The sequence below is a fragment of the Mastigoproctus giganteus genome, chromosome 2 (assembly GCF_048544385.1).
Source record: "Mastigoproctus giganteus isolate SK-2022 chromosome 2, ASM4854438v1, whole genome shotgun sequence".
Taxonomy (NCBI): domain Eukaryota; kingdom Metazoa; phylum Arthropoda; class Arachnida; order Uropygi; family Thelyphonidae; genus Mastigoproctus; species Mastigoproctus giganteus.
The window spans coordinates 204,024,716-204,601,431 of record NC_143576.1 but is presented as its reverse complement, the minus strand read 5'-3'; the positions used below and the strand labels follow the sequence as shown (position 1 = coordinate 204,601,431).

At 37.6% G+C, this 576,716-nt stretch overlaps 14 protein-coding genes, 1 long non-coding RNA gene, 1 other non-coding gene and 1 pseudogene across 21 annotated transcripts in view; 5 read left to right on the top strand and 12 right to left on the bottom strand.

The window, feature by feature from the left end:
* PIG-U (phosphatidylinositol glycan anchor biosynthesis class U) overlaps positions 1–79,194 on the bottom strand; it is a 181,808-nt gene extending 102,614 nt beyond the window's left edge. Inside the window, exons 1-4 of the mRNA XM_090390140.1 lie at positions 79,047–79,194; positions 44,541–44,605; positions 30,030–30,101; positions 9,607–9,669 (exon numbers count right to left, since the gene is read on the bottom strand). Coding sequence (XP_090246266.1) covers positions 9,607–9,669; positions 30,030–30,101; positions 44,541–44,605; positions 79,047–79,194 — 348 coding nt within the window. The remainder of the gene's footprint in view (positions 1–9,606; positions 9,670–30,029; positions 30,102–44,540; positions 44,606–79,046) is intronic.
* Positions 79,195–79,290: 96 nt separating this feature from the next.
* LOC150089950 (dual specificity protein phosphatase 3-like) lies at positions 79,291–111,119 on the top strand. 2 transcript variants are annotated; one of them, XM_090368918.1, is made up of 4 exons: positions 79,291–79,382; positions 91,282–91,559; positions 95,476–95,699; positions 109,968–111,119. In XM_090368918.1, exons 2-4 carry the CDS (start codon positions 91,348–91,350, stop codon positions 110,204–110,206), a joined length of 675 nt encoding a protein of 224 aa, XP_090225044.1. In that variant the 5' UTR covers positions 79,291–79,382; positions 91,282–91,347; the 3' UTR covers positions 110,207–111,119. The 2 variants fall into 2 exon arrangements, with proteins under 2 accessions (XP_090225044.1, XP_090225045.1); XM_090368919.1 differs by lacking the exon at positions 79,291–79,382 and having other exon boundaries at positions 91,427–91,530.
* A 38,449-nt stretch (positions 111,120–149,568) lies between these two features.
* Hsf (Heat shock factor) lies at positions 149,569–359,316 on the top strand. 3 transcript variants are annotated; one of them, XM_090389708.1, is made up of 12 exons: positions 149,569–149,763; positions 190,818–190,926; positions 207,949–208,073; positions 209,916–210,116; positions 226,371–226,532; positions 242,925–243,178; positions 264,216–264,542; positions 275,985–276,114; positions 296,455–296,511; positions 325,338–325,380; positions 334,024–334,343; positions 358,142–359,316. In XM_090389708.1, the coding sequence occupies exons 1-11, from the start codon at positions 149,665–149,667 to the stop codon at positions 334,299–334,301; spliced, it is 1,785 nt and encodes a 594-aa protein (XP_090245834.1). In that variant the 5' UTR covers positions 149,569–149,664; the 3' UTR covers positions 334,302–334,343; positions 358,142–359,316. The 3 variants fall into 3 exon arrangements, with proteins under 3 accessions (XP_090245834.1, XP_090245833.1, XP_090245835.1); XM_090389707.1 differs by having other exon boundaries at positions 358,128–359,316; XM_090389709.1 differs by lacking the exon at positions 358,142–359,316 and adding an exon at positions 338,626–338,668.
* Positions 359,317–368,730: 9,414 nt separating this feature from the next.
* LOC150089948 (uncharacterized) lies at positions 368,731–387,465 on the bottom strand. Its single transcript, XR_016546691.1, has 3 exons — positions 387,409–387,465; positions 373,077–373,135; positions 368,731–368,757 (listed from the first exon to the last, which is right to left on the bottom strand). It is a non-coding gene; the product is annotated as an uncharacterized LOC150089948 (long non-coding RNA).
* Positions 387,466–398,608: 11,143 nt separating this feature from the next.
* LOC150089947 (adult-specific rigid cuticular protein 15.7 pseudogene) lies at positions 398,609–402,301 on the bottom strand (annotated as a pseudogene). The gene is made up of 3 exons (XR_016548102.1): positions 402,290–402,301; positions 402,071–402,154; positions 398,609–399,013 (listed from the first exon to the last, which is right to left on the bottom strand). The product of XR_016548102.1 is annotated as an adult-specific rigid cuticular protein 15.7 pseudogene (transcript).
* A 3,139-nt stretch (positions 402,302–405,440) lies between these two features.
* LOC150089946 (adult-specific rigid cuticular protein 15.7-like) lies at positions 405,441–406,556 on the top strand. The gene is made up of 4 exons (XM_090368917.1): positions 405,441–405,483; positions 405,605–405,691; positions 405,953–406,341; positions 406,443–406,556. The coding sequence occupies exons 1-3, from the start codon at positions 405,472–405,474 to the stop codon at positions 406,307–406,309; spliced, it is 456 nt and encodes a 151-aa protein (XP_090225043.1). The 5' UTR covers positions 405,441–405,471; the 3' UTR covers positions 406,310–406,341; positions 406,443–406,556.
* Positions 406,557–420,346: 13,790 nt separating this feature from the next.
* LOC150089945 (adult-specific rigid cuticular protein 15.7-like) lies at positions 420,347–423,111 on the top strand. The gene is made up of 4 exons (XM_090368916.1): positions 420,347–420,385; positions 422,095–422,181; positions 422,421–422,796; positions 422,940–423,111. Exons 1-3 carry the CDS (start codon positions 420,374–420,376, stop codon positions 422,763–422,765), a joined length of 444 nt encoding a protein of 147 aa, XP_090225042.1. The 5' UTR covers positions 420,347–420,373; the 3' UTR covers positions 422,766–422,796; positions 422,940–423,111.
* Positions 423,112–429,981: 6,870 nt separating this feature from the next.
* LOC150089944 (adult-specific rigid cuticular protein 15.7-like) lies at positions 429,982–431,425 on the bottom strand. Its single transcript, XM_090368915.1, has 3 exons — positions 431,391–431,425; positions 430,897–430,983; positions 429,982–430,688 (listed from the first exon to the last, which is right to left on the bottom strand). The coding sequence occupies exons 1-3, from the start codon at positions 431,400–431,402 to the stop codon at positions 430,290–430,292; spliced, it is 498 nt and encodes a 165-aa protein (XP_090225041.1). The 5' UTR covers positions 431,403–431,425; the 3' UTR covers positions 429,982–430,289.
* Positions 431,426–445,444: 14,019 nt separating this feature from the next.
* LOC150089943 (adult-specific rigid cuticular protein 15.7-like) lies at positions 445,445–448,421 on the bottom strand. Of its 2 annotated transcripts, XM_090368914.1 has the most exons (5): positions 448,349–448,421; positions 446,931–447,014; positions 445,948–446,329; positions 445,820–445,911; positions 445,445–445,693 (listed from the first exon to the last, which is right to left on the bottom strand). In XM_090368914.1, exons 1-4 carry the CDS (start codon positions 448,358–448,360, stop codon positions 445,853–445,855), a joined length of 537 nt encoding a protein of 178 aa, XP_090225040.1. In that variant the 5' UTR covers positions 448,361–448,421; the 3' UTR covers positions 445,445–445,693; positions 445,820–445,852. The 2 variants fall into 2 exon arrangements, with proteins under 2 accessions (XP_090225040.1, XP_090225039.1); XM_090368913.1 differs by having other exon boundaries at positions 445,820–446,329.
* Positions 448,422–500,302: 51,881 nt separating this feature from the next.
* On the bottom strand, positions 500,303–506,989 carry LOC150089942 (uncharacterized). Its single transcript, XM_090390139.1, has 4 exons — positions 506,898–506,989; positions 501,667–501,754; positions 500,547–501,078; positions 500,303–500,419 (listed from the first exon to the last, which is right to left on the bottom strand). The coding sequence occupies exons 1-3, from the start codon at positions 506,987–506,989 to the stop codon at positions 500,578–500,580; spliced, it is 681 nt and encodes a 226-aa protein (XP_090246265.1). The 3' UTR covers positions 500,303–500,419; positions 500,547–500,577.
* A 7,021-nt stretch (positions 506,990–514,010) lies between these two features.
* Positions 514,011–515,962, bottom strand: LOC150089941 (adult-specific rigid cuticular protein 15.5-like). Its single transcript, XM_090390138.1, has 4 exons — positions 515,951–515,962; positions 515,038–515,121; positions 514,298–514,787; positions 514,011–514,120 (listed from the first exon to the last, which is right to left on the bottom strand). Exons 1-3 carry the CDS (start codon positions 515,960–515,962, stop codon positions 514,332–514,334), a joined length of 552 nt encoding a protein of 183 aa, XP_090246264.1. The 3' UTR covers positions 514,011–514,120; positions 514,298–514,331.
* A 2,693-nt stretch (positions 515,963–518,655) lies between these two features.
* On the top strand, positions 518,656–520,283 carry LOC150089940 (uncharacterized). Its single transcript, XM_090390137.1, has 3 exons — positions 518,656–518,676; positions 519,380–519,463; positions 519,741–520,283. The coding sequence occupies exons 1-3, from the start codon at positions 518,665–518,667 to the stop codon at positions 520,281–520,283; spliced, it is 639 nt and encodes a 212-aa protein (XP_090246263.1). The 5' UTR covers positions 518,656–518,664.
* Positions 520,284–526,313: 6,030 nt separating this feature from the next.
* LOC150089939 (larval cuticle protein A3A-like) lies at positions 526,314–527,788 on the bottom strand. Its single transcript, XM_090368912.1, has 4 exons — positions 527,733–527,788; positions 527,310–527,393; positions 526,633–527,151; positions 526,314–526,491 (listed from the first exon to the last, which is right to left on the bottom strand). The coding sequence occupies exons 1-3, from the start codon at positions 527,742–527,744 to the stop codon at positions 526,669–526,671; spliced, it is 579 nt and encodes a 192-aa protein (XP_090225038.1). The 5' UTR covers positions 527,745–527,788; the 3' UTR covers positions 526,314–526,491; positions 526,633–526,668.
* A 10,772-nt stretch (positions 527,789–538,560) lies between these two features.
* On the bottom strand, positions 538,561–546,465 carry LOC150089938 (uncharacterized). Its single transcript, XM_090390135.1, has 7 exons — positions 546,410–546,465; positions 545,997–546,080; positions 545,305–545,838; positions 544,968–545,110; positions 539,781–539,871; positions 539,271–539,354; positions 538,561–539,151 (listed from the first exon to the last, which is right to left on the bottom strand). Exons 1-7 carry the CDS (start codon positions 546,419–546,421, stop codon positions 538,594–538,596), a joined length of 1,506 nt encoding a protein of 501 aa, XP_090246261.1. The 5' UTR covers positions 546,422–546,465; the 3' UTR covers positions 538,561–538,593.
* A 5,457-nt stretch (positions 546,466–551,922) lies between these two features.
* LOC150089937 (adult-specific rigid cuticular protein 15.7-like) lies at positions 551,923–555,422 on the bottom strand. The gene is made up of 4 exons (XM_090368911.1): positions 555,399–555,422; positions 553,830–553,913; positions 552,922–553,365; positions 551,923–552,149 (listed from the first exon to the last, which is right to left on the bottom strand). The coding sequence occupies exons 1-3, from the start codon at positions 555,408–555,410 to the stop codon at positions 552,955–552,957; spliced, it is 507 nt and encodes a 168-aa protein (XP_090225037.1). The 5' UTR covers positions 555,411–555,422; the 3' UTR covers positions 551,923–552,149; positions 552,922–552,954.
* An 8,231-nt stretch (positions 555,423–563,653) lies between these two features.
* LOC150089936 (uncharacterized) lies at positions 563,654–566,614 on the bottom strand. The gene is made up of 4 exons (XM_090389705.1): positions 566,492–566,614; positions 565,168–565,251; positions 564,001–564,554; positions 563,654–563,891 (listed from the first exon to the last, which is right to left on the bottom strand). The coding sequence occupies exons 1-3, from the start codon at positions 566,501–566,503 to the stop codon at positions 564,030–564,032; spliced, it is 621 nt and encodes a 206-aa protein (XP_090245831.1). The 5' UTR covers positions 566,504–566,614; the 3' UTR covers positions 563,654–563,891; positions 564,001–564,029.
* A 2,336-nt stretch (positions 566,615–568,950) lies between these two features.
* On the bottom strand, positions 568,951–569,034 carry TRNAL-CAG (transfer RNA leucine (anticodon CAG)). The gene has a single exon. It is a non-coding gene; the product is annotated as a tRNA-Leu (tRNA).
* Between the last annotated feature and the right edge of the window lie 7,682 nt (positions 569,035–576,716).

Genomic DNA, 576,716 nt, shown 5'->3' with positions numbered 1-576,716 from the left:
GGAGTGTCCGACTTTCCCCAATTTCTAAGAGACAAGTCACATGCCGGGACATGAGCATGCCAGGGTGGAAAGGGTTGCTTTGGTGTTTGGGCAACCTTGTCTACCTTGATATTAAGTTCTTTGATTAGCTCTTGGAGACGAATACCAAAAGGACGATTGGCAGTCTTATGGGTATTGTATAAATTTTCCCATCGTGGCTCAAAAACGAATGGCCACGTAGGATGGTCTGGCAGGGATTTCAGTTTTAAAGCGTACTTTAAAGACAACTGCTTACGTCGAAGCGATAACGGTGGTTCGTTTGCTTCGACATATAAGCTCTGGACAGGAGATGTTCGAAATGCTCCAATAGCGATACGGAGAGCCTGATGATGGACAGGATCGAGCCATCGAAGTACACTGTCTCTGGCCGAATTGTATACCAGGGACCCGTAATCTAGTCTGGATCGTACAAGTGCACGATAGATGAGTAGTAGGGTGCATCGATCCGCACCCCAAGATGTTGAGGAAAGAGAGCGCAGAATATTCAGCCCTCTTGTGCACTTTGTGCGGAGTTGACGGATGTGATCCAGAAAGGTCAGCTTTTTATCGAATACGAGTCCCAAGAATTTTGTGTCCGCTGCTACTGGAATTGCATTTTGTCCGAGCTTTAATTCAGGTTCAGGATGAAGATTACGCTTACGACAAAAGTGTACGCAAACGGTCTTCTCTGGCGAGAACCTGAAGCCATTAGCAAGAGCCCAGGAGTTGAGGCGATCAATAGCTTTCTGCAGTTGTCTTTCAATAACCCTCATGTTGCATGACTGACAAAATATGCTAAAGTCATCAACATAGAGGGCACTGTTTACAGTTGGAGGAAGTTGTTCTGTGATGGAATTTACTTTGATGGCAAAAAGCGTGACACTTAATACTGATCCTTGTGGTACTCCCTCCTCTTGACTGAAGGAACGAGAGAGTGAGGATCCCACACGAACTTGGAAAGATCGATTGGCTAAAAAGTTTTTAATAAAAATGGGGAGTTGACCCCTAAGGCCAAGGCTATGCAGATCTTTTAAGATGCCAAATCTCCAAGTTGTGTCATACGCTTTCTCCATGTCAAAGAACACCGACACCAAGTGTTCGCGTTTTAGGAAAGCATCCCGGATGGATGTTTCCAGTCTAATAAGATGGTCCAAAGTGGACCAGTTCCTTCGGAAGCTGCACTGGATTTTGGAGAGAAGGTCGTTTGATTCTAAGTACCATATTAAACGGGAATTAACCATTCTCTCCAGGATTTTACACAGACAGCTAGTCAGAGCAATAGGATGATAATTGGTGGTGACTTTTGGATCCTTTCCTGGCTTAGGAAAGGCAAGAACGATTACCTTTCGCCAGGAGTCCGGAAACTGTCCTTCAGTAAAGATTCTGTTATACAGAAGGAGCAGACAATCCATAGATTTTGATGAAAGATGTTTAATCATTTCATAATGGATGCCATCTGGTCCAACGGCACTTGCTTTGGAAAGAGCGAGGGCTCTTTTCAGTTCTAGAATAGTGAAATCCCCGTTGTAGGGATAAATGCTCTTAGATTTAAAGTTAAGTGCCTGTTTTTCGATTTTATATTTCAGGACCAGGAACTCTGGGGAATACGAAGATGTTGCAGAGATGTTAGAGAATGTTTCCCCAAGAGAATTGGCTATTGCAGTTGGATCTGCAATAGCGCATCCATTATAATCTAGGATTGCAGAAGGGTGGGATGTATATTTTCCCTTCATTTTCCGGATTTTATCCCAGACTACCTTAGAGTTGGTAGCCTGGTTAATAGATGAAGTAAAACGGATCCATGATTCCTTTTGACTCTGATGACGGATATATCGTGCTTTGGCTCGTGCACGTTTAAAGGCTATAAGGTTGGTCGTGGTAGGATATCGGCGGAATATCCCCCACGCTTTGTTTTGAGCCTTTTTTGCTGCTGTGCATTGTGAATTCCACCAAGGTTTGGGAAATGGTGGAAACCGGGCAGATGTTTTTGGAACAGCATTCGCAGCTGCTTGGACAATATTTTCTGTGATGTACTTAACTGCATCATTGATAGGCTCTTGACTGACCGTGCTAAGATCAAAATTTGCCTGATGTTGGAAGGCAGTCCAGTCAACCTGATCAATCTTCCACCGTGGTAACCTGAAGGGAAGACATGGTCTCCCACTGTGTAACGAGGTTATCACAGGGAAGTGATCACTTCCGTATGGATTCTCCTCCACTTCCCAAGTGAGTGAAGGGAGTAAAGAAGGGGAGCAAATAGAGAGATCAATGGCAGAAAAAGTACGGGTAGGCATGTGGAAGAAGGTGTTTGTTCCAGTATTTAGAAGGGAAAGGTCATTGTCATTGAGCATACGCTCTATGACTCGTCCCCTTCCGTTGATGTTAGCACTACCCCACAGGGTGTTATGGTGTTATGTCCGTTAAGATCCCCGAGAAGTAAGAAAGGGGGAGGCAGCTGCGTTAGAAGATCATCAAGGTCTGCCTGGGAGATGTCAGTCCCAGGTGGCAAATAAATGGAGCACACAGTTAATAAAAATCCCACTGAAAGGCGAATTGCAACAGCCTCTATGCTGGTTGTAATTAGCAAGGGCTGCACTGGGGTCTGGTTACCCACAAGGATAGCCACTCCCCCATGTACAGAGCCATCCGCAATTCTATCCTTTCGAAAAACTGTGATGTTGTGCATGGTGGAATCATCATTTGCCTTTAGATATGTCTCCTGCAAGCAAAAGCAAACTGGCTCGTGCTTTTGCAGGAGGGCCTTGATGTCATCAATATTTCGCCGGAATCCACGACAATTCCATTGTAGGAATTTAGCCATTATTTTGGCTTGGTGGGTCCATCAGGCGGCTTCCGCGGTGCTGAGGGCTTACTTTTATCAGTCTTGGATTTGTCTTTTTTGGGGAAGAATGGACGCTGTCCCGTGTCCATTTCCTCCTCCGCAAAGAGTTCCAAGACTGAATCTTCGGGTACCTCCTTCTGCTCGACATCCATCTTTTCTTGGGTACTAGGGGGGACTTCCCCTTTCTTATTCTTTTCTTTCATAATTATCTTTGTTACTTGTGGAGCATTAGGAGGTACCGATATAGGAGTGGCAGCTGATTGGTCCTTTTGTGCAGGTTTTTGAGAACTTAAGAGATACCGCGCAATGGGAGTGAAAGACTCCTTTGGAGGAATGGTCATGTCCGTCTGAGTTCCGACGGAACATCTCCCTGCTACCTTCTGGGCGTAGGTAGGTTTGTTGATATTCAGGGGTTTGACCGATTTCCTTGCCTCCTGGTATGATATATTTAGCTCTGCCTTCAGCCGTTGAATTTCTTTTTCTTCTTTCCACCTCTGGCATGCTCGTGAGTAGGCCGGGTGTTCACCTTCACAGTTAATACAGGTGGGTTTTGCAGCTGAACATGCTGTTGTTTCGTGGTCCTTTGCACCGCATCGAGCGCATGCAAGGACTCCACGGCAGGCCATTTGAGAATGTCCATACTTCTGGCATTTAAAACACCGTAAAGGGTTCAGAACGTATGGACGCACTGAACAGTTGATGTATCCAGCTTTAATCTCATCAGGAGGTTTAGGAGAGTTAAAAGTCAGGATAACGCTCCTGGTTTTAACAATTTTTCCATCCCTTCGCGCAGTAATTCTCTTAACGGCAGTAACTCCTTGTGGTTTCAATTCTAAGCAGATTTCCTCCTCGGTTACGTCGAGAAGGTCCCATTCCGAAATGACACCTCTCGATGAATTGAGTGTTCTATGTGGTGTCACTGTTATGGGTACTCCTCCGATTGATGTTGCACGGAGTAGATGCTCAGACTGCCTGTCAGTTTTGGTTTCAATTAAGAGGTCTCCAGAACGGAGTCTCTTAACCGATTTGGGTGACCCTGCTAACCCATCTAACCCTTTCTGTATGAAGAAGGGCGACATTTTGCCAATCGGTTTTTCTGTGGTAGAATGAATAATTAAAAATCTTGGAACAGGCCCAGATGATATTTCTGTTCGCTGCCTCTTTGTAGCAATAATGCTATCTGTCTCTCCATCTGTATTTTCAGATAGGGACCGGGTTGGGGCCCCTGAAGAATTAAGTTTATCAGGATTCATATAGGTTTTAAGTTGTTCAGTGCCTGGGCTCCCCACCCACCACGGAGCCCAAAGGGACGCCCACTACCCGGCATGCAATAAATGCGCTCGGGAGTGGAACGCCAGGGCTACCCAGACACTATACCCGCACTGCCACCGGCCTGAATCCTGTCCCTCGGACCATGAGGGTAGGGGCGTGGCATTGACACGGTTGACCCTCGCAGGCGAGCCTACTAGCCGATTGATCCTAGCTGGGCCTTCCAGGACCACCCGTCTTGTCGAAGCAGGGGCCAAAGTGGTGTATTGAAGCTGGGCCCCTCAACCACCAGGATCCCCCTTTCCGAATTTCCACGGGTCGCAGCGCACGGCAAACACGCCGGATTCCATTGATGTAAGCCTGGAACCTGGGCTGTGGGCGTTGGATCCCAGTGATGCTAGTCTGGAAGTCCAGCAGCGTCACTGGGAGGTCCCCTCACCACGTACAGGTGCCCACGTCGAGGGGGTTAAAGAAGCACTGCAGGATCATCTAGACAAGACTTACTTCAGTTATAGCTCGGACATAGCATGGGTTTGTTAAGGGGAAGTCTTGTCTGACCAATCTGACTGGATACTATGATGTGGTCACAAAGGAACTGGATGCAGGGAATAACTTTGATATCATATATTTGGATCTTAGAAAGGACTTTGATATTGTTGCACATGAAAGACTGCTGCACAAATTGGAGCAGTGTGACATTGGAGGCAAATTGCTGCTATGGATAAAGGGATGGTTGAGTGGGAGAAGACAGACAGTGATAATCAATGGACACTGCTCTTTGTGGACTACTGTTATTAGTGGAGTCTCTCAGGGTTCAGTGTTGGGTTCATTGTTGTTTTCTGTATTTATTAACGATATTGATGATGGTATATCAGGCTTAATGTGTAAGTTTGCAGACGATACGAAGGTCAGCAGGGTTGATAATGACACTAAATGATAGTACACTGCTGCAAAACAGGATCTAGAAAAGTTGAGCAGATGGGCTGAGAGGCGGCAACAGTAGTTTAACATTGACAAATGTAAAGTACTACATATGGGAAGCAGTAACCCCAGAGTAATGTATCAACTGTGTGGTACTACGCTGACAGTGGTAGAGAATGAAAAGAACCTGGGGCTAATTGTGCAGGCAGATATAAAGTTTTAGGAGCAGTGCAGATGGTCTTCAAGAGTAGATCATGGTGTCTTGTCAATGATATACAGGAATTTTTCTAGCAGGGATAAGGAGGTTTGGTTGGTTTTTTTTTTTTTTTTTTTTTTTAGGAGCATTAGCAACTAAGGCCATATTGCTCCGGGGATATGCGGTGGTCATCCCTGACCTTTCCGCATCCTCCGTATTTGGTGGTGACGGGTTCGAACCTCGGTCTAATCAAGAAGCGTGTGCTACGCACTGCTGCTCCTTCCCACCTGGCTACGGAGGCGCCGATAAGGAGGTGATTATCCCCTTGTATAAGGGAATGGTCAGGTCACACCTTGAATACTGTGTACAGGTCTGGAGGTCTCATTTTAGGAAGGATGTACAGCTGCTGGAGCGAGTGCAGAGAATACCAACAAGATTAGTGAATGGAACAAAGGGTTGCTCTTATGGAGAAAGGCTTAAGTTTTGCAAATTAAAGTGTCTAGAGACTAGGCACCTGCGAGGTGATCTGATTGAAGTGTATAAGGCCTTAAATGGTTTCAGCAGTCAATGCCAATGGGATTCTTTCTCTTGCCCAGATTAATCACCTGAAGGGACATAAATTCAAATTGAGGAAAGACAGTTGTAGAACATATGTACGGAAGTTTGTCTTTAACCAGCGGATGGGTGGTTGAATGCTGGAACAAACTTCCATCTGTTTGTAGAAGTTGACAGCTTAAATAGATTCAAGGCAGAACTAGACAAACATTTGGAGCGAGTGGATGGGTAAAATTAGATTTTTTTTTTTTTTATTTTGGCTGATACAATATAAGCTTGCTTTCTTGCATCATGTGCCTTTACTAATGCTAATGCTAAAAAGTGTTCTAAGTATCATACTGAGGTAAACTACTCTTATTCTTTTACACATATTGAAATCAACTTAGAATGTATTGAGCATCACAGCTCTGGTTTATATTAATAAAAAAATAGTTATACAGATATGTGTTTGGGATAACAAATATGTAATAATAAAGTCTTTATCAGAATATCAACAGAGTACATGCAATGCATGACCCTTTAAAGAGCTCATTAGAAAGCCTTTTAAATCATTATGTACAAAAAAAAAAAAAAAATTATTTCCAGGGATCGGAAATGTGCAAGTACTTTTCTGATTCCTAGGAAGGTAGTAGTAGTGGCATGTGATGCAAGAAAGTAAGTGTGTGAGTTTATGCAGCATCAGCGAAAAAAAAAAACAAAAAAAAAAAAACACACCGTTTCTTACAAATGCCCATACAGTTCCTCCTTAAATTTATTAAACCTATCAACTTCCACAACAACAGATGGAAGTTTGTTCCAGCAATTAACCACCCACTGGCTAAAGGCAAATTTCCACACATCTATTCTACATCTGTCTTTTCTTAATTTGAATTTATGCCCCCTTATGTTCGTAATCTGAACAAGTTGAAGGATCCCATCAGAATTCAGCGTGCTCCACCCATTCAAGGCCTTATACACTCAATCAGATCACCGTGCAGGTGCCTAGTCTCCAGCGACTGCAATTTGCAGAACTTAAGCCTCTCTTGGTAAGAGGATCCCTTCATTCCCCTCACCAATCTTGTTGCCCTTCTCTGTACACACTCAAGCAAATCTACATCCTTCCGAAAATGAGGCCTCCAGACCTGTACGCAGCACTCAAGGCGTGGCCTGACCATTGCCTTATACAGAGGGACAATCACCTCCTTTTCCCTGCTAGCAAAATTCCTATATATCATTGACAAAACCCCATGACCTGCCCTGGCAGCCTGTCTGCATTGCTCAGAAAACCTCATATCTGACTGCACAATTACTCCTAGGTCTTTTTCGCTTTCTACAACCTTAAGTGTAGTACCACACAGTTGGTACGGTTCTTTAGGGTTACTTCTACCCATATGCAGTACTTTGCATTTGTCAAGGTTAAACTTAAGTTGCCACTTCTTAGCCCATCTGCCCAAATTATCTAGATCCTGTTGCAGTAGCACACTGCCAGTAATAACAGTAACAACCCTGGAAACCTTTGTATCATCTGCAAACTTCGACACTAAGCCTGATATACCTTCATCAATATCATTGATAAATATACAAAACAACAGTGGACCGAACACCGAACCCTGTGGGGCTCCACTAATAACATTAATCCCTAAGAGCAGCACCCATTAACTATCACCCTCTGTCTTCTCCCACTCAACCATCCTTTTATCCATTGTAGCAACTTACCCTTAATACCATTTTGCTCCAATTTGTACAATAGTCTTCCATGCGCAACAGTGTCAAAAGCTTTCCTGAAATCCAAATATATGATATCAAAATTATTTTTTGCATCCAGTTCCTTTGTAACCACATCATAATATCCTATCAAATTTGTCAGACAAGACTTTCCCTTAACAAACTCATGCTGTGTCTGAATTATTGCTGCAGTCTTGTCTAGATGATCCTGCAATGCATCTTTAACCAGTGACTCCATTATTTTACCCGGAACAGAAGTTAAACTAACTGGTCTGTAATTACTCGTGTCACCCTTCGATCCCCCTTTGTGAATTGGAGATACATTTGCACATATTCAGTCCGTGGGGACCACCCCTGAGTCCAAGGATGCTCTCATAATTATGGCTAAGGGTTTGCTTAGTTGCTTTGAACCTTTAATATAATTGAATAGATCCCATCCACCCCAGGTGCCTTTCTTATGTTTAACTTCAACAATTTCTCCTCCACTTTGCTCTCAGTTATTACAAAATCATTAAGCACCCTGCTACAATTTTATAACCTTCTGCCATTTTCAAACCTTAATAACTCCTCATGTGTGAATGTAGATGCAAAATACTCATTCAGTTTGTTTGCTATCTGAGCAGGATCATCAACAGTTGAACCATCGATATCAAGTGGACCAATCATATTCATCCCCTTCCTTTTAGAGTTTATATAAGTAAAGAAATTCTTGCTGTTTTTCTTAGCATCCTTTGCCAAAGATTTCTCGTAATCTGCCTTCGCCTGCCTAACCTCCTTTGTGACCTGATTACAGACTAGCTTATATCTGCCATAGGCTTCTGAGTTGCTTGATAATTTATATTCATCCCATGCATTTTTCTTCTCTGTTATGAGTCTCATTAGTTCATTTGATAACCATTTAGGCCTAAACCTTGAACAATATTTCTTAATAGGTATGAAAATTTGAGTAGCACCACAATTAATTCCTTGGATGCTTCCCACTTAGAATTTACTATTGGTAACATCGTCAGTTGATCCCACTGTACAGAATTTAAAAACTGTCTGGGACCACTGTACTCACCTTTATGGAAGCAAAAACCCTTTCCTTTACCCCTGATGGTAATTATATCTTTAAGTAAATCCCACATCAGTACACTGTGATCACTGCCACCTAGTGGTTCCTTTATCTACAAATTCTTAATACACGAATGATCACTGCTGATAACCAGATCAAGAGTATTACCCTCTCTGGTTGCCTCTCAAACATTCTGCTGCAGAAAACAATCATCCAATAAATCCACAAAAGTCTTACTAGTGTGGGAATAACCAACCCACAAGTTCCAGTCAATATCTGGGAAGTTAAAATCCCCCATTATAAGACATTCTGATTTACTAGCACACTATTTCTCTGTACAATTGTTCATTGTACTCACTCGAGTCATTAGTCCTAAAACACACTCCTACTCTTATTTTTGCTTTTGCAGTGCTTATGTCACACCAAACTGACTCAACAGAGCACTGTTCATCTATATCAACTGGATGCACTTCTTTTGATTTTATGTTTTTCTTAATTAGCAGCATAACACCTCCTCCCTTCCTATTCTGTCTATCCTTTCTATACACATTGTACTCCCCAAATTCCAGTTCTGCATTCCTTATATCTGTGTGACACCATGTCTCTGCTATCCCAGCAATATCCGCCTTTGATATCTTGACCAACACTTCAAATTCTTCAAATTTATTTACTATACTTCTAGCATTGGTATACATGCAAGGTTAGTTCCAATTCCACAGTCCTCCCCTCCATCTTCCCATGGAAACATTGTCATAAATTTGAAGCAGCAGCCCCAATCCTTTTCAAAGGTTCAGTACTTATTTCGAATAGTTTCCCTAATTGAGATTAAAAATATTCCTAGTAAAAAGAAAATAATGAAAAGCAGATGATATTACCATACTGCATTTCTCAGAATTCTACAAAAAGGCTTAACATTGCTCCTTCTTTCACTACAACTGACCTAAAGTTATGGTACAGTCAGTTATTTAATTACCTATAATGTAATGCACTGAATTAAGTATTAGATATCTACGATGCTTTCACAAAAAATAATTTTTGCACTCTTACCAAATCCTGAAGATACCTTTGTGATGACAAGTACAACAAGCCAGCTGTGATAATGTCACACATCTATATATAAAAAACAAGAAATCATTTTAATTTAAACAATTTTAATAAATAACTAAAAGAAAATTAAAAGGGAAAGTTTACACAAATGACTAGATCAGCGGTAGGCAACCTGCAGCTTGTGAGCCGCATGTGGCTCTTTGAACATGTAACTGCAACTAACTTTTAGCCCACATGTACGGCAAGCGTATTTCTGTGAGCAAACCAGGTCCTTTTCGAACATGAACTATATTAAAAATAAATCAAGAAACTGTCTGAAAACAATGCGAGTCTCTCAGCATGTTTAAAGATAAATTACGGCATATTCTCTTGATGTTGAGAGACTCGCTCAAGAAGTTCAGCAGCAAAAGTCACATTAATTCGTATATAATTGGATATTTGTTACGTTTTTCAGTATTAATAAATAATATTTAAAAATATATTTTTAATAAAACACTTTCCCACTCTATTGAAGCTTATTACATTTCTTAAACTCCCCTCCCCTAGCTTGAGCTGAGGCTCTTCGGATTCTTTTTTTTTTTTTTAATTAAATCAAAAATGGCTCTTCACTCAAAAAAGGTTGCCAACCCCTAGACTAGATGAAATATTCATTCATAATGTAGTTCTCAAATGTTGCCTGTATATTTTTAGAAACTAGAGAATAATCTGACCACACATGCAAACACAAAAAAACAAAAACAAATTAAACAAGAAAATTTTAATTCTTCTAAAAATTTCTAAATTCAAATTCCTAAGTATAATGAAATTTCAACATTAATTTCATCCAGTTACAGATGTTTTTCAGCCAAGAAAGTTACTTCCTCCCCACTCCTCTCTATTATTACTTGAAGCAATTTATATTTCTCATTTCTAAGGATGTGTCCCAGCTAGGCAATTTTCCTTCTCTTCCACTAAGCTCAACAATTCACGTTTGCTTCCAGCTCTTTTCAAGACTTTAATGTTGGTGATTCTGTCTAACCAAGACATTTTTAGCATACACCTGCAGATCCACATTTTGAAGGCTTCTATTTTGTTCATGCTTGATGTTTTCAACATCCAAGTTTCAACTCCATATAATATAGTACAGATCACACATAGCAGCTAACGAATTTCAGTTTTATTGACAGAGCTAGGGCTTTGTGACACAGCATTGTTCTGTATTTTGTAAAGGCATTTCTCACTTTTATTCTTGCTTTTATTTCTGCTTCCGGATCTAGATCAGCATTTAGTCAACTACCAAGGTATTTATAAAATGAGTCACTATCTATTGGAGTTCCATTCAATAATAGCTGGACTTGGCTTACTGGTGATTTACTCACATTCATGTATTTGGTCTTGTTGACATTGATTCTTAAATCCATATCATTACATTTGTTGTTAATACAGCCCAAAAGCAATTGAAGGTCTTCTATATTTTCTGCAAATATAGCAGTATCTTCCGCATATCATGTTATTTATCAGCTAACCATTTATTTTAATTCTTTCTTTCCTTTCCCACAATGCATTTTGGAAAATAACTTCAGAATAAATGTTAAATAACATTGGCAAGAGAATGCAGTCTGCCTTACTCGTCTTTTTATATTGATCTCGTCAGTTTCACCTTCTTTGACACTTACAATAGCTGTTTGATTCCAATAAATTTCTTTTATGAGTCTGATGTCCTGTCCATCAAGATCTAGCTTTTATGAACTTTACATGTTGTACCTAACCGAAAACCTTTTCAAAGTCTATGAAGCAGACCACAATTTATAAATTAAAAATATAGTATCAGAATAATCATATAACAAATCATACATAAGTAAAACTGAAAATTAAAAGAACATACCTCAACATTTTATAGAGGAAAGGCAAACTTAACAAATTTACTCATTCAGCTTTTAAATTACAAATTTACTTGTAATAAAAATGTACTTAAATGTTTGTTGGTCACTTATTTTTAATTTAGCCTTTCTCTACTTCATTTTCAGGGATACCCATAGTATGACACATTTGACCTCTATAAAAATTTACACAGATTTTTGTCGGTGTTTCATGTTCTCCTGATAGATATCTAAAGATTTTCCAAAGTATCAAATCCTTAAATTTTTTTTGACCATGTAGTCATGAATTATCAATGTTACTAAAACAATACTGAAAAAACCAGCTGGTGAAATATATAGTTTACAGAAGTTCCACAGTTTATTACATTTGCCACCTCCATTTTGCTAATTTCTTCCACTGGCTAAGATGGTAATCTGCTTGGTCCTTTTTTTTTTTTAATGAAAACTCCAAACACGAGAGGTATTAGAACCTATAATACTTAGAACCACCTGAATAAGCCAGCTGAATTAGAAAGCATGCAACTCTATAACCCGCTGGATGGCAGTGATCGCAGAATTCTGACGTGGGACTTAATTAAACACATAACTATTGTCAAGGGTAAAGGGAAGTGCTTTTATTTCTGTAACAATGGCTACAGTTGTCCCAGAAAGTTTTTAAAAACTCTATACAGTGGAACAACTGATGATGTTGCCAGCAGCAAATGCTAAATGGGAAGTAATCGTAGAAGCTACTAACTAAGAAATACCGCTCAAGGCTTAGACCTAAATGGGTCAGGATGAACTGATAAGACATGTGGCTGAGATGAAAAATGCATATAAATTATCGAGCAACACAAGCCAGTAGATATAAATTAGTCTGTAAACAAGTCACAAAGGAGGTTAGGCAAGCTAAGGCAGATTATGAGAGGTCTCTGGAAAAGGATACCAAGAAATGCAGCTTTTGATTGATTTGATTGATTTGGTAGTTGTTGGCGCATCGGCTTCTGTGGCCATATTGCACCTCCCAAGGTTTTTGCAGTACTTTGATCCAAGCCCGAGGCGGGAATCGAACCCGCGACCTTTGGGTTGCCGGGCAGGTACTTTACCCACTCGGCTAGCCCGGTCGGCCAAGAAATGCAGCAAAAAATTCTTTACTTATATTAACAGTAGAAGAAAGGAGTTGAATCACATTGGTCTATTTGATGATGATGTACTACACTCATGACAGTGGAAAATGAAAAAGGCCTGGGGTAATTGTGCAGTGAGATATGAAGTTCTCTGAGCAATACAGATAGCCTGCCAGGCCAGCTTATCAAGCTTTATCTATGATTTAACTGTTGATGATCCTGCCCAGGTTGCTGAAAAACTGAATAAGTATTTTGCATCCACACATTCGGAGTTCTTTATTGAGGGGAATTCCAGAAGTTCATCAGAATCTAACAGGAAGCTAAAGGATTTTGTGATAACTGAGAGGAAAGTGAAACAGGAATTGTTGAAGCTCAACACAAAAAAAAAAAAAAAAGCTGGTGTGGATGGCATCTATTCAATTATATTAAGGGAGGCAGCAAAGGAGTTAAGAAAACCCTTAGCTATAATTATGAGAGTATCTTTGGATTCAGGAGAGGTCCCTATGGACTAGAGATGTTCAAACGTATCCCCAGTTCACAAAGGGGGATCAAAGGGTGACATGAGTAATTACAGACCTGTTAGCTTAACTTCTGTTCCAGGGAAAATAATGGAGTCTCTAGTTAAATAAGTAATGCATTTATATAGCAGCCACGAACAGATTTGTTAAAAGGCAATTTATCTGATCAATCCGATTGGATATTATAACATAATAAAATAAAAAATATAATTTTGATATCATATAGATTTCAGAAAAGCCTTTGATACTGTAGCATATAAAAGCCTGCTGTACAAATTGGAGCAGTTTGGCATTAAGGGCAAGTTACTGCTCTGGATAAAAGGATGGTTGAGTGGGAGAAGATAGAATAAAATATCAGCTGATATTTTATTCATGGTTATAAATGGATACTGCTCGTCATGGACCAATGTTATTAGTGGAGTCCACCACGGTTCAGTGCTGGGCCCACTGCTGTTTTCTGTATTTATTAATGATAAAAGTATATCAGGCTTAATATCTAAGTTTGCAGATGATACTAAGGCTGGCAGGTGGTGTACTACACTCAGGACAATGGAAAATGAAAAAGGCCAGGGGTAATTGTGCAGTGAGACATGAAGTTCTCTGAGGAATGCAGATAGCCTGCCAGGCCAGTTTATCGAGTTTTATCTTGATATACAGGAACTTTGTTAGCAGGGACAAGGAAGTGATCATTCCATTGTATAAGGCTATGGCTGGACCACATCTCGAGCACTGCATACAGGTCTGGAGACCTCATTAGACTAGACACCTGTGAGGTGATCTGATCAAAGATTTTAAGGCTTTAAATGGATTGAGCAAACTCATTGTTGATGATATTCTTCCTCTTGCTCAGACTACACACGAGGAGTCATAAATTCAAACTGAGGAAAGATGTTTGCAGGACAGAATGAGGAAGTCTGCCTTCAGCCAGTGGATGGTTGATTGTTGGAACAAACTTGAATCTATTGTTGTGGAGGTGGGCAGTTTGAATAAATTCAAGGAAGAACTAGACAAATTATTGGAGGGGTGGACAAGTGACATGGGAGTTTTTTTTTTTTTTTTTTGGATTCCTTAAATCATATGTCACTAATAATAATAACTTTGCTCAATGGTTTGACATCATAAACAAATTAATAAAAAAAAAAAAAAAAAACAGCTTCAGAAACAAGTGTACTAAGTATGACCTGAACCAAATGACCGAAATTTTTTTTTCTCCATTATATTGCTATTCAAGCATTGCAGAGATTTAGATGAACTGTTAGGAAATCATGCTACATACATTGAAGCTTTTAATGTGAGTAAATATCAGCTGCAGGATGCATTATAACAATGAGAAAGCTCATTGCATTAACAATGAGAAAGAAATTGTTATAATACATAACAATGCATTATAACAATGAGTTGGTGGAAGCCAAGATTACAGAACATGATGATGAATGGGAGAATGAAGATCCTGACAACCCCTTTGATTTTAAACCTTTCAAAGCCATCAATGCAATGGAGGACTTACAGAATGCTAATTGTCTTGGAGATGCCACTGTTCCTGATGCAGACTCCCTCATTGACAAACTGAACTCAGATCAGAATGATCTGATAACTAAGAGCAAAGTGGAGTAGAAATTGTTGAAGTTAAACATAAAAAAGGCACCTGAAGCAGATGGAATCTATCCAGTTAATGAAGGAGGGAGCGAGGGTAGTAAGCAAACCTTTAGCCATAAACATGAGAGCATCCTTAGAGTCAGGGAAGGTTCCCATGGACTGTAGATGTGAAAATGTATCCCCAATTCACAAAGGGGGTTCAAAGGGTGACACAAATAATTTGAACCCGTTAGTTTAATTTCTGTTCCGTGGAAAATAATGAAGTCACTGGTTAAAGAGGCGATACAGGATCACCTAGACAAGACAGCAGCAATAGTTCATACAGCATGGGTTTGTTGAAGGGGAAGTCTTGTCTGACCAATTTGATTGGATACTATGATATGGACACAAAGGAACTGGATGCTAAAAATAATTTTGATATCATATACTTGGATTCCAAAAAAGATTTTGATACTGTTGCACATGGAAGACTGCTGTACAAGTAGGAACGGTATGGCATTAAGGGCAAGTTACTGAAATGGATAAAGGGATGGTTGAGTGGGAGACAACAGAGAGTGGTAATAAATGGACACTGCTCTATGTGGACTAATGTTATTAGCAGAGTTCCCCAGGGTTCGATGCTGGATCCATTGTTCTTTTGTGTATTTATCAATGATATCGATGAAGGTATATCAGGCTTAATGTCCAAGTTTGCACATGCTACAAATGCTGGCAGAGTTGTTAATGATAGTAAAGACAGTATACTACTGCAACAGGATCTAGAAAAGTTAGATGGGCAGAGAAGTGGCAACTGAAGTTTAACATTGACAAATGCAAATTACTGCATAGGGGTAGCAGTAACCCAAGAGAAACATACCAACTGTGTGGTACTACACTCAGGGAGGTGGAGAATGTAAAAGACTTGGGGGTAATTGTGCAGTCAGATATGAAGTTCTCTGAGCAGCGTAGACGGGCTGCCAGAGCAGGTCATGGAGTTTTGTCAATGATATATAGGAATTTTGCTAGCAGAGACAAGGAGGTGGTTATCCCTTTGTATAAGGCAATGGTCAGGCCACACATCGAGTACTGTATACAGGTCTGGAGGCCTCATTTTAGGAAAAATGTAGAGTTGTTAGAACGAGTACAGAGAAGGGCAACAAGATTGGTGAGAGGAACGAAGGGGTACGCTTATGAAGAAAGGCTAAGTTCTGCAAGTGGCAGCATCTGGAGACTAGGCACCTGCGAGGTGATCTGATTGAGTTGTATAAGGCCCTGAATGGTTTGAGCAGGCTCAATGCTGATGGGATACTTCCGCTTACTCAGACTAAGAACCTGAGGGGGCATAGATTCAAATTGAGGAAAGACAATTCTAGAATAGATGTGTGGAAGTTTGCCTTTAGCCAACGGGCAGTTGATTGCCGGAACAGACTTTCATCTGTTGTTGTGGAATTTGATAGCTTAAATAAATTTGAGGCTGAACTAGACAAACATTTGAAGTGATCAGATGGATGAAATAGAAAAGTTTTTTTTTTTTTTTTTTTTTTTGGCTGATGCTGTGTAAGCTTGCTTTCTTGCATCATATGCCTCAACTAATGCTAATGTCTATGTGTTTGTGGTTAGGGCATCGAATAACGATAGTATTAAGCATAATTTTGTTGGGGAAGAGTTACTTGATAAGGACTTGCGTCAAGCAGAATGTATAGAAGCAAATTGCTGTGAGTGCAGCAACTCGTATAGCTACCCTTAATGTCAATGATCTTACCATTCACAGGCTGCTCGGTTAGGGTATTCCAATCCACGTGTTGCAGTGGCGAATGCTAAGTTTTTAATTATATTTAGCCATTTTACTGACTTAATTGTTATATTAAATTATTTTCTATAAGTAACTTGTAGACCTAGTGAAGCTCTTTGGTTTATTTTGAATTTAGATAGCAATTTCGAAAGTTAATTAATTCTTAGTGTCCTCAGATTTACCGTTTGTAACTTGCCGCCACTGTTATACGATACCACATATATCCCGAACTAGAAAGTGTAAGGTTTAACGTAAAATTAGATAGAGAAACATGTAGGACTGTATTAGAAATCTATTAGCTTAGTATAGTATTATCAATTAATCAGTAAAATTTATTAATCTTATTAAATTTCATTGTCAATTAAATTGTACTTTTTAACTAAATACATATAACGATCTAGATTTTACAAATGTAACATTATAAATTAATACATATAACTTGTTAGGAAATACGAAAGTTATATAATGTAACTCAGAGATAATACTCGATACTGAAATATATATATATAATGCTAGTAGGATATGCTTGTAATGTGAAGAGAACAGCAGGTAGTGTAATCAACCAACGGGTTAGATAACAAAGAAAGGCAGTCATGAAATAACACAATTCGAACCTGCAATAAAAAGTCAAAAATATTATATTATAAGTACTTAGTTCTGTACTTAGACGATTTCAACGTCGTTAACGAGGGCCAGCTGTCGAAACCAATCAAAATGCAGCAAAAAGTAATGCCTCTGTTTTTAACATGAAATATATGTAGCACATGGTAAAAAAATGCCAGGCTTTTAGTTTATTGTTGATGTTCTGAAGTCATGTTAATAGTAATGCTAACGTATATATCATGGCTGACCCGACAGAGCCAGAGAAATGATAGATAATAAGGAATATAGGTAGTAGAATAATACTAAAAATCAATGAAAGTTGAAATCACGAGATGGAGCAGACAGTCAGGAATTGTACTTACTGATTATGCAAGCCAGAGAATAGGGGACAGTCATCCGGTGTGCTGCATTGAGGGAAAGAATGCTACGTGCATGTTTCAATGACTATAAGGTATGTGTGTAGAAGTGACCTCAGGCATCGGAAAGCAGTAAGACATACGGGGTTGACGGTGTGATTAAACACAATGAGGCCACATATCCCAGGATAGGGGAGAAGGCATAATGTAAAAGATAGCGTGAAAAAGACGCTGAATTTTGTATGAGGCAAAGTCAGTATGTATAGCAGTAAAACAGTATCTTGATATTGCTTTCGAAACCTAATCGTGCACAAGAAATAAAAGATAGGGATTCAGAACAGTAAAAAGTAGTGTGAAGATGAGAGGGATTAGTAGTGCTTGGGTAGTCCGGGGTCGCTAGCCCGTTCCTGAAGTAGGACCCTGAACATAATTTCTGGGACTGTGTCTCATGTGTTTAAGTCAGTGATGTTAATAATGGTGGAGGTAGACCATTATATTACCATTTAGGTTTTATTACCAATCATGGTAAAAATATAATTACATATAATCACATAAAAAAAAAAAAAAATATATATATATATATATATATATATATACACACACACAGGGTGTCTCAAAAATATTGGTACAAATGTTTAGGGGAGGTAGGTAACATCTAAAGGAATGTGAATCGCATAGGAACCTATAACCGGAACGTCACGAGAAAGTAGTAGCAGCGGCACAAGAAGCAGAATGACACAAGACAGTAATTAATGGTAAACATTTATTTGACATAATATTAACAATGGAGTACGAGATGCATTTTATGATGTTACAACAGATGCTCGAAGGTTCCACCTTGAGATGTGATGCATGCGTGACACCAACGCAGCATGGATTGGCTGACACAGTCGAACACACCTGGAGTTTCTTTGACAGTAGCAGTGCAGACAAGTCTCGCCACGAGATCCATTTCCATCTCCACGGGCGATTCATACACGATAGATTTGAGGGCCCCCAACAGAAAGAAATCAAGGCTCGATAAATCAGGTGAGCATGGGGGCCAGGCAACGGGTCCACCACAACCAATCCATCGACGCCCAAAACGCCTGTTCAAATGGTCACGAACACACCTTCCATAATGGGCAGGCACCCCGTCATGTTGAAACCAAATGTTGCGTCTCACATTTGTGGAACATCGTCAAGTAACCCTAGTAGAACTTGTTCAAGAAAGATCCAATATTTAGCGGAGTTCATGCGGGATGGTAACAGGTATGGGCTGACTAAGCAGTCACCGACCATACCTGCCCACACATTTACTGCGAAGCGATGTTGTGCCGCATTGGGGCACACGCCATGTGGGTTGTCGTGAGCCCACACATGAGAATTGTGCTGATTGAATAAGCCTTCCAGAGTGAAATAAGCCTCATCCGTGAACAAAACATAGGCTGGAAAATTCAAGTCTTGAACACTTTCTTGGAGAAACCACTGCGCAAAAGCCACACGTGCAGGATGATCTTGAGGGAGTAGTAAACTGAACCCTTTGGAGATGAAAGGGGTGGAAGGAATCGACGTGCCAGACATGCTGTACACTGCAACTCTGGCAACAGCACATGTACTGGTAGTAGGATTATTCTGAACGGCATTCAATACACTTTCTTCCATGGCGAGAATTCGTGTCGAACATGGTCTGCTCGCACTACTCCTGTTGCCTCTAAATAACCCATAATCGCACAAATTTTGATGCACATGCACAAATGGTGGTCCAGTACGTCTATCTGGGAAGCGTTCTCCATAAATTCGTTGAGCGACTCATCCATTGCCCTCTGCTAATCCATACACTAGGTGCATGTCTGCCAGCTCACAGTTCATATATCGATGCATGCTCTTCGTGCGGCGACTACCACGCCATCTACTGACTTACGGTAACGTTTCCTATGGGTTCCTATACGATTCACATTCCTTTAGCTGTTACCTACCTTCCCTAAATGTTTGTACCAATATTTTTGAGACACCCTGTGTGTGTGTGTGTGTGTGTGTGTGTGTGTGTGTGTGTGTGTGTGTGTGTGTGTGTGTGTGTGTGTGTGTGTGTGTGTGTGTGTGTGTGTGTGTATATATATATATATACATACATACATACATACATACACACTCGTATTATAACCAGTCAGTGGGCACAAGTTTCTAAAAGTTTCTTTTTTCTAAAAGCACTTTACAGATTCATCCATAATACAGATATTAAATCTATGCACTTAATCCACCTAATCACAGATATCTGTAAATTTAGACTAAAAACTAGTCTAATATTGATAGTAATAAAGAGCATACCACCTTAATATTAAGGTATATTACCAACCTGCACAAAATTAACATCAATAGGTGCATCAACATGCACTGTGATCTACTCCCTACCAACTGCCACAACCTACAAATAATATCTAGATTCAGCTACTCAACACCTTTCAGACTGATAGCATGAAACTACAAAACCTTGGCCACCAATCTAGATATATTTATACCAGATTCCAACAGTTGCATATGCAACCAACCACATCTTAAACCCTATGTCAATACTCATTTTGGACACATCATCATTGGTAATCTAGACATTATACCATATGAAGAATTAAAAAATATCATGGCTCATGGCTTCAAATTCAGGCTGCACCATCATATCAACCAAATTAAGGTCAAAAAACAACTGTATCACAATTTACTCAACTTTTGCTTTATGTTATCGTACAAATATAATACACCCATGGAAGCCTTCCATATAGGGATAAACTCAGTCCTCACTGACCTACTCAATAATTATCAAACCCTAGCTACACATGATGCCACACTTGCCTCTGGTAAAAAATACAATTTCTCCACTATCAAAAAGCACCTAATTGAACTGCATAAGCACTTTATAATAACTACTGTAGATAAAGCCCCTAACACTTTTGCATTTATCTGCAAACATTTTTATTACCATACGTTAAATACAGAACTGAACTCAAGTAACACATACAAACCAACAACAATAGTATCATCACAAAGAAGCTTATTGCATTCAGTAAGAAATTAAAAATTAACTTTAACAATCATAACCTGCCATACATCTATTTTATATCCAAATTCCACAAAAATCCTACAGGATTTAGGTTCATCACCTCATGTAAACATAACTACGCACACAAACCAGGCAAGATTTTAGAACTACTTCTGAAACCCATTCTAAACACATTACCAAATAGCAGATTTATTTATAACAACCAGCCTGTAATAGAAGCATTAAAAGCCAACAACATCACCAGTATATCAATGTATGATTTTTACAGCCTCTTCACCAGCATAGACCTACCAAACTTAAAAATAGTCCTCGACAAACTGTACAATAACTACAGTCACCTGATAAACTGCAAACCAACATTTTGGAACAGCTTAACCAACCTCTGCATTGCAAACAACTATATTACTGATGGAAGAACCATCTACCTACAGACCAAAGGTACACCAATGGGTAGTCCAGCCAGCTGTGTCCTGGCCAACCTTTATTTATACTATGCCAAAACTGCTTTACCAACTGAGCTATCAATGTTCAGATACATTGACGACCTACTGGTAATTAATTATACCAACTTCATACAACAGTTTGCCAACATTTACCCTCCAGAACTGACTCTAGAAAAAACCAATGACAACTACCATACAGCAAGTTCCCTAGATCTGAATATTAATATCAATGGCTCACAAACATCCGTCAACATCTACAATAAAAGAGACTCCTTCAATTTCAATGTTGCCAGCTATATGCACTGGCACTCTAATATCTCGAAAAAAGTTCATGCAAACATTATTCTTTCACAATGCATCAGAATAGTTAACATATGTAACAGTAACAGACTGATAAAGCATAATATAATAACTTTATATAACAAGCTGTTGGACAATCAATTTCTGACAGCCTACCTACACTACCACTTCAACAAAGCATTCCAAATGTTAAAATATAAGAATATAATTAACCAACCCCCTAGATATTACAAATATACTAGCATAATGACATCCTCTACATCCAGGCTGTGTAAATAATGTATAGGCAATACTCCTTAATATATATATATATATATTTTTTTATGTGATTATTATATTTTCACCATGATCGGTAATAAAACCTAAATGGTAATATAATGGTCTACCTCCACCATTATTAACATTACTGACTTCGACACGTGAGACACAGTCCCAGAAATTACATTCAGGGTCCTACTTCAGAAACGGGCTAGCGACCCCGGATTACCGGAGCACTACTAATCCCTCTCATCTTCACACTACTTTTTAACTGTTCTGAATCCCTATCTTTTATTTCTTGTGTGCGATTAGGTTTCGAAAGCAATATCAAGATGCTATTTTACTGCTATACATACTGACTTCACCTCATACAAAATTCAGCGTCTTTTTCATGCTATCTTGTATGTCATGCCTTCTCCCCTATCATGGGACACGTGGCCTCATTGTGTTTAACTCCCCCCCATCAACCCCGTACGTCTTACTGCTTTCTGATGCCTGAAGTCACTTCTACACTCATACCATATAGTCATTGGAACATGCACGTAGCATTCTTTCCCTCACTGCAGCACACCGGATGACCAACCCCACTTCTCCGGCTTGTGTAATCAGTAAGTACAATTCCTGACCGTCTGCTCCATCTCGTGATTTCAACTTTCAATGATTTTTAGTATTACTCAACTACCTATATTCCTTATTGTCTATCATTTCTCTGCCTCTGTCGGGTCAGCCATGACATATACATTAGCATTACTAATAACATGACTTCAGAACATCAACAATAAACTAAAAGCCTGGTATCTTTTTACCACGTGCTACATATATTTCATGTTAGAAACAGAGGCATTACTTCTTGCTGCATTTTGATTGGCTTTGATGGCTGGCCCTCGTTAAGGACATTGAAATCATTTGAAGTACAGTACTAAGTACTTATAATATAATAGTTTTGACTTTTTATTGAAGGTTCGAATTGTGTTATTTTATGACTGCCTTTCTATGTTATCTAACCCGTTGACTGATTACACTACCTGCTGTTCTCTTCACACTAAAAGCATATCCTACTAGCATTATTTATTTGTAGTCATTGGGTGCCTTCTACTCTACATAGTAGAAACCCAGGTCTATATTCCATCATATATTTCTCTTATTACCACTCCTGTACCTATTATTTCTATTCTATATATATATATATATATATAACAGTTAAGAAGCAAAATAAGCAGAAAAAGGAAAATAAAAGTTATAGTATGTCTAATGCTCCAAAACATGCAGTGCAGCAGTAGAGGAAGCAAAAGGATATAAATAGTGTGTGGTTTGTAGAATAAATAAAGTGTCTGTGAAAATGGAAATGAAAAGTACACAAGGTACCAGAACTAAGAGAAGTTTAAGGGATAGTAGAAAGTGGAAGTGAAGTAGTGGTTAAACAGGTGAAATAATTTGAAAAACCTAGTGTAAAAATGAAATGGGACTGAGGGCAAAAAAAAAAATATATATATATATATACACAAGTAAATAAATAAATAAATAAATAACACTATATTCAGATATGGGAGGGCAATTTTAGCAAGAGGTCGAATCAGGGAATGACAAATATGCAGGATCTGAATATAGTAGATGAAAATATGATACATAGCCAGGAAATTCATCAGGGGACTACTCCTGACCATGTATCAGGCCTGATACATGGTCTGAATTGCCAGGCCAATATAAAGTGGGGGAACTGTAAAGTAAAATTATTACATCAAAATACTAATAAAATGCAAATAAAATGAAAATGGTATAGCTGTCATCAAATATGGGGAGAAACATTTTTAGTAAATGGTCTAATATAGGTAATGCAAAAATGCTTGATCTGATGTCAGCAGAAATAAATATTGATACATGATCAGGTATACATGGTCAGGGACTACACCTGACCATGTATCAGGAAACAATTGCTAATACATGGTCAGGAACTTTAGGATAGCTAAGAATAGGAACAGGTGCATGTATACTTGAGTGTACATGTTGGCACTAATGATATTGAGAGTAGGTACAACAATGCTAGGAGTTTGGTAAATAAATCTGATGAATTTGAGGTGTTGGTCAAAACATCAAAGGCAGATATTGTTGGGATATCAGAGATGTGGTGTCACACAGATATAAGGAATGCAGAAATGGAATTTGGGGAGTACAATGTGTACAGAAAGGATAGAGAAGATAGGAAGGGAAGAGGGGGTTATGCTATTAGTTAAGAAACACATAAAATCCAAGGAAGTATAGCCAGTTGACATGGCTGGACAGTGCAGTGTCAAGTCAGTTTGGTGTGAAATAAACACTGAGAAAGCAAAATTGAGAGTAGGAGTGTGTTATAGGCCTAATGATTCTGATGAGTATAATAAACAATTGTACGCCTCCGTAGCCGAGTGGGCAGGAGCGGGAGTGCAGTAGCACACGCTCTTTGAGTAGACCGGGGTTCAAGCCCCTGACTGCTGAATACGGTCGATCTGCCAACCCGCACTGGACCAGTGTGGCAGATTATGGTCCATTTTCCTCAGCATGAATTGTTGAGGAGGCTTCCATCCTGCAGTGGGTTGATAATGGCTGCACTTTACTTTTTTTTTTTTTTTTTTTTACAGAGAAATAGAGTGGACGAGTAAATCAGAGTGTCATATAATGGGGGATATTAATTTCCCAGATATTGACTGGAATTTGTGGGTTGGTCACTCACACACTAGCAAGGATTTTGTGGATTTACTGGATGATGGTTTTCTATAGCAGCATGTTTGGGTGGCAACTAGAGGGATTAATACTCTTGATCTGATAATCAGTAGTGATTCTTCATGCATTAAGAATCTGCAGATAAAGGAACTACTAGGTGGCAGTGATCACAGCATGCTGAAGTGGGATTTACTCAAAGAGGTAACTACCATCATAAAAGGAAAGATTTTTGCTTTCGTAAAGATGACTACGAACGTCAGAGACAGTATTTAAATTCTATACAGTGCAATCAACTGATGATGTTACCAACATCAAATTCAAAGTGGGAAGCATTCAAAGAATTAATCTTGGAAGCTACTAGGCTTTCCATACCAATTAAGAAATACTGTTCAAGGTTTAGGCCTAAATGGATGTCAGATGAACTAAGGAGACATATGGCAGAGAATAAAAATGCATGGGATACATATAAATTATCAGGTGACACGGAAGCCTATGATAGATATAAGCTGGTTTGTAACCAAGTTACAAAGGAGGTTAGGCAGGCAAAGGCAGATAAGAGAAATCTTTGACAAAGGGTGCAAAGAAAAATAGCAAAGAGTTCTTTACTTATGTAAAACTGTAGAAGGAAGGGGATGAGACTGATCCACTTGAATCGATGGTTCAACTGTTGATGATCCTGCTCAGGTAGCTAACAAACTAAGTGAATATTTTGCATCTATTCACACATGAGGAGTTATTCATGGAGAGGAATGCCAGAGATGAATTAAACTCTGGCAGTGAGCTAGACGATTTTGTAATATCTGAGAGCAAAGTGGAGGAGAAATTGTTGAAGATAAACATAAGAAAAGCATCTCGGGTGGATGGGATCTATCCAGTTATATTAAAGGAGGCAGCAAAGGAAGTAAGCAAACCCTTAGCCATAATTATGAGAGCTTCCTTGGACTGAAGGGAGGCACCCATGAACTGGAGATGTGTATATGTGACCCCAGTTCACAAAGGAGGATCAAAGGGTGACACAAGTAAATACAGACTATTAGTTTAATTTCTGTTCCAGGGAAATTAATGGAAACACTAGTTAAAGAAGCACTGCAGGATCATCTAGACAAGACTTACTTCAGTTATAGCTCGGACATAGCATGGGTTTGTTAAGGGGAAGTCTTGTCTGACCAATTTGATTGGATACTATGATGTGGTCACAAAGGAAATGGATGCAAAGAGTAATTTTGATATCATATATTTGGATCTTAGAAAGGCTTTTGATATTGTTGCACATGGAAGACTACTGCATAAATTGGAGCAGTGTGACATTGGAGGCAAATTGCTGCTATGGATAAAGGGATGATTGAGTGGGAGAAGACAGAGTGGTAATCAATGGACACTGCTCTTCGTGGACTAATGTTATTAGTGGAGTCCCCCAGGGTTCAGTGTTGGGTCCATTGTTGTTTTCTGCATTTTTTAATGATACTGATGATGGTATATCAGGCTTAATGTCCAAGTTTGCAGACGATGCGAAGGTCAGCAGCGTTGCTAATGACACTAATGACAGTATGCTGCTGCAACAGATCTAGAAAAGTTGAGCAGATTGGCTGAGAGGTGGCAACTGAAGTTTAACATTGACAAATGTGAAGTACTGCATATGGGAAGCAGTAACCCCAGAGTAACGTATCATCTGTGTGGTACTGCACTGAGGGTGGTAGAGAATGAAAAGGACCTGGGGGTAATTGTGTAGGCAGATATGAAGTTTTCTGAGCAGTGCAGATGGTGTGCAAGCATAGCTCATGGTGTCTTGTCAATGATACACAGGAATTTTTCTAGCAGGGATAAAGTGATTATCCCCTTGTATAAGGCAATGGTCAGGCCACAACTTGAGTACTGTATACAGGCCTGGAGTGCTCATTTTAAGAAGAATATAGAGCTGCTGGAACAAGTACAGAGAAGGGCAACCAGATTACTGAATGGAAGAAAGTTAAGTTTTACAAATTACAGTGTCTGGAGACTAGGTAACTGCGATGTGATCTGATTGAGGTGTATAAAGCCTTGAATGGCCTGAGCATGCCAATGCTGATGAGATTCTTCCTTTTGCTCAATATAATCGCCTGAGAGGGCATAAATTCAAATTGAGGAAAGACAGTTGTAGGCTATATGTGCGAAAGTTTTCCTTTCGCCAGCGGGTGGTTGATCGCTGGAAAAAACTTTCATCTGTCATTGAAGTTGATAGCTTAAATAGATTCAAGGCAGAACTAGACAAATGTTTAGAGTGTGTGGATGGGTGAAATGAGTTTTTTTTGGCTGATGCTATATGAGCTTGCTTTCTTTCATCACGTGGCTTTACTAATGCTAATCATTCCAACTTCCAGTTGAACAGTTAAACATGCAAATACAAGCAACAGTCAGACCACGCCCTCAAAGTGTTCAAGAAGTAAACTGAAAAATGTTCTTTTTATCATTGAAGAGATGTCCATGATTTCTAGTTTGACACTCATGTACATTCAATCTTTGCCCTTCAGAGATTTTTGTACCACAAAATGACAACGATGGTTGGTTTGGCAAGAAGCATATTTAACTGTTTGGCAATCTACTTTAATTACCACCTTCCCTAACAGCCATCATTTGAAAAACTGTCTCCAGCAAATGCTGAAAAGTACACAGGGTCCTTCTGCATCACAAATCTCTGGAAGGAACTATTAACTTATGAACTTAACATTAATACGAAACAGCTTAATGCATCATTTTTTGACATGTTGAATAGGATTTGTTTGGATATTCTGATGGATGCTGACTGTGATCTTTTGTCAAGCAGGAAAATCAAACTAAAACTGTGAAGTAATGAAGGACAGTTAAAAGAAATTTCTTCTTTTTTGAACAATTTACTAGAAAATACAACTTGTTTGCTGCCATCCCATCACCAGAAATTGAATTAGTTGCTGAAGACACAGTTGAGTGTGCACAATACTCCAAAAGTGGAGTCATTCAGTTTTTTAAAAACATGAAGATGACTGTTCCAAAACACTGCTGAGCTGGAAGGTACAATAAGGGTAACATTTGGAATAAAAGTAATGTTGAGATGAAACACTGATGTAACTTTGAGATTAGTGAACGGCTCCATAGGTACCATCATACAAATAAAATGGGTCACTGATAAACCAAACACTGCTAAAACCCTTATCAAGATTAAATTCACGCAGGCTGGAATATGACCTGGAACCTGTTAAAACAAAATTTGATGTCATGAACAAGGCTTACAGTTAGGCTTGCTTTCTTGCAACATCCATTATTATAGCTTATGCTTTAATTGATAGTGCTTTGGTTTTCAGCTGCAGTCAAGCTTAAGTAGATCTTTCAAGAGCGAAAATGATTGATGGTATCCATTTAATAAACTTTGACCTGAGCCAGATAAAGGCACACAACAATGTGTGCCTTTGATGATTTTATAGAGGAGTGTAAGTTATAACAAAAATTGCTTCCAAAGACATGAACACAAAAGGCTTTGAAAATCCAGATGTTTCCTGTTATGCCACTGCTACTCTGTTGAGTATTTTGCACTGCCAAAACATCAGAGCTGCATTAACCTGTGTCACTGAAATAGAAATTAAAAGGCCAGTGAATGATTATCACTACCCAACATGATTTTTACCTCCAGCAAATCAACGGTTGTTTCTGGTCAAGTTTTATGTATAGAATTTAAAGTCAATCATAAAAATTTCCTATCACATCTCAGTTTTAAGATAGAGATAGATAATTAAATTCTCTACAAAGATATCATTACTGTTTGAAATATAATTTTTAAACTTATTAACTTTTGTTGGTTTTGTTTATTGGGCTAAAAGTTAAGCAAGTACATCATTACTGTTCTTGCAGTATGCACTTATCCTGACAAGTCAGTATTTCTATTAATTTTATTACACCATTCAATTGTTCAATATATAGTGTATGATAACTATGCTACAAGAATTCACCTTCTGTTCAAATTTACCAATTGCTTTTACTGTTTTTAGGTTAATGCACTGTTAAAATGGAGAAGCCAGCTGCTCCAACTGGATCTAGATAAGTTGGGAAAATGGGCTGAGAAGTGGCAACTGAAGAAGTTTAACATTGACAAACACAAAGTAATGCATATGGGTAGCAATAACCAAAGAGAAACGTACCAGCTGTGTGGTACTACACTCAAGAAAGTGGAAAGTGAAAAAGACCTGGGGGTAATTGTGCAGTCAAATATGCAGTGCAGATGGGCTGCCAGGGCAGGTCATGGAGTCTTGTCAATGATATACAGGAATTTTGCTAGCAGGGACAGGGAGGTGATTATCCTGTTGTACAAAGCAATGGTCAGGCCACACCTAGAGTACTGTGTACGGGTCTGGAGGCCTCATTTTAGGAAGGATGTAGAGTTGCTAGAACGAGTACAAAGGGCAACAAGATTGGTGAGGGGAACAAAGGAGTGCTCTTACCAAGAAAGGCCTAAGTTCTGCAAATTGCAGAGCCTGAAGAGTAGGCACCTGAGAGGTGATCTGATTGAGGTGTATAGGGACTTGAATGGGTTGAACAAGCTGAATGCTGATGATCCCCTTGCTCAGATTACAAACCTGAGGGGGCATAGATTCAAACGGAAGAAAGTATAATAGATGTGTGGAAGTTTGACTTTTGCTAGCAGGTAGTTGATTGCTGGAACAAACTTCCAGCTGTTGTTGTGGAAGTTGATAGCTTAAATAAATTCAAGTCAGAACTAGACAAACATTTGGAATGAACGGATCAGTAAAATGGGAAGGGTTTTTTTGGCTGATGCTGTATAAGCTTGCTTTCTTGCATAATGTGCCTCTACTAATGTTAATATGTTTGTGAAGTTCTAAAAATTCTTTTAATAAGTGGCTTGGTGGCTGATTAATTACAGATTCACATTAACTCAAAATGTATTGCACAATTCTGAAAATATTCCTAAGACTGCAATTTCTGTACAGGGTGATTCACTACCAGCGCGACAAACTTGCACAAAGACGAATCGGAATCACATAGCATTGCAGGGTACGAAATGCCTTTGTCATGCGGTAGAGGACGTTGAACGGGAGGTTGCGTGAATAGCGATCCCGCTGGAAGTCAGCATTTGCGAACCGTTTCTGTTGAAGAAATCAAGTAGCAAAAGTCCTCCGGAGTGGATAATCCGCAGGCTCCAATGATTAGACGCGTTGCAGATGGTATGAACTCATTTGGTCTGTTGACAGTATCCTCCATACAGTGGATTGGGAAATACCCAATCGTTGGCCTATCGCTCAAGTACTCGTACTCGGATTGCCTTCTGCAAGACGTAGGACATTCTCCTCATTGTCTGGCGTCTTCGTTGTTCGCTCTCGATTCATGGTACTTCTTGTGAAACAACCAGTCTCACGTAACCTTCTGTGCACAGGTGCGAAAATCGTATGATGAGGAGCACGCCTGTGCGGGAAACGTTCCTGGTACAAGCACAGAGCGGCACGCCCATTACAGTCCGCAGCTCCATACGCGAGGTTCATGTCAGCCAGTTCAACATTTGAACACTCGTCCATCCTACTGCCTCGGGAACCGGTTCGCAAAAGCTGACTTCCAGCGGGATCGCTGTTCACGCGACCTCCCGTTCAACATCTTCTACCGCATGACGAAGGCATTTCAGACCCTGCAATGCTATGTGATTCCGATTCGTCTTTGTGCCCCCCCCCTACACCTCCTGCAAGTTTGTTGCACTGGTAGTGAATCACCCTGTATATGTCAAAATACTGATCTCAAACTTGCAAATGAGGTATATCTGAAATTATAATGTACATAATTCAATTTCAGTTAACTGGTTTATAAAATAATTTTCAGACTTGATTACACTAAAAAAGTTGAAATGCTCTAATATTACTTAAAATACTTACTACAAATATAACAGAAATCCAATCTTCAACATTTTGCAGCATGAATTCATATAGCAGGAGTGATAATGGACTCTTAAAAATAAATTCATACATATTAATATAGTTTTGTGTAAAATAAAACCATACTTTAAAAAAAAAGGTGAACCACATGACATTTAGGGAGAGAAATAGTCACAAAAATCTCTTAAATATCTCTCATTCACACACACCTTTTTAATTAAACTAATACTATCATTTTAACTACATATTCTACTAATTCCATATGTAATTTTAATAATAAATTACATAAATGAGCATAAAAGTAAATGAACTATATAATAACGGTGTAGATACACCATAGTTTACCCATAAATTTAACTACATATGTAATGTAAATACATTGTTTAATTTTATCTCATATTGTCTCTGCCTTCACAATGAGATACCAGGTATTGCACTACTTCGAATAAATAATGCTCCTCAAGTAGAGGAGACTACTGTTATTTATTCTCAGTGGACACCACCACTCAGACGACCGTTTCGAAGCTAGTTGGCTACATCATCAGTGGGAGGCAGATACCCTGATAATGCAAACATGCTTTGTTTTGTTAACGTTTTGTTAAGGGCAGGTCTTGCCTGACCAATTTGATTGGATACTATGATGTAGTCACAAAAGAGCTGGATGCAGGGAATAACTTTGATATTATCTATTTGGATCTTAGAAAGGCTTTTGATACTGTTGCACATGGAAGACTGCTGCACAAATTGGAGCAGTGTGGCATTGGACGCAAATTGCTGCTATGGATAAGGGGATGGTTGAGTGGCAGAAGACAGAGAGTGGTAATCAATGGACACTGCTCAATGTGGACTAATGTTATTAGTGGAGTTCCTCAAGGTTCAGTGTTGGGTCCGTTGTTGTTTTCGGTGTTTATGAATGATATTGATGATGGGATATCAAGTTTAATGTCCAAGTTTGCAGATGATACAAAGGTTGGCAGGGTCGTTAAGGACAATACTGACGCTATGCTGCTGCAACAGGATCTGGAAAGGTTGAACAGATGGGCTGAGAGGTGGCAAATGAGGTTTAACATCGACAAATGTAAAGTGCTGCATATGGGAAACAGTAACCCCAAAGCAACGTATCAACTCTGCGGTACTACACTGACAGTGGTGGAGAATGAAAAGGACCTGGGGGTAATTGTGCAGGCAGATATGAAGTTCTCTGAGCAGTGCAGACGAGCTGCAAGAGTAGCTCATGGTGTCTTGTCAATGATATACAGGAATTTTTCTAGCAGGGATAAGGAGGTGATTATTCCCTTGTATAAGGCAATGGTAAGGCCACATCTTGAGTACTGTATACAGGTCTGGAGGCCTCATTTCAAGAAGGATGTAGAGCTGCTGGAACGGGTACAGAGAAGGGCAACAAGATTAGTAAATGGAACAAAGGGTTGCTCTTACGAAGAAAGGCTTAAGTTTTGTAAATTACAGAGTCTGGAGACTAGGCACCGGCGAGGTGATCTGATAGAGGTGTATAAGGCTTTGAATGGTTTGAGCATGCTCAATGCCAATGGGATTCTTCATCTTTCTCAGAATAATCACCTCAGAGGGCATAAATTCAAATTGAGGAAGGACGGATGTCGGATAGATGTGCGGAAATTTGCCTTTGGCCAGCGGGTGGTTGGTTGGTGGAACCGACTTCCATCACTTGTTGTTGAAGTTGATAGCCTAAACAAATTTAAAGCTCAACTGGACAGGTATTTCGAACGAACGGAGGGGTGAAATGGGAGTGGGTTTTTTTTTTTTTTTTTTTTGGCTGATGCTGAATAAGCTTGCTTTCTTGCATCATATGCCCCTGCTAATGCTAATGCTAATGCCATCACAGCTGTGAAGTTGTTCCACAATATGAGAGATGCCAAATGGTGTACAGAATGATACAGTATTTGAAGATTAAATGCACAAGATTAAATATGATATGGGTTTAAATTAACTATATAATAACAGTGTAGATACACCATAGTTTACCCATAAATCTAACTACATATGTAGTGTAAAGGCAGCGTTTAATTTTATCAATGAGATATCAATGAGATTTCACAATGAGATATCAGGTATTACACTACTTCAAATAAATAACACTCCTCTAGTAGAGGAGACTATTGTTATTTATTCTCAGTGGGCACCACCACCCAGACGACTGTTTCGAAGCTTCATCATCAGTGGATGGGCAGGCACCCTAATAATGCAAACATGCCAAACAGAAGTAGAAGGGATAAAATGAGGAAAAGGTGGCTCTGTGCGTTTGTATATTCTGTTATTTCCTGGAAAAGTTTTAAGACAAATTTAACTCCACAGCTCCCCATATAGAAATGTATATAATTTTGGATGACTGGGCACTATTCAAGAAGTCAGAGAAACCCCAAATTTTCAGCATAAGCTTTTATTTTATTTTGTTCCTGAAAAAGTTTTCACAGTTCCATTGTCCCCTCCTTTCCCTCCACATTCCACAGAAATCTATATATAGTCAAACTTCCAGCAATCTATTATCTAACATCGCCAATTTTCCAGCTATGAAAATGAGTGGTGCTAGATAATGGAAGACTCCAGTAAACCACTCAAAAACCAGCAAATTTAATTGTTGAATTTACCACTCTCCAAAACAGAATGTCAGAGTTAATTATGGAGGGTGAAGTACCATGGTCCAATGATATGAAGAAAATTGTTATGCACGGAATTATTCAATTTGCTATTCGTGAACACAATTAGAGACTCACTGATAATAAGTCCTTGAGGTTGTCACAGACATTTTCTCAGATATGCCAGACAAGCTGTACTTGCTACCTGGGAGTCTAAAATGCTGATGGAACTGATATTCGGGTGACATTCAAAGTCAAGTAGACCCAATTTCAGCAAAGTCCAGACGGTCTGTAACAGCCAAATCCTCTGCTTGCACCTTCATGATGGTAGGACTGTTAGTAATTCTGGGTATAACCTCCATGCAGAAGCACACTGGGTGACCACCCAGGTATGAACCAACGTAAGCAGGGGTCGAGGTGTGGCACCCACACCACATGGAGGAATGCCACCCCTCTGTGTTACCAGGCAATACTAGGTGGTAGATGACTCTCATCAACCAGAGCAATATCACCACTTTGCTTATTGGTGGCTTGAAGTGGTGGAACCAATGTTTAGTCTCTCCAGAGCTAAGTTCCGCTCAACCCTTCCCTATCTCTTCCATCATGCAGTACGATCGATGACTTTTGAGGTTATGATGAACATCATGGCGAGATCTAATCTTCCTTACATTTTGAGGGTACAGCTCTAAAACGGTGGTCGCAGGCCGGCCGCTAGTTAGTTTGTTTGTTTGTTTTGTTATTTGTTTTTAGGAGCATTAGCAACTAAGGCCATATTGCTGCGGGGATATGAGGTGGTCATTCCCTGACCTTTCCTTTCTGCATCCTCCGTATTTGGTGGTCACACGCTCAAACCCCTGTTTAATCAAGAAGCGTGTGCTACACACTGCTGCTCCTGCCCACCTGGCTATGGGGGTGCCCGCTAGTTAGTACACCGGACCGAACCTATTGTTAACTCTTTAGGAGGCTTCTGGATCAGCTAGTGTATAATCTTGCTACCTCTACTCTGCCAGATAGTGACTGGAGGGAGTCCGCGTAGTGTGTATGCAGGGAGGAGGACATTGTCGAGGCCACGTTATGTCAAGGATCTGGGTATATTCTTACTATGTGTACACCATATCCAAAAATTTCATTACTTCATACAGCTTGTACCCCCCACTTTTCCTTACTATTGAATACACCATGAATTGTCAAACTAATAGAGTAAGCTTATCTGCGAAAAGATCTAAATCTCCCAAACACTTCCTAGTTCATTTCACAAATATACGTGGTCTCAATTCTAATCTCAACGATGTCCATTTCCACTTGCAGTCTGCCAAACCCCATGTACTTTTTCTGACAGAATCTCAGTTATCAGTTGATTCAACTACTGCTCCTCTCAGTTGCCCAAATTATTTGCTGTATGATTCCTTTCGCCTCAAAGGTGTTACTTGTGCATATATCAGTTCCGATATTCCCTGCAAGAGACTTGGTAATTTGGAATCTCCTCTTTTCGATTTTCTCTGGCTTAAAATCTCTCTACCACATTGTGCCAAATTCATCTGTTGTCTCTACCATTCTCCCAACTCCACTAATCACGTGGAGCTCTTTGACTTTCTCATTTGCAACTTGACTTTCTCCAGTCCAACTTTCCTAACAGTAAGGTAATTTTCCTTGGTGATTTTAATGTTCACAACTCCAGCTGGCTTCTGTTTTTTAGTCACACCGACCCAGCTGGTCGAGATCCCGAGGCTTTTGCAATTTCTAATGACCTTGCACAGATTGTTCATTTACCTACAAGAACACCGGACAATCCCAACCATATAGCCAACACACTTGATCTTTTTCTCACAAACAACCCTTCTAAGTACATGGTTGAAGTGAGTGGTCCTTTAGGTACCTCAGATCAAAACTTGGTGATTGTCGCTTCTCCAATGGAGCTTTTATCTCATGGCTATTCCCAACCTCATATTGTTTGGCATTACAAGAATGCAAAATGGGATGACCTGCGAGATTTCTTTTCTTCTTTTCCTTGGTCGGATTACCATTTCAAAACTTCTGATGTCAACGTTTGCTCAGATCGTGTCAGTGAAATTATCCTTGTAGGATTGGAATCCTTTATTCCACACCCCACTTTAAAATCTCATCCTTTATCTAAACCTTGGTTTAACAATAAATGTGCTAAACCTGTTCAAGAAAAAAAAAGTTGCACATTGTAACTGGCTTGTTTCCAATTCTTCAGTTTCATTTTCTGCCTACACCAAAGCTCGGAACAATTGTAAAGCGGTCATTAATCCGTCCAAACTAGATTTTGAACAGGCTAAGAGTAGTAAACTTGCTTCTTGCCCTAATGGTAGCGAAGCATTCTGGTCTCTTGCCAAAGCTATTGGCCACAACTTTTGCCCGTCTCTGCTCCACACCTCTGTCAAAACCAGATGGTTCTGTTGTCACTTCAGCCAAGGATAAAACGGACCTGCTAGCATCCCATTTTTCTTCCAACTCATTTAATGATCTTGGTAAAACACCTCCCATCATTCCCAACACGCTCCATTCAATGCCTCCTGTGGTCTTCCGTCAAAAGTAATTGGTTATTTTAGTAATTGGTTATCCAGTTTTCTCTCTGATCTCTCACTGAGAGTGAAGGTAGATGGCTCTCTGTCTTCTAACTTCTCCACTAATGCCGGTGTCCCCCGATATTCAGTTCTTTCCCTAACTCTTTTCCTCTTGTATATTAATGACCTTCTTCCATTGACTGCAAATCCTATCCATAGTTTTGCCGATGATGGCACATTGCATTCCACTTTCCATTTTGAAAAACCTTGCCCTGCTCAATCAGCTTCAACTTCTCGAATATCTACTACCAATTCCTTAAATGCCGATCTCCAGGTAATTCTCCAGTGGGGCAAAGACAACTTAGTTGATTTCAATCCTTCTAAAACTCAGCCTTGTCTTATATCTCGCAAAATGGATTCTTCTGCTCCTATGCTTATCTTTGGCAAAGCTCCGATTTCTAGGCAAAATTATATCTCTTCTGGGGATTACCCTGACTTCTAATCTCTCTTGGCACAAGCACATTACAAATATTGCTTCCTCTGCATCTAAAAAACTTGATTTTCCCTTTCGCTCTCGGCATTACTTTTCTTCCAAACAGCTGTTCATTCTGTACAAATCGCAAATCCACCCTACCATTGAATACTGTTCCCACATCTGGAACGGTGCCCCCCCAAAACCTCTCTTAGGCTTCTAGATTCCATTCAGAAGAGGGCAGTTAGGTTAATTAATGTCTCCTCTCTAACAGAGTCTCTCCACTCTCTGTCTCATAGACTTACTGTTTCTGCTGCATGCCTTTTCTACAGATACTTCCATGGGCACTGTTCTTCTGAATTGGCTTCTATAATTCCCACTCTCTCTCTTTCAAAACAGTCCGAACACATGCTGCCGCCAGCCAACATCCATTTACTGTCCAACTTCAAACTTACAGAACCAACTTTTCATCTTCCTTGTTTATTCATTCCACTGCCATTTTTTGGAACAACCTTCCTTCATATTGTCTTTCCTGAAAATTACAGTCTACAGAAATTCAAGTCTAATGTCAACAAATATATTCTTTTGTTTTCTCTACCTCCAACCCAAACACGGTACTAAGTACTATAGGTTCTAATACCTCTCGTGTTTGGGGGTTTCATAAAAAAAAAAAAAAAAGTGCTGGATCATCAATTTCTAAGTTCACTATTCATATATTAAATATTAAACTAAGATAACAATTCACTGAATACATTTACTGTAGGTTTCTGCACTTTTAGATTGTCATATGAAAACACCACAACAGCTTTCATCCATTCTAACTGTCCATATACTGCCTAAAAGAAAATTAAGTAACTGTGTCTTTTCAAAAATCAAGCATAGGTAATTATATATTGTGGAAAAGGTTACTGCCAAAGACTTGACATTGAGACTTCTGTAAAGTAAACGCACCATACATAGTGTGGCATGTTTTGGAAAGGACACAATTTTTTTTTTTCTTGCTTTTCCATTTATTGTACTTTATCTTTCTCTCAAATGGGTGGTGCTAGATAATGGATTGTGAGATATTACAAATTGCAATGCAAAGTAGGAATATAATATATTTTAAGGCTTTATTTTATAACTGGCATACAACCACCTTAAATCAGGGAAATTACAATATCTGGCAAGGGTCGGCTCTTGTAAGGTCCCAAGATTGCTAAGAGGTTCGACTACAGAAAGTATATTTTGGGCATTATTTGGGAATAAAAGGATGGAATGACACCAAATTTTCAGAATGTGTATTGTCGATGGGAAAGTTTTAGGTCCAATTCCACGGCTCCCTCTCCCCCACCCTACAGAAACACTGCTATAAATCTGAAACAAAAGCTCCAATCATTTTACAAATTTCAAAAATTTTTTTTTAGAATGTTCTTAGAAATCACTGTACCAAATTCCAAGTTGGTACACTAACCCATTTTGCTTCTACATCTGCCCCCCAAAAAAGGAACTGCCACACAAATCCCACCTCAACTTTCCACACATTACATCTTGGTAAACATATCAGTCAATATAGAAGGTTTTAACTCTTGAGTAGATTATTTGGTAATCTAAATCTAAAGTAGATTATCTGGTAATGTAAAAAAAAATATATATATTCTATTTTCTGTATCTATATAAGCTGGTTATAGCTAGTTAAGCTTTCAGTATGTCGGTGGTGTGGCTTTGCTCTGGAGTGCTAGTCTGTTCTATTGTTTATTTTTGATTGCATAAGGACCACCACTATGCAAATCTTCTGCATTTGTGGCTCGATCGGAAGAAGGAGGGGTGGATAGGTCCTTCGATCGGTTCACCTATGCAACAATTTGTCTAGTGACTGAAATGCAGTGATTCCATGACCATTATTTGCCTCGTGATCCTCTGTCGATATGTGGCATAATGGTCAGTTTATTTTTATTTCTATTTTATTTTGTTTTAGTAGTTTGATTAGTCTCTTTTGGTGATATTTCATGTTTCTCGAAACTGGTACCTTACTAGGGGGGTGCCTCTAAATTGTTATACAATTGGTCCAATATTTTAAATTTAATAATGGATTTATTTGAATTGAATTTAAATTATATTCTAAATTATTTGGAGTCTTCTGGATACAGTTTCTGCCTTGTTATCCCTTCTCTTCCCTCCCTATTATGATTAACTGTTAGGTTTATGTTAAATTTTCGCTCTACAGTTTTGCCATACTATCGACATTTGTATTAATTTTTTAATACATAATTTCAGTAATATATATATATATATATATAGAATCAAAATATTACAGTTTAAATTATAAAATTAAAACTTAAATATTAAGTGTTAAATATAGAACGAACCGATTAATGCCATAGAGCGATAGAACATTACATCGGACGTTACATATGCCGCAATTAGATAAGTTAGTGTAAGTGCCCTCCATGGTTTGAAAATCGATGCAGCCTCTTATCCCTGGTATACATGAAACAACATATATAATACTAAGATAATTAATATAATAAGCCTTACGTGGGAAAGGTATTTTGCAAGGGACTTTGTCAAGGGCTAAACCCCTACAAAATATCCAACCCATGTTAGGCTGAGCTATCGGTTTCTGTTATCATCTGCCTGTATACCGTGACCCAAAAAGTCCATAATAATGGATAATTACTTTAAGTTAAAATTAAGTACAAAGCAAGCCAATAAATAACTATTAAGCTGGCCAACCATTAAGGGAGTATGTCTAAACCGTAATTTGGTTGAATCCAGGCTGGATGATATTTAGCTCGACCGATTGCTGCAACAATATAAGCACAACTGAGAACTGATTAATATTTGCTGAATATTTGCTGAATAAAGGCTAAATAGCTAACAAAAGGAGAACGGAAAGCGGTGTAGATAAAGCAATAGTACCTCACTCCCCCTCGAATTACTCTAATAGTTCGTGAGGTATGAAAATTATTATGGACTTTTTGGGTCACGGTATACAGGCAGATGATAACAGAAACCGATAGCTCAGCCTAACATGGGTTGGATATTTTGTAGGGGTTTAGCCCTCGACAAAGTCCCTTGCAAAATACCTTTCCCACGTAAGGCTTATTATATTAATTATCTTAGTATTATATATGTTGTTTCATGTATACCAGGGGTACAGTTGGCTTGAGGCTGCATCGATTTTCAAACCATGGAGGGCACTTACACTAACTTATCTAATTGCGGTATATATATATATATATAGTAGTAATATAAAACTTTAAAAAAGCAAAATAAGCAAAACAAGGAAAATAACAAAAGTTATTGTATGTCTAATCTCCAAAATGTGCAGTGCAGCAGTAAAGGAAGCAAAAGGATATAATGTGTGGTTTATAAAATAAATAAAGTGTCTGTGGAAGTGAAAAGTACAGGTGCCCGAACTAAGAGAAGTTTAAGGGATAGTCGAAAGTGGAAGTGAAGTAGAGGTTAAACAGGTGAAAGAATTTGAAAAACCTAGTACAGAAATGAACTGGGACTAAGGAAGCAAGCAATATACAAAAATATACACAAAAATTTTGTACAAAAAATAAAAATAAAAAATAATAAAAAACAAAGAAATAAATAAGTAAATAACACTGTATTCAGATATGAGAAGGCAATTTTAGCAAGGGGTCGTAAAAACAAAGAAATAAATAAGTAAATAACACTGTATTAGTATTAGTATTAGTAACGGCCGCTTGGTGCAAGAAAGCCTATGGCTTATGCTGCACCAGCCAAAAAAAAAAAAAAAAAAATCCGAACAAAACAATGATAAAAACAACAAAAAAAATAAAATAAATAAATAAATAAATAACTAAATAATAATAATTAATAAATAAAAAAATATAAAATAAAAAATAAATAAAAAGGAAATTAAACCTATCATCCTATGTGCTTCCCTTACCCGAAAGTACTATCCAGATGCCCTTTGAATTTCCCCAAACTGTCGGCCTCTACCACCCATGAAGGCAACTTATTCCAGTAATTTATAACTCGCTGGCTAAAATAGAACTTCCTGCAATCCAATCTAAACATTTCCCCCCGTAACTTGAATTTATGTCCCCTAGTTCTAGCATCATGTATAATCTTGAAAATTTTGTCCTGTATTCAGATATGGAGGGCAATTTTAGCAAGGAATCAAATTAGGGGATGGCAAATATGCAAACTAATAATATTTACACTTTACATATAGTAACAGCTTAAAAAGAATGATCATTTAAAAAGGAATGATATATTAAAATACTGGGATGGTTTATGGACAAAGGGCACTGCTAGTAATAGCAGAAATACCCAACGACCATAATGGAATATAGATAAGTAAATTAGGATATGAGTGGAGAAATGCTGACAGCATCAGATGTAGTAACAATGGAAAAATTTTCTTCTATTTTTACTATATTCGACGTGGTCAGCATTTCTCCACTCATACTCTAATCTATTAATCTATATATATATATATGTATATAAGAATTTAATAATAACAGCAATGGAGAGAAAGGGAAATTGAAAAAGAAATGAAATAAAGGAGGAGTGAGGGAATGAAATCAATCAAGATATATATATATAATATACAGATACTCTAGAAACAAATATTGTCACACTATTTACAACCCTGTTGTCTTCTTCAAGTGTCAACCATCATGTAGGTAAAGATGGCATTTTGTGCCTCTGTTTCGGATGTAAAATACATGAAAAAAAAAAAAAAAAAGTAGAAAAATTAAATTTTGGAGAAAATTTGGATTCAATTTAATGAAATCTGAATTAAGTATGTTAAAGCCAAAATGGATATAGAAAGAGGACAGGAATATTATGTAGAAGGCATATAGTTTACAGTTGATACTACAGAGAATGCATGTAAGAATATAGAGAATATATATACAGATGAAAAGAACTTGCTGCAAATGCACACGGTACAAGCAACAAAAAAAGAAATCAAAAATAAAAGTCACAAAATATGTACAGTGCAGACTTAAGACCTTTAGTGGAGAGGAAAAAAATAAAGATAAATTCATAATAAATAGTGCTCAGCATAGATTTAAGTAGTAAATGAACAAAGCAAAATGAGAAAGTGCTGAAAACTCTGTTAAGGTGAAAAAGTTAATATAGCAAGAAACAGTTTCTCGATATGCATTCATAAAATTAATGGCTTGTGAAAAATATGAGGTAGGATAAAGAAAAATGAAAAGTAAAAATACACTGGTATTCAAAGAAAGTGCACCACCCATTAAAATTGTAACTGTTGTCCGAATAATGTAAGTATATGGCAATATTTCTTACAGACTGCATCAGATAAGATTAACATGCGTAGGTGATGACGTAATATTGCGTCAGGTGTTACTTGCAGCTATATAAGCACACTACAAGGGTTGCTGTCATTTCTTGCTTGGGTAAGGATGGCAAGTTACATGCAGTTGATGCCATGAAGAAAGGGTGCTATTGTTCCTTTACTTGAGGAAGGATGTTCTTCCCATCATATTGCTTATAGAGTGTCTTGTAATCAGTCAACAGTGAGTAGATTTCTCTTCAAACTCAAGAATACTGATTCTGCTGATAGGAAAAAAGGAATCGGATGCAAACGAGTCTCTACGCCAAAACAGGACCTCATTTTGAAGGGCATATGTATTAAAAACCATAAAGCTTCTTCGTCTGAGCTGAAAAGAGAATGGGAAGAACATACAGTTGTAGTAACAAGTGCAGTAACAGTCAGAAGATGCCTCTTCAAAAATAGACTTGTAGCCCATCATCGTAAGAAGAGGCCCCTCCTCACACAAAAAATGAAGAAGGCCTGATTAATTTGGTGTATGGAGCATGTCAAATGGACCCCCGAGCAGTGGAAGTCAGTTATTTTCTCGGATGAGAAGAAATTCAACCTGCATGGGAGACAAATGATTCACCATAGATGTGGTGAAGAATACCATCCAGACTATGGTGTCTACAGTGAAATTCCCTACCAGCCAAATGATATGTGGGTGAATTTCGTATCGTGGAGTAGGTTCACCTGCAGTTTATAAAAGGTTCCATAAATGCCAATGGATACCTGGCTACATTGGAAGGCAAATTGCTGCCAACCATTAGAGACCATTTCAACCTGCCAAGTAACTGCATCTTTCAGGATGACTCTGCTCCTTGTCATCAGGCGAAAAGTGTAAGTAGACACTTCTGTAGTTACTTTAACTTCATTTCCGCATTAGAGGTTCGACAGTAATGTGTTTACATTTGTTACAGGTGAAAAAATGAAAAATGGTTGGAAGAATGGTCCATTACAACTCTTAGCTGGCCAGGAAACAGCCAGGACCTGAATCCTATAGAGAACTGTTGACATTGTGTGGAATCTGCAGTTGCCAGAAAGAAACCAAAGACCCTCTGTGATCTTCAGGAGACCATAATTTGTGTTTGGAACCACGAACTATCAGTTGATTATCTTCAGAAATTGATCTTGTCAATGCCTCAACTGTGTGCTGCTGTCATCAGGGCCAGAGGCGGTTCAACTAAATATTAGTTTGCAACTGGTAAACTTTTCATTTTGTTTTCCATTTAAAATGATAAACTGAAGCAAATTGAGGGCTTCTGATAACATTTCAGCCATAACTGTCGTGTTTACCAAAACTGTTGTATAAAAGGTTGCAAATGCTCATTTTGGAATATTTTGAGAGCACCTGTCAAATATTACTTAGCTTTGCCTTAACCATTAATAAATATCTTTTGTTTATATTTCTATTTGTGATGCTAGTCATTAAAGTAACATACCATTGCAAAAAAAAGGGTTAGAAATGTGAAATTCCTAGGTGATGCACTTTCTTTGAACACCAGTGTAATTAAGCTCAGGTATAGCCCAAGGTTGCAAATCCCATTCCTGCAAAAAAGGAATGGGATTTGTTACCCTGTTTTTTTTTGGTTTTTTTTTAATATTTTTTGTTGTTGTTATTTGGTTTTTAGGAGCATTAGCAACTAAGGCCATATTGCTTCGGGGTTATGCGGTGGTCATTCCCTGACCTTTCCACATCCTCCGTATTTGGTGGTCACAGGCTCGAACCCTGGTCTAATCAAGAAGAGTGTGCTATGCACTGCTGCTCCTGCCCACCTGGCTACGGAGGTGCCTTTTAATTTGTGATTCAGAACTGAATTCTGAGAGTATGATCATAAATTTAAAAAAATAGTGAAAGTAGAGATAATAACATTAAAAATAATATGAAAGTAGAGATAATAACATTAAAAATAATATGAAAGTAGAGATAATAATAATAAAAAAATGGGGACATACCTTGTACAATCGAGTGTCATACAATGTATGAATTATATTCATTCATCATTTCTTACTTTCTAGGTTTGTAGATTCTGTAAATATACAATGTACAAACCTAGAAAATGAGACTGATATTAAGATATTAATGATATTGAGAGCTTTATGAAAGTGATATTGCAAATAAGATAAAGGAAAAGAGTTACCAATGAGTTTTAGGTAGAAATTTTTAATGTTAGAAATAGCAATATTGGCATCATTACATACAGTGGCAATTCTGATACACGGTGATATTAGAGTGAAAATTTTTAGAGATATTGGATAACCAGTTAGAAAGATGAACCACCCCCATGTGGCTCAGTTTTAAAAGTTAAAAGCATCATGCATATACAAAGAATGACAATAGTATACCTATTATCAATCAATACTAGACACTAGGGTCGTAAGTTATACAACAATATTCTTTTCTAGAGTATCTGTATAATTTATTAATATTCATCATGGTCATTGGGGTTTTTTCCTGATAATCAATGGCCCAAGTCCTTGAACCCTTTTCTTATTTTTACTTTACTTATTTGTTTAATCCTTTCCCCCCCCCCTCTCTCTTTCTCTCTCTCTCTCTCTCTCTCTCTCTCTGTGTCAGAAAATGGAAATTAATCAAGATATTTTTAATTTCCTAGTATCTGTTAGATAATATGAAAAGCATATTTAAAACTTCATTTCCTTGCCATAAAATGACAGATTGTATGATGATGCCCAGATTTATTAAGTAATGTATTTTTAAAATTTCCCACATAATCATGATGGTGTTTTAAGACTATAAATTAGCATAAAAAGTCCAAATGATCAAGTGTGTAAATAAGATATATCAATTTCACACAGTTTATTTAATGTTTTATGATAAAGAATTCTATATAATATTGGTGTAAATACACCATAGAAAACTCTTAAACGGAAAAAAATTACATTTGTAGTTTGAAGGGGCATCATTTTATCTGTATCTCATATTGTGCTCCTCCTTCACAACGAGTTGCCACCTATTGCACTACCTCGAATAAGTAATGTTTCACCAAAAGAGAAGTCTATTGTTACTTATTCGAGGTAGTGCAATACATGGTGACTCGTTGTGAAGGAGGAGCACAATATGAGATACAGATAAAATGATGCCCTTCAAACTGCAAACGTAGTTTTTTTCCGTTTAAGAGTTTTCTATGGTGTATTTACACCAATATTATATAGAATATTTACACTCTTAAACATATGATGCTTTATTGCATCAATCTTCATTTTTACATTATGATAAAGAATGCATGTTTCCAGCTCTCTTTCCTTAAGGTTGAAATACATTTTCTAAACACATCTTTTTTAAATACACTTTTTGGTCAAGAAAAGTCAGGTGAACAAGAATAATGGGATTAAATTTGCTGCCTTCAAACTAAAAGTGGGACATTTCATTCCGGTTTCAAGAAAACAACCCCAACCACGTTCCATAAGCACTGCTCTGTATCAGGTTAAGAATGGATACATAGTGTGTCACTGAGATTAATGTTTTACATTAAACAGGACTCAATTTTACGTAATGTCTATTTTACATAGTGTCTTATTCTTTTACTAGTACAAAAAACTATTTTAAATAGTTTATGAAATAAACAGAATTACCTCATGAAAGATGTCACCATCATAAGGCAAAATGCCTTGCTTCTTAAGACTAACACCTTCAACAGCTAAAGAGAATAAAACGTATTGATAGAAAAGTAAAACTAAAGAGAATAAAATATGAATTGATAGACAAGTAAATGCATAAAAAAAAATCTTTTCTAACAAAATACTTTATCACAAAATCATCATATAAAAATAAAGTAAATAATGTTATTTTATTTTCAATTTAAAGAGAATTAAATATGTATTGATAGACAAGTAAATGCATAAAAAAAATCGGCTAAGGTAAAGAAAGCTCACACAAGAAGCATGCAAAACTTTGATGAAATGAAATTTACCGGTAAAAGTACTTTTCTGTAACGGCATTTGTATTGTTACTCGCTCAGTAAACAGATGGTGGGTGTTATCGGTCTGGAGTAGAAGTTGATTGCCACGGGAGCTCGAAACCCTCCTGAAGTGGAGGGGATAACCTGACCTTTTTTCTTTAGAATCACAAACAGTCGTATTGGAAGTTCTGGCATTGTAAAAAATGTTCGTAATGTAGTTTCACCGGTAAACTTTTTCGAAGTTTGGCATGCTTCTCATGTGGGCTTCCTTTGCCTTTGCTTTTTTTTCCCTTAATAAACAATTTATCCACTAATCCACCAGTGATTCTAAAGAAAAACGGTCAGGTTATCCCCTCCATTTTGGGAGGGTTTCAATCTCCCATGGGATTCAATTTCTACTCCTGACAATAACACCCACTGTATGTTTACTGAGTGAGCAACAATACAAATGCTGTTATGGCAAAGTACTTTTACTGGTAAGTTTATCGAACTTTTGTGTGCTTCTTGTGTGGGTTTTCTTTACCTTTGCCAAAAAATCTTTTCTAACAAAATATTTTAGCACAAAATTATCATATAAAATAAAGTAAATGATGTTATTTTATTTTTAATTTTGAAAATATTTAAAGAAAGTGAGAGATTGAATAGATGCAATTCTGCTTAGAACAGACATCCAGAAAAGTTATCCAAATAAAGGTTTGGTAATTATTAAAATTAAGAAAGATTTCCATTTCATTATTCATAATTAACTTAAAACAATTTTAATAAAATAAGAAAACTGTTGTCTCAGTAAACTTCCCTATTCTTAAAAATTGAGCAATGCTTCACTATTAAAGATCTTCCTTGCAAAATATCTACCATAATAAAGACAAGCTTTGTAAAGGTGTTGTTTTGATTTATTAAAACTCTGAATTGCAACATGACAATGTGTCCATAAGAAAATCAAGTTAAAAGGAAGAAAGCACACACACACACCTATAAATAAGGGTGATGAAATGTTTTAAATAATTAAAAATAGGTTTTTCTGAGCTATTCTATAAGAATTATAAACTCGATAAGGTTGAAATGGTCCTGAAATGAAGCATCCAGTATATACACACACCAAATACACTTAAAGGATATGCGCGCGCACACACACACACACACACACACACACTACTCTAACCATTAGTATCCAGACGCCCCTCTGTTGATAGCTGGTCATGTTCTGCAAATGGCAGTGGACTGCTGGTGATGAAACCATCATAAATTGAATCAAAAAAAACCTCTACGTTGACAGAACATGACAGGAGGGCCCTGCAAAGAACTGTCCACTCAGAACACAGGTAGATGTCATAGCACATGCACAGTCCCTCAGTGAGATGACTGGGATACATGTCAACAACAGTACATGATGTGTCATGATACAGAGTTACTAATCACCCCAACTAATGTGAAATGCTGTTTAGGTTGGTGTAAGGCCCACAGTTCTTGGATTGTAAACCAACTGAGGCTATCAGACTGGATTGTATCATTCCAACAGTGAAGTTTAATTTTGATGCTGTGGAGCTGTTTTTCATAGTTTGGCCTGGGACCATTGGTTGTTTTCAACAAAACCATGAATACTGAAGTTTAGACATCCTGGACAATAATGCATTACCTACATTATGGTAGTACATTGGGAAAGCCCCATATCAACAGGACAATGGTCCATGTCATACTGCTTGCACTGTGACAGGTTGGTTTGAAAACATAAATGTCGAAACATTGAACTGGCCAGCTCATAGCCCTGGCCTCAATCCTACAGAGAAACTCTGGGATGAATTGGATCATTGGGCATGTATGAGGAAAGGTCACCCAATAAACATAGCTGATTGGCCGTTGCTTTGGAGGCCAAATGGCAGAAAATATTGGAAGTTATTTACATAAAATTAATAGAAATCACTAAAGCTAAACGCTAAAATTTTCTGAGCATGTTTTTATTTATTTATTTTTTTTTTTAATTTTCCTATAGGTTATTTGTAAATATGGAGATGTCTGGATATTAATGACAAGGTAATGTATATACACCCGTTAATCTTCATGCTGTCATTGTGACTGGTGTAAATAAACCTGCACTAGAAGTAAAATATGCATAACCTACCTCTGCATTGCCTACATGGGTAGAAATATGTAAAAACTGCATAAATTTATGATACAGCCTTTAATCCAGAGTGTTTTATGGAAGTTATGTTGAATAAATTTTTGATGCTGAATCGGGTGATGAATTAGATGAAAAGTTAACAAGTAAAAATTTTTTTTTGCTTATCATATGTTATACCTGAGCTATACTTTTATCACTCAGGTCTCAAATGATGATGCACAGCCAAGGTCTAATGATGAAAAATGGTTTTAAAGGAGATTTAAACAGGTCTAACAGCAGCATTCTGGAGATCAAATCAACAAGTAAAAGCTTTTATCCATTAAATATAAATAAATAAATAAGACAAAATTTCATTAAGATTAACCATGGTTCTAACTATTTGCCACATAAAATGCATCTTTGTTCATTTGTCATATTATGCTGTCAACCAAGCATGTAGCATTAATTTTTACAAGACTGCAAAAATCTAGACTCTCAATATTTTTCCCAATAAATGAAATCCAATATCATATGCCGTTTGGACAATAGAATATAACAAATAGCCAACTGCTAAGGTGTGTCTACAGAGAATATGTTGCATGGTCATTCCTTCCGAAACTGTGTGCAAAAAAAGGCAGCATAAGACATGCAACACTAACAAATAATAAAAGTGAAATGAAAAGGGACTGATACTGTATATGCCTATCCTTTTTGGAAATACTAACAATTCTAAATTGACAGTAGCACTGCTGCATATTAGCAGAATGGTAAAAAATTTAAAATATGGGTAATTGAAGCATTTTACCTTGTATAGAATCAAAATATCCATTTCTTGTGAGGAATAATTACAGATACTACTCAGATGTTTTGCAGTACTTTCTGTTCAACTTCATGACTGAGGATGCTGTCACTAGAATAATGTTAACTCTCACAGCAGAACAAAGCATTAGTGAAGTTGATCTTATTATATATACAGCATTCCAGTCACTAATGAAGTGGTATAGAAAGGACCACAAAACATGCAAGCAGTATCTGTAATTGTTCTTAACAAAAATTATGACAGATTTTGACTCTACATTAAAGTCCAACTCCTTATAATTCAGCACTGCTGCAGTTACACCTTAGAATAAAGATGAGTCCGAATATGTTTGAAGATTAACTGAATACAATCCCAGATTAACATACCAACTGTGTGGTACTAAACTCAGGTTAGTGGAAAATGAAAAATAACTGGGGATAATCTGGCTGCACAATTATGTGCAGCCAGATATGAAGTTCTCTGAGAAGTGCAAACAGGCTGCCAGGGCAGCTCATGGGGTTTTGTCAATGATATATGGGAATTTTGCTAGCAGGGATATGGAGGTGATTATCCCATTATATATGGTAATGGTTAGGCTGTACCTTAAGACTGCATACAGGTCTGGAGTCCTCATTTTTGGAAGGATGTCAATCTGCTGGAACAGGTACAGAGAAGGGCAATGAGATTGATGAGGGGACCAAAAGGGTACACTTGCCAAGGAAGACTTCAGTTGAGACTAGGCACCTGTGAGATGATCTAACTGAGGTATTTATTTATTTATTTACTTACACACGAGGGAGCATAAATTTAAAGTGAAGGATGGTTGCAGTATAGATGTGCAGTTTTCCTTTAGCCAGAGAGTAGTTGATCATTAGAACACAAAATTCCATCTGTTGCTGTGGAAGTGGCAGTATGAATAAATTCAAGAACTAGACACCTGTCCTTCCCCTCCAACTATTGGAGGGGAAGGACAGGTGATGCGTTAAGATTTTATTTATTTATTTTTTTTTTTTTCTTCTTTCCCGGCTGATGCTATATAAGCTTGTTTTCTTGAATTGTTTGCCACTACTAATACTAGGTGTTCAGTAACTATTAAATTAGGAAAATAATTGACATCCCATTATTAATGGAATATAAATTATTCCAATTCATTCCAATGAATGTAAAATTTTTAATAGAGTACATCACAAAGAAAAACAGCAGTGATACAGTTTATTAAAAATGGACTTAAACAGTAATATGGGAGTCTCTAAGAAAAACAGATTAATAAGAAGAAAGTAGATATACATCAGCAATATAATAAAGATTAAAAAAAAAAAAGCAAATCCCAATTTAATATTATAAGCATGTCTTTTTTTTTAGTGTGCCAATTTATTGCAGATAAATGCAAAATCTGTGCACAAGAGATCTAGACACCCGTTTTTTTGGACTTCATAATAAGGTAGCCATGATGAAGATGAATATACATAACAGCAATGAGGATTGGTGCAATTCAAAATAAAAAATAAAGCATGTGCAAACCAAGATGTTCCAGTTCAGTAAATTATAACAACTGTATCAGACTTGATGTCAAAGTTTGCAGATGATGCAAAGTTGACAGGGTTTTTAATAATAGTAATGACAGTATGCTACTGCAACTGGATCTATAAAAGTTGGGTGGTTGGGCTGAGAAGTGGCAACTGAAGTTTAACATTGACAAATACAAAGTACTGCATCTGGATAGAAGTAACCCCAGAAAAACGTACTAACTGTTAGGTACTACACTTAGGGTGGTAGAGAATGAAAAAGACCTGGGGGTAATTGTGCAGTCAGATATGAAGTTTTCTGAGCAGTGCAGACAGGCAGCCAGAGCAGGTCATGGGGTCTTGTCAATGATATACATAGTGTTAGGGTCAGGTGCCACCTGTGATTTCTCACATCTGCGCCATATGTACGCTGTGAAGAAATACAGAACTACTGTAAATGCCAGAAAAGTGTTGTCTGTTGTATATGACATATTGCGTTAGGTTCTGTTGGGTGTCCTGGCATTTGGCCGCGGGGCCCCTGGTGGGACCTCACGTTGCCCGCACACACCTCTAGGAGGTAGCCAGGCTGCCTTTTATTCTCTGGCTGGTCTCCGCCAGGGTCGCCTGAGCGTCCTGGACGAAGACCAAGTTAAAAAAAAAAAAAAAAAAAAAAAAGAGAGAGAAGAGAAGAGAAGGCCTGGGGAACAAGAGGAAGGGGGTCTTGAATGTGAGGAACAAGCTAAAGTGGACAGATAGAGAAGGCAGTCCACCCGAGTAAGGAGAAATAGGGGATGGGTAGAGGGATCAAAAGTCACAGGGGCAGGAGCCACTGTGCGAGTGCCAAAGGCCAAGCACTCTCTGGGAGTCAGCTTTTCAAGGAGTGCCAACCATGATGCCAGCATAGTATTGTAATCTTCAGTCTTACACTTTTATCAGTTGGGAAAATGCTATCCGACCCCAGTTTGTGTTTGCACTTGAAGGTCGTTGTTCTGAGCAGCTCTAAGTTCAGCAAACTTTGCCCGTCTGATGGTAAAGACAGCTTGTGCGTAACTCGTTAAAGCTTTGTATGTTGTTTCATTCTGAAGCAGGTATGTTTCATGGTTACGAGGGTTATCCTGGATTTCAGTAAAAAATTTGAGCCTACAATCATCGTAAGCAGGGCACTCATACATGAGATGCCCCCATGACTCCTGTTCGCCACAGTGGCAGAATAGATTGCTTTCAATTCCCATTGCTGTCAATTTCTGTTGAAAGGGCCCATGTCCTGTGATCAGGAATGTAACTTGCAGACCAGGTGAAAACCAGGAAGGAGACTTTGGGAAAGTCATGTCAATGGATGGGAGGAATCTTCTGGTAATTTCTCCTTTGGGCGTGGTTTCCCATGAATGCTGCCAAAGTCCTTGAAGGTGTTCGAAGATACATTTTCTTTCTTGTTTCAGGTGATTGGTAAGCTGCAGTTGAAGATTTAACAACTGTGTTGGAATTCCCTTCTTTAATCGATGGTAAAGTCCCCTTTTAATCACCTCAAGATAGAGTGGCAAGCATCCAGTAATAACCTGTAGGGCAGGGGTGCTGACAGTGCAACATGCCCTGCAGATAGACAACAGCATGAATCTTTGTATTGAGTCAAGTTTACGCTTGTTCTTTTCCAGGATGGCCTTTGTACACCAAACTGAGGCTCTATAACACACAATTGGGAGAAACGCCACTTTATAGATGAGAGACAATGATATACACTGCAAAGTATTTATGTAGGTTACTGGCGGTTTCCAGGGTGTCCCCTATGTCCGCCGTATGTTAAGCGTTTTTTGTTGCCAGCAGTGTTGTGAAATTCCACTAATAAGGTTAAGTTAAGGTTTAGATTAACGTTTAAGTTAGGTTCAAGCTAAGGTTTGAAGTAAGTTGAAGTTTAATTTATTGTTTTCGTTTAAATTAAAGTTCAAGTTTAAGTTTAGATTAAGGTTCAGTTTTAAGTTTAAGTTTTAGTTTATGTTGAAGTTAGGGTTAGAGTTGAGGTTAAGATTAATTTTAAGTTCAAGTTTAAGTCTAAGTTAAGATTGAGTTATAGATAAAGTTTAGATTTAAGTTTGAGTTCGAGTTTAAGTTTGAATTTATGTTTAATTGTTCTGATTTTAATTTATTGATTACTAGTTGGGTAGGTTAGTGTGAGTTGTGTGTTGTTTTATGTTGGTTGTGGCTGGCGCCTGGCGTTTAGCAGCAGGGGTCGAAGGCGAGGTGTGCCCCAACCCCCCCGCTCCCATCCCTAGCCACGAGGAGGCAGCCAGGTTCTACTATTTTAGCTAATAACAATGTGTAATAGAATAATAAAATCCCTAAACGTGCATTGTTCCTGCAGGGCCCAATCCTGTCCTGGAACTGGCACACCCAGCAGTTGGGTGAGGGAGGGAGGAGAAAGCTATTATATACAGTAAACCCCCGCTATTCGCAGTATCTGTATTCGCGGTCGCTGATTTAATATAAAATGAAACCTAAAAAAATGTGAATTTTAAAGCGCCGTGAACATTTTCCGCCATAAAAAAACATGGGCGTGGCTAAAATTATCTTGCCTAGTCAAAACAGTGCTCAGTGGGTGGGGGGGAGAGGGGTGACAAAATCGCGAGCGTGGATGTTTCTCGCTAATCCTTGTTCAGTATGTGTTATGCGCTTGTCATGGAAGGTTTCGTCGTTTGCTTTTAATTTATATGCTTATAAACTGAATAAATTTATAAATTGATATGCTTACAAAAGTGATAAATCTACCGTTTTGCAGACTTTCGAGTGTGTTAACGGAACAAAGTGACTTTATTGTGGACAAGTTCTTTCTAACCCGTACAAAAATATGGCTACAAATAACAAGGGAAATGTGAAAAGATCAAAGAAGGTGATGACATTAGCGAATAAAATTGAGTTATTAGACAAAATTTCTAATGGTGAAAGTGTCTCCTTAGTGGCAAAACATTATAAAATCAATAAGGCAATGGTACGATCAATCAAGAAATCGGAAGAAAAAACTCCGCCGTAGTGTCCGTGAAAACGCGCTAATTGCTTCAAAAATTTGCTCTGTAACTGGTGATGTTAAATTAGAAAAAATGGAAAAAGCTTTAAATCTGTGGATAGAAGACCGAACTCAAAATAAAATTCCGTTAAGTTCACTCATCATTCATGAAAAGGCAAAACTCCTTTATCAACACTTTAGCGAAACTGGTGATAGCACTGGCGGGATAAGTTTTTTAGCTAGCAAAGGCGCTGGATTGAAAGATTTGTTTGAAATTTCTAATAAATATTACATTTAATATTAAATTGTTTCTTATTTTCATTTCAATGCCTTATGCTTGCATTTCACTATGTACATATAATACATACATAGACAAAATTTTGGACTAGTTTTTCTTATATATTTCATACTTTGGAACGGAACCCCTTTATTACTATGGGAGCCATAACTCAGTATTCGTGTTTTCGGTATTCGCGGCAGTTCTCAGGAACGTAACCCCCGCGAATAGCGGGGGTTTACTGTACAGGAATTTTGCTAGGAGGGTAAAGGAGGTGATTATTCCTTTGTATAAGGTCAGGCCATGTATTGAGTATTGCATACAGGTCTGGAGGTCTCATTTTAGGAAGGATGTAGAGTTGCTAGAATGAGTACAGAAAAGGGCAACAAGATTGGTGAGGGGGAACAATGGGGGTGCTCTTACCAAGAAAGGCTTAAGTTCTGAAAATTGCAGCATCTGGAGACTAGGCACCTGTGAGGTGATCTGATTGAGGTGTATAAGGCCTTCAATGGGTTGAGCAGACTCAATTCCAATGGGATTCTTCAGCTTGCTCAGATTATGAACCTAAGGGGGCATAAATTCAAATTTAGGAGACAGATGTAGAATAGACGTACAGAAATTTGCCTTTAGCTAGCAGGTAATTAATTGCTGGAACAAACTTCCATCTGTTGTGGAAGTTGACAGCTTAAATAAATTCAAGAAGTAACTGGACAAACTTTTAGAGGGAATGGTTGTGTGAAATTTTTTTTGTCGTCTTCTTTTTTTTTTTGTCTTCGTGGACTAATGTTATTAGGCTTAGGTTCTGCAAACTGTAGTGGCTGGAGACTAGGCACCTGCGAGGTGATCTGATTGAGGTGTAAAAGGCCTTCAATGGGTTAAGCACGCTGGCTTCTGATGGGATTCTTCCACTTGCTCAGATTACAAACCTAAGGGTGCATAAATTCAAACTGAGGAAATATAGCTGTAGAATAGATGTGCGGAAATTTGCCTTTAGCCAGTGGGTGGTTAATCACTGGAACAAACTTCCATCTGTCGTTGTGGAAGTTGTCAGCTTTAATAAACTCAAAGAGGAACTGGATAAACTTTTAGAAGAAATGGGTGTGCAAATTTATTATTATTTTTTTTTCTGATGCTATATAAGCTCTTATGCTTGCTTTCTTTCATCACTTGCCCCTATTACTATTTCAAGGAGTCCACTATCATCTTACAGAAATAATATTTGTAACAGTCATTGCTAACTCTTTACCATGAAATGATTTTCAATTCCCAACAAACTAAATGATTGTTTTAACAGTAATACTAATGGGAAGACAAAACTTTAGGTTGTGTCTAGAGCCTCAGGAATGGCTAAATCTAAGAGAAAATATACCCACCTTCAATTTATATGGTGGTTACATTCTTAAAAAATACCATATAAATTAAAATCATGTAATCAAGACGAGGTTTTACTAAAATCATCTGACTTCAATTTGCATGGTGGTTATTAGGCCTGATACAGTAAGTGGTTAAGAGCAAGAGTGCAGTAGCACACACTCTTTGAGTAGACTGGGGTTCAAGCTCGTAACTGCTAAAATACAATTAACAATTGTGTTCATGAATTAACACAATACCTTATCTAATCTGGAGTATAGTGTGCTCGTGTCTAATGGCAGCAGGAGTTCCCCCCCCCCCATCTCCGCGTAATATCGTTGTCATGTGAAACAGTACACTGTTGAGGCCAGAGATTTAAAAGTGTGGGGACTTTGGGAGGTGTAGTGTTGTATACTTTTGTTCATCTGGCCATTTAGCCATCAGGCCAAAAATGGGACCCACTGTTGCCCACACTAAGCCCGACCAGGTACACAATAGCTCTATATTTTACTCTGATGGGGCCCGCCACCTAGTTTCCTGAGATTTCACTGGCTAGGGTCTAAAAAAAAAAAACCTATCATAGGGGTGAGCGCTAGAATTAGAAAAAAAAAAATTTTTTTTGAGAACACAATTTAATTTGGATGTAGATTTGGATTTTGCCGTTTGATTCATACGTTGCATATAAGTAGAATGGGGGGGAGGATGAAGACTGGGACGTGAAAGGTAGAATTATGGGGACCATAGAGAAGGCTACCCCAGGTGGTCAGTGAGGCAGGCCAATGCCTCACCAGGCAAAGAGAGGGGCAGCAGGGAGGAAAAGACAAAACCGTCTCCTCCCCCCCATCAGGGATAGGGAATTGAAGGTGAATAGGGTAAGAGCACCCTATTCAGATTGCTAAGTGGCATTGGCAGCGTGGCTGCAGAGGTCATATTTTTGTCTAGTACAGTGACTTCACAGTTCCCGGAATAGGTAACATCCGAGAAGACAGGGAGTCAGAATGGTTGTGGGTCTCACATGGGAATGAATCCCGTCCGAGATTGCTGTTCATCCGATGCACAGGGGTTCAAAGGCATTTGCAGCAGAGCTGTGAGTCATAATTGAGTTAGGTCTAATGATGCCACAGTTCACAGGATAGTTAGATGCTCTCCGGAAGCAAAGGTATCTGGTTGATTTCAGGTCTGGCGTGGGAGCAGGTCCTGTCCAAGGTTGCTGTCCATGTGATGTATTGAACTTTTTTTGTGTTAGTCCTCCATTGTGTGAACTTACGTTTGTTGAAGTGCGAGTTTTGCAGGGGTCCAGTTGGTGGGAGATCATTGGTGAGTGTCTGTTTGTTGCTGGATCTCTGGGATGGTGAAAAGGTAGTTTTTTTTTTTTTTTTTTTTCCCTGTGGCAATATGGTCAGAGGTATGCGTAGCAGTTCAAGATGGTTGACAGATAAGCTGTTGTTGCAGGGGAAGAAATTTTTTATGGTGGTTGCAGCAGAGGCAGTGCCAGAAGGGTCCTGTGCCTCACAAAGAGCTCCTGTGCAAAGTGGGTAAGAGCTTTGAAGTGGTCTTCGGATTGTAGCACTAGGTGTTCCTGATTTTTGTGCAAAAAGTGAGTATTTGTGATGAGGATGCAGTGGAGGTCCTCATATAACGGACAGTCGTACAAAACATGACTTTGTGTCTCATCTTCCCCACAGCTGTAGGCTGGGGAGCCCACGATGCGGAAAGAGGACAGCTTCGCATTGAAGGAGCTATGCCCTGTGAGTAGGAAGGTAGTGAACAAGCCAGGTGATAGCCACTGTGGTTGCCTCGGGTATACTAATCTTATGTCGGGAATGAACGTTCTCGTTATAGCTCCTTTGGTGGAGTCTGCCCATTTTTCCTGTCATGCTTATTGTAGGTGAGCTGTGAGCCATTGTTTCTCCATGCTTTTGCTATTATTAGGTTCTGTTGTGAATCCTATGCAGGTTTTAGATGTTCTTTTTGATAAGTGATACAGTAAACCACAGCGAATGATTTCCAGGTCTAGGGAGAGGAGCCCCGCCAGAACCTGGAGTGCATGTGTTGTGTGCTCACCGTACAGCACGTTCTTGAGGTAGTGAGAAGGAAAGTTCATTGTAGTGGTTGCCCTATTGAACCAGATGCCTGTGGCATACGAGGCAGCAAGGATGAAAGCTGCCCTGTAGAAGAGAGACAATGATCTCTTCTTTAACCCTCCAGTTCTTTCGGGTTACTTTGGCGATCATGGCGGAGTATTTCCTGATTTTGGTTAATAAATAGTCTATATGGGGGGGGGGGGGGAATTAAAGGTTCCTGTCTAACACAAGTCCAAGATATTTCAATTCCATTGTCAGCTTGCATTTTTATCTGCGGGGCTCTCCGCACATTGAGTGAGCCCTTTAAGAGGATTGATGAAGTCTTCATAGGTGATATATGTAGATAATTTAGGCTCGCCCATCCCTGTAGTGTGTCTATAGCCTGATTTGCCATGACCTCCAGTTGCGCCTGCTATTGGGCCCATCATTGATTTCTGTATTTATCAATGATATTAATGAAGGAATATCAGGGTTAATGTCTAAGTTTGCAGATGATATGAAGCTTGGCAGGGTTGTTAATGACAGGGTTGTAATTGTACACTACTGCAACAGATCTAGAAAAGTTCAGCAGATGGGCTGAGAAGTGCAACTGAAGTTTAACATTGACAAATGTAAAGTACTGCACATGAGTAGCAGCAACCCCAGAGTCATGTACTAACTGGGTGGTACTACACTTAAGGTAGTGGAAAATGAAATGACTTTGGGGTCATTGTGCAGTCAGATATGAAGTTTTCTGAACAGTGCACAGAGGATGCAAGAGTGGCTCATGGTGCCTTGTGAATGATATACAGGAATTTTGCTAGTAGGGATAAGGAGGTGATTGTCCCCTTGTATAAGGCAATGGTCAGGCCACACCTTGAGTACTGCATACAAGTCTGAAAGCCTCATTTTAGGAAGGATGTAGAGCTGTTGGAACAAGTACAGAGAAGGGCAACAAGATTAGCAAGTGGAACAAAGGGTTTCTATTACCAAGAAAGGCTTAAGTTCTGCAAATTGCAACATCTGGAAACTAGGCACCTGTGAGGTGATCTAATCGAGGTCTATAATGCCTTGAACACTTTGAGCAAGCTCAATGCTGATGAGATTATTCCACTTGCTCACCTGAGCAGATATAAATTCAAACTGAGTAAAAACAACTATAGGATAGATGTGTGGAAATTTGCCTTTAGCCAGCAGGTAGCTGATAGTTGGATCAAATTTCGATCCGTTGTAGTGGAGGTCAACAACTTAAATAAGTTCAAGGCAGAACTAGACAAACGTTTGGAGTGAATGGTTAGGAAGGGTTTTTTTTTTTTTTTAGCCAATGTTGTACAAGCTTTCTTTCTTGTATCATATGCCTCTACTAATGCTAATTCTAATAAAGAAGAACATCAATAACACTGTGGTTACAAAAAATGCCATGCAAGGCAAAATCATGTAAATAAAGACTAAGATTTCATACAAAATATGTTTGTAAAGGATTCAATTCCTAGTATATAACACCAACTATAATTTTTTTAAATAAAACTGGATAAAATTTTGTGATCTTTAAAAATATTTCATTTCAATGCATTAACATATGTCATTTCATACTACGAGGGTGGTTCAATGAAGAATCGCCCTCATCTACTTCCACATCGCAGAGTCATGATATTTTGTGTGTAGCATCATACATATCTCTGTACTAAAGTTGTAAAATTTCAGCCCTGTGTCTTAATTTGTTTTTTGTTTTACAGAGCTGAACGTGTAACGAAGTAGCATCATGAACAAGGCTGAAGCCAGAGGTGTAATCCGGTATCTGTTCTTGAAGGGGAAATCTCCTAAAGAAATCCACGAGGAGATGACTGCTGTATATAAGGATGAAGCCACATCCTATGGCATTGTGAAGCACTGGCATAGACGGTTCAGGTGTGGTCGGACATCAGCAGAATCTGAACCCATTCCAGGTTATCCCAATTCACCCATCGATGAGAGCATGATCAGAAAAGTGGAGTTGTTAATCACGGAAGATTGCTGGATATCTGTGCGTGAATTGTCCCAGGAGGTGAAGAAGAGTGTGGACTCTGTTGAAACAATCCTTCATGAACAACTCCATTTATGGAAATTGAGTACAGGATGGATTACACAATTAATGACTAGTTTCCAGGAGGCTGATCGACAACAGAAATCACAGGAGTTGTTAGCCCTGTGCCAGAAAAATGAGGAAGACTTTTTCTCTCATCTAATCACTTAGGATGAAAGTTGGACACACCATTTCGACTCTGAAAGTAAAAGCAGTCCATGGAATGGCGACATCATGGTTCCCCACCGCTAAGAAGACAAACATTAGCATTAGTAGAGGCATATGATGCAAGAAAGCAAGCTTATGCAGCATCAGCCAAAAAAAAAAAAAAACCACTCCCATTTCACCACTACATTACATTTGTTCGAAATACCTGTCCAGCTAAGCCTTAAATTTATTTAGGCTATCAACTTCCACAACAAGGGACGGAAGTCTGGTCCACCAACCAACTACCCGCTGACTAAAGACAAATTTCCGCACATCTACCTTACATCTGTCTTTCCTCAATTTCAATTTATGCCCTCTCAGGTGATTTTTCTGAGCAAGAGGAAGAATCCCATCAGCATTGAGCATGCTCAAACCATTCAAGTCTTTATACACCTCTATCAGATCACCTCACCGGTGCCTAGTCTCCAGACACTATAAATTGCAAAACATAAGCCTTTCTTCGTAAGAGCAACTCTTTGTTCCATTCACTAATCTTGTTGCCCTTCTCTGTACTCGTATCAGCAGCTCTACATCCTTCTTGAAATGAGGCCTCCAGACCTGTATACAGTACTCAAGGTGTGGCCTGACCATTGCCTTATACAAGGGAATAATCACCTCCTTATCCCTGCTATAAAAATTCCTGTATATCATTGATAAGACACCATGAGCTACTCTTGCAGCCCATCTGCACTGTTCAAAGAACTTCATATCTGCCTGCACAATTACCCCTAGGTACTACTTTCATAAGGGGCTTAGAGGGGAACAGGTATCCTGTGTGTTATCAGACACTCAGCCTAAAACACTGATGGATCCAAAATCTCTCTATTACAGAAGATTTAGGAGAAGTCAGGTTGGCCTGCCTCCCTAAAATCCACTCATGCACACCTTCTCGATGGTAAGCCCTGTTACGTCACTTAGGTGGCAACGAACGTGTAGAGTGGTTCTCTTCAAGATGCCTGGTCAGCGTGAAGAGGAAAAGACCAAACCCTCCAGCATATGACAGCAGAACAATACAAATGGCCCTCAGTCCCCAGCAGCTTTCACTCTCCCTCTTATGGCAGCCAGAGGATCAGAGTGGAAGCAGAGGGTGCTAAGAATCTCTGGGTACGACCAGGCTGCCATGCATGGAAACTGAACTTGGCCTGTTATAACGTACGATCACTCATCGGTGAAGACAGGATATTAGAGCTGGAAAAGAAATTAGAAAATGTGAATTGGAATATCATCGGTTTGGCTGAAACAAGAAGAAGAAATGAATCACTTATAAGTTTATCAAGTGGAAATCTGCTGTACACCAATGGAAACAGTGAAAGGAGTGAAGGTGGAGTTGGCTTTCTGGTCCATAAAGATATAAAAAACAACATTTTGGAATTCAAAAGTATATCACCAAGGGTTTCAAGACTAATACTCAAGATTTCTAAGAGGTACAAGCTAAAGATTATAATGATTTATGCACCAACATCAAGCCATGATGATGAAGAGGTTGAAGAAATGTACACCAAAATTGAGAGTCTTCTAGATGAGCAGAAAACCCACTACGCTATTATTATGGGGGACTTCAATGCTAAGGTTGGAAAAAGGCAAAACAGTGCAGAAAGAGGAACTATAGAAAATTTTGGAATTGCAAAAGAAATAAAAGACTTGTGGAATTTGCAGAATCTCAAGGACTGTCAGTAATGAACACTTTTTTCAAGAAAAGGGTGAACAGAAAGTGGACATGGAAGAGTCCAAATGGATTAACAACTAATGAAATCGACTTCATCCTCACTAACAGAAGATATATTGTGAATGATGTTACCGTCCTGAATAAGGTAAATGTTGGAAGTGATCACAGAATGGTAAGATGTACACTTGATATAGATGTAGGAAAGGAAAAGAAAAAACTGACTTGAGTAAATAATACGAAGGTCTTTGAGATAACAGAGGAGAAGAAAAAGCAATATGTACTGGAACTTAAGAACAAGTTTGAGCTTCTGCAGACGGCTCAGGACCAAGATATCGACGAGGAATATTACAACTTTCTGAAAGTGATAAAGCCCAAGAAACCTATAGGGAAACAGAAATCCAAAGAAGAAAAAATTAGTCAAGAAACACTTGTCATGATGAACCGAAGACGACAAATGAAGAGCAAGAAAAACACTGACAGGGAGAAAATTGAGTATACTGAGTTATGCAAAGGCATTAGAAAGAGACTCAGAGAGGACATAAGAAGATTTAACACAAGAAAAGTAGAACAAGCATTAAGGGAAAACAAAGGATTTAAATCAGCAGCTCAGGCTTAAATCAAAGTAATACAGAAAGACAAATGATACTGAAACTGAAGAATAGCGATGGTGTACTTATAAACAGCAGAGAAGGCATAATTCAAATAGCAGAAGACTACTATAGAGAATTATACAAGGAGCGAGGGAATGATACCAGCAGTGGGGAAGATGAATTGCAAAGTAGCAACACATACGATATACCCGATATTCTTCCTGATGAGGTAGAACATGCATTGAAGAAAATGAAAAATCGGAAAGCCCCGGGGGAAGATGAAATTACTGTAGAGTTGTTAAAATTGGGAGGAAGAGACATAACACAAAAACTGGCAAGGCTCTTCACAAAGTGCATTAGAAAAGATGTGATGCCTAAGCAGTGGAATAATGCAATCATAGTTTTGCTGCATAAGAAAGGAGATAAATCAGAAATTGGAAATTAAAGACCAATTAGCTTGTTATCCCACATCTACAAGTTGTTCACAAGGGTCATTACTAACAGATTAGAAAGAATACTTGATGAGAATCAACCGAAAGAGCAAGCTGGCTTTAGGACAGGATTCTCAACTATGGATCACCTTCACGTAATATCACAGCTAATGGAGAAAGCAAATGAATATAAAACACCATTATGCCTGGCATTTGTGGACTATGAAAAGGCACTGGACTCCATACAGCATAAGGCAATGTTTTGGGCACTGGAAAGACAAGGCATAGATACCCCATATATTATGATTTTGAAGAAAATATATGAGAGTGCTACCTCCTTTATTAGACTAGACAAAGACAGTAGGAAATTTAAAATCGAGAAAGGAGTTCGACAAGGAGACACAATATCTCCGAAGCTGTTTACTGCTGCCCTTGAGGAAGCTTTCAGAAGATTAGACTGGTTGCAGAAAGGAGTCAATGTGAACGGAGAGTACCTAAACCATTTACGATTTACAGATGACATTGTGGTCATAAGCCACGATCTCAAAGAATTAGAGGGAAATCTTAATCAGTTATGCACAGTTAGTAAGGATTTTGGACTAAAGATGAATATGGCTAAAACAAAAGTAATGATGAACAAGTATGCCACGGAAAGGGAAATAATGATTGAAGGAGCAGTAATTGAAAAGGTGGAGTCATATACTTATCTGGGACAAGTTATTAGCTGTAATAATGATAAATGGCTGGAAGTCAAGAGAAGAATAAATTTTGGATGGATAGCATTCAGGAAATATAGTCACATACTGAAGAGCAATATCCCAGTTTGTTTAAAACATAAAATAATGAATCAATGTATACTCCCCACCATGACTTATGGAAGTGAAACTTGGGCACTAGGGCTTGCATAAAACCGAGAAATTTCAAAACCGAGTTTAACCGAAGTTTACTCTTAAAACCGGTTTTAAAACCGATTTTCTCAGGCTTAGGGAAAATAATTAAAAGCTTATAACACAGGTGTTTATTTTATCTTGGGTAGATTGTACAAATCGTAATGAAATATTTTAAACAAAATCTATCACCTCTTATAGTAAAAAAAATAAAAAAATTAAAATGCTCCAAAAAAGTAACCAGCTTGAGATTATACAAAATTACAAATTGTATTCAAATCCTTTGAATAAAAACTATCTTCTCGTATAGTAAACAAAAAAATTGATAAGCCCTATAATAATAATAATAAATAAATAAAACTAATGTGAAAAAAAAAAAACAGTTTGGGGAAATTACTTTACTATTTATTGCTCAGCTTTTTTCTGAAAATGATCCTTTAAAAAACACAGTATATTAAGCATATTTCCTGATAGACTTGACCTTATTTTTGTGTTAAAGAGACCAGAGATCGAAAACACCCTCTCAGATTAGACACTTGTTGGTTTAATGGTCAGCAGTGCTCTATAAACTCTCTCCAGCTTTTCACTTCTATGGCTAGTTGCCTCCAAAAGTTTGAATTCTTCGCTGATTTCCAATTCACTCGGATATTTTGAAGGCTCTTCAGTTAATCTCTTTATTACACTATCATACTCTCGCATGAGTGTATCTCCAACATCGGAACTAGACGAGTCTTTGTTTTCGTCCAAAAGAACAGTTCGTTTATTTTCAGTTTCTTCATTCAACGCTAAGACTCCTTCGGAATGTTTTGCAAATAATCTCTGATAAATCTCTTCAGCATGCTTTTTCAAAACTTGCTTACTTGGAAAATCAAAAGTTCTTGAACCTGAATCTTCTTTCCTAAACTTTTTGGGGTTGTGTAGATAGCTCAGCAAAGCCACAGTTTGGCAATTTCGTCTTGCATTGTAACGCTGCAAAAGGCTTTGGTGAAACTTTAAAGCAAATGGGTTTTCTGCTGTATCAAGCTTAGCAAGCAGAAATTCTATTGAAGACTCGGCTTTAAGTAAGTCTATCTTCTGAGGTAGTAGCCTTCAGAATCATTTCAACTGGTCGCTAAGTTTCACATAGCAATTCAAGTGTTTTCCAGTCATCGTCAGACACAGCTTCAGTTGACAGTACTGCACATAGAGCATTTGGAATGCAATTTTTCAATTTCAAAAATCTCTCAATCATATAGAATGTGCTATCCCATCTAGTCTTGCAATCTAATATAAGTTTATATTCTTTCCCATTAAATTTTGCTTTAACAAAATTTTGTAATATGTCATTTTTGGTAGGCGATTTTCGAAAAAGTTTGCAAATTTTTCTGACTTTGTTAATAGTTTGTGCAATATTGGCCATTGGATTGAAGAAATAAATGAGCTCATCGGTAAAGTCGGTTTGATAAAGCATGCCTTGCTGTCTTTCGTCAACTTCTTCATCATCACTACTTTCTTCATTATTTTCATTTCCTTCATTGTCTTTGGGATACTCAGAGACTGTGGCACCATAATTGATAAACCTTTTTCATAAAGTACATCTTTTTTTTTTTTTTTATGAAACCCCCAAACACGAAAGGTATCAAAACCTATAGTAATTAGTACCGTCATGGGTTGAAGGAGCAGTATGGGGGGGGGGGGGGAAATGCCGGAAACTCTCTAGAGACTAAACATGGGTTTCACCACTTCAAGCCTCCAATACGCAAAGTGGTGGTATTTCACCGGTTGATGAAAGTCATCTACCACATCTATAACTGACAGATGTATACAATGGGCTATACATTGTTGATAATTAGGCGTAATTTGCTTGCTAAACTTAATCATCATTGCTGCTCCATCGGTGGTGCAGGCAACAATATCCTCATCCAAGTTCAAACCAAATTTCTTCAAGTGTCCATTCACAATTTGCTCAGTTCTTCTGCTATCAAGTGAACCATTAATCTCAATAAGACCTAACGACCAATGATTGTCTTTTGAATGCACATTTATATTCATATACATTTTATTTTGTATAGACGTATATTCGTCAATGAATACCGTGCACCCAAAACCAATGAATTTTTGAAATGCTGAATGAGTTCTTCTTTAGTTTTATAATAATTCAGAATCATATTTTTAATTCCATTCACTGAGGCTGGTGGTAATTTATCGTATTTATTTCTGTGAAGGTGAAGGCTTGATTGTATAAACTCACTCTTGGCAATTGAATTAAAAGAAAATCCATCTAAAGCAGCTAATTTTGAAATCTCTTCTTCCATAAATTTTTTAACGATAAAGTTTTCTAATGTTCTTACCATTTGTACGGGAGGTTCACTGTATCTTATTTAATGTCAATCTGATGCATTTTCTTTAAATGCAACATCAAAGATGATGTAGATCCTCCAGATGACTTCATTATCTTCTGACATTTCGAACATTGTGCTTCATCTTTGCTTTTTCGAGCAAAATAATTCCATACATTTGATTTCATCTTAGACATATTAAGAGTAATAAATATTAATTAGTAGGAATTTATATCACCGACAATTTTAAATAAAAATATTGAAGATAACAAAGGCAAAATACTATGCGTCACTCCCGCAAGCACTGAATGAAGAATCTAAACGAGGCAAGTTTCAAAATTTTCACGAAAGAAATTTTTTATTTATTTACTCGCAATTTTTTTTCCCCAATTAAATCTATTGTATTTTCAAAATTACATAAAAGCTAAATTTGGTGAAGCTGCTTTTTGGAGAACATTTGATCGCAAATTTAATAGGAATAAAGAAGCAAAAAACTTTCTACGATTGAAATTTGATGCAATATTCAGCGAATCTGTTTCTAGTGGGTAACCATCAATAAGGCGCGTTCCACAACTCACTCAGTCATAAATGAGTACACCTACATCGAGCCATGATACAGGTGGGAAGATAAAAGGTACCCCTCCTAGATTTGGGCCACTTGCCCATGAGATTCGTACCTAAACATAAAATAAAATTTAAAATAAAAAACATGTTTAAAACAAAGCAGTTGAACGATCCAGACAAACGAACAAACGAAAGAAAATGTGCGTAACAAAAAACTATATTCGAGGGCTAACTAAAAAAATATTCGAATCCGGTTTTAGAAGCTCGGTTTCGGTTTTAACAACTCAATATGAAAACCGGATTTAACCGGTTTATAAAACCGGTTTGCAAGCCCTATTGGGCACTCACCAAAAGAATGGAAGAGAAGTTGAGAACTACACAGCGAAGAATGGAACGAATTATATTGGGAATCAGACTGTTATAGATAAGAAGAGAAACACGTGGATTAGGCATCAAACTCAAGGAAAGGACATTCTTATCAAAACTAAAGAACTAAAATGGTCTTGGGCAGGGCACATAGCTCGAAGACATGATGACAGATGGACTAAGAAATAACAGAATGGTACCCAAGAGGAGCTAGAAAAAACCTGGAAGACAAAGGCGGAGATGGATAGATGAAATTCATGAGTTTTTGGGTAGTAAATGGATGGCCAGTGCTCAAAACAGAATCAACTGGAAAGTTGCTGGAGAGGCCTTCATCCTGCAGTGGATTGAAAATGGCTGATGATGACTTTTCATTCTCTACCATTGTCAGTGTAGTACCACATAGTTGATACGTTGCTCTGGAGTTACTGTTTCCCATATGTAGTACTTTACATTTGTCAATGTTAAACTTCATTCGCCACCTCTCCGCCCATCTGTTCAACCTTTCCAGATCCTGTTGCAGCAGCATACTGTCAGTAGTGTCTTTAACAACCATGCCAACGTTTGTATCGTCTGAAAACTTGGACATCAAGCTTGATATACCATCATCAATATCATTTATAAATACAGAAAACAATGAACCCAAAACTGAACCCCGAGGGATTCCACTAATAACATTAGTCCACGATGAGCAGTGCTCACTGATTACCACTCTCCGTCTTCTCCCCCTCAACCATCCCTTTATCCATAGCAGCAATTTGCCTCCAATGCCACACTGCTCCAATTTGTGCAGCAGTCTTCCATGTGCAACAGTATCAAAAGCCTTTCTAAGATCCAAATATATAATATCAAAGTTATTCTCTGCATCCAGTTCTTTTGTGACTGAATCATAGTATCCAATCAAATTGGTCAGGCAAGACTTTCCCTTAACAAAACCATGCCTTGTCCAAGCTATAACTGAAGTCTCTAGATGATCCTGCAGTGCTTCTTTAACCAATGCCTCCATTAATTTTCCTGGAACTGAAGTTAAACTCACAGGTCTATAATTACATGTGTCAGCCTTTGATACTCCTTTGTGAATTGGGGTCACATTTGCACATCTCCATTCTATGGGTACCTCCCCTGGGTCCAAAGAAGCTCTCATAATTATGGCTAGGGGTTTGCTTACTTCCTTTGCTGCCTCCTTTAATATAACTGGATAGATCCCATCCACACCAGATGCCTTTTTTTATGTTTATCTTCAACAATTTCTCCTCCACTTTACTCTCAATTATTACAAGATCATCTAGCTCACTGCCAGTGTTTACTTCATCTATGGCATTCCCCTTCCTGAAGAACTCCTCATGTGTGAATGTAGATGCAAAATATTGATTTAGTTTGTTAACTACCTGAGCAGGATCATCAACAGTTGAACCATCAATATCCAGTGGACCAATCTGATTCATCCCTTTCCTTCTAGAGTTTACATAGGTAAAGAACTCTTTTCTGTTTTCTTTGCATCTGGGAAATTAAAATTCCCCATTATAAGACTTTCTGATTTACTGGCCCACTCTATTTCCCTGTACAGTTTCTTATTATACTCATCAGAGTCATTAGGCCTACAGCACACTCATACTCTCAATTTTGATCACCCAGTGCTTATGTCACACCAAACTGACTCGACCCTGCACTGTCCAGCGATGTCGACTGGCTTCACTTCCTTGGATTTTGGGTGTTTCTTAACTAATAGCATAACCCCTCCTCTCTTCCTCTACACATTGTACTCCCCAAATTCCAGTTCTGCATTCCTTATATCTGTGTGACACCACATCTCTGATATCCGAACAATATCTGCCTTTGATGTTTTGAGCAATACCTCAAATTCATCAAATTTATTTACCAAACTCCTAGCATTGGTGTACACGCAAGTATACATGCACCTGTTCCTATTCTTAGCTACCCTAACACAACCCATTTGTTTACTTGTACCGCAATGACTCCCAGCAATCTCTGAAATACCCTGCATCTTGTTTTCCAGGCCGCTGCTCATTCCAATAGAAGCAGTACAAGAATCACTTTCACCTCTGCCAGTGGCTACTGTTAATCTATTAGTCCTTGTATCCCCCCCAAGCTAGCAGTTTTCCGACCTACCTAACACTGCCTCAATAGCACAGCAAATATTCTTGCACCCTTTCTATTTAAGTGTATCCCATCCCTGTAGAAGCAGTCTCTCCTGTTAACAAGTACAGACCAAGCTGAAAAAAATTCTACCCCTTGAGCTTTGCACAATCTTTCCAGGGCCTAATTGATCGACAAGGGTCTCATCATATACTCCGTCCTATCATGCCTCGACAGAATTGCAGACACTTTCAAATTCAACCCTAATTCATGGCTTTTTTTCAACAGTGACCTGTACTTGTTAAGTAATTCCTCCAGTCTCCTACTCTTAATATCATTAGTGCCAATGTCTACAACAATATCACCTTTTGTGCCCTTAAAAGATGATATCCGCTCTACAATGTCATCAACCTTTGCCCCTGGCAGACATGCCCTGGTTCTGTTCCACCTATTCTTTTTACATGCCATGTTCCCCTGACAATAAAGTCACCAACAACTACTAGTTCCTGTGGGACTAGAGAATTCTGCCTTGGGGGTTGCCGCTGTGTTACGTGATGATCAAGTGCAAGCTCTGGTGTTGATGTGGGCAGCTAGAGCTTGATGGGCCTCCTCAATTTAGATCCTTCGAGGGCATCCACCCTGTCCATCAAGCTCTCATACAGGCCCATAACAACGCTGCATTGTCGCCTGATTTCCTTACACTCCTTACGTCGCGCACACACAAAGACATCCCCCTGGCAATATTATGTCCCATACCCGATTAAAATGCATTAAGCAAGCAGTGCATTTTAAAAGGCTGTGATTCAGAGGGCAACTTCGCCTCTCAGTTCTCCCCTGAGCCACAGCACTCCCATTGCTTAAGCCTTTTGTTTTGCTGCTCTGGTCTGAATCATGATTTCAATTTAATTTCAATAAAATTTGAATTTCAGTACAAAATATAACCCTAAACTTGTATCCCAACACAGTTATAACACTATATATCTATATATATATTTTTAGTATGGAGTATTATCTACGGGTTCCATTTATATAACTTCCGTATCAAGTTATGTATTAATTATGTTACCTTTTTAAAATCTAAGTCGTTATATGTATTTAGTTAAAAAGTAGAATTTAATTAACAATGAAGTTTAACAAGATTAATAGATTTTACTGACAATGCGAAGTTTTAGAGTTGTTAGAGATTTTACTAGATTTTACTGATTAATTGACAATATTATATACTGTAATATACTATACTAAGCTAATGCTATCTAGTTCGGGATATAACGTTGTATCGTATAACAATGGCGGCAAGTTACAAACGGTAAATCTACGGACACTTAAGTATTAATTAACTTCCAAAATCTCACTGGTTCAATTCAGAATCAACCAAGGATCTTGACTAGATCTATAAGCTACTTATAGAAAATAATTTAATATAACAATTGATCAATAAAGCGGCTAATTATGGCTAAAAAACTTCTAGTTCAGTGGAGCTGCAAAACTTGTAACACGTGGATTGGATACCCTTACCAATACTAAATAATAACCTACAAAATCTCTATCTAAGTTAAACTTTAAACTAAGTATCGTAACTAGAAATATAAAGCTACTCTAGAAAATAAGTTAATATACCAATTTAAGCTAATAAAACAAAAAAATCTTCTCTATTTCCAGGAGCAGTAAAAACTTCGCCTGCACAAGGCTACTCTATCACGACCACAAAGGTCCAAGTGACAGCAGGAAAGGTCTTGCTGACAGTGTTTTGGGATGAGAAAAGCATAATAATGACTGATTACCTGCCAAAAGGTAGAACAATTACAGGTGCCTATTATGCCAACTTGCTCACAAAATTACGGGAGAAAATCAAAACATGTAGGCATGCTGTCCAAAGGTGTGAGAATACTTCAAGACAATGCCCCAGTTCACACTTCTGAAATTGCAACAACACAAGCAGCCACTTGTAGATATGAAATACTGCCTCATCCAGCCTACTCACCCGTTCTTGCACTTTCAGACTTCTTGTTTCCTTTCCTCAAATCATTTCTTCGGGGGGACCCACTTCCCTGACGATGAGACACACATTTCTGCAACAGTCATGGTTCAAAGACCAACCTCACCACTTCTACAAAAACGGTATATGTAGCCTCATCTATCAATGGGAAAAATGTGTAAATCTGCACAGTGGCTATGTAGAGGACTAAAACCTGTGCCAAGAATCAACAGGCTAGCACCTCTTCAGCTAGGTCAGCGATTCTTTACTGAACCACCCTCGTATATAATCAGTGGTAAATCCTTATTACACAGCTAATAAATGAACATTTTTAGAAGACCCATGTGAAGGATAATAGAATTTTTTGTACATATATATTTTGCAATAGTAAAGTACAGAATATAAGCAGTGCTTCTTTATAAAATCAAGCAAAACCAATAAATAAGTGTTGACGAGAGAGAGAGAATTTTTCAATTTCGTTTTTAATTTTTTTATTGTTCATTTACTGCCTGTTAATAAAAGCAGCTGAAACTGAAAAATGAAACTGCAAACAAACAAAATTAGTGTCTCCATTTCTTAACCATGTTAATTGAGGGTCAAAGTAATCTTCCTTCAATTACAAGGTTTTGGTTTAACATGGTTAAGAAACTGCAATGCTATTTCAGTTTATACAATGCAAGATTTGATTTAACACCATTTCATTTTTTTGGTTTTAGCTGTTTTTATTACTGTGCACTAAATGAATGATAAACAAATTAAATTTCAAATATTCTCTACACACAATGTCCACTTGTTTGTTTCGTTTCATTTCATCTTATATAGCAATGTTTCATTTATATTCTTTACTAAACAGAAGAATTCTAAAAATTTTATTTTATTAGCTGTTCTGGTTTTTCATATATCAGCAGTAAATCCTTACTTTATTAATGTGATTTTCTGATAATTTTACACAATATCAGAAAGAAGCCTAATGGCCCAATCAGATGATCCATAGTTCACTAAAAGTGGGATTTCATACTAAAGTTCTGTATCTATTTATTAGCAAATGTGATCATTATATGGTTTTCCATTCTGTTACATGTGGGAGAGATTTTTCCTTTTTCTTCACCATCACATTTTTCTTTTTTAATTTCATTAGCAATGCCAATCAGCAAGTATGAAAAGACATTGCACAACATCACTGGTTTTCATTCATAAAAATTTAGTAAATGTAAAATTTAAAGATTATGCACTGAAATCAAATTTTCTTTCAAAATTGTCAAAATTGTACCTAATTTCATTTAAAACAAGTTAACATATGCAATGCTTACATTTTAGGCATTAGAAAATAGTAATAATTCACCATTTATAATAAAATTTTTAAAAAAAGGCAAAAAAACCAACAACTTTCATGTACTACATGAAGGGATATAAATTCGTACTGAAGGATGATTGCAGAATGAACGTGCAGAAGTTTGCCTTCAACCAACGGGAGGTTGATTGCTGAAACAAACTTCCATCTGATGTTGTGGAAGTAGATAGCTTGAATAAATTCAAGAAAACTAGTAAAAACTGTTGGAGGGTATGGTTAGGTGAACTGGGAAGGTTGTTTCCTTTCTATTTTTTGTTGATGCTGTATAAGCTTGCTTTCTTGCATCATTTGTCACTACTAATACTAACATTTCCTTTCTGCACATCTGCCCATTCATTTTTCCAATCAGTGCATAGCAACAAAGAATATCCAGTGCTGTTATTGTTATTATTTGGTTTTTAGCAGCATTAGCAACTAAGGCCATACTGCTCCGGGGATATGCGGTGGTCATTCCCTGACCATTCCGCATCCTCCGTATTTGGTGGTCACAGGCTCGAACCCCAGTCTAATCAAGAAGCGTGTGCTACTCACTGCTGCTCCTGCCCACAGTGCCTCAGTTACAATATATACCATATGGATAGCTTATGTCAGGGGTGGCCAATCAATCGATTGCAATCTACCAGTCAATCGCAGCTTTAATTTTGGTCAATCATGACGAATTTTAAATATACAGTCATCCCTCGATTTAAGCGGTCAGGTATACTACCAAAATGTTATATCGTGCAGAGGGTTTTGCTACCTGTGTGTTATTTTATTTATTTTTTTTACGAAGCTTCTAAAATAGGAATGAAGAGCAGATTTTGAAAATTAATTTTTTTTTTTTTTTTGCATGATTGAAGATTTCATTGAAGGAGAAACACATTTCACCATAATAATGTAAAATACCACAGAATTCCAGCTGTTGGTATTATTGCAAATGCAATAAGATTGAGTTTACTACCTGTTTATAATTAGATTGCACTAACAGAAAAGTGCAAATTGTTTTTATTGTTTTATGGTCATGACCTCCAGAAATAGAGAAATATCACAAAGGCACTCAAAACTGATTCTTATAAAAATATAACCAAACAGAGAAATAAACAGTGGTGTGTTTATTCAGTTATTTTGGAAACAACTTCCTCATTTGGGAATCCTCTTCATCAATTATCCTATGTTAGCTGTTCAGACAGAATATTTTTCTGATTTGCACTAATTAGTGTTTTAATCAGTAAGCATTGCTTTTGCTGATTTAATAACTGGACAGTACATACCTTTGATTTAAAATGAATACAACGAAAAAGAGTAAAACATATCATTTTCATCAAGAGTGGGAACTAGAATATTTTTTTGTAATGGTGAAAGAAAAACATTGCTGTTTGATTTGCAATGCTTCCGTGGCTTTACCCAAAAAAGGAAATTTAGAAAGGCACTTCCACGCACTCCATGGTAAATACCAATCAGATTTTCCGCCGAATAGTGACCTTAGAAAAAATAAATTAGAACAACTTAAATCCAGATTATTCGCGCAACAAAATTTCTTCGTGACACCTAATTTACAATCTAAAGCAGTAACTGTAGCATCATTTAAAGTGAGTCATCTTCTTGCAAAAAAATGCAAATCATTTTCTGATGGTCAATTCATCAAAGACACATTTTTCGAAATAACAGATTCTCTTTTTGAAAATTTTAAGAACAAAAATGAAATTAAAAGTGCCCTTCAAGATCTGCAATTATCTCAAAATACTGTGATGTGACACATCGAAAAAATGAGTAAAAATGTGAGCGAACAACTGCATGCTGATATTGCTAATTGTGTGTCCTTTTCTTTACAACTGGATGAATCTACAGATGTCAGTGATACAGCTCAATTGCTCATTTTTGTTGATATGTTTTTCGACGATTCTGCCATTAGAGAAGACTGGGTATGGTTTCGTTAAAAGAAAGAACTAGAAGTCTTGATATATTTAACTCATTCAAACATTTTATTGAAAAAATTAAATTAAATTATCACTATTTAAGCTTGTATCAGTAACAACAGATGGAGCTAAAGCAATGACGGGGCATCTTAATGGATTCATCGAATTGTGCCAAAAGGATGATGAATTCCCAGATTTTTTGAGTTACCACAGTATCATCCACCAACAAGTGTTAGCCAGCAAAAGATTAAATACTAAAAGTGTTATGGACATTGCTTTTGAAATCATGAATTCCATCAGTGGACAATCTCTTCAAAGGAGACTTCTCAAAATGCAACTCGATGAAAAAGAACCAGATTTGATATTACACACAGATGTGAGGTGGCTGAGTCGGAGTAAGTTTCTACAGAAATTTCGAAATTTGCTGAATGAAATTAAAAAATTTGTTGATCAAAGGGTAGATGATTATCAGCAGCTACAAGGTATGGAGTGGTTGTGTGATCTGGCTTTTTTTGTCAGATTTTACCAGTAAATTAAGTGATCTGAATTTGGCATTACAAGTAAAAAATAAAAATGTAGGTGACATGACTAGTAGTATTTCTGCATATAAATGTCAATTTTTGGCAATGGCTAAGGATCTCAAAGAAAAAAATTTTGATCATTTGCAAAAATATCCTGTTTTTGAATTTAATAGTGAGAAATATGTTTCTGAAATTGAGAATGTTGTGGACGATTTTGAAACCAGAATCAGTGATTTTAAAACAATTGAAGACATTGTTCAATATATTTCTTATCCATTTAATGTCCACTTAGATACAAAACAAATGGTGAAAAAATCATTGCAACTTTTCACATGGAGAAAATATTACTAGAAAATGAAATTATTACATTGCGAAACGATATCTTCCTAAAAGCCAGATCATCAGAAGACTTTTGGAAATATGTCTGCTGAGAAAAGTACCCAAATGTAAAAAAATGCAGTGAATTTTTAAATTCCTGTTTTGGTTCCACATATCTGTGTGAATTGGCCTTTTCATATTTGAAACAAACAAAGAATCGCTGTGGTCTTATGGACTTGCATACAGAAGATTCTTTAGGGTTGGCCTTATCACAGTATATCCCCGATTTTGAAAGCTTGGCAGATGACATGAAGACACAAAATTCGCATAAATTAAAATTTTAAATACGTATTTTTGAGATGGTAGATCGCGGCACATTTTGAAGGAAAAAAGTAGATCGCATCACAAATTAAGTTGGCCACTCCTGGCCTATGTGATGTATACGATTTTAAAAAATAGTAATAATTGCTAGAATTCTACTGGTGCAAATTTAAAAAAAACTTGGAAAGGCTTGATAATTTTATGTGGCTCTTTCTAAAAGAGCCACACAAAATTTCATGAAAATCCATCCACTGGGAGTCAAGTTATTACATGCAGACAGACAGAAAAAGATATAATAATTACTGTATTTTTAATGGTCTGGTTTTAACAAAATTTGAAAGACTCAACAAATCTTTCTAAAAGGGCCAAATATAAAATTTTATGAAAATCCATCCACTGGGAGTCAAGTTATTACATGCAGACAGACAGAAAAAGATATAATAATTACTGTATTTTTAATGGTCTGGTTTTAACAAAATTTGAAAGACTCAACAAATCTTTCTAAAAGGGCCAAATATAAAATTTCATGAAAATCCATCCACTGGGAGTCAAGTTATTACATGCAGACAGACAGAAAAAGATATAATAATTACTGTATTTTTAATGGTCTGGTTTTAACAAAATTTGAAAGACTCAACAAATCTTTCTAAAAGGGCCAAATATAAAATTTTATGAAAATCCATCCACTAGGCATTGGTTATTCCATGCAGATGAAAGGACTGGCAGACAGACATTGAGAAGACAATAGGTGCTTTACACACATGCTTACATTCCTAAAAATTGATAGGCGTGTGATGGGTACTCTGCATGAAATCCCCTACAATCTATTCACCTCATAAGATAACACATGTATCCTGAAGAGGATGTTGCCAAATTAAAACTATGAAAATAATAAGAGCATTAATAAGATTAATTTTCACCATGTTTTTCATAATAAATTTGAATTCTCAGTATGTTGCTGCATAGTAAGAATGCAAACAGATAACTGGAGTATCATGATTGATTGCTTAGAAACATATCAGTTGGGCAAAATCTTTAAATTGTAACTAGTGAATCTCAATAAAACTATCAATAAACAGACTATAGTAGAAAAAATTACAACTGGTGAAGCTATATCAATTATAGTTAAGCTTATTCACTATAATTATTGTTAGTAATACTATAATCTGCCAGCAATAGTTGCCTTTGCATAAGTTGTCTCAGGTTAATCTATAAAGTAGCTCAGAAAATTTAAAGCCCAATCACGTATTCATGATCAGGTATTAATGTACCAAGATGCTTTAGATTACCTTTGATGCCTTTCATATATTCATGTCCCAAAAGGCATATTATTTTACTTCTTTTTTGAAATATAAAATGGATTTTCTGTTCTTCTGTTAGCATTAGCATTAGCAGAGGCATATGATGCAAGAAAGCAAGCTTATTCAGCATCAGCCAAAAAAAACAAAAAAAAAAAAAAAAAACCCACTCCCATTTCACCCCTCCGTTCGTTCGAAATACCTGTCCAGTTGAGCTTTAAATTTGTTTAGGCTATCAACTTCAACAACCAGTGATGGAAGTCGGTTCCACCAACCAACCACCCGCTGGCCAAAGGCAAATTTCCGCACATCTATCCGACATCCGTCCTTCCTCAATTTGAATTTATGCCCTCTGAGGTGATTAATCTGAGAAAGATGAAGAATCCCATTGGCATTGAGCATGCTCAAACCATTCAAAGCCTTATACACCTCTATCAGATCACCTCGCCGGTGCCTAGTCTCCAGACTCTGTAATTTGCAAAACTTAAGCCTTTCTTCGTAAGAGCAACCCTTTGTTCCATTTACTAATCTTGTTGCCCTTCTCTGTACCCGTTCCAGCAGCTCTACATCCTTCTTGAAATGAGGCCTCCAGACCTGTATACAGTACTCAAGATGTGGCCTTACCATTGCCTTATACAAGGGAATAATCACCTCCTTATCCCTGCTAGAAAAATTCCTGTATATCATTGACAAGACACCATGAGCTACTCTTGCAGCTCGTCTGCACTGCTCAGAGAACTTCATATCTGCCTGCACAATTACCCCCAGGTCCTTTTCATTCTCCACCACTGTCAGTGTAGTACCGCAGAGTTGATACGTTGCTCTGGGGTTACTGTTTCCCATATGCAGCACTTTACATTTGTCGATGTTAAACCTCATTTGCCACCTCTCAGCCCATCTGTTCAACCTGTCCAGATCCTGTTGCAGCAGCATAGCGTCAGTATTGTCCTTAACGACCCTGCCAACCTTTGTATCATCTGCAAACTTGGACATTAAACTTGATATCCCATCATCAATATCATTCATAAACACCGAAAACAACAACGGACCCAACACTGAACCTTGAGGAACTCCACTAATAACATTAGTCCACGTTGAGCAGTGTCCATTGATTACCACTCTCTGTCTTCTGCCACTCAACCATCCCCTTATCCATAGCAGCAATTTGCCTCCAATGCCACACTGCTCCAATTTGTGCAGCAGTCTTCCATGTGCAACAGTATCAAAAGCCTTTCTAAGATCCAAATATATAATATCAAAGTTATTCCCTGCATCCAGTTCTTTTGTGACTACATCATAGTATCCAATCAAATTGGTCAGGCAAGACCTGCCCTTAACAAAACCATGCTGCGTCTGAGCTATAACTGAATTCTTGTCTAGATGATCCTGCAGTGCTTCTTTAACCAGTGCCTCCATTAATTTACCTGGAACAGAAGTTAAACTAACAGGTCTATAATTACTTGTGTCAGCCTTTGAACCTCCTTTGTGAATTGGGGTCACATTTGCACATCTCCAGTCCATAGGTACCTCCCCTGAGTCCAAGGAAGCTCTCATAATTATGGCTAAGGGTTTGCTTACTTCCTTTGCTGCCTCCTTTAATATAACTGGATAGATCCCATCCACCCCAGGTGCCTTTTTTATGTTTATCCTCAACAATCTCTCCTCCACTTTCCTCTCAGTTATTACAAAATCATCCAGCTCACTGCCAATGTTTACTTTACCTACATCATTCTCCTTCCTGAATAACTCCTCATGCGTGAATGTAGATGCAAAATACTCGTTTAGATTGTTAGCCACCTGAGCAGGATCCTCAACTGTTGAACCATCAATATCCAGTGGACCAATCTGATTCATCCCTTTCCTTTTCGAGTTCAAGTATGTAAAGAACTCTTTTCTGTTTTTCTTTGCATCCTTTGCCAAGGATTTTTCATAGTCTGCCTTTGCCTGCCTAATCTCCTTTGTGACTTGGTTACAGACCAACTTATATCTATCATAGGCTTCCATGTCACCCATTAATTTGTATGTATCCCATGCATTTTTTTTCTCTGCCACATGTCTCATTAGTTCATCTGACAACCATTTAGGCCTAAACCTTGAACAATATTTCTTAGTTGGTATGTAAAGCCTGGTAGCCTCCAAGATTAGTTCCTTGAATGCTTCCCATTTTGAGTTTGCTGTTGGTAACATCATCAGTTGGTCCCACTGTATAGAATTTAAATACTGTCTCAGTCCCTCCTTTTCGCCTTTACGAAAGCAATAACCCTTCCCTTTACCCCTAATGGTAGTTACCTCCTTGAGTAAATCCCACTTCAACACACTGTGATCACTGCCACCTAGTGGTTCATTTATCTGCAGGTTCTTAATGCATGAAGAATCACTACTGATAATCAGATCAAGAGTATTGCTCCCTCTTGTTGCCTCACGAACATGCTGATGTAGAAAACAATCATCCAATAAATCCACAAAAGCCTTGCTAGTGTGCGAGTGACCAACCCACAAATTCCAGTCAATATCTGGGAAATTAAAGTCCCTCATTATAAGACTCTCTGATTTACTGGCCCACTCTATTTCCCTGTACAACATCTTATTATACTCATCAGAGTCATTAGGCCTATAGCACACTCCTACTCTCAATTTTGATTTCCCTATGCTTATGTCACACCAAACTGACTCGACGCTGCCCTGTCCATCGATGTCGACTGGCTTCACTTCCTTGGACTTTATGTGTTTCTTAATTAATAGCATGACCCCTCCTCCCCTCCTGTCCCGTCTATCCTTTCTATACACATTGTATTCCCCAAATTCCAGTTCCGCATTACTTATATCTGTGTGACACCACGTCTCTGATATCCCAACAATATCTGCCTTTGTTTTGAGCAATACCTCAAATTCATCAAATTTATTTACCAAACTCCTAGCATTGTTGGAGAACATTGTTTATAAAATCATATGTAATATTCAAAATATTATAATTGAATGAACACTGCCAAATAAGTAGCATTTTTTAAATCAATTCATTAGCCTAGCAAGTGGGCAATATCTAGTAGAACTGAATTCTAGTATTCTTTTTTTTTCATCATATGACAAAAGCTCTTTTCCTCTGTTAACATTCTCTAGCTCTATTAGTTCACCATTCTCAATTACACTGTTTGAAGGGACCCCTCAAAAACATCACTTTACTAACTTTAGCCAATAACAAGGGAAATGCCTAGTCCAAACAATTATTGAAGTGTTCTATAGATAGGCTTCCTTGCATGACATCTATTAGACAGACAGACTGAATTAGAATGCCTGAATTTCTAAGTTGGATTTTTTTTTTTTTTTTTTTGTAATGTGCCACTAAATTTGAGAAGTGTAGGGATGGATATCATTAATACTCACTAAAGTGCTGCAATAGTCTTATTTTAGCTTGAATTTATCACTGGATACTGAGTAATAAATCAATATCCAATAATAAATTCAAACGAAAACAATACTATTGTAGCATCACCATCATAAACCTACCATTTTGAGTGGATTAATGAAGGGCAGTAGATGGATGCATATGCCTCTAACTCTCAAACTGATGGCCAGGTCAAAAAAAAAAAAAAAAAAAAAAAAAACACTCTCAGCTGTTAATAAAAAAAAATAATAAAAAAAACGCTCTCAGCTGTCTAAATAACACAACCATATGCTGTTTTATTTCTAGAAACTGACGAATTTGAATGTAATTAAAATGTTCTTTAGTTTGTATGGTGAACTGTGTATTGTGTTCTTCACCGCAATATTTTCACTTCATTCCCTTCAGATATACAAACAACAGTATTGGTGCAGTTTTCCACTGCCGTATCATCAACAAGTCAACCAAAGAGCGTATTTAGTCCTTTCCAAATAATTGTCAGAACATTACCAACAACAGAAAAAAAAAATAATAATAAATAGCAACTCCTTAGGTTATTATATTGCTATAATAAAACTGGCTTAACATGAACGGAGAGTGAAGTATGTACAGTACTACGTAATTCTAGGATTTCTCAAAAGTTGTAAACCTTTCATTCGCATCCAAAACGTGTGGTTCCCCACATCCATGAGTGGTGGATGAGGTGAACCATTACAGCAAATATTGAATTTGGATTTTCCCTTTTTTAGGTGATGAGGTATATCCAAATATCCCGCATATATGCATATCGTTCCAAAAAAAGCTTCATGTCAAACATATCACATGCAAAGACACGATGTCAAAACTTTACCTCTTTTCCAAGAGTTTAACGGAGTTGAAATTTCTACACGATTTCCTAATCTGTTCGATAATGTTGAAGAGATAAGAATATAACGAACAAGGAAACCAGTTATAAATAAACTTATAATAATTATTTCTCTTTGTTGTATTGCTGCCATCCTTTGAAATGCTATCCTCTTTTTGCAAGCATGTTGTCGGCTGCCAATATTCAAAGGCGTTGAAACGAGAGTATATTTTTCTCACATTCGATTGAAGAGGTCGCAGGATTGAATTTTTAGGGGATGTGTGGGGGTCCTGGCACCAAAATTTTGAGTCTGAATCGGAGGAGTATGTAAAAAATATTTTGGTAATTATTTCTCTCTGTGCTTATTAGTATCACTAACTTAATTTCAGTAAATTACTTATCTAATAGTAATGTGAATTGGAATATACGTATTTTCAAATAATTTGTTTTCTGAAATTCAGTTATAGAATACTATGATATATTTTCATGCATGTAAAAACTTGCCCACTGAAAAGTGTTTTTTTTTTTTTTTTGTGCTGTATTTTGCTGGAGGAGAGTGTCTGTTAGAAACCGAAACCTGTGAATTGCATAACCATTAATGATAGCGATTTAAAATCGTATTGGTCTGGTTTTTCCCCCTCCTTCCAGTATAAGCGGGATTTCGTTATTTTTAGGTTGGATATATGGATGGTGATTTTTAACGTAGAGCTCTTTGGTTCTGTACAATATGAATACACTTCGTGTGATGCGTTGTTGTCAGTTGTAGTGGACAATTGACTGTAGTCAGTGCAGAGCATTAAATGCCGGAAGAAGTACGTATTCAAGATTGCATTGCGTTAGTTTTTTTTTTTTTTTTTTCGTTTTTTGGCAGCTATTCAGTTGAGCTCGTTTGCCAATGTGTTTGGTCGAATTTGAATAATACACAAATATATCACTCACTGTGCAGTAGAGAGGACTCTGCTTTAGCAAGTTTGTTATATCATAAGTTTCTTACATGCCAAAACTGGAATCGGATGCAATCGATTTTCATTAAACGATTTTTATTTTGAATTTGTTTAACAAAGTTATATTTTCTGAAATAGAAAACAATAAATACATAACATTTAAGCAAAATAAAATACTAGAGAAAATATTACTTATCAACAAACATTCACAATCTTCTCAAAGTTTGATTTTGGAAGGAGTTTTTTTTTTTTTTTTTTTTAAGATGTAATCTACTATGAAATACTTTGAATGGAATGAACAGTTCACTTTTCTTAATTCTTTATCACATCTTTATCTAATTGTTGCCACACTTTTTCCCTTTTGTACCAATCAATTTGGGAGTGCCATCATATATCCAACTATTCATCTTTTCCTACCAATTATTTCTTAATGGTGATGCAGTCCTTTCTGTTATTGTTTGAATTTATAACTGATTACAAAAACTGGATGCAACAAATAATTTTGATATACTTGGATTTCAGGAAAGCTTTTGACACTGTTGCACATGGAAGACTACTATACAAATAGGAGCAGAATGCTATTAAGGGTAAATTGCTACAATGGATAAAAGGATGGTTGAGTGGGAGAAGACAGAAGGTGGTAATCAATGGGTGCTGCTCTTCGTGGACTAATGTTATTAGTGGAGTCCCACAGGGTTCGGTGTTGGGTCTGCTGTTGTTTTGTATATTTATCAATGATATTGATGAAGGTATATCAGGCTTAGTGTCGAAGTTTGCAGATGATACAAAGGTTGGCAGGGTTGTTAATGACAGTAATGGCAGTGTGCTACTGCAACAGGATCTAGAAAATTTGGTCAGATGGGCTAAGAAGTGGCAACTGAAGTTTAACCTTGACAAATGCAAAGTACTGCATATGGGTAAAAGTAACCCCAGAGAAATATACCAACTGTGTGGTACTACACTTAAGGTTGTAGAAAACGAAAAAGACCTAGGAGTAATTGTGCAGTCAGATATGAAGTTTTCTGAGCAATGCAGACAGGCTGCCAGGGCAGGTCATGGGGTTTTGTCAATGATATATAGGAATTTTGCTAGCAGGGAAAAGAAAGGAGTGATTGTCCCTCTGTATAAAGCAATGGTCAGGCCACGCCTTAAGTACTGCGTACAGGTCTGGAGGCCTCATTTTAGGAAGGACGTAGATTTGCTTGAGAGTGTACAGAGAAGGGCAACAAGATTGGTGAGAAGAATGAAGGGATCCTCTTACCAAGAGAGGCCTAAGTTCTGCAAATTGCAATGGCTGGAGATGATCTGATTGAGGTGTTATAAGGCCTTGAATAGGTTGAGCGTGCTGAATTCTGATGGGATTCTTCCACTTGTTCAGATTACAAACCTAAGAGGGCATAAATTCAAATCAAGGAAAGACAGATGTAGACAAGATGTGCGGAAATTTGCCTTTAGCCAGCAGGTGGTTAATTGCTGGAACAATCAATTCCATCTGTCATTGTGGATGACAGATGGAATCGATAGGTTAAATAAATTTGACAGGCATTTGGAGGGAATGGTTGTGTGAATTTTTATTTATTTTTTGACTGATGCTGCATAAGCTCATACACTTGCTTTTTTGCATCACATGCCACTACTACTACAAGAAATTTAGTCAGATTCCTATAGATGCTACATAAGTGTTCTCGGTTAGTCTTTACAATCTGGTACCCCTTCCGACTGATTATTGTGAGTAGCAGTGATTGACATGCCTAGCCTGCCATGGTTAGTCTTAGTTAGGGTGTTTATCCTCCCCCATTGCTGATGTTTTAAAATCATGAACTCGTTTTCTGATTTTTAAAGAGCAGCAAGTGAGGGGATGAACACCCTAAGGCTAACATGTCAATCACTGCTACTCACAAAATCAGAAGGAATGTCAGATTGTAAAGACTAATTGGGTATTAATTTGAAGGTAATAGGTATTATTAATTTCTGAATGTGCATTTTAATAAATGAGTAAAAGTTTCCTGATGGTTTATGAGTACAGGAAAAGTTAGTAGCCCACCAACCAGTCCACTGTAATTGGGGCCCATTGTACTACTTATGTATCTACAGATATACAAATTGCATGTATTCTGAGGTCAGTTTCCCCCCCCCCCCACATATCTATTACTTGTCATAAGTCTGCTATCAGAATAAATTCTATCCAATCATCTCTTTAATCATTCTTTAAAATTCATTAGTTTGAATAATAATCATTCAAACTAATTAATTTTTGTCATGAAAGAAATAAATTTTTAATAATTTTTTGCTGCAGACAGTAAAAATTTAATAATTAGTATTTGTGAAATAAATTTCTGAATGTGCATTTTAATAAATGACTAAAAGTTCTTCCATCAGCTCTGACTGTCCCATAAAATTTCCATTATATGCTGATCTAAAATTTTCTTTTGTGGGCATGAAGGAAGAAACCTAATTTATTTAGAAATTAGCATCAGCCAAAAAAAACCGATTTCGCCCATCCATTCACTCCAAATGCCTGTCCAGCTCAGCCTTAAATTTATTTAAGCTGTCAACTTCCACAACAAGGAATGGAAGTCTGTTCTAGCAATCAACTACCCACTGGCTAAAGGCAAATTTCCGCACATCTATTCTACAACTGTCTTACCTCAATTTGAATCTATGTCATCTCAGGTTTGTAATCTGAGCAAGAGGAAGAATCCCATCAACATTGAGCTTGCTTAACCCGTTCAAAGCTTTATACGCCTCAATCAGATCACCTCACAGGTGCCTAGTCTCCAGACGATGCAATTTGCAGAATTTAAGCCTTTCTTGATAAGAAAACCCCTTTGTTCCCCTCACCAATCTTGTTGCCCTCTTTGTACTCTTTCTAGCAACTCTACATTCCTCCTAAAATAGGCCTCCAGACCTGTACACAGTACTCAAGGTGTGGCTTCACCATTGCTTTGTACAACGGGATAATAACCTCCTTTTCCCTGCTAGTGAAATTCCTATATATCATTGACAAGACTCCATGACCTGCTCTTGCAGCCCATCTGCACTGCTCAGCAAACTTCATATCTGACTGCACAATTATCCTCAGGTCTTTTTCATTCTCCACTTCCCTGAGTGTAGTATCACACAGTTGGTACATTTCTCTTGTGTTACTGCTACCCATATGCGGTACTTCACTTCGCATTTTTCAATGTTAAACTTCAGTTGCCACTTCTCCAGCCCATTTGCCCAACTTATCTAGATCCTGTTGCATAACGACAGTATGCTGCTAACGACAGTAGCAGCATACTGTCGTTAACAACCCTGCTAACCTTTATATCATCTGCAAACTTGGACATTAAGCCTGATATACCTTCATCAGTATCACTGATGAATACATAAAACAACAATGAGCCCAACACCAAATTCTGGGGAACTCCACTAATAACATTAATGGAGTTCCCCAGTATCGAAAGCTGTCCTGAAATCCAAGTATAGGAACTCCCCAACTTAGGGAAATTCGACTTTACGTAAGTTTTTGCCGGCTGGTGCAAACTTAAAAAAATTGTGGAAACGTATTTTGCATCTCGTAGGAATACATGGAAGTATCTTGAGAATATTGTAATGTGAACCCAATAAAACATAGTTTTTTTTTTTTTTTTTTTTTTAATTTGTTCTGTGTCCTTGGAAGTTGAAAATTTCGCTATTTATCTCTCTAAAAGCTCATATTTATAACGGAATTTGCACTACACTTTCATCGTTATGATATGTTCCCGCTATAAGAATCAGTTTTGAATGCCTTTGTGATATTTTTCTAAAGCACGTTTCTGGAGGTCACTACCATAAAACAATTTGCAATTTCCGTTTTATTGGGCTTTTCTATTAGTGCATCTAATTTATAAACAGGTAGTAAACTCTATCTTATTGCATTTGCAATAATCCCGATGGCTGGAATTCTGTGGGTTTTTACGTTACGGTATTATGTTGAAATGAGTTCACTTTCACTGATATCTTCAATCGTATAAAAACCAAATTTTCAGAAACTTCTCTTCATTCCTATTTACGTATTACAATGAAGAAGGGAAAGGGACCGACGGAAAGTGCAAGTGCTGGCAGTGCCAGGAAAGAAACAAAATCGATTTAGAAATGAAGATGAAAATGATTGAGAAGTATGAAGCAGGACGAAAGCATGGGAATTAGGTCTCTCTGCTTCAACAGTGAATACTATTTTAAAGGACAGTGCATGTATAAAAGGACATGTCAAAGGATCAATGCACTTAAGATCAACAGTGATCACAAAACAGTATTCAGATGCTATATTGAAGATGGAACAGCTATTAATAATATAGATGGAAAATCAGATTCAGAAGTGAGTGCCCCTGAGTCTAATGACCATTCAAGCAAAAAGCAACAAGTATTTATAAAGATATTAAGGATAAGCATGGCGAACCTCAAGCCAAGTTCGTGGCAAGCAACGGGTCGTTTAATAGGTTCAAGCATCGCGCTGGTTTCCAAAACATTAAAGTATGCAGTGAAGTCACCAGTGCCAATTCTGCAGCTGCAGAGAAATTTTGTGATGTGTTGGAAAAAATTATTGATGAAGGTGGCTATTCAACGCAGCAAATTTTTAACGTTGATGAGACTGCTCTGTATTGGAAAAAAATTCCAGATTGAACATACATTTCCAAAAAGGAAAATGCAATGCCAGGTTTCAAGGCATCAAAAGATAGGGCCATGCTTTTACTTAGGGCTAATACAGTGAGAGATTACAGATTAAAATCACTGCTTGTGTACCATTCTGGAAATCTTCATGCATTTAAGGGCATCAATAAAGCCACCCTACTGTGCATTTCTGATCGAACCAGAGAGCATGGATAACAATATCTCTCTTTGAGGATTGGTCTAAATGCTGCTTCATTCCCGGGTTTGAAAAATATTGTAAAGAAAATTATGTTCTTTTCAAGATTTTGCTTCTATCAGATAATGCTCCTGGACATGCTACGTATCTAGATGATTTCAAATTGAACGTGAGAATCATATTTCTGCTGCCAAACACAACTTTACTCATCCAACCTATGGATCAGGGTGTTATTTCAAATTTAAAAGCATACTATTTACGCACAACATTTGCTCAGGCACTGTATGCAGTAGATGATGAAATAAATTTTACGTTAAGAGACTTTTGGAAATCTTACAATATTTACCATGGCATCTTAAACATTAATAAGGCCTGGCAGAAATTACTAAAAGTTGTTTAAATGGTGTATAGAAGAAAATATGCCCAAGTAAAAGGCTTCAAAGGATTTGAAAAAGACATCATATGAAGAGGTTACAGATAAGATTGTAAATGTTGCAGAGCTACTTCAGCTGGAGGTTGATGCCAAAGATGTGGAGGAGTTAATAGAGGAAGAAGAGAAGGAATTATCTAATGAAGAACTTATTGACTTGCAGGCAGCGATAGTGAAAGAAGAAAGTGCTGACGAAGCTCAAGATGAATCAAATGAGGAGCCAAGGTGCTTCATCACCAGAGAGATCAGGGAGATGGTAGTGGCATTTTGTAAAGTTGCATCGGCAATGGCGAGGTTTGAGAAGATGGATCCCGACAGCGAATGATTCTTAAAAGTTAACAGAGGGGTGAATGATATGCTTGCTTGCTTGCTACAAAGAAATCTATGATGAAAAGAAAAAAGCCACCATCCAGTCATCCATTAATGTTTTTTCGTAAGGTTGAGCAGTCGAACCCTTTCAAATCTCGACAGCCCTCAACCTCCGTAGCAGTGTTCTTATCAGCTGAAGACGTTAATTCTGGCAACGATGCTCGTGAAGTAAAACTTACTGACGTTATGGCTGTCTCCTTTTTTTTTAATTTTATAATTTTGAAAATTTTTTTTTTAAATTGCACACTTTTGTAATTTTTCCTTGATAATTTTGAGATAAAAAAAATGAATAAATACAATAAATAATTCTATTTATACTTTCGTTGAACCTTTCTTTTTTGATTCAATCAATTCAGCGAGGAGTGTTGCACAAGCATGGGACTTACTTAGTATTCTGCCGAACGCAGCCCTTACGTAATTCGGGGAGTACTTGTATATGATATCAAAGTTATTTTTTGCATCCAGTTCCTTTGTGACCACATCATAGTATCCAATCAAATTGGTCAGACAAGATCTCTCTTTAACAAACCTATGCCGTGTCTTAACTATTACCGACCAAATACGGAGGATGTGGAAAGTTCAGGGAATGACCACCGCATATCCCCGAAGCAATATGGCCTTAGTTGCTAATGCTCCTAAAAACCAAACAACAAACAAACAACAACTATTACTGCAGTCTTCTCTGGATGATCCTGCAATGCTTCTTTAACCAGGGACTTCATTATTTTCCCCAGTCTATAGTTACTTGTGTCACCTTTTCAACAACCTTTGTGAATTGGGGATAAATATGGCTAAGGGTTTTCTTGCTTACTTTGCTGCGTCCTTTAATATAACTGGATACATCCCATCCACTCTAGATGACTCTCTTATGTTCAATTTCAACAAATTCTCCTCCACTTTGCTCTCAGTTATTACAAAATCATTTAGCTCCCTGCCAGAGTTTGATAAGCTTCTGACCGCCACTTCCCTACAGAATTGAATGTAGATGCAATAGATGAGGTAGCTGACCAACTGAATGAGTATTCAGTTGGTCAGCAGGTTCATCAAAAATTGAACCATCGATCTCAAGTGGACCAATCTGATTCAACCCCTTCCTTCTAGAGTTTACATAAGTAAAGAAGTCTTTGCTGTTTTTCTTTGTATCCTTTGCCAAAAATTTCCCATAATCTGCCTTTGCTTGCCTAACCTCCTTTGTGACTTGATTACAGACTAGCTTATATCTACTATAGTCTTCTGTGTTACCTGATAATTTATAAGCATCCCATGAATTTTTCTTCTCTGCCATGAGTCTCATTAGGTCCTCTGCCATCTACTTAGGTCTAAACCTTGAACAGTATTTCTTAGTTGGTATGAAAAGCCTAGTAGCTTCAAAGATACTTCCTTGAATGCTTTCCATTTAGAATTCACCGTTGGTAACATCATCAGTTGATCCCATTGTACAGAATTTAAAAACTATCTGAGAAGACCACCATAGTCATCTTTACGAAAGAAAAACCCTTCTCTTTTCCTCTGATGGTAGTCACATCTTTAAGTATATCTCACATCAGCACACTGTGATCACTGCTACATAGTGGTTCCTTTATCTGTAGAATCTTAATGCATGAATAATCACTGCTGATAATCAGATCAAGAGTATTACTCCCTCTAGTTGCCTCCCAAACATGCTGCTATAGAAAACCAGTCATCCAATAAATTCACAAGTCTTGCTAGTGTGCGAGTGACCAAATCCGCAAGTTCCAGTCAGTATCTCAAAAGTTAAAATCCCCCATTTTAAGACATTCTGATTTACTGGCCCACACTATTTCTCTGCACAATTGTTCATTATACTCATCAGAGTCATTAGGCCTATAACACGCACCTACTCTCGTTTTACCAGTGCTTATGTCACACCACACTGGCTCAACATTGCATTTTCCACCAGTGTCAGTTAGATGCACTTCCTTAGATTTTATGTGTTTCTTAACTAACAGCATAACCCCTCCTCCCTTCTTGTCCTGTCTTTCCTTTCTTTACACAATGTACTCCCCAGATTCCAATTCTACGCTGCTATATCTGTATGGCACCACTTCTCTGATATCCCAACAATATCCACCTTTGATGTCTTGACCAGCACTTCAAACTCATGAAATTTATTAACTATACTTCTAGCATTGGTGTACATGCACCTGTTCCTACTCTTAGTTACCCTAACACAGTCCATGTATTTACTTGTTCCACGATGACTTCTAGCAGTCCTGGAAATCCCCAGCACCTTGCTTTCCAGGCTATTGCTCATTCTAATAGAAGCAGTGCAAGAATCACTTTTGCCTCTGCCTGCTGCTATTGTTAATCTTTTAGTCTGTAAATTCCCCCAAGTTAGCAGTTTTCCGACCCACCTAACACTGCCTCGATAGCATAAGCAAATATTCTTGCACCCTTTTTATGTAAGTGTAGTTTAAAATAATTTCAGGCTTTGAAGTGGTTATATCTAACTTAAAAAGGTGCCAAATGAAATATCTAATTGTATGTATTTTTTCTAAAAATTATTAAAGTAATTGAAGTTTAAATCTTATCACACCATCATACCACATTATGCCACACTTGAGTTCCATAGGCTAATGGTGCATAATGGCATTAGCTGCCACTATGCCATAAAATCTCCAATAATAACAGCCATGGTACAAGTGTCGTAACAGAATTTTATTCTAGCTACAGCATTTTGATGAAGAAGATGCTCATCATCTTGTGCCAAAATTGGGAACAAGAGTAACATCAGTGGTTCTTGTACTTGATTTGGTTTCTGAGAAAGTCTTTGTTCTAGACCCAAGTGTGTGTGTGTGTGTGTGTGTGTGTGTGTGTGTGTGTGTGTGTGTGTGTGTATATGAGTATTAGCATTAGTAGTGGAAAATGTTGCAAAAAAGCAAGCAAGCTTATACAGCATCGGCAAAAAAAACCGCTTCCTATTTCATATATCCATTCCTTCAAATAGTTTGTCTAGTTCTTCCATGAATTTATTTAAGCTATCAACTTTCACAACAACAGATGAAAGTTTATTCCAGCAATCAACCACCTGTTGGCTAAAGGCAAACTTCTGCACATCTATTCTGCAAGTCTTTCCTCAATCTGAATTTGTGCCCCTTTGTGTGCGTAGTCTGGGCAAGAGGAAGAATACCATCGGCATTGAGCTTGCTCAATCCATTCAAAGCCTTAAACACCTCAATCAGATCATCTCGCAGGTGGCGCCTCCGTAGCCAGCTGGGCAGAAGCAGCAGTGCGTAGCACACGCTTCTTGATTAGACCGGAGTTCAAGCCCGTGACCACCAAATACAGAGGATGCGGAAAGGTCAGGGAATGACCACCGCATATCCTCGGAGCAATATGGCCTTAGTTGCTAATGCTCCAAATAACAAACAAACATCTCACAGGTGTCCAGTCTTGAGATGTTGCAATTTGCAGAACTGAAGCCTTTCTTGGTAAGGGCAACCCTTTATTCCCCTCACCAGTTTCATTACCCTTCTCTGTACTCATTCCAGCACCGCAACATTCTTCCTAAAATGAGGTCTACAAATCTCTATGCAGTACTCAAGAAGTGGCCTGACCATTGCCTTATAGGCTTATACAATGGAATAATCACCTCCTTATCCCAGCTGGCAGAATTCCTGTATACCATTGAAAAAAACCCCATGTGCTGTCCTCACTGCACAATTACCCCCAGGGTTTTCATTTTCCACTACCCTGAGTGTAGTACCACACAGTTGGTACGTTACTCTTGGGTTAATGCTATCCATATGCAGTAATTTTTATTTGTCAATGTTAAACTTCAATTTCCATTTCTCAGCCCATCTGCCTAACTTTTCTAAATCTTGTTGCAGTTGATTATTGTCTACTAGTTAAATTATCAGCTTTAGAATTATCTGTATCAATAAGTGTATGGTTCAGGGAAAGGAACATATTTGAGAACTGGGGTGGCTTGTAGATTACTGGTTAGCCTACAGTAGAGAAAAAAGGCTCAAGGAAAAAGATAACAGGTAAGCCTTTATTTCCCTCCCTTAAGTAATTGAATAGTTTAAAATGTACATAAAGCTAGAAAAGTGAGTTGACACTAATCAACAGTTCTCCCCCCTCACCTTGCAAGATACTCCTGTAAGCAGCCCTAGATTAGCATTTAATCAGTCTTAGATTTTCGGAACTAGTTTATTAACATACTTCAATATTAAGAAAACAGTGCAGAAAGAGATTTACTGCAGTGTGTATGTATGTGGAAGAGAATTATTATCAGCACTGGAGCAGTGGTTGTTATATACCAAGCAAAAAATTTCTTAAAATCTTAATGACTGTTTACAACAACTTAAAAAGTATTTGAATCACCAATAATAATAATAAGGATCATGGCTAGGTGTGCAGGTTAGAAATAGGATTTTTCCAACTCTTCACCTCTCTTTGAAGCCCCTCAAATAAGTTTAAGCAATTATATGACCAGTTTTCTGATATGTTAAATAGTAGTAAACCAGTGTGGAATTGCTGTATACAACTTTGCATACTTGATAATAACTTTGTCTACAAACAAATGATATTTCATCCTATTCTTGCATTAATATAAAAATTAGTGAAATTTTTTGTTATTATGAATATTCACCATGGAATCAGTGAATTATAAAAAAAATTCACTGGCTTTAATTGCTTTTCAGTATATTGGTGAACATGTGATTTTAACTGCTAATTTCCAAAACATACGGACTTTAATTTGAATAATAATGCAACCTAAATAATTCAATGCCTAGTGTGCCAAGCTGATAGCAATTCAGTCACTCTAGAAGTGGTGCAAGTGGTAGAAGTGGTGAATTACAAAAAAATGTGAAAATAATCAGTAGTCTTTTAAGAAATTAAGATAGATTACGCTATACACTGGAAAACGTGCTTATTTTTGCTATTCTCCAGTTCAATTTATCAACACACAATACCACTAAATGAACATCAAATTGTAATTTACCTTAAAAGAATAGCAGCTGAATAAAACTGATATAGATGACCATTCTGCCAGCTTCCTAGAGTTACAAATCACATTAATGAGCATGAATGAAACTAACCTTACTGATTCATATGATAAACACTATGACCATCTAGCCCACTGATGTTCAATATTTCTATTAGGATTTATAAAAATATTATTATGCCACAGGGCATCTAGTTAGCCAACATTTGTAGTAATGAACAACTCTACATTAAGGCTTTCAGAATTTTAATAAAATATGTAAAAAGAATATTTGTATAATTATTTGCATACACAGATCTATTCCAAACTGACCATGTTCACATAGTTATAATTACTAAAGTCCAAGCAGCAATCATTCTCAGATGATACTGTTTTTCTGTCTTGAGCAGGCTATATGTTCTCTCTTTTCTACATGTGGAACACTGAAGTCCCATGTGTAGAAAAGAAGATCAAAATCAAGAAAAGTGTGAACTACTATCCTATATAGAAGTGAGTGGTATACTATTATTCTATGTTCGTAAACAACATAGGCATTCATTGCTGCACTGAAAATTGTGTAACCTTATTTCTTGTATAAGATATTTATCTTTGATTTTAAGGTATAAAATGTAAAAATTATGTGCCTCATAAGTACCTGTTTATGACAATTAACAATATAATTTAATATTGTGCATATCTTTTTTTGCTTTTTTCAGAAAAATTCTGTTTTGTTCAAGTAAAGTAAACCCCCTCAGTTGCCTTCTTAATCAAAATAAATTACTATGCAAAGTGTTCGAACCTCACCTGTAACTCGTACTAACGAACAAGCTTTGAGAAAACTATATCGTGCAATCCAGGAGACCCGCCCTCCTCCTAGGTCAATTGGTGGATTTCAGTGGTTACCTCGGTTGCTAGGAAGACCTGCTAATGCATATGGCAACACAACAGGAGTAGATTGTGATGAGGTATATCCAAATATCTTTATTGGTGATGAGTAAGTACTAACATTTAGTAACATAGTTTCAAATATAATTCAAATTGTTTTTTTTTTTAAAATATAGCTCATTACACATTTTGCAGAGTCTGTGTGTTGTATCATGACATGGAAAACATTAGATGTGTGATAGAGAGAATTTCTATAGGCAGATCAAGGTCATTCACTAACTTAGCTATTCTGTGACATATTCACTCAACAATTGTAACTCCCTCTCATCAACAAACTGTTGGTTTGAGAAGTGACTGCTTAAATACAGTACCACGAATTATGTGGGTGAAAGGTATATGGAACGAGAGAGAAGACAGCTAATGAATGGCTTTCTGCTGCCTATAGAATTGCTCTCTACCATAGCATGTAGTACTGGCTAGTTTCAGACACATGAATGAATGAATAAGCCAGTGACAAAAGTTGGTATGCTTCCATGTAGAATACTAAACATATGAGTAGTGCAGTAAAAGCTTTGTTATTCAGCACTCATCCAGCACATCTATATTCTAGAGCACAGGTAACCAATTGCAGTAGTTTTCTTTGCAGTCCTTATTATAAAAAATATAACTCATTTTGGGTGAATTCCTTTTTTGTCATAAAAGTACTTGTCATATAAATATTGTAACATATTTTATTTCCTGTTATTACAGAACGTTTACTTATTTTATATTATAGAATGTGTGAAGAATACACTATAAATAAATGCACTTTTACTGCAAAGAAACATTTATTCAGTATAATGTGTGATTAAATTGTTAAAATGTCACACATTAAATTGTTAAAATGCAAAACTAAAAGAATTACTTACCACTTAGTGACGCATGCTATATAAAAGATTGTAATTATTGCACAATAATTACAGATTGTTTTAAAATAAAATTAAATGACTTGTTTTGATTGCCTATATACCTTTTCTTGGTTACAGTATGGTTTACATTGATACAAATCCAAAATTTTAGTTTTACTATTGTTATCCATTGTGTGCCTTTCCTTTTACACTGTAAAAGGAAAGGCACACAAAATGAACAACTGATGAATATCAGGACACCGATTGAACCATGGGCTGTTTGTATTATGTATGCCTGGGATTACACTTAGTGTCATTTGCATTGTTTAGAGATCAAAAGCTGTTTACTTAGTTCAAAGTTTCATATGTTGAACTTATTTTAGTATTTTTCATATGATAAAAAGATAAAAAATTTTGAACATCATTGAATTTTAATTCTTTAATTTGTTAAAAACAAAACATCATCCTTAGTTTACGTCTACTGACAAAATTTTGTCTAAAAGGTGTTTTCCTATAAAATTTTGCCCTAAAGGGGTGTTGTAATGAATCCACAGCCTGAGACATCAGGGCTGAAAATATAAAAAATAAAATAAAAAAATATTTTAAAAATATTATAAGTTACACTAAGAGCACATAGAAAGGTCTCACGTAAATATAAGCAGCAGCGAATGTGCTAATAATCTGTGCATATTAATTCTTTGGTTATTCGTTTGGATTTCCACCTTGTGTTATATCTTTTTAAATCTGAAATGGCTATAACGTCTAGAATTATTTTTCACTAATGACCAAGTAAAGAATATTGATCTCTGGATGGCTTCCCTGATAAGCTGATGCAAAAAGCAAACATCTAGATGGTTTGAAAACTGTCTGCTACTAGGTGAGTATTCTACCAGCAAGCCCCAGTTTATCCTCATACAATTGAAGTCTTCCATAATAAGACATCAAAATTTTCTTGCCTATTTAGTTGTATGTGTAGTTGATCATCATATCCAGTACATTCGTTAGGGCTGTGGTATACTTCTGTTTTGTTGTTGTTCTCAATGGATATATATGCTTCTTGAATTTATATGCTTGACTGGGCCATGTTAAGATAATAAATGAAATTTTAAAAAATGTAAATTTTGTCCAAATTTGCATTTAGGTACCTAAAAGTCTTATCATGGCCTATCTGCTTGCTGACCAGAAGCATAATCTCTCCTCTCCTTCTCTCATTTCTGTCTTTCCTGTACATGTATGTATATATTAGAAACATACCTCCAGTATATTAGAATAGCACAATGTTTCTGATGTCCCTATTATGTTAGCATGTGTTGATTTTTACCACTATCTCCAGTTCATTGAATTTAACTATACAGTAAATATTCTTGTCAACAACCAGACAGGTCAGCATCAACAAGAATATTTATCATATTTACTCCCAACCTCTAGACTAGGCCATTACTGTTTATTGACTATACTTCTAGTATTAATATATAAACATGCAAAAAGTTGTTATTAAGTTTTAGGCACATCAGCAACTTAGATCATATTGGGACAAACATGCTAGAGATTATCATTTTACATTCTTTGTAACACATCCTGTGTAGTTGCTTATGGCATTGCTTTTCCTAGGAATTTTCCAGATATGTGTTTTAATTAGTTCCAGCATTTTTTGAATGACTCTTCAGTAATTTCCTTATATTTTTTCATGGTCTTGTGGTCTTTGCAGTGCCGACACTGTATGTGTTTTCTCAAATTGATTTCCTGATCAGTTTAGGTATGGATGGTCTTTTCCATTGTATTCTTTATATCTAAACCTGTGATTATTATGGAATATCATAAGGAGATTTCTTACACAAACAGTCAACAAAACTGAAGCAAGAATGTCATCACTTGAATTCAGCATCAATCAAGAAATCCTCACGGGGGTAATGGATCATTGCCAACAGCTTCAAATAGTGTTGGATGCTGATGTGATTCACGTAGTTTTTGCTAAATTTTTAACTCTTGCAAGTCTGCTTTATTTATATGGAAACCCCAAACATGAAAGGTATTAGAGCCTATAGTACTTAGGTTTAAGGTTGGGAAGACAGAAGATGCTGTATTTGTTGCACAAAATATTAATTTCCTTATGTTACATATTTCACTAAACATGTTCAATTTAAATTGGGATGTCTTTTTTTGGAACATTATATATGCACACCGCTCTTGTGAGGATTTTGATTTTATATATGTTGGTTTGATGTACTGCATTCTTCATGATCATATGGAATAGCACAGCACTTCCATTCATACTAAAAGTAGTTATGTCTCTAAATCAAGTTCACTTGCCTTAAAATTAAATCATAACCTTATTTTATAAACACCATAAAAGTTAAATGCCAAGTCAACCATATTAGAACTTTTAATTTCTGAATCCATTAACTTTAAATCAGAGTAATTCTATTAACGGGCACCACATCAGTGTCATCTCAGAGGAAGGGTCTGTTGAAAATTAATAATTATAAACATGTTTTGTCCTAATTTGTCACTTTTTATCATACTGGACCAACTAATAAAAACATATTCCACTTCTCCCTACACAGGTTTCTGGATAGCGTAGTAATTAATTCTACTTTAAGAATATTTCTATTACTTTTCTCTTTCCTTAAATTATATTAGCAAAAACTAGTTTTTACTTTATAGTATATTTGACATATTCATTTTAAAATTTAATTTTTATGAATGACTTTTTATCTTATGTGAATTTATTTTTTGTGTTTCATTATAACCATGATAAGATTTCATCATAATTGAAATCTTTCTTATGAGGGTTTTTTTTTTTTTTTAATATTATGTAATTTAATTTTAGTAGCCAGTCTCATTAGAAAATATATGAATTTTTGGTATGGCTTCAAACTGCTTCCAAATTATCAAATTCTTAATAATCTTAAGCTGTATGATATATATTTAAAGGTAAGTTTTTCAATAATGCAGTTGTGATAATTGTATGTTGAGATATACTCCATTATTATTTTTAGGTGGAAATCTTTGACCATTACCTGAATAAGACCAGTTGGAGTAAAAATTGGTGTAATGTCTTTTAATTTGTATTTAAATAAAATACGAAATATGAATAAAAATATGCAGTTAATTTTTTTTTCTTTTGTTTGAATGCAGGCTTGCAGCAAGAAATTTACAATTCTTGAGAACAGCTAAAATCAGTCACATTTTAAATGCTGCAGATGGCCATAGATTTGGGCAAGTATCAACTGGAAAAGCATACTACAACAACTCAGGAATAACTTATCTTGGTTTAGACATCATGGATGTTCCTCAAGCCAATATTGGAATGCATTTTGAACAATCTGCAGCCTTTATTGAAACAGCTTTACTTGTAAAAGGTAATAGTATCATTTTTTTAATATTCAGTGTTCATTATTGTTACATAATTTTTGTAACAATAATGTTTATTATAATTGAATGTGTGTGTGTGTACATAATGACTAATTAACAGTCACAATTGCTTCATCAGGAGGAAATGAAAAGAGGTCTGTTTAATTTAACTTATATGTTAAATTCTGTGCTTCATTAAATCACCATTTTCAACAGAAGTTTATGGAGGATATGCCTATGTTTTTTAGTCAAGTCAGTATTTTGTCATTTCAGTTTTGTGCTCACTTCTGTTAGCCACAGTTGTTCCCTGAATGCACTAGTGAAGCAATAGCTCATTAGTGTGAGAAAATTCTGTCTAGCAGTTACTGTTGTTTTTAAATTTTAAAAGTTTGGAAATATGGAAAAGAACTGTGATACTTAAATTATTTCAAGCAATGATTTGCTTGAAATAATTTAAGAAAAATTGGTCCTTTTAAACAAGCTTCCATCTTATGGTTTGCCAGCTGTTTTTTGTAATTGGTTATGCAGTTTTCTCTCTGATCGCTCACTGAGGGTGATGGTAAATGGCTCTCTGTCTTCTAACTTCTCCACTAATGCTGGTGTCCCCCAAGGTTCAGTTCTTAACCCCCCCTCTTTTCCTCTTGTATATTAATGACTTTCTTCCATTGACTGGAAATCCTATCCATAGTTTTGCTGATGATAGCACATTGCATTCCACTTTCCATTTTGAAAAACCTTGCCCTGCTCAATCAGCTTCAACTTCTTGAATGTCAGCTACCAATTCCTTAAATGCCCATCTCCAGGTAATTCTCCAGTGGGGCAAAGACAACTTAGTTGATTTCAATCCTTCTAAAACTCAGCCTTGTCTTATATCTCACAAAAAGGATTCTTCTACTCCTATGCTTATCTTTGGTGATGCTCATTTCTAGGCAAAATGATATCTCTTTTGGGGATTACCCTGACTTCTAATCTCTCTTGGCACAAGCACATTACAAATATTGCTTCCTCTGCATCAAAAAAACTTGGTCTTCTCTTTCGCTCTCAGCATTACTTTTCTTCCAAACAGTTGTTCACTCTGTACGAATCGCAAATCCGCCCTACCATTGAATATTGTTCCCACATCTGGGGCAGTGCCCCCAAAACCTCTCTCAGGCTTCTAAATTCCATTCAGAAGAGGGCAGTTAGGTTAATGACTCCTCTCTAACAGAGTCTCTCCACTCTCTGTCTCATAGACTTACTGTTTCTGCTGCATGCCTTTTCTACAGATACTTCCATGGGCACTGTTCTTCTGAATTGGCTTCTATAATTCCCACTCTCTCTTTCAAAACAGTCCGAACACATGCTGCCGCCAGCCAACATCCATTTACTGTCCAGCTTCAAACTCACAGAACCAACTTTTCATCTTCCTCGTTTATTCATTCAACTTCTGTTTTCTGGAACAACCTTCTTTCATACGTATTTTCTGAAAATTACAGTCTACAGAAATTCAAGTCTAATGTCAAAAAATATCTTCTTTCATCTTCTCAACCTCCAACCCAAGCATGGTACTAAGTATTATATGTTCTAATACCTCTCATTTTTGGGGTTTTCATAAAAAAAATAAAAAAGTAAAAATCCAGTATCATCTGAAATGTTAGGCTCTTCCGAAGATTATGCTTCTTGAGTGGCCTATCTTTGAAATATGATAGTATTTTGTGTGTCTGGGTGGGTGAGTGATAAAATGATGGAAGTTTTATTTCCTTCAAATGACATACAGAAGATAGTTAGAAACAGTTATGTTCTAGAATACTCATATGTGTGGGCATTTGCTAATAAGGTTTAAAAAATTAGAGGTTAACAGGTTTATACTATTAAAGGTTCCACAAGATTACAGTATCCATCAACAGAAATTTCCATGCAAACTTATGTGAAATGGAGCAGTTAGCCCAAAGTTTTTCTGAGAATGAAATTTCATTGTTCTCCTTTTTTGATGGAAATTAGAACAAGACGTTATGCTTCAGCTCTTGCTTTCCCATCTGTGCCTATCTAAGAACTCCACTTGTGTAGGGAAGACTTTAAATTCATGAGATCTTGATTTCTTGTTGTCTGCTTCACTGTTGATATATGCATCATGATGGTGACATTGCATTGCACTTGAATTACATTGAAAGCTTTCCAGACCACTTGCAAAGTGATAGGATTATTATCTGTATGGAGTCTAACTCGAACGCTGTTGATATATGTAGTGGAATCGCCTCATCAGTGGATTTATTATTATTATTAGCCATATGGTGCAAGGAAGCCTGTGACATGCTGTACCAGCAAAAAAAAAAAAAAAAAATTCCCATGTTACTCTGAAAAAGAGAGAGAGAGGAGAACAGAGAGAAATAGAAGGAAATCACCAAGAAAGCAAGAAAGAAAAGAATGATAATATCCAGCTCAGGACCCTGGGTTTGCCAAGCCCATATTTAGTAAGAAAAAGTTCTTTTTGTCTCTTTTAAGACACTGCAGAAATGTTCATATTCTGGGATGTCATTCTCTTCAAGAACTGGGTATATCGGCGCCTCCATAGCCAGGTGGGAAGGAGCAGCAATGCATAGCACATGCTTCTTGATTAGACCGGGGTTCGAGCCCGTCACCACCAAATACGGAGGATGTGGAAAAGTCAGGGAATGACCACCGCATATCCCGGAGCAATATGGCCTTAGTTGCTAATGCTCCTAAAAACCAAATAACTAACTAACTAACTGGGTATATTTGTCTACGTCCACCTTGGAGTTAAAGTAGTTTCTCCCCCCCCCCCCTTGAGATTACTCTAATACCAATGAATTTTAAACATTCACTGGAAAATATAAGAAAAGTTACATAGTAATAACATTGGAGTAGCAAATGGAGATTTTGGACAAATTAGGGAAGCAGATGGTAAGTGACTATGTTACCTCGCTAATATGAGATGAATCTTCAGTGTATGATTATCACTCTGAAGAGAGCATCTATACTAGTATATACTTAGTCTTTGATGCCTTGTCATTGCTGAAGGGATATTTGCATATTGTTAAGAAAAGTGACATGAGTAATGTAAGTGGTCATCAGCCAGCAAAGACTGGTTTGAAAGATTTAACAGTTCCCTAATTTTTAGTGAACATTGATAAGCAGATATGAGTCTAGGCAGAGGAGGAGGAAAAGGATTTAATAAGAAAAGGGGGGGGGGAGGTTGCAGGAATCTCATCAGGTAAAACTACAAATGAAAACCTGAGCAGAATAATATCATAGAACAAAGGTTAAGAAAACAGTGAACATCTTAACCATGCCCATTCCCTTGATAAATGCAGAAAAATTATAGGTGTTTCTATGCAAACCTACTCTGGAGAAGAGCGTCAAAATTAATAGACCAGTGATATATTTGTAACCCTTACCATAAAAGACTTATGAGATTTTCTACATGTGTAATGCTCATTCAAGCACCATTTTAGGAGATTCAGCAAGTTCCTCTTATCATATTCTTTTGCATACCACTGACTAATTATTACTATTATTTATATATTTTTATTTATTTTATTATTATTGTTTCTCTGATTATACAGTATTTGTGAAATCTGGTGGCACTCATGGTAATTATATAACTCTGTCCATATTTTCCCCATAAATCTCTCAAACACTTACTATGAACATATATCCTTCGTGTTTGTCAATTGATGACTGTATATCCCAGAGCCTATAAGGTAATTGTCAAACTTTTTATCATTAGTTTAAATGCCCTTTCTTGATAACAATGAAGGACTTACTTTATTATTATTATAAAAACTTATTCTCCTTTTATGGGTTTTTTTTTTCTGCCCTGCAACTGGTACTGATACCAAGTGCATGGGGTGATTGATTGTGTCCGGTTACTATTATTATTGTTATTATTACTGTTGGTTGAGGAACTCTCTTACTATCCTACAGGTGTCCAGGATTGTGGCTTTCTGGAGTTCCATGTAAGTGTCCTCTGTGAGGCCTATTGCTGCTAGATTCTTATGAAGGCTCTTTGGCATGGTAATTGGAATGGTCATTACTTGTTCCATATGCCACATTTCTTTGACTTCATTTAATTTTCATTTATTATTAATTATTACTATAAAGTACTAATTTTAATATAGTGGAAGACTAAACTATTGATGGGCACATCGAATGCAAACTTAAAATTGGTATAAAGATAAAATAGCAAGCCTGCAACAAGACACATTCTCAAGAAGCATCTAGAATCAGTTTGATGTGAGTGCTGTGATCAAATGAATTAATATAGTAGAGAAACTAAAATACAGTTGAACAGCTTGATGCTGACAGATGTATACACAGAATGTCATAAATTAAACCATGTAAAACCATTTAAGAAAACTTCAGGTAGCAACTTTTGATTAACTGTTATCAGGAGAACTAGTAAGGAGGATGAAAATACACATATAGTTTAGTCAAATTCCCAATATCAGTGATTTACATATGCTAATGTTCCATGTAAGTGTCCTCTGGGAGGCCTATTGCTGCTAGGCCTATTAATCATAAGATTCCAAGCATTGGAAATGATGATGGACATTTTTTGATTTACAGAATTATATTGAGCTCTCATACCGATAATCTCAGCAGTTTAGAAAAATCAATTATGTCGTCAATAATAATATAAGTGAATTCAGGAATATAATGATTACGTGATTTTCTAATTGAGATGTGCCTGAGATGGATGTTTGGTGGCACATAAGCTGCAGTGACTAGAGTGCACCTAATTGAGATGTATCATCCCTATTTTTATCAGTAAGTTGCACTATAATTCTCTCATGAAAACAAATGAGAATTGAATGACAGTGATTATCAAACTTTTGATGTAGTATTAACTCTTTGTGGTCCAGAATTATTTTCATTGTCTTCACCACGAAGTCCAGCTATATCAATCAAACAAATGACTAGTTGAAATGCATAATTCAAAAATTATTTATTTTTCGGGTTTACATGAGCTAATGTATAAAACAGCATGCCAAAACAGTTTAAAAGCTCTAATACAATAATACTTCCTGGAAGAAAATATTCACAAAACCTTTCATCCAGATAATTAATAATGTTTTTAACTTTAGAGCCCTACTTTGAATTCCTTGTTTGTCCATTTGTGGGTGGGGCAGAGCTGCAACATCCAAAATATTTGCAGAAATCTCTTCCTGCTAAATACACTCTTGAAATATTTAATTCTTTCTGTTCATTCTTCAGACCATATTTCTTTTATATCAATTTTTTGTTTTAATCTCATTTTGATAACTCCAAAAATCTCATTTAGTTTATTAAGTGAAACCTTAACACAGTCACACCATATGGAACAGTCAGAAAACTACCTTTAAGTTTCGTTGTTTTTCTCTCCCTCAATTTCATCCGGAAGGTCTGACAATTTCTCAATTTTGCCATCAGAAAGACCCTTTACCAGATCTTTACAGACTATAATTACTTTGTGACTGATTTCTACACTGAAAAAAAAAAAAAAAAAAAAAAAAAAAAAAAACAGGGTGTTGTTTAACAGTTGAATATAAACATCCGCTTAGTTTTTCAGATTGTTTATATGAAGTATAAATGGATGGCAGTACAGCAGGAAAACAGAGATTTTATAATTGGAAATGCCAAGAGTTGTGCCAGTTTCCACAGTGCACTTGAGAAGGACAAAAAAAATAAACACCACCTGCCATTTGTTTATATAAAGTATAAATAAATGGCAGTACACTGGGAAAACAAATGGAAATGCTGACATAAGACATTGGATTTCAAGACAAAATTAAAAAAAAAAAAAAAACACTTCCTGCTGTTAACTATAAACATTGATTTAGTTTTTCAGATTCTTTACATGAGGTGTGAATAGATTGCAGCACAATAATTGAGCCAGTGCAGTTAATAATTGAATGTAAACATCAATAAACATGGATTTACCTTTTTGGATTGTTTATATGAAATGTAAGTGGATGGTAGTACAATAATTGCACCATTATAACTGGAAAACAAATTCCATAATTGGAAGTGCTGGATGTGGAATTTTTCTGGTGTTGCACCCAGCACGACATTAAACCACAAAGAGTTAAATATGCCACATTAGTTTTATCCAAGAAGTTGGTGGGTTAAACTTGGGCCTGTATGTCCATTTGTGTGTCATGAAAAAGATACAGATGAATGCAACTTCTTCATATAGTGAGAAAATTATAAAAGTGACATTCCAGACTTTGATAAAAATTTATCTAAAAAAAAAAACTTAAACGCAATAAATTAGCTCAAAGCTCAGAAAGTTTCTTGTTATTATAAAAAAACTTTCCAGAATTAATGTGATGGTATCACACTTTGCTCTCATATGTATCTCACTACAAAATTTTCTTTGGAGTAAAATTGTCTCATGTTACAACTCTCATGCATTCCCTTCAGTAAAAGCACGTACTACAGAGAATCAGGAAAATAATATAACTACATCATTCTCTTAAGGATGAAATGTTTTCCAGCCGAAAACCCTGCCAGATTTGTTCCTCAAATAGAAAAGACAAATAACTTGAAATAGGCCTCTCACACAGACCTTCTTTAAACCAAATTTATAAACAACAGGAGCATCACAGTTATGTGGTAACAGATCTGAAATGTAAAGATGTTGATTTAAAAGTGTTCTGTTAATAACCAGTATATCTAACATTAAAGGTTTAACTTGGAATGATTATCTGTAATCATTCCAAAATCTGTAACCATATGCCTTTTAACAAGACCAATTTTCTTTGTGGCAATGTTATTGTAGTGGCAAATGATGCAAGAAAGAAAGCTTATACAGTATCATCCAAAAAAAAACACTACCTCAACTCAGCTGTCCATCTCTCTCTAATAATATGTCTAATTCTTCCTTAAATTTATTTAAACTACTCACTTCAACCAGATAGTAGTTTGTTCCAACAGATAATTACTCTCTGACCGGAAGCAAATTTTTGCACATCTGTTACCATCATCATTGTTAGATTTCATGTTGGACAAGTTTACTCAGTTCATTTAAAGTCCTTAAACATTTCAGTCAGCTCTCCTTATAAGTGCCTAGTCCCAAGTGATGCAATTTGCAGATCCAAAGTTTTTGTAGTTATATACTATGTATTTTCTCTCTCTCTCTCTCTCTCTCTCTCTCTCTCTCTCTCTCTCTCACACACACACACACACACACACACACACACACACACACACACACAAGAAAGAATAAAGTAGTCTGTCATATTTTGTATCCAAATGGATTGCTTATTAACTTTTTGTTGTCATATATCTTGGAGGCTATGATATTCGCTGTTGTAAATTTGTAAAAGAATAAGAGAAGTTTACCTCAATGTGATACGTAGAACACTTCCATATGATACTCTCCAGAAATTAAAACAAAAACAATTAAAAAATCAAAAATAATTGCAGAAACCGTCGAAATTAAATTACATGAGAATTCTGTTAATTAATGTTGCCGGCCACACCTAATCTCCAATTTGTGGTCTTTTCCATGCATGTGTGAAGACAAATAATCCCTATTTAAGTTGTCAGCTTCAGGATGGAAAATAGTTTTGCAATTTTTTCGTTAAATTAATTTTTGACTTAATTTTTAATTGCATTAAATTGACTTTTAATTGTGTTCAATTGATTTTTAATTATTTTTTTAGTGTAATGTAAGATTTTTGATTTTTTAATTGTTTTCGTTTTAATTTCTGGAGAGTATCATATGGAAGTGTTCTACATATCATATTGAAGTAAACTTCTCTTATTCTTTTACAAATATTGATATCAATGTTTTAACATATGTTGTAACATTATAACGTGTGTTAGAACATTCAGTGTTGTAAAATATGCGATGTGCTTTTCCTGCTCTTTTAGTGTACTTATTTTACTGCCATCTGTTCATGCTTTATAAAAACAATCTGATAAACTAAACTGATGTGTACTGCTGTTTGATATGCCACAACAGCAGGTGAAAATTTTTTTTTTTTTTTTTTCTTTTAGAGGGAAAAGCATCAACATCTCAAAGTATTATCATAATTTACAGTCCCCATAATTATGGATACTGCGAAATTGTTGGCACTAGACAATTGTGTAATTTAATCTAGGTTTAAATTTAACGTAGCTAGCACTTGTGTGAATAAAAAAAATAAATTTGTTTTAGGTGGGTGTTTTTTTTTTTTGGAACTGGACTGTAAAGGATTAACCTGGCAATAAATTCAAACCGTTCAGCCTCAACTACATGCAAAGGCAACTTGTTCCAACAATTTTTTTTTTTTTTTTTTTTATGAGAACCCCAAACACGAGAGGTATTAAAACCTATAGTACTTAGTACCGTGCTTGCTGACTAAAAGAAAACTTCCTACAATCTAGTCTAAACCTCTTCCCCTGTAATTTGAATTTATGGTTCCTGGTTCTGGAATTCTTTATAACAGTGAAAATTCCGCCTTCATTCGTTTTAATAACATCTCTCAGACCCTTTTAAACCTCAATCAGGTCACCTCTGAGGTGCCTGGTTGCCAAGCTCTGTAGTCGCCTTTTGCCAATCTCACCATGCAAGATGCCCATCTTTGGGCCCTTTCAAGAAGCTCAGTCTTTTCTCAGATGAGGTTTCCTTACTTGAACACAGTAGGCCACCATAAATATATGCTACCAATATAAACAGAAATTTTAAAAAAAGAATTTTTTAATATTCGAAATGTGGTCTTACAATTGCCTTATACAGTGATATTATGATTTCCCCCCCCCCCATCACTAAGGATAATATTTTATAAATCATCGATAAAACACCATGGACTTTCCTGGCTGCTTGTTTACACTGCTCAGAAAACTTCATATTTGCCTGTATCATAACTCCCAGATCCCTTTCTTTCTCCTTCCATTTTGACATAATTTATTTGGATTTTAGCAAAGCATTTGACTCAGTCCCTCATGTATAAGCTGGAACATGTCGGGATTACCAGAAAGATTCTAAGATGGATTGCTGAATGGCTGCAGGGCAGAAGGCAGAGATTTGTGATTAATAGATATTCTTCAGGTTGGTGTAACATCAGGAGTGGTATCCCTAAGGATCTGTTTTTGGACCACTGTTGTTTCTGATTTTCATAAATGACATCAACGAAGGCTTAAAAAGCATGATGTGAAAATTTGTAGATAACATAGAGATTGGTAGTCATTAATAATCAGTGCCAAGCAGCACTTCTTCAGGATGACTTGAACAGACTTCAATTATGATCACAAAGGTGGCAGCTGTATTTTAATGCAGCAAAATGCAAGAACTTACACTTGGGGAATAGCAACCCCAAAATAAATTATACACTTGGTGGGGTTGAATTAAAAACAGTAGAGGAAGAAAGGGATCTGAGAGTTGCGATATGGACAGATATGATGTTTTCTGAGCAGTGGAAACAAGCAGCCAGGAAAGTCCATTGTTCTATCAACGATTTATTGAACGTTATCCTGTAGGAGTAGGGAGGCTATAATCCCTTGGTATAAGGCAATTGTAAGGTCACATTCGGAATACTGTGTTAAAATAATGGAGATCTCATCCAAAAAAAAGACTGATTTTTCTTGAAAGGATCCAGATGGGCAACTTGCATGGCGAGATTGATTAAAGGGTGACCATAGGAAGAAAGACTCCTATTATGTGGGCTACGGAGCTTGGCAACCAGGGGTCTCCATTTCTCAGGCTGCAATTCTTCAAGGGGCTTAGCCAAGACCTTAATGTTACATTTTTTAATTAAGTAATTAAATTTATTCTTAATCTACAAACCTAAAACAATAAAAATGTTTTTATTTTATTTATTTTTTATCTTATTAACTTATATGTCTTATATGTTAGAATTGACTTGTTGCTTTATAACCTTCACATTTACATGTGAAAAGATGGTGTCTCCATTCTAGAGACACCATCGTATCATGAAAATATCATGTGAACCCAATAACACAGTGGTTTTCAACCTTTTTTTAATAACAGCACCCCCAAGTAATATATTTTATTTTGCAGAACCCCTACTCAATTTTCTGCCTGTTAGATCCGATTCTCTCTCTGTATATTTATATATTATATTAAAAAATATATGTTATATGATAGTTATTACAATAATATAATTATAAAAATTACCTTTCATAATACAAATTATATATATACAGTATATAATAATTTTATTCTTTTTATAGGTACTAAGTAAACATCAATTATAGATCACCACAAAATTAAAAAAGATACTGTACACCTTTTTATAATGAAATAAACATATAAATTAAAAAATAATAATAAGTTTAAGTAACTTAAACCCAAATTACGTGCCACCCCTGGAATGTTGTTGCGGCACCCTAAGGTGCTGCCGCACCCCGGTTGAAAACCACTGCAATAACACATCGTTTTTTGGTAATTCATTCCAAGACTTTGGAAATTGTACTAGTTTTATATAAATTTATGTCAAATAAGCACAACACAAAAAATCACTTCAACCAAAGGATGCAAAAACAAAACATGCAGACAAGTTTACAAATGCTGCTATTGGTTTGAGAAGAAGGACCACGTGGTCCAGTCGGAGACAATCGTAAGCCCATTGTAAAGTGAAATAAGTAGGTGCTGGTTAATATGATCACTGGTTAGTAGAATCAGCACTTAGTGCTTTATAGAATCAAATTTCAAAAAAACCAACTCAAATCATTAAAATGCACTACACTTTCATCGTTATCATATGTTCTCCGTAGCCCACATAATAGGAGTCTTTCTTCGTATGGTCACCCTTTAATCAATCTCACCATGCAAGTTGCCAGTCTTTGGACCCTTTCAAGAAAATCGTTATAAGAATCAATTCTGAATGCCTTTGTGATATTTTTCTAAAGCACATTTCTGGAGGTTGCTACCATAAAACAATTTGCAGTTTCCAGTTTATTGGGCTTTTCTGTTAGTGCAATCTATTATAAAGGGGGTAAACTCAATCTTGTTTCATTTGAAATAATACTAATAGCTGGAATTCTGTGAGTTTTACATTAGCATGGTGAAATGTGTTTCCCCTTTGCTGAAATCTTCAATCATATAAAAAAATAAATAAACATTTAGCATCTTCCATTCATTCCTATTTTTTAAGCTTCATAACCTTGTCACTCCATATCTCACTTGTGCAATTTGTGTGTGCCGTACTCTTCATTATTGATTACTTATCTTTTTTACTGTTTTAAATTTTACAACTAAAAAAAAATATATATATATATACGTACATACATAGATATACAGGCAGTTCTTGCTTTACGAGTTCCCAGGTTTACGAGTTTTTTTGTTTTTTTTTTCAAGTATCAACAAAATCGAAAATATGAACATTAATTGCAAAAAATGAATGTTAAACATTCATAAATACCGTATTTCAAACCACGCGCTTAGCTATACAATACAGTGTACCCCGCTTTACGATATTAATCCGTTACCATCGTATCATGAAAATATCGTAATGTGAACCGAATAACATATTGTTTTTTGGTAATTCATTCAACGACCTCGGAAGTTCAAATTTTCGCTATATAACTCCCTAAAAGATCGTTTTTATAGTGTAAACTGTATTAGTTACCAATTCAAATCATTAAACACACTACACTTTCATTGTTATCATATGTTATAAGAACCAATTTTGAAAGGCTTTTTGATATTTTTCTAAAGCATATTTTTCGAAGTCACGACCATAAAACAATAAAAACAATTTGCACTTTCCAGTTTATTGGGCTTTCCTGTTACTGCAAGCAATTATAAATGGGTAGAAAACTCGATGTTATTGAATTTGTGAAAATATCGATAGCTGGAATTGTATGGATTTTTACGTTATTATAGTGACGTGTTTGCCCTTTGCTGAAATCTTCGATCATATAAAAAACAAATTTTCAGAATCTACTCTTCGTTCCTTTTTTTTTTTTAAGTTTCGTAAACTTGTTACTCCATGAAAATCATGTTAGTTGCAATTTGTGCATTCCGTTAAAAATGCTTATGCATGCAATCGCAAAACTTATAATTAAAAGCGAAAATTATCTTGGGAAAAAACGCCTCTTGAAGCATTTCTGAAGAAGACAACTCTTTGTGCAACAAACCAAGTGCTAAGCTAATAATGAGTGATCAACGAGTGTGCATTTAGTCGATGATGATGATGAAGAATAAACATTCTTTAACATTTGTAAGTTATAATTTCTCTATTATTATAATTTGTTTGATTTTACAGGCTACGTTTTCATTTCTTTGGATAAATCAATCGTTATTTAAACAAACTAATTAGCTAACTAATTTCATTGTTGATAACATATTTTTAACATGTTTTTTTTTTAAAAAAAAAACATGTTAAAAATTTTTAACATTACGTTTTTTTTAACATTACGTCTGGAAAATAAATCCCGCTTTGAGTTTTCGCTTTACGAGCACGCGCTAGGAACGAATTAACTAGTAAAGTCGAGAACTACCTGTATATATCAGTGAACAGAAATATCAATTAGTTAGTATGTATATATTACAGTGTTAATTATGTACGTAAGCATAAACTTGTTTTTATTTTAACCCGTGGAAAATATTCTTCCAATTTTCATGTATCATATAATTTTTTTAAATGGTAAGGTAATAAAGTGTAAATTTTTTGTGCTTTATATCTTTACTTTTATAGCCTGTGGATAATATTCCACCTATTTTCACTTATTTGAATCGCTGTTTAATAGAATTAAAATTCAATTTGCGAACATAATCACAGTGACCGGCGCTTACTACATATCATATAGTTAACAGTACAGCCAGGCCTCACATAACACGAGTTCGATTAACACGATTTTCAGTTAACGCTATTTGAAAAATTATACCACTTTTCACTTTACATGATGCAAATTTCCAGTTAACGCGATCTTTTTTTTTTTTTTATGCGATAGTTAAAGATTTGAATCGTGCGTTAAGCTTACCATGAGTCGTACAGTCAATAAACAAACGTTTGCCTGCTGCCCGCCCCCGGTGTGTTTCCATCAACCATCGGAAGAAGACATGTTACTTGTTTGTCTCCCACTAATAAAGTCAATGCACACTTTGCAATAAAATTCAAATTTTTAAATGAGCCAGATGAAAATGTTTACCGCAAAGGAGATAACGGTTAAAAAGAATTATATGAATATCTTTCGTATCGCAGAGAAACCTCAAACAAAAGGTTTGAGGTTCTCTGCGATATTTATTTCACCAGGGCCCAGAGAAGATCGTTGTTGGCTATCGGAAATTGATTGATGAGAAGAGGAAAGTCCAACACTGTTCAAATATTTCCGCAACAGTCATTTCTTCATTGTGTATTTTTATGTCAGAGGTTCCCAAACTTTTTCGGTTTCACGGCGCCCTTAGTGTCTCAGTAATTTTTTCAAGGCGCACCCAGACCAAAAGAAATACTTAACAGTTCCGCTTAGTAGTTAGGTCCAAACAACTTAATAAAGAAATGCTGAACTGAACTGTGAACTACCTTGAGCTAGTAGTTTCGCGTGGTGTCTGACAGATGTTAGTTAGTTAGTTATTTGGTTTTTAGGAGCATTAGCAACTAAGGCCACCCGCATATCCCGAAGCAATAGCTTCGGGATATGCGGTGGTCATTCCCTGGACCTTTTCCACATCCTCCGTATTTGGTGGTGACGGGCTCGAAACCCCGGTCTAATCAAGAAGCGTGTGCTACGCACTGCTGCTCCTTCCCACCTGGCTACGGAGGCGCCTCGTCTGACAGATGTCAAGTATCGCTGTGTTTCCCTCGAAAATTTAAAATATTCCGCAGCGCACAGTTTGGGGAACGCTGCTGTTTTATGCAATAAACATTTAATTCCATAATTATTTTCATTATCTTTTACATTGTATACAGTTAAAAAGGTATTTTAAAAGGTATTTTTAAAATTCTTTATGGACATTATAGAAGGTCAAGGACCAATTATAATTTTTCCTATTGATTATTATATTCGATTAACGTGTTTCCATTTTGTGCAATGCGCTCGCGGGACGAATTAATCGTGTTAATCGAGGCCAGCCTGTATTTTGTTATGGAGAGTCCATCGTAAAGTGATTTGATCATACAATGAACCAATTGTAAAGTGGGTGTCTACTGTACGAAGACAAGGGGGAAGCCCCATCATGCACTTTGCACCAGAACCTGCATTAGCTCTTGATTTCCCTGCTTGTTAAGTTCCAATCTTGCATGCATATGATATATCCTGAGTACTTGGTTATTCTTTGATATATGAAATAGTAAGCTTTTATTTTAGATTCTTTTTCATTCTCAATTATATTACAATTTCATTTTTAGGTAGAGTTCTTGTACATTGTTTGATGGGTATGTCAAGATCAGCAACTCTAGTCATGGCATATTTAATGATCAAACAGAAAATGACAGCAGAAGAGGCTGTGCGGCTTTGCCGAAAACAACGTGATGTGAGACCTAATGATGGATTTCTTCGTCAGTTAATTGAACTTGAAAATAGGTTGAGAGCATCGGCTTCCACTATTTCCTCCTCCTCTTCCTCCTCCCCCCATTCTGATACTTAATTCCTTCTGTAACCATGCAAACAGAATCTCTAGATCTGTAATTTATCTAACCAACTGAAATTTGATAAATCTGAAGAGTCAATGTGAATTGATCCAATTGAGTTATTCTTAAAAAAAAGGAAAGAAAATTGTGTAATTAAATTATACGAAAAGAAAAGAAACAAATGTAATTGTACAGAAAGCAAACACCACATAATTTACACTGTCATTTTACCTTGTGATATGTTGTAAGCTTTGTAGCAAGACAAAAAATGTTTTATAGTATATAGAATTTTATAGCTAAGAATTTCTCTAAACAACAAAAGTGCATTCTGCATATGCAAAGTGTATTTTTTGGAATTGCATTTTGATAATTGAAATTAATAAGAAGAGATATTTTTACTACTTCTTGTAGGAGTATATCGGCATTGTTTCATAAGTTTTTATCATCACCTCACAAATTACTTTGATAAGAAATATCTTCTTTTGTTTATTCATTTATTCTTTGTAATTAAATATATTATTAAAGCTCTGCCACAAATTATTTTAATTTATTGATGTTATTACTCCACATGCCTGCAGTGAATTGCCTTTACATTTAGAGATTGTTATACTGATTTATACAGTTTCACTGAAATGGTTTTGGATGGTTTTATATTCCGAAATATTAAAATTAGCATGGTTTGTTATATTTCCCCACCTATCTTTTTTTTTTTATTTTCTGTGTGCTGATTTCTAGGTTAGGAATATAGTCAAAAGTTGATGGAATGCAACTTTTGTTAAATTATTTTATCATCTTTGAGCCATTGCCAGACAATGAACAAATGCTTTACATGAAAACAATGATGCTCATGTATGTGTGTGGGAGAGAGAAGAGAGGTCACACCACCTGGTCACAAGATTTATTATACATGTTTGAACAAGATCAAAATAAATGGAGAAATATATTAGTAAAGTTAATCACCTCTTAGTGTGATTTGATTTTTTTTTTTTTTTTTTCTTTTTTATCATTTATAGGAAATCAGAGTTGTTTTCCATAAAGAACTATAATTAGTGGTATAGCTTTATTTATAAACAGTGGTTTATAAAGCTTGTTTTAATTTTTTTATTTTATATATAAAGATCTAATGCCAAATTTAATCTAATGTAGCTCAGCAGTATATATTGTTACAAAAATTATTCAGAAATATAAATTTTATATGAAGAGAATGTATATTTGTGTATAACCAGAGTGCTGTAAATGGCTTTTTTTTTCCTTCTTTTTTTTTTTTTCTATTAATTAAATCTTTAAAATTTGTAAATGTATTTTTTTATAAAGCAAGCTGTATTGGCCATATTTTTGCCCTTGCTTCACTTGACTGAACTCTAACCATTGTCAAATTAAGTTTGCATTTATATATGAGTATTATTTTTCAATGGTGCTGACATTTTTTGCATACATTTAATTCACTGACAACTTGTAAAAATGTTCATAAATATTTAATATATTTTGCTGTCTGTACAGGCTGTTTTTTATATTGAAAATGTTTGTTTTAACACCCGTTTTGAATACCAAGAACAGTTTATTGTAAAGTTATCTGAAAGTTGGAAAATAAAATATTGCTTAAAAAAAGTAGTTATGTACTATCAGTGCAAAATTTCAAATTTTCATTTTCTGAAAATTGTTTATAAGTGTATAACAGCTATAAAAATTAGTATAAAAGTAATAGATCAACATAGTTTTTAAGTATTTACTTGCTATGCTTTATAGACATCAGTGATTCATCCCTTACTGCTTCTAGAATTTATTTATATGGTGTGCTGTTTCTCGACTGGATGTGGCTTCTTACGAAAATTTCCATAAATATTACTGTTATAATCAATTATGCAGGATTAATTTCTGGGCCATTAGTAGCAGTCTTAGAATGGGGTTAACATTCTAAGACTTACAAATTCAGTAGAGTGGAAGAAAACATAACTTTAACAAAAAATCTTATGCCAATTCAAATAAACTCTTATACAGTGAGATCTTGTTATTCAAGGTTTGATTTCCAACAATTTCATATCCATTGCTTCATAATTAGCTCTAGACTCACTTATATGGTACCATTTTGTGTTATCTGACATAAACAGAAATGTTATGTTATTAGAATTCAAATAGATCATCTTTTTCAACATGATGCCATGCCAATGGCTGCAGTATAGTGAGATTCCACTTTATATGGCGCTCAATGTATAGTACAGTAGTATACTTTTTTCCCTTTTGTGGGCCAGACCCATATAAGTGATGTTTCTTGAATATAGCACAGTATGTTAGCATGTTTTGGTATTCTCTACATGAATTGAAACTTTTTCTGTTTAATTACATATAACTGATTTATAGCATAGGACATGCATAATACAATACTGCTGAGTTATAATAATATGAGACTTTTGTCTAATGGAAGAAAACATCTTATATAACCACCTACCTGTCTGCAGGTAAGAGGTTATATAAGATGTGTTGAAGCTGATCTTGATAATATTATGTTCTTGGTGACATCTTACTTTTTCTGTGATTTTAGTGTAACCAAGTTCCCTCTTGAATAAGAGGGAACTCTTTGTTTCTTATTAATAGTGAATGCTTTGAAACACTATATGAAGAAGGGATCAGTAAAAAGTACTGTTGTGTTGCTGAAATCCCATGTGCCTCTGCAACAGAGAGTATGGACTATGGTCCCAATATTCTTTCATATTGGATGTTTTTTTTTTTTTTTTTTTTTAAATCTTGTGTGATCTTTAGTAAGAATCGTGAATGAACAGTCTTTGAATATTTAGTTTTCCCTGTTCAATTAAAAAAAGGATAGTTTGCTTTATCAATGTTGAATAAGATACCAATTACAAAATGTTTCCTGGTAACTTTAATTTTTGTGCTAATCCGACATGAGCTGAATATGATTGTTAACCTTCATCATTTTCCTCCAACAGTTACAATTCAATCTCTAAAATAATGCTGACAGTAGTTTAGTGTCCATACAAAGTCCATCATACTCTGACAGCAGTAATGACATTGGAATATCCTAGGGATGAAAAGTGAGTCTACCAGGGATTGAACCATGGGAAAGATACCCACTCCCCTTTTTAATACAGAAAAGCCAGTAAGCTATTGCTGTTTCACCAAAAAAAAAATGGTGAATGATGTATGGTCAGGAAATTTATTAGCAGCAGTAGCCCCAAAACAACAACCTAAGAAATTGCTGAAATTAAAGCATAAGAATGGAAATTGCTGACTTACTGAAGGTGAGATAACAAGAATTAATTGATCAATTATTTGTAAATGCAAAGCAAATTACGACAATGATAGTGTTCTCTCTACCTTTGCACTCTACTTTTATAACCTTCGATATACCAATCTTACCTCGGTCTGTAAAAGAAGGTGTCTCCTTTTACTCCAAACCTGATAATGTTTTAAATGGTAGTGTTTTCATCATTCAAAATGGTTACAGAAGAAATTCTATTTGTCTACAGTGTGGCTCAAAAGAACACAATCAAACTGTACTACAGAAAATCTTTGGATTTCGAAGTAATACACAATTTTTAATATTTTTATTAATTTATTGAAATGTAAGATATTTCATGTATTCAAAAATTTGGTGAACAAAATGTTTATTCCCGCATTGCAAAACATTGCACCACCTTGCAAAATATCCTGCTGGCACTCATGATCCCACTTATTCAAAAAAAATGCAATACAGTCAGTCTTCGTATGACACGTGTTTACGCTACACGAATTCGATCATACACGATTTATAAATAGGGGAACAATATCTTATATAACACGAACCGAATTCGCTTATGCACGATTCGCCTTTGTGTTTACAAGAAATGGCAGTCGAACGCAGAAGTACCCCAACCGAACGCAACACTATAGGAATGAGAAGATTCTGAAAATGTATTTATGTTTTATATATCAGTGAAGGGGAAACATGTTTCACCATAATAAGGTAAAAGCCCACACAATTCCAGCTGTCGGTATTATCGCAAATGCAATTAGGTTGAGTTTACTACCAGTTTATAACAGATTCCGCTAGCAGAAACGCAACTGGAAATTGTTTTTATTGTTTTATGGTAGTAACCCCTAGAAATGTGCTTTAGTAAAATGTGAGGTGTTAATAGTGTATCTCTGCCTTTACGGTGTTGTTTATTCAGTTGCTACACGTGGTTAGCTTTGTTTATGTGTATCAAGCGTGCCTCGTTTTGTAATTGTACTTTATTCCCTAAAATTGAGTAAATTACTTAAAAGGTGTGAAAAGGAAGCAACCTGGTGAATACACTGCAGATTCAGAGAAAAAGAAAAGCAATAAACAGGCGGACTGGGTCAAAAAGTCTTACCCGGAAAAATTTATAGTGGCCTCGTACTACGGTTTATGGCCAAAATCACACCAGCCTCCGGCCCACCGGGGTTTCCCCAGTAAGGCTTATAGCCAGTCCGCCTCTGTCGATAGAGAAAAAAATATGAAATTGTGAAATGCTTTAAGCGAAATTAAAGACCGTGTGATATTGCACGTGCTACAGACCTAAATGAGGCAACGCCGAGAATTACAAAGAATGCAGAGAAAATAAAAACTTTCATAGCAGGAACAACTCAAAGTGTAATTAAAATCCATTAGATTAAGACACAAAGAATTGGAATTGATGGAACGGCTGTCATCTGTTTGGATAGAAATTTAAAAAAAAAACAAGTTTGCTTACGATAGAAGCAAAAGCATCAGCAATAATTTATTACATAATAGTCATAAAAAAATACGTATTTTCTTACGATTATTGTGTTTGGTAATGTTTTGGTTAAAAATGTGTGTTCAATCTTGGGTGGTTGGCACCTAACCCTATTTTTCCAATAGGGCCTGTTGTTTATATTGCACGATTTTGCATTGCACAAGGGTTTCTAGGAACATAACTATCGTGCTATGTGAGGGCTGATTGTACATGGAAATAGACAAACAAATACAGAAATATAAAGTGGAAAACAAGGCAACTTATAGAAGTGAAGAAAAACAATGGCTACTTCAAGCACATATGCCCTGATGGTAAAGCTATAACTAGTTTGGTCTCAAAGGCAACAGTTTCAATTCACACTGAAGTATGAGTTCCACAGAATAAGTCAATCTCTGGCTGGGTAAAATTGAACTATATTCCTTAATATCAGAAAAACAGCCAAGACCAGTAATATTCCACTTACAGTTAAACCATTTTATTCTGAAAAATATATACAATGATAACCCAGTTTAATATAATACAATAAAATATGCAATGGCAGACGCTTTCAACTATTGTAGGAGAATAAAGTGGTAACAAATCACCTGGTGTACTGGTGTCCATGGTTATGAAAAATATATACAATGATAACCCAGTTTAATATAATACAATAAAATATACAATGGCAGAAGCTTTCAAGACTGACGCGTCTCTTTTTCAACTGATAATATGATTTGAATACAACGGATAAGTGCAATGAGTTGAGAGTGAGGCACGTTATTCATTTCCTATTGTTGTTGCACAGACGTGCGCTGCTTTTTTACTCCAGCGTTAAAATTGTCTCTAGGATGGGGTGCAGATGTGTGCCTTTGCAGCGGTTTATGGCCTTTGGATCGTTTAATATATTAAGTGACTGACTCCAGCCATAGGCGGTGGCGAAAGTGTCGTGAGTGGGCTGTTGGTTGCCCAAAAATGTTCTGCGACTGCGGATTGGTCAGTTTCCGCAAGCCGAATTGCTCTGTCATGCTCCGTAAGGCGATCATGAAGACGTCTTGATGTCTCTCCTATGTAGCAGTTGTCATGGTCTCTACAGGTGATGCGATATATTACATTGCAGCGTAAGAGAGGTGTGATGGGTCTTCACACTGGAGAAAAGTGAACGTAGGTTTCTGCAGGGTAACTGTATGCATTTGATGTAATTTCTAAGAATTTTGTAGTAAACCAAGACGGTATACCGTCTGCCTACATTCCCTATTATCCAGGCGTGTCAGGATGGATCTCAAAAATTCTTAGAAATTACATCAAATGTGTACAGTTACCCTGCAGAAACCTATGTTCACTTTTCTCCAGTGTGAAGACCCCTGTCACACCTCTCTTCCGCAGCACAATGTAATATATCGCATCACCTGTAGAGACTGTGACAGCTGCTACATAGGAGAGACAGCAAGACGTCTTCATGATCGCCTTACGGAGCATGACTGCAATCCGGCTTGCCGAAACTGATCAATCCGCAGTTGCGGAACATTTTTGGGCCACCGACCAGGATCTTGTTCCCAAACGTGACTTCGAAATAGTAGACCACTCACGACACTTTCACCTACGGCTAGAGTCACTTAATATATTAAACAATCCAAAGGCCATAAATGTAAAGGCACATGTCTGCACCCCATCCTAGAGACAACCATTTTAATGCTGGATAAACGCTGGAGTAAAAAAGCAGCGCACATCCGTGCAACAACAATAGGAAATGAATAACGTGCCTCACTCTCAACTCATTGCACTTATCCGTTGTATTCAAATCATATTATCAGTTGAAAAAGAGACGCGTCAGTCTTGAAAGCTTCTGCCATTGTATATTTTATTGTATTATATTAAACTGGGTTATCATTGTATATATTTTTCATAACCATGGACACCATTACACCAGGCCCATTCGTTACCATTTTATTCTCCTACGATAGTTGATAGAAAATTAAGAGAAATTGAAAGTGCATGCACAGGCAGCTAATATAGACATCTTTGACAAAAGCAGTCAAGAATCGATTCCACAAAGATATCCACACACAGTGACCAGTACTTCCAAAAAAAAAAAAATGGAACTGCAGAACTTTTGCACTAATTTTGACATTAAAGAATTAACCACTACATTATTGCAGGACTTTGTTCATGAGAAACAATGCAACAATCTCCCCTTTGATTAAAAAACACTTCTGAAGAGACAAGGTCAAGAAATGCAGCTTGTGGTTATGTAGCCATTGTAGTAAATTCAAAAATAACATTTCGGCACATCCCACATTGAAGTTTAAATCATACACCTAGATAACCTCTCATTTACCCTTGTGTGCTTATATCTTCCCTCAAATAATCTTATTCAAGGAAAGATCTTGAAAAACTGCTTATTCAATTTGCCTCTGCATTTTGGGTGACTTTAATAGACAGTCATCCATTATGGAGAACAATCAAATTAGATGGGCTAGGAAGAATGAAGAAAGATTACCAACCATGCTTACTACTGTTTTTAATATACAATTTTTCCACTGGAAGATCTTCAGCAATAGACCTATTCATTTTTTCTCCTACATATCATGAGTTGAAAGTCCCAGTCCAACCATCTTATCAGGCTTTAGACATTAAGCCTGATAGGCCTTAATGAATGTCATTAACAAATAATAGGAAATAACAATTAACCCTGGGGGAATTTTCTAATAACATGAGTCCAAAAAGAGCAGTGTCCATTGATAACTGTTCTCTATTTTCTCCTGCTCAACTATCCCTTTTTTCCATTGCAGCAACTTGGCTTTAATGCCATATTGCTCCAAATTGTATAGCAGTGCCACATTGCTCCAAATAAAAAAATGGCATCCCTTGAAAACTGTTCTTTCCGAATTTTTGTATTTTTTAACCATAAAAAAGGCATTCCCCCAAATTTGCCACCCAGGGCACATGCCCCACCTGCCTTACCCTAGTTACGCCACTAATCAAAAGCTTCATGATATTTAAATATGTGATGTCAAAAGTACTTTTGTGTCCAGTTCAGTTACTGTCATGTATTCAATCCAAATACTCACACAATATTGCTCCTTAACAAATGGGTGTTCTGACTGCAATACAACTTCATTCCTATGCAGATAACCCGACATTACTTCTTTAACCACTGACTCCATCATTTCCCTGAACAGAAATGAAGCTAACAGGTCTGGAATTACTCGTGGCTCCCTTCGATCTCCCTTTATGAATTGGGAATACCTTTGCATATCTTCAGTCCACAAGGACCTCTCCTGAATCCAGGAATAGCTTCATAATCATGGCTAAAGTTTGGCTTAACTGTTTTTCTGCCTCCTTTAATACTGTATAAACAATTCGATCCCATCTATCCCAGGTTTCTTTTTTAAGGTTAACTACAATAATTTCTCCTCTTCTTTCCCATATGTTATCACAAAATCATTCAGCTCCATACTAGAAGTTTGCTCACATCTGGTAACAACATCCATAAAAAAATTACTCTTGTGAATGTAGATGCAAAAGACCTATTAAGTTTGTCTGCAATCTGATCAGGATTATCAACAATTAATCCATTGTCTACTGGACCATTTGTCATTTGTCGTCTCTGGTCGAGTGGCCACCTGGGCCTCTGCCAATATGCCCCTTTGTCTATGCTGCAGTTGTTCCCAAACTTTCTGATTAGTTTTATAACTGTAATACCTTCAGAGTCAACTTTTGACAAATGACAATAGGTGAAACGGCCATTTCGCCTCGCGGCAGGTGCGGCATCTCCACTTCAACCACAAGGAGGTAGGTCACCCCCACATCTAGGAAACTTAATTATCTGATATCTCGTCAGACAAAATTATGACAGAAATTCAGCGATTAATTCAATTCTTAATTAGTGTACTACCCCAGTAACATTCTCAGTTAAAGATGCAATTAGCATCTCAACATTCCACATGCCTTTTTTAACATAGGAAGTTTTATTCTGAGTGGGTTTGCACAGCAATCCTGAACTCAACAAGTGACTTGTACAGTATCGAAAAAGGGAGAGGGTCATCCCAGCATCGCTCCAGCACAACCCAATCCTCTTCACTATTAACATAACAATAACTTAACAAAATTAGCTCCACTGCCACTGAAGGGCTTGATCTCACTATACTCTTTCAAGTATAACTAGCCAACTGAAGAACAGAGGACCCAACTAAACACAGCAGGAGGCCTAATGCTAATCTTAATCAGTCCATCTAAGGATGTCAACAGCCCTTGCATAAGGCTCGGCATATTCTATCAACAGTTGCTTGTGCAGAAGGCGACTTCCTCTGCCAAAAGTTAGCACACTTTGGCAGGTCTTTAAACTTAGTGCAGTCTTTAAACAAGTGGCCTCGGTGTGCACAATGGTTGCAGACTCATCTGCTTTACAGTACTTTGCTACATGTCAGCAGCTTAAACACTTTTAGCATTGGGTCAGTGCCAGGAGCTCATGCACCCAGTGTGACCAGCAATCTATAAAGACTACCTCGAGCCTCAAGAAACCTTATAGTTCCTGAAACCTCGATCACAAAATTATAACCTGAGGATCCTCTGGCTTTATTTCGTGTTAACACTATTCCATCGGATAACATTTGATCCTCAGAAATTCCACTGTCTGCTAAATTTCTAGTCCACAGCTCGGGCAAAAATTGTTCCTTTGCAATAGTTTGATTAACATCAAAGATGACAATTCCGGGGCATCTCTGAAGGGATCTCTCCACCTCCAGCCCTAAGTCTTGAACTTTTTACTCTGAGAAATCGTTGCCTCCGCAACTCGTCGGTCTTGGATCGATCGTATGGCTACATCCTTTACTTTGGGGCCATATCAACCAGCTCTGTCTTTACTTGGTCGCTGTTCGCAAATCTTTGTGATTTGGCTTTAAGTATAATCGTCCTTGTTTTGGGCCCCATCTCAGGAGGGCGAGTTAACTCCGCATAGGTCTCTGCCTTCGAAACTCGTTCATCCAACAATACCTCCATCTTAGCTTTAAGTGACTTATGCTCCATAACTTTATTTGTACCATATTGGTCAACTCGTCCCAAAAGTACATCACTTTGTTGACCTGGAGAGCTGAGGGCCTCAAAAAAAAAAAAAAAAAAAAAAAAGGCAAACAGGCCTCACCTTAGTCTATTCAGGAAATTAAACCCAGTCAATTCTTGATCGGAGTCTTCCACACCAGGGCTGGTGGATTCAGAGGGCCCAGGATCCACCCCAACACCTCCTGCATCCCTAGAAACTCGTTCCGGAACATCATCTTCTTGTTCTAAAGTCTCTGGTACCTCAATCAGAGGTGCTGAAGCCTTCTTCTTGCCATGAAGTAAAATAATTGCTAGTACAACAAGGAACATCCACAGCACAGCCAAATTTTGCAAAATTAACGCAAGTCCTAATCATTCGCGGAATTTTGATTCAAGAACAAATCAGCTCACTCTCTCTCTCTCGCTGAGGGTATAACCCCAGCTGCCTGGCTCAGTCATACAGGGAGGTAGAGCTCTTCGAGCAACTGGCTTGTGGGAAAACTAATATATGGAACAGGATAAGGGTATGTCTGCCAGGGACAAACTTTGATGACGTTGTAGAGCAGATATCATTGTTTAAGGGCACAAAGGGTGATATTTTTTACACGTTGGCACTAATGATATTAAGAGTTGGAGACCCCCGGAATTACTTAACAAGTACAAGTTCAATGCTGAAAAAAAACCGTGAATTAGGGTTGAATTTGAAAATGTTTGCAATTCTGCCCAGACACGATAGGATGGTGTACATGAAGAGAGCCTTGTCAATCAATTCGGCCCTGGAGAAATTGTGCAAGGCTCAAGGGATAGAATTTTTCTCACCCTGGTTTGTGCTTGTTAACAGGAGAAACTACTTCTACAGTGAAGGGATACACTTAAATAGAAAGGGTGCAAGAATATTTGCTGATGCTATCGAGGCAGAGTTAGGTAGATCTGAAAACTGCTAGCTTGGGGGGATACACGGACTAATAGATTAACAGTAGCCACTGGCAGAGGTGAAAGTGATTCTTGCACTGCTTCTATTGAAATGGAATTGAGCACCAGCCTGGAAAGCAAGGCAATCGGGATTCCCAGGACTGCTGGGAGTCATAGTGGAACAAGTAAATACATGGGCTGTGTTAGGGTAACTAAGAGTAGAAACGGGTGCATGTATACTTGCATATACACCAATGCTAGGAGTATAGTTAATAAATTCTATGAGCTTGAAGTGCTAGTCAAGACATCAGGCAAATATTGTTGGGATTTCAGAGACGTGGTGTCACACAGACATAAGCAGTACAGAATTGGAATTTGGGGAGTACAATGTGTAGAGAAAAGATAGACGGGACAGGAAGGGAGGAGGGGTTATTCTGTTAGTTAAAAAACACATAAAGTCTAAGGAAGTGCATCTAATTGATGTTGGTGGACAATGCAATGTTGAGGCTGTTTGGTGTGACAAGCACTGGGAAAGGAAAAATTAGATTAGATTTGTGTTATAGATCTATTGAATGTAATGAGTATATTGAGCAATTCTGCAGAAAAATATAGTGGGCCAGTAAATCAGAGTGTCTTATAATGGGGGATTTTAATTTCCCAGAGATTGACTGGAATTTGTGGGTTGGTCACTGACACACTAGCAAGGCTTTTGTGGATTTATTGGATGACTATTTTCTACATCAGTATGTTCGGGAGGCAACTAGAGGGAGTAATACTCTTGATCAGATTATTAGTAGTGATTCTTTATGCATTAAGGATCTGCAAGTAAAGGAACCACTAGGTGGCAGTGATCACAGTATGCTGAAGTGGGATTTACTCAAAGAAGTAACTACCATCAAGGGTAAAGGGAAGGGCTTTTGCTTTCATAAAGGTGACTACGGTGGTCTGAGACAGTATTTAAATTCTATACGGTGGGACCAATTGATGATGTTACCAACAGCAAATTCAAAATGGTACACATTCAAAGAATTAATCTCGGAAACTACAAGGCTTTTCATACCAACTGAGAAATATTGTTCAAGATTTGGGCCAAAATGGATGTCAGATGAATTAATTAGACATGTGACAGAGAAAAAAAATGTATGGTATTCGTATAAAATAACAAGTGACACAGAAGCCTATGATAGATATAAGCTGGTCCTTAACCAAGTTACAAAGGAGGTTAGGCAGGCGAAGGCAGATTACGAGAAATCTTTGGCAAACGATGCAAAGAAAAACAGCAAAGAGTATATAAACTGTAGAAGGAAGGGGATGAGACTGGTCCACTTGAATCGATGGTTCAACTGTTGATGGTCTTGCTCAGGTAGCTAACAAACTAAATGAATATTTTGCATCTACATTCACACATGAGGAGTTATTCAGGGAGGGGAATGCCAGAGGTGTACTAAATTCTGGCAATAAGCTAGAGAATCTTATAATAACTGAGGTGGAGGAGATATTGTTAAAGATAAACATAAGAAAGGTATCTGGGGAGGATGGAATCTATCCAGTTATATTAAAGGAGGTGGCAAAGGAAGAAAGCGCACCCTTAGCCATAATTATCAGAGCTTGCTTGGACTCAGGAGAGGCACACATGGACTGGAGAGGTGTAAATGTGACCCCAATTCACAAAGGAGGATCAATGGGACACAGGCAATTACAGACCTGTTAGTTTAACTTCTGTTCCAGGGAAATTAATGGAGGCATCGGTTAAAAAAGCATTGCAGTATCATCGAGACAAGACTTCAGTTATAGCTCAGACATAGCATGGGTTTGTTAAGGGGGAGTCTTGTCTGACCAATCTGATTGGATACTATGATGTGGTCACAAAGCAACTGGATGAAGGGAATAATTTTGATATCATATATTTGGATCTTAGAAAGGCCTTTGATACAGTAACATATGGAAGACTGCTGCACAAATTGGAGCAGTGTGGCATTGGAGGCAAATTGCTGCTATGGGTAAAGTGATAGTTGAGTGGGAGAAGACATAGAGTGGTAAGCAGTGGACACTGCTCTTCGTGGACTAATGTTATTAGTGGAGTCCATCGGGGTTCAGTGTTGGGTCCATTGTTGTTTTCTGCATTTATAAATGATATTGATGATGATATATCAGGCTTAATGTCGAAGTTTGCAGACGATACGAAGTTTGGCAGGATTGTTAATGACACTAATGACAGTACGCTGCCGCAACGGATCTAGAAAAGGTTGAGCAGTGGGCTGAAAGATGCAAATGTAGTTTAACATTGACAAACTTAAAGTACTACATATGCGAAGTAGTAATCCGAGAGTAACATCCTAACTCTGTGGTACTACACTGACAGTGGTAGAGAATGAAAAGGGAATGGGGGTAATTGTGCAGGCAGATATGAAGTTTTCTGAACAGTGCAGACGGTCTGCAAGAGTAGCTCATGGTGTCTTGTTAATGATATACAGGAATATTTCTAGCAGGGATAAGGAGTTGATTATCCCCTTGTATAAGGCAATGGTCAGGCCACACTTGAGTACTGTATACAGGTCTGGAGGCCTCATTTTAAGAGGGATGTAGAGCTGTTGGAACGAGTACAGAAAAGGGCAACAAGATTAGTGAATGGAACAAAGTGTTTATCTTACGAAGAAAGGCTTAAGTTTTGCAAATTACAGTGTCTGGAGACTAGGCACCTGCGAGGTCATCTGATTGAGATGTATAAAGCCTTGAGCGGTTTGGGCATGCTCAATGCTGATGGGATTCTTCCTTTTGCTCAGAATAATCCCCTGAGAGGGCATATATTCAAATTGAGGAAGCCAGTTGTAGGGCAGATGTGAAGAAGTTTGGCTTTAGCCAGCGGGTGGGTGATTGCTGGAACAAACTTCCATCTGTCGTTGTAGAAGTTGATAGCTTAAATAGATTCAATGCAGAACTTTACAAACATTTGGAGCGAGTGGACGGGTTAAATAACGGTTTTTTTTAGCTAATGCTATATAAGCTTGCTTTCTTGCATCACGTGCCTTTGCTAATGCTAATGCTAAAAAAACGTCAAATAAATGCAAAATCACTATCTAAGCAAACAAAAGTCACAGAGAAAAATAAACTGATCACAATTCAATTAGACTTGGCACCTGGCCCCAGGGTGTACTGGACATGGGTGATTCAACCCATTTCTTCTTGTGTTTACAGAACTAAAAAAACCTTTGCTGCTTTTCTTTTCCAAACACTTCTTGTAGTCTGCCTTAACTTGCCTAAATCTCCTTTGTGCCTTGATTGCACTAGTTGTAAAGTCCATGTAAACAAATGTACCATACGTGATCCGCTATATGTATCCCATGCATTTTTCTTCTCTGACACACTTTTCATCAGTTCATCTGATTACCATTTAGGTCTATTGAACAGTATCTTTTAGTTGGTATAGAAAGAGTAGGAGTTTCTACAAGCTTCAAATTTAGAAGAAGCTGTTGGTAATTTCATCACTTGGTCCCACTGGACAGAATTTAAAAACTGCCTAAGACTCTTGTAGTCATCTTTACAAAAGCAAAACCCTTTCCCTTGCCTTTGATAGTAATTACATCTTTTATTAAACTTATTTTCGATATTGACTGAACTCTGTGGGTTCAGTCAATATCGCAAAAGTTAACGTCTACCGTTATAAGGCATTCCAAGTTATCTGCCCATTCTATATGTCTGTAAAGTTGTGCAATATACTGTCACGGTTGTTAGGCTTACAACACACTCCTATTCTCAAATTTGTGTTTTCAGTGCTTATATCAAAACAAACTGACTCAACATTGCGCTGACCATCAATGTCCACTAGAGGCACTGCCAAAGATTTTATGTGCATTTTAACTTCTCAGAAGAGCAAAACCCCTTCTGTCCTTCTGTATAATTTGTACGATTAGCATGGTAACTATTATCACCATCCAAATCCCCCCCTCCCACTGGGTTGAAAAGGACCTGGTTGGAATCCCGTCAATGATGCAAGGAACTGTTAAGGAAAGTTTTCGCTTCTTGGCTGAGTTACTGCATCTCAGGCATGGATTTCAGGGTTCTCACCTGTAAACTCCATTTTTCGTTAGCGAAATAGACAAGTCGGCCAGAGATCACATGCAATTTATGGATATAATACACACGGGGTGTATAATTCATTTCTTGGGTGACTATAATGTGACAGTTTTTTCTCCTTTCTGTGCACAATGTATTCTCCACATTCAAATTCTGAATCCCTTATTTCTGAATGACACCATATCTCTCATATCCCCACAATGTATGCGTTTGATAATTTCATCAGTTCTTCAAATGCATAAAATTTATTTACTATGCTCTTAGCATAGTAAATAAATGAGGCAAAACATTATGACCAGTGAGTCGGTATGCAAATCGAAGCAACTGCAGGTGAACTACGGCGGGACACGGTATAAAAAACACCTGATACTGAGCTCCGTTAATCAGTTATTCTTGTTCTTCAGATGGGAAAGGCAGCAGACTTAAGCGAGTTTGACAAAGGCCAAATTGTAATGGCCAGACGAGGTGAGAGCATATCCGAAACGGCATGGCTGGTGGAATGCTCACGGTCAGCTGCGGTTAGTACCTACCGAAAGTGGTCTGAGGATTGAAAACCCACTAACTGCGGGTGAGATGTTTGACAACCACGGTTCATCAATGCTCGAGGTGAGCGATGGCTCGCTCGGATTTTACGTGGCAACAGAAGGGTGACTGTGGTGGAAATAGCCGATAATTGGAATGCTGGTGACAGGAGTAATGTGTCACCTCACACAGTACATCGAACCCTTCTAAAAATGGGGCAGCATAGCAGCAGGCTGCTCCGACTGCCCATGCTAACCACGGTTCACCAGCAACAGCACCTACAATTGGCAGTGTTAATGTGTTAAGGGTCAAACGGTACCAGGGGTTTCTCCCATCACCGCGAGTTTATATAGTCTTGTGATACAACAGCATTAAGCATACAAATTATTATCTTAGTTAGCAACTGGCTGTCTTTTCAACAAGTTGGAGGATTCCGCTGTATTTGAGAGAATACCTGGACTCTAATTCTGTCATCATAGTAATGACACCCTGGAAGATGGCGTAGGAGTAAAATATGGAGTGTCTATCCTCCCACTTTCACTTAGATAAAAAATTTTGCACCATGTTAAAAGGAACGACTGTTTGGATATAGTGTTTATAAAGAGGTAAAAAAAGTTATTTCGAACGATATCAGAAAATATTAGATGTTGGAGAAGCGCATCACCCCTTAAAATTGTAATTATCGTCCGAATAACGTAAGCATATGGCAATATTTCTTACAGATTACATCAATCAAGATTGATACGCATAAGTAATGCGGTAATTTTGATCAGCTGTTACTTTCAGCTATATAAGCACGCTCTGCAATAGTTGCAGTCATTCCTTGCGTGTCGAGATGGCAGGTTACGTGCAGTTGATGCCACGAAGAAAGAGTGCTATTGTTGCTTTACGTGAGGAAGGATGTTCACTTGTAATCAGTCGACAGTGAGTAGATTTCTTTCCAAACTCAACAATACTGGCTGATAGGAAAAAAGGAACCGGATGCAAACGAATCTCTATGCCAAAAAGAGGACCGCGTTTTGAAGCATTTAGGCCATAAACGGAGTAAAGCTTCTTCATCTGAGCTGAAAAGAGAATGTGAAGAACATTCAGGAGTGATGGCAAGTGCAGTACCAGTCAGAAGACGCCTCTTCAAAAATGGACTTGTAGCCCGTCGTCCTAAGAAGAAGCCTCTCCTCACACAAACAAATCAAAAAGGCCCGATTACTTTGGCGTAAGGAGCATGTCAAATAGTGACATAGTGACATAGTATTTTTTGACAGGCGGCACTGGTGCTTTCGCACAACAGTACACTGTAAATGCCAGAGATTTAAAAGTGTATGGATATTGTACTGTGTAGTGTTGTATACTGTTGTTAATCTTTTCATTTAGCCGCTGAGCCCCTAATGGGACCTAACGTTGCCCACACTTTGCCCTGTGGAGGCAGACAAGGTACACCGGCACATAATTTGAACTCTGGCAAGCTCTCCCACGTAATTTCCTGGGATTTCAATGGCAAGGGCCTATAAAAAAATTACGAGTCTCTAGGGGTTATACGCAAAAAGGTGTATAAAGCTGAAAAATTGGGCGAACAGAATTTTAGTTCTTTTAAGTTTCGACTGCGTGAGGTTATATGCTGTGCGAAGTAGACAGGATTGGTGGGGAGACTAAAGACTGGGGGTAGAATTTGGAAGTAAGGGGTTGATAGAGAGATTGACCCCTACATTTGACAGTGGTGCAGGCCCATGTCCCACCAGAAGGAAGAGTGGGGTGGGGTCGGGGACGTGAGTATCGAAACTGGACCTTGAGTTATTAGAAGAAAGTCGTCTGGTCCGATGAATCATGTTTCCTGTTGCACCATGTGTATCGCCGGGTATATGTATGTCACTTACCTGGGGAAGTGATGGCAGCTGGATGCACCATGGGATGAAAACAAGCCGGTGGCGGCGGTGTTCGGCTTTGGGAACATCGGCTTTGGGCGATGTTCTGCTGGCATACCCTGGGTTGGATTATCCATGTGCTGGGCACTCTGATATCTGCAACCTATATCATTAAGAAGATCCTGTGCTTGCGCATGTAGTATCTAGACAAGTGATTTGTATGCTCTTCAACTTTTTAAATATATAAATAGTTTTGTTCCACAGGGGTTCGTTTGCTGGACACCATTCTTCAAATGGAAATTAAGGCAATCAACTCTTACTGTTATTCAACATTCAATGTGTACAATAAGGTTTCCAGGCAAGTTCATTAAGTAATATTGATGTTCCAGAAAACGCCTGTGTTTAATATGATCGACTAGTGGTTTATATATTAGGACAACAATCTCGTGTTCTCAAGATCTATTCTGAAACGTGTAGAATAGACTCGCAACATCAAAATCGGCGTTGTATTTATTTCATTCTGAAATCCTCCTATTAGTTAGACCTCAGAATGCCGCAGAACTATGGCTCTTTTACTATAAGACTCGTGCTGTGGGTAACGTGTAGCAAGAGAATGGCTAAGAGGTAAGGATGATTAAAGAAAACTTGGTTTATTAACTCTAGCATACAAACAGGTGTAAATAAAATGGTTATATACTTTTATATAATTATATAAGAGCTCTATTTCTTATCAAAATGATAAAACGATATAAGGCTAATGATACATGTGTACAAACTTGTCTGAGTTCTTCATATGATCTTCAGTTGGCATTGCTGCCCGTACTCTCTGAAGCCAACAATCATCCTGTAGTTGGAGTATCTGGGTGCATGTGTAAGTGTACTATACAGGGTGTTTCAGTTAAACGTTTCAGAACTTCTAAGAGGGGTAGGATACATCCTGACAACTCGAAATCATATAGCAATGTGGGGTCGGAAATGCTTTCCTGAAGCGGTGTTGTACACAGAAGCACCATAAAGAAAAGAGACCGTAAGTGAGAAATCGTTTTAATAATACATGAAAAGAAGCAAAAGGTACATGGATTAAAGTAAGTGTTCGAAGTTTCTTCCACGGGCTACAATGCACGCCTCACATCTCCGATGCATGGACATCCGAACATTCTGGAATACTCCAGGCGAATTTCGAATTTCTTCGGCAGCTACTGCGATTCTTGCAACCAGCTCCTCAGCATTGTCAACAGGGGTGTCATAAACTAGCGATTTCATATGACCCCAGAAATAAAAATCAAGACATGATAGGTCGGGTGACCGAGCAGGCCAACGCACGGGACCACCACGTCCGATCCACTGTTGACCAAATGTGACATCCAGGTAGTTACGAACATCTCCGCTATAATGGGCAGGGGCTCCATCGTGTTGGAACCACATTGTCTGTTGCGTCGATGCAGAAATCTGTTCATCTCTCAAAAGTTGTGGCAATACTTGCTGCAGAAAGATCAAGTAGATAGGTCCGGTTAGACGTTTGACTTTTGCTTCTTTTCATGTATTATTAAAAACGATTTCTCACTTACGGTCTCTTTTCTTTATGGTACTTCTGTGTACAACACCGCTTCAGGAAAGCATTTCCGACCCCACATTGCTATATGATTTCGAGTTGTCAGGATGTACCCTACCCCTCTTAGAAGTTCTGAAACGTTTAACTGAAACACCCTGTATAGGTTTAACAGTCATAACTTATGGTATTCCATTAATACAAATGGATCTTGCTAATCTTAAACTCTAAGTGTTGTAAAATAGATGCTACCTTAGTGAGTGTTCCTATGAGGAAGGTTGTTTGTCAGTGGACTCTATTAAATAAAGAGTTATGTGTTAACGTCCGACACTCATTCTATTAACATTTGTGTTGCAAATATAGGGTGAAACTTACCAGAATAAACTTTGCAATGTTCAAGAATAGACGTCTAGGAACAGGAGCCAGCAGCAAAAGATTCTCAAGACGTTTTTACGAAATAGCCTCAAGGAAAAAAAGTGCTTCGCTTAGGACAAGACTCACTCTCTCTAGGTTTCTCTCTGTATCCTTCTCTCTCTCTCTCTCTCTCTCTCTCTCTCTCTCTCTCTCTCTCTCTCTCTCTCTCTCTCTCTATCTTTCTGATCTTTACGTTCTGTCCGTCCTGTGTCCTCCATTCGTCCTCTTCTCTTTGTCTCCGATCAGCATATATGTATGTCCCCCCCTTTTAGAGTTACCAATGGTCAAAAGGCTAATTTTCATGGGAAAATGAAAATCCCAGGGACTGTTATTTTGGAGACCTGACACAATAAAAAATGGAATTTATGAGGAGAAAGAGGAACTTCATATCTGCATGGGATGGAATTTCCAGAATGCCCAGCGGTAGTCACTAGATCTAAAGTCCGTTCGTTCCTACACAAGGAATTTCCAAACAACAATCACCCTGTAGTTATAAGGTTCAGATTGCAACATGAAGTATGCTACTTAATTGACATTACTCTCTTTTCTCTGACGAAAGTCATAGAAAAGAGAATACTTTCTCACCGTTTTAGAAATATTATATCTACGATGTTCTTCCGATCCGATTGAGTAACGATCTCTTGCTGTGAGTCAGTCGGACTCATAAAGATGGAACAGTGTTTCAACTGCTGTTTTCCGTAGTGCGGCGTCAACGAGCGTACACTAAAAAAAAGGAAACAGCCTTCTACACCGAGTGAATATCACACTACATGTACAATAGTGGCAAAAGTATAAGATGACTTGGTGAAGTAACAGCCCTCAAAGGCAAATGAAAAGTAAAAATAAAGACATTTTTACACTCTTCCCTTACAACGAGGGATTTTGGGCAGGTGAAAAAAAAAATGCACATGTCCAAAATTCAGGAGCTTGCACAGGCTCGAAAGGTTGTGTATAGAATCTTTTGGTGGGGGTAAAAAAAATCAAAACATACCTCCTCTTACACTCTCGTGTGACCCTCAACTAATCCTAAATAGTACCTAAAGAAAACATGTTATGAAAAATTTAAACTGTTTTACATACAATTACTTAGACCTGTTTCATTTTAAGAGAAAAAAAAAGCACAAGGCGTACTCCATCATACAGACACAAAGGTGGATATAGACACTTTCTTCTTGGTTGTAAAGTTCAATTGAAAAAAAAAAGTTCATCTGTTTAATGTTTTTTTTTTTTCTCATGGATACAGGTGAAAAATGTTCATAGTCTGCCACAGTCTGCCACAGTTTTTTTTTTTTTTTTTAGCCGTTGTCGCAACAAATGTCTGTTCCGATGTGAGTAAAAGACACTGCTTGTAGCTATCGTTGTGGCACAAAAACTTCTTTCTCATCGCACTGAGGAGACGGTTTCCCACTGAACTGGAATGATGCACTGAGTTCATCTTCTTCAGCGGCTCTGGCTTCCTCTCCACTGGATTTGTCGACATAACATAAAAACATAAACAAACACTGGATTAATATCTTCATTAGTATATCCATACACATAATGCCATCTACACTAATATTAAAATAACATCGTATATATATATATATACATATATATATGATTTGTTACAAACATCCACATTTAGCATTAATTGTCTAGGGTAATGCTCACCAAATGACACGTATTGATACAATAATAATAAATGCATAATAAGACAGTGTGTTACAAACCTGTCTATATAACATAAACTGGTTATACATTGTATGCTGGTTAAATAGGAACTAATGTACGTTATACATTGTAAATATTATATCATATACAATCATATACTAGCTTAACATGGACAACTGTGTCATTCCAGTGTTGGCATTCGAGGTGAGCGGACGCGCTTCGTCAGGGCTCCTCAGTTAAGTGGACTGTTGATTAGTGCTTTTAAATATTTGATTTATTTAGATATTGTTCGATTATTTTGTTATAGGTTTTCCTGTAACAGTTTGATTTTAATAATATTATAGATATAATTTTTTAAAGTAAGTTAATTTTCATTGATATTTAGCTAATTTTATAATGGTAGTTACGATTATTGACGAAACCTACTATAAAGCCTTCACTACTTTGGCCCAGACTCTATTTGAAATGCGTCAAATTGCCCTACAGCAAACTGTTCAGCGCACCCCCATCTTATAATGAACTCAAAACTCAATTCACAGAACATATCCTGAATGGAATCAAAGAAAACACCAACAGGATATTGATCTTTATCCTGACCTAACAGGAATCTCTCGACGTTCACAAAGGAAGCTATCTTACAAACCCACCAACCCAAAAGGACTTTTCTACAATAGACACAAGAACTCCAAGAAATCCTTAAGCTTCATGAATCCATGTGCCTCCCCTCATTCCCTAAGAGAAGATGATCCAAATCCACTACCCAGTGTGGGATACTGCTCATTGCTTCCAAGTCATCCTTGGCTGAAGATGATTTAATTTCTGATGCTGGGCCCTTGTCCTGGGACCCACTCACTTGCTGGCACCTCATCTCTTCGAGGTGTAGGACAATATCTGATTTTCCTACTTGCGTATGAACTCACATAAATACTCCTCTGGGAGTGGGACTGGAATTTGACTTGTCAAATGCAGGGTCATGCTATTAGGCAACCTGACTTTGTGGGTCACTTGACCTCACAATCTTTTCTCTTCTTCCTGAGGTAGGGTGGGTTCCCTCCCTTTTTTGGGGGCCGCCCACCCTACCTCGCCCCCTTTCTTCTGCTTACCTTCTATCTTCTCCTCAATCTCTCACCTTCTCCTATTTCAAAAAAGAATTTTTTTTTCTTTTTTTTTTTGCCCTCCCTGGGAAACTCAGGCTAACCCCAGGGTCGGCCAGCCAGAGTTCTCTTCCCACTTACCTGGTCTGGCTCCCAGTGCCAGTGACGGTAACTAGCGGTCTGTGGTGTTCCACAGACCCTAGGCTAAGCGGCCAAATAAACAACATAACCTGCACTAAGCAAACATGAACATACACTAACACAGCGGTTCTCAAACTTTCTGAGCCCACACCTCCCTTGACCTGTAAAATTTTCCCGTTGCCTCCCTTGAAGTAAAGCATCTATAATTGTGAAATTTCTTATTTTTAATATGTTAATACAATAATTATTAATACTACATGAAATAATAAGCATCTGTAGTTCTAAATTACTAACATAATTTAGAACTAGTTCTAAATTAGTTCTAAATTACGTTAGTTCTAAGAAGTTTTAGTTCTAAATTACTAATGTAATTTAGAACTAAAACTTATAAATTACAAACGATTATTATCAGTAAGTAATCACGCCAAAAACAATAAAAAACACAATCGCACACCGCTGAAACCACATTTTTTCAACCATGCAGCTAATGCTATACTATGCAATCTACCTATACAGGGTGATTCACTACCAGTGCGACAAACTTGCAGGAGGTGTAGGGAGCACAAAGACGAATCGGAATCACATAGCATTGCAGGGTCCGAAATGCCTTCGTCATGCGGTAGAGGACGTTGAACGGGAGGTCGCGTGAACAGCGATCCCGCTGGAAGTCAGCATTTGCGAACCGGTTCCCGAGGTAGTAGGATGGACGAGTATTCAAACGTTGAACTGGCCGGCATGCACCTCCCGTATGGAGCTGCGGACTGTAACGGGCGCGCCGCTCTGCTCTTGTACCCGGAACGTTTCACGCACAGGTGTGTTCCTCATCATACGATTTTCGCACGTGTGCACAGAAGGTTACGTGAGACTGGTTGTTTCACGAGAGGTACCATGAATCGAGAGCGAACGACGAGGACGCCAGACAATGAGGAGAATGTCCTACGTCTTGCAGAAGGCAATCCGAGTACGAGTACTCGAGCGATAGGCCAACGATTGGGTATTTCCCAATCCACTGTATGGAGGATACTGTCAACAAACCAAGTGAGTTCATACCATCTGCAACGCGTACAATCATTGTAGCCTGCGGATTATCCACTCCGGAGGACTTTTGCTACTTGGTTTCTTCAACAGAAACGGTTCGCAAATGCTGACTTCCAGCGGGATCGCTGTTCACGCGACCTCCCGTTCAACGTCCTCTACCGCTTGACGAAGGCATTTCGGACCCCGCAATGCTATGTGATTCCAATTCGTCTTTGTGCCCCCTACACCTCCTGCAAGTTTGTCGCACTGGTAGTGAATCACCCTGTATATGTAATACATAGTACGCACTAAATTATATATATTACATTACATCATAATTCATCAATCCATTTCAGCAAAATACATTATTTTTTTCCCAAATGTTTATCTCATGTTTATATCGAAGTTAGAGTGAGATAGGTGGCGGTAAATGTTTTAAAAAATAGGTTATAAAATTTAATGTTATGTTATGAAAGTTTATTTATATGGATATATATTTTTATTTATATATGTTATGTTATGAAAATTACATTTCTGTTAAACTTTTCGCGCCTCCTTTTGCACTAGTCCGCGCCTCCCAGTGTGGAAATCGCTGCACTAACATATGCTATCTGGCCTTGACAGTATTGTCTTACTTCACAAGAGATTCAAATGCGGAGTTGTGCGAAAGCACCGGTGCCGCTTGTCAAAAGACACTATGTCACTATGTAGCGTCCATGCCAGTCTGCGCGGGTAGCACAGTGGTATCGTCACCGTTCTCCCCACACCGGGTAGAAAAGGCCCGCGTTTGAATCCCGTCGATGACGCGAGGAACTTAAATGGGCTTTTTCACTCCGTGGCTGAGTTAGTCGGTCTCAAGCGTAGATAGCAAGGTTTTTCCCCCAGAAACTGGGGTTTTTCGTCCAGCAAACAGACAAATCGACCATAGAACACACACAATTAACAGACATAAGACACAGCATGGCAGATGAATTTAATTATTCAGGTGGCCTAAATATAATAGTTTGTTTATTTGTTTTTTTTTTGTAGCATCCATGCCTCGCCGGGTACGAGATGTTTTGGCTACACGTGGGGGACCAACATCATATTAGGTAAGTGGTCATAATGTTTTGGCTCATCGGTGTATAAGTATACGTTCAACTGTTTTTACTGTTAGTAACCCTAACATAGCTCATGTATTTGTTTGTTCCACGAGGACCCCAGCAGGTCTTGCAATCCCTGACCCCTTGTTTTCTATGCTGCTGCATGTTCTAATATAAGCAGTGCTAGAAACTCTTTCTCAACTCCTTGCGGCTACTGTTAATCTATTAGTCTGTGTATCATCCCAGGTTAGCAGTTTTCCGACCCATCTAACTCAACCTGAATGGCATTAGCATGTTTTCTTGCACCCCTTCTATTTAAGCGTATCCCATTCCAGTTGAAAGAGTGTCTCTTGTTAATAAGCATAGACGATGTTTGATAAAATTCTATCCCAAGGGCCTCTCACAGTCTCTCCAGCGCCGAATTGATTGGCCAGCTTTCCATATACTTTCTCTTTGTGTGTCCAGGCAGAATTGCAGACACTTTCGCTTAAAATCCTAACTTGCTATTTTTCTTCAATGTTCTTATAAAAAAAAAAAAAAAAAAAGTATTTGATTCTGAATTTTTATCGTGCAATATATGCCATGAAAATGTCTATCCTAAGATTTGCCATCATTTAATTATATTGGTTTTCCAAAACGAAAAGACCAAACAAATCCTCAAAACTATAACTAATCTCTAACATCTGTTACAAGCTTTCTTGGTAAAGTACTTAAGAACATGATTCTTACTCTTTCGAATTGGCTTATTGATAATCAAAACCTAATAAGCAACACGTAATATTCTTTGGGTAAAAACTGATCGTCGGTGAATATAATGGTTAATGTTGTATGTGACATGCACAGTGCCAGATTATGGCCAAGTGATGCCCTAAGCACAGCCCAACAACGGTGCCCCTTCGGCTTCTGCTTCTCCATTGCTTAGCTTACAAGACATTAAGATTCAATAAGTGCTGAACATGAAATAAGAGTGAAAAAATATAACCCCTTTTCAGTTTTCTTCTAGGCAAGACGCTACAACTATATCAAATAAAAACTTTTGGTTTTTAAATTTTTTTTTATTTAAGAAAACACTAAATAGCAGTAAAAAATATAAGCAAAGATTTACTTACAGGTTTCTATTTATTTAGTTTTTAAAACGTGTTCTTCAAGATTTTTTAATTGCAAAGTCTTTGATCAAGTCCTCAAAACTATTTTACCGTAAAAAATCTTCTTCCATAATAAAACTTAGCAGAGACAACGCATCCAACCTGTCATGACGCATAGCTGTTCTCTTGAGATTTTTTAAAGTGCTGGAGTTGAGAAAATGAAAGCTTAGTTGTGCAATTTGTAACCATTAATGTTAAAAAAACACGGAAGGCAATATCTACATTTAGAAACGCGCAATCAATTTTGTCTTCTACAACTATTTTATAAAGTTTAGCAAAGACTGAATCTGATTTTTACAGTTTTTGTTGCACTGAACTTATGGCGCGCATATGCGTGAAACTGCTGAAGCTCAGCAGAGAGATTATTGTCCAATTCTTCTGGGTAAGCATCAATTAGTTTGTTTTTTTTAGTGAGTACCTTTCACTTTCAGCAGATGAAGTGACATTATTTGGCACATCACTTAGAAAAGAAAATCTGTCTGCTATTTCTTTGTACACCTCACCTCTTCTCATCTCAGTTTCTAGTTTGTCAATAATTGGGTAAAAGGTGGATACGAAATTTATCTCTGGCATTCAGATCTACTTCTGGTGCATTTCCGTCATTGGGTAGCTGCTTTCTGATACGTTTGCGAGTTTGAACGGTCTTGTAATCAACATCTGGTAGCTTGTATTTCCTTTACAAGTGCTTCAAATCTTTCAAAGTCATCTCTTAAAGATCATAGTTGGTCAGCTAATGACCCATACAGATCTTCACATGTTTTTAAGTTCACGGCTTCACTTTGCAGAACTTGACTTGTTCTATGAAACTTTTGCAAAATCTCGTCCCACATGATCAACATGAAAACAAATTCTACCTCTTGCATCTTATTTACAATATTGTCTGCTTCTCTTCTAGTGCCTTCCTTTTGTGACTGGTCTTCAGCTAAACACTCTAAAGCTTCCAATATCTTAAAGAAACACTTCAAAATTTCTGCTGTTGCCATTGCATATGCCTCCCATCTGGTATTAGAAAGTAATTTTAACACAGGTTCACTTCCAAGACAAGTTTTAAGAATTTTCCACCAGCTGGTTGAGGCCGAAAAAAATGAATAGAGCAAATGCACTGTAGAGAAAAAGTTAACTGCCACTTGACAGCAGTCAGCAGCACTTCGGCCTACGAGATTTAGTGAATGGGCTGCACAGGGCATATATATGGCAAACTTATTTTCTTCTAAAATCTTTTCCTGCATCCCCTTAAAACGACCAGACATGTTAGCAGCATTATCGTAGGACAGACCCCTACATTTTGAAAAATTTAGTTTGCCAAACTTAACCAAACTTCACGTAAGTGCTGTAATATGTGGTTTACCATTTCCTCACCGGTATAGTTTTTTGGTTTCAAAAATGTTAAAAAGTGTTCAACAGGCTGCCAGTCTTTTAAGTATCGAAGTGCAATGCCTAACTGGTCTTTATGTGATAGATCTGGTGTTCAATCGACTGACATAAAATGACCAGAAGAATTTAACACGTCAACAATGAACGCGTGGACCTTCTTAGCCATTAGTACAATAAACTCCTCACTGGTGGTTTTGGACAGATAACAAGGATTTCCTCTTCCAGAATTTCTAGATTTAGAAATGTGCCCTACTAAAAATGGATCAAACTGATTTATGAGCTGGTGCAGCCCTAAAAATTCCCATTATGCTGCAGACCAAAATTTAACTGTTCCTCGAAAAGCTAGGCCACGTTCAGCTAACGTACGAATAACAGCTATTACACGCTCCAAGATATATATTCCCAGTAATTGCACTCTTTAATTTGTTTTTCCAACTCTTGTCGCAAGCGCAAATCTTGTCTGCGAGTTAAGTATGTTAGCATAGAATTTGGGTGAGTAATGCTTGTTTCATGATGAGCAATCAGGGGCGTATTCAGGGGTGGGCAGAGAGGGCATATACCCCCAACCAAAAATTTGAAATTAAAGAAACAGAACGCAGGAGGCGTTCTAAAAAACCCCCTCAAAAACCTGGTCGCCATGTCTCCCCTAACGAAATTACCTGGACCTGGTTGCCATTCCCCCATTACAATGATACCTGGATACGCCGCTGTGAGCAATTACACTAATATTTCTCCAGTCACCGAACCCTTCTCTTTCAACAAAACACAAGGAAAATTTAGGAGCAAAAAGTTTATAAACAAAGCAGTAAACTGATTATGTTGATAATGAATACAATAACCATTCTCTCTTGTATTGCCCACCATTTGCTTTTACCCCAAAGAAATCTTTTTGTGAACGGTATCTTGTTTGTTTGCCACTTTTGAAAGTTCGGCAAGATTTGTCGTGTGGCCCGTTTGGTGTTGACAGTCTCTGAGTCCACATGCAATCCAATAAGCCACATCATCAGCAGAAAAATCTCGCCAGAACCCTGGATCTTTTGCTTTATTTACTTCATCTTTTGCAGACTGCATCATTTCACTTTAGTCTAGTAGATTTTCATTTTCAACTATTGACAGTCTTGTAGCGCAACTTGCCTCAACATTACACTAGACATATCAAGAGAATTACGGGCAAAGTGTGATCAGTAGTGAAACTCATGCCAGTTGAGCCAGCCTGTAACTCGTCAACATCATCATGATGTTCTGATCTTGAAGTTGACCGACCGGTAGTGATAGGTGTGGAGCTTTGTTCTTCTTCAATCTTGTTCTTGTCATAGTCAGATACAGTACAAGTAGCTTCTCATGATGGAGATCTGTTTTTATTTGAAAAATCAAGTTGGTTAACTTTTGTGAAGAAATTAGTCAGCTTTCCAGTCTTGGCCACTAAATCCAAAGCCTTTTGTTGATTCTTTTTAGCCAGTTTTCTCTTTTTTGCAACACTTAATTGAATACGTTTCATCTTGGGTCTGAAAATTACAGAAGAATAAATGTTAAAAAATACACATGAAACTCGCGAAAGCTACTATTTTAAATTTATAATAAACGCACTAGAATTAGTGCGTTTATTATAAATTCAGAGTGGATTTTGTAACATTTTGTAACATCAAACAGAGTGACCTGACATAAACAACATACTAAGTTCATAACATTTCTTTAATACAAGTTTAACCTTTCCTATACAAAATTTGACTATTTTTCTTTAGTTATAATTAGTGTAATTTATATCTAAAAATGCTCTTGTTTTGAATATTCAATTTCTTAGCTATGTTTCAGGCCCACTTTACAGTTATCTGTTTTATTTAAAGAATTAGGTGGAGATGGGCATATGCCTGGGAACCACCCCGACACAGTACACACACACACACACACACAGTATCACGACAAGAGTGGTTTTTTTGGAAGAAAACGTTTTTTAACAATGCGGAGATAAGTTGAAAAGAGCAGGTAAGAATAATCACAAAAAATCAACTAAAGCAGCGTGTGACAATAGTGAAAGTCGGCACGATAGCTAGGGAAAAAAAACTGTGATACTCATTTCCCTTGGTGCCTTAAGCACGTGCTTATTTTGCTAACTGATTAATCCGGCACTGGACATGCACGATGTTTTCATTAGAAATGATCATCTGGTACGAATCTCTATTCACACTGAGAAAGATTTAGATGCTATTTGGTGAATTTAGATTCTTAAGCAACTGTACCGTCTTGGAACCCTTCCTTTATCTATTCAAAATTCCTGCAAACCCATTTATTCCAGCCCGTTATCAGCATCCTCTGTCATTGCATTTTGTCCTGGGAGAGGGTCTACCCACCTGAGCGTTCGATTTTAAATTCCACCTTATTCACGTTTTGAATATTTCATATGGCAAAGTAATTCTGTAACAGAATGGACATCTACCTCTATGGAGATGATATAGCTATTTCTTACCATTCTTATCATTGTTTTTTTTATTCAATTATCAATTATTATTTTTTTAGACAAATTTTTTATGGAAATCCAAAACGTGAAAGGGATTAGAACCTACAGTATTTAGTACTCTGCAGCATGAGTTGAAGGGTAAGAAGATGAAAGAAGATCTTATTGACATTAGACCTGATTTCTGCAGATCATAGTTTTCAGAAAATAAGTTTGGGGGAGGTTGTTCCAGAGAACGGAATTTGAAGGAATGAATGAATAAAAAAAAAGTTGGTTCTTCGAGTATCAGGTTGGACAGTAATAGGATGCCGACTGGTTTCGAAAAGAGAGGGGAGAAATTCCAGAATCTAATTCAGAAAAGCAGCGCCCATGAAAGTATCATAGAAAAGCAATTCAACAGAGACACAACGTCTATGAGAGAGAGAGAGAGAGGTATGAGGTATGAGGTATATTGAGGGTCTAGCGGCTCCTGGGATTTCTCCCATCTCCGCGAATGTTCTATGTATCGGTGACAGTACCCTGTCAAAGCCAGAGATTTAGAAGTGTGTGGGTCATGAGTAGTGTTATATGTTGTGCCCATTGTTTATCCGGCTTATTGGCCGCCAGGCCCCTAATGGGACCAGACGTTGTCCATACCTCGCCACGTGGAGGCTAGCCGGGTGTTACCATTGAGTCAATTGTACTCTGGCTGGTCCTGCCACTTACTTTCCTGGGATTTTAGTGGCTAGGACCTAAAATAAAATTGGAACGACCGCGGTTGATTTTAAATCACTTACATTAAAGCACTAATATGGGGTTGACGCTGAAAGCCTGTTTCTGAAGTGCCTAAAAGGTTAGGCGAAATTTTTTGGTGTATTTAAATTTGGACGTGTAGGGCTATACGCTGTGCAAGAAAAAGTGCTGGGAGGGGAGAATGGAGGCTGGTGGGTGAAATAGGAAGAAGAGGGTCGATAGGGTAGGTGACCCCCAATTTTTCAGTGAGGCATGCCCATGCCTCACCAGAGGGAAGAAATGGTGTGGCAGGGAAGAGAGGCGACAGCAAGCCGTCACCTCCCACCCCTGCCGGGTGTGGGAGTAAAAGAATTGCACTGCACAAGAGAGTGCAGAGCATAGAGCCAATATGGCTCCGTTGAGGCAGCAACTTGGAGTTCTCTATCTTCGTTGGTCTTCTCTGTCATTGGTAGCCATATTTTTCCTCAGCTATGAACACTGGTCAGGTCCATTGTTGGTCTGTTAGCTATGGCTGTGGTTCTCTTCATCATGGGAAAATCCTCAGCTCCATGGGGTTATTCTTGCGATCGCTGGTTTTAGATGATTAGTAGTAAGCAGGTTCCTGGGCGAGGTTCTCCTTGAGTCCTCTCCACGCATGTTCTGTGTTTTTTTTTTTTTTTTTTTTTTTTACTTTCTGTAGATGGCTATCAATGTTTTACGCCTACCAAATAGTTTTCGGGCATATTCCTTTAGCTCCCTGTATTCCTCAAGTGAGTCCAATAGATGTGATTCCAAGTTCTTGGGGAGGTAGTGTATTGCAGTGATCAGTCTGCACCTGAGGTCCTCATAATGGGTGCAATCATACATAATGTGCTCCCAGCACTCAAGCTCCCCACAGGCACATCTCGGATCCACCTCAATCCCCAGCGCCGCCAGCTTGGCTGTAAAGGCCCCGTGACCAGTCAATAAATAGGTGGTGTATAAGCCAGGTTGAAACCAAGTTGGGGGACTGGGGTACATCCTGTCGATGTTCGGAATGAATTTCCTGGTGATATTTCCCTTATTTGAGTTGGCTCAGCGCTCCTGCCAAACTTGCATCAGGTGTTTTTGCAGCCTTAACGAGATGGGTAGTTAATTAAGCTCACTGTCCTCTTTCGAATGGAGTCTGAGAGAGGTTATGGGGGTACCGCCGAGATGTGGGAACAATATTTCATGGTAAGGCGTATTTGGGATTTGTGCAGAGTTATTAACTATTTAGCAGAAAAGTAACACCAGGAGCGAAACAGAAAAGCAAATTTTTTAGATGCAAAGGAAGCAATATTTGTGATGTGCTTGTGCTAAAAGAGATTAAAAGTAAGTGTACTCCGTAAGAGAAATATGCAATCGTCTCCAAAAATCTCAGTGTCATCAAAAATAAGCATAGGGGCAGAAGAATCCTTTTTCCACAATATAAGACGAGGCTGAGTTTTAGAAGAATTGAAAGTAACTAAGTTATCTTTGCCCCATTGCAGAATTACCTGGAGATTACCATTAGCATTAGCACTAGTTGAGGCATATCATGAAGGAAAGCAAGCTTATATACAATCAGTCAAGAAAAACCCCTTCCCGTTTCACTCATCTGGTCACTCCAAATGTTTGTCTAGTTCAGCCTTAAATTTATTTAAGCTATCAACTTCCACAACAATAGATGGAAGTCTGTTCCAGCAATCAACTACCCGCTGGCTAAAGGCAAATTTCTGCTCGTCTATTCTACAACTGTCTTTCCTCAATTTGAATCTATGCCCCTCAGGTTCTTAAACTGAGCAAGTGGAAGTATCCCATCAGCGTTGAGCCTGCTCAAACAATTCAAGGCCTTATAAACCCCACCTCGCAGGTGTCTACTCTCCAGATGCTGCAAATTGCAAAACTTAAGCTTCTCTTGGTAAGGCACGCCTTTGTTCCTCGGATGACTCCGAATCCCTTGGGAGCACCGAACCCCAGGGGACTCCTCTAATAACATTAGTCCAGGTAGAGCAGTGTACTGATGTGGGCGGGAAATGGATTTCTCTATTTCTTTACAAAGAATACAAATAAGTAGAATGGAACGGTTATTGTGTGGGAGGGATTTGTCACCGTTTTCTAGGAAATGGCTGGTTATGAGAAAATTTCCAAGTAGAAGGAAAAACACCAATGCAATAAGAAAGTATATAAATGAGAAACAGTAGCGAGTCAGCTCAGGACACATGTTTTGAGAACAAGTGGAGAAAAATACCATCAAGACATTAAGATTGTTCAAAATTATTTTGATAAGCTTTTGACAGAATACCATAGAGGACGTTGACAGAATACCATAGAGGACGTTGACAGAATACCATAGAGGACGTTGAGTGGAATGTACAGCGGTTTGCACGAGGTGGTTTTCAACATTGTTAATACTACAGTTAGAAAAAAAGTAGGATGCTAGTAAGTCGGCTTTATCTTTAGCTAAGGTGCAATAGAGTCTGCGCGGGTACCACAGTAGTATCGTCACCGTCCTCCCCACACCGGGTGGCAAAGGCCTGGGTTCGAATCCCGTCGATGACACGAGGAACTTTAATGGGCTTTTTTGCACTCCGTGGCTGAGTTAGTTGGCCTTAGGCGTAGATAGCAAGGTTTTTCTCCCCAGTAACTGGGGTTTTTTTCGTCCAGCAAAACAGTCAAATCAACCATAGAACATACGCAATTTACAGACACAAATACGGGTTAATGTATTTAATTACCGGTAACCCTAAAATAATAATTTGATTTTTTTTAAAGGTGCAATAGAACTAACACATTTTAACAGAGATGGTAGCGCAGGTGGGCAAAAGTTGCGGCCAATAGTTTGGTAAAGAGATCAGAATTCTCGAATACCACTTTTATAAAGAGCAACTTTTCTACTCTTAGCCTGTTGACTGCTGACCTGTTGTTGACTGTTGACTGTTGACTGTTAGCCTGGGGTCTGCTGACGAGGCTACTAGTGACGGTCGTGTTCAAAGCCGCTAAGTGGATTTTTCTTATTTATTGATTTGAAATTATTGTTTTTCTAAAACTTTTGATTTAAATTTAGTAGTATAACATTATTTTGTGATTTTTTGATTAATTTGGTGTATTTATTCTTTACTCGGCCTTGTAAAAGTATCGGTAAGGGTTTCCACGTGTTCGTAACTACCGTTACCGTTAGTAACTTTCCCGCCATTGTGATACCGTACTAGATATACCGTAGGTTATATACCGTACTAGATAGCGTTAGTTGAACTTCGTTAGCAGTTAAATTGTACGTTTAAATAAATACATATAACGACTTAGATTACAAACGTAATATAATTAATAACATAACATAATTAATTAATAAATTAATAGAATCATGACTCAGACCAGAGCAGCAAAGCAAAAGGCTCAAGCTAATGGAAGTGCTGTGGCTCAGAGCAGAACTGAGGGGGGCAGTTGTCCTCTGACTCACAGCCTTATAAAATGCACAGTTTGCTTGATGTTTGCAGATCAATCGGGTACGGGACATGATACTGCCAAGGGGGATGTCTTTGTGTGTGCGCGATGCAAGGATTGTATCGATATCAGGCAACAACTCGGCGTTCTTGTGCGCCTATATGAGAGCTTGAAGGACAGGGTGGATGCCCTCGAAGAAACTAAATTGAGGGGCCCATCAAGCTCTCAGCTGCCCACATCAACGCCAGAGCTTGCACTTGGGCATCGCGTGACACAGAGGCAACCCCTAAGGCAGAATGCGCTGGTCCCGAAGGAACTAGTAGTTGTTGGTGACTCTATTGTCAGGGAAACGGGGAACATGCTTTGTAAAAAAGATAGGTGGAACAGGACCAGGGTATGTCTGCCAGGGGCAAAGGTTGATGACGTTGTAGAGCGAATATCATCTTTTAAGGGCACAAAAGGTGATATAGTTGTACACGTTGGCACTAATAATATTAAGAGTAGGAGACCGGCAGAATTACTTAACAAGTACAGGTCACTGTTGAACAAAAGCCGAGAATTAGGGTTGAATTTGAAAGTGTCTGCAATTCTGCCCAGACACGATAGGAGGGAGTATATGATGAGAGCCTTGTCGATCAATTCGGCCCTGGAAAGATTGTGCAAGGCTCAAGGGGTAGAATTTTTTTCAGCCTGGACTGTACTTGTTAACAGGAGAGATTGCTTCTACAGGGATGGGATACACTTAAATAGAAAGGGTGCAAGAATATTTGCTGATGCTATCGAGGCAGTATTAGGTGGGTCGGAAAACTGCTAGCTTGGGGGGAGACAAAGACCAATAGATTGACAGTAGCCACTGGCAGAGGTGAAAGAGATTCTTGCACTGCTTCTATTAGAATGAGCAGAAGCCTGAAAAACAAGATGCATGGTATTTCAGAGACTGCTGGGAGCCATTACGGTACAAGTAAACACATGGGTTGTGTTAGGGTAGCTAAGAATAGAAACAGGTGCAGGTATACTTGCGTGTACACCAATGCTAGGAGTTTAGTAAATAAATTTGATGAATTTGAGGTATTGCTCAAAACATCGAAGGCAGATATTGTTGGGATATCAGAGACGTGGTGTCACACAGATATAAGGGATGCAGAACTGCAATTTGGGGAGAACAACGTCTACAGAAAGGATAGACAGGATAGGAAGGGAGGAGGGGTTATGTTATTAGTTAAGAAACACATAAAAACCAAGGAAGTGAAGCCAGTCGACATCGCTGGACAATGCAGTGTGGAGTCAGTTTGGTGTGACAAACATTGGGAGATCAAAATTGAGAGTAGGAGTGTGCTATAGGCCTAATGACTCTGATGAGTATAATAAGGAACTGTACAGGGAAATAGAGTGGGCCAGTAAATCAGAGAGTCTTATAATGGGAGATTTTAATTTCCCAGATATTGACTGGAATTTGGGGGCTGGTTACTCACACACTAGCAGGACTTTTGTGGATTTATTGGATGATTGTTTTCTACATCAGCATGTTCGGGAGGCAACTAGAGGGAGTAATCTCTTGATTTGATTATCAGCAGTGATTCTTCATGCATTAAGAATCTGCAGATAAATGAACCACTAGGTGGCAGTGATCACAGTGTGCTGAAGTGGGATTTATCAAAGAGGTAACTACCATTAGGGGTAAAGGGAAGGGTTATTGCTTCCGTAAAGGCGACTACGATGGACTGAGACAGTATTTAAATTCTATACAGTGGGACCAACTGATGATGTTACCAACAGCAAATTCAAAATGGGAAGCATTCAAAGAACTTATCTTGGAAGCTACTAGGCTTTACATACCAACTAAGAAATATTGTTCAAGGTTTAGGCCAAAATGGATGTCAGATGAACTAATGAGGCATATGGCAGAGAAGAAAAATGCATGGGATACATACAAATTAACACATGACACAGAAGCCTATGATAGATACAAGTTGATATGCAACCAAGTTACAAAGGAGGTTAGGCAGGCGAAGGCAGATTACGAGAAATCCTTGGCAAGGGATGCAAACAAAAACAGCAAAGAGTTCTTTACTTATGTAAACTCTAGAAGGAAGGGGATGAATCAGATTGGTCCACTTGATATTGATGGGTCAAGTGTTGATGATCAGGTAGCTAACAAACTAAATGAATATTTTGCATCGACATTCACACATGAGGAGTTATTCAGAGAGGGGAATGCCAGAGGTGTATTCAACTCTAGCAGTAAGCTACAGAATCTTGAAATAACTGGGAGTAAAGTGGAGGAGAAACTGTTGAAGATAAACACAAGAAAGGCACCCGGGGTGGATGGGATCTATCCAGTTATATTAAAGGAGGCAGCAAAGGAAGTAAGCAAACCCTTAGCCATAATTATGAGAGCTTCCTTGGACTCAGGGGAGGTACCCATAGACTGGAAATGTGCAAATGTGACCCCAATTCACAAAGGAGGATCAAAGGCTGACACAAGTAATTATAGACCTGTGAGCTTAACTTCTGTTCCAGGAAAATTAATGGAGGCACTGGTTAAAGAAGCACTGCAGGATGATTTAGACAAGACTTCAGTTATAGCTCAGACACAGCATGGTTTTGTTAAGGGGAAGTCTTGCCTGACCAACTTGATTGGATACCATGATGCAGTCACAAAAGAACTGGATGCAGGGAATAACTTTGATATTATATACTTGGATCTTAGAAAGGCTTTTGATACTGTTGCATATGGATGACTGCTACACAAATTGGAGCAGTGTGACATTGGAGGCAAATTGCTGCTATGGATAAAGGGGTGGTTGAGGGGGAGAAGACAGAGAGTGGTAATCAATGGACACTGCTCATCGTGGACTGATGTTATTAGTGGAGTCCCTTAGGGCTCAGTGTTGGGTCCATTATTGTTTTCTGTATTTATAAATGATATTGATGATGGTATATCGGGCTTAATGTCCAAGTTTGCAGACGATACAAAGGTTGGCAGGGTTGTCAAGGACACTACTGACACTATGCTGCTGCAACAGGATCTGGAAAGGTTGAGCAGATGGGCTGAGAGGTGGCAAATGAAGTTTAACATTGATAAATGTAAAGTACTACACATGGGAAACAGCAACCCCAGAGCAACGTATCAACTCTGTGGTACTACACTGACAGTGGTAGAGAATGAAAGGGACTTGGGGTGGTTGTGCAGGCAGATATGAAGTTCTCTGAGCAGTGCAGACAGGCTGCAAGAGTAGCTCATGGAGTATTGTCAATGATATACAGGAATTTTTCCAGCAGGGATAAGGAGGTGATTATTCCATTGTATAAGGCGATGGTCAGGCCACACCTAGAGTACTGTATACAGGTCTGGAGACCTCATTTCAAGAAGGATGTTGAGCTGCTGGAACGAGTACAGAGAAGGGCAACAAGATTAGTGAATGGAACAAAGGGGTGCTCTTACGAAGAAAGGCTTAAGTTTTGCAAATTACAGTGTCTGGAGACTAGGCACCAGCGAGGTGATCTGATAGAGGTGTATAAAGCCTTGAATGGTTTAAGCATTCTCAATGCTGATGGGATTCTTCCTCTAGCTCAGAAAAATCACCTGAGAGGGCATAAATTCAAATCGAGGAAAGACAGATGTAGGATAGACGTGCGGAAATTTGCCTTTAGCCAGCGGGTGGTTGGTTGGTGGAACAGACTTCCATTCCTTGTGGTGGAGGTTGATGGCCTAAATAAGTTTAAGGCTCAGCTGGACAGGTATTTTGAACGAACAGAGGGGTGAAGTGGAAGTGGTTTTTTTTTTTTTTGGCTGATGCTGCATAAGCTTGCTTTCTTGCATCAAATGCCTCTACTAATGCTAATGCTAATGCTAATGTTCAAAATCTAGTTTGGACTGATTAATACCTGCTCTACAATTGTTGAGAGCTTTAGTGTTGGCAGAAAGTGAACCTGAAGATTTGGAAGCATGCTAGTTCCGATTTGCGATATTCCTATCTTGCACGGATTTAGCACATTTATTGCAAATCCAAGATTCTGATAAAGTACGAGATTTTAAGGTTTAATGTGGAATAAAAGATTTAATTCTTACAAGAATAAATTCTCTGGCACGATGTGAGCAAACCTTACATCAGATTTAAAACAGTAATTCAATCAACCAAACGATGAGTAGACTCTCACAAGTCATCCAATATTCTTGACCTTTTCACATAAACAATCCTTTCAAGTACTCGACCCAGGTAATGGTCTTCTAGGTACCACGTTAAAATTTATTGAAGATCTTCTCTCCATTGGGACCTTTCTCTCAAGGCCATTCTCAGCCTTGTGTTTTTAGCATTACAAGAATGGAAAATGGGCTGTGTGGTTGGGATCGTCTGGTATTCTTGTAGATGAATGAACAATCTGTGTGAGGTCAATTGTAATTTACCTCACAGAGATTGTTCTGTGTATGCAATTACACAGAACAATTGCAAAAGGCTCCGTCTCTCTGGCATCTGCTGCATGTGACTTAAAAATGAAAGCCAACTGGAGTCGAGAACATGGAAATCACGAAGGAAAATGATCTGTTTGTTAGGAAACTTTGACTGGAAGAAGTGAAGTTTCAAAGAAAGGAGAACAAAGTGTTTCAAATAATTATTGGTTGTTTTTGTTGATATTAGATTTTAGACAATTTACGTCATATTGAGCAATACATAATGTGTGTGTGAATTGCGTGTGATTTGCAAGAGGTTTGCTGTATGATGACAAAAACTCAACTTTCTGTGATCTATTATGCTGTTCTCCCCCTGAGACCGAGTAACTCGGCCACATTTTGGAAAAAAACTAATAAAAATTAAATTTTTTTTTCGCGTTTGTTACTGGATTCGAATTCAGATCTTTTACACCCCATCCGAGGAGTACGGTTATTATACCTTCTTTGCTACCTACCCTGCATTGATCATTGATCCCTGAAGTTGGGAGAAAGGTGGATGTAACCTTTCTCCCAACAGATTAATTTTTACGAATGATTTAGAGGGATTTTAAGCCAAAGCAGATTGAAAAGAGAAGATTTCAAATTGTTGAGTCTCTGGCAGGAAATATCAGAGCAAATGTATGCTCCAGTTCCATTCTTGAAGGGAAAGGAATGGTACATCGAATAATTAGAACAACTGAGAAGCGCAGTGGCTGATTCTACTGATAATTGGAACTGTCAGAAATGTAATTGGTGTTAGCAGTGTGTAAGTGGAAAGGGACATTATTGAGATTGGAACTGCATTACGTATATGAAATGAACAGGCAGGGATTTGGACGGTTTAGATCTTTTGCGATGCATTTATTCTATTAGTTTGACTGTTCAATTTTGCAATTCCCCCCTACAAAGAAGTAGCTATATATTTCTGCAGTCTGCGCGTGTAAAATCTCGTCGATGACGCGAAGAACTTTTATGGGCTTTTTTCACTACGTCGCTGAGTTAGTCGGTCTTAGGATTTTCGTCCAAGAAAACAGGCAAATCGACCAGAGAACACACGCAGTTTACAGATACATTACATATATGGGTGTATGAATTAACATTCCGGATGACCCTAATGTAATTGTATGTACTTCTGCAAGAATCAATTGTTATATTCAATTTTTGAAATTCGTGTCTTCATTCACACAATCACATTTAACAATGTTATTCTTTTCCTGGAACTTATACGTGATATTAAACTTAACTTTCTAGAGCGTATAAAATATGTTCCCTATGGGCGTCATTAAAAACTGAATACACTAAGAGTATTACATCTGGTGAGTATGGACTTGGCACACCCAGGGTCCTGAGCTGGATATCATCATTCTTCTCTTTCTTGGTGATTCCTTTCTACTTCTCTGTCTCAATTTTTTTTTTTTTTTTTGGTCGGTGCAGCATAAGCCTCAGGCTTCCTGGCACCATAAGCATTATAATAATAATATAATAATTCACAGTCAAAATTTGGGATGAAGGCTCTATTCTACCTATTCAGAGTCTCAATAGGATCCCGTCTTGACTGTAGAGCACTTATCAGTGTTTGTGCCAAGGAAAAAGTACCAAATAAACGAAACTACAGTATTTCATTCGATTTCTCTTGGTTTTCATCCCACCTTCCGGTTTTCTTTCTTGTGACATTTTCTCTTCTTTTGTTAGGTTTTATTCCCTAAGCAAAATCGACATCTGGCGGTAGATTTTATAAATGACGTCAAAACAACATGCAGGGATATGATGTGTGTATGTTGATGTTTCTTGTGATGTAATTTGTGTCTGTTCTGGAGTTTTTACTGTTTGCGGAAACATTGGTGATTTTATGTGAATATGCATTCGACAGAAAACAATGGTAATGTTCCTGGATTTCTTTTAAAATTATGGCGATTAGTCGAAAATGATGAGTACGACTTGATATGTTGGAGTAAGGTGAGCAATATATTTTGCTAACAGGAATTAACTTTTATATTACAGTATTTTAAGCATTATTTTATCATTATTATATAATGAAAAATGAATCCATAGCTATAAGTTCCTTGAGCATAAATTTCGAAATTTTCAGCAGTAAATTTCACGTAGTTTTAGGAATGTGTGGATTGTATCTATTTCGAGACTTCCCTAGTTGGTGAATCATATGTAGGCCGGGTGATAATTCGTATTAGGTAAACGTGACAGTCTGCCGTCTTGAATTGTATTTAAGTTTTTGTTTAATATTTCTGTTCGTGTTACAGCTTAATTCTAAGAGTGTTGAAAGGCTTTTTCCTCTTTGCATCATTCATGGTACTTTTGGTATCTTCTCGCAAATGTTAATAGTATCAACTGTAAGCGAAATTATATTAATTTAACCAATTTCATTAAGAAGCCATTGCGGTTAATTACCTATTTAAAAGATTAATTAAACAATGATTTTCACTGTTTCTTTACTAGGAAAAGGAAATAGCCGCGTTTCATGTAGTTTATATACCAACTCTGATTTCTTCTATCATTTGACAATAATATTGTGCCTTCGTGAGTAGTACGATTATTAAATCGTTCTCCTTCCACACTAGTTGGAAAAGGTTTTGGTTGGAATCTCATGGATTTTTAGTCGATTGGGGTAGCAAGGAAGCTGTCCCCCCCATCCATTCAGCAAATTACAACAGAACACAAGCAGTTTATGGACAAAATACTATGCGGCTTTGGCCTTAGTTGCATTTGCGCGAAGGGTTATGAACTCTGTGGGTGTTTTTACCTAGTATGTACAGAGGTTTCCAAGGTGTGTGGCGCACATAGTTTTTTGCGGGAAGCTTGCTTTCGAGAAGCACTTTTTAACGAAATATGGACAAACCATCCCATTACTGTTATCTGTATTTTATTTCTTTGAAATTGCATTGAAATATATATTCATTTGGTAATACTACAGAACACGGTGCCCCTTTGACAATTACGTCGAGAAGAAGAGGGGGAAAGCAGTGACGTACGGTTCGTAACTCCGCCCACTCACTGCGTTCCCCCTCTTCTTCTCGACAACTGCACGTGGCGAATGTCACGCGACATAACAGTATGGCGGAACCGAAAAATAACGAAATTATCGGCAACAGCAATTTTTTCGGAGCAGCAGCCAAAATAATTGCAAATTAAACACTAATTTCGTTCTTCAAAACGAAAAAAAAAATAATGGGACGCAGCAAACGACCAATTTTAGACAAATAACTGGCGAAGTCCCTCAAAAAGGTAACCTACCATTTTTAATTAAACACAAACGAAAGACAATTAAAAACGTAATTCCCAATTCAAAAACGTTCTTCAAAACGAAAAAAATACAATGAGACGCAGCAAACGACCAATTTTCGACAAATAACTCGCGAAGTCCCGCAAAAAGGTAACCTACCATTTTTAATTAAACACAAACGAAAGACAATTAAAAACGTAATTCCCAATATACATTTTTTTTTTTCGTCCAACGACTGGTTTTTGCTTGAATCCTTCCCGAAGTCGCATGAAAACCTAACCTTTTCTGGCTAAACAGAAACGAAAGTCAATTAACACGTGCAACGAACAATAAAATTGCTCTTTGCATAAGCACAAAACGGCAACATACAATTTTTTCTTTAAAAAAACGCAACGGACACACTACTACGTTAATAATACGTGAAAATAACACAGAAATACAAGACAAACTAAATTCACCTCACAGCAGCAAAAAACAAAGAAACTGTTTACCAGCAGGATGGAACGGGATAATGACAAAATGAAAACCACGAGGCAATAACCAGAGAAGTAACAGCTCAGCACTGTACGCACTAAAAACCAACATTCAAAAGAAAGAACACGCAACGAATTTCGCATTTAGTGCTCCAGTGACGTCGTGTCACGTGCCATCCACGTGAAATGAAGAGGGGACGCAGTCAGTAGGCGGGATCAAAACCTGTCAGTCACTGCTTTCCCCCATTCTGACAGCCAATTACAAGGGGGCACCCTATATTGGAGTATGGCCATTAATTTATAAAAGTATGTATATTCATAGCTAAATTTGGTAAAACTCCAGAACACGGTTCCCCTATGAAAATCACGTCGAGAAGAGGGGGGAAAGCAGTGACGTACGGTTTGTAACTCCGCCCACTCAATGCGTTTCCCCTCTTCTCGACAACTGCACGTGGCGATTGTCACGCGACATAACAGTATGGCGGAGCTGAAAAACAAGGAAATTAACGGCAATACAGCAATTTTGGCCTTACTCCAATATACGGTGCCCCAATTGGCTGTCAGAACGGGGAAAAGCAGTATTTGACAGATTGTGACTCCGCCTACTGACCGCATCCCCCCCTTCGTTTTACGCAGACGTCACGTGACCCGACGTCATTGGAGCGCTAAATGCGAAATTTGTTGTGTATACTTTCTTTTGAATGCTGGTTTCTACTGTGTACGGTGCTCAGCTGCTACTTGTTGCTGTGCTGCTAATTGCCTTGTGGTCCTGAGTTTGTGTCGTTATCCCGTTCCACTGGTGAGGTGAGTTATAGTTTGATTTGTATTTCTATGTTATGTTCACATATCATTAACCTAGTATTGTGTCCGCTGCGTTCTTTTCAAAAAAAAAAAAAAAAAATTCTATGTTGCTGTTTTGTACTTATGCAAAGAGCAATTTTATTGTTCATTGCACGTGTTAATTGACTTTCATTTCAGTTTAGCAAAAAAGGTTAGGCTTTTACGCGACTTCGGGAAGGATTCAAGCAAAAAACCAGTCGTTGGACGAAAAAAAAATAATATAATGGGAGTTACGTTTTTAATTGTCTTTCATTTGTGTTTAATGAAAAATGGTTAGGTTTTTAGGTTACCTTTTTACAGGACTTCGGGAGTTATTTGCCGAAAATTGGTCGTTTATTGTGTCTCATTATTTTTTTTTCGTTTTGAAAAAGAAATTAGTGTTATTTTTACGTATAATTATTATTTTGGTTGCTGCTCCGAAAAAATTGCTGTATTGCCGTTAATTTCGTTGTTTTTCAGCTCCGTCATACTGTTATGTCACGTGATATTCGCCACATGCAGTTGTCGAGAAGAAGAGGGGGAAACGTAGTGAGTGGGCTGAGTTATGAACCGTACGTCACTGCTTTCCCCTTCTTCTTCTCGACGTGATTTTCAAACGGGCACCGTGTTCTGGAGTTTTACCACAATTTTTTTGGAGCAACCACCAAAATAATTATATGTAAAAATAACACACTAATTTCTTTTTCAAAACGAAAAAAAATTAGACTCAGTAAACGACCAATTTTCGGCAAATAACTCCCGAAGTCCCGTAAAAAGGTAATCTAAAAATCTAACAATTTTTCATTAAACACAAATGAAAGTTGATTAAAAATGTGACTCCCAAAAAAATTTTTTTTTTTTGTCCGACAACTGGTTTTTGCTTGAATCCTTCCCGAAGTCGCGTAAAAACCTAACCTTATTTTGCTAAACAGAAATGAAAGTCAATTAACACATGCAACAAACAATAAAATTGCTCTTTGCCTAAGTACAAAACGGCAACATAGAATTTTTTTTTTGAAAAGAACGCAACGGACACAATACTAGGTTAATGATACGTGAAAATAACACAGAAATACAAATTAAACTAAACTCCTCTTATCAGTCCTGGCCTTATCAGAGGAAGCAATATTTGTAATGTGCTTGTGCCAAGAGAGATTAGAAGTCAGGGTAATCTCCCAAAAGAGATATATCATCTTGCCTAGAAATCGGAGTGTCACCAAAGAAAAGCACTCTGACCTTTCCACATCCTCCGTATTTGGTGGTGACGGGCGCGAACCCGGTCTAATCAAGAAGCGTGTGTTACGCACTGCTGCTCCTTCCCACCTGGCTACGGAGGCGCCTGCAAAGAAAAGCATAGGAGCAGAAGAATCCTTTTTGCGTGATATAAGACAGGACTGAGTTTTAGAAGGATTGAAATCAACTAAGTTGTCTTTGCCCCATCAGAGAATTACCTGGAGATCAGCATTTAAGGAATTGGTAGCAGATATTCACGAAGTTGAAGCTGATTGAGCAGGGCGAGGTTTTTCAAAATGGAAAGTGGAATGCAATATGCTATCATCAGCAAAACTATGGTTAGGATTTCCAGTCAATCGAAGAAGGTCATTAATATACAGGAGGAAAAGAGTGGGGGAAAGAATTGAACCTTGGGGGACACCAACCTTAGTGGAGAAGTTAGAAGACAGAGAGCCATCTACCATCACCCTCAATGAATGGTGAGAGAAAACTGGATAACCAATTACAAAAAGCAGTTGGCAAACCATAAGATGGATGCTTGTTTAGAAGACCTTTATGCCAAAATGATCGAAAGCCTTTGAGATGTCAAGAGCAACAATTTGGCTATGAATTTGTCCATAAATGGGTAACATAAGCAAGAATATCGCCAGTGGATTGACACTGATGGAATCCATACTGGTGCTCATTGATCAGATGGAAGGTTTCTAGATAGTTTAAGAGTTGGCCGTTAATTGATTTCTCCATTACTTTAGAAAGAGTAGAAGTAATTGCAATGGGATGGTAATTGGGAGGGAGTGATTGTTACCCTTTTAGGAACTGGCTGGATATGAGGAATTTCCAAGCAGACGGAGAAACACCTTTGGAATAAGAAATTTAAAAAGGAGGCAAAGAACAGGAGTAAGTTCAGGAGCACAGGTTTTGAGAACAAGTGGAGAAATACCATCAGGACCTGGAGCTTTCTTAGCATCAAGATTTGTCAAAATCCTTCTGACATTCTTTTGACGGAAGACCACAGGAATCATTGAATGGAGTGTGTTGGGAATGGTGGGAGGTGTTTTACCAAGATCATTAATACATGAGTTGGAAGAAAAATGGGATGCTAGCAGGTTAGCTTTATCCTTGGCTGAAGTGACATTGAGCCAACTGGTTTTGACAGAGGCGGGAGCAGAGATGGGCAAAAGTTGCCAATAGTTTTGGGAAGAGACCAGAATGCCCGGCTACCATTAGGGCAAGAAGCAAGTTTTCTACTATTAGCCTGTTCAAAATCTAGTTTGGATTGATTAATAACTGCTTTACAATGGTTGTGAGCTTAGGCAGAAAATGAAACTGAAAAATTGGAAGCAAGACAATTACGATATGCATCATTCTTCTCTTGAACAGCCTTTGCAGATCTCCTACACTTAATGTCATTAGTGCCGATGTGTACAACAGTATCACATTTTGTGCCTTTTAAAAGATGATATCTGCTCTACAACATCATCGATTTCATATGTTTTAGACAGTTTTCTCTTTTGAGTACTGAAAAATTCATTTAAGTAATTTATAATTTCAATTTAAGTAATATAATGATAATCAGAATTGAAGGGTTCATAAGAAACTATTTAGGTACTCCTCTTCAATTAATTTGATTATTTGTAACATAAAACAAATCATTAGTCTTATATTTTAATTTCAATATTAATTAATGATAATGGTATATCAGGCTTAATGTCTAAGCATTAGTAGAGGCATTTGATGCAAGAAAGCAAGCTTATGCAGCATCACCCAAAAAAAAAAAAAAAAACACTTCCACTTCACCCCTCGGTTCGTTTGAAATACCTGTCCAGCTGAGCCTTAAACTTATTTAGGCTATCAACTTCCACGACAAGGGATGGAAGTCTGTTCCACCAACCAACCACCCGCTGGCTAAAGGCAAATTTCCGCACATCTATCCTACATCTGTCTTTCCTCAACTTGAATTTATGCCCTCTCAGGTGATTATTCCGAGCAAGAGGAAGAATCCCATCAGCATTGAGCATGCTCAAACCATTCAAGGCTTTATACACCTCTATCAGATCACCTTGCTGGTGCCTAGTCTCCAACACTGTAATTTGCAAAACTTAAGCCTTTCTTTGTAAGAGCACCCCTTTGTTCCATTCACTAATCTTGTTGCCCTTCTCTGTACTCGTTCCAGCAGCTCAACATCCTTCTTGAAATAAGGCCTCCAGACCTGTATATAGTAGTGTAGGTGTGGCCTGACCATTGCCTTATACAAGGGAATAATCACCTCCTTATCCCTGCTAGAAAAATTCCTATATATCATTAACAATACACCATGAGCTACTCTTGCAGCCCGTCTGCACTGCTCAGAGAACTTCATATCTGCCTGCACAACCACCCCCAGGTCCCTTTCATTCTCTACCACTGTCAGTATAGTACCACAGAGTTGATACATTGCTCTGGGGTTGCTGTTTCCCATATGTAGTACTTTACATTTGTCAATGTTAAACTTCATTTGCCACCTCTCAGCCCATCGGCGCAACCTTTCCAGATCCTGTTGCAGCAGCATAGTGTCAGTAGTGTCCTTGACAACCCTGCCAACCTTCGTATCGTCTGCAAACTTGGACATTAAGCTTGATATACCATCATCAATATCATTTATAAATACAGAAAACAATAATGGACCCAACACTGAACCCTGAGGGACTCCACCAATAACATTAGTCCACGATGAGCAGTGTCCATTGATTACCACTCTTGTCTTCTCCCCCTCAACCACACCTTTATCCATAGCAGCAATTTGCCTCCAATGCCACACTGCTCCAATTTGTATAGCAGTCTTCCATGTGCAACAGTATCAAAAGCCTTTCTAAGATCCAAGTATATAATATCAAAGTTATTCCCTTCATCCAGTTCTTTTGTGACTGCATCATAATATCCAATCAAATTGGTCAGGCAAGACTTCCCCTTAAAAAAACCATGCTGTGTCCGAGCTATAATTGAAGTCTTGTCTAGATGATCGTGCAGTGCTTCTTTAACCAGTGCTTCCATTAATTTTCCTGGAACAGAAGTTAAACTCACAGGTCTATAATTACTTGTGTCAGCCTTTGATCCTACTTTGTGAATTGGGGTCACATTTGCACATCTCCAGTCTGTGGGTACCTCCCCTGAGTCCAAAGATGCTCTCATAATTATGGCTAAGGGTTTGCTTACTTCCTTTGCTGCCTCCTTTAATATAACTGGATAGATCCCATCCACCCCAGGTGCCTTTCTTGTGTTTATCTTCAACAATTTCTCCTCCACTTTACTCTCAGTTATTACAAGATTCTCTAGCTTACTGCCAGAGTTGAACACATCTGGCATTCCCCTCACTGAATAACTCCTCATGTGTGAATGTCGATGCAAAATATTCATTTAGTGTGTTAGCTATCTGAGCAGTATCATCAACAGTTGACCCATCGATATCAAGTGGACCAATCTGATTCATCCCCTTCCTTCTAGAGTTTACATAAGTAAAGAACTCTTTGCTGTTTTTCTTTGCATCCCTTGCCAAAGATTTCTCGTAATCTGCCTTTGCCTGCCTAACCTCCTTTGTAACTTGGTTACAGATCAACTTGTATCTATCATAGGCTTCTGTGTCATGTGTTAATTTGTATGTATCCCCGGCGCCTCCGTAGCCAGGTGGACAGGAGCAGCAGTGCGTAGCACACGCTTCTTGATTAGACCGGGGTTTGAGCCCGTGCCCAACAAATACGGAGGATGCGGAAAGGTCAGAGAATGACCACCGCATATCCCCGGAGCAATATGGTCTTAGTTGCTAATGCTCCTAAAAAAAAAAAAAACCAAATAACAATAACAAGTATGTATCCCATGCATTTTTATTCTCTGCCATACGTCTCATTAGTTCATCTGACATCCATTTAGGCCTAAACCTTGAACAATATTTCTTAGTTGGTATGTAAAGCCTAGTAGCTTCCAAGATAAGTTCTTTGAATGCTTCCGATTTTGAATTTGCTGTTGATAACATCATCAGTTCGTCCCACTTTAGAATTTAAATACTGTCTCAGTCCCTCCTTTTCGCCTTTACGAAAGCAATAACCCTTCCCTTTACCCCTAATGGTAGTTACCTCTTTGAGTAAATCCCACTTCAGCACACTGTGATCACTGCCACCTAGTGGTTCCTTTATCTGCAGATTCTTAATGCACAAAGAATCACTACTGATAATCAAATCAAGAGTATTGCCCCTCTAGTTGCCTCTCGAAAATGCTGATGTAGAAAACAGTCATCCAATAAATCCACAAAAGCCTTGCTAATGTGTGAGTGACCAGCCCCCAAATTCCAGTCAATATCTGGGAAATTAAAATCCCCCATTATAAGACTCTCTGATTAATGGCCCACTCTATATTTCCCTGTACAGATTCTTATTATACTCATCAGAGTCATTAGGGGTATAGCACACTCCTACTCTCAATTTTGATCTCCCAATGTTTATGTCACACCAAACTGACTCCACACTGCATTGTCCAGCGATGTCGACTGGCTTCACTTCCTTGGTTTTTATGTGTTTCTTAACTAATAACATAACCCCTCCTCCCTTCCTATCCTGTCTATCCTTTCTGTAGACGTTGTACTCCCCAAATTGCAGTTCTGCATCCCTTATATCTGTGTGACACCAGGTCTCTGATATCCCAACAATATCTGCCTTCGATGTTTTGAGCAATACCTCAAATTCATCAAATTTATTTACTAAACTCCTAGCATTGGTGTACACGCAAGTATACCTGCACCTGTTTCTATTCTTAGCTACCCTAACATAACCCATGTATTTACTTGTACCGCAATGACTTCCAGCAGTCTCTGAAATATCCTGCATCTTGGTTTTCAGGCTTCTGCTCGTTCCAATAGAAGCAGTGCAAGAATCACTTTCATCTCTGCCAGCGGCTACTGTTAAGTTTTAAGATTATACAAAGGGTGGTTAATGACAGTAATCAGGGTGAGCTACTGCAACACAAACTATGAAAATTGGATCAATCGACTGAGAAATGGTGGTTGAAGTTTAACATTGACAAATGCCAGGTACTACTTATGAGTAGCAGTAATCTCAGAGTAACTTATCAACTGTGTGGTACTAAACTCAGGTTAGTGTAAAATGAAGTAGACCTGGGGGTATTTGTGCAGTCAGATATGATGTTCTCTGGGCAGTAATGACATGCTGCTGGGGATTTTGTCAGTGATATATAGAAACTTTGCTAGCTTTGGGGATTGCTGCTGTGTTGCGTGATGCATAAGTGTAAGCTCTGATTTGGGCATTTGAGAGCTTAATGGATCCCTATTCTAATTCCTTTGACAGAATCCTCCATATTCTTCAAGCTCTCATAAATGCCAATCAGCACGTGAAATTTATGTCCAATTTCTTAATACTCTTTGCACTGAACACTCAAAGAACTCTTTGGCTTTATCACATTCTGTTCTAAATAGGTTTGCAAACTAAGCACAAAGGCCACATTTTGTACAGCTGTGATTTTTAAGAGAACTGGCCCCTTTAGTTCTTCCTCAAGCCACAGCACTCAGGTACTTGGCACCTCCGTAGCCAGGTAGGCAGAAGCAGCAGTGCTTTGCACATGCTTCTTGATTAGACCAGGGTTCGAGCCCGTGACCACCAAATACGGAGGATGCGGAAAGGTCAGGGATGACTACCGCATATCTCCGGAGCAATATGGCCTTAGTTTCTAATGCTCCTAAAAACCAAATAACAACAACAACCCAGCTACTTTGAGTCTGTTGTATTGATATTAGCATTATTAGAGGCATATGATGCAAGAAAGCAAGCTTTTATATAGCATCAGCCAAAAAAAAAAAAAAAACCCCTTCCCATTTCACCCATCCATTCACTCCAGATGTTTGTCTAGTTCTGCCATGAACTTATTTAAGGTGCTGTCCTCCACTACAACAGATGGAAATTTGTTCCAACTATCAACCACCCTCTGGCTAACGGCAAATTTCTGCACATCTATTCTACAATTGTCTTTCCTCAATTTGAATTTATGCCCCCTCGGGTGAGTAATCTGATCAAGACGAAGAATCCCATTAGCATTGAGCTTTTTCAATCCATTCAAGGCCTTGTACACCTGTTAGATCACCTCGCAGATGACTAGTCTCTAGAAGCTGCAATTTGCAGAACTTAAGCCTTTCTTGGTAACACCAACCCATTGTTCCACTCACCAGTCTCGTTTCAGCAGCTCTACATCTTTTCTAAAATGAGGCCTCCAGCCCTATATACAGTACTCAAGGTGTCACCAGACCATTGTCTTATACAAGGGGACAATAACTCCCTTATCCTTGCTAGCAAAATTCCTGTATGTCATTGATAAGACACCATGAGCTACTCTTGCAGCCTTTTTGTACTGCTCAGAAAACTTCATATCTGACTGCACAATTACACCCAGGTCCTTCTGATTCTCCACTACCCTTAGTGTAGTATCATCCAGTCGATACATTAATCTGGGGTTTTTCCTACCATATACAGTACTTTACATTTGTCAATATTAAACTTCAGTTGCCACATCTCAGCCCATCTGCCAAACTTTTCTAGATCCTATTGCAGTAGCATACTGTCTTTAGTGTCATTAACAACCCTGCTAACATTTGTATCATTTGCAAACTTGGACATAAAGCCTGATATACCTTCATTGATAAATACACAAAACAACAATGGGCCCAGAACTGAATCCTGGGAGACTCCACTAATAACGTTAGTCCACGTAGTGCGGTGTCCATTTATTACCACTTTATGCTGTCTCCCACTCAACCATCCCTTTATCCATTGTAGCAACTTCCCCTTAATACGATACTGCTCCAATTTGTACAGCAGTCTTCCATGTGCAACAGTATCAAAAGTTTTGTTTAAATCCAAGTATATGATATGAGAATTATTTCTTGCATCCAGTTCCTTTGTGAGCACATAGTAGTATCCAATTAAACTGGTCAGACAAGAGCCCCCCCTAACAAACCCATGGTGTGTCTGAACTATTACTGCCAACCTGTCTAGGTGATCCTCATCACTTCTTTAACCAGTGACTCCATTATTTTCCCCAGAACAGAAGTGCATCACCTTTTGAACCCTCTTTTTGAATTGGTAATACATTTGCACATCTCGAGTTCATGGGGACCTCCCCTGAATCTAAGGATGCTCTCTAATTAAGAATAATGGTTTCTTTACTTCCCTCGCTGCCTCCTTCAATATAACTGGATAGATTCCATCTATCCCAGGTGCCTTTTTTATGTTTAACTTCAATTTTTCTTCCACTTTGCTCTTCGTTATTACAAAATAATTTAGCTTTCTGTTAGTTTAGTAAATTTCTGACCTCCCCTTCCTTACAGAATTCCTCATGTGTGAATGTAGATGCAAAATACTAATTCAGTTTTGTCAGCCAGCTGAGCAGGATCATTAAGTGGACCAGTCTGATTCATCCCCTTCCTTCTAGAATTTACATAAGTGAAGAAGTCTGATTTTCTTTACATCCTTTGCCAAAGATTTCTCATCACCCTTCACTTGCCGAACCTCCTTTGTGACTTGATTACAGACTAGCTTATATCTGCCATATGCTTCTGTGTCACCTGCTAATTCATATGCATCCCACACATTTTTCTTCACTGCCACGAGCCTCATTAGTTCATCTGACATCCATTTAGGCCTAAATCTTGAACAGTATTTCTTAGTTGGTAAAAGACTAGTAGCTTCAAAGATTAATTCCTTGAAGGCTTCCCATTTAGAATTAACTGTATTTAACATCATCAGTTGATCCCATTGTATAGAATTTAGAAATTGCCTGAGACCACTGGAGTCACCTTTATGGAAATAAAAACCCTTCCATTTATAGCTGATGGTAGTTACATCTTTGAGTAAATCACACATCAGTAGACTGTGATCACTGTCACCTAGTCGATCCTTTATCTGCAAATTCCTAATGCACGAGTCCTCACTGCTGATAATCAGATCAAGAGTATTACCCCCTTGGTAGCCTCTGGAATATTTTGCTGTAGATAACAATCCTCCAATAAATCCAGAAAAGTCTTGCTAGTGTGAAAGTGACCAACCCACAAGTTCTAGTCAATATCTGGAAAGTTAAAATCTCCCATTACAAGATATTCTGATTTACTGGCCTACTTTATTTCTCTACCCAATTGTTCATTGTACTCATCAGAGTCATTATGCCTATAACACTCTCCTACTCTCATTTTCCCCTTTCCCACTGTTTATGTCACACCAAACTGGCTCAACATTGTACTGTCCAATATGGTTAGGGAAGGATGTTACATGGTTTCTATCCATTTAAATTATAATATATATAAATTACCACTCTTATACCACAGTTTTAATATATTTTATTTAGGTGTTACCTAAGCTAATATACCATGAGTAATGTTTCAGTTATCTTGCTGATACCTGAAACATTACTCATTGTATATTAGTTTAGGTAACACCTAAATAAAATATATTAAAATGTCACATGGTATAAGAGTGGTAATTTAGATATATTATAATTTAAATACTCTCCACCTGTGTCAACTGAATGCACTTACTTAGATTTTGTTTCTTAACTAATGGCATAACCCCTCCTGCCTCTGTAATCTTCCTATCCTTTCTGTATACATTGTACTCCTCAAATTCCAATTCTGCTCTGCTTATATCTGTGTGACACCGTTTTTCTGATATCCCAACAATATTTGCCTTTGATGCCTTGATCAGCTCATCAAATTTATTTACTATACTTCTAGCATTGGTGTACATGCAAGTATATATGCATCTGTTGTTACTCTTAGTTACTCTAACACAGCCCATATATTTACTTGTTCCACGATGACTTCCATCAGCTCTTGAAATCCCCAACAACTTGCTCCCTAGAGTACTTCTCATTACAGTAGAAGCAGTGCAAGAATTGCTTTCGCCTCCACCTGCGGCTACTGTTAATCTTTTTCTGTGAATCCCCCCCAAGCTAGCAGTTTTCCGACCCATAAAACACTGCCTCGAATAGCATCAGCATATATTCTTGCACCCTTTCTATTTAAGTGTATCCCATCCCCGTAGAAGCAGTCTCTGCTGTTAAGATGCACAGACCATGCTGAAAACAATTCTACCCCATGAGCCTTGCACAATCTCTCCAGGGACAAATTGATTGACAAGGCTCTCATCATATACTCCCTTCTATCCTGTCTGTGCAGAATTACCCAGACAACAGATGGAATTGCACAGACAACAGAACTTCCACAACAACAGATGGAAGTTTATTCCAGCAATCAACTACCTGCTGGCTAAAGACAAACTTCCACACATCTATTCTACAACTGTCTTTCTTCAGTTTGAATCTGTGCCTCCTCAGGTTTATAATCTGAACAAGAGGAAGAATCCCGTCAGCATTGAGCCTGCTCAATCCATTCAAGGCCTTATACACCTCAATCAGATTGTCTCGCACGTGCCTAGTTTCTAGAAGCTGCAGTGTGCAGAACTTCCACTGCAGAGGTGAAAGTGCAAGAATCACTTTCACTTCTGCCTGTGGTTACTGTTCTATTAGTCTGTGAATCCCCCCCCCCCCCCAGCTAGCTGTTTTCTGACCCACGTAACATTGCCTCGATAGTATCAACAAATATTCTTGCACCCTTCCTATTTAAGTGTATCCCATCCCTGTAGAAACAGTCTCTCCTGTTAACAAGCACGGATCATGCTGAGAAAAATTCTATCCCATGAACCTTGCACAATCTCTTGAGTGCCGAATTGATTGACAAGGCTCTCATCATATACTCCTTCCTATCGTGTCTGGGCAGAATTGCAGACACTTTCAAATTTAACCCTGACTTGCTTCTTTTTTTTTCAACATTGACCTGCACTTGATAAGTAAGTCTGCAGATCTCCTACCCTTAATGTGATTAGTGCCAACGTGTGCAACAATATCACCCTTTGTGCCTGGAAAATATATCTGCTCTGCAACGTCATTAACTTTTGTCCCTGGCAAGAGTTGATGTTTTAGTCTCATGCATGATTACCAATTAAGTTCAGTTTAATTTGAGAATAATACTACGCTAAATTAATAGCTATCAGAATGACTAACATAAGTTAGTGCAAAAGCATCATTTTAACGTAGCCAACTACCAAAGTAGTTAAATTGGCATCATTTTGGTTATATATCATATTGTGAATACCTTCACAATAGATGACTACGTTAAAATGATGCTTTTGCGCTAACCTATATGTTAGTCATTCTACCTCATAACACGAGGCTTTAGCCCTTAAATATTTTATAAGCTATCAGAATGCAATAATACGTATTACACTATCAAGTTCTAATTGTATATATTATGGCATACTGTTATGTTTGTAGTGTTTTAGTGTAGTTATTGCCTTACTAGTATAGAATTTTCTTAGCTAAAAACAAAAGGAAATATGCCACCCTACTTGATTAGAACCTACGAGCTACCTATTTATCACAATTAAACCCTACAATTTCACTACAATACAGTACACTATTAGTTATGTGATACGATATTCATGCCAAAACACCGATACAAAACCCCTACAAATATTAAGTTGTAACTTACAAACATCTCTAAATTGTGGGATACATGTTCGGAAATTTGCCTTTAGCCAGCGGGTAGTTGGTTGGTGGAACAGACTTCCATCCCTTGTTGTGGAAGTTGATAGCCTAAATAAATTTAAGGCTCAGCTGGACAGGTATTTCGAATGAACAGAGGGGTGAATTGCAAGTTTTTGTTTTGTTTTTTTTTTTTCTTTTGTCTGATGCTGCATAAGCTTCCTTTCTTGCATCATATGCCTCTGCTAATGCTAATGCTAATTTAAAAATAAGCTACGAAATGTGACTAGGACTATTAAACTATTTATTGAACATAATTTAATATTTAAATTAAAGAAATGGAAAATTTTCCAAAAAGCTTATGTTTCTAAGAGCTCAAAATTCTTCACCTTTACAGTTTTTAACCTTGAACCTAAAACTAAATTTAATCCTTACTCTTGGCTTTTTCTAATAAATTATTATTATTAGTCTTAATAACATTAGTACCAAGAAATGCAACAATATCACCTTTTGTGCCTCCTAAAAGATAACTGTTTTGTAAGGTCATTAATTTTACCCCTAGCAAACATATCCTTTTTCAATATATTTTCCTGACAATAGTCACATATAGCATGCTTCATATTGGTTCATTTTCAATGGTTGATTTTATTTTTGAAATCCACCATTATTATTAGTTTTATTTTGAAGTAAATTATCTTAATTTTATCTATTTGCTTGATCCACTTAGGAAGCTTGTTTTTCTTTTTTAATTTATATTACATAGTTAATCGATTCTTTGCCATTACTGGTTGTGTGAAAGGGTATTTTTTTTATTTATTTATATTTTTAATTGCTGTTTTGTTTTGAGTTATATCCTCTGAGTAATGTAGTAATTCTAAGGTCACTTTTACACCATATATTTATCAGTGAAATCTTCTGGAAGATATTAATATAAATTTTACTTATCTGAAATTTGTGTTACTGTTTTTTTTTTTTTGTTTACTTAATTTTTAAAGTGATACTCCTTATTCTTTTGATCTTGTAAATGCCATTTGTAGAAATAGAGTAATTCATAATTACATTTCATAACAGGCAATGCATTTAAACAAACTATATTTCATTATACTCTTATTTAAGTAACATACCTTAATGAGTTTAAAAACATTTTAAAAAGCGTACATAATGCAATATATCAGAGAATTTAAGCCACCTTTTTATAGTAACAAATAATTCCGTGACTTCAACATTGCTGTAGAATTGGTTTCAAAACAATGAATAACATATTTACAGGAAGCTTATGCCCCATTGTAGATAAGTCATATCAGGAAGTACAAAAATAATTGTTACCTTTCTAAAAATGATCTGAGATCTTTAATGTTATACCTCACATATAAATACTTGTTGATGTGTAAAAATGAAAGGAGTGCTAAAGAAATAAAGAAAAACAAAACTGATTTAAACAGACAAGAACGGCCTGTTCGCTTGACAGAACAACATAAATATAACTACTGTATATTAATAAGTAATATAAAAATAATCAGATGATAAGACTTCCAGGGAAACACTAGAGGACATCTAATGTGCCCACTGCATAGAATATAGTTGAACATAGGGGAAAAGTTAAGAAAATATGTTGGTGCATATGCTGGAAGAGATTGCATTAAAGTTGGAAGATGACGATACAGAGCAATACTATTGGAGGAGTGGATTTCTTCAGAGAAGATAGTTCTTTTGCTGAGTGAGAAAGTACTTTATGGTTTCGCGTGACTATATAGTACATTAGTTCCCATTTAAAAATGTTCTTATAAGTGCTGAGAGTAGCACAAATTTCATTTGGCAGTGTATCATTTTTGTATTTGAAATTTTTTGTGGAAAAGATACCAGTACTTCTTGTTGTCATTAAAGCTAAAGAAATTGATAAAGCAAAAAATGTTTAGTAGCATTAGTTCTGTCAGTTTAAGTGTGAGAACCTACTAGATGCTGTTATGAAAGAATTGATATAGAGTGGGTCTTTGGGAAGTGCACAGAGAAGCTTCAAACATAACAGATTATCCCAGTTATGCTTGGCATTTTAACAATTCTTTGTGGAAATGCTAGGTGTGAGAGAATATTCTGCCAGGTTAGAAAAACAAAACTGAATTTGGATGTTTTCTTTCTGGTGAAGCATTTGGAATTGCATCTGACAGATAAGTGTAGACAGTAGGGTCATTTCTTATGAACAAAACTAACTCAACATTTCTGAGAAGGGCACAGTCTACAACAGTCTTCCTTGGAACAATCAAAATCTGGCAATGCCTAATAGAATATCCAAACAGAAATCCTTAGACAGAATGTTAGTTAAGCTAATGTTTAAAATCATACTCTACTGGTAAACAGTCCTATGGCTGTATTTTGATATGAAATATGTATTTTTCCAGTGAAATTTAATTACTAGTTAGTGTGGACTTGCTGCTTTTTCTGAAAAATCTCCTCTTTTCCTCCCGTTCTTTGGGAAGCAAACCTGCTTTTTTGTGAAAAACCTCTTGGTTTTTTTTTTTTTTTTTTGCTTGTTTGGCCCAAAAACTTTCTTTTTTCCTTATTCTACTTCAAAATATCTGATCTCAAAATTTTGAAAGTCAAAAGTTGGCAGCTATGAGCTGTATTAAAATAATACTCTGTGATTTTTACATGGAATGCACAGAAGGTTAGAACCCCAGGAGCTCACATCTGGCGAGTTATGGGCTTGGCACACCCAGGATCCTGAGCTGAATATCATCATTCTTCTCTTTCTTGGTGATTCCTTTCTACTTCTCTCTCTCTCACTCAGAATTTTTTTTTTTTTTTTTTTTGCTGGGTAGAGAAGCCTTAGGCTTAATAATGCCATATGGCTAATAATAATAATATCAAATATAGAATAATGTAAGAAGCAGTGAAGAAGTGTGTGTATGTGTACTTTTGATAAATAGGCTTGGTCGCACTGATGTAAAGGGTAGTTATAAGATCCTGGAGGTGGAAGCGGATACCTATCATGAATACATTAGGTACTAAATAATGGTTAAAAAAAAAAGTTTAGTGTTTGGAACTGTAGTTGGCAGGTTGTGCTGTCAACTTTATCTCTTTTGGACACTGCATCCAAACTGGTATATCTCTCAGTGGGGAGCGAGTCTGTTCATGGGCTGGAATGTAGATAGTAGTATTATATGAAGAAATGCAGAACTGTAGAGAGGGAGAGAGAGAGAGAGAAAAAAAAAAGAATGTGGAAACTTAAGTTGTCTACTGTGGTAATGGGAGCTCTTGTTACAGTATTGACTACTTCAGTTAGTGCTCTGGTTCTTATAGCACCCTCATTTTTAACAAGGATACTTGTGTGGTATCTATTTAACCTCCCTGTTTTGTTTTAATTATAAAAATTATAATATATTAATTATGCTTTGCTAAATCCAAATAAAAAATATAGAACAAAAATAAATGAGAAAAACCACCAAAAATAATCATAAATCTTTTAACTTGTTATTTTAGAATTTTCAAGGTCACTGATTCCACAGATTGAAACTCTAACACTGTTGTAGTTTTTTAACAGATACAACATGAATGTCTGTATTTTTTTGTCAGTTGTTGCTGGCATCTCACAGATACCATGTGGGAATGGAAGTTTCCTAGAAGAAAGTTAGATGCATTTGCTCACCTGGTGTCTTTTAAGTGCCAAACCAAACAATTTTAATATCTCTTAATTGATAGTGTATCAAAATGAAAACAGATAATATTGCTTAACAGCAATTAATATTGCTGGGCAAAGGTATATGAAAAAACTTGATTTTATTTCTGGATTTAAAAAAAAAAAAGTGGCATCTGTCAGATTCCATGCTAACAGAGGAAGGTTAAGAATCCATCCTGTGTGTAATGGAATTTGAATACAGACTCTCTTATAGGTGACTATAGTGATCTCAGACAGTTTTTAAATTCTATACAATGGAACCAACTGATAATGTTACCAAAATTCTAATTCTAAATGGGAAGTGATCAAGGAATTAATCTGGGAAGCTACTAGGCTTTTCATATCAACTAAGAAATACTGTTAAAGGTTTAGGCCTAAATAGTTGTCAGATGAACTAATGGGACTTGTGGCAAAGAAGAAAAATGCATGGTCTTCATATAAATTATCAGAAGACACACAAGCCTGTGGTAGATATAAGCTAGTCTGTTATCAAGTCAAAGGAGGTTAGGCAAGTGAAGGTAGATTACAAGAAATCTTTGGCAAAGGAGGCAAAGAAAAACAGCAAAGGCTTCTTTATTTGAGTAAACTCAGAAGGAAGTGGGATGAATCTTGGTACACTTGATATTGATGGTTTCACTGATGATGATCCTGTTTAGATAGCTAACAAACTGAGTATTTTACATTCACACATGAGGAATTCTCTAGGAAAGTAGAGGTGAGAAGTAAACTCTAATAGGGAGATAAAAGATTTTGTAATAACTGAGAGGAAAGTGAAAGAGGAATTATTGAAGTTAAACATAAGAAAGGCACTTGAGGTGGATGGAATAGAGCCAGTTACATTAAGGGATGCAGCGAAGGAAGTAAACACACCCTTAGCCATCATTATGAGAGCATTATTAGGTTCGTGGAGGGCCCCCACTGATTGGGGATGTGCAAATGTATCCCCAATTCACAAAGCAGGTCAAAGGGCGATACCAACAATTGCAGACCTGTAACTTCTTTTGCAGTGAAAATAATATAGTCATTGGTTAAAGACATAATACACAATCATCTATATTTGTACAAGACTGCAGTTACAGTTCACACACAGCATGGGTTTGCTAAGAGAAAATCTTGCCTGACCAATTTGATTGGATACTACTATGTGGTTACAAAGGAACTGGATGCAAAAATAAATTTTGATATCATTAGCATTAGTAGAGGCATACGATGCAAGCTTATACAGCATCAGCCAAAAACAAAAAAACAAAAAAAAAAAAAAAACGACATGTTCCGATTTCACCCCTCCGTTCGTTCCAACTACCTGTTCAGCTCAGGCTATCAACTTCCTCAATAAAAGATGGAAGTCTGTTCCACCAATCAACTACCCACTGGCTAAAGGCAAACTTCTGCACATCTATCCTGCATCTGTCTTTCCTCAGTTTGAATTTATGCCCTCTCAGGTGATTTTTCTGAGCAAGAGGAAGAATCCCATCAGCATTGAGCATGCTCAAACCATTCAAAGCTTTGTACACCTCAATCAGATCACCTCACAGGTGTCTAGTCTCCAAACACTGTAATTGGCAAAATTTAAACCTTTCTTCGTAAGAGCAACCCTTTGTTCCATTCACTAATCTTGTTGCCCTTCTCTATACTCGTTCCAACAGCTCTACATCCTTCTCAAAATGAGGCTTTCAGACCTGTATACAGTACTCAAGGTGTGGCCTGACCATTGCCTTATACAAGGGGATAATCACCTCCTTATCCCTGCGAGAAATTTTCCTGTATATCATTGACAAGACACCATGAGCTACTCTTGCAGACCATCTGCACTGCTCAGAAAATTTCATATCTGCCTGCACAATTACCCCCAGGTCCTTTTCATTCTCTATCTCTGTCAGTGTAGTACCACAGAGTTGCTATGTTATTCTGGGGTTATTGCTTCCCATATGTAGTACTTTACATTTGTCAGTGTTAAACTTCATTTGCCACCTCTCAGCCCATCTGCTCAACATTTCTGGATCCTGTTGCAGCAGCATACTGTCATTAACAATCCTGCCAAACTTCGTATCATCTGCAAACGTGGACATTAAGCTTGATATACCATCATCAATATCATTTATAAATACAGAAAACAACAATGGACCCAACACTGAACCCTGAGGGACTCCACTAATAGCAGTCCACAAAGAGCAGTGACCATTGATTACCACTCTCTGTCTTCTCCTACTCAACCATCCCTTTATCCATAGCAGCAATTTGCCTCCAGTGTCACACTGATCCAATTTGTGCAGCAGTCTTCCATGTGCAACAGTATCAAAAGCCTTTCTAAGATCCAAATATATGATATCAAAATTATTCTTTGCATCCAGTTCCTTTGTGACCACATCATAGTATCCAATCAAATTGGTCAGACAAGACTTCCCCATAACAAAACAATGCTGTGTCTGAGCTGTAACTGAAGTCTTGTCTAGATGATCTTGTAGTGATTCTTTAACCAGTGCCTCCATTAATTTCCCTGTAACAGAAGTTATACTAACAGGTCTATAATTACTTGTGTCGCCCTTTGATCCTCCTTTGTGAATTGGGGTCACATTTGCACAACTCCAGTCCATGGGTACCTCCCCTGAGTCCAAGGAAGCTTTCATAATTATGTTTAAGGGTTTGCTTACTTCCTTTCTGCCCCCTTTAATATAACTGGATAGATCCCATCCACCGCAGGTGCCTATCTTATGTTTATCTTCAACAATTGCTCCTCCACTTTCCTCTCAGTTATTACAAAATCATCTAGAGTTTAGTTCACCTCTGGCATTCCCCTCCCTGAATAGCTCCTCATGTGTGGATGTAGATGCAGAATACTCATTTAGTTTGTTAGCCACCGGAGCAAGATCGTCAACAGTTGAACCATCTATATCCAGTGGACCGATCTGATTTATCCACTTCCTTCTAGAGTTAACATAGGTAAAGAACTCTTTGCTGTTTTTCTTTGCATCCTTTACCAAAGACTTCTCGTAATCTGCCCTTGCCTGTCTAACCTCCTTTGTGACTTGGTTGCAGATCAGCAGTAGTGTAGCTACCTTTTTTCGGGCCCCTACTTATTTAATGAAAATTGCAAAAACAGGAGATAGGCAAAGACGCCAGGCCCCTAAAGGGCCTGGACTCGGAGGCAATTGTCTTGCCTGCCTACATAGTAGCTACGCCACTGCAGACCAGCTTATATCTATCATAGGCTTCCATGTCACCCATTAATTTATATGTATCCCATGCATTTTTCTTCTCTGCCACATGTCTCATTAGTTCATCTGACATCCATTTAGGCCTTAACCTTGAACAATATTTCTTAGGTAAAGCCTAGTAGGTTTCAAGATTAATTCTTTGAATGCTTCCCATTTTGAATTTGCTGTTGGTAACGTCATCATTTGGTCCCACCGTATAGAATTTAAATACTGTCTCAGACCTGGTCCTTGAGGTTATCACTAGCATTCTCCAGATATTCCAGACAAGCTGTACTTTGCTACCTGGGAGTCTAAAATGCTGATGTAACTGATATTCCGGTGACATGCAAATCAAGTGGACCCAATTTCGGAGAAGTCCGGACAGTCTGCGACAGCCAAATCTTCTGCTTGCACCTTCATGATGGCGAGACTGTTAGTAACCCTGGGTACAACCTCCATGCACACGTACACTGTGAGTGACCACCCAAGTGTGAACCAACGTAAGCAGGGGTCGAAGTGTGCCGCCAAAATCACATGGAGGAATGCCACCCCTCTGTGTTACCAGGCAATTCTAGGTGGTAGATGACTCTCATTAACCGGTGCAATACCACCACTTTGCTTATTGGAGGCTTGAAGTGGTGGAACCCATGTTTAGTCTCCAGAGCTAAGTACCGGTCAACCCTTCCCATCTCTTCCTTCATGCAGTATGACTTATGACTTTTGAGGTTATGATGAACACCATGGTGAAATCCAATCTTCCTTACATTTCGATGGTATAGCTCTAAAACAGTATTCACAGGCCGGCTGCTAGTTAGTACACCGGACCGAACCTATTGGTAACTCTTTAGGAAACTTCCAGATCAGTTAGTGTATAATCTTGCTGCCTCTACTCTGCCAGACAGTTGGAAGCAGTAGTGTGTATGCGGGGGACATTGTCGAGGCCCCCCTTATGTCAAGGATCTGGGTATATTCTTACCATGTGTACGCCATATCCAAAAATTTCATTACTTCATACAGCATGTCCCACCCACTTTTTCTTACTATTGAATACAGCATAAATTGTCAAACTAATAGAGTAAGCTTATCTGCGAAAAGATCTAAACCTCCCAAACACTTCCTAGTTCATTTCACAAATATATGTGATCTCAATTCTAATCTCAACGATGTCCATTTCCACTTTCAATTTGCCAAACCCCATGTACTTTTTCTGACAGAATCCCAGTTTCGGTTGATTCAACTACTGCTCATCTCAGTTGCCCGAATTATTCACTGTATGATTCCTTTGGCCTCAAAGGTGGCATTTTGCATATGTCCGTTCCGATATTCTCTGTCAGAGACTTGGCAATTTGGAATCTCCTCTCTTTGATCTTCTCTGGCTTAAAATCTCTCTACCTCATTGTGTCAAATTCATCTTTTGTCTTTACCGTTCTTCCAACTCCACTAATCACTTGGAGCTCTTTGACTTCCTCTCTTTGCAACTTGACTTTCTCCAGTCCAACTTTCCTAACAGTGAGGTAATTTTCCTTGGTGATTTTAATGTGCACAACTCCAGCTGGCTTCCGTTTTCTAGTCACACCGACCCAGCAGGTTGAGATGCTGAGGCTTTTGCAATTACTAATGACCTAGCACAGATTGTTCATTTACCTACAAGAATACCGGACAATCCTAATCATACAGCCAATACGCTTGATCTTTTTCTCACAAACAACCCTTCTAAGTACACAGTCGAAGTGAGAGGTCCTTTAGGCACTTCAGATCACAACTTGGTGATTGTCTCTTCTCAAATGGAACCTTTATCTCATGGCTATTCCCAACCTCGTGTTGTTTGGCATTACAAGAATGCAAAATGGGATGTCCTGCAAGACTTCTTTTCCTTGGTCTGATTACTGTTTCAAAACTTCTGATGTCCACGTTTGCTCCGATCGTGTCAGTGAAATTATTCTTGCAGGAATGGAATCCTTTATCCCACACTCCACTTTAAAATCTCATACTTTATCTAAACCTTGGTTTTCCAATAAATGTGCTAAGGCTGTTCAAGAGAAGAATGTTGCATATCGTAATTGGCTTGTTTCTAATTCTTCAGTTTCATTTTCAGCCTACACCAAAGCTCGCAACAATTGTAAAGCAGTTATTAATCAGTCCAAACTAGAGTTTGAACAGGCTAAGAGTAGAAAACTTGCTTCTTGCCCTAATGGTAGCCGAGCATTCTGGTCTCTTGCCAAAGCTATTGGCTGCAACTTTTGCCCATCTCTGCTCCCACCTCTGTCTAAACCAGATAGTTCTGTTGTCACTTCAGCCAAGGATAAAGCTGACCTGCTAGCATCCCAGTTTTCTTCCAGTTCATGTATTAATGATCTTAGTAAAACAATTCCCATCATTCCCAACATGCTCCATTCAATACTTCCTGTGGTCTTCTGTCAAAAGGATATCAGAAGGATTTTGATGAATCTAGATGCTAAGAAAGCTCCAGGTCCTGATGGTATTTCTCCACTTGTTCTCAAAACCTGTGCTCCTGAACTTACTCCTATTCTTTGCTGCCTTTTTTCACTTTCTTATTCCAAAGGTGTTTTTCCTTCTGCTTGGAAATTTGCTCATATCCAGCCAGTTCCTAAAAAGAGTGACAAATACCTCCCATCCAATTATCATCCCATTGCAATTACTTCTACTCTTTCTAAAGTAATGGAGAAATCAATTAACTGTCAACTCTTAAACTACCTAGAATCCTTCCGTCTGATCAACGATCGCCAGTATGGATTCCGTCAGTGTTGATCCACTGGTGATATTCTGGCTTATGTTACCCATTCATGGACTAATTCAATGGAAAGGTTCGGTGAAACCCAAGTAGTTGGTCTTGACATCTCAAAGGCTTTTGATCGTGTTTGGCATAAAGGTCTTCTAAACAAGCTTCCATCTTATGGTTTGCCAACTGTTTTTAGTATTTGGTTATCCAGTTTTCTCTCTGATCGCTCACTGAGGATGATGTTAGATGGCGCTCTGTCTTCTAACTTCTCCACTAATGCCGGTGTCCCCCAAGGTTCAGTTCTTTCCCCGACTCTTTTCCTCTTGTATGTTAATGACCTTCTTCCATTGACTGGAAATCCTATCCATAGTCTTGCCGATGATAGCACATTGCATTCCACTTTCCATTTTGAGTAACCTTTTCCTGCTCAATCAGCTTCAACTTCTCGAAAATCTGCTACCAATTCCTTAAATGCCGATCTTCAGGTAATTCTCCAGTGGGGAAAAGACAACTTAGTTGATTTCAATCCTTGTAAAACTGTCTCTTCTTATATCTTGCAAAAAGGATTCTTATGCTCCTATGCTTTTCTTTTGTGACTCCAATTTCTAGGCAAAACGATCTCTCTCTTTTGGGGATTACACTGACTTCTAATCTCTCTTGGCACAAGCACATTACAAATATTGCTTCCTCTGCATCTAAAAAACTTGGTTTTCTCTTACGCTTTTGGCGTTACTTTTCTTCCAAACAGCTGTTCAATCTGTACAAGTCGCAAATCTGCTCTACCATGAAATATTGTTCCCACATTTGGGGTGGTGCTCCCATAACCTTTCTCAGGCTTCTTGATTCCATTCAGAAGAGGGTAATTAGGTTAATTAATGACTCCTCTCTAACAGAGTTTTCACTTGCTGTCTCATAGATGTAATGTTTCTGCTGTATGCTGTTGTTTTGTTTGTTTATTTGGTTTTTAGGACCATTAGCAACTAAGGCTATATTGCTCTGGGGATATTGCGGGGTCAAGGGCTCGAACCCAGGCTTAATCAAGAAGCGTGTGCTACGCACTGCTACTTCTGCCCACCTGGCTATGGAGGCGGCCTCTGCTGTATGCCTTTTCTACAGATACTTTCATGGGCACTTCTTTTGAATTGGCTTCTAGAATTCCAGCTCTCTCTTTCAAAACAGTCCTAACACGTGCCGCCACCAGCCAAATCCATTTACTGTCCAACTTCAAACTCACAGCATCAACTTTTCATCTTCCTCATTTATTCATTTAATTGCCCTTTTCTGGAAAATCCTTTCTTCTTACGTATTTCCTGAAAATTAGTCTACAGAAGTTCAACTCTAATGTCAACAAATATCTTCTTTCATCTTCTCAACCTCCAACCCAAGCACGGTACTAAGTACCATAGGTTCTAATATCTGTCGTTTGGGGTTTTCATAAAAAAAAAAAGAACTCTGTAGTCCCCTTTACGAAAGCAAAAATCCATCCCTTTACCCTTGATGGTACCTGCCTCTTTGGGTAAATCCCACTTCTGCACACTGATCACTGCCACCTAGTGGTTACTTTATCTGCAGATTCTTAATGCATGATGAATCACTACTGATAATCAGATCAATAGTATTACTCCCTCTGGTTGTTTCCTGAATGTACTGATGTAGAAAATAGTCATTCAATAAATGCAGAAAAGCCTTGCTAGTGTGTGAGTGACTAACCCACAAATTCCAGTCAATATCCGGGAAATTAAAATCCCCGTTATAGGACTTTCTGATTTAATGGCCCACTCTATTTCCCTGTACAGTTTTTTATTTTAATCATCAGAGTCATTAGGCCTATAACACACTACTACTCTCAATTTTGATTTCCCAGTGCTTATGTCACACCAAAATGATTCGACACTGCACTGTCCAGCAATGTTGACTGGCTGTACCTCCTTGTATTTTATGTGTTTAACTAATAGCATAACCCCTCCTCCCTTCCTATCCTGTCTATCCTTCCTGTACACATTGTACTCCCCAAATTCCAGTTCTGCCTTCCTAATATTTGTGTGACACCAAGTTTCTGATATCCCAACAATATCTGCCTTTGATGTTTTGACCAACACCTCAAATTCATAAAATTTGTTTACCAAACTCCTAGCATTTGTGTACACGCAAGTATACATGTACCTGTTCCTATTCTTAGCTACCCTAACACAACCCACAATTCTCTTTACTTGTACTGCAATGACTCCTAGCAGTCCTGGAAATCCACATTGCCTTGCTTTTCAGTCTACTGCTCAATTGCATTTCAATAGAAGCAGTAGGCGTCTCCGTAGCCAGGTGGGAAGGAGCAGCAGTGCGTAGCACACGCTTCTTGATTAGACCGGGGTTCGAGCCCGTCACCACCAAATACGGAGGATGCGGAAAGGTCAGGGAATGACCACCGCATATCCAGGAGCAATATGGCCTTAGTTGCTAATGCTCCTAAAAACCAAATAACAAACAACAACAACAATAGAAGCAGTGCAAGAATCCCTTTCACCTCTGTCAGCGGCTACTGTTAATCTATTGATCCGTGTATCCCCCAAATTTAGCAGTTTTCTGACCCACCTAACACTGCCTCTATAGCATCAATAAATATTCTTGCACCCTTTCTATTTAAGTATATCCCATCTCTGTAGAAGCAGTCTCTCCTGTTAACAAACACAGACTAAATTGAGAAAAATTCTACCCTTTGAGCATTGCACAATCTCTCCAGGGCTGAATTGATCGACAAGACTCTCATCATATACTCTCTCCTATCGTGTCTAGGCAGAATTGCAGACACTTTCAAATTCAACCCTTATTCACGGCTTTTTTTCAACAGTGACCTGTACTTGTTAAGTAATTCTGTCTCCTACTCTTAATATCATTAGTGCCAATGTGTACAACGATATCACCTTTTGTGACATTAAAAGATATCTGCTCTACAACGTCATCAACCTTTACCCTGTTCCACCTATCAACTTATATACTTGAATTTCAGGGAAGTTTTTGATTCTGTTGCGCATGAAAGACTGCTATACAAATTTGAGCATTGTGCTATTGGGGCTTAGAGGGGAACAGGCATTCTGTGTGTTATCAGACACTCAGTCTGAAACACTGATAGATCCAATATCCTTATATTTCAGAAGATTTAGGAGAAGTCAGTTTGGCCTGCCTCCCTAAAATCCACTCATGCACACTTTCTCGATGGTAAGCCCTGTTATGTCAGTTAGGTGGCAACGAAGGTGTAGAGTGGTTCTCTTCAAGACGCCTGGTCAACGTGAAGAGGAAAAGACCAAACCCTCCAGCACATGACAGTAAGATGAAACAAATAGCCTTCAGTCCCCAGTGGCTTTCACTCCCCCTCTTATGGCAGCGAGAGGATCAGAGTGGAAGCAGAGGGTGCTAAGAATCTCTGGGTATGATCAGGCTGCCATGCACGGAAACTGAACTTGGCCTGTTACAACATAAGATCGCTTATTGGTGAAGACAGGATACTAGAGCTGGAAAAGGAATTAGAAAATGTAAATTGGAATATCATCAGGTAGGCTGAAACAAGAAGAAGAAATGAATCATTTATAAGTTTATCAAGTGGAAATCTACTGTACACCAATGAAAACAGTGAAAGGAGTGAAGGTGGAGTTGGCTTTCTGGTCCATAAAGATATAAAAAACAACATTTTGGAATTCAAAAGTATATCACCAAGGGTGTCAAGACTACTACTCACGATTTATATGAGGTATAAGCTAAAGGTTATAATGATTTATGCACCAACATCAAGCCATGATGATGATGAGGTTAAAGAATTGTACACTGAAATTGAGAGCCTTCTAGATGAATAGAAAACTCACTACACTATCATTATGGGGGACTTCAATGATAAGGTTGGAAAGAGACAAAACAGTGCAGAAAGGGGAATTATAGGAAATTTTGGAATTGGTGAAAGAAATGAAAGGTGAAAGACTTGTGGAATTTGCAGAATCTCCAGGAATGTCAGTAATGAACACTTTTTTTCAAGAAAAGGGTGAACAGAAAATGGACATGGAAGAGCCCAAATGGAGTAACAACTAATGAAATCGACTTCATCCTCACTAACAGAAGATATATCGTGAATGATGTTACTGTCCTGAACGAGGTAAATGTTGGAAGTGATCACAGAATGGTAAGATGCACACTTGATATAGATGTAAGAAAAGAAAGGAAAAAACTGACTCGAGTACATAATACAAAGGTCTTTGAGATAACAGAAGAGGAGAAAAAGCAGTATGTACTGGAACTTAAGAACAAGTTTGAGCTTCTGCAGACTTTTCAGGACCAGGATATCGATGAGGAATATTACAACTTTCTGAAAGTGATAAAGCCCAAGAAACCTATATGTAAAAATAAATCCAAAGAAGAAAAAATCATTCAAGAAACACTTGCCACAATGAATCAAAAATGACAAATGAAGAGCAAGAAAAACACTGACAGGGAGAAAATTGAGTATACTGAGTTATGCAAAGCCATTAGAAAGAGACTCAGAGAGGACATAAGAAAATTTAACCCAAGAAAAGTAGAACAAGCATTAAGGGAAAACAATGATTTAAATCAGCAGTAATACAGAATGACAAATGATACTGAAACTGAAGAATAGCGATGGTGTACTTATGAATAGCAGAGAAGGCATAATTCAAATAGCAGAAGACTACTATAAAGAATTATACAACGAGCGAGGGAATGATGCTAGCAGTGGGGAAGATGGATCGCAAATTAGTAACACATGCAACATACCTGATATCTTTCCTGATGAGGTAGAACTTGCATCAAAGAAAATGAAGAATCAGAAAGCTCCGGGGAAAGATGAAGTTACTGTAGAGTTGTTAAAATTGGGAGGAAGAGGTGACACAAAAACTGGCAAGACTCTTCACAAAATACATTAGAAAAGGTGTGGTGCCTAAGGAGTGGAATAATGCAATCATAGTTTTGCTGCATAAGAAAAGAGATAAATCAGAAATTCGAAATTATAGACAAATTAGCTTGTTATCCCACATCTAAAAGTTGTTCACAAGGGTCATTACTAACAGATTAGAAAGAATACTTGATGAGAATCAACCAAAAGAGCAAGCTGGCTTTAGGACAGGATTCTCAACTATAGATCAGTTTCACGTAATGTCACAGCTAATGGAGAAGGCAAATGAATATAAAACACCATTATGCCTGGCATTTGTGGATTATGAAAAGGCATTTGACTCCATACAGCATAAGGCAATGTTTCGGGCACTGGAAAGACAAGGCATAGATACTCCATATTTTATCATTTTGAAGAAAATATATGAGAATGCTACCTCCTTTATTAGACTAGACAAAGACAGGAATAAATTTAAAATTGAGAAACAAGTTCGACAAGGAGACACTATCTCTTGAGTTGTTTACTGCTGCCCTTGAGGAAGCTTTCAAAAGATTAGACTGGTCGCAGAAAGGAGTCTATGTGAATGGAGAGTACCTAAACCATTTATGATTTGCAGATGACATTGTGGTCATAAGCCACGATCCCAAAGAATTAGAGGAAAATCTTAATCAGTTATGCAGAGTTAGTAAGGATTTTGGGCTAAAGATGAATATGGCTAAAACAAAAGTAATGATGAACATGTATGCCACAGAAAGGGATATATTTGGAGCAGTAATTGAAAAGGTGGAGTCATATACTTATCTGGGACAAGTCATTAGCTGTAATAATGATAAATGGATGAAAGTCAAGAGAAGAATAAATTTTGGATGGATAGCATTCAGGAAATATAGTCACATACTGAAGAGCAATATCCCAGTTTGTCTGAAACGTAAAATAATGACTCAATGTATACTCCCCACCATGACTTATGGAAGTGAAACTTGGGCACTTACCAAAAGAATGGAAGAGAAGCTGAGAACTACACAGCGGAGAATGGAACGAATTATATTGGGAATCAGACTGTTAGATAAGAAGAGAAACACGTGGATTAGGCAGCAAACTCAAGTAAAGGACATTCTTATCAAAACTAAAGAACTAAAATGGTCTTGGGCAGGACGCATAGCTCGAAGACATGATGACAGATGGACTAAGAAAATAAGTCATTGGATGGTCATTGCACAAAACAGAAGGAACTGGAAAGTTGCTGGAGAGGCCTTCATCTTGCAGTGAATTGAAAATGTCTGATGATGATGCCATTAAGGCAAGTTGCTGCTATGGATAAAGGGATGGTTGAGTGCGAGAAGACAGAGTGGTAATCAATGGACACTGCTTTTCCTCGGATTAATGTTATTAGTTTAGTCTCCCAGGGTTCAGTGTTGGGCCCATTGTTTATTTCTATATTTATCAATGATATTGATAAAAATAGCCTATGGCGATTTCCGGGTGAGTCATGATTTTATCCTTTGCGGAACCTGTGGCATGTATTACAAGGTCAACCTGGTGGATAATCTTATCTCACCTGGAGATTCTTTTCTTTGTCAGCATTGTAAGGAGTGTACCGATCTTAAATTAATTTGGTACATTGCTAGAACAATTTCAGTCACTAAAAAAATGAGTGCCTGCCCTTGAGAATAACGTAACTTGGAGCTTGTCGGGGACTCAAGCCTCTAGTAACCTACCAAGTGATGCACTCCCGATTCGGGGGCCCCAGAATAAAATAACCAAGTGCAAACTACTCTGGTTGAAAAGGAATTAGTTTTATTAGGAGACTCATTGTCAAGGAAATGGAAAATATTTTTTGTAATGAGGATAGGTGGACTACAACCAGGGTACGTCTTCTGGGAACAACTATTAATGATATCACCAACAGACTGTCAAATTTTAAGTGGGGTAAAGAGAATATTATTTACGTGGAGACTAATGACATTAAGCATAGATGATCTGACAATTTGTTAGACAAATATAGGACCATGCTGAAGAAATGTCGCAAGTTAGGTCAAAATGTCTGTGTCTTCAATTCTGCCCAGGCACAATAGGAGGGATTATATGCTGAAAGCCTTGTGGATTAACTCAAGACTTGAAGGTCTTTGCAAGGCTTTTGGGGGGAAATTTCTGTCGGCTTGGCCCGCACTTGTAAGTAGAAGGAATCTGTTTTGTAGGATGGGATACATTTTAACAAAGGTAGTGCAAGAGTTTTTGCCAGTATTATTGAGGATATGTTAAAGGTTTAGGGAAACTGCTAATTTGGGGGGGGGGACAAGCATAATATACATATGTGTTTATCTGATAATATTGGTCAAAGTAACACTTGCACTTCAAGAGTTCTTGTTTGTTTCTGCAACAGAACATATTAGCAAGATGTTCTGAGGGCAGAAACGTTTCAAATGAGTGTGTAGCTAATGCCAGGGAAACAAGCTTAAATCACTTTAAGGAATGTGTCAGGATAGTAACTGTACAAGAACACTAGTCTTAATTGTTTATGCAGTAATGTCACAAGTGTTGTCAATAAAATGAATTTGAACTGCTGGTTAGAACAAGTAATGCTGACATAATACGGCTTACAGAAACGTGGTGCCACCCGGAGATAGGGGATGACGAGTTTTAGTACGGTATACATAATGTGTTTAGGAAGGATAGGGAACATAAAAGGGATGATGGAGTCATGCTTCTTATCGAAAGCAGTCTGAGTGTGGCAAAAGCTTTCCTGGATTCAAACGTTTTGCATGCTAGTATAGAATCTGTATGGTGTGCGATAGTTGGAAGCAAAGATATAATGTGAGAGTGGGAGTAATCTACAGGCCAGGTGATTGTAAAGATTATGATGAGAGCCTCTACATGCAAATTGAATGGGCAAGTAAGCCTCGAGAGCCTCTACATGCAAATTGAATGGGCAAGTAAGCATCATTGTCTTATTATGGGTGATTTTAATTTGCCTCTGATTGCAGCAGATGGGAAGGAAACTCCACATGGGGACAATTTTTAAATCAACCAGATGATTATTTGTATCAACATGTCAGGGAAAGTACTAGGGAAAAAGAATATTCTAGACCTCATTATCACCTATGAATGAGAGGAAATAAGACATAATAGGGCTGAGTGTACAGGAACCAGTAGCAGGAAGTGATCATGGAATTCTAAGGTGGATGATGAAGAGAGAGTTAGCATTAGTAGAGGCACATATTGCAAGGAAGCAAGTTTATACAGCATCAGCCAAAAAAAACCCTTCCCATTTCATTGATCCATTCGTTCCAAATGTTTGTCTAGTTCTGCCTTGAATTTATTTAAGCTATCAACTTCCACAACAACAGATGGAAGTTTATTCCAGCAATCAACTACCCACTGGCTAAAGGCAAACTTCCACACATCTATTCTACAACTTTCTTTCCTCAGTTTAAATCTATTCCCCCTCGGGTTTGTAATCTGAGCAAGAGGAAGAATCTCATCAGCATTGAGCCTGCTCAATCCATTCAAGGCTTTATACACCTCAGTCAGATTGCCCTGCAGCTGCCTAGTCTCCAGAACCTGCAATTTTCAGAACAAACCTTTCGTCATAAGAGTCCCCCCTTTGTTCCCTTCATCGTTGCCTTTCTCTGTACTCATTCTAGCAACTCTACATAGTAAAATGAGCTTCCAGACCTGTACACAGTACTAAAGGTGTGGACTGACCAATGGCTTATACAAGGGGATAATCACCTCTTTATCCCTGCTCGCTAAATTCCTGTACATCATTGACAAGACCCCCATGACCTACTCTGGCGGCCTGTCTACACTGCTCAGAAAACTTCATATCTGACAGCACAGTTAGCCCCAAGTCTTTTCATTCTCCACTGCCCTGAGTATAACACCACATAGTTGGTACATATCTCTGGGGTTACTGCTACCCATATGCAGTACTTTGCATTTGTCAATGTTGAACTTCAGTTGCCACTTCTCAACCCGTCTGCCCAACTTTTCCAGATCCTGTTGCTGCAGCATACTGTCATTACTGTTATAACAACCCTTCTAACCTTTGTATCATCTGCATACTTTGACATTAATCTTGATATACTTTCATCAACATCATTGATAAATATATAAAACAACAGTGGCCCAACACCGAACCCTGAGGGACACCACTAGTAACTATAGTCCACGTAGAGCAGTATCCATTGTAGCAACTTGCCCTTAATGCCATACTGCTCCAATTTGTATAACAGTCTTCCATGTGCAACAGTATCAAAAGTTTCCTGAAATCCAAGTATATGATATCAAAATTATTTTTTGCATCCAGTTCCTTTGTGACCACGTTATTGTATCCAATCAGATTGGTCAGACAAGACTTCCTCTTGACAACCCGTGCTGTGTCTGAATTATTATTGCTGTTTTGTCTAGATGAGCCTGCAATGCTTCTTTAACCAGCGACTCCATTATTTTCCCTGCAATATTAGTCAAACTAACAGTTCTGTAATTACTCGTGTCACCCTTTGTGAATTGGAGATACATTTGCACATCTCTGGTCCATGGGGACTTCCTCTGAATCCAAGGATGCTCTCATAATTATGGCTATGGGTTTGCCTACTTCTTTTGCCACCTCCTTTAATATAACAGGATAGATCCCATCTACACCAGGTGCCTTTCTTATATTTAACTTCAACAATTTCTGCTCCACTTTGCTCTGTTATTGCAAAATAATTTTTTTTTTTAATGAAAACCCAAAACACGAAAGGTATTAGAACCTATAGTACTTTGTACCGTGCTTGGGTTGTAGGTTGAGAAGACGAAAGAAGATATTTGTTGACATTAGACTTGAACTTCTATAGACTGTAATTTTCAAGAAATACATATGAAGAAAGGTTGTTCCAGAAAGTGTCAGTTGAATGAATAAACGAGGAAGATGAAAAGTTGATTCTGTGAGTTTGAAGTTGAACAGTATATGGATGTTGGCTAGTGACGGCACGTGTTCGGACTGTTTGAAAGAGAGAGTGGGAATTATAGAAGCCAATTCAGAAGAACAGTGCCCATGGAAGTATCTGTAGAAAAGGCATGCAGCAGAAACAGTACATCTATGAGACAGAGTGGAGAGACTCTCTGTTAGAGAGGAGTCGTTAATTAACCTAACTGCCCTCTTCTGAATGGAATCTAGAAGCCTGAGAGGTTTTGTGGGCACCGCCCCAGATGTGGGAACAATATTCCATGGTAGGGCGGATTTGCGATTTGTACAGAGTGAACAGCTATTTGGAAGAAAAGTTTCTCTTTTTCTCCTTTCACCGAGAGCGAAAGAGAAAAAGTTTTTTAGATGCAGAGGAAGTAATATTTGTAATATGCCTGTGCCAAGAGAGATTAAAAGTCAGGGTAATCACCAAAAGAGATATATCATTTTGTCTAGAAATTGAGTGTCACCATAGAAAAGCATAGGAGCAGAAGAATCCTTTTTGCGAGATATAAGACAAGACTGAGTTTTAGTACGATTAAAATCAACTAAGTTGTCTTTGCCCCACTGGAGAAATACCTGGAAATCGGCATTTAAGGAATTGGTAGCGGATATTCGAGAAGTTGAAGCTGATTGGGCAGGGCAAGGTTTTTCAAAATTGGAAAGTGGAATGCAATGTGCTATCATCAGCAAAACTATGGATAGGATTTCCAGTCAATTGAAGAAGGTCATTAATATGCAAGAAGAAAAGAGTGTGGGGAAAGAACTGAACCTTGGGGGACGCCAGCATTAGTGGAGAAGTGAGAAGACAGAGAGCCATCCACCATCACCCTCAATGAGCGACAATTTGGCCTCAGTAGCCCTTGTGTCGTTAAGCTCGATAACAACAACATCATTGAGCGATCAGAGAGAAAACTGTTGGCCAACCATAAGATGGAAGCTTATTTAGAAGATGTTTATGCCAAACACAATCGAAAGCCTTTGAGATTTCAAGCTAACTGCTTGTGTCTAACCAAATTTTCCATTGAATTATTTGTCCATAAATGGGTAACATAAGCCAGAATATCACCAGTGGATTGACACTGACTGAATCCATACTGGCGATTGTTGATCAGACAGAAGGTTTCTAGGTAGTTTAAGAGTTGGCGGTTAATTGATTCCTCCATTACTTCAGAAAGAGTAGAAGTAATTGGAATGGGACGATAATTGGACGGGTGGGACTTGTTACCCTTTTTAGGAACTGGCTGGATGTGAGCAAATTTCCAAGCAGAAGGAAAAACACTTTTGAAATAAGAAAGTGAAAAAAGGTGGCAAAGAACGGGAGTAAGTTCATGAGCACATGTTTTGAGAACAAGTGGAGAAATACCATCAGGAACTGGAGCTTTCTTAGCATCGAGATTCGTCAAAATTCTTCTGACATCCCTTTGACAGAAGACCACAGGAGGCATTGAATGGAGCATGTTGGGAGGTGTTTTACCAAGATCATTAATACACAAGTTGGCAGAAAAATGGGATGCTTGCAGGTCAGCTTTATCCTTGGCTGAAGTGATAACAGAACCATCTGGTTTTTAAAGAGGTGGGAGCAGAGATGGGCAAAAGTTGCGGCTAATAGTTTTGGCAAGAGACCAGAATTCTCGGCTACCATTAGGGCAAGAAGCAAATTTTCTACTCTTGGCCTGTTCAAAATCTAGTTTGGACTGATTGACTGTTTACAATTGTTGCAAGCCTTGGTGTAGGTAGAAAATGAAACTGAAGAATTGGAAACAAGCCAATTACTATATCCAGCTTTCTTCTCTTGAACAGCCTTAGCACTTTTGTTGGAAAACCAAGGTTTAGATAAAGGACGAGATTTTAAAGTGCAGTTTGGAATAAAGGATTCCATTCCTGCAAGAATAATTTCACTGACACGATCTGAGCAAATGTTTTTCAAAACTTCTGATGTTGACATCAGAAGTTTTGAAACAGTAATCTGACCAAGGAAAAGAAATCATACAGGTCATCCCATTTTGCATTCTTGTAATGCCAAACAATACGAGGTTGAGAATAGCCATGAGATAAAGGCTCCATTGGAGAAGAGACAATCACCAAGTTGTGATCTGAGGTGCCTAAAGGTCCACTCACTTCGACAGTGTGTTTAGAAGGGTTGTTTGTAAGAAAAAGATCAAGCGTGTTGGATGTTTGGTTAGGATTTCTTGGTATTCTTGTAGATAAATGAACAATCTGTGCAAGGTCATTAGAAATTGCAAAAGCCTCAGCATCTCGACCAGCTGGGTCGGTGTGACTAAAAAACGGAAGCCAGCTGGAGTTGTGAACATTAAAATCACCAAGGAAAATTACCCCACTGTTAGGGAAGTTGGACTGGAGAAAGTCAAGTTGCAAAGAGAGGAAGTCAAAGAGCTCCAAGTGATTAGTGGAGTTGGGAGAATGGTAGAGACAACAGATGAATTTGACAGAATGAGGTAGAGAGATTTTAAGCCAGAGAAGATAGAAAAGAAGAGATTCCAAATTACCAAGTCTCTGACAGGGAATATCAGAACAGACATATGCAATATAATACCACCTTTGAGGCAAAAGGAATCATACAGTGAATAATTTGGCAACTGAGATGAGCAGTAGTTGAATCAATCGATAATTGGAATTCTGTCAGAAAAAGTACATGGGGTTTGGCAAATTGAAAGTGGAAATGGACATCGTTGAGATTAGAATTGAGACCACATATATTTGTGAAATGAACTAGGAAGTGTTTGGGCGGTTTAGATCTTTTCGCAGATAAGCTTACTCTGTTAGTTTGACAATTCATGGTGTATTCAATAATAAGAAAACGTGGAGGAGGGGACATGCTGTATGAGGTAATGAAATTTTTGGATATGGTGTGCATATGGTAAGAATATACCCAGATCCTTGACATAACGTGGCCTCGACAATGCCCCCGCATACACACTACTCAGACTCCCTCCAGTCACTATCTAGCAGAGTAGAAGTAGGAAGATTAAACTGATTTTTAACTCCCTGTTAGAGTTTGATAAACATCTGGCTGTCTCCTCCTTGAATAACTCCTCATGTATGAATGTAGATGCAAAATATTCATTTGACGTATGTTTGGGCCTAAACATAGAGCAATATTTCTTAGTTGGAACAAAAAGTCTAGTAGCTTCCAAAATTACTTCCTTGAATGCTTCCCATTTAGAATTTGCTCTTGGTAACATCATCAGTTGGTTCCACTGTATAGAACTTTAAAAAATCTCTGAGATGACTGTAGTTGCCTTTACTGAAAGCAAAAACCCTTACCTTTTCCCCTGATGGTAATTACATCTTTAAGTAAATCCCTCATCAGTACACTGTGATCACTACCTTCTAGTGGTTCCTTTATCTGTAAATTCTTAATACATGAATAATCGCTGCTAATAATGAGAGATCAAGAGTGTTACTGCCTCTCTAACATACTGCTGTAGAAAACAATCATCCAATAAATTCACAAAAGCCTTGCTAGTGTGCGATTGAGCAAAACACAAATTACAGTCTAATCTGGGAAGTTAAAATCCCCCATTATAAGACACTCTGATTTACTGGCCCACTCTATTTCTCTGTATAATTGTTCATTGTACTCATCAGAGTCATTAGGTCTATAACAAACACCTACCTTCATTTTTGCTTTCCCACTGCTTATATCACATTAAACTGACTGACCATTGCATTTTCCATCTATATCAACTCAGTGCACTTCCTTAGATGTTATGTGTTTATCTAACAGCCTAGCCCTTCCTCCTTTCCCACCCTGTCTATCCTTTCTGTATACATTGTACTCCCCAAATCTGATTCTGCACCCCTCTATATCTGAGTACACCACGTCTCTGATATCCCAACAGTATCTGCCTTGAATGTCTTAACCAGCACTTCAAGTTCATAAAATCTATTTAGTATACTCCTAGCATTGGTGTACATCCCCCTGTTCTTCCTGTTAGTTACTCTAACAACACAGCCCATGTATTTACTTGTTTAATGACTTCCAGCAATTCCTGAAATCCCCAGCAACTTGCTTTCCAGCTGCTTCTCATTCCAATAGAAGCAGTGCAAGAATTATTTCCGCCTCTGCCTACAGCTACTGTTAATCTATTAGTCTGTGAATTCCCCAAGCTAGCAGTTTTCCGAGTTAGTAGTAGTTAAAGGCAAAGGAATGGGTTATAATTTCAGGAAAGGAAATTATGATGGCCTAACTGGGTAGATATTTCACAGAGAGCGAATACAATTGAATTCTGGTATACATTTTAAAACATTAATCACAGAAGCCTTGAATGCTTATATACCATTTAAAAAAAAAAAAAATGTTCCACGAGGATTCCATGTTGAATGAATAATGAAGTTGTCAGATTACTTGATCAGAAAAAGAGGGCATGGAAAAGTACTGAAGCCTATAATAGCTACAAATTGATTTGTAATTAGGGCCACAGAAAATGTTGGGCTGGCAAAGGCAGATTATGAAAAATTGCTGGCAAAAAGAGGGGATAAGGAATTCTTCACATATATAAATGCAAAGAGGAGAAGGACAAACCAGACCGGACCTTTTGTAATGGACGTGGGATAGTATTAGATACTGCAGCTGATGTTGCCAATGAACTCAACATTTACTTTGCATCGATATTTATAAAAGAAAAACCCTTTGTGTCAATGAGAAATTATGGGAGTGAAGTCGAAAAATATATAATTGATGTTTAAATTTCACATGCTTATTTAATGAAAAAACTTTCGAGCCTGCAGGCCAGTAAGGCTCCTGGGGTTGATGGCATATACCCTATAACCTTAAGAGAGTTGCAAGTGAGTGCATTGAACCATTTTGGCTAATTGCAAGAGCATCACTGGACTCGTAAGCGATTTCCGTTGGATTGGAAAAGTGCCAATGTATCTTCAATCCATAAGGGTGGTGCTAAGAGTAAAGTGGGACCTTACTGGCTTGTTAGTGAATGGAACGAAGGGTTGCTCTTATGAAGAAAGGCTTAAGTTTTGCAGATTACAGTGTCTGGAGACTAGGCACCTGTGAGGTGATCTGATTGAGGTGTATAAAGCCTTGAATGGTTTGAGCATGCTCAATGCTGATGGGATTCTTCCTCTTGCTCAGAATAATCACCTGAGAGGGCATCAATTCAAAATGAAGAAAGACAGTTGTAGGTTAGATGTGTGGAAGTTTGCCTTTAGCCAGTGGGTAGTTTTCCATCTTTTGTTATGGGAGTTGATAGCCAAAATAAATTTAAGGCTGAGCTGGACAGGTATTTGGAACGAACAGAGGGGTGAAATGGGAGTGGTTCTTTTTTTTTGGCTGATGCTGAATAAGTTTGCTTTCTTGCATCATATGCCTCTGCTAATGTTAGTCTGTCTTCAGTAGCAGGGAAAATCATGGAGATTTTCCCTGCTACTGGGATCATTTAGATCGAAATGGAATACTGAAGGTTACTCACCATGGTTTTCTTAAAGGAAAATCATGTTTAACTAATCTGGCTAGCAATTTTGACAGGGTTACTGAAGAGCTGGACTTATGGAATAATTTCAACATTGTTTATTTGGTTTTCAGCAAAGCATTTGACTCCTTCCCACACTAGCGGTTACTTTATAAGCTGGAACAGGTTGAAATCGCAGGGAAAATCCTTAGATGGATAGCTGGATGGCTTCAGGGTAGGAGGCAGAGGATTGTGATAAATGATTATTCCCCAAATTGTGTTGATGTAACAAGTGGGGTTTCCCAAGGATCAGTGTTAGGACCACTGTTGTTTTTGAATTTCATAAATGACATCGATGAAGGAATAGAGGCGTGATGTTTAAATTTGCAGGTGATGATCAGTAGTTAATGATCAGCACCAAGTAGGCTTCTTCAGGGATGGTCAGAAAAATGGCAGCTATGCTTTAATCCAGCAAAGTGTAAGGTATTACACCTGGGAAATAGTAACTCCAAAATAACTTATACTCTTGGTGGAGTTGAACTAAAGCCAGTAGTGGAGGAAAGGCACTTAGGTGTTACTATACTGTCAGATGTGAAGTTCTCTGAGCATTGTAGACAGGTTGCAAGGAAAGCCTGTGGTGTCCTATCGATGATTTATTGAACAATTGCTAGTAGAGATAAGGACTTAATAATCCCATTATATAAGGCTATTGTTAGACTACACTTGGAATACTGTGTTCAAGTACGGAGACTGCACCTAAAGAAAGACATTGCTTCTTGAAAGGGTCTAAAGACAGGAAACTCGCCTGGTGAGATCGGCAAAAGGGTGTCCATATGAGGAAAGACTTTGAATATGTGGGTTGCAGAAACTTGGAAACTAGGCATCTTAGAGGAGACTTGATTGGTTTAAGGCTCTGAGAGGCATACTTAAAATGAATGAGGATGAAATTTTAATGATTATAAATGATTCTAGCACTAGGGGCCATAATTTCAAGTTACAGAGGAAGATGTTTAGACTGGATTGCCGGAAGTTTTAGTTTAGCTAGTTTTAGTTATAAATTACTGGAATAATTTACCTACATGGGTGGTAGAGGCTGACATTTTGGAGATATTCTAAGGTCAGCTGGATAATTACCTATGGGAGGAGGAAACACATAGGTTGTCTATTTCCTTTTCTCTTGTTAATTATTTATTATTTTTAAAAAATTTATTATTATTATTTATTTTTATTTTTTTCTTGGCTGGTGCAGGGAAGCATGGTACAAGGAAGCCTATGGCTTCCCTGCACCAGGATTAGAATTAGCAATGCCCACATGGTACAAGGAAGCCTATGGCTTCCTTGTACCATGTGGGCATTGCTAATTCTAAAGGAGACTATCACATGATGCTGTGCAGATACCTTATACCTAATGCTGTGCAGACAAAATATGAATTGTGCATCAGTCGTTAACATGAACTTGCATATCTTTTGTAGGCTAATGTAACTTTGAGAAGTTTAATTTGAAACACAGTAATCCAGTGTTTACTTTAATGTTTACTATAAACCTGTATATCTTGGTTTTGAGTTTTATAACTTGTTTATTGTTTATTACGTAGTTCTGTCTTGCATAATATATATTAGCCTCAGCTTTGTTTTTGTTACGAGTGATAGATTTTGTAGGGATGATGATTTAGTCTTAGTTTAATTTTGGCCACCTACTGGTTTGTGATAAGTGAAAGGAGAATTTTTAGGGATACTTCCAGGTAGCAAATTTATATATATAAGAATATAAATGTAGGTAGTATATTCTGTACTATATTTATTTTTCAGAATGGTAAAAGTTTCATCATTTGCAATCAAGCAGACTTTGCTAAACAGTTACTTCCATTGTACTTCAAGCACAATAACATGGCAAGCTTCATCCGTCAGCTTAACATGTGTAAGTTAACTTCTGTATCTGTGAAATAAAAAAAGTTTGTATAGAGCTTTAGTTATCATATTGATCATAACTGAGTCAAAATAGTAGATTTTAACCACCTAGTGGTCACCCTGGTGTACTTTGTATACTAAAAATAGAAAAAATTATTAATTTAAATATCTGTTAGAATTATCAGTATGGTTTTCAATTATAATCTACATTATTAATTTTAGCGCTGTGTTAATTTTCAACATCACTATGGTTTCATCCACAGTGTATTTTTTATTTTATTTTTTTTGGAAGTGTTTTTTTATAATAAAATTGATGTTACTAAAGATATACAGTATATTATTTGTTCATATTATGCAATAATATCAATGCCATCCCCACACAGAAACCTGTATACAAAAATGAAATTATGCTTTGAGATGTTCAGGCATTATTTAAGAAGTAAAGTCAGTTCAACACTAAATTATCAATAGAATTTTTAAAGTTTTGCAAACAACATTATGAACTGTTTGTCTTTTTTTTCCCCAAAAAAAAAAAACTGATAGCAGAAAAAAAAAGATGACCGAGTGCCAACTCTTAGATTTCAATTTGGTGTGATCACTAGATGGTTAATACTAAGAAAATAAACACACAATGGTTAATACACTACGAATTAGAAATTCGCTACAGAACTATCAGTGATATATCACAATACTTGTGAAGGTAGTCACAATATGAGATACAATTAAATCGATGCCTCTCATAACATTAGTTGTAGTTTACTACTATGTACAAAAGTATTGTGATATATCACTAATAGTTCTGTAGTACTAGATAGTTAATATAGATAAGTTATCTTAAGGGCACACCCTTCAGAAAATCAATCACTAATACACACAAACTAGAATTCTTGCAGATTAATTGCAATAATGTGGTTTTACATGGCTTTATATGGAATGTAAGAATTTGGCTGGGTAAAGATGAGGCTAAATATTAGCATTAGTAGAGGCATATGATGCAAAAAAACAAGCTTATACAGCATGAGCCAAAAAAAAAAAAAAAAAATTTCCCATTTCACCCATCTATTCACTTCAAATGTTTGTATAGTACTGCCTTGAATTTATTTAAGCTGTTATCTTCTACAACAACAGATGGAAGTTTCTTCCAGCAGTCAACCACATGCTGGCAAAAGACAAACTTCCACACATCTATTCTACAACTGTCTTTCCTCAATTTGAATTTGTCTCCTCAGGTGTTTAATCTGCACAAGAGGCAGAACCCCATCAGCATTGAGCTTGCTCAAACCATTATACACCTCAAAGGTGCCTCCGTAGCCAGGTGGGAAGGAGCTGCAGTGCGTAGCACATGCTTCTTGATTAGACCAGGGTTCGAGCCCATCACCACCAAATACGGAGGATGCGGAAAGGTCACAGAATGACCACCGCATATCCCGCAGCAGTATGGCCTTAGTTGCTAATGCTCCTAAAAACCAAGTAACAAACAAACAATATACACCTCAATCAGATCACCTTGCAGGTGCTGAGTCACCAGACACTGTAATTTGCAAATCGTAAGCCTTTCTTGATAAGAGCAATCCCTTGTTCCATTCACTAATCTTGTTGCCCTTCTCTGTACTCGTTCCAGCAGCTCTACATCCGCCGACCGGGCTAGCCGGGTGGGTAAAGTGCCTGCCTGGCAACCCAAAGGTCGCGGGTTCGATTCCCGCCTCGGGCTTGGATCAAAGTACTGCAAAAACCTGGGGAGGTGCATTATGGCCACAGAAGCCTATGCGCCAACAACTACCAAAAAAAAAAAAAAAAACTCTACATCCTTCCTAAAATCAGACGTCCAGACCTGTATACAGTACTCACTGTGTAGCTTGACCATTGCCTTATACAAGGGGATAATCACCTTCTTATCCCTGCTAGAATAATTCCTGTATATCATTGACAAGACACCATGAGCTACCCTTGCCGACTGTCTGCACTGCTCAGAAAACTTCACATCTGACTGCACAATTACCCTCGGGTCCTTTTCATTCTCTACCACCTTTAGTGTAGTACCACACAGTTGATATGTTACTCTGGGGTTAATGCTACCCATATGCAGTACCTTACATTTGCCAATGGTAAACTTCAGTTGCCACCTCTCAGCCCATCTGCTCAACAGTTCTAGATCCTCTTGCAGTAGCGTACTGTCATTAACAACCCTGCCAACCTTTGTATTGTCTGAAAACTTAGACATTAAACCTGATATACCTTCATCAATATCATTAATTAATACAGTAAACAACAATGGACCCAACACTGAACCCTGGGGGACTCCACTAATAACATTAGTCCACAAGGAGCTGTGTAAATTGATTACCACTCTGTCTTCTCCCACTCAACCATCCATTTATCCATAGCGGCATTTTGCCTTTAATGTCATACTGCTCCAATTTGTGCAGTAGTCTTCCATGTGCAACAGAAAAAGCCTTCCTAAGATCCAAGTATATGATATCAAAATTATTTTTTGCATTCAGTTCCTTTGTGACCATATCATAGTATCTAATCAGATTGGTCAGAAAAGACCTCTCCTTAACAAACCCATGCTGTGTCCGAACTATTGTCTAGATGACCCTGCAGTGCTTCTTTAACCAGTGCCTCCATTAATTTCCCCAGAACAGAAGTTAAACTAACAGGTCTGTAATTACTTGTCACCCTTTGCTCCTTTCTGAGTTGGGGTGACATTTGCACATCTCCAGTCCATGGTTACCTCCCCTGATTCAAGGAAGCTCTCATAATTATGACTAAAGGTTTGCTTTCTTCTTTTGCTGCCTCCTTTAATATAACTGGATAGATCTGATCCACCCCAGGTGCCTTTTTTATATTTATGTTCAACAATTTCTTCTCCACTTTCCTCTTATTAAAAAATCATTTAACTCACTAACATAGTCTAATACACCTCTGGTATTCCCCTCCCTGAATAACTCCTCATATGTAAATGTAGATGCAAAATATTCATTGTTTGTTAGCTACCTGCGCAGGATCATCAACAGTTGAACCAATGATATCAAGTGGACCAATCTGATCCATTCCCTTCCTTCTAGAGTTTACTTAATTAAAGAACTCTTTGCTGTTTTTCTTTACATCCTTTGCCATAGATTTCTTGTAATCTGCTTTTGTCTGCCTTACCTCCTTTGTGACTTGATTACAGACCAGCTTATATCTTCCATAGGTTTCTGTGTTACCTGTTAATTTATATATATCCCGTGAATTTTTTCTTCTCTGCCACATGTCTCATTAGTACATCCTTCCAGTTATCAATCCATTGCACATACCGAAAATAATATACAAAATCACAAAGTGGAACACAAGTTGCCATACCAAGAAGCAAAAAGACATTTTTCAATTTCTAATAAATTGCCATCTTATTCTTCAGTTGTAAAAAAGCAACAATCCATAACAGTACAAACAGATTGTTCAGTTCCACCAAGCATCTCAATTTCTGATTGGGCACTAAAAGAACAGCCTACCCAACAGCAATCAACTCATTTGGTAAATACACCATTGACAATACTGCCAGATAAAAATGCTGTATAACAGCCAGTTAATCAAACAAGCTCTGAAAGAAATAATCAAAAATCGAGTACTGATACTGTGGACATTGATAGAAATTCACACTGAGATGAACCATTTCTTGAACTTCACATGCAGAAGAGGACGTGGACATCACTAGACCAAATTTCCCAAAAAGGGAAAAAAACAAGACTAGACAGGCACAAACAATCCACATCCCGTAAGCAAGCAGACACACCCGATAATCCTCAATAATGCATAGAATCATTAATGGAATTGTCGTGGACTCTGAGCTAATTTAGACGATATTTATGACTTAATTACCAAATATAAGCCTGCTGTTCTTTGTATACAGGAAACAAACCTGACCCCTAAAATATCTATGAGCATAAAGCATCATATAATGCTTAGAAAGGATACAACTCTAATACAGCACATGGAGGTGTAGCATTGCTAGTAAACTCCAGAACTCCTTTCAGACCTGTCCCACTGCAAACAACTTTAGAAGCAATCGCTTTGGCACCTCCATAGCCAGGTGGGCAGGAGTAGCAGTGCGTAGCACACGCTTCTTGATTAGACTGGGGTTCGAGCCTGTGACCCGGAGCAATATGTCCTTAGTTGCTAATGCTCCTAAAAAAAAACAAATAATAACAAAGCAATCGCTGCTAGAGTTATGGTTGAGATAGCAGTAACAGTTGTTTCCTTATACTTTTTGTCCAATTATTCATACACTTTAGCAGATTTGGATGATTTAGTTACCCTGCTGCCACCACCTTTCTGTATCTTGGGTGACTGGAATGGGCATCACCCCTTAGGGGTTCCTCTTACCTTGATAAGAGAGGTCAGTTAATTAAAAAATTTCTTGAAAGGCACAACTTCCCATTATTAAACAATGGTGGGAGTCACATGTCGTGCATCTTTCCTCAAGGTCAACTTCTGCAATTGATCTTTCAATATGCCCACGAAACCTCTTTCCGCTTATTGATTGGACGGTCACTGATAACCTTCGTAATAGTGACCACTATCCAGTAATATGCACACTGTTGACTAACTCTCCTCCTCAAACTGAAATAAATACTGTTTGGAAATTCGACAAAGCTAACTGAAAGAAATATCAAAAACTGGCACACCTAGATATTCAGCCCATTGAGACTCTCACCATTGACTCTGCCGTAACGTACACAACTCAGCAAATAATAGCAGCTGCAGAAACCATTATATCCTGATCATCCATGAAAACCCACTCACACCCAAAAATATGGTGGAATGAAGCCTGCAGCAATGCCAAAAAGAGAAGAATAGATACTGGAACTTATTTCGCAAATACCCAACCACAGCTAATCCCATACAGTTCAAGAAAGCTAGAGCTAAATCTTGTCATATACAACAAATAAGCAAAAAAGAGACATTGCCCAAATATGCCTCCACTGTAAACAGAACCAGAAATATCAGAACTGTTTGGACTAAAGTTTGAAGAATTAATGGAAAATATCCTCCTGTAACCACTCTGATAATACTTCTAAAAGGCAAAGAAATCTGCAGTCCTCTTGAAATTTCTAATACATTAGGTGAAACATTCAAAACCATCTCAGCTGTAACCACATTTGAGCCAAGTTTCCACGTACATAAAGTACAAGCAGAAAAATATAATCTCAATTTCAATACTTCATGACAGCTTCCATATAATGTACCCCTTACCTTGGCAGAGTTACATAGTGCACTTGCAAAATCCAGTAATAGTGCTGCTGTCCCCGATGAGGTGTACTATGCCATGATATATCATCTGAGTGAAGGATCCCATTCTGCTCTGCTAAAACTGTATAATTGAATCTTTGATGAAGATTACTACCCTACCAGCTGGCATCATTCTATTGTATTAGCTTTCCCAAAACCAGGAAAGGACCATTCAGATCCAGCAAATTATCGACCGATAGCTTTAACTAGTTGTATAGGAAAAGTATTAGAAAAAATAATTAATGCCAGATTAACATGGTTCCTAGAGACTGAAAGCATTCTAAGTCAAAATCAATATGGATTTCGAAGAACTAGATCAACACTTGACCTTATGGTCAAAACTGAAGGAAACATCCGAAATTCATTTCTCAATAACGAACACCTAGTGGTGATGTGTCTCGACATCGAAAAAGCTTTTGATACAACCTGGTGATATGGGATTCTTCACGATCTCTATGAATCCGGTCTTCTAGGTCATCTTCCAAAATTTATCTGGAACTTTTTGAGCAATAGGTACGATTTTGCTCTGCTCTCGCAAACATTTGTGCAAGAAGAGGTCCCTCAGGGTTCTGTGCTTAGTGCCAAGCTCTTCTCCATCAGGATTAATTCAATTACCAAATGTATTCTCGACACAGTTGAAACATATCTGTATGCTGACAATCTGGCAATCTCGTGCCACTCACAAAACATGCGTTTCATTGAAAGACAGCTTCAAGGCACAATTAAGAAGCCTGTTCAGTGGGAAAAAAATAATGGATATAGACTTTCAAAACAAAAAAACAACAGCAATTCATCTTTGCCGTAAACGGCATTTACATCCAGATCCCGATTTACATCTTGACTCTCATCCAATTACTTTTCAACAGCTTTCTTGGACTAATTCTGGATAAAAAACTTAGTTTCTTAGAGCATATTAAGCATATTCGTACAACCTGTCTAAAGAATCTGAATCTCCTCAGTGCAATTTCTGCTATGTCATGGGGTGCAAATCGGTACATGCTGTTGCACTCATACCAGTCGCTCATAAGATCCAGACTAGACTATGGGTCTCTTGCATATGCCTCAGCTAGAGAAAGTGCATTAAAATGGCTCGACCCAGTACATCACAATGCTCTCTGAATTGCACTGGGAGCTTTTCGTACATCGCCAGTTCAGAGTCTCTATGGAAGCACACGAACCAACTCTGTTTTTTCGTTGGCAGGATCTGCTATTAAGCCATGCAGCTAAAATCAGAAGTTTCCCACATCATCCTATAAGGCAGTATCTACTCATCCCAAAATGGCATAATTTGTACCAAAATAAAACTTTGCATAATAAACCATATGGCATTAGATTACAAAGCATAACTATGTGCTGGGAACTAAATATGAATAACATAATTCTAGATATTAGCACGGCTACACCACCATGGCAAATACCCTTGGCCAACGTTGACCAACATTTCCAACAATGGGGAAAGAATGCACTTCCAAATTTCAGTATTCAGCAGATCCATGCAACTCATTCTTTTCAGTTCTCTAGTTTTACCCAAATTTACACTGATGGTTCCAAGACAGATAGTAAAGTTGGCGCAGCAGCAGCAGTTCTACCAAACATTACAGTATCCCAGCAGCTGCCTTTGGAGTGCAGCATTTACACCGCAGAACTGTATGCCATCCTGATGGCTCTAGAGAATGTAAAACAGTCTTTTTATCCTCAAACCATTATCTACACAGATCCCTTAAGCGCTGTATCTGATCTTCAGTGTAAATTTCCTTCCAGTCTTCCATTACTACAAAAAATCAAATCAAGTTAGTGCAGCATCTTGCAAACAGGCAAAAATTAATTTTCTGTTGGATACCTGGGCATTCTGGAATCATAGGAAACTAACAAGTGGATTTTGCTGCCAAGAACGCCAGTCGCATAACATCAAACATACAGATACCTTGCACAGATTTCAAACACATCATACATAGCACTGTTAGAAAAAAATGGCTATCGATTTGGCAGGAACAAAAAAAAGCAATAAGCGCTTTCAGATTAAAAACGATCACAAGCAGTGGCAATTAAGCCTAAGAGGCAATAGAAAGGAAGTAGTACTTGCCAGATTGCGAATAGGACATACCCACCTAACTCATAGTTATTTACTCACTCAGGATGACCTTCCACTCTGCAGCAACTGTCAAACTCAACTCACAGTAAATCACTTTATCATTGAATGCCCATTATACTTGAGAGAATGACAAACAGCTTTCTCTTCACATCTATATTCCTCTAATAAACTTACATTACAGCAGATTCTTGGAGACCGACAAGATATGTATATCTTAGTGCACTTGCATCATTTATATGATGCACTTATATGATTTTTAATGAAGCATAGCCCCTTAATATGCATTAGAGACAAGATATTAATGATGTTTTTACCTTCCTCAGAATGATAAACAAATATATCACTGATCTGAATCCTTTTTTTGTAATATTTTTTTTTTTTTTTGTGTAGACCTCAAACATGAGAGGTAGTAGAACCTATAGTACTTAGTACCGTGCTTTGAATGGAGGTTGGGAAGACAAAAGAAGGTATTTTTTGACATTGGACTTGAACATCTGTAGACTGTAATTTTCAGGAAATATGTATGAAAGAAGTTTGTTCCAGAAAACAGCAGTTGAATGAATGAACAAGAAACGTGAAAAGTTGGTTCTGTGAGTTTGGAGTTGGACAGTAAATGGATGTTGGCTGGTGGCTGCACATGTTCAGACTGTTTTGAAAGAGAGAGCGGGAATTATAGATGCCAATTCAGAAGAACAATGCCCATGGAAGTATCTGTAGAAAAGGCATGCAGAAGACAGAGTACATCTATGAGACAAAGTGGAGAGACTCTGTAAGAGATGAATCATTAATTAACCTAACTGCCCCTTCTGAATGGAATCAAGAAGCCTGAGAGAGGTTTTGGGGACACCACCCCAGAAGTGGGAACAATATTCCATGGTAGGGTGGATTTGCGGTTTGTATAGAGTGAGCAGCTGTTTGGAAGAAAAGTAACGCCGAGAGCAAAAGAGAAAACCAAGTTTTTTAGATGCAGAGAAAGCAATATTTGTAATGTAATTGTGCCAAGAAAGATTAGAAGTCAAGGTAATCCCCAAAACAGAATATCATTTTGCCTAGAAATTGGAGTGAAAACAAAGATAAGGATAGGAGCAGAAGAATCCTTTTTGCGAGATATAAGACAAAGCTGAGTTTTAGAAGGATTGAAATCAACTAAGTTGTCTTTGCCCCACTGGAGAATTACTTAAAGATCGGCATTTAAGGAATTGGTAGCAGGTTTTTGAGAAGTTGAAACTCATTGAGCAGGGCAAGGTTTCTCAAAATGGAATATGAATGCAATGTGCTATCATCGGCAAAACTATGGATAGGATTTCCAGTCAATGGAAGAAGATCATTAATATACAAGAGGAAAAGAGTGGGGGAAAGAACTGAACCTTGGGGGACACCGGCATTAGTGGAGAAGTTAGAAGACAGAGAGCCATCTACCATCACCCTCAGTGAGTGATCAGAGAGAAAACTGGATAACCAATTACAAAAAACAGTTGACAAACCATAAGATGGAAGCTTGTTTAGACGACCTTTATGTCAAACTTATAATTTATAAAAAACCTTTGGTTTTTGATAAATTATAAACCTAGAGCAACTACTTGTGTTTCACCACACTTTTCCATTGAATTAGTCCATAAATGGGTAACATAAGCCAGAATATCACCAGTGGATCGATACTGACGGAATCCATACTGGTGATCGTTGATCAGACGGAAGGTTTCTAGGTAGTTTAAAAGTTGGCGGTTAATTGATTTCTCCATTACTTTAGAGAGAGTAGAAGTAATTGCAATGGAACGATAATTGGATGGGAGGGATTTGTCACCCTTTTTAGGAACTGGATGGATATGAGCAAATTTCCAAGCAGAAGGAAAAACACCTTGGGAATAAGAAAGTGAAAAAAGACGGCAAAGAACAGGAGTAAGTTCAGGAGCACAGGTTTTGAGAACAAGTGGAGAAATACCATCGGGACCTGGAGCTTTCTTAGCATCCAGATTCATCAAAATCCTTCTGACATCGTTTTGACGGAAGACCATAGAAGGCATTGAATGGAGTGTGTTGGGAATGGTGGGAGGTGTTTTACCAAGTTCATTAATACATGAGTTGGAAGAAAAATGGGATGCTAGCAGGTCAGCTTTATCCTTGGCTGAAGTTACAATAGAACCATCTGGTTTGGACAGAGGTGGGAGCAGAGATGGGCAAAAGTTGCGGCCAATAGCTTTGGCAAAAGACCAGAATGCTCGGCTAACATTAGGGCAAGAAGCGAATTTTCTACTCTTAGACTGTTCAAACTCTAGTTTGGGCTGATTAATAACTGCTTTACAATTGTTGCAAGCTTTGGTGTAGGCAGAAAATGAAACTGAAGAATTAGAAACTTGCCAATTACGATATGCAATGGTTTTTTTTCTTGAACAGGTTTAGCACATTTATTGGAAAACCAAATTTTAGATAAAGGACGAGATTTTAAAGTGGAGTGTGGGATAAAGAATTCCATTCCTACAAGAATAATTTCACTGACACGATCTGAGTAAACGTTGACATCAGAAGTTTTGAAACAGTAATCCGACCAAGGAAAAGAAATCTCACAGGTCATCCCATTTTGCATTCTTGTAATGCCAAACAATACGAGGTTGGGAATAGCCATGAGATAAAGGCTCCATTGGAGAAGAGACAATCACCAAGTTGTGATCTGCAGTGCCTAAAGGACCTATCACTTTGAAGGTGTACTTGGAATGGTTGTTTGTGATAAATAGATCAAGTGTGTTGGCTGTATGGTTAGGATTGTCTGGCATTCTTGTAGGTAAATGAACAATCTGTGCTAGGTCATTAGTAATTGCAAAAGCCTCAGCATCTCGACCTGCTGGGACGGTGTGATTAGAAAACGGAAGCCAGCTGGAGTTGTGAACATTAAAATCACCAAGGAAAATTTCCTCACTGTTAGGAAAGTTGGACTGGAGAAAGTCAAGTTGCAAGAGAGGAAGTCAAGGAGCTCCAAGTGATTAGTGGAGTTGGGAGAATGGTAGAGACAAAAGATGAATTTGACACAATGAGGTAGAGAGATTTTAAGCCAGAGAAGATCGAAAAGAGGAAATTCTAAATTACCAAGTCTTTGACAGGGAATATCAGAATGGACATATGCACAAGTACCACCTTTGAGGTGAAAGGAATCATACAGCGAACAATTTAGGCAACTGAGATGAGCAGTAGTTGAATCAACCGATAACTGAGATTCTGTCCGAAAAAGTACATGGGATTTGGCAGACTGCAAGTGGAAATGGACATAGTTGAGATTAGAATTGAGACCACATATATTTGTGAAATGAATTAGGAAGTGTTTGGGAGGTTTAGATCTTTTTCCAGATAAGCTTGCTCTATTAGTTTGACAATTCATGGTGTATTCAGTAGTAAGAAAAATTGGATGGGAAATGCTATAAGAAATAATGAAATTTTTGGATATGGTGTGCACATGGTAAGAATATACCCAGATCCTTGACAATACGTGGCCTTGACAAAGCCCCCTCCCCCCATACACACTAAGGAATATTGGATCTCGCTATGGTGTTCATCATAACCTGAAAAGTCATCAATCATACTGCATGATGGAAGAGATGGGGAAGGGTTGACCAGAACTTTGCTCTGGAGACTAAACATGGGTTCCACCATTTCAGGTGCCCAATAAGCAAAGTGGTGGTATTGCACCGGTTGATGTGTGTCATCCACCACCTAGTTCTGCCTGGTAACTCAGAGGGGAAGCATTCTTCCATGTGGTTTGGGCACCACACCTCGACCCCTGCTTACGTTGGTTCACATCTGGGTTGTCACCCACCATGTACTTGTTCATGGAGGTTATACCCAGGATTACTAACAGTCCCACCATCGTGAAGGTGCAAGCAGAGGATTTGGCTGTCATAGACCGTCTGGACTTTGCCGAAATTGGGTCTGTTTGACTTGAATGTCACCCGAATATTCGTTCCATCAGGGTTTTAGACTCCCAGGTAGCAAGTACAGCTTGTCTGGCATATCCGAGAGAATGTCTGTGACAACCTCAAGGACCAAATAACCAATATAACAATCATGTACCAAATAAGATTGGAATAGGTGCATTATGGCCTTAATAGCCTTTGCACCAATAAATCCAGCAACAAACAACAACACACAAATACCAGGCATAATGGTGTTTTATATTTATTTGCTTTCTCCTTTAGCTGTGCTATTATGTGAAGGTGATCCATAGTTGAGAATTCTGTCCTATTGCCAGTTTGCTCTTTTGGTTGATTCTCATCAAGTATTTTTTCTACAGCCACTCCCCGACTTACGTAAGGGTTGCCTTCTGCAGAACTCTACGTAAATCGGAATTTCCTTAAATGCTTATGTAGCACTTGCAAATTTGATTGAAGAAAAAAAAAAAAATGTTCAACGAACATGTAGAGACAATCATTTATTCAATATTTTATCTCGTGCACAGGAAAATTTACAAAAATGAAAAAAATTTCAAAATTATAAAATTACAAAAAGAGAGAGGAGACAGGCATAATGTCAGCAAGTTTTACCTTTTGGGCATCATTGCCAGAATTAACTCTCCAGCTGATAAGCACACCACTGCTGAAGTTGAGGGATGTGGAGATTTAGAAGGGGTTTTTTTGTATACATCACAATTTCTCTGTAGCTGCAGAATCGGCACTGGTGACTTCAGCACATACTTTAATGTTTTGGAAACAGCGCAATGCTTGAACCTGTTAAACCATCTGTTGCTTGCCATGAACTTGGCTTGGGGTTTTCCGTACTTATCCTTAATATCTTCATAAATATAATTCTTGCTTTTGCTTGAATGGCCATTGGACTCAAGGGCACTTGCTTCCGAATCTGGTTTTCCATCCATATTATTAATGGTTTTTCCATCTTTGATATAGCACCTGAATGCTGTTTTGTGATCGCTGTTGATCTTAAATGTGTTGATCGTTTACCATGTTCTTTTATATGTGCACTGTCTCTTAAAATAGTATTCACTGTTGAAGCAGCAAGACCTAATTCCGTGCAATAGATGACAAACTTTGTCCTGCTTCGTACTTCTTAATCAATCATCTTCATTCATTTCTAAATCAATTTTGTTTCGTTTCCTAGCACTGTCAGCACTTGCATTTTCCGTTGGTATCTTTCCCTTCACCATTGTAATAAGTAAATAGGAATGAAGAGAAGATTCTGAAAATTTATTTGTTTTTTATTCGATTGAAGATTTCAGTAAAGGGGAAACACATTTCACCAATAATAATGCAAAAAAACCATTTTGAATTCCAAAATGTTTTTTTATATCTTTATGGACCAGAAAGCAAACTCCACCTTCACTCTTTTCACTGTTTCCATTGGTGTACAGCAGATTTCCACTTATAAGTGATTTGTTTCAACCAAACCAATGATATTCCAGTTCACATTTTCTAATTCCTTTTTCAGCTCTAATTTTCTAATTCCTGTTCCAAGTTCAGTTTCCGTGCATGGTAGCCTGTTTATACCCAGAGATTCTTAGCACCCTCTGATACCACTCTGATCCTCTTCCTGCCGTAAGAGGGGGGGGGGTGAAAGCCACTGGAGACTGAGGGCCATTTGTTTCATTGTGTTATGTTCTGGAGGATTTGGTCTTTTCCGTTTCATGCTGACCAGGCACCTTGAAGGAGGACTTAGAGGGGAACAGGCAACTTGTGTTATTAGACACTCAATCTAAAACACTGATGGATCCAATATCTTTCTAATTGAGAATATTTAGGAGAAATCTAGATTGGCCTGCCTTCATAAAATCCACTCATGCACACCTTCTCTATGGTAGTGGTCGCCAAACTTTTTTGGTTGTGCATTCTTTTTTTACTTAAAAAGGACTAACATGCACCCCGGAATAAAAAAAAAAAAAAAAAAATATATATATATATATATGTTTAGTATTTTTTTTTTTAATTTATAAATCATTTACAATGAAGGCATTATATCTAAAATCACATAATTTTAAAAGATCACAAATAAAAAAATACAAAACAAAATTGAATTGAAGTTCAAGTACTGAATGATATGAAATCATTAATGTAACAAGTGTAGTAAATGTAATGTAATACTATTTGTTTTTTTTATAAATAATTTACATGGTATGCATTATATCTAGAATCACATATATAATTTGAAAAGATCACAATGTAATTAGATGCAAAAATACAAAATGAAATTGAAATTACAAAGTACAAAGTGGTATTAAATCAAATCAGCAGGACTTTTTAGTGGGAACAGTGTGCTTGAATATTTTTCATTATTGCTGTACACAGCTACCTGAAGATCTGGTTCCAAGTTAAGTTTATATCTAAACATGGTTTTAATAATAGTCATTGCTGAGAAAATCACTTCACATAGGTACGTTGATCCAAATGGAAGGGTTGAATCACCTGCTCTGCTTACCAAATCAGGATACTCATTTTTAAAATCATCCAGAAATTACGCAACGGTTTTACAAAATTCAGCTCGTAAATTTCCATCTTCCCTAATGTCAGTCGGCTGTTCTTGTGCAATGATTGGCAGGTGTTTAATCTTTAGTTTCAACAAAAGGACTCAAAACCCATTGATATTCTTCATTTGACATATTTCCAAACAAATTCTGTTTCCAATTTTTTGTAAATGCCCAAGTATAGTTGTTTTATTAGTGATTTATTCAAATTGTTTTCGACAGAAAAATCATTTAACAATGGAAACGTTTCCAAACAACCTTTTTCAAACTGCTCTCTTCAGAGTGCGAGTTTTTTTCTGAAAGCAGTTACCTTTTCACACTTTAAAATATCACCTTTACCTTGGAGAGATAGATTAAGGGTGTTCACTTTTTTTAAAATGTCTGCATGGTAACACTACTGACAAACACTTCTTGTCACAAAAGAAATCGGCCCATTTGCAACCTTTCTCTTTTTCTAAAAGAAAAATCTGTTACTCATCTTTGAGTTCAACAACTCTTTTGAGAACTTTACTACATGATAACCAAATGTACCTCTGTGTGATATAAAAGATTTTCATGGTCACTCCCCATCTTATAAAGTATTTTGAAAACTATTACTCAAAGGTCTTATTTTGATCAAATTAACCACATTAATCGCATCTTGCAGCACTTTATGTATTTCAGGTTCCAACTTCTTTGCTGCAATGGATGATACACATTTTGTTTTTATTGAAGAAATTGCCCATTGTTGAGAATATATCTTCTCCAGTACACCTTTCTTTGAGTGGCTTACAAAAATGCAGTTCTTCTTGTATTTCATTATCCAAATAGAATCTAACAAATAACAAAAGCGCCGACCAGGCTAGCCGAGTGGGTAAAGTACCTGCCCGGCAACCCAAAGGTCGCGGGTTCGATTCCCGCCTCGGGCTTGGATCACTGTACTGCAAAAACCTTTGGAGGTGCAATATGGCCACAGAAGCCGATGCGCCAACAACTACCAAATCAAAAAAAAATAACAAAAGCTGGGACATGTTAGCTACATCTGTACTTTTGTCCAACTACAGAGCAAATCTTCCACACACAGTTATTTGTTCTATTGTGTGCATCTTTAAATCTTTTGCAATGGTTTCTATTCATCTTCCAACAGTATTTGCCAACAATGGAATTGACTTAAGTTTGTCGGTGTACTCTTCACCCTGTATGATTTCCATCATTCTTACTGCAGCAGGCAGAACTAGGGTTTCACCAATGGTATGTAGCTTTTCTTTTGCAATAAGGTAGGAAATCTCAAGAGACACTTGTAAACATTTGTCATTAATTTTTGGAAGGTTTTTTGAAATGGTGGTCTGATTATTATATGACTTTAAATGTCATTAAAAAAATTGTACAGGTATCTCTTCATGCTCTGGGTGCTTAGATTTTAAATGACTTGTCAATCGTGATTGTTTCATGCTATCGTTGGCTAATATCTCAAGACAGAGTACAAATTTGGGACGTGGTTCGTCGTTGATGATGATAAATGTAAAACCAAATTTTAAAAAGTCTTGATAATTTTGAATTTTCTTAGAAAGGTTCTTATTCAAAATTAAGTCTATATCGTTCTTAGTTCATAATGTGGTTGATGATGTGCTCGTACTAGGAGAAATATCAGTCTCAGCATGTTCTTGTTGGTAGTTTGTGGAAGTATCAATTCGAGGTGTCTTTGCACCTATTTTAATAGGCCAGCTGTCCATTTTGTGGCAGTGTCTAATGAGAAATAAATTTAATTAGTGAATTAACGTGTTATAAGCAGAACTGAGAAAGATACTTATTAAAAGTATTTTAAATACGAGATACAAGATACTTTTTTTCAAATATATTTTAAAATACTAAATACAAAAATTTTTTTTCAAATATATTTTAAAATACTAAATACAAAAATTTTTTTTCAAATATATTTTAAAATACTAAATACAAAAATTTTTTTTCAAATATATTTTAAAATACTAAATACAAAAACTTTTTTCAAAAGTATTTTAAAAACTTGTTTTAAATACTTAAATTATTTAAATACTTGAAAGAATCTAAACAATTTAAAGTATTTAAGATACTCTCAAAGTACTTAAAATACATAAGTATTTAAAGTACTTTTTAAAAGTACCTTAAATAATTTTTTTTCTAAAAGATACCAAATATTTTTCAAAATTATCTTTCATTTTAAATACAAGGTCTGAGAATAAAAAGTATTTAGGTTACTAAACAGCATTTAATATTATTGAAATGCTTCCCAGCTCTGGCAATAAATACACTTAAAGATTCTTACTGTGGTGTGTTTTTAAAATATAAACACAGTTCTGCAAGTAACGACAGCCTATGGACAAATACAGCTATGATACTTGTGGTGACAGTACAGCTCAGCGATAGCCGCAAGCACAATCCATCCTTTTTTGATATACATTTGTTCAGTAAGTTAAGCAAGGATGGACGGTATACTTCGAGCCTGAAGCAAGCATGTGACTGCTTTGTTTCGGACGTGGGCGAAACCAACGGCATGATCAAATAAAGCTGTGTGATCAAACAAAGCCACATATTGAAGTATTAAAAAAAAATTATGTATAATTTTTATTTTCAATTACATTTAAAAAAACTAAAGTTTTCATAATTAATAAATATTGATTTATTATGGATTATCTTGTGCACCCCCTAGGGGTGTGCACACCCAACTTTGGAGACTACTGCTCTATGGTAATCCCTGTTACATCACTTTGGTGGCAATGAATGTGTAGTATGGTTCTCTTCAATTTTTTTTTTTTTTTTTTTAAATATATTATGAGTTAAAAATGGATGTATAGAAACATAATTGCAATGTTTTTGGAGTATGTTTATTCTAGCTTGTAGTTTTATGTGACTATTTTGAAATTTTAGGAGATTATAGACTTTAATAGAAGAGACTTAATATTCCACCGCTGTTATAATGCAAATACCAAGCATGCTATGTGATACAGATATAAAGTTAACATAATTACTGTGGCCAGTCAGTTACTTGCTGTAATTGCTCACTTGTATTACTGCAGTAGTATTTATATCTCCATATTGTTTAACTCTAATAAAACAAATTCATTTGCAACCATGTAGCATCTGTCTCTTATTTTATTGAATGTTTATGTAGCATTTATTCCCTTTTTAATTTGTTTACCATAATGTAGAATGCCATCTTTTTATGCAATTTATAAGTAAATGTTTTATGTTTATAGATGGATTTCGCAAAGTCACTAGTGTAGAACAGTGTGGAATGAGAACAGATCATGATGAAATGGAATTTTATCATCCATTTTTTTCTAAAGGGCAGGAGGCATTATTGTATCATATTAAACGAAAGGTAAGTAAGGAGTAGGAAAGACATTTCACTGTGTTAATATGAATTTATTAAATTGGAAGGCTATAACATAACACCATACATTATGGCCTAATTTTCTTGATCTTTGACTTTAGTTGTTGTTGTTGTTTTGGTTTTTAGGAGCATTAGCAACTAAGGCCATATTGCTCCGGGAATATGCGGTGGTCATTCCCTTGACCTTTCCGCATCCTCCGTATTTGGTGGTGACGGGCTCGAACCCCGGTCTAATCAAGAAGCGTGTGCTACGCACTGCTGCTCCTTCCCACCTGGCTACGGAGGCGCCTTTGACTTTAGTAGGAAACTGAAAAAACTAACAGCAGGCATTTGCTGCTTACAACCTTTTTGTTGGTACATTAATTTTTGTCACTGTGTATAGTGTAGCCTAATTCCTGTTTCCTTCTGTTGATGTTTAGACCTCTAATAAATTCCTTAAATGAAGCAAAACAGCCAAGCAATATTCAGAAACCCACAAGAAAATTGAGGGAGGAGGAGGTTTGCCATGTTCTGAACCATTTAAGTTTTCTTAATGTTATCAGCCCCTGTGACTTGGAGTTATTATAAAAATCCTCATAATTTACAGTTTGTAGGTTTGGATCTCACCATTGTGGTATATTTAAATTCTTTTTTTAGTGTTTTTTACTTTTGTTTCATTTTAATTTTCTTTTTATTTGTGATATTTATAAACTAATTCTTTATAAGAACATTGCAACAGTTGTGACTATTATCATTATTAGACTCATTTGTATAACGATTGTTAAAGAGCAATTGGAAGTGTTTGAGAATTCATTGGGGGAAACAGAATTTGTAGATTTCATTGGGGGAAACGCTATTGGTTGAGTAACTAAAATACATAGTTCACTATTGTTTTGTTTCCATGGTGAATTAGTACTGAGCTAATATAAAAGAAAGGGGAGAAAAATGGTAAAATAAAAATTCAGAAATTTAGAGATGAGAAATATATGTTTAGCTTAGGTGAGGATTGAATCTACAGCTTCTTAACTGGTAAACTTTTACTTTAATTCCTGGACCATGATGACTGACATTGAGAGTTGAACTAAAAGTATTGATAAGGAGCAAGGTAGATCTTCCCCTTACTTTTCTCAAGGGGAGGGAAAGTTTCTGAATATGTGTTTGTTCTACTTGGTCATTTTGCTTCATTTAAGGAATAGCTTATTTCCACAAAGCTTAAAATCAGATGACACAATCATGCACTCTCCTTGTAAGACTAGGCGCCTCTGTAGTCAGGTGGGCAGGAGCAGCAGTTCGTAGCACACGCTTCTTTTAGAACGGGGTTCGAACCTATGACCACCGCATATCCCCGGAGCAATATAGCCTTAGTTGCTAATGCTCCTAAAAACTAAATAACAACAACAACCTTGTAAGACTAATTAAGTACTGTAGTATATATTCTTCAGAACCACGATATTTTGTTATTCAGTTAAACTGATAACTAGCTAGCACACACGGATGGCTAACAGCTTATGCCATCTCTCTCTCTCTCTCTCTCTCTCTCTCTCTCTCTCTCTCTTTTCATGTAAGAATGCTTACGTGAAAATGTAAGATTTAATCATTCTCCAGAATAAAAGAGAAAAATGATCCCACAGCTTTGTTTTGTTGCTCCATGTTATATCTCCAACTGAGTGCTTGCAGTATAAAAGCCTATCATGTTATAAACAGATATTGGTGGTTTTGTGTTTTATTTATAACTAAAACAAGGAATCATTTTGAGAATTATAATTCGTAAATATTAATGACTTAAGAAGTTTTCCTTTTTGTTTATTCTCTCAGATTCATTATCTTACATTTGATATTTCTTGCAAATAGGTACCTACGGGAAAAGCATGTGAGGTCCATATGAAACAAGATGTGGTAAATGATCTGCTGGCAGATGTCAAGGCTATCAATGGTAGACAAGATGGCATTGATAATATTTTGGCAAATATGAAACAAGAAAATGAGCTGCTATGGAGAGAGGTAGCAATCCTAAGGGATAGACATAAAAAGCAACAGCAAGTGGTTCAGAGGGTAAGAAATCAAAAATTGTAATAATTAAATCAAATTGTAACACATTCTTTAACACATGAGGTACAAGTCATGTTTATAGACTGGGGGAATAAAATTAATTTAGACCTACATTAGTTACATGTTAGCATTGTTCCCATCAAAGTATTCCTCACCGGAGTTTTATTCATTGATTACAGTGCTTCTCCCACTGTTTGAAACACCTCTGGAACTCTTGTGCCATGATGCTGTCCCAACATTTTCTGCATTTTCTCAATATTTCCAAATCTTCCTACTTTTAATTGGATTTTCATTTTAGGGAAGAGGAAGAAGTTACAGGGGTTCTAGGTCAGGAGAATAGAGAAAGTGTGAGACCATTAATTTTGTTTTTGGCTAAAATCTGCTAAACTGACAAAGTTGTGTGGACTGGTGCATTGTCATGTCATAAAAGCCAGTCTTGAGTGTGCCATTTGTCTGGGTGTTTTCTCCTGACATATCCTTCCTCATATCCTTGATGTAGATTTGGCGATCCACAGTTTGGCCTAGCAGAAGAAACTCCTGATGATAAACAGTTTCCTCATTGTTGAAGGAAACAATCAGCATTCTCTTGACATTTGATCTAACCTGCTTTACCTTTCTTGTTTTTGGACATGGAAATGGTCTTTTCCAGTAGAAGGACTGCTGCTTTGTTTCTGAGGGTCATAAATGCGTTGATAATTTGAATAACCAATAAATCCAACTTTCATCCCCTCTTATGACTCTGGAAAAGAAGTTTCTTTCCTTTCCACCTGGTGTGTGCAGGTCCCTGCACACATGGAGCCAATTCTATTTCTGTTAGTCACTCAGCAAATGGAACATAAATCTTGTAACAATTTGTCTCATGTTTAAATTTTCAGTTGAAATGCATTATCGTGTACTGTACAATAGGCCTAGGATGTCACAGATTTGTTAATCTTATGCCATTTTCCCTGTTTGACTTAGTGCACTTTTTCAGTATTTTTATCTGTCCAACTGACAGTGGACACCCTTAGCACTCCAAGTCATTAACTGAAGTTTTGCTGCTGTGATAATGTGAATACCATTGAAAAATTTGTATTATTATATATAAGCATAATCACCAAATGCTTTTTTAAGCATTTTGCTAGTTTTCAAAGCTCTTTTCTGAAGTTTATGGCAAAATTTGTTGTAAATTCACAGTTCCTTAGCATCCAACATCTTACTTGGCTACAGAAATTGTATGACACACTCAACAGAAACACACTTAAACACCAATTGCACAAACCACAATGTCCTTTTGTGCCAATCACAATGTCCTATTGGACATTGTAATTGGCACAAAACTCTCCACACTAACTCACAGTAAATTAATTCAGTGGTATCAACAGCACACTGATATACATGTGATTAGTGCTACACATGGCCAGCTTGGGAACTTTTGGCATTCACGTCATATATGTATGTGTAAATTGCTGTCTTTAAAAATGTTTTGGATTTGAAAATATGAGTATGCTGTTTATAAGGAAACTCAAATACAGGTCGACTGTCACTAATTCGGCAGCATTGGGACCTGTGGGGTGCCGGATTAGTGAGTTTGACAGATCACCAGTGGTTATATTAGCACATACAGTTTACCCAACAGCTAACCACCTCATCCTACCTCTTGGACATGAAAATGGTCTTTTTCAGTGGGAGGACTGCTTCTTTGTTTCTGGGGGGGTCATAAAGGCAGTCAACGTGTTAAACGTTGACTGCCAAGCTAGTTTAAGAAAAAAATTCCCCAGGGACCAAAAATATTTAGCAAATAATTTGATTAGTAATTCTAAAATAAATATTGTAATGTCAGTGTTGTCGTTGTTTTTTTGGCTTAAAATATCAAAAAAAAGTCTTTTGTGCCGCATATATGGGGCCGACGTGGCCCTGTAGGTTACTTTATTTCTTGAGAAGCAGTGTCGACCACACGTGTGACGCTATTATGGCATACATATGAAGGTCTTTTGTGATTAGTTTATTGCACATGCGACGAGTACTGCAATAAAACTAATTGTGATAAAATAAACTCTTAAACATCACAACAAGTTTGTCAGTATTGTTGGAGATTTTGTGAAAACAAGTTTGTTAGCGCACTGTATTATTTATCATATTGTGTGTTTTTCTGCAAGTTTGTACTAGTGTGTTGTAAAAAGAAAAAAAAAAAAAAATTTATATATATATATATATATCTAAAAAGGAATGGCTAAAAGAAAATTACTAAAATAAGAACAGAGAAACTTTCGGAATTTACAACTAAGCAGAGTTAAACTTCTCACAGACACACCACTGTCGAGTTTTTTCACAAGTTCAACTTTATGGACAATGTACGGTGTTTGCGCTTTACACCATGAGAAGCACTTCCTTTATGTATTGGAACTATGACTGGGGCTAAATGTGAGCAGGTTATAATAATAAATGCAGAAAAACAAGTAGGAATGACTTTCTAGTGTTTACGAGTTTGCGCCAAGAGCTGATGCTGCAACCAATGCCACCAAAACGGTAGCGGCAGGTCTGTACGTTGAAGTGTTTTCAGCAACTAAAAGACCAATAGTGTGAATTTAATATATCCGTTATTCTTGTACGTAAATGTATAAGTTGTGTATGGTTATTAGTATTAGGAAAAGTCTCAGCTCTGCCAACTTGGGGGCTTTGTAACCAGAAATGGTACGACAGGAAGAAAACATAGGATTGAAGAAATTTTGTCAAAGGTAAATAACAGTAGATCATTATGATGTTGTAGGAGTTACATCTCAAGAGGGTGGGGGAATGTTTGCTATATCTTTCCCATGCTCCCATGTTCATCATGGCCAAATAAAGTGAAAAGGATTAATATTATTAATTAATCCTTAATCCCACATTCTGCTTTTCTCTCTATTTGCACATGACAGTCTTTCTATGTTGTTTGATAAGATCTATTTCCTCTTCTCCGGGCTGAAGTCAATCTTTGTACGGCATTCTATGAACATTGATAGCCTACACTAAAGCAAGCTGTAATTATAGAAAATGAACAACCAGTGATACCTAGATATTTCATACAATTCTTAATTTCATATTTTGCCAATACCATATACATGTTAAATTAAAATGAAAGTCAGTTTTAAAATCCACACTTCTTTTGCTCAAATCCGTCCTGAAGTGGAGTAAAAACATAACCTTTTTTCACTAGCTAAATATGAAAGTATATTAATAGACATGTGACATGTATAGTATTTTGTGTAGGACGACACCTGAACATCAGTTCAACTCCGCCTTAGTACAATGTGTTGAATACAGAACTCTGTAAAAGGCCAGAAATGTGTAATTTTATGGTTGTGCGGTGTGCGTGTTGTTATGTTGTTTAGTTGTATCTGGCCGTTTTGTCACCAGGAAGGTGATCACCTGGAAAGTCTGCTCAGTATCTGTCTGCACCACGAGGAGGTAAGCCACACCTGCACATGTACCTAGACTAACTTGGCATGACAAAGAAAAACTCAGCAAAAAAATTTAAAAAAAATAAAGAAAGTTGCCTATTAATCTTTCCACTGGGAGGATAAACAGCAATGATGGCCTTGATGAATTGCATAAACAATCCCTTCTTACCTGTTTCCTTCCTCCTCCACATGTACTCAGCCAGATACAGCTCAAAATGATCCTTTACCTGATGAGTACTTTTCAGACCTTTTTGATTGTGCTCCACATTCCCTCGATGCTGTTGGTATGAGCTCTGCTGTCTGGATCCTTAAAATGCAGGCTGTAGTTGACTTCAAGATGTCGAAAGCCCTCTTTCACAAGGCAGTTGTAAGCCTTCCAATAGTCAGATGCTATAGTTGATCCCGGAAGTACGTTGTCCTTGATGAGCTGCAATAAAACTTCTGAACTTCTGTTCTCAACAACAAAAAAAAAAAAAAAAAAAATACTTATCCGTTCCCTTTTCAATCATGCCAAACACCACTTTCCATCCACTCGCTTACCCCTTTTATACTTTCGCTTACCAAATTTGCTCTCTATCTCTACAATTGTTCCCTCACCACCTAGCTTAACATTCTCTTTCATACAAATTTTCATATCACTTCTCTACAAAAATTTTTCCAGTCACATGCTGTATGCTCATAATCCTAGCATTCAAATCTCCTTGCACCCACATATATGTCAACAACAACACATCAATCAAAGCCATCCTACTCTTGCAGAACCAAGAACCATTCCTTACAGACCTCGTTACTTAATGAGCATTCTCACCACTGTACTATACAAGACTTTTCGCACCATCATCCACATGCTTCCTTTGAACAAAATTCACATGGCCATTCATACTCACAGGAAATCAGACTAACACTCACACACCACTCAGCCACAGCCTTTTGCCCTGCACTTTCCAAACCATACAGCAACATCCATATTAAAAAGAAATGCAAAGCAAACATTAAATTAAAAAAAAAACTACATAAAACAAAAATTCAACTTATGACATCTTTCAACTTTAAAGCATCAACAAACTATTCATCAACTTTAACTGCTGTCAAATTTGACGAACACTAACTGCCAAAATTTAAAAAAAAAAATCAGATAAACACAATAGTCATGTGATAAAAAAAATCCATGAGAAAGGAAGCGTGAGACAATGATCTGAAAAGAGGAATGCATTAACTGCCAATATATTTAAAAAAGTCACATGATAAAAAAACAATACACAGAAGCGATCAAGAAACACAATATACATGCAGACATTAAATAACAACTGTTATGGTGTGACATCAGACTGGAAATGGAATTTCCAGTCTGATGTCGCATCCATCATTTTTGTCTGCATTGATCTGAACAACTAAGTGGATGTTTATTGATGTTCATATTCAACTGTTAATGGTAGGTGGCATTGCTTTTTTTTCAGTGTAGAAGTCACAAAGTAACTTATACTCTGTGTTAGAGTGAAGTATTTAAAAATGTCTTCAGGATCTAGTAAAAGCCCTTCTGATGGAAGAATTGAGGTGTCGTTAGACCTTTCTAAAGAAATTGAGTTAAAAAAAGAAAGGAAACTCTTATAAATAAGATAGTTTGACTTCCATATGGTGTGACTGGGTTTAGGTTTCACAAAATGAACTAAAGGAGTTTTTTTGGAGTTATTACCAACTTAGGGCTAAATGAAAAAAACATAAAGAAATATTGGTCTGAAGAATGTGTTTAGCAGGAATTGATTTCTGCAGATATTGGATGTTGTATGAATAGACAGCCCACCCACAAAAGAACAAACAAGGAATTTGAAGTGGGGGCTCTAAAGTAAAAAACATTGTTAATTATCTCAACAGAAGGTTTTGTGAGTATTTGTGAATATTTTCTTCTAGGCAGAAATAATGCTTTTAAACTGTTTTGCCATGCTGTTTCAGTGTACGTAAACTCAAAAATAAATAATTTTTGAACATCACATTTCAACTAGTCATTTTTTTGATTGATAGAGCTGGACTGCATGGGGAAGACATGAAAATAATGCTGAACTGCAGAAGGTTAATACAAATATCTGAATGATCAGTAATATGAGCTGTTTTGTTTCAGGACTTACAATTGTTTTTAGCACCTAGCCTTTAAATAGTTAATGTGAGGACACCATTCTATTGGTGGAATGGAGAATTGTACCCACTACAGCCTATTGTTCATTGCTGAAAAGCCTACCCTGGAGGGTGGAGTGTGTGTCATAGTGGACAAAGACAAACTGAATCACTATTGAAGCAAGTGGCAGTGATGTTAATCTGAAGGATAGCATCATTCTTAAGGATACTTTTTGGAGGATAGTGTACGAGGGTTTGCCGTGCAAGAAATTCTCACATTTTTTTGTTTTTTCATGTTTACAAAAATTTTTCAGGTATTTATACTTGCCTCTTTCCTAAGTTCATCATGGTTCTTTTTTTTTTTTTTTTTTTTTAAAACTGAAGTATTTTTGTCTCAGCTGAAATGTAGTGCCAAGCTTGCTATTATGTCAGGTGTAAGATATGCAAAACAGATGTGACAACTGTGATGCAGTATTAATCACAATGCATTTTAATCAGGAGAACAGGAGACTAATAGCAAGATTGGGTGACTGTTCACTGGGAGAGCAAAATCCCATGGAATGTGATAGTTCAGGATTAGGAGAATATTTAAATTTATGGTTAAAGGCCAGCTCTTTACCATTGGAGCTTGATGAAGATAGAGCTGTATGTTTTTTTTTTTTTTATGTGAACCCCAAACACGAGAGGTATTAGAACCTATAGTACTTAGTACCATGCTTGGGTTGGAGGTTGAGAAGACAAAAGAAGATATTTGTTGATATTGGACTTGAACTTCTGTAGATTGTAATTTTCAGGAAATATGTATGAAGGAAGGTTGTTCCAGAAAACGGCAGTTGAATGAATAAATGTGGAAGATGAAAAGTTGGTTCTGTGGGTTTGAAGTTGGACAGTAAATGGATGTTGGCTGGTGGCGGCACGTGTTCGGACTGTTTTGAAAGAGAGAGAGAGCGGGAATTATAGAAGCCAATTCAGAAGAACAGTGCCCATGGAAGTATCTGTAGAAGAGGCATGCAGCAGAAACAGTGCGTCTATGAGAAAGCGAGTGGAGAGACTCTGTTAGAGATGAATCATTAATTAACCTAACTGCCCTCTTCTGAATGGACTCAAGAAGCCTGAGAGAGGTTTTGGGGGCACCACCCCAGATGTGGGAACAATATTCCATGGCAGGGCGGATTTGCGATTTATACAGAGTGAGCAGCTGTTTGGAAGAAAAGTAATGCCGAGAGCGAAAGAGAAAACCAAGTTTTTTAGATGCAGAGGAAGCAAATTTGTAATGTGCTTGTGCCAAGAGAGATTAGAAGTAAGGGTAATCCCCAAAAGAGATATATCATTTTGCCTAGAAATCGGAGTGTCACTAAAGATAAGCATAGGAGAAGAAGAATCCTTTTTGCGAGATATAAGACAAGACTGAGTTTTAGAAGGGTTGAAATCAACTAAGTTGTCTTTGCCCCACTGGAGAATTACCTGAAGATCGGCATTTAAGAAATTGGCAGTAGATTTTCGAGAACTTGAAGCTGATTGAGCAGGACAAGGTTTCTCAAAAAGGAAAGTTGAATGCAATGTGCTATCATCGGCAAAACTATGGATAGGATTTCCAGTCAATGGAAGAAGGTTATTGATATACAAGAGGAAAAGAGTGGGGGAAAGAACTGAACCTTGGGGTACACCGGCATTAGTGGAGAAGTTAGAAGACAGAGAGCCATCTACCATCACCCTCAGTGAGCGATCAGAGAGAAAACTGGATAACCAATTACTAAAAACAGTTGGCAAACCATAAGATGGAAGCTTGTTTAGAAGACCTTTATGCCAAACACGATCAAAAGCCTTTGAGATGTCAAGAGCAACTACTTGTGTTTCACCGAACCTTTCCATTGAATTAGTCCATAAATGGGTAACATAAGCCAGAATATCACCAGTGGATCGATACTGACGGAATCCATACTGGCGATCGTTGATCAGACGGAAGGTTTCTAGGTAGTTTAAGAGTTGGCGGTTAATTGATTTCTCCATTACTTTAGAAAGAGTAGAAGTAATTGCAATGGGACGATAATTGGATGGGAGGGATTTGTTACCCTTTTTAGGAACTGGCTGGATATGAGCAAATTTCCAAGCAGAAGGAAAAACACCTTTGGAATAAGAAAGTGAAAAAAGGCGGCAAAGAATAGGAGTAAGTTCAGGAGCACAGATTTTGAGAACAAGTGGAGAAATACCATCAGGACCTGGAGCTTTCTTAGCATCAAGATTCATCAAAATCCTTCTGATATCCTTTTGACGGAAGACCACAGGAGGCATTGAATGGAGCGTGTTAGGAATCGTGGGAGGTGTTTTACCAAGATCATTAATACATGAGCTGGAAGAAAAATGGGATACTAGCAGGTCAGCTTTATCCTTGGCTGAAGTGACAACAGAACCATCTGGTTTGGACAGAGGTGGGAGCAGAGATGGGCAAAAGTTGCGGCCAATAGCTTTGGCAAGAGACCAGAATACTCGGCTACCATTAGGGCAAGAAGCAAGTTTTCTACTCTTAGCCTGTTCAAACTCTAGTTTCGACTGATTAATAACTGCTTTACAATTGTTGCGAGCTTTGGTGTAGGCAGAAAATGAAACTGAAGAATTAGAAACAAGCCAATTACGATATGAAACATTCTTCTCTTGGACAGCCTTAGCACATTTATTAGAAAACCAAGGTTTAGATAAAGGACGAGGTTTTAAAGTGGAGTGTGGGATAAAGGATTCCATTCCTGCAAGAATAATTTCACTGACACGATCTGAGCAAACGTTGACATCAGAAGTTTTGAAACTGTAATCAGACCAAGGAAAAGAAGAAAAGAAGTCTCGCAGGTCATCCCATTTTGCATTCTTGTAATGCCAAACAACACGAGGTTGGGAATAGCCATGAGATAAAGGTTCCATTGGAGAAGAGACAATCACCAAGTTGTGATCTGAAGTGCCTAAAGGACCTCTCACTTCGACCTTGTACTTAGAAGGGTTGTTTGTGAGAAAAAGATCAAGCGTATTGGCTGTATGATTAGGATTGTCCGGTATTCTTGTAGGTAAATGAACAATCTGTGCTAGGTCATTAGGAATTGCAAAAGCCTCAGCATCTCGACCTGCTGGGTCAGTGTGACTAGAAAACGGAAGCCAGCTGGAGTTGTGAACATTAAAATCACCAAGGAAAGTTACCTCACTGTTAGGAAAGTTGGACTGGAGAAAGTCAAGTTGCAAAGAGAGGAAGTCAAAGAGCTCCAAGTGATTAGTGGAGTTGGGAGAACGGTAAAGACAACAGATGAATTTGACACAGAGGTAGAGAGATTTTAAGCCAGAGAAGATCAAAGAGAGGAGATTCCAAATTGCCAAGTCTCTGACAGGGAATATCAGAACGGACATATGCACAAGTACCACCTTTGAGGCGAAAGGAATCATACAGCGAATAATTTGGGCATCTGAGATGAGCAGTAGTTGAATCAACCGATAACTGAGATTCTGTCAGAAAAAGTACATGTGGTTTGGCAGACTGCAAGTGGAAATGGACATCGTTGAGATTAGAATTGAGACCACGTATATTTGTGAAATGAATTAGGAAGTCCTTGGGAGGTTTAGATCTTTTCGCAGATAAGCTTGTTCTAGTGTATAACCTCTAGTGTATGATCACTTACTGGAATGAAATTTTACATATTAGTTATTGAATATGAAGCCAACTTATATTAAAAACAACATTTTCCTACTGATGTTTTATTTAGGTCTGGGTACGAATCTTTTGAATACCCCCTTGTATCATTAAGCAGATCACGTGGAGAATGATGAGGGCAGCTTTCAAGACACAAGTTATGTCTAATTGGTAAAACATCCTAAAACACAGAATAAAGCAAGGTGCAACTTTTGTTTGGCAAGCCTTTAGTATTATGATTTATATACTGTTTGTATATTAGCATACAGTCACTTTCTCCATGTTTAGATTCGAAACTTAATGTTGAGATTTCCAATGCTCTGCCATTGGTAGCATGAGGGAGGGGGGGGGGGAAGAGAGAAATGAAATTGATTTTTTAAAACCAAAAGCAATGAATGTGTTTTGAAACTAAAGTGTTTGAGAAAATTGCAGTTATCTTTATTATCTAAGTATGTGTACAGTTAGTTGCAGGTTTGATCTCCATAAATAGGAATCAAGCACCAGAGAAGGAATTATTATAAAACTAAAAAGTAATTAATAAAGAGATGGGCAGATGGCAGTCAGTGTGAAGAAATTTGCAGAATGCTGACTTTTCCTATTTAGAAATAGGATTAGGACTGACAGGTGTCCATTGTTACCTAATCACTACTGTTATAGATTATAAACATAGTGTACGAGTTAGTGCAATTACATCATTTCTGTACATAGCCAACTACTTAAGCAGTTATAAATTGACATCATTAAGTATATCTTGTATTGTGCATGCCTTCATGAGTCACCATGATATTTCTCTACCTTGAATAAGTAACGTTTAACCATAGGAAAAGACTATTGTTACTTATTCTCAGCAGATACCATCACTCATACGACACTGTTTTATAGTTTATTGGCTCCTAATTAGTGGGGGGGGGGACAGGTACCCTAGTATTACAATGATAACCCAGTTGCGAAGTATAACTCCACAGTGAGATGCTGGATTTTGTAACCTGAGGCTTTAGCCCTAAGCTATGCTGTAAATAAGAAACATTTAATAATGAAATGAAATGAAATATAGAATCAAAATTAATATTAGCGTTAGTAGGGGCATATGATGCAAGAAAGCAAGCTTATACAGCCTCAGCCAAAAAAAACTTTCCCATTTCATCCATCCATTCACTCCAAAGATTTATTTAAGCTATCAACTTCCACAACGACAGATGGAAGTTTGTTCCAGCAATCAACAACCGTCTTGCTAAAGGCAAATTTCCACACATCTAATCAACAATTCTTTCCTCAGTTTTGGTTTATGCCCCCTCAGGTTTGTAATCTGGGCAAGAGGAAGAATCCCATTAGCATTGAGCCTGCTCAATCCATTCAAGGTCTTATACTCCTCGATCAAATCACCTCACAGGGGCCTAGTCTCCAGATGCTGCAACTTGCAGAATTTGAGTCTTTCTTCTTAAGAGCATCCCTTTGTTCCCCTCACCAGTCTTGTTGCCTTTCCCTGTACTCATTCTAGCAACTCTACATCCTTCCTAAAATGAGGCTTCCAGACCTGTTTCCAGTACTCAAGGTGTGGCCTGACCTTTGTCTTATACAAAAGAATAATCACCTCCTTATCCATGCTAGCAAAATTCCTGTATATCATTAACAATACCCCATGACCTACACTGACAGCCTGCCTGCACTGTTCAGAAAACTTCATATCTGACTGCACAATTACCTCCAGGTTTCTTTCATTCTCCACTAATCTGACTGTAATGCCACACAGTTGGTACATTTCTCTGGGGTTACTGCAACCCATATGCAGCGCTTTGACAAATGCAATGTTAAACTTCAGTTGCCACTTTTCAGCCCATCTGCCCAACTTTTCTAGATCCTGTTGCACAGTAGCATACTGTCATTAACAATCCTGCCAACCTTAGTCCATGAAGAGCAGTGTCCATTGTTTATTGCTTTCTGTCTTCTCACATTCAACCATCCCTTTATCCATAGCAGCAACTTGCCTTAATGGCACAATGCTTTAATTTGTACAGTAGTCTTCCATGTGCAACAGTAACAAAACCTTTCCTGAAATCCAAGTATATGATATCAAAATTATTTTTTGCATCCGGTTCCTTTGTGACCACATCATAGTATCCAATAAAATTTGTCTGACAAGACTTTCCCTTAACAAACCCATGCTGTGTCTGAACTATTATTGCAGTCTTGTGTAGATGATCCTGCATTGCTTCTTTAACCGGTGAGTACATTATTTTCCCTGAACAGAAGTTAAACTAACAGGTCTGTAATTACTCGAGTTGCACTTTGATCCCCTTTGTGAAGTGGGGGCCTCCCCTGAGTCCAACTATGCTCTCATAATTATGGCTAAGGGTTTGCTTACTTCTTTTGCTGCCTCTTTTAGTATAACTGGATAGATCTCATTCACCCCGGATGCCTTTCTTATATGTAACTTCAACAATTTCTCCTCCACTTTACTCTCATTTGTTACAAAATCATTTAGCTTCCTATTAGAATTATAAACTTCTGTTCTCCAATTCCCTACAGAATTCCTCATGTGTGGATGTAGATGCAAAATACTTATTCAGTTTGGCAGCTATCTGAACAGGATCCTCTGCAGTGAAACCACCATTATCAAGTGGACCAATCTGATTCATCTCCTTCCTTTTAGAGTTTATATAATTAAAGAGGTCTTTGCTGTTTTTCTTTATATCCTTTACCAAAGATTTCTTGTAATTGGCCTTCGCTTGCCTAACCTCCTTTGTGACTTGATTACAGACTAGCTTATATCTACCATAGGCTTCTGTGTTGCCTGATAATTTATATGCATCCCATGCACTTTTCTTATCTACCAAAAGTCTGAATAGTTCATCTGATATCCATTTGGGCCTAAACCTTGAACAGTAATTCTTATTTGGTATGAAAAGCCTTGTAGCTTCTAAGATTAATTCCTTGAATGCTTCCCATTTATATTTTGCTGTTGGTAAAATCATTAATTAATCCCACTGTATTCAATTTAAAAAATCTCTGAGACCACTGTAGTCACCTTTACGAAAGCAAAAACCTTTCCTTTTACTCCAGATTGTAGTTACACCTTTGAGTAAATCCCACGTCAGCACACTGTGATCACTGCCACCTAGTGGTTCCTTTATCTGTAAATTCATATTATTAGATCAAGAGTATTACTCCCTCTGATTGCTTCTCAAACATGCTGCTGTAGAAAACAATCATCCACTAAATCCACAAAAGTATTGCTAGTGTGTGTGTGTGAGTGATCAACACACAAGTTCCAGTCAATATCTGGAAAGTTAAAATCTCCCATTATAAGACATTGTAATTTTCTGGTCAACTCTATTAGGCCTAATAGAGTCATTAGGCCTATAACAATCTCCTAACCTCATTTTTGCTTTCCATGTGCTTATGTCACACCAAACTGACTCAACATTGCATTGTCCATCCAGGTCAATTGGATGCACTTTCTTAGATTTTGTTTCTTAACTAACATCATAATCCCCCCCTCCCTCCCTACCTATCCTATCTATCTTTTCTGTACAATTGCACTCCCAAAATTCCAATTCTGCATTTGTTATATGTGTGACACCACTTCTCGGATATCCCAACAATATCCGTCTTTGATGTCTTGACCAGCATTTCAAATTCATCAAATTTATTTATTATACTCCTAGCATTGGTGTACATGCAAGTATACATACACCTGTCCTTATTCTTAGTTACCCTAGCACAGCCCATGTATTTACTTGTTTCATGTGAACTCCCAGCAGTTCCTGAAATCCCCAGCTTTCTTTTCAGGCTGCTGCTCATTCCAATAGAAGCAGTGCAAGAACTTCCACCTCTGCCTACATCTGCTTTTAATCTATTAGTCTGTGAATTCCCCAAGCTAGCAGTTTTCCGACCCAGCTAACATTGCCTCAATAGTATCAGCAAATATTCTTGCACCCTTTCTATTTAAGTGTATTCCATCCCTGTAGAAGCAGTCTGTCCTGTTAACAAGCACAGACCACACTGAGAAAAATTCTGCCCCATGAGCCTTGCACAATCTGTCCAGGGCTGAATTGATTGACAAGGCTCTCATCATATACTCCTTCCTATCGTGTCTGGGCAGAATTGCAGACACTTTCAATTTAATCCTAACTCACAACTTTTTTTTTCAACGTTGACCTGTACTTGTTTATTAAATCTGCAGATCTACTTAATGTCATTAGTGCCAACATATACAACAGTACCATCTTTGTGCCCTTAAAAGATGATATCTGCTCTACAACGTCATCAACCTTTGCTGCTGGCAGGCATACTGTAGTCCTATTTCTCCTATTCTTTTTGCAAAATATATTTCCTATTTCCCTGACAATTGAGTCACCAACAATAACTAACCCCTTTGGGACCATCGCATTCTGCCCTGAAGATTGCTGCTGTGTTGCCTCGCACAAGTGTGAGGTCTGGCGTTGAGTTGGGCAGCTGAGAATTTGATGGGTCCACCCATTTTAATTCCTTTGAGGGCATCTACCTGACTCTTTATACTCTCATAGACACCCATCAGAATGCTGAGTTAGTGTGTAATTTCTTGACACTCTCTGCACCTAACACACATTTTCCATGGCTGGATCGTGTTATGTTCCAGAAAGGTCTGCAAACATTTCACATTTTGCACATTTTTTTAGACTGTGATGTGTTGGAGAATCACACCCCCCTTTGGTTCTCCCCCGAGCCACAGCACTCCCACTACTTTGTAAATGTTGCTTTACTGCTCTAGTCTGAAGCATGATTTCTGTTTAAATACAATTTAATTAACAATGAAAATTAATAAGATTTATAAATTTAATTGATTAATTGACAGTACTGTACTAAGCTGCTAACAGATTCCTAATATAGTGTTACGTATTATGCTACTTAGTTTTATGTTGCTATCAAGTTAGTTATACGTTATGCTATTCTATATTGATCTAATGTTTAAGTCAAATTAAATGCAGCAAGGCATTGTATGTTCAAGAATATAAATTATCTATATAATATCGGCGTAAATATACCATAGATAACTCTTAAACGAAAAAACTTGATAGTAGTGTAAAAAGGGATAATTTTATTTGTATCTCATATTGTGCACCTCCTTCACAACGAGTTGCCATGTGTTGCACTACCTCGAATAAGTAAAGTTTCACTAAAAGAGAAGACAGTAGTCTTCTCTTTTAGTGAAGACGCGCTGGCTTCCAAAACATTAAAGTATGCAGTGAAGTCGCCAGTGCCGATTCTGCAGCTGCAGAGAAATTTTGCATTGTTTTGGAAAAAATGCCTTCTAAATCTCCACATGCCTCCACAGTAATTTTTGCTGCACATGAGATATATGTTCATCAAACATTTCTTTTTTGCTTCTATTAAATTCAGCACGCATAGTTGCGAGTGCGGAATTTCCCTAAATGCTTATTTAGGGAAGTTCCGACTTACGTAAAATTCGACTTGCATAGCGTTCCGTGGAATGCATCCCTTACGTTAATCAGGGAGTCGCTGTATTTTAATATAAGATGTGTGTTGTCATTGAATTTTAATTCCAGTGCAGTGTGGACTGTAATAAACTACCTGCCTTTTCTGAGAAAGCTTCTGTTTCCCCTCCTTTTTGCCTGTTTTGGCTGAGAAAATTTAAGTTTTCTTCCTGCTTGTGTTTAGCTGATCTCCAGCTTTTTCAAAGTCAATAGTTGTCACCTATGATATTTATTTAGCAAGAAATATACACTGAGTTGACTTTGCATTAACAACACTTACTACTTTGTAGAGCCACCTTTTGCCTCTAATCTAGCCTGTATGCATCTTGGCATGGACTCTGCAAGGTGTTGCACGGTGTCCTGTGTTAGTGCTAACCATATGATGCACAATGTATCCAATAATGCCCACACATTGTCATAGTATTGAATGCCCTTTTCCAGTAGGTCCCAAATATGCTCATTTGGGTTGAGATCGGGTGAATTGGGTAGCCAGGGGAGGATGGAGAATTCATTGTCATATCCCTGAAACAAGTTATCAACCTAACCTGATATGTGCCTTGTGGCATGTCACATTGTCTTGTTGGTAGATGATGCAGTTGTCTGGATATTCTGTCATCATGAAGGGGTGTAGTTGGTCAGCAATGATAGAAGGGGAGGTGTTCCCATTGAGATGTTGATTAACAGTGATCAGAGTACCCAAGGCATGCCATGAAAACTGTCACCAAACCATAACACGACCCTCTCTAGCTTGCCAAATACCAACAGTGCATCCAGATGCTGTAGCCTTATGTTGCTTTCTCCAAATGTGGATATGCCCATCATGATAGAGTTGGAAACTTGGTCTGATGTATGCACATATCAGACCAAGTGACAGATTTCCGTATGTTAGTGGTCCAATGTTGGTTCTGAATGTGCACAGTTCAGGGCACAGTTTCTTGTGTCACAGTGATCATGGGTACCCTTTGATGACCATTTACTGCTATAGCCCGTACAAACTAATGTCCGACACATATGGCATTCCTGCATTATATTGGGTGGCTAGCTGAGCCACTGCTGTGTTACGAGATGAAACACACAATGCTCACTACAGGCATTGACCACATGTGGATGTCCCATTTCATTTGTGACCTTTTGTTGGTTGTTTGATCTTTGTCGAGCCAGTCATGGTAGACTCGTGACACCACAGAATGGAAGCACTTACCCATATTTGGCTGTTGTCAGGATACTGGCACCTACACATATTACCCGTGCAGTCATTCCACGTTCAGTGAAGATAGCTGAAACAGTCATGCACAGATATCTTACATGTACACCTGTGGGTAGGAGGGAAGCTCAGTTGCTTGGCCATGCAATCTCTCTTACTAGCACAGGTTTTATGTAGATCAGGGCAAGAAAAAAAAACTTCAATTAGAAGTATTGGAATGGAACAACACAACTGCACACTATGTGTGCAGTTGTGTTGTTCCATTTGAATGAGGGTGTACATTTAGTGTAAATTATATTTCCTAATTTATTTATATTTTGAAGTACTCTTAATATTTATTACTACTTTACCATAGCACTAACATTTTTCTTTTTCTCTTTTCAGTTGATTCAGTTTTTACTTTCACTTGTTCAGTCAAATAGGAATGTAACTCTAAAAAGAAAAATGCCTCTAATGATAAATGATGGAAGCCCAAAGGATGGAAAGATTCCTTGCTTATCATCATATTCTATTAGCAACACATCAGATAACTTCGACTACTCTTCTGTAAGTGGAAATTTTCTTAGTGTGAACTTTTTCTGCTGTTTTTGCCTTACTTGCTTGATATACACTGGTTTCCAAAATTTAGCAACAGTCACAAAACAGAGCACATCAGTAAAAATTCAGTATTATTATTCAGCACATCAGTATTATTCCCTTGTATAAGGCAATGGTCAGGCCACACCTAGAGTACTGTATACAGGCCTGGAGGCCTCATTTCAAGAAGGATGTAGAGCTGCTGGAACGAGTACAGAGAAGGGCAACAAGATTAGTGAATGGAACAAAGGGGTGCTCTTACGAAGAAAGGCATAAGTTTTGCAAATTACAGTGTCTGGAAACTAGGCACCAGCGAGGTGATCTGATAGAGGTGTACAAAGCCTTGAATGGTTTGAGCATGCTCAATGCTGATGGGATTCTTCCTCTTGCTCAGAATAATCACCTGAGAGGGCATAAATTCAAATTGAGGAAAGACAGATGTAGGATAGATGTGCGGAAATTTGCCTTTAGCCAGCGGGTGGTTGGTAGGTGGAACAGACTTCCATCCATTGTCGTGGAAGTTGATAGCCTAAATAAGTTTAAGGCTCAGCTGGACAAGTATTTCAAACGAACAGAGGGGTGAAGTGGAAGTGGTTCTTTTTTATTTATATATTTTACTTTATTTTATTTTATTATTTTTTTTTTTGGCTGATGCTGCATAAGCTTGCTTTCTTGCATCAAATGCCTCTACTAATGCTAATGCTAAATCTTAAAAATGTTCAACTGAAACTATACAAACAGAAAGTGACGATTTCATTAATGATAATTAATGTGATATCATACTTGAATGTATGTACGCAAATAACAGAGATGACATAGCAATCGAGAGTGAAGCCATAGATAAAAATGCAATATGAATAAAAAACATTGCAATGCATTGTAATTAAAATTTAGACAAGTTTAATAATGACTATGCATTCCAGATGTTTAAGTACTATAGTTTCATCAGTGGGTATACAATAAAATTTACATTGAAACAACATTAGTATTTGAATACTGGCAAATAAGGAATGCAGCACTTTAAAAAAAATTTGAATGTATATAATTTTATCTTTATTAAACTGGTCTAAAGTTTACTGTATTAAAAATTCAGTTCATTGTGTTTTTAATTCATATCAGTCACCTGAATTAATTATGTTCTTCACATTGCCAAGGAATGTTGGGCTGTTTAGTAGAGGTATACCCCTCTAACCACAACTGCAGTACAGCACTCAACGTCATCACATGTTATTGATGAGGCTATTAAGAAGCCCAGGTAATAATGGTATCCACTGGTCCACAATATACAAGAACTTGGAGAAATTCTGGAGGTGAAGGATAGCAGTATGACTCCCAAGAGTGTCCCAAGCATGCTTTTTAGGATTTACGTTGGAAGTTCATACCACGTGGGTAATGTCCACTTTCACAGAGTGGTCATCCAGTCTGGTTGGCATTATTGCCCTGTAAAATGAAATTGTTCGCTTTAGTTTTCCACAAAGATGCTCACTCAAATTAGCACTCTCTCTTTCAGTGATACCTCCGGAGAACTGCAGTGGCCCTGCTTTCCTTCAGATTAATGTGTGTTGAATCACTCTGTGGGTCAAATCTGCTCGGTGGAGAACTATATACACTGCCATTGGTTGTATGTTTATGATGGGTGAGAGTTGTGATGTGCCATTGATCATCTTGCATGGAGGCTACTCTTGTGCAAACTCCTTATGACAAGAAGTAGACCCAGATGTTTCTGGGGTGGCCATGAGATCTGAATACAATAGAACTGGTGCTGTCAGTCCATCTAACACCACCAGATTTTTTGCCAACAGTTGAAGGTATGTGTCTTCATTCAAGGTTGTTGAATGAACAGGTCTTCTTTTGGTACCAGTCCCCAATTCTTAGAACCTTTCCAGAGTTGACAGTCACGCCATCAACCATTGAGTCTTCTGGCTGTGTCTGCTTGAGATTGGTCAGCTTCAAGCAAACTAATGGTTCTCCAGCACAAATGTTCAGGTAGGTGGTTCTTTTCATACATTCTTTAACACATTGGTAATTTTCATGTATCTAATCAGTTCATTGAATAAGTTCACTTTCCTGTCCTCTCTTATAAAGTTAGTTGCTGGATAAGCTGTCACTGCTTAGTCAGGCTACTTTAATTGGCATGCATTTTGTGAAATCAGCACTGAATTTTGAGCATAATGGTCCATTTTTTTGCATGTTTACAGTATATGTGGAAAATTATATACTACAAAGTGATACATTGCACTAGTTTTGGAAACCAGTATGTGTTTGATTTAAGTTTTGGTTGTAAACTTTTATTTTATTGTTAATGAACACATAGAAGTTAATTCTTTTGTAAATTAGTTATATCCTTAATATCATTAAATGGCCAAGTGAAAGGCAGCAGCATAATGCATATAACTATTTCAAATTTTATAACTTATTGCTACTGTAACAAGAGATCACTGATGTTGTATTTTATAGTTCAGTGGTCATTTGGCTGGGGTACTTGGATGCAAATACACTCATTCTGAGATTGAGCCTCTATGCATCCACATATCATCCTCTGTTGGCAGTATAGCAGTTTCAACAGTTGTCACTCATTTGGAGAAGTATAGGTTCAATTCTCATCAACAACTGGAGAAATTTTCAAAATCCTCCTCAGTTGAGACTGTAGTTATCTGATTTCAGGGCCATGGACACCAGTAGAAACATGATATGTAATGGCACAATATGATCTAAGTTGCAGATGCATTTAAAGTCCAACAGCAACAAATAATGCATAACAAATGCAAGGTGTTGAAAAGTGACATGACTATTTCGTGAAAGAAAACTGATGAGTATGCTTTTTCCAGTTCATTCCAGAGATGTCCAATGGGATTGGATGGTATTAGACATATAGTGTAAGGAAGCCACTGGCTTTTGCTGCAGTTATTGTTTTCTTCCTTTGCCTTTTGTCCTCTGCTACTAAGCTCTCTTCCTGGAAATATTGTGTACATGTTTGTTCACAGGATGAGATAATCACTGATATGGCACAAATTTTAAATAATAATAAAATGAATAAAATAAAAATGAACTACTTATGTATTTCCCTCCTTACATAGGTAATTATCCAGCTCACCTTTGAAATTCTCCAAACTGCCAGCCTTGGTTTCACATGGCAGTAACTTATTCCAGTAATTAACAACTGGCTGGCTAAAAGAAATATCTATACAGTCCTGTATAAAACTATTTTGCCATAATTTGACTTTGTGGCCTGTAGTTCTGAAATCATTTTTAACTAAATATTTTGCATTCATTCATTCAACTATCACCCTTTGAGCCTTATAGACCTCAATCAGGCCCTCTTTCTGAGATGACTGGCTTCCAAGCTAATAAATATATAAAATAAATATGCCCATATATATATATATATATAAACTGTAATTTTTTGTTACAATAAAAAGAACTTGGAAGTATGCCAGTAGCATGGCATTCTGGTAGAGCGAGGAAGAATATAACATAAAAAATTAAGAATAGAGTACTGCTGGAGAAACAGTATATATATGTGTGTGTGTGTGTTAATATATATATATATATATAAACTTAAGTGAGAATAATAATTTAAAAAAAAAAAAAAAATTGCCACCAGCATGGCAAGACAAAAGAGCGAAAATTGTGAAATTATACATAACGATCAAACCAACAAGGAGGGAAGAGAATAAAATTATTGCAGCCAAAACTCTCGAAGATAATTTAGAAAGTCTAAATACAAAGATAATAAAATATAATCAATTAAATTTTGAATAGCCAATTAAATGAAATTTAACGGCGCCCCCTCTGATGGGCACCAGGTCCAAATTTATGTGAAATATTACGAGCAGATATGTGAGCGAGAGGAAAATGCTTTTTGCTGCCTCTGATGTATGCTTTACCCCTTTTTTATGTAAGAATCAGTTTTCAATTATTTCAAACATTATTCAATTTTTTTTTTTTTTTTTTTTTTTATGAGAACCCCAAACACGAGAGGTATTATAACCTATAAGTACTTAGTACCGTGCTTGGGTTGGAGGTTGAGAAGACGAAAGAAGATATTTGTTGATATTGGACTTGAACTTCTGTAGATTGTAATTTTCAGGAAATACGTATGAAGGAAGGTTGTTCCAGAAAACGGCAGTTGAATGAATAAATGAGGAAGATGAAAAGTTGGTTCTGTGGGTTTGAAGTTGGACAGTAAATGGATGTTGGCTGGTGGCGGCACGTGTTCGGACTGTTTTGAAAGAGAGAGCGGGAATTATAGAAGCCAGTTCAGAAGAACATGCCCATGGAAGTATCTGTAGAAGAGGCATGCAGCAGAAACAGTGCGTCTATGAGAAAGCGAGTGGAGAGACTCTGTTAGAGATGAATCATTAATTAACCTAACTGCCCTCTTCTGAATGGAATCAAGAAGCCTGAGAGAGGTTTTGGGGGCACCACCCCAGATGTGGGAACAATATTCCATGGCAGGGCGGATTTGCGATTTATACAGAGTGAGCAGCTGTTTGGGAGAAAAGTAACGCCGAGAGCGAAAGAGAAAACCAAGTTTTTTAGATGCAGAGGAAGCAATATTTGTAATGTGCTTGTGCCAAGAGAGATTAGAAGTCAGGGTAATCCCCAAAAGAGATATATCATTTTGCCTAGAAATCGGAGTGTCACTAAAGATAAGCATAGGAGCAGAAGAATCCTTTTTGCGAGATATAAGACAAGATTGAGTTTTAGAAGGGTTGAAATCAACTAAGTTGTCTTTGCCCCACTGGAGAATTACCTGAAGATCGGCATTTAAGGAATTGGCAGCAGATTTTCGAGAACTTGAAGCTGATTGAGCTGGACAAGGTTTCTCAAAATGGAAAGTTGAATGCAATGTGCTATCATCAGCAAAACTATGGATAGGATTTCCAGTCAATGGAAGAAGGTCATTGATATACAAGAGAAAAAAAGAGTGGGGGAAAGAACTGAACCTTGGGGTACACCGGCATTAGTGGAGAAGTTAGAAGACAAAGAGCCATCTACCATCATCCTCAGTGAGCGATCAGAGAGAAAACTGGATAACCAATTACTAAAAAGAGTTGGCAAACCATAAGATGGAAGCTTGTTTAGAAGACCTTTATGCCAAACACGATCAAAAGCTTTTGTGATGTCAAGAGCAACTACTTGTGTTTCACCGAACCTTTCCATTGAATTAGTCCATAAATGGGTAACATAAGCCAGAATATCACCAGTGGATCGACACTGACGGAAACCATACTGGCGATCGTTGATCAGACGGAAGGTTTCTAGGTAGTTTAAGAGTTGGCGGTTAATTGATTTCTCCATTACTTTAGAAAGAGTAGAAGTAATTGCAATGGGACGATAATTGGATGGGAGGGATTTGTTACCCTTTTTAGGAACTGGCTGGATATGAGCAAATTTTCAAGCAGAAGGAAAAACACCTTTGGAATAAGAAAGTGAAAAAAGGCGGCAAAGAATAGGAGTAAGTTCAGGAGCACAGGTTTTGAGAACAAGTGGAGAAATACCATCAGGACCTGGAGCTTTCTTAGCATCAAGATTCATCAAAATCCTTCTGATATCCTTTTGACGGAAGACCACAGGAGGCATTGAATGGAGCATGTTAGGAATGGTGGGAGGTGTTTCACCAAGATCATTAATACATGAGCTGAAAGAAAAATGGGATGCTAGCAGGTCAGCTTTATCCGTGGCTGAAGTGACAACAGAACCATCTGGTTTGGACAGAGGTGGGAGCAGAGATGGGCAAAAGTTGCGGCCAATAGCTTTGGCAAGAGACCAGAATGCTCGGCTACCATTAGGGCAAGAAGCAAGTTTTCTACTCTTAGCCTGTTCAAACTGTAGTTTGGACTGATTAATAACTGCTTTACAATTGTTGCGAGCTTTGGTGTAGGCAGAAAATGAAACTGAAGAATTAGAAACAAGCCAATTACGATATGCAACGTTCTTCTCTTGGACAGCCTTAGCACATTTATTGGAAAACCAAGGTTTAGATAAAGTATGAGATTTTAAAGTGGAGTGTGGGATAAAGGATTCCATTCCTGCAAGAATAATTTCACTGACACGATCGGAGCAAACGTGGACATCAGAAGTTTTGAAACAGTAATCAGACCAAGGAAAAGAAGTCTTGCAGGACATCCCATTTTGCATTCTTGTAATGCCAAACAACACGAGGTTGGGAATAGCCATGAGATAAAGGTTCCATTTGAGAAGAGACAATCACCAAGTTGTGATCTGAAGTGCCTAAAGGACCTCTCACTTCAACCTTGTACTTAGAAGGGTTGTTTGTGAGAAAAAGATCAAGCGTATTGGCTGTATGATTAGGATTGTCCGGTATTCTTGTAGGTAAATGAACAATCTGTGCTAGGTCATTAGTAATTGCAAAAGCCTCAGCATCTCGACCTGCTGGGTCGGTGTGACTAGAAAACGGAAGCCAGCTGGAGTTGTGAACGTTAAAATCACCAAGGAAAATTACCTCACTGTTAGGAAAGTTGGACTGGAGAAAGTCAAGTTGCAAAGAGAGGAAGTCAAAGAGCTCCAAGTGATTAGTGGAGTTGGGAGAACGGTAGAGACAACAGATGAATTTTACACAATGAGGTAGAGAGATTTTAAGCCAGAGAAGATCAAAGAGAGGAGATTCCAAATTGCCAAGTCTCTGACAGGGAATATCAGAACGGACATATGCACAAGTACCACCTTTGAGGCGAAAGGAATCATACAGCGAATAATTTGGACATCTGAGATGAGCAGTAGTTGAATCAACTGATACTGAGATTCAGTCAGAAAAAGTACATGGGGTTTGGAAGACTGCAAGTGGAAATGGACATCGTTGAGATTAGAATTGAGACCACGTATATTTGTGAAATGAATTAGGAAGTCCTTGGGAGGTTTAGATCTTTTCGCCGATAAGCTTGCTCTATTATTTTGACAATTCATGGTGTATTCAATAGTAAGAAAAAGTGGGTGGGACATGCTGTATGAAGTAATGAAATTTTTGGATACGGCGTACATGTGGTAAGAATATACCCAGATCCTTGGCATAACGTGGCCTCGACAATGCTCCCCGTATACACACTACTCGGACTCCCTCCAGTCACTATCTGGCTGAGTAGAGGTAGCAAGATTATACACTAGCTGATCCGGAAGCTTCCTAGAGAGTTACCAATAGGTTCAGTCCGGTGTACTAACTAGCGGCCGGCCTGCGAACACCATTTTAGAGCTGTTCCCTCGAAATGTAAGGAATATTGGATCTCGCCACGACATTCATCATAACCTCAAAAATCATCAATCATACTGCATGATGGAAGAGATAGGGAAGGGTTGGCCGGAACTTAGCTCTAGAGACTAAACATGGGTTCCACCACTTCAAGCCTCCAATAAGCAAAGTGGTGGTATTTCACCGGTTGATGAGAGTCATCTACCACTTAGTACTGCCTGGTAACATAGAGGGGCGGCATTCCTCCATGTGGTGTGGGCGCCACACCTCGACCCCTGCTTACGTTGGTTCACACCTGGGTGGTCACCCACCATATACTTGTGCATGAAGGTTATACCCAGGATTACTAACAGTCCCACCATCGTGAAGGTGCAAGCAGAGGATTTGGCTGTCATAGACCGTCCGGACTTCGCCGAAATTGGGTCCACTTTGACTTGAGTGTCACCCGAATATCAGTTCCATCAGCATTTTAGACTCCCGGGTAGCAAGAACAGCTTGTCTGGCATATCTGAGAGAATGTCTGTGACAACCTCAAGGACTTGGTCAGATTCGCAGAAATACAATGCTGCAGTCTTCATTAGATGTGCAGTTTGGCAGTTGTTCATCGGTTGTAAGAATATCACATGACAGCAGGCTGATTTGCTAATGCTGTGCCTGTGCTGCCATTCATAGTTCATGTTTTGCCTATATAATCTGATTAAGATTACTTTTGTCAGTGGTGTGGCTTTGCATTTGAGTGCTTGTATCTGTCCTATTTTTAATTTTCGCTGCATCAGGACCACTGCTGTTCAAGTCCTCTGCATAGGCGGTTCGATCTAGGGATCGGATGGCAGACTGATCTTTCGATTGCTTCGCCTTTGCGGCGATTTTTCTAGCGATCGAAATGCAGCAATTCCCTGACCATTATTGTCCTTGTGGTCCTCTGTTGAGATGGGGCATAATGGTCAGTCTATTTCTGTTTTGGTTTTATTTTATTTTATTGTAGTTGTTCACATCTCTGCTCATGATATTTCACATAAATTTGGACCTGGTGCCCGTCAGAGGGGGTGCCATTAAATTTCATTTAATTGGCTATTCAAAATTTAATTGATTACATTTTATTATCTTTGTATTTAGACTTTCTAAATTATCTTCAAGAATTTCTCTTCCCTCCCTGTTGGTTTGATCATTACGTATAATTTCACAATTTTCGCTCTTCTGTCTTGCCATGCTGCTGGCAATTTTTTTATTTTTTTTATTTTTTAATTATTATTCTCACTTAAGTTTATATTTCAAGCATCATGTAGAGGAAAATGCTTTTTGCTGCCTCTAATGTATGCTTTACCCTTTTTTTATGTAAGATTCAGTTTTCAATTATTTCAAACATTATTCAAATATATATATATATATATATATATATATAAAACTGTAATATATTAATCGACAAGGAGACACAATATCTCCGAAGCCGTTTACTGTTGCCCTTGAGGAAGCTTTCAGAAGATTAGACTGGTCGCAGAAAGGAGTCAATGTGAAAGGAGAGTACCTAAACCATTTACGATTTGCAGATGACATTGTGGTCATAAGCCACGATCCCAAAGAATTAGAGGAAAATCTTAATCAGTTATGCACAGTTAGTAAGGATTTTGGGCTAAAACAAAAGTAATGATGAACAAGTATGCCACGGAAAGGGAAATAATGATTGAAGGAGCAGTAATTGAAAGGTGGAGTCATATGCTTATCTGGGACAAGATATTAGCTGTAATAATGATAAATGGCTGGAAGTCAAGAGAAGAATAAATTTTGGATGGATAGCATTCAGGAAATATAGTCACATACTGAAGAGCAATATCCCAGTTTGTCTGAAATGTAAAATAATGAATCAATGTATACTCCCCACCATGACTTATGGAAGTGAAACTTGGGCACTCACCAAAAGAATGGAAGAGAAGCTGAGAACTACACAGCAAAGAATGGAACGAATTATATTGGGAATCAGACTGTTAGATAAGAAGAGAAACACATGGATTAGGCAGCAAACTCAAGTAAAGGACATTCTTATCAAAACTAAAGAACTAAAATGGTCTTGGGCAGGACGCATAGCTCGAAGACATGATGACAGAAGGACTAAGAAAATAACAGAATGGTACCCAAGAGGAGCTAGAAGAAAACCTGAAAGACAAAGGCGGAGATGGATAGATGAAATTCATGAGTTTTTTGGTAGTAAATGGATGGCCAGTGCTCAAAACAGAAGGAACTGGAAAGTTGCTGGAGAGGCCTTCATCATGCAGTGAATTGAAAATGGCTGATGATGATGATGTTTTAAAGGTGGCAACAATTTAAAATATTATTAATAATCAAGTAACGTTAGCACATTGCCCTTCACGACTACTAACTTATACATATAAATATATAAAGAGAGATAAAATTAAAGTAATTAATAAATACAAACAGATGGAGAAGTAAATAACACTAGGAGCCGAGCCTAATAGGGGGAAAGAGAAGAGAATGAGAAATTAAAAGAAAAAGAATGTTAAGAACCTAAAAAATTATAAAATTATATAGAATTAAAGGCTGAATTGACAAGCCAATTATATGTACATGAGCTGAAAGTGAAAGAAGAAATTAATCAATGTTAAATAATAGAGAGCATCAAAATGAGGGTAGTAGGAAAGGTAAATAGGGGGGGAAAAATGGTACATAGATCATGTATTTCATCAGGGGACTACACCCGATCATGTACCAAAACACTGCGTTTCCATAAACATAAGTAAGGTAGCCCAATGCAGTGTATGTAATTAAATTCAATTAAAGCAACTTAAATTAAATCAAATAAAGTGTAAAAGCCTTATTTACATGTACATGGCTTAAAAGTATAAAATGTAATGTAAATTCTGAATCGTCTAAAGGACGAAAAGTTTTGAAAAAATTATTTGAAGTGTTTTGAAAAAGACGAAAAGGTGATTATATGCATTATAATAAAATAAAAGTGACAGGCAGTGGTATAGAAATGGGAAATAATGCAGGATAAGGTAGGGAAAAAGGTAATAAAAATGAAGGAGGTGAAAATAGCAAGAATGAGAAAAGTAGGAATGTCCGAATCGCCCTTGTATTGCACTAACGGACGGAAGAAAGAAGAACGGAAAGTAAAAAGAGGAAAAGAGTTTAAAGCAGGGGTAGGCAACTTTTTTCGTATCATGATGCGGGCCGGAATAGATTGAACGATTTAATAAAAAAAATCAGAACCTAAAAAATGTTATATTACTTGAATTACCAAATTATTAATGTATTTTTAAAAAAATATATCTGAATGTCCAATTATCATTGAAAATGCGGCATTCCGCATCAATTTTTCTTTTTTTTTTAATTGGCTCATTTTATAATTTAATTTAATATAAATTATATTAAATAAAAAATTGTAATAATTAGAAAAGGCATAAAACATCTCACACCAATATTATTTTTTTCAATAAGAAGTCAAACCCAAAGGAACTTCATTCGATCGATGCTACAATAATAATTAGGAAATAACTCTTTGACACTGCGTAGAATCACTTGGTTACTGTTGTACTGGCCGCGATTCCCGATTGAACCGAATTAAGCCGAACGTTTATGGCGAGTGTAGTCAGGTATGGATTTTCTATATTTATGCATTTACCGAGGGGGCCGGATTCAACATCGTCGTGGGCCGGATGTGGCCCGCGGGCTGCCTGTTGCCCGCCCCTGGTTTAAAGGATACTAGGCAAGCTGGGTGTGTAAATACCCAACCTCTTAGAAGAGAGCCTTGGCTGTGAGAGTGTTAGTAGAAGTAGAAACTACTACCACTGGCCTGTGTTATATTTTAGAATGCCAAAAATACAATGCCGAAAAAGCCGAAAAGTAAATAAAAATAGTGCATAGGAGAAAACAATTAAATACCTGTAAAGTTATGTAACATCAAAGTTGGCCAAAAAGTATTACATTAGAAAGAAAATAATTCATCGAGATGAGTAAGTAAAAATGGAATATAAACAGAAGGATATCCATGACAACTATGGAGTTGCTCAGTAGAGAAATATGCGAAAGGAACATAGAAGTCCTCTATAGTAGAGATAAAAAAAAAATAAATGTGAACTGGAGAAAAGTTTTGAAAGAAATGTGAGCAACATGTCAGATGATAGCAAAGAAAATGGGATATCGTTACAATTATTAATGATTATTAAAATGAATATTAATAATAAAAATATAGAAAAACTTAGAGTGAAAAGGCATGAATATCGTTCAGAAACAAGTCATGTAATGCGTTCACTTTCAAAGTAGTGGAAATACCACCATTCAAATTTACATCTATACAGCTGTACAAGTATCAGGTTAGCTCTAACCAAAATGAGAAATAGTGAATCCAAATTTGTTTGATGAAAGCAGATATATTATTTACAATATAATTGATGAAGTTAATTGGAATATTGTTAATGCATAATTTAGTATAAAGGCCATTTAAGGCATTATTGAAAAGTGTGATTGCTGCTTATATTTGCAAGACGAATAATTTGTGTATAGATAATGTTTTTATGAACTTTAATAGAAATATTTGAATTGCAATTAGTTAAGTAAATAATGTTGAAATTAAATTTACTTCTTTTATCAAATAATTCCAAATTATGGTGAAGTGGGGGACTATTTAAAGTAATATTTAAATCAAGGAAGTTTGCGAGTTGATTACCTTTATTTTAAAAAATTACCATTATTTTCTTTGTTTAAGGTGAGTTCTATAGGATATATAGTTTTTGCAGTAATTTCAAAATCAACATTCAGAACCAGGATGTCGTCAACGTATCAAAATGCATAGAATTTATGGTTTGGATTATCACGAGTATAAAGATCTTTCTAATAATGTAGAAATAAATTAGAGACTATGCTAGAAATTTGTGAGCCCATGGGTTCACAAATTACTACAGTTTGTCTAAAAGTACACTTACCATCATAAATGTAATTGTTGAGAATACATAGGTTAATATACTGTATTTCCCCATGTATAAGATGCACTCTTTTTCGAAAAATTTTGGGTCTAAAAACTGGGTGTGTCTTATACAGTGGTTGTAGATTTTTTTACTTGCATTTCCTGCTTTTTCGTGCTTGTTGTCTTTGCGCTCATTGTTTTGCTTGTTACCAGTATATTAGGTTATGTTTTGCCATGTTCTGCCCAGAAATGGCTCAGAAAATATTTTCGTACAGTGCTGAATTCAAGTTAAAAGTGATCCAGTTTGCAAAAGTGAATGGAAATCGTGCTGCTGAATGTACGTTTGGGCCGCCTCCAACTGAGAAAACAATCAGAGACTGGCTACGGGAAGAAGAAACCCAGTAAAGATTTAATTGATGGTGCACCCTTCAAAATGGCGGCAAGGAGAAGAGGGGGAAAAGCAGTGATTGACGGATTGTGACTCCGCCCACTCACTGCGTTCCCGCTCTTCTCCTCGGTAGACGGTACTAGGTGACACGCGGGTGCCAATTCAACAGTATCACGTGACCTCTCCTATCAATCACTTTGAAGAAATATAAGACTTTGTGAATTTCTTTTATTCTGCTTTCATTCATATATACACGAAAGGAAATTTATGGTTAATGTATGCTGTATGTTACTTTTCAGAAAAAAAAAAAAAAAAAATACAAGAGCATATAGCCTGTGTGATTTATGACAAATTGTTCTAAAAGAACAAAATTCAAAAAAAAAAAAAAAAAAAATTCATGAAAACCATCTACAGGAAGTCCAGTTAGACGAGAATGGACATATCATATGATTGACAGTAAGGTCACATGGTACGGTTGAGGTGAGAAGCGAATGTCACTCAGTAGGTGTTACTAAAAACCAACTATGGTAGCATTTATGTATTGCTGCCGCAGCACGCTAAAGGTTTACCGCAGCAAATTTCATTTTCCCGTGAGCCAACATCAATTTACAAATCTACCCTATTTATTGTAAAGTTAAAATGGGATGACCTGCGAGACTTCTTTTCTTCTTTTCCTTGGTCGGATTACTGTTTCAAAACTTCTGACGTCAATGAAATTATTCTTGCAGGAATGGAATCCTTTATCCCACACTCCACTTTAAAATCTCGTCCTTTATCTAAACCTTGGTTTTCGAATAAATGTGCTAAGGCTGTCCAAGAGAAGAATGTTGCACATCGTAATTGGCTTGTTTCTAATTCTTCAGTTTCATTTTCTGCCTACACCAAAGCTTGCAACAATTGTAAAGCAGTTATTAATCAGTCCAAACTAGAGTTTGAACAGGCTAAGAGTAGAAAACTTGCTTCTTGCCCTAATGGTAGCTGAGCATTCTGGTCTCTTGCCAAAGCTATTGGCCGCAACTTTTGCCCATATCTGCTCCCACCTCTGTCCAAACCAGAAGGTTCTGTTGTCATTTCAGCCAAGGATAAAGCTGACTTGCTAGCATCCCATTTTTCTTCCAACTCATGTGTTAATGATCTTGGTAAAACACCTCCCACCATTCCCAACACGCTCCATTCAATGCCTCCTGTGGTCTTCCGTCAAATGGATGTCAGAAGGATTTTGACGAATCTTGATGCTAAGAAAGCTCCAGGTCCCGATGGTATTTCTCCACTTGTTCTCAAAACCTGTGCTCCTGAACTTACTCCTATTCTTTGCTGCCTTTTTTTCACTTTCTTATTCCAAAGGTGTTTTTCCTTCTGCTTGGAAATTTGCTCATATCCAGCCAGTTCCTAAAAAGGGTGACAAATTCCTCCCATCCAATTATAGTCCCATTGCAATTACTTCTACTCTTTCTAAAGTAATGGAGAAATCAATTAACTGCCAACTCTTAAACTACCTAGAAACCTTCCGTCTGATCAATGATCGCCAGTATGGATTCCGTCAGTGTCGATCTACTGGTGATATTCTGGCTTATGTTACCCATTTATGGACTAATTCAATGGAAAGGTTCGGTGAAACACAAGTAGTTGTTCTTGACATCTCAAAGGCTTTTGATGGTGTTTGGCATAAAGGTCTTGTAAACAAGCTTCCATATTATGGTTTGCCAACTGTTTTTAGTAATTGGTTATCCAGTTTTCTCTCTGATCGCTCACTGAGGGTGATGGTAGATGGCTCTCTGTCTTCTAACTTTTCCACTAATGCCAGTGTCCCCCAAGGTTCAGTTCTTTCCCCCACTCTTTTTTTCTCTTGTATATCAATGACCTTCTTCCATTGACTGGAAATCCTATCCATAGTTTTGCCGATGAAAGCACATTGCATTCAACTTTCCATTTTGAGAAACCTTGTCCTGCTCAATCAGCTTCAACTTCTCAAATCTGCTACCAATTCCTTAAATGCCGATCTTCAGGTAATTCTCCAGTGGGGCAAAGACAGCTTAGTTGATTTCAATCCTTCTAAAACTCAATCTTGTCTTATATCTCGCAAAATGGATTCTTCTGCTCCTATGCTTATCTTTAGTGACACTCCGATTTCTAGGCAAAATGATAGATCTCTTTTGGGGATTACCCTGACTTCTAATCTCTCTTGGCACAAGCACATTACAAATATTGCTTCCTCTGCATCTAAAAAACTTGGTTTTCTCTTTCGCTCTCGGCGTTACTTTTCTTCCAAACAGCTGCTCACTCTGTATAAATCGCAAATCCGCCCTGCCATGGAATATTGTTCCCACATCTGGAGTGATGCCCCCAAAACCTCTCTCAGGCTTCTTGATTCCATTCAGAAGAGGGCAGTTAGGTTAATCAATGATTCATCTCTAACAGAGTCTCTCCACTCGCTTTCTCATAGACGCACTGTTTCTGCTGCATGCCTCTTCTACAGATACTTCCATTGGCACTGTCTTCTGAACTGGCTTCTATAATTCCCGCTCTTTCTTTCAAAACAGTCTGAACACGTGCAGCCACCAGCCAACATCCATTTACTGTCCAACTTTTCATCTTCCTCATTTATTCATTCAACTGCCATTTTCTGGAACAACCTTCCTTCATACGTATTTCCTGAAAATTACAATCTACGGAAGTTCAAGTCCAATGTCAACAAATATCTTCTTTCGTCTTCTCAGCCTCCAACCCAAGCAGGGTACTAAGTACTTTAGGCTCTAATACCTCTCGTGTTTGGGGTTCACATAAAAAAAAAAGAAAAAAAAAAAGTATTCTGTATGCATTTATTTTCACTTGCTGAAGAAGGAGTTCGTTACACTGAAAGCTACTTAACTTAGTTATTAAAATCTAGTTACTGTCTCCACTGTGTTTGGTGTATTATTCTCTTAAATCATGGAATCCAGTACCATAGGCTCATTCTCCTTTATACACTTTATTAAGCTTAATTAACACCTTTTTAACCATTAATTTCTGAGTCTTTTTCTGTAACTCTCCTGTACTTACTGTGGTGCTTCCTTGTGACCTCACTGTTTACTGCTCATAAGATTTCATAAGGGAATCCATGTGACGAACAATATACAGTATATATTGTTTGACAATATATGACAAACAATAAATATCTTCAATAGATTGGTTACATATTTCAAGCTTATAATTATAATTTTCCTTCTTTAATGATAATGACAAATTGAATTTCTTTCAATTCAACTTAACTGCATGCCTTACAATTTAAGGTTTCACTTGTATGACAATGTTCTTGGTTATACTCTCGCACAACCACAGGTCGATGGAGTTTACAATAAGTTAATCAATGCAAATTTTAGCCTTATTTAGTAGTCATAGGCTTGTACTCCGGTCTACTCAGAGTGTGTGCTACTGTACTTGTGCTCCTGAGCACTCGGCTACATCAGACCAATCATATAGTGGAGGCTTAATGTTAATTTGTTTATGATTAATTAATCTCATGTTGAAAGCCTTCTGTGCAGTAACACATGCTAAATGTGCATTGACAGTGATAACTCTTTGGAAGTCTACGAGATCCTGGCTACTCCCTATTGCCAGTGAATTAATTTGCACACTACTCTGGTCATGGTGCTTGATTTTCCTGCACGTCACAAAGGTCAGGAAATTTCTTTGATTTTGATATAATTTTTTTAATAGATTTATGCATATAGCCAAAACCTACATGGTGATAATAAAGTGCCCAGGTTCTCTATCTTCATTCACTTCTCGTATTATATTCATATTTGGGATAAATTAAGTAAACAGTTGAATTTTTTGAATTGTGAATATTTTCTTTGCTATTCTTAGGGTTCACCTATACCGCTCTCATCAACAAGTGGTCCTGTCATACATGATGTAACAGATTCAATTGACAATCCTGAAATTTGGAAAGAACCTGAAAGCACAAACCGGACATTATCTCCGCTAGTTGGTGCCAACACTATTTCTGCCACTGGATCTAATATGAAAATTGACAGCCATGTTGTTCCAATGCTTGATAGTCCACTAAATCCTGGGGAGGAATTGGAGCCACTTACTATATTGGATTCTCTACAGCCAAGGTAATAATTTATTTATATAATTAAATTTATTTATATTACAGGATGATCATATCTCACAAGATAGAGAGATACAAGAATGTTGCTCATGTTCAGTAGTCATGCATGCTTGAACCATGGTCACTCAAAGCACGTGTACTTCTGTACCCTTTCACTTGACTACTCAGCTACAGTGGCCTATCTTAGTGCTATTTACTTTGATCTCTTATTATAGTAGAACATTGAGGATAATAAATACAGCTGGCTTACTACTTGTAATGCTGCTGCATCATCATTAGAAAGGAATATGCAACAGTGTATAAATTATTAGTATTCCATTGGTCAATTTACTGTTGGTAGGTAATAAACCAGAGTGCCCTGTTGGGGTAGTGGAAATCAGTCTGTATAAATGTTATAATTGGTACTGCAGTGCCACACTGTTGAATTTTTGTGTATAAAAATGTGCTGTGTAAAGTGAAGTTGGTAGGAAGAACCATATATCCTATGTTAAATGTGTAAACTTTTAAGGCAGCAAAAAAAATTCCTTGTACAAATAATATGGTAAGCTAGTGGGTATGCTTCCATCATTTGATAGTTATAGTTATCACATGATACTGCCACATATCAGAATTACAAGCAAATATGGAGGTGCCATATTTGTGAAAGGAAAGTCTTTCCTGACAAATTGACAAATCTGGTTAATTATTGTGTGAAGGCATCAAGCATTTAGATACTGAAACAATTTTGATATTGTATACCTAAATTTTAGTAAAGCTTTTGAATTAGCCTCCATGAGAGGCTATTGTACAAACTGGAGCATGCCTGGGAGATCCTTAAGTAGAACGGGGGCTAGTGAATAAATGGTGGCAGAGGATGGCAATCAGTGGGCATTCTTTAGAGTAGAATAATGTGGTGATCAGGGTCACTCAGGATTTAATGTTGTCAGACCCCTTTCTGTGTATACCTTTATCAATATTGATGGGTTACATTTAGAATATTATATTCAGATCTGGAGGCTTCACATAAAAAAAAAAAAAAAAAGACAGGACTTTTAGAGAGGATCTAAAGAAAGCCAACTAGATCGGCTGGAAGTCTTAGGGTTGTCCCTATGAGGAACATTTGTGGACTGCCAGAGCCTAGACACCTCAGGGGTGACCTGACAGAGCTGGTGACTTCTACACTTAAAATGCCACATGCTATTTAACAATTAAGCATAAACATCAATTTAGTTTTTAGTTCATTTATATGCACTGTAAATGGATGGCAGTACAGTTGGAAAACAAAGGTTATAATCGAGAATGACTGATAGGCATGTAGGATTTCACATCAGAATTGAGGAGGACCAAAAAACTGTCTGCCATTAATAATTGAATATAAACACAGATTTAATGTTTGAAATTGTTTATATGTAGTATAAATGATATTCAGTACAATAATTGAGCAGTGCAGCAGGGGGGAAAAATTTATAATTGGAAATGCTGTCCTTTGCAGTGCCACGACATCCAACTGAAAGAAAACTGAAAAAAAAAAGTTCTGCCTACTGTTAACAATTGAATGTAAACATCAGTTTAGCTTTTTAGGTTGTTTATATGAAATATAAACAGATGGTAGTACAGTAATTGTGCAAGCATTATAGAAAACAGTTTCTGTTAACAGAAACTGCAGCGGGTTCAGTGGATGTGACATCAGACTGCAAAGGTTTAAAGGATGCATTTGTGGCCTTTTTAGGCCTCTTACTGTGGGAATTAGCATTAGTAGAGGTATATGATGACAAAATCCACACTTTCCATTTCATCCATCCATTCGCTCCAGAAGTTTGTCCATTTCTTCCTTGAATTTATTTAAGCTATCAACTTCCGCAACTACAGATGGAAGGTTGTAAGTTTGTTCCAGCAATCAACTATCCACTGGCTAAAGGCAAAATTTCCACACATCTGTTCTACAACTGTCTTTCCTCAATTTCAATTTATGCCCATCAGGTTTGTAATCTGAGCAAGAGGAAGAATCCCATCAGCATTGAGCCTGCTCAAACCATTCAAGGCTTCTCAAATCTAACACACCTTAACTAATTTTTCCTTGGTGATTTTAATATTCAGAACTCCAATTGATTCTAAGTTTTTAGTTGTACTGACCCATCTTGTAAAGATGCCAAGGAATCTGCTGTTATTAATAATCTTCACAACTTGTTTATTACATAGACTACCAGACATTCCTAACCATACACTTGATCCATTTTCTTCATCAACAGTCCTTCAGATTACACTGGTAATATTAGTTTTTTGCTAGGTACTTGAGATCAGGACTTAGTGAGTGATGGTCTCTTCTCCAATAGTCCATCTGTCTTGTGACCATTCTCAGTTTCATGTCACCTGTTCTTCTTTTCGTTGTGCAGACTACTATTTTTGAATCTTCTGATCCTAATATTTTTCCGAATCATGTCAGTGAAATTAAACTTGTGGGGACGAAATCCTTTTTCTCACTCCACCCTAAAGCTCTCATCCTTGTTTTAAACTGTAATTTTGCAATAAATGTGCCATGCCTGTTAACAATATAGCATGTTGCAGTTGAGTTGTATCCAAATTTCTAGCTTTATTTTCTACCTTCAGTAAAGGTTGCAACAGTTGTAAACAAGTTATTAATGAAAGGCCAAGGGTAATGACCATGCTTTGTTCAAATGATAATCTCTCTCTCTCTCTCTCTCTCTCTCTCTCTCTCTCGTCTTTTGCCAGAGCTGTTGGCTACAACTTCTGTTAATCTATACTTCTTCTCCAGTTGCACTCTGATGTTCTTATTTTATTGCATCCTCATCTAGAGATATAGCATCTTATGTTTTCCTTTATTATTTTGTGGCCCACAGAGATTTCAGCTACTGTGAGTAAATACTTTGGTCTTAACACTCAAGTTAATACAGACTTTTTTAAATATGTTCCAATGATATTGAATAGAAACAGATTCGTAGGTTATATATCTTTAGTTGTGTTAAAATACATTAAGTTTAAATTTCTTGTTACTTCGCTCAAATTTTACACTATTTAACAAAAGTTTGTTTATTTTTAACTGCTTCTTATGTGTATTTCTGTTGAATCAACAATATCATCAGCTTTTCTCTAGTGTCAGTATTTTAGCAGCAATCAGAGGCTTTGTATTTTTTAAACACTTACGCTCATGAGCTAAAATATTATGACCACCTCTGTCTCCACGAGTGAATGCATCCCACAGCATCTAGGAGAGACATCACAGGCTGGAGCAGCATATATAGTGATGGCATAGGTGGTGCCTGTCAGTTTGTCAGTGCAAAGCCTGTCCAATGGGTAAAGGGAAGGACTTGATGGAGATTGAATGGAAAAGGATTTGTGGCACTAGGACGGCAGCAGCTAGCACCTTGACAACTATGGGCATTGTTAAGTGTTTGAGGGCCACCGTAGTGTGAAGGTGTGGTGGGAATGGTTTGAAGAGGGAAACATCCACCCAACGTGCTGGGCTGAGGAGACCATATTGGTTGGCAGTCGAGGTGAATGACAGTTCACTCATGCTGTCTAGGACAACAGATTGCTCATGGTCCTTCAATTAATGGCAAACAACAACCAGGACACAGAAATGTTTCTGAGCGCAACATCTAGCAGACACTTTTGCAAATAAGCTTACAGAATAGGTGACCCATGCATGTACCCATTTTGACCAACCATCATTGACTCCTCTGCCTGCATTTCATTTCATTTGATTGAAATCTTTGTTGCCACTCGTGCTTTTGTCCAGTTGTGACTAATTCTCATCTGTACTTGGTGAACAAAATCAAATATCTAGTAGTTTATTAAAATGCTAACACAAAATACAGAGACCCCCACCTGGGTCAATTCAAATAAAATAAGTCAGTCAGACAGAGAGTAACCATTTAGTCTCGTGGTAGGGATGGGCCATCACACCTTCCCCACGAGTTACATATTCAGAAAACCTTCCAAAAAACTCATGGATATCAGTTGGTTCTGGCAGAATATCTACATGAAGAGCAAGAGTCCCTTGCTCCAGGACAGCACACAAATCCTCAAAAGAAGGACTGCTGCCTACAGTGGGCAAGGGAGCACCAACCTTAGACATTTTGTCTGACAATTCAAAGTTCTGTTTCCATCATGCTAATGGACAGGTGTATATTTGAAAGCAAGCAGGTGAACAACTGCAACCAGACTGCATGGTTGAACAAAAACGTGGTATCATGGTTTGGGGGAAATGTTTTCATGAATGTCACCTTATCCCCACTGAATGTACCCACACTGACCCACACTGCCAGATTGTACCTGGCATTATTTCAGACCATGTTTGCCTGTATGGTGATCACTTATCCAGATGGCACTGGACTCTTTCAATGAGACAACACATGTTACAATGCTTGCATTGTGCAGGAATAGTTTGGGGATCATATGCAAGTATTTTGTCTACTCCTCTTGTTTCCAAATTCCCCCAACAGCAATCACGTTGAATGTTTGTGGGATGATTAATAAATAGCATTGCTCTCGTTGTTTATATGGTAATTTAAAAGTAGCATTATAACCTTGTAAGTCTATGTATTTTAAACTTGGTAAAAAAACACCAGTGACTAGTAGTTAGAAAGTTTACACCAGCAATTGGTGCATACATAATGTTAATAACACAATATGACTTTAAGTAAACATAATGAGCATGTTGCATTTTTCTCTTTTGTCTCCTTTCTTGTTTGTTTCAACACTAGAAAACTTTTTTTCTATCATAGACTTATTGAAGACAGTCTAGATCAGGGGTGGCCAACAAGTCGATCGCGATCTACCACTCAATCGAGGCTTTAATTTGGGTTGATCACGACGAATTTTAAATATATATAAAAAAATAGATTAGTCTAAATATTATTATTATGCGCCCAACTTCATATGCTTATTACAAATCCATTGAACTACGTGACTACTCTTGTTGCTGTGCAGCTAGTCTAGTGAAAGCTAGTCTAGGCTTGTCTAGTGAAAATTCACGCAGTTACGTTGTGGAGAGCATAATGTATGTGTTGAATTCTTATTTAGTTTACTTAATATTAATAACTGGACAGTACTTATACGCTAATTTAATACCCTTTCATTTAAAACGAATACTACAAAAAACAGTAAAACTTATTTTCATCAAGAGTGAGATCTAGAATACTTTTTTGTAATGATAAAATAAAACTGTTATTGTTTAATTTGCAATGCTTCCATGGCTATATCCAAAAAAGGAAATTTAGAAAGGCACTTCAGCGCACTCCATGGTGAATACCAATCGGATTTTCTGCCTAATAGTGACTAGAAAAAATAAATTAAAAGATCTTAAATCCAGATTATTCACACAACAAAATTTCTTCATGACTCCTAATTTACAATCTAAAACAGTAACTGTAGCATCATTTAAAGTGAGTCGTCTTCCTGCAAAAAAAATGCAAACCATATTCTGATGGTCAATTCATCAAATACGCATTTTTAGAAATAACAGATTGGCTTTTTGAAAATTTTATGAACAAAAATGAAATTAAAAATGCTCTTCAAGGTCTGCAATTATCTCGAAATATTGTAATGTGATGCATCGAAAAAATAAGTAAAAATGTGAGCGAACAATTGTGTGTTCATATTGCTAATTGTGTGTCTGTTTCTTTACAACTGGATGAATCTACAGACCTCAGTGACACTGCTCAATTATTTTTTTTTGTTCATTTGATTTTCGATGAGAAGAAATGCTTGGTTTGGTTTTGTTAAAATAACTAGGGTCTTGATATATTTAATGCATTTAAAAATTTTATTGAAAAAATTAAATTACCACTATTTAAGCTCGTATCAATAACAACAGATGGAGCCAAAGCAATGACAGGGAATCTTAACAGATTCATCGCATTGTGCCAAAAGGATGATGAATTCCCAGATTTTTTGAGTTACCATTCCATTGTATCATCCACTAACAAGCGTTAGACAGCAAAAGATTAAATACTAAAAGTGTTATAAACATAGCTTTCAAAATCGTGAATTCCATCAGAGGACAATCTCTTCGAAGGAGTCTTTTCAAAATGCAACTCAATGAAAATGAACCAGATCTGATATTACACACAGATGTGAGGTGGCTGAGTCAGAGTAAGTTTCTACAGAGATTTCGAAATTTGCTGAATGAAATTAAAAAAAAATTGTTGATCAAAGGGGAGATGATTATCAGCAGCTAAAAGATACGGAGTGGTTGTGTGATCTGTTGTTTTTTGGCAGATTTTACCAGTAAATTAAGTGATCTGAATTTGGAATTACAAGTAAAAAATAAAAATGGGAGTGACATGATTAGTAGTATTTCTGCATATAAATATTAATTTTTGGCAATGGCTAAGGATCTCAAAGGAAACAAATTCGATCATTTTGCAAATATGCAAGATCATTTGCAAAATATCCTGTTTTTGAATTTAATAGTGAGAAATATGTTTCTAAAATTGAGAAAGTTATGGGTGATTTTGAAACCAGATTCAGTGATTTTAAACAATTGAAGATATTGTTTACTATATTTCTTATCCATTTAATGTCAACTTAGATACGAAACAAATTGCAGAAAAAAAATCGCTGAGATTTTTCATATGGAGAAATATTACTTGAAAATGAAATTATTACATTGCAAAATGATATTTTCCTAAAAGCCAGATCATCAGAAGAAGACTTTTGGAAAAATGTTTGCCAAGAAAAGTACCCAGTCGTAAAAAAAAATGCAGTGAACTTTTAAATTCCTGTTTTGGTTTCACATATCTATGTGAATCGGCCTTTTTGTATTTGAAACAAAGATAAAAAATCACTGTACTCTTATGTACAGCAATTCTTCATCTTTACGGACTTGCATACAGAAGATTCTTTATGGTTGGCCTTATCACAGTATATCCCCGATGTTTAAAGGACATGAAGACAAAAACTAAACTTCACATAAACTAAAAATTTAAATACGTATGAATTTAAATAAGATAAAATAAATAAATTAAAATAAGAATTCTGAATTGTAATTAATTTTAAAATTTACAAACAACATTTTTCAATGTGTTGATTAACTTTTTTAACTATGTGCAATGAAATTTTTGAGTGGTAGACCATGGCACATTTTGAAGAAAAAAAGTAGATCGCATCACAAATTAAGTTGGCCACCCCTGGTCTAGATCATTAGTTCATGTACTAGTCAGATGGCAGAATCCTTCAATATTGTTCTATGTTTGAATTTCTGGATATGAGCTTTCTGTGGTTTTTGTCCCACTGAATTATTTGTTTTTGTGCTATATGTAGATGTGAGTTTTCAGTTTCAAGTGGCTGGAAAGTCAGTATAATCAGACATTTGCAAACAAATAAGCATAAAGTCAACATTCACTGTTGTAGAAAGGAATGCAAAAATAGGTGTAGCAGTTCTCAGTGATGATGATTCTGCTGTATGCATTGAATGTTTATTTGCACTTATCATTCAATATAATCCTTTGAGTTGTGCTAATGATGCTGGCATGTTGTTCAGCATTAGATGTTGTAATAGTGAAACAGCAAAAAAAAAAAAAAAATATATATATATATATATATATACATACATAGTCAAATCTTGTTAATACAAAGTTCAAGGGACCTAAATTTTCGTGTTTTGTAATAACGAGGTTTATAGTAATGAGTCCTCCCAAAAGTGTCAAAATTTTACTTTTTTTTTTTTTTTTTTTTGCTCATACTATATATATCTAAGAATAATAATAATAAATTAATTAATTTCAATTGATAAAATAAAATTATAAAAATAATAAAAACAAAATCCTTGTCTAACAATACAGTAATAAGAACACTCTTCAAAGATTTTATTTTTGTTTGTAAGATAAAGAAAAGCAATTAACAGAAATGAAAATATTGCACAATATATATTTTGATGTATACAATATTTTAGTATCACAGTAAAAAGAATTAATCTTAATATAAAAGGAGACATACAATCCATTAACTTTTTGATAAATTAATCTAATTTAAAGAAAGAATCCAATGTTCTTTGAAAAGTTTTTGTTGTGCGTGCATTTTTAACTGCAGCACAGACATTATCAAATGCAATAGTTGTTTCTTTATCAATGGTACTGCAGGCCATCACATTCTCTATTATGCTCAATGCATTTTGGGCATCTTTTTTAGATAGCAGTGTGTGCGCGCTTCTTCACTTTCGCTGTTGCTGGTAACAAAAACATCATTGTTTTCCATATGCCCCAACAAATTCCCCCATTCCTCAATGTTGCTATCACATTTGTCTGCTGGACCATGTTTTTCAATGATATTACCTCCAAATCCACTCTTTCTGAAACAGTTGATTATTACACTTGTCCCAAGCAATAACAAGATTACGGATAGCATCCAAGACATTCCAATTTAGCTGCAAATTGGTCCCTCCCTCCTACGTTGAGGATCAAGTACCTTATCAGGCAGGCTCTATATGCTCTCTTATATTAATATTAGTATTAGTAATGGCCGCATGGTGCAAGAAAGCCTATGGCTTATGCTGCACCAGCCAAAAAAAAAAAAAAAAAAAATCCGAATAAAACAATGATAATAAAATAAAAAAATAAATAATAATTATTAATAAAAGAAAAGGAAATGAAACCTATCATCCTATGTGCTTCCCTCACCCAAAGGTACTATCCAGCTGACCTTTGAATTTCCTCAAACTGTCAGCTTCTACCACCCATGTAGGCAACTTATTCCAGTAATTTATAACTCGCTAGCTAAAATAAAACTTCCTGCAGTCCAATCTAAACATTTCCCCCCGTAACTTGAATTTATGTCCCCTAGTTCTAGCATCATTTATAATCTTGAAAATTTCATCCTCATTAATTTTACTGATGCCTCTCAGAGCCTTAAACACCTCAATCAAATCTCCTCTAAGGTGTCTAGTTTCCAAACTCTGCAACCCACATATTCGAAGTCTTTCTTCATAAGGATGCCCTTTTGCCGATCTCACCAGGCGAGTACCCTTATTTGCACCCTTTCAAGAAGCTCGATGTCTTTCTTTAGGTGCGGTCTCCATACTTGAACACAGTATTCCAAGTGTGGTCTAACAAAAGCCTTATATAATGGGATTATCATGTCCCTATCTCTACTTGCAAAAGTTCGATAGATCATCGATAGGACACAATGGGCCTTCCTTGCAACCTGTTTACAATGCTCAGAGAATTTCATGTCTGACCATATCATAACACCCAAGTCTCTTTCCTCCAGTACTGGGTTTAGTTGAACTCCACCAAGTGAATAAGTTATTTTGGGATTACTGTTTCCCAGATGTAATACCTTACACTTTGTTGGATTAAAGCATAGCTGCCATTTTTCTTACCATTCCTGAAGTCTATCTAGGTCTCTCTGAAGAAGCTCAGCTTGACAGTGATCATTAACTACTCTACCAATTTTTACATCTGCAAATTTAGACATCATGCCCTCTATCCCTTCATTGATGTCGTTTATGAAAATTAAAAACAACAGTGGTCCTAATACTGATCCTTGGGGAACCACACTTCTTACATCAACCCAATCTGAGGAATAGCCATTTATCACAACCCTCTGCCTCCTGCCCTGAAGCCATTCTGCTATCCATCTAAGAATTTTCCCAGTGATTTCAACCTGTTCCAGCTCATGTGGGACTGAGTCAAAAGCTTTGCTGAAATCTAAATAAACAATGTTGAAATTATTCCCTAAATCCAGCTTGTGAGTGACCCTTTCAAAATAGCGAACCAGATTTGTTAAACATGATTTTCTCTTTACAAAACCATGCTGAGTATCCTTGAGAATTTCAGTTCTATCCAAATGATCCTGAATTCCACCCTTGATCATTGCCTCTATGATTTTCCCTACCACTGAAGTCAGACTGACAGGTCAATAATTTCCCACTTCACTCTTAGAGCCACCCTTATGTATGGAAGATACATTGGCACTTTTCCAATCCAAGGGAATCTCTCCAGAGTCTAGTGATGCTTGCATAATTAGCCTCAATGGGTCAATTCACTCACTTGCCGCCTCCCTTAAGATTATAGGGTATATTCCATCAACTGCAGGAGCCGTACTGGCCTGTAGGCTTGAAAGTTTTTTCATTAAATAATCTTGCAAAATTTCAATATCATTAATTACATATTTTTCAACTTCGCTCCCACAATTTCCCATTGCCACAAAAGGTTTTTCATTTGTAAATATCGATGCAAAATAACTGTTGAGTTCATCTGCAACGGCAGCTGGCGTATTTAATACTATCCCCTTTCCTTTACGTAAAGGTCCGATCTGGTTTGTCCTGTTCTTGTCATTTATGTATGTGAAGAATTCCTTATCTCCCCTCTTTGCTCTGTTTGCTAGTGCTTTCTCATAAACTGCCTTTGCCTGTCGAACCTTTTCTGTAGCTCTATTACAATCATCTTGTAGCTGTTATAGGCTTCAGTACTTTTTATTGCTCTGTAACCTTTCCATGCCACCTTTTTCTGCTCAAGTAACATTGCAACTTCACTATTCATCCAACTTGGAAACCTCCTTGTGGAGTATTTTCTTTTAATGATAAATACGCATTCAAGGCATCTGTGATTAATGTTTTAAAAGCATACCACAGTTCAATTGTATTCATTCTCTGTGCCATATCTACCCCAGTTATTAGAGGCCATGTAGCACCTTAAGGCATCATAATTTCCTTTTCTGAAATTATACCCCATTCCTTTGCCTTTTACTACTTTTACCTCTCTCATCATCATCCACCGTAGAACTCTGTGATCACCTCCTGCTACTGGTTCCTCTACTGTCAGCCCTGTTATGTCATCTGATTCATGGGTGATGATGAGGTCTAAGATAATCTTTTCTCTGGTACTTTCCCTGACATGTTGATACAAATAACAGTCATCTAGTTGATATAAAAATTTTGTTCCCCATTTACTCCAATCAATTAGAGGCAAATTGAAATCACCCATAATAAGACATCGACGCTTACTTGCCCATTCCATTTGCATGTAGAAGCTTTTGTCATAATCTTCACAATCACCTGGTCTGTAGATTACTCCTACTTGCATTATACCTTTGTTTCCAACTATCTCACCCCATACAGATTCTATACTAGCATGTGAAACGTCTGAATCCGGGAAAGCTATCATCGCACTCAGACTGCTTCTGATAAGAAGCATTACCGCACCACCCCTTTCTATCTACCCTATCCTTCCTAAATAAATTATACAAGCCACCCGGAAATCACCCCCAATTTCCGGGTGGCATCACGTCTCCGTAAGCCCTATTATGTCCACATTACTTGTTTTAACCAGCAGTTTGAATTCGCCCATTTTATTGACAACACTTCTAACATTACTATATAAACAATTAAGACTTACTGTTCTTGTATATTTAACAACCCTAACACAATCTGTAGTGCAAGTAGGAGTAATCTGTAGATTACTCCTACTTGCATTATACCTTTGTTTCCAACTATCTCACCCCATACAGATTCTATACTAGCATGTGAAACGTCTGAATCCGGGAAAGCTATCATCGCACTCAGACTGCTTCTGATAAGAAGCATTACCGCACAACCCCCTTCTATCTACCCTATCCTTCCTAAATAAATTATACAAGCCACCCGGAAATCACCCCCAATTTCCGGGTGGCATCACGTCTCCGTAAGCCCTATTATGTCCACATTACTTGTTTTAACCAGCAGTTTGAATTCGCCCATTTTATTGACAAAACTTCTAACATTACTATATAAACAATTAAGACTTACTGTTCTTGTATATTTAACAACCCTAACACAATCCGTGAAGTTTTTTTTTAAGCTTGTTTCCCTGGCATTAGCTACCCGCTCACTTGAAACGTTTCTGCCCCCAGAATGTCTAGATAATGTCCAGTTGGGGTAACAGATAAGAACTCTTGAGGTATGTGCAAGAGTTACTTTGACCAATATTATCAGATAAACACATGTCAGTATTACCCACATCCCCCCCCCTAACTAGCAGTTTCCCTGAACCCTTAAGGTATCCTCAATAATACCGGCAAAAAATTTTGCACCAACTTTGTTTAAGTGTATCCCGTCTTAGTACATTAGTACAACAAAGTGTGGATTAGTACAACAAAATACTAATAAAATAAAAATGGTATAGCTGTCATCAGATATGGGGGGGAGAACATTTTTTGTAAATGGTCTAATATAGGTAATGCAAAAATTCTTGATCTGATGTCAGCAGAAATAAATATTGATCAGGTATTTCATCAGGGAACTACACCTGACAGTGTATCAGGAACTGCATTTCTATACTTGTCCATAGTAGTAGAAGAAAAGTGAAAGGCCAAAAAGGAATGAAAATGAAATTAGCACTTTCTAATACAGTATGGACAAGGTAGTCCCAATGCAGTGTAATTTATTTAGGTAAAAATAAGTATCGAGTTGGGATAAAAATGATTAATATCAATACGTTTAATATAAATATGTGGAATTTAGCGTAGGATTTAATTCTGTATAGATAAGAAATCAATGTACAGTTGATTCCGGTTATTTGGGACACATCAGGACTAGTGCATTTTGGCCCAATTAAGCGGCTGCCCCAGTTATCCGAATTTTCACGTAAATAATTAAAAATACAATGGACCCCGCTTTACAATTGGTTCACTGTACCATCAAATCATGTTACGATGGACTCTCCATGTAAAGTACTGTTCACTATACGATGTGTAGTAAGCGCTGCCATTGTGATCACGCTTGTGAATTGAATTTTAATTCACTTAAACGGCAAATCTAATTAGCAAAAATAGGAGGAAATTTATCCACAGCCTATAAAAGTCAAGATATATTAAGCACAAATTTACCTTTTATTACCTTACCAATTAAAAAATTAAATGATACGTGATAATCGGAATAATTAATACGTACTGTAATATGTACATACTAACTAGTTGACATTTTCTGGTCACTGACATTTGTGGGTGGGGGTTAAAATTTAAAACAGTAAAAAGATAAGCAATCAATAAAAAAGAACACGGCACACACAAATTGCAAGTAACATGATATGTGCAAGTGAGAACGGAGTAACGAGTTACGAAGCTTTAAAAATAGGAATGAAGAGAAGATTCTGAAAATTAATTTTTTTATATGATTGAAGATTCCATGGAAGTGTGAACACATTTCACCATAATAACCCACAGAATTCCAGCTGTCGGTATTATCACAAATTCAATAAGATCGAGTTTACTACCTGTTTATGATAGATTGCACTAACAGAAAAGCCCAATAAACAGGTGACTGCTAATTGTTTTATGGATGTGACCTCCAGAAATCTGACCGAATCACGTGTACAGTTGGAGACAATCGTAACGTAATCTCAAGTGCTGCGGCCTCCTGCCCCGATTAAATGGCATGTTGTCCAAATTAAGCGAAGTAAACCCTGGCTATTTTCTCCATTGGGTTCTGTTTTTAAGATTTGCCCCAAATAAACAGCTTCCCCAAATAACCGGAATGCACTGTATTTTAAAAATAGATTTGGAACAAGCAAATGGTATAAGGGTGAGGTTTAAATTGAGGATGGGGAAAGGAAAATGGAGTATTTTAAATAAATCAAGGCAAAAAATAGCAATAGAGTAGAATAGTAGGAGTGTTCATTTCACTCTTGTATTGCACTAATAGTTTAACGAACGGGAAGAACTTTAGAATTAGACAGCAGAAAGATAAAAAAGCATAGAAAAAGTTATTAAATTGCACTAAGCTTGCTGGGGTTGTGAAGCCAAATCTTGTAGTAAGGGCTCTGGCATTTGTAAGCATTAGTATAAAAGGGAGCTAATACCAAATGCTTGTATTGAAAGGAAAAATGTGTGTGTTGAAACATGCTGAGAAATGAATCTAAAATGAAACCAAAAGTATGATAAGACAGTGAAAATGTACGATACCTGGAGTATTTCAAGAAATGCAAAGAGAAAATGAGTTGGCAGGAAAAATAAAGGCGGGGAGCAGAAAAATGCACAAATTCAGTAGTGTAGATGAATGCATATAGTCTTTAACCAAATGAGCAATATATCTACATGAGAAAGCAATTTAAAGCACCTAAGCGAACTTAATTATAAGCTGCAAAGAAATTCAAAATAGACAAGGTTGGGCTTCACAACCCCAGCAAGCTTAGTGTTATTTAATAATTTTATCTATGCTTTTTTTATCTTTCTGCTGTCTAATTCTAAAGTTCTTCCTGTTCGTTAAACTATTAGTGCAATACGAGGGTGAAACAAACGTTCCTACTACCCTACTTCTATTGCTATTTTTCATCTTTATTTATTTAAAATTACTCCTTTTTCCCTTCCACATCCTCAATTTAGTACCTCACCCTTGTACCATTTGCTTGTTCCAAATTTTTTTTTAAAATACATTGATTTCTTATCTATACAGAATTAAATCCTACTCTAAATTCCACATATTTATATTAAACATATTGATATTAAACATTTTTATCCCAACTCTATACTTATTTTTACCTAAATAAATTACACTGCATTGGGACTATCTTGTCCATACCATATTAGAAAGTGCTAATTTCATTTTCATTCCTTTTTGGCCTTTTACTTTTCTTCTACTACTGTGGACAAGCATAGAAATGCAGTTTGGAGAAGTGTGGCATTGGAGGCAAATTTTTGCTATGGATAAAGCAATGGTTCAGTGGGAGAAGACAGAGTGGTAATCAATGGACAATGCTCTTTGTGGACTAATGTTATTAGTGGAGTCCCTCAGGGTTCAGTGTTGGGTCCATTGTTGTTTTCTGACTTTCGCTTGATATACCATCATCACCATCATAAATGATATTAATGATGGTATATCAAGCTTACTGTCCAAGGTTGCAGATGATACGAAGGTTGGTAGGGTTGTTAATGATACTAATGACAGTACATTGCTGCAACAGGATCTAGAAAAGTTGAGCAGCTGGGCTGAGAGGTGGCAAATGAAGTTTAACATTGAGAAATGTAAAGTACTACATATGGGAAGCAGTAATCCCAGAGTAAAGTATCAACTCTGTGGTACCACACTGACAGTGGTAGAGAATGAAAAGGACCTGGAGTAATTGTGCAGGCAGATGAGAAGTTTTCTGAGCAGTGCAGGCGGTCTGCAAGAGTAGCTCATGGTGTCTTGTCAATGATATACAGGAATTCATTGGTAAAGTGGTTTCAAAATTTTGTGGCCTGAGTATGAAAGGGTAGCGGTGCAGTGTTAAAAATTTCTCTACTTAATGTATAACACTTCAAATAGTAACCTACCAAGTTTTATGCAGTTTCAGTAACATCTTTATCTAATTACAAGTCCTGAAGTCAACAAAGATGTGTGAATGAGGAAAGATGGACAAAATGTCACTGTGCAGTAATCCAATATTTGAGAATAAAGGGACTAATGTCAAAGGTAATTGGCAAAAGATAAAGTGAGGATATGATTACAACATTGGGAGGCCGACCGGGCTAGCCGAGTGGGTAAAGTACCTGCCCGGCAACCCAAAGGTCGCGGGTTCGATTCCCGCCTCGGGCTTGGATCAAAGTACTGCAAAAAACCTTGGGAGGTGCAATATGGCCACAGAAGCCGATGCGCCAACAACTACCAAAACAAAAAAAAAAAAAAAAAAAAAACATTGGGAGTGAGTGCTATTTCCTATTCCATGGTTAAGAAGTGGGCAGGAGAATTTAAACAAGGGTTGGAGACCCTGGAAGATGTTCCATACTCTGGTAGACCTGCAATGTCCATCACTCCAGAAGTTGACAGTGTGTATGATCTGGTGATGAGTGATTGATCAGTGACAATTTGGTACAGTACCAGCATCGTGGGAAACTCATCTGAATGTGTGTACCATGTAATAAGAGGGTCTCACTATGAGAAAGGTGTCAGCCCGATGGATCCCAAAGTTGAGAGCAGATCAAAAACGCACAAAGTTTGTCAAGCCAAGTGAACATTTGCATTGTTTTCAAGCAGATACCTCCACCTCCTCCATTTCCTTATAAGGTTTATAATCAAGAATGAGAAGTGGGCCCATGACTTTCAACCAGAGACAAAGGAGCAGTCTAAACAGTGGAAACATGGCTCCAAAGAAAGCCAAGTCGATTCACTTCTGCTGGCAAAGTGATGGCATCGGTTTTTTGGAATGCTGATGGAGTATTGCTGGTGGATTACCTTCAGAAAGGATAGTGTCATAGGGACATATTACATAGACTTTGAGACATTCACATGAAAACATCAGACAAATGCAGAGGAAAACTAAGCAAAGGAGTATTGTTCCACTAGGACAGTGTGCCTGCTTACTGGTCTGTCATTGCCGTGGCTTTGAAATCTTGTACCATCCCCCCATATTCATCAGATCTGGCACCATCAAACTTTCATGTATTTTCTAATTTGGAAAAATACCTGGCCAGCATCCATTTTCTCACTGACATTGCTGCAGTTGATTTATTCCTTGAGGTCCAAGAAAACTTTTTCAGTGGGAATCAAAGCATTGCAGCATCAGAAAAAGTTTATTGAATCCAAAGGAAACTAATAAAAACTATTGAAAATAACATTTTACCAGAGTCTTCTAATAAACCATTCATACTCAGCCCACAAGCATCCAAACACCTCTTGTATTACTGGGGACAAGAGTTGGTTCTTCCAGTATGATACTGAAACCAAGACAAGGTGCAGAATGGTGATAAAAAAGTTCACCAAGATAAAAAAAAAAAAAAAAAAAAAAAGTTTATTTCTGGAAATTGCTAATTAAAAATCATTCTGATTCTTTCTTTGCATTCTTTGATTTCTGATTTGCATTCTTTAATCAAAGGGATAGTCCGCAAGAAATTCCTTCCAGAAAGGACTGTTTCTAGCAATTACCACTTAGAGATATTGAAATGTTTGTTGGTAAGAATCAAGCATATGTGGCTAAATTTGGGACAGTCTGGTTGTCAGTTGTAACATAACAATGCTCCTTCTCATTTGCCTCCAGCAGACTTTTTTTCTGTTTCCCAAGTTGAACTTGAAATTGAAAGGATGCCAATTTGATAAGTGCTTGACATTCAGAAAAACGTAACGTTACAGTAGATGAGTGTTTCAGGTCTTTCCAAAGCATGTACAAATGCTCTAACAAGTGTGTTCAGTCGGTTGGGAACTATTTTGAGGGAGACAAGTACGAAAATATTTTCCTTATTCATGTTGTCTTATTTAAATTCTTTTTTTTTTTTTTCTGCACTGTATATGTAGAAAGCAGTTTGTTTCTTTTAAATGTTATGGCTTCATTTGAAAATCCCAAAGCATCTTCTAACTGACATACCTCACATCTACATACCAAGGTGATTATTCCTAGATACATTGAAGACTGTGTGTAAATTTCTTATACCAACAGTTTAAATCTTCACCTTCATTTTGAAAGCAGATTATCAAACTAGATAGAATTAGAAGGATGATGACTTAGGCCAGCATTTCCAAAACGTTTTTAACACTTTTCATCTCACAATATATTTATAGAACACTTACGAAACACTAGCGTCACCACCAAATACGGAAGATGCGGAAAGGTTAGGGAATGACCACCGCATATCCCCGAGCAATATGGCCTTAGTTGCTAATGCTCCTAAAAAAAACCAAAAAAAAAAAAAAAAAAAAAAATGAAACACTAGTTTGGCAGAAGCCAAAGAAAGAATTATTTGCTAATATTTTATTATATACGACGTACTGTGCATCAAGAGTATCTTTATTTCCAACACTTGTAAAGCTGAAATTCGAATAACTGTCGTCATACTTTCGTTTTGGTCTTTTATTGATTGGTTCTTGTTTTTTCACTTCGGATTTTTTGGGAACAAAAAGCCCCAATTGTTTATCTTCACTTTAAAGTGTGACAATATTGCATTCATTTTCATTGAGCACAGTTGCAGCACAGCGAACAAATACTAGAAGTACTTGCTTCTCATTATAAAGTTCTTTTTTTCAACCACAAATCCATGGTCATTTATTTTAATAATAATATTTCAAAATACTGATAATTATCAAAAAAATATTCATAGAAGGAAGTGAGTTTAGTTATGATATCAGTTCACTTCAACCTGTGTTGTACTCCAGGCTAAATTGCATATGAATGGCATATTAGAACACTACATTGCTACTTTTTCGTAGATGGTATTACCTCTATGCATGCTTTTTATGGTGTATGCTACAAATATGCAAAATTTATTTTTATTTTTTTTTAATTATTAATTACGAATTATCATGGAACACTTGTTCACATCTCATAGAAGAACACTAGTGTTCCGCAGAACACAGTTTGGGAAACCCTGACTTCGGCATTTCTACTGTCAAGGTTGTGGAGCATCTAATGTGATTGGTGAAGGACTTGAGTATATGCACGTTGATAGTAATCATAATAAAACAATGCTTTATTGAAAAATGGTAGAACATTTACTTAATTTGGAGAAATTTTTATAAAATCTTCCTAAACTATATGTTAAATGACATTCTCTTGGGATACCTCATAAGTAGTATGTGATTAGAATATTTTAAGAACTTGGATCTGTTTGAATGGTGCAGAGAAGAGCAACCAGATTATACAAGAACACAAAAAGGGTACTCTTACTACAAAAGAATTCACTTTGCAAATCGCAGTACTTCGAAACTCGCACCTGTAAAGAGACCTGATTGAAATATTTCAGACTTTATTCATTCCAGATGGATTGAGTAAACTAAATGCTGATGGCAAGCATCCTTACCATTTCTTAGACAACATACTTAGGGACATAAATTGAAAATGGATGGCTTCAGAATAGATGTATGAAAATTTGCTTTCAGAGAGCACTTGATTGTTGGATCAAACTTACCTGGTGTTATGGAAGTTGATTGATTGATTTGGTAGTTGTTGGCGCATCGGCTTCTGTGGCTATATTGCACCTCCCAAGGTTTTTGCAGTACTTTGATCCAAGCCCGAGGCGGGAATCGAACCCGCGACCTTTGGGTTGCCGGGCAGGTACTTTACCCACTCGGCTAGCCCGGTCGGCGTTATGGAAGTGGGTAGTCTTAATAAATTTAAGGAAGCATTAGACAAATCATTAAAGGAGATTGATGCTATGTAAAATTTCTTCTTTGCATCATTTGCCACTACTAATATCCTACGACAATACACCGATGAGCTAAAACATTATGACCACCTGCCTAATATGATGTTGGTCCTCCACGTGCAGCCAAAACAGCTCGTACCCAGCGAGGCACGGATGCTACAAGATTTCTAAATGTGTCTTGTGGTATCTGGTACCAACACGTAACCAGCAGATTCTTTAACTCCTGTAAGGTCTGTGGTTGAGACGCCGCAGATCAGACTTGCTGTTCCAACACAAACCACAGATGCTCGATGGGATCGATGTCTGGGGAATTTGGAGGCCAGGGCAATAACTGGAAGTCTTCCTCATGTTCCGCGAACCAATCTCAAACAATCCGGGCGGTGTCGCATGTTGCATTAACCTGCTGAAAGACTGCACCACCAGAGAGGAAGACCGTTGCCATGAAAGGGTGTACCTGGCCAGCAATGATGTTTAGGTAGGTGGTAGATGTCGGAGTGCCCAGCACGTGGATGACTGGACCCAGGGTATCCCAGCAGAACATCGCCCAAAGCATGACACTGCCACCACTGGCTTGTTTTCATCCCACAGTGCATCCAGGCGCCATCACTTTCCCATGTGCAGCAATAAATAAAAATAAGAATACATTAATACACTCTAGCATACCGTCCATATGGTGCAACAGGAAATGTGATTCATTGGACCAGACAACCTTCTTCCAGTCACTCAAGGTCCAGTTTCGATGCTCGCGTGCCCATTGTAGGTGCTGCCGCCTGTGAACCGTGGTTAGCATGGGCACTCGGAGTGGCTACGCTGCCCCATTTTCAGCAGGGTTTGATGTACCGTGTGTTGTGACACGTTACTTCCATCACCAGCATTCCAGTTACCAGCGAGTTGCGCCACTGTTGCCATACCATCTGGTAGAGCCTTCGCTCATGAAGGCTCTACCAGAGTATTGATGAGCCATGGTTGTCCAACACCTCACCGGTGGTTCGTGGGTTCCCCTCCTCGGACCACTTTCGGTAGGTACTAACCATGGTTAACCGCAAGCACCCCACCAGCTGCGCCATTTCAGATATGCTCTGACAGTCGTCTGGCCATTACAATTTGGCCTTTATCAAACTCGCTCAAGTCCGCTGCCTTTCTCATCTGAAGAACAAGAGTAACACTGATTAACAGAGCTCAGTATCAGGTGTTTTTTATACAGTGTTCCGACCCATGCCATAGTTCACCTGCAGTTGCTTTGATTTGCATACCGACTCGCTAGTCATAATGTTTTGGCTCATCGGTATATACTATAATCGCTGCTGCCTAGTTTTTTTTTTACCTGAATTTTCATGAAGAGTTACCTGATAATGAGAGTAAGAGTTTTGCTTTCTCTTCTTGCCTCTCTGACATGCTGGTATAGAACACATTCACCCAGTAAATCCAGAAACGTTCTGTTGCTGTGTGGGTGTGTGTGACCAACCCACAAGTTCCAGTCAGTATCTAGAAAGACTTTCTGATTAACCTTTCTTATTTTTTTTGTATAGTTGTTCATTATACTTATTGCAGTCATTTAGGCCCTGTAACATACTCCAACTTGTGGTGAGCTAGATGGTTAGCACCTTTCACATAGCACCATTAGTACCTTACAAAAATACATTCTATGATGACTGCATAACTGTTAATTTGACCTAGGTTGTATGTAATTTCTATCAGTTATGAACAGCTGAGGTTTTTTAACCAGCATAATCCCGGATCTCTGATTAATAACTTTTGGGTTTTTTAGAAATGAAGTTTGAAGAAACTATATAGAATATTTTGTTAGTCCAAATAATTTTGGACTAATGCAAAATATTCTACAACTTGTAGAATTAATTTAAAACTTAATTTGAGTTTTTGTAGTTCGTAGAGGCGTGGTGTGAAGTAATATTTTAGTCATATCATGGATAACAATATCACTTCATTAAAAAATTTAAGTTTTAACCTTTTTTTTTTTACTATAATAATATTTTTTTTATAATAATTTATTATAGTGTTCCAGACCTATCTTGTGATGATATGCTGGCACTTGGAACAGAAGATGCTGTTCCTCAGCAAGGATCACCTTTAGTATTTTCTCCATCTTCTCCCGATCCATCTGCTGTAACAATTAGCATACCAGACACTCTAGATCCAGTTTCCTTGAATACTCCTCTCCTTGAGGTACATTCCCCAGAAATGCACATTGGATTACCACAACTATCACAGTCTAATACAGAAGATAAAACTGTGGATAATGAAGAGAATTCTGATAAGACAAAGTTTGCTACTGATACAATTTCACAGATACTAAACTCTGAACAAGATAATTCTCTCTCAAGGTATTCCAATAGAATTTTCTTAAATTGCTTTACTTGTTTTAAATGCTTTTGATTATAGTTGTCTACTTAACCCTGTCAGCAGTGAGTTTTTCACATGCGGGTAGGACTTTCATGAGAATTCTTGTTAGTGGTAGACTGTGTGAGAAATATTTTGTTTGCAAAATTTTGAACTTTTTAAAAATGGAAATTTTGTACATAAATGCTTTAAAATATTAATGTATTCTTATTTTTACTTATTGCTGCACTAGAAGTAGGATTATTGTCAAAAGTCAAAGCAGAATTTTAAAAAAATCATCTGTAATTGTATAAATAAAAACCCATTCCTTTTTTTATGCAATATTTTCTACATCTTTTTGGATTGGATTTATTGGTGAAAGGGTTACTAAGGCCATAATGCACCTATTACAGTCTTATTTGGTATGTCTACATCTTTAATGGACATGTTACTTGAAGTAACCAAGACTTAGATCTATGTACATACTACTGAATAGGTATAGGTTAAACAGTCAATATTATTAAGCCTTAAATATCACTTTCCTTTTTCTAGTTAAATCTTTATCATAGAATGAGAACATTACTGTCATTGCAGTCTTTCATAGGTATAAAGAACATAAGAAAAAAAGTGAACATTTTATAATAGGATGCACCATGGAGAAATGTTAAGCATCCAGTGGAAAATTGTATCCTATAACTAATGTGACATGAAAATTTCAAGAAAACAATCCAATAGAAAACCTTATGCACCCTGCTACAAAGCTATTGGGACACAAGAGGAAGGATGCAATGCTACAGATTAGATTTTAATGTGGTGTGAAGCTTTCTCTGACCTTAACATAACACAGAGCTTTGTTTAACATTTTTTTACAAATGTTAATGAAATATTTCTTTTTTTCAGCAGAACAGTTTTTGGTTAGGCAAGTTATATTGAATTTCATAAACAAGATCTCACATGTCTCATAGGTAGTGCTGCTGCTTGCAAAACTAGCTGATTACATTATATTTGTGTACCTTTTATTTATTTATTTAATTTATTTTGTGACCCTCTGATTATTCTGTTAATCATTGTTCTAGTTTGTTTTCAAATGGTACTTATGACAGTTTATGCCTATCTGTTTCTGCACAGCGTTATGATTGCAACTCATCTGAGTTGCTTCTTTGTTGTCTACAGAAAAAAGGAGTTAGTCCCCTCACTGCCATTTACTTAACAAGATATTCTCTGTCTTAGTCCAAAGAAAAGGAACGGCTATATAAGCTGGGTAAAGCGGTCATTATCAAATAAGTCTTTTTGAGGAAATCTCAGTTCTAGAGATCGCTCCTGTGTCCATTAATCAGTTGAATGCTATGCCTATTCCTGCTAGAGTATCAGCTAAGAGTCTCACTCTGAGATCTAACGTATTTTAACTATGAAAACTTTGGCAAGAGATTGTTAATTGGCAGGACCATTAAAAGTGACTGTAACAACTTCGTACAGATAAATTGTGAAAATATCCACCAGTTAAAGAGCGAGTTATGTGAAACTGAAATTGTTATCTAATTACTTTGCTATCTGCAGTTCTTTGAAAACTTGGCTGGAAGGAAAAATAATTGAAATTTTGATTGGTAATTTTGTTGAGTATAAGATACTCTAAATGTAGAGGTGGGCTTATAATATTTGTTAAAAATTGCAGAGATTCTGTCTTCGGTAGTTGCAAATTCATGGTCTTTTGTGACTTCGGAAATTGAAAATTGGTTGGGATTTTGCTCTTATAATATGTTTTAATACCACATTGATCTGATGAAGATAATTATGTTTAATTTATCCCTTAGTTGATTCAGATGCTTAATTTAAAATTAGATACATTTTTTGTATGATAACTTCAATTTATTTTTACAATATTAGTGTGGATCTTTCCAAATGTACAATCCATTTTAATGAACTAAAATTGAAACAAGTTATTAATTTTCTGTATAGAAATAAGAATATACTAATTTTTTCTTTACTGTTTCTTATAGTATGTCTTTTTTTTTTTTTTTTTTTTTTTTTGAATTTATCAATTGAATCTGATTATACTCCAGTTTTTCCTTTCCATTATAGTCTCTAAATTGCAAAAATCCTTCCCTCACTTATCTAAGAAGTCTCACTTTTCCTACTGAACAACTGGTATTTTCTCCAAAGTTTTTAAAAATTACAGTTGCTCTTGTAGATGCTATGTTCAAAATTTAACAGAAGTTATTTAGACAAAAAGAAAAAGCCCAAACCAAATGCATTTAGAATTTAGTAGGAAGATTCACATAGCTTGAGATATAAACTCAGTCTTGTGTGTTACTGTATGCATGTGATTATACACAAGTAATCAGCATTATAAAAATATAGAAATGGATGAACTGGCATCTGTATCAAAGAGAAAAAGAGGAAAATCTGTACATAGATGACAAGAAAATTGTAATTGTCACTGAGCATTTTGATGAAGTATTAAATGATAAACTGAGTACAGTAAACCCTCGCTATTCGCGGGGGTTACGTTCCTGAGAAATGTCGCGAATACCGAAAACGCGAATACTGAGTTATGGCTCCCATAGTAATAAAGGGGTTCCGTTCCAAAGTATGAAATATATAAGAAAAACTAGTCTAAAATTTTGTCTATGTATGTATTATATGTATCTTCATAATATGACTATGTACGTAGTGAAATGCAAGCATATGGCATCGAAATGAAAATAAGAAACAATTTAATATTAAATGTAATATTTATTAGAAATTTCAAACAAATTTTTCAAACCAGCGCCTTTGCTAGCTAAAAAACTTATCCTGCCAGTGCTATCACCAGTTTTGCTAAAGTGTTGATAAGGGTGTTTTGCCTTTTCCCGAACGATGAGTGAACTTAACGAAATTTTATTTTGAGTTTGGTCTTCTATCCACAGATTTAAAGCTTTTTCCATTTTTTTCTAATTTAACATCACGAGTTACAGAACAAATTTTTGAAACAATTAGCTCGTTTTCACGGACACTACGGCAGATTTTTTCTTCCGATTTTTTGATTGATCGTACCGTTGACTCATTGATTTTATAATGTTTTGCCACTGAGAAGACACTTTCACCATTAGAAATTTTGTCTAATAACTCAATTTTATTCGCTAATGTCATCAGCTTCTTTGATCTTTTCACATTTCCCTTGTTATTTGTAGCCATATTTTTGTACGGGTTAGAAAGAACTTGTCCACAATAAAGTCAATTTCTTCCGTTAACACACTCGAAAAAGTCTGTTTTACACTGCAAAACGGTAGATTTATCATTTTTGTAAGCATATCAATTTATAAATTGATAAATTTATTCAATTTATAAACATATAAATTAAAAGCAAACGACGAAACCTTCCATGACAAACGCATAACACATACTGAACAAGGATTAGCGAGAAACATCCACGCTCGCGATTTTGTCACCCCTCTCCCCCCCACCCACTGAGTGCTGTTTTGACCGGGAAAGATAATTTTAGCCACGCCCATGTTTTTTATGGTGGAAAATATTCACGGCGCTTTAAAATTCACATTTTTTTAGGTTTCATTTTATGTTAAATCGGCGATCGCGAATACGCGAAACCGCGAATAGCGGGGGTTTACTGTATAGAAATCTAACAAGCATCAAAAGATGCTAGCATAGCAACAGGAGTTTTAGAATTCATAAAAAGGGTTCCAAATCAAGCAAAGATAAATGTTCACCAAGTATCTTATTGCCCAAGAAACATTATAAAAAAATTTATTCATGTTATTCTCTGTACAAATTTGATTGTGATGTCATAAGGGGAAAAAATCTGGGATTTATATATTTATGATAAAAATCTACCAAATATGCATTTTAATGCTGAAATTAGTCATAAATTAATTCCAGTATTAAAACAAAAAAATTTTTCTGGCAAAGAAACTTTAAGCAAACTTCATGGGGTGAGATTTGATTTTGTTGGAAGAAATCTCAAAGCAGAAGAAAAGTTTTTATAGAAAGAAATATTGTTATACTTAGGAGAACAAAGTAATTATGGGAAATGAAACAGATAAGAAATGAAGGAATCTATTGTTTACATTGACGAAACTTGGATTAACAGTAAGTTGGCAAGCTAAAGATATTACAGGAGTCAGTGAATTCAAAAATGCATCTAAAAGGCTTATTATTTTATATGTGCAGGAGAGGGGATTTATTACCAATTCTGATTTGGTCTATAAATCCTACTAGGGGAGTTTATTATAGTCAAATGAACTTATATTCAAAAAATGGGCAGCAAAGAAACTTACATAACCCGCTAGAAAATGCTGTTATAATAATCAATGCTGCACCTTATCATTCTGTTCGGCTGAACAAACTTTCAAAATCATCAGATATTAAAACAGGAAATAAGGATTGTTATATAAGATCACTGTATTCTGCAGTGAATCATTAAGAAAAGTTGAACTTTTAGATTTGGTTAGAAGAAATACTCCTCCAAATAAGGAATATATATTTGATACAATGGCTATGCAAAGAAGATTTTTGTTTTGTGATTACCCATATTGTTGTTATATCAATGCCACTGATATTTTTAGGAATCGTTAAAACAATTTATATGAAATTTTAAAATTAGTGGTGATGTTTCCTGTGGAAAAATTGTTGGAATTAACAGATGAAGAGATTAAATCAATTTCCCAAGAACACTGGAAAAAAATTTGCTAATGTAATGATTTTGGAGAAAGAATATTGTAAAAAAAAGATGTATTTATGTAATAATTGTACAAATTATATCTGCTGAAGGTAGTGAGGAAGAAACAGAAACCTGTAGTTTAAAAGAAATAATTAGTTGTTTCGGTGGTGCTGAAAAAGGCATATAAAAAAAATATTGTTCAGGTCAGTATTACTGAAGTACCTAGTGTTTCTTTTCATATTTGTACATTTTTAAATATTATCTAAAAGTTGTGTATTAAAATATTTTTATCACAAAATAAGGTTCATTAGCATTAGTAAAGGCTTATGCAGCATCAGCCAAAAAAAAAAAAAAAAAAAACCCCTTCATTGTTTCCAAATGCCTGTCCGGCTCAGCCTTAAATTTATTTAGGCTATCAACTTTCACAACAAAAGATGGAAGTCTGTTCCACCAATCAACTACCTGCTGGCTAAAGGCAAACTTCCGCACATCTATTCTACAACTGTCTTTCCTCAATTTGAATCTGTGCCCCCTCAGGTTCTTAATCTGAGCAAGAGGAAGAATCCCATCAGCATTCAGCTTGCTTAATCCATTCAAGGCCTTATACACCTCACAGGTGCCTACTACTCCCCAGGTGCTGCAATTTACAGAAATTAAGCCTTTCTTGGTAAGAGCACCCCTTCTCCCTCACCAATCTTGTTGTTCTCCTTTGTACTCGTTCTAACAACTCTACATCCTTCCTAAAATGAGACCTCTAGACCCGTACACAGTACTCTAGGTGTGGCCTGACCATTGCCTTATATAACGTGATAATCACCTCCTTGTCCCTTATGTTTCATAAACTCAGCACAAAATTAGTAAACTTCAATATCACTTACTAAATATATTTATTATCCTTCTTCAAATTTACTCTCATAATAAAAGTGCATTATCTATCTTTTAATTCTCAAAAGTTTTATTTCTTATCTTTAAATTCAGATACCGGCTTTTACCACACCAGTAAAAAAATTGAAAACCAATAACGAAAAAATGTCTTTCATTCATCCTGTAGGTATCAGTCCAGTTTTGAATTTCCTAAACACACAACCTTAACTTATTCTGATAATTAGCAACTCACTGGTCAAATGAATTAACAAGATGTTGAACTTCCTTCCTCCATTTCAGATGATAGAAACAGATAATTTTGTTATGAGGAGAGAGGTTCAGGGAACTATCTCCTGCAGGGAAGCAGTGTATGGAAAGCTATAACTAACATTTTTTTAGTATTAAGAAAATAAAAATAAATAAGCATGTTCGGGAGGCAACTAGAGGGAGTAATACTCTTGATTTGATTATCAGCAGTGATTCTTCATGCATTAAGAATCTGCAGATAAATGAACCACTAGGTGGCAGTGATCACAGTGTGCTGAAGTGGGATTTACTCAAAGAGGTAACTACCATTAGGGGTAAAGGGAAGGGTTATTGCTTCCGTAAAGGCGACTACGATGGACTGAGACAGTATTTAAATTCTATACAGTGGGACCAACTGATGATATTACCAACAGCAAATTCAAAATGGGAAGCATTCAAAGAACTTATCTTGGAAGCTACTAGGCTTTACATACCAACTAAGAAATATTGTTCAAGGTTTAGGCCAAAATGGATGTCAGATGAACTAATGAGGCATATGGCAGAGAAGAAAAATGCATGGGATACATACAAATTAACACATGACACAGAAGCCTATGATAGATACAAGTTGATATGCAACCAAGTTACAAAGGAGGTTAGGCAGGCGAAGGCAGATTACGAGAAATCCTTGGCAAGGGATGCAAAGAAAAACAGCAAAGAGTTCTTTACTTATGTAAACTCTAGAAGGAAGGGGATGAATCAGATTGGTCCACTTGATATTGATGGGTCAATTGTTGATGATCCTGCTCAGGTAGCTAACAAACTAAATGAATATTTTGCATCAACATTCACACATGAGGAGTTATTCAGCGAGGGGAATGCCAGAGGTGTACTCAACTCTAGCAGTAAGCTACAGAATCTTGAAATAACTGGGAGTAAAGTGGAGGAGAAACTGTTGAAGATAAACACAAGAAAGGCACCTGGGGTGGATGGGATCTATCCAGTTATATTAAAGGAGGCAGCAAAGGAAGTAAGCAAACCCTTAGCCATAATTATGAGAGCTTCCTTGGACTCAGGGGAGGTACCCATAGACTGGAAATGTGCAAATGTGACCCCAATTCACAAAGGAGGATCAAAGGCTGACACAAGTAATTATAGACCTGTGAGCTTAACTTCTGTTCCAGGAAAATTAATGGAGGCACTGGTTAAAGAAGCACTGCAGGATCATTTAGACAAGACTTCAGTTATAGCTCAGACACAGCATGGTTTTGTTAAGGGGAAGTCTTGCCTGACCAACTTGATTGGATACTATGATGCAGTCACAAAAGAACTGGATGCAGGGAATAACTTTGATATTATATACTTGGATCTTAGAAAGGCTTTTGATACTGTTGCACATGGAAGACTGTTACACAAATTGGAGCAGTGTGACATTGGAGGCAAATTGCTGCTATGGATAAAGGGGTGGTTGAGGGGGAGAAGACAGAGAGTGGTAATCAATGGACACTGCTCATCGTGGACTGATGTTATTAGTGGAGTCCCTCAGGGCTCAGTGTTGGGTCCATTATTGTTTTCTGTATTTATAAATGATATTGATGATGGTATATCGGGCTTAATGTCCAAGTTTGCAGACGATACAAAGGTTGGCAGGGTTGTCAAGGACACTACTGACACTATGCTGCTGCAACAGGATCTGGAAAGGTTCAGCAGATGGGCTGAGAGGTGGCAAATGAAGTTTAACATTGATAAATGTAAAGTACTACACATGGGAAACAGCAACCCCAGAGCAACGTATCAACTCTGTGGTACTACACTGACAGTGGTAGAGAATGAAAGGGACTTGGGGGTGGTTGTGCAGGCAGATATGAAGTTCTCTGAGCAGTGCAGACGGGCTGCAAGAGTAGCTCATGGAGTATTGTCAATGATATACAGGAATTTTTCCAGCAGGGATAAGGAGGTGATTATTCCATTGTATAAGGCGATGGTCAGGCCACACCTAGAGTACTGTATACAGGTCTGGAGACCTCATTTCAAGAAGGATGTAGAGCTGCTGGAACGAGTACAGAGAAGGGCAACAAGATTAGTGAATGGAACAAAGGGGTGCTCTTACGAAGAAAGGCTTAAGTTTTGCAAATTACAGTGTCTGGAGACTAGGCACCAGCGAGGTGATCTGATAGAGGTGTATAAAGCCTTGAATGGTTTAAGCATGCTCAATGCTGATGGGATTCTTCCTCTAGCCCAGAAAAATCACCTGAGAGGGCATAAATTCAAATTAAGGAAAGACAGATGTAGGATAGACGTGCGGAAATTTGCCTTTAGCCAGCGGGTGGTTGGTTGGTGGAACAGACTTCCATCCCTTGTGGTGGAGGTTGATAGCCTAAATAAGTTTAAGGCTCAGCTGGACAGGTATTTTGAACGAACAGAGGGGTGAAGTGGAAGTGGGTTTTTTTTTTTTTTTTTTTTTTGGCTGATGCTGCATAAGCTTGCTTTCTTGCATCAAATGCCTCTGCTAATGCTAACTATCTCCTGCAGGGAAGCAGTGTATGGAAAGCTATAACTAACATTTTTTTAGTATTAAGAAAATAAAAATAAAAAAACCCTTTTCCAGGTATGACCAAGTGGTTTATTCTGGTCTCAGGTCATCTCTTCTTTTAATAACCGAAATTATAGTTCATATTGAAAGTTTTTTACATTGTAATTGATGTGTGGGTGTGTTAATAACAGTAAAACCCTGAAGGGGTAGCATAGTGAATATAATTACTATTCTTCCCACACTGGAAAAAGCCTGCGTTCAAATCCTGTCAATGAAACAAGGAATCTTATTGGGTTTTTTTGTAATCTGTGACTGAGTTAATCAGTTTCAGTTGAGGGTTCTACTGTTTTTTTTCACAGAAACTCTGGTTTTTCTTCCAGCAAACAGAATTGAACACAGAATACACACAAATTTGCAGACACAATATACTAATGTCTATAGCCGTAGTTGTTTTGGTGCTAAACACAAAAATATAAATATATAGGGGAAAAAATAGAAATTTGACCTCCAAGGGAATGCACAAAATGATTAAGAAAATAATAATTAAAATTGTTCAGTTTGATTATGAAGTTCTCTGAGCAAGGCAGGCAGGCTGCCAAAACAGCTTATCCAGCAGGGACAAAGAGGTGATTATCCCATTGTATAAGGAAATGGTTAGACCACATGTTTGGGTATTGCACATAGTTTTCAGATACTACAATTTATAGAAAAGGCTTTCTTGGCAAGATTATACTTTTGTGCACATCACACATCTTGGTGCTCTTCTCTGCACCCACTCCAATAGATCCACTTCCCTCCTAAAATGAGGCTCGGTGCAGAGAAGAGCACCGAGATGTGTGATGTGCACAAAAGTATAATCTTGACAAGAAAGCCTCTTTTCTGTAAATGGTAGAATCTGAAGTACCATCTGCAAGGAGACTTGAATGAAGTGTTGAAGGCTTTAAATGGATTGAGTAAGCTAACTGCTGATGGCACCCTACTCTTTCTGTATTTGCAAGTTTGTGTCTCGCATGTCAGGCTCTTTTTCATTATGCTGTTACTAACCCACACTTTGTTTCTTCCATCATTACTGGTGATGAAGAGTTGCGGATGTATAGCTCTAGCCCAGAAACAAGGGCCTGGTCCTATCAATGCAAGATTATCTTTTCTGATATCCAAGAAAAAGCAAGATAACCTCAATAAATCTGAAGATAATGCCTATTGTATATTTTGACTCAGGGAAATGTGGAGAATTGTTCATTAGGAATTTATTCCACATAGTCAAATAGTAAACCAAGAAAATTACAAAACAGTTCTGTGGTGATTGCGCAATGATATTCAAATAAAATGGGCAGAAAAATGGATATCAGGGAATTAGTGCCTTCATTGTGATAAGATTAAAGCCTCCTTAAAGTTACTGATTTGCAGTGAGTTAAGAAATTATTCTGAATGCAACATTGGAACTATTAGCTGTTTCAAAAGAAGCCTGTCATGAATGGTCACAGAAGTTTTGGAAGTGGTCGAATTGGTATATATAGTGTCGAGAATACTTCAGAGGAGGCCCATCCAAATAGCCATTCAACTTCATTTTCCTACATATCATCTCAGTCCCAGACCCTTCTGATTACACCTTGTACATTGAGGTGATTAGTCCTTGACAATATAATGTACCCTTACTATGCTGACCCATTTATACAGGAAATTTTGTGAAAGGAAATCGTAAACCCAGAAAATTAATTTCAGATCATAAGACTTTCTAGTTATCTTGTGTAATTAATTATTATTATATATTTTTTGTGTAATTCCATATTTTCAGAGATTTTTCATTCAAAAGGATATTACTAATAAGAAATAAATGCACAAGGCATAATATGCTACAAACTTGCAATTTACTGTAGAACTTTAGTATAGAAATTTACTGTAGAACTTTCAGTGTAAATACACAGTTCTTTGTTCATAATAGCAAACCACAATAGTAGTGTGAACGGCATTGATTTAATTCTATCTCATATTGTGACTATCTTCACAATGAGTTACCATGTATTGCACTACTTTGAATAAGTAACACTTCACCAATGAAGAAGACTATTGTTACTTATTCTCGATGGTGGATATTACCACCCAGACAGCACCATTTCAAGGCTTGTTGGCCTATCATCGGTGGGCAGTTATGCCCACCGATGATAGGCCAGTTGTGGGTATAACTCCACAACATGAGAGATGCCAGTATGAGAAGTATAACTCCACAATGAGAGATATATGAGATACAATTAAATCGATGCTGTTCACACTACTGCTGTACTTTGCTATTATGAACAAAGAATTGTGTATTTACACTGAAAGTTCTATATTCAAAAGGATAGCATATCCAGTTGGTATAGATGGATGGGTATTTCAGTTATGCAACAGAATTGCCTTTAAACTATTTTTTGACAAGTCTGTAAAAGGCCTCCACTCTTGAGTTATGCTTTTGGCCCACAGCAATGTTTCTTAACCTTAGACTGTGGAATAAAATATTCCCTTATTTAGGTGGAGCACTTAATGTAAAATGTAAAAAAGTGTGCGTGTGCGTGTTTTACTGTATATAAACATTACATTAGCATAAAATATACAAAAAAACGAAATATCTTACTCATATTTATACAAATAATATTTGTAAATAAATTATGTAAAAATTTATTCCCCAGCACAAAATCCAAAGTGATGAGTATTCTTAGAGCATTGATTGAGAAATAGTAACTTAGAGTATCCATCTGTGCAGTAATCAGTATTACTGCAGAAAGTGGTATCTTGTGTCACAGAGACAAGATATTGTTCTGTGCACCAAATCCCTTTGGATTAATAGAATTTTTCCATCCTTGTAATCTGGAACAAACCAAAAGTTCAGCTTGATCCTTAGAAAGATTTAAGTCTTGAATTAGGTCATTTAGTTCCACCACTTAGACTGGATCTCAAAAATCCGACTCAAGTTGATGCTCAGTTTGAGATCAGTCCTTTCTTTCTTCCACTTATTCAATTTATATATTCTTTTCATTGAATTGAGTTTATAGGTAGAAGTATTTTAATTACTAAATTGGTTTAGTAAATTAGCATTTACTCTCCCCTCCTCTCTCATGTAGTTGATCTTAGAACTTATTATTTACAATATAGTTTATTGCTCTATTTTTTCAGGAACATGGTGTCAGATCATTTGGATAACATTGAAAATGAATTAGATTGGCTTCAACAGCAGTTATCTCGCAGTGAACTTAGTGCCGATGCTTCAACATTATTAGGGGTATGTCAGCCCTGGAGCCCAAAGGTTTGCTTCACCTGAGACCTTTTTACCTTTTAAAAAATTATCAATAATTATCATTTTTTATTGTGTCATGAATTTCAATTTTTCCAAATTTAACATAATGTTCTACCATGGTTAGTTCTCTCTATTTTGTCATTATAAATATTAGGCCAAAAAAAAAGTATGAAAAGTTTGCCTGTTAACTTATAAACACTCAAGCCAAACTTTTTCCTTGAGTGGGTATAAATAACAGGAATATTACTCAATTTTCTTCAGACTTAAACAGCTGAATATTTTAATTTCTTGTCCATTATTGTCATAGGAAAACTGGATTAGTTAGATTTTATTTTCCCTCCTTAGTTTTCAATTTTTGTTAAAAAATCGAGTAAACTGTGACCTAACTTTTCATATGCCATAAATTTTACTAGATTAAAATTAAATGGTTTCGTTATAATGAAAGGAGAGACTCCACATGTAAAAAGAGCTCAGTTTATTTTTGTAAAGTTGTTAAGTGTACATTCTTACATCTAAAGTAAAAACTCACTAAACTAATTATTATAGGTTATGTTTCTAGATCAACTGTGTGATCCTGATGACAGGATCACACAGTTTGTACTGTTGTTGTTTTAATTATTCTGGACAAGATTAAAATTAATTAGATGCAGATGCTAGGTAGGAATGTCAAAAATTATAATTAAACATGCTATAAGAAATTAGCATTTATCAGGAGAAAACTTAATTCCATTAGCTTACCAGGTACAGCCAAGAATGTTTTTATGCCATTAAGACAAATTTAAATGTGAAATCAAAGGGGTGCTGGCACTATATATACATGTGTGTGTATAATTGTGATATTATATTGTTAAGAAGCAAAAAAAGCAGTAGAGGGAGAAAAAAGGGGGGAAAATTGTGTGTGTGTGTGTGTGTGTGGGGTTTGTAGAATAAATAGTGTCTATGGAAGTGAAAAGTACACAAGAAGTAAATAAATAACTAAACACTATATTCAGATATGGGAGGGCAATTTTAGCAAGAGGTCAAATCAGGGGGTGGCAAATATGCAAAATCAGAATATAGTAGATGAAAATATGATACATAGCCAGGAAATTCATCAGCGGGACTACTCCTGACCATGTATCAAGCACTGCATTTCCAGACTTGTCTGTAGTATTAGAAAAGGGGGGGGAAATATGCAACCTTTTATCATAATACTAGTAGACAAGGTAGTCCCTACACAGTGTAAAAAATGTAAATTAAAATAAATACAAATGTATGTGAAGTGCGGAAGGGGTGAAAGGTAATGAAAAAGTATAGACAAGCAAATGGTATAGGGAATGGTAAATTCTATGGAAGAGACACACTTAAGTCCAGGAATAAAAAGCCATATGTACAGGATTCCAAAAAGAAGAGAGGATGAATTCAAACTAAACGTGTGAAAAAACTTAGAGTAAAGCAACAGTAATTTCATTCCGAAAAGGAACCTTAAATGGAAGTCATGAACAGTGATTACTAAGTAGTGGAAAAGCCACCAAATAATATACAACTGTACAATCCCTTTAACATGGACAGGTGCCAAGTAAATCGAAATTGAATTTATTTTTAATTATAGAAGAAACTATACTGGAACAATATTTGATGAAAAAGAGAGATATATTGTTATTTAAAAGCTTGTTATAAAAACTTTTATTGCTTTGCTGAAAAGGATATGGTTACTGCATATGTTGGCTAATCTGATGACTTGAATACAAATGGTATTTTTGTGAATTTTTTTGGAAATATTAGATTGCCAATTTGTGAGGTAAATGACTTCAAAGTTAAAATAGTTTCTTTTGTCATAAATGTCAATAAGATGAGGAACTGCATCATTGCAGAGTGTAATTTTCAGATCAAGGAAGTTGGCTGTGCAATTATCAACATTTTCTTTATTGAGTTTAAGTTCAGAGGGGTAAATATCTGCAGCTAAGCGTTCAAAGTTGCAATTTAAAACTAAGATGTCATCAACATACCAGAAGGCTAAAAATTTATGATTGGGATTGCTGGTAAAAAATAATTCCTCATAGTATTGTAAAAACAAGTTAGAGACAAGGCTGGAAACTTGTGAACCCATGAGAACTCCAATTGTTTGTTTGTATGCAAGCTTGCCATCGAAAATAAAGTTATTGAGTATGCAAAGATTGACGAGGTTGTCCCAAGTACTCTCATGGATATTAAGTTTCTCATAGTATTTGTTGAACAATTGTTTTAGCACAAATACCAGTAGGTTGAGTGGGATGGAAGTGAACAAGTTAGCAAAATCAAAAGTTTCAATACTAGTAATAGAGAGATTTATTAATAATCCTGGTAGTAGTAAGATTGCTGAAGATGGTTTTTAGCTGTCTGAAGAATTGCTTGCAGGGTAGGTAGCATCCGCTATTTTTTGGAACTAGTTATGAATCTGAAACCTACTGGTTGTTTTTTCAATTTGGCTATCATATAAAAGAAGGGAAGGGTAGAGTTTTGTATTTTGGTGTGCAGTTTTTTATGTAAAGCTATAAGCTTTTTTACTGTTGAAGCAGGATTGAGACTGCATGGTATATAAAAAAATAAATTTTCTATTTATACTCCGGGATGACCAAACGGTCAGAGGAGTTCACAAGATAGACAGAATACAAGAAACAGCACCGTATTTAGCAGTCACGGGCTTGAACCCCGGTCACTCAAGGCACGCGTACTTATGCACCCGCGCGCCTGACCACTCAACTACGGCGGTATATATGTGGAGCTATTCTCTATTTCAGATTTTAGTTGGTTGAAGTAGAATTGTTTGCAAAAGATAGCAAAGTTGTTGGATGCTTTGTCAACTGGGGTGATAATAAAATTGTCCTGTAATTCTAAAATATGTTTTTTCAGATTGCAGAATGGAATGTAGTTGTTATTGTCAAGTTTGTAGGACTTGGCAATAGCTTTTTTGATGTCTTGATAGATAATAGTTATCCAGTTTTGAAATGCTTCATGTGGAGTGGTATATTTATAAGCCAGCTTGTTGGCAAAATGCATAAGGTCTAGATATAGCTTTTTGTTGATAGAATTAAGATTAACTCGGTTAATGGGTCTGAATTTGAACCCTTTGCTCATAGCTGTCATTAATGATGTTTAGATTTCAAGTTATATGTCCATAATGTTAATCCACAAAAGGAGCATAAACATGATTATTGCAATGGCATGGGAGATCAGTAAGTGATATATTACCTAAATTAGTGGCAAGTTGTTTGTAGTTGCAGATTTTTAAACCTAATGGAGGGTCATAATTGAAACAGTGACGTATATCTAATTTATAGCGGTTGTTGAAAGGCAGTAGGTTATTGTGTTTGTTAAGAATAGAGGACCAAGGTATATTGTCAAACCATTTATGGAGAAATATAATGTTACAATATTCAATGCAGTCAGAAGTAATAGTTCCATTTCTAAAGAGACTGATGTCTAAAATAATGTGTTTAAGCTGTAAATTGGTAAACTCGAATTTTTGGCTGGATGAGACAAAAGCTTCAAGAACAGACTTTTTAATGCTAAAAATGAATTGGTAAATATTATGCAAATCAAGTGTAGTATGGTCCCATGAACTTAAGATATTAGAGAAGTTGAATTTGACATTTTTATATGGTTTTTGTTTCTTGCTACCACATGTCTGTGAATTTTGTTTTTTAATATATGATTAAGGCTAAATAGTTTGTAGATACAGTGCTCGGTGTTCAAGGATCTATTGCTACAGTTATTGAAGAATTTATTGTTTAAACCATGTGGATACAGTGATTTGTGAATACACATAAAGATGCTTTCGTAGTATTCAAATTTGTGGTTATCTTCTATGATGGCTAAGATTTTAATCATAGCATTACTAAAATTATGGTGATGGAAGTGGAGCAGTTCAAAGTCTGTATCATTGTTATTGCCTAAAGAAAGATTTTTACTTTTTGATCTGTGTCCATTTATTCTGATTTTTATGGAATTAGATGTTTGTCGTACATATTTGATGTTGCAAATTTTACATGTTAGGAGGTATATAACGTTTTTTGTTTTACAAAAAGGGTTGGAGTTAAGGCAATGGGAGATTTCAGGGTTATCCATGGCAGGAGAAGTAAGACAACGTTTATCCTTGCACTTAGAGAAAGAAGGAGTGTGATTTAGTATATGCAGATTACTTTTGTGTTTAAGAAAGATGGAATTGAACGAGTCAGTGCCAAAAGTATGATTTTCTGTGTGAAATTTGACAAACCATCCTCAGGAGTAGGACAGAATGCAACACATTTTCTAGTTAAACTAGAGGTGACACTGTTGACTCACCGTATTTAAATCTGTTGTACTCATAATGTAAAAAGGCAAAAATTAAATAAGGCACGATGTGTAAATATCAGAACCATTTAGCAGAGTGGCTATTGAAGAGCTGTTGTTTAAGAGTAACAATGTGCAAAGCAGCAGAAGGCTAAAACTTAAATATTAGTAATATATAACAGTTAAGAAGCAAAATAAGCAGAAAAAGGAAAAAAGTTATAGTATGTCTAATGCTCCAAAACGTGCAGTGTAGCAGTAGAGGAAGCAAAAGGATATAAATAATGTGTGGTTTGTAGAATAAATAAAGTGTCTGTGAAAATGGAAATAAAAGTACACAAGGGGCCAGAACTAAGAGAAGTTTAAGGGATAGTAGAAAGTGGAAGTGAAGTAGTGGTCAAACAGGTGAAAGAATTTGAAAAACCTAGTGCAAAAATGAACTGGGACTGGGGGGGAAGAGAATATATAAGTAAATAAATAATTAAATAACAATATATTCAGTTATGAGAGGGCAATTTTAGCAAGAGGTCGAATCAGAGGATGGCAAATATGCAAAATCTGAATATAGTAGATGAAAATATATGATACATAGCCAGGAAATTCATCAGGAGACTACTCCTGACTATGTATCAGGCAATACGAGGGTGATACAAACGCTCCTGCCTATCCTCAGCTACTAATACTACAGACAAGTCTGGAAACGCAGTGCCTGATACATGGTCAGGAGTAGTCCCCTGATGAATTTCCTGGCTATGTATCATATTTTCATCTACTATACAGGCATACCTCGAATAACGAATAGTATGCATTCCACGAAATTACTTCGTTAAGCGAAACTTCGTTTTCAGAGGTAAAAATACTATGGCCAGAATAGTGATACGTTCCTACGTAAAGAAAATGAAAAGCTTTTTTCTCGAACAAAGAAAAGTTATGAAATAAACAGTCAACTTACGTACAAAGTGAAATCACATTTTAAAATATGAGTCTAAAGTTTATTGCTTATGTTTTTTTTCTCTTTCATTTAACAATTGCCTATACGGAGTTATTGCATTTAACACTGATCGCTTAACAATAACACTTCTTCCGAAATCAGGGTCATTTTCACTAAAAAAATTTAAAACGTTTTCAATGTCATTTAAGCACCTTTTAAATCTTTGGTTGTTAACACTTTTTCGGCAGGAACTTCTTTAACTTTGTCTTCATTATATTTGTCTTCGTTGCTAACAAGATTTTTTAAATCGTCCACTGAAAAACCATCATCTTCTGCATTCAATAAATTTCTAACATCCTCTTCATCGACATTTTCAAAACCTATTGATTGAGCCATCTGGATAACTTCATTTCTAATTTCTTGGATGCTATTTTCTTCTTCTAGTACAACTTCTGGCCATATTTTGCGCCAAACTCCATTGAAGCATTTCTTAGTGACTTCTTTCCAAGAACTATCAATGTTTTCAATTGCGATTTTAATGGTGTAGTTTTTCCAAAAGGTTTTAACTGTCATTTCCTCTTTATCCTCTACTTCACTTAAATTGCTTAATGTTCGACACAGATAATAAGCTTTAAATGATGCTATTACTCCCTGATCCAATGGTTGAATCAGGGAAGTTGTGTTTGCTGGAAGAAACAACTTTGACAGGAATGCATGTGTCCAACGTGTTAAGATCAGTAGGATGTCCCAGAGCATTGTCTAACAACAAAAGAGCTTTTTCTTCAAAGTTGTTTTTTTGACAATACCGTTTTACTTCAGGACAAAAGTGGGTAACAAACCAATCAGTAAATAACTCCTTGGTAAACCACCCTTTTCTATTTGCTTTCCATATTACAGGTAAATTCATTTTTATGTTACCTTATTAACGCCCTCGGATTTTCTGAATGGTAAACTAATAACAATTTTAATTTATAATCGCCAGAGGCATTTGATCCAAAGAGTAACATTAAACGGTCTTTGGCTGCTTTGAACCCAGCAGCTGATTTTTCTTCAATAGAAATATAGCTTTTTGTTGGTAGCCGTTTCCAGAACAAACCGCTTTCATCAACATTGAACACCAAATTTGGTGGAAAATTTTCACATTCAATTATTTCCTTTAGTTTTTTCTGGAAACTTATTTGCAGCTTCAACATCTGCACTTGCAACTTCTCCTGTTAATTTTACACTATGAATCCTGGCCCGTTTTTTAAATTTCTCGAACCAACCACGAGAAGCCCCAAAGGTTTCCGTAATTTCTTCAGTTTGTTTAGATTTCAGGTGATTAAACTGGAATATTTTTTTTATGTTAAATGGGGCTTGAAATTGCGGACTTCGTTATATCGAAGCTTCGTTATCAGAGGTAACGTTAACCGAGGTATGCCTGTATTCAGATGTTGCATAAGCCGACCGGGCTAGCCGAGTGGGTAAAATACCTGCCCGGCAACCCAAAGGTCGCGGGTTCGATTCCCGCCTCGGGCTTGGATCAAAGTACTGCAAAAACCTTGGGAGGTGCAATATGGCCACAGAAGCCGATGCGCCAACAACTACCAAATCAAAAAAAAAAAAAAAAAAAAAAAAAAGATGTTGCATATTTGCCATCCCCTGATCCGACCTCTTGCTAAAATTGCCCTCCCATATCTGAATATATTGTTATTTAGTTATTTATTTACTTATATATTCTCTTCCCCCCACCCAGTTCCAGTTTATTTTTGCATTAGGTTTTTCAAATTCTTTCACCTGTTTAACCGCTACTTCACTTCCACTCTCTACTATCCCTTAAACTTCTCTTAGTTCTGGCACCGATGTATTTTTAATTTCCATTTTCACAGACACTTTATTTATTCTACAAACCACACATTATTTATATCCTTTTGCTTCCTCTACTGCTGCACTGCGTGTTTTGGAGCATTAGACATACTATAACTTTTGTTATTTTCCTTTTTCCGCTTATTTTTCCGCTTTGCTTCATAAATGTTATATGTTAATTCTAATATATATATATACGTTTATATATATATATATATATATATATATATATATGGTGGAAGTTCTATTTAACAAATTTTTCTATATTACGAATATTTTTGCAAAACATTGCACCTTGAAACGAAATTACATGTAAAATTAACCCCATATAGCGAAGTGTTAGTCTCTCTATAACGAATTTTTAAAAAAAATTAGTAAAAACATTTTTGAAGATTTTCAAGCATTTACTGCTAAACAACCGCTCAAATATACGGTCCCCTTCCCTCCAAATTGTGCATTAGCATCTGGAATTAATCATCCTTTTAGTGAATACTTGTGGCCACTGACGCCCGTAGGACGGTTTTTGTTTCATTTTTATTACAGTTATAAAACCAAATGGGTTTCTTAAAAGTGGTCATAAACTTTACAATAAATAGGGTAGATTTGTAAATTGATGTTGGTTCAGGGGAAAACGAAATTCGCTGCGGTAAACCTTTAGCATGCTGCAGCGGCAGTACATAGAATGCTACCATAGTCGGATTTTAGTAATGCCTACTGAGTGACATTCGCTTCTCACCTCAACCGTACCATGTAACCTTCCTGTCAATCATTATACGATATGTCCGTTCTCATCTAACTAGACTTCCAGTAGATGGTTTTCATGAATTTTTTTGGTTTTAATGCGGCTGGCCCCTGAAAAAGGCGCAGAGATCACAGGACAAACAGCATTAAGTTATTCTTATTATTATTAATATATTTTTATTCTTATATATATTTTTATTTTATTAATTCTTACTATTATCTCTGCTCCCTTATTTTTATTTTATTAATTCTTATTATTATTTCTGCTAAAATGGATGTCAGATGAACTAATGAGGCATATGGCAGAGAAGAAAAGTGCATGGGATACTTACAAATTAACACATGACACAGAAGCCTATGATAGATACAAGTTGATATGCAACCAAGTTACAAAGGAGGTTAGGCAGGCGAAGGCAGATTATGAGAAATCCTTGGCAAGGGATGCAAAGAAAAACAGCAAAGAGTTCTTTACTTATGTAAACTCTAGAAGGAAGGGGATGAATCAGATTGGTCCACTTGATATTGATGGGTCAACTGTTGATGATCCTGCTCAGGTAGCTAACAAACTAAATGAATATTTTGCATCGACATTCACACATGAGGAGTTATTCAGCGAGGGGAATGCCAGAGGTGTATTCAACTCTAGCAGTAAGCTACAGAATCTTGAAATAACTGGGAGTAAAGTGGAGGAGAAACTGTTGAAGATAAACACAAGAAAGGCACCTGGGGTGGATGGGATCTATCCAGTTATATTAAAGGAGGCAGCAAAGGAAGTAAGCAAACCCTTAGCCATAATTATGAGAACTTCCTTGGACTCAGGGGAGGTACCCATAGACTGGAAATTTGCAAATGTGACCCCAATTCACAAAGGAGGATCAAAGGCTGACACAGGTAATTATAGACCTGTGAGCTTAACTTCTGTTCCAGGAAAATTAATGGAGGCACTGGTTAAAGAAGCACTGCAGGATCATTTAGACAAGACTTCAGTTATAGCTCGGACACAGCATGGTTTTGTTAAGGGGAAGTCTTGCCTGACCAATTTGATTGGATACTATGATGCAGTCACAAAAGAACTGGATGCAGGGAATAGCTTTGATATTATATACTTGGATCTTAGAAAGGCTTTTGATACTGTTGCACATGGAAGACTGCTACACAAATTGGAGCAGTGTGGCTTTGGAGGCAAATTGCTGCTATGGATAAAGGGGTGATTGAGGGGGAGAAGACAGAGAGTGGTAATCAATGGACACTGCTCATCGTGGACTAATGTTATTAGTGGAGTCCCTCAGGGCTCAGTGTTGGGTCCATTATTGTTTTCTGTATTTATAAATGATATTGATGATGGTATATCAAGCTTAATGTTCAAGTTTGCAGACGATACAAAGGTTGGCAGGGTTGTCAAGGACACTACTGACACTATGCTGCTGCAACAGGATCTGGAAAGGTTGAGCAGATGGGCTGAGAGGTGGCAAATGAAGTTTAACATTGACAAATGTAAAGTACTACACATGGGAAACAGCAACCCCAGAGCAACTTATCAACTCTGTGGTACTACACTGACAGTGGTAGAGAATGAAAGGGACTTGGGGGTGGTTGTGCAGGCAGATATGAAGTTCTCTGAGCAGTGCAGACGGGCTGCAAGAGTAGCTCATGGAGTATTGTCAATGATATACAGGAATTTTTCCAGCAGGGATAAGGAGGTGATTATTCCCTTGTATAAGGCAATGGTCAGGCCACACCTAGAGTACTGTATACAGGTCTGGAGGCCTCACATCAAGAAGGATGTAGAGCTGCTGGAACGAGTACAGAGAAGGGCAACAAGATTAGTGAATGGAACAAAGGGGTGCTCTTACGAAGAAAGGCTTAAGTTTTGCAAATTACAGTGTCTGGAGACTAGGCACCAGCGAGGTGATCTGATAGAGGTGTATAAAGCCTTGAATGGTTTGAGCATGCTCAATGCTGATGGGATTCTTCCTCTAGCTCAGAATAATCACCTGAGAGGGCATAAATTCAAATTGAGGAAGGACAGATGTAGGATAGACGTGCGGAAATTTGCCTTTAGCCAGCGGGTGGTTGGTTGGTGGAACAGACTTCCATCCCTTGTAGTGGAGGTTGATAGCCTAAATAAGTTTAAAGCTCAGCTGGACAGGTATTTTGAACAAACAGAGGGGTGAAATGGAAGTGGGTTTTTTTTTTTTTGGCTGATGCTGCATAAGCTTGCTTTCTTGCATCAAATGCCTCTACTAATGCTAATGCTCCCTTATTTGTTCACTGTTATAGCGATCACCATTCCGTTCGCCCTTTGTTCTCCATAATTAGTGTTACTAGCAACGTAACTTTAGCACATTGCCCTTCATGACTACTAACTTATATATATATATATATATATATATATATATATATATATATATATATATATTAGTCAGTTTTATTTAATGATATCTATCTGTAGGGAATTAGGTGTATAAGGACCAAACTAACAACTTAGTAAAAGTAAACTAGCTTTATCCTGGAAGGCTTATATAAAATTATATTAATGAAAATAAAAAATGATAATAAGCAATGAAAATAACATTCTTCCACTTGGTCGTCGGTCTGCTACTTCTTTGGGGGCTTTGAACAGACCGATAGCCAGATTAAAAGAATATCTCATACCTACCCATTTCTGTTGTCCCCATTCCAGTTTTGCCTCATTTTAATTTTTAGGTGATTGTATAGAAATTAATTGGGAAGTGCTAATAAATGAGAAAAGATAATGTGTTAAATTAAAATTTTGTAAAATATGTGTTAAATTTAAATTTTGTAAAAATAGTGTCAGAATCAGCAAATTGTGATAGGCGACACAAAGACTGACGGGTATGTATCAGATTAAATGAGAATAGGTTCTTCCTTCTATTGTGGTGGTCAGATTGAAAAGGGATCGATTCCTGCCTTCTGGTTGTTTTATGTGTGCTGATTAAATGATACTGCGCAACCGCGCTTTTCATGGACTATGGTGTGATGGTGAAATTGCTGTAGGCAATATGTCCTATGTCAATGCAAATGTTCTGATAGCTTTGAGAGGGTTTTTATTTTAGTTAGTGGGGGGGGGGGTTGCCTTTGATGGCGGAAGGAACCTATATAAATGAAATTGTGTTTATACAAGTACAATAAGTGTTAGTATGATTGTATCTTGTTAATATAACAAGTATGTTAATGAAAAAGTGTGTTAATGTAAATATATAGGAAATGCTATCCTCTGGAGAAGGGCCGGTATAGCTTTTCTAAGGCATAACGGCCAGTGTATGTCCGAGGGAATAGCTATATACATATTTACATCCTCCTTCAATGTGAATTTTCACGTTGAAGTGAAAATTCGCATTTTTGGAATTGGCGTTGGGGTGGTGTAGGTTGAGCTTCAAGTATGGCTGCTTTAATATGATGTCTGCTGTAATTGGCATATTATTCTTGATGAGAATATCTATCAGTTTTTTTATTGCTTCCGTTATGTTGTCTAGATTATTGCAGATGTGTATTAACCTGTTTGTCTGCATTAACATTAGCATTAGTAGAGGCATTTGATGCAAGAAAGCAAGCTTATGCAGCATCAGCCAAAAAAAAAAAAATAAAAAAGAACCACTTCCACTTCACCCCTCTGTTCATTCGAAATACCTGTCCAGCTGAGCCTTAAACTTATTTAGGCTATCACCTTCCACGACAAGGGATGGAAGTCTGTTCCACCAACCAACCACACCCACTGGCTAAAGGCAAATTTCCACACGTCTATCCTACATCTGTCTTTTCTCAATTTGAATTTATGCCCTCTCAGGTGACTATTCTGAGCAAGAGGAAGAATCCCATCAGCATTGAGCATGCTCAAACCATTCAAGGCTTTATACAAGGCTCTATCAGATCACCTCGCTGTTGCCTAGTCTCCAGACACTGTAATTTGCAAAACTTAAGCCTTTCTTCGTAAGAGCACCCCTTTGTTCCATTCACTAATCTTGTTCCCCTTATCTGTGCTCGTTCCAGCAGCTCTACATCCTTCTTGAAATGAGGCCTCCAGACCTGTGTACAGTACTCTAGGTGTGGTCATTGCCTTATACAAGGGAATAATCACCTCCTTATCCCTGCTAGAAAAATTCCTATATATCATTGACAATACACTACGAGCTATCCTTGCAGCCCGTCTGCAGTGCTCAGAGAACTTCATATCTGCCTGCACAACCATCCCCAGGTCCCTTTCATTCTCTACCACTGTCAGTATAGTACCACAGAGTTGATACATTGCTCTGGGGTTGCTGTTTCCCATATGTAGTACTTTACATTTGTCAATGTTAAACTTCATTTGCCACCTCTCAGCCCACCTGCTCAATCTTTCCAGATCCGGTTGCAGCAGCATAGTGTCAGTAGTGTCCTTGACAACCCTGCCAACCTTCATATCGTCTGCAAACTTGGACATTAAGCTTGATATACCATCATCAATATCATTTATAAATACAGAAAACAATAATGGACCCAACACTGAACCCTGAGGGACTCCACTGATAACATTAAGATTAGTCAATGGAACAAAGGGTTGCTCTTACGAAGAAAGGCTTAAGTTTTGCAAATTACATTGTCTGGAGACAAGGCACCGGCGAGGAGATCTGATAGAGGTGTATAAAGCCTTGAACGGTTTGAGCATACTCAATGCTGATGGGATTCTGCTTCTTGCTCAGAATAATCACCTGAGACGGCATAAATTCAAATTGAGGAAAGACAGCTATAGGATAGATGTGTGGAAATTTGCCTTTAGCCAGCAGGTAGTTGGTTGGTGGAACAGACTTCCATCCCTTGTTGTGGAAGTTGATAGCCTAAATAAATTTAAGGCTCAGCTGGACAGGTATTTCGAACGAATGGAGGGGTGAAGTGGAAGGTTTTTTTTTTTTTTTTTTGCTAGCCCTTGTAGCCACTTCCCTACTGTGCGCGTAAATGCTGTCTCCCATAAGTACATAATTGTTTTTGACACTAAGATTAATAAGGTCGTGCCAATACTGTTTATTACATCCCATTATATTCTGATAAGTTTCGTAGTAATGTAAAAGAACTTTTAAAAAAAAACAAAAAAACTTCCACTTCACCCCTCCATTCGTTCGAAATACCTGTCCAGCTGAGCCTTAAATTTATTTACGCTATCAACTTCCACAACAAGGGATGGAAGTCTGTTCCACCAACCAACTACCCACTGGATAAAGGCAAATTTCCGCACATCTATCCTACATCTGTCTTTCCTCAATTTGAATTTATGCCCTCTCAGGTGATTATTCTGAGCAAGAAGCAGAATCCCATCAGCATTGAGTATGCTCAAACCATTCAAGGCTTTATACTTCTATCAGATCTCCTCGCTGGTGCCTAGTCTCCAGACACTGTAATTTGCAAAACTTAAGCCTTTCTTCGTAAGAGCAACCATTTGTTCCATTCACTAATCTTGTTACTCTTCTCTGTACGTTCCAGCAGCTCTACATCCTTTTTGAAATGAGGCCTCCAGACCTGTATACAGTACTCAAGGTGTGGCCTGACCATTCCCTTATATAAGGGAATAATCACCTCCTTATCCCTGCTAGAAAACGTCCTGTATATCATTGATAAGACACCATGAGCTACTCTTTCAGCCCGTCTGCACTTTTCAGAGAACTTCATATCTGCCTGCATAATTACCCCCAGGTACTTTTCATTCTCTACCACTGTCAGTGTAGTACCACAGAGTTGATACATTGCTCTGGTGTTGCTGTTTCCCATGTGTAGTACTTTACATTTGTCAATGTTAAACTTCATTTGCCACCTTTCAGCCTATCTGCTCAACCTTTCCAGATCCTGTTGCAGAAGCATAGCATCAGTAGTGTCCTTAACAACCCTACCAACCTTTGTATTGTCTGAAAACTTGGACATTAAGCTTGATATATCATCATCAACATCATTTATAAATACAGAAAACAATAATGGATCCAACACTGAACCCTGAGGGAATCCAGCAATAACATTAGTCCACGATGAGCACTGTCCATTGATTACCACTCTGTCTTCCCCCCCACCAACCACCCCTTTATCCATAGCGGCAATTTGCCTCCAATGCCACACTGCACCAATTTGTGCAGCAGTCTTTCTGTGCAACAGTATCAAAAGCCTTTCTAAGATCCAAGTATATAATATCAAAGTTATTCCCTACATCCAGTTCTTTTGTGACTGCATCATAGTATCCAATCAAATTGGTCAGGCAAGACTTCCCCTTAGCAAAACCATGCTGTGTCCGAGCTATAACTGAAGTCTTGTCTAGATGATCCTGCAGTTCTTCTGTAACTAGTGCCTCCATTAATTTTCCTGGAACAGAAGTTAAACTTACAGGTCTATAATTACTTGTGTCAGCCTTTGATCCTCCTTTGTGAATTGGGGTCACATTTGCACATCTCCAGTCTATGGATACCTCCCCTGAGTCCAAGGAAGCTCTCATAATTATGGCTCAGGGTTTGCTTACTTCCTTTGCTGCCTCCTTTAATATAACTGGATAGATCCCATCCACCCCAGGTGCCTTTCTTGTGTTTATCTTCAACAATTTCTCCTCCACTTTACTCTCAGTTATTACAAGATTATTTAGGTTACTGCCAGAGTTGAATACACCTCTGGCATTCCTCTCGCTGAATAACTGCTCATGTATGAATGTAGATGCAAAATTCTCATTTAGTTTGTTAGCTACCTGAGCAGGATCATCAACAGTTGAACCATCGATATCAAGTGGACCAATCTGATTCATCCCCTTCCTTCTAGAGTTTACATAAGTAAAGAACCTTTGCTGTTTTTCTTTGCATCCCTTGCCAAAGATTTCTCGTAATCTGCCTTCGCCTGCCTAACCTCCTTTGTAACTTGGTTACAGATCAACTTATATCTATCATAGGCTTCTGTGTCACGTGTTAATTTATATGTATCCCATGCATTTTTGTTCTCTGCCATATGTCTCATTAGTTCATCTGACATCCATTTAGGCCTAAACCTTGAATAATATTTCTTAGTTAGTATGTAAAGTCTAGTAGCTTCCAAGATAAGTTCTTCGAATGCTTCCCATTTTGAATTTGCTGTTGGTAACATCATCAGTTGCTCCCACTGTATAGAATTTAAATCCTGTATAGACTTCTGATTTTATTGTTTTTGATGTAGTCTAAATATTTTCTGTTATTGGAGATAAATTTAGTATTAGTGAGTTGGTCGGCTATAATATTTAATTTTTCCTCCATTTAATTACTTGATGGTTTTATGTAGCTGTTTCTGCCGTAGGTGATGAACCCTTTTTCTAATCAGGACTTGGTGGAATTTGGGGATCAAATATATGAAAGGATATCTTGTGTTATCTATTTTTAATTTGATTTTTTTGTGAATGGCTATAAGTTTTTTGGTAATGCAGCTAGGAGTAGAGTTCATGAACTTATATGTATCGCTGAGGTTAATCTCCTCTTTAAGCATGTCTATGTAGAATTTTTTGCATATAACGCTGAAGTTGTTATTGGCCTTATCTGTATTTGTAATGACGAATTTATTTTGTAGTTCTTTCAATTTATAATTAATTCTTTTAAGGTTGTATTGTTTAATGTAATTTTGGTGTGGTATGATTTCTTTGAATTTAACCAGGATAAGTTCGGTGGAAATATTTATCCAACTTTGAAAGGCTTCTACTGGTGTGTTGAATTTGTAGGCAGTTTTGAAGGCAAATTGTAGAAGATCCATGTAAATAGATTTGTGTGTGTTTTTTTTTTTTTTTTTAGATTGCCTTGGGTGTTGGGCCTGAATTTAGTTCCCTTTTTCATAATCTCTCCTAGGGTATGGTCCTCTATAATGTTAAGGTCACCTGTAATGATATGATTGTAATGGGGTTTGTGTATTTTTTTATTTGTTTTCCTGGCAGAAACAGGGTTGATCTGTGGTGTTCATATTAGCAATGGTATTTTTATAGTTACATATGGCCATTCCTATTGGCTTGTATCTGTTTCTGATTTCTATGTTGATATTTTTATGGGAAATGTCTTGGTTTTATTTATGATATCTCTGATGTTGACGTAGTCAAATGAACGATTAAGGAATTTTATAATGCAGTATTCTTTTGTTGTTCTATCTGGGTAATCAGTTCCGATTCTGAATGTAAATATATCTTCTAAAGTATGGATGAGATGAGTTGTATGTTCTGATATTGAGTTTGCTTAATGCTTTTAGTTTACTGATTTTAAGAGCAAATAGGGTATTGTGTATATTTTTCATGTTAATAGGATCCTTATCCCATTCTGTGAGAAGTTTATCAAAGTCATTAAGATTTTGTGGCCCATTCCTGTTGTAGTTGCTGCCTTCTTGCTTAATTTTACCATTTTTTATCTCATTAATGTGCAAGTTTTTAGTTAGTTGAAAGATGGTATATGTACATTGTTTGGGGCTAGTGTAAGTGAAATTTCTGCCATTGAATCTATTGTTTAGTCCGTATGGGTAGAGGGATTTTTATTGTAGTATAAACAGGTCTTCCATAATTTCCCTTTTGGTGGTGTTTTCCATTTTTGCTAGGATGGCTATCGATATATTGGTGAAATTGTGTTTTTGGAAGTGTCTAAGTTCTATTACATTGGTGTATTTGTAGTGTTGGAGCCGCTGTCTTTGGTGGGATTTTCACCGTATTTCTTTATTTGTGAATGGTGAAGATTTAATCTTATGTGCAACTCTGTACTGGTTTGTCGTATATATTGAATTCCGCATATTTTACATGTAATTAGGTATATAACATTTTTTTTATGGCAAAAAAATGGTGTATTATCAGAGGTTTGTTGGTGCTGGTTATGCATGTATGGACATGTTTTGCATAGTTTACAGTTATGTTGTTTAAATTTTAGTTGACTCTGGTGGCGTAGACTATCTATGTAGTCTTCGATGTGTGGGAAGAAAGTAAAAACTTTAGGTCCATTGGGTTTCGATTTATTCACTTGTGGTGTGGCGGCATTGCATGCTATATGACCGTTTTCAGGAATTGTCGAATCCTGTGTTGTCATGTCTATACCCGGGGTGCAATTTATGCTGTGATACCCATACAGCATGTTGTTGTTGTTATTTGGTTTTTAGGAGCATTAGCAACTAAGGCTATATTGCTCCGGGGATATGCGGTGGTCATTCCTTGACCTTTCTGCATCCTCCGTATTTGGTGGTCACGGACTCGACATGTTGTTCCTATATAGTTTTGAAATATCTGTAAATGCTGAATTACCATTGTCCAGCATAAGCCCAAAATATAAGTAGGGACATCATAAGGCAGGGTTCAGCTGTACTAAGGGTTGCAGAGTTAAATACCATTGTAGGCATTGAAATAATTTAAAAATTGTGCACATTCACCATCCACTTTGGAGACACTTTGTTCCTTCCAGTGACCTGACTTTTGGCCATCAATGCTTGAGCTTATGCTTACATTATAGATTATGGATTATATAGATTACATTATAGATTATGCTTACATTATAGATGTACCAATGTGTACGGGTCAGCTTAAATTGTTAATATTGTTTTAATATAAATAGCATTACTAAAAAGATGAATAGCTATTCAAAACTTAATACATTGTAGTGACAGCCCCTTTTCAAGACCTGCTGGTCTTTCATCAGATGATGCAGAATGCAAAATTTTATGTGAAAATTTAATTTGTACCCCTTACAAATTATTCAAATGAATACATTTAATAAACTAATGTTATACATCAGTTATAATGGTAGGTGTACAGTAAGAATGTCATTATTAGTAGTGTTATATCATGAATGAACATATGTTAAATACCTAAACCAAGAATTACTATTGATTAATGCTAATTTTTTAAAAAAAGTGTTGGGGTGTGTGTGTGTGTGTGTGTGTGTGTGTGTGTACACACAAAAAGCTCAGAGACAAAGGAAAATTTAATTCCTTTGGAGTAATTGCTGATTTTGATTTATAATGTTTTACACTGGCAGAAAGTATAGATATACACTGGTGTTCAAAGAAAGTGCATCACCTAGGAATTTCACATTTCTAACTCTTTTTCGTGATGGTATGTTACATTAATGACTACCATCACAAATAGAAATAAAAGGTATTTATTAATAGTTAAGGCAAAGCTAAGTAATATTTGACAGGTGCTCTCAAAATGTTTCAAAATGAGCATTTGCAACCTTTATACAACAGTTTTGGTAAACACGACAATTATGGCTGAAATGTTATCAGAAGCCCTCATTTGCTTCTGTTTATCATTTTAAATGGAAAACAAAATGAAAAGTTCACCAGGTGCAAACTAATATTTAGTTGAACCACCTCTGGCCCTGATGACAGCAGTACACTGTTGAGGCATTGACAAGATCAATTTCTGAAGATAATCAACTGATAGTTCGTGGTCCCAAACATGAATTATGTCTTCCTGAAGTTCACTTAGGGTCTTTGGTTTCTTTCTGGCAATTGCAGATTCCACACAGTGCCAACAGTTCTCTATAGGATTCAGGTCCGGGCTGTTTCCTAGCCAGCTAAGAGTTGTAATGGACCGTTCTTCCAACCATTTTTTCCCTTTAACAAATGTAAACACGTTACTGTTGAACTTTTAATGCAGAAATGAAGCTAACGTAACTACAGAAGTGCCTACTTACACTTTTTTGCCCGATGACAAGGAGCAAAGTTGTCCTGAAAGATGCAGTTACTTGGCAGGTTGAAATGGTCTTTAATGGTTGTCAGCAATTTACCTTCCAATATAGCCAGGTATCCATTGGCATTTATGGAACCTTTTATAAACTGCAGGTGACCTACTTTGCGATACGAAATGCACCCTTATATCATTTGACTGGTAGGGAATTTCTCTGTAGACACCATACAGTCTGGATAGTATTGTTCACCACGTCTACGGCAAATTGTTTGTCTCCCATCAGAGCCATGCAGGTTGAATTTCTTTTTATCTGAGAAAATAACTGACTTCCACTGCTTGGGGGTCCATTTCACATGCTCCTTACACCAAATTAATCAGGCCGTTTTCATTTTTTGTGTAAGGAGGGGCTTCTTCTTAGGACAATGGACTACAAATGCATTTTTGAAGAGGCGTCTTCTGACTGTTACTGCACTTGCTACCGCTCCTGTATATTCTTCACATTCTCTTTTCAGCTCAGACAAAGAAGCTTTACTGTTTTTAAGGCATAAGTGCTTCAAAACCTGGTCCTGTTTTGGCATAGAGACTCGTTTGCATCCGGTTCCTTTTTTCCTATCAGCAGAACCAGTATTCTTGAGTTTGGAAAGAAATCTACTCACTGTCGACTGATTACAAGACACACTATAAGCAATATGACGGGAAGAACATCCTTCCTCGCGTAAAGCAACAATAGCATTCTTTCTTGTGGCATCAACTGCATGTAACTCGCCATCCTGACACAAGCAAGGAATGACTGCACCTCTTGCAGAGGGTGCTTATATAGCTGAAAGTAACAGCTGGTGCAATATTACGTCATCACCTATGCGTGTCAATCTTATCTGATACAATCTGTAAAAAATATTGCCATATGCTTACGTTATTCAGACAACTATTACAATTTTAAGGGGTGATGCACTTTCTTTGAACACCAGTGTATGTTCTTTGATTAGGTTTTTTCATGAAAAAAGTTGGATTATATCCCAAATAAGTAAAAACAATCATTATCATTTATTGCATCACTGATCTGGCCTTACTGATATAACGGTAATAAATGCATAGTACTGGTATCCTTAAAATTTTGACACAGTAATATGTAGCAGTAAAGGGTAAACAAAGTATATAATTCAAATTGAATTTAACCAGATATTTACAAATTTTTCTTAAATGCATTAATAAGAAAGGGTTAGGTAAAAATATTAAAATTGAGGAATACTAAGAGTGATTATGTTAAAATAAAGTTTTCCACGCTTTCCCTGTGTGAATTTTTTTAGTAAAAGTATTCTTGTTTGGAATTAAATATTATGCAGTTCAGAAAATTAGCTGGAAAATATCTAAGCTAAACATATAAGATTGCTTAATTTCATTGAATTACTTTCTTGACAACTTGATATTTAATTGTTGTCAGTTGCAATTTCAAAGTATGAATTATTTTTTGGGAGTTAGCATTATATACTTAGCTGTGTGTACTATGTTGTGTTTTTTTTTTTTATTTATTTTTATCCAGAATTTTCAGTTCCTGGCCCATTTCTAGGGTTCAATCCAGTGATTGGATTTGATTACATCATTAAGATGCTCATCTGTTGGCAATATTAGACAAGCCATGTAAAATGTCCTAACCAACCTTTGTAGGTTAAGGCAATTTGACTATTATTTACAGTGGTTGGATTTTCTGTTTGAGGAAAAAATAGTAGCAATTCTAGGGGGAAATGCTTATTATTTTCTTCTACTTTGAAGACAGCCTTTTATTTGTGCAAATTTAAAAAATAGACCACAGTTTTTTCATAGCAGAAATACATATTTTCTTTAAGTGTGTAACTATTGGTAAACAAAATATTATATTACTGTTATGCTTATGTAAAATATTTTTATTTTCTAGCTGTTTGATACTGATAGTACACCACTGGCAGATTCACTTGAAATGAATTTCTTTCCTGTAAGTTTTAAATGCATTTAAAAAATAAATATTTTAATGTTGAAAATAAAAGTTGATTTTAACTTAAATTCATAGCAGTAAGAACTTCAAGTTTTTAAAGAAATAAAGCAAAGAATATTACTCGTTACTTTAAATTATCTCAAGGAGTAACTGATTTGTGGACTCTGAAAATAATTTTACTTCAACCATTTCTCTTATTTCATACTGTTACCGAGAAGTGTTGTGAATGTGTAATATGTTTTCGTAACTGTTCATCATTGATACAAATAAGGATCAATAATGAATCAGGTAATTATGTAACTAACAAAGTTTACTTTTTGGATAGTATCTGAAGTTTCCAAAAATTTATGGTAAATATGAGGTATAAAAAGTTTTTAAAATAGGAACTGAATTATTAATAATTCTATATAATTTAATATGAAAAATGGAAAAAAATGAGTGGGGGAAAAATGGTTGCATTAACATAAATCAAAATGTCCAAATTAATGTGCATGTTTATTTGCTTTATCAAGAAAATTTAAAAATGCATAGCTCAGAAGTGCAATAGCTATTTCATTAAACATTCATCATTGACTGGTGCTGAAAAATCTCAGATGTAAAGAGAAAATTATGCAGGGTCACTTGATCTCAGACATTTGTCCTCTCACAAATGCATTATAACTGTCGTCCAATGGTTCCATTATCTGGAAATCTTAATATGTGATGAATCATGTGCATGTTCTGTCTTTCAGTTGCCTAGTAGAAACAGTTCAAGTATTTTTGCACCTCTTCTTATGGTTGCCATTGAATTAATATTCTGCATACCCCCTTCCCCCAGTAGCAGTTTTTCTGAACTGCCTGACATTGCCTTATAAACCCCAACAAGGTCACCTCTGAGGTGCCTGGTTGCCAAGCTCTGTCATCCACATAATCAGTCTTTCCTTATACGATCGTCCTTCTGCTGATCTCACCATTCGAGTTGCCTGTCTTTGGAACCTGTCAAGAAGCTGTATTAAGTATATGGTAAATATGATATATAAAAAGTTTTTAAAATAGGAACCTGAATTATTAATAATTCTATATGGATAAAATTTAATGTGAAAAATGGAAAAAAATGAGTGGGAAAAAAAAGAAGTTGCATTAACATAGATTAAAATGTCCAAATTACTGTGCATATTTATTTTTTCAGCATGTCTTTTTCTGATGAAATCTCCATACTTGAACACAATATTCCAAATGGTTTTACAATCACCTTATACAGTGGGTTTATGACCTCCCTATCTCTACAGGATAACATTTGATAAATCATTGATAGGACACCATGAGCTTTCTTGGCTGCCTGTAACTCCCAGATCTCTTTCCTCTTCCACTGTTTTTAATTCGCCCCACCAAGTGTAAAATTTATTTGTGGGTTGCTATTCCTTGCATTTAACAGCATTAAAACGTATCTTTCACTTCTCTGACCATTTTTGAAGTTTGTTCACGTCATCCTGAAGGAGCTCTGCTTGGCACTGATTGTTAATGACTCTGCCAATCATTACATCATTTTCAAATTTTGATATCATGCCTTCTATTCCTTCATCAATGCCATTTATGAAAATGAGAAACAATAGTGGTCCAAGAATGGATCCTTGATGGACCTCACTTCTGATATTACACCAATTTGAAGAATATCCATTAATCACAACCCTCTGCCCTGTAGCCACCCAACAATTCATCTTAAAAGCTTATCAGTAATCCCAACCTGTTCAAGCTTATACAGTAACCTCTCACGAGGAACCAAGTCAGATGCTTTGCTAAAATCCAAATAAACTGTGTCCAAATTGTTCCCGAAATCCAGCTCATGATTAATTGTATCAAATTAGCTTATAAGTCAGTTTAGCATGATTTTCCCTTAACACAGCTATGTTGTGTGTAATTTGGAATGCCATATCTATCTAAATGTCCCTGGATTGCACTCTTAATCATTTTCTCTAAAGTTTTTCCTACCAGAAGTCAGACTAACTGGTCTGTAGTTACCAACATATTTTTAGAATTGCTTTAATGTATTGGTGATACATTGGCACTTCTCCAGTCCAAAGGAATCTGTCCTGAGCCCAAAGATGACCTCATTAACTTCAATGGCTTAATACACTCCCTTGTGCTCTCCCTCAAAACTGCAGGGTATATGCCATCAACTCTGAGAGCCTTACTTGCCTTTATGCTCAAAGTTTTTCTAATAAACAATCATCTGTAATTACAATGTCACTAATTTCACATGGCTCAGCCTTACTTGCACAGCCTCTTCTCAGCATGAAGTGTCTTTTGTCAGTAAAGGCCAATACAAAGTACCTATTGAATTCATCTGCAACAGCAGCTGGGTTATCTAAGACTTTCCCCCACCCAGTACACAAGGGTCCAGTTATCTTTCTTCCTTGTTGTATTCTCATACATGAAAAATTCCTTGTCCCCATTCTTTGCTCTTTTAGCCCATGCTTTTTCATATGCAGCCTTGTCCTCCCTGACCTTATTTGTGGTATTATTACAGATCAACTTGTACCTGTTGTAGGCTTCAGTACTCTTCATCACTCTGTAACTGTCCTGTGCTATTTTTTTCTAAGAAATACTGTTCAAGGTTTAGGCCCAAATGGATGTCAGATGAACTAATGAGACTCGTGCCAGAGAAGAAAAATGCATAGGATGCATATAAATTATCAGGCGACACAGAAGCCAATGGCAGGTATAAGCTATTCTGTAATCAAGTCACAAAGGAGGTTAGGCAAGCAAAGGGTGATTATGAGAAACCTTGGCAAAGGATGCAAAGAAAACCAACAGACTTCTTTACTTATGTAAACTTTAGAAGGAAGGGGACGAATCAGTTTGGTCCACTTGATATTGGTGGTTCAACTGTTGATGATCCTGCTCAGATAGCTGACAAACTGAATTAGTATTTTGTATCTACATTTACATATGAGGAATTCTGTAAGGAAGGGGAGGACAGAAGTTTACTAACAGGGGAGCTAAATGATTTGAGTGAAGGAGAAATTGTTGAAGTTAAACATAAAAAAGGCACCTGGGATGGATGGAATCTGTCCAGTTATATTGAAGGAGGCAGTAAGGGAAGTAAGCAAACCCTTATACATAATTATTTAGAGCATCCTTAGATTCAAGGGAGGTCCCCATAGACTGGAGATGGGCAAGCATATCCCCAATTCACAAAGAGGGGTTCAAAGGGTGACAAATGATTATAGACCTGTTTGTTTGTTTGTTATTTGGTTTTTAGGGGCATTAGCAACTAAGGCCATATTGCTCCGGGGATATGCGGTGGTCATTCCTTGACCTTTCTGCATCCTCCGTATTTGGTTATAGACCTGTTAGTGTGACTTCTTTTCTGGGAGAAAATGGAGTCACTGGTTAAAGAAGTGTTGCAGGGTCTCCTAGACAAGACTGCAGTAATAGCTCAGACACAGCATGGGTTTGTTAAGGGGAAGTCTTGTCTGACTAATTTGATTGGATATTATGATGTGGTCACAAAGGAACTGGATGCAAAAAATAATTTTGATATCATATACTTTGATTTCAGGAAAGCTTTTGATACTGTTGCATGTGGAAGACTGCTGTACAAATTGGAACGGTATGGCACTAAGGGCAAGTTGCCACAATTTATAATGGGATAGTTGAGTGGGAGATGCCAGAGAGTGGTAATCAATGGACACTGCTCTATGTGGACTAATGTTACCAGTGGAGTTCCTCCAGGGTTCAGTGCTGAGCCCATTGTTGTTTTGTGTATTTATCAATGATATCAGTGAAGGCTTAATGTTGAAGTTTTCAGATGATACAAAGGTTAGCATGGTTGCTAATGACAGTAAAGACAGTATGCTACTGCAACAGGATCTAGAAAAGCTATGCAGATGGGCTGAGAAGTGGCAACTGAAGTTTAACATTGACAAATGCCAAGTACTGCATATGGGTAGCAGTAACCCAAGAGAAACATACCAAGCATGTGGTACTACACTCAGGGAAGTGGAGAATGAAGAAGACCTGGGAGTAATTGTGCAGTCAGATGTGAAGTTCTCTGTGCAGTGCAGAGAAGCTGCCAGAGCAGGACAATGATATGGATTTTTGCTAGCAGAGACAAGGTGATTATCCCTTTGTATAAAGCAATGGTCAGGCCACACCTTGAGTACTGCATACAGGTTGGGAGGCTTCATTTTAGGAAGGATGTAGAGTTGCTAGGAGTACAGAGAAAGGCAGTAAGATTCGTGAGATAAAAAAAAAAGTGGTGCTCTTATGGAGAGAGGCTTAAATTTTTTTTTTTTTTTTTTATGTGAACCCCAAACACGAGAGGTATAAGAACCTATAGTACTCAGTACCGTGCTTGGGTTGGAGGTTGAGAAGACGAAAGAAGATATTTGTTGACATTGGACTTGAACTTCTGTAGATTGTAATTTTCAGGAAATACATATGAAGGAAGGTTGTTCCAGAAAACGGCAGTTGAATGAATAAATGAGGAAGACGAAAAGTTGGTTCTGTAGGTTTGAAGTTGGACAGTAAATGGATGTTGGCTGGTGGCGGCACGTGTTCGGACTGTTTTGAAAGAGAGAGCAGGAATTATAGAAGCCAATTCAGAAGAACAGTGCCCATGGAAGTATCTGTAGAAGAGGCATGCAGCAGAAACAATACGTCTATGAGAAAGCGAGTGGAGAGACTCTGTTAGAGATGTATCATTAATTAACCTAACTGCCCTCTTCTGAATGGAATCAAGAAGCTTGAGAGAGGTTTTGGGGGCACCACCCCAGATGTGGGAACAATATTCCATGGCAGGGCGGATTTGCGATTTATACAGAGTGAGCAGCTGTTTGGAAGAAAAGTAGCGCCGAGAGCGAAAGAGAAAACCAAGTTTTTTAGATGCAGAGGAAGCAATGTTTGTAATGTGCTTGTGCCAAGAGAGATTAGAAGTCAGGGTAATCCCCAAAAGAGATATATCATTTTGCCTAGAAATCGGAGTGTCACTAAAGATAAGCATAGGAGCAGAAGAATCCTTTTTGCGGGATATAAGACAAGACTGGGTTTTAGAAGGGTTGAAATCAACTAAGTTGTCTTTGCCCCACTGGAGAATTACCTGAAGATCGGCATTTAAGGAATTGGTAGCAGATTTTCGAGAACTTGAAGCTGATTGGGCAGGACAAGGTTTCTCAAAATGGAAAGTGGAATGCAATGTGCTATCATCGGCAAAACTATGGATAGGATTTCCCGTTAATGGAAGAAGGTCATTAATATACAAGAGGAAAAGAGTGGGGGAAAGAACTGAACCTTGGGGGACACCGGCATTAGTGGAGAAGTTAGAAGACAGAGAGCCATCTACCATCACCCTCAGTGAGCGATCAGAGAGAAAACTGGATAACCAATTACTAAAAACAGTTGGCAAACCATAAGATGGAAGCTTGTTTAGAAGACCTTTATGCCAAACACGATCAAAAGCCTTTGAGATGTCAAGAGCAACTACCTGGGTTTCACCGAACCTTTCCATTGAATTAGCCCATAAATGGGTAACATAAGCCAGAATATCACCAGTGGATCGACACTGACGGAATCCATACTGGCGATCGTTGATCAGACGGAAGGTTTCTAGGTAGTTTAAGAGTTGGCGGTTAATTGATTTCTCCATTACTTTAGAAAGAGTAGAAGTAATTGCAATGGGACGATAATTGGATGGGAGGGATTTGTCACCCTTTTTAGGAACTGGCTGGATATGAGCAAATTTCCAAGCAGAAGGAAAAACACCTTTGGAATAAGAAAGTGAAAAAAGGCGGCAAAGAATAGGAGTAAGTTCAGGAGCACAGGTTTTGAGAACAAGTGGAGAAATACCATCAGGACCTGGAGCTTTCTTAGCATCCAGATTCATCAAAATCCTTCTGATATCCTTTTGACGGAAGACCACAGGAGGCATTGAATGGAGCGTGTTGGGAATGGTGGGAGGAGTTTTACCAAGATCATTAATACATGAGCTGGAAGAAAAATGGGATGCTAGCAGGTCAGCTTTATCCTTGGCTGAAGTGACAACAGAACCATCTGGTTTGGACAGAGGTGGGAGCAGAGATGGGCAAAAGTTGCGGCCAATAGCTTTGGCAAGAGACCAGAACGCTCGGCTACCATTAGGGCAAGAAGCAAGTTTTCTACTCTTAGCCTGTTCGTACTCTAGTTTGGACTGATTAATAACTGTTTTACAATTGTTGCGAGCTTTAGTGTAGGCAGAAAATGAAACTGAAGAATTAGAAACAAGCCAATTACGATATGCAACATTCTTCTCTTGAACGGCCTTAGCACATTTATTGGAAAACCAAGGTTTAGATAAAGGACGAGATATTAAAGTGGAGTGTGGAATAAAGGATTCCATTCCTGCAAGAATAATTTCACTGACACGATCTGAACAAACGTTGACATCAGAAGTTTTGAAACAGTAATCCGACCAAGGAAAAGAAGAAAAGAAGTCTCGCGGGTCATCCCATTTTGCATTCTTGTAATGCCAAACAACACGAGGTTGGGAATAGCCATGAGATAAAGGTTCCATTGGAGAAGAGACAATCACCAAGTTGTGATCTGAAGTGCCCAAAGGACCTCTCACTTCGACCGCGTACTTAGAAGGGTTGTTTGTGAGAAAAAGATCAAGCGTATTGGCTGTATGATTAGGATTGTCCGGAATTCTTGTAGGTAAATGAACAATCTGTGCTAGGTCATTAGTAATTGCAAACGCCTCAGCATCACGACCTGCTGGGTCGGTGTGACTAGAAAACGGAAGCCAGCTGGAGTTGTGAACATTAAAATCACCAAGGAAAATTACCTCACTGTTAGGAAAGTTGGACTGGAGAAAATCAAGTTGCAAAGAGAGGAAGTCAAAGAGCTCCAAGTGATTAGTGGAGTTGGGAGAACGGTAGAGACAACAGATGAATTTGACACAATGAGGTAGAGAGATTTTAAGCCAGAGAAGATCGAAGATAGGAGATTCCAAATTTCCAAGTCTCTGACAGGGAATATCAGAACGGACATATGCACAAGTACCACCTTTGAGGCGAAAGGAATCATACAGCGAATAATTTGGGCATCTGAGATGAGCAGTAGTTGAATCAACCGATAGCTGAGATTCTGTCAGAAAAAGTACATGGGGTTTGGCAGACTGCAAGTGGAAATGGACATCGTTGAGATTAGAATTGAGACCACCTATATTTGTGAAATGAATTAGGAAGTCCTTGGGAGGTTTAGCTCTTTTCGCAGATAAGCTTGCTCTATTATTTTGACAATTCATGGTGTATTCAATAGTAAGAAAAAGTGGGTGGGACATGCTGTATGAAGTAATGAAATTTTTGGATATGGCTTAAATTCTGCAAGTTGCAGCGTCTAGAGATTAGGCACCTGCAAGGCAATCTGATTGAGGTGTATAAGGCTTTGAATGGTTTGAGCAGGCTCGGTGCTGATGAGATTCTTCTGCTTGCTCGGATTAACCTCAGGGGGGCATAAATTCAAATTGAGGAAAGACAGTTATAGAATAGATTGTGTGGAAGTTTACCTTTAGCCAGCAGATAGTTGATTTCTGGAACAGAGTTCCATCTGTTTTTGTGGAAGTTGATAGTTTAAATAAATTTAAGGCTGAACTAGACAAACATTTGGAGTGACCGGATGGGTGAGATGGAAAGTTTTTTTTTTTTTTTTTTGGCTGATGCTAAGCTTGCTTTCTTACATCATATGCCTGAACTAGGGCTTGCATAAAACCGAGAAATTTCAAAACCGAGTTTAACCGAAGTTTACTCTTAAAACCGGTTTTAAAACTGATTTTCTCAGACTTAGGGAAAATAATTAAAAGCTTATAACACAGGTATTTATTTTATCTTGGGTAGATTGTACAAATCGTAATCAAATCTTTTAAACAAAATCTATCACCTCTTATAGTAAAAAAAAATAAAAATTAAAGTGCTCCAAAAAAAAATAACCAGCTTGAGATTATACAGAATTACAAATTGTATTCAAATCCTTTGAATAAAAACTATCTTCTCGTATAGTAAACAAAAAAATAATAAGCCCTATAATAATAAAAATAATAAATAAATAAAAATAATGTGAAAAAAAACAGCTTGCGGAAATTACTTTACTATTTATTGCTCAGCTTTTTTCTGAAAATGATCCTTTAAAAAACACAGTACAGTAAACCCCTGCTATTCGCGGTATCTGTATTCGTGGTTTCGCGTATTCACTGTCGCTGACTTAATATAAAATGAAACCTTAAAAAAATGTGAATTTTAAAGTGCCGTGAACATTTTCCGCCATAAAAAAACATGGGCGTGACTAAAATTATCTTTCCCGGTCAAAACAGCGCTCAGTGGGTTGGGGGGAGAGGGGTGACAAAATCACAAGCGTGGATGTTTCTCGCTAATCCTTGTTCAGTATGTGTTATGCGTTTGCCATGGAAGGTTTCGTCGTTTGCTTTTAATTTATGTTTATAAATTGAATAAATTTATCAATAAATTTATTCAATAAATTGAATTAAATTGAATAAATTTATCAATTTATAAATTGATATGAACATGTCAGTGCCAGGTTTGGGGTTATAAATGGATATGCTTACAAAAGTGATAAATCTACCGTTTTGCAGTGTAAAACAGACTTTTTCGAGTGTGTTAACGGAAGAAAGTGACTTTATTGTGGACAAGTTCTTTCTAACCCGTACAAAAATATGGCTACAAATAACAAGGGAAATGTGAAAAGATCAAAGAAGGTGATGACATTAGCGAATAAAATTGAGTTATTAGACAAAATTTTTAATGGTGAAAGTGTCTTCTCAGTGGCAAAACATTATAAAATCAATGAAACGGTACGATCAATCAAAAAATCGGAAGAAAAAATCTGCCGTAGTGTCCGTGAAAACGCGCTAATTGTTTCAAAAATTTGCTCTGTAACTCGTGATGTTAAATTAGAAAAAATGGAAAAGGCTTTAAATCTGTGGATAGAAGACCAACCTCAAAATAAAATTTCGTTAAGTTCACTCATCATTCGTGAAAAGGCAAAACACCCTTATCAACACTTTAGCGAAACTGGTGATAGCACTGGCAGGATAAGTTTTTTAGCTAGCAAAGGCGCTGGTTTGAAAGATTTGTTTGAAATTTCTAATAAATATTACATTTAATATTAAATTGTTTCTTATTTTCATTTCGATGCCATATGCTTGCATTTCACTACGTACATAGTCATATTATGAAGATACATATAATACATACATAGACAAAATTTTAGACTAGTTTTTCTTATATATTTCATACTTTGGAACAGAACTCCTTTATTACTATGGGAGCCATAACTCAGTATTCGCGTTTTCGGTATTCGCGGCATTTCTCAGGAATGTAACCCCCGCGAATCGCGGGGGTTTACTGTATATTAAGCATTTTTCCTGATAGACTTGATCTTATTTTTGTGTTAAAGTGATCGAAAACACTCTCTCAGATTGGACACTTCTTGGTTTAATGGTCAGCAGTGCTCTATAAACTTTCTCCAGCTTTTCACTTCTACTGCTAGTTGCCTCCAAAATTTTAAATTCTTTGCTGATTTCCAATTCACTTGGATATTTTGAAGGCTCTTCAGTTAATATCTTTATTACACTATGATACTCTCGCATGAGTGTATCTCCAACATCGGAACTAGACAAGTCTTTGTTTTCTTCTAAAAGAACAGTTCGTTTATTTTCAGTTCCTTCATTCAATGCTAAGACTCCTTCCGAATGTTTTGCAAATAATCTCTGATAAATCTCTTCAGCATGCTTTTTCCAAACTTGCTTACTTGGAATATCAAAAGTTCTTGAACGTGAATCTTCTTTCCTAAACTTTTTGGGGTTGTGTAGATAGCTCAGCAAAGCCACAGTTTGGCAATTTCGTCTTGCATTGTAATGTTGCAAAAGGCTTTGGTGAAACTTTAAAGCAAATGGGTTTTCTGCTGTATCAAGCTTAGCAAGCAGAAATTCTATTGAAGACTGCCTTCAGAATCATTTCAACTGGTCGCAAAGTTTCACATAGCAATTCAAGTGTTTTCCAGTCATCGTCAGACACAGCTTCAGTTGACAGTACTACACAGAGCATTTGGAATGCAATTTTTCAATTTCAAAAATCTCTCAATCATATAGAATGTGCTATTCCACCTAATCTTGCAATCTAATATAAGTTTATATTATTTCCCATTAAATTTTGTAAGATGTCATTTTTGGTAGGCGATTTTCGAAAAAGCTTGCAAAATTTTCTTACTTTGTTAATAGTTTGTTCAAACTGGCCATTGGATTGAAGAAATAAATGAGCTCATCGGTAAAGTCGGTTTGATAAAGAATGCCTTGCTGTCTTTCTTCAACTTCATCATCACTACTTTCTTCATTATTTTCATTTTCTTCATTGTCTTTGGGAGACTCAGAGACTGTGGCACCATAATTGATTGATTTTTCATAAAGTACATCTATAACTGACAGATGTATACAATGGGCTATACATTGTTGATGATTAGGCGTAATTTGCTTGCCGAACTTAATCATCATTGCTGCTCCATCGGTGGTGCAGGCAGCAATATCCTCATCCAAGTTCAAACCAAATTCCTTCAAGTGTCCATTCACAATTTGCTCAGTTCTTCTGCTGTCAAGTGAACCATTAATCTCAATAAGACCTAACGACCAATGATTGTCTTTTGAATGCACATTTATATTCATATACCTTTTATTTTGTATAGATGTATATTCGTCTAGAGTCAATGAATACCGTGCACCCAAAACCAATGAATTTTTGAAATGCCGAATGAGTTCTTCTTTCTTAGTTTTATGATAATTCAGAACCATATTTTTAATTCTATTCACTGAAGCTGGTGGTAATTTATCTTATTTATTTCTCTGAAGGTGTGAAGGCTTGATTGTATAAACTCACTCTTGGCAATTGAATTAAAAGAAAATCCATCTAAAGCAGCTAATTTTGAAATCTCTTCTTCCATAGATTTTTAACGATAAGTTTTCTAATGTTCTTACCATTTTATGGGCGGTTCACTGTTATCTTGTTTAATGTCAATCTGATGCATTTTCTTTAAATGCAACATCAAAGATGATGTAGATCCTCCAGACGACTTCATTATCTTCTGACATTTCGAACATTGTGCTTCATCTTTGCTTTTTCGAGCAAAATAATTCCATACATTTGATTTCGTTTTGGCATATTAAGAGTAATAAATATTAATTAGTAGGAATTTATATCACCGACAATTTTAAATAAATATATTGAAGATAACAAAGGCACAATACTATGCATCACTCCCGCAAGCACTGAATGAAGAGCCTAAATGAGGCAAGTTTCAAAATTTTCACAAAAGAAATTTTTTTTTCCTCAATTAAATCTATTGTATTTTCAAAAATTATATAAAAGCTAAATTTGATGAAGCTGCTTTTTGGAGACATTTTTTGATCGCAAATTTAATAGGAATAAAGAAGCAAAAAACTTTCTACGATTGAAATTTGATGCAATATTCAGTGAATCTGTTTCTAGTGGGTAACCATCAAAATGGCACGTTCCATAACTTGCCTGGCGAACAAGATAGATAGAAAGGAGAAATGTTGAGCATTTTCCTTTATGCTATCGCTCCGACTCACTCAGTCGAGGCGCCTCCGTAGCCAGGTGGGAAGGAGCAGCAGTGCGTAGCACACATGCTTCTTGATTAGACCGGGGTTCGAGCCCGTCACCACCAAATACGGAGGATGCGGAAAGGTCAGGGAATGACCACCGCATATCCCGGAGCAATATGGCCTTAGTTGCTAATGCTCCTAAAAAAAAAAAAAAACACTCAGTCGTAAATGAGTACACCTGTATTGTGTCATACAGGTGGGAAGATAAAAGGTACCCTTCCTAGATTTGGGCCACTTGCCCATGAGATTCGTACCTTAAAATAAAATAAAAAACATGTTTAAAACATAAAGCAGTTGAACGATCCAGACAAACGAACAAACAAAAGGAAATGTGCTTAACAAAAAACTATATTCGAGGGCTAACTAAGAAAATATTCGAATCCAGTTATAGAAGCTCGGTTTCGATTTTAACAACTCAATATGAAAACCGATTTAACCGGTTTTATAAAACTGGTTTGCAAGCCCTAGCCTGAACTAATGCTAATATCAACATTAGTTTTCCTAACCAGGAGTTCAAATTCAGCCATTTTATTTACAACACTCCTGACATTACTATAGACAATTGAGATTAAGTAATCGTCGTCTACAGTTTACTACCCTGACAGAACTCTAAAATTATTTAGGTTTCTATCCTAAGCTTTATCTTCTCCCTCATTTGAAACATTGCTCCTCTCAGAACATCTTATCAACATCGACTGTTGTGGCAACAAACAAGAATTCATGAGGTGAGTGCAAGCATTACTTTGACCCATATCATCAGATAAATGCAGATCTAAATTACACTTCTTCCCCCCCCCCCCCCCCAACTAGCAGTTTCCCTGAACCCTTAGGGTATCCTCAAGATACTGGCAAAAATTCTTGCACCACTTTTGTTCAAATGAATACCATTTCTGTCGAATAGATTCCTTCTCCCTACAAATGTGGTCCATGCTGATAAAAAAAAAAAAAAAAAAAAAATTTCTTCTCTAGAGTCTTGCATATTCACTCAAGTCAATCCACAAGGCTTTCAGCATATAATCCCTCCTAACTTGGAACTTTTTCAGCATAGTCCTATATTTACCCAACAGTGGTCTGGTTGTGTATGTTTAATATTATTAGTCCCCGCATGAATAATAATTCTCTCTTTACTTCCCTTAAAATCTTGGCAATCTGTTGATAACATCATCAATTGTTGCTCCTAGCAAACACACTCTGGTTCTGGACCACGTATCTTTATTACAAAAAATTTTACCCTAACCATTTCCCCGACAATAGCCTCCTGATAAAACTAAATCACCTTCGGCCAGAACAGTCTGCACTTGACTGTTCTTTTCTGGGTCTTGAATCAGGGGTGCATCACTTGGCAGGTCAGGAGATACCTTGAGTTCCTGAAAAGCTCCCCATTATATTTGTTTCTAGGACCAGCACTTGTTTCTTCAGTGACTCCAATTCTTGTAATGCACAAAGTTTTAATTTGAGATCAGTACAGTCCTTACATTGTTTGCAAAAAAGGAATTCTCAGATGAGCTCTGTCTGCTAAACCATCCTTAGAATATATTCGATCTTCTTTGGCTTAAAATCTCTCTACCTCATTGTGTCAAATTCATCTGTTGTCTTTACTGTTCTCCCAACTCCACTAATCACTTGGAGCTCTTCGACTTCCTCTCTTTACAACTTGACTTTCTCCAGTCCAATTTTCCTTGGTGATTTTAATGTTCACAACTCCAGCTGGCTTCTATTTTTGTAGTCACACCAACCCAGCTGGTTGAGATGCTGAGGCTTTTGCAATTTCTAATGACTTTGCACAGATTGTTCATTTACCTACAAGAATACCAGAAATATCCTAACTATACAGCCAGCACGCTTGATATTTTTCTCACAAATAACCCTTCTAAGCACATTGTCGAAGTGAGTGGTCCTTTAGGTACCTCAGATCACAACTTGGTGATTGTCTCTTCTCCAATGGAGCCCTTATCTCATAGCTATTCCCGACCTCCTATTGTTTGGCATTACAAGAATGCAAAATGGGATGACCTGCGAGATTTCTTTTCTTCTTTTCCTTGGTCAGATTACTGTTTCAAAACTTCTAATGTCGATGTTTGCTCAGATCGTGTCAGTGAAATTATTCTTGTAAGAATGGAATCCTTTATTCCACACTCCACTTTAAAATCTCGTCCTTTATCTAAAACTTGGTTTTCCAATAAATGTGCTAAGGCTGTTCAAGAGAAGAACTTTGCATATTGTAATTGGCTTGTTTCTAATTCTTCAGTTTAATTTTCTGCCTACACCAGAGCTCACAACAATTGTAAAGCAGTCATTAATCAGTCCAAACTAGATTTTGAACAAGCCAAGAGTAGAAAACTTGCTTCTTGACCTAATTGTAGCCGAGAATTCTGGTCTCTTGCCAAAGTTATTGGCCGCAACTTTGGCCCACATTACTCTCATCATGAATTGTTGAGGAGGCTTCCATCCTGCAGGGGGTTGATAATGGCTGCACTTTACTTTTTTTTTTTTTTTATTCCCACCTCTATCAAAACCTGATGGTTTTGTTGTCACTTCAGCCAAGGATAAAACAGAACTGCTAGCATCCCATTTTCTTGGTAAAACAACTCCCACCATTCCGAACACGCTCTGTTCAGTGCCTCCTGTGGTCTTCCATCAAAAGGATGTCAGAAGGATTTTGACGAATCTTGATGCTAAGAAAGCTCCCGGTCCTGATGGTATTTCTCCACTTGTTCTCAAAACCTGTGCTCCTAAACTTACTCCTGTTCTTTGCCACCTTTTTTCACTTTCTTATTCCAGAGGTGTTTTTCCTTCTGCTTGAAAATTTGCTCATATCCAGCCAGTTCCTGAAAAGGGTGACAAGTCCCTCCCATTCAATTATCATCCCATTGCAATTACTTCTACTCTTTCTAGAGTAATGGAGAAATCAATAAACTGCCAACTCTTAAACTGCCTAGAAACCTTCCGTATGATCAACGATAGCCAGTATGAATTCAGTGTTGACCCACTGGTGATATTCTGGCTTATGTTACCCATTTATGGACAAATTCAGTGGAAAAGTTTGGTGAAATACAAGCAGTTGTTCTTGACATCTCAAAGGCTTTCGATCGTGTTTGGCATAAAGGTCTTCTAAACAAGCTTCCATCTTATGGTTTGCCAACTGTTTTTTGTAATTGGTTATCCAGTTTTCTCTCTGATCGCTCACTGAGGGTGATGGTAGATGGCTCTCTGTCTTCTAACTTCTCCACTAGTGCTGGTGTCCCCCAAGGTTCAGTTCTTTCCCCCACTTTTTTCCTCTTGTATATTTGAAATCCTATCCATAGTTTTGTTGATGATAGCACATTGCATTCCACTTTCCATTTTGAGAAACCTTGCCCTGCTCAGTCAGCTTCAGCTTTCGAAGCTACTAATTCCTTAAATGCTAATCTTTAGGTAATTCTTCAGTGGGGCAAAGACAACTTAGTTGATTTAAATCCTTCTAAAACTCAATCTTGTCATATCTCGCAAAAAGATTCTTCTGCACCTATGCTTATCTTTGGTGACACCCCGATTTCTAGGCAAGTTGATATATCTTTTGGGGATTACTCTGACTTCTAATCTCTCTTGGCACATGCACATTACAGATATTGCTTCCTCTACATCTAAAAAACTTGGTTTTCTCTTTCGTTCTCTCCGTTACTTTTCTTCTAAACAGCTGTTCACTCTGTACAAATCGCAAATCCACCCTACCATGGAATACTGTTCCCACATTTGGGGTGGTACCCCCAAAATCTCTCTCAGGCTTCTAAATTCCATTCAGAAGAGGGCAGTTAGGTTAATTAATGATTCATCTCTAACAGAGTCTCTCCACTCTGTCTCATAGATATACTGTTTCTGCTGCATGCATTTTCTACAGATACTTCCATGGACACTGTTCTTCTGAATTGGCTTCTATAATTCCCACTCTCTCTTTCAAAACAGTCCGAACACATGCCACCACCAGCCAACATCCATTTACTGTCCAACTTCAAACTCACAGAACCAACTTTTCATCTTCCTTGTTTATTCATTCAACTGCCGTTTTCTGGAGCAAACTTCCTTCATATGTATTTCCTGAAAATTACAGTCTACAGATGTTCAAGTCTAATGTCAACAAATATCTTCTTTTGTCTTCTCACCCTGCAACGCAAGCATTGTACTGAGTGCTATAGGTTCTAATACCTATCGTGTTTGGGGTTTTCATAAAAAAAAATATAAATCTGTTCAAGCACCGTTGAAAACCTTGTGAGCAGCATGGCTGCAAGATCCCTACAGACATCTAGTAGAATCAGTAGCTAGATGAATAGTGGCTGTTATTCATGTGAATGGTGGCCCAACATGGTATTATCTAAGTGGTCATAATTTAGTGATCACTTAATGTATGTTTGAGAACAACATCAAGAATTAGGGAAACAGTTTTATGACTCTAGTAACCCAAAAGAAGTAGAACTTTTTTTTTTTTACCTCCAGAAAATGTTTAGAGAAATCACAAAATTGGTTGGTGAAGAGACAAACAATTATGCTATTAGCGTAACTAAAAATGTGTCTGGTGCTTAATAAGAAACAGCCTCCAAAAGAATATTTGTAAAATAATTAATTTTTGAAATCCACAGCTTTCTTTGAGATTATGGCAAGAGATTGATTCTTCTCTATATTAAGAATGCTACATTTCAGTTGTAATGAGGAACATATAAAAGGGGATTATATGTAGCTGAGATATGTGCTTGAATATTCTAAGAAAAGTATTTTCAGAACAATTTTTATCCAAGTGAAATCTTGCATATTGATGAGAATCTACTCTGTTCAAAAGATGACGGCGTAAAACTATACATTTCCAAAAATGACATAGATTTGTTGTAAATTAGTTTTATGTGATCTAAAGACGTTTACACTGGATTTATAACTGAAATACCTGTAGATGCAAATTTAGTTGTATGCAGTGCTTTTGTTATTCATTTTCTTCAGCCATACTTAGATAAAAGGCCTAGTCTATATATAGGTAACTGGTATATGAGTTCACTACATTCTAAGGAACTGCATGAAAAAAAAAAAACTTCTTGTGGTACTGTTCATCCTAGAAGAAAGAGAAAGCTGTATTTCGGTCTGAAAGAAAATTTCCAATGGATGCAACACAATCATCCAGCAGAAATATTATGATAGTACTATTCTGGATGGACAGAAGAGAAGCCAGAATGCTGTCAACATTTCTGGTAAACATGGTGGTCGACACTGCATAGTAAACAAGAGAACAAAATAAAATAAATAATGAAGCAAGAATGTGTAAATGTGATATGAGGCAGAGTTTAGCAGAGTGTGTGCACAAAACAGTAAAGTGTTACAGAAATAGTTTTGCATTTTATGGATGTATTTATTGAATGCCCATGCTCTTTATCAAGAGTACACTGGAAAAAAAAAATCCTGTTGTGAAGTTTCAGTTATCGGTAATACATCAACTTTTAGAAGATCACCACACTTTTCGAAAGGGAAGACATAGGGGAAATAAATGAAATAAAAACTAAGACACTAGTTACCTCATGCAAGAAAAATGCAATGAGGCACTGCAACGTTTGTACACATACCCTAAGAGAGGAAAAGAAAAGAATCAATGTGTTCAAAATGTGATACAGGATTATGTGTTGGACCATGCTTTTAATTGTGCTACGCTGTACAAAACCTTTGATTGTAAATGGTAATCTATTGTTTTCAAGTTACTGTTCTGATATTTTTGCAATATAAGCAGCAAAATATTTTTGATGTTAATAAAAATGATGGGCACTGTTCTTCTGAATTGGCTTCTGTAATTCCCACTCTCTTTCAAAACAGTCCAAACACGTGCCGCCACCAGCCAACATCCATTTACTGCCCAACTTCAAACTAACAGAACCAACTTTTCATCTTCCTCGTTTATTCATTCAACTGCTGCTTTCTGGAACAGCCTTCCTTCATACGTATTTCCTGAAAATTACAGTCTATAGAAGTTCAAGTCTAATGTCACAAATATCTTCTTTTGTCTTCTCAACCTGCAACGCAAGCACGGTACTAAGTACTATAGGTTCTAATACCTCTCGTGTTTGGCGTTTTCATAAAAAAATCTTACGGCATTGTTTTATAGCATTTTTCTTGTTTTCAGAAAATTCAACTTTTTTGCAAAAATAACGTGTAAAAAAACAATAGAATAAATGAAGCAGGATGTGTACAAATTCATTCTGAACAAAAGAAAAAGTTAGTCAAAAGACAAATTGAACTGTTTGCAACACATTTTTGAAGTTTATTTTAACCTGTGGAGCTGAGAACCAGGTAAGAAATGAAGGGATTGATCAAAATTGGAATCTTTTGAAAATGAGTGTTTTAAGAAAAATAAATAAAGCTAACTGATGGAAGTAATTGCAGTGCCACATTACAAATAAAGAAGTAAACATTCTTGGAGTACCTGATATCCTATCAAAGGTATATGGTGAAAACTTAAGATGGTATGGGCATGTAGAAAGGATGACAGCAAGGAGATTAGATTGAAGCAAAAATAAATGGCATTAAGTGAGAGGCAAAGTGAAAGGAAAATGGATTGATTGTTTCAAGCAAGCATTTGAGGAAAGAGGGCCTACTCTAGTTATGGCTGAAGATCTAACAGAAAATAGGATAGCATGGAATAAGATAGTAAATGGAAGACTGATAATCCAGAAGCACTGATATGAACTATCATAATAACATGCAGCCAATTAGTGTAAAAAATTTGGTGAATATTATAAAAATACTCCTCTGCACTATGTAAATACTCCTCGTCACTATGCAGTTAATCAGTTAATGATCATTTGCCAAATTCACTTAATCTTTTTGAAACCAGAAATATCTGTTGAGACACAAAGTTTTATTCCCTTTTTTAGTACATAGGATACCATGACTTTGTTTCCTCAGCACAACAAAATCCCCAATTAAACAAAATCAATTTTTTTTTTGCTTTTCGAATGCATTTAGCAGAAGAAGAGTCAGGTGTCAGTGATTATATAGTGTTTGTTACTCTCCATGACACTTTTAAAACAGAGTTCAGTATGGTGTCAGGAAAAAATAATCTGTTTCCTTATCCCCTATATTCCTGTTTTGTCTGTTGTATATGTGAAAGTTTGGCTGTGATCTTTGCAGTGTCCAACCTGACATGGACAGCTCTGACCTTGTATTTTGAATATCATGCTTGCTATAATCTTATTATGCTTACATGCAGTGATCTATATTATTTAATCAATAGGGTAATCAAGAAAAGATATATCAGTTTTGAAGGCATATATTTTTTTCTATATTGTGGCAACATTTGTAATTTTGGTGTCATAAAATGTATAAGACAGTTTGTTATGCAGACAATATATTCAGTATGTGATCCTTACACATCCAAGACAAAGTTTATCATAATTGCATTTCAGAGATGCCCTCCTCATCAGAACATTATCATTTTTACCTTTCATTTTTTCAGTGTGATATGTGGAATATTTCTGTAGATATTGTCTTTTGGGAATCTCCACAGGAAAAATCACAGAAATTTGAATATGGCAAATATGGTAGCCAAGTTCATCCATCTGGTTTCATATCATACAGAATATTGGTTAGAGATGATCCTATTGTTAAAATTTTCCTTCAGGAAATGAAGAACTAAATTCGCTGTAAGTCAGCTTGACGCAACCCGTTGGAACGAAGTGATCTTTTTGTCAGGAAACATACACATTGTGTCACCCAAGAAGGGTGACACAATTTTGGTTATAGAAAATTTCTTAAACTACAGATAATCAATTCCACTACATATACAATATTTTCAGGTTCCTTCATAGACTTCTTTTTTCTATCTGAGTGATTCTTATCATCTGTCACGGAACCAGATTGTTCAAACCTCTACTACCCTCAAAATTATTGATCTTTCTGGACCTTTTCTATAACCAAATCTCACTTTTAATTTCACACTGCACTGTAATAAAATAGCCAATTTGGTTTAAAAAAAATTTTTTTTTTTTTTACTCTGCTGGACAGCATTTTCTTTGAAAAATTTTTTTTAAAAATCAAACGCAATTTTATTGCAGTGCATAGTGTAAACTTAAAGTGAGATCTGGTTACAGAAGAGGCACAGAAAGATCATGTTTAGTAAAGAAGTTTGAACAGTGTGATTCTGTGAGAAACAACAAGAAGTGCATCGCTGAAGAAAGAAGCCTGAGGGCACCTGAAGTTATTGCCCTTGTACTGGAAGTGACATTCATAAATGTCACATTACAAAAGTAGATAATTTTGTGTGAGTTCTCTATCCCTCTTCATAGACAATACTACATTACTATAGATTGCCTCCTGAAAGAGTACTCCTGGCCACTTTGACTAATGTAATGTCTAGGAATCTGAGTTGGCATACTTTTGTGTATTCATATCTTTGCTGATTAATAACCCGATAGAGGAGATAAACTGTCACTACATAAGGTTTCCATTAAATTTAGTAAAATTTCTAAATTAATAATTCATTTTCTGCCCCTTAACCAGAATCATGCTATTATGCTATAAAAACTGAGTGATGAATTAATTAATTCCATTTAACATGGGTGTGAATATATAATTGTAACATGCAAAGTAGTAGACTCACCCAAGTTACAATTAAAATTGCTTTGTATATTACAAATAGATATTCACACTTTCGTTAAGTGGAAGATACTGTTATTTATTTATTATGTAAATAATTTTTTAAAAATATTTTGTAATATTTTTTACACCTAAGTTTTTTTTCTTGTGTGTGTGTGTTTTGCAAATTTTGATGTTTGCTTAATTTTTTATGTGCAGAATTTCCACACAGCTGCTTCAATTTATATTAAAGTTGCTTTGAAAATTAAGCTTGCTGATGACATTGAATTCAAACGTTAAGTAATGTGTACAGTGCATTACATTTCAGGCATATTCAATTTTTATTCCTTAAATTAATTACATTTTTTCTTTTTTGTGATTGATAAACATGAAAAGTAAATAACCACTGTTTTATTAATTAATTAACTAATAAGATATGAAAGCACTGGTGAGCTGTGAATATTTTAACAATGGGCTCGCACTTTTGCCGATGTTTTGATGTGAAACATCCTTTTGTCGGGGGGGGGGTATCTACTGGGTAAATCTTGATCAGTCATCCGTGGCGTCTGCCATAGGCGCTTCTTGTGCTCACACCACTAGTCTGTGCGAAGCACTCACTAGTAGTATGATTAGAGCACGTGATGCATTGTTTTGTGACCAATATGATATCTCGAGTTCTAAATTTTTAGAAATTTTGAATAGTGTGACGTCACAATCATACTTCCTGCAATTACTACTGCAGTAAGTATGATTGTAAGTATTTGTCATATGACTGCAACAATTTCTTTTTTCGTTACATTCCATTGTTAGGTTCTGTTTTCAGAGACATTTAGATACTTTGCAGTAGCAAGTATCTTACTTTAGTTATCATAAATCCATTGTATCTTGTCTTCCAGAAATTATGGAAATTTGCGAATGTTCAATAAAATATTTACAATACAAAAGCTCTTTTATTTCGTAATCAGTATATATAAATCAAAATATATAAAAGAAATGTGAAGGATGTTTCACATGAAACCATCTACCGTGCATGCTCGGCAGATGTGAAACTTTTTTATACTTCTTTTTTTTTTACAACTAGGAAAATATAATGGATACATTTTTTTTCATGATAAAATTTTAATATTGCAAAAAAAAAAATAGCATGAAAATATTTCCCATATCAAAATAACAAATTGTCACAAAACATTCAAGAACATAAAAAGAGATACACTATTACATAAAAAACAAACTGTTCTAGAAAAGGTATACAAAAATCACAGATTACATTCAAGAAAAATTTATTCTAAAAATTGCCATATAAAATTTACTTTATTAATATTTGTTGTCGATCTGCTTTGCTCAATAACTGAGTGATGATTACGGAGGAAAGATTTGACATAACGATCTGGATCAAATTGAAGCAATGGTTTTCCCTATAGAAATTAGATATATGGTCATCATATCTCCAACATGTTTAATTGTCAAAGATGTTATTTTTATTGTTACAATATTATTCATTACGATGAAAGCTTGCTCAGCTTCAGCACTGATAATCTCATGGTTTCAAGGATATTTCTGGCTTTTTTAATTGAAAAGGAAATTTCACTCAATTTTAAAGATAAACTGTCTTCGACAAAATCTCTAAAATCATTAACTTTTATTTCATATTTTATTAGAAAACTTAAAATTCTTATGTTTTTAATGCCATGGAGACGAAGGTTCTTCCCTATTCCACGATTTCGGGTAACATATGTTTAAAATTTCTTTCAATTCCTTTATGTTCAATGATATCATTATTTTCTTTATTTAATTTAAAATTACTCTGTTGCATTAATAACTGATCCTTTAAGGATAAAACAATGCAGTTTAATAACTTGTCACAAGGTAATTTTTTAACTGTATTCTTACTTTCGATATTGATTTCTTCAAATTCTTTCGACTTCAACATGCTCTCAACTTTAGCTTCATAATTTCCTTCAGAATTTTTCAAATTAGCAATAGCATTGATAGTTTGAATAATTAATTTATATGCTTTTACTATAGTAATGCTGCAACTTTGTAAAGCTTCTTGAAGGTGAGAGAGCTCCCACAAGTGTCAATCATTAGTGCTAAATCGTTAAATTCCAGATTTAAAAGAAGGTTTAATAATCCCGAATGTTTAACTTCTTATTCAAAATGATTGCATAAAGCGGAATAATTCCTCCAAACCGCAATTGTTGTCCACAAGCTACAAGCTGCCTGTCTGGACCCAAACACATGACCAACCTTTATAATTTCCACTTTCCACTTCAAGTTCTTCAGCAATCATCCTCAATCAATCGTGCTGGTTTTTTGGAGATTGGTAATATAATGCATACAGTTTTTTTTTTTTTTTTTTTTTTAAATTATTGCCTGTATGCTATTATTTAACCTCAGGGGCTCACATCTAGTGAGTATGGGCTTGGCAAACCCAGGGTCTTGAGCTGGATATCATCATTCTTCTCTCTCTTGCTTTCTTGGTGATTCCCTTCTTTTCTCTCTCTCTCTCTCTCTCTCTCACTCTCACTCACTCACTCACTCACAGGGTAGGGTAACTTGGGGAATTTTTTTTGGCTGGTGCAGCATAAGCCTCAGGCTTCCTTGCACCATATGACTAATAATGATAATGTTTTGGAACGTTTTCTTCACAGTGACTGCCTCGATGCAGTTTTAAAATCTGCCAACATTTTATCTTTGGAAAGTTTATGTAATATCTTAGTTGCTGTCACTCCCCACCCCCTTCGACGTCGCTACTGTCACTAGTTCTTTGAATACTGTCTAAGCTGTTGGAATCACTCAGATATTCAGCTACTGTGATCATGTAAATTTAGACAGAAGAAATTTACCGAAAGACATGGATCACTCACTTCTCCGAAAAACAGATGACTGCTTTCATGAGAAGGGGATCCACAACACAGGTTGACCAGAGGCTATTATCCATGTCGGGAATACGCCTTAATCTTCTGATTGGCTGTGGAAAGCATATTGACTAGCGCAACCAGAGCCGGCCCGAACAAAAGCGGGGCCCAGTGCAAAGTTGACTTGCAGGGCCTTGATACAAATTTCGTACAACAAAATAATTTATTGCATTTTGATATTTATTACATTGCACAAATTGGTTTAGTAAGGATTACATGAAAATGATAAATAATTAAATTATTTTAATAAAATTAACATTTTAATCACAAAAAAATCTTTAATAAATCAAATAAGAAAAATAATTGCTTCATATACTTATAAAATACAATTTGGTATGCTACTTAATTGAATAAGATCACAATATGTGATTTTTGTTTCATTTTCTTACATGTTTTATAGCAAATTCGTTGATAATATCATCATAATTTAGTTTTTTGGCTATTTCGGATTCGATAGATAAAATGGCTAAGGAGGTAAATCGTTCTTGACTAATGCTAGATCTAAAGTTATTTTTTATTATTTTCAATCTTGAGAAAGATCTTTCTGCAGATGCGATGGTAATTGGTAAGGTTAATATAATTTTCAGAACAGTAACAAAATTTGGATACAATTCAAATAAATTATTTTTCTGTAAATATTGTAATATTTGTAATATTGTGATCCTGGAAGGCAAAACTCGACGACAAATTTTGATTTCATTAAATAAATCAATGCAATCAATATCATCTTATAAGGTCGCATTTAAGTCTTTGCAACATTTAAGAAGATCGTTTTCAGTCAGTTTTTGAATATTATCCGAATTATATAAAAAAACATATGATGTCTCATGTTCGTGATAAATTTTGAATCTTTTCTTAAAAGAAATAATCGCACTATCGATTATGACTAGAAAATATTGAATTCTGAAATATTCTTCGCCTGATGAAATAGGCTGATCGGCTCCTTCATAACAAAATTGCTTTGTTTTTCATCCAGTTCTTTGATTCTTCAGCTATTTCTTTTGCAGTTATTTCCTTTTAAATATGAATTTGCAGTACCGATATCTATATTTGAATTTTGAAATATCTTGCTCACAATATTTACTTCATTCAGTATGTCATACCAAATAACCAAACTTATTAAAAATTCAAATGAAGTAAGTTTATTTTCGATTGATTGGATTTCGGATTTCGTTTTCATGTCACTGGTATGTTCATAAAGGTATTTCAAAGCTAGAGAAAATTGTGGTACTTGGTATCTCACAGATTTCACACTTTCGAGGTGACATTCCCACCTCGTTTCTGACAGTGGCTTCTTTGGAGTAAGATGTTTGACATGCTCTTTTAATATATCCCAGCGTATCACAGAACTTGCAAAAATATTTTATATGCTTTGTAAAGTCCCAAAAAATGAATTTGCAAGAGAAGATGATTTTGAAATGTCTCCAAGAACTAAATTCGAATTATGACTTCTGCAGGGCATATACTGTGCTTTGGAATTCTTTTGCAGGATAAGTGCTTGCACGCCTTTATATAAACCTCTCATATGAGCTCTGTTATCGTACCCCTGTCCCCAACAGTTCCCTAAATCTAATTCCTCCTTTTCTAATATGCTTTCAGTTTTGGCTGATAACCCTTTTCCTGTTGAGTCTTTTACTGTTTCAAAACAAATCGTCCTTGTATACTCACATCACTTTCAGAGTTATCTACATTAACTTATCTTAAAATAACAGATAATTGTTCTTGATGGCTTATGTCTGGAGTGCAATTTAATAAAATTGTGAAATACTTAGCTTTCTTAACTGTATTTATTATTTCCTTTCTAACGTTTTTAGCCAAAGCAGAAATCAGTTCATCTTGTATTCTATGAGATAAATAGGAACACGATGCTGATTCTACCCACCAATCCAAATGTTGTTTCATGATTGGGTCAAATCTTGCAAGTAATTCTATGAGACCTAAATATAAAATTGCAGCCACTATTTGTTCACAAACACATTTTAAATGCTGTGTTTCGTTTTTAATTATTTTTTCATGTTCTTTGTCAATAGTGTTTCCAAATTTCAAATTCTTTTCAAGTTGTAACAATTTGTACATAGCTTGTAAATGATATTCTGATCTTTCATGGCTTTGTAATTGCGAACTTAAATGTACCAATCGTTAAGTCCAGTTAAACACAGAGAAGTGGTATTTGAAGAGAATAACTTACACGTATAACACAATGTGGAATCTTTGTACTTTGAGTAGAGTAACCATCTTCATTCTTGACGTTCCCCATTCATTAATTTTCTTAAATAATAATTTTAAGAAAAACTTCTGTTATTTTTATCATTCGGAAAATCGTAGTTTTTTACTTGTGTCACGCTATTTTGTATGATAGCCATTCTAAATTTATCAGTTATAATTTCAGGCCAAGTACCAGGATCATTGATATCAACATTTTCGTCTTCATCGCTTTGTTGATTCTCTTGAAGCTGCGGTCCTCGGAATAATTCATCTTGTTCTTTGTTCGACGCTGACAAAAAATCTTCTGTCTGTACGTTTCCATCTGCTTCATGATTATCTTCCCATTCTACAGTTTTCTTATCATCGCTTTCCTCTTCATTAGGACGAGAGCTGGCTTTATGATGATCGGGATCGTTTTCGTGGATATCGCACGCCGTAATTTCATTTCCACCAGTTTGATCTAGTATTAACTGTTATTAGTTAACTTTTAATGTCAATGAAAAAGGCAACTCATACACCAACCATTAACTGTGAATTATGTGTTTCTTCAATTTGTTGCAAATTTTCAGTCTTTAAAAATTTTGGAAGGGAGTTCCTCTGTTTTTCCGTAATTTCTTCTCTCTTTCTTTTTTTCTTCAATTTATCAGAGCCACACATATACTTTCTTCCTTCATCTCTGTCTCTACTAGTCATGTTGCGAAATAGATACGAATATGTTATTTTTTTTCACACCTCGCGAATTGCGATAAAAACATACGATGTACGATCAGCTGTCATAATATATATATATTTGTATTTGTGGGGAATATTTATTCAATAATTTCAAATTAAACTCCAATAAATTATTATATAATTATTTTTTTTATTTGTAAGGAGAGCTATTTTAAATATATTATTCTGTGTTCTTTGGAGTATTCTTGGCGGGCTTTCAGATAATGTTAATAACATGATATTGACATTTTATTTCTTATGTATATTAAAAATATGGCCATTTTATGGTGATGTCGCTAGATTTTGCGACAGTATTAAAACAAAAAAAAATGAAACCATTTTTATTTTGCAAAATCAGCCAGCGGCACAGGGCCTTATGTGTTCGCCCCCCCCCCTCAGGCTGGCTCTGAGTGCAACTTATCAGTAGGTGGGATAGGCGGCTGCATTAGTTTCATGGGCACCATTAAAATTGCGGAGAGGTAATCCCTTTAACCCTTAATTCGCCCTTTCTAAAGGCCAGAGGTGAGGACAATATGTTCAAAGTTGTCCCTCGTAATCCATTCATTATATGGAAATTTTCATCATTCTGCAGAAACTATTTTAAATGTAATTACCAAGGGGAATTTAAAAAAAAATTTCTATAAAGAATTTCATTAAATAGAGGTCCGATTGTAATTAAATCAAAATGAAGCAATTTTAAAATGCATAACTGGTCCATTGCACCATTAAAATGCTGAGGATGAGGTCCTGCTTGCCCCACCGTAGTTCTGGCTCTGTATACTCAATAATTGAATTCAGGATTTCATTTGTAAAATAAATGATCGTTTCAACAATAGGCTCGCAACTTTAAAAAAAAATAAAATAACAATGGGCTCTCGTGAGCCCACTATAGTTCACCACTGTATGAAAGTAATTATTTTTTTTACATTGCTGCACATACCATACCTGACAATATAATATTTGCCCAATGTTTTATAATACTTTACATATTTCCTCTTGGATTTTTTAATTTAAAAAATTGCAGTGCAATACATATTTCACAGATCTTCTATGATTTAATAAAATAAACAAATAGCAACATTTACCTCAGTTATGGTATGTAGTCAACATTTTTGAAATATACTTTGCTTATTTCTTCCCAGATTTTAGTAATAATCGAAAAATAACATGTATTTCATGTTACTTTTTCTTCTTCACATTACTGCTGTAATTAATACAATAAGCAAAGAGTAATTAATTCTTGATTTATATATTTAGTAAACTGCAAACAAAATAAGCAACCACTTTGTATGCAAGAACAGAAAACTTTTCTTTTCTGCACATCTGACACTGTTGCCCATTAGTTCCCTTCCATTAGTGTATGGCAACAAACAATATACCTATAGGGGTATGTATGGAAAAAAAAAATAATTTCCAGATTTCTGTCTGTTCAATTTTAATGAAATATGGATTGGATCAACAAATCTTTCAAAAAGATCCAAACATAAAATATCATGAAAATCCATTCACAGGGAGTCGTTATTATGTGTGGGCAGGTGGATCTGGTGAAGACAATAGATACACACACACATACGTATATATGCAAATGCACCTAGATAATTTTATATTTCTGTATATTTTAAGAATAGTACAAATTTGAATGTATTTTTTTTTTTTTTTTTTACTAATTTAGTTTATTTTAAAAAACTGCTCGAGAGAGAGATAGAGAGATATTGCCATATGTTCAAAAATCTTGGCTAAAGCTTTGTCGCTTATTTTATTATGCCAGATTTTTTATATCGTGCTCAAGTTTTGTGTTTGCTGTTGTCACTGTTTCCAGTATCATTGATGTACTGACAGATCATTTTTCAGTTGTTCAGAAACGTGAAATTGTGGTTGAATCTGGTGTAGATAATAAACTTGACTGTTATTTAGTTTTTTGATCAAAATTGCCCTGATGATGATGTTTGGCTATTAAGATTGTTTCTTTTTTATGTGGCCACTACATAAACTTTCCTGGAAGTGGGTCATCCTCTAGAGTTTTTCTTCCTTCACTGTCGCATACATTGTTGGGCATGCCATACATTTCTTGATCTCCCACCTTTTCCACATGCTAGTGAATTTCTACTGAGACACACCCTTTGCTATAAGAAACAAACTCTGTATTGCTATTAGCTTGGAAACATGCATCCCGGTGAAAGCCATATTGTATTTGCTGATGCACATTATTCCTGCACGTACAGGACAGCCAGTGTGTCTTATTCTGTAGAAGCATTAGTATTAGTTCCTTAATTTACATTCATTGCAGTGTATAATTTAATTTTAGACCGGCTTGTTTTAATTTCACTCAGCTATTTACAAAGGGTTTTTTTTTTTTTTGTAAATGTTTGATTAAATGTTAATTGAAGATTATATCTGTGAATCTACAATTAAAATTCACATTAATGTTATGCCTATAAGCAAATATAATAAAAAAATATATTTCTTGATTTGGATTGAAAAGAATAACATAATAGTGCAAAGCATATATAAAAATTATTATTAAAATCACTGTTCACCTTAAATTTGATTGGAGATGTAATATACTTTTTTTTTATCATTTTATGTTTATGATTTTAAATTGTAAAACAAGATGCATTATATCTGGCATTAAAAATGATTGAATTTTAGGATATTTTTCTATATAAATTAAGTTTCCTAAATGGTATTTAACTATAATTTAACAATAATCAAAGATGGTTGTTAGATTATTTCTTTGAAAATATCACTAAGCAATAATCTTTCTGTAGGAAAAAGACAATGAAAATAAAATATCTCAAGAGACAATTGTTGGTAAGTTGTTTTATTTGTGATATTGATTCTTACTTCCCTTAAGTATATTGTTAATTCAAGATACCTTCCTGCTTCACTGATGCATGATAATCTTTACTCTAGTATTAACTGCTATTAGTTAACTTTTAATGTCAATGAAAAAGGCAACTCATACACCAACCATTAAGTTCAATTATTACTATAAACAAATGTTGATACAAAATAAAATCTAAAATAAATAAAACCGATAATAAAATGTGGTAACTGTATTTACAATAAAATAATATAAATTAAAACATTGTTATAATTTATATTTTATGTCAGTTTTATTATTATGTTTATTATAATTATGTTGATCGGCGCATGGATTCTGGGACCGTAAGTGGCTCGAGAGTTTGCAAATCTGCTCATCCGACAACAACACTATTAATAGGGAAAGAGGCATGTGTATGCATCCCCTCTTTGAAACTGTCGTCCTGAGTACGGATGAGCAGTTCCGTTTGACACGCTCCCGAGCTATTTCCGCTTCCAGTTCAAACCATGCGCTGGTTGAACCACGTGTGGAAGCACCGTGAGCCTGCTATTTAAGGATGTGTTGCAAGAAGCTTTGATACCGTTGAGGAAGGAAGCCGACGCTTCTGAAAGTTACAGGTTTTATCGCTTTTAATTACACATATGTTTTATAGTATTTTATTGTAATGATGTTTTAATTTATATTATTTTATGTCAGTTTTATTTTATTGTAAATACAGTTACCACATTTTATTATTGGTTTTATTTATTTTATTGTAAATACAGTTACCACATTTTATTATTGGTTTTATTTATTTTATTGTAAACATAATTTTCAGATTTTATTTTATTTTGTATCAACATTTGTTTACAGTAATAAATGAACTTAATGGTTGGTGTATGAGTTGCCTATTTCGTTGATATGAATTTTCCCAACCTCGGAGGCCTTTTTCAGGATAGTTAACTTTTAAATACACCTAAAATCTCTCCTTCCCCCCTCCCCCCGCCGCCATTTTTGATGGAACCCTAACTGGGAGAGTGAACCTATTCGGCAGTTTATATTATCTTGCATCTGTGAGTTTCCTAAATATGTGTGGACTTTGTATTGTCAGTTTTTGATAGAGGTAATGGTGGTATCATGTGGAGTGTGTTTCTTTATGAAATTTTGAAGTTTAGTAAAAAAAAAAAAAAAAAAAAAGAAATCAAACTAGAAATTTAAAAAAAATCAAATTCATAAAATATAATAAAAAATTTAATATAATAAAAAAATTCTGTTTGCTGCAGTTATCTGCATCTGTTTATGTATCATCCAATTCAGTTTCTTTAACTGTAGCTTTTGCAAGCCAAAGTCAGATAGATGACAGTGACTGAACAGATATAATGTCCTCAGATCGTGTGTGTACACACACACACACACACACAGTAGACTGTAAAAATATGACACCCCAAATAATGGCATATTCAAGATAATGGCACATTGAAATCGGATGTTTACATACAGTGCACGTCTTGCAGTGCCGGAAAAAGAAAACACCAAGTCACGTGATTATTACTGTATTTGTTTACATTTGCCATTTTGAAAGTGAATTCTGTACTTATAAACCTAAGTTAAAGCTTAGTGACAAAGAGAGGGAGAATCTTTTATTGCACCACCTTCAATTGTAACAGTTGCAATATCCTTCATGGCCAGGAGTTGACACTTACAGAGATAATGACAATGAGATATATTACAGAAATAAATAAATCGACATTAAGTGATATAGGATATTATTAAACAATTAAATGAAATTAGATGATACATTGATACATAATGGCATTAGGTTACATAAAATATTAAGATGACATGAAAATTACATTAAATAACAACTGGCATAATCTAACATTAAAATAAATAAAATGACACTTTATACGCTTGAAAGTCCCGATTTTTGTCTTCTCAGTTCGTGGGAGAGAACAAGATGAACAGAGGCAGTTGATACATATACCATCGGCTCCTTCCCCGGTATGCTCTGTAATTAACCGGAGCATTGTGAATGCAGGGCATGTTGGCTTGGATGTGATGAAGGGAAATCTTCATTTTGCAGACTGTCTGGACCTTTGACTATTCCTTACTGGAGGGGTGAATTTTCATGTGACTAGATGGTTTTGACAGTGCCCTCTGTATACACTGAGCGATTGGAGGGCATGATATGTTTGGGACCCAGAATCCCATGTCTATAGCATTGGTTACCAGCAAATTTTTTTAAGTCTGCAATGTTCTGGTTCGTCTGAGCATCTGGTAGGGTAGGAAACAATCTGATAAGTGGAGGCATGAGTGAAGAGGGCAAATTGTTGGGGTGGCTCTGAGCTGGGCAGGTGGAATCCTCCAGCCACAGAGATCCCAGAATGAAGGAGATGTGATGAGACCAGTCAGCATCTTTATCATGATTACCGGTCTTCTTTCTTCAGTGAGAGGGCAGCCTGGGAATTCCCAGGGTTGTGCACAAACTTGATATAATCCAAACTATTACATTAGGGGTCACCCTTAGAGTTAATTTATATACCCATGTGTATTGCATTTGTAAATTGCATGTGTTCTCTGGTCAATTTACCAGTTTTTTGGATGAAAAACCCCAGTTTCTAGGGGAAAAAACCTTGCTATCTACACCTGAGACCAACTAACTCAGCCACAGAGTGAAAAGGGCCCATAAAAGTTCCTCATGTCATCGATGGGATTCGAACCCAGGCCTTTTCTACCCCATGTGGGAAGAATGGTGATGATTCCACTGTGCTACTGCGCAGACTAAACTTGATATAATAAAGAAAATAGAACGGGGCATATTAATGGCAGAATTGGATCGTCAACATGTTTGTTTTTTATGTGCAGTTAATAAAATTGTACAGGTAGCCTTTGTTTTGCGCTCGTCCGATTTGTGCCAATTTACAACAGCGCCAATCACTGACCACGAAGGGATTTTTATTTATTTATTTATTTATTTTGGATTTTTTTTTTTGCAATTTTTTTATAAATTGAAAGTTTAAAATCGTCAGACAAAATTTATCGGCATCATACTGTGCTATATATCATGCACTGTTCTTGTGATTTAGGACAATCTTAGCCAATCAGCAATTAGCACATCCGTATCAGAGACGAGAAAGATTCCCGCCCTCGAAGTAGCCACTCGTGGATGTGGGTGGTAAAGGTCAATGCGGTGAAGTTGTTTACCTATTTACACGTGTTGGAAATTTATTACGCGAACAATTTTTTTTATAATTGTGCTATTAATAAATTAAATATAATAATAGTGATAGTCGTGTGCAGTTTTTGCCATTGTGTTATAAAGTTTTTAATTTAATAGAATAAAGAGGCACCATGTCTGGTAAAAGTAGTTCATTGAATCCTAGTGCAATATTCAGAGGATGGAATCTGGGAAAGTCGCCAGATTCCATCCTCTACATCAGGATGAATGGTGTGTAGGGCTATGAATATGCCTCCATCGACTATTACTACAACTATGAAGAATGCTAATAAAATAAAACAATCGATGCAAAGTGGTAGGAAAATTTTTGGTGCCGGAACCTAACCCTGTGATTTCTGATTGACTCCATTATATAAAGAGTTCCATTTGCGCCAGTCCTCCCAGGAACCTAACCCTGACATAAATCGAAGGCTACCTGTATTCTTAATCTCTCTGTTTGTTATTTAGCCTCATTATTTCTAGATAATGGAAAAATTGAATTAATGGCAACTTGAATCTCTGAAGGTGCCATTATTCTGAAAGTCTACTGTAAACAGACACGTTTTTTTAAATGACCTTGAAAAAATGTGGATCTGTGTACATACTCAAATCTTAAGTAATCAGTTGATTATTTGAGTAATCAACTGAGGTTTGCTTTCTTGTCCTAGTATATATTTGTTCTTTCAGATAATTCCATCTGTTCATCTTCTGCAATGCAGCCAACTGCTCATTTGACCATACTGCCAGTTCCTAAACCTTCTAGAATGTGGACTGAATTAAGATATATCATCTTATTTCTTTGTGCTATGTGTAAAACTAGGACTGTTGCTGTAACCTATAAAATAATATTCTTTTGCCAATTATAGTTTGAATTAGTGGTTCTTTGATATACATAGTAGATGAGAATTAAATTGTAGTGGATTGCTGTGTAATAATAGGGTTGCAAGTGATATTAATGCAGAAATTTAGATTCAGACTGTTTTTCAGATTAACTGCTTTTAATGTGCAGTGATGCATAGAGAAGAAAGTTAAAGAGAAATTGTTGAAGCAAAATGTAAATAAGGCACTGAGGCCAATGGAATCTATCAAATTATATTAGAAGCAGCAGCAAAAGAGGTAAGAAAACGTTTGGCCGAATTATGAGAGCACCCTTGGATTCAGGGGATCTCCGTATGGAATGGAGATGTGCACATGTCTCTTCTATTCAAAAAAGGATCAAAAGGGCCAAGTGAGCAATTGCAAATTTGTAAGCTTGATTTCTGTACTAGAGAAAATAATGGTCTATGGTTAAAGAAGTATTGCAGGATCATCTTGACAGTAATATAGAAATCATAGCATGGATTTGTTAAGTATCTTGTTTGACTACTATTAAGCTACTGTGATGCAGTAACAAAGGAACTGGATAAAAAAAGTAATTTTCATATCATATACTTAGATTTGAGTAAAGCTTTTGATACTGTTCTGCACAAATGATTGTTGTGCCTATTGGAGCAGTGTAGCATTAGGAACAAGTTACTACTATTGATAAAAGGAAGATTGGGTGGCAGAAAACAGAAGGTGGTTATAAATGGATGCTGTTCTTCTTGGACTAATATTATTGGTGAAGTGTTTCAGGGCTCAGTACTGGGTCCCTTACTGTTCAATATTTATTAATGATATTGATGAAGCATATCAAGCTTATTGTCTAAGTTTATGGATGATATGAAGGTTGGCAAGGTGGATAATGACAGGAATCAAAGCATACTATTCCAGTAAGACTTAATTAAATTAGGCAAATGGGCTAAGAAGTACTAATTCAGGTTTAACATTAGTAAATGGTAATGTACTGCACTTGGACAGCAGTAATACCAGAATAACATACCAATTAGGTGGTACCACACTCAAGGTGGTGGAGAATGAAAGAGAGCCAGGGGTAATTTTACAGTCTAACATGAAGTTCATCGAGCAGTGCAGACAGGCTGCTAGGACAGAAAATGGAGATTTTGTTAGTGACATACAGCAATTTTCCCAACAGGGACAAGGAAGGAATTATCTGTTGTATAAGGCAATGGTTACATCATAATTATATTGAGTACTGCAACAAATCTGGAAGTATCATTTTAGGAAGGATGTGGGTTTTTTGGAATGAGTGCGAGAAGAGCAACAAATTAGTCAAGGGCACCAAAAGGTATTTTTGTTAAGAAAGACTTTCCTGTAAATTGCAGCATCTGGAAGGAGACCTGACTGAAGTGTTTAAGGCTTTCAATGGATTGAGTAAACTAAATGCTGACGGCATCATTACTGTTTCTCGGATGATATACGTACATAGCATTAGTAGAGGCATATGATGCAAGAAAGCAAGCTTATACAGAAGCAGCAAAAAAAATCCCATTTCACCCATCCATTCACTCCAAAAGTTTGTCCACTTCTTTGAATTTATTTAAGCTATCAACTTTCACAACGACGGATGGAAGTGTGTTCCAGCAATCAACTACCCACTGGCTAAAGGCAAATTTCTGCACATCTATTCCACAACTGTCTTTCCTCAATTTCAGTTTATGCCCCCTCAGGTTTGTAATCTGAGCAAGAGGAAGAATCCCATCAGCATTGAGACTACTCAATCCATTCAAGCCTTATACACTTCAGTCAGATCACTGTGCAGGTTCCTGGTCTCCAGATGCTGCAATTTGCAGAACTTAAGCTCTTTCTTCATAAGGGGACATAAATTGAAAAAGGATGGTTGCAGGATAGATGTGCCAAAATTTGCTTTCAACTAGGCAGTAATTTAATTGTTGGGACAAATTTTCACCTGGCATTGAGGAAATGGGTAGTTTGAATAAATTTTAAATAATTAGACAAATTACACTGGTCAACAAGGTTTTGCTAACATGGGTGAAAGTAAGCATTGAAAGTAAAGTTTTTAAAAAAAACGTAAAATAGCTTCAAAATCAATGAAATCATCCAACATCGCACTCTGTACCTTTCCCAATCAAATTTATTGTAACAAAAGAGACATAGCTGTGTTGTTTAATGGTGTACTAATACCTCTTTTTTAGGTTTATGGCCCTGAGGAGTGGCCGCTCTGAGTTATATTGCTATAATCCTTATTATACAGTAGCACGTTTAGACCTTACTATATTTCCGTCCGCCAGGCACCTCTGTGAAAGACAACTTGTTTACAAGCTGTCTTTAGCCCTTAAATGTACATTTTTTGGGTTAGTTTCAATTTGTAAAATCTAGTGGTAGGTTTTGTTGTTTTAAAGTTCTGTTTTGGTCTTGTGAAATGGAGCAAAAACGCCGTGCATGCATTAATTCTTCGAACAGTTTTTGCTATATTTGTGGACAATTTACAGTGAAGTCGCAATGGCAGTAAATCACAGACAAGGTGAAACAAGCTTATTATTTTAATTTTGGTTGTCATGTGGGTGATCAGGATGAATGGTTGGGCACCGCATATCTACTGTATAATTGCTGTATATACTGTATAATTGCTATGTAAATCTGGCTGAATGGATGAAGGGGAACAATTTTGAAATGCTTTTTGCTGTTCCGATGATCTTGCGAGAACCAACAAGTCACATTGAAGATTTATTTCTGCCTCACAAATACTAAGGGGTTTTCAAGGAAAAATAGAATTAAAATAAAATACCCCAACCGTCCGTCCACAATAAGACCATTGCCACACACACACTGGAACTCCCTATTCCTACACCTAATTATGAAGAAATCACTATTCTGGAAGAAGAGCAAGAGTCACTAGAGCCCATACCTGCCCCCTCAATGTCTGCCAATCCTGGTTACAGTCCTGAAAATGACAAAATCCACACTTAATTGAGCAAAGTGAATTTAATGATTTGGTTAGGGATTTAAATCTTTCAAAACAACAGGCTGAGCTATTAGGATCTAGATTGCAACAGTGGAATTTGCAGGCAGAAACCATGTGGATTTCTGTGTTTAGAAACCGAAATGAAAAGTTTACAGGTTATCAAATGGAAGGTCCTTTTGTGTCTGCAAAGATGTAAACAGATTGATGGATGAACTAGGGTTTGAACACAATCCTGAAGAATGGAGATTATTCATTGATTCTTCTAAACTCAGTTTAAAAGTGGTTTTGCTACATAATGGTAATATCAAACCGTCAATCCCAGTGGCTCATTCAGTGGCTATGAAAGAAACCTATGATAGCATGTCATTGTGTGATGCAAATTTGAAGGGAGTATATTTGCAGGCCCACAAATGAGATGGCTTTTCAAAGATGAAATCTTTGAAACTAAATTCAATGCCATTGAATTTGCTGCATGGTTATCCTTCAGAGCTGTTGTTAGCGGGTTTTTTAGGGAATAATAAAGTAGAGAACTATAAAGAGTTGATAGAAAAATTGTTGCATAACTATCAAAAGTTAGGATGACGAATGTCACTGAAGATACACTTCCTACATTCACACCTGGACCTCTTTCTGGACAACTTGGGATTTGTCGGTGATGAGCAAGGGGGGGGGGGACAATACCACCAAGATATCCACACTATGGAGCAGAGGTATCAAGGATGATGGGATCCAACAATGATGGATGACTATTGCTGGTTTCTGATAAGGGAGGACCATTCTGCTTATAAGAGGAAAAAGTAACTGTAAGTAGTAAGATTTCCTGTTTTTGCATCCTCTTTTGTGGGTTAATTTGCTTACTTAAATCCAAATAAGTGTTTATAAAGTTTAAATGTTATTTTTGATCCATCTGGAATGTTTACTGGTCATCATTTCTATTTCAAGCAATTAATTTACAAGAAAAGTAGTCAAGTACATTTAGATAAGTAAAAATTACAATTTTTGGGAAAAACGAGCATGAAGCCATAACATGATAATGTGACGTGCTACAAACTTTCTACCGTCATTTTTGTTTTCAGCACATGTGATTTAGTCAAAATCAGTTGATTTCATCATGTTATCGAAAAAAAGTTTAAAATTGTTTGCTAGTGTTATTAGAGGAGACAGACAGATGAGGGTGGTGGTGGTGGTTGTTTATTTATTTTTACTTATGCAATATAAAAAACACCCTCATCACTAATCCAGTTCAACTGCTGAGGGCCACTTCATGCCTCTCCATCAGCATTATTATAACACACCCTTTATTATGAAGGGAATAACTGAAAAAATTAAAATATCAAATAAAAAAAATACATTCTGAATTCAGCATGAAAGATAAATGTTCTATCAGTATAAATTTACATTATTCAGATGACATATTAAACAGAATTATCAAAATGAATTGGAAATTGGATTGAACTATTGAAGTGAAAATATCACAGCTGTAACTTTGGAGAATGCCAATCATTGATTAGAATGAATTATTTTAATTTTGCATATTTTTTTTTATTTCTGTTTTATTTTCCATCTGAAATTTAAACTTGTTCATTCTCTTTTCAAAACTGTCTAATCTTATTCCATGTTTTTTTTTAGGTAATGAATTGATAAAATATGCACCCTCCCTTTTGGATTTTGATCTGAATGCCTCTGATGCCACACAGTTGCCATCAGGGGATACCGACAAGTTGCTAGTTAGCAATGGCTCTACCAACATCGGAGTTCCAACACCAGGAGTAATGGATGATGAATCATTATCAGTGAAGTTAGAAATACTTCTAAATTATAATACTGATAATCAGTTACAACTAAATAAGGCTGCACAAATGAAGTGTACGGGTCAGAATAAAAAAAAATCAAAGGAGAATTGCTGAAATGCAGTATTTTTCTCTTTGAAGCATTATAGTTGAAGAATGGTATGTATTACTGCATTTTCTGCATTTATTAATCAAATAAAACCTCTTGTATGTTGAATATTATTATTTCACAGTTCTGGACAGATGGATATTTCAACAACTACACAATAAATGGTGTATTTTCTGAAATGTCTATCCAACAAGTCGCATTACTGAAAAATATTTTGAAAAATGATCTATATGAAATGATAAAAATTGTAGTAACTCATATATATCATATAGCTGTCGTGATTGCATGAAAGCAAACATATGAGGTGTGATCAAAAAATTCATGGTCTGATTTTATATCTTGAAATTGCAGCATCATAGTAAGTTGACTTGTAATATGTTTGGTGACTCATCTAGACATAGTAATATATGACTCGCCCACCACAGCCACTCTGAATCAGCACATGTTAAATAAAAGCTGTTTTATGTTTTGTTGCAGTTTAAAGTGAGTGATTTCACTGAGCAATGAATTTCAATCAAATCTTTTGTTTCAAATTTGGGGAAAGTGCAACTCATGAACTGTGAAAAACAGCTTTTGGAGAGGATGTTATACCATTCAAGGGCTTTTCAGTGGTTCGTAAAGTTTAGAGCGCCACTTGTCTATCAAAGATGATCCCTGCTCTGCTACCCTTCAACTTTAAAACCATGACGCGGTCACTCGTGATTGTGATCTGATCAGGAGTGATAAACATTTAACTATCTGCAGAGTTGCTAGTTAATATTTCTTATGGGATATGCTAATCAATGTTAGCACGAGATTTAAAAAGGCAATACCAAGTTTTTCAGTCTAATTTATACCTCTTAGCCTCACTGATGAGCATAAAATTCTTGTTAGAATTTTGGTCAATATGTTATGCTACTCCTAATTCACACTGTTTCTTACATCATTACTAGGGATAAACTATGGGTCTGTGACCAAGAAATAAAGGTCCAATCCTTTCAGTGGAACACTTCATCTTCTCAGAGGCCATAAAAATCAAGACAATCTTGATTAAATTTAAAGATCGAGCTTGTCATATTTTTTTGACTTATAGGGTGTTGTTCCATAATGATTGTGCAATGTTGGTCAGAGAAAACTTCTGGAAATGTGGGCTTCAGGGAATTGGCACTTGCATCATGACAATGCCCCTGTGCATTTTCCACTTTCCATTCAAGAATTATTTGCAAGGCACTCTATCACTGTGGTTTTCCATCTGCCATACTCACTGGATGTAGCTCCCTCTGAAGGAGTTAAATTTTTGGATGAAAATTTAAAAAGTTTTAGAATGTAAAATGAATCTCCTACTGTGAATGAGATTCATAATGAAAAGCCAATAGACTTCATTATTTCCCAAATATTAGTTCAGTTCCCAAACTTTTTAATCACACCTCCTACATCTCATAATACATAATTTAGAACATTTTTGTTACATTTTATTTTTTCTAGCATGTTCATGGTTCCATGGTTTCATGCACCGCTGTTAGCAGTGCATGAAACCATGAACATTTGGGCATCTATAATGACATTGAATTATTTTTGTTTTTTATATCTCATAATATTATGCTGTCCTACTAAAAATCATGCGACACTCCTCTGGTTGCAAGAAATTGTATGTGACTATGAAATATGCAAATATTGTGGTTTAAAGGTGATCAGCAGTTAGCCCAGAATTCATTTAATAAGTTTACACTGAGATGAGCATACAGAAAAGGCTAACAGAGTTTAGTATTATAGGGGTATTATAGTGCAGTGTAACATGGGGAAAATGTCTGTGCGTGCTATTGCTCAAGAATTAAACTGCCAGGTCTCCATTTGGCAGTGTGCTGAAGAAAAGAAAGTCCAGTGGTTGATACTCAGTCCAAGAAATAACCAGTAGTCATAATTATTGACTGAGAAGAACTGACATGACTTGAGAATGCTTGTTACCTCAGCTTGCCATCATTGCCATCAGGTTCTAGGAAACCTGAGTTTGGAGTGGCAAGTGGCCACAGGCAAACCTGTAAGTGTTTCCATAACACAGAGTTATAACCCACAAGCCTTGTATAACAAAAAAAGGTGCGCATTGCTGGTTTGCATGATTCTAGGCACAATGGACAATTCACTGGATGTCAGTCCTGTGGAATGAAAAGCCTTACTATATGTTGTATTCCAGTTTGACATCTGCTCACAATGTGTATCCATGAATGCCATATCCCACATGTTTTGGATTAGCAAGACATCTTTATTGCAACATAGAGATGATGATTTACATAATAGTGTGGTTGCAACTGTCTGTCACGGCGCAGTGGCCAGAGGTTAACAATTTAAAATAAAGACAAGGTTGCCTGAATAAACTGAAAAAATACAAGAATAATAACATAATGAATAAGTTAAATAAAGAAATGAATTGAGTATACTGAACATTAAGTGAGTGTACAGACCATTAGTTACAAAATACATGACATAAGAATATACATTGGATTGCATAATTATATACGTTGAATTGAATTGAGTAAGAGAATACATTGATTGGAACCCAGGTTATAATAGTGGTAGCCTTGGCCACCCACTATAGATTATTCTTTTTCTGTATTGTCAATCCTGACTAAACTTGAAGTCTGGCTTCTAGATCCTGGGTGCATGATAACATCTACTGAGGAAGTAGATGTTATCATTACAAGGAACTGGGCTGACAAGTGAAGGCACGTTTGAAGAGGGCATAGTTGCATTGTTGATCACAGATGCACCACTGGGATCCTCCCTGCACAGTTGTCCCAGAAGGAGGGAGAGGAGATGAGACCAGTCATGAGCTTGACTGTAATGATGGGTCTCTTTTCATCAATGAGCCATGTGAGCTCTGGGATGTTAAGTGTGTTGGCCATAGTGGTGGTTCTCAACTGGGTACGTAGGCTGAGCTTGTGGCAAGCCCACTTGGAGGAGAACACTGGTTTGGTGGTAGAGGGAGATGCAGATGCCCAGATCTGTGCAGCACAGAGAAGTGGGGGGATAAACTATTGTTGCAATCTCTCTGATCATGGTGGATCTGTCTGTTACATGTTGTAGATGCTGCTTGCATAACCATTTCAGTCTATCGGCTTTTGTGAGAAGCAAGTCTATGTGTTGGCTGAACAGCTTTGGGTTGAATTTGATCCCTAGGTCAATGTGATTTTGAACAAGTGGGATGGAAACTCCATTGAGGACTGGATGGATTTTTTTTTTTGGGTTTTGTTTTAGTGAGAAAATCATGGTTTCTGACTTCTCAGGATTGATGCATAGACCACATTGTTTGAGATAGGTAGATATTGATGAGCGAGTGGAGGTTAGATCTTCTGAGATTTGGTGAAGGTCTTGGCTTGCCTGAATTGGTGGTTGTATGGTTGTATCTTTAGGTTGTCAGCATATACCAGGGTATTCAGCTCTTGGATTACCAGTGGAGTGATGAGGGAGATGAAGAGGAGGCCAGATAGTATTGCTTCTTGCGCAGCTCCAGCCGAGATTACTTTGCAGTATTAGGAGTTATCTACAGACAGTTTCGCTATGTGGTTATGAAGCAAAGATGTGAGGAAAGCTAAGAATGATGCTAACTATCTAATAGTGGTTCTCTAGTTGCTTTAGGAGAGATAGACATGCACAGAATTGAATGCAGATTCGTTGTCTACATAGGTGGCTGCTAGTTCTCTGTTCTCAAAGGCTGTGAGGATTCTGTTAGTAGTTGCTAGAAGATTGGTCACAGTTGTACTGTGTGGGAGTGCATAGTGAATTTGTGGGGCTGTTTGGCAGGATCTGCTTGGTGAGGATCGGCAACAGTATTTTTTTTCTAGCAGTTTCAACTGGCAGGATGAGTTTGAGATTTGCCTGTAGTGTTCCAGCAGTGATGGAGTTAGAATTTGTGGCCTTGGCTTGACTAGATATTCCTTCCATTGGTGCTGGAAGCAGTAGTTTGAGAGCACTGAATTAAAAATATATAATAGACCTTGTAGGATGTAAGGACTTGGGCTCTTAAGCATAAATTGCAGGATCCAATCAGGTCCAGCAGTAGAAGTGCTTTTGTCTCTATTAGTATGTTGGTCAGCGGATTAATCCTTCCCTCTCCCCAGTTTGCCACAAACATTATAAAAACCTACTTAATGGTTAGACTGCAATGTATACCTAGCATATTACATTAATTCATGTTATTTTTTTATTTTACTTTGAAATTATTCTTAATTTTAGAGTAAAATATGTGTGTGTTTGTTTTTTAAGAAATTACTTTTAATTTACATTTAGTTAATATTCTTTCTAATAATTTCATTTGTCTTTTCTATTTATTACATTTCTTTGATTATTTTATTGCAGCTGTATTGGGCATTAAGAATTTCCACAACTTTAGATCACACCACCAAGGCATTGAATGGTTTGAATTTCATTTCATTCTTCTCACTTGATTAGTATCCCTTTTTTCTCCCCTTGTAATACTTTTGTTGGTATGAAATAATATGCATTTCAACTTAATCTGTTGATTGAATGGAATTTTTGCTGAGATAAAGGTATGTTGTTCCAAGTCCTAATTTCAAATTACATTTTTACTTCACATTCTAATTGAACTTAATACAGTAAAGCCTCAAAAATCTGACACTCGCTGAAAAATTTACTTTAAAATAGATTGTCTAGAGCTTACTCAGAAAGTCCCATGATTCATTTAGTGCAAATTTAGTTGTAAATTATATCCGAGAACTTTCTAGCCATAGCTTTCTAGTGCACTGCTGTTCCCCACTATCAGTCACATTCAAACTGTACATATATCAATATGAAAAAATATATAAATAGAAAAATTTTTGATAATAATGATGAGCATTACACTATAATTGTCATAGCAGCAACATTGTTTTGCCACTCTCAGTGCCCTTACTCAGTTCCATGTAAAATATTTGACAGGGTCTAAGTCCCAGTGTTGCTTGATTTATGAGGTTCTACTGTAATTTGTACTTAATTTGTGTCTAGGCAATTCAAGTAGAGTATTTACCTTTCCCTTTTGATTAAGTGACTGCATATGCTCATTTTGCTTGCAGGATAATTTCAAAGTAATAATTCTGAAACCATTAAATTTCAAGAATGGGAAAGTATTCTTTCTGTTAAAGTAATCTTCCAAACATTTCACAGAAAGTGTAACTTCCAGTTTAATATCATTGAAAGACATTAGATGATTAAAAAGGAACACAAGTCACATGAAAACAAGAATTCTTTTTGTTTTATCAATAACTGCCATTTTATTTTTCAAAAAATTCTCCACCACAGTTAAGGCACTTATTCCATCCGTGTGCCTAATTTATTTTTTACACTTTACTCATAAGTCTTTTGGCTGCAGTTGGGAAAGCTGTCAAACGTTGTTTGACAGCTTTCCTCATCTCACCACTCATGTGCGCTTGGCATTCTGCCAGGTCATTTTTTAATCTATCATAGACATGAAAGTCCCAAGGTGACAAATCCAGGCTGTATGGATAATTCTTAATCACTTACTGGCACAATTTATGGATGGTTGCTGATGGTTCCTAAAATGTGTTGAGCCATGTATGGTTGTTCATTGTGTAACAGAATGACATCATCAGCACCAGTATCTTGTTTTTATTGGTACATCACAAGTCAGTTTTGAGGACTTGTGTGTAATTTAACAGCAGTTCCTGTAAGTCAAAAAACAGCAAAGACCTTCCCTTTAAAAAATCTTGAATTTCTTTGGCTGTTTAGTGATGAGTTTCTGTTGCATGATATTGTTTGCTATCTGTTCAACCTGTGCCATTTCTCATTCATAGTCCCTTTATGAACCAAGAAGTAATTTCCTTCTTATGCTATAGTTTTTCATGGACAGTGGTGTAAGTGCACCTTATGATTGATATATCCAGCTTTCTGACCACATCATTGACAGTCATGCACAGAATAGCCCTGATGACATTGTCTTCCAAGAAAATATTTTCTTCACTGATGTCTCTGTGAGCTTCTCTTGGGCATAAGTCATCCTCCATTCATATGCAATTTTGCCCATTCATATGCCCATAGACATGGCATTTAGTTTTCAACATAATTTTTCCATATGCTGCTTAATTTCTGCTAGAGAAATACTCTATCTTCTGTAAAAAAAACTGAATAACACTATTTCACTACCTTGGACAATCACTCCCTGCATACAGGAGAGCCAACATGCCCTGTTTTTCTGTATATGCATTAGGACCGATTCCTGAATTTACATCCATGGCAGCATCTAATTTGAATTTAGAAAATAGAAATCTTGTTTTCATTTGATTTACCATTATGCTGAGTGGGAGTTTTATTTCTCTGTTCAAATAATATATTTCTTTTGTGTTGTTAATTTTCTTATGGCCGATTTCATTTTTATGCTATTTTGAACTCAATTAAATGTGAAGGGGATTTAAATTTTACCCAAGATTTGGATAATAGTGATAATAGTGTGCCAATAAAATGTTTTGCATATTTCATATTAGGCAGTCGTCACGACATACTCTGCGCCTCCGTAGCCAGGTGGGCAGGAGCAGCAGTGTATAGCACACGCTTCTTGATTAGACCGGGGTTCGATCCCGTGACCACCAAATACGGAGGATGCGGAAAAGTCTGGAAATGACCACCGCATATCCCCGGAGCAATATGGCCTTAGTTGCTAATGCTCCTGAAAAAAAACCAAACCAACCTCACAACATACTCTCTCCTGCATATATAGGCATTTATTCTATTGACATGTGAGTACTAGTATCTATGCTGTATAAAGAATTTTATGCCTTAGAGATACTAGTGCATGTGTTTTACAGTGACTGAAAGACATGCATGTACTGCTGCATTGCTCTCAAACTTCTGTTCACTCAGATATTCTTTTAACCCTTTGAGGAAGTGGAAATTGAAGAAGACATGTTTAGATTGTAGGGTCGGGGCAGAAGAAGTGGTTCAGGTTCTCCCCAACCCACTGTGTTATGAAGAAGGGTGATCCCTTCTTGACCTTTCTGTAATGTTTTTTGTCAATTCGGTCTTCACCTTCATTTTCAGGTTGAAATATTATTGGGTATTTATTGTAAATGCTTTGCTAATATATATAAAAAAAAAAAAAAAAAAATCTGCATGAATTAATACATCAGAATGTATTTCTTTGATGACTGAGGACTCCTGTGCTTCCGTTATAAACTTGCTTGTGTGTTCTCAGGAGTGTAGAGCAGGTTTCAGTATGCATAAATCTGGTAAGAAATAAATTCTCTTCACTTTGACATTCCAAATTCTTTCAAGAAACCTCAGCATACCATATTTTCTAATAAATGTTGGCATCTTTGGAACTCATCCTGCAATATGCTCACTTTTTGATGTATTTATGTATGGTTGTTTTTACATCACTGATACTGATATTCACTTCGGAGATTTCATTCCAGCGATCAATAACACATTGCGCAAAAGTAAATTTCATGAGATTTAGCTTATTGTTGCTCAGCAGTATTCTTTCCCTGTTTGAAAAGGTCCTCTCTCTCTCTCTCTCTCTCTCTCTCTCTATATATATATATATATATATATATATATATATATATAATGTGATGTAAAAGTTAGGCAAAAGTAATAAAAATAAATAAATATGGATATGAAGCTATCATTAGAGGCAGCAAATTCACATCCTCCACATGAAGCCTAATTATATCTGATAATTAAAATAAATATGATATTTAAAATAAAAAACGGCTTCATGTGGAGGATGTGCATTTGCTGCCTCTAATGATAGCTTCATATCCATATTTATTTATTTTTATTACTTTTGCCTAACCTTTACATCACATTATATAAATTAGTGGTAGTAGTGGGTTGATATGCTAAATAAGCAGCGCCTGTGCCGCCATCTATTCTTTTCCTTTCTATTATTATAAGCTGGTTAAACTTGCATTATATCAGTGGTGTGGCTCTGATCAAGAGTGCTGTCTGTTCTATAGATTATTTCTCGCTGCATAAGGACCACCGCCATACAAATCCTCTGCATTGGTTGATCTATCGGAGAATGGAAGGGTGGTTTGGTTCTTCGATATTTCTGCCTTTGCGATGATTTGTATGACGATTGAAATGCAGCGATTCCATGACCATTATTGGCCTCGTGGTCCTCTGTCGATATGGGGCATAATGGTCAGTCTATTATTTTGATATTTTAGTTTTTGTAGTTTCTTTAACCCCTTTTTGGTGATATTTCACGTCTTTTGGAACTGGTACCTTCGAGGGGGGTACCGCTAAATTATATATAATTGGCATTATTCTAAATTTACATCGTTGTTATTAATTGGGTTTAATGACTAAATTATACAGGGGATTATCGACTACCTTTTTGTTTTATTAACTCTACCTTCCCTTCCCTGTTTGTTTATTTTATATTATTTTGCGTTTCGTTTCGCTCTGCATTTTTGCCGTACTACTGGCTGATGTTTTTTATTTTAAATATCATATTTATTTTAATTATCAGATATATATATATATATATATATATATATATATATATATATACACGCACACACACATACACAGGCTGACCATCACTAATCCGGCAGCGTTCGGACCTGTGAGGTGCTGGGTTAGTGAGTTTGCTGGATCACCGGTGGTTATTCTAGCACATACATTTTACCCAACAGCTAACCACCTCCTTCTACCGTTAACACGTTGATTGCCCAGCTCGTTTAAGAAAAGAATTCCCCAGGGGCCAAAATATATTTAGGAAGTAATTTGATTAGTAATTCTAAAATAAATATTGTAATTTCAGTGTTGTCGTTTTGTCGCTTAAAATATATAAAAAAAAGTATTTTTTTTTTATGTCACATATATGTGGCCAACATGGCCACATATGTTGGTTACTTTATTTCTTGAGAAGTTGTGTTGGCCACATACATGTGACGCTATTACGGCATACATATGAAGGTCACTTGTGATTAGTTTATTGCACTCGTGGCAAGCGAGGCGCCTCCGTAGCCAGGTGGGAAGAAGCAGCAGCAGTGCGTAGCACACGCTTCTTGATTAGACCGGGGTTCGAGCCCGTCACCACCAAATACGGAGGATGCGGAAAGGTCAGTGAATGACCACCGCATATCCCGGAGCAATATGGCCATAGTTGCTAATGCTCCTGAAAAAAACAAACAAACTAACTCGTGGCAAGCGCTGCAATAAAACTAATTACGACAAAATAAACGCTCAAACTTCACAATAAGTTTGTCAGTATTATTAGAGATTTTGTGAAAACAAGTTCGTTAGTGCGCGGTATTATCCATCATATTGTGTTGTGTTAGCATTAGCATTAGTAGAGGCATATGATGCAAGAAAGCAAGCTTATGCAGCATCAGCCAAAAAAAAAAAAAAAAAACTTCCACTTCACCCCTCCATTCGTTCGAAATACCTGTCCAGCTGAGCCTTAAATTTATTTAGGCTATCAACTTCCACAACAAGGGATGGCAGTCTGTTCCACCAACCAACCACCCGCTGGCTAAAGGCAAATTTCCGCACATCTATTCTACATCTGTCTTTCCTCAATTTGAATTTATGACCTCTCGGGTGATTATTCTGAGCAAGAGGCAGAATCCCATCAGCATTGAGCATGCTCAAACCATTCAATGCTTTATACACCTCTATCAGATCACCTCGTCGGTGCCTAGTCTCCAGACACTAACTTGCAAAACTTAAGCCTTTCTTCCAAAGAGCAACCCTTTGTTCCATTCACTAATCTTGCTGCCATTCTCTGTACTCGTTCCAGCAGCTCTACATCCTTCTTGAAATGAGGTCTCCAGACCTGTATACAGTACTCAAGGTGTGGCCTGACCATTGCCTTATACAAGGGAATAATCACCTCCTTATCCCTGATAGAAAAATTCCTGTATATCATTGATAAGACACCATGAGCGCTGCTCAGAGAACTTCATATCTGCCTGCACAATTACCCCCAGGTCCTTTTCATTCTCTACCACTGTCAGTGTAGTACCACAGAGTTGATACGTTGCTCTGGGGTTGCTGTTTCCCATATGTAGTACTTTACATTTGTCAATGTTAAACTTCATTTGCCACCTCTCAGCCCATCTGCTCAACCTTTCCAGATCCTGTTGCAGCAGCATAGCGTCAGTAGTGTCCTTGACAACCCTGCCAACCTTTGTATAGTCTGCAAACTGGACAATAAGCTTGATATACCATCATCAATATTATTTATAAATACAGAAAACAATAATGGACCCAACACTGAACTCTGAGGGTCTCCACTAATAACATTAGTCCACGATGAGCAGTGTCCATTGATTACCACTCTCTGTCTTCTCCCCCTCAACCACCCCTTTATCCATGGCAGCAATTTGCCTCCAATGCCACACTGCTCCAATTTGTGCAGCAGTCTTCCATGTGCAACAGTATCAAAAGCCTTTATAAGTTCCAAGTATATAATATCAAAGTTATTCCCTGCATCCAGTTCTTTTGTGACTGCATCATAGTATCCAATCAAATTGGTCAGGCAAGACTTCCCCTTAACAAAACCATGCTGTGTCCAAGCTATAACTGAAGTCTTGTCTAGATGATCCTGCAGTGCTTCTTTAACCAGTGCCTCCATTAATTTTCCAGAACAGAAGTTAAACTCACAGGTCTATAATTACTTGTGTCAGCCTTTGATCCTCCTTTGTGAATTAGGGTCACATTTGCACATCTCCAGTCTATGGGTACCTCCCCTGAGTCCAAGGAAGCTCTCATAATTATGGCTAAGGGTTTGCTTACTTCCTTTGCTGTCTCCTTTAATATAACTGGATAGATCCCATCCACCCCAGGTGCCTTTCTTGTGTTTATCTTCAACAATTTCTCCTCCACTTTACTCTCAGTTATAACAAGATTATCTAGCTTACTGCCAGAGTTGAATACCCCTCTGGCATTCCCCTCGCTGAATAACTCCTCATGTGTGAATGTAGATGCAAAATACTCGTTTAGTTTGTTAGCTACCTGAGCAGGATCATCAACAGTTGAATCATCGCTATCAAGTGGACCAATCTGATTCATCCCCTTCCTTCTAGAATTTACATAAGTAAAGAACTCTTTGCTGTTTTTCTTTGCATCCCTTGCCAAAGATTTCTCGTAATCTGCCTTCGCCTGCCTAACCTCCTTTGTAACTTGGTTACAGATCAACTTATATCTATCATAGGCGACTGTGTCACGTGTTAATTTATATGTATCCCATGCATTTTTCTTCTCTGCCATATGTCTCATTAGTTCATCTGACATCCATTTAGGCCTAAACCTTGAACAATATTTCTTAGTTAGTATGTAAAGCCTAGTAGCTTCCAAGATAAGTTCTTTGAATGCTTCCCATTTTGAATTTGCTGTTGGTAACATCATCAGTTGGTCCCACTGTATAATATTTTAATACTGTCTCAGACCATCGTAGTTTATGAAAGCAATAACCCTTCCCTTTACCCCTGATGGTAGTTACCTCTTTGAGTAAATCCCTCTTCAGCACACTGTGATCACTGCCACCTAGTGGTTCCTCTATCTGCAGATTCTTAATGCATGAAGAATCACTACTGATAATCAAATCAAGAGTATTACTCCCTCTACTTGCCTCCCAAACATGCTGATGTAGAAAACAATCGTCCAATAAATCCACAAAAGCCTTGCTAGTGTGTGAGTGACCAACTCACAAATTCCAGTCAATATCTGGAAAATAAAATCCCCCATTATAAGACTCTCTGATTTACTGGCCCACTCTATTTCCCTGTACAATTTCTTATTATACTCAGAGTCATTAGGCCTATAGCACACTCCCACTCTCAATTTTGATCTCCCAGTGCTTATGTCACACCAAACTGACTCGACACTGCACTGTCCAGCAATGTCAACTGGCTTCACTTCCTTGGATTTTATGTGTATCTTAACTAATAGCGTAACCCCTCCTCCCTTCCTATCCTGTCTATCCTTTCTTTAGACGTTGTACTCCCCAAATTCCGGTTCTGCATTCCTTATATCTGTGTGACACCACGTCTCTGATATCCCAACAATATCCGCCTTTGATGCTTTGAGCAATACATCAAATTTATTTACTACACACAAATATACATGCACCTGTTCTTTTTCTTAGCTACCCTAACACAACCCATGTGTTTACTTGTACCACAATGACTCCCAATAGTCTCTGAAATATCCTGCATCTTGTGTTCCAGGCTTCTGCTCATTCCAATAGAAGCAGTGCAAGAATCACTTTCACCTCTGCCAATGGCTACTGTTAATCTATTAGTCCTTGTATCCCCCCCAAGCTAGCAGTTTTTCGACCCACCTAACACTGCCTCGATAGCATCAGCAAACATTCTTGCACCCTTTCTATTTAAGTGTATCCCATCCCTGTAGAAGCAGTCACTTCTGTTAACAAGTACAGACCAGGCTGAAAAAAATTCTACCCCTTGAGCCTTGCACAATCTTTCCAGGGCCAAATTGATCGACAAGGCTCTCATCATATACTCCCTCCTATCGTGTCTGGGCAGAATTGCAGACACTTTCAAATTCAACCCTAATTCATGGCTTTTTTTCAACGGTGACCTGTACTTGTTAAATAATTCTGCCGGTCTCCTACCGTTAATATCATTAGTGCCAACGTTTACAACTATATCACCTTTTGTGCCCTTAAAAGATGTCTGCTCTACCACGTCATCAACCTTTGCCCCTGGCAGACATACCCTGGTCCTGTTCCACCTATCCTTTTTACAAAGCATGTTCCCCGTTTCCCTGACAATAGAGTCACCAACAACTACTAGTTCCTGTGGGACCAGCACATTCTGTCTTGGGGGTTGCCGCTGTGTTGCGTGATGACCAAGTGCAAGCTCTGGCGTTGATGTGGGCAGCTGAGAGCTTGATGGGCCCCCTCACTTTAGATCCTTCAAGGGCATCCACCCTGTCCTTCAAGCTCTCATATAAGCCCATAACAACGCTGAGTTGTCGCCTGATTTCGTTACACTTCTCTCATTGCGCACACACAAAGACATCCCCCATGGCAATATCATGTCCCGTTCCGGATTGCTCCACAAACATCATGCAAGCAGTGCATTTTAAAAGGCTGTGATTCAGAGGGCAACTGCCCCCCCTCAGTTCTCCTCTGAGCCACAGCACTTCCATTAGCTTGAGCCTTTTGCTTTGCTGCTCTGGTCTGAGTCATGATTTCGATTTAATTTCAATAAAATTTCAATTTCAGTACAAATTTATAACCTTAAACTTGTATCCCAACACAGTTATAATGCTATATATATTTTTCAGTATCAAATATTATCTACGAGTTCCGTTTATATAACTTCCGTATCAAGTTATGTATTAATTGATTGTTACATTTGTAATCTAAGTCGTTATATGTATTTAGTTAAAAGTACAATTTAATTGACAACGAAGTTTAACAAAATTAATAGATTTTGTCGATTAATTGACAATATTATATTCTATATATATTATACTATACTATACTAACGCTATCTAGTGCGGGATATAACGTTGTATCGTATAACAATGGCGCAAGTTACGAACGGTAAATCTACGGACACTTAAGTATTAATTAACTTCCAAATCTCGCTGTCTCAATTCAGAATAAACTATAATCCTGACTAGGTCTATAAGCTACTTATAGAAAATAATTTGATGTACAATTGGTCAATAAAGCGGCTAAATATGGCTAAAAAACTTCTCGTCCAGCGGAGCTGCAACTTGTAACACGTGGATATGATACCCTTACCGATACTTTTATGCAATTATAAGGGCGAGTAAAGAATAAATACACCAGATTAATCACAAAATAATGCTATATTACTAAATTTAAATCAAAAGTTTTAGAAAAACAATTACAAATTAATAAATAAGAAAATCCACTTAACGGCTTTGAACACATCTGGCTCCCACTAGCCTCGTCAGCAGACTCCGTTGATCCAAGTGTTTTTCCATAAGTTTGTATAAGTGTGTTGTTAAAAAAAAAAATCTAAAAAGGAATGGCTAAAAGAAAATTACTAAGATAAGAGGAACTGAGAGAAATTGCTGGAATTTACAATTAAACAGAGTTAAACTTCTCACAGACACACTGCTCTCAAAGTTTTTTTCAGAAGTTCAACTTTATCTGTTATGGACAATGTACAGTGTTTATGCTTTACACCACAAGAGGCACTTCCTTTATGCATTGGAACCATGGCTGGAGCTAAATGTGAGCAGGTTATAATAAATGCAGAAAAATAAGTGGGAATGGCTTGCCAGAGTTTACCAGTTTGTGCCAACAGCTGAGGCAGCAACCAATGCCAGTAGCAGCAGGTCAGTGCGCCGACGCGGGAAATTTGAAATTACGTTTGTGGACAATTATGTCCGAATTAGCAGTGGAACCAGGTTACCAGTGGCCAGATTCATGGTCGACCAGTGTGGATATATATATATATAGGTTAATTGAACAAATTGCTTCTATTTGGTCGATTTAATCTATTATTTATTTATTATCTATTTAGGTGTATAGGGAACAAGAAAACCAGTTAGCATGTGTAGTCTAACTTCTTCCTGGGGGTCTGTACATGTAATGGTAATAATAATAATAAATGAAGCTAATATTATATATTTCAATCAATCATTAAATAAACATCAAATCAGTGTCAACTAACATTCTTTTACCTGGTCATCTATCCACTACTTCATCTGGGGCTTTGAGCGGATCGATAGCCAGTTTAAAGGAATGTCTCATACCTACCCGTTTCTGTTATCCCCTTTATCAGTTTTGCCTTTATAGTGATATTTTTATACTTAATTAAATTAAATTTTATACTTAATTAACTTTATTCAATTTAACGTTTTCTTTCATTTTAATTTTTAGAAATATTTTTAATTTTTAGAAATATTTTTAATCTTTAGTAATATTTTAATCTTATAATCGAAATCAGCAGACTGGTATAGGTGATACAAAGCCCAATGGGTAAGTATCTGGTTAAGTGAGAAGGTTTTTACTTACAGTCAGTTGTGCTGTGGAGGTCTGTCAGAAAAAGGGGGGTTAGATCCGCTCTCTGTTTGTTTTATTGACTGATCAGTTTTTAGTGCACAGACACGCCTATTGTTTGTTATGGCCTGATGTCGATATTGCTGTGGGGCAATATATTTGCAAGTCATGAGAGGGTTGATTTTTACGTATGCTGGGGTGGGGGGCTGAGGTCAGGGCAATTATTCTGAGTCGAAATGATGTTTTTTATGTATATAAAAGTCCGATGTATTCGAAAAGGATGATTTTATGATGGATGTTGTTCATTTACATTATTTTCGTGAATTAGTTATTTACATGAATTTGACAATAGTGAAATTATAGTAATCTTATAATACCGTGATAAATCTGACAAAAAAATGAATAGCAAATGCTTAGAAAATGGTACTCACCTTGTATAAATCTGCAATAAATTTTTTGGTAGATGGTGGCTAAATTTAGGTTGGAAGAAGCATTAAAAAGAACTAAGGCGGAGAATGGGGTGAAAATATTTTAAACAGATTTTAAAATGAGCACAAGGAAGTAGAAATGCAGATCTCCAATCCTTGGTTGTCATAAAGAGGTTAAAAGATGTAAATGAAAAAAAGAGAGAAGACCGGTGGTGCCAATAGTCATTACGAGGGACTTTCGTTGAATAAACCGTCATCAGTTGGCAAATGGAAGAGAAGTGAGCGTGTGTTGTATTTAAAGTTTATCTAAAGTCCCGTGATGCTCTTTTTGACACTTGGGAACTTTAGCCGCGAGAGGTTCCAAGCCGGTGAAAGGTTGAAGGGAAGTTTAGCGTTAATAATGTTGAGATCGGAATGGTGTCGGTACCCTTACCATAGTGAACTCGCAGCACAATTCCGACGTACATTCAAAGATACCGACATCTCCCTCACCTTCTCCTCTTACGATAAACTAGGTTCCTTATTTAATCCTTATAAAGATACACACAAATATCCCATCAATGATCTCAATAATATAATATATCTCATAAAATGCCAACCAAACTGCAACACCTGTTACATCGGCAGCATTACCACCAAATTCGGTTCCTCCACAACTTCCAATACCCATGCATACTACCACTTCAACAGTTTCAAGACAAGTCAATCCTGCACTGTGTTAACAACCCATGCTCAAACCCACAGCCACACCCCCCCTTGTTGACTCCGCCATCACTATTATTAAACTTAGATCGAGCTACAGAATTCTTCAATATGGAGCCCTCACCATCGAATGGTACCGACACCATTCCGATCTCAACATTATTAACGCTAAACTTCCCTTCAACCTTTCACCGGCTTGGAACCTCTCGCGGCTAAAGTTTCCACATGTCAAAAAGAGCATCACGGGACTTTAGATAAACTTTAAATACAACACGTGCTCACTTCTCTTCCATTTGTCAACTGATGACGGTTTATTCAACGAAAGTCCCTCGTAATGACTATTGGCACCACCGGTCTTCTCTCTTTTTTTCATTTACGTCTTTTAACCTCTTTATGACAACCAAGGATTGGAGATCTGCGTTTCTACTTCCTTGCGCTCATTTTAAAATCTGTTTAAAATATTTTCACCCCATTCTCCACCTTAGTTCTTTTTAATGCTTCTTCCAACCTAAATTTAGCCACCATCTACCAAAAAATTTATTGCAGATTTATACAAGGTGAGTACTGTTTTCTAAGCATTTGCTATTCATTTTTTAGTTACATGAATTTGTTAATGCTATCCCTTGGACTGGGCCGGTATAGCTTTTCTAAGGCACAACAGCCCGTATTGGCCTAGGGGATAGCTATTTACATATATACAGCCTCCTACTAAGTGAATGTGTACCTTGTGTCTCCTTGTGCTGTTTAGCTTAAATATGTTCTTTGTATGATGCTATTTTTCCATTTTGGCTATCCTAGTTTCTAATTTTTGGATGGGTGGGTTAGCATAGGATGACGGATTACAGTGCGGTCAGAAGACGAGCCTCTTCTGAGCGAAATAAATCCAGGCCTCAATTTAGGTGGTATTTATCCTGCATTTTAATTTGAACTGTTGATGGTCTATAGCTATTTTATGGTGTTTTCAATAATTTTATATAGGCAGATGTTCGGTTGATTTTTGCTGTTGATATGTATGCCCGCTTTAATGTCGTGTTTGCTGTAATTGTTGGGTATATTGTTTTTGGTGAGGATTTTTAGTAGTTTTTTGATTGCTTCCGTTGTATTTTCTGTATTATTGCATATTTAGCATTAATAGAGGCATATGATGCAAGAAAGCAAGCTTATTCAGCATCAGCCAAAAAAAAAAAAAAAAAAAACACAACCACTACTCCCATTTCACCCCTCCATTCGTTCGAAATACCTGTCCAGCTGAGCCTTAAATTTGTTTAGACTATCAACTTCAACAACAAGTGATGGAAGTCTATTCCACAAACCAACTGCCTGCTGGCTAAAGGCAAATTTCCGCACATTTATCCAACATCCATCCTTCCTCAATTTGAATTTAGGACCTCTCAGGTGATTATTCTGAGCAAGAGGAAGAATCCCATCGGCTTTGAGCATGCTCAAGCCATTCAAAGCCTTATACACCTCTATCAGATCACCTCGCCGATGCCTAGTCTCCAGACTCTGTAATTTGCAAAACTTAAGCCTTTCTTCGTAAGAGCAACCCTTTGTTCCATTCACTAATCTTGTTGCCCGTCTCTGTACTCGTTCTAGCAGCTCTACATCCTTCTTGAAATGAGGCCTCCAGACCTGTATACAGTACTCGAGGTGTGGCCTGACCAATGCCTTATACAAGGGAATAATCACATCCCTATCCCTGCTAGAAAAATTCCTGTATATCATTGACAAGACACCATGAGCTACTCTTGCAGCTCGTCTGCACTGCTCAGAGAACTTCATATCTGCCTGCACAATTACCCCCAGGTCCTTTTCATTCTCTACCACTGTCAGCATAGTACCACAGAGTTGATACGTTGATCTGGGGTTACTGTTTCCCATATGTAGTACTGTCAATGTTAAACTTCATTTGCCACCTCTCAGCCCATCTGCTCAACCTTTCCAGATCCTGTTGCAGTAGCATAGCATCAGTAGTGTTCTTAACAACCCTGCCAACCTTTGTATCATCTGCAAACTTGGACATTAAGCTTGATATACCATCATCAATATCATTTATAAATACAGAAAACAACAATGGACCCAACACTGAACCCTGAGGAACTCCACTAATAACATTAGTCCATGTTGAGCAGTGTCCATTGATTACCACTCTCTGTCTTCTGCCACTAAACCATCCCTTTATCCATAGCAGCAATTTGCCTCCAATGCCACACTGCTCCAATTTGTTCAGCAGTCTTCCATGCGCAACAGTATCAAAAGCCTTTCTAAGATCCAAATATATAATATCAAAGTTATTCCCTGCATCCAGTTCTTTTGTGACTACATCATAGTATCCAATCAAATTGGTCAGACAAGACCTGCCCTTAACAAAACCATGCTGTGTCTGAGCTATAACTGAATTCTTGTCTAGATGATCCTGCAGTGCCTCCATTAATTTTCCTGGAACCGAAGTTAAACTAACAGGTCTATAATTACTTGTGTCAGCCTTTGATCCTCCTTTGTGAATTAGGGTTACATTTGCACATCTCCAGTCTATGGGTACCTCCCCTGAGTCCAAAGAAGCTCTCATAATTATGGCTAGGGGTTTGCTTACTTCCTTTGCTGCCTCATTTAATATAACTGGATAGATCCCATCCACCCCGGGTGCCTTTTTTATGTTTATCCTCAACAATTTCTCCTCCACTTTCCTCTCAGTTATTAGAAAATCATCTAGCTCACTGCCAATGTTTACTTCACCTACGACATTCCCCTTCCTGAATAACTCCTCATGTGTGAATATGTTTATTATGTTTATTAATCTGGTTGTTTGGTTCCTAATTGTGTTTCCTTGTATGTGTTTAGCAATGTTGCTATCCCAGTGGATGAGCTTTTTGGCTGGGAAGTTAAAGTAGTCTCTTTTGTCATAATGTTAAGTGTCAATAATGTCTTTGTTGATAGTGATCTGGCTGTCGAGGTAAAAAGCTTGTTGGTTGCTGTTTTGGTTGGTACGTTCAATGCACAAAACCTAGCGGATCCAAATACCACAACCTCCCATACAAAGAAAGCTATGGAGAAATCCTTTGACACCAGAATAAACTAAAATTAAGAAAATGTAACAGCAAACTTTGCAAAACATGTCCGCAAATGCATAGCGTACATCAACAAACAACGATAGAACACCAACATTCTGCCACACAAAAAATATCATCTACTTAATTACTTGTAAAACATGCGGAATACAATACATAGGACAAACCAGCACTGAACTGCACATAAGAATAAACCTACACCAATCACAAATAAAGAAATATGGAGAAAACCCCACAAAAGGCAATAACGCCAACACCGCAGACAAATACACCAACGAAATAGAATACAAACACTTTCAAAAGCAAAAATTCACCAATATAACTATTGCAGTCCTAGCCATAATAGAAAATACCACCAAAAGAGAAAACTTGGAGGATATGTTTATAATAATGTACAAATCCCTATACCCATACGGACTTAATAACAGATTCAATGGCAGAAACTTCACATACACCAACCCCGACCAATGTACATGCACTATCTTTCAGCTCAACAAAAACTGGCTCAAAAATGGATTAAAACATAGTAAAATTAGACAAGATAACAACGAAGATAATAAATACAAAACAGAAAACCTAAACGACTTTGAAAAACTCATCACAGAATGGGATACGGACCCAACAATCTACCCAACAGACCTTAGCATTGAACGTACCAACCCAAACAGCAACCAACAAGCTTTTTACCTCGACAGCCAGATCACTATCAACAAAGACATTATTGACACTAAACATTATGACAAAAGAGACTACTTTAACTTCCCAGCCAATAAAGCTCATCCACTGGGATAGCAACATTGCTAAACACATACAAGGAAACACAATTAGGAACCAAACAACCAGATTAATAAACATATGCAATAATACAGAAAATACAATGGAAGCAATTAAAAAACTGCTAAAAACCCTCAACAAAAACAATATACCCAACAATTACAGCAAACACCACATTAAAGCGGCCATACATATGAACAGCAAAAATCAACCGAACATCTGCCCATATAAAATTATTGAAAACACCATAAAACAGCTATAAACCATCAATAGTCCAAATTAAAACGCAGGATAAATACCACCTAAATTGTGAGGCCTGGATTTATTACGCTCAGAAGAGGCTCTTCTTCTAACCACACTGTAATCCGTCATCCTATGCTAACCCACCCATCCAAAAATTAGAAACTAGGAAAGCCAAAATGGAAAAATAGCATCATACAAAGAACATATTTAAGCTAAACAGCACAAGGAGACACAAGGTATGCATTCACTTAGTAGGAGGCTGTTATGCCTTAGAAAAGCTATACCAGCCCAGTCCAAGGGATAGCATTAACAAATTCGTAAATAACTAATTCATGAAAATAATGTAAATGAACAACATCCATCATAAAATCATCCTTTTCTAATACATCGGACTTGTATATACATAAAACACATCATTTCAACTCAGAATAATTCCCCTGACCTCAGCCCCCCACCCCGGCATACGTAAAAATCAACCCTCTCATGACTTGCAAATATATTGCCCCACAGCAATATCGACATCACGCCATAACAAACAATAGCCGCGTCTGCACACTAAAAACCGATCAAGTAATAAAACAAACAGAGAGCGGATCTAACCCCCCTTTTTCTTACAGACCTCCACAGGACAACTGACTGTAAGTAAAAACCTTCTCACTTAACCAGATACTTACCCATTGGGCTTTGTATCACCTATACCAGTTTGCTGATTCCAATTATAAGATTAAAATATTACTAAAAATTAAAAATTTCTAAAAATTAAAATGAAAGAAAACGTTAAATTGAATAAAGTTATCTAAAATCATTTAATTAAGTATAAAAATATCACTATAAAGGCAAAACTGATAAAGAGGATAACAGAAACAGGTAGGTATGAGACATTCCTTTAAACTGGCTATCGATCTGCTCAAAGCCCCAGATGAAGTAGTGGATAGATGACCAGGTAAAAGAATGTTAGTTGACATTGATTTGGTAAGTTCAATGCACAAAACCTAGCGGATCCAAATACCACAATCTCCCATACAAAGAAAGCTACGGAGAAATCCTTTGACACCAGAATAAACTAAAATTAAGAAAATGTAACAGCAAACTTTTCAATCAAATATATATATATATATATATATATATATATATAATATTAGCTTCATTTATTATTATTACCATTACATGTACAGACCCCCAGGAAGAAGTTAGACTACACATGCTAACTGGTTTTCCTGTTCCCTATACACCTAAATACCTATATATCTAATAAATAAATAATAGATTAACTCAACCAAATTGAAGCAATTTGTTCAATTAACCTGTAATATATCAAGCACGTATAATGTATAATTGCCACATGACAATAGCATTAACGTAGCAAGAGAAAAAGAAGAAATAATCACATAGGCTTTAATAATAATAGAAAACACAAAAAAAAATATATATATATATATATATATATATATCATAGACAGGACACCATGTAGAAATTTTTTTGTCTTAAACCAGTTTTAACTCTCTCCCTCTAACTTATAAGTAACCCTTGTATTTATGTTCCCAAGGTGCAAAATCTTAGAAGCATTAAAGTTCATTTGCCACATCTCAGACCATTTGTGCAACTTATCTTTAATTTTTAGGCAAAATGGCATAGTTTTGCCTATTAATTACCTTTCCTACCTTTAAATTATCTGAAAACTTGGCCAACTCTCCCTGCATTCTCTCATCAATGTTATTAAGGAAATGAAAAATAGAAATGTTGCACAATAACTTAGAATAAGCTTCTTCTCAACTGTCTCACAGCTATCCTTGAATGCAGTATTCTGCTCATATGCTGGGTCTTCAACAATGCTTTATTCCAAAACTGTACTGAAAATTGTCAGTGAATGTCAGGCAGTTTCAAACCTTCTTTCACCAAATATTTGATTGAACATCATTGCTCCACTGTTTTGCTAACTTCTGTTATTCTATGTTATTTGGTTTTTAGGAGCATTAGCAACTAAGGCCATATTGCTCCGGGGATATGCAGTGGTCATTCCCTGATCTTTCTGCATCCTCAGTATTTAGTGGTCATGGGCTCAAACCCCAGTCTAATCAAGAAGCGTGTGCTATGCACCGTTGCTCCTGCCCACCTGGCTATGGAAGTGCCATTGCTAACTTCTGTGTGTGTCATCTTGCAGTATGGGTAATTACATTCGTGCAATTTCAATGTCCAGTTAATAACTGCTAAAATTATGCTGATGCACATCTCTATTTACGAGAAACAGTGAAAATTCTGGTTCAAATTTAAATCCACTTTTGTATATTAGCGCATATATTAGCATAGCATAACTCAGTTAAATTTAAAATTAGAGAAATACAGTTCACTGCATGTAAAGTTGATATAATATAAATAAGTTGCAGTTTGTACTTTATGTTCCTGCTCTTGAGAAACTCTTCTTCAGTATTAATAGCAGAAAATACTGAAAGGAAGTTAATATAAAAGAAAGAACACTCAACTCTAAATAACACTTTAAAAGACAATTTTTTTTAAAAAATCTCAGGTATTGAATGCTAGTGGGCTGCTATCCAGTTTAAATCTGGCTGTGAATGGTGAAACCCATGTTTAGTCTCTAGAGCAAAGTTTCCAGCATCCCCTTCCCCCCATGCTTCTCCTTCAACCCATGCACGGTACTAAGCACTATAGGTTTTGATACCTTTCGTGTTTGGGGTTTTCATAAAAAAAAAAAAATAAATAAAAAATAATTTTTCTGTTTATACTCTATTATGACTGCAAAAGGTGAAAGGAGTTCACAAGGTAGAGAGAATACAAGAACGCTGGCATATTTAATAGTTATATGCCCTTAAACCACAATCATTGAAATGTGGACTTCTGTACTCTCATGCCTGACTGCTTGGTGACATCGGCCATTACTTGTAATGCTGTACGTCATGTTAATTTTTTTTTTTTAACCCATTAGCACTGAAGAAGAGGTCCCTAGCCTAGAGTTGAATTATAACTCTTGTGATTTGTAACTTCTTACTATGTTAAATGAACCTTTACATGTAATCAAAAGTAATTTTCTTATTTTAAATATACCGATGTAAATTATTATGCCTTTTGAGTATTTTATTAAGAAAGATGAGGAACAGAAATGTAGTTGACACCCAGAATAAGCTTCTTCTCAACTTTTGTCAGTGACCACATAATTCCAGCTATTTGCTAGCCATTCATCATGGTGGAGATTACTTTACATATTTGGATTTTAAAAAACAATTAGTTCTTTGCTTTTATGATTGAATAAAGGATCCCTTATACATTTATGTCTTATTAAATATTTTTGCTAAAAGATGTATCTTCTTTCAGGTAATCAACATTCAGAACATTTTGAATATACCCTTTTTCACTTTGTTTTAAATAACAAACTACTCATTGTTTCACTGCATATAGTGTGATTCTAACCCTCAAGATTTGTACTTCATTTACACATTGAACATATTAGATATTTTTATTAATGCATATATGTGTTTATACTTTCAGATAAGTTGTATTTCTATGTAGTGAATTGAAAATTAATTTTCCCTTTAAAATAAGATTCACATTTTAGTTATTTTTAAAGCTTTTGTTGACTCTATAGGTGTTTTTTGGATGATTATAGTTTATCTTTAAAATTGAATAATGCTGTACTTTCCCATTGCCTCTTTACAAAGATGCTGCTTTGCAGGTATCGTAGTGTACAGTATGCCACAAAAGTACCAAGATGTAGATTGTCGCCACTGTCAAGTGATAGGGAAGAAAGTTCCTCAGAGGCTTGTGTATACAAGCAGAAAAATTCTAACATTTTGAATGGCATAGAAAGCAAAATTTGGTTGTATACAAAAGAAGCAGTACGAGGCTGTGCTTAAGATTAATCAGGGAATAAACACAAAAGTGTACAATGCTATGTTATAAAAGTTTTGTGGGTTATCATATACATGAATTAATGTATAGATAAATGGAGATAATTGTTTCCAAAATTATTTACTTGCATCCATCCCCCTTTGTCATAGAAAGTAGTTGAAATTATGATATTTTTGCTAATGTAGCACTACATAAAAGCAGTCCTTCATTAATTAATCTGGTTAATGGGGCATGGGTGAATTTATACTTTTGCATGTGAAGAAAGCAGTTGCTTTGGTTTGCCATGAATTGTTGATGTTGAACAAGCCAAAAAAAGTGGTCTTATTGTTATTGTATTTCTTCCCTCCATTCTTGATGACTTATAAACAATTGTATCATACAGCAAGTGCAGTGGACCTGTTGAAACCAGTGTCATTTAAACCAATTGCAGATCTGTTCTTGCCGTAAAAGAGCTTTGTTCTGCTTAATGGTGAGATTGTATAGCATGTATTTGCTTAAACCTGAAACACTGAAAAGGGTCCTGAACAATGCAGGTTTAGTTTTTCCCTGTCAAAAATGGATCAAAAGAAACTCAGCACAACTTATTTTGCTTTACTTCTAGTATGTTATATGCTAATTTTTTGGATGTTTAATAATGTAAAGTTTTTATATAGTATATTATTTTGTTCAGTGAACTAATATAGGAATAACTCTAGAAAAAATAAAATTCTGTACGACAGAAATTTTCATGCCGCAAATGGGACATTTGGGCATGGACCATTTTGGTTAGAGCCTTTCTTTCTTTATAATCTCCCTACAATCAGTTACCAGTATTTGCATATTGCTTTTTACTTCTGGTCTAGCTTTGTACTTATGTTTGGTTTTAACATATTTTAACTGTTCCCTATGGAAATGTCACACAATGTGCTAAGTACCAGGTAAAGAGCCTAAATGTATTACTTTTTTTTTAATTTGCACACAACTGCATATGCCACTACAAAAGAGGCTTTAACCTTTACACTACTTGAAAATAAACAATATATTAGCACTGAGATATGCAGTTACTGGGAATTTTGACCAGTAATGATCTTTGTATGTAGATGTGAAATAAAATTTTAATATCAATTGTCTTCTTTTTCATTTATAACTTTTGAAACATCTGTACAATTCCAATCAAAGAAGCTATTTCCAACATGGCCTTGCAGCAGCACTAAACAGCTTAAAGTTTGTTCGAAAATTGTCACTGAAATAAAAATATAAATCATAATATTAGTACTTTAAAATAAAAAAAGTTTTATAAGAGTACTCTAACAATCTTTAATTTGTGCAGCCACAGAGTTTATTTTAACCCAGTGGTGGTCATGTGGAAAATGACAGGTACCTCTCCAAATAACTGTTGAACATTAATTGTTGGTTCAGTGTTAATGGCTGAAACTTTCAGTACCTTCCTAATACTTAGTTAACATATGCAGTTCATTCTCAGAAAACCAGCTGTTCACTCTGTACAAATCACAAATCCACCCTACCATGGAATATTGTTCCCACATCTGGGGCAGTACCTCCAAAACCTCTCACAGGCTTCTAGATTCCATTCAGAAGAGGGCAGTTAGGTTAATTAATGACTCCTCTCTAACAGTCTCCACACTCTGTCTCATAGATATACTGTTTCTGCTGTATGCCTTTTCTACAGATACTTCCATGGGCACTGTTCTTCTGAATTGGCTTCTATAATTCCCGCTCTCTTTTTCAAAACAGTTCGAACACATACCGCCACTAGCCAACATCCTTTTACTGTCCAACTTCAAACTCACAGCACCAACTTTTCATCTTCCTCGTTTATTCATTCAACTGCCGTTTTCTGGAACAACCTTTCTTCTTACATATTTCCTGAAAATTGCAGTCTACAGAAATTCAAGTCTAATGTCAACACATATCTTCTTTCATCTTCTCAACCTCCAACCCATGCACAGTACTAAGTACTATAGGTTTTAATACCTCTCGTGTTTGGAGTTTTCATTTAAAAAAAAAAAAAAAAAAAATTCTCAGAAAACTGTACATTAACCAAATGTATGATAACTGAACATTAATTTCCTATATGAACTTAAAACTTGCCCAGATATGTTTCCAATGATTTGCAAATAATCTGATTTTTTTAAAATGAAATATAAATAATTACAATTATTGTACATATCTGATAAACTGATTCGGTTTGAAAAATTCATTCATAGACTTATATCAAGTTGCCTCCTTTTCATCATAAATAATCTTATAGCAAATGGTGGCACCATGAAGGCCTCTTCTGACAATGCTACTGCTTCTTTCAACATTGGGATTAGGATCCTCTATGACCCTTATTGTCTCTTCCACCTTCATGCTTTCATCATCACTATCACATTTCTTCAGTTTGCATTTATGCCGGCAACTTGATGAAATCTTTAGTTGTGAGGTATTCTGTATAGGCTTACATGACTAATGATTTCAGATGTGAATGAGTTGCTGAGATTCCAACTTATATGTATATCAGTACCAAACTACTGAAAATGTGACATATTTCTTTTGGAAGTCTATCTGAATGTGCAAAGAATCTCTAACAGATTTGTTCCCCATCTGTTAATGATTGGGCAAAAAGAAAATAGGAAATTCAACTCTGTCATTATCTTCAATTTAAGGTTACCCACATTTCTTGCTCAAGGTCTTTATTAATCATGCTGTATTATACATGTAGTTAATTTTCCAATCCGATGATGATGATATGGTATACTTTCATAACTGACTCTAAAGAATGACTGTTTTGTTTCAGGCATTCAAATGGCCTTGGTAATGTGGCATTTTATGATCAGCCTTTGGAGAAGATGTATTATCAAAAGCAGGAAACATTCAAATGATTTTCAATATTTAAATGGATTCTTAATGGCTACAAGCATCTAACTATTCATATTTGTGCAAAAAATGAATATTTCTTTGGAACCCATCTGAACTGAGGTGTTATTAAGGGAGGAGAATGCCAGAAGTTTATCAAATGGTAACAGGGAGCTAAAGGATTTTGTAATAACAGAGAGCAAAGTGGAGGAGAAATTGTTGAAGTTAAACATAAGAAAGGATACAAAGGAAGTAAGCAAGCCCTTAACCATGATTATGAGGGCATCCTTGGTCTCAGGGGAGGTCCCCATGGATTGGAGGTGTGCAAATGTATCCCCAATTCATGGGGGGGGGGTTGAAAGGTGACAAATAATTAAAGGCATGTTAATTTAACTTCTGTTCTGGGGAAAATAATGGAGTCACTGGTTAAAGAAGCATTTGCAGGATCATCTAGACAAGACTGCAGTTATATTTCAGACACAGCATGGATTTGTTACGGGGAAATACAGGAAAATGACAATTTTTTTTTTTATGGGGAAAATTAATGAAATTTTGCGCAGAGCTTCATCTTAGCTCTATACTAGAGGAATAATGTATAGAGGAATATGTAATTAATATAGAGGAATATGTAACTAGAGGAATATGTAATTAATGATATTGAAATTTCGCAAGATTATTTAATGAAAAAACTTTCAAGCCTACAGACTAGTAAGGCTCCTGGAGTTGATGGAATATACCCTATAATCTTGAGAGAGGCGGCAAGCGAGTGCATTGAACCACTGAGGCTGGTTATGCGAGCATCACTAGACTCTGGGGAGATTCCCTTGGATTGGAAAAGTGCAAATGTATCTCCCATACATAAGGGTGGCTCTAAAAGTGAAGTGGGAAATTATCGACCTGTCAGTCTGACTTCAGTAGTAGGGAAAATCATGGAGGCATTGATCAAGGGTGGAATTCAGGATCATTTGGATAGAATTGAAATTCTCAAGGATACTCAGCATGGTTTTGTAAAGGGAAAATCATGTTTAACAAATCTGGTTCGCTATTTCGAAAGGGTCACTCACGAGCTGGATTTAGGGAATAATTTCGACATTGTTTATTTAGATTTCAGCAAAGCTTTTGACTCAGTCCCACATGAGCGGTTGCTTTATAAGCTGGAACAGGTTGGAATCACTGGGAAAATCCTTAGATGGATAGAAGGATGGCTTCAGGGCAGGAGGCAGAGGGTTGTGATAAATGGCTATTCCTCAGATTGGGTTGATGTAAGAAGTGGGGTTCCCCAAGGATCAGTATTAGGACCACTGTTGTTTTTAATTTTCATAAACGACATTGATGAAGGGATAGAGGGCGTGATGTCTAAATTTGCAGATGATGTTAAAATTGGTAGAGTAGTTAATGATCACTGTCAAGCTGAGCTTCTTCAGAGAGACCTAGATAGACTTCAAGAATGGTCAAAAAAATGGCAGCTGTGCTTTAATCCAACAAAGTGTAAGGTATTACACCTGGGAAACAGTAATCCCAAAATAACTTATTCACTTGGTGGAGTTCAACTAAACCCAGTACTGGAGGAAAGGGACTTGGGTGTTACGATACGGTCAGACATGAAATTCTCTGAGCATTGTAAACAGGTTGCAAGGAAGGCCCATGGTGTCTTATCGATGATCTATCGAACTTTTGCAAGTAGAGATAGGGACGTGATAATCCCATTATATAAGGCTTATGTTAGACCACACTTGGAATACTGTGTTCAAGTATGGAGACCGCACCTAAAGAAAGACATCGAGCTTCTTGAAAGGGTGCAAAGAAGGGTAACTCGCCTGGTGAGATCGGCAAAAGGGCGTCCTTATGAAGAAAGACTTCGAATATGTGGGTTGCAGAGTTTGGAAACTAGACACCTTAGAGGAGATTTGATTGAGGTGTTTAAGGCTCTGAGAGGCATCAGTAAAATGAATGAGGACAAAATTTTCAAGATTATAAATGATGCTAGAACTAGGGGACATAAATTCAAGTTACGCGTGGAAATGTTTAGATTGGATTGCAGGAAGTTTTATTTTAGCCAGCGAGTTATAAATTACTGGAATAAGTTGCCTTCATGGGTGGTAGAGGCCGACAGTTTGGGGAAATTCAAAGGTCATCTGGATAGTACTTTCGGGTAAGGGAAGCGCATAGGATGATAGGATTAATTTCTTTTTTATTTAATTTTTAATTTCATTTTATTATTTTTATTTATTTATTAATTATTATTATTTATTTATTTAATTTTTGTTTTTATCATTGTTTTGTTCGGATTTTTTTTTTTTTTTTTTTTTTTTGGCTGGTGCAGCATAAGCCATAGGCTTTCTTGCACCATACGGCCGTTACTAATACTAATACTAATAACTTTCAAACCTCTGAAAATTGCAGTAGTTTTTCCAGGATAGTGGAAAATATGAACGTGTGAACAAGGAAATTTTCTCTTGTAATAAGCAGGATAATGTGAATGTATAGCATAACGTTGGAAAGCGAAGGAATTTAGAAACAGAAATATTAAGGTTTTAAGATACAAAAAACTTTCGGAAACTGAGAAATTCATTAATTCGAAAACGCATCTGGTTTCAAGTCACCTGGTGTTTTCAGACTGAATGTAATCTTTTTCTTTACAATTAAACTTTGAGGCTGGAAAAGAGTTCTGCACATTTATGAAAACATTCTTCAATTTGGACATGTCATTAGATCTTTTGATAAATACTACACATAATGGAACAATTATAGATGGTGTATTTAGTTGTGAACTAAAATCTCTTCAATGTAAAAATTATATATCCTACTTTAGTCATTGCAGACCAATACATTCAATAACCGATATGTAATTATTATTAATAAAATAAAAACATTGTTATATTATTATCCATGAATTTTATTAATATCTGAAAATTAAAATATTTTTAATGCCTGCCAATGACTCTTAAATGTAAAACACATTATATACGCTAGCGGTAGGACATATTATGTACCTAGTAGAGAATTTTTGTATTTTATTGGATACTACGATTTGTTTACAAAGGAACTGGATGAAAAAATTAATTTGGATATCATATACTGGGATTTTAGGAAAGCTTTTGATACTGTTGTACACGGAAGACTCCTGTACAAGTTGTAGCAGTATGGCATTAAGAGCAAGTTGCTGCTATGGATAAAGGGATGGTTGAGTGGGAGAAGACAGAATGGTAATCAATGGACACTGCTCTTTGTGGACTAATATTATTAGTGCATATACACTCAGGGTAGTGGAGAATGAAAAAAGACCTGGGGGTAAATGTGCAGTCAGATATAAAGTTTTCTGAACAATGCAAAAAAGCTGCAAATGTTGCTCATGGGATCTTGTCAGTGATATACAGCCACATTCCCCGGCTTACATAATACTTACAGAAATTCGACTTTATGTAAGTTTTTGCTAGCTGGTGCAAACTTAAAAAAAAATCGCGGAAACGTATCCCAATAACACTTTTTTTTTTTTTTTTTTTTTTTGGCAATTTGTTCCAAAACATTGGAGGTTGAAATTTTCACTATATAACTAAGCTATTTATCTCTCTAGAAGGTCATTTTTATAATGGAAATTGCACTACACTTTCATTGTCGTCATATGTTCTGTTATAAGAAGCATATTTGAACGCTTTCAGGATATTTTTTAAAACATTTCTGGAGGTCACTACCATAAAACAATTTGCACTTTCTGGTTTATTGGGCTTTTCTGTTAGCAAAATCTATTATAAATGGACAGTAAGCTCAATCTTATTACATTTGCAACAATACCGATAACTGGAATTGTTGGGTTTTACGTTATTATGGTGAAATGTGTTCCCCCTTCACTGAAATCTTCAATCATATAAAAAACAAATGTTCAGAATCTTCTCTTCGTTCCTATTTGCTTGTTACAACAGTGAAGAGAAAGGGACCAATGGAAAGTGCAAGTGCAGGCAGTGCTAGGAAATGAAGCAAAATTGATTTAGAAATGATGATTACTTAAGAATTATGAAGCAGGACAAAGTTTGTCATCTCGCATAGAATTAGGTCTCACTGCTTCGACAGTGAATACTATTTTAAGGGACAGTGCACGTATAAAAGAACATGTTAAAGGATCAACGCATTTAAGATCAACAGTGATCACAAAACAGTGTTCAGATGCTATATCGAAGATGGAAAATCAGATTCAGAAGCAGGTGCCCCTGAATCCAATGGCCATTCAAGCACAAGCAAGAAGTATTTATGAGGATGTTAAAGATAAGAATGCCGAACCCCAAGCCAAGTTCATGGCAAGCAACTGGTGGTTTAATAGATTCAAGCGTCACGCTGGTTTCCAAAATATTAAAGTATGCTGTGAAGTCACCAGTGCCGATTCTGCAGCTACAGAGAAATTTTGTGATGTGTTGGAAAAAAACCCTTCTAAATCTCCACACCCCTCAACTTCTGCAGCGGCATGCTTATCAGCTGGAGAGTTCATTTTGGCAATGAGGCTCGAAAGGTAAAACTTGTCTGTCTCCTCTCTTTTTGTAATTTTATAATTTTGAAATTTTTTTTAATTTTGGCCATTCACTTTTGTAATTTTTCCTGTGCATGAGATAAAAAATATTTAATAAATAATTCTATTTACACGTTCATAGAACATTTCTTTTTTTGCTTCAACCAAATTTGTGAGTGCTGCATAAGCATTTAGGGAAATTCCGACTTACATAGAGTTCCTCAGAATGCAACCCTTACATAAGTTGGGGAGTGGCTGTATAGGAATTTTGCTAGCAGGGATAAGGAGGTAATTATCCTCTTGTATGAGGCAGTGGTCAGCCGACACCTTGAGTACTGCATACAGGTCTGGAGGCTCATTTTAGGAAAGATGTAGAGTTGCTGGAACGAGTACAGAGAAGCGCAACAAGAGTAGTGAGTGGAACAAAGGGTTCCTATTACCAAGAAAGACTTAGGTTCTGCAAATGGCTTCATCTGGAGACTAGGTATCTGCGTGGTGATCTGATTGAGTTGTATAAGGCCTTGAATGGTTTGACCAAGCTCAATGCTGATAAGATTCTTCCTCTTGCTCAGATTCTGCACCTGAGGGGCCATAAATTCAAATTGAGGAAAGACAGTTGCAGAATAGATGTGTGGAAATTAGCGTTTAGCCAGCGGGTGGTTGATTTCTGGAACAAACTTCCATCTGTCATTGTTGAAGTTGACAGCCTAAATAAATTCAAGGCTGAACTAGACAAACTTTTGGAGTGAATGGATGGATGAAACGGGAAGGTTTTTTTTTTTTTTTTTTGGCTGATGCTATATAAGCTTGCTTTCTTGCATCATATGCCTCTACTAATGATAATATGCAGAGAAAAATGAAAAATGAAACAGCAACCCCAGAGCAACGTATCAACTCTGTGGTACTACACTGACAGTGGTAGAGAATGAAAGGGACTTGGGGGTGGTTGTGCAGGCAGATATGAAATTCTCTGAGCAGTGCAGACGGGCTGCAAGAGTAGCTCATGGAGTATTGTCAATGATATACAGGAATTTTTCCAGCAGGGATAAGGAGGTGATTATTCCCTTGTATAAGGCAATGGTCAGGCCACACCTAGAGTACTGTATACAGGTCTGGAGGCCTCGTTTCAAGAAGGATGTAGAGCTGCTGGAACGAGTACAGAGAAGGGCAACAAGATTAGTGAATGGAACAAAGGGGTGCTCTTACGAAGAAAGGCTTAAGTTTTGCAAATTACAGTTGTCTGGAGACTAGGCACCAGCGAGGTGATCTGATAGAGGTGTATAAAGCCTTGAATGGTTTGAGCATGCTCAATGCTGATGGGATTCTTCCTCTAGCTCAGAATAATCACCTGAGAGGGCATAAATTCAAATTGAGGAAAGACAGATGTAGGATAGACGTGCGGAAATTTGCCTTTAGCCAGCGGGTGGTTGGTTGGTGGAACAGACTTCCATCCCTTGTCGTGGAGGTTGATAGTCTAAATAAGTTTAAGGCTCAGCTGGACAGGTATTTTGAACGAATAGAGGGGTGAAGTGGAAGTGGGGTTTTTTTTTTTTTTTTTTTTTTTGGCTGATGCTGCATAAGCTTGCTTTCTTGCATCAAATGCCTCTACTAATGCTAATGTCTGTCAGATTTGTTCCATGTCTTTTAATAGATGGACAAAAGGAAAATGAACTGTCTGTTTGTAATTACCTTCAGCAAGTTTAAGGTTACCCTGATTTCTTGCTTAAGGTATGATCTTGAAATGAAACAGCAGCTTTCACAAAAAAAAAAAAAAAGAAAAAGAAAAAATTGGTTCAAATGTAAAGAACATTTTTTATTTTTGACTGCCATGAGGTTGTGCATTACAAATTCATCCTCCAAACCAAACTCTCAATCAGCAGTATTTCAAAGACACGTAATATCCAGTACAGCAGAAACTGGTTGGTTCACGACTGTGTCCATTCACATTGCAGTGTCTGCGTAACAGTTTTTGACCCAGAACCAGTGCTATGTTCTTTCGTCCCATTATTTACCAGGTGGTTTGACTTTCCAGATTTTCACCTTTTTTTTCCAAAGATGAAAATTTAAACTCAGAGGAAATAGGTTTAACTTTGTCTTGGAGATGCCTGGCACTGTTACGAAAAAATATATATAAAATAAATAAAATCAGCAGTAATGACAGAAGAGCTAGGTTCAATGAATTAAGTATTAAGGAAACTACTTGAAAGGGGACATGTTGCATAACAACCAAAAAGTACATTTACCCATCCTCATCTCTGACTTCAGAGAAAGTGAGAATAGAAATTTTCTAGGGAAAAAAAAAAAAGTTCATGTATTGTTCCAAAGATTGGTTATAGTTAATAATTGAAAGTTGGCTGCTTGTGAGAGAACTGAAAACAGAGACCTCTTATAGGTTTTTAGCACATTACTACATCTCTAATGACTAAATTATGATTAAGAATAACATTGACATGGTATTACAGAAAATTTGATATTTGCATTTAAGGAATGATTACGAATTCTCATCATTGCAATGTCACTGGGAGTCCATTCCTTCTGGCACTGAGAATTTTTAATAATTCCTGAAATGTAGATGCCATTAAATTATCAAATTAATTTTGTGCGATGGACAAACACAATATTGTTATATCAATACACAATATTTTTCATTATAACTTAGCATAGTTGACTTTTTTGTAATCTCAGAATAGTAAAAAGACAGCTAGCCTATATAAAAATTCATATGATTCAGCAGTTACATGCTACGGAGAATGACTTGGGTAAGTAACAATAAGGGATGTATTAGGAAAGTAAGAAAAGTACAAAATTTAACCTGCTTGTGTAGTAATGCTAGGTGTTGCTGCAAATAAAATGAGTGAACCTGGGCTGCTTATCAGATAAACTAATACCGATATAATTGAATCTAGTTGTATAAAGAAGATTAATTAAAATCTTATTCTCAGTGATTTAGCATAGCGTACCATACCATTGTTTTTTTTTTTTTTTTTTTTTCCTCCCACTGAACAGTTTTATCAATTACATTTACAAAAGACTATATGAAAATGATAAACATACCTGAATCCTTGTATGAATTGTTGCTGAGCTTGTGGATTTTGGACTTGTAACTGAAAGAATATATAATAATTATACTGCTGTGTATTTCCAGTTAATTTAAAAACAAGTTAGCACTTATTGTGTCACAAAAACAAACAGTGTATTGTTCGTTGCCATTTACTGTATGTTATTAAAAATTTATTTGTATATGTTTATTTTTACATTAATACCATCAGTATTCAATTCCATATTCAGCTGTCTACAGACTTTGCACACTTTTTTCCCTAAATTCCCAGCCAGTGGATTATATAGACTTATAACTTTCTTGGTTTTTAGATGTTATTAGCCATGTCATTATTAAAAATCACAGGGCCATTCAGAAATCTTGCAGGGGGTTCAGAATTTACCTTTGACTTCCTATCACAACTAGTTTTGCCTCTGGGCCATATTGTGTATTATGTCTTCATAAGTGTGCATTGTATGTTGTGCAGACAGAAAAATCTGGCATAATTCATTGGCTACCTACAGCACCCCATTAAAGAAGTTGAATTCCTCTAGTTTGTGACAATCATATCCAGGCTACTCTAAACGTGCAAGTGGCAAAACTACTGCTAAGATGTTCTCCAAGTTAGGTGACTGATTGAGAGGCAGAGGTCACAAAATGCCCTATCGTATCAAAAATGTATTTGATGGATATTTGGTGCTGTGCATGTCAAGGAAGCCTGTACTATATGAGGACTTTGTGTAGGACTGCTAAGATATGGGAGCCATATGTGCATTGCCCTGCTGGAAAATAGTGTTTATGATGGAGTGAGAAAGAGCAGAAGCACTGGACTTGTGGTGGCATAAACATAATGCTTAGCTGAAAACCTGCTATAAGTAATGGCCAGAGGTGAGTAGTTATTGCAACTTGTGATTCACCCATACCATGGTTCTGGTTTTGCCCAATATGCCACTCCCTGATGTAGGCTGGGTTACGTCTGCCCATAAAAATACTACCATACTGCACCACATTCATTTCTAGCCATTTTACAGTTACGTATCATCACAGTGAACCATGGCAGAGTTGAATTGATGTTCTGGAGCTGCTTTACATATGATAGCATATGTACTGATGTGTCCCAGAAATCCATATGCCCCTTGCTGGTTCCCAGACAGAAATGTGATTTGTCACTGAAGACGATACCATTCTTGTCTCCAAACAGTGCATTCTTCAACCTGGCAGACTGCAACGTGTTTCCTATTTCTGGTATTTGGTCACTCTTCAACCCTACTGTTTTATATTCAGATATCACTAGATCCCTGGAAATGTGTCTAGGTACATTCCTGTGTCCATTGCTGCAAGCAGTGTCCAACCATACAGATGACAATTTTTTGCATTGGCCATCCAGCTTTTGACATCTGAGAGAAACTTACCTCTTTTGAGGGAAATTGATCTCTTCAGTATACAATACTAGTTTAAGCTAGTGTTTATTCCACCTTGCTGCCAGATTAAAGTCTGGTAATTAGCAGTCTATAAAAGTAATGTGTGGGAGGAGCTAAGCCACATGTCCAAAGACTTCTTGGAAGATGTATCATATTCTAAAAGCTAACTTAACTGAAATAACCAAGGCTAGTTAAGTTTGTTTTAAAATGTTGCCTAAAGGTAAAGCACTTCTAACTTTATTGCAAAAATGGCAATAGTGTTATTGCAGCACTTAGAGTATATCCAAAGACAAATGACTCAAGGTTTTCTTCATGAAGAAACATTTAACTATTATAAGGCATTTCAAAGATCACATAACTCCTAAGCCTGGATGTGATTGCAGCATGGCAATAAATAATTCAGTGAATTGGTGGTGCAGCAGCAACAACAAGCCCAATCAAATAAAGTATTTCTAGTGTTACACACCTTGAGTGACTAGTGAATACCAATCGCTCCAAATGTATGTATCTGGATCATGGTACTTAAAGGTAGGCCGCCACCACCTGTTTCTCAATTAAATCAAACATATGTATCAATTGGAACCACAAGACTGAAAGCCATCATTATTTTGCCATTGGTTTGATTGACAAGGTGTGCAGGTCCAAGAAATTTGACCACCCCAGTGGTGAAATTTTGAACTAATTTTTATTGTTAAAAAACTCCAACATATACTGATTACAATTAAAAATTTTCTTCTCAAAATAAAATTCTGAGTGAAATTTGATTGCACAGACCTATGTGGAACTGATTATTGATTGTCCCAGTTCCTTGAGAAATAGCAAGCACATTTAGATTGTTTTATAAGGTTTTACACATTCGTTGTATGTGTGTATATATACATATATATATATATGTATGCACACTGGCCAGAAAAATATGAATTTACTCAGTATCAAATCAGGCCATGTTTGTTTTGAACAACAGCAAGTGTATGGTACAGCACGTGTATTCTGTAAGGTGTTTTAGTGCCTTTTGGTCTAATTGAAACTATTCTTACAGCAAAATATCACATAGTTTCAACAAAGTTGGAGAAAGAGGACTTTGTTGCCGAATAGCTGGCCCTCCCCACGATATCCATACACTTTCTCAAAAGGATTGAGATCAGGTTGTGAATCTGGGGGAAAGAGAAGATGGAAATCTGTGTCATGTTCTAAACCATTCTCACACTTTGCTCTGTCACCCATAAAGTGGCAGTCCTCTTTGGGATGAAAGTGTAACTGCAGGGTGAAGTAGATCTGATACAAAATTCAGGTTCTTCCTGGATGATATTCGATCTTTCACCAGTATCAACTGACCCTGTCTGTGCCAACAAAATTTTGCTAATAGTTTTTGTTGTTTTGTTTTCCTGCCGGAATGTAAATTTTGACTGTTGAAAACATGGAGGAATTCAAACTTTGCACGGTTATCAAACATCAGCCTCTGGAGGGAGCAATGGACAATGCTAATTTGATAAGATTAGGACACTTTGTCCTAGCATGTACTGTTTTCAAGTGGTATGTAAATTTTACCATTGGAGGAGTCCACTGACACCAGTCTTGAATATCTAGTCTGTGTGTGTATATTGCTTGAATCTGAGAAAGGTTTCCATGCCGTGGATTTAATGAATGTTATGGTGAGATGATTATAACCAACAGTTCGGTTGGAAATGTTTTCACCTGTGGCTGCAGTAATTGCAAGAGACAGTTGATGACAGGACACCATAGGGTTCTGCCTTGCTGTTAGAGCCAGATAGTGGTCTGTTCTGGTTGATGCAGCCCTTGGATAGCTCTGCTATTAGGGTTACCCAGAAAATGACTTCAACTACTCATAAATTGTGTGTGTTCTCTGGTCAAGTTGCCTGCTTTGCTGGACGAAACACCCCGTTTTTTTTTTTTTCTGGGGGAAAAAAATCTGGCTATCTCCCCCTGTGACTGCAGCATCTGGAGACGGCACATGCAAGGTGATCTGATTGAGGTGTACAAGGCTTTGAATAGTTTGAGCAGGCTCAATGCTGATGGATACTTCCACCTGCTAAGATTAAGAACCTGAGGGGGAATAGATTCAAATTGAGGAAAGAGTTGTAGAATAGATGTGCAGAAGTTTGCCTTAAGCCAGCAGGTAGTTGATTGCTGGAATAGACTTCCATCTGTTGTGGAAGTTGACAGCTTAAATAAATTTAAGGCTGATAAATTTAACAAACATTGGAATGACTGGATGGGTGAAATGGGAAGGTTTTTTTTTTTTTTTTTGGCTGATGCTTTTTTGCATCATATGCCTCAACTAATGCTAATTCAGCCATGGAGTGAAAAAAGCCCATAAAAGTTCCTCACGTCTTCAAGAGGATTTGAACCTTGGCATTTTCCACCCAATGTGCAGAGGATGGTGACAATACTACTGCTACTCTTGCAGTCAAACTGCCTCCATAGTGCAGAGACAACACTTCATGATATTAAGCTAACATGCCACCTCTGCCTGACCTCAAGTCATCCTGCGGCCCGCATCTCAAAGAATTACCTAAACGACGATGACTTGCCATCCTAAGTACTGGAGATGTGTCTGTCCCACTGAGCATACCCAAAAACGGGAATGTGATCGCAACCCGTGTTTTTATATGCATGAATTTTTATATTGTGCAGTTCTGTAAGATGGATTGTATCCAATTTCTATTGTATTGTCGGAATTTCCATGGCAGGATGCCTATGATATCAAATATTCGCCTTTGGCGACACTTCACAATATGAAAAAAATTATATTTTTCACAATTAAAAAAAAATTATTCATGAAAAACAGTTTGTTCTGTAAATTTTGTGTAGCAATGCATTATCGTACGTAAAATCATTCTCGTATATGAAACATTTGCGGCATTGTAAGCATATTTTAACTGAAGTAATTATTAATAAATTTCAATATAATGTGAAATAAGACATTAAATATTTCATAACATACCCTTGGAGGAACTCTCATAGTAGTGGGAGTCACACGCAGGTTGTAGTCAATGTGAAGATCTGCAAAGGAATTAAAATATATACCGATTCAATACTTTGTAAACAGTGAAACTGTTCAGTATTAATATTAGTGAATACCAGTGTTATTTATCTATGACTAACATATTTGCAGTGGACTAAACAAATGAATTTCAAATATCATATAAAGTGAAATTGGTGAGCGCCTGTAATTAGCCAAGAGCAAAAACACATCAATGATGTTATTTAGTCACACTGACAGTGACATTAATTTATATCTAACCAGAGCCTATTTAGATGAATGAAACAAACTATATTTACAAACCTTTTGGGTCAGCCCTCCACTAACATGAGAAGTATACAAACTTCGTTATTACGAAAGATAGTACTACAGTACAGGAATCCCTCGTTTAGCGCGATTAATTGGTTCCGCGGAAATGGCGCACTATGCGAAATCGCGCTAATCGAAGTTAGTAATCAATACAAAACAGCCTAATTCGTTCCAAGACCTACAATATACCAATCAATATGTTTTAAAATACGTTTTTTTTTTATGGCAATTTAATGTACAGCAGTATAAAGCAAAGGATAATTATAAATATTTGTAGTACAGTAATCAAAAGTTTATTGAAATTAAAAAAATACAATAATATAAAACTTCATTTCTTTGTAAAATATTTCAAAAGGCTTGTGCAGACTTTTCTTTCATCATAAATTCGCTTGTATGGATACACATCTTTTTCATTGTTCCTGCGAATTTGCATACTGCGCTCGATATCTGTATCCATGATTAGTTGTTTCAAATTTTCACCTGCGCGAAATATTTCAAGTTCTTTTAATGTCAACTTCTTTTCTTCATCATTTTCTTCCTCGCAAATTTACACCGCGTCATATGCTCGTTGTTCATCAGTATTATGGAGGTCAGAATCACTTAATTGTTCTGAATTTGATTCCAGCAATTAGCGAATATCACTGTTGTCGATTTCATCATCAAAGCCTAGATCTCTTCCAATGTTTGCTGTTTCATCAATAACAGTTTTGACATGAGTGAAACTACAGAAATCATTTGCGCAATGTAGCAAAATATGCTTCCAAACTGCTCTCATATTGCTGAATGTTACTTCAGACCATGACTCATGAATATTGTCAATTGCTTTCCTGATGTTGCAATTTCTCAAAAATTCAACTAAAGAAACTGCACCATCTCCAGTTGTTGCTTCAATTGCTTGCGTAAATAATAGGCCTTAAAAAGTAGCGATTATGCCTTGATCCATAGGCTGTAAAAGACTTGTCGTATTTGGATGTAAAAAAATAACTCACGTTTTCACACAAATCAGAGTGCTGGTGGATGGCCTGGGGCATTGTCTAAAATTAATAAAATTTTGAATACAAGATTATTTTCTTCATAGTAGGCCTTAACTTTCGGACAAAAATAGCTAGTGAACCACTCTTCAAATAAAGCTTTCTTGACCCAAGCTTTTCGATTAGAGTGCCAAACAACAGGTAGGCTTGCTTTATTAAAACCTTTACCGAAAGATCTGGGAGCTTCATTTCTATAGATAACCATGGGTTTTAATTTCAAATCGCCTTCTGCATTGCCTCGCAATAAAAGTATTATTCTATCTTTGGAAACTTTATAGCCTGGTTTGTTCTTTTCTTAAAACGTTCAAACCAGCCTTTACTGGCAATGAAATTTTCTTCCGTTTCCGCTTCAATCACTTTTTCTTTTGAAGAACTTGCTTGAACATTTTCTTCAGTTACCGCTCTACCCAAGTTTTCTATTGTTAACAGTAAAAACAGTAAACAGTAAAATTTACCAGAGGTCATTGCGCATTTTTATGGTCATTGCGCGGACTGGAATTTTTTTTTTTGATTGCAGTCTTCTATCGAAATGGCTAAAAGACGTTCCATCTCAATCATCGTAACACTTCTATTTCTTGTAGTTTGCGTGCGTGCTGACGATGAAGCAAGCTTACCTTTTCCTTAATATGCACTGGCTTTAAAATCGTCCGAACCGTTGATTCGGGCAATCCAAGATGTCGAGAAATTTGTATTTTACTATCACTATCTTCAAATCTTTTTATGACTTCAATTTTTTCATCTAACGTTATCACTTTTCTTTTCTTTTTACCAGAGGCACTATCAGATACACTTTTCCTTTTATCTATAGTTAATAATTACGTAATTTATAAAAAAATTAATGTAATTAAGTAGGATGGTAGATGACTTTCATCAACTGGTGAAATACCACCACTTTGCTTATTGGAGGCTTGAAGTGGTGAAACCCATGTTTAGTCTCTAGAGCAAAGTTTCCGGCATCCCCCTCCCCCCATACTTCTCCTTCAACCCATGCACGGTACTAAGTACTATAGGTTTTGATACCTTTCGTGTTTGGGTTTTTTATATATATAAAAAAAAAAAAAAAATGCACAGTAATTAATGGCGGTTGTTACACGGGAATCTGCACGTTAACACGCAACGCAAGAACAACTGAAAGTAACTGATCTGCATGTACGTAATAAATGCGGTGTTGTCCTTCAGAGTGCATAATGTCAGAAAATATTTCAACTGTTGTAATAATACACGTTTGAAATATTCTTTTTTTTTTTTTTTTTTTTTTGTCTTATGAAATAAAAACAAACTAGCTTCACACTGTAACTTGCGTTCGTTTTTGTTCATTTCTCGATGGAGAAAGTATCACGCTACGCGAAATAAACAAAAATAAACGCGAAATAACTCCCTTTTGTGAAGAGAGCCACGCGCTCTTTTTTTTTTTTTTTTTGGTAGTTGTTGGCGCATCGGCTTCTGTGGCCATAATGCACCTCCCAAGGTTTTTGCAGTACTTTGATCCAAGCCCGAGGCGGGATTCGAACTCGCGACCTTTGGGTTGCTAGGCAGGTACTTTACCCACCTGGCTAGCCCGGTCGGCAGCCGCGCGTTCACTAAGAAAACAAGTGATATGTTTCTATAATGTTCCCTAATGTTATGCATACTTTAGCAGTATTTACATTCGTAGCTTAGTACGTACTGACTTTCGTAGCATCACCAGCTCCAGTTTCGATTACGCTAATCGAAAATTGGTAGCTAAATATAAACCGCGCCAATCGAGGGATTCCTGTAGTTGGTTAACAATAGTTTAATGGGTTTATTTATTTTATTTTATTTATTATTATTATTTATTTATTTATTATTTTTTTTTTTGTGGTTGCATATAAATCCAATTCCACACTGTGCATGCCCATTGTTGTTGTTGTTGTTGTAGGTTTTTAGGCGTATCAGCAACTTAGGCCATATTGAACCGTATACAATGTCTGTGAATTGCACGTATTCTGTGATCGATTTGACCGACTAACTCAGCCACATGAAAAAAAAACCATTAAAATTCCTCGCATCAGTGTGACGCGATTCGCACTCCGTCCTTTACTACCCGGTGTAGCGAGGACAGTGATTATACCAACTGTGGTATTCACGAGGGGCCCGGATGCCAAGCGATTGTGACAGCGATTTCTCTTTGTGCTTTCACTGCGATTTTCTAAAAGGTGAATTCTAGTTCTCTTTTACATTCCTCTCCTTAAGAAATCCTTTTATTTAATAGCAGCTCTTTTATCAAAAGTACTGGTAGACAGCAAGGAAGCAAAGTGACCTTTCTTTAATTTTCATATTCAATAGACTAACTCCTACTAATTTCGCTTGGTCGCACCAGCCACTGCTCCTGCCTCCCCGTGGCAGGGCCGTAACCTTGGCAGAAAAGTTCATCTGCCAAGGGCAAAAAGGAGCCAACATGGAACACAATGTGTTTCCCTCTTTAGAACCGACAAGCTGTCAGCTAGAGTCAAAAAATGAGCATGACTCGCCGCAACCAAAGAGGTTAAAAACCATTTCTTCTGCGACTGAGTTTCCTGCATTCTTAATAATGCACTCGTTATCAGAACAGCCTCTTAGTAAGTTATCCCCCTTTCTAATTCAAAAACACTTGGAAGGTATTGCAGTGTCTCCCAAGACGGTTAAAAGACTGCAGTCAAGGGACTTACTTGTAGAAACTCAACCGCGAGCATTCTGAAAAACTTAAAAATGACAAACTTTGCTAAAATTCCAGTGAAAGTAACTCCCCGTGCAACTCTAAATACGTCTCAGGGTGTTATATCTAGTTGGGACTTTTTGAATGTGACAGAGAAAGAAATTAAAGAAGAGCTTCGGGAACAAAACGTAATTGCTGTCAAAAGAAATGATTAAAAGGGGCAATATACTCACCCACCAGAAATATCATTCTCGCCTTTAACAGTCCAAATCTACCCTCATCAGTAAAAGAAGGATATCTACTCTGTCGCATTGGTCCTTACATTCCTAATCCGTTGAGATACTATAAATGCCAAAAATATGGCCACTCTCAAACGGCATGCAGAGGGAACCCAGCTTGTTCCAACTGTGGATTCTCCGATCACAGTCAAAGTGATTGTTCGGTGAAAGAAATTACCTGTCCCAACTGCAAAGGTAACCATCCTGCTTACTCTAAGACATGAGAGGTGGAAAACGGAGAAAAAAACAAAGTGAAATACAAAGTTATCGGGAAGCAAGAAAATGAATTGCACCCAGTATACATAACCGTACCTATGCCAATATTGCAAAAAATATCAAACAATAGCCACTCAAACTGATGTTACCATTCCATCTAACATATCAATCTCCGACTGGGCTCGAGCTGTCCTCTCTCAGCAACAGTCCAATGCCGTGAAGCACTCAGACCAAGCAAGTAATACGCCTCTTACGATACCAGTAAAATCTCCTCCTCCGCCAGTGATTGCTACTACTTCAAATAATCCTAGTTCGACTTCAAAAATATTATTCAGGACACATCGATGGATGCAGAGTACTCATCCAAACAGGAAGATCCGATTCTGGAAATATTTGTAGAAGAAGAAGAAGAAGATATGGACACCGGTCGCCCTACCTTTCCAAAGAGAGACAAACCACAGCCAGAACGCCATAAGACAGCCACGTCAGGTACAGCTTCTTCTAAATTAAAATAATGCCTTTTATTTTACAGTGGAATTGTAGAGGCTTTCGTGGCAACATTGACTACATTCAGTACTTAATTAGACGCTACTCTTCATTGTGTTTCTGTCTGCAGGAAACCTATTTAACTCCTAAAATTTCCGTTTCCATAAAAATCTACCTAATCTATCGAAGAGATCGGAATACATCCGATTCTTCTCGTGATGGTGTAGCTATTTTGATTAACTCAAAGATCCCTGTTGGCCAAATCATTCTCCAAACCCAAATTGAAGCCGTTGCTGTGCGTCTGATTACTCAGATTGCGTTTACACTAGTCTCAGTCTATCACCCACCAAATTATACCTACTCTTATAATGATCTTGAACAATACAGCTACCCTCCCCTGTCTGCTTGGGGATTTCAATAGCCACCATTCTTTATGGGGATTCTCTAAATCAGATAGACAAGGCCGACTGATCGAAACTCAACTAGACAAACAAAATCTCACCATTCTTAATAGAGGTGCACATACCCATATACTGTTACCTACTGGACAGACTTCTGCAATTGACCTCTCGATTTGTTCCCCGATACTGTTTCCAATCATTCAATGGTCTGCTCTGGATTATCCCATGTGCAGTGACCATTTTCCAATTGTTTGTAACCTGCTCACTACACGGGGTCTCGGGTCGAGCACGCATGTACTCTTGTTTATTGTATATTGTGTTCCTCGCACCTTAGTCTGTAAATATTCATACGCATCTGGCACAGAGCCGTCCCGGGGTGACCCAAGGTTTCTTGGAAAATAAACTGATTTTAATAATAATAATAATAATAATAGTAATAATAATAACAAGCACCATTAGACCAACACTGCAGGAAATGGAAATTTTCTAAAGCTAATTGGGCCAAATTTCAGTCAGCAATCACTCTGTACAAAAAAAAAAAAAAAAAAAAACTATTCAACTACCGCCTATAGATAAAGTTGCTGATTATATCACATCCCGTTTTTAGTTGCAGCTAAATACTCAATTCCATTATCAAAACCCCCAACCAGACAGTACTTCAATTACTGGTGGAACGAAGAGTGCACAAAAGCAAAGAAGGGGAAAAAAAAACATTCAATTTATTCCGTCGATCTCCAACTACAGCTAATCTAATTAGCTGCAGGAAGCTAAGGGCAAAAACGCGGTTCATTCGAAGGCAAGCCAAGAAAGATTCTTGGACTCGGTTTGCATGTACTATCAATAGAAATACCGACTCCAGATTAATATGGAAGAAAATCAGGCAGCATTCTGGGAAGTTTCCAATCATCTCTTCCCCAGTTCTTTCCTGCAGTGGGCAAGACCTGTCTGCTCCTCTAGATATAGCGAATGCCTTAGGCAAAACCGTTACCCAAGTTTCAGCTGCATCAAACTACACTCCCAATTTCCAAAAAATTAAGACCGCCACCGAACAGAGACCCATCAACTTTAGAATCTCACTGTCACTTCCGTATACTGTAATCAGCTTCTTCAATATTGTTAACTTTTACAGGCCATCAGAACAACGCGAAACAGTGCCACTGGCCCAGATCGCATATATTATATCATGCTACAGCATCTCGATGACAAAAACTTACAACTGCTGCTAGTCTTTTTTAACAGGATCTTCATGGAAAATATTTATCCAACCTCTTGGCACCATGCTACAGTTTTGGCCTTTTTGAAACATGGAAAAGATCCTCCAATCCTAATACAGTAGTGTGCAAAACTTAAAAAAAAAAAACAAAAAGACTATTATATTAGGCCACTCGAATATTTAAATTCATCTGCCTTGCATTGTGTATTATGTCTGTAAATCGCGTGTGTTCTATGGTCGATTTGCCTGTTTTGCTGGACGAAAAATCTCAGTTTCTGGGGGATAGGAACCTTGCTATCTACGCCTTAGACCGACTAACTCAGCCACGGAGTGAAAAAAGCCCATTAAAGTTCCTCGCGTCATCGACGGGATTCAAACCCGGGCCTTTTTCACCCGGTGTGGGGAGGACGGTGAAAACTTAAGGACCAACACTATTTCTAAAGGTTACAACCACAAAATCATTACTTAAAGTACTCTTAACTGATGAGAGTAGATTCAGTCTCAGCAGCGATTCTGGACGTCAGCTAATCTGGCGAGAGGTTGGCACACGGTATCACCCCGCAAACATCACTAAAAAGGGTCGATATGGCGGTCGAGGTGTTCTCGTCTGGGGAGGCGTTACCTTGGATGGACGTACACAACTCCAGATACTGGAAGGCGGTACTGTAACCGGTGCACGCTACTGTACTGAGGTAATCCTTCCCCATGTGCGTCTGTTTCCGAGGTGCCATTAGCCCCGAATTCGTGTTTATGGATGATAATGCCACACCCCATCGCACTGCAGCTGTTAATACCGTTACAAAAGAACTGATTGTTCTTTTGTAACGGAACCTTACAATTGATTCCGTTACAAAAGAACTCCCAAATACTGTGGAGCTCTATCTTTATGCTAACGAACTCTCTATTTCTTGCCATTCTCAGAACACGAGGTCTATTGAGCGGCAATTGCAGATTCCCTCAATAAATTACAAAAGTAGGTTGAGTTCAATGGATGTCGTCTTTCCCATCAGAAAACAGATGCGATCCACTTTTGCAATCAGCGTAAATTGCATATAAACCCTGAACTTCGGATATCAAATTTCACCATTCCGATTGCCAACAACATCAGATTCTTGGGATTGATCCTTGACAGCAGTTCTTTGAGCACGTTAAAGTAATACGTACTACATGTCCGAAAAAACTAAAAATGCTAAGAGCTTTATCTGCCTTGTGTTGGGGAGCAGATCGTACAACTCTGCTACTCTTATATAGAACACTGATTAGATCCCGTTTGGATTATGGTGCCCCAGCTTATGATTCTGCCCGAAAGAGTGTATTACGCTGGCTCGATCCTGTACAACACAATGCACTGCGGATTACTCTTGGTGCTTATAAGACATCTCCAACCTATAGTCTATATATTGAAGCCCGTGAGACCCCTCTGTACCTCCGCAGAAAAATGTTACTACTTAAATATGCAGTTAAAATACAAAATTGTTCTCCGCCATCCATTCAGCCATATCTCTTTAATCCACCATTTCACAATCTCTATAGAAATAAACCAAATAAAATACGACTAGCACGCCTACGGCTCCTTGAAATATCACAAAATTGGAATGTTCCTCTCCTTTATCGCAGATAATTCTTTATCTGCTGCCTACTGCAGGCAGCAGGTAAAGAATTATTCTCACCCACCATGGACTCCCTTTCCTCAACCGACCTGTGATACTTATTTTCTCCACTGGGGAAAGAATCGTCTACCTACTCTGCATGTGCAACAACTCCATGCTAGCCATATTCAAAACTATTTGGACTTATTACCGACATATACCGATGGTACCAAATCTCATTCAACTGATGGAGCAGCAGCAACGTTTCCCTCTGCTATCATATCAGCTTATCTTCCACCCGAGTACAGCAACTTTTCAGCGGAACTATTTGCAATACAATTAGCTCTAGAAAATTCGACTCTTTACCCATCTGCAAAATATTTATTTTACACCGACTCTGTCAGCTCAATTAGAACAATGCAGTGTCCCTCTCATAAGGATCACCCCCTTTTAAATCAAATCAGGAATTTGCTGTTGAAAATTGAAGATTGTCAGCAACGAGTGATATTTTGCTGGATTCCAGCACATTCAGGCATTAAAGGGAATGAACTGTCTCATATTGCTGCTAAAAATCCATCAACTTTAGACTTAACCTCTGTCTTCATTCCAGTTTCTGATTATAACATACATAATTCAATCAGCATACCATGCACAGTGGACAGAGCTATGGCATAAACAAACAAATAATAAACTTTTCCAGTTGAAACAGGACCCAAAATTTTGGCACTCATGCATTCAGACAGTTCGGCGAGAAGTGGTATTCGCACGGATTAGAATAGGACATACTCATCTGACTCACCTCCATCTACTCACAGGCGATGATCCTCCTCAGTGTCCACACTGCTCAGAACATCTAGCAGTCAAACATTGTTTGATTTACTGTCAACACTATCAACAACATCGAACTTCAATATTTCATTCTCTGGCTAATCTCCGAGAACGGATAACATTAAATCGCATCATTGGTGAAGACGCAAATATTAATGAACTTTTCTGTTACAGTATTTGAAACAAATAGGAATGTATGAACGACTATGATTAGTTTCTGAGATGAAATGAAATTGAACTGGCTTCATATTAATTTTTTTTTTTTAATATTCCTGTGAATAGGCGCACTACAGCCACAGCAGCTTGTGCGCCTTAAACACCCATACCCATACACACGGTATTCATGAGCCTGATATACAGGTCATGGGGTTTTGTCAATGATATACAGGAATTTTGCTAGCAGGGAAAAGGAGGTGATTGTCCCTCTGTATAAGGCATTGGTCAGGCCACCCCTTGAGTACTGCGTACAGGTCTGCAGGCCTCATTTTGGGAAGGATGTAGATTTTCTTGAGCGTGTACAGAGAAGGGCAACAAGATTGGTGAGGGGAATGAAGGGATCCTCTTACCAAGAGAGGCTTAAGTTCTGCAAATTGCAGTGGCTGGAGACTAGGCACCTGCGAGGTGATCTGATTGAGGTGTATAAGGCATTGAATGGGTTCAGCACGCTGAATTCTGATGGGATCCTTCCACTTGTTCAGATTACGAACCTAAGGGGCATAAATTCAAATTGAGGAAAGACAGATGTAGAATAGATGTGCGGAAATTTGCCTTTAGTCAGCAGGTGATTAATTGCTGGAACAAACTTCCATCTGTCATTGTGGAAGTTGATAGATTAAATAAATTTAAGGAGGAACTGGACAAACATTTAGAGGTAATTGTTTTGTAATTTATTTTTATTTTTATTTTTTGGCTGATGCTACATAAGCTAATACATTTGCTTTCTTGCATCACATGCCACTACTTCTACCACGTATGTAACTTAGTATTCTATTCAGGACTAATGCAAGCCCTCACTAATTAAGTTAGTGAAGTAAATGGAGCTTTCAGTTGCTATAACCATGATGGTTTGTTCATTACAGTTCTAAACCCATATCTTAAAAGGAACATTCGCAATTGAAGCAATTTTGTAAGAAAATATTCAGTCCAAGAAAAAAAAAATAATAATAATAATTAATAATTATTATTATAATACCCAGGTGTCAGAATAAAGTTATTTGGGAATTACGGTACCGTCGGACATAAAGATTTCAGCAATACAGGCGGCAAGGTAAGCCCATAGTATCGATGATTTATCAAACATTTGCTTGTAGAGATAGGAAGGTCATGATCCCACCGTACAAGGCAATTGTATGACCACACCTGAAAAAGACATCGAACTTTTTGCAATTGTCAAAAGACGATCAAGGCGCTTAATGAAATCAGTAGAAGGACGAACGTAAGAGCAAAGACTCCGAATATATGTAGCTACGCAAATTTGGTAACTGTGTACCATAAGTGGAGACCTAATTAAGGCTCTGAGAGGAGAAAGTAAAATGAAGGTGAAATTTTCACTGTTATAAACGATTACAAAACTATGGGCCATAAATTCAAATTACTAGAGAAGAGACTTGCAGGATTGCAAAAGACTTACAACGGATTACAGGAAGTTTTCTTTTGTCCATCGAGTTTTTGATTATTGGAATAAGTTGCCTCCATGGGTGGTTGAGGCTTGAAGAGATTCAAAGGTCAACTAAATAAGTACTCCGTACGTGAGGAGGGAATGAAATAAGTACCTTTTATTTTTATTTTATATTATTTATTTTTCTATGTTTATTTTTATTTATTTATGTTTTTTTTTTGGCTAGTGCAGCAAAAGCTTCCGGCTTCCTTGAACTATATCGCTAATACGAATAACAATCACTAATCAAACAAAATGGTGTAATATATTTCGTAATTGTAAATATGGTAAAAACTGCCAAAAAAAGAAATGGTAAATGGTAAAAACTGCCAAAAGAAGAAAGCTAGAGATCGAAGCGATAGGTTCCCCCACTGGATTTTGTACCATTGTCCCTCTGGGGAGGAACAGAAAGGGTCAACGCTTCCAAAATAATGATAGTAAATTGATTAGTATAAATGAAAATCAAACAAATAAATATAAGGTTTGATCAAAAAAGTTCCGTGAAGGATCTTCAGTTCTTGAACGCCTAGCGGTAGTTAAAGATTATGACTTGGCTTAACGTCCTCGTTAGGCGTGTTAGCATATATACGTAAAACGCTTCGTCTCTTCACCTGATGATACATCCAAGGGGCAGGTCTCGTGTGTGTTCGATGTAGCGTGTGAGAATATTAAGCTCAACTCAGCTTTCTGATGGGTGTCAGCTTGACGAACAGGATGAATGTCCTTGGAGGAATTAAGTAGGGACCCATCAAGCTCTCAGCTGCCCACCTCAATGCTAGAGTTGCACTTGCGCATCAGACAAGACAGCGGCAACCCAAAGGCAGAATGCGCTTGTCCACAGTAGATAGCTATTGTCAGTGACTATGTTGTCAGAGAAATGGAAAATATATTGTGCAAAAAAGGATAGGCAGAATACAACGAGAGTATATCTGCCAGTGGAAAAAGTTGACGAAGTTCCAGAGTAGATATCATATTTTAAGGACACAAGACGCGATATTGTTGTACACGTTGCACTAATGACATTAAGAGAAGAAGATCTGAAGATTTACGAAATACAGAGCAATATTGAGAAAAAGTCGCGAGTTAGGGTTAAATTTGAAAGTGTCTGCAATTTTTTCCAGACACGATAGGCAGGAGTACATGATGAGAACCTTGTCAATAAATTCGGCCCTGGAGATATTTGTGCAAGGCTTATGGGATAGAATTTTACTCGGTGTGGTTTATGCTTGTTAAGAGGAGCGACTGCTTCTACAGTGATGGGATACTCTTAAATAGAAAGGGTGCAAGAATATTTACCGATGTTATCGAGGCAATGTTAGGTGGGTCGGAAAACGATTTGCTTGGGGGACACAGACTAATAGATTAAAATAGCCTTTGGCAGAAGTGAAAGTGATTCTTGCACTGCTTCTATTGGAACACGTTGCAGCCCTGAAAGCAAGGTACAGGAGGTTTCAAGTCCTGCAGTAGGTCATCGTGAAACAAAGAAATATACTGAAAGGACAAAATTCTGGGATACCTGGTTTAAGGCAAAAGCGACACTGCCACCCCTCTCGCTAGTGGACGAACCCACCGCCTGGCAGGTATATAGGTACACTGCGCCACAGCATTCACGTAGACGGTAATTCGATGTCAGTATGGATAAACGTCGTGAGTTAACCGTCTTTGAAAGAAGGATGATAGTGGGTGCCCGACGCATGAGTCACTCTGTCTCGGATGTGGTACAGAAATTGCACTGTCCGGGTTCGACAGTATTAGGAATGTATCGGTGAAAACGCTATTTCCGGAATAACATCTCATCGTGGACAGCGTTGTGGGCGGAGAACGGTGGTGGATGAACGTGGCAGTGAAGTCTGTCTTGCATTGTTTCAGCCAACCAAAGAGCGACGGTAGCACAAATCACCGCCGACTTAGCATTAGTTGAGGAATAGGATACAAGAAAGCAAACTTATAGAGCATCAAAAGACGTAACTACCATCAAGGGTAAAATGAAGGATTTTTGTTTTCATAAAGGCGAATACAGTGGCCTCACACAATTTGAAATTCTATACAGTGGAACCAATTGATGATATTACAATCAGCAAATTCTAAATGGGAAGCAGTCAGGGAATTATTCTCAGTTGGTATGAAAAGCTACTACGCTTTTCATATCAACTGAGAAATACTCTTCAAGGTACAGACAGGGTAGGTCTAAATCGATGTTAGACGAACTAATTAGACTAGTGGCAGAAAGGAAAAATGCATCGGATGCATATAAATTATCAGGGGACACAGAAGCCTATGGTAGATATAAACTAGTCTGTAATCAATTCACAAAGGAGGTGAGGCAAGCGAAGGCAGATTAAGAGAAATCTTTGATATCGATGGCTCGATTGTTGATGATCCTGCTCAGGTTTCTGAAGAACTGAATGGCTATTTTGCATCTATATTCGCGCATGAGGAATTCTTGAAGGAAGGGGATGACAGAAGTTGAAGTCGGCGGTGATTTGTGCCACTGTCGCCCTTCGGTTGGCTGAAGCAATACGAGACAGACCTCGACGCGTACTCACTATCATCGCTCTTTCAAAGTCGGTTAACTCACGACATTTATCCATACTGACATCGAATTACCGTCTAAGTGAATGCAACCATGCAGTGTACGTATATACCTGACAGGTGTGTTCGTCTACTAGCGAGAGAGGAGACAGAGTCGTGTTGCCCAGGAACCAGGTATCCCATGAATTCTGTCCTTTCAGTGCACTTTCTTGCCTCAAATGCCACAGATTAATATTAATACAGTACTAATGTCCGTCACGCTCTTTATCCGCATGTAATAACTCTACTCCTAGTGAATAGAGTTTCATGAAATTTTATATTTTGCTCTTTTAGAACGATCTAGTGTTAGTACCAGTATTAGCAGTAACCATACTATGCTAATGCATCAAAAAAACTGTCACATTTCCATTGTTACTATTTTATTGAAAATTGGGAAGACTTGATAAATTGATGGCCTCTAACAAATCCATCGATAACTCGATGCCTCTTGTCTGACCAATCTGATTGGATACTATCATGCAGCATCAAAGGAACTAGATGCAAAAAACAAAAATAATAATAATTGTGATATCATATACAGTACTTGAAAACCTTTTGATATTGCTGTATATACTGGTGCACTGTTGCCGACCATCCATCCACATACAATTTTCATGAGATTTTTTTTTTTTTTATCTTTTTTGAATGATTTAATTGAAACTAGTGACTAATAAAATTTTGAATGATTTAATGAATCTAGAGACAAATAAAACTAGTGACCTGACGGTCACTGATTTTATTTGTCTCTAGCGCATTCACCCGTTGCTTTTGTGACTGAATTTCATATCCCTCACTGATACAACTAAACGGTACAAGTATCCTAAAAGGAAAACTTAGGGATGATTGATAATTTTTAGATACAACACCTTTTAAATAGGTTATAAGATTTTTTTCGAAAATTTTACTCAGAAAGAAATTATAATAAGTAACTTGCTTCAGGCGTCAAAATAGGTTAGACGTGTCTTGATTGCAAGTGTCGATCGTATAGAGCAAATTGAGCTAAGTTCAAAAGAAATGAAGGTTAAGAAATACTGTGTATTCTATCACAGAAAACTTACCTCTGGCTTGATAACCCAAAGGATCTTTTCGTTGGGCTACTTCTTCGGGATCCATATCAAGAAACTGGCGCCATTTACATTCCAAATCACTGAAAATATGAAAGATTGTTTATAGAATCAATGTGAAACGTTTACTCTGTTTTCTCTATACCAAATGAAAATATTTAGGTTTGTTGATTACAATAAAAACAGTATTTCATACATTGGTAATTTGAGTTGGAGGAACTTTGTGAGAGTAGTACTAAATGTTTCACGCACATTTTTAAGAAAGATGAAGTTTATTTTTTCCCGATAAAATCACATTACAAATTAATAAAAAACCTGCTTGATCTGGCTAACTCTTTATTAGGTTCACCCGGAAAGATAATTCATCTTTCCGGGTGTACCTAATAAAGCCATGTGTATTGTGTCTGTAAATTGCGTGTGTTCTCTGGTCGATTTGTATGCTTTTCTGGACGAAGAACCAGAAAAGCAGGTCTACGCCTGAGACCGACTAACTCAGCCACGGAATGAAAAAAATCCATTAAAGTTCCTGGCGTCATCGACAGGATTCAAACCCGGGCCTTTTCCACCCGGCGACGATACCACTGCTACCCGCTCAAACCTTGAACTGGTTAAATAATTTCAGGCAATCGACCCTCACAATAAACCCCATCAAATCATAGTGGCTACTATTTTCATTAAACCTGCTATCATAAATCGCCAACTCTCCTAAGACCTGCTCTTCATGACGCTCTCATACAAATCACAGATTGGTATCAGGGCATCATACCTTAAGTCAGAAGGTTCACTACTCTTAAGTTAGAAGGTTCAACTTAGCTCCTGACTTTCGCTGTTTCTCGACACGAGACTAATGCTCAACTGTCTCCTTGACATGCTGGCTGAGAAATCCTCTCCCCGCCTACGGTGGATAGCTAGATAGCTCTACGGTATATTGAAAATAGAACGTCCACTGTAAAAACATTAACACCATAGTTTACCCATCAATCCTTTATCCTGCTGAAATACCGTTTATTGCGATTGAAGCGTCAGCAGCCCCTACCACACTAAACCCATTTTTACTGCCCAGGAAGCAAAATCCTTTCCAGTGCTGATATAGAGACGGCGCCTCATCACAACAATTAATTAAACTCATGACTAGTACCATCTCTGAACCCACTGGGACTCCTGCAGATGGAGAATCCCTCCTGCTTCCCCCAGGTTCACCTCTTCGCTCTGTCCATTGCAGAATTAGCAGACAGATTCCCCCATCAAGTACTTGATGGGGGAAATAAAATAAAATATTCGTTGTGAATGAGGACTAATACTCATGGAATAGATGAAATATTACAGAAATGATTCCAACTCAAAATTATACCGCAACGTTCTTTTTCGTGATCGGCGTGATTCGGGCTGTAATATTAGTAATGACAATTAAATAACATTACACACCTTTTATCCAGACTGTATTGTCTTCTCAACTTCTTTGTTAAAGGGTTTCCCTGCGAACAGAAATCGAAGTTATTTACGTATTCTCACAGCAATCGCAAACTGAACATATAATTATGTCATTTTTGTTACAAGCCTCTTTTACACATTGGTACTCAAAAGCTAAGCTACAAACACCCGAAAATAATAAAATTAAATTAAAATGGAACGAAATACTCGTCATTTGTGAAACAAAACAAAACAGTCTTTAAATTTCAAAACCTCGCAGGTGCCTAGTCTCCAGACACTGCAATTTGCAGAACTTAAGCCTTTGTTGATAAGAGAATCCCTTAGTCCCCTCTCCAACCTTGTTGCCCTTCTCTGTACTTGTTCAAGCAACTCTACATCCTTCCTATCCTTCTAAAATGAGGCCTCCAGACCTGTACAGAGTACTCAAGGTGTGACCTGACCATTGCCTTATACAAAGGGATAACACCTCCTTTTCCCTGCTAGCAAAATTCCTGTATATCATTGACAATTTTCAGAGCACTGCTCTGAAAATTTCATATCTGACTGCACAATTACCCCCAGGTTTCTTTCATTCTTCACTACCGAGAGTGTAACACCACACGTTGGTACGTTTCTCTCGAGTTATTTCTACCCATATGCAGTATTTTGCATCGAGTTCGTTGTAACCACATCATAGTATCTAATTAAATTTATCAGACAAGACTTTCCCTTAACAAACCCATGCTGTGTCTGAATTATTTTTGTAGCCCTGTCTAGATGATCCTGGAATACATATTTAACCAGTGACTCCATTATTTTTCCCGGAACAGATGTTAAACTAACTGGTATGTAATTATTTGTGACACCTTTATATCCCCCTTTAGATTCACAAAGAATTGGGGATACATTTGTACATCTAGAGTCCGTGAGTATTTCCCCTGAGTCCAAAGATGCTCTCATAATTATAAGATGACCAAATCAAATTTGGCGGCGAAAGTTGGGTCCTCTGCTGGAACCAGAATGGTTCAAGAATTAATGGATGGAAGCACAACATAATCCAAGAACTAAAGACGCACTGGAAATGCTATACTGATTTTTTCGGATGGAAACTGTTTATGTAAATCGCAACTTTAGATAAAAAAAAAACTTAAAAAAACGAAAGAATCAAAAATTTACTTACAAAACTGGCTACTCCTTTAGGTGGCATTACTCGTTCTTTCTGGAAGTCCTCTGTATAATATTACACAATAAAAAAAATAAAAGAAAGGATTAAAATCACGCTCATGTAACCAATAGTTTAATATTCATTTGTCGTCGAATAGCATTTAATACATAAAACAGAAGTTACCAACCAGGATGTTGTTACACATTTATGTATCTCTAGATTATAAAATAATCTCGCCAATTTTTTTTTTATATTATTTTTCATGGATGCAGTTTTCACCTTTCGGTTGAGAAATACATTGACTACATCTAATAGCAAGCGTAAACAAGTCTAAACAAGCCTTTGCTCTTTTAAATAGAAATAATATTAGTATTAGCAGTGGTTGGTTGCTGTAGAAGTTTATGCGCATCAACAACTTAGGCCATATTGCGCTATATATGATATGTCTTCAAATTGTGTGTTCTATGGTCGATTTGCTGTCTGCTGGACGAAAAACCTGAGTTTCCGGAAGAAAAAACTCTGCTACCATCGCCTGAGATCAACTAACTGAGTCGTGCTGGGAAAAAGACCCATAAAAATTCCTCACTTCCGGTCTAATAAGTTATCTAATCCTTCCTTAAATTCATTCAAAAGGACCCGCCTCCACAAAACTGGACAGAAACCTGGTCCAAAAATGAATTACTCGCTGGCTGAGAGCAAATTTTCGCTCCTCTATCCACCCAATTATTCTTCTTCAATTTATTTCCCTTTATGTATTTTCCAAGAAGGAGTTAGAATACCATCATCATTAAATTTACTCAATCCATTTAAAGCCTTAAGCACTGCAATCAGGTCTCCTCGCAGGTGCCTGTTTTCCAAGTACGGCAATTTGCAGAACTGAACTCATTTACGGTAGGAGTACCCGTTTGTGTGCTTAACTAAACTTTTTCTCTTTGTTTTCTTTCTTCTCTTCTCTGTACCCGTTCCAAGAAATCCACATCTTTTTTAAAATGCGGATTCCAGATCTATTTGCAGTACTCAAGATGCAGCCTAGCTATTGCTATAGGACAGGATAATCATCTGCTTGTCCTTGTAAGAAAAATTACTGTATATCACTGATAAGAACCCCAGCACCTGTCCTAGCAGCTTGTCTGCACTGCAGAGAGAACTTCACGTCGGACTATACTGTTACTCATGATTTCTTCTTTCTCCATCACCTTGAGTGTGGTACCACCCAATTAGTGCCTATATGCTATTCTGGGATTACTGTTGCCTGTATGCAGTACCTTTCATTTATTACTGTTGTATCTCAGTTTCCATTTCTCAGCCTGTCTAATTTTTTTAGAGTTTGTTGTAGTGTTACACCTGGATTCCTGCGCTAAACTGCCAACATTTCTGTTATAGGCCAAATTTAGACAAGCTTGATATGCATTCACCAATATCGTTAATAAATATTGAAAACAGAAACTATAAGAGGCCCAGTACTGAGCTCTGATGAATGCCAATAATAATCCAAGAAGAGCAGTGATCCACCTTTATGAATAAGACAGACTTTTTGACATCTTCAATCTACGGGTACTTCCCCTGAATCCATGTATGCTGTCATAATTATCGCCAACTTTGCTCACTTCTTTTGCTGGTTCTTTTAACATAACTAACTAGATTTTGTCAGGCTCAGGTGCTTTATTTTTAGCTTTAACAGTTTCTCTTCACATTCTTCTCAGTTATTACAAAATCATTTAGTTCCCAGTTATTTTCACCCAAAACTTAAATTCCATCAACATATTGAGGCGTTAGTAACATTAATGCGTAACTTTAGATGGTACTACAAACAAAACATTCTGCATGCAAGTGATTTAAGAACAACGAAGAAATATATCCAGACTGTAATTTATCTTACAGATGCTCTAATCTATCCTGAAGAGTTACTTAAATGGACCCTCCATGAACATCATATTCTTCCACAGGTAAGGACAATACAAATAGAGCTGGCGAAGTTACCAACCACAATAAACAGCAGAAGGCTTACAACTTCTACTAAACTGCTGACTGGTCTTATTTTATCCTCAAATTTCTGAGATCTCTGCACCCGACGCACCCCTGCACAATCTTTAAAGTCAACTCCAACGCTGCTGCCAAAGTCATGCAGATTCAAACTGAGTGACAGATTCACACCTGCGCAGTCACTTTAAAAATTGTTAAGTTTTTTGTATTATTGTACTCTTAACTTTCTATTATCATAATTTCTAATATAACCTATTAAATTCCTTATTATTATATTTCTAATTGAATGTTGGTGTATACCCATTACTTGTGAAGCCCCTAGCCTTGTAGGCTGTGATAGATATTTACTGCCCACCGTATCTGGTTGTATGCAATAAAAGATTATTTATTTGTTTATAATTATGTATTCTTCTGGTGATTCCTATCTCTAAAAACTTTTTCACCTATGAATTTAAATTCCAAATATTTGTCCAGTTCGTTCGAGGCCAATGAAGGTAACTGAGGATTTTTGCTGCATTTAGGGCTCTGAAAGTAAAATTATGGAAACTGAAAAGCGCTTCAAATCATACAATTGTGCTTCGACAATTGAGCTAAACAAGTCTTTGTTGTGGTCTTTAAGGAGACCTCCTGATCATACCAATAATAAGACTCCATAAAAGATGATATTTCGATTAGTTGAGTTTCATTTCGTTTTAATAAAAATTTGCTATACATTTTTAGTGGGGGCATCAACAAAGCTTCCCTACTTATGATTTGGTGCATTTATTTCATCTTATCCATCTGTAAAATCAATAAACCGAAAGTAGCAAAAGGTTATTAATTAATGTCAATCAATTAGTTTAAATTCAGTCAAGTCCCCATCAATTACACTGTTCACAGCAACGTGCGATCCTTTATTTGAGGCACACACAAGCTTATGTGGATCTATTTGGTTTCTTCTTTGTGTTTTGTCAATCATAGAGATTTTTTTCATATGAGAAGCTTTGGAATTTAGTAGACCATCTTTCAGGTGAATGGATTTATTTCTGTCATCCAAAAATAATGTATACTGCCTTATCATTAACAATCGGACACAATATGTTAAAAATGCTCTCGTAGGTAGCATGGGGGTATAATCACCGTCCCACTGTGGGTACAATCACCATCTCACTGTGGATACGGCGCCTCCATAGCCAGGTGGGAAGGAGCAGCGGTGCGTAGCACACGCTTCTTGATTAGACCGGGGTTCGAGCCCGTCACCACCAAATACGGAAGATGCGGAAAGGTCAGGAAATGACCACCGCATCTCCCGGAGCAATATGGCCTTAGTTGCTAATGCTCCTAAAAACCAAATAACAAACAAACAAACATAACAAACTGTGGATACAATCACCGTCCCACTGCGGGTACAATCACCGTCCCCACACGGCATGTGAAAGACTTGAGTTTGAATCCCACCAATGGTGAGAAGAATTTTTATGGGTCTTTTTCATAATGTGGTGGAGTTGGTCGGTCTTAGGCAAGGATAGTATGATTTTTCCTGCGGAAACTTGTTTTTCATCCAACAAACAACCGCAAAACCTAATTTACAGACATATTATATGCAATGCAATATAGCCTAATTTGCTGATGCGCCTAAAACCCTACAGCAACCAACCAACCCCGATCCTGGATGGAAGCCATGGACAAATGGAAATTTACAAAAAATAAAATACTATACTGTATTGTTGTCGTCTTAGAGATCTCTTTTGAACCCTTCAACTGCGTGCCTCCGCTGGCAGAGTTATCCAGATTCAAGTTTATCCTTTATCCAAATCACAAATGAAAGTTAAACATGCCTGCTCTACCAAACTCAAGTGTGTTGATAAAGGACATACGTTAACCATTAAGCATGGGCTCGCTCATAGACCGGGGTTAAGGAGATGATGTGAAACCTAATGCGATGCACGTTCGAGCGTACATAAATTAGGAGTGAAAAAAAAAAAGACTAACGTTTATATTTTTATTTCGGAACTCCAAAATTGGATTAGAAAATCAGCCTGAGATATTTGTTTCTTCGATTACAAGTATAATGAAAATACAAATATCTCAAATAAAAACCCTTACCTTTGGACATGGTGGTGGTCATACGGCAATGCTCCTCTGGAAGTTTATAAACGGCATCATCCATATCCATCCGCCTTAGAGTAGGCGGTTTTGGATGATAGATTCCTTCCTTAACTGAAATCAGCTTAATTTTATCTAAATTCGGATATTTTTGGGCATATTCTGGCAATTCAGGTAGATCATTCTGAAAATTGCCAATATTGTCTTCCTCCGTTTGAAGACATTGGTCTCGGACAGCAGGTAAATCTTGAAGATAAGTCTGCGTTTGCGCCATGAAAAATTAGCTTCTCGAATCATTAATTTTTATTCCGAAAATCCTAAAGTAATAACAAGCTAAACTACTCCCAAAAAAGTTCGCTGAGAAATGGAATGCTGATAATTGGTGGGATAACACAGGATACGTTTCTAACAATAATGGACAGAGTAGTCATTGTTCAAACAATTAATCCGAAATTTCCGTCTCTTTTACACAACAAATTGTGTTATCTATCAATTGTTCATCTTGGTGTTGATACCAATTTAGAGCTGCAGGAAGCATTTTGATTGGCATCAAAGAAAGCCTATTTTTCTAATGGAAAACATCTATGGAGAAATATGAGTAGCTCGTTTCCAAAGATGGCCTTGTGATAATTAAAACCAGATTATCCCCCCTCTATAAACCTCTTGACTTGGCGACAACAGCTGGCGATTAATTAGGCCGTAGGAAGTTCGTACAAGGATATTGCGTCTTACGATTTTCTCACACAATACTTCGATCTGAGTGGAGATCAAAAATCCAGAAAGGGGCAAAAACACCTTCTTGTCTTTTAATCTGATCTCCACAGTATTCTTGGCTTAGTTTCGCAGCTGTTTCTTTTTTCAGTGTTCGTTTGTTTGCTCTGCGAACCCGTGCAAACTGGTTTGATGAGGGTGTGGTCCGTTTTCCTGGCTGCACCCAAAGTGAATGGCCCCACAGAAAGAGACAGCCTTCACCTATTTCGACACTACAACACTTTTCTTCTCTCTTTGGTCATCTGATCTGTCTTAGTGCGATCCCGTGGGTCTTTTGAATCGCTCAATGACGTCAATAAGTTTCAGGTGGCTCAAAAGGTCTCTTCTTTAAATGTTTAGCGCCTTTCTATGACAACGCATTGCTGTCTTTAGTGTACGACAGGTAGTGATGTGTCTTAGAAGAATGATGCCAATGTTCGTGTCTCCAAAAATAATTATTATAGTTGAAATCTCCCTGACCTCATGGAAGTTTCAGACTACAGACTGAAATAAATAAAAACTTTCTTTCCTACTTTCATTCTATATTTGTGTATTCCATTTTGTTTCGTTCGTCAATTTTAAATATATTTTGTGCAAACTACAGACAAACTGCGAATTATATATTACGTGCGCGTGTGTGTGTTCTAAGGCAGGTTTGTGGTAGAATAGTTAGAGATATTGAATGAAGTCTTCTGCATCGTGTTGTGAGGCTAACTAACTCGGCGCTAAGCATAATCTTTTACATTCGAATGGCAGTCATCTCCTCCCATCTGCTCAGTAAATAATAGCGAATGTTTCACCTGAGCTGAGCGTTTAAATCGGCTCATATAAATAGTAACATTTCATGTGCATTTTAAATCATTTTTCAAGCGAGAAAAGTATAATTTTATAGAGAGACCATCTTTCTCTGTATCCCAAGTAAGTGGGCCATGGGGGTAGTAAGTTGTTATAAGAGCAAGTCAGGTTTGCCAATGGCCCATAGAAGCTAGAACTCAAAGAGTAGAACTCATTTCATATAAGTCACTGCAAATGCATTACATTTGGAATGGAATCCTTGGAGATCAAACCAATTTTCGATTTGGAAACCTTATTCAAAACCATTAATAAGATGGAAGATCGAAACTATGCTTATGTTTGTCCTTGAAGTTATTTAATAAAACGAACTAAAAATAAACAATACACACACCAATAGTATCAGGTCACTAATGTATACATTTCCACCAGTACACACGATGATGCTAGTATACTGTCCTACCAAAATTCATTGGACAAATGGTCCATGGTGGTAGAAGAGTGTATATTGGTTGGTTGGCCATTGCGTATCCAATATCTAGGGGGGGGGACTGAAAATCAGATATCGTTTTAAGGTAGTGCAACCTCAAATTTTTGTTATAGGTTTTATATACGCGATAGATGGCGCAAGAAGTTACCAATCGAGATGTTTTCGCTCCTACATCTATTTACTATGCTCGTTCTAGTTTTGTAGATTGGGTCTATTCACTAGTATGACATGACGTGGTCAGAAATGTTTCTCTGAGTCTTGCCGCACGCTCCTGTTTGAAGATTTGAAATCTAGTCATCCTAATTAAAGCCCACTCCATCAGACATACCACTTTAGATATTAGTCACTGCACTGTACTTTATTCGACTTTTTTCTCATTGGAATTTTCTGGGCACGGCACTATCATTATTTTATTATTCTTCCTCTACGAGTATTTATAAATCTTATTAATGCACGACGGATTTCACTGCCGTTGGCCTTCACAATATTAAGTCATTGGAGAAATTAGTCATTCCATTTAATAAAAATGCGCTACATTTTCACAGATATTTTTACTATAGAATATGCTAGCAAAAGCGATTTCTTCAACATCTGAACCAACTTTTTATCAGTTATTTTTTAATAAACGTTTAAAATGGAAATTTTATAGTTATTCTGAAGCCGTATATAAAGACGTTGACTCCAATTTACACCTTTTACAGAGGGTGACCGAAGTCAGTCCCATAGACAAGTATTGTACCTCAGTAGTGCCGACCGGGCTAGCCGGGTGGGTAGAATGCCTGCCTGGCAGCCCAAAGGTCGCGGATTCGAATCCCGCAAAAAAAAAAAAAAAAAAAAAAAAAACCTTAGTAGTGCAGTTTCCGAAAGTTACTTTAAATCCGTGGTATTCTGTGATGATGTAGAACTCTGTAAAAACCCGCCCACGCCATGAGGAAGCGGGCCACAACTACGCCTGCACAGTCCACGGAGTAGCAGGCCAGATGAACGCGAACTGACTCCACGTCAACTCCGAAACGAACATAGCGAATCAAGAAAATCCAACACATTGAGAGAGAGAATTAATCTCAGTGTAGCCCACCAGAAAAAAAAAATTTAGACTCACACTAAAAAAATTAGAAAGATTCTGCTCCAAATGGACTAACAAAAATATAAAAAATAGGGTTAAAAGAATAAATCAATAAAAATACAAATTACTAATTTTTAAAAAAGCTCAATTAAATTAAAATAAAAGTAATTAAAATTTAAAAAAGTAATAAATAAAAATCCTATATTGCCAGGGCCCAATCGTACAGGCAGAATCTTGCCCCAATCGAAATTCGAAAAAATATAAAATAAAATAAATAAAAATAAATAAATAAATAAAAATAAAAAATAAATTTATTAATTAATGAAAAAGTCCTATATTGAAAATATGCTTACGTACTAATATCACTATATTCTTGTTATTAAAAAAAAATATATATATAAACATCACTAGATGGCGCCAAGGTCAACGAATTCTGAAAAATGCAACAGACAAGTTCTTGGCGTCGATCGATTTAGGTGGCAGAATGTTCCCCATGATCACACATATCATTGGGAACATTCTGCATATTAGACAGTTTTGGGACACATTACTGTGTAAGGTTACTGTGCAAGGGCCTCCATAGCCGAGTGGTCAGGGGCTGGAGTGCAAGAACCCCGGTCTTTGAGTAGACCGGCGTTCAAGCCATTGACTGCTAAATACAGTCGATCTGCCAACCCCCACTGGACCAGCGTGGCCGATTATGGTTCATTTTACCTCTACATGAAACATTGAGGAGCTTCCATCCTGTAGTGGATTGAGAGGCTGAGAGGCATTTTTATTAAATAGACAGGTCATGGGTTTGAACCGCGGTCTACTCAAAGAGCATAAGCTCTTTGAGCAGACCGGGGTTCAAACCCATGACTGATAAATACGGTCGACTGCCAACCCACACTGGACCAGCGTGGCAGAATATGGTCTATTCCCTCAACATGAATTGTTGAGGAGGCTTCCATCCTCCAGTGGGTTGCTAATGGCTGCAGTTTACTTGTTACCTTATTGCGAGTTTGCTCTAACTTCAATAAAATGTCTCTCACTAAAATTAATCAAAAATAACCGACAAAGAAGTTGAATAAACAGGCATTTTATTACGCATGCTAATAATAATACCTTGATATCCCTTTAGACATTTTCCTCACGTTTTGGTTCAAAAAAGAAAAAAAAAAAGTACATGAGAGGCAGCAAAGTGCATTGGCACAGAACACTGATATGTATAATCTCCTCATTATTGACGACACCTGATGACGTCATTGTACGTCATTGCACTAATTGCCCGATGAACTGTACGTTATACAAAGTGAAGCATTTCCTTTGCCATACAGAAATGCGCATTTAATCAATTTTTATTTTTAATTATACTGTCTTATAAATATAGTGTACTTTTGTGTTTTTTTGGAGAATATCGACGAACATTTTTCTCACTTCATCTGCTTCAAATGGAACTGTTAGTAGTGGTTTAATAGTGATCGTTATATCCTAAGGCTAGTCCATAGCCAGCTCCATGAAGATCAACTCCATTAAGGCCAATACCATTCAGTCCAACACCATAAGCTACGGGAGCAGCTACTACAGCCTTGGCGACAACAGGAGAACCAACTGCAACTGGAGCAACAGGTCCAGCGTAGGGGGACGCGATGTAGGCAGCAGCTGGTGCGCTGTGAGCTGTACCAGGTTCGTTGGTCTTGATGGTGGCACGGAAACCGGCATCGTCGGCTACGTAATCCACACGACGAGCACGACCATCGATGCCAGTCAGGGTGTAAGCTCCCTTCTGGACATGTCCGTTTCCTACTTCGGAGCGGCCATTGGTGGCACCCAAACCATCAGCGATCTGATAATTGAAGGCATAGTTGCCGAAGTCCTGTGAAGGAAATAAAAAAATGTTAGAAGAGAATAATCTGAAAAAAATATTAGTCATTGTTATTGAAAACATTAGTCATTGTTATTGAAAACATTAGTCATTTTTAATAAGAGTTGTAATCAGTTAACTGTTCTGATGTCTTTAGGGTTTTCTTCTGGCTATTCTTCTTCTTAGAAGAAGAAATTCTTCTTCTAATTGTCATCGTTCCGAATCATCAAGATTCTAATTGTCATCATTGTGCCCGTCCGCCCGTTCGCATGCAACAACTCTACTTCCAGTGGACAGATTTTCATGAAATTTTATATTTGGACCTTTTAAAAATATTTGTTGAGCAATTCCAGATTTCAATAAAATTTCAAATTGAATAAAAAAATTAATTAATAGATTAAATGTAGTTTTAATGTAGTATTGTTAGCTTTAGACAGTCCGTGCAAGGTTCCTGTGTGTTGTTATGTAAGACTTGCGAATGTGATATAGCTTATGAAGAGATACATATATAGAGAAAAGAAACTTTAAAAAAATAAATATATGAGAGAAGAGTAATAATTATTATACAGTTATACGCGGATGAGACGGACTGTGGTTGGTCTGTACCTATATATAATAGAGTTAGGGCCCTAACTATATTAACACAGTTATAATTAAACTGAACGGCTAAGTTTAGAGATAGCAAAATATAGAGCTTCATTAAGTGCTCTATAAAGTTATAATCTCGGTAATTAATTGATAAGGAGATAATTCACTTCTATTAATCGAACTAAATATATATATATACAAAGGGTACTATATATATATATATATATACAAAGGGTACTAGGAAAAAAAAAAATATATATATATATACAGGGTATCTCAAAAATATTGGTACAAACGTTTAGGGGAGGTAGGTAACATCCAAAGGAATGTGAATCGCATAGGAACCCATAACCGGAAACGTCACCGTAAATCGGTACACGGCGCTGTTCATCAGTTCACGAGAGGGAAAATTTCTGGTTTACTCATTCAAGCAGTAGTCGCCGCACGAAGAGCATGCATCGATATACGAACTGTGAGCTGGCAGACATGCACCTAGTGTATGGATTAGCAGAGGGCTCACACGGTGTGTGCCCCCATGCGGCACAACATCGCTTCGCAATAAATGTGTGGGCAGGTATGGTCGGTGACTGCTTAGTCGGCCCATACCTGTTACCATCCCGCATGAACTCCGCTAAATATTGGATCTTTCTTGAACAAGTTCTACCAGGGTTACTTGACGATGTTCCAGCAAATGCGAAACGCAACATTTGGTTTCAACATGACGGGGCGCCTGCCCATTATGGAAGGTGTGTTCGTGACCATTTGAACAGGCGTTTTGGGCGTCGATGGATTGGTCGTGGTGAACCCGTTGCCTGGCCCCCACGCTCACCTGATTTATCAAGCCTTGATTTCTTTCTGTGGGGGGCCTCACATCTATCGTGTATGAATCGCCTGTGGAGACGGAAATGGATCTCGTGGCGAGACTCGTCTGCGCTGCTGCTACTGTCAAAGAAACTCCAGGTGTGTTGGAATGTGTTCGCCAATCCATGCTGCGTCAGTGTCACGCATGCATCGCGTCTCATGGTGGAACCTTGGAGCATCTGTTGTAACATCATGAAATGCATCCATCTAGTACTCCATTGTTAATATTATGTCAAATAAATGTTTGCCACTAATTACTGTCTTGTGTCATTTCTGCCTCTTGCGCCTCTGCTACTACTTTCCCGTGACGTTTCCGGTTATGGGTTCCTATGCAATTCACATTCCTTTAGATGTTACCTACCTCCCCTAAACGTTTGTACTAATATTTTTGAGACACCCTGCATATATATATATATATATATTCAAATTAAGAAAAAATCGAACGCGCCTGAAATATAGTGCATTAACTAACTTGTTTTATTATTATTATTGCTCTTATATTATTTCTCCCTGATTGGGGGTTCCACCTCGTGATGGGTATTGCTAGAACGTGCACAGGGTGGTTGTTATGTCTGGTGTTGCTGTTGATCGAGGAACTTTCTGGAGTTCCTTGTAGGCGTTCTCTGGGAGACCTATTACTGATGGGCTGTTATGTAGGGTATTTCGCACAATACCCGTGGTTGACACGATGATCTGGATGGTTGTTACTTATTGCATGTGCCACTTCTGTTTGATCTCCTGTCTTAGGTTCGTGTACTTCCTGATTTTTTCCTCATGGGTTTTCTTCAGGTTTCCAGTGTTGAGCACTGCTATGTCAATCAGATAGGTAACCTTTTCCTTCTTGTCTACAAGGGTTATGTCCGGTCTGTTGTGTGGGATTTTCTTGCCCGTTATTCTGGCGCGGTCCCAGTACAGCCCAGCCATCGAACACTCCTGGCTCCTTGGCGATGTATTTTCTATAGTTCTTGGTGTTGATTACCAGGTCTTGGATGGTGAGCATGAATCCTTCAGTCTCGGGAAGAGCGTCCCGCTCGTGAGTCATGCATTGGAAGCAATGTTATCGATGTGATCTCGATGGAGATCATTGTAGTGTCTTCCGTGGGGTGTCTTCTCTGCCCACCTCTCTAGCTTCGTTTGTGCCGCCTGGTTGGAGGGCCCCTCGCTTAGGTTGAGTGGAGTATACCTCTTGTCTATCTTCTCTATGACCCCGAAAAAGTATGTTAGCACTGGGACTGCATAGGTGTTTATTATTATTATTATTATTATTATTATTATTATTATTTGTTTCATTTTTGTTTGAGAGCGAGGAGGCTAAGGCCATGAGGTGTTAATGTATTTACAAATCTCTATTGGTGAACCTGATCAACAGGAAAAATACATTATCTAGAAATTACCAAAAATTTCAGGCTCAAAAAAAATCAGAAATTAGATAGATATATATTCCTTAATCGAAATTTAAGAAACTGGAGTACCTAGAGATGCATTCATCAATTTATCATCGGCATTAGTATACCGATGGTATATTGAAACGTTAGTAGATATTAGGTAGCAGGGTTTGTTTTACTGATGTTGAGTTGGCTTTTTTCAATTTAAAATATATTTCAGCTATACTGCACTTACATCTTGTTTTCGAGAATTGACACTGGCGCCACCATGAAGCATATGGGCGTTGGCCACAGCCAGAAAAACGGAGAGGAAGGAAATCTAGAAGAACAAATTATTAAAATGAGTTACTAGACGGCTTTTACATTTAGAGAATAAAGATCTTATAAATAATAAGTTCCAGAATTTATATTTTTCATAGTTTTGATTTATAATCATACAAACAGTAGAGCTAACCTTAGCGATCATTTTGGTTGGTTTCTAGATGGAAGTGAAAGAACAGATGTTGATTGAGTTATATATAGTGGCACATTCAGCAGGAAAATCTCTCCCGATAATAATAATAATAAAAAAGCGATTGGTGTTCTCGACCTTGTATTTCCAATGCTGTTTCATGACGTGAGGAAAATCCTCCCTTCTTACGATCCAGTAACGTAAGTGGTGTATGGAAAGGTCATATGGAGGTGAACAGCTTGCAGTCTATGCACTACCGGTCTACGCCCTGTTATTTAGTTATAGGTGTTGTTAAAGGTTATACATTGTGACGATAGACAGAGAGAGAGAGAGAGAGAGAGAGAAGTTAATAGATAGATTCGTTTGTCTGTTTTTCCTTTTGTTTTTTGTTTTTTTTTATTGAGCATTTCCTACCTTTGCAAACTAGTTCTAATTGCCGTATCGTATATTGATAGCTTGGGGTTGGCTTACGCTACTGGAAATTTAACCTTGGACAACTGAACCATGGCGATTTCCTAGAACAATGTTCTTGCATTTGGTGAATCAAAATGGAGAGAAGAAGAATAGCGAAATATCTCTTTGAGTTCTAAAACAACCGGCAGTGTTCAAGGCCTGGACACTGCTGGTTGTTTTAGAATCAGAGATTTTGAAGTAACCCTTGCAGTTATGATGAGATATAGTGGCATAAGTTGTGTAGATATTATGGGTCTTCCTCTACACCAAAAGAATGAAAGAATGGAAATATCTACGTAAAACTATTATACAAATAGTGAATGCTGAAATAGTTGATTGGTGGTGAAGCTTTGCCATGTTTAAGAACTTTTAAGATGAAGCAAGTTTATTTTTATATATATACAAATATTAAGAACGTCTAGGAAGATGCTTTCAAAACTAATAGAACAAACTTTTTATGAAAAAAGGATAAAAATTTCCAACCGGCTGTTCGACTGACAGCCAGATACTAAATGTATTCTTTAAATAAAAACAGAAATGACACAGATATAATCAAAATCAGGGACGTACGTAGAGAGAGGAGAGGGTGATCAGGAGAACAAATTCTGCGTTTTGGAGAAACATAGTTTTAAATTATTATTCTCTCCTCCTCGTATGAAATCCGTAAATCTATAAATCACCAAAACATGCTTCTGAACAAAAGAAAATACTGTATATGAGTCCTGTCCTTTACTATTAAAATTACAATGGATAAACGATGTCATAGGAAATGGACTTTTTTTTTTTTTTGCATCTGTCAAAAACAAAAAATTTCTACCATCCCCCGTCTATCCAATTCCTCTTTGAACTCTACCAAACCTTCTGCTTCGACCACTCCGACAGGCAATATTTCTTCCAATGATCTACACCACGCTGTCCTAAAATAAACTTCATGAGATACAGCCTTCTTTTACCAAAATGTTGTATTTGTGCCCCTGGTTCTTCTTTCTTCTACCTGTGAAAATATACCACCCTCGTTCCTTTTACTGATTTTCTTCAGAGACTTATATGCCTGTGTCAGATACCTCAAAGATGTCTGGAAAATTTCATATCTGGATCATAATCCTTAAGTCTTTTTCGTCCTGGACTACTTTTAACTCCATTCCCCATAGCTTGTTAAGTAACACTACATAATTCCTAACTCCTTAAGTAACTCCTTGCAAAATCTTCCATGTAGATGCAATAAATTAAATCAAGAATCAACGTCAATAATTGTTCAAGCGAACAAAAGAAAACATTTATGGAATCAATTGTGGTGTATTTTGTTATAAGATTCGATTTCCTTAATTTATTTAGATTTAAAGATGGTTCACCATCATAATAAATATTTAATGCTTATAAAGTTATATAAAGGTTTAGTAAAGCTTCTTCCAATATTTATAACTACATCTTTTCTTTTCTTTTGAAATTTGATACACACCCTGAGGCATTTAATATTAGCTAAAATACAAATTGATTTGCTGAGGAACCTTGAAGCAACGTAGAAATCCTAAATACTTTGTTTCACCCAAACTTTTTATATCAATTTGGATTTATGATGAAAATACTTTGTGTCAATGATTTAAATACGCTCAGAGGGAGCCCGCGTATAGATAGAGATACAGGCTGAAGGTAAAAAAGAGAAGGTAAGAAGAATGCGGGCAAAAGCTAAATTTATGAATATTTTTAAAGAGTTTCAAACTGTGCTTATTTTTAAACAGATAGAGTCAAAAGACTGCACTTATATTTATTGTTACTATCACAGAACTGTTACTAGAACTTCTTGCATTAAAACAAACTTTACACATCGTATTTCTTGGTTGATACGCTTTTAATTATCTGTTTTTTTGGATAATGGAGGTTCTGTCGCACCTGAGAGGTCAGTGATTTGGGTCAAAGACGGCATTAGAGAACAGTGACACCACAAAACGATTTTATCTAACTGTCCCAAGAAGATATTGAAAATTATAAATTATTCAATTGAGAAAGCCATAACAAATAGAGAAAGGGCTCTCTTTTCCAATTTAATATCTAAGTTAATCACCCTTACCAAAATGTATACCAAACTCTCCACTCATCCTGTGCACACAGGACTTTTGCGATCTTTAGACCCGATTTTAAAATTCACCACTAGCATCGGAGACACCAGACCTCCACGCGATCCCTGAAAGGTTGTAGACTCATTGCTATAGACAATACGTTATTTTTATTGCTAGAGAGAGAGAGAGAGAGAGAGAGAGAGAGAGAGAGAGAGAGAGAGAGAGAGAGAGAGGGGAGCTTGGTAGCACTAATAAACCCTGAGGCAGACTTCATGTGGACTGGTCACAGCGATTCTTATCTAATAAGTGAAATACTGGTTATTGAAAAATTCACTTAATCACTATAAATAACATGACTAGTTATATTTCTGTTGTTTTCTACGTACGTTATGCAAACACCAATTAGAAGAATAAAATGACAAAGTGGGCAAGGTTGAAATTGTGGGGTAAATGGGAACGGGTATGGAACCGATTAAGCTGATCACCTTCGGGTTTCAATCAAGCTAGTTTCTGTTCACGCAGTGACCATGTGGATTCGTTTTCTACGCAGGTTGGAGAAGGACAAGGTTGTCTTGGGACAGAATTCGAAGGGGGGAAATTTTTGGATATATAAGTCCGCACATTTCACTTCTCCCTTCAGGTTACAGCTAAAACACATCGGCTAAAACGAGCAAAATGGTGGCCACGGTAGGTCAATTTAAAATATCCGAATTTCTATCATAAATGAGTTTTTAAGATTTATTCCCCATTACTAACTCAATTATCTTAAAGTAATCATAATTTATGCGTTTTTTTTTCTTGTTTTTAGATCGTCTTTTTCTGCTTTTCTCTGGCTCTTGCAGTTGCCAATCCAATCCACCTGGGTGGTGCCAGTGTCAGTTCCCGACAACAAGATGTAAGTTTTACACTTATTTTTTTTTATTAACTACAAAAAAACTCGTGCACCTGGGTGCACGAGTTTTTGATGTACAGCGATGTACAATTTATGATTTTCAAAATTCGATCGAATCCTGGATGGAATTAGTGGTAAATTCATCTCTAATATGATACGTTTATTAATTTAATTAAACAAAAATATCTAAAATTGAATTTTAAAAAGCAACGCCAGTTCTCTATTAAAAAGTGCATCTGATGGATAACCAACTTTTATTTGTAGGACTTCGGTAACTACGGATTCAACTATCAAATTGTCGACGGCTTAGGAGCCACCAATGGACGTACCGAAGTAGGAAACGGACATGTGCAGAAGGGTGCCTACACCTTGACTGACATCGATGGTCGTGCTCGCCGTGTGGAATACGTAGCCGATGGTGCTGGGTTTCGGGCTGCCATCAAGACCAACGAACCAGGCACAGCTCACAGCGCCCCTGCTGCTTCCTACATTGCCTCCCCCTATGCCGGCCCTGTTGCTCCAGTTGTGGCCGCTTCTCCTGTTGTGGCCAAGGCTGTTGTAGCTGCCCCCGTAGCATATGGAGTAGGAATTGGTGCCTTGGGTTATGGTGGACACTATTAAAACCTCCGTTTCGTACTCTTAATAAATATAAAGTAAGTTTGAAAATCTTTTTAAAACTCTTTTAGTTAAAGGAAAATGTCTAACTAATATTCTTGATTATATGGGCGCTTATCATGTTTTCCTATTTTTTCAGGACTCCATCAGGGTTATATGTGTCACAATTTTTCTACTGGATGTTGTCCATCTGTCCAGGCTCATCAGGGTGGCTTGCCATCGCTTTATGATGGCATACGTGTGCTCTGTTAAAGACTGCTGTATTATAAATCTTTCTTTCTGTGTTGCTAAGATGACTTTGGTACCCGTGCTAAAGTATTATTGAAGAAACTCAATAAAAAGAAAAGAAAATAGTATTTTGTCAATTTTTCTTTATTTCTTAAGTATAAGTTAGCGGACAGATATTGATAACAACCCTGACAATTTAAATTTTCGATATTTGAAATGAAATTCGTTTTTAAGCGATTTTTTGATGAAGTTAAGTCGAACTTGGTTTCTCCTAATGTGAAAGATATTTCTTGGAGCTACAGTATAGAAGATTAGGAATATGAATTGAAGGATGGCTTCAGAGAAGTTTTGTGTCCTCAAATGCATTGCGTGTAGGCTACGGCTGTACAAAGTTTGTGATTGGTTAGTGCAAACTTACAGTGAGATATTGAACTCCCGATACAAGTTGTCTGTGTGTTACAGAGATTTTCAATATTACCTCAGTTGCTGTCCACAAACCCACGTGGGTTGTAAGTGATAAGTCACCACTGGTTGGCGTGGAACGAGGTTATGTTGCTAGTTATCTTACACCGTAAAAATTTCATTACGAAAACAAATCGAAGTGCTTCGAAAACTGACAGACTCAAGAGACACTTAAATTTCCATTGCAATCAGCTATAGTTCTAATCGTCAAAAAAAGGCGCAGTGAGATTGTTAGTTGGGAGAACCACCACCGTATTCAAAGGTAACTATAACGACCAAATTAAGTATCACTGCAGAGTTTCCATCAGAAAAAACCATGCAACCCTCGCCCGAGACTGACTAACATAATCATGTCAAAGAAAAGGCCCAGTCTTTGGTTTGAAAATACAGGATACCGAGAAACCATCTTTACAAAGCTAAGCGTTATTGTGTGAATAAAGTGCATAATACAAACCTGAAACCAGTTACAGATGATAGAGGATAAATTCAAGTTTTTATTCAGCAATCGGAAAATGTGTACGCTGCAGTGGACAGCAGCATAACCGCAAAACTATAACCATGGCAGAATTTACCAACAAACTTTTATCCCTTTGGATAAAAGTCGATGGATAGCTTCTGTACGAGCTGTAACTTGTATCGTTTCACCCTTAGACGGCAACGTAACGTGCTATACACTGGTGACTGTGACATGTTAAGCTCCCCACGGGTACGTTGTATGGATTTCTCTGGGCTTCGCGTAAAAATTCCTTGAACCAGCACAACTGTGCCACCAGTAACTTCTGTTCGGCAACCACGTCGGCTGTTAAGATTGCAAAAACAGGAGTCCTTTATGAATATTAAGTACCATTGCAGAACTGTAGGTCTCCTCGGTGGATTTTGTTAAAACCGTGTTCGAAATTTACGCATATCAGCGATGGTAGACTGCAGTTCGTTGAACCAAACTGCACATTGCACCATCTCGGGATTGGTAAATTCACCATAACTACAGTTTTGTGATTATACCGCCAACTACTGCAGCGTGCACATTTTCAGGTTGATGAATAAAAATTTAAAGATTTCCTCTATCATCAAATGGTTTCAGGTTTGTATCATGTGTCCTACATAAAATAACGGTTTAGTTTTGTAAAAGAGTTTTGTGGGCATAGTGGCATAGTGTTGTGGATAAGGCGCCACCGGTGGTTTCCTACAACTGCGTCATCAGTACGCTTGTGAGGTAAACAGAACTCTGCAAATGCCAGAAGTGCGGTGTTGTGTTCTTCTTCTGGCTATTTAGCCGCAGGGCCCCTAGTGGGACTCCATATTGCCCGCTACCATCACAGGGAGGTGAGCCAGGCAGTCCATAGATCTTTGTCTAGTCAATAAGGGAAATAGTTTACGAGGAGAAGCAAAATTGAGAAGGAAGTACGGAGAAAGGGGGGAAAGGGCATCCTCCTCAGAGAGGAGAGAGGGAGGAAGTAAAGGGTTGGATCTCCCTGAGCTGAGAGGCACGCTCAGACCCAGGGAAAGTAGAAGGCTTGCAAGGTAAGGGTGCCCTGCAGAAGTGGACCGCCAGAATGGCATCCCACACCTGAGAGAGTGTGTTAGCAGCACCTGACCCACCAGACACTATACAAGTGCACGTTTTGCAGTCTACTGGGGAGTAGCGAATCCTACTCTGAGGTTCAGGGTTTGCAACCCTACCCTGGAGCATCCAGGATTTGCAATTTCTTGTAGGAGGTTAGTTCTTCTCTGGAATCCATTTGAGTAATTTCTGCCACAGTAGATAGAGGAGACAGTGTACAATATGATTTTAGGAATTCTCATCTCAGCACATGTTTGTCCATTTCTATGGATGTCAAATTAGGGAGATCGCCTCTGAATAGAGTGCCTATGATGAAATGCTGATTGCTCAAACTCAGTAAGCGCAGTATAGAGGTATTCTTCTTGCAGGAGGAGATACTGTTGGTTTCGTGGGTTTTGCTGTATTTTTGTCATGAGTCTGGTACGATACTGTTCATATTCAAGGCATGTGTACATAACGTGGTCCCAATTTTCAGATCACCACAAGTGCAGAGAGGGTTTGGCTGTATTCCAATGGTGATTAAACAGACCGTGCCCCGTTAACAGAAATGTTACTTGTAACCCAGGAGAAAACCAGGGAGGAGGCTTCGGGCCAGGAAACGCCACATTAGAAAGGAATTTTTTGGTCATGGCACCTTTTGTACTTTCATTCCAAGATTCCTGCCAAATGACTTGCAGTCTCTCGACTATGCGTATTGTTTCCCCTTTTCAGATCATTTGCCTTGTCTAGTTGAATTCCAAGAATCTCGGTAGTGCTGGCTTTCCTTAGTCGTTGAAAGAGGCCTCATTTGACCACATTCGATTCTATTTGACAGCTAATAACCGTATATTCATATTACGATATACAATACATCATTCTTCGCTCTGTCCTAAACATCAAGGAACAAATGTCCTAAACAATTATCCGACAGGTCTGAAAGGAGACAATGACCACAAAGACAGTGCCTGTATACCCAACGCACAAATATCTAGTGTTGGATATAAGCACATCACTAGATTATTCCCCATATTTCAGTAACAGAAATATTCATTTCTAAAAAATCTTTGATTCCAATTTCGAATGAGAGTGAAACTTCGGTATGTGCTGAAAAATTTTTGTTATTGAGGGAAAAACAATCAGTATGACGCAAGTGAAGCAACGCACACATTACATTTCACCCGCATTTATTTATCAAATAACAGAAGTCAATGGAGTTAAAAACTTCTACAGTGGCGCACAAAAAAACTGCATCACTTGTGAATTTTGCAAATAATGTGTTTTGCGCTGAATTGTGGGTTGCAGAAATGTTCGAAATGCATTTGTTAGATGGGATATATATCTCTGTGAGTAAAATCCAATAAAAAGACTCCACCTGATATACCTAATTGCCATAAATATCTTCCCAAAGGGTAAAATGCGTAATAAATGGAAATATGAGAAATCATGACAACTAAACATACATTTTATTTGTAAACTAAACATACATTTGTTTTGCGCTGAATTGTGGGTTGCAGAAATGTTCGAAATGCATTTGTTAGATGGGATATATATCTCTGTGAGTAAAATCCAATAAAAAGACTCCACCTGATATACCTAATTGCCATAAATATCTTCCCAAAGGGTAAAATGCGTAATAAATGGAAATATGAGAAATCATGACAACTAAACATACATTTTATTGCATTTACGTGTACAAACTGAAATGACAATTTAACGTAATAGTATTACGTACTGTAAATCAGCAAAATAAGTCCTCAATATTTTGTTGTTCCTCCGAGCTTCATTTACAGCCTTGCAACGATCTGGCATAGAGTTAATCAACTTCTGGATATATGGTTGCTTAATTTCGTGGTACCACGTGGTACCACACCCTTAAAATGCTCTCCTGCAGCTGAATCTTACTTGTTGGCTTCTTCTGAGAAATTTTAGACGACATTATGTACCAGCAATTTTCAATAGGGTTGAAATCTGAACTGTTGCCGGGCCAGTCCAACACTGCAATGCCAGCATTTCTGAGGTATGATTGCACCTTAAGGGAGAAAAACCAGGGAAAAACACTGGTATAAGTATGTTTTAAGCCTTGTGAGACAAAAAAGACAAACTTACCATTAAATCTAAATAGCGTAAAACTTACCAATTTTGCTGTGTGGCAAGATGCTGAGTCCTGTTGAAAAATTCAGTTTTGGACAACTGTGTGGTGATCCCTAATAACGGGTTTCAGGCGCTGCTCCAAGATAGCAGTGTAGGTTTCTGCATTCACCGTTCCGTTAATAAACTTAATTCGCCCCACCCCTTTGCTTGTTATGCATCCCCACACCATCTGACGGGAGGGGAACTTTGCAGTCAAGATGGTATGCCTCCGATTTTCGTCTTCTGATATAACCCTTCCCATCCGAGCCATGCAGGTTGAATTTAGATTCGTCAGAAGGGATGACAGTGTCCTATTGTTCTTTTTTCCATGAAACATGCGTTTTAGCCTAAGCAAGTCGCTTCTTCCTCATTTGTTGGGTCAACAAAGGCTTCTTCTTGGACCGATAGGCATGCAGACCACATTCCGAAAGCCGTCTTTCGGAATGTGGTCTGCATTCAAACAAGTGCACAGTTCGTGCACTTGTTTCAACACCAGAGGCCATCTCAAAGTCCAGTTTTAGATCGAGGGCACTAGCATGGTGATTACGAAGGCATAGCCGTTTTAAATATCGATCTTGGGAAGGCATAGTCACTCTCTTACGGCCTAATCCAGGTCTTCTCTTCATATCACCGGTTTTACGTTTTAATTTCAGCACCCGGGATACTGTTGACTGGTGGCAGCCTATTCTATCAGCGATAGCACGCGTAGAAAGCCCTTCCTGGGACAGAGCAACAGCTACACTTTTTTTTCTTGGTGTCAACTGAACATATGAAGCCATGCTTACACCTCCGCAAAACAGGATACTAATGAGCATATATACCCTTCCAAAGCCATATTTATAGAAACGGCTGATGCAATACCTTGAACTTATTGTCTGATGCAATAGAAGCGTTATCTGACGCAATACCTTTGCTTTGCGACAAACAAAATGACTGTAATCAAAAAATATTCTTATATGTTTAACTACAAATGTTACTTTTTTAAGGTAATGCAGTTTTTTGTCCGCCACTGTATATTATAATCAAGGACACGTGATGCCATCACGTGAACGTTCCACAGGACTAAAAGAACATATTCTTAAAACCTGACAATCTGACTTTTCCTTGTAGTACGAAACATTTCTGTTGATCCGATTTTAATGATATTTGGGATGGCACGACAAATCTTTTTGATGTTTGGTACAAAGAGCCACCCGAATATTTTAAATAGGTGTTACAATTTTGAAATGGATTCAATTTCCTCTTACAGATTTAGCGCCATATTTATGTGGGAGGAGGGGAAGGATTGAGAGATATGGAATCTAAACTGGACTTAAATCCAAAACCAACAAAATATGCGATGGAAATTTTGTGTATTCTACTTTTCCTTCTACAGCAATATCCGAAACGTACTCTGATTTATATAGATTTCTTTAGGAAGCACTGGAAAATGGCATGGAATTGTAATTGATTTTAAAAGCTTCCCAAAGACCAATGAAACATATGCTGAAAGTTTGGTGTCGATCTGATTTATGTTTCTGGAGTAATATTCGATCATCCGATAGTAATATAGATTTCTTTAAGGGAGAAGGGACTAGGAACTTTCGAATCAAAATTGATCGTGAAATCTTTCCAGGAGCTAAACTTCTCGTATATACGTAAAAAATTTGGTGTTCAATCTGATACTTTTTTGTCAAGTAACGCTGAAACATTAAAAACATATTTCGAATTACGTACAGAGAGTGATCTCTGTACGTAATTTAAATATAAAGCTTCCTCGAAATCCGTCCACTGAGAATAGAAAACGAAAAAGAATACGCCGAAAAAGAAAGAGAAAAAGAAAACCAAAGAATGGAAGAAATCTAACGTTATTGTCCAAACCTGACTCTTATCCAGTTGATTTAAAAGATTGGTGTCTTGAGGAAATTAATCTTGTCGTCATTGAGCTTAAGTTTGTTTCGCAGATTTATTAGAGACATGCAGGGTTATCTAATTAAAACGCAACCCAGTTTGCAATATAACAAAATTTCAAATTTCAAAAATGATTTGGATGAAAGTTAATGTTCCAAATAAAACGATAATTGAGTGGCCCAACTGTTCGCTTTCTGAAACTTAAGATATAAACTATCACGTTATTACTATTCTTATGTGCCTGACTTCCAGACATGATACTTCCTGGGTTGCCACCATCCCTTTGTAAACTTCTTAAACATTAGAAAACTGTGGTGGTGAATCGCCGTATGGTACTTCAATACGCGACTACCGCACGGGGATTAATGTTCCCTGATTGTTCGCTTCCTCCACTTCAAAAATTACATAACTTCAAGCTGGCACATTTGAACGAATCCTTGTTATTCAAAGCATAATCTTTGGGGGGGGGGGATTACCCCTCACGCCGATTCGCCCTCGTCCAAATCCATATCTCATTTGATCTGCCTTTATATCTCTGAATAATAGCTGGGAGTTTAAAAAGATTTCATTTTACATAATAAAGATACGAGGAATTGGAGATTGTTAATTACACATAATTTCAGAAGTTGTGAATCTAAGTGCATGCATAGATCGTCCAAAAAACTCTCTTTCTCTGATGGCTGTAAGGATAAAATGTGGCTCTAGAACCAGAGGAAAAAATGAAGATTTAAGTAGGTCTATATATGGAAAAATAAAAGAAGCCATTAGTGAATTATAACCTTTATTTACTAGACAAAGCACATCGTATTATAATTTTTAAAGATCTTTAATACCGTCTAGCAAGGCTCTTTGCTCCGTGTAATGCATGTTGCAAGTATATCGGCTGCATTTCTTTTCCATCCCTCCACATCCACGGATATCTGCTTGAAGAGAAACTAGTTGAATTGGAACTTGTTCTAAATACGTCTGCCCAAAATTCCTTTGGCTTATCGAGTATCTTCAGCACCCACTCTTTCAGAATTTTCATCTTCGCTGTGGTTAGCAACTTCCTCCAAGATGATTCGATAACCCTTTAGGATTACCGTATGCTGACCAAACTCCTTGCTCCAACTTGTGCAACTGCCAACAGAAACTTGTGCTCTTTGAAAGTTTCCCTTCAGTTATTTCCTCAATCACAGTGGCCCAGAATGTACAGAAAAGAAAAAGCCACCAGCTAACTTCTTCATGATGAGTAGTATGATACTTCCTAACCGTATATATACTTCTCTAATGCAAAGGAGTCTGGGATTTCGACCTTTTCAACAATTTAAGAGAAGTACATTTAAATTAGGCAAAAAAATGGTTACTCATATAATATCCTGTTATTAGAGTATACAGAAAATATAATGATAGGTTTTACCTTGATCTCAAAACGTGAATAACACGTGCGTTTAACAATATAAAAACTGAACTTTCCCATAACAAAATGTGGAATGCAAAACTGTATTGGAATTGCATCATCCACTTTAGATTAAAAAGGTGAACAGTATTTATGATACACTTTCTTCTACAATTCATTAAGTGAAGAGAACGTAAAAATTGTTCTAGAAAATAAAAGAGCAAATGCTAAATTTCTAAAAAAAAAATACTTTTAAACCCGAGTGGATAGTTATAACTCAGTCTATGCGTAGCCTGAGTTTAGCGAGTTCATTGAAAAATAAACCTATTCAAGTTTAATATGTGCGCTGCGGTTGGTATGCTGTCTATAAATTGCGTGTGTTCTGAGGTCAATTTTCTGTTTTGCTAGACGAAAAACCCTAATTTCCAGCACAAAAGATGTTAACTTTTAATGCATATTTTTCTCTACACAAGAATATTATGCTAGTTAAATTTTACACTGAGATGAAATTGAAACAAATTTTTCATATGCAAATATTGGTTGGGTATGAGTGGTAAAGAAACAGTTAAGTTTCTTCCAGCATTTCAAGTGGATAATAATAGAAATAAGAATTAGTTAAACTTTGTTTTATATTCAGTGTTCTTGACCTCTGCAAAAAGATTTAAGAAGAAATTAATTTGAGTTAATGTGAACACTGTACTTATAGAGATGTTGAGACGGTAATACAATATTATGTCGCAATACTCAAATTATTTGGATTAATATCGTACTTATAGAGGACAATGTGTTTTAGATGAGTCCAAGTTACATATTTCGTTCTCGCATAAACGATATTTTAAACTGTAATTAATATCGTTTAATTGTAATTAAATTGGTAATTAATGATGTCTTTAATAGACACAAAAGGCTGATTTCCGTAAATTAAACACGGTAAATAAATTTAAACGTAAAAAATATCCAGTACAGTAGAAGCGTCCCTTCGTGGCACATTTTATATGTGAAATAAAATAGACTGTATTTAGATATATTTTTTATTTCCTATGGCAAAAGAACCAGGAGAATGTCTAGTAGATTATTGACTCTCACCAGTGTCTGCAGCTTCACCTATGCGTTTTTTCATAATAACTGCCTTCTTCGGTACCTCATATCATCTTTAGTTTTACTCGCTAGCCGATAAAAATATAAAATCGTGGCCTCCTTTATATACTCCACGAAAGTTTCATGATAACGTGTACACACCGATAACATCGTTCATAACCGGTAAAATATCGGAAGTGGAAGGTCAACTGCTCCATATATTTTCAGATATTTCTTTTCTGTTTGCCATTCGTTTAAGTATAGGCTTCACTAAGTGGCTGTTTTGAACAAAAATGTACTGCTTGTAAGAGTAAGTCAACATTAATCAGGGCACAGTTGACAGTTTGTGATTTTGCGAATTAATATATTGTACATTTTATTTCTGAAAGAAAATGCAGCAGAATGAAACATTTTAAAGCGCAAAATTGTTAAATAGAAGAAATAAACTGCGGTTGTTTTGAATTAGGGGAGGGAAAACTCTGGCGAGGACGAGTTTGTGAAAATTAAGTGTACTCCAATGCCGAATTTCAACATTTCCAACAGCTGAAGAATAAATAAAAGCACAGCTATAATTTGCAGCAATACGTGTACTTATGTACAATGCCATCTAGTGGAGAATATAAGCAACTAAAGTACTGCAATAGAATTAAAAGCAAGTTAATTTTCAAAAATAATCTTCGTATTAAAATTGTCAATGGACAATATTTGAAGAGTCAAATAAAAATGCTTTCTAGAAAAAGAAAAGGAGCCCAAAACTAACCTGAAGAATGCAGACTTTAAAAATAAATAAATAAAACTAGTAATATAACTAAAATGACAGAGATATTGCTTCTTAAAAACAAACTTTAAGTTATACATTGGAAATATGGTGCTCTTCTTATGGGATCACCTGTTAAAGTCCAGAAGTATTTGTTGTTATAGAGTTTTAGGAGCATCAGAGACTAAAGTCATATTGGTCCGTATATACTATTTGTAAATTTGGTCGATTTTCTGTTTGCTGGATGAAAAACTCGAGTTTTTGGGGGAAAAAACCCATGCTACCTTCGCCTGAGACTAGCTAACTCAGCCATGGTGTGAAAAAGTTCCATAAAAATTCCTCCTGTCATCGATGGGACTAATTGAGGTATTTTTTTCAACCAGGAAAAAAGACCTCAATTAGTCCCATCCCCACACAAGAACCAGGTGTGGGGATGACGGCAATTTTACCAACTGTGCAACCCTCGAGGGCGTCTGGTAGCTGTAGTTTTCCTTTACTCTTAGAATTACTATTAGAAATAAATCTATGAATTTGAAACTTTGTTTCCCAAAATGAAACTGGCCATTTGTAGTCTCTATTGTATCTACGAGAATTCAAGGAACAAGAAGACATAATTTGCAAACAAGTGCAATTAAAAGATATTTTTAATAAATAAATACTTCAAGGTAATTCAAATGTGACACTCAACACTTGGGTTACGCCCTTAAAGATTTTGGAACGAAAGCTGATACATTGAGGAAAAACTGGAAGATAGATTTTTTTTCTGCGTGTTCAATCGTGACTTAAAAATAATTGTTTTTCAAGCAAAAAGGTAAGCAAAGGAAACGTAGATTCAATGATGTGTAACTGAAATACATTAGCGAGGTAAACTAGGTGTAAAGTTGCTTCGAAAAGGTTCATTAAACAACAGTAAAAAGGACAAAAATATGTTTACATAATTGGTTTAGTTATACAAAGAGAAAATCAATTCATGGAATGCTGCTAATCGTGAAATCACTACAAGAGGATTTCATAATAACACTTAATAGTATTTTCCGTGAATTAGAGCAAACGAAAACAAGGTGTCTAATTATCAGAACGTATAACTACTGAACTTCACGCTTGAAATGATTGAAATTCAATTTAAAGCATGTTTATTTTCTTCTATCCAACGTATTTTATGGGTGTGCCGATAAGGAATACTGAAGAGGAGCGGGTTGGAGTAGACCTGGGAATATAATGTAGAATACAGCATAAGATGTACACCAATGAGCCAAAATATTATGACCAGCGAGTCGTTAAGTAAATCGAAGCAACTTCAGGTGAACTACAGCAAGTGCGCGGGTCGGGACACGGTATAAAAAACATCTGATACTGAGCTCCGTTAATTATTGTTACACTTGTTCTTCAGATGGAAAGGCAGAGTACAAGAGAGTTTGACAAAGGCCAAATTGTTATGGGTCAGAGCATATTCGAAATGGCACGGCTAGTGAGATACTCACGGTCAGCCGTGGTTAGTACCTACCGAAAGTGGTCCGAGGAGGGAAACCCCACGAACCGCCGGCGAGGTAAAGTGTAAAGTAAAGTGTGTTTATGGTCAAGCGGCAAAGCGGATGGTTTCCCCCATCTCCGCGTAGTTTACATTGTGGGTGAACCAGTTGACTGGAAAAGCCAGAGATTCAAAAGTGTATGGACTTTGTATATGTGTGTGATGCCTTGTACCGTTGTTCATCTGGTCATTTAGCCGCCAGACCCCTACTGAGGCCCGACGTTGTCCCACTTTAGCCCTGTGGAGGCAGACCAGGTACTCACTAGTATATAGTTCACTCTGGCAGGTCCTGCCACCTAATTTCCTGAGATTTCAGTGGCTAGGACCTTAAAAAAAAAAAAAAAAAAAAACGACGACCACGGCTCATCGATGCTCGAGGTGAGCAAAGGCTCTCCCGGACGTGGCAACAGAAGCGCGACTGTGGCGCAACTCGCCGGTAATTGGAATGCTGGTGACGGGAATGCTGGTCACAACACACAATACATTGAACGCTGCCGAAAATGGGGCTGTGTAGCCGCAGGCCGCTCCAAGTGCCCATGCTAAAACCACGGTTCACCGGCCTACAATGGGCACGCGAGCATCGAAACTGGATCTTGAGTGAGTGGAAGAAGGTCGTCTGGTCCGATGAATCACGTTTCCTGTTGCGCCATGTGGACGGCCGGGTACGTGTGCGTCGTTTACCTGGGGAAGTGATGGCGCCTGGATTCACCATGGGACGAAAACAACCCGGTGGCAACAGTATCATGCTTTGAGCGATGTTCTGCTGGGATACCCTGTGTCCAGTCATCCATGTGCCGGGCACTCTGATGGCTACCACCTACCTAAACCTGGCCGCAAGACACGAAAACTTACCAAAACCTGGCGGAGATGGGGAAACCCCTGGTGCCGTTTGACCCTAAATACACTTTACCTAAACATCATTGCTGACCAGGTACACCATTTTATGGCAATGGTCTTCCCCTATGGTGGTGTCATCTTTCAGTAGGATAATGCGCCATGCCACACCTCCCGGATTGTTCGAGACTGGTTCGCGGAACATGAGAAAGACTTCCAGGTATTGCCCTGACCTCCAAATTCCCCAGGCATCAATTCCATCGAGCATCTGTGGTTTGTGTTGGAACAACAACTCCGATCTGCAGCGTCTCAACCACGGATCTTGCAGGTGTTAAAGGATCTTTTGGTTACGTGTTGGTACCAGGTACCACAAGACACATTTAGAAATCTTGTAGCGTCCATGCCTCGCCGGATACGAGCTGTTCTGGCTGCACGTGGAGGACCATCATCATATTAGGTAGGTGGTCATATTGTTTTGGCTCATCGGTGTATATCCACAGTTTTTCTCCAAAAAAAAAGAAAAAAAAATTGGATTCGTTAGATCCGTACCTTTCGTTTTTTTTTTTTTCTTTTTTGATGGCTATAGCAGACAAACTGCTTTATTATTTATTCACTTCTTTAGGATAGCACCCCCTTTCGGTTACGGGCTGCCAGGAATGGCATGGTTAGCATGGTCTAGCAATTGCTCTTGTTAGTCAAATGATTTTAAATGTATGATAGAACGTTATGTAATATTAACAAATCTCATTTTTGTAAATCTGCTTCTTTTTTTTTCCGCCACCAAAGCAACTAAGACTATAATGCGTTGTGTGTACTCTGTTAATTTGATGATTTGGTTGTTTGCTTTGCTGGATGAAAAACCGGGGCTTCCTTAGTCTAACTAACAATAATGACATCACAACTAAGACCATTAAATCCATTTAATGATCTCTTAGTTGCTTAGTTGGGCTGTTTGAAGATGGGGACAATCTTAGATGAGGATTTCATCGTTTTTTCTCCCAGAAATAGTCTTTCTTCCAGCAAGTAGCAAACCAACAGAAGAATATGTAATCACAGACACAATATACTTACGCCATAAACCCTTTGTTAATTTGCCGCTTAACACACAAACACGGACATACACCAATTGGGAAGCAAAAGGTGTTGGGACACCTGTCCCCTTTAGTCGCTGCCTGATGTTTCACTGCTAAATAACAGATAAAAGGCAGGGAAGAATAAACCATCCTAGGTGTGGCCAGGTGGTCATTAGAGAAGGAGAGTTTTTCAACGGTTTTCTTAAATGGGAGATATAATCCCAATTAAGAAAGAATTCCATGTAAAAAGATCATGGATCCGCTTCTTTCAAGAAGAATGGTGTGAAATCATAGACTTAAGATCGACTTGCAGATGACGCAATGCCTTTCTCTCTTTTAGAATTAAAATATCAGAGATGGAAATTGGTTGCAAGTAGGAGAAACGTATTTTCAAAAGTTTATGGGAACCTCACTCCATCAAAGACCAAAATGAAGTAAAACAATAGGAGTGGTAATAATTATATTTATAAATTATCTGTATTACAAATTGACTTATGAGAATCTAAAAATTTTAAATTTCACCTCTTTAAGTCCATTTAATCTCCTTCAAATTTCTTTAAACTAAAAACTATCGAATTCCCCTCTCTATGCCCTTCCCCTTCACTCCAGCTTCATGCTCATACTGTGTCATATAATTTATTAAGGGATTCTTAATAAATTTCTTCTCTTTCTTGTTTGAATCTGAAGAAAATTACTTCACGTTTCATAATACACTTCGGTAAATGAAAATTGTAAAGCTCCATCACAAATCAAATACAATTTCCATATTCTTCTGATGCAATAGCTGCTAGAAAAAGAATAAAGCAAAAGTGCACTTCAAAGAGCAAACAAAAAAGATACCAATCGATTGATCAGACGTTTTGCTGATGAAAATCTCAGAGTGTTTGATGCAGCAATAAAAGAAATGGAAACCTGCCAGAATATCTGTTAAGGCCAATACTTTGATGCAAATGATGGGTGGGGAGGAATTCGAAACAGATTAAGCTACTGACCTTCTAGTTTCATTCTGGTTCTTTACTCGTTAGAGGCCAATCGATGTGGTATGTCACGAACAGAAGGACGGTAAACACGCTTGATTAATGTAAAATAAAAAACATTTACTTCCCTATAAAAGGATCTGTCTAACTTCGGATTCTACATCGAGCTACGAAAACACCGCAGTAAACCGTCATCATGATCTCCCAGGTAAGAATTTAGTACTTTTTTCACTAAGGCTTATTGACTTTTCATTTCGACGTATGTCATAGTGAAGGAATCTTACTGCATTCTGTTTCTTGCATTACAGCTTATTACCATAAAACCAGAGAAGTTGTCATTATAGGCTAAAACTCTGCTCAATGTGGCTCAATTTCTTCATTATTCCATGGTCTAGTTTTAGCCTATGTCAACTAGTTTCAAAAGACGTTATTTGATACTAGCTAGCAATTATTGTGTTGCTGTCTTCCTGTCTGAGCGCTGCTAAAAGAGATGCAGATATTCACAAATTCGTATCAGGACAACGCAACAAGAAGATCTTGTTGTACGGATATTTACGAAAATATTAAAATTTATTAAACCTCTTAGTTGCAATCTATTTCATCATTATCATCAGCCATTTTCAATCCACTGCAGGATGAAGGCCTTCTCAGCAACTCTCCAGTTCCTTCTGTTTTCAGCACTGGCCATCCATTTACTACCCACAAACTCATGAATTTCATCTGTCCATCTCCGTCGTTGTCCTCCAGGTTTTCTTCTAGCTCCTCCTGGGTACCATTCTGTTATTTTCTTAGTCCATCTGTCATCATATCTTCGAGCTATGTGTCCTGCCCAAGACCATTTTAGTTCTTTAGTTTTGATAAGAATGTCCTTTACTTGAGTTTGCTGCCTAATCCATACATTTCTCTTCTTATCTAACAGTCTGATTCCCAATATAATTCGTTCCATTCTTCGCTGTGTAGTTCTCAGCTTCTCTTTTATTCTTTTGGTGAGTGCCCAAGTTTCACTTCCTTAAGTCATGGTGGGGAGTATACATTGGTTCATTATTTTACGTTTCAGACAAACTGGGATATTGCTCTTCAGTATGTGACTATATTTCCTGAATGCTATCCATCCGAAATTTATTCTTCTCTTGACTTCCAGCCATTTATCATTATTACAGCTAATGACTTGTCCCAGATGTATATGACTTCACCTTTTCATTTACTGCTCCTTCAATCATTATATCAATCTATTTATAATGATACAAACTAATATCATTTTCTGCTTAATAAACCCTTTTTCGAGCTCACTCGATGATTGCGATCCTTCTCGGAAAACATACCGAATATGAAAAGACAGATTTTTGGTTAGCGTATTCATCTACTCTGTAAATCCAATTGGTAATGTTTTATTACAAATATGGTATTGGGTTATATTATTTGACACACTATCATATCATGTTGACGCTTCCTGGTCTTATCTGCCTGCGTATTTATCTAAAGAATCCAACCAATAATTCTTCATGATAACCATTCGGAAATCAATCATGATTTCCAGCAAATCATGATTTTCAGCGTCTTCGGTGTATTGTGTCGATAAACTGTGGTTATTCAATGGTCAGTTTACCTGTTTTGTGGAATAAAGGCAAATTTTTCAGAGAGGGGAAGAGAGAGACTACTGTGCAAATCACGACTAAGACCAACTAACTTAGCCACGGTGTGAAAAATCACATAAAAACGTCTCCACTATTGATTCTCTTATATGACAAAACAGTACTCAACTTGAACAGCAGATGGAACTCCAGTAGCAAAAGTTTTTAACAAAATCGATACTTTTTACATTAAATATAAATAATTTATACAATTAAAACTAAATAAAGGAATAAGTATTTGTCTTTATTTTGTTTTAATAAAGCATGTTTTTTCTCAAATTTTCAGGTCGCAGTTCTTTGCTTCTGCTTGGCTATTGCCACTGCCAACCCACTTGCCCTAGGTGGTGCTAGTGTCAGTTCTCGCCAGCAAGACGTAAGATAATTTCTCTAAATCAGATCTTAGTTCCATTAGATGATTTTAATTTCGTTTTTAAAAATATTAGCTTTTCTATTACAGTGCTAATGAATACGAACGTACTTAAAAGTAATTAAATGAATCAAAATATAATTAATTTCCCTAAATTAAGTTCTGGTTTCCAACCTGAAATACCATATTAGGGCAAAAAGGTTCTCCTGCACTCGCTCATATAAAATTTTCTATTTAATCAACAGGACTTCGGCAACTATGGCTTCAACTACCAAATAGCTGATGGTCTGGGTGCTACCAATGGACGTAGCGAAGTAGGAAACGGACATGTCCAGAAGGGCGCCTACACTTTGACCGACATTGATGGCCGAGCTCGCCGTGTGGACTACGTAGCCGATGGTGCTGGTTTCCGTGCTACCATCAATACCAACGAACCTGGAACAGCTCACAGTGCTCCAGCAGCTGCCCTTATTGCTTCCCCCTATGCAGGACCCGTTGCTCCAGTTGCAGTTGGTTCTCCCGTTTTCCACGCCGTTGGTGTTCCCGCTGCAGGTCTTCTTGGAGGCTGGGGATTATATGGACACCATTAAGCACGCTTCCATCAAATCGCGTTTCTAAATGGTAAATGCCTTACTCAGTTCAACGCTTTTCGTTAAAATCCGGTAATGCTTAATTGGGATACCTTTTGTTGCCATCTAGTGTAAATTTTCGAAAAACTGTCCCACTAGTCATGATATTTGAAACTTGATTTCTTTTCTTTTCAGTTTATTTTCATCAATCGAGTAGGACAAAGACTTTCCCCTTTCGTACACCGTCCATCCCTCTAGGAGATGTTATTGAAACCGTCTACACTCCACAAGATCGTTACTGCTGCTGCATCGAAGTTGACTGTGCTATAAATATTCGCTTGGTTGTTTTGCAATGGTTACGGTGAAAGCGGGCTTAAAGTATTGTTGGTGAAGATGTTAAATAAAATTTTAAAAATTGATATTGTTGTTTGTCATCCTTGGAACAGCGAAAACAAAATCAAATTTACTGTTCATCGAGAACACGGCCTTGAAAAAAATATGCGTTTCAGTTGCAATGAAATTGAGAACATTCTAACATCTAATTCACAGACGGTTATGGTAAACAACATCTACATTTAAAATATATAATTATCGTAAAACAATATGCAAGCTTTCTTTTTTGCATCAATTGCCACTACTAATACTAAAAGAGCGGCTGTATGTTGATCCAATTTTCGAATTTTTGACCCAGTTTTCTAGACTCGGCTCTAGCTTGTGAGTATCTTTTGAGTATCAGGTTAGAGGCAAAGTCTCCTTACAAAAACAAGGATCTGAGCTCAAGTGGTAGCATCTCTGTGGAAGGAAAAGACCGAGATATTATCATGGCTGGCTCTGAAGTTCTCAGACTACTAATCGGACTTCAAGTAACATTGGAGGTTTTCCGATTTGTACTTTGGTTTCCTAATGAGCTGGTGGTTCCATAAATAAGCTGAAGTATTGAAAAACATACAGGAGCGCTTTGCTACTGAACTGAGAAAAGGCTCTTTTCAATTCGGTCCTATTAAGATACAAATCGCCAAATATTAGAACCTAAACTGAAGAACGATGATTATATGATAAAATGCCAACAGTCTGATATAATTTACCTATCCGGTATCGTAAAAGTTTCATTTCTTAAAGTCTGTTTCACCTTTAAAACATCCGTTTTAAAGGTGAAACAGACTACCCTTGTTTTTGCTTTCCCTGTGCCTCTGCCACACCAAACTATCTCAACAGTGCACTGTCCACCCGTGTCAACTGGATGCACTTCCTTAGATTTATGTGTTTCTTAACTAACAGCATATCCTCCCTTCTTCTCCTGTTTATCCTTTCTGTACACATTGTACTCCCCAAAACTCAAATTCTGCATTCCTTCTATCTGCGTGACACAACATCTCTGATATCCCAACGATATCCGCCTTTTCTCAGTTCAGTAGCAAAGCGCTCTTGATGTCTTGATCAACACTTCAAATTCATTATTCATTCTTCTTCCATGATTGGAAGTATTTCTGGAACTCGTTTACTGATATAGATTTTCGTTCCCACGACGCACGTTACTTCCACCAAGAACCTTTTCAGCAACTTACATCCTAGTATGAAAATACCTTTCAGCGACTTACATACTAGGATATAGAAGTCAGATGGAGCAAATTTGAACGAATAGGTTACGTGAAATACAATTTAGATCAAGTTTTCTGTTAACTGATTTCTAAAATGCTATCTTTGGATCAACATACAGCCGCTCTTTTAGTATTAGTAGTGGCAATTGAAAAATGACATTAGTATTAGTAATGTCATTTTTCGAAGAAATCTTAGTTTTCGGAACTAAAAGACCGCGCTGCCTTCGCCCGAATGTATGATACCTTTGGGATTTTTGTATTCAGAAACTGGATCAATGTGAATTTAATTTCCTGTTATAATTCGTAAATTGTAAATAGTTTTGTATTGTAACAGGTATGTGCGAATTGTGCATGATTCATTTAATGTGAAAACCACTTGCCATTTGCTGTTCTGTGGTGAGACCTCGTTCTCTAACTGAATGCATTTAAAATAAATAAAGTCACATGACGAGTCATATAATTGTGTATTTCTTAATTTATTATGCCCCTTCCAAAACTGCACATATTATATTTGTTAAATTAAAGAGTAATCTCCAGATTTTTCTTGCTACAAGTAGAGCTATTGAATCATTTAAATTTACCTCCAAACAGAGCAATATGTACTCCAACATAGTCTTTAGCCCTCGTGGGTAGCACAGTTGATAGTCAGATATTTTCCATCGGGTGGAAAAGACCTGAGTTCGAATCCTGTCGATGACGGAGGAATTTTTTATGGGCCTTTTTCACAACGTGGCTGAGTTATTCGGTCTCAGGGGAGAGTAGCATGGTTTTTTTCTCCTGGAAATTCTGGTTTTTCGTCCAGCAAACACAAAATCGACCTAAGAACACATGCAATTCACAGACAATATATGCGGAGCAATGTGGCTTTAGTCGCCGATTCTCCTAAAACCCAACAATCAACCAACCAACCAGATAGCCTTTATGTGTGTCGCTTTTGAAATGAAAAACCGAATGACCCGCAGGGTAAACTTCCACCCGAGACCGGCTAACTGCGCTCTAGAACCAAAAGACCTTTCAAGATCTTTTGGTTATCGATAGGACATGAACTCAACCTTTCCAAAAAAAGTGATCAGCAGCAGAGCCAACCAACCTATTCCGTTCTATTAATGTCACTTTTTAGGACACCTCCCTCAGCTTATCTTTGTCCAATTTCAAACCATCATCGTTTAAGAATACTTCCTATGACGTAAAACTGTAACAAGGCTTGAATAGGATACTCACAAGCTGGAGCCGAGTCTAGAAAACTGGTGTCAAAAATTTTATGGTTAGGCCATTTCGAGAGTTACCTCAACCCAAGAGAATTGATTGCTCTGACAAAGTGGAATGACAAGGAAGAGATCTTCAAAAATGACCTTGCTTTTGTAAGGTCATTTTTTGAAGAAATCTCAGTTTCCGGAACTAAAGGACCGCGCTGCCTTCGCCCGAATCTGGCTAACTCGGCAACGGTGTGAAACTGCTCATAAAAGTTCGTAGCATAGAGATTGAAACATTTGCTACACAGTGTGAGAGTACGTTAATTGTAAACACCATACAACCCTCAAGGGTGACACCATTAAGTTATTTTCAGTTAAAAATGGTCCACTCGTCAGCTCCATCATAGCCTCGGTGGGTTGGTCGTAGCAAGAGATTTGATTTCTGTTTAAAGGTAAAAAAAAAAAAGAAAGAAAAAAAAATTAAACTGCAGCCAATTATCAATGCACTGCGGGATGAAAGCCTCCTCAACGATTCATGTTGAAGGAATTGACCATAATCTTCCACGCTGGTTTAGTGCGGGTTGATAGATCGACCGTATTTAGCAATCAGGGGCTTCAATCCCGGTCTACTCAAAGAGCGTGTGCTACTGCAGCACTTCCACCCCTGACAATTCGGCTATGGAAGTCTTGTTTAAAGGTATAAAATTTCAATTGGGACTGCATATGTGTTGCTAGAAATATTCGTTCCTTCTACTACGTGTTCTCTATCACCTGGAGTTGACATTGTCCGGTTAAGAGCCACTTTTATGGTGGCTGAACCCACCCACCCACCTTTTCCGAACATAACTGTCCCAGTTACCATCCAGTAGCCAACTAAAATCATAAAATCTAATTTTGTTGAGTTACTGAAGGCAGACTAGACAACTGAATTTGTTTCTCGCCCAGCTTTGAAGCAGCACGTAATTACAATCACACAGCATATGCAAACGGCCCCCACCCAAAATCCCACCTACCGCTCCTATTCCCCCACTGCAACAACACGCAAAAATTATGACTAACCCGTTGCAGCAGAAAAAACCGCCACCGTCATTGCTGGGTGGAATTCGTTTTAACTTCCATCCACCGTTACTCGAAACTTAAAATTCTGCTTAACAAATCCGCCTCTGTAATGGTAACTGCTACCCCTTCCACTTACCTGCCCATTATTAGAATAATCACTACCGACTGAACCGACCAAACTCAAACTCAACAAACCGCCACATAAATCGAACAAAGAAAAACCAATTACCACTTAAATTGCGGGTGGTGTAGCAAAACTCTACCATCCCAGAAGAGAAAATCTAAACTGTTTCCTAGTGGAATGGTCTTTCCTCATTAAAGTTCGTTCTACTGATCTCTATTATATACCGGAGTAACAATGGACCATGAACAATGCAAATTGGTACTGGAGATTTTCTTATTTATTTTTGATTTGAACAATGTTGACGTAGGTAACGACAATATTCAGTTGACCAATATTATGACGTTATCTGTGAGCCCATAGAAACTACAGTAGAACTTAAGCAAAATTGTATAAGGTAGCCACACTTACATGGTGTCAGACTTTTATTAAAACAAATTGGTCATCCATCCCACAGCCTTTTGATTTTATTACATATCGTTCAATCTTTCTTTAAATACTCTCTCCAGTTTCTCGAAATTAAATGGCAGGTTGGCTAAAAAAAATTTCTTATAAAGGGAGTGGCTAATTATTAGTTACACCTATCCTTTTTATGAAATGGAGTTGCTCCTTCAATAACAGCATCACGTGTACGTACCATACGATAGACTAGAACATGGTGGAAATAGCATGAATCCATGGACCCATCCTATCTGGTGTCGATAATGAAGACTAGTGGTAGCGGTGCCAGGGTATAGGAAGTGTATTCTTGGTGAGTATTGTTCCCCTTGATACAGTGGAGTAACATTTCAATGCCACAGGTCATCTGTAAGTTGTTTCTAACCAGGCGCATTCTTTCTAGGCAGTAAAATGTTCATCTGCGAGTGAGTGCTTCCAACAGAATAATGTGCCGTGTCACAACACCAGAATTGTATAGAAATGGTTCCAAGAAAATGAGAGTGAATTCAGTCCACTACGATCGCCTCCCCAGTCATTAGATTAAAAAGGATGAAAAAGGCCTCAGTTCAAATCCAGTCAATGATGGGTGAACTTTTTATGGACTTCTTTAACTGATTTAGTCAGACTCAAGTGAGGCTGTATGTTTTTCTTTCTGGAAACTCGGCTATTTTATTCAGCAAACGCCAAACCGACCGAAGAATACACGCAGTTAAAGACACAAAAATAGTAATGTCTCATAGCCTTAGTTGCCTTTGTACTTAACACACGCTTGACCCAATCGCAATCCAATTTAGCACTTATGGGATCAGGTGTAACGAGTTCTTTGGAATAGAGATCGGGACCATGTAATTTACTACAACTGTAGGAGGCAATTGAGTCACTATTGACCAGCATCCCTGTGGCACGATTTTAACCCTTTGTTGAGTCTATGTTATGACGAATCTAGGCTGTTTTGTGCGAAATGAATCTAATGAAGAGACCACTCAGTGTATCTGTTCTGCAATCATCCTTTCTTAACTTAAGCACTTCTAGTTTGTTTTTTTTATTACATGAAAAAGAGAAAATTCATCTCAACCTTTACTCAGACCTTACATAGATCCTCTACATCGATCACCCAACACAATTGCAGTCCATTTAACTGAAGTCGCTCCCTGTAGGACTATTAATTCATGCTTTAAGTAGCCATAATTTCTTCATGCCATGTCCTTTCTGGAATGGAGTTTTCAGACTGGTACACAGTACTCATGATGTAGCCTAACCATGGCTTTATACAATGGACTAATCACTTCTTTTTCATTAACCGTTGTTTTATTTTATTTATTTTAATTACTAAAACTATTCGATCGGCCTGATTAGTTGCAGATATGATCTAGCTTCCAGTCTCTGAAGTAATTTTGAACAATCTTTCATGTAGTTTATCACATATGAAGTTTGCTAATCTGTCTTAGGTTGATTCCCTCAAGTACAACAGATGTATAATGAGCAGTTTACATCAGCTTCTCTGAAATATGGATGGGCCTGTCTATACTAATATTTTTTCCTTCTTACCTTTCATATATTCTGTCTTCCCCTGCACCCAATACGAAATTGAATATTCTTAGAGAACAAGAAAATGTCTTCAAAGTGCACTAAAAGAACCAATAAAACAGAACCACCTAACTAACATGGAGTCAGACCTCCATGTATTCTCAGAAAGGCTTTCGCACGTGATGACATTACATGGTGTTAAACACATCTGAAAATACCGTATTCTTCAAAGAGTATTCGTATTCGGACACCCCTGTTTCCTTCCCGGATAAGCAATTGGCTCAGACCGGTGCATAAAGAAGGCGTAGAGTCATGCAAGGCAAGTTAGTTGCTCTTGTCATGGCACTTAGAAAAAAATAAAAAAAGTCATGTTAGGCCACCCGAATTCATCCATCGTGCTGCATGTGTTATGTGTACAAATTGAATGTATTCTATCGTCGATTTGTCTTTTTTTCTGGACGAAAAACAAGAATTTCCGGAGAGAAAAACCTTGCTATTTATGCTTGAGACCGACTAACTCAGCCACAAAGTGAAAAAAGACCATGAAAGTTCCTTGCATTGACGGGATTTGAATCATGACACGATAGCCAAACTAACTGATTCCTATAGGGGTTTTATTGTCAGATATCACGTTGCTGGGTTGACGACTTGTGCAGTTGCAGTAGAGTAGAAAGAGTTAGAATAGGTTTCAATGCTGTCATCAGGAAATCGTAAACGTAAAGCGGCAGTAATTGGACAGTAATAATATCCTGACATCAAATTGACCTCATATCCTGACATATGTCAGATTTACTACAACATAAAATACTTTTATGATGTCGGTTTCCTCAATTTTGTTTTATGTTCAGGGATTATAAGATCTTCGTAAAGATAGGCATTGATTTTTATGACAAAGAAGTATACAATTAGTTGTTAGTAGTAGGGTTTTTAGGAGTATGAGCCATATTGATCTGCGTATACTGTCTGTAAATTGCGTGTCTATTTGCTGGAAAAAAAACCCCAAGTTTCCGGGAGGATAAACCCTGGTACCCTCGCCTGAGACCAACTAACTCAGCCACGTTGTGAAAAAGGACCATAAAAATTCCTCACATCATCGACGGGACTCGAGCTCATGTTTTTTACACCCAGTGTAGGGAGGACGGCGATTTTACCAACTGCGCTACCCACAAGGACCAAGTATACACTATTGTTCTGCATATTATGTAGTACTCATTATGTAGGACATGCATGTGTGTTGGAACACTATTGCGCTATACCAAAACTCCATTTTAACACAACACAAAGAAAGAAAAACATAACACTTTTTAGAGTTCAACATTTTATTGAGCTTTCTAAACTTCAGCACGCGTCCCTAAGATCCCCTGGCAATATAAACACGCGAATATTATAAGAAATGTAATAGCAGCCTTTGATACAGCAAACACAGCGATAGTATGTATAAACAGAATCAGTGGGCCTCGTGGGTGAACGGACGGCATACAATTCGATCGGGGGAGGGGGGTATTGACAGAAAGTACAAGATCTATAATAATAATAACAATAATATCAATATAAAATAGATATGTTCATAATTTATCTTTAATTTAGGAATTTGAGTTATCAAAAAACTCTAATGGTATGCTCCAAGTCCATGTGCTCCAGCAGCTCCATAACCCCAACCTGCTCCGTAACCCAAGCCAGCAGCACCAACTCCGTAAGCTACGGGAGCACCGACCACAGCCTTGGCAACAACGGGTGCACCAACTGCAACTGGGGCAACGGGTCCTGCGTAGGGGGAGGCGATGTAAGCGGCAGCTGGTGCGCTGTTAGCTGTTCCTGGTTCGTTGGTCTTGACGGTTGCACGGAAACCGGCGCCATCGGCTACGTATTCCACACGACGGGCACGGCCATCGATGTCAGTGAGGGTGTAACCTCCCTTCTGGACATGTCCATTTCCGGTTTCGTAACGTGCGTTGGTGGCTCCCAAGCCATCAGCAATCTGGTAGTTGAAACCGTAGTTGCCAAAGTCCTGCACAGAAAACAGAATGATCAATATTGCATATTTTCAATGTTTATTTTAAAGTAATATAATAATAAATAATATAATTGTAAAGTAATATATTTTAAATCGTAGATTATTATTGCAAATAATATTCTAGGTTAATAGTAGTAATATTTGCATTAATTTGATATCATTCATTAAATTTAATTTTAAAAAATAATGAATTAATGCTTACGTCTTGTTGCCGAGAGCTGGCGCTTGCGCCACCTAACTGTGCAGCATAGGCGTTGGCAACAGCCAGACAGATGCAGAGGATGACAATCTGTAAAAACGAGCGGTAAATGAAATTTAGATTGAAATTTTTATATATAGATTATAATCTATAAGAATAGGCAGTAATTTACATTGAAATTTTATTATAGGTTACAATAGCGTAAGAAAGTAATAAATATTTTAAAAGTATGAAAATCTACGAGTTAGGCTTAGTTGGTTATTAACGTTTAGGCTTAGTTGGCAATGAACGTTATTATTTACAGTTGGCAATCGGTAAAACAAGGCTTAGAGCCGAACTAAGTTAGGCAGAAAATAAAACTATAGTTTCACTGAATTCATTTCGGATATTATTACAGTTAAACCTACTGGAAGCTCTTCGTAAAGGCGAAATGGATATGAGAACGCTTTAAAATAAATTCTTTAAAAATGTTTGCAATAATGTAACTCATTACTTACCTTGGCGATCATTGTGGCTGCTTGGGTTGCTTGTAGGAAGCTGAAGGTAGAATATGGTACGGTGGAGACTCCTTTTATACTCGGAGAAGGGTCCCACTGGACAACCGTGGTAACCTTGTCCTTCGACGTTCATCGACCGAAATACCAGGCTGTTACCTGCCAACCGGTAAAGCGACTGATTGGTATGCGAAGGTAAACTGCTCGAGATCTTTATGGGCCTCTCCCTTGCCTGCTATTTACTCCACTTTAAATGACCTCACATTAATTTCTTTTCTGTTGTTCTTTTAACAAAGAAAGCTCGAGTTGAGTTTCACTCACATTAAGTCAATTAACTTCATCAAGCACAAATAGATAAGAATTTCTCTCCTTATCTAATTAATCTTCAAGTTGACCATCATAACCTGAAATTCTTTCCCCACCTCCTTCCCGATTGTAATTCATTCCCAGTCTCTGAAATTTTCCGGTAATGACTAAAACCTGAATTTTATGATAATGTATCTTTAATGTTTTAAAATATAATAGAGGTTTTTGTATTTTTTTTCGATCTCACAATCACACAAGAAGTCATTAGAACATGTAGCCCAAAGCTAAAACAAAGATGGGAATTTTCCGGTTTTTCTGTTATCTATTGATGGCTTCGATTCACAACAGAAATCTTGCTTGGACAATTCTTTTAGCATTACTGTTGGAGCAATATTCAATGATAACTTTATCCTATTTATTGCGAAGTTGGCTTTACAATAAATCTCATTACAAGTTCGTATATGTTTTCAAGTTATTCTACTTCCTTAACATTGTCAATAGTAACCAGTTATTGAGCACAATATAAGCTTAAGTTTTATCTGAAATGCAGTAGGTTGTAAAACCTGTTACAGAGAATAAAACATTGATCTTATTTCCTAAAAGAAACGCTTTGAACCTTCACTGAAAAGGTAGTTGAAAGTGAATAAACAACAGACTATGCTCTTCTCATTTTTTAAAATACATTCTGAGAGTTAAAGAAATTGTTGAGTTAAAGAAATACGCAGGGAATCAAACCTCCTACTATACCAGAAGTAGGCTAATTATATAATTTTTTTATAAGCCATTCCTTGTAACTATGGCCTTTTTATATTATTTTGTTTCTCCCCGATTCTGGAAATAAAAAGGCTTAGGAAGAGAATAAAGTTAAAAGCCAATCTCGGTATTGATTCATCATAATACACTAAAATTGGCAAAAGAGAAGTACATATTCAAATAAATTTAATTTACATTGGCGTTGACAAATTCTTTCCACATTAAGTACAACTAGAATAGTGGAATGAGTGCTAAGATCGTGATTCTTATTTTCTTTAAAGCGAATTCTGAGGGAACGTGTCTTGTGAAATCCCAGTTGTTAGGCTGGTGAATTACAGGCTTCTTCGTCTATTGACTTCAATGGTTATAGTAAACCAGTTTTTATGATAATAATAGTTAGGCCAGTGGTCTCAAACTGGCGACCCGCGGGCCGCATCCGGCCCCCGAAGCAATTTTACATGGCCCGCGAATACATTTTAATTATGTATTTGTTGTAAATACGGTGCTTATAATTTTAGAGACATAGAGATATGGACTGAGCTTATGTGCGCGACTGCTATTGAAGGAAAAAGAGATAGAATGAAGGTTTGGGGCTTTGTCTTTGTCACTGTATGCTTGTATGCCAGGCCACGTGACTGTGGTAAGGTGGTAGAACTTCCCACGTCGGTACAATCAGTAAATTTAGTTCGCCAGCCGACAGTTGGTGGCGCTTCAGTATTCTGGTGTTTCCGATTTTTGGTACTTCTGATATATATTTTCCTTGAGTCAGTCACTAGTTGGTTAGCTGGATGCACAGCTGCGCCGTTCATATTGCTATATAGATGGAGACAAACTAACGTATGGCCCGTCAGCTGCTTTCAGATCGTGCATTCGGCCCGCATGCAATTTGAGTTTTTTTTTACCACTGAGTTAGGCCATGCGCATTATGTCTTTACCTACGTGTTCGCTAGCCGATAGCATTTGTGGGTAGCACAGTTGGTAAGATCGCCTTCCTCCCCACACCGGGTGGAAAAGACCTGAGTTCGAGTCCTGTCGATGATGTGGAGAATTTTTATGGACACTTTTTCACAAAGTGGCTGAGTTAACCGGTCTCAGGTGAGGCTAGCATGGTTTTTCGTCCAGCAAACAGAAAATCAACTTCAGAACATACTCAATTTACAGACATATATAGGAACAAAATGGCCTTAGTCGCTGATGCTCCTAAAACTCTACAACAACAAGCTAGCCAATATGCATATTTTGTGGAATGAAAAACCTGAATAACTCGAACTAGTCCTACTCGCTCGGCTGATATCGGCTAACGACAGCTTCGATTGCGGACATCTATTTAGGAATCCGGTGCCTGATGGGATTCCACCTCAGATTTCTCCAAATGAGTGACAAGTTGGGAAACTAAGAAAGAAAAAATCTTTATTGTACAGTAAAGATACAGATAACTACTGTACTTCGTCGAAGACATTGGAATCCAGTCAATCCAATTCCAAAAAGCTATATTAGTTCTTTTAAATTACAAAACAAGATAATTTTTTTCTGATAAATATTTTGCGCTTTATCTTCTTATTACACTTTGTGGTTTAACTGTTGTATCACTTATATCTTTTGAAAACGTCGGCAGCTATCGCCATCGGAAGACTCAAACGCTTCTCTGCAGTTTGTCGGAGGACCTCCGTGATAGTTTAGTCCTCCGTGATAGTTTAGTGGTTTCTTCGCCACATGCCATACGTTGGGAGAGCTCTAGGTTCGAGTCCCGTCGACGACTGGAGGAATTTCTAACGTCATCTTCAATCGAGGCTGTAGTTAGCGAGCTCAGGCAGAGGAAATAGAGCTTCCCTCTTGAGTTATTCCGGGTTTTTCAGATCACCCAACATGCAAATCGGCCCGTGAACCCATACTTATACAGACATAATTACAACAATGTTCTAAGTCAATGATGCGCCTAAAACCCAGCAACAAATCACTGATAACTGACATGGCAAGAGACAATTAAACCACTTTGAAATTAAGTAAATACTTTACCGAGACTCATAGGGGCTACTACTACATTTTTTGGTGTTTTCTACTCACTCTTCCTAATCTGTATACTAAAACAAAAAAAAAAAAAAAAAAATATTACGCCACCCGAAGATTTATTCAGATGCCGTGCTGTGTGCCTAATGTCTGTTAATTGCGTGTGTTCTATGGTTGATTTGTCAGTTTTGCTGGACGAAAAACCCCAGTTTCTGCGGGGAAAACCTTGCCATCTAAGCTTGAGACTGACTAACTCATCCACGGAGTGTAAAAAGCCCATTAAAGTTCCTCGTGTCATCGACGGGATTCGAACCCTGGCCTTTTCCACCTCGTGTGTGGAGGACAGCGACGATACCACTGTGCTACCGCAAAGACCCTAATCTGTATTCTACCTGCTCGGATAGTTAACCACATCTGAGAGGTGGCCGAATACTTTCGAGCTCCCGCAGGCTGCGAATGGATACTTGCACTGACGCCTCACGGTTCTCGTTTCTTATTCGTAAAAGCAAAAAAAAAAAAAAAATAAAAAAAATAAACAATCATTTTGAGATTTATTTTACTATTAAATATTCTTAGAAATATTATTTTCTTGTTCTACATAGGTAATTGACCATTCGTAAATCTATTCACGTGAAGGGACATTCTACGTTGCCAGTGGAAGAGGGCTAATATGTTATATCATTTTGAATAATATTCAGAAATAACCATTCTGGATATAATCGCGGAAGGACATCAACTATATCTTATAAATTCAGAAAATATAACTAAACACAACTCCACTGCCCTATTACTGTATTAATATCAGAACATCGATAAATCACCTTTATTTACAATGAAGCTAATAATGTGTGCTGAAACCTTTAGCCTTTAAGATATGCTCTAGCCTCTCGAGACCACTCTGCGCCAGTTTTCTGTAAATGTCCTCCGATATTTTCTGCCATTTGGCCTTCAAAGCGGCGACCAGTGCTCTGCTTTTAGGACAGTCTCTCCTCGCACCCACCAACGATCGAATTCGTCTCAGAGAATCTTATACGATTGAAGTCAGAGCTCTGTGTTGGCCAGTCCAACTTTTTAACGTCCTCAGATCAGTCTGTTACAAAGCGAACAGTATATAACATTGAGAGTTATCCTCGTGATTTAGGTATGCGCCTTCCCCGATGTACTGCAATTTTTTTTTCGACAGTGAGACACTTTGACGTTCTGCTTAACCAAGTGTTTTTTCTTTAGTCTTGAGACAAGGATGGCCCTGGAGATAGTTAATGGAGTCCCTCATGATTCTGTTCATCCAACGGTCGATCCACCAGTAAATTACAAGGACGTTACTTCCTCCGACAAGTTGTAGCAGCCGAAGACGAGACTTTGAGGCAAAGTGCATTCATATTACACATAACCCGAAGCAGCGAAGTGAAGTGTATCAAAGATAGCCGAAACTAGTTGAGTTTTACTATTATAATTATTTTTGAATTCGGTGAAGCGGATCCGTAGGTTTGGTAGTGGTTGATGGACCAGAGAGTACGCTGTGTTGGTAACTTGGCTCATAGGAGAAACAGCGAATGATTAAGACGGCCAAGATATCCTTCTCAAAGACGTTATATATGTGGGAAACCTACTTATAAGAGTCTATATTCATTAAGACTCTTAGGACTTGCTGTTGTATTTACGGGAGTAACAAGATGCTGTTTCTTGTGAACTCCCTGACCGTTTGGTCGTCCCAGAGTATAAACAGAAATAATAATAATAATAATAATAATAATAATAATAATAAAGATAAGTATTCAGACAAGTTGATGGTCACATTGAATAGTTTCTTTAATGGTACACGTAAAGACAAATCATTTAGTATCTTTCTGTTGCTTACATGTTAATTATAGACGCCCTCTAATTTTAAATTGCTATAATTTGTATAATTTATTAATACATATGTATAATAAGGCAATGATATGTATAATATAATTAATTTAATTATATTATACATATCATTGCCTTATTTTTACATGACAGGCAGATAGAAAGAGAGCATAAGCATAATTTGCAATTTTACAAGGAATTAGAGAATGGTCACATCTACACCACTATTTACAGCGAGATAACACAAAGACAAGACGTATAATGTAAACATAACGGGAGCACCAGTGCGGAGCAGAAACAGTCCCGCCCAGTTCATTCTTCATTTCCTTCATTCCATTTTGTTTCTATCTGTGCGCTTCACTTCCTCTCAGCATTTATAGGTGGAGTAATGCATTCTGAAACATTTCAGCCCTATACCTCTTCTCTGTGCAAGGCTTTTCTGGGTCTGCCTGAAGATCGTACACGTCTTAATGGGGTTAGAAGTTAAAAATCGCTGAAGGCTTCCCAGCTGCGTGAGCCAAAAACTGACAACAGGTAGTCAGTTTTTGGCGAGTCGAGTCTCCCGGTCAGCAATTATGCAAGCGTGAAAATGTTCTTGGTGACAATTATGTGAGGCCAAGGCGTGACATCCAAGTTGACATATAAAACAGCCCTTGAGATTGTAAATGGCTGATTAGTGATCTTATCTGTGCGCTGACCGTTATTTACTCTAAACCCAGGAGAGCCTTGATGGTAGTATCTGGGGCAGAAGACCAGCATATAAAGAATGGTCACAGAAATACGTACTAACTCCCGTCTGGAGATCCATAGCTGCGTAAGATGTCTTCTTTACATGTCCGAAATGCGGTATGAAGTTTAGGTTTTCGTCCAATTTCCTGACTTTTTTGACCACTGCCATTCACGCGTATTGATATGTGGTTATTTATTATCTTGTTTGTGAAAACCATTTGTGCTGTCTTGTGTTCGTTTAGTCGGAGCCCCATGCAATTAAGGTATTCTTGCATCTTGGCGATTTTGGAGTTTGTTTCGTTTTTGCGTTGCATGGATTCCTCGGTTTTTGTGTGACAATGATTATCCATGGTCCTGACAAAACGATTTAATTTACTAAATCAATTGAACGTGTTGGTTTTGGACACTTATGAACTGGCTGAATAACAGAATGGTATCCAAGAGGAGCTAGAAGAAAACCTGGAAGACAAAGGCGAAGATGGATAGATGAAATTCGTGAGTTTGTGGGTAGTAAATGGATGACCAGTGCTCAAAACAGAAGGAACTGGAAAGTTGCTGGAGAGGCCTTCATCCTTCAGTGGATTGAAAATGGCTGATGATGATGATGATGAACTGGCTGAATTAAAAAATCGCACTAGTGTGATTCTGAATGAAAGATTCAAGGCACGAATTGCACTGATCGACTGTTGTATAATCATTGTCACACAAAAACCGAGAAAGATGTAATGGCTGGACAGCAGAACGCCAGGTCGATGAGATCATTGGAGCAAATTCAGTGAGCACAATGGCGCTTCAAAAAAAGTTACGATTACGGCACACACAATGTAATGGTTCAGTACAAATGTGAAGGTGGATATTTTGTGAATAAGGAAAAATGTTCGGAAAATGGAGAAAAGGTTGAAACTTGATTACATTCAAGATATTGGATTCAAGATACAGTACATTACCGAATAGTGAATGGATTGTCACAATCTAGAAGAATATATATCCTGAGCAACGCAAAGATGCAAGTCTGATGGCTATATAAAAGGCATTATATTCATCCTACGGTGACAGACATTTAATTCAATTTTCTGCTTGAAAACTGTCTTCTGTGGTAAACTACGGTTTTAAATAAGAATCGCGACGTTATCCATTCGTATCAGCTTACGCATTCGAGAAATGATAGTTGTGCCCCCTCTGTGTGATCTCGTTCAAACTAAACCCCTCAGAAAAGGTCTCTGTCCTAAAACAGTACACGGAACTGACTGAAATTTTGCAAGTCAGTGCATTTGTAATTATACAAATGATCAAACGATTGCTTTCACCTCCAATCAGGATACGAAGGCAATAGAGTGGTCAGTATGATACATGCTATTATTAGTTTCAGAAGAAGAAGACTGGATATCGGTGAGTCTATTTGTCGGAAAGGGTGTGTGTAGATAGTGTGTAAAATCAGTGGTACCCTACTAAATGAGTTGAAACGGAGTCAGTATATTTTTTTTCACTCTGACTGAAGCAAAGAATATTTAATTATATGTTAATAGACATCAATTTCCAATTACTTTATTAAAAACAGATTGCATGAGCTCGACACCAGTAGCAGTAGATTACTGCGCATACTTAAAACGTACGGAGTAACTCCGGCAATTTGTCAATGAAAACCACTTCAATAGTAGTTAAACCCGCCCTACCCACCAACATGCAGACAAACTGTCCGAGTTATCATTACGGTACTACTAAGCTCTTTGAGCCGCTGAAGGCATGATCGCGCGCTATTTATATTACCATAATAACGATCAACCGCGATACGATTACTGAATATTGCCTTATCTTACATCCTGCAATTTAAATGTTTATTGTATTTAATTGTGGTGCATCCAACTGCGTGACTTACTACTGCCAATAAAGATTATGTTGAGTTAATAATATTCCAACACGTATTGGTATGAGTAGTACAGTGACCTACTCTCTAACTAGATCGCAATCTCACGTGACTTACTACTGCCAATAAAGATTGTGTTGAGTTAATAATATACCAACACGTATTGGTATGAGTAGTACAGTGACCTACTCTCTAACTAGATCGGAATCGTACGTTTGCACCACTAAACAAGACGTTGCTCTCACTCAGAATTCTAATAAGTTGGGCTTATCTCGGATTGTTTATGTGCGTCGAAGCCACATTCAGTGGTAACTAAGCCCTCTTCTTGCACAAAACCGGCCGTCCGAGTTACCTTTAAGGAACTTATAAACTCTAAGCTGTGAGCCGACGAAGGCATCGCCAACAGACTTCGTTCCCCCCCAAAACCTTCAACCCTTACCGACCTCCACAACAGAGAAAATAAACCCACCCGCCTTCCACACCATGACTCACTGTTTTTTAGGCCATGACTCATTGTAATGCCACTTCAGTGATCAACCATCGCCGCCACGCTGTTGTTGTTTCGACTGCCGCCCACCATTACCCATACCCGCCGTCACTCTCCGCGAAACAACCACGATAATGATAACTACAACCCCTTCCACTTCCATTTTTCCCACTAAGAAACACTGTCAGCTAATAGGTGTTCAATTACCTTCACCAGAAAGCCGACCACCAACCACCGTTAACCGCCACACATACCACCGAAAGAGAAAAAAAACCAATTCGAGTGAAGTTGTGTAATTTAACTCCAAAACGTTTGAACAGAAACCAAAATAATTCGGATTCAGATTCTCTCTCTTCCTATCTACTTTTCATTGGCTTTCCAAGAAAAGAAGTCATGATCAAGATCATACTTTAGTAGTTCTGATGGCCATGTAGCATTAGTCACAATATTTATATAGCTGAAACAATGGCCCAACAAAAATGGAACAATGAAAGCCATTACAACATTTCCATTGCACAATGTGTGGTGCACAACATAGACTTTATTCACCTAAACAATACTGTGACGTCGGCACTTTGGGAACGTTGGAACACTAGGAACGCTCTCATTTCAGAAAGCAGCCACTTTCTGAAATGAGAACTTTTAAACCAGGATATCGAAGTAAGCAAAATTTAGAATTAGACTGTTTTGTGTAACTACCACTGTAAGGAACAGAAACACACTGAATGATTTGGCTTTATATGTACCATTAAATAAACAGAAGTTTGTTAAAGAAAATATTCAATGTTACTATCAGCTTGTGTTTTCTTTTACTACTACTCCATAGATCCAGCCATATGGAGCACTTAAATTGTTATCCCTGTAACTACAACAGGAAGTTCTAAGAGTCGTTAGGAATTTAGACTCATATAACTAGATTTTGCACTATTTAGTCTTTGAGAAAGATTTCTTGGCAGTCTTAGTCAATCACTGTTTCTCCTATAAGCCAAGTTACCTGCACATTCTATTCTGTGGCCGATCAACCATTACCAACCCTCTGGAATACCTTCTTCAGATTCAAAAGCTCAAAAACCTATAATAGTAAAACTGAACTATACATGTTTTAAGATAGTTCGTTCGACTGTCTTTAATTCATTGCACTTCATTATTTCGTATCATTTACGATATGACTTATGCACTTTGTCTTACAAGTACTGGATGGACCGTTGAATGGACAAAATCAGGGGAGATTCCATTCACTATCCTGAAATGAAAATCAAGCTGTAAAAGAGTAAAATGCAAAGTATAAACTTGTCTTCGGGTAGGAGATTCGGTGAGTGATCAGAATGCATCCGGTGTACCGATTTGGACAGCAAGCGGTTCTCGTAAGATGACTGAGTCGACAGTTTACTTCGGAACAGCATACAAACCGAATTATTATATTAGGATCACTCGATAATTTTTTACCTATACCTATATATGTATTATGTCTGTAAATTGCGCGTGTCTCTGGTCAATGTTGTTTTTCTGCACGAAAAGAAAACCCAGTTTCTGGTGAAAAAACCTTGATACCTACGCCTCAGATCGACTATCTCAGCCAAAGGGTTAAAAAACCCATTAAAGTTCCTCGCGTCATCGACGGGTTTCAAACCCGAACGTTTTCCACCTGGTGTAGGATGGGCGGTAACGATACCACTGTGCGACCCGCGCAAACAGGTACAGCATATAGGACTACCTGTTTGGAAATGACAGTGTGATAAGCAGAACGGCAACATGTGAGATCGTGTCAAGGTGAGGAGAATTAGAAATTTCAGGAATTGAACCTGGAGTTCAAAGCTTGAATTTCAAAGAACCGTTTCCTGTGTGGAACGGATGATTGATGCATACCAGCTTCAATTGCATGAGTTACCGACTGTCCAACTGAAGGATGGTTAAGATAAACATAGTGCTCCAGATAAAAAAAGATGATTTAGTCATATTGCAAAGAGGTGGTAGACTGGAAGGGTGGAAGTGTAGAGAAGGAGATTACTACATTGCGGAGACCAGGTTATGAAATGAGTAATCATTCTATTGTGATTCGGGCAAAGGCGGATTCACACTTGAAGAGTGGTAAGGATATTCAGACTGCGGTGAGTTCAGCTATGAAAGAAATGTCGAAAGCGGTGAAAATTTGGCGAATGAGATAGACAGTGGATAATGGTATTGCACTGGAGATGGGAAATGTGGAAGACATCAAAACATGAAGAACTAAAAAGAAATGAAGGAATACGGCAATTGTGAGTTAAATCTCTAAACCGAAGCTTACCTGGCCTAAGATAATAATTTATGACGTGGGCATAGAGGTCAATAAAGAGAAGCTTTTCACCGAATTATATGAGAAAAATCTCAACTACACGAAAAGCAGCAGAATGGACATGGAAAGTGACTGACGTACGTCTTGCTGAAATTTTACAGTCTAAATAAAGCAAAGACTGGTTGGAATTGCATATTTGATGTGTCTGGACGGGTGTTCCATTACTTCATAAATCATGGCAGGTTATATAATGGCATTGACATTGTATAAAAAACATTATGGGAACCCTGTTGTCTCAAAACTTTACTAGACATTCCCCATGACAGGTATGTATTGACATGATGTATACAGATTGAATTTCTTCGAAGTGGTCACTATGTGCTAGCATTGTTTTCTGTAAATGTTCTCCGATATTTTCTGACATTCGGCCTTCAAAGCAGTGACCAGTGCTCTGTTTTTAGGGCAGTCTCTCCTCGCACCCACCCAACGATCGAATTTGTCTCAGAGAATCTTATACGATTGAAGTCAGAGCTCTGTGCTGGCCAGTCCAACTTTTTAACGTCCTCAGATCAGTCTGTTACAAAGCGAACAGTATATGACATTGAGAGTTGTCCTGGTGATTTCGGTATGCGCCTTCCCCGATGTGCTGCAATAATGTAGATAGCACATTAATTACCACGACGTGTAGATACAAAAAAAAAAAAAAACCAAACCAAACTATTATATTTAGGCCACTCGAATAATTAAATTTATCTGCCGTGCTTTGTCTTATGTCTATTAATTGCGTGTGTTCTATGGTCGATTTGTCTGTTTGCTGGATGAAAAACCCAGTTTCTGGGGAAAGTCTAGATACACTTCAGCGTTTGTTGTTTTGTCGAAAACAACCAATAGTTTCAGGCCGAACCATGAAAAACAGCCACAGACCATCAGGCTGCAATCGCCAAACTCATTGTCGGGACAATACAGTCCTGCAGTATGCTTTCTCCGAGCATCCGCCATATCCAGCCACGACTGTCGGACTGGTATATCATGTACAGTGACTCGTCACTTAAAATCACAGCTTTTCATTGGTCTACAGTCCAAGAAAGGGCGGCCTTAGACCACTCTAGACGGCGTGTGGTATCAGTTGGATGGTTAGTGGCTTGTAGACAGCTACACGTCCGTTGTAACCCGTATAATGCAGCGCCTTGTTCACTGTACTGGTGCCGGAATGTGTTCCAATCGTCTCATTGAGGGACTGTGTGTGTGTGTGTGTGCTACGACAACGCTAACCTGCATTCTGAGCGGACGATTCTTTTCAGGACTCTCCTGTCACGTTCTGTCAGCTTCGAAGGTTTTCCAGGTCGTTTCGTGACGGTTACAGCATCAGTCCACTTCCATTTGCAGATAATATCACAAATCATCGGACGGACAAGGGATCTTCATTGCAGTTGAGATGTCGCGTACAGACCGATTGCTTATGTGGCATCATATTATCATTCTATGCTGGAAGTTTGTTAACTCTGTCGATCGCGGCGTCTTGCATTCACAGTACTACTATAAATATGCTCGAAAAGCTTCTTCTCGAAGCCTTTCGAGCTTTTTTATAGTTGTACCTGTCATATGGCTGGGGTAGGACGTGACCAACTATCAACGGAAGGATGTCTAAATATTAATGCTAGGACAGTGTATATACGCTGACTAACATGGTATGAAAACGTAGTGACATTTCCTCTGTCATGGTTCTTAGTCAGTTTCCGGTTGACTCTTTTATACTTTTGATATCACTGTCAGTATTGCGAGAAATTACTACACTGAGGAGGAAAACTGGTAATCAGGTTTGGTTATAATGGATATTTCTAAATATACGACATCTTAGTGCAAGACACTAATCATTCTGTTTAGGAGAATGTACAATAGCAAGATGTACAATGTACAATAGCGATTATGTTACTGAATTGATTAGAAGCTCGCAAGCTACCTGAAACACGAAGGTACTCTTTTATGTTCCACCTTATATATAGACAAGAACATGTGCCGTTATTTGTAGCTCACAGGTTCTCAAATATCAAGAATGCGAACATGTGGACGTGTGTGGTTTCTTATGCAGGACGTTTCCTAAACGTTGGTTCAATTCTGCCATGGTTCTCTATGATGATATAGAATACTCCGTACGATGAACATAACTGGGTATAGTGCTGTGTGCTTCCTGGTGTTTGCTGTTTTTTGTTTTTTGTGTGGCATCTGTTGTGTTTTTAGTTATTTCCGGCCACTTTCTACTAGAAAACAGCAAACACTGGGAAGCCTGCTTCCTGGTATCTGTCCACGCCACCAGGAGGAGAGCCACAACTAGACACGTTCTATCCTAAATGGACTACATCCAGTATCCATATGAAGTACCACAAGTCCTATGCGTGCCAATAAACTCCTACTATCACGAAGGTGGTCAATACCACAGTGAATTCCGCATCCGCTGAAGATAGGAAAATTTCAGTGGATGCCGGCAGTTCCTATCCACGAAATCCAAGTCTAGGTACCAGCAGGTGGATAGTCCCATTTCTAGTAAACTGAACACCACTGAACGTGCTATGCTCGTTAGTTCCAAAGAACTGATCTTTTCTTGTTTATCATGATGTGTATCATGTTTATCATACTTGCACTCAGGATTGCAGCATAGGGCGAATTTAAGATGTTACCTCAGGTAACAATTATATAGCTGAAGCGGTATTTGGAAATCTTTGGTGGATTCGTTTAATTGTCCTAGGCAAAATTTATCTTATTAAAGGTGTTAATTTGTTTCTTACTAAGAAAACGGGGATCCACAAGTGACTGTCCCAGTCCTGATTATTAATCATACAAAGGTTCTGCTCCACAAAATTGCACCAATATTGCTAGAAAGCATTATCAAGGATCTATTGTGGTTTGATTGTTTTTTTGTTTTTGGGCTAAAGCAACTAATGCCATCAGGTATCAGTATATTATGTCCGCAAATTGTATGTATTCTATAGTCAGTTTGAAAGGCTTAAATGTACCTGTTTTTTTTTTTTTTTTTGGCGTTAATTGGCGCTGGTAAGTAGGGATGTTAGTGAGCGCCTCATGACATCGATTATATAAACATGAACATGTATTCGTTATACTATAATAAATTTATTTTACAATATATTTTATTAGTAAAAATATTTGGTGGCTTGGCGCTGATCAGTAAGGAGAAGGAAGAAAGTTATTGTTTCCGGTAGCTTCTGGATCCGCCCCTAGGTGGCACGCGACGCCCTTCCAGCATATGGAGTACACTGGAGGAATAGGTTGGCCACTCCTGTTCTTTATCTTTCTTTAGATGCAACCTCCAGCCTTGAATACAATAATCCAAGTGTAATCTTGTCTGGAGGATGCATCTAAAGGAAGATATAGAATATATTTTTGACTCCGTCTGGTCTGATTAACGATCTTCAGTATTTATAATTACGAACATTAATCAGACGAAAGTTTCCGAAATAATATAAGTACTAGAAGCTCCCTTACTTTTCAAAAGGGCCGAAATAAGGGCAATAGTACTCATTACATTGAACCACCAAAGAGCAGGTATTTGGTGCGATGTATATGATATGATAAAAGAGGGTTTACCAAGTTCATCAATACTATTGTTTATTTCTGTTATACTTTGTATTCATTCAGGTTGTATATTAGATTCTTGTAAAGGTATATGTATTTATGAAAAAAGTAGTTATGTATCATATATCTTGTCGTTTTAATCCTGAGCCATCTCACACACACCAATATCATCTGCCAGCCGTACAAATAACACTAACACAAAAAACTTTTCTTTCGAATTTTATTAAGTTTATGCAACACATAAACACGCATCCCACAGCTTTTTTGGCAACATAAATATGCAAATATTTTTGACAGAACAGCAGCAGCAACACCAGCAGCTTTCGTCGCCCAGATATCTTCCAGACAAGCCAGTGGTCACAAACATTTCAAGTGGATTTCACGGAGGGATCGATGGTGTACAAAGGGGAACGGGGAAATATACAGTCCTACTTGTCGCAAAGATGTTGAATCTGTGAAAGACAAATTAAAAAAATATATAATAAAATCAAAATGTTTTCATTAATACTGAAATGCAAAACCAGAATCCAAATAATAAACAAAGTAATGCAAACATTCAGATAAGAGTCATCATTTACCATTAAGTTATGAAGGTGAACGGTCGAGGGAGTTTAATGGTGTAAGCCATATCCGAGTCCTGCTCCATAACCCCAGCCGGCTCCATGGGCCAGTCCAGCTCCATAACCCCAGCCGGCTCCATGGGCCAATGCACCACCATAACCCCAGCCGGCTCCATATCCTAATGCACCCGCTCCATAGGCTACGGGAGCGGCGACTGCTACGGGGGCGGCGACTGCGACCTTTGCTACAGCAGGAGAACCAACTGCAACTGGAGCAACGGGTCCAGCGTAGGGAGAGGCGACGTAGGCGGCAGCGGGTGCACTGTGAGCGGTGCCTGGTTCGTTGGTCTTGATGGTAGCACGGAAACCAGCGCCATCGGCTACGTAGTCCACACGACGGGCACGGCCATCGATGTCAGTGAGGGTGTAGGTTCCCTTCTGGACATGTCCGTCTCCTACTTCAGAGCGTCCGTTGGTGGCTCCCAGACCGTCAGCAATCTGATAGTTGAAGCCGTAGTTGCCGAAGTCCTGCAGAGAAAACAAATGTTTAATTAATGCGGTATTGATAAACTTTTTTTCGGACATTTGATATTAATGTAGTAATAATTTAACTAGGTCATAACAAGACTGGGTTATGTAATTGTCAAAAAAGGGGGGAAAGCCCTGAACTTGATTTCTGTGTCCAAATAAAAGTAAAGTACTTCCCTCCGGGTCTGTAGGAACCTTTACTAAGATTTTTTTTTATGATTTCAGAGTTAGTTGGTTTTGATTGGAGTCAAAAGGTTCTCCCTTTCGAAAACATGTGGTATTCAAACCACAAATAAGTGTCCATTAATGGGACGAATTAATTTACTTTAAAGATATGAACCATAAAGTTGTCTTTGACGGTATCGGAAATACAGTACAAAATATTTAAAAAAATAATAATAATTTAAACCCGTGAATGTTCAGGTTTAAAAAAAACAAAACAAAAAAAACAATGCTACGAGTTGTAGTTTGCCAATACGATGCACACCAATCCTTCTCACAACCCGAAATCCCAATCCAACTTATGGACAGCTTAAAAGATCAATATGAAATATTAATTCTTAATTCTATTTGCTACTGTAAATAACCAGATGTAACTTACGTCTTGTTGGCGAGAGCTGACGCTAGCACCACCGAGGTGGGCAAGGCCGTTGGCAATTGCCAGAGAGAAGCAGAAGATGACAATCTAAAAGAAGGAAAACAAAGGTTATCGATTATTGACATCAGAAATTTTCCATGAAGAATAACATCTGATAGCAACATATGGTTAATAATCAAGTTGATTGTATTCTGTACAGGTTATTGTCGCCGACTGTAGGGAATATTGTGTTCAACTTAAGTTTCTAAGGACGCAATTTAAATTCTGATTATCATGAATTATTTATACAAATGCATGCTGGCTTTGTTCCAAGGGTTTAAATGGAAAATGTTAAGAACTGGAACGCTCGTGAATAAAATATCTTATTTTTAATAGCTTATACTGGAATAATGCCATCAACTTTATGACTGGACAGTGAAACGGTGGAAAAGACCATCTGGTCTGACAAGTCTCGATTTACATTTTTATCTCTGCACCTAAAATGTGGTAGCCTAAAATGTGGCATGGTCCTCATAAAGCCTCGCATCCAGAATGTCTCTGTTCACCACTAAAACGGCTGGAGGTGGTATCAAAGTATGGGGCACGTTCTGTTGGTAAGTCCGCTCATACTGTTAGAAGGTCGTGTTCCTGCAATGAATATCTTTCTGTCTTATTTGGACCAACTTCACCCTGCAGTGCTTAATTTTTGCTCGGATAGCGATGGATTTTTTTCAAAACACGAACAATACAACTGTCCACCGTGCAAAAAATTGTATCTAAATTTTTGGGGGAGGGAACATTCCCAATATTTCTAACCCTGGCAGACATTCTCCAGATATGAACTCAATTGAGAATGTCTGGGACAGGTTGGAAAGGGCAGTTCGTCATCGCAGTTCTCTACGACCACAACACTGCAGCTGACAAATATCTTGATGAAAGAATGGTCAAATCTGAAGTTAGACTCCCTCATACACCTAACAGAATCTGTGCACGACGTGTTACGGGCTGTAATTCGCGAAAAAGGTGGCCTTACTAGACATTGAATAAAGATTTCCTTTCTGGCAATAGAGTGTATATGTATGTGTGTGAGTCACATTTATGCTAAAGTTTTTTGCAAATTTTTACATAATAACAGAGCGTACTTATACAAATTTTGAAAATTATTCTTTCAAGCATTGCTTTAATTATAATAGATTATTAATAGATAAAATTATCGAGTTATTTTTATGGAAAATCCGGATCTAATTTTTTTTTTTTTTAATTTTTGTTTATAATCTAAGGCAGACCACGAGGCAAAATCTAAAGTTGAACTACAAGACAATAGGTCTTCTGACAACTTCAGAATCATGTCTCGGAAACAAAATTTAAAGTTGAAAAAGTTTAAAATTTAAATTAGAAGAAAATAAAGGGCATTATTAGCCACAAAACAGTCTTCAACTTACCTTAGCGATCATTGTAGCGTCTTGAGCTGGCAGTTGCAGAACTGAAGGTAGAATTAGAATCCTTACATGTCTCCTTATATACTCGAGAAGGATTCCTTTAGAGGACCTTGTCCTCCGACTTTGCCAAGTAAGACACCACTGGTGTCTCACCTTCTAACTAGTAAATCAACTCAATGGTATGCGAAGGTGAACTGCTTTAGATTTTTAAACACCTCTCCCTAAGTTATTTACTCTATTTTAAATGACCTCACCTTTAGCTGGAGCTGAAATGCTGCTACTTAACCTTTACGTTGTCCATGAATATCGTGAGAAGACTTTTGAACAGAGCAGGTGTATCTGGGCGTGTCCGTGTGAAAGAATTCGGGTATTTCCCTACATTTATGATGGCTCCTTATTTACAAAAAAACTCTAGGAGCAGAGACGAAAGACAAGGAAAAAAAATAAAAGATATGTTTTAATTATATACCGGCAAAAATTCTCATAAACCATATCACATGTGTTTTTCCTTCTTGATGGCCTATTAAGAATTATAATTATTCGTATTGATAAAGTGGTTTATTTTTTCGGGACACGCCTAAGCTATTTTGTATAGATTGTAAACTATTATATATTCAGGCCATGATTATTAGAAAAAAGTGTTCGTCAAGTTACAATTATTATTATAAATGGCAAAATATTTATAACGGATCAACTGCACTGTCGCTGTCGATAAAGTACAGTTAGAGCTGAGTTGTGGTAAAATAAATTCTCTAGGTTATCTTGTCTTTTACATCAATCCTTGTTATTTTGCGACATGGATTTACTGCGGTATTCAAAAGATTCAGTTGAAAACAAGGTCTAGCCAACTAACGAAACCTTTGTTTTAAACGTCAGAGAAAAATATGTCATTATATTTTAATGCTTTAGCAATATTAAGTGTTGAAGGTGCTTACGCGGGTTGAAAAATAGACTCGTTGTGCGTTAAAGAGAGAAAGAAACTTTTATCCAATATCTTTATCACGTGTCATACGGTCATACATGATACTAGATGTGTTAGAACCACCGGCAAGGTAGTTCTAACAGAGTTCCACCAGAGTTGGTGGAATCTCCATCCTCACATATCGGGTGGAAAAGACCTGAGTCCCATCGATGACGTGGGGAATTTTTATGGGCCTTTTTCACAACTTGACTGAGTTAGTCGGTCTCAGATGAGGGTAGTATGGGTTTTTTTTTTTACCGGAAACTCGGGTTTTTCGTCCAGTTAAACAGAAAATTGACCACAGGACACACGCAATTTAGACACAATATACATAGAGCAAATTTAACTCACGGTTAACCAAATGTTATTGTACAATGGAATCATGCCATATAGTTTTCTGAGTAAAAAAATGTAGAACGATTACAACAGAAGAAAAATTTTCTACTTTTAATTTTCTCCCATTAATATTCATACGTGAACATTCTTTGGTCTGAGAATAGCTGAGTAACATTGGTCCAGATAACAGGTATCGGGAACGAAAGGATTGTGTTCTCCCTGAAAATACTGTAAATAAATCAGAAGAGAAAGTACTGAAATTTGAAAAAGGCAGCAGATGCTGATAGCGAAAATCCATTCAGGAGTAGGTAAAGTCCCAGCAGATTGGAGATTCGGTGCACAAAGTCTTTCCAGTTTAAAAAGATAGTTTACCAAGTCTGAAATATGTAATTGCAGAGCTGTAAGTTTAACCTGTGTGGTAGGAGAAAGTTAATAAATCCAATTGTGGTTAGATTTATTTCCTGTCTATAAAAGATTACAGACAGGAAAGAAATTATATCTGAAATAAGCATGGACTTGTTAAAGTGTAATAATATCTAAGTAATAATTAGGAACCCCCAAAAGAACTTGACCTGTTTTAAGAATAATATTGATAAAATGTATTTAAAAAATGTAAGGCATTTGATATCGTCCTAGACGAATGCCTTTTGACCCCATTGGAACAATATGTATCATTGGTGGGAAGGTAACTTAGCAGGGGCATACAATGCAAGAAACAAGCTTATACAGCATCAGCCAAAAAAAAAAAAAAAACACTTCCCATTTCACCTATTCATTCCCTCCAATAGTTTGTTCAGTTGTTCCAAGAATTTTCTTAGGCATTCAACTTCTACAATAATTGATGGAAGTTTGTTCTAACAATCAATCACCTGCTGGCTAATGGCAAACTCCCACAGATCAATTCTGCAACCGTCTTTCCTCAGTTTGAACTTACATCCCCCTAGTCTGAACAAGGGGAAGAATCCCATCAGCATTGAGCTTGTTCAATCCATTCAAAGCCTTAAACACCTCAATCAGATCACCTCGCAGGTGATCTGATTGAGCACCTCGCTCAATCAGATCACCTCGCAGACGCTGCAATTTGCAGAACTGAACCCGTTCTTGCTAAGACCACCCCTTCTTTCCCTCGCAAATCTTTTTGCCCTTCTCTGTACTCGTTCCATCAGCTCTACATTCTTCCTAAAATGAGGCCTCCAGACCTATATACAGTACTCAAAATGTGATCTAACCACTGCCATATACAATGCTACAGTCACCTCCTCCCTGATAGAAAAATCCCTGTATATCCTTAACAAACCCCATGAGCTGGCCTGACAGCCTGTCTGCACTACTCAGAGAACTTCATACCTGACGGCACAATTACCCCCAAGACTTTTTCATTTTCCACTACCCTATGTGTAGCGCCACACAGTCGGTACGTTACTCTAGGGTTACTACTACTCATATTCAGTACTTTACATTTCTCAATATTAAACTTCAATTGCCATTTCTCAGCCTATCTGCCTAACTTTTCTATATTCTGTTGCAGTAGCATACTGTCATTATTTCCATTAATAACCTGGAAACCTTTGTATCATTTGCAAACTTGAACATTAATTCTGATAAGCCTTCATCAATTACGTTGATAAATACATAAAACAACAATGAGCATAACATCGAACCCTGAGAGACTCCACTAATAACATTTGCCTACGAAGAGCAGCGTCCATTGATTATCACTCTCTGTTTTCTTCCATTCAACCATCCCTTTATCCATAGCAGCAACTTTCTCTTAATACCGCAATGGTGCAACTTGTACAGCAATCTTCTTTGTGCAACAATGACAAAAGCTTTCCTGAAATCCAGGTATATGATACAAAATAATTTTTTGCATCCGTTTCTTTTTTTTTGGGTCCACATCGTAGCATCCGATCAAGGTTAGACAAGATTTTCCTTCACAAACCCACGATGTTTCTGAAGTATAATTGCAGCCTTGTCTAGATGATCCTGCATTGCTTCTTTAAACAGTGACCCCATTATTTTCGTAATATGTATTGGATAAAATTTTGGACAATGACATGGGAAAATAGTGAAAAATGCTTATTTCTCTGGGAAGACGAACGCCTCACTTGAACAGATATCCCTTCATCAATTACATTGATAAATATATCAACGTAATGGATTCGGTACTGATCGGATTATAATTGGCTACTGATTAAAGCAAATTTGAATATGAAATTACTTCTTGAAGAATTTAAAATAACTTGAGAATAGAATCCTTATACATCTGCTAAGTCAGTTGGTGTTACAACACCCACTTCTTATACAATATACATAGATTCATATTGCTGTCTTAGGGAAATTAGAAATTAAAATAAATATTTTCTTCCAAGAAGCAGGAGGCAGATGCGGTCTAAAAATTACTCTAGTCAACGAAGAGAAACTTTTTTTTCATCCAAGACGTAAACACATTTCTAAACCAGTTTTGCGCACTGATTTCAAATATTTTCTGTTTTCTAAGGTGGAGTTTTTCGCAATAAGACTACTGATAATATCAGTACAAGTTAATTAAGACAATTGCATTATAAAACACGTGAGACTAGTTAAAATTTCATTTTTATCACCGTTGCAGCTTAAACCCAATACACTTTATATGCATAGTCAAAATTATACAGTACAATATGTAAAAAACAAACAAAGAAACATAAGGTGTGTAATTTAAAAATGTTTTGGGAATGATTTTCTTTCGTACACTTTGTCCAGAATGTCCCAGTTCAACATCCATCAGTACAATTCCGACATACGTCCGATCCGGAAACTTTGGTTGCGATTTTCCATTGATGAAATTATCCCCCCTGCTCGTCACTCACCGCGCAAAGGTTTTCGGGAAAGAAGTCTGAATACGAATGTAAGGAATTAAGTTTTAGCGAACTAAAATATTTCTTCGCATCGAGCAAATTTTTGAAATTCACTTTTGTATTTGGAGACCAGTAGTTACCCAGAAATTTTCCAAGAAGCCATTTGAAGGCGAGCCATACTTTTAATTCTGATACACTGAGGCATCTTTCAAAGCTTCCATCCTGCAGAACCTCTCTGATGTGAGGGACCATAAAAATTTCCTCTTTCCCTTTTGTGGCACTGATCTTTGGAAATTTCTCACTTAAGTAATAAAATCTCTAATTCATCTTACCCATTGCTTTCACAAAACACTTCATTAGCCAAGTTTAATGTGGAGAGTGGGAAGGAAAATCTTCATTGGATCCACTAGTTGTACTAATTCTACACCACTCGTTCCTGGCTGATATGTGTTTCTTTGACGCCAGTCACGTCTGATGTAATGGGCTGCAGTTCAACGGGTGTCCCATAGGCATAGGAAACAGCAATATTTGTGAATCCTCCTTGTACACCCACAGATATTCCACTGATATTTGCTGTGTTGAATTGCGTCGAGTAATTTCTTCGTGTTATAGCATGTCTCCTTTAGATGAAAAGAGTGGGCATTGGAGAATGGATAGCTTTAAGTTTATTATGCAAGAGAACATTGCAACAGCTTTCGAACATCGCAATGAGGAGTCGATAAAGAGGTGCCATTTGGATGTAATATTATGTACTTATGACAATTCTATAAAAACTTTGTTAGTATCATGGCAGTAGTGGTGCAGACCTTTACGAAACCAAAGTTGCTAAAACCTTGTTTCTTTTTTCGACAGTGAGACACTTTGACGTTCTGCTTAACCAAGTGTTTCTCCTTTAGTCTTGAGGAAAGAAGTTTGGCTTTATTTTTGGAATTCCCTAATGAGGTCATTCAACTGATGGGGGGTTAACAAATCAGGCTCCAATGTCATATCATCGGTTGTGTATTCAGAATCCGCTCAAGTTCCCAAATCCCCGCCAGTTGCACCTTTTGTTGGTTGGCTGGTTTCTGTAGTGGTTTAGGCGCATCAGCAACTTAGGCCATATTGCACCGTATGTGATATGTCTGTAAATTGTGTGTGTGTGTGTTCTGTGGTCTATTTGCTCTTTTATGGACGAAACACTGGAGTTTCCGGGAGAAAAAACCGTGCTTCTCTCGCCTGAGATCCATTAACTCAGCCACTTTGTGAAAAATACCCATAAAAATTTGTCTTGTGATTGAAGGATTCGAACTCGGGTCTTTCCTACCCTGTAGGGAGGACGATAAATATACCACCTGTGCAACTTAAGAGGACACAATTTGATGTGTGGTATGGGTGTTTAATGGCGCACAAGCTGCTGTGGCTATAGTGCGCCTATTACAGACATATAATTGACGAGACAATAGGGCTTAATTTTCTTATGTGCCTAAAACCTTACAACAAACAAACAACCAACCAACCAGTACTCTCCGATAATCTTTTTTCGAAGTCTGTCGGATCACGTCCCTTGCATATGTCAATCAAGTTCTTCGTATGGACTACATGCCACGAACCTGCAATATCGCATTCACATAGGCCCCGAGTGCCAAGCGAGTGATCTAGCGATTTACAAAGCGAATTTGAAAGCGTTTTTCCAAAGAGAAGTTGTTAAAGAGATTTTCAAAGGCTTTACTTTCAAAGTTATTTATTTTCTGGCTCTTGTTAAATAAAGAAGGAAGCCTCCTACAAGAAAGGAAAGACACCTTTCTTTTGTATATATAACTACTTTTCTAACACACTAACCACTAACCTTTATCGCTTGGTCACTGGTGGCACCGCTCCTGCCTCCACGTGGCGGGGCCGGTAACCTGGGGGATAAATCAACCCTCGGGGCTAAAAGGAGCAGTAATGGAAACCAATGAATTTCCACGTATAGAGCCCAAGAGTGCTCAATATGACAATCACGAACCCGACCATGACTTCTCTACCTCGAAGAGAATGAAAAAAGATGCAGGCAGACAGGAATCACCAGCCTTCCTGATTATCCATTCTCTGTCGGCACAGCCTGTTAGCAAGCTCTCCCCTTTCATAATCCAACGATGTCTGGAACATGCAGCAGCATCACCAAAAATGGTGAAACGTCTCCAATCCGGGGACTTGCTAATAGAGACTTCTCTCCCAAGACATTCTGATCAACTATTGAAACTCACCACTTTAAGCGGAATTCCAATACAAGTCACTCCACATAACACCCTGAATTCGTCCAAGGGAGTGATTACTGAGTGGGATCTACTGAACGTGTCCGAAGAAGAAATAGTACAGGAACTAAAGACACAAAATGTAACTCAAGCAAAAAGAATCATGATACGAAAAGATGGTACCTTAGTCCCAACACGTAACATAATTCTAACCTTCAATTCACCGAATCTACCAGCATCAGTCAAAGCAGGTTACTTAAATTGCCGTGTTCGACCCTTTATCCCAAATCCCTTAAGATGCTACAAATGCCAGAAATTTGGACACTCCCAGACAGCATGCCGTGGCGTTCCAACATGCCCAAACTGTGGTTCCACAACTCATACCCAGTCAGAATGCAAAGCACAAACTCCTCAGTGTCCTAACTGCAGGGGAAGCCATCCCGCATACTCTAAAGAATGTGATCTCTGGAAGATAGGCAAGAAAATACAAAAATATAAGACTGAAAATAAAGTCTCCTATCAAGAAGCTAGGAAACAAATCAAACTGATCATGCCAAATAGCTCTTATGCCTCGGTTATCCACTCTCACCAATCAGTAGCATGTCAGACGGAAGTGTCACTCTCTCCAGATAAATCGATTGCAGACTGGGCTCGATCAGTTCTATCGACCCAGCCTACATCAAAGCCAAACACAGTAGATCAATGTATGAATACACCCCTTACGGTTCCAACCCAGGTCACAACCCAAGTAACAGAAAAACTACAAAAATCAGATCCTGTCGAGGTTAATCAACCACCCTCAACAAGGATGGATACTGATGATACGATTACCCAAGACCTTCTTGAATTACATGCAGATGGTGAAATGGAAGATTACAATAATTCAGCACGCCCCAACTTCCCCAGAAAAGAAAAACCTAAGCTGGATCGCCACAAACAACCCACTTATAAAAAGCAGACGGATTCATCTCCCTCTTACAAATCTAAATAATGGAACAGATCATCCAATGGAACTGTAGAGGCCTTCGCAGTAATATCGATGATATCCATGAATTAATTCACCACCACAAACCTCTTGCAATGTGCTTGCAGGAAACGAATTTGACACCTCAGATCTCAATCAAAATAAAAAATTATACTATGTTCAGACAAGACAGAGCTGTCACTAACAGTGCTCACGGAGGAGTAGCAATACTCGTGGATTCAAGCATCCCCTCCAGACGCATCCATTTACAAACCTCCTTAGAAGCTGTTGCCGCTCGCGTTGTAAATGGTATTACACTGACACTGGTTTCAATCTATCTTCCACCAAATCATCAATATACCATTCAAGAAATCGAAGATCTTGTCTTGCAGTTACCATCTCCCTTTTGTATCCTAGGAGACTTTAATGCCCACCATCCAATATGGGGTTCCCCTATATCAGACAAACGAGGGAAGCTTATTGAAATGTTGATAGACAGGCAAAATTTAACTTTACTAAATACTGGCACTCCCACATATATCCATCTCCCTACAGGTTCAACTTCTACAATAGACCTTACCATTTGTTCCCCAATCCTCTTCCCAAGTATAGAGTGGGTAACTCTAAGCGATCCTTATAGCAGTGACCACTATCCCATAATCTGCAAAATTCAAACATCCTGTTCCTTCCCAACAGAAAAAGCAATGAAATGGAAATTTTCAAGAGCTGACTGGACAAAATACAGAGCACACATATCATTTGACAACTACATTATTCAGTCCTGTTCCATCGACAGTGTTACTGAGCACATCACAAATCAAATTCTGTCAGCTGCATCCGCCACCATTCCTCAATATCAAGTAAGAATTAGACGAAAAACAAATTACTGGTGGAATGAAGACTGCAATCATGCGAAAAAAGAGAAAAACAAAGCGTGGAACCTCTTCCGCAAACACCCAACCACCTCCAATCTTATTAGTTATAAACGTCTCAGAGCAAAAGCCCGTTTCATCAGACGTAAAGCGAAAAAAGAAAATTGGATAAAATTCGCCTCATCAGTAAATAAAAATACTGATATCAGATTAATCTGGAGAAAAATAAAATGTTTAAACAGTAAATTCCCTCCTTTATCCACCCCACTACTGAACTGGAATGGACAGGAGCTTACTACTCCTACAGAAATATCAAATGCACTCGGAACCACATTTTCTCAGTTGTCCTCTTCTATCGCCTATGATCAAACATTTCAAAAACTTAAAACAATTGCAGAGAAATCCAGACTAAATTTCACTGACAATTCCGCATTACCTTATAATAAACCATTTACCATGCTTGAGCTGCAACAATCCCTTAACAACTCAAGAAACAGTGCTGCTGGCCGAGATGGGATACACTATGTAATGCTGCGAAATTTGGATCAGAGATCACTCTCACTACTGCTTATATTTTTCAATCGAATTTTTCCGAACATACCTTCCCAAGTTCCTGGAGTCATTCTTATGTACTAGCAATTGCAAAGCCCGGTAAAGATCATTCTGTTCCGCAAAATTACAGACCAATATCCCTTACCAGCTGTCTAAGCAAAACCCTCGAGAAAATGTTACATCGCCGTCTCACTTGGTTCCTGGAGTCCCAAAATTTGATTCACAACAACCAATTTGGATTCCGGAAAAATCGATCTTCACTGGATCTCATGATCAAAACCGAGACAAACATTAGAAATGCCTTCGTCAAGAAGGAACATCTCGTAATGGTCTGTCTTGACGTTGAGAAAGCCTTTGACACTACATGGCGATTCGGCCTCTTAAAAGATCTACATTCTCTTGGCCTGAGAGGTAATTTACCATACTTTATCAAAAATTTTCTACACCAGAGATCCTTTCAAGTTCGTTACCGGGGAACCCTCTCTAAGATCTTTACCCAAGAAGAAGGAATTCCGCAAGGGTCGGTTCTCAGTGCGACTTTATTTGCAATGAGAATGAACCATATAATTGAACTTATTCCGAAAACTGTAGATTCGTACCTTTTCGCAGATGATCTCTCAATATCCTGTCATTCTCAAAACATGCATTATATTGAACGCCAGCTACAAATATCAATTAATCGCATCGTGACATGGATGACACAAAATGGTTATAGACTCTCCACCCAGAAATCTACTACCATACACTTCTGTAACAGACGCAATGTGCATCCTGAGCCCGAGCTCCACTTGAATAACCATCCTCTTCCAATAGCTAATTGTGTTCGCCTACTAGGATTATTTTTCGACAGCAAGTTAAACTTCCAAAAACACGTTGAATATCTCCGGACAAATTGTCAAAAGAAACTGAACATACTCAGAGTTTTATCAGCGACAACATGGGGAGCAGATCGTCACACCCTTCTTCACCTATACAGAACGATAATTAGATCACGCCTGGACTACGGGGCGCCTGTTTTCGATTCTGCTAGGGAGAGTGTTTTATGTCCCCTCAATCCAATTCAACATTCAGCTCTTAGAACAGCATTAGGTGCGTTCAGAACATTTCCAGTGCAAAGTTTATATATTGAAGCCAATGAACCTCCTCTAAATATCAGGAGAAAGATGTTGCTGTTAAACTATGCAATCAAGATCCAAAGCCAGGTTACCCATCCTAATTGGTCAATACTTCATGATCCGCTGTATATGACCCTGTATAGAAACAAACCACAGACAGTTCGGCCTGTTGGTATTAGGCTAAAACATCTAACAGAAGATTGGGATATACACTTCGATAAAATCTTGCGAGATCCTGTAGATCCTGACCCTCCATGGTCCGTCATCATGCCATGTTGTGACAAGTATTTCCATCAGTGGGGTAAACACTCTCTATCAGACCTTACCGTCCGACAGCTACACATTGAACATACTCAACATTATCCTGACTTCGCAAAAATATATACAGATGGATCGAAGTCTGATAGTGGATCAGGTGCAGCAGTGGTACTCCCTGATACCATCATTTCTCAATCTCTTCCGACAGAGTGTAGCAGCTACACAACTGAACTATATGCCATCAAGCTTGCATTAGAAAATATCTTCCATAAGTCAATTCAAAGGAGCATAATATACACAGACTCGCAAGGTTCCGTATTAGCATTACAAAACAATTCCCCGCCTACTCACCCGTTATTAAAGCTCATCAAAACACAGTTGATACGTCTTAGAGAACATGATCAAAAGGTTATCTTCTGCTGGATCCCAGGCCATACCGGAATACCAGGGAATGAAATTGCAGATGACGCTGCCAAAAATCCATCCAGCCCAGCCCCAACAAATTCGCTAGTACCCGTCTCAGATTATAAAATGAAAATACAAAGAATATGTAACGATCAATGGACTCTTCAGTGGCAAACACAATCCCATAATAAACTACACCAAATAAAACCCTTACCAAAATTATGGGCTTCCAGCTCTACTGAAAACAGACAAGAAGAAGTAATTTTAGCCAGAGCCAGAATCGGCCATACTCATTTAACCCATCTGTTTCTTTTGTCAGGAAATGATCCTCCCCAGTGTAATCATTGTCATACACCACTCACAGTCAAACACATACTTCTGGACTGTACTCTATATAATAATGCTCGACTAATGTCTTTCAATTCTCTGTCAAATTTAAAGGAACCTTTGTCACTTAGCCATATCATAGGCGAAAATTCAAATCTTGCAGAATTCTCCTTCCTAAAACGAATAAGATTGTATAACCGTATTTAACTTCTTCCAAATCAACAAACACAGACAGTATGCACCACTTCCATAAGTGCAATATGGCCTAAATAGCCATTGCACTTTAAACCCAAACAACAACAACAACAACAGCATTCACATACCGATGTCACCGTAAGAATCCGACACGTTTGTCACTAGATGTAGAGAAATGGCCGATTACTAAAACACGCCGGTGGTCATAAACGTTGAGACTAGACTGTCGATTCAATTAGATAAATATGAATCCATAAATAACAATAATAGACAGACAATGGTTATATTCGTGTAGGTTGGCTGGATTGGTATGAGTATTTTAATCAGACTCACTGTGTTCAAGTAAATGGTTTCATCACAAAAACAAGATATGCTAGAAGAAAACATATTTGCAATCAGCGGCCAAAGATCTCTTCTCAGCATTTTTTTTTTCTATGAAAAATACTTGTTGAGCTGTGTTAGTGTGCGTGGGGTCTTTAATGGAAGTAGTGTATTGCATTATATTTGACCATTGGGCTGGTGGACGAATTATCTGGAGAATATCAGAGGCGAGTTAATTCTTTTGGTGATAAGTTTATATGGATCGTGCAGATTCTTAATGAGAATTTAGTATTTCCACGGTACGGTATTGAGGTTTGTGAGAAGGATGGTCCTGGAGATAGTAAATGGGGTCCCTCATGATTCTGTTCATCCAACAGTCCATTCACTACTAAATTACAGGGACGTTACTCCGACAAGTTGTAGCAGCGGAAGACGAGACTTGTGAGGCAAGGTGCATTCATATTACACATGACCCGAAGCAGTGAAGTGAAGTGTGTCAAAGAGAGCCGAAATATCTAAAAAAGATGTCTAGTTGAGTTTTATTATTATAAGTTTTTTGAATGTGGCGAAGCGATTCCGGAGGTTTGGGAATGGTTGATGGGCCAGAGAGTACGCTGTGCAGGTAACCTGGCTCATAGGAGAAATAGTGATTAGATATCCTTCTCAAAGACGTTATATATGTGGGAAACCTACTTATAGGAGTCTATATTCCTTAAGACTCCTAGGACTTGCTGTTGTATATAGGGGAGTAACAAGATAAGTATTCAGACAAGTTGATGGTCACATTGAATAGTTTCTTTAATGGTACACGTAAAGACAAATCATTCAGTATGTTTCTGTTCCTTACACGTTAATAACAGACACCCTCTAATTTTAAATTGCTATTTACTTCGATAGGCCGGTTTAAAAAAGATCATCACTAGTGTTCCAATGTGCTGACGTCACGGCATTGTTTAGATGAGTAAAGTCTATGTTGTGTGAAAAACAAAACATTGTGCAACGTAAATGTAAAGACTTTCATTGTACCATTTTTGTTGCGCCATTGTTTCATCTATATAAATATTGTGACTAATGCCAGTTGGCCATCAGAATCTTCAAAGTATGATGATGATCATAACTTCTTTTCTTGGAAAGCCCATGAAAAGTAGATAGGAAGAGAGAAAATCTGAATCTGAATCATTTTGGTTTCTGTTCAGACGTTTTGGAGTTAAATTATACAACTTCCACTCGAATTGTTTTTTTTTCTCTTTCGGTGGTATGTGTGGCGGTTAAGGGTGGATGGTAAGGTTCACATTTTAAGTAACCTTTGGTGGCATGCGTGGTGGTTAACGGTGGTTGGTGGTCGGCTTTCTGGTGATGGTAATTGAACACCTATTAGCTGACAGTGTTTCTTAGTGGGAAAAATGGTAGTGGAAGGGGTTGTAGTTATCATTATCGTGGTGGTTTCGCGGAGAGTGACGGCGGGTATGGGTAATGGTGGGCGGCAGTCGAAACAACAACAGAATGGCGGCGATGGTTGATCACTGAAGTGGCATTAAAATGAGTCATGGCAAAACAGTGAGTCATGGCCTAAAAAACAGTGATTCATGGCGTGGAAGGCGGGTGGGTTTATTTTCTCTGTTGTGGAGGTCGGTAAGGGTTGAAGGTTTCGGGGGGGAACGAAGTCTGTTGGCGATGCCTTCGTCGGCTCACAGCTTAGAGTTTATAAGTTCCTTAAAGGTAACTCGGACGGTCGGTTTGGTGCAAGAAGAGGGCTTAGTTACCACTGAATGTGGCTTCGACGCACACAAACAATCCGAGATAAGCCCAACTTATTAGAATTCTGAGTGAGAGCAACGTCTTGTTTAGTGGTGTAAACGTGCGATTGCGATCTAGTTAGAGAGTAGGTCACTGTACTACTCATACCAATACGTGTTGGAATATTATTTACTCAACACAATCTTTATTGGCAGTAGTAAGTCACGTGCAAACGTGCGATTGCGATCTAGTTAAAGAGTAGGTCACTGTACTACTCATACCAATACGTGTTGGAATATTATTAACTCAACATAATCTTTATTGGCAGTAGTAAGTCACGCAGTTGGATGCACCACAATTAAATACAATAAACATTTAAATTACAGGATGTAAGATAAGGCAATATTTAGTAATCGTATCGCGGTTGATCGTTATTATGGTAATATAAATAGCGCGCGATCATACCTTCAGCGGCTCAAAGAGCGTAGTAGTACCGTGATGATAACTCGGACAGTTTGTCTGCATGTTGGTGGGTAGGGCGGGTTTAACTACCTTTGAAGGTGGCTTTCATATACGAACTGTCCGAGTGAAGCCTACTCCTTATTTTTTAAGTATGCGAGTGTCCTTTTTCAGTTCTGATTTTTTATTTTATTTATTTTTATTTATTTACCAGCAATCTTCTACGATTGGTCTTCAGATCATGTAACCGTTCTCAATAAAGTAACTTTGAATTGGTGTCTATGAATATACACTTAAAAATTCTTTGCTTAATCACAACCTTTATTCTTATCAGAAATGAGAACTTTGTTAAAAGAATGAATTGATTCTTTTAATCTTTTATTCAAAATAATTCAAAGGGTGATAAAAATTCATTTTGCTTCTTTTAATATTAGCTTAAATTCCTATAACATTCTTGTTCTAATCTAATTCCGTAACTAAAAGAATGAATTCGTGAACTCAGTTACTGTAAGGAAGTTAAGGATAATCATAATTTATATGGCCTTATATCTTTGAGTTGCTTAGGATAGAGGTCTGCACGTGCACCAGAATTTAACTGATAAAAGGAAACTAGCAATCCTACCATGTGATAACTTATACTGCATTTGTATACCGTACGTCTCGTATCTGAGTGTGGTCAAGGTGAGGAGCCCAGTAGCATACGTTCTTTGAGTAGACAGGAGTTCAAGCCCCTGACTGCTAAATACGGTCGATCTGCCAACCCGCACTGGACTAGCGTGGCAAATTATGGTCCATTTCCCTCAACAGAAATTGTTGAGAAGGCTTCCATCCTGCAGTGGGTTGATAATGGCTGCAGCTTTTTTTTTTTTTTTTTTTTTACGTTTAGTTAAAGTTTTGGCTAGTGATTGTAATTGTCCTGTATGTTAGAATAAAATACATGAAAGTGTACTGTATTTTAAATAAATTACAATAAATATAAGAGTAGGTAGTTTCTAAAAAATCATTGACTCACAACGGATATTAACTAGTAGTAAAGCTGGAATGAAATCGTCATGCAAAATAATTGATCAGCATTTTGTTGTACGCATTAATACATGCTCCACAGCTTTCATGGAAAACACAGGCGCCTCCGTAGCCAGGTGGGAAGGAGCAGCAGTGCGTAGCACACGCTTCTTGATTAGACCGGGGTTCGAGCCCGTCACCACCAAATACGGAGGATGCGGAAAGGTCAGGGAATGACCACCGCATATCCCAGAGCAATATGGCCTTAGTTGCTAATGCTCCTAAAAACCAAATAAAAACAAAAAAAAAAAAAAAAAACATGGAAAACACGCGAATATTTGTATCATTAGAGCAGCAGCTATTGGCAGCAAAAGGGCTTCTAGACGAATAAATGTATTTGAACAATTCCGACGTATTTTATGGAGGGAGATGATGGTGTACAAAAGGAGGGAAATATTCAGTCCTACTTGAAGAAAGATGACACATCTGAAAGATAAAAGAAAAACACTCAGAAATGTTATATCGTTTATCTTCATTAATTACACAATTAGAACAGCAGAAATCATTTAGGTACTATTCTTAATGTTAACTGGCACATCGTGTCCCTGGACTGGCACCATGTGCCAGTCCAGCTCCGTAGCCCAATCCTGCTCCATAACCTTGACCTTGTCCACTAGCATTGAGCATTAATACCTTGCCCACTAGCATTAGCATTAATACTTTGTCCACAAGGTATTACTGCTAATGCTAATACCTTGTAGTTCTGTTCAATTACTAACGAGAGAGGGAGTCTGTTGGATGAGGTCATGTTGTGTCCAGTGGTGTTCCGACTGCCTGATTTGCATTATAAATGCACATCAGGCAGTCGGAACACACCACTTTCTTAACTGTTAACGGCGAGTCCAACATAGATGTACCATTCTTAAGCACGTTTGTGTCCGGTCTCATTGATAATTGGTTAAGTGATTAGTTGAGTTACAAAAACCCTTCCCTTTACCCCTGATGGTAGTTATATCTTTAAGTAAATCCTACCTCAGTGCATTGTGATCACTGCCACCTAGTGGTTCTTTAACTGAAGATTCTTAATGCATGACAAATCACTGCTGATAACTAGATAAAGAGTACTGTTTCCTCTTGTTGCCTCCCTAACATGCTGCTGTAGAAAACAGTCATCCAGTAAATCCCCAATAGTCTTGCTAGTGTGTGAGTAACCAAACCACAAGTTCCAGTCAATATCTGGAAAGATAAAATCCCACATTATAAGACATTCCCACATCTCTGTACAGTTGTTCGTTGTACTCATCTTAGTCGTTAAGCATACTCCTATAACATACTGCTACTATCATTTTTGCTTTCCAGTGCTTATATCCCACCAAACTGGCTCAACATTTCATAAAAAACATCCAGTTGACCACCAATATCAACTGGATGTTTTTTATCATTAGAATCCAAACAAAGTATAACTCTTTCTCCACGAAGATGTCCGATTAGTTTCTCAATGTGGTGGAAATATGGCCAATTATCATCGTCAAAATTGAAGTACCATAAGAAAGATAAAATTTTAATTTTTTATGTTCCACACAAACACACACGAAGTATGCGGTACTATATGAATGTAATACCGCAACGCTCAAATTTTGATTAAATACAGCTATCGCAACCCGGGACTCAATCGTGTTGCATAATACAATCCTTGTTGATAGCGAGAACTTCTATGACCTTCCAGCTCATAGGGTTCCTAAATGCAAGCGAAATCCGCTTTCTCCCGATTGCAAACTCTCCTACAGCCTTTGATCTTTGACCTTCGGCCGCTGGTCATTCGTTCCAATTCATACAATTTGCATTAATCCTCTGGGTCATGTAAGATAGTGTTAGATTAGTTCGTTCAATGACTAGTCGATATGCTGGTTCATATTCAGGACATTTTTATCCCTTAAGGAATGATTAGCCTTCCGACCTTTGAACATGCAATTTGTACAAGACGATTGATTATCAACAGAATAACGATTGTGATAATTATGTCCACTTCTACCGCAGTAACTACAAGTAGGCTCCTCATATCGACAGGTTTTAGCAGTATGACCGACGATTGACAATGCTAGCACATAGTGACCACTTCGAATAAATTCAATCTGTATAACATCATGCTATTTACACTTCCACCCTTCCAGTCTACCACCTCTTTGCAATATGACTAAATAATCTTTTTTTGATCTTGAGCACTATGTTTATCTTAACCATCCTTCAGTTGGACCGTCGGTAACTCGTGCACTTGCAGTTGGCATGCTTCAATCATCCGTTCCACACATGAAACATTTCTTTGAAATGCAAGCTTTGAACCCCCGGTTCAATTACTGAAAAGTTTAATTCTCCCCACTTTGACACGATCTCACGTGTTGCCGTTTTGCATGTCCCACTGCCCTTACATAACAGGTAGTTCTGTATGTATGCTGTACCTGTTTGCGCGGAGTATCGTCACCGTCCATCCTACACCGGTCGGAAAAGATCCGGGTTTCAATCCCGTCGATGATGCCAGAAACTTTAATGGGCTTTTTAACTCCTTGGCTGAGATAGTCGGTCTCAGGCGTAGCTAGCAAGATTTTTTCTCCAGAAACTGTTTTTTTTTTTTCGTGCAGCAAAACAACATTGACCAGAGACACGCACAATTTACAGACATAATACATATATGGGAATATGTAAAAAATTACCGGGTGACCCTAATATAATAATTTGGTTTATATGCTGTTTCGAAGCAAACCTGTCGACTCAGTCCCCGTGCGTGGATAGACCTTACGAGAACTGCCTGCTGTCCAAATTGGTATGCAAGATGCATTCTGATCACTCATCGAATCTCCTGCCCGAAGACAGGTTAGACTTTGCATTTTCATCTTTTACAGCTCGATTTTCATTTCAGGACAGTAAATGGAATCTCCCCTGATTCTGTACATCCAATGGTCGATCCAGTACTAAATTACAAGGACTTTGCTGTAACAACAAGTTGTAGCAGCAATAGACCAGACTTGTAAGACAAAGTGCAAAAGTCATATCATAAATGACACGAAACAGTAAAGTGAACTCTACCAAAGACAACAGAACTATCTTAAAACATGTATAGTTGAGTTTTACTATTATAGGTTTTTGAGTTTTTGAATCGGAAGAAGGTATTCCAGAAGGTTGGTAATGGTTGATCGGCCACAGAGTGGAATGTGTAGGTAACAGGACATTGTGACTTATAGGAAAAACAGTGATTGACTAAGACTGCCCAAAAATCCTTCTCAAAGACTTTAGTGCAAAATCTACTTAAAAAGTAAAATGCAGCCATTATCAACCCACTGCAGGATGGAAGCATCCTCAACAATTCATGCTGAAGGAAATATACCATAATCTGCCAGGCTGGTCCAGTACGGGTTGGCAGATCGACCGTATTCAGCAGTCAGGGGCTTGAACCCCGGTCTACTCAAAGAGCGCGTGCTACTGCACTCGCGCTCCTGACCACTCGGCTACGGAGGCCTAACTTAAATTCCTAAAGACTCTTAGAACTTCCTGTTGTAGTTACAGGGATAACAATTTAAGTGTTCCATATGGCAGGATCTATGGAGTAGTAGTAAAAGAAAACACAAGCTGATAGTAACATTGAATATTTTCTTTAAAGAACTCCTGTTTATTTAATGGTACATGTAAAGCCAAATCATTCAGTGTGTTTTCAGTTCCTTACAGTGGTCGTTACACAAAACAGTCTAATTCTAAATTATTGCTTACTTCGATGGCTGGTTTAAAAGTTCTCATTTCAGAAAGTGGCTGCTTTCTGAAATAAGAGCGTTTCTAGTGTTCCAACGTTCCCAAAGTGCCGACGTCACAGTATTGTTTAGGTGAATAAAGTCTATGTTGTGCACCAAACATTGTGCAATGGAAATGTTGTAATGGCTTTCATTGTTCCATTTTTGTTGGGCCATTGTTTCATCTATATAAATATTGTGACTAATGCTACATGGCCATCACAATTACTAAAGTATGATCTTGATCATGACTTCTTTTCTTGGAACACCAATGAAAAGCAGATAGGAAGAGAGAGAATCTGATTCTGAATCATTTTGGTTTCTGTTCAGACGTTTTGGAGGTAAATTATACAACTTCCACTCGAATTGTTTTTTTCTCTTTTGGTGGTATGTGTGGCGGTTAAGGGTGGATGGTAAGGGTCACATTTTAAGTAACCTTTGGTGGCATGCGTGGCGGTTAACGGTGGTTGGTGGTCGGCTTTGTGGTGATGGTAATTGAACACCTATTAGCTGACAATGTTTCTTAGTGGGAAAAATGGTAGTGGAAGGGGTTGTATCATTATCGTGGTGGTTTCGCGAAGAGTGACGGTGTGTGTGGGTAATGGTGGACGGCAGTCGAAACAACAACAGAATGGCGGCGATGGTTGATCACTGAAGGGGCATTACAATGAGTCATGGCCTAAAAAACAGTGAGTCGTGGCGTGGAAGGCGGGTGGGTTTATTTTCTCTGTTGTGGAGGTCGGTAAGGGTTGAAGGTTTTGGGGGGGAACGAAGTCTGTTGGCGATGCCTTCGTCAGCTCACAGCTTAGAGCTTATAAGTTCTTTAAAGGTAACTCGGACGGCCGGTTTGGTGCAAGAAGAGGGCTTAGTTACCACTGAATGTGGCTTCGACGCACACAAACAATCCGAGATAAGCCCAACTTATTAGAATTCTGAGTGAGAGCAACGTCTTGTTTAGTGGTGCAAACGTGCGATTGCGATCTAGTTAGAGAGTAGGTCACTGTACTACTCATACCAATACGTGTGGGTATATTATTTACTCAACACAATCTTTATTGGTAGTAGTAAGTCACGTGCGATTGCGATCTAGTTAGAGAGTAGGTCACTGTACTACTCATACCAATACGTGTTGGGATATTATTAACTCAACATAATCTTTATTGGCAGTAGTAAGTCACGCAGTTGTATGCACCACAATTAAATACAATAAACATTTAAATTGCAGGATGTAAGATAAGGCAATATTCAGTAATCGTATCGCGGTTGATCGTTATTATGGTAATACAAATAGCGCGCGATCATGCCTTCAGCGGCTCAAAGAGCGTAGTAGTACCGTAATGATAACTCGGACAGTTTGTCTGCATGTTGGTGGGTAGGGCGGGTTTAACTACTGTTGAAGGTGGTTTTCATTGACACATTGCCCGAGTTACTCCTTCCTTACGTTTTAAATATGCGCAGTGTTCTTTTTTGCTTCTGATTTCTTTTATTTATTTATTTTTTATTTACCAGTAATCTACTGCTACTGGTCTTGAGCTCATGCAATCTGTTTTTAATAAAGTAATTGGGAATTGATGTCTATTAGTATATAATTAAATATTCTTTGATTCAGTCAGTCTGACTCCGTTTCAACTCATTTAGTAGGGTACGCACTGATGTTACACACGATCTAAGACCTTAGCAACGTTTCCGACAAATGGACTCACGGATATCCAATCTTCTTCTTCTGAAACTAATAATAGCATGCATCATACTGACCACTCTATTGCCTTCGTATCCGGATTGCTTTCACCTCCAATCGTCTGATCACTTGTATAATTACAAATGCGCTAACTTGCAAAATTTCAGTCAGTTCCCTGAACTGTTTTAGGACAGGGACCTTTTATGAGGGGTGTAGTTTGAACGAAATCACACAGAGGGCGCACACCTATCATTTCCCGAATGCGTAGGCTGATACGAATAGATAACGTCGCAATTCTTATTTAAAAACGTAGTTTACTACAGAATACAGTTTTCAAGCAGAAAATTGAATTAAATGTCTGTCACCGTAGAATGAATCTAATGACTATTATGTAGCCATCAGTCTTACATCTTTGAGTTGCTCAGGATACATATTCTTCTAGATTGTGACAATCCATTTTCGCTATTCGGTATCTTGAATCCTATGTAAGCAAGTTTCAACTTTTTTGAAGCGCTATTGTGCGCACTGAATTTGCTAAAATGATCTCAATTTTTCAAAAAATAGATCATTAGAGCAAATTCAATGCGCACAATGACGCTTAAAAAAAAAGTTACGATTAAACAGAATATTTATTTACATTGCTTGTGCCGTAATCATATCTTTTTTTGAAGCGCCATTGTGCCCACTGAATTTGCTCCAATGATTTCATCGACCTGGGGTTCTGCTGTCCAGCCATTACATCTTTAAGTAGACTCTATTATTTTCCCCAGTAACAGAAGTTAAGCTAACATCACAGTAACCGCCCCTGAATCTAAATATGTTCTCATAATTATGGCTAATGTTGTTCTTCCCTTCTTTGCTGCTTCCCTTCACATACCTGGATAGATCTGATCAACCCCAGGTGCCTTATGTTTAACTTCAAAGATATTTCTCTTCCACTTTCCTCTCAGTTATCAGAGTTTGATAAACGTCTGGCATCTGATAGATGCAAAATACTCGTTCAGTTTGTCAGCTATCTGAGCAAGCTCATCAACAGTTAAACCATCGATATCAAGTAGAGAAATGTAACGTGATTTATCCCCTTTCCTTCTAGTGTTTACCTAAGTAAAGAAGTCTTTGCTGTTTTTCTTTGCATCCTTTGCGTGACCAAAGTATTATTTCGATAATGCACAAAATATCCGCTTGCTTCGATTAACTGCTGCAAAATATTCATTCGATTCGTATTTTTGATTAAAAAAAAATACGAAAAGGAGTTCTTCGATAAAAAAAGGAATAAATTAAAGTGAGGTCACTTAAAATTGAATAAACGGCCGTTAAAGAGGCACCGAAAAATCTTGTGTAGTTCACCTTCACATACTAGTCTGTACAGTTATGAAGCAGAAGGTAACATTGATAATTTGCATATTGCATTCGGCTGGAAATATCGATTTGGAGGATAAGGTTGTCAAAAGAATTTCAGCAGGTCTTTTCACGAGTATGTAAGGCTCTAATGGTTAAAGCTCTGTCTTCCTCCAGACAAAGCTCTCGTGGGTAGAACAGTGTGTATAATCCTCCCCTTGGTGGGTAGAAAATACCTGAGTTCGAATCCTGTCGATGACGCGAAGAATTGTTATGGGTTTTTTTCACAAAGTCAGAAACTGAGTTAGTTTACTTTGTGATCTCAGGCGAGGTCACATGGTTTTTTTTTTCCTCAGAAACTGATTTTTCGCAAAGAAAACAGAAAATATACCACAGAACACGTGTGAATTAAAGACATTATATATAGCTCTTATTTTTCTCTGTTTTTGTATGACAATGATTACTCAACTTTCGATCCGTGCAGTTTGCGCCTTGAATTCCAGAATCACACTAATGCGATATTTTTAACTCAGTCAGTTCATGAGTGTCCAAAACCAACACGTTCAAGTGATTTAGTAAATTAAATCGTGTTAGTTAAATTAAAATTCCTTCACATTCACAATTATTACGAATGAAGGAATTTCTAGATAAAATTCGGTATCCTAAACAGCGAAATTTCTTGGAATTTTCTTAATCTTTGATCACTTTTATTTTCATAGATATTTTTATATTTTACAGATTCTCATCCTTTTCTCTGGCCACCTGAGCCTTTTCGAACTTGGGCCTACAGTTATGAAGCGGGTAGGACGGTGACGATACCACTGTGCTACCGCGCAGACACCAACGGACGTTCTGAAGTAGGAAATAGACATATCCAGAAGGGCATGTCCAGAACATCAAGGGTGTAAGTGCCTGCCCTCACCGACATTTACGTCCGTGCTCACATTGTGGAATACATAGCTGATAGTACCGGTTTCCGTGGTGCTATCGATTTCCCATACGCTGGAGCCCTTGCTCCAAATGGAATTGGTTCTGCTGTAGCAAAGGGGGGGTTGGGGCAGTTACTCCTTATTCTTGCTTAAAATTATATTATTCCTAATACTTATATGAAATTAATGTCAATCTGCTGAAAATGTCCGGAACTCTTTTACTGGAACATTTTATTGAGATTCTTTACACCTACGCAAAGCCCGCATGCGACATAAAATGCTAAACAAAAGTCAATTGTAATGTTCATTTGATATTGAGTACTTAATAAATAAATCAAAAATTATAAATCGAACCGTTTTCTAACTGCAGAAAGTACCCCCACCTATGCAATATCTATCTCATAGCTAATGATCAATGAACACCAAGCAGTGATGTAGTAGTACACAGTACTGCAGCGTATGATTTATCGGCCGCTTCCAATTATGTGAGCTTAATTTTACATCATGGTAAAGTTCAGACGTGGGCTTAATTTCAGCTATTGACCAGTTATATCTGCTCCAGTGACCTCATCGACCATACTTTTTAAAGCTGAAGGGTTAAATAAATCGTCAATGCGAGTTCAGTATATTCCTATTTCTATTTAAATGGTCTATTTCCTACTTCAGTTTCCACGAATTCCCTTTTGAAGGTGTTTCTCAGAATGGTACTGACGCACAACTGAAGGGCGCATGCAATATTAGACTGTGAAAAGTTAATTTGGAGAGACTGTCTAGCTGAAGACCTAATTAGTTGTGTGGCGTTTGACCTATGTCGAAGGGCCTAATAGCACACAAGTTTTAGTCACTTCGCCTTTGTTTTACAAGATTGACGATTTAAATGGCAAGTCAGTTTTTTTTTTTTTTTTACAAGATTGACGATTTAAATGGCAAGTCAGTTTTTTTTTTTTTTTACAGAGTAACCGAAGGTGGTATTTTTTGTCAATAGCTGCAATTTTGTCAATCTTGTATTTCACGAAACATACCTCACTTTTAGAATGTTCTTTGGGTCAAAATATACACCCACTTTTTAATTTATCTTTGAATTATTTTTAAAAATTCATTTTGACCAACTCAAAACCAATTCATACTGTTCTCGTGCTCAACTGCAACGTTCTTGAATGCAATCACACAACACAGAGATCCAGAAATCCCAAATCAAATTTTATTAACATTAAAAATATACAAAAGTTACCTACACAAAAAAATAAATATTTCTTCAATCAGATTGAATTGATAACGGTAGTGGATTATAAACACGTCCAATTGATCTTATCATGTGCAATTCAGTTACTGGAATTTCATACGAATACCAGTTTTCACTTCTTAAAAACATTTTTAACCGTTTGCTGTTAACTCACGTTACAAATTCCTAAAATTTGCGGCTATCGCGGTTCATCTCATCCTGTACATACGAGAGCTTTACTTCAATGCAACTTGTCGAAATGTGAAATGTGGTCTGATCTTTAAGCATCCGTGTGAGGCTTCAGCTCGAATAGGGTTTTTTTTTTTAATAGAGAAACTGTAAACAACAGTGAGCCTAACATTGAACCCTGGGAGACTCCACTAATAACATTTGTCCACGAAGAGCAGCATCCATTGATAATCACTCTCTGTTCTCTTCCACTCAACCATCCCTTTATTCATAGCAGCAACTTTCTCTTCATACCACACTGGTGCAACTTGTACAGCAATCTTCTTTGTGCAACAATGACAAAAGCTTTCCTGAAATCCAGGTATATGATACTAAATAATTTTTTGCATCCATTTCTTTTTTTTGGGTCCACATCGTAGCATTTGATCAAATTGGTTAGACAAGATTTTCCTTCACAAACCCACGATGTTTCTGAAGTATAATTGCAGCCTTGAGATGATCTAGATGCAGGATCTAGAGATGATCCTGCATTGCTTCTTTAAACAGTGACCCCATTATTTTCGTAATATGTATTGGATAAAACGTTGGACAATGACATGGGAAAATAGAGAAAAAATGCTTATTTCTCTGAGAAGACGAATGCCTCACTTGAACTTCTACAGGACTCAATACTAATCTAATTATAATTGGCTACTGATTAAAGCAAATTTGAATATGAAATTACTTCTTGAAGAATTTAAAATAACATGAGAATAGAATCCTTATACATCTGCTAAGTCAGCTGATGTTACAACACCCACTTCTTGTACAATATACATAGATTCATATTGCTGTCTTAGGGAAATTAGAAATTAAAATAAATATTTTCTTCCAAGAAGCATGAGGCAGATGCGGTCTAAAAATTACTCTAGTCAACGAAGAGAAACTTTTTTTTCATCCAAGACGTAAACACAGTTCAAACCAGCTTTGCGCACTGATTTCAAATATTTTCTCTGTTTTCTAAGGTGGAGTTTTTTCCAATAAGACTATTGATAATATCAGTACAGGTTAATTAAGACGATTTCATTGTAAAACTCGTGAGACTAGTTAAAATTTCATTTTTATCACCGTTGCAGCTTAAACCCAATACACTTTATATGCATAGTCAAAATTATACAGTACAATATGTAAAATACAAACAAAGAAACATAAGGTGTGTAATTTAAAAATGTTTTGGGGATGATTTTCTTTCGTACACTTTGTCCAGAATGTCCCAGTTCAACATCCATCAGTACAATTCCGACATACGTCCGATCCGGAAACTTTGGTTGCGATTTTCCATTGATGAAATTATCCCCCCTGCTCGTCACTCACCGCGCAAAGGTTTTCGGGAAAGAAGTCTGAATACGAATGTAAGGAATTAAGTTTTAGCGAACTAAAATATTTCTTCGCATCGAGCAAATTTTTGAAATTCACTTTTGTATTTGGAGACCAGTAGTTACCCAGAAATTTTCCAAGAAGCCATTTGAAGGCGAGCCATACTTTTAATTCTGATACACTGAGGCATCTTTCAAAGCTTCCATCCTGCAGAACCTCTCTGATGTGAGGGACCATAAAAATTTCCTCTTTCCCTTTTGTGGCACTGATCTTTGGAAATTTCTCACTTAAGTAATAAAATCTCTAATTCATCTTACCCACTGCTTTCACAAAACACTTCATTAGCCAAGTTTAATGTGGAGAGTGGGAAGGAAAATCTTCATTGGATCCACTAGTTGTACTAATTCTACACCACTCGTTCCTGGCTGATATGCGTTTCTTTGACGCCAGTCACGTCTGATGTAATGGGCTGCAGTTCAACGGGTGTCCCATAGGCATAGGAAACAGCAATATTTGTGAATCCTCCTTGTTGTACACCAACAGATATTCCACTGATATTTGCTGCGTTGAATTGCGTCGAGTAATTTCTTTGTGTTATAGCATGTCTCCTTTAGATGAAAAGAGTGGGCAATGGAGAATGGATAGCTTTAAGTTGATTATGCAAGAGAACATTGCAACAGCTTTCGAACATCGCAATGAGGAGTCGCTAAAGAGGTGCCATTTGGATGTAATATTATGTACTTATGACAATTCTATAAAAACTTTGTTAGTATCATGGCAGTAGTGGTTCAGACCTTTACGAAACCAAAGTTGCTAAAACTTTGTTTCTTTTTTCGACAGTGAAACACTTTGACGTTCTGCTTAACCAAGTGTTTCTCCTTTAGTCTTGAGGAAAGAAGTTCGGCTTTATTTTTGGAATTCCCTAATGAGGTCATTCAACTGATCGGGGGTTAACAAATCAGGCTCCAATGTCATATCATCGGTTGTGTATTCAGAATCCGCTAAAGTTCCCAAATCCCCGCCAGTTGCACCTTCTGTTGGTTGGCTGGTTTCTGTAGTGGTTTAGGCGCATCAGCAACTTAGGCCATATTGCACCGTATGTGATATGTCTGTAAATTGTGTGTGTGTGTGTTCTGTGGTCTATTTGCTCTTTTATGGACGAAACACTGGAGTTTCCGGGAGGAAAAACCGTGCTTCTCTCGCCTGAGATCCATTAACTCAGCCACTTTGTGAAAAATACTCATAAAATACCCATAAAAATTTCTCTTGTGATTGAAGGAATTCGAACTCGGGTCTTTCCTACCCTGTAGGGAGGAGGTTACTCTCCGAAAATCTTTTTTCGAAGTCTGCCGGATCACGTCCCTTGCATATGTCAATCAAGTTCTTCGTATGGACCACATGCCACAAACCTGCAATATCGCATTCACATACCGATGTCAGCGTAAGAATCCGACACGGTTGTCACTAGATGTAGAGAAATGGCCGATTACTAAAACACGCCGGTGGTCATAAATGTTGAGACTAGATTGTCGATTCAATTACATAAATATGAATCTATAACCAACAATAATAGACAGACAATGATTATATTCATGTAGGTTGGCTGGATCGGTGTTCATGTAAATGGTTTCATCACAAAAACAATATATGCTAGAAGAAAACAGAAAACAGATTTGCAATCAGAGGCCAAAGATCTCTGTTCAAATAGGCCTCTGGGGTTGGGTATACTCATACTATCATTTTTAGTGTTTTCCACCAACCATGGAATAAAACGAAAGACGAAAAAACCCAAATTTTTAAAATATTTAATATTTACAATAAATTATTAACAAACAAAATATTACTGATAGTAATTTTAAAATAAAACAACTGTGATATACAGGATAATAATAAAATACCGAATTTAAAATGCAATAAAATATACAGGTTAAAAGCGCTAAAATACTAACTGAAGCTTTCAAAGGCTTCTGCCTTCTTTCTCAACAGTGTAATTTCTGTTTTTGCGGTGCATCATTAAATACCAGCAGGTTCACAGTGCATCTCACGTGAACGCGCACTGTTCCCGTCAGAACCGGAAGTGGCTCGGGAGCGTTTCAGGCAAAAACGTTCATCCCCTCCAAGGATTACCGCCTCAAAGAGGGGATGAATACGTGTGCCCCTATCTCTATTTATATTTTTCTCAGTAGAACTAATTCGCAAGCTCTCGAGCCACTTGCGGTCCCAAAATCTATGCGCCCGATCAGTGATGACCGCTTCATCTGGGGAGATTTGATGTTGCTTCTCCCAGAAATGTTCAGCTACGGCGGATTTGCCATAGTCTGCATTTCTTATCGCATTTGTGTGCTCCCCCAGACGATCTTTGAGACGCCGTTTTGTTTCTCCCACATAACACTCCCCACATTCCGGGCATTTAATACTGTATACGACCCCACTTATATTTTCATTTAAGACAGAGTCCTTCACCTGTGACACGATTGTGTGCAGCTTCCTGCCTGGGAGCTGCACACAACGTGTCTGGTAATTCCTTAATACGCGAGCTAAACGCTCGGATAAACCCGGATAATAGGGAATGTATGCGGTGGCTATTGGCGTGAAGGACTCACTTCTACTCTGCCCTCCACTAATATATTTCTCTATGATCCTCCGGGGGTAGCCACACTTCAAAAGATCCGCCGTAACACGTTCATACTCCAAGTTTCTATCCTCTGAGGTACTACAATGGGATTTTGCCCTATCCACTAATGCTCTTACTACACCGTTCCTGTGATAATTAGTCTGCGCTGAGTTGTAGCGTGAATATTGGCCCCTGCACATAGATTTTCTAAATACTTTTGTTTTCAAATGCTGGCCTTCTCTACAAATCAGCACATCCAGGAACGGCAAAACCCCTCCTTCCTCTACCTCAGAGGTGAATTGTATGAACGGGGAGGAGAAGCTATTAAGAAAATTCAACGTATCATCCTCACTCCCTTCCCGAATAACTGAAAACGTATCATCAACATACCTTTTCCACGGACGCATAGGGAGAACTGTAGTGTTAAATAGTCTGGACTCGAGCTCCTCCATCGCTAAATTAGCTATGATGGCACTGATGGGGGAGCCCATAGCTGCACCGTTAACCTGCTTGTACATGGTGTTATTAAACACCATGGTAGTACTCGAAAGACATAACTCTATTCCTTTACATATGTCCTCTAAGTTTAGTTGCGTCCTATTATTCAAGGTGGTGTCTCTTTCTAAAGCCATGTACGCACAATGTATCCCATGGTCAATTGGGATGCAGGTAAACAACGACGTTACATCAAAGGATATCATAACCTCGTTTTCCTCTATACGTTGTCCTCTTATGAATTGTACAAATTCTTTACTGTCTCTGATACTATGTTCAGAGAGTCCAACTAATGGTGACAGTAGTTTGGCTAGGAAACCAGATAATGCATACGTGGGGCTGCCAATAAACGAGACTATCGGTCTGAGTGGCACACCCACTTTATGTATTTTTGGCAAACCGTAAAACCTCGGTATCTGGCTTCCTGTGGCATTTAATGCCCAATACCGCTCCTTTGAAATCTTATTGGATTTCATCCAACATTGCACCATCTTATTAACTTGTCGTTCCAGATTCGACAGGGGATTCTTATGAATAATCATATAGGTTGTGCGATCATTTAACAAATCTAATGCTTTGCTTACATATGCTTTGCTTAAGCAGGACGATCTTATCGTCCTGCTTAAGATAATGTTGTGGTCCTACCAGCTGATAAAGGTAGAGCAACGGTGGTTTTGGATAAAGAAGCATATGTAAGCAAAGCATTAGATTTGTTAAATGATCGCACAACCTATATGATTATTCATAAGAATCCCCTGTCGAATCTGGAACGACAAGTTAATAAGATGGTGCAATGTTGGATGAAATCCAATAAGATTTCAAAGGAGCGGTATTGGGCATTAAATGCCACAGGAAGCCAGATACCGAGGTTTTACGGTTTGCCAAAAATACATAAAGTGGGTGTGCCACTCAGACCGATAGTCTCGTTTATTGGCAGCCCCACGTATGCATTATCTGGTTTCCTAGCCAAACTACTGTCACCATTAGTTGGACTCTCTGAACATAGTATCAGAGACAGTAAAGAATTTGTACAATTCATAAGAGGACAACGTATAGAAGAAAACGAGGTTATGATATCCTTTGATGTAACATCGTTGTTTACCTGCATCCCAATTGACCATGGGATACATTGTGCGTACATGGCTTTAGAAAGAGACACCACCTTGAATAATAGGACGCAACTAAACTTAGAGGACATATGTAAAGGAATAGAGTTATGTCTTTCGAGTACTACCATGGTGTTTAATAACACCATGTACAAGCAGGTTAACGGTGCAGCTATGGGTTCCCCCATCAGTGCCATCATAGCTAATTTAGCGATGGAGGAGCTCGAGTCCAGACTATTTAACACTACAGTTCTCCCTATGCGTCCGTGGAAAAGGTATGTTGATGATACGTTTTCAGTTATTCGGGAAGGGAGTGAGGATGATACGCTGAATTTTCTTAATAGCTTCTCCCCGTTCATACAATTCACCTCTGAGGTAGAGGAAGGAGGGGTTTTGCCGTTCCTGGATGTGCTGATTTGTAGAGAAGGCCAGCATTTGAAAACAAAAGTATTTAGAAAATCTATGTGCAGGGGCCAATATCACACTACAACTCAGCGCAGACTAATTATCACAGGAACAGTGTAGTAAGAGCATTAGTGGATAGGGCAAAATCCCATTGTAGTACCTCAGAGGATAGAAACTTGGAGTATGAACGTGTTACGGCGGATCTTTTGAAGCGTGGCTACCCCCGGAGGATCATAGAGAAATATATTAGTGGAGGGCAGAGTAGAAGTGAGTCCTTCACGCCAATAGCCACCGCATACATTCCCTACTATCCGGGTTTATCCGAGCGTTTAGCTCGCGTATTAAGGAATTACCAGACACGTTGTGTGCAGCTCCCAGGCAGGAAGCTGCACACAATCGTGTCACAGGTGAAGGACTCTGTCTTAAATGAAAATATAAGTGGGGTCGTATACAGTATTAAATGCCCGGAATGTGGGGAGTGTTATGTGGGAGAAACAAAACGGCGTCTCAAAGATCGTCTGGGGGAGCACACAAATGCGATAAGAAATGCAGACTATGGCAAATCCGCCGTAGCTGAACATTTCTGGGAGAAGCAACATCAAATCTCCCCAGATGAAGCGGTCATCACTGATCGGGCGCATAGATTTTGGGACCGCAAGTGGCTCGAGAGCTTGCGAATTAGTTCTACTGAGAAAAATATAAATAGAGATAGGGGCACACGTATTCATCCCCTCTTTGAGGCGGTAATCCTTGGAGGGGATGAACGTTTTTGCCTGAAACGCTCCCGAGCCACTTCCGGTTCTGACGGGAACAGTACGCGTTCACGTGAGATGCACTGTGAACCTGCTGGTATTTAATGATGCACCGCAAAAACAGAAATTACACTGTTGAGAAAGAAGGCAGAAGCCTTTGAAAGCTTCAGTTAGTATTTTAGCGCTTTTAACCTGTATATTTTATTGCATTTTAAATTCGGTATTTTATTATTATCCTGTATATCACAGTTGTTTTATTTTAAAATTACTATCAGTAATATTTTGTTTGTTAATAATTTATTGTAAATATTAAATATTTTAAAAATTTGGGTTTTTCTCGTCTTTCGTTTTATTCCATGGTTGGTGGAAAACACTAAAAATCATAGTACAAAGATCTCTTCTCAGCATTTTTTTCTATGAAAAATACTTGAGCTGTGTTAGTGTGCGTGGGCCTTTAATGGAAGTAGTGTATTGCATTATTTTTGACATTTGGGCTGGTGAACTAATTATCTGGAGTATATCAGAGGCAAGTTAATTCTTTTGGTGATAAGATTATATGGATCGTGCAGATTCTTAATGAAAATTTAGTATTTCCACGGTACGGTACTGAGGTTTGTGAGAAGGATGGTCCTGGAGATAATGAATGGAATCCCTCATGATTCTGTTCATCCAACGGTCGATCCACTACTAAATTACAGGGACGTTACTCCGACAAATTGTAGCAGCGGAAGGCGAGACTTGTGAGGCAAGGTGTATACATATTACACATGACCCGAAGCTGTGAAGTGAAGTGTATCAAAGAGAGCCGAAATATTTAAAAAGATGTCTAGTTGAGTTTTATAAGTTTTATTATAAAACTCAACTTATTATAAAACTATTATAAGTTTTTTGAATGTGGTGAAGCGGTTCCGGAGGTTTGTTATTGGTTGATTGGCCAGAGAGTACGCTGTGCAGGTAACTTGGCTCATAGGATAAACAGTGATTGACTAAGATGACCAAGATATCCTTCTCAAAGACGTTATATATGTGGGAAACCTACTTATAGGAGTCTGTATTCCTTAAGACTCTTAGGACTTGCTGTTGTATTTAGGGGAGTAACAAAATAAGTATTCAGACAAGTTGATGGTCACATTGAATAGTTTCTTTAATGGTACACGTAAAGACAAATCATTCAGTATGTTTTGTTATCCTGTTAACATGATAACAAATCATGACAAATCATGTTAATTACAGACACCCTCTAATTTTAAATTGCTATTTACTTCGATAGGCCGGTTTAAAAGAGATCATCGCTAGTGTTCCAATGTGCTGACGTCACGGCATTGTTTAGATGAGTAAAGTCTATGTTGTGCAAAAAAAACATTGTGCAACGTAATGTGTAATGACTTTCATTGTACCATTTTTGTTGGGCCATTGTTTCATCTGTATAAATATTGTGACTAATGCCAGTTGGCCATCAGAATCTTCAAAGTACGATGATGATCATAACTTCTTTTCTTGGAAAGCCCATGAAAAGTAGATAGGAAGAGAGAAAATCTGAATCTGAATCATTTTGGTTTCTGTTCAGACGTTTTGGAGTTAAATTATACAACTTCCACTCGAATTGTTTTTTTCTCTTTCGGTGGTATGTGTGGCGGTTAAGGGTGGATGGTAAGGTTCACATTTTAAGTAACCTTTGGTGGCATGCGTGGTGGTTAACGGTGGTTGGTGGTCGGCTTTCTGGTGATGGTAATTAAACACCTATTAGCTGACAGTGTTTCTTAGTGGGAAAAATGGTAGTGGAAGGGGTTGTAGTTATCATTATCGTGGTGGTTTCGCGGAGAGTGACGGCGGGTATGGGTAATGGTGGGCGGCAGTCGAAACAACAACAGAATGGCGGCGATGGTTGATCACTGAAGTGGCATTAAAATGAGTCATGGCAAAACAGTGAGTCATGGCCTAAAAAACAGTGATTCATGGCGTGGAAGGCGGGTGGGTTTATTTTCTCTGTTGTGGAGGTCGGTAAGGGTTGAAGGTTTTGGGGGGGAACGAAGTCTGTTGGCGATGCCTTCGTCAGCTCATAGCTTAGAGCTTATAAGTTCCTTAAAGGTAACTCGGGCGGCCGGTTTGGTGCAAGAAGAGGGCTTAGTTACCACTGAATGTGGCTTCGACGCACACAAACAATCCGAGATAAGCCCAACTTATTAGAATTCTGAGTGAGAGCAACGTCTTGTTTAGTGGTGCAAACGTGCGATTGCGATCTAGTTAGAGAGTAGGTCACTGTACTACTCATCCAATACGTGTTGGAATATTATTTACTCAACACAATCTTTATTGGCAGTAGTAATTCACGTGCAAACGTGCGATCTAGTTAGAGAGTAGGTCACTGTACTACTCATACCAATACGTGTTGGAATATTATTAACTCAACATAATCTTTATTGGCAGTAGTAAGTCACGCAGTTGGATGCACCACAATTAAATACAATAAACATTTAAATTGCAAGATGTAAGATAAGGCAATATTCAGTAATCGTATCGCGGTTGATCTTTATTATGGTAATATAAATAGCGCGCGATCATGCCTTCAGCGGCTCAAAGAGCGTAGTAGTACCGAAATGATAACTCGGACAGTTTGTCTGCATGTTGGTGGGTAGGGCGGGTTTAACTACCTTTGAAGGTGGCTTTCATACACGAACTGTCCGAGTGAAGCCTACTCCTTATTTTTTAAGTATGCGCAGTGTTCTTTTACAGTTCTGATTTTTTATTTTAATTTTTTTTATTTACCAGTAATCTACTGCTACTGGTCTTTAGCTCATGTAATCCGTTTTCAATAAAGTAACTTTGAATTTGTGTCTATGAATGTACAATTAAAAATTCTTTGCTTAATCACAACCTTTATTCTTATCAGAAATGAGGACTTATTATTATTATTATTATTAGCCTTATGGTGCAAGGAAGCCTGAGGCTTATGCTACACCAGGCAAAAAAAAAAAAAAAAAAAAAAAATTTGAATTACCCTGAGAGAGAGAGAGAGAGAGAGAGAGAGAGAGAAGGGAATCACCAAGAAAGAGAAGAATGATGATATCCAGCTCAGGACCCTGGGTGTGCCAACCCATACTCACCAGATGTGAGCCCCTGGGGTTATGACTTTGTTAAAAGGATGAATTGATTCTTTTAATCTTTTATTCAAAATAATTCAAAGGGTTATAAAAATTCATTTTGATTCTTTTAATATTAGCTTAAATTCCAATAACATTCTTGTTCTAATCTTATACCGTAACTAAAAGAATGAATTCGTTAACTCTGTTGCCGTAAGGAAATTAAGGATAATCGTGCATAATTTATATGGCCTTATATCTTTGAGTTGCTTAGGGTAGAGGTCTGCACGGGCACCCGGTTCGAGCGCCGGGTGAACATTATCCTGCGCTGTTTGTGTTCCAATCGAGGACAAAACGCGTGGCCTAAGAATATCCGATTGGTACCAGAGAAGAGCCACTCTCTTTTCAGTTACTCTGTTAAAAAAAAAAAAAAAAAAAACCTATTCGAGCTGAAGCGTCACCCGGATGCTTAAAGATCAGACCACATTTCGACAAGTTGCATTGAAGAATTAAAGCTCTCGTATGTACAGGATGAGATGAACCGCGATAGTCGCAAATTGTAGGAATTTGTGACTTGAGTTAACAGCGAATGGTTAAAAATGTTTTTAAGAAGTTTAAACTGGTATTCGTATGAAATTCCAGGAACTGAATTGCACATGATAAGATCAATTGCGACGTGTTCATAACCCACTACCGTTATCAATTCAATCTGATTGAAGAAATATTTATTTTTTTGTTGTGGTTTTTAGGAGCATTAGCAACTAAGGCTATATTGCCCCGGGAATATGCGGTGGTCATTCCCTGACCTTTCCGCATCCTCCGAATTTGGTGGTGACGGGCTCGAACCCCGGTCTAATCAAGAAGTGTGTGCTACGCACTGTTGCTCCTTCCCACCTGGCTACGGAGGCGCCTGTTTTTTGGTGTAGGTAACTTTTGTATATTTTTAATGTTAATAAAATCTGATTTGGGATTTCTGGATCTCTCTGTTATGTGATTGCATTCAAGAACGTTGCAGTTGAGCACGAGAACAATATGAATTGGTTTTGAGTTGGTCAAAATGAATTTTTAAAAATAATTCAAAGGTAAATTAAAAAGTGGGTGTATATTTTGACCCAAAAAACATTCTAAAAGTGAGGTATGTTTCGTGAAATACAAGATGCAGCTACTGACAAAAAATGCCACTTTCTTTTCAGTTACTCTGTGTGTGGGGGGAAAGAAGTTGATGATGTGAACTATTTTATTATTTATATAATTCCTATGTATTTATTCTTATTTCGTTTTGTTCCCTATTAACTATAGACCTCTGTTTCTTACACCCCCACGTACACATCTGACTTTGCTTCACAGGAGAATTCCAGATTCAAGGGAACTTCTCTATTATTTATAATTCCCTTCGGAAAGGCTGAGTGTTCAGGAATAACAAACTCACAAATTAATAAACAACAAAGTTTATTTACATATACATATACAACATAATATACAATTGAATAAAAAAAAACATGTAATATACATACAAGGTTAAGTCTAGGATACCTTGCATATATTATTCTTATATTAACAATCAATATGTTATTTTCATCATTATACTCTGTGTTCTCGCCATTCTGTTACAATACTCTGAAGACCAATCTTACCTTTCCTAAAGTCTCTATTAGTTATTAGTCTTTCAGTTGGACCAACAATTCTTCATCAATACAAACACTATATCCAATTATCTATCCTTAGAACATTCCAAGATTCTCACTATAAACTTTATTATCCTTCTAACATATTATAATCATTTGAACAACGATTTAATCTATTACTTATCTTTCGTTTCTCTTGCATTTTACAATAACCTTTTTGAATTAATTAAACTCTGTTAGTATATATATAATTTACTTAAGAGATGATTTATCAATCAATTTACTTCCAGTGCTATCCCTTTTTCATTAATTTATCACTATACTGTTTCACTAGCAGTTGGTGTTAACTTACAGTACTTACTATTATCTTTTTTCCTTCCTTTGCTTTCCGGGGCGGTTTCAAACTTCCATTTTTGGCTCACTGAGGATCTCCTTCATCTGCTTTCACCTGAATTTGCTACAGATAATTTCTTTAGGAACTCTTGGCTGCATGGGACTGGCGTTCTTTCTCCACCTTATTTGGGCTACCATCCATTCGCTGCGCCCTTCCTTCTCATCGAGCTACTAATTTCACATTTTCGCTCCTTTCTCTCGAGCTACTGATTCTGCGGATTTCGCTCCCTTTCTCTCCACCTTATTAAAACCTATCAGAAGGAAAACTCATTGGGCATCTCACACTAACTCCTTCTCCACTCCACTTTATTAAAACTTATCACAAGGAAAACTCATAGGGCATCTCACACTAACTCCTTCTCCATTCCACTTTATTAAAACTTATCACAAGGAAAAACTCATAGGGTTTTTCCCGCTCGTTTTTCCGTTCCACCTTTTAAGAATTTTTTTTAAGAAGAAAACTTCCCAGGGCACTACCCTTCTCTTTTCCCACCACGTCCAAACACTCAACTGTTAACTGACACATATTTCCTACCACAACAGAACCCTCAACTGTCCATGTTACTAACTCATTTTACCCATCTCGACGAAAATCTCGACTGCTGTGTCCACTGACTATTTCATTTTCCCTAGCACCAACAAAAACTCAACTTAGAATCCCACTAACTCATTTTCCTAAACACCCACATAACTCAACTCGGGGATCTGTCTCTTCTCACATTTTCTAACACATAAAAAAAAAAAACTTCAACTGTATCTCCCCTAACTCATTTCCATAAACACCCACATGAATCTCAACTCGGGGTTCTGTGTCTATCTCCTTGTTCACTCACTTTTTGTTCATCTCCTTTTCTGTACCGCCTACATATGTCAAAGCCGCCCTAGTTTTCTATTTAACCAATCTTACTCATTTTATCAACTTTCTCTCTCTTCTTATTTGCCCATTTTATTTTCTCAAGCTGATTCCTTGTTGCTCGATCTAACTTCTTATTTTAAGAAATTTGTAAACTTTCTCAGGCTGTCTGTACCTTTGAAGTCAGCCGCTTATAGTTATACTGTAGCAGACTAATTTTCCACGATCTATAAAACCTGCCATCACTGCCAGCCAGACAGATTTAAATCTACTTCCCAGCATTTGTTCCGTTTTCACTACCTTGTCTCTCTCTCTCTCTCTCTCTCTCTCTCTCTCTCTCTCTCTCTCTCTCTCTCTCTCTCTCTCTCTCTCTCTCTCTCTCTCTCTCTCTCTCTCCAGATGCCACTGATTAAAGAAATGTCCTGACAGCACATGGTCCACCGCGCTATTGTTTACCAGAGTTGACACCTTCTACTAATAGCCGTTACTACTGGTTTCTGTTGTTCTGGTTTGCCTGTGGGAGCTGAGAGTCGAAGTGTCCCTAGGTTACTAATAGCTTTTCACTTACCGCTCCCCTTGTATAGATGTTGTCTAATTTAATCTCTTGGCTTGTAAGGTTCGCTCCCCCATATTGCCATATTATAAGTTTTATTTTAAATAAATCTCACTTTTCTATAAAATAATATATTTGTAAGATTTTACATCTTACATCTGCAAAAAAAAACTGGCTTCCCATTTCAGTAGTCAATCTTGTAAAAAATCAAGGACGAATTGATTAAAACTTGTGTCTCACTATATTATATTTTAGGCCTTTTGACATTGTAATGTTCGTCTTTAAGGCCAAACGCCACACAATTAGGTCTTCAGCTAGACAATCTATCCAAATTAACTTTTGACACAGTCTAATACTGCATGCGCCCTTCAGTTGTGCGTCAGTACCATTCTGAGAGACACCTTCAAAAGGGAATTCGTGGAAACTGAAGTAGGAAATAGACCATTTAAATAGAAATAGGAATATACTGAACTCGCATTGACGATTTATTTAACCCTTCAGCTTTAAAAAGTATGGTCGATGAGGTCACTGGAGCAGATATAACTGGTCAATAGCTGAAATTAAGCCCACATCTGAACTTTACCATGATGTAAAATTAAGCTCACATAATTTGAAGCGGCCGATAAATCATACGCTGCAGTACCGTGTACAATGGACTTTTGTTTAGCATTTTATTTCCATGCGGGCTTTGCGTAGGTGTAAAGAGTTCCGGACGTTTTCAGCAGATTGACATTAATTTCATATAACTATTAGGAAGAATATAATTTTAAGCAAGAATAAGGAGTAATCGCTGCCCCAACTGAGACCTTTGCTACACAGAACCAATTCCATTTGTAGCAAGGGCTCCAGCGTTGCGGAAATCGATAGCAGAAAGGAAACCGGTACCATCAGCTATGTATTACCCAAGGTGAGTACGGACGTAAATGTCGGGGAGGGCAGGCACTTACACCCTTGATGTTCTGGACATGCCCTTCTGGATATGTCTATTTCCTACTTTAGAACGTCCGTTGGTGTCTGCGCAGTAGCACAGTGGTATTGTCGTCACAGTGGTATCGTCACCGTCCTCCCCGTTTTATATCTGTAGGCCCGAGTTCGAAAAGGCTCAGGTGGCCAGAGAAAAGGATGAGAATCTGTAAAATATAAAAATATCTATGAAAATAAAAGTAGAGTTGATAGTGATCAAAGATTATCAGATCAGATCCTTTCCCAGAGACCTCAGCATACACATATATTAATGCAGAGGTCATTCTCAGTCACCTGACTAGTTACAACTGGAATGACCTGCAAGAAAAGCCAGTAGACGAAGCTTTAGAAATGATCACTAAAAAGCTATACCAAACAGCATTGGAAGGAGCAGCAAAAGAAATCAAAATATCTGAGAGAACAAAAGAATGGTTTAACCCACAACTGAAAGAAAGTTTCCTCAGGAAGCAAAAACTGTATAGAAAATGGCAAAGAACGGGTCATCCTGCCGATCACATTCGTTATAAGAAAGAAAGAGCACATTTCATCAAAGCAAAACGACAGGCACACTGCAGTGTCATTCATAACAAACTAAAATGAGCAAAAAGAATTACTAGCAATAGAAATAGCACAGAGAATATGACAGCATGCATTTTCAAGGAATGGGCTAATAACACTTTTAGTAACCTGCATGGACTGAATCAAATTGAGAACACTGATAATGGTAACAAAATTTTGGAATTCCTGAAAGATTTAAACAAGCGAAACTATTCGGCAAGAGAGGAACCAACAAGACCTCCATTGAGTGAAATACAAATCACCAAAGAGAGCGTAATGAAAGCAATCAACGATCTGCCCAATAAGGCCACTGTTGGACCAGACAAATTTCCAATGTTCATCCTTAAAATAAGTAGCCCATTTATAATAGATCTATTACTGCACATCTATCAGAAAATCATCAGGTCAGGAGCTTTCCCGCAAGCTTGGAAAAATTACATTGTAACCCCAATACCAAAGATTAAACACCCAAAATTGGCTAAGGATTACAGACCAATTTCTGTTAGTTGCACCCTACAGAAGGTATTCGAAAAAGCGCTTCTTCCCACCATCAATCAACACTGCTTCAGCCATAGACCACCACATTTGCACTCAGTTATTTCGGGTAGATCAACAATAACAAACTTACTGGAAACCCTTTTTCGCGTGCAGAAAGCACTAAATGAGAAAAAGCAAATTGATATTATTTTTTTGGATATCTCCGCAGCCTACGACAACGTCTCAATTCCAGCGCTCATTGCGATTTTGAAGAATTATTTTAATGTAAGAGGAAATCTGTTAACTATAATAACCAGCCTGCTAGAACATAGGAAACTTATTGTTAAGCACCAAAAGCTACAATCTTGCTTTACCATCTCGCAAGGAGTGCCTCAAGGGGGAGTTCTTTCGGCTACTCTCTTCGCGGCCGTCCTGGAGCCGTTTCTTGCACGGTACTACAATTTTATAACATATGCTGACGATGTAAAATTCTTCATCACTTCCAAAGACCATGAATCAGCAGAAAGTATTTGCCAGATGGCAAATAGCACAATCCGAGAATTTGAGAGCTACCTGGATTGCATCGGGCTCCGTATTAATGCACAGAAGTCTGCCCAAATGACCATAAGTTACAAGCAGAATAAAAATGACATCTCAATCTCTGTGAACGGGTCTAGTGTGGAAAAAGTGCACTCTCACCTGGACCTGGGTCTTAAGTGGGATGACAGACTCACCTTTGCTCAACACTTCGCCCATATGAAGACAAAAATATTCGCCGCTTTATGGGCTACTAGGCAGGAACTGGTAGGAATTAGGGATCCTCAGCTAGCGACCAAGTACATTTTAATGTGTGTCCTGCCAATTGCAATGTATGCCTCGCAAATCTGGTCTTCAGCTCCAGATTCACATTATAAGTCCGTCCTTGGGATCGAGTACTGGTTCTTGCGATGGCTTAACAGAGTTGCTGGCCACCCTTTTACTATCTCAAGGGCCATTCTCTACTCAAACCTTAACATCACACCCTGGATGCAGCGGACAATTAACAGGAACATACACACTCTCGCACAAATGCTCACAGGCAGAGTGGATGCTCCAGTCCTGGATAATATTCTAGTCAAACCGCGTGCCACTGGTAGACGTTGCGGAGAAGTAAATAATCCACTGCGTTCAGTCCTGAACAATCTTAGTAGCCTGCAAAGATTCTTCCCATCAAATGCAGCGAGAATATTTAACTCACTACAGATAGATGCCGAAAAACTGTGTGAGGATGCAACATACCGGAAAGAGATCTTCCAGGATTCGTACAGACTTACCGAAATATGAATCGGCCGCAAAGTACTAAAGAATTGTGAATAAAAGTGAAGCTTTCTGCTTTAAGAACAATAATAATCTGTTGACTGGAAAAATATACCTTCTGTAACAGTTATGTTAATATGTAAGTTATATGTGGAATTATTAATGTATTGTAAATATATGAGCTGTATAATGTTTGTACACAATCATAAATGTGTAAATACTGTATGTATTAAACATAAAATGTGTATATAATATTTCGGGACGAGACTACGTGTTCAGTATATGTAACCCACTGCACGTAGTATCTCGTACCCTGATATGTACTTAGCACCCTCCTGGCACTTTGCCGTCCCGGGGTGGTTTCCTTATGGAAATAAACAGATAATAATAATAATAATAATAATAACATTACGCGCTCTCACAAAGATCGCCGATAACATGGATGCAGGCTCTGAATTTGAAAACCCTTCAAGCCTGGGAGCAAGGCTATGTTATGCATGCTGTTTTTCTGGATCTGAACGCGGCCTTTGACTCAGTGCAAGTTAAGCCACCTATGTGCTTCCTGGAGAACTACTACGGTTTCACGGGTAATATCTCGAAGCTCCTCAGAAATTTGCTGACCAAGAGGTGCCTTACCTTCCAGCAAGGGAATAACTGCATCACAAAACAGTTGGAAGTCGGTATACCCCAAGGTGGTTCGTTGTCGGCACTGCTTTTTTCAGCGATATTTATTCCACTAATGAATGAAATATCTGCGTTTATGGCCTACGCCGACGACATTGTATGTTACCTCTCAAGCCCGGCTAACACCTCACCAAAGTGGACAGAGACTACGAAAGGCGAAGTAACAAAAAGATTTCTACCAGACCTCCGGAAAATATACCCAAAGCAGTCTCCGTGGTACTTTCCAGGGTCTATGACAACACTATTAACCCGATACAGACTCTACAAGGAGAAGCTGTTTGGCTTCGGACTCGTTGAGGACCCCAACTGTATATGTGGGGAAAGCGAAAGCTGGAGCCACATAATCTATGATTGTCAACACTATGAAGACCTCAGGGGGCTACTAATAACAAGGTTGAGATACCTCCAAAAAGGACTGGAGCACCACTTTCTAGACACTGAGGATGAATATAGGTCGCTCTCCCAGTATGCGCAAGATCTATTCACCAGGAGAAAAACACTAAGAGTAACACTACAGAAAAGTACATAGAGATTGACAAAAATCGCCGCCAAATGTGACAGAAAACGGAAACCCGCAGGGGACCAGTACTTGGACAAGAAGAGTGCTGATCACACGGAAAAGAACAGCAAAGACGGGGCTCGCCCCATGTGTGCCAAAACAGAATAGAACGCAGCACAGAGAATAGAAAACAGACTAAACGCAGCACAGCTGCAAACAGCCTGATGGCGATCTGAAGAGGGCACCCTAGCCCTCTTTACCTATTATTCCCACTTCCTTGGGAGGGGACGATTTATGTTCCCTCTCTTACACTTCCAAACTTCAACACTCCCTTCCCTATCTACATTCATCATAGCGAAAGCCCCACACATCAAAAACTTAATATTGATAAAATTACCTTACGCCCAAAAATCGGCCTAGCAAACCAAAGCAATATTATTCCTATGATAGCGCAGATTTTTTATTTATTTTTATTTTAATTTTTTTAATTTAATTTATTTATTTTTATATTTTTTAAAATTTATTTATTTTTATATTTTTTAAAATTTATTTAGTTATTTTAATTTTATTTATATTTTTTAATTTTATTTCTTTATTTTTATTTTTATTTTTTTAATTTTATTTATTTATTTTTATTTTTTTTAATTTTATTTTTATTTTTTAAAATTTTATTTATTTATTTTTATTTTTTATTTTTTATTTATTTATTTTTATTTTTTATTTATTTTATTTTTTTTATTTTTATTATTATTTTATTTATTTATATATTTTTAAATTTTATTTATTTATATATTTTTAAATTTTATTTATTTATTTTTATTTATTTATTTATATATTTTTAAATTTTATTTATTTATTTTTATTTTTTAAATTTTATTTATTTATTTTTATTTTTTATTTATTTTATTTTTTTAGGTCCTAACCGCCGAAATCCCAGGAAATTAAGCGGCAGGACCTGCCAGAGTGAATCTACAGCTACTGGGTTCCTGATCTGCCTCCACAGGGCATGATTGGGGCAACGTTGGGCCTCAATAGGGGTCCAACGGCTAAATGACCAGATGAACAACGGTACAGAACACTACACATGAACAATTCCCACACACTTTTAAATCTCTGGCATTTCCCAGTGAACTGGTTCACCACAATGAAAGCAATGCGGAGATGGGGGAAACCCCTGGTGCCGTTTGACCCTAAACACACTTACACTTACACCTCACCAGACCAGGCAGAGGAATTATCGAACTCTGTCATCCTGAACAAATATTTCTCCTCTTTCTGTGAGTATGCTACCTATTTTGGGCTTAAAATAAACCTTAAAATAAAAATATATCATCTTCTCACCTAGAGCACAAGCAGACCTCAATCCAGCAGCCTCTCTGCAGCCCTCCATTGCGGGGCACGTTCTCGTCCCAGTTCATTCAGTAAAATTCCTAGGAGTGGTAATGGACGAAAACCTAACGTGTAAGGAACAAATCCAGCAACTGCGTTCAAGAGCCTTACGGGCTTTCTGGGGTTTGAAACTTGATCTCTGTAGAGCGCACAACAAGAAAACAGTCAGAAAATTTCTCCTCTACTACTTTAGTTCTATCATCAGTTATGGTATAGAAGTTTGGTCGGCTGCTCCTATGTCCAGTCTGAAGATACTCTAGGATCTGGAATTCTGGGTCCTAAAGTGGGCCAACAATTGGGCTCACGTACCCTATATAACATCAAAATCACAGCTCTGCATAAATCTGAGATACACCCCGGCCCAGCACCTGGCATATGCGAGGAAGCTCACAATTGCGCTTAATCTGTGCTCCTCTGCTCTCGATTTCGTTAATATCTGGAAAATCCCTGGTAGAGCCCTCAGAAACCGTCCAGTGCTCTGTTCTAACCTGCGGAAGCTCTCGACCTTCAAGCGACACTTCCCGAACAGCATCATCGGCGTGCTGAACTCCGCAAACATTGATTTGGTTGTGTGGTCCAGAGATTCTGCTTACAGAGAAGAAAAGCGCAAATCCATAGTGAAGTGCGGTCAGCATTCCTGCAATTGTCAGCCCAATAGTCAACTCCCAGTGAAAGTGTCCAGACTGCCTCAATGTGTTGCAGCTTGTATATAATAACTACAAAATCTATGTACTCTAATTCAATATAATCTCTGTATAATCAGTCTATTATAATAACTATAAAATCCATTGATTGCAATATTAGCTGTGTATATTGCACTGTCTATGTATTTGCTATGTATTCAGTACATTACATTATGTACTGAATGTAATGTGTCCAGTTAATTGTAAGATTGCTCTGATTGCCTGTAGCGGGAATCGTGTCCTACATTTCTATGAATAAAGAATTTTATTATTATTATTAAGAAAATACCAAGAAATTTGTGGAAAATACCTGAGTTCGAATCCTGTCGATAACAATTCTTCTCGTCCATCGACAGGATTCGAACTCACGTATTTTCCACCCACCAAGGCGAGGATTATACACACTGTGCTACCCACGAGAGCTTTGTCTGGAGGAAGACAGAGCTTTAACCATTAGAGCCTTACATACTCGTGAAAAGACCTGATGAAATATTCTTTACAACCTTATCCTCCAAATCGATATTTCCAGCCGAATGCAATATGCAAATTATCAATGTTACCTTCTGCTTCATAACTGCACAGACTGGTATGTGAAGGTGAACTACACGAGATTTTTCGGTGCCTCATTAAAGTGACCTCACTTTAATTTTTCCTTTTTTTATCGAGGAACTCCTTTTCGTATTTTTTTATCAAAAATACGAATCGAATGAATATTTTGCAGCAGTTAATCGAAGCAAGCGGATATTTTGTGCATTATAATAATAATAATAAATGTAATACAATGGATACATTGCAATAAGCCCTTCACGACCACAAGGAAAGGGATTAACAGTAATATTACAATATATAAGAAAAAGAAATTAATAAATTAAATATAAAAATGGATATGTGAACGAATAAAAGTAAATACAGTTCAACACTCAAAGTATAATACAATTATAAACATCAGAATGTACAAAGAATATATAGGTGGAAAAATGCAAGGTTGGTTGGTAAGCCATCTTCATGTCATATTACTGGTTGCGGCATTAAGGCGAGCTTCAAGGAGAAGGATCAGGGACAGGGAAGTACAATTTAAGGATGCGGCGCCTGTACTCCTTATCACAAGAAAACTTAAGGTCAGCATCCAAAGACTGGGCACATGAAAGTAGCTGATATGGCAGAAACCTATCGGATAGGTGGAGACAGCTGAGATGTGGGCACAGAGTTGTAGTCGCTCTGAGGGACTCTCCAAGAGCACAGGTCCCAGAATGATGGTGCTGAGATCTTGCCAGTGATCATTTTTACAGTTGTGGTAAGGCATTTCACCCTAATCAGCGTGGGAAACCTATAACTTTTTATCAAAATGGCCATTTCAGTTGTCCTAACTGTGGAGGAAGTTTGTTTGTTTATGGCCCATTTTAAGAGCCAAAACTCAGTAGAAAAGAGTGGTCGAATTGTGCTAGGGGCAGCAGATGCCCATTTCTGCAGCATTTAGAAGTGGAGAGTATACTGCGCTTTTTATATATCTTCTGGTGGTCGTTACTTCATTAATATAATGCAAATGCTGTTTAGCCATCCATCGGAGTCGAGCTGCCTGGGTGAGCAGCTTTTCCATGTTGTTACCAAAGCAGAGCTTAGGATCAAAAACAACCCCCAAATCAGTATGTTTCTTGATGATGGGAATAGGGGAATTGCATACTGTTGGTTGAATATAGGAAGGCGTTTTCTTTAATGAGAATATCATAAATTCAGACTTTTCTGGATTTATTTTTAGTCCAAACTGGTTGAGGTAGTGTGTAAATTCCAGGAGTATATTGTTAATTGATGCTGTTATCTTGAACAGATCATCATGTGGAGAAATCAGTGAGGAGTTTCATATCAGCGTAACCGAGTATCATTCCTGGACTCAACAAGCGGCGAGATAAGCGCTGTAAAGAAGAGCCCAGAGAAGACACCACCCTGCGGCACGCCTGAAGAGACACATCGCTCCGTGGACAGTAAGCCGTATTATTCTATTTTGAAAGAGTGAAGTGAGGAACTGTAGAGTGTCTCCCTTGATTTGATAATGGTCTGAAAGTAGCTTCGGCATTGCAGGAACGTTTGAGTCGAAAGCTGCTTCGAGGTCTACATAGGTGACTACAAGCTCTGCATGAGATTCAAACGCAGAGAGGATAGAGCTGGTGGTGGCTAAGAGATTAGTCACACTGGATCTCTGAGGAAGAGAGTAGTGGATTTGATGAGGCTGATGTGGAAGAAGTTGTTTAGTTAGAATGGGGAGAAGTACCTTCTCTAGGAGTTTTAGAAGACTTGAGGCGATTGGCCGGTAATGCTTAGGAAGAGTAGGAGATTGGATTTTTTGTTTTATTAGTTTCAGAAGAAGAAGAGTGGATATCGGTGAGTAAGATCGTGTGTAAAATCAGTGCATACCCTATTAAATGATTTGAAACGGAGTCACACTAACTGAATCAAAGAATATTTAATTATATACTAATAGACATCAATTCCCAATTACTTTATTAAAAACAGATTGCATGAGCTCAAGACCAGTAGCAGTAGATTACTGGTAAATAAAAAATAAATAAATAAAAGAAATCAGAAGCAAAAAAGAACATTGCACATACTTAAAAAGTAAGGAGTAACTCGGGCAATTTGTCAATGAAAACCACCTTCAACAGTAGTTAAACCCGCCCTACCCACCAACATGCAGACAAACTGTCCGAGTTATCATTTCGGTACTACTAAGCTCTTTGAGCCGCTGAAGGCATGATCGCGCGCTATTTATATTACCATAATAACGATCAACCGCGATACGATTACTGAATATTGCCTTATCTTACATCCTGCAATTTAAATGTTTATTGTATTTAATTGTGGTGCATCCAACTGCGTGACTTACTACTGCCAATAAAGATTATGTTGAGTTAATAATATTCCAACACGTATTGGTATGAGTAGTACAGTGACCTACTCTTTAACTAGATCGCAATCGCACGTTTGCACGTGACTTACTACTGCCAATAAAGATTGTGTTGAGTAAATAATGTACCAACACGTATTGTATGAGTAGTACAGTGACCTACTCTCTAACTAGATCGCACGTTTGCACGTGAATTACTACTGCCAATAAAGATTGTGTTGAGTAAATAATCTTCCAACACGTATTGGTATGAGTAGTACAGTGACCTACTCTCTAACTAGATCGCAATCGCACGTTTGCACCACTAAACAAGACGTTGCTCTCACTCAGAATTCTAATAAGTTGGGCTTATCTCGGATTGTTTGTGTGCGTCGAAGCCACATTCAGTGGTAACTAAGCCCTCTTCTTGCACCAAACCGGCCGTCCGAGTTACCTTTAAGGAACTTATAAACTCTAAGCTGTGAGCTGACGAAGGCATCGCCAACAGACTTCGTTCCCCCCCAAAACCTTCAACCCTTACCGACCTCCACAACAGAGAAAATAAACCCACCCGCCTTCCACACCATGACTCACTGTTTTTAGGCCATGACTCACTGTTTTGCCATGACTCATTGTAATGCCACTTCAGTGATCAACCATCGCCGCCATGCTGTTGTTGTTTCGACTGCCGCCCACCATTACCCATACCCGCCGTCACTCTCCGCGAAACCACCACGATAACGATAACTACAACCCCTTCCACTACCATTTTTCCCACTAAGAAACACTGTCAGCTAATAGGTGTTCAATTACCTTCACCAAAAAGCCGACCACCAACCACCGTTAACCGCCACACATACCACCGAAAGAGAAAAAAAAAACAATTCGAGTGGAAGTTGTATAATTTAACTCCAAACCGTCTGAACAGAAACCAAAATAATTCGGAATCGGATTCAGTTTCGATTTTCTCTCTCTTCCTATCTGCTTTTCATTGGTGTTCCAAGAAAAGAAGTTATGATCATCATAATACATTGGTAATTCTGATGGTCAGATAGCATTAGTCATAATATTTATAGAGATGAAACAATGGCCCAACAAAAATGGAACAATGAAAGCCGTTACAACATTAATGTTGCACAATGTTTGGTGCACAACATAGACTCTATTCACCTAAACAATACTGTGACGTCGGCACTTTGGGAACGTTGCAACACTAGGAACGTCTGGAAGCCTCATTTCAAGAAGGATGTAGAGCTGCTGGAACGGGTACAGAGAAGGGCAACAAGATTAGTGAATGGAACAAAGGGGTACTCTTACGAAGAAAGGCTTAAGTTTTGCAAATTACAGAGTCTGGAGAATAGGCACCGGCGAGGTGATCTGATAGAGGTGTATAAGGGTTTGAATGGTTTGAGCATGCTCAATGCCAATGGGATTCTTCCTCTTGCTCCGAATAATCACCTCAGAAGGCATAAATTCAAATTGAGGAAGGACGGATGTCGGATAGATGTGCGGAAATTTGCCTTTGGCCAGCGGGTGGTTGGTTGGTGGAACCAACTTCCATCATTTGTTGTTGAAGTTGATAGCCTAAACAAATTTAAGGCTCAACTGGACAGGTATTTCGAACGAACGAGAGGTGAAATGGGAGTGGTGTGTTTTTTTTTTTTTTTTGGCTGATGCTGAATAAGCTTGCTTTCTTGCATCATATGCCTCTACTAATTCTAATGCTAATGCTAATGCTAATTTCAGAAAGCAGCCGCTTTCTGAAATGCGAACTTTTAAACCAGCATATCGAAGTAAGCAACAATTCAGAATTAGACTGTTTTGTGTAACTACCACTGTAAGGAACAGAAACACACCGAATGATTTGGCTTTACATGTACCATTAAATAAACAGGAGTTCGTTAAAGAAAATATTCAATGTTACTATCAGCTTGTGTTTTCTTTTACTGCTGTTCCATTGATCCTACCATATGGAACACTTAAATTGTTATCTCTGTAACTACAACAGGAAGTTCTAAGAGTGTTTAGGAATTTAGACTCATATAAGTAGATTTTGCACTATTTAAAGTCTGTGAGAAGGATTTTTGGGCAGTCTTAGTCAATCACTGTTTCTCCTATAAGCCACAATGTGCAGTTACCTGCACATTCCACTCTGTGGCCGATCAACCATTACCAACCCCTCTGGAATACCTTCTTCAGATTCAAAAACTCAAAAACGTGTAATAGTAAAACTCAACTATACATGTTTTAAGATAGTTCTGCTGACTTTGATACAGTTGACTTCACTGTTTCGTATCATTTCAGATATGAATTTTGCACTTTGTCTTACAAGTCTGGTTTACTGCTGCTACAACTTGTAAGAGCAAAGTCCTTGTAATTTAGTACTGGATCGTCCATTGGATGGACAGAATCAGGGGAGATTCCATTCACTGTCCTGAAATGAAAACCGAGCTGTAAAAGATGAAAATGCAAAGTCTAACCTGTCTTCGGGCAGGAGTTTCGGTGAGTGATCAGAATGCATCCTGTACACCAATTAGGACAGCAGGCGGTTCTCGTAAGGATAAGGTCTCTCCACGCACGGGGACTGAGTCGACAGGTTTGCTTCGGAACAGCATATAAACCAAATTATTATATTAGGGTCACCCGGTAATTTTTTACATATTCCCATATATGTATTATGTCTGTAAATTGTGCGTGTCTCTGGTCAATGTTGTTTTGCTGCACGAAAAAAATCCCAGTTTCTAGGGAAAAAATCTTGTTAGCTACGACTGAGACCGAATATCTCAGCCAAGGAGTTAAAAAGCCCATTAAAGTTTTTCGCATCATCGACGGGATTGAAACCCGGATCTTTTCCACCCCGGTGTAGGATGGACGGTGACGATACTCCGCGCAAACAGGTAAGGCGGATTCACACTTGAAGAGTGGTAAGAATATTCAGACTGCGGTGAGTTCAGCTATGAAAGAAATGTCGAAGCGGTGAGAATTAGGCGAATGAGACAGACGGTGGATAAGGGTATTGCACTGGAGATCTGAAATCCGGAAGACATCAAAACATGAAGAACTCAAGAGAAATGAAAGAATATGGCGATTGGGAGTTAAGGTACAGCATACCTTAAGTACCTAAACCGAAGCTTTCCTGGCCTAAGATAATAATTTATGACATGGGTATAGAGGTCAATAAAGAGAAGCTTTTCATCGAATTGTATGAGAAAAATCTCAACTACACGAAAAGCAGCCGAGTGGACATGGAAAGTGACTGACATCTTGCTGAAATTTTACAGTCTAAATAAAGCAAAGACAGGTTGGAACTGCATATTTGATATGTCTGGACGGGTGTTCCATTACTTAATAAATCAGGGCAGGGTATATATTGGCATTGACATTGTATAAAAAAACATTATGGGAATCCTCTTGTCTCAAAACTTTACTAGACATGCCCCATGACAGGTATGTATAGCATGATGTCATACAGATTGAATTTCTTCGAAGTGGTCCCTATGTGCTAGCATTGTCAATCGTCGGTCATACTGCTAAAACCTGTCGATATCAGGAGCCTACTTGCAGTCACTGCGGTAGAAGTGGACATAATTATCACAATCGTAATTCTGTTGCTAATCAATCGTCTTACAAATTGCATGTTCAAAGGTCGTAAGGCTTATCATTCCGTAAGGGATAAAAATGTCCTGAATATGAACCAGTATGTCGAATAGTCATTGAACGAACTAATCTAACACTATCTTACAATCACCCAGAGGATTAATGCAAATTCTATGATTTGGAACGAATGACCAGCGGCCAAAGGTCAGAGATCAAAGGCTGTAGGGAAGTTTGCAATCGGGAGAAAGCAGATTTCGCTTGCATTTAGGAACTCTATGAGCTGGATGGTCATAGAAGTTCTCGCTAACAACAAGGATTGTATTATGCAACACGATTGAGTCCCGGGTTGCGATAGCTGTATTTATTCAAAATTTGAGCGTTGCGGTATTACATTCATATAGCACAGAATATTTGGTGTGTGTTTGTGTGGAACATAAAGAATTAAAATTTTATCTTTCTTATGGTACTTCAATTTTGACGATGATATTTGGCCATACTTACACTACATTGAGAATATAATCGGACATCTTCGTGGAGAAAGGGTTATACTTTGTTTTGATTCTAATTCTAAAAAACATCCAGTTGACATTGGTGGTCGATGAAATGGTGAGTCAGTTTGGTTTGATATAAGCACTGGAAAGCACAAATGAGAGTACGAGTATGTTATAGGAGTATGCCTAACGACTGTGATGAGTACAACGAACAACTATACAGAGGTATACTAGAGTGGACCATTAAATCAGTATGTCTTATAATGGGGGATTTTAACTTTCCAGATATTGACTGGAACTTGTGGTTTGGTCATTCGCACACTAGCAAGACTATTTGGGATTTACTGAATGACTGTTTTCTACAGTAGCATGTTAGGGAGGCAACAAGAGGAAACAGTACTCTTTATCTAGTTATCAGCAGTGATTTGTCATGCATTAAGAATCTTCAGTTAAAGGAACCACTAGGTGGCAGTGATCACAATGCACTGAGGTAGGATTTACTTAAAGATATAACTACCATCAGGGGTAAAGTGAAGGGTTTTTGTAACTCAACTAATCACTTAACCAATTATCAATGAGACCGGACACAAACGTGCTTGAGAATGTTACATCTACATTGGACTCACCGTTAACACTTAAGAAAGTGATGTGTTCTTACTGCCTGATGTGCATTATGAGGTTATAATGATCATGACCTCCTCCAATCGATTCCCTCTCTCATTAGTAATTGAACAGAACTACAAGGCATTAGCATTAGCAGTAATACCTTGTGGACAAAGTATTAATGCTAATGCTAGTGGGCAAGGTATTAACGCTTAATGCTAGTGGACAAGGCCAAGGATCAAATAAACCTACTCCAACAATAACACCCTTCTAAAAATCGGATGGATTACCTGTCTTCCCCATGACCGGGTAGAGTAAAAAGCCCCAGGAAACCGTACAGAATTTAACTGATAAAAAGAAACTAGCAATCCTACCATGTGATAACTTACATTTGTATACCGTACGTCTCTTGGCCGAGTGGTCACGATCGGGAGTGCAGTAGCACACGCTGTTTGAGTAGACCGGGATTCAAACCCCTGATTGCTAAATACGGTCGATCTGCCAACCCGCACTGGACCAGCGTGGCAAATTATGGTCCATTTCCCTCAGCATGAATTGTTGAGGAGGCTTCCATCCTGCAGTGTTAATGGCTGCTGTTTTTTGTTTCCGTTTAGTTATCTGTTGACGTCAGTTGCAAAGGGTTTCTAAAGTTTTGGCCAGTGATTGTAATTGTCCTGTATGTTAGAATTAAATACATGAAAGTGTTTTCTACAATAAATATAAAAGAGTAAGTAGTTTCTGAAAAACCATTGACTCGCAACGAATATTAACTAGTAGTAAAGCTGGAATGAAAAACTCACACAGAATAATTGTTTGATCAGCATTTTATTGGACGCAGTGAACAATGCATTAATACATGCTTCATAGCTTCCAGGGCAAACTCGCGAATATTTGTATCATTAGAGAGCAGCTGTTGGCAGCAAAAGGGCTTCTAGATGAATAAATGCATATGAACAATTCCGACGTATTTTATGGAGGGAGATGATGGTGTACAAAAGGAGGGAAATATTCAGTCCTACTTGAAGAAAGATGACACATCTGAAAGATAAAGGAAAAACAGTCAATAATTTTATATCGTTTATCTTCATTAATTACACGATTAGAACAGTAGAATCATTTAGGTGGTATTCTTAATGTACTTTAAGAATAATATGCGTTTATTTACCTTTTAAGTTAAGAGGAGTTGTTGAGAGAGTTTAATGGTAAACACCATGTGCCAGTCCAGCTCCATAACCCCAGCCAGCTCCATGTGCTAGTCCAGCTCCGTAGCCCAATCCAGCTCCATAACCCCAGCCAGCTCCATGTGCTAGTCCTGCCCCGTAGCCCAATCCTGCTCCATAACCGAGGGCACCAACTCCTACTCCATAAGCAACGGGACCGGCGACTGCTACGGGGGCCGCTACTGCGACCTTTGCTACAGCGGGAGAACCAACTGCAACTGGAGCAACGGGTCCAGCGTAGGGAGAGGCGACGTAGGCGGCTGCGGGTGCACTGTGTGCTGTGCCTGGTTCGTTGGTCTTGATTGCAGCACGGAAACCTGCACCATCGGCAACGTAGTCCACACGGCGGGCACGCCCGTCAATGTCAGTGAGGGTGTAGCTGCCCTTCTGGACATGTCCGTTTCCTACTTCGGTACGTCCGTTGGTTGCACCCAAACCATCAGCAATTTGATAGTTGAAGCCATAGTTGCCGAAATCCTGCACAAGGAATAAAAAAAAAAAAAACGTCTGATCAATGTGATTCATCGTTCTCTACATAACTCTGGTTTCTTAATTATTCTAAAAATATATAGAACACATCCTTTGTTTTTTTACGATTTGTTTATAATTACCAAAACATTTAAAATTTAATTATAATAAATACATTCTAAGACATGAAAATTGCATTGTCCAGAAGGGGTTGCCGATTTCTGCTGCGAATTGAAGTAGATATTAGTAGATTTTTAAGAACGAAATGATATTAGTTTACAAAGAAAATTAAGAATTTATTCTCTCTCAGGAAAGAGTACACTTGGACCTCTTTAGTATCTAAAAAACACTCACGGTTGGCAACATACTCTGTTAGAGATCAAGGCAAAGAATCATACACCTGTAAGATTGCATCTTGAAGGAACACGGAACATGATTCTTCATTTTATGGTATTCGCAGGCTTCTGGAACACACCACTTCTGGTTGTTACGAATTCATATCTTAGATGGTATAATACAAGTAAAATAATCGGAGTTTTATTATTGAAATAATTACGTGAATTCAATTGGAAATCATCAGTAATACAAAATACTTACGTCTTGCTGTCGAGAGCTTACACTAGCTCCTCCTAGGTGGGCGAGCCCGTTGGCAATAGCCAGAGAAAAGGTTTTTCCAGATGACAATCTGGAAAAACCAAAAAATAGAATTAATGATGAAGAAGAGAAACTTAAAATTGGTATTCAAAAATTTGTCATAAGAAATTTGCAGTTGATGAAGATGACAGATGCAATCAGCAGGAAAGATTAAAATTTTTCTAGTTCTGCTAAGAGATACACTTCGAACATTTTATTAAGAAACTGAGTTAAATTCAACCAAGAGGGAAAAAAAATAATTAATTAGTTAATTCTTTCATATAATACCGATATTCTATTTTCATGTATAAGAAAATATATGGATAAATAATTCGATAAATAGATAATTAAAGTCGCTCCGAATCTTAACAATTTGAAATATATTATAAACAGATTGCTGTATTAACTTAGAGAATTTATGCCGAAATCTGTAGATAAAAATCTTCCTTTAATTATAAGAGACAAGAATAATCTTACTGTGCAAATTGAAGAATCAAACTACTAAATTTAAAAAGTAATCAATTATCGACATTTTATCTTCTTCCACCTTACCTTGGCGATCATTGTGATGTTTGGAACTTCTGTCTGCAGGAAGATTGAGTTAGAGCTTCTGCAGAACCCTTATATACTTGGAGAAGGGCCTTCTGGAGAGCCTTGGCGACCTTGTCCTTCGAATACAAATGAAAGCAGTAGGAAGTATGGCAATGTTTCCTTCTAATGTGTAACTCAACGAACTGGTATGCGAAGGTGAACTGCTTGGGAATTTTCGGCACCTCTCCTTAACTGCCACATACGTTATCTTAGGTGACCTCATTTTAATTTATTCCGCTTTTTTATTAGAAAATCATATTAAACTCTTTAACCTTTTGATTATAGAATAGGAGAGCAGGTCCGAATACAAGGAGAAAATGCGTCTATTAATAATTTTATGTCAATCCATATCGTGTGATGTCCTTGCTCAGTTTTATTATCAATATTTTCCCAATGAGGGGCAGGAACCATTTATCAAACAATCTGATATATCTTGCAAGTTACTCTAAACACGTACGTGATTCATAATGAACGTTGCAAATAATAGAACTGCGCACCTTTAATAACATCCAGTTTAAATAAAACGAGAATATACCATTCTTTTTTCAATTGCTGGCCTTCAAACCCCAGTTTGCATTGAAAAAACAAAGGGACTTCCGTGCGGACTTATTTTATCAACAAGAAACCAAACAGCTTTCGGATAAACAGCACTTTCCAAAAGAGAATTGGTTTTCTGTACATTTTAAAGCAGTGTCGAGTTTTGCATCTACAAAAATAAATCCTATGTCATTCGAAAAGACTCAACTAGGATTCGAGTTTATGATATTAACCAGAATTTAATGAATTAAGTTTTAAATACAAAATTTATGAATTGATACATTTACTCAAGTGAATAATTGGCATTGCAGATTGGGAAATCATAAGGAAAACGATAAGTGTTGCATCAGTAGTGTAATAGAAAAAAGGTTTTATGTGTGTTTTTATTTCTTTGGGTATACGTAATCAGTTCCAAATGTAGGTGTAATGTAACCTTTGGCCATGACCATAAAAATGCAGTTAGCTATGATATAAATATGGTCTTAAGCTATATTATGAGAAGTAGAAGGACTTTGCCGTCCTATCACCTGTTTCAGTAGCCTGTAATAGTTGAACTGCCTAATAAATGCAGATGGTCTTAACGTTTACATCAGAACGAACTCCTCCTTCATCATGAGCTGTTTTGGTAGTGCACCACTTTCAAAACAAATGGCATCCCGAAAAATTTAATCTTCCATGCAACTTGTGATTAAAGCGAAGTTTGTTCTACTTCTAAGACCATCGTATTTATTTGTATTCGAATCCATACTTCGAATCCATTACAAAAAAATCAGATTATTATATTAGGGCTATTCGTAATTTCTTACATATACCCGTTTATATATTATATCTGTAAATTGCGTGTGTTCTCTGGTCGATTTGCCTGTTTGCTGGAAGAAAAAACCTTGCTATCCACCTGAGACCGACTAACTTAGCCACGGAGTGAAAAAGCCCATTAAAGTTCCTCGCGTCATTGACGGGATTGCAAATCCTACGGACGTACTCACGATCCGCACAATGGTTATAATGCCTAACGTTTTACACCGAGTGGAACAGCCTGGGTTCGAGTTCTACCAATGACGCTAGGAATTTTCATGGGTTTTTTTTTCATAACACAGCTGACTTAGTCGGCCTGGGGCGAGTGCTGCTTGGTTTTATCTTCCTGAAAACACATAAGCATCTAAGCACAAACAAAATAGCTATTATGCACATCCCAAACAACTAATATAGTTAAAATATGATTGCTAATAGTTCATATAACAAGAAATTAGAATGGAGTTAGATGCTGTTAGAATTGAACCAAAGCAAAGGTTCGTGAAACTTAATCTTCGTGAAACTTTATCTCATGAAACTTGCTCATGAAACTTAATCTCATTTCATATATTAATATTACTTGAGGGGTTGAAAACTATAAATGGTGGCCATGAGATGCAAACAAGGTTCTGTAGTTTGCTCCGATAATTCGTTGGTGCAGAATTGTTGGTTTATTTTCTCTCTGGAACACGCCATCACATCGATATACATATACTGAAGACCCATGACTTTAGTTTCCATGGCCCAAATTGCGAATTCTAAAGCGTACGTCACGAAAATACCACAGAGGACTTTAATATTTCTGCTTCCTACAATTCATCCAGTTTTCTCAAGCCTTCCATCTCTTTTATGAACTTGAAAAGTCCAAAATAAAATTAGCTATTTCATAATTTCGAAGTTTTAAGCTACATTATTATCATGGCATTAGGTTATGTTACAAAAGCAGCGTTATAAGTGTGACATTTTATTCATGTAGGTGCAAAATAGATCAAAATGTATTTCATCAGTTTTAGCCTCTGTTGTAATTTGAATTCTTTAGAACGGCAACCTACATGTAACCACTATCTTAAAAATGTGCGAATTCGCGAAAAGTATCCGGAAAGACAAAAAAATCTATAGATCCTTAGATCCTTACATCTGTACACCCTGTAGCAGTGCTCGTATTTTTGTTTGGTTTCGATAAAGAATATTATCATTATTATTAAACTGTCACAGGGATCCGAGATCCCAATGAAGATTATTTATTAGGGTAGAGGACGAGCTTTTTGAAACCTTACGTAGCTTGTGCCCATTTAAAGCTGCGCTAAAACAACTGAAGGAATGTCATCTGATGACCACAAACTAATCGCAATAATAAAACCAAAGCTATCCAGTGGTTAAAAGAATGAAGAGAAGGATTTCTATTAACATGAGAATTGAAAACACGTAGTGATCAAGAATAAATTTAAGTAATCTTGTAATGTTTCACTCTTATTTTCTACAATTAAAAATTATTTTTGTTCAATGTTTTTTTAAGTATTTTCAACAATATATTAACACGTATCACCGAGCTTCCTTGGGAAGTATGCGAATTCATATCAACGTAGCAGCAGCCTTCGAGAGAGAAAAAGGACTTCCAAATGGGCGAATATATATGAAGAAGTCCAATGGATTTCGCAGAGAGAGAGAGGTGAAGGTGTACAAAGGGAGCACTCAGTCCTACTTGAGAAAAGCCAAAACATCTGAAAGATAAGTAGAAAGACAATCAGAAACTTTAACTGAACATTTTTCGCAGGTTATTGTTTAAGTAAAAACTGTATAGAAATCATTTCAAGCATTTGTATTTTAGGTATAAATGAGTATTTATTTACCTTTTAAATTAAGAAGATGAAAGCTTGTAGGAGTTTAATGATATACGTCATATCCAAGTCTAGCTCCAGGCTTCTTCTCCACCATCTCCAGCTTCGTAATTAATGGCACCGTCTCCTAGTCCATGGGCTACAGGAGCGGCGACAGCTACAGGGGTAGCAACTGCAACCTTTGCTACAGCATGAGAACCAACTGCATCTGGAGCAACAGATCCTGCATAGGGAGAGGCAATATACACTGCCCTACCATTAATATCTCGACACCTGCCTTTAGACAAAAAATTTATTGTGTCATTTAATATTTTGTGTTGAAACTTTTTGCTTTTATGACGGTCTTCAATCTGCGCGGCACACTCTCAACCAGATTTTTATAAATGCCAGGTGATATGTTCCTCCACTCGGCCTTTAACGCTGCCACCAGTTGGGCCATTTCTTTGGGCAATCTCGACGTACGTGCATGTACCCGACGATCCAATACATTCCAAAGATGCTCGATAGGATTCAGATCAGCACTCTGGGCTGGCCAATCCAACTTTTCCACACCCATGTCCTCAAACCACTCGGTTACGACCCGAGCAGTATGGTATGGCGCGTTGTCTTGATGATACAGGTACGGGCCTTCCCCGAAGCATTGCCATAATGTTGGAAGTGCATAATTGTCCAGGCTGTCCTGGTATTTCACAGCATTCATGGTTTTGTCAATAACAACTAATGGGCCCAAGCCAAACCATGAAAGGAGCCCCATACCATGACATTGCCTGCACCAGACTTCATTGTTGGGAGGATACAATCAGGAAGGAACTGTTCCCTTGGCATTCGCCACATCCAGAAACGGCCATCAGACTGCAAAGTGCGAATCTCGACTTGTCTGTCCTTAGGACTGTTTTCCACTGCTCAGTAGTCCAGGATTCGCGCTCGTTACACCATGTTAATCGGTGTCTAGCATTTGTTGAGGGATCAATTCTGTTGAACTGTTGAGGTGATCAATTCTGTTGAACTGTTGAGGTGATCAATTCTGTTGAACTGTTGAGGTAATTCTGTTGAACTGTTGAGGTGATCAATTCTGTTGAACTGTTGAGGTGATCAATTCTGTTGAACTGTTGAGGTGATCAATTCTGTTGAACAACTGTTGAGGTGATAAATTCTGTTGAACTGTTGAGGTAATTCTGTTGAACGTGCCATCTTGCAAGCCTGCTTTTGCAGTTGTCTATTCGAAGCCTGTGCTGTGATGTGTTGCATGCATAGGACCTGTTTCCCCATCCATGGAGGAGTGTCCGGATATTAATGGTAGGGCAGTGTATGGTACAGTGGGTGCACTGTGAGCTGTTACAGGTTGATTAGTTGGTCTTAATGATAGCACAGTAACCTGCATCATTGGCTACGTAGTCCACACGGCGGGGCATGCCATAAATGTCATTGAAGCTATACCTTCCATTCTGGACATGTTCGTTTTCTACTTCGGTACATCCGTTGGCGTCTCCTAAAACCATCAATAGTCGGCACGGGAAGCACAGTGGCATCGTCACCGTCTTCCCCACACCAGGTGTAAAAGGTCCGAGTTAGAATCCCGCTACTGAAGTGGGACATTCAATTTACGGACATAATACACAATGCACGGCAGATGAATAAAAATATTCAGGTGGCCTAATACGATAATTTTAATTTTAATTTTAAAACCATCAAGAGTCTGATAGTTCTGCTTAGAGAAAGAAATGTCTCTCAATACGATTCACCATGCGTTTTCAGTTTTGTTTTCGTAATGTAATTATTTATTATTTATGCCATAAAAGTTGACGCACAAGTTTTATTTTTGTATTCGTAGTTGTAAAATTAACTTTCACATACATGTATTTGTTTCCAAATTAATAACTGAAAAACTTGACGAGAACTGACAATAGCGCTGCCTGGGTGAATATTCAGTTATGATAGTATTTAGAGTTTAAAAAAATATATTTTTTTATCATAAAAGCCAATTCTTAAAGACTATGGGGAAAATAATTTAAATTACGTATAGAAATTAGCATGCTTGAATTTACCTTGGCGATCATTTTGGCTACTTAGTATCTATCTGCAAGACGTGTGGACGTGTACTATTTTTGGGCACCTTCTAGAACGTTAATTCAAATCCGTCTCGTATTACTGTATGTTTTAACAGACTCCGTAAAACAGGCCGGATTTGAAGTAGTGTCATGTTTCTGTATTTTATGTATGTTGTGTTGTTGCGATGTGCTGGCCTCTTGGCTACCTTGAAGCAGCGTTTACCGGGGCTGCTTCCAGAGACTTGTCCACACCACGGGAAGATGGACCAGTTCCAGTAGATGGGACACCTTAGGTCTCAGTTTAAGACAAAATAAAAAATAATAATAAATAAATAAAATAATAAAATAAAATAAAAAATACACTCTGGGGACCCACACCAGAGTTAAAAGAAGAATAAAAAAAAATCGCCAACAATAACTACAAAGACTACGTTAATTAGAAATAATTATCCGAAGTTAAACCAGTTCTTAATTGTGGAAGCATGCTTCTTCTCGGGTCAAATGCGGCTTTAGCAAAGAATTGTGACAGCTGATTTATCTCGTTCCATCAAAAGATTAAACTTCTGTCAAGAAATCACATTCATAAGGAGATCACTAATTATACATTACGAACTATCATACAAACTACATTAGCATTAGCATTAGTAGAGGCATGTGATGCAAGAAAGCAAGCTTATGCAGCATTAGCCAAATAAAAAAAAAAAAACCTCCCATTTCATCCCTCCGTTCGATCGAAATACCTGTCCAGCTGAGCCTTAAATTTATTTAGGCTATCAACTTCGACAACAAAGGATGGAAATCTGTTCCACCAACCAACTACCCGCTGGCTAAAGGCAAATTTCCGCACATCTATACTACATCTGTCTTTCCTCAATTTGAATTTATGCCCTCTCAGGTGATTATTCTGAGCAAGAGGAAGAATCCCATCAGCATTGAGCATGCCCAAACCATTCAAGACTTTATACGCCTCAATCAGATTACCTCGCTGGTGCCTAGTCTCCAGACACTGTAATTTGCAATACTTAAGCCTTTCTTCGTAAGGGCAACCCTTTGTTCCATTCACTAATCTTGTTGCCCTTCTCTGTACTCGTTCCAACAGCTCTACATCCTTCTTAGAATGAGACCTCCAGACCTGTATACAGTACTCAACGTGTGGCTTGACCATTGCCTTATACAAGGAGATAATCGCCTCCTTATCCCTGCTAGAACATTCCTGTATATCATTGACAATACACCATGAGCTACTCTTGCAGACCGTCTGACTGCTCAGAGAACTTCATATCTGCCTGCACAATTACCCCCAGGTCCTTTTCGTTCTCTACCACTGTCAGTATAGTACCACTGAGTTGATCGTTACTCTGGGGTTACTGCTTCCCATATGTAGTACTTTTTACATTTGTCAATGTTAAACTTCATTTGCCACCTCTCAGACCATCTGCTCAACTTTTCTAGATCCTCTTGCAGCAGCGTACTATCATTAGTGTCCTTAACAACCCTGCCAACCTTCGTATCGTCTGCAACCTTGGACATTAAGCTTGATATACCATCACCAGTATCACTTATAAATACAGAAAACAACATTGGACCAACACTGAACCCTAGGGGACTCCACTAATAACATTAGTCCACGATGACCAGAGTCCATTGATTACCACTCTGTCTTCACCCACTCAACCATCCCTTTATCCATAGCAGCAATTTGCCTCCAATGCCACACTGCTCCAATTTTTCAGCAGTCTTCCATGTGCAACAGTATCAAAAACCTTTCTAAGATCCAAATATATGATATAAAAGTTATTCCCTGCATCCAGTTCCTTTGTGACCACATCAGAGTATCCAATCAAATTGGTCAGGCATGACTTTCCCTTAACAAAACCATGCTGTGTCCGAGCTATAACTGAAGTCGTGTCTACATGATCCTGCAGTGCTTCTTTAACCAGTGCCTCCATTAATTTTCCTGGAACAGAATTTAAACTGACAGGTCCATAATTACTTGTGTCGCCCTTTGATTCTCCTTTGTGAATTTGGGTGACATTTGCACATCTCCAGTCCGTGGGTACTTCCCCTAAGTCCAAAAATGCTCTCATAATTATGGCTAAGCGTTTGCGTACTTCATTTGCTGCCTCCTTTAATATAACAGGATAGATCCTATCCACCCCAGGTGCCTTTCTTATGTTTATCTTCAACAATTTCTTCTCCACTTTGCTCACAGTTATTACAAAATCATCTAGCTCACTGCCAGTTTAATTCACCCCTGGCATTCCCCTTCCTGCATAACTCCTCATGTGTGAATCTAGATACAAAATACTCATTTAGTTTGTTAGCCACCTGAGCAGGATCATCAACAGTTGAACCATCAATATCCAGTAGACCAATCTGATTCATTCCTTTCCTTCTACAGTTTACATAGGTAAAGAACTCTTTGCTGTTTTTCTTTGCATCCTTTGCCAAAGATTTCTCATAATCTGCCTTTGCCTGCTTAATCTCCTTTGTGACTTGGTTACAGACCAGCTTATATCTATCATAGGCTTCCATGTCACCCATTAATTTATATGTATCCCATGCATTTTTCTTCTCTGTCATATGTCTCATTAGTTGATCTAACATCCATTTAGGCCTAAACCTTGAACAATATTTCTTAGTTGGTATGTAAAGCCTAGTAGCTTCCAAGATAAGTTCTTTGAATGCTTCCCATTTTGAGTTTGCTGTTGGCAACATCTTCAGTTGGTCCCTTTGTGTATAGAATTTAAATACTGTATCAGACCACCGTAGTAATCTTTACGAAAGCAAAAACCCTTCCCTTTACCCCTGATGGTAGTTACCTCTTTGAGTAAATTCCACTTCAGCACACTGTGATCACTGCCACCTAGTGGTTCCTTTATCTGCAGATTCTTAATGCATGAAGAATCACTACTGATAATCAAATCAAGAGTATTCCTCCCTCTTGTTGCCTCACGAACATGCTGATGTAGAAAACAATCATCCAATAAATCCACAAAAGCCTTGCTGGTGTGTGAGTGACCAGCCCCCAAATTCCAGTTAATATCTGGGAAATTAAAATCTCCCATTATAAGACTCTTTGATTTACTGGCCCTCTCTATTTCCCTGTACAATTTCTTATTATACTCATCAGAGTCATTAGGCCTATACACACACTCCTACTCTCAATTTTGATCTCCCAATGCTTATGTCACACCAAACTGACTCGACACTGCACTGTCCAGCGATGTCGGCTGGCTTCACTTCCTTGGATGTTATGTGTTTCTTAACTAATAGCATAATTCCTCCTCCCTTCCTATCCTGTCTATCCTTTCTGTAGACGTTGTACACCCCAAATTCCAGTTCCGCATTACTTATATCTGTGTGACACCACATCTCTGATATCCCAACAATATCTGCCTTTGATGTTTTGAGTAATACCTCAAATTCATCAAATTTATTTACCAAACTCCTAGCACTGGTGTACATGCAAGTATACATGCACCTGTTCCTATTCTTAGCTACCCTAACACAACCCATGTGTTTACTTGTACCGCAATGATTCCCAGCAGTCTCTGAAATATCCTGCATCTCATTTTCCAGGCTGCTGTTCATTCCAATAGAAGCAGTTCAAGAATCACTTTCACCTCTGCCAGTAGCTACTGTTAATCTATTAGTCCTTGTATCCCCCAAGCGCGCAGTTTTCCGACCCACCTAACACTGCCTCGATAGCATCAACAAATATTCTTGCACCCTTTCTATTTAAGTGTATCCCATCCCTGTAGAAGCAGTCTCTCCTGTTAACAAGTACAGACCAGGCTGAAAAAATTCTACCCCTTGAACCTTGCACAATCCAGGGCCGAATTGATCGACAAGGCTCTCACCATATACTCCCTCCTGTCCTGTCTGGGCAGAATTGCAGACACTTTCAAATTCAACCCTAATTCACGGCTTTTTTTCAACAGTGACCTGTACTTGTTAAGTAATTCCACTGGTCTCCTACTCTTAATATCATTAGTGCCAAGGTATACAACAATATCACTTTTTGTGCCCTTAAAAGATGATATCCGCTCTACAACGTCATCAACCTTTGTCCCTGTAACCAGTAACCAGTAATTGTTGGTGACTCTATTGTCAGGGAAACGGGAAACGTATTGTGCAAAAAGGATAGGTGGAACAGGACCAGGGTATGTCTGCGGGACCAGCGCATTCTGCCTTGGGGGTTGCCGCTGTGTTGCGTGATGATGAAGTGCAAGCTCTTCATACAAAACGCTTCATACAAGAAGAGCTTCATACAATGTGCTCCTCACATTCATACAAAATGTGAATCCAATTTTCCTTGGCTCCACAAAAACACAATTCGGTATTTGTTAATCGTAGTGCAAATAGTTTCCCATTCAATGAGCCATGGCCTGTTATTATATAGCAACTCCAATCCAGGCGTAAACCATTCAGCTACCCTTTTATCTAGGTGAAACGTCACCTAAGGAAGAAATAAATATGTCACCCTTCCCGCAGTCCCAGTGTCCCATCTCGTTTGCCATAGGTTAATTATCTCCTTTATAAACCGCTTATTTTCCCTTTTAATATCTGTCTGAGTATCAATTGTAATATTATGAAACTTAGCGGGAATCTTCTTCTTAATCCGATAACATAGCCCTCAATATATCATGAACAAGTCCAAAGGAACAGCCCCGGCTAACCTGATTTGCTGCAGTAGATACGGTTCTACATGCTGAAAATCATTGATCTTTGTATAGAGTTGAGTTTTGCTTGGAACCTCACCAACACAGCACGATGAAACCAAGCACCTGCTGCATATGTTGTCATGGGAAAAAATACTGCCTTATGATATAACGAGAGAGTCTTGCGGGATAAACCCCAGTCAGATTTAGTAACAGCACCAGAGAACCTTTTCACTTTAGCTCCTAAATATGTTAGATGTGGAGAAAATTATAGTTTATAATCTATTACTTTTGCTAGATATTTATCTTTAGATGTTATTGGTAGATGAATACCATTTAACTTTATTTGTGGAGGTCGACCAGGGTACAATTTGCTTTTAAAAAGCATTATTTTAGTTTTATACAGGTTAATAGTTAACTTATAGTTTTGTGTCCAGAGATGCAAATCAGTCAATACAATATCAGCATTATGTTCAAGACTACTCCTAAAATTCCCAGCCACTATAATTGTTAAATCATCAGCAAAAGCTATTATCCTACAGTAAGAAAAAGAGCGAGATAACCAATTTTGCAAAACAATTATGAAATACATATGAAAGGACCCAAGACCCCGGTCAACACCTGAATTGCTGCAGTAGATACGGTCCTACACTCTCTCAACATGCTGAAAAGCATTGATCTTTGTAGCGAGTTGAGTGTTGCTTGGAACTTCGATAAACTTGCCTTGGAGACAACCACGATAAACTTGCTTTTTAATATAAAAGGTTTTAGATTTAAAAATTACGTATCTGTCAGTAAAATAACTTCCAAACAATTTATATAATTCTTGAGAACATCCAGCCACCCTCAACCGAGCAAGAGCAGCCTCCCACCATACTGAGTTAAAAGCACCCCGATAATCCCCAAAAATGTCTAATTCATATTTCGAAGAAGAATTCTCGATGTGTGTTCGCAAGTCCACTAAAGCATCTTCTGCTGAATTTCCAGGAGTAAACCCGTATTGTTTACTTTATATAATTCCCCTCTGCTGTATTAACTGCGTAATGCGCAGAACCATCAGCCTTTCCAGTAAATTGCCAAACTTAGCCAGGAGGGCCATTGGCCGGTAGGATCAAGGATCTGAGATGGGCTTTCCAGCCTTTTTGATTACCTTCAATAAAGCTACCTTTCAATCTGTTGGAAAATATAGTTCATCAAATATAGCTTCAACGGAATCCATCCATCCTACGTTTGAATATGGTAAACATTTCAAACTCAATGTACAAATACAATTACTGGCCAACATCGCTGTTTTACCCTACACTGTAACCGAGAATTCCTATATTGCAGATTTATATTAAATAAATATACACAGTATGCAGTCGATATTTCAGTATCTAGTGGGATTAGTTGGTCTTTATGTATGTCAGTGGTTTTGAATATCCGGTTGTTAAAAAAAAATTAGATAAAGAGGATTTTTTTTAAAAATTGTATTGTACTTAATTAAATGTTGCGTGAGAAAAATTCTGTGTATCTTGTAAACATTTTGCTAAAGGGTTAAAGGAGAAGAAATATGCTGATTATATATTTTAAGAACAATAAAGGAATTCATTTTAAATTTAATTTGTACTTTGTATAATTTATAGAAAACGGAAGGTGGTGTAATTGAAAATAATTCATCCACAGCGAACAATAAGAACTGCAGTGAAACTCCAATAAAGCAACAAATAGAATTCTTTTTGTTCAATATTTTATTGAGCAACTTCATCAACGCATTAGCACGTATCCTTCAGTTTCCTTAGCAAACACGCGAATATTTATAACTTAGCATCAGCAGTAACTTTTCGAACAGCAAAAGAGCTTCCAGATGAGTGAATCCATATGAACAATCCGATGGATACGGTGCTTGAAGGCGACGGTGTACAAAAGGAGAGAAATATTCGGTCCTATTAGACGAAAAACGACACATCTGAAAAAATAAATCGAAAAGTTTTAAATAAATATAAAGATAAACGTCCGAGGTAAAGAAATACTTTGCATCGGACGTTTCCTGAGAATTGATATTTAGTCCAGTATAAAGAATAATAAAATCATTTTGATCGTTTTCTAATCTTTAGATGGGTGAACACCATGTACGTTTATTTACCTTTTAAGTCAAGAAGGTGAAGAATTAGACGAATTTAATGAACTAGTCCAAGTCCGGCTCCATGTGCCAGTCCAGCTCCAACACCCCATCCAGCACCATAGCCCAATCCGGCACCATAACCCAATCCCGCTCCATAACCGAGACCACCAACTCCCATTCCAAGGCCTACGGGGGCGACAGCTACAGGGGCAGCAACTGCAACCTTTGCTACTGCAGGGGAGCCAACTGCAACTGGAGCGACTGGTCCAGCGTAGGGAGAGGCGACGTAGGCGGCAGCGGGTGCACTGTGAGCTGTGCCTGGTTCGTTGGTCTTGATGGTAGCACGGAAACCGGCGCCATCGGCTACGTAGTCCACACGACGAGCACGGCCATCGATGTCAGTGAGAGTGTAGGTTCCCTTCTGGACATGTCCGTTTCCTACTTCGGAGCGTCCATTGGTGGCTCCCAGACCGTCAGCAATCTGGTAGTTGAAGCCATAGTTGCCGAAGTCCTGCACAGAAAAAGAAAAGCCTGATCAATGAGATTTGTGTTCCCCTAAATAACTCCAGTTTGTTAATGTGATTATTCATTAATTATTCGATAAAGTGGAAATGCAAGTGCTTTAAATTATATTTATGTTCAAGTATTTCTGATCCAACATAAAAGTTTAAGTTTCACACTTAAAGGGGGAAAATCTAATTTTATTTTTCAAAGGAAGCATTGAATTTAACTGGAAATCATTGGTGATACGAAATACTTACGTCTTGTTGGCGAGAGCTGACACTAGCGCCACCTAGATGGGCATAAGCGTTGGCAATAGCCAAAGTGAAGCAGAAGATGACAACCTGGAAATATAAATTTATTGGTTTACATTCGGAACTTTATACCGAGAAGAAATACGGATTTCATGATAAAATTACAAAACATGGTCAGTATTAATATACCTGATGTCCAAGAAGCGAAAATTTTAAAGTATTCAATAATAGTCATGTGTTAACCCACTGCAGGACGAGAATTTTTCTAATTTTTTAGAATTTTAGATTGATGTTCGGTGGAGTTTACATTGCTGTACACGTATTTGGTGAGGTGGTGGATGTTTGGTCCCTCAACAACCTCTGTTTGATCAATGGATTAATTCAGACTAAAGTATGGATACGATTGAAGACCTTTTCATATTCCAGAAACTCAGGACAAAGGTAGACTTCGAGATATGCCATTAAATTTCCATAAGACGAGGATATCATCAATTGTTCTGGAATCGCTTTTGGAAGCAGCTTGTTCTTTTGGCTGTGAAAGATCAAGTCTTTCTTGGAGTCGATTCTTGAGAACTTTTTACTTTATACCAGATTGAGAACAATGTAATGGATCGGTAGTTTCGAAGTCTTCCTTGTTGCCTTCTTTGAACAGAAGAATCACAAACGCAATATACCACTTTCTCTGGATTTCCTCCCAGCTTACGTTATTTTTAAATAAGTGGAATAAGATTTTAAGATAATTTATAAAAATCGTTTTTCATTAAAAACAATTCTCGATCTTTTAAAAACTAAATATTTAAACTTTTATTCCATCTAATCGCTACGAAAACTGAATTAATCCCATTGAAGACGTTACAGAATCAAACTGGCAAATTTAAGATCAATAAATCACTTTAGACATTATTTTGCTTCAACTTACCTTTGCGATCATTGTGACTGCTTGAGCTTCTATCTGCAGGAAGACAAATTTGGAACTTTTGGAGAACCCTTATATACTCAGAGAAGGACCTGCTGGACAGTGTTGATAACCTTGTCCTTCGAATCAGCCGAATGAAAAGTGACAATGTTATCATCTAATCAGCAAACTGGTATGTGAAGGTGACCCGCTCAACATTTTTTGGTGTCTCTCCTTCATTTTCGATTACTCCATTTCGAATGACCTCGCTTTAATTTATTCCATTTTTAATAAAAGCAGACTGAAAGTGAGTTTCAACTATATTAAACTCTTTAACCCCTAGTTTTGCTATAAAATAGGCGAGTGGATTTGAATAATATTTGGAAGAAAAGATAAGAAAAATGAGGAGGAAGTAATATACAGGTAAATGCGTTTATTAAAAAGTTTATATCGATCCGTACCACGTGCTGCTGCCCTTGCTTGCGTCCTGCTAAAGTACTTGTTTTAATAACATCTATTGAGTAGTTGGTTTATGGAACGCTTTCGAGATACCTTGTCTACACAAACATCCACAGGATATAATTACTCTAGTGGTGCAGGATTGATATTGCTCAGTCCAATTATTAATAAAATTGGAAGTGCTTTTAATAGGAATCGATTTAAAGAATACTTGTCATCTATGAGAGTACCAGCTCCACACTTTGAACGAGTTTCCTCAGGAACTGTGCTATCAAATAATAAATTATTTATGATCATAAATTATAAGTTATAATCTTAAATTATTTATAATTGCTCTTCTACTTAGACTGTAACCGAAATTGCTAATTTTATATTCGCATCTAACCAACAAGACTTATAAAAGATTTAAAAATATATATCGTCTCGAACATAGTATCGAAAGGTCTTCTCAGCCGAGTGGTCAGAAGCGAGAGTGCAGTAGCACACGATCTTTGAGTACACCGGTGTTAAATTCGCTGACTGCTAAATACGGTCGATCTGCCAACCCGCCCTGGACCAGCGTGGCAGATTATGGTCCATTTCCCTCAGCATGAATCGTTGAGGGCTTCCATCATTCAGTGGATTGATAATGGCTGCTGCTTACCTTATCGGATAGCCATAGTTAAATTACCTCTATTTAGATCTCCCTGGAACGTGATCTCATGGAGGAAATGCAACTTAATTCAACAAATATGTTCTTCATAGGATGCGGAAGAGAATTGGGCGAAATGTAAAATTAATTCCAGGAGAAAAGTTACGCTGTGAACACTAAATCCGCGTGACAATGTGTACTACAAATGAAGAACATGCAATTATAGTACTTGATGGACAACACCACAAAACAGAATCGAGTTACAAGGAAGTTCAGTAATTTTATGGGAAAATATAACGCAAAAATTGCAAAACAAAGTCCACGTGAGGCTCTCATTGAATATACCTAATTTTTTCTGAGTATGCAACCCGAAACTGTTTTGAACATCGTTCCCTCAGATCAAATCGCCCTAAGTTTGAAAAATATGTTAACAGTGTATCCATTTCAGCAGGGGCGAAACTCTAATTTTTTGGGTTCCCTATATTGTGTAACGCCCCTACGTGATCTTTAACAACCATTCCAAATCAGTGCAGTTGTGCCCTTCACATATATATATCCTTATTGGTTTAATAGCCCACTGAGAGAAAAGTTACTGAAAAACAGACAACATAATTTCAAGAAATATAAACTTTGATGGCCACATGGCCATCAGTCTTCTGAAGAGCTGGTGTTTAAACAGTTATTAGGATAATGACACTTTATAATGCTCCCATGAAAAATTATCATATACATTGGAGAAAACTGAGATTAATGGTAAGGTCCTTCGTTGGATCAAGGGCAGGCAAAAAGAAAGAAGACAGAGAGTGGCATTAATCGATATTCCTCAGGGTGGACCAGTACAGAAAGTAGAGTTCCTCAGGGAACAGTGTCGGGACCACTTCTGTTTTCTACCTAGATATCATGAAGTTTACTTTTGTGCAATATAGATCGTAGATCATTTGAATAAATTGCCTGCCACTGTGGTCGAGGCAAATTCGGCTTTTAACTAACTTTACCTCGACCATACAGGTAGGCTTTGAAGTAAATAGAATAATGGAATTTTCTTCTGAGTCTGAGTGTAAAAAGACTTCCATCGTTTTAATACAAACTTAGGTCTGCAACCCACGAATGTGGATCGTCAACCAATCTTTAAATTTGCTGTTAACAAAATTGCGTCCAGTTCGATTAATAATTAAAAGTATGCATCCAGACTCACGTCTGCATTTCTGGAGTGCCTATAACCTGTAGGTATTTGGAAAGCAATTTCCCATCATGAATGTCATTAACAGCAATACATCAGCAAAATTCGAATTATGACAACAGTACTTGGTACGGATTGATATAAAAAGTATTTTATATATTTATTTTATAAAACCAAAGTTTTAAAGATTTCATACGATCGAAACCTGGTTTCAGTCTTTGCTATAAAAATAAGATAAATGAGTGAGGTCACTTAAAATAGATTAAATGACAATTAAAAATCTCGAGCGGTTCACCTTCGTATACCAGTTCGTTACGTTACTGGTTAGAAAGTAACATTATTAATTTTTATAATGCATTCGAAGTACAAATGTCCCCAAGGCTCTCTAGAGATCTTCCCCAAGTATATAAGGGATTTCTGGTGGTTCTAACTCAATCTCTATTACAGCTAGCAGTTCAAGAAGTCACAATGATTGCCAAGGTAAGTTGACTCAAGTGAACTGCTGTTTACTAAATTAAAATTTCAGTGATTCCTTTGGACTAAATTTAATAGTTGCGGAGTCGAGTTATTCCGTTTTATTTTTTTGCGGTTAAAGAAAGAAGTAGATGGGGCGTTTTCAAATTAAATTTACTGGCCGATGTAGAATTACCCTCAACCCCACCCGGTGTGGGGAGGAGGGCAATCCGGGACGACCAAACGGTCAGAGGAGTTCACAAGATAGACAGAATACAAGAAACAGCATCGTATTTAGCAGTCATGTGCTTGAACCCTGGTCACTCAAGGCACGTGTACTTATGCACGTACGCCTGACCACTCGGCTACGGCTGCCTCAAATCCTTAAGGTATTTATTCAAATGATACAATAAAAACTGAAACCAATTCAATACATAATTTTTATTACAGAACTGGCAACTTTTCAACCTGACGATTAGAATCAGCTGAATTTTGAATATTGCTAATTATATATTAAGCTAGTTTCACTTCTATTATATTTCAATAAACATCATAATCATAAAATTGTTAAAACTGTTTAAGATAGGCAATTAAGCCTGCATCTTTAATCAGTGATGTTGATTTTGTATATTGATTATGTTTAGAATCAACATAAACTCCATATTGTTTTTCATTATATAGTTTCTAAAGTAAGTTATTAATGTTTTCAATTTTTAACTGTATTTTCCAGATTGTCATTTTCTGCTTCTCTCTGGCTATTGCCAATGCCAGATCCCACCTAGGTGGTGGTAGTGTCAGTTCTCGTCAACAAGACGTAAGTTGAAAATACCGCTAATGATTTCAAGTTAAATTCACATAAAATGCCGATCTGAAAGAGATTTTTAAAAAATCTTCCTCTTTTTCTCTTTTAGTAATCATAAATATAAACCAAATATGTGAAATTTGACCATCCGTTTCCAACTTCAACTATTCTTAAATATAAAAATAAATTTTAAAAATGCTTCTTTTTATATGTTTATTAAACAGTTAACAAAAGTTGTTGAAGGAATAAACAACCACCACATTGATCAGACAATCCTTTCTCTGTGCAGGACTTCGGCAACTATGCTTTCAACTATCAGATTGCTGATGGCTTGGGAGCCACCAACGGACGTAGCGAGGTAGGAAACGGACATGTTCAGAAGGGAGCCTACACTTTGACCGACATTGATGGCCGTGCTCGCCGTGTGGAATACGTAGCCGATGGTGCTGGTTTCCGCGCTGCCATCAAGACCAACGAACCAGGCACCGCCAACAGCGCACCTGCTGCCGCATACATCGCCTCTCCCTATGCCGGACCCGTTGCCCCAGTTGCTGTTGGTTCCCCTGCCGTAGCAAAGGTCGCAGTCGCCGCACCCGTAGCAGTCGCCGCTCCAGCTGTAGCCTATGGAGCAGGAGTTGGTGCCCTCGGTTATGGAGCAGGAGTTGGTGCCCATGGAGCAGGATGGGGTGCAGGATGTGGTGCTGGATTGGGTTATGGTGCTGGATTGGGTTATGGTGCTGGATTGGGTTATGGTGCTGGATTGGGTTATGGTGCTGGATTGGGTTATGGTGCTGGACTGGGACATGGAGCTGGACTTGGTGTAGTTCATTAAATTCGTCCAATCCTTCACCTTATTAACTTAAAAGGTAAATAAATATACATAACTCCTGTCTAAAGATTAGAAAAGGTTCAAAATGATTTTATTATTTTTTATATTCAATAAATTCCAATTCTCAGGAATTTTTTTAAATTGATTTTGCTTTATCTTTCAGATGTGTCGTCTTTCTTCAAACAGGACTAAATGTTTCCTTCCTTTTGTATGCAGTCGCCTTCCTGAGCCAAATCCGTTGGACTTGCTTACATGCATTCATTCATCTGGAAGTTAGTTCTTTTCCTATACCTAAAAGTTGCTGTTAAGTTATAAATATTTGTGTTTACCGTGGAAGCTGTTGGGATACGTGTCAATGAGTTGTTAAAGTTGCACAATAAAATATCGAACAAAAATTATGATTTCTTGTGTTGTTTTGCTCAAATTTCACTATAATTTTTTTTGCGATTTGAATGAAGTACGTTCAAGGAACCACTTTAATTTTTTTGAATCGTAAGAAACACTTTATATACCAAATGAATTCTTTTCCCATACTGTCTGTAAATTGCCTGTGATGTGTGGTCGATTTTCTGTTTGCTGTATGAAAAACTTGAGTACCCGGGAGAAAAAAAACAGTCATGGCATAGGCAGATGACCTGTTTCTGACTTCTTCACTGACGAGAGTGCTATTGTGGTAGATGAGAGAGTACCACATAATTTCAATTCACCCTCTAAATCAGAGTGGTCGCTACCCAACTGAACCTTTCATGGTCAGCTTTCCACAAGCTCCTGCAGAGTGGGTACGCTGGTAGACGTAAACTACACATGGTGTATCAGGTAAATCCAAGTGATCTTGAGAAATGTTTGGAATTTACGTTTCATTTCTTGGAGGATGCTAAGTAGGCAGCACATGTTACTGGCGTTCGAACGTTCTGTGGACTGTCGACGTTCACTTACAACCACTATCAGCATTCAGAATTATTAGTTGACGGATCATGATATCCATGTGTTATCGACGAAATTCCACCGTATTCCATTGAATACGGTGGAATTGAATACGGTGGAAGCACCGTATTCCATTAAATATAAAACTGTTCAATAAACCAGTTGAATGCTTAATATCAGACAATGTACGGTGCCATTTTCTCCTGATGGCTCTTTACAATGTTAAGTTTTTTTCGCTTTTTTTAAAAAATTATTGTTCATTTTAAATTTTAGCTCTCTGCGATTGGCTATTTCTTTCTACGCTCGTTCAAAGCAATATTAGTGCACAGTACTCAACGTCTGTTCACTAATGGTATCAAAGTTAGCAATTTCGAGGACGCTCTAAGCGGGAATACTCTCTTGGCATGTGGTACAAAGTATCCATTAATACACCTGCTTTCATTAAACACGCAGAAACATTTTTTTTAAAAAAATGAATTAATTAACTTTGCAATGTTTGCAACGTGTGAATATCTTATCAAGAGTAAGACTCAAAACATATTATGTTCTTACAGGCCTAGTCATTGAGTGAAGGGACAGGGGAGGAATAAGTCCCGTTTCCTCCCGAACTATACTTTATCCGTATTTGTCCACTTCTGTATTTAATACATACATTTAATGCATCTGGATTTAATATGGTGTCCACACCATAATTTGCAATATCCCTGCTGTCCTTTAGTTGCTAGAAAGTCAATGCACAAATTAGAGCTGGGCTTCAGTTCATTGTCTTGAGTAATATACCATTTCTTCCACAAAGTCGAAGTCCAGAGGATATTGCATTATGTTCAAGAATATTTTTATAACCTTCTTTTCTTAAAATTCCTTCACCCACTCCAGCAAAACAGAAGTAACCCAGATCATGATGGAACCAACCCAGTGCTGGACTGTAGGGCACTAAAGAATGTGACACCAGTTTTATTTCAGTTTATTATCTCATATAAACTCTACTCTTGGATCCAAAAATTTCAAATTTGGATTCATCCAGCCACAGTATGTTTTTCCTTTCTTCAATTGGAGTCCTCGAAATTAGCAATTTCGAGGACTCCAATTGAAGCTAAGAGCTATTTAATCAAATAGCTCTTAGCTTAAGCCAACCGTTTCTTTCGATTTTTCTGGTTTAATAAGGGTTTTTCGGACCACTACACGAACAAGGAGTCCTGTTTAAGACGAAGTTTTAGAGTGGATGTAGACACTGGAGTTTCTCTGTTTGAACTCGACTTGGATTTCATTTGTAGTAAGTCGTTGACTGCGTTTAGAAATCAGTGTTATGGTCTTATCTTAAGCTTCCATTTTTTACACGCGGTCGTCTTTTATGGTGGTTTGTTTTAAAAACTGCCAGTCTCCTTAAATCGTCGAATGGTAGTTTGTACTCCTTTAAATGAAACACCTAGTTTTTTGCCAATACCTTTCATGGAATAACTATCTTTATACAGAGTTATAATAATTCTTCTTTTTTCAAACCATGACAGGTGTTCGATTTTATAAGTTACAGCTCTTACTCCTCAATTTGTATTATTGCAAGACACTCTAGAATCATGTACAATCTTTTATAATATTAAAACAATACTCTCACTTTCTAGAATCAACTTCAACGTTCACGAATGTTCTGCAACTTTCTACCACATTCAGAAGTATTCTATACCTTTCTTAAATATTACTAATTTTTTATTTTTATACATAAGGGAAAATATTTTAATAAAAATTGGTAAACAGATTTGTCCTATTTTAATATAATCTTTGGCAATTAAGAAAAAGGAAACATGAATCCAAACTTTAGGCGGGAGGAATATGCCAGACTGAAATCTTTAATTGATCTCTAATATGACACCGAATGAACACAATTAAAGAGTCCCCATTTAGAGCTGTTTGGGGCGCAATCTAACGAAGGAAATTCAATCAAATTTGGCAGGTAATCTTTTTTGAAGGATGAGGAAGAGAAATACAGCAAAAAACAAAATTAGTTCCAAAAATCGCTTATGGAAAAATTGCGCTGTGAGCGATTTGTATACTTAGTCCACTCGATCATTAACACGAAATGGAAGGCGGATGATGTATCAGATGAAGGTACTGTTGTGTTGGTAGCACAATGACCCTCATCTTACCAGTGCGTGCTTAGACTGCATAGATTCTAGTTCCACCGCCAGAATGTAAGCAATGCAGCAGCAACGATTCGGGATTGCAAGCGCCTGAGAAGAGTTTCGATGACTACATATTGTATGAGAAAAACGATTTGCGCCTCTCAAAATTCTTATAAGAATGATTTTATCTTATAAAATAACAAAACTGCAATCGATGCCAGTCAAAATATAAGTTACAATTCAACAATTCGTGTAGATGTAACAGCATCAGTTGATTCTGTTTCGTCTCAAGCTCTTCTATAATTAGTATATCTATTCTAGAATTATTGACGATTTGTTTCTTCTTCCTAAGAAAATTAGAAAGAAAAATTAGCGTTGGGTGCACTTCAAGTGATGGATGGAGGAGGGCATTCTCTGGCTGATTGTGCCATTGGTGTCAGTCGACAACATCTATTTATTAGATCATATTAACATTTCTTACCATGAGTAGATGACGTCAGTATATCTATGCCACACACGGGAATTCTGAACATACGAGAATAGTAAGTACACTGAAACACAATATGACTCGGTATAAACTTGTGATTTTATTGTTGTTGTTCCTTTATAAAAAAATTAAGACTACAAACTTTCCCGAGTGGCAGCGCAAGTATTAAGAAAGAATGAATACAGGAATCTAGCATTTTTCAATTACATTGAACTCTGATTTTTCCTGCAATAGAATACACGCATGCTAAGATTGTTTTTGGCGGTGGGATGTGGCTGAGGGGAGGGGGGTAGAAAAGAGTTGGACGTCATTTATGCCGACCAACGTGGGAAGACGTTTATTCGATTTTTTATCTAGGTTTGCAAGCTATTTGCTCTTATAGTGTGTCTGATTGCAATAACAATATACAGGGTGGTCATAAAGTTCTGCACCGGTTTTAAATTTTAATAACTAAAGTTATACAAATGATAGAACCATTTAGTAAAAATTATATAAAAGTTGAAGTCTTAAAGTTTTATTCTTAATGCAGTTTTTAATTAACACACTTCAACATGGCCGCCATCATTGTTGACTGATTCGGGGTCTCCCAGATTGTGGTTTGTCATTAACTGATCCAGTTAATGACCGTGGTTTATCATTAACTGATCCATTTTAAAAAACTTTTTCTTTAAAATTTTTCATCCAACTTTTTATGGGGCGCGTCATTTTTATAATGAGTAGTGAACTTTCTTCTCATAGCTGTTATTGATTTAAACTCTGCAAGCCAAAGCACGCAGTTAACTTTTTTCTTCAATTGTCTCCATTTGGGGTTATTCAATATCTGCAAATAAAAGATAAATTGATAAAATATAAATACAACAAAAGAAAAATCAGATTTACATGGTTGAAATTATTATATAAAAACTTTAAGACTTTAAAACTTTAAAACTTTCATATAATTTTTGCTAAATGCTTCTATCATTTTTATCACTTTAGTTATTAAAATTTAAAACCGGTGCAAAACTTTAAACCCCCCCCGTGTATATATTTTTATTGCAGTCAGTAGTAATATGTACGTTATTGAAGAGTAAAGAAGCACTCGTATATCCTTTCTCTAGGCTTTATCATCAATAAACTTCTTGTAATCGGCCATCTAGGTTCTGTACGTTGTGCAGCATTTTCATCTGCAGAGGGTTCTCAAAATACGAAAGAGTGATGCTACATTTCAATTCGTGGCTAAGGACAGACTGAACAAACCATTTTGTTGTACTATAGCATGATCACACTCGGAAACATGAAAAGATGTTGCCTGGAAAGCCACCTGGATCTATAGACATTGTTGGAGATGCCTATTATATGATGTTTAAACTGAGTTTTGAGTCAAATTAATTCCATGATCTCTGTCTGTGCTTGGTGGAAAACTGTGACAAGCACGTTGACAGATTATGTAAGTTGTTGATTATGGCAATACAGCTGTATTTGGTCTGATGGTCTCGTTGATCCGATAGAGGAGCTCCAGTTCTTCAGCAACACTGATAAACTGTTTTCTTGAAAAAGCCCTTTTCCATGAGTTCCTCTTTCGTCTCACTTTTTCCATGAGTTCCTCCGTATAGAGCAGTATTGGTTCTTATTTCTTGTTATATTCCGATGGTGATAATCTTCTACACAATTACTGTATATCCATTACAACGTATTCCAACTTTATAACACCCATGTGATACCTTTACTATGATTGGTCCAGGAAAGACGGATTACCGATAAATTCATTTATTAGTTTCAGCTGTCTTCGCAATCTCCCTCACGGTAGCACAGTGGTCATAATCATCCTCTTCTTACACCAAGTAGGAGAGGCCTGAGTTCAAATAACGCAGAGATTTTTTTCCCAACTTGTCTGAGTTGGATGTCCTGCCTTTAGCTGAATATTCATCATCATTATCGAGATGGATTCAAAATGGTCAATTTCGATGTTTTGAACTTACTACATTTTGGCCAGAAGTTCTAATTTGCACTCTGATGCATAAGACACATATTTTCTTTGATGCCCATAAAATACATATTTTCTTTGATGCCCATAAAATACAATGACTTCTCATAATGACCCCGTGATCTTTACTGTCCGAAAATTTGAATTTCGCTGTAGTATTCTACGTCCACTTAAGAATCGCAGCAAATTAAAAAATATATAATAATAAATAATGTTTCATTGCGACCTTGAAATTGTTTGCAATAGATGGAATAATTCTAAATTATTTTTATTATAATTTGCTATTCTTTATCGAAACAATACGAGTACCACAGTTACATTTAATAATAATTTTACACAAGAAATCCCAGAACACGTTTCATATTATAGGATATTAATTTCTGTCTCTCGTTTAAAGTAAATTTTATAGAAAGATTTCCTTTCATACGTGCATAGGTTTTCGACAATTCACAGAAAAGATATGAATTCTCGAAAATTATTGACTCATAACAGATCACAGATTCGTAAAAACGTAAGCGAAATAACACAAAAACAAAATAAGCTTTTTTTGTTAAATATTTTTATTGAGCAACTTCAACAACGCATTTACACGTATCCCAACAGCTTTCTTGGCAAACAAACACGCGAATATTTATAACTTAGCAACAACAGCAGCACATGGTAGAACAAAATCGTTCCCGGGAGAAAATATTCAGTCCTACTAGAAGAAAGACGACATATCTAAAATAAAAACAAATAAAAAAATTACAAATTTATAAAGCATATCTTTATGAAAGTCGTGTAGGTATATATAAAGCGAACAATAGAATCATTTTAATTATAATCTTAATATATTTTTAAGAATAATGTGCATTGAATTACCTATTAAGCGAAAAAGGTGAGGGGGACTTGAAGAGTTTAATGGTATACACCATGTCCCAGTCCAGCTCCGTAACCCCAGCCAGCTCCATGTGCTAGTCCAGCTCCGTAGCCCAATCCTGCTCCATAACCCCATCCAGCTCCATAGCCCAATCCTGCTCCATAGCCCAATCCTGCTCCATAGCCGAGGGCGCCAACTCCTACTCTATAGGCTACTGGAGCAGCGACTGCGACCTTGGCTACTGCAGGGGAACCAACTGCAACTGGAGCAACTGGACCAGCATAGGGAGAGGCAACGTAGGCAGCAGCAGGTGCGCTGTGAGCTGTTCCTGGCTCGTTGGTCTTGATGTTAGCACGGAAACCAGCACCATCGGCAACGTAGTCCACACGGCGAGCACGGCCGTCGATGTCAGTGAGGGTGTAGCTTCCCTTCTGGACATGTCCGTTTCCTACTTCGGTACGCCCGTTGGTGGCTCCCAGGCCATCGGCGATCTGATAATTGAAACCATAGTTGCCGAAGTCCTGTACAGAGAAAAAGATAATTGAACGATACTCAAAAGGAGTTTATCAATGATTTTTTATTTTTGTATTTAACACAGAAAAGGGAAATATTAGAACAACCACACTTGATATGATTTCATGAAATCAACTTGAAGTTATTATTGAGACAGAACACTTACGTCTTGTTGACGAGAGCTGACACTGGCTCCACCTAGATGGGCAACCCCGTTGGCAATAGCCAGAGTGAAGCAAAAGAAGACAATCTGCAAAATAAAAATAAGAAAATTAACAATTATCATTCTGGAGTTCATTGCTTATTCTAAAGGAATACCTCAAATATTTTTATATCGCAGTTATCCTTTGATAATGAATACCTTTTTATTATAATTACGTTATTAAAGAGGCAAAGAATATGTTAAATATTTTGTAAGTGGCCCCGCGATTCTGATTTATTATTTGGTTAAAATAAATAAATTAAACTCTATATTAAAATACTAAAACAGCGTAATCGTAATCTAGGTCCCAGAATGAAAGTATAAAATTCTAGCAAATACAAATCAATCAGAATTTGAAATAGAAAAAGGTAGCTTGTTTTAACTTACCTGTGCGATCATTGTGACTGTTTGAACTGCTAACTGCACGAATAGTAGAGCTAAGACCTGCACTGCACCTTTATATACTCGGGAAAGGATCCTGTTGGAGAACTTTCGTAACCTTGTCTTTCGAATCCACCAAATGTGAATCTAAGAGTGCTACCTCCTAACCCGTAAAGCAAGTGATCGGTATTCGAAGGTTAAAACGGCTCGAGATTTTAAAAGTGCCTCTCCCTAACTGCTGCTGCTGCTGTTTACAGGTTTTTCTTTGGCCTCACTTTAATTTATTCATTTTTTTAATTAGGAAAAACAGGCCGAAGTTGGGTTTCAATCACATTCAATCTTTTAACTTTTATGTTGGCCATAGAATGGGCGAAAACTCTCAATGCAATGCAGGTTTGGACAGACGACCTTCACAAGGAAATCTGTAGTTTCTGATCTATAGAATGCTCGAAACAAATTAAAAGAAAATGGAGTAAAAATCGTAATGACGATAGATTAATTTATACCACGTGCTTCTATTATTGCTTAGTTCTTGTTCCCATGCTGATATTAATAACTGTATTTGGCAAACTCGTTTTTCAATCATACCAAAGAAATGTTTTCTAGATGATCACCGGTAAGTTACAAATATTTCAAGAATGCGCGTGATTTATAATGCATACTCCAGTTAGAAAAGAATTTATATAAAAACACTGAACTGATTCTCAAAGGACAGATGAATCAAAAAAGGAAACAAGACATCCTTGAACGAACTAAAAAGAGGAGTGCATTGTTGTATTCTATACCTTGTAGACTTCGTTTACCTTATGTTGCTGTCCGATTATAAAGATATAATTTATTTTATTTATTAAACAGTGGGCAGTCGCCATATGATTGCCAAATATCAGAAGGTTGTTATTTATCTGATTTTCAATAAAAATGTGCAGAATTATGAGAAAGGTTTCCCACCTGGTTGTTTCAAATAGGATTTGTCAATTCTTTGAATACTTTCGGCATTTCATTCTTGTTTGCGATATTTGCTGAAATCCTGTGAATTCATCATTGAACGTTATGTTCTTTAAGGTTCTTAAGGTCTTGCACTTCCCTACTTGCGTTGTTAAATGGGTCACAGCCTTCTAACTCTACAGGATTCTGCTTATTGCAAAAGTCTTCTCCAATATTTTTGTTCCTTTCTTAATGACCATATTTCATTGGCTGGAAATCCCATCCACGGTTTGGTTGAGGAAAGTTCACCGCATCCGTCTCTTAACTTTGACATACGAATAATTGTAAAGGTCCTTCACACGGCGTGAAAATTACCTCGGTTTCGGTTCCCACTAGAAGGGAACATTTTTGCAGATTTTCTTCTTTATTTTGTCACGCAGTGTCCATGTTATTTTACCTCTGGCTAGGGTTGGAAGTTTTTTCCCTATAAACTCAGACACAATATATTGATACATCGTGGAGCATCAAGAATTATGATCGTTGCAATGGTCTATGATCTGAAATAACGAATTCGGTTAAAATTAACAACAGCCGCAGGCAGAGGTGAAAGTGATTCTTGCACTGCTTCTCTTGGAAGAATTAGTAGCAGCCTGGATGGAAGGCGCTGCGGATCTCAAGAATTGTTCGGGGTCATCATGGAACAAGTAAATATATGGGCTGTGTTCGAGTAACTACGAGTAAGAACAGGTGCATGTATACTTGCATGTACACCAATGCTAGGAGTTTGGTAAATAAATTTGATGAATTTGTAGTGCTGGTTAAGACATCCAAGGCGGATATTGTTGGGATATCAGAGACGTGGGGTCACACAGACATAAGCAGTGCAGATTTGGGATTTCGGGAGTACAATGTGTATAGAAAGGGTAAGCAGGACAGGAAGGGAGGGAGGAGGGATTAGGCTGTTAGTTAAGAAACACAAAATCTAAGGCAGTGCATCTAATTGACATGGCTGGCCATGCAATGTCGAGTCAGTTTCGTGTGACATAAGCACTGGGAAAGGAAAAATGAGAGTAGGGGTGTGTTATAGGCTTAATGACTCTGATAAGTACAACGAACGACTGTACACAGAAATAGAATGAACCAGTAAATCAGTGTCTAATAATGGGGAGGGTTAACTTCCCAGATATTGACTGGAACTTGTGGGTTGGTCACTTGCACAGTAATAAGACTTTTGTGGATTTACTGGATGATTGTTTTTACAGCAACACGTTAGAGCGGTAACCAGAGGGAATAATACTCTTGATCTGATTATCAGTAGTGAGTGTTCCTGCATTTAGAATTTGCAGATAAAGGAACCACCAGGTGGGAGTGATCACAATATACTGATGTGGGATTTACTTAAAGACGTAACTACCATCAGAGGTAAAAGGAACGGTTTTTGCTTTCGTACAGATGACTACAGCGGTCTGAGACAGTTTTTAAATTCTGTCCAGTGGGATCAATTGATGATGTTACCAACGTGAATTCTAAATGGGAAACATTCAAGGAATTAATCTTGGAAGCTACTAGGCTTTTCATACCGATTAAGAAATACCGTTCAAGGTTTAGGCCTAAATGGATGTCAGATGAACTAATGAGGCTCATGGCATAGAAGAAAAATGTATGGGATGCATATAAATTAACAGACGACACAGAATCTCATGGTAGATATAAGCTAGTGTATAATCAAGTCCCAAAGAAGGTCAGGCAAGCGAAGGCACATTATGAGAAATATCTGGCAAAGGATGCTAAGAAAAACAGCAAGAACTTCTTTAGTTATTTAAACTCTAGAAGGAAGGGCATGAATCAGATTGGTCCACTTGATATCGATGGTTCAACTGTTGATTATCCTGCTCAGATAGCTGACAATCTGAATGAGTATTTTGCATCTACATGACGAGTTTTTAAGGGAAGAGAATGCCAGAAATTTATAAAACTGTAACAGAGTCCTTAATGATTTTCTAATAACTGAGAACAAAGTGGAGGAGAAATTGTTGACGTTAAACATAAGAAAGGCACCCGGGGTGGATGGGATCTATCCAGTTATATTAAAGGAGGCGGCAAGAGAAGTAAGCAAACCCTTAGCCATAATTGTGAGAGCATCGTTGGACTCAGGGGAAGTCTCCACGGACTGCAGATGTGCAAATGTATCGCCAGTTCACAAAGGGGGATCGAAGGGTGACACCAGTAATTACAAACCAGTTAGTTTAACTTCTGTTGCAGGTAAAATAATGGAGTCACTGGTTAAAGATGCATTGCAGGATCATTAATACAAGATTGCAGTAATAATTCAGACATAGCATGGGTTTTTTAAGGGAAAGTCTTGTCTAACAGAGGCCTTCGTATCCGAGTGGTCAGGAGCGTGAGTGCAGTAGCACACGCTCTTTGAGTAGGCATGGGTTCAAGCCCCTGACTGTTAAATAGGGTCGATCTGTGAACTCTCACTGGACCTGCGTGGCAGATTATGGTACATTTTCCTCAACATAAATTGTTGAGGAAGCTTCTTCAATCCTGCAGTGGATTGATAATGGCTGCAGTTTACAATTTTTTTTTTACTTGTCTGACAAACTTGATTGGCTATTATGATGTGATTCCAAAGGAACTGGATGCAAAAAATAATTTTGATATCATATACTTGGATTTCAGGAAAGCTTTTGACACTGTTGCACATGGAAGGCTACTGTACAAATTGGAGCCGTATGGTTTTAAGGGCAAGTTGCTACAATGGTAATCAATGAACGCTGCTCTTCGTGGAGTAATATAAATGAAGTCCCCCAGGGTCCGGTTTTGGGCCCACTGTTCTTTTGTATATTTATCAGTGATGTTGATGAAGGTATATCAGGCTTAATGTCGAAGTTTGCAGATGATACAAAGGTTGGCAGGGTTGTTAATTACAGTAATTACAGTGTGTTACTGCAACAGGATCTAGAAAATTTGAGCAGATGGGCTGAGAAGTGGCAACTGAAGTTTAACATTGACAAATGCAAAGTACTGCATATGGGTAGAAGTAACCCCAGAGAAACGTACCAACTGTGTGGTACTACACTTAAGGTGGTAGAAAATGAAAAAGACCTGGGAGTAATTGTGCAGTCATATATGAAGTTTTCTGAGCAATGCAGACAGGCTGCCAGGGCAGGTCATGGGGTTTTGTCAATGATATATAGGAATTTTGCTAGTAGGGAAAAGGAGGTGATTATCCCGTTGTACAAGGCAATGTTCAGGAAATGCCTTGAGTACTGCGTACAGGTCTAAAGGCCTCATTGTAGGAAGGATATAGAGTTGCTTGAGCGAGTACGTAGAAGGGCAACAAGATTTGTGAGGGGAACGAATGGGTGGTTTTACCAAGAAAGGCTTAAGTTCTGCTAATTGCAGCGCCTGGAGACTACGCACCTGCGAGGTGATCTGATTGAAGTGTATAAGACCTTGAAAGGGTTGAGCAGGCTGAATTCTGATAGGATTCTTCCTGTTTCTGAGATTACGAACCTGAGGGGGCATACATTCAAATTGAGGAAAGACAGTTGTAGAATTGATGTGCGGAAATTTGCCATTAGCCAGTGCGTTGTTGATTGCTGGAACAAACTTCCATCTGTCGTTGTGGAAGTTAAGAGTTAAATAAATTCAAAGAGGAACTGGACAAACGTTTAGAGAGAACGGATGGGTAAAATGGGAAGGGTTTTTTTTCTTTTCGGTTGATGCTGGATAAGCTTTCTTTCTTGCATCATATGCATTTACTAATGCTAATGCTTGGAGTATAATAAATAAATTCGATGAAACTGAAGTCTTGATTGAAACGTCAAAGAAGGATATTGTTAGGATATCAGAGACGTGGTGTGACGCAGATATAAATAATGCAGAATTTGAATTTGGGGAGTGCAATGTCTATAGAAAGGACTATGAGAGGACAGATAGAGAGAGAGAGATTATTCTGTTAGTTAGCAAACACATAAAATCCAAGGCAGTTCATAGTTGACATGTGTGTCTGTTGCAATGTCGAGTCCGTTTGATGTGACATAAGCATTGGGAAAGCAAAAATAAGAGTAGGAGTGTGTTGTAGGCCTAATGACTCTGATAGCATAACAAACGACTGTACAGAGATATAGTGGGCCAGTAAATCAGATTACCTTATAATAAACGGGCTTTTAACTTCTCTGATATTGACTGGAACTTGTGGGTTGGTTACTCGCACGCCAACAAGACTTTTATGGATTTACTGAATGACTGTTTTTACTGTAGCGTGTTCGAAAGGCAACTAGAGGGAGTAATATCTATTACTCCCTCTAGTTAATCTGATCTGATTATCAGCAGTGATTATTCATGCATTAGGAATTTGCAGATAAAGGAACCACGAGGTGACAGTGATCACAGTCTACTGATGTGGGATTTACTTAAAGATCTAACTACCATCAAGGGTAAAGGGAAGGGTTTTGTTTTCGTAACGGTGACTATAGTGGTCTCAGACAGTTTTAAATTCTATACAGTGGGATCAACTGATGATGTTACCAACGGTGAATTCTAAATGGGAAGCCTTCAAGGAATTAATCTTGGAAGCTACTCTACTTTTCATACCAACTAAGAAATACCGTTCAAGGTTTAGGCCTAAATGGATGTCAGATGAACTAATGAGTCTTGTGACAGAGAAGAAATATACAGAGGATTCATATAAATTATCAAGCCACACAGAAGTCTATGGTAAATATAAAATATTCTGTAATCAAGTCACAAAGCTTCTTTCTTAGTTGGTTCTTATTTCTTGTTATATGCCGACGGTGATAATTTTCCACACAATTATCTCCAATACAATGTATTCCAACTTTATCACACCTTCGTGATAAAAACCTCTACCTTTACTATAATTGGTCCAGGCAGACGGATATTATTATTGTTGTTGCTCTTATATTATTTCTCCCTGAATGGGGTTCCACCTCGTGACGGGTATTGCTATCAAGTACACAGGGTGGTTGTAATGTCTGGTGTTACTTTTGGTCGAGGAACTCTCTGACTATCCTACAGGTGTTCAGGATTGCGTCTTTCTGGAGTTCCTTGTATGTGTTCGCTGGGAGACCTGTTGCTGCTAGGCTGTTATATAGGGTCTTTGGCACCATACCTGTGGTTGACACGATGATCGGGATGGTAGATACTTCTTGCATATGCCACACCACCTTGACCTCATGTCTCAGGTTCGTGTACTTCCTAATTTTTTCCTTCTAATGGGGGATTGGCCTGGTTGTGATGTTCTCCACCTTAATGGTGGTACTCCATTTCGCCATTGTTGCTCCTAGGAAGTTTGTCACTATCGGATTGACCTTGTAGATCTTCAGGGTCTCTATTAGCCAGCTATGAGGTACGGAGTCGAAGGCCTTGCGGTAATCGATGTAGGCAGTGTATAGGTCGCGGTGTTTCTTGAAGGCTTGCTCCACAACTGCGGCATCTATGGTTAATTGCTGATTGCAAACTTTGCTCCTCCGATTGCATCCTTTCTGCTGTTCGGCCATTATGTTCTGACTCTCTAAGTGGTCTAATATCTTTTTGATTATGCAGCTGGTCAGGATCTTGTACATCATTGGGAGGCAGGTGATTGGCCTGTATTTCGCCGGGTTTCTTGTATCTTCGTCCTTCGTCTTTAGGCTTCAGATATGTGACTCCTTTGGTGAGAAACTTCAGGATTGTCTCTGGGTGCCTTATCATTTGAGTGAACTGCTCTGCTAGGTGCTTTTGTGCGCAGGTGAGCTTCTTGTACCAGTAGTTGTGGATGTTATCAATTCCTGGGGTTCGCCATTTGTGGGTGTTCCTGATCGAGTATTTTACTTCTTCTTCTCGAATCTTCTTCTTTTATTAATTACTATTATTTATTTAATATTTTTTATCATTGTTTTATTCGTTTTTTTTTTGCCTGGTGCAGCATAAGCCATAGGCTTTCTTGCACCATGTGGCCAATACTAATAATAATACTGATACTAATACTAATACTAATCTCCCACTCTCTCATCTCTTGTATGTCCTTGGTTTTCTTCCGTTCTACTTCTATTCATGGTGCTCTGCTATTATGTCTTACTTCACTGCTCCAGATATTTCTCCAGAACTCCTCGATCGTCTTCTTCTTGGACAGTCCGGTTCCTGCTTTGTCATCTTCACCCAGGTTCCTGTAGAAGGCTCTTTGGTCCTCATCGAAGTTCGGTTGTTTATTTTCCTCTGGGAGCTCTCTTTGCATCGGTGTAGTCTCTTGCTGAGTGCGAGGAGGTTCTGCTTCAGTGTGTCCAAGTATTCTCCTAATCTCTGATTTCTGGTCTCATGTTTACTGTGGACGCTGTCTCTCTTGAGGATGCTATTCACCTTTCCAATCAACTTCTTACTTCTGTTACTCTGTTGATACTGGGTCAACTGACCTATCTTGACTCTTAATTCTTCTATCTTCTGCTGAAGTCTTCTTTCCCAAGCTGGCGGTTCCTTTTGTTTTCGGTTCTTCTGCTGCTGGTCTCTCGTTTCTTTTCCATTAATCCTAGAGGCTGCTATGGCAGCACTGTATACGGCTGTTTGGATAGCCTCAAGCGTTGCACCATTGTTTTCAAAGTAATATGGCATTATTTGCCGATTGAGGTGGTCTATTACTCTCCACAGGATTTTATTTGGCCTCTGCTTAGATATCACGTTGGTTCTTGTGGGGTCCATTCCTTCGAATTCTGTTAGGGCCTTCTTCCACTCGTCTTTTATTCTGGATATCATGACTTTGCCCCTTTCCGCTTCAGCTACTCTTGGTTGTATTTCTTCTTGCTGTTCCTCCTGTGGCTCCATATCGACTATATTCTTTGTGCTTTGTAGTTGATCGCTGACATCCTGCTTGATTTTTTCCAAGATGGTAGGGCCTATTAGGCTCTTCGTGACGATGGTCCTTCTTTGGTCTGCTAATCGCTGTTCGGTGACCTGAATATCCGGGTATCGTTCCAACCACTTGGTATGTAGTCGCGACCTGTACATTGTCCTATCGGCCTCTAGCCTGGTTATTTCCTAGTATGATAGCATGATGTACGTATTCATTTCAACGCTCTACTTCATGCGTTGGTGTTTTCTTCCTTCCTCGGTGGTCACTAGCGCAATTGCGCAGGAAGCACTTCCAGTTGGTGGGGCTGGATGGTCTTGCCCTTCTCTTGTGGTAGCCTTACTGGGGACAGCGCTACTTGCTCCACTGTCTTGCTCGGGAGATTGTCTCCAACTTTTCGAACCGACCCCTCTGCCTAAGGCCTGAACGTGAGCGACTTTATCCTGTGCCACACTCGATGCAGTATGAATAATAATAATAATAATCATAATAATAATAATAATAATAATAATAATTATTATTATTATTATTATTATTATTATTATTATTATTATTATTATTATTATTATTATTATTTATCTGTTTATTTCCAAATAAATGTTCCTTTACTACTATCCAGCTAGAGGACACGGGTTACATGATAAAATGGAAAAAAATAATGATATATTATTTATATAGTTTATATACATAGTACTCAATTAGGTTAATACAATAGATGGCCTTAAACAGCCTCTGGTTAAGATACATAAATACAACAATGTGTGGATAATGTAGCATGACCGAAATAATCTGACCTTCAGCTTGACGAGGGCGTACATATCTGAAAGAGTGGAAGATCTGTAGATTTTTTTTTTGTCCAGCTTCTGAGAGTCCGTGGATAACCTATTAAATAATTCGATCGAATTAAATGGAATCACGTTATCCAGGGTGGTCATGCTACACAGCTTAGATTTGTTTTGTATTGCGATGGTATTGCTTCCCAGATATCATGTGAGTTTAATTTTCCCGACAGAAGCTGTGCGAAGATCACAAGGCTCCTAGAGATGATATGATGCCTACATGGTAGCATATTTTGATTGGAGAGCAGAACAGATTGATTTTGAGATTGCAGGTGGTAGATCGACAATCTTGTTCAGCCCTTTGAAAATCCAGTATTCCAGGGATGAGAATCTGGTTTAGTAAGATAGGGGTGCAGAGGACCATATAGTTGATGCATATAAAGGAATTTGGATTATGCAACGGAGAATATAGTTGACGATCAGATGCGGATTATGAAAGTTGGAGATCTCCTGTTTCCCTGCCCAAATTGCTACATACGTTTTTGACGAGTGGCATTAAAATGAGGCAAGAGCGTACAGTCTTAATCCTAGATGACACCCAAATCCTTATGCTGGGTGACTTTTTTTAACTAGATAGTTCCTTATGATGTTCACATCACTGACGTTACTCTTCTTGGTGACAGTAAGTTGGGCGATCTTTTTCTGTATTTATGGAGAGCCCAATCGCTTGGAGGTAATTTTCAAGTTCCTGTACTGTCGGTTGGAGATAACTGCGGTATACAGGGGGGATTAGGGGCATTTTGTGACAATGAAGAACTGAAATCATCAGCTTACGTGGTAAAGTTGGAATGATTTGCGAGGAAACGTTCTAAAGATGTCGCAAAGAGGGTGGCAGAGAGAACTCAGTTATTAATTTCACCTATCTTTGCAGTTTCCCTCGTGTGTTGCACAGTGGTTGGGATACATAAATAGAAGAGGCCTCAATTCGAATTCCGTTAATGACGTAAAGAAATTTATGGGCTCTTTTCACAAGGTGTCTGAATTAGTTCTCCGGTTTTCAGCAGAATACTCATCATTATCATCATGATGGATTCAACATGGTCAATTTCATAATTCTTCAACTTACTAGATTTTACCAGACATTCTAATTTGCAATCTGATACATGCGACACCTATTTTCTTTCTGCCCATAAAATACAATGGCTTCTCATAAGGTCTCAGTGATCCTCACTGTTTGAAGATTTGAATTTCGCTTTAGCATTCTAAGTCCGCAAAAGAACAGCAGTAAATTAAAAACAATAATGACGAAAGAGCAGTTTATTACTTGACATAAATGAGTAGAACAACGCCTACAACAAACTTCTGGTATTGCATACCTGAAAGCAAATTGAAAATCTTTGTTTCTCAACTTGTAGGATGACACCATTTCGTTATTAGGGCACTTGAAATGCGTCTAGTATTTGGTTAGCAACATTCCCCACATCTTTTAATTTCGGATATATGATGTGAGAATTACCATTCGTAGGAATATCTGAGTAGAGTGTTAGTAAAAACACAAGTTCAAGAAATTGGTTTAGAATAAGTTCAATTACCACCGTTAAATATTTTTGCACTAGATGGAATAATTCTGAATTAATTTTATTATTAATTTTGATTTGGCATCGAAAAACTAACACAGTTTTTTAAGAATTATTTTACACTAAAAAAATCCTGTACACGTTTTATATAGGATATTAATTTCTGCCTTTTGTTTAAAGTAAATCCTATGGAAAGACGTAATTTCTTATGTGTGCATTGGTTTTCTACAATTTATAGAAAAGATATGAATTCTCGAAAATTATTGACTGATAGAAATAACAGATTCGTAACACAACTAAAGCGAAGTAATACAAAAACAAAATAAGCTTTTTTTGTTCAATATTTTTATTGAGCAACTTCAACAACGCATTAACGTAAATCTTGGCACACAAACACGCGAATATTTATAACTTAGCAGCAGCAGCAGCACTAGGTAGAGAAAAATCGATTCCGGATGAGTGATAAAAGCAAGTCCTGATGGATTTCGTGGATGCCATGACGGTGTACAGCGGGAGGGAAAGATTCAGTCCTACTGGAAGAAATAGGACATATCTAAAAGAAAAACGTAAATACAAAAATTAGAAACTTTATAAAGCATGTCTTAATGAAATTCGTGTAGGTATATATATAAAGCGAACAATAGAATATTTCAATTATATTCTTAATATATCTTTAGGAATAACGTGCATTTATTTACCTATTAAGTTAAAAAGGTGAGGGGAGCTTGAAGAATTTAATGGTATACACCATGTCCCAGTCCAGCTCCGTAACCCCATCCAGCTCCATGTGCTAGTCCAGCTCCGTAGCCCAATCCTGCTCCATAACCCCAACCAGCTCCATAGCCCAATCCTGCTCCATAACCCCATCCAGCTCCATGTGCAAGCCCAGCTCCGTAGCCCAGTCCAGCTCCGTAGCCCAGTCCAGCTCCATAGCCGAGAGCTCCAACTCCTACTCCATAGGCTACTGCTGGAGCTGCGACTGCTACGGGGGCGGCGACTGCGACCTTTGCTACTGCAGGGGAACCAACTGCAACTGGAGCAACTGGACCAGCATAGGGAGAGGCAACGTAGGCAGCAGCAGGTGCGCTGTGAGCTGTTCCTGGCTCGTTGGTCTTGATGTTAGCACGGAAACCAGCACCATCGGCAACGTAGTCCACACGGCGAGCACGGCCGTCGATGTCAGTGAGGGTGTAGCTTCCCTTCTGGACATGTCCGTTTCCTACTTCGGTACGTCCGTTGGTGGCTCCTAGGCCATCGGCGATCTGGTAATTGAAGCCATAGTTGCCGAAGTCCTGTACAGAAGAAAGAAATAATTGATCGATGCTCATGAGGAGATCAACAATGTTTTTTTTTTTACTTGATACGTTTACATGAAATCAACTTTAAGTAATTAGTTAGATTAAACACTTACGTCTTGTTGACGACTGCTGACACTGGCGCCACCTAGGTGGGCAACGCCGTTGGCAATAGCCAGGGTGAAGCAAAAGAAGACAATCTGGAAAAGAAAAATAAGAAAATTATCAATGATCATTCTAGACTTCACTGATTATACTAAAGGATATATATATATATATATATATATATATATATATATATATATATATAAAATGTTTGTTATATCGCGATTAAATAATGAATGTCTTTTTATTATTATTACGTCATTATAGAGGCAAAGAATGTGTTAAATAATCTTCTATATGCGGCGATGTTGCATGAAACAGATAGCTTTAACTTAATTGGAATTCTTTTTTTAATACTGCCAATTCTGATTTGTTATTTTTGTTAAAATAAACAAATTAACCTCCAGATACTAAAACAGAGTATTCGTATTCTAGGCATCTTAAAATAAAACTATAAAATTATAACAAATGCGAATCGATGGGATTTTGAAATGGAAAAAAGCTAGCTCGTTTTAACTTACCTGTGCGATCATTGTGACTGCTTGAACTGCTAACGGCTCGAAAGGTAAAGCTAAGACCTGAACTACCCCTTTATATACTCGGGAAAGGATCCTGTTGGAGAACTTTGGTAACCTTGTCCTTCGAATCCGCCAAATGTGATATGGCACATAACAGCGTTGCTTTTAACCCGTAAAGCAAGTGATCAGTATTCGAAGGTGAACGGCTCTACATTTTAAAAGAGCCTCTCCCTAACTGCTGCTGTTATTCACACGTTTTTCGCTGACCTCACTTTAATTTATTCATTTTCTAATTAGAAAAACAGGCCGAAACTGGGTTTCAATCACATTCAATCTTTGATGTTGGTGATAGAATGGACGAAAAGACCCAAAAGGGTGTAGGGTTTGGACAAACGACCTTCACAAAAAATCTGTAGTTTATGATCTATAGAATAATCGAAAAACATTAAAATAAAATGGAGGAAACGTCGTAATTGCGATGTATTAATTTATACCACGTGCTTCTATTATTGCTAAGGTCACATGTCGACATTAATAACTGTAAGTGGCAAACCCGTTTTTCAAAACACATCAAAGAAATGTTGTCTAGACTCTAGACGATCACCGGTATGCCACAATTATTCCAGGAATGCGCATGATTCACAATGCATGCTCCAGTTATTAAATGGAAGTGGAAGGACTTTGAATAACGGTTACTTTCCCACTTTACCTTTGCTTCTGATAAATAAGAATTTATGTAAAGACACGGAACTGATTCTGAATAGGGCAGTTGAAACTAAAATTGGAAACAAGACAACCTTGAACGAACTAAAAAAGTGGCTACCGGCAAGGATATTGTATTCTATGTCTTGTACACTTCTCTTACGCTATGTGGATGTCCGAGTATAAGTACCGGTATATAATTTATTTAAACAGTGGGCAATCATCATATGATTGCGAAATATCAGAAGGTTGATGTGCAGAATAATGAGAAAAGTTTCCCAGGTGGTTGTTCAAAATAGGATTTGTCACTTTTCGAATACTTCCAGCATTTCAGTCTTCTTAGGAATATTTGCCGAAATCCTGTGAATTCCTCATTAAATGTTCTTATGTTCTGTAACGTTCTTAAGGTCTTCCACTTCACTACGTGCATTGATAAATGGCTCGCAGGTTTCTTACTCTTATTGGAAAAGACTTCTCCGCTATTTTGATTTCTTTATTAATGACCATCTTCCATTGACTGGAAATCCTATCCTGTCCATGGTTTGGTTGATGAAGGTACGCTGCATTCCTCTCTTCACTTTGATATACGTCAATGGTCACGAATTCTGTACTTCCACACAGCAAATGACCTTGGTTGCAGTTCCGTCAAGAATGGAAGAATTTTTATAATTTTCCCTTTCCCCTTTATTTTTCATGCTGTGTCTATGTTATTGTACCTCTGGCTTGGGTTGGATGTCTTTTCCCTATAAATTCAGACCCAATATATTGATACATCGTTGACCATCATGAATTATGATCGTTGCATTGGTGTATAATCTAAAATAACCAATCCGGTAACAAAACCTGCTCTGAACAAGCATGCACACACCATTTCCAATAATCACCACCAGTTCATTAAATGCTGATCTACAGGTGATTGTCCAGCGGATAAAAGAAAATATTTAACTTCTTTCGTTCCAGAGTTGTTTTATTTCTGGAAATCTGTTGTTCTCATGCTCATCTTTAATAGCACTGAGATTTATACCAGTTGTGAGGAAACGTTTGTGCTTGCTATAAGACGGAATATTCTTGAGAAGGTACACTGACTAATATATTAACAATAGCCGCAGGCAGAGGTGTGAGTGATTCTTGCGCGGCTTCTATTGGAATCAGCAGCATGGAAAGCAAGGTGCTGGGGATTTTGAGAACTGCTGGGGATCATCGTGGAAGATGTAAAAATACACTGCCTACCATTAATATCCGGACACCTGACTTTAGACAAAAAAAATAAGCTTTTATTGTGTCATTTAATATTTTGTGCTGAAACCTTTTGCTTTTATGACGGCCTTCAATCTTCGCGGCACACTCTCAACCAGCGTTTTATAAATGTCAGGTGATTGGTTCTCCACTCGGCCTTTAACGGAGCCACCAGTTCGGCCTTGTTCTCTGCGCGATCTCGACCTGCACGTACCCGACGATCAAATACATCCCAAAGATGTTCAATAGAGTGTGGATCAGCACTCTGGGTTGGCCAATCCAAATTTTCCACACCCATGTCCTGAAATCATTTTTACGACCCGAGCAGTATGGTAATACGCGTTGTCTTGCTAATACAGGTATGGGCCGTCCCCGAAGTATTGCCATAATGTTGGAAGTGCATAATTGTCCAGGTTGTCCTGGTATTGCACAGCATTCATGGTTTTGTCGATAACGACCAATCGGCCCAAGCCAAACCATGAAAGGAGCCCCATACCATGGCATTGCCTCCACCAGACTTCATTGTTGGGAGGATACAATCAGGAAGGAACTGTTCCCTTGGCATTCGCCACATCCAGAAACGGCCATCAGACTGTCAAGTGCGAATCTCGACTTGTCTGTCTATAGGACTGTTTTCCACTGCTCAGTAATCCAGCATTCGCGCTCCTTACACCACGTTACTTGGCGTCTAGCATTTGTTGAGGTGATCAATTCTGTGGAACTGTTGAGGTAATTCTGTTGAATGTGTCATCTTGAATGCCCACTTTTGCAATTGTCTGTTCGAAGCCCAGTGTGCATATTTATAGCAGTTTCTGTGAAGTGTTTCATGCATAAGACTTGTTTATCCATCCACCTAGAGGTGTTTGGATATTAATGGTAGAGCAGTGTATGTGGTTGTGTTCGAGTAACTAAGAGTAAGAACAGATACATTTATACTTGCATGTACATCAATACTAGGAATATAATACATAAATTCGATGAATTTGAAGTGCTGGTCAAGACTTCAAAAGCGGATATTATTGGGATATCAGAGACGTGGTGTCACACAGATATAAATAATACAGAATTTGAATTTGGGGAGTACAATGTGTACAAAAATTATAGGAATGGAGGCGAGGTTATGCTGTTAGTTAGGAAACACATAAAATCCAATGCAGTGCATCCACTTGACATGGGTGGCCAGTTCAATGCTGAGTCAGTTTGGTGTGAAATAAGCACTGGGAATGCAAAATTGAGAGTGGGAGTGTGTTATAGCCCGAATGATTCTGGCGAGTGCAACGAATAACTGTACAGAGAAATAAAGTGGGCCAATAAACCAGAATTTCTAATAATGGGGGATTTTTAACTTTCCAGATAGTGACTGGAACTTGTGGTTTGGCCACTCGCACACAAATAAGACTTTTGTATATTTATTTGACGACTGTTTTCTACAGCACCTGCTAACGAGAGTCAACCAGAGGGAACAACACTCTTGATCTGATTATCAGCAGTGATAGTTCATGCATTAAGAATGTGCAGATAAAGAAACCACTAGGTGGCAGTGATCACAGTGTACTGATGTGGGATTTACTTTAAGGTGTTACTACTATCAAGGGTAGAGGGAAGGGTTTTTGTTTTGAGACATTAAGATGATTGTGGTGGTTTCAGTACTCGGGTCTTTTCAACCTGGTGTGGGTAGGATGTCGATTCAACTATCCACCTATGCTACCTACTGGGGCTGGTCTCAGATAGTTTTTAAATTCTATATAGTGGAACTAACTGATGATGTTCCCAACAGCAGATTCTAAATGGGAAGCATTCAAGTATGGAAACTATACTTTTCATACCAACTAAGAACTGTTCATACCAACTAAGAAGAATACTGTTCAAGGTTTAGGCCTAAACAGATGTCAGATGAACTGACCAGCAGAGAAGAAAAATTCATGGGATGCATATAAATTATCAACCGTCACAGATGCCTATGGTAGATATAAGATAGTCTTTAATTAAGTCACAAAGCATCAGTTGATTTCTTATTATATGCCGACGGTGATAATATTCTACGCAATTATCTTCAGTACAATCTTTTCCAACTTTATCACACCGTTCTGATAAAAACCTTTACCTTTACTATGATTTGTCAAGGTAAGCTAGATTACAGATAAATTCAGTTATTAATTTCACCTATCGTAGCAGTTTCCCCTCTTTGGTAGCACAGTGGTTGTGATCATCGTCTTCTTGCCACTGGTAGAAGAGGCCTGAATTCGAATTCCATTAAGAACGCAAAGATTTTTATGGGCTTTTTCACAACGCGTCTGTCCGGTCTTTAGCAGAATATTCATCATCAAGATGGATTCAACATGGTCAATTTTTGAACTTATTACATTTTGGCTAGAAGTTCTAATATGCAATTTGATGCATAAGAAACATATTTTCTTTGCTGCCCATAAAATACAATGTCTTCTTATAATGACCCCATGATCCTTACTCTCCAAAAATTTGGATTTTGCTGTAGTATTCTACGTCCCCAAAAGAACAGCAGCAAATTAAAAATAATAATAACAAAAGAGCAGTTTATTACTTGCCATGAATGAGTAGAACAGAGTCTACCACAAAATCCTGATATTGCGTACCTGTAGAGATATTAGAAGAGTGCCTCTCAAACTTGTAAGATGAAACCATTTCGTTCTAACGAACTTGAAACATTACAAGTATTTGGTTGGCCAACTTCAGGGATATGAGAGTGAGAATTGCCATTAGCAGGAACATCTGAGGGGAGTGTTAGTTATAAAAGTTCAAGAAATCGGTTTAGAACAATAGCTCAGGTCGCAAAAGCTATATGTGTCAAGTTAATAAATAATTAGCTACTACCGTGAACTTTTTTGCATGAGATGGAATAATTCCAAATTATTTTTATTATAATTTGCGATGTTTCATCGAAATACTACCACTGTTGTTTTTTACCAAGTATTTTGCAATAAAAACCCAGTACACATTTTATATAGGATATTAATTTCTGTCTCTTGTTTAAAGTAAATCCTATGGAAAGATTTCCTTTCATTTCTGCATGGATTTTCTGCAATTTATAGAAAAGATAAGAAAATGAAAATTATTGACTGATAGAAGATCACGGATTCGTAACACAACTTGATTGAAATAACACAAAAACAAAACAAACTTTTTTTGTTCAATATTTTATTGAGCAACTTCAACAACGTATTAACAGGTATCCCAACAGCTTTCTTGGCAAACAAACACGCAAATATTTATAACTTAGCAGCAGCAGCCCTTGGTAGACCAAAATCGCTTCCGGATGAGAGAATGCATATGAACAAGTCCTGATGGATTTCGTGGAGGCCATGACGGTGTATAGCAGAAGGGAAATATTCAGTCCTACTAGAAGCAAGACGACATATCTAAAAGAAAAACAAATAGAAAAATTAGAAACTTTATAAAGCATGTATTTATGAAATTGGACTAAACTTGCAGGTATGTATAACGTGAACAATGGAATCTTTTCAATTATATTCTTAATATATATATTTTTTAAGAATAACGTGCATTTATTTACCTGTTAAGTTAAGGTGAGGGTGGCTTGAAGAGTTTAATGGTATACACCATGTCCCAGTCCAGCTCCATAACCCCATCCAGCTCCATGTGCTAGTCCAGCTCCGTAGCCCAATCCTGCTCCATAACCCCAACCAGCTCCATAGCCCAATCCTGCTCCATAACCCCATCCAGCTCCATGTGCAAGCCCAGCTCCGTAGCCCAGTCCAGCTCCATAGCCGAGAGCTCCGACTCCTACTCCATAGGCTACTGCTGGAGCTGCGACTGCTACGGGGGCGGCGACTGCGACCTTTGCTACTGCAGGGGAACCAACTGCAACTGGAGCAACTGGACCAGCATAGGGAGAGGCAACGTAGGCAGCAGCAGGTGCGCTGTGAGCTGTTCCTGGCTCGTTGGTCTTGATGTTAGCACGGAAACCAGCACCATCGGCAACGTAGTCCACACGGCGAGCACGGCCGTCGATGTCAGTGAGGGTGTAGCTTCCCTTCTGGACATGTCCGTTTCCTACTTCGGTACGCCCGTTGGTGGCTCCCAGGCCATCGGCGATCTGGTAATTGAAGCCATAGTTGCCGAAGTCCTGTACAGAGAAAGAAATAATTGATCGATGCTCGTAAGGATTTTATCAATGATGTTTTATTTTTGTATTTAACACAGAACAGGGAAATATTAGAGCAACCACACTTGATATGATTTCATGAAATCAACTTGAAGTCATTATTAAGACAAAACACTTACGTCTTGTTGACGAGAGCTGACACTGGCTCCACCTAGATGGGCAACCCCGTTGGCAATAGCCAGAGTGAAGCAAAAGAAGACAATCTGCAAAATAAAAATAAGAAAATTAACAATTATCACACTGGAGTTCATTGCTTATTCTAAAGGAATATTTTTATATCGCAGTTATCCTTTAATAATGAATACCTTTTATTATAATTATGTTATTAAAGAGGCAAAGAATATGTTAAATATTTTGTAAGTGGCCCCGCAATTCTGATTTATTATTTGGTTAAAATAAATAAATTAAACTCTATATTAAAATCGTAAAACAGAGTAATCGTAATCTAGGTCCTAGAATGAAAGTATAAAATTCTAGGAAATACAAATCAATGAGAATTTGAAACAGAAAAAGGTAGTTTGCTTTAACTTACCTGTGCGATCATTGTGACTGTTTGAACTGCTAACTGCACGAATAGTAGAGCTAAGACCTGCACTGACCCTTTATATACCCGGGAAAGGATCCTGTTGGAGGACTTTGGTAACCTTGTCCTTCGAATCCGCCAAATGTGATATGGAACGTAAAAGTGCTACCTCTTAACCCGTAAAGCAAGTGATCGTTATTCGAAGGTGAACGGCTCGAGATTTTAAAAATGCCTCTCCCTAACTGCTGCCTGTGTTTTTCACACGTATTTCACTGACCTCACTTTAATTTATTCATTTTTTAATTAGGAAAAACAGGCCGAAACTGGGTTTCAATCACATTCAATCTTTAACTTTTGTTGGCGTTGGAATAGGCGAAAAGACTCAAAAGGATGTAGGTTTGGAGAGACGACCTTCACAAGGAAATCTGTAGTTTCTGATCTATAGAATGCTCGGAACTAAATAAAAGAAACCTAAGGAAAAATCGTAATGACGAGTGATTAATTTATACCACGTGCTTCTATTTTTTCTCACGTCTTTCTCACATCCTGATATTAATAACTGTAAGTGATAAACTCGTTTTTCAAACACCAAAGGAATCTTGTCTAAACGATCACCGGTTAAGTTACAAATGTTTGAGAAATGCTCATGATTCATAATGAATACTCCACTTATTAAATGGAACTGGGAGGACTTTGGATAAAAACTAACTACCCACATTCCTTTTGCTTCTGATAGAAAAGAATTTATGTAACAACACGGAACTGATTCTGAAGAGGGCAGTTCAATCAAACAAGGAAACAAGACAACCTTGAACGAAATAAAGAGAGGCCTATGGCCTCTTTTTATTTCGTATTATTGCATTTTATATTTTATGAGTAAAGTTTCCTAAGTGGTTGTTCCACATTGGATTTGTTACTTTTTGAATACCTTAAGCACTTCACCCTTGTTTGCGATGTTTGCCGAATTCTTTGAATCCTTCATTAAATGTTTTTTTATGTTTTGTACAGTGCTTAAGGTCTTCACTTCACTACATGCGTTGATAAATGGCTCGCTGCCTCCAAGATTACGTTTAATTTTGCTTTATTTTGTCACATTTTTGTTCAGAAATTAAACATTCCCAAGATGGGGAAAATTTAATTTGGAATTCATAGCTCAAGCCTTGGACTACTGACACGGTAGTACTCCATGGGCTTTCCTGGCTGTCTGCTTACCTGTTCAGAAAACTACATACCTTGCCGTATCCTTACTGCCAGATCCCTTTCTACCTTTGCTCTTTTTAATTCAACTCCAACAAGTGTATAATTTATTTTGTGGTTGTTCTTCCCCAAATGTACGACCTTGTATTTTTGCTTCACATCGCATTGCAAGCTCTTCCCTTCTGATGGACAAGTTTGGATATGGAGGACTCCTGGAGAACGCTGATTATCTGGCCACTGCAATATTCCTGATATTGCTGTAGCCAGTACAGAGCGCCGACATCGACCCAACTGAACATCTTTAGGATGAACTGGAATACAGAATTATTGAGGATTAAGACATACCGCTTGGTCATTGGGGCTCACGTTATGCTTTAATGGAGGAGTAGAACACAATTCCTGCAGATTTCTATCAAAAATGAATAGAACGTCTTCCACAATCCGTTGAAACCTCCTTTACAGGCAAATTTGGTACAACGTTCTATTAATTTATTCAATGAACACATGTTTTGATCATAATAACTATAAGTGTCCCATGAATTGTTGTAGGACAGTCCTCTGAGACTGTTCTACAATAATTCATTAAAATTGAACTTACGCATTACTAAAGTTTTATATTTCGTCTTTCTACCAGTATAAGTTAGACATTATAGAAAAGCGAAGTATCAGCAATATTTATCTAATGTCAGATTTCATTTTGAGGTTATTTTAGTGATTAGTTAAATACTCTTAAACAAGAAAATAACTTCAATAATTGTAGGAAGCTGGGTTTATGAAAAGATATGTAACTCTGCAGGATTTTCCATCTCGGTCCATAGTTATGTGAAACGTAGGCGCAAACTCAGGGGGTTGAAAGAGATAACGCACTCAAGAACATTAAATATGACGACTTTAATCTGATGATCTTGAGGATCACAAATTCTTATAAATAAGACGAACGCTGATAACGTCCTTCAGCATTGCCACTGTTTCTTTGGATGTGACAATTCTCCATGTCTTGCTGAACTTGACAATAAAGCTCATCATTGTCGAATAGCGCGATAAACTGACATATTACATCCTGATCTATGTTTTCGTCAACGACTTTCTTTCAAGAAGAATGTTCCAATCAATTGGCGACCTGAAACGACACACCACACTCTAGTTTTCTGAAGATTTAAAGAGCCTTTCATGAAAAACATGGTACGTCTAATATATAATTTGCGAGATTTATTTGTATGTTTATTCGCAATATCCTTGTACTCAAATCGAGTTGTTGCAGAGAATCTTTGCGTGGCTTCCTTCTGCTAGCATCTTAAACAGGTGTTATCAATGACAGAGAAAATTAAGTCATTGAAGAGATTTCAACTCACTGAGATTATCTTTCTTGGAAAAATAAAATAAAATAGAGCAATAACATTCTATTTTCTGAAATGACTTCCGTGCACTACGTCACTACGCAAAATATTCATTCAGAAAAATTGAAAAATAGAATCCCTCTATATTTTAATACTTTGATTTCTTCCCTCAGATTGACGTGTATAAACTTTAGGAATAGTAAGAATATGTAGCAAATATGTTGTTATGCTGCAAAATGCAAGGTCTTACTCCTGGGGGACCGCAACTCCAAATTAACCACTACGAGGATCAGAAATACAGACAGTAGAAGAGAAGTGAGATTTGAGTTACGATCAAGGCAAATCTGAAGGTTCTCCAAACATTGTAGAAGTGGTAAGAGGTGGGAGGGGGGGGGAGCCTGGTGTTCTATCGATGATTCATCGAACATTTGGTTGCTGAGATAGGTAAATCCTAATCCTACTGCATAAGGCAGTGCTACGAACTCACTTGGAATATCGTGTCTAAGTATGGAAATTGCACTAAACATTACTTCCGGTCGCCTTCTTTAAAGCCCTCGTGGTAGTACAGTTGGTATAATCATCATACTCCCCGCACCGGGTGGAAAAGATCTGAGTTCGAATTCCGTAAATGTGTGAGTGAGAGAGAGCGTTTTGGACAAGTGAGATGAGTGTTTATAACTAGAAATATTAGCTAATATGAGGGTGGTACAAAATAACCGGATGGTAAGAATAATTTTGATATCGTCAGCTTTGACTTCGGTAATGCTTTTGATGCAAGCACCACGCTGAGGAAAGTTAAATATGGATTGTAGTTGTAGGGTTTTAGGCGCATCAGCGACTTAGTACTGTATTGCTTTGTACATATTGTCAGTAAATTGAATGTTTTGTGATCGATTTGCCAGTTTGCTGGACCAGAAGATTGAGTTTTCGAGGATGGGGGTGAAAACCATGTTGCCTTCGCCTGAGTTTGACTAATTCAGTCACATTGTCAAAAATGTGACCATAAAAATTCCATGCTCCATTGACGGGATTTGAACTGTGGTCTTTTCCACCTGGTGCGGGGTGAGCGATGTTATATCCATTATGCTATCGCGAGTGCTTTAAAAAAAAAGGATATCTAAATGATAGAAGACAGAGAGTAGTTACAAATAGCTACTACTCTTCATAGATTAAAACATGAACGTATCTCTCGAGGTTCAGTGTGAGACCCTTACTGTTTTTAATATTTTTAATGATATTGATGTACAGGTAATATACCAAAAAATGGAAACATCAAGGTATGCAGAAAACGTTACATTTATGCTAAATACGGCGTGTATATGCCACTGACGAAGGGCGTGAAGCATGAAAATTAACATCTCAGCGTCGCGTCTGTAAAGGCAAACCCGTCCTAACTGCACGTAATTGTTGGTATGCCTCATCAAACAAAGATCTTACCGAGTTCGAAATGGTTTGGCAAGATCGTTAGAGAGCGTTCGTTGGAGAGGTTCGTTGGTTTGATCGTTGGAGAGCGTTTGGCAAGAGCTTCGGTCATTAAGACAGCTGAATTCGCTATAAAACAGATGATGTTTCACAAGGAGCAGTTTCAGGTCATGTCTGCATGGAGTCTAAAGGGAAGACATCGTCTGCAAAGATAACAGTGGGCGAAACCGCATACTCCGGAATCAGGATGTTCCAGCATTAGTGCGATATGCAAAGCGAAACAGGTGAGCAACAGCTGATCAACAGAAGTACGCGATTTCAACGTTAAGAGGCGACAGCCCAGTGTCGTCAAAACCTTTAAGTGAGAACTCTATATAGCTGGATATCACAGTTGGGGTACACTTCACAAGCCACTCATGACACCTGTCAATGCACATCGTCGTGTCCAGTGTGCATACAGCATAAGCAGTGGACTGTTGAGGCAGGGTAGGAATGTGATATGGTCCGCTGAATCCTCCTACACTTCGGGTGCGTCAGATGGACGAGTGCACTTGTGGCGCCAACCGAAGGAAGCTTACAACTCTGATTGCTTGTTTCCTACTGTTAAGTGTTCTGGTGGTTCTGTAATGGTGTGATTTCTCTTGTCATGATTAAAGTGTACACATTTCGTTAGAAGGCAAGGTTGATGCCAATCGATATTTAACAGTCTTGAGTGATCATCTTCATCCAATAGTTGAGCACTTCTTTCATGAAGAAAGGGCCTTATTTTAGGATGGCAATGCTACAGTCCACAGAGCAAAGGTGACACCCAGAAGTTTAAGGAGCATGAGACTGAACTTTTTTACACACCGTGACCATAACAGCCACAGATCTAGACCCGACAGAAAATCTATGGGAAACTCTGGAACGAAGTCTCAGGCAGCGTTTTTCAGCTCCATCGAACAAAAAGGAATTGATCACGTTTCAGGAGGATGAACGGTGTCGTATTCCTCCTGCTGACTTTCAGACATCGGTAGACTCCATGCTACGATGTATACAGATTGCACTGGACTCACGTTGAGGTCAAAAACTCTATTTATGATTTTACGTTACTATTTCCATTTTTTGTCTATTACTTATAAGTCTTTCAAGTTGAATGTCTTAGTTTGCTGACAATATAGAGACAGTGATCAATTACTGCATAACGGGACTGTTGAGGCACTTTTTGAATATTGTATATAAGCTTGGAAAGTCCATTTAGAAAATGTGTTGAACTGTTGAAGCGGTTGTAGAAAAGAGAGACATGAGGTATTTTTATGAAGAGAAGCTTGCAGTTTGTAAGTTACAATAGCTGGAAATCGGGGTTATGGACGGGAGTGTCTTGATCGAGGTCTTTCATGTTTTAAAATGTTGGAATAAACTTCCTTGTAGTTATGGAGGTTGGAAGTTTGCGTAAATTTATAGAGATAGGACAAATATTTTAAAGAAATTTGATAACTGAAATGAAATGAGTCGGGTCGGGATTGTATCAGGGCTGTATTTAACTGAAACCAGACTTAACTGAAATAGCACACAAAAAAGTTTTGTTCACTATTTTATTGAGCATCTTCGACAACACGTATGCATGAATTACACAGCTTCCTTGGTAAACGCGCGAATATTTGTAACTCAGAAGAATCAGTAGCCTTTGATACAGTAAAAGGACTTCTAGATGGTTCAATGCATATCAACTTCAGTGAATTTCATGGAGGGAGGTGACGGTGTACAAAGAGTGGAAGATATTCAGCTCTACTTGAAGAAAGGCGATAACACATCTGAAAGATAAATGGAAAGCAATTACAATCTTCATTGTCAATATTTTCAGTACATTGATTATAAAAAAAATGTTTAAGGCTAAGTCAAATGAAACTTATAAAAGTTATATAAATGGCGTTTAAAAAATAAGAGAAACATGTATCTAAGTCTTCAATGAAGTCCCCATTAGACACTGCAAATCCCTTCATTTTCAATAAATGGAGGATATTCCAAGTGAGAATAATTCTTCTGGAGAGTCGTAGACCTATTAATGCATTGCCGTCTTGAACTCATTATCCGAAGAAAAAATGACATCCCCGGAATGCTTCTTTTACGGAATAGATATTATTGAGTTCTCCATCTGATGAACATGGAAGGCGGGATGAGTTCAAACTGAATATACTGTGTCATTTTCGGTATAGAGCAAGTAGGGTAGGCACTGTCCTGCTGCAGACACACACCACTACTTCACAAACATCTTCATCCACTCGTAGACTTTCCATTAATCCATGAATTCTTCACCATACCGAATGGACATTGACGATACAATTTGGCCTGCTTTTCTAAGCTAAAACACGAACTAGAGATCAGATTTGTCTTCGTTATGTGGCAGAACATGCGCTGTGCAGCCAGCAGACGTTAAGAAAATCAAGTCCACAACAGTTTTATTCCTTTTTGCGGTTAATTTGTGGCGAATTTGCACTTTTCGTACGACCCACTGTACTTAGACGTTGTTTTATGCGCCAAGGAAACTAACACTACAAAACTTATGTAGAGTATGTGTTTATTTACCTTTTAAGTTAAGAAGTGATGGGTCCGAGGAGTTTAATGGTACACGCCTAATCCGAGTCCACCTGCATGAGCCAATCCAGCTCCGTAACCCAAGCCGACTCCATAACCCAAGGCACCAAGACCTACACCATAGGCTACGGGAGCACCAACCACAGCCTTGGCAACGACGGGAGCGCCAACTGCAACTGGGGCAACAGGTCCTGCATAGGGAGAGGCCACGTAAGCGGCAGCGGGTGCACTGTGGGCTGTGCCGGGTTCATTGGTCTTGATGGTAGCACGGAAACCAGCGCCATCGGCTACATAGTCCACACGGCGGGCACGGCCATCGATGTCAGTGAGGGTGTAGGTTCCCTTCTGGACATGTCCGTCTCCTACTTCAGAGCGTCCATTGGTGGCTCCCAAACCATCGGCGATCTGGTAGTTGAAGCCGTAATTGCCAAAGTCCTGCAAAGAGAAGAAGCCTGATAAATATTATAAATAATTCCCAGGAGCCTAGAAGAAAAGAGATATTAAATTATTGTGGTTCTACGTTCCTTTAAAAAGTGTAGTTTGGTTGTTATTCAATAAAATAAAGATAAATCCTCAACTTTTATGAAAGCATTTAAAAAATCACATAAGATTATATTTCGTTTCCAAAATAAAATAGCCCTTTTGAATTTGGATTTTGGAATGGACCTTGACGATAAAATTTGGCCTGCTTTTTTAAGCTAAAACACGAACTAGAGATCAGATTTGTCTTCAACTTAAGTTTGCGTATTCCTTTGAAATTTTATTTCAAATTTTATTGTGAAATTTTGAAAAATTGAAATTTTATTTCAAATTTTATTTTGAAATTTTGAAAAATTGAAATTTTATTTCAAAGGAATACACAAACTTAAGTTGAATCAGTAAAGAAACAAAGCACTTACGTCTTGTTGACGAGAGCTGACACTAGCGCCGCCTAAGTGGGCATAGCCGTTGGCAATAGCCAGAGAGAAGCAGAAGATGACAATCTGGAAAAAACGAAAAGAAAAACATTAGTAATTGGATTCTGAATCTTCACATACGAAGATTCCTTATAATACTTTTTACATCAGCAAAAATTTAGTTAAAATATTAATTCTCGAAAACCATAAGGAAGTAATTAAATTTGTCGGTGCCTTCAGGGATAATTAGTGTCACGATATTTTTATGTATCTATTTATCTGTACAAATCAGACATTGAGTCTCGTTGATCCATCATTGAAAATCTGATTTATTAAAATTGTGACATACGCTAAAAAACCACAAGTTTGTAGTTATGAACAAAATAGCAGGTTGAACTATCTTCAGTCGTAATGACTGCTTCAATTTGTTGTGGAAGACTTTCTGCTAATTTCCGATAGAAATCTGGTGTTTTGTGATCCTCTTAATGTTGGCTTAATCTGTATCGCATTTCATCCCAAAGATATTCATTTGTTGGGTAAAGATAATTAATAATAAATAAAGAAATTTTCTGTTTATACTCTGGCACGACCAGATGAGTTCAAAAGATAGAGAGAATACAAGAAAAACAGCACCGTATCTAGTAGATCACAGGCTTGAACCACGGTCACTCAAAGCACTTTTACGGATGCACCCTCACGCCTGACTACCCGACTACGGCTGCTTATCCAAATTTTATTATAGGATGAAGCATTCGTGGTTTCACGTACAGCGAACAGTGGACTTAGGCTGTAGGACTCCTTCAGCCGGCTTCACAGTTGGGACAACTCAATCACCTGGTAAGCAGACTTCAAGCATCCTCCATACCACCAAAACGTCCATCAGACTGGAACAGCGTGTATCGTGACTATTCTCTCTACAGGACCGATTCCCGCTGATTCACAACCCAGGTTCTGTACGCCTTGTATCATACCAACTTACGAGTTCATTTGTTTTTGTCACCAAAGGGTTCTGCAACTCACTAAGTGGCCATTGAAAAAATTGCAGGTTTTCCAGTGGCTTGAAACTCAGATTTCCAGTGTCTGATGGAGAGATGAGGTAATCATCGGTCTCAAGGCGCATAGCTCCTGTCAGTCCGTATTTTATTCCTACCTAGTCATTTCTTAGGCTCAGTCTGACCTCTGGACTTCCACTTCTCCAGTACGTTAAGAGATGTCGAGCCAGGAACGCTTAATTCATGGTAATAGCACACAGACTTTTTCGGTTTTTCTCTCCTGACACCAAACTGTCATTCCACTCTAAATCTCATAATTCAGTGTATTTGATATGAATTCCGTTTCGGCCACCAATCACCTTTACAATACAAATATTTATACATTTAATAGTCACATGCAATTATAATTTACTATTATATTTTTTCTACAAAATAATGTTTTTGACTGCTTTATAAAACCTGATAAAAATTTGACTAATCCTACTTCAAACATTGCAGAACCAAACTATTAAATTTAAAACACCAAAAAGAATCATTGAGATTTTAAATGGGAACGAGCAATTAGCTTACTTAAACTTACCTTAGCGATCATTGTGATTTGGCTCTTGTTGCACGAAGATGGAGTTGGAACCTCTCGAGACCCTTTATATATGTATCCGAAGGAGGTAACGTTGATAGCCTTGGTAACCTTGTCCTTCGAATTCCGACGAATGAGATGTGGAAAATAAGTGTTACCTTCTAACCCGAAAATTAACTGATCGGTATGCGAAGGTGAACTGCCGAGATTTTCAAGCATCTCTCAGCTAAGTGACCTCACAGTAATAACTCGCTTTTTTTTAATAAATAAGGCCAAATTTGGATTTAAAGCATGTTAAAGGGACGTTCGAAATGAGAGTTAAAAAAGCAAGGAGAGTGCGTCTATTAATAATTTTCTACCAATCGTGTAATATACTATTGTCCTTGTTCGGTTCTTGGTGGAGTATTGGTTTCAGTAATATCGACATGTAGCAGACTGGTTTTTTAAATAACTCAAAGATATCATGTCCACATCCAGCCAGAAAGAATACACGTTTAGAATTCATGGTCTTGTTTTTAATTGAAATGAAAACAGTTTTGATGGCAGTTAATGTATAATTTTTCTTTGATAAGATAAGATAAGATTCAATCGAATTTGAGCAGATATAACAGCAGCTTTCGATGGTTTTAATGAGTTTTTTGACTGTTTCTTCTTATCAGAACGAGTTATCAGAACGATTCTGATTCAGTTACGAAAATACCTTACGGCTCTAAATGGAACAGTTGTAGAAAATTTTAACTGTGGAATGTTGTAGGACAGATGGGTGGAGGATTTCTTTCTTCTTTTTAATTTGTGAAAATACTACATCTTTTTTTTTTATTAGAATACGCGGAATTTCTTTAATATATGCAAATAAATTTTCGAACTTTAAAACTGGAATTCTGATATTAAAGACAATAAAACAGATTATAAAACTAGAGATTAAATTCTCCATCAAATTTAAACTATTTGGATTAATTTAAAATTCTGAAAATTGTTTAAATTTGTTTTATAAAGACATAACAGTCACTACAGTTCAGTATTTCTACTTTACCATTCGAATTTCAAATTAATCGAAATGTCTGAATGTACAATGCTCATATTTTGCATTTCACGCTTTGAAAATCAGAAAATTATGCCAAGTAATTTCAAGCTACCACTAATATAGGCACGCAACAATCATGATGGACCTGCAATTACATTATTCTAAAATGAACTGAAAAAGATAATAAGAGAGAGAAAGAGATTAAATTGTGTTTCTGAACTGCTTGTATTCCATGGTTAATTTGTTCGTTTTGAAGTTGAAAGAAAATCGAGAGTCCGATTTAAAAAATATGAGCCCTCGCTGGAGAAAAAACTAATTATGGGCCATGGACCAATAGTAAAGGACCATGCCATAAAAAAACGCCCGTAAAACTTTCTCTCGTCCCAAAAGAAGTGTTCCTCAATGTCGCTGCAATGGAAAGCAGCGGTGCTATCCACTGCATCTACCTGTGAGGGTGAGAGAGAGAGGGAAAAGTTTACGGTAGACACATGTACAGTCTGCAAAAACAACATCCAGGAGGCAGAAATCACACATTAAACTTATAAAGCGTTATTTACTCACATCCGTAAAGCAAGTTTTGCTTTTAGTTATCTGCATAAACAAGTTTGATGCGACCTAAAAAATCTTATCATAGTTTCTGACAGCACGATCGTGGAAAAATATCTATTTTAGTTTCCATAAAAATTTCATCATTCTGCTAATGCTATATTGATTTATTTCATAATTTTTTTCGTATAATTCGTTTTCCCTGCACCCATCTACATTACATAAGTTAGTCAGACATGCATGGCAAATGCACAAACAGTATTTCCCACTTACAGTACCATGCTTGGTATCAGATCTCTCTTTCTCTCTCTGTATATATATACTTAGTGTCATTGAATTACAATAGCCCCCACCTGTAATGGACTATGCTGCATAGCTCACAGAATAAAACGCCGAAAAGCTTCGTACGCTAGAGTAGTGGTAGATTGTATCTGATTGTGCAAGTCAAAGTGATAAAGTAGCAGTTAAGGGGACGTAGTAAAGATATCAAGGAGTTTCAAAGGGGCATAATTGCGAGAGTTCGTGCGTCGGGTGCTTCCATATCGGAAACGACACGTCTTGTCAGTTGCTCACGGGTCACTGTAGTTAAGATATACAAAGAACGATATCGAACGGATCAAACCATCTCATGCCGACAGAACTGTAAAGGATTACTCAATGAGAAAGTTCGTCGTAAGCGAAGGAAGGCTGCAGCGCTTTGTGTGAGTTTAAAGGCAGGTCACTGTGGGACAGTTGACATCACAATACAATATCCCAAGCGACGATGCGCCACACACACTCAAACGTATAGGGTTCCACGACATACAACCTAAGAGACATCCTCTCCGCACAGCTGATGATCATCGATGGCCAACGCTATAAAGTCAAAAACACGTTGGTTGGACACCGGAGGACTGGAAACGAGTGTACTGGTCGGATGAGTCCAAATATCAGGTGCAACACGCCGACGGACGCCTTCGTGTATGGTGCATGCAACACGAGTCCATGGACCCATCATACATGGTGCCCACTGTCCAGACAGGTGGCAATGGTTGCTTAATATAGGGCATGTTTTGCTGGCAAAAACTAGGATCCAATATGTATGGACCAACGTTTCACTGGTGGTCTACCGGCAGCCCTTAGGAGACCATGTGCACCCTGCCATGTTGCATTTTTTCCCGGACAGAAACAAGATCTTCCAAGACGATAATGTTCCGTGTCATCGTGACTGCACTGTGAACGAGAGGTTCGAAAAACACAGCGACGATATCACCCATCTTCATTGGTCTCCAAATTTGGCTGACCTCAATCCTATTGAACACTTATGGGATATTTTGGAACGAGAAGTGAGGCGCATGGACATGCAACAGTTCTCTGTTGCAAGACTGCAAAGGTTTTCAGGCTGCCATGCTGTCTGAAAAGTTTTGTATATATAGCTCGTATATATTTCATATTCATTCGTGTACATGAATGAATAATAATATATTATGAACAAAAATTCATGAATATGGATGTTAACAATTAAACCACCCTCGTACGCTTCAGATCTAGCCCTAAGTGACTTAATGTTTGTACAGAAACTTCCAATCTCATTTTTGTGGAATTCATTTTAAAAATGATGAAGAGCTAAAAGCAGAAAACTGAATTATTATTTATTTTATTTTATTATATTTTTTAAAGATTAAACTCTTTGAAAATTAAGTACAATAAGTGTATTGAGACTGGGGATGGATACATTGAAAAAAAAACAACAAACACATGGAATTTTGTACCTGTGTCTTTTATACTACGTTCTCGGGACTTTTAAAAATGGCAGGCCTGATTGACCTGTCGGAATACCAATTCTTAATACTATTCAACTACATACATATATTCATTAGGACCACTTCATCATCGTGGGTGAAATTTGTGATAAATTCAATGCATGTTAGCCAACAAGTCAGCAGAAATTGTTGGATTTCCTAATAAAATGGTTATATTGCAGCAGATTAGTTCTTGCTCGCCCTCGCGGGGAGCACAGTTAGTAGGATCGCTGTCCTCTCCACACCGTTTGGAAAAGACCTAAGTTCGAGTCCCGTCGATAACGGAAAGAATTGTTATGGATCTTTTTCAAAATGTGACTGAATTAGTTGGTTTCAGCCAAGGGTAGCATCGTTTTTTCTCCCAGGAACTCGGGTTTTCATCCATCAAATAGAAAATCGACCTCAGAACACATGCAATTTACAGACAATATACACAGAACAATATGGCCATAGTCACTGATATTCCTAAAATCCTACAACTACATACATACATACAGTTTTTCATGATGAAAAACACTAGAAAAGACTTAAGATTTAAATTTCAGATTCTGTAGCACCCACTCTGAAGTACTGATATTATACTGTAGAATGGTACCATCTGGCGTGATTTTAACTTATGTAGCTATCAACTTCTTTTGTCTGTAGTGCAGTCCTTTACGGTGTCCTGAATATTGGGTCTTTAAAAATTTATAAAGAAAGAAATTGGCTTCTTTCATGGTTGCTTAACGGTCATTTTTTTTTTTTTTTTTCATTTAGTAGTTAAATCGGTCCTAGCCAACCTATGGCAACCACGCTGTCAGTTACGCATAATTTAGTAGTACCCTAATATACTCCCTCTCCTGTTTACCCAGTAAACGGATGGAAAGACTGCCACGACAAAAACAGATACATATGAAAAAACTGAAAATAATAAAATTACTTAAAAATAAATATAATTAAATATCACACAAAGTCCCAACTTCATCGCAAAGAGCTACATCTGTTCAGAGTCTTTTGGTATCTGGAACTCCGTTTAGGAAAGCCAGCAGCATAAGGAGCTGCTGAGAACAGAACTGCCAACACAAGGAGCGAGTTGCAGTGGATATAACAGACTCATTCCTCCACCAAAGCACAGCGTTTCAGAACGATTGCACAGAATCCTAGGCAATCTAGCACTACACCATACCGCATTACCAATCCTAGGCTTCCAGATGGAGAGGTCTTCCGCCTAACAAATATAGCAGTTGCAAAGGCCTGGAAAGCCAAGAAGTTCTCCTGTTTATCAAGTGGAATCATCTCGCAGCCTTCTGCCATAAGATACCAATTCAACTTGTATATCGTTATACTCCTCACAGTTATATATAATATGTTCCTATGATTCCCTTTCGCCACAATAGCAACTAGATCTTTTAGTGATTCCTAAATCGTGCAACTTTGCATTAATCGAACCTTGACCAGTCAATACGAACACCGCTTATAAGTTTGGTGCAAACCATTTAAACCTTGTCGAGGCTGCATTTCTTATATCTGGGAAAATATTTTGTGTAATCCGTCCTTTATCACAAACACTCTTGTCAGACATCGGATATATAAAGATGTCCGCCACAAAGAACAGGGAATGCCACGGCGGACGAAGTAAGACAATGCACAGTACACTAAATGCAGATCAATAGGCAATTTGCCAGTCAAAACCTGCAAAGCTGGGGTCGAAAGCCGTAAACAAGGCACATACTGAGAACCTCCAATTGTGACAAATACCTGGACATGACTAAACCACTGAGGGGCATTTAGGTCACAACAAGTGTGAGAAATACTTGGACATGACTGACTAAACCATTGATGGAACTTGATCTCCCAACCGTGACCTCCACATCTTTAACTGAAACAGTTACTTGGACATGACTAAACCACAGATAAGAACCTTGCCGCTCAACCATGACAAACACCTGGATACGACTAATCCACAGAAACTTGGTCTTCCAACCATGACCTTCACAACTTCAATTGAAACAGTTACTTGGACGTTACAAAACCAGAGGAAAGGACCTTTCCTCTCGACCATGATAAATACCTAGACATGACTAAGCTACTGAGGGTACTTGGTCTCCCAATTGTGACCTGCACATCTTCAATTGTGACAGTTACTTAAACATGACTAAACCACAGAAAAGGACCTTGCCTCTTGAACATGATTTGTGTGCCAAGTGGCGATCAATACCAGACTCCCTTGTCTGGTATCTTTTCTTTTGACTCCCATTCCCTTCCCCCACTCACCTAGTGGAGTTTACGCCACCGAATGATTTTGAGGACGCCTTCATCTACGCCTCAATATTTCTTACTATTTCCCTCCCACTTGATTTTCATATTCCCCAATCTCTATCTGTGTTTGTTTTTTTTTATAGGTTCTGTCACTGAATGCTCAGGCAATTAGGTGGCTGTAACTGCCAGAGAATAATGGGCAGCCTGGCTTACCTCCTAGCGGTGTCCACGGGCAACGTGGGGTCCCATTAGAAGTCCTGCGGCAAAAAGCTAGACCACAACAACAGAACCCAAAATGATACTTCTCATATACTGTACAACGCACAATACTTTTGTCTGGTTTTTACAGAGTAATGTATACTTCACGAGAGTACTTATGGCGCAGTTTTTCCTCCACGGGGCGTAAGTGGGGCAACGTTGGGCCCCAATTGGGGTTCAGCAGCTCAGACCAGAAGAACAACGGTACACGACATTAAACGATCCAAGACCAACACACTTTTAAATCTCAGGCATTTACAGCGTACTGTAACACACCACAGCGTAAACTACGCGGCGATGGGGTAAACCCACTGGTGCCGCTTGACCCTAAATACACTTACACTTACTAGTCCTGCGGAAAGGTCAGGGAATGACCACCGCATGTCCCCGGAGCAATATGGTCTTAGTTGTTAATACTCCTAAAAACCAAATAACAAACAAACAAACTAGTCCTGCATGCCATACACATCCTAAGGAGCATTACTCTTTGAATGGAACTTAGCTTCCTACCAAATACTTTTTGACTTACGCGCTCAAATCAAATTGGTGCACCATATGTTACCATCGGGATAAATACACATTCATATAGCAATTCAGCGCTTTACCTTTTATTTCCCAGCCAACCCTAGTGATTTGAGTAATCATCCCAATAAATTTGCTCACCTTTCTAGACAGATATATAAAGTGTGAGATGAAAGTTAATGATCCATCAAGCAAAATTCCTAGATATTTTAATTACCTTGCCGATTTTACGTTGCTTAACAGCCATTGTGATTCCCTTAATATTCAGTCTTTTGTAGCTTAAAATTCTTCTTATTATTATTGTTACAGGCTCTCCTGGGTAGCACAGTTGGTAGAAAAGACGTGATGAATTTTTATGGATTTTTCATGGCCGAGTTAGTTAATCTCAGGAGAGGCAGCGTGGTTTTTTTTTCTCTCCTGGAAACTCGGGTTTTTCTTCCAGCAAATAGAAAATCGATCTGAGAACAGACTTGGCCTTAGTCACTAATGCCAGCTGTAAGTTGTCATGGTTTTCAGTTTCAAAAGTTGCGGTTCGATAAGCAGTAACTTGTATTTTTGTAACTCGACTATCAGAAGTACTATTTCTGAAGAAAATAATATTACCCTTCTGAACTTAAAATAGATATTTTATTTATTTTTCTGAATGGTGTTACTTGTGAACAAGTAGTTTAAATTTTTTTTAGGAAATTTTTCCTACTTTTTTTATTTTTTGCACAAATTATATATTTTACATATTTTTTATATAAATTTCAATGCAAAAACTTTCAAATTTCTTTCACACTTATCGGGAAAAAAAATAATAAAAATTTGATTAATTCTAGTCAAGATTTTTTTTTTCATTTTCTCTAATTGCATGTACACTGCCCTACCATTAGTACGCGGACACCTGCCTTTAGACAAAAAAAAAAGTTTTATTGTATCATTTAATATTTTGTGCTGAAACCTTTTGCTTTTATGATGGCTTTCAATCTTCGCGGCACACTCTCTCAACCATGTTTTTATAAATGTCAGGTGATATCTTCCTCCACTCGGCCTTCAACGCAGCCACCAGTTGGGCCTTGTTCTTTGGGCGATCTCAACGTGCAACTACTCAACAATTCAAACATTCCAAAGATGCTGAATAGGATTCAGATCAGTACTCTGGGCTGGCCAATCCAACTTTTCCACACCCATGTCATAAAACCACTCTGTTACGACCCAAGCAGTGTGGCATGGCGCGTTGTCTTGCTGATACTGGTATGGACCTTCCCCGAAGTATTGTCATAACGTTGAAAGTGCATAATTGTCCAGGATGTCCTCGTATTACACAGTATTCATGGTTTTGTCGATAACGACTAATCGGCCCAAGCCAAACCATGAAAAGCAGCCCCATATTATGACATTGCCTCCACCAAACTTCATTGTTGGGAGGATACAATCAGGAAGGAACTGTTCCCCTGGCATTCGCCACATCCAGGAACGGCCATCAGACTGGTGCAGTGCGAACCTCGACTCGTCTGTCCATAGGACTGTTTTCCACTTCTCTGTAGTCCAGGATTCGCGCTCCTTACACCATGTTAATAGGCGTCTAGAATTTGTTGAACTTTTGAGGTAAATCTGTTGAACGTGTCATCTTGCAAGCCCACTTTTGCAATTGTTTGTTCGAAGCCCAGTGTGCATATTTATAGCAGGTTCTGCGACATGTTGCATGCATAGAACCTGTTTCCCCATCCATGGAGGGGTGTCCGGATATTAATGGTAGGGCAGTGTATAACGTAATAGGATTTAATAAATCCCTATTTATAGAGAGCCTTTGTTATTTTTCATTTTTTTAAATTTAATTAAGGACAGTGTTCTGCACTATAATTTCTCTTTAAAACTTATGCAAATAACTTCAGGAGACATTTTTTTTTAGTTGTACATTTTTATTGAGCTTCTTCAACAATACTTTAGCACGCGTCCCACAGTTTCCTTGGCAACATAAACACGCGAATATTTATTATAAAAAACGTAGAAGCAGCCTTTGATACAGCGACAGCTTGCAGATGAGCGAAGGTGTATAAACATTTTCGATGGATCTGGTGGAGGGATCGACGGTGTGCAAGGGGATGGGGGAGAGAAATATACAGTCCTATTTTGACGTCACATCTGAAAAACACAACAGAAAACTGTCTTAGTTTCTTTTCCACTGAAAATTGCCATGAATCCTATAAATTCAATAACATATTTCAAATATATTAAATAAAAGGAATTTTACCTTTAAATTAAGAAGGTCGATGGAATGAATTAATACTTTCCATATCCTAGTCCGGCTCCGTAGCCCCAGCCAGCTCCATGTGCCAATGCACCTCCATAACCCCAGCCAGCTCCGTAGCCCAATCCTGCTCCGTAACCTCCCCAGCCAGCTCCGTGAGCCAATCCAGCTCCGTAACCTAGGGCGCCAGCTCCGTAGCCGAGGGCACCAGCTCCTACTCCGTAGGCTACTGCTGGGGCGGCGGCAACTGCTACGGGAGCTACTGCTACCTTTGCTACAGCGGGAGATGCAACTGCAATTGGAGCAGATGGTCCGGCATAGGGAGAAGCGTAGTAGGCTGCAGCGGGTGCACTATGTGCTGTTCCTGGTTCGTTGGTCTTGATGGCAGCACGGAAACCAGCACCATCAGCTACGTAGTCCACACGGCGAGCACGGCCATCAATGTCGGTGAGGCTGTAACTTCCCTTCTGGACATGTCCGTTTCCTACTTCGGAACGTCCATTGGTGGCTCCCAGACCATCAGCAATCTGATAGTTGAAGGCATAGTTGCCAAAGTCCTACAAAGAGATGTCTGATAAATAAGATGCATGATTCGTGCGTCTAATAATAATAAAATATTTTTCGATAAAATCTAATAAAAAATCTTTTTCGATAAAGTGCAAGAACTTAGAAGCATTGTCTAGAAAATGTTTAAAATTACTATTCGCTTAATTTCTATAAACCCTTTTTCTAATTAGCTTGTTTTTATTTACTAACAGGGAATATTGTTGGAATATTACCTACACTGTATTTTTAAAGAAGATTTTAAATATCTTTGGATTTCAACAACTGGAAGAAATAATTATAGAGGGCGTCTTACCGGAAATCCAAATGTAGTATTTGAAAAAATAAAAGAACTGTCTTTAGATTTTAATAAAACTATAATTTAGATTTTAACAAATAACTATAGAGGGCGCCTTGCTAGAATTCAAATGCAGTATTTAATAAATAAAAAACAAACTGTCTTTGGATTTTAACAAATAATTATAGAGGGCGCCTTGCTAGAATTCAAATGCAGTATTTAATAAATAAAAAACAAACTGTCTTTAGATTTTAACGGATGATGAGTTCAGTGTATTAATATTTAAGCAGGGATAACTTATTTGTACATGATGTTGATGCAACACTTACGTCTTGTTGACGAGAGCTGACGCTGGAGCCACCTAGGTGGGCATAGCCGTTGGCAATAGCCAAAGAAAAGCAGAAGATGACAATCTGAAAAGTAAATAAGTAAACAAAATTATTGTGTTCATTATAATAAAAATACTACGTGTACAGTATTATAGTTGTTTTATTTAATTCGTATAAATAAGTAACAGGAATACTTTATCCCAGCGAATATCTTAAGTAAGAAAACATTAAATAAAAATAAATATATATTTGACTGAGTGATTAGATTTCTCTCAGAAAAAGGTTAATTCTTTGGTGGATTTTCCTCTCAAAAGTTGGTTTTCAAAACGTTTAATGCTTTAAGAAACAACGGAATAGCATGAAACTATATACACCCCTCAATCAACAAATAAGGATATTACTGATTAGTACCTTAGTGATACAGAAAGGCCAGTATGCAACGTGTTTGCTCCATTTTTTAAAAAAATTTTTCTCTGTTAGAAATAAATAAGAGGGTTATATACATATCTTAATTTTTTCGCAAAAAATGTGTAGAAGAATTATAAGTAATCTTCGAAATTCTAAAGTAAGGAATACTATTTTGACTTGCTAAAAATTATGAAAATTAAAACGACTGTTTTATCGTCTTTTGTGTTTTCGTGGCTGGCAAGATCTAAACCTCCTCTGAAGTTTACTGCTCCCAACAGAAGGAACTTTGTCTTTACCACAAGTTGCCCTCATATTGCACTACTTTTAAATAAATGATAGCTGAATGTTTATTTCTACCATTTATTTTAAAGGTCATTCTCCAGTGCATTCTGCTGGGAACAAGGCTAGGCGTCTTAAATCCTTCCACCCATAGAAAGAGATAAAAATCATACTTTTCCCAAATAATACATTAATCGCTAAGGGCAAGTAGTACTGTAATTTAAGAAAGGCAAGTTAATTTTAAGATGTTTTTCCTAAGCGAATTCCAATAACTATTAGAAACAAATCCGGTATTTGGTCTGTCTATTTATAAAGGATTATCACTGCCTGATAAGGTACACCTTTTCGCCAAGCCCTACTCCTAGAAAATAAATGCCTTTACTCCATATATACGATATTTACCAACGGAATTTCTTATATATACTTACATTTGGTGTATGAAATATATGAGTATAATTTAATGGAATTTAAGTTTATAATTTAAATTAAATATAAATTTATTATTATTTTTATGTTTGATACGTTTATATATATGAATTTCTTATTATTATATATTTATAACTTGTATAATTTAAGAAATACGAACCTTACCAATTTGGAACTTTAACCAGAAGACTAAAACTCAACTTCCACTTACCTTAGCGAACATTGTGGCTGTTTGAGCTGCTTGTAAGAAGCTGAAGGTACAATTGCGAGTGTGGAGACTCCTTATATACTCCGAGTTGGATCCCGCTGGACAGGCTATGGTAACCTTGTCCTTCGACGTCTACCAAACGCGATAGTGCAACGCTGCCTTCTAACCGGTAATGCAGCCGATCGGTATGCGAAGGTGAACTGCTCGAGATCTTTAACCACTCTCCCTCCCCGCCCGTCATTTTACGCGTGTGTTTGACCTCACTATCGTTTTCTTGTTTCTGTTTTTCGTGTGTATAGATGAACATATCTCACCCGCATTTCGGAGGCGTTACTGGGCGAGGCCGGGCGACTGCTGAGTAAACCGTAGCGCCAATGCGACCTTAACCCATTTACGAAGCAATTAATCTCATTAACGGCCGTTCTGCGGGTACGAAATCGAAAATCTCCGTTGTCGATGCTGTGAGAAATTTGAGAACACGACTGGACTCTCCTTAGATGAATTTCTCGGAAAACGTGCTCCAACGGAAACTCGTGAAAGAAATTAAAACGATCTTTATCTGAGTGTGCGTGCGTGTGTGTGTGTGTGTGTGTGCGTGCGTGTGTGTGTGTGTGCGTGCACGCACGTGTGGGAAAGAGAAGGGTGTTACAGTGCAATGTTCAGATCACTGAATTACAGCAAGAAATATTCGTTACTTCTAAGCGAGTGACCGCAAAGCAGACAGACGGACATTTAGATAGGCAGAAAGAGAGAGAGAGAGAGAGAGAGAGATTTAAAAAAATAAATTTTCTGTTTATACTCCGGGACGACCACATAACGTCAGAAGAATTCACAAGATAGAGAGAATACAAGAACATTATACGTATTTAGTAGTCACGCGACTTGAACCACCGTCGCTCCAAGCAGGTGTAAATTTGTATCCTCGCGCTTGACTACTCCGTTACGGAGGCCTTTATATAGATAGGCAGAGAGAGAGGGAGAAAGAGGGAAGAAGAGACAGAGAGAAAAATACAGACAGACAGAAAGGGAATAAAGAGGGAGAGGCAGAAAGAGAACGGAGAGAGAGAGAGACAGAAAGAGAACAGAGAGAGAGAGAGACAGAAAGAGAACAGAGAGAGAGAGAGAGAGACAGAAAGAGAACAGAGAGATAGAGAGGGAGAGGCAGGAAGAGGCAGAAAGAGAGAGAGGGGAGACAAAGAGAGAGAAAAACAACAACCAGAAAGATCGAGAGAGAGAGACAGAGGGAAGAAAGAGAGCAAGAGAAGGGGGAAAGAGAACCAAAAGGACAGAGAGAGAGAGAGAGAGACACACACACACAGAAAAAGAGAGAGAGAAATACAGAGAGAGACACACACACAGAAAGAGAGAGAGAGAGAGAAATACAGAGAAAGACACACACATAGGAAGAGAGAGAGAGAGACAGAAAGATACAGACAGACAGGCAGACAGAGAGATAAAAAGAAAGAGACAGAAAGATACAGACAGAGAGATAAAGAGAGCCAGACAGACAAAAAGATAAAGACAGAGAGATAAAAAGAGAGAGAGACGGAAAGATACAGATGGACGGATAAAAAGAGAGAGAGAGAGAGAGAAAGAAAGGAAGATATAGACAGGTTGACAGATAGATAAAAAGCGAGAGATACAAAGAAGCAGAACGACAGAAATGTTGCATGAAAACAAGAGAACGTTCTTAGCAATTTGAACAGCATTAGTAAGGATAAATGATGCCACTTTGGGAGGCAACTTATTCCCGTGTTTGAAAACTGACTGCCCAGAGCTGAATTCCATCAGATCTCATCTTCTGTTATTCCCTGAAATGTTCTATTTGGGTCCTCTGGTTCTGGTGTCGCCGATGAGGGAGAATTCACCTTCTTCTTTCATTCTACTTAATCGCTTCAGCATTTTATACACTTCGATCGCATCTTAGATGTCTGCTTGTCAAAAGTTTCAGACCACATCTTCTAACCCGTTCTTCATGTGTTTTTCAACCCGTTTTTCAAATTTTGTATAATTTGAAGAATTAAAAGTCTTATTAGATATCTTATAAATTAAATGAATTTGGTTTGAATAAGCTTATTAAATCTTCGTGTTTAAATATGTCTCAAAAAAGCGCAAAAAAAAAAGAGAGAAAGATAGATTTCTCTCTTTTTTTTTTTACTTACTTAATTTCACTAAAATACCAATCAGAAAAATGCAGACAAAAAATTGGCACTTACCTCGAAGTCCAAATAGAAAAGAGAGACACGTTGTCTTGATATTGCACTATGAAAGGAATAAATTGACTTTCGTTGGTATGTTTGGTACTTTTTATAAATAAAAGAAATTTTCTATTTATACCCTGCAACAACCACAAGAAATCGGAGGAGTTTAAAAAGCAAAGGCAGAAATATTGATTTATCTCGTGGCATCGTGCGGATTCTAAAACGAAGTCCATTAGGGTCTCTGCTGAAAAAAAACATTTCTGTCAGAGGTGGGATTCGAACCCACGCCCGGAATACCGGACTGCGACCTGAACGCAGCGCCTTAGACCGCTCGGCCACCCTGACTTCTCATTTAGCCACTTTGTAGAATGATCTTTGATTATATAGCGGGTTCACTTTAAATATTTTTTTTTTGTGTCATGTGAATATATAAACAAAAAAAATTGTGTAATTAGCTAGTTAATTTTTGCAGTGCGTTTCCATTTCACGCGTATTAGCAAATAGTAATAATTTATAATTTACAACAACAAAAAAAATAAATAATAAATAAAATCAAAGAGCAGCCACTTGATGAGAACCAGAAAAATTTCGTTTCTACGTATCCGCCACATTGTCCATTCATTCCTCCAACTAGCTCATGGCAATATAATATCCAGTGCTTCAGATACAATATATGGATTATAGATAGCTTATGTCATATATATGAAAAAATAAATAATAATTAATGGGTTTGGATTGGTCCGATTTTAATGAAATTCGAGAAGGATCGAAAAAATTGTTGTAAAAAAGAAAAAAAAACTCAATTCCCAGGGAATGCAGTTATTACATGCGGACGGACGAACAAAGAAATAATAATAAGTTTTATTAATCCGATTTTAATGAAATTTAGGGTGGCTTAACAAATCTTTTTAAAAGACCGAAATGTAAAATTTCATGAAGTCGCATGTTGACGGACAGACAGACGAATATAGACAATACGCGCATTATATAATACAGACAATAGATACATCATAAAATCCACGTGTGGCTTTAATATTTTGCTACATGTTTGTCTGGTTTTAATAATTATTATTATAGTAATTAATGCAACATTTAATAGGTTTCAGACAAATTTTGTGTGTATGGTTGCGTGTGTTTTTCATTCGGTCTTTCTCTTAATTTTCATCTGCAACAAATAAACCGACTTTAGAATACACTCATCTAATAATAGTGGTAAATTAATGAGAAGAAGTCACACTTATCTGGTTTCATTCAGCCATCTGTCCAGGCCTTCTTGAAATTTACATACGATCTCTCTGTTGAGATTAGTTGGAAATTTCTTTCAAAAGTTAAGACTCTTCGGCAAAAAGAAAACTTTCCATTCTACAGCTGTCCTTCCTTAAATTAAAAATTTAAGCATATTCTCCAGTTTTGTGGCACGTGTGAAAGAAAACAGATGTCCTCATTATTTCATTAAATTACCCCTTTCGAAGCCCTAAATCTATAGTTTGCAGTCAGTTGTTGCTGTTGTAGTAGGATTTTGGGAGCATCAAGAACAGGATCTGTATATTGTGTGGGTTTTGTGGTCGATTTCTGTTTGCTGGACAAAAAACCCGAATTGCCGGGAGAGAAAACTATGCCATCCTCGCCTGAGACCGACTAACTGGGCCATGTTGTGAAAAAAAAGGCCCATAAAAGTTCCTGGCGTCATCGACGCGATTCAAGCCCGGGCCTTTTCCACCTGACGTTGGGAGGACGGTGACGATACCAGTGTGCCACCCACGCAGACTGATTTGAACAGGAACAATCTGAAAATTGTTTCCACATTTGGAAAATCTGTCCGAATTTTCTCCTGGAATATCATTTGATACATATCTTGGTGGCTGAAATTTTCTTTTTTAGGGTGAGCTTGTTTGACGTACAGGTGGAAGTGCAAGAGTTCATCGACCAGACTAAGGTCAACATCCTTTGGATACTCTTGCATCAACACCTCGACGCCATTGTGAATCTATTCCTTGGTTGCTTGCAGGTTCACCAAAAATGAAAATTACACTGTTGCACTTCTGTCTAGGTTGGCTTCAAGAGCATCCACGACAGGGATAAATGAATTTACCCTAAACTTGTCTCTTGGAGTAAGTTTGGCTAAGGCTTCGGGTGCTGTCCCATCATTGTTTGTTTTTTTCGATTCTCTGCCTTCTTTTGACAGTTTTGTATTCTACATCCGATACAGTAAATTTTGCTTGTTGTTTAATTTTATCAAAATTAGCCCGAGTATTTGATACGAACTGCAATAGTGAGCTGTAAATATTTGCACACGTGTTCAATTAAATTTTCAAACTTTAGAGTGCCTTGTTAACTTTATGAAATTGATATAGCAAATGTGTCCAAAGGTGAAGCATGAAAATGAATTCAAATTCTTAAATTTTCTGCAGAAGATTTTCAGCCTGTCGTCTAGTATCTCCTTTTTCAGTTTCATCACAATAAATATGACTTGAGAGCTTCAACAATGTTAGCATAACTTTCGCTAATAGCTGCAGTTGCTTTGGCGTGAGCCTTCCATCTTGTGTCTAAATGTTTAGGAACTTTTGACTCAGAAGGCAAGAAAATTTTTAGCACTGCCCATCTTTTCGTAGAAGCTGAGAAAAAACAATAAAGCTCATTTATTGTACCAAAAAAAGAATCCAGTCACAAGACAACTAAGGTTCGTCCAACTAGATTTAGGAAATGTCCAGTGCATGGAATAAACTTTGCAAACTTGTTCCTTTCCAGAATTTTTTGTTGAACGCCGTTATACTTTCCAGCCATATTGGCTGCATTGTCATATGATTGTCCTCTACATTTACTGAACTCTATTTCAAGTTCACTGAAGTAGTTCAGTATCAACTCAGCCATACTTTCACCGGTGTGATTTTTAAGTTCAAAAAAACTCAGAAAGCGTTCAACTGGCAATCCATCACTAGGAGAAACATATCTAACAATAACAGTAAGTTGATCAACATGGAAAACATCAGGGGTTGAATCGACTGATAAACTAAAATAACCAGCTCGTTTGATATAGCTCAGTATTGATTCTCGAACTTTATTAGCCATCAATAGGATAACCTCTTCACATATGGTTTTGGATAATTACGGTGGCTAACCGGAGCCTTTAACTGCATACTGATTTATGCTAGAACAAAGGAAGAGATCAAATTTGGCAATTAATTCAAGCAATCCAAGAAAGTTACCATTGTTTGGTGAACCAAATGCTTTCATTATCTCTCCTAAATCCAAGCCACGTTCTGCCAAAAGGGAAATCACTGCAATAACTCGCTGAAATACGTGCCTCCAGTGATCGTACTCTGCTTTGATTTGCTCTTCGAGTTGTTTTTATGTGAGCGGTCGACCACGCTTTCTTGTTAAGTATGTTAGTGGAGTTCATATGATTTTTAGAGTTTCCGTGGGTTTGAAAAAGATAAGCGTGATGCTAATCATCGAATCCAGTAGAAGCTAAAGCTGTAGTCGAGGTAGTTTGGTTAGAGAAAAGTTTGCACGCAAAACAGTAGACTTTTCCTTTTGTGGAAGAATAAACTAGCCACTCTCGAGGGTAGGTTTCTACATTTACTTTGGTGGAATGGAATAAATTCTTTGAGCAGAACCGGGGTTGGTTTTTGTATGTTAGCTTCGAATTGGTAAAAGGTCCATCCCAGTGCTGGCATTCCGATGGACCTTTCTCAATCCAGAATGATATTTCCTCGTTATTCAATGTGGTCCATAAACCTACGTCATTATTGTCTTTGAAATCACTAGTAGTATGAACATTTCGTATTTTTGTGTCTGCAATGCAAGGGTTTTCCTTCAGCGCCATGTGTTAATTCTTTGGCTGTAGGTCCTGTCACTTCATTGTCACTTTCTCCAGAAGTTTCTGTACTTGTAGTGGTAGTTACTGACAGCAGTTCTCCTTGAAGTTCTTGGGAGGCTGTGTATATATAAACTGGTTGTTCTTCAGTCTGCTCAGACTGCTCAGTGTAGTCTACTTGATTATCTTCTGTTTGTAAACACGAATGTTCTATATCTGAGGGATTATGCAGGGCTATTTCTGTCTGCTGTACAAAGCCATATGACGTGATTGGCTTTAAACGCTTGAGTATTTCCTTCTGTTCCTTTTGTCGCTTTCGTTTACTAGCACCACTTTCATATCGCTTACTCGTTATTATTTCCACAAAAAATCAAAATTAAATATTATTGTGATTCACAATGATATAAAAGAATTCCCACTTGTTCTCAAAACGCACGCTATAATGATAGACAGTGATCTGAACACTTGTATTGCTGCATAGCTGACTTTATCATATGATTCTGAGTAGCTTTAAAGCCTCCACAAACTTTACTAAACAGTAAGTACGCACTTGTGTAAGCAACTGGGCCTAAATAGTAAAATCAAGGATTCAAGGGCTAGTGCGTTCGGCACTACCATCAATGTGTTCCAGAATTTTGGATTTGTGCTTACACATTATTTTGGCCTAGGTACGCCCCTGATTTTTATCGTTACAAATGAAGTAAAATTAATGGTAAATTTTTAATTTTTTTTTTGTCAGTAGGCCGAGGCCCCCCTAGATTATAAGGTCCTGGACTGCAGCCCACTCAGCCCATATGTAAATCCGGCACTGGTTACATGGGAACATTCCTTTTAGGGAGTCTAGGTTAGATGGCTTCATCAGAAGTGGGAGATGCTGACTCTGGTGGTTTCTATTTCTTGCTTTTGGGAGTGCATCGAACTGGAGAGTCAGCAGCTTAGCAAGTGTTGACAGATTTTTTTTTTTCTTTTGAGGACAGTGAGCTTCCAGGAGGTCATACCAAGATTGACTAGGAGAATAGATTTGGAGATGGTGAACGGGTTCCCTCCCAGACGGTTCAGCGACCTCATAATCCAATATTCCATCGTCAGAATTTTTTTACATTGAGAGGTAGGTGCAGAGGACCAGATTTCGGAGGCATATAGAGAAATAGGCGTGAGACATCTATTAATGTATTGTCCGATCAGTTTGACGTTGTGGCAGCCTGCGAGCTCCTAAAAGATAGTCCAGAAAGCAGCATAGATCTTCTTCTTTGCCTTTAGGAAGTGTTCCTTGATATTTAAACCTTACATCCCACGTCAGCCCAAGGTCAGTATGAAATTGAAATTATTCTGAAGTATTAACTATATGAGTATAGATGTCATCCGAGTACGACGTCCACACTCGTATGTCATTCTTAACCTTCCTCTTCGTGATTGTCATGTGGGTTGGCTTAACATTGTTCAGTTGGAGTCCAGCTCGCTGTAGGAAGTCAATTAACTGTTGAATTTGCTTTCAGGTTTCATTATTAATTTTTTAAATCTGTTTGAAGTCTTTTGAAATGATAAAGAATTTTAGATCGTCAGCGAAGGAGCTAAAATTTGGATTTTTTACGAGGAATGGTTCAAGTAGGATTGAAAAGAGTGTTGTCAACATTACCCCACCTTGAGGCACACTCCTCGTTGCATAGACGGTTTTCCGGTGAGATCCATTGGCTTTATTTTTACTCCGATTGCTGTGGAATCTTTCAAAACCGGAACGCAACTATCCGGCTTACAAAAATTGCATCTAAATGTTTCGAAGAACATTCCCAAGATTTTCTACCCTGCTCCCTTATTTCTCCAGATCTGGGTACAATTTAAAACGTCTGGGATATGTCGAAAAGGACAGTTCGGCTTCGCAATCCTCTACCGACCACAGTGCAGCAGCTGACAAATATCCCGATGGAAGAATGGTCAAATCTGGGGATCGACTGCCTCAAACACCTCCTGGAATCCGGGTCACGACGTGTAAGAGCAAAAAGTGGCTTTACTAGATACTGAATAAAATTTTCTTTTTTGCCAGTGAGTCTAACTGGAAATCTTTTCTAACTAATATCCATACATTAGAATGATATTCTTCAATATTTACAATTTAGTAAAATTACTCAGTACCTTTTTCCTCAATGTATTACACATTTTTCACTTTGGTTTAATTGCCATTTTAAGTAATCTATTTTACTCTGAAGTATTAAATCTTCTTTTATTAATTCAGTTGATCTAATCATATACTTATAGTATCAATTATCAATATTATCAATTAGGAATTCTAATTTATTACATAATTGAAAACGCAAAAAAATTACTGTCGGTTCAAATCCACAAATTGCGCGTGAACAACATGATTTCATACAGGTTCGACGTTGAATAATCTCATGACGCTGTTATAGCCTATTTACATAGATGGCGGCCATCAGGTTGGGGTTGCCTACAACGACTCCTCTAAAGCTATTGTCAGGAACGGACCCGCCGGGAAGATGAGCCCAAAACGTTGGATACTACCAGGGCAAACTATATCACTGTGCCCTAAGCAACTGATACAGTCTTTCGCAACATTCTTGTCCAAATGTTTCAGAGTTATGGAACATTTGCTCCAACGCTTGCATGGATTCATAGCTGCATCACAAAAAGTATTAAACTGGGATGGACAACGTAAGTTCGGGATATGTTATTATGGAGTCCCTATAATTTTCTGTTTTCCAAATGATTAACTTTCAGTTATAGACATTGTAAATCAAATTACTGCGTTTTCTGATGAACAAAAATTATTCATTTTATGAGGTATGCATGGTCTGAAGCAGGGGATACAATCAGTTAGATGCGTTATACAGAGTTTGTCCCCAAAAGAAGCGCGTCCTCCTGGACAGTATAGTGGCGTTGCACTTGTCACTCGTTTGCAGGGTCTGGAATTCCATCAATGATTGGAGATATATTAAAGATCTCTTCAATTGAAGCTGTAGTTAGCTTATCTGAAGCAGAGGGAGTAAAGTTTCCCTGTGAGAAGACCCTGCATGCATGAAAATTTATTCGCGAACACACATTTCGACAGAAGTAATACACGACAAAGTAATACGATCTAAAGAACTGTAGGGATTTAATACTGAAATATTTCCTAAAATATTGATGAAAATTATTTTTCATCAGTACAATAAAAATATATTCTGAAATGTTTATGAAAAAATCCGGAAAATCGGATTTTTTTCTCTAGAAAACGTATAAACCGTCCCTCAAAAAATGCACCAATTACAAACGCAATATACTGACACATCACAACCTTAACACACAACCAAAACATGACTGAAGAGTCAAGTTTGGGTATATGCATTACATTTCCAACTACTCATCATAATTTCACCCACAATTATGTGTAGTGTGGAATTATGGGACGCATAATAACTGGTCCTCGTAAACTGTCATTGAAGGAAATGAACCAGCGGTAATTGTCAATTCAACAGTTCCTGTTGAGTCATTTCACCCAATGTAATTAATAAAAATAATAAAATTCAATGACGTTCTCCACTGTATTTCTATTCGGTATCCATCATCAATCCCGTATTCACATTTCATACAGTAAGTGTTTTTGGCGTTATTACTTCTGCTTTAATGACCGATTTATATTGGACACGTCTGAAGACGTGTCCAGTATGAATCCGCTACTTACAATAAATAAAAAGAAAGGCATGATAAGCAGCGACTCAGGGCTTCAGTATTTAGGACCACCTAAATATTATTATTATTATTATTATTATTATTATTAATATCAATTTATTTTCCGAAGAAATGTCCCTTTACAGCTATGCAGCTAGAGGACATGAGTTACATACAAAGATAAAACATAAAATACAGACAAATACATTGTATACAGAGACAGATACAATATACGGCCTTAAACAGCCACTGGTGAAGATACAAAAACATAAAGTTACAACAAATAAAAGTGCATACGGATACATCGGAGAGTGGATAGTGCGGCATCACAGAGAGTCCACCTAGAGCATGACTAAGGAATACACGTCTGCAAGAATGGAAGCTCTGTATGTTCTGTCCTTGCAAAGTTTCTCAACGTCTATGGCTAATCTATTAAATATCTGGAAGGAGTTGTGTGGAAACATGTTGTCCAGGGAGGACATGCTATGCAGCTTCGATCTGTATGGGGAGGTGTGGGACTGGCATCTTCTCCTGTCGGACGGTCTGG

Coding starts and splice junctions, on each gene's coding strand:
- LOC150089950 (XM_090368918.1), top strand. CDS start 91,348: ATGCAAAGTGTTCGAACCTCACCTGTAACTCGTACTAACGAACAAGCT. Junction 91,560..95,475: donor AATATCTTTATTGGTGATGA/GTAAGTACTAAC, acceptor GTTTGAATGCAG/GCTTGCAGCAAGAAATTTAC. Junction 95,700..109,967: donor AACAGCTTTACTTGTAAAAG/GTAATAGTATCA, acceptor TTTCATTTTTAG/GTAGAGTTCTTGTACATTGT.
- Hsf (XM_090389708.1), top strand. CDS start 149,665: ATGCATTCGACAGAAAACAATGGTAATGTTCCTGGATTTCTTTTAAAA. Junction 210,117..226,370: donor AACAGCAAGTGGTTCAGAGG/GTAAGAAATCAA, acceptor TTCTCTTTTCAG/TTGATTCAGTTTTTACTTTC. Junction 264,543..275,984: donor CAAGATAATTCTCTCTCAAG/GTATTCCAATAG, acceptor CTATTTTTTCAG/GAACATGGTGTCAGATCATT.
- LOC150089946 (XM_090368917.1), top strand. Junction 405,692..405,952: donor TCAGTTCCCGACAACAAGAT/GTAAGTTTTACA, acceptor TTTTATTTGTAG/GACTTCGGTAACTACGGATT.
- LOC150089945 (XM_090368916.1), top strand. Junction 422,182..422,420: donor TCAGTTCTCGCCAGCAAGAC/GTAAGATAATTT, acceptor TTTAATCAACAG/GACTTCGGCAACTATGGCTT.
- LOC150089944 (XM_090368915.1), bottom strand. Junction 430,689..430,896: donor CCAGCTCTCGGCAACAAGAC/GTAAGCATTAAT, acceptor TTTTCTGTGCAG/GACTTTGGCAACTACGGTTT.
- LOC150089943 (XM_090368913.1), bottom strand. Junction 446,330..446,930: donor TCAGCTCTCGCCAACAAGAC/GTAAGTTACATC, acceptor TTTTCTCTGCAG/GACTTCGGCAACTACGGCTT.
- LOC150089942 (XM_090390139.1), bottom strand. CDS start 506,989: ATGCCACTGTGCTTCCCGTGCCGACTATTGATGGTTTTAGGAGACGCC. Junction 501,755..506,897: donor GAACATGTCCAGAATGGAAG/GTATAGCTTCAA, acceptor TGGTTTTTCCAG/ATTGTCATCTGGAAAAACCT. Junction 501,079..501,666: donor TAAGCTCTCGACAGCAAGAC/GTAAGTATTTTG, acceptor TTCCTTGTGCAG/GATTTCGGCAACTATGGCTT.
- LOC150089941 (XM_090390138.1), bottom strand. Junction 514,788..515,037: donor TCAGCTCTCGCCAACAAGAC/GTAAGTATTTCG, acceptor TTTTCTGTGCAG/GACTTCGGCAACTATGGCTT.
- LOC150089940 (XM_090390137.1), top strand. Junction 519,464..519,740: donor TCAGTTCTCGTCAACAAGAC/GTAAGTTGAAAA, acceptor TTCTCTGTGCAG/GACTTCGGCAACTATGCTTT.
- LOC150089939 (XM_090368912.1), bottom strand. Junction 527,152..527,309: donor TCAGCTCTCGTCAACAAGAC/GTAAGTGTTCTG, acceptor TTCTCTGTACAG/GACTTCGGCAACTATGGTTT.
- LOC150089938 (XM_090390135.1), bottom strand. Junction 539,355..539,780: donor CAGTCACAATGATCGCACAG/GTAAGTTAAAAC, acceptor TTTCTTTTCCAG/ATTGTCTTCTTTTGCTTCAC. Junction 539,152..539,270: donor TCAGCAGTCGTCAACAAGAC/GTAAGTGTTTAA, acceptor TCTTCTGTACAG/GACTTCGGCAACTATGGCTT.
- LOC150089937 (XM_090368911.1), bottom strand. Junction 553,366..553,829: donor TCAGCTCTCGTCAACAAGAC/GTAAGTGCTTTG, acceptor TTCTCTTTGCAG/GACTTTGGCAATTACGGCTT.
- LOC150089936 (XM_090389705.1), bottom strand. Junction 564,555..565,167: donor TCAGCTCTCGTCAACAAGAC/GTAAGTGTTGCA, acceptor ATCTCTTTGTAG/GACTTTGGCAACTATGCCTT.